The sequence below is a fragment of the Corvus cornix genome, chromosome 14 (assembly GCF_000738735.6).
Source record: "Corvus cornix cornix isolate S_Up_H32 chromosome 14, ASM73873v5, whole genome shotgun sequence".
In the NCBI taxonomy this organism is placed as follows: domain Eukaryota; kingdom Metazoa; phylum Chordata; class Aves; order Passeriformes; family Corvidae; genus Corvus; species Corvus cornix.
Genome location: NC_046344.1, coordinates 14,058,108 through 14,616,532, shown reverse-complemented (window position 1 = coordinate 14,616,532; position 558,425 = coordinate 14,058,108). Strand labels below are relative to the sequence as shown.

General features: G+C 49.9%; 16 protein-coding genes and 1 long non-coding RNA gene across 36 annotated transcripts; 10 read left to right on the top strand and 7 right to left on the bottom strand.

Moving 5' to 3' along the window:
- Positions 1-1,908: 1,908 nt before the first annotated feature.
- On the bottom strand, positions 1,909-76,518 carry LOC104684663. Its single transcript, XM_039560542.1, has 25 exons — positions 76,483-76,518; positions 74,491-74,844; positions 72,511-72,670; positions 59,088-59,279; positions 56,457-56,612; positions 51,935-52,129; positions 43,200-43,316; positions 40,754-40,898; positions 38,380-38,611; positions 36,415-36,521; positions 33,334-33,488; positions 31,904-32,048; positions 29,031-29,159; positions 27,317-27,511; positions 25,758-26,084; positions 24,044-24,118; positions 22,556-22,609; positions 20,506-20,675; positions 15,217-15,412; positions 11,720-11,814; positions 10,639-10,759; positions 8,429-8,646; positions 6,409-6,494; positions 2,113-2,201; positions 1,909-1,925 (listed from the first exon to the last, which is right to left on the bottom strand). Exons 2-25 carry the CDS (start codon positions 74,559-74,561, stop codon positions 1,909-1,911), a joined length of 3,447 nt encoding a protein of 1,148 aa, XP_039416476.1. The 5' UTR covers positions 74,562-74,844; positions 76,483-76,518.
- A 10,708-nt stretch (positions 76,519-87,226) lies between these two features.
- On the top strand, positions 87,227-105,409 carry ANKS3 (ankyrin repeat and sterile alpha motif domain containing 3). 3 transcript variants are annotated; one of them, XM_039560481.1, is made up of 18 exons: positions 87,227-87,288; positions 92,021-92,121; positions 92,248-92,423; positions 92,842-93,040; positions 93,618-93,739; positions 94,406-94,487; positions 95,178-95,313; positions 95,628-95,786; positions 96,865-96,990; positions 97,424-97,539; positions 97,840-98,007; positions 98,480-98,604; positions 98,861-99,002; positions 99,556-99,728; positions 100,924-101,039; positions 102,000-102,083; positions 102,522-102,617; positions 102,841-105,409. In XM_039560481.1, exons 3-17 carry the CDS (start codon positions 92,254-92,256, stop codon positions 102,602-102,604), a joined length of 2,001 nt encoding a protein of 666 aa, XP_039416415.1. In that variant the 5' UTR covers positions 87,227-87,288; positions 92,021-92,121; positions 92,248-92,253; the 3' UTR covers positions 102,605-102,617; positions 102,841-105,409. The 3 variants fall into 3 exon arrangements, with proteins under 3 accessions (XP_039416415.1, XP_039416414.1, XP_039416413.1); XM_039560480.1 differs by having other exon boundaries at positions 87,240-87,460; XM_039560479.1 differs by having other exon boundaries at positions 87,240-87,561.
- A 334-nt stretch (positions 105,410-105,743) lies between these two features.
- On the bottom strand, positions 105,744-112,245 carry LOC104684665 (glucagon receptor-like). The gene is made up of 14 exons (XM_039560697.1): positions 112,042-112,245; positions 111,202-111,345; positions 110,938-111,034; positions 110,523-110,630; positions 110,127-110,248; positions 109,922-110,028; positions 109,694-109,854; positions 108,973-109,128; positions 108,724-108,784; positions 108,455-108,524; positions 107,970-108,058; positions 107,683-107,821; positions 107,353-107,394; positions 105,744-107,229 (listed from the first exon to the last, which is right to left on the bottom strand). Exons 2-14 carry the CDS (start codon positions 111,274-111,276, stop codon positions 107,158-107,160), a joined length of 1,299 nt encoding a protein of 432 aa, XP_039416631.1. The 5' UTR covers positions 111,277-111,345; positions 112,042-112,245; the 3' UTR covers positions 105,744-107,157.
- A 16,904-nt stretch (positions 112,246-129,149) lies between these two features.
- On the top strand, positions 129,150-187,212 carry CLUAP1 (clusterin associated protein 1). 2 transcript variants are annotated; one of them, XM_039560580.1, is made up of 13 exons: positions 129,150-129,215; positions 129,703-129,814; positions 131,008-131,092; positions 135,076-135,255; positions 136,339-136,434; positions 145,848-145,931; positions 147,482-147,615; positions 148,991-149,132; positions 165,540-165,612; positions 174,858-174,962; positions 184,622-184,677; positions 186,378-186,419; positions 186,706-187,212. In XM_039560580.1, the coding sequence occupies exons 1-13, from the start codon at positions 129,194-129,196 to the stop codon at positions 186,859-186,861; spliced, it is 1,287 nt and encodes a 428-aa protein (XP_039416514.1). In that variant the 5' UTR covers positions 129,150-129,193; the 3' UTR covers positions 186,862-187,212. The 2 variants fall into 2 exon arrangements, with proteins under 2 accessions (XP_039416514.1, XP_039416515.1); XM_039560581.1 differs by lacking the exon at positions 186,378-186,419.
- A 1,330-nt stretch (positions 187,213-188,542) lies between these two features.
- On the bottom strand, positions 188,543-204,761 carry NLRC3 (NLR family CARD domain containing 3). The gene is made up of 19 exons (XM_019281435.3): positions 204,463-204,761; positions 198,943-199,082; positions 198,336-198,484; positions 195,935-197,678; positions 195,272-195,358; positions 194,523-194,606; positions 194,190-194,273; positions 193,694-193,777; positions 193,501-193,584; positions 192,972-193,055; positions 192,149-192,232; positions 191,612-191,695; positions 191,427-191,510; positions 191,084-191,167; positions 190,494-190,577; positions 190,302-190,385; positions 189,998-190,081; positions 189,713-189,796; positions 188,543-189,260 (listed from the first exon to the last, which is right to left on the bottom strand). The coding sequence occupies exons 2-19, from the start codon at positions 198,966-198,968 to the stop codon at positions 189,170-189,172; spliced, it is 3,189 nt and encodes a 1,062-aa protein (XP_019136980.2). The 5' UTR covers positions 198,969-199,082; positions 204,463-204,761; the 3' UTR covers positions 188,543-189,169.
- A 1,760-nt stretch (positions 204,762-206,521) lies between these two features.
- Positions 206,522-211,481, top strand: NMRAL1 (NmrA like redox sensor 1). The gene is made up of 6 exons (XM_039560451.1): positions 206,522-206,734; positions 206,889-206,954; positions 207,152-207,390; positions 208,153-208,402; positions 208,886-209,076; positions 210,001-211,481. Exons 2-6 carry the CDS (start codon positions 206,915-206,917, stop codon positions 210,169-210,171), a joined length of 891 nt encoding a protein of 296 aa, XP_039416385.1. The 5' UTR covers positions 206,522-206,734; positions 206,889-206,914; the 3' UTR covers positions 210,172-211,481.
- DNAJA3 (DnaJ heat shock protein family (Hsp40) member A3) lies at positions 211,123-221,292 on the bottom strand. The gene is made up of 12 exons (XM_039560541.1): positions 221,076-221,292; positions 220,823-220,956; positions 220,316-220,399; positions 219,538-219,750; positions 218,665-218,817; positions 217,688-217,835; positions 216,934-216,998; positions 215,946-216,074; positions 215,415-215,530; positions 215,035-215,132; positions 212,890-213,006; positions 211,123-212,190 (listed from the first exon to the last, which is right to left on the bottom strand). The coding sequence occupies exons 1-11, from the start codon at positions 221,290-221,292 to the stop codon at positions 212,903-212,905; spliced, it is 1,461 nt and encodes a 486-aa protein (XP_039416475.1). The 3' UTR covers positions 211,123-212,190; positions 212,890-212,902.
- Positions 221,293-221,752: 460 nt separating this feature from the next.
- On the top strand, positions 221,753-257,910 carry LOC104684949 (coronin-7-like). Of its 3 annotated transcripts, none has more exons than XM_039560445.1 (28): positions 221,753-222,032; positions 225,629-225,725; positions 226,010-226,084; positions 227,488-227,558; positions 227,905-228,088; positions 228,875-228,951; positions 230,143-230,193; positions 237,856-237,942; positions 238,180-238,262; positions 253,694-253,748; positions 253,924-253,981; positions 254,064-254,209; positions 254,660-254,755; positions 254,832-254,984; positions 255,106-255,238; positions 255,317-255,492; positions 255,567-255,675; positions 255,763-255,849; positions 255,943-256,085; positions 256,163-256,267; positions 256,393-256,478; positions 256,554-256,695; positions 256,804-256,893; positions 256,971-257,087; positions 257,170-257,305; positions 257,413-257,504; positions 257,587-257,673; positions 257,757-257,910. In XM_039560445.1, the coding sequence occupies exons 1-28, from the start codon at positions 221,955-221,957 to the stop codon at positions 257,760-257,762; spliced, it is 2,820 nt and encodes a 939-aa protein (XP_039416379.1). In that variant the 5' UTR covers positions 221,753-221,954; the 3' UTR covers positions 257,763-257,910. The 3 variants fall into 3 exon arrangements, with proteins under 3 accessions (XP_039416379.1, XP_039416380.1, XP_039416382.1); XM_039560446.1 differs by lacking the exon at positions 221,753-222,032 and adding an exon at positions 222,485-222,596; XM_039560448.1 differs by lacking the exons at positions 221,753-222,032; positions 225,629-225,725; positions 226,010-226,084; ... (2 more) ...; positions 228,875-228,951; positions 230,143-230,193 and adding an exon at positions 237,327-237,396.
- VASN (vasorin) lies at positions 244,189-251,407 on the bottom strand. Its single transcript, XM_039560449.1, is given in 3 exon segments — positions 244,189-245,715; positions 245,718-246,850; positions 251,280-251,407. Coding segments are annotated over 3 exon segments (2,130 nt in total). The 5' UTR covers positions 251,393-251,407; the 3' UTR covers positions 244,189-244,831.
- Positions 257,911-258,332: 422 nt separating the features above from the next.
- PAM16 (presequence translocase associated motor 16) lies at positions 258,333-261,182 on the top strand. Of its 2 annotated transcripts, XM_039560452.1 has the most exons (5): positions 258,333-258,491; positions 259,080-259,164; positions 259,691-259,830; positions 260,207-260,272; positions 260,422-261,182. In XM_039560452.1, exons 1-5 carry the CDS (start codon positions 258,489-258,491, stop codon positions 260,506-260,508), a joined length of 381 nt encoding a protein of 126 aa, XP_039416386.1. In that variant the 5' UTR covers positions 258,333-258,488; the 3' UTR covers positions 260,509-261,182. The 2 variants fall into 2 exon arrangements, with proteins under 2 accessions (XP_039416386.1, XP_010390424.1); XM_010392122.3 differs by lacking the exon at positions 258,333-258,491 and having other exon boundaries at positions 258,926-259,164.
- GLIS2 (GLIS family zinc finger 2) lies at positions 261,132-269,402 on the bottom strand. Its single transcript, XM_039560450.1, has 6 exons — positions 269,361-269,402; positions 265,201-265,579; positions 264,593-264,769; positions 264,002-264,135; positions 263,309-263,427; positions 261,132-263,201 (listed from the first exon to the last, which is right to left on the bottom strand). Exons 2-6 carry the CDS (start codon positions 265,561-265,563, stop codon positions 262,414-262,416), a joined length of 1,581 nt encoding a protein of 526 aa, XP_039416384.1. The 5' UTR covers positions 265,564-265,579; positions 269,361-269,402; the 3' UTR covers positions 261,132-262,413.
- Positions 269,403-273,084: 3,682 nt separating this feature from the next.
- On the top strand, positions 273,085-280,243 carry TFAP4 (transcription factor AP-4). The gene is made up of 7 exons (XM_039560600.1): positions 273,085-273,317; positions 276,849-277,014; positions 277,473-277,571; positions 278,053-278,223; positions 278,444-278,581; positions 279,589-279,747; positions 279,864-280,243. The coding sequence occupies exons 1-7, from the start codon at positions 273,229-273,231 to the stop codon at positions 280,056-280,058; spliced, it is 1,017 nt and encodes a 338-aa protein (XP_039416534.1). The 5' UTR covers positions 273,085-273,228; the 3' UTR covers positions 280,059-280,243.
- Positions 280,244-282,376: 2,133 nt separating this feature from the next.
- On the top strand, positions 282,377-307,160 carry SRL (sarcalumenin). Of its 3 annotated transcripts, XM_039560575.1 has the most exons (8): positions 282,377-282,539; positions 290,341-291,288; positions 292,894-292,992; positions 293,875-293,970; positions 297,249-297,284; positions 301,875-301,991; positions 302,693-302,926; positions 303,510-307,160. In XM_039560575.1, the coding sequence occupies exons 1-8, from the start codon at positions 282,479-282,481 to the stop codon at positions 304,319-304,321; spliced, it is 2,403 nt and encodes an 800-aa protein (XP_039416509.1). In that variant the 5' UTR covers positions 282,377-282,478; the 3' UTR covers positions 304,322-307,160. The 3 variants fall into 3 exon arrangements, with proteins under 3 accessions (XP_039416509.1, XP_039416510.1, XP_039416513.1); XM_039560576.1 differs by lacking the exon at positions 297,249-297,284 and having other exon boundaries at positions 303,510-304,321; XM_039560579.1 differs by lacking the exons at positions 290,341-291,288; positions 297,249-297,284 and having other exon boundaries at positions 282,419-282,539; positions 303,510-304,510.
- A 958-nt stretch (positions 307,161-308,118) lies between these two features.
- On the bottom strand, positions 308,119-321,790 carry LOC104684668. Of its 7 annotated transcripts, XR_005603106.1 has the most exons (6): positions 321,256-321,790; positions 320,968-321,146; positions 319,920-320,007; positions 314,931-319,626; positions 310,823-311,464; positions 308,119-308,303 (listed from the first exon to the last, which is right to left on the bottom strand). It is a non-coding gene; the product is annotated as an uncharacterized LOC104684668 (long non-coding RNA). The 7 variants fall into 7 exon arrangements; XR_005603107.1 differs by lacking the exons at positions 308,119-308,303; positions 310,823-311,464 and having other exon boundaries at positions 313,807-315,673; positions 315,860-319,626; positions 321,256-321,786; XR_005603110.1 differs by lacking the exons at positions 308,119-308,303; positions 310,823-311,464 and having other exon boundaries at positions 313,807-315,636; positions 315,860-319,626; positions 321,256-321,786.
- A 339-nt stretch (positions 321,791-322,129) lies between these two features.
- Positions 322,130-406,167, top strand: ADCY9 (adenylate cyclase 9). Of its 2 annotated transcripts, XM_010392585.4 has the most exons (10): positions 322,130-324,055; positions 367,501-367,673; positions 372,983-373,087; positions 377,297-377,514; positions 382,079-382,181; positions 385,573-385,781; positions 392,088-392,247; positions 395,161-395,309; positions 398,274-398,315; positions 404,036-406,167. In XM_010392585.4, the coding sequence occupies exons 1-10, from the start codon at positions 322,357-322,359 to the stop codon at positions 405,222-405,224; spliced, it is 4,047 nt and encodes a 1,348-aa protein (XP_010390887.2). In that variant the 5' UTR covers positions 322,130-322,356; the 3' UTR covers positions 405,225-406,167. The 2 variants fall into 2 exon arrangements, with proteins under 2 accessions (XP_010390887.2, XP_039415940.1); XM_039560006.1 differs by lacking the exon at positions 372,983-373,087.
- A 28,998-nt stretch (positions 406,168-435,165) lies between these two features.
- LOC104684955 (CREB binding protein) lies at positions 435,166-531,434 on the top strand. Of its 5 annotated transcripts, XM_039560011.1 has the most exons (32): positions 435,166-435,581; positions 449,075-449,607; positions 449,734-449,784; positions 474,034-474,210; positions 483,859-484,108; positions 484,720-484,833; positions 491,570-491,812; positions 492,416-492,515; positions 492,985-493,131; positions 493,572-493,689; positions 496,295-496,487; positions 496,597-496,650; positions 497,836-497,960; positions 498,560-498,748; positions 500,162-500,581; positions 501,193-501,372; positions 501,600-501,786; positions 505,606-505,724; positions 505,859-506,098; positions 506,575-506,663; positions 511,591-511,671; positions 512,383-512,439; positions 513,682-513,759; positions 514,245-514,312; positions 518,482-518,632; positions 519,411-519,557; positions 519,936-520,049; positions 520,473-520,638; positions 521,579-521,746; positions 524,834-524,995; positions 525,263-525,544; positions 527,028-529,193. In XM_039560011.1, exons 1-32 carry the CDS (start codon positions 435,497-435,499, stop codon positions 529,191-529,193), a joined length of 7,254 nt encoding a protein of 2,417 aa, XP_039415945.1. In that variant the 5' UTR covers positions 435,166-435,496. The 5 variants fall into 5 exon arrangements, with proteins under 5 accessions (XP_039415945.1, XP_039415944.1, XP_039415943.1 ...); XM_039560010.1 differs by having other exon boundaries at positions 449,075-449,784; positions 497,866-497,960; positions 527,028-531,434; XM_039560009.1 differs by having other exon boundaries at positions 449,075-449,784; positions 500,165-500,581; positions 527,028-531,434.
- A 2,869-nt stretch (positions 531,435-534,303) lies between these two features.
- Positions 534,304-557,942, top strand: TRAP1 (TNF receptor associated protein 1). The gene is made up of 18 exons (XM_039560472.1): positions 534,304-534,385; positions 538,913-539,080; positions 540,143-540,225; positions 540,621-540,761; positions 547,891-547,962; positions 548,604-548,764; positions 549,605-549,714; positions 549,899-549,972; positions 552,243-552,398; positions 552,716-552,836; positions 552,961-553,030; positions 553,192-553,339; positions 553,851-554,036; positions 555,073-555,211; positions 555,668-555,753; positions 556,256-556,401; positions 556,763-556,835; positions 557,111-557,942. The coding sequence occupies exons 1-18, from the start codon at positions 534,304-534,306 to the stop codon at positions 557,210-557,212; spliced, it is 2,118 nt and encodes a 705-aa protein (XP_039416406.1). The 3' UTR covers positions 557,213-557,942.
- The last annotated feature ends 483 nt before the right edge of the window (positions 557,943-558,425 follow it).

Below are 558,425 nucleotides of genomic sequence, written 5' to 3'. Positions count from 1 at the left end.
AGGTGCAGCAGAGCAGGCAGACAACCAGCCCAGGCAGAGACATCAGCACTGCAACAGGCCACATTTGGAAAGCTGATTTCTCATCCTATTGCCTAATCCCAAATCACACTGGGAGCGAGGATGATGTTCCATTTCACTTCCATGGCTCGACTCCACCAGGAAAGGCTGCAGCTCTGCTCATACCATGAGGATTTGAAACCCATGTTCATTTAAACCCTCCTGAACTTTGCCTGATATTGTGTTGTTGCTCATTAGCTTTGCCCTGCAAAGCCTGGCTGACATTTCATAAACTCATTAGCAGGAGATCAGAGGCTTGAACATCATTCCTGGGGCCATCCTTTGAGGAAACAGATTTCCCCGGTGTGTTTGCTCCTCAGATCTCACTCTGATTCCTGAACCTCCCCTGAACTTGGGAGAAAAAGGCCCACTGGAAACCAACAGGAGCTGCTGCTGTGCTGTCTGTGCCCCCAGCGGGACGTGCTGCTGTCCCAGGACTGCATCCCTGCCTCCAAACTCCGAGCTCCTGCGAGCAGTCCCTGCTTCCAGAGGATTGAGATTGCACATCCCAGGCTGCCAGAAGCAGGGAGAAGGGCTGAGCATATTTGCTTTTTCCTCCTCTCTAGCACAAAAAGCCCTCTAAGCCTCTCCCTGATAGGCTCATTCCCCGGCGCCGGGAAGCAGAAGGATTTTATGTCAGGCACAGAGATGTAATGTCCTTTCAAAAGCAAATCAGGAGACAGCCTGGACTTGCTGCCCTGTCACATTCGCTTGGCAACAGCCTGGCACCCTGCAGCAGGCAGCACTGGGCTGTGACAGCCCTGCAGCTCCGCAGAGCCGTGCAGGCAGCGCTGCCCAGGCACTGCAGCGCCGGAATCCCACTGAGCCTTCGGAAAACGGCTGGGAAACGGCAGCTGAACGGCTTTGGGGAAGTTGGGGTAGTTTTGTCTGTGCTAAAAGCAGGAACGCACACTTTCAAAGAGGGCTCTGTGTCTTTTAAGGCTCAATCCTTAGAGCACTGGTGCTGAAGGCAGCAGCTCTGATGTGTTAGATGAGGTTTACAAACGCATCTCGCTCTCCTGCTGGGCTTTTATTGGGAAGAAAAAGGGATCCAGAGGAGAGGTTTGTCCACTTGCTATCATTTCTCACTCTCCACAAGTCTTTTATCACAGAATCACAGAATGGTTTGTGCTGGAAGGACCTTAAAGCTCATGGCATCCCACCCCCGTGCCATGGGCAGGGACATCTCCACCAGAACTTCACATCTCCTGGTTCCCAACTCCTCAGGCTCTTGCCTCCTCCATCCAAAACCTCTCATTTGTTCTGAACTAAAACTTTGATGATTGCAGCCAGAATTTTGAATGTATTTATGCAGTTATCCCATTAGCTGCCCACATGGTCTAGAGCTCAGTGTTTCCTTTCTTGGGAGAATTACTGAGAAAATATTCAGCTAGACCATCCCTGGAATGGGCTAATGGCTTCACTTCTCCTCTTCACTTGGATTTTGGGCTTCTGAAACACAACTTTCATAACACAGGACGTGTGCCAGCTTGGCCATAGGGCTGAATGAACATTTCCTGTCACTATTTTTGACAAATATCACAGATACTTGAAATTGTTCCCTGGGAGGTGGGCAGGCCCTGGCACAGGGTTGCCCAGAGCAGCTGTGGCTGCCCCTGGATCCCTGGCAGTGTCCAAGGCCAGGTTGGGCAGGGCTTGGAGCAGCCTGGGCTACTGGAAGGTGGTCCCTGCCCATGGCAGGGGTTGGGATGGGATGAGCTTTAAGGTCCCTCCCAACCCCAACCATTCCATGATTCTGTGATATTTTTCTCAGTGTTGATTTTTCACAAAGAGTAACTGAATTTCCATGGAAAATACAGAACCTTCGTCAATATCCCCTAATGTTTTGATTCAAAACTGTGTCACCACTGTAATGTGGGAGACAGTTTGACAGGATTTTGGTCCCACCTTCCCCATGTTCTGGGCTCTCAGCCTAAGCCAAGGCTTGGGGCTGTCACCACCTCTGACTCATTAAAGTTATCATTTTCTTTGGAATTTCAACCAATATTAACAAGTTTCCTTCATCACAGGGGCACAAAGGACACATATCCATACCATTAAACTTCTCTACTTGCCTGATTCTCATTTGGGGATAAAGGAGATGCTCTGCAGTGTCCAGGACCGACTGGTTCTGCCAGCAGGCACTGGGGGCAAAGAGAAAGGGAAGCAGGGTTAGTTTGCCATGTCAGCTGTGAGCGAGGGAAGATGACCCAGCTCTGGGGAGGGCTGAGCTCTGTGCCAGCAGCTCCAGCCACGGCAGCTGTTACTGCTCCTCTTTACACAGCTAAATCCCGGGTTTTACAAAGCTTTGTGTAAATGGCTTTGCCACTATTTAAATATAAACCTTCAAACAAACTGCCATGTCCAGTTGCATAATGGTGGCTCTGGGGCAGTGGGAAATGCACAAAAATGCTCTGGGCAAGGGGGTTTTTTTCTCCATGAAGATAATGTGGGTGTTTTCCCCCAGTCCCAGGATTTACTGAACTGCTAGAGCAGCAGGCACTGCCTCACCAGTCCTGGTTTTGCTCCGGCCCTCCTCAAGCCACACACGACCTGCCCACGAAATGTATTCCAGAGAAATCAAAAGGCAAGACACCAACTTCAGAAGCGCTTTTTAAACTGACTCCGTGCACACTCGGAGCCTCAGGCTTCAAAACTCTCCGGAGGCTCTGGAAACCACTCCCTGCTCCCTGCCCCCATATCCAGGTATTGTGCTTGGCAACAGTTTTCCCTCCATTGGTTTTCAACAGCTCCGAGATTTTACACCCCATGTGTTCTTTTTTTTTCCTCTCTCTCTCTTTTTTTTAATTTTTTTTTTTTTTTTTTTTTTATTTCTACACCTCCTTCCCCTCCAAAGCTCCCCGGGATGAGCTTCCTATAGGGATAACATCGCTCCCTGCTAGGAGCAATTAACACTTGGTAAGAATGTTTCATCAGAGAGAAAAATATCCAGCTAAGTTCCTCAGCACTTGGCTTCTGCTCTGACTGCAGCACCTCGTTTAAAGGCAGGAAGGCACAAAGCCTGGCCTAAACTCTGATTTTCTCCTGCTGCAGCTCGGTTTTGGGGGTGCTTTAGCCAAACCCTGCCTACTGAGCCGAGTTAACCAGGTGAGCTGCTAAGTCTGTGCACAACACAGCTCCTGACAACCTGAAAGTGCTTTTTAAAAGCTTAAACCATAGAGGAGTAATCACTGTGGAATCAGCATCACCTCTTAAGGCAGCTAAATCTGATTTGTCATGCATAAAAAGCAGAACATGCCTTCCTTCCAGGAGTTGCTTTGAATCTAGTGCTGTAAATTCTTGCCTCTGCCACCCTGCAGCCAGGAAATGTGGCTGTTGAAAACAAGTTGTGACAGGGAAAATTCAGATGCTTTATCCCGAGCTATCCAGGCAGCCGGATGCTGACAGGACAAGAAGGGTAAGTCCCACCTCGTTTTCCCTCGTCTGTGGATAGGATGGTGTCACTTCCCTCTGTGCTCCCTCACCTCTTCCAAACACTTCCCTCTGCCCCATGAGCTCCCCCTGGCACGCTCCCAAACTCTCCCAGATTCCACTTTTGGCAGGCAACCAAACTCCCAGGCTGCTTTTGTGCCCACACCTGCATTGTTTGTGTCCCTTTTCCTGTGTTCAGTGGTTTTTGGTGCAGAAATAATGCCCTGGATGTCCAGAGAGCAGCCAGAGTGGGCCCTGCTACTGAACAACCACCACAGCAAGGAGGGGCTGGGGCTGCCTCCAAATCCCCCAGGATCTGAACTGGTTCTCTCTGTGACAAGAGCTGGTTTAGGAAAGCTTTAATACGCTCAGGACTAGCAGCAGTTACATTGGCAAAGCCCACATTGTTCCTCTCAACACCTGATTCCTCCTTATCCCAGCCCATCTCTGACATCACAGCTAGGCTTCCATACAGATGGGAACGTCCCTCCCCGTGGCACAGAGCCGGAGAAATGTAGCTCAGCCCCAGTCGCAGGGCTGGAAAATAATGCCTTCCCCGCAGTGAGGCTTCAGCAGGGCAGCTGAAATCAGGGAACTGGGCAGGTACTGGAGTCCTGGCAGAGACAGGGAGATAAATATCCAGTGATTTATCCGGGACAGAAAGGGCTGATGGAGCTGTAGGAGTAATTAACCTCTGGTGCTATTTAAATTGAAGATGTCTTGGCATGAACTGTCCTTGGGAGGCACCAGTGAAGTCAGGCTCATTTTTAACAGTTCGACGGCCTGGGAGACAATGAGGGTGTGAGCTCCCGATCTCCCTGAGCATCAGAGCCCTCCCTCCTCCCACCCTCGGGCACTCCTTGCTGCCCCTCCCTTCCAAAGGCATTTTCCATCATAGAGGCAAAACGGGGTCGTTTTTTGTAGATCTGGTTTGAAATGGGCCCTGTGATCGCTGGTTCTGGCACTGGGGGAGAGGCAGAGTGGACCCTGCGGGTTGGCTGCGGTTTGGGGGTAGATCCGTTTGTTTGGGGTAGATCCTGCGGTTTGGGGCTGGATGCTGCCCTTTGGAAGTGCCTCCTGACCCCCGTAAGCTATGCACGTGTATTTTGGAGTTCAGCACAGAAGTTTATCCTCTGCACAGAGCAGGATGAGGGCTGAAGGTGCAGAGATTGGCACCACTCCCTGCTCAGCCCCTCGGCTCTCTGAAAGCCAGGAGAAGGCACGGGAGGTGGCTCTGGAGGGCTGCTTGGGACTGGCCACTGGAAACACATCGAGCCTAAAGGAGAGGAAGTGCTGGGCTGCGGCTCATCCTGTTAAGCAGCACCCACGACTGTGATGCTGGGGAAAATGAAGACGTGGTGGGATGCTGAGTGACTCTCCCAGAGCTACCTCCAGCAGTGACCTCCAGGGTTCCCAAAACTCACTTTTTTTTCATTGTAAACCAGAGAAAAGAGTGGGAGAAATCTCAGCACCAAGCTCTTGGGTGACTTGCTGGTTTTCTCCCCTTGCGGAGTGGAAGCTTTGGGATGTGGCTCCCAAGGGTGTGATTTGAAATGGATGGAAGCGAAGTCAAAATGCCGTCAGTGACATTTTTGAAAAGTTCCCAATGAAATCTCTTCCAACCATTCCTCCCAGGTGTGGCCCTGGGAGCATTTCTGCAAAGGATGAGAACGCTGAGGTGCAGCAAGGTGGATGTTCAGCTTTGATCCCCTGGTGCCTGCAAACTCCAGCATTCCTGCCCCACTGACAGCACTTGCTCCAGAGGGTACAGCCAAAGCCAGGATGGTGTTTTTGGCGTGGCTGCTGGGCTGCTCCACATGGAATGTGGCACAAAAGTGACTCTTGGTTCCTGTGCCAGAGGAGCCATGTGTGAGAGCTGCACATGCCAGTGCCAAATACCAGCCCCGTGCAGGGAACCCTTCCCTCTGGGGAACACAGGGTTAATTGCCCTGCTAATCACTCCGTTTCACTAATCAGTCCCTGCAGAGGGGTTCTGTTTGTTTTTCCAGGCTTATACATCCTCTACCCAGCGTTTCTGGTGATTTATTTAAGAGGCTTATTTTTGATTTTGCTCTCTGGTGTTTATTTTAAGGTTTGATATTTTTTTGCTGTTTTTTTTTTTTCCCCAGCAAACATAAAATCTGCTAAGATATTTCTCCTAGGAATTTTATTGATTCAGCAGGTCTATTCCCAAAGTGAGTCCTTATTTCAGAGAATTCCCTGTATTCACAGAACCGTGCTGCTGAGCCTTATGGACACTGCAGGTCCTTAACAAAGAACACAACTCGGGTTTTAAAGGTCCTGAGTAGAGGACACATGACTTGGAAAGTGGGGGAAACTCTCAGATATTGGGCCCTCATGACAAGAGACACTCAGAGGCTGGAGCATGTCCAGAGAAGGGAGCAGAGCTGGGAAGGGGCTGGAGCCCAGGAGCAGCTGAGGGAGCTGGAAAGGGGCTCAGCCTGGAGCAAAGGAGGCTCAGGGGGGACCCTGTGGCTCTGCACAAGTCCCTGACAGGAGGGGGCAGCCGGGGGGGTCGGGCTCTGCTCCCAGGGAACAGGGACAGGAGGAGAGGGAACGGCCTCAGGCTGGGCCAGGGGAGGTTTAGGTTGGATATTGGGGAAATTCCTTCATGGGAAGGGTGGTCAGGCACTGGCACAGCTGCCCAGGGTACTGGTGGAGTCTCCACCCCTGGAAGCGTTAAAAAAATGTGTGGATGTGGCACTTGAGGGCCTGGTTTAATGGTGACCGTGCTGGTGGCTGGACTTGATCTTTCCCAGCCTGAACAATTCCGTGACCCAGTGACTGACCCATGACCAAGGGAAGTGTGCAGAACAGGCTGCCTTGGAGTGGCAGCTGCCTTTATCAGAGCTACAGAAAAGGAAGGTGCCCTCCCTCAGGGCAGGAGCTCCTCCTTACCTGTCCAGCAGGGAGCCCAGGGAGGTGACAGCGCTGTCCCACTGTGCTGCCAGCACCAGGCACAACCCATCCTTCAGCAGGGAACACTGCAAGAGAGGGAGGAAGAGAGCTTTGGTGCTGCTCTGCACTTGAACAAGTCTCTAAGTCTGTCTGATGGGTGAGGAACAGGAGCCACAGAGCAGCAGATCCTTCCAGACAGAGCCAGTGCCATGTCTGAGCTATTTGTGATCCCTACAGCCCACCAGTATTCCTGCTGCCCTCTCTGAGTGAAAACCAGCAGATTATCTGGGTGTGTTATTCAGTCCCAGCCTCTGCTGGAAGCAGGAACACCAAGACAGGTAAATATTGAGATATTGTAGCAGAAACACTCATTACTTGCAGCAGCCCATCTCCCTTCTAGTGAGAGAAAGCAAAGGCTGTAGCATTCACCTCTGGCTCAGCAGTGCCAGATCCTTCTGGAAACATGCCAGCTCTGCCCAGGGCCATTTATCTCTGACAGGAGGAAGGAGAGATGGCTTTGCTCCCCCAATGCTGATTTGTCCTTCCTAGAGAGCTGTGCACATTCCATGTGCAGAGGGATGGATCCTCGGGGGACTCCAGGGGCAGGCAAGCAGTGCTTACACTAATTGGCTGCTTGATGTAATTGCTGTTCCATACAGATGTACTTCAAAGGGATGCTGTCAGTTTTAAAAAGCCCAACCTGAAAAGATCTTACCTGCTCCTATTACAGATAACACTCAAGACTTAGAACCGAGAGCTGGAAGCCCAAATGTTTGTGTTTTGTGAAGGGCCTGCTGTGGTCTGACAGCCCTCGGGTGATTGTTGGTTTGCTACTGCCACTGTAATTACTTTCCCCCCTTGTTTACTCTCTGCTGCTGACAGCACTTTCCTCCACATTCCACCTTCCAGCTTTGTCCAGGCAAGGTTCCTGACTGGCTGGGCTTCTCCTACACCAAGAGGAAAACAGTCTGGGCCTGGTATTCTGTTGCTGTGGAGCAATGTCAGCTCAGGCCAGCAGCACATCCTGTGCCCAAACCCCAGGCTGGGCTGCACCCACTGAGAGCCACAGAATGGCCTGGGTTGGAAGGGACCTCAAAGCCCATCTTGTCCGACCCCCTGCCATGGGCAGGGACACCTTCCACTGTCCCAGGCTCCTCCAAGCCCTGTCCAACCTGGCCTTGGACACTTCCAGGGATCCAGGGGCAGCCACAGCTTTTCCATTTTCATTTTTCCACAGCCAGGGCCTCCCCACCCTCCCAGGGAGCAGTTCCTTTCCAATATCCCATCTATCCCTGCCCTCTGGCAGTGGGAAGCCATTCCCCTTGTGCTGTCACTCCAGGCCCTTGTAAATCATCTCTCTCCATCATTCTTGTAGCTCCTTCTCAGACTGGAAGGCCACAATGAGGTCATCCCAAAGCCTTTCCTCCTCCAGGTGAACAATCCCAATTCTCCCAGCCTTTCCTCACAGCAGAGCTGCTCCATCCCTCTGCTCATCCTGGTGCCTCCTCTGGACTCGCTCCAGCAGCTCCAGGTCTTTCCTTTGCTGGGAACCCCAGAGTTGGAGGCAATGCTCCAGGTGGGAAATCTCTGGCTCAGGCTGCAGGGCACAGCCCAAGAAGTGAAAGGGCTGTTTAGCATTGTAGAGGAGGATTAATGGGGTGTGATTACAGACGGGGAAATAGAAACTGTATTTATATGGAGAAACGAGACAGGAGACAGCAGCAGAACACCACAGAACTGATGGCTGACTGGAATGAAACATTCAATAAATGAAGGATGGATGGGCCATTCCCATGAGGGTTATGTTCACACAGGATGGTGTCGAGGGCTCCTAGGGATGCAGGAACACCAGGAAGTGTCCCCAGTGCCCACATTACTCACCAGAGGTGCCAGGGCTCAGAGGCAGCGTTGCAATGGTGCCACCAAAGCACATTTGCTCGGGGCAGCACATCAGAGCAAGGCCTCAAAAGACTCTTCTTTTGTGCCAAGGAAGCAAAGCCCAGCTCCAGCTGTTCCATACCTTTGCTGCAACACTGCCCTTGGCCCTGCTGAGCATCTGGGAGATGCAGAGAGCCTGAGGGGAGTCCAGCACGGCCAGACGAGCTCCGGTCACCACAAAGCCGCTGCCCACGAGCTCCTCCAGCAGCTCCACGTACGGGGGGGGCTCCGAACCCCGCAGGATTATCCCGGGCAACACCAGGCAAGTGCTTTGGCAGAGGTTCTCCAGCAATGGCTGACCTGATGGGAAAAGAGCAAGACTTATTTGGTCTCTGCCCCCAGCAACTCTGAGCCCTGGCACAGACGTGCCCGTGGAGTCGGGGGCACCACGGTGTTGGGATGTGCTCTGGGATGTGCTCTGGGATGTGCTCTGGGATGCTCATCCCGAGCTGCTGCACGCCTTTGTGTCCCTGTCTGGAGATCACAAGACAGCAGGAGTGACCCCATTTCAGGAGTCAGACAAGGACAACTGCTGGTTTGCTACAGGAGATACTATTCCATTTTCATTTTTCCCAAGCAGAGAAAGCTGCTAATCCAGCTGCTTTTATAATCCCAAATGTAATTCTGCTCAGCATACGTGAGGCTTAATGTATTTCATATTTTCCTCATGATAAATCTGTCTGTCCATTAAGCAGCAGCTTTGTGATAATTATTTGCTGGAAGGAGGTTTCCTTGTGTGCAAGAGCTTCCTCTAGTGTCCAAGATGAGCCCAGAACGTGAGTGATGTGTCTGCTTTGCTGGAGGCACTTACGAGATCGTGCCTGACAGTTCAGAGATCACGTGGACTTGCTTTTCCAGGGCAGTAACTCTTTGAAATACATTTTCTGAGACACAAACACATCAGGGCTGTACACTGCTTTCCTTTTTAACTCTGCTTAGGCATCTTCAAAGCTAAGATATCCTCGTGCAGCAGGAAATTAGGGGCGTGTATTTTGAGATTGGCTCCCGACACTGAGCTGGTCAAAGCCTGCAGAGTACCTGTGCCCTCGCCACAACAAGTTGTTTTATTATTTTATTTTATGCAATCTCTTCTACAAATCAAGTGATTCAGTCACAGCAAACCTGTGCTACAGGCCTGGTGCTTTCCCATTGTGCACTAAAATGATGGGGGAAAACACCCTTCCCAAATACCTTGGGACAAATCCTTCTTCAGTGACCCCTTGCACAAAAGTGACTTGGTGTTCACCCCAAGGGCAGAGGACTTGATTTACCACCCACTCCTTGCACTGCTGCACCTGCAGGGATGTGACCACTGTCCCCCCCAAGTCCTGCGTCAGGCAGGGCTGGGCTGTGATTCTGTCACATTTTTATCATGCTCCTCTCCCATCCACAACAATCCTGTGGTTCCCCTGCTGGGATTAATGACTGCAGTGATCAGGGGTAGCACAGGAACATTTCTGAGCTGCCCTCATCAGTCACATCACAACTGAAGCTACAGGAGTGAGAATAGCCTGGTTCTAAACAAGGCTACTCCTCAGGGAACACCACAGGGATGCTTCACCTGGTCCCTGTGTGTTTATAAAGGCGTGGGATCAATCCACAACATCCCACAGTGGGAGCATCCCCCTGTGTCAGTGCCATCCCCTGCCCCTGCACCACAGCTGTGTTTACACATCCATCGAGTCAAATCAGCAGGAAAGGCCCTGAGAAGCTGCTGCATCCCAGGAAGTGTCAGCCTGGCTGAGACCTCAGCTCCCAATCAAAGTCAGCCTGGCAATAGCTGGGAGTCATTTGGAGCTGGCAGCTGCTCAGCAGCAGTGGGAGTTGAATGAGCTCTCAGCCCAGCTCAGGAGAGGTCTCTGGCCACGCTGCCAGCAGCACTCCCTGCACCAGTTGATATTTTTCTACTCCCAGCACAGAACAGCTCAGCACTGCCCAGCCCTGCCTCTCCAGGGGAGGCTCTGAATGGACACGAACCACCAAGGTTGAGACGCCTGGGAAGGGTTCAGGGAGGAACATGTGCTGGTCTCACACCAGCTGTGGTGTCAGTGCTTGTTCTGCTGCTGCTGTTAAGGTCAGCCCTTGTGGACAGCTCTGTCTTTAAAGCCCTGAAGCTCTGGCAGGTGAACAGTTAAAGGCTGGACTCCCCTGGAGCTGTTCTCTGCAGCTCAGAGCTGTCTCTCCCTTCTGAAAGGACATCAATACCCAATCTTGCTGCCACTAGATGGTTTGTCTTGCTGTCCAGTTAATCAATAGCAGTCCCAGTCTCTAACAGGAGTTACGTTTCCTTACCAGGACTGCCTGGCTGCTCAGAGCCCAGGACACTGGGATGCCTGCCCGGGTCACGGATTAGGATCTTGCGCTGCCTCCTGATCCCCAGGCTGAGGATGGGGTCATGTTTCAGGTTATAGATCTGCAGGAGGGAAGGCAGGGAGGGAGGGAGAAGCAAGTCATGTGAGCACATTACCTAATGAGAAGGGATAACACTCCCCAAGTACTGATTCAGGCAAGCCGTGAAGCTTTTGTTGCTGTCCTGTACTTCTGTAATTGCCAGCCTAGAAAACACCTGCTTGTCTGGAGATACAAGAACATTTTGCATGCTTTCTTCTTTTTGATTGAGGCTTAATTCAGTGCAGCATCTAGTCATCCTTTTCAAGGTCCCATATCCAGACATCATTCTAAGGTCTCTACTCCCAGCTTTTCAAGGCCAGGAGCTCAAATAAATCCTGTGAGGGTCTGACAGCTTTCCCCAGTGCCACACTGGGGTGTAGCAGCTCCCTTCTGTCCCTGAATGAACTGGCACAGTCACGATGCCCTGCACTGAGCTGCACATCCACTTTAGTGAAGCCCATCACAGATGTGGCCATTCCCAGAGCTAATCTCCTGGGACCATCTCAGCTGGATCACCTCTGGGCCACAGCAGAGCTCAAGCATTTCCATCCCTTGGTTGAGCACATCCCAATCATTTTCACATCATCAGCCATCCCACCTTGTCCCCATCCCTGAATGATGCAAAACTGGTAAAAAAACAGCTCCTGGGTCAAGTGGGCCTCAGCAGTCAGGGTGAGGCTGCTTTCCCTGTTCCAAAGCAATGTTGATCATTTGAGCACAAGCCCTGAGCCCTCCCAAATTTACAGCAGAGGCTGCTGAACAAACAGATCTGCAGCAGCTCCTCCCCAGCGAGGCCGCCTGGGTCATACAGAGGGAGCAGAGTGTGGGAGGAACAGCCCCAGCACAAGGAAAACTCGGCAGCTGGGGAAACACATCCAGCAGCATTATCTAAAGCATAACAGCAGAGAAGTCATGGGATAGCAGGGCCAGAGGCACTGCTCTGGCACAGCAGGATAAAGCTCAGGAAAGGGCAGATTCCTACCTCTTCCTCCTGCCCTGTCTGACACTGGGCACAGCACAGCCCTTCTGGGAAAAACAGCTTCACATCCCGGACAGCCACTGGGTAGGATTTGGAGCCTGAGAGAGAAATACAACGAGAAGATTTTCTCAGGCCATGAATTAAACATTCTCTAGACTCACACTCATCTTTTGGAGAGATTGATGATGTGCAACTCACTGCAGTAATTGCTTTAAAGGCCAGCTGTTCTGTACAGTACTAGCAAACATTTTAAACCATTATATTTAGAATAGTTCCACTGCCTCCTTGGTATTTTGATTCTGTCCTACTATCACTCAGCAGCTTCTTCATGTAAACAAGACTCCTTCTATTTCCTAACAGTGGAGCTGAGGGAATCATGTTAAGGAGACTGTGAAACCTTTCAATTCCAGCTCTAAATCCTGTTGTTGCCTTGCTTCTGGATCACACCAAGCTGCTCTTACTGAAGGGAAAGAGCTACTGGTTAGTAAAATAGATGTGCTTAGTAAAATAATGCAGGTCCCAAACACACTGAGAACTCTGACTGACCACGGAAATCAGAATTAGCATGAGGCATTGCTGATGGAAGTACATTTTTCTGTTCACCTCTGGTCAGGAAAGGTAAATTGAGACTGGAACAGTCAGAGAAATGACATGAGGATGACTGGAGGAATGGAGAATCATCTGAAGAGTTAAACCAGACCTTGGCTCGTTTGACCCAACACGACCCAAAGCTGAGAAACAAATCTGATTTCTGATAAACACTCCAGGGTAGGAAAGGTCAGAGGTGTAAAAAGAGCTACTTAAAATAAAGATAAATGGCACAGGAACAAATGGGCACAAACTGTATGGAGCTGTATTTAAGTCTGAAAATGTAAGATTTTTAGCTCTCAAAGCTCTGTGACATCCGTCCAGTTGGGGTGGGTGCTCATGGAAGGGAAAACATGATGGGGTTGTCTGTGAGGGAATTAACTGAACTCAGTGACTTGAGAGGTTCCTCCAGGCTTAACAGCTGAGTATTTCCCTATAAAGCAACAGTGCTAGAAAGCATTACTCAGAATGTTTGGAGATTTGTGGATGGAAAACATTAGAGAGGGAAAAGCTCTTTCTATTGAGTTTAGATAGATTGTCGATGTGCTGGCACAGATCCATGCTCCTGGGATCCAAATATCCTCTGAAATATTACCACCTTGGAGGCTGCCCATTCAAAGGATCCCACCTGAGAGCACTCAGCCCTGTTTGAGCTCCATAATTCCAGGTATTGTATAGCCAGAGCCCTTAAGGCAGCAGTTTACAATCCTGAGGTTGTGTAAGTCACCAATGTAGGAGCTGGGCTGGATCCTTTCCACACCTCCACACCAAACCCTCTGTGCTTCCATCATTTGTGGCATTACAGAGAACACAAATGCTCCCAAAATGAGTGTTTTACTCTCACGTTGCTCAAGGTACAAGGCAGTGTAGGGTGCATATGTCAGAGCTCTTTGGATGGGAGAAGAAGCACAGTACAGTGATTTCCCAAGTCCCAGAAGAGATGGGAGGGTGCAGGTTTGCCTCTGCAGCTGAGCCCCAGAGCTTTAAAGCTGCATTTCTTGGTTCACCAGTGTCCCTGGAACCCCATCTTCATCTAAATTGCATTTCCCCTGTCACTTAGGGAGGAAAAGTGAGAGTTTGCTCTGCTTCAGGCATTAACTGAAGTTCTTCCTCAGCTGGAACAAAACTAGGAAAGCTTAGAATTCCCTCCTAGGAAAGGAAGATGGTCTTGCACAGCCCTCCACTTACTCATTGAAGGTTCTTCCAACTTAACTTGTAGGTAAATGTTTCACCTGTGCTGGAGGACAAGCTCTGGGAGGTGCAGGGGGTTAGGAGCAGTCCTTTCCTTATGGACAGACAGCTCCAGGGCAGACTGCATCCCTTTTCCTGGGACATGTGCAGGGAGGGCTTTGTGGGCCAGCCCTACAGCTGGGCCCTACACAGAGCACAGGGGCTGGGCTCAGAGGGCAGGGGCAGCTCTGGGCTCAGCCCAGATCTCAAGAGCAACTTCAGATCCCAGCCCAGGGGTCTGAAAGGAGTCAGAACATCCAAGCATCTCTCTGACACAGTGAGCTCCCTGTAACTCCCAACAAAACAGGATGAGACTCAGCTTCCCCTGCTCATTTTCACTGAGTTAGGCTGGGGATGCTCCAACTGTAGCAAACACCTGAAATCTGGGGTATCTCTTAACCCATTCTTAGCCATGACTGAGGAGCTTCAGAGCAATCTGGATACACAATCCACTCATCTCCAGAGCAAGAGGAGCAGAGGCTGAGAGTGGAAAAGGATTGGCTGAAGAGCCCTGACCACTTTTTTTTTTGTGTAGGTAGATCCTGCTCTTCAGTCACTCCCACAAATCCTGTGGGATCGTGGTGAGAGATCTCTCCTGGCTGAATCCTAGTCCTCAGGGTTAAAGAAGGTTCTGCAGTGAGGGGTTGGTTGTCTTTCCCAAGCTGTGGCTCCTTCATTCCCTGCCAGTTCTCAGCAGCCCACTGGACGTGGAAGAAAAGAGGGAGTGATCTCACAGCCCAGGATATGATAGGAAGAGCCATATAATCCAATGGATCTTGTCAGGAAAGTTCTTGTGGGACTTGAGGGCACACAGTGCCTGCCAGCCAGTTCACCTGAGTTTACAGAAATTATTGCTTCATTATTTTTACATTCCTTTAACTATTAGAGCAAAATCCGTGCAACACTGAGGAGAGGCACAGGGAGGGAGCTGACCATGCTTAATTCCATGGGAATTTTGGAATGACATCCTTCCCTCCTTGTGGCAATAATGCTGGGCTCTCCACAGGCTGCTCTCTCCACGGATACTCCCCATTTTCCCATCCTTCACCCCCTCCCACACACTGCAACATCCCAGTGCCTCCCTGCTGGCAGAGGAGCTGGGATGGTTCAGCATTCCAAGGATGCTGACTTGCCCTGTGCCTCTGCCCATGTGCCAGCTGGAAAGAGCCTTTCCAGGTGGGAAACAGCTGAGTCTCCCTGCTTGCCTCAGGCAGAGCAGGTCTGGATCACCTCTCTCCAGCCAGCCCATCAGCATTTTGGGATGTTACAGGAACTCAGAGTCTTTGTGAAATCTTGGAGCTGGCCCATGGGTAATGGAGACATCAGGAAGGGACACACAAGCAGGGAAGACAGATGGGTTCTTGGGGATAATAATGAAATAACCAAGCTCAAAGTATGAAATGACCAAGCAGGAAAGAGATCAAAGGAAATCTGTTCTGATAAAGACAGATCTAGGGCTGCTCTGGGAAGAACCCTTTTGGAATATATCTTCTGGGAGAGTATTTCATTGCTTGAGACACACTCAGCTCAGCTACCAAGAACACAGGGAAAGCTTTCTAGGGAATAATGGCCTCCACTGTTCCAAGGCTGGACGTGTAGTGACAATGCAGGAGGGAACAATACATAACATAGTCTTCATTTGTATATCTGAGCCTTTGGACTTTTCTTTTACAAAAACCTACCATAAAATCCATTCTGGACTGTGCTGGTGCCATACTGAGCCCTCCAGAGGCATGGATCCAGTGCTTGGGCCAGCTGAGGATCCTCTGGCCCCAGGAGATCCATCAGCTTCTTCACAGCGTTGGGCCTCTGCAGGCACAGCACAAGGGCAGTGCCTGAGGTAAGGTAGGTACAGTGAGCTTCTACAGCAGCTGGATCCTGAGAAGAAACCAGAGATGGAACAGGTTATAAGGAACTGGTAAGCACTGGGAACATCCCAGCTTTCCTTTGGCTGGGAAGGAAAGCTGTGAGTAAGCAAATCTGCTGTTGCTCCTTGTTTTCTCTCCTCTTTAATAGACTGCTAGTGTACTAAAGATTCCAAAATACAGAGCTCAGACACTAAGCAGTTCCTGTGACATCCAGCAGGTCACAGGAGGGCTGCTCCTTCAGGGGGACATCCAGATCAGCAGGAAGCACAAGCAAGAACACCAGGGTCACAAATACTCTGGGATGAGGAGCCACGTTTAATTCTTCAGCTGATATAAAATGATGGACCACAAATACCAGAGCTTTGCTTTTTGAATTCACAAAAGGCAGGACCACCCCCCCACACATACCCTGCTTCTCCTGAAGAGTGAATTCCAGACATTAGTTAGGATCAGGACTACAGAACTTAAAAAGTAAGAGGGTCAGAACAGGGGCTGCAAGAAATTGGTTTGTCCTCCTGGCCTTGTCTGATGCCCTTTGCTCCATAGCAATTCTCTCCACCTTTGCTTCTTTTCCAAGCGTGGTCAGTTCAGCCCGTGCCCGCTCCTGAGCAGAGCTGTGGAGGTCACAACACCCTGGGATCTTACACTGAGGAAGGATGAGAGGAAATGACAAGCAGCAACCACTGCATTGGTGAGGAGAGGCTGCTCTGAGGGCTGGGGACAGACAGAGCAACAGGGACCCTGGGAAAGGCAGCAGTGCCAGGGGCAGCTGGGTGGCAGATCCCTCCTGGCCTTGCTGACTGCTTGAATGAAGGAAAACCTTGGGAAGCCAGGCTTGCTGCAGATGTCTGGGCTGAGCACAAGGTCAGGGTGCCCACAGCAGCTGCAGCCCTGCCTCCTCCTGCTTCTCCATCTGAATGACATGGCAGGAGCATCCAGTTCTGCCTCTTCCTGCCCTTCCAGCTGAATAACGTGGCAGGAACATCCTGTTCTGCCTCCTCCTGCCCCTCCGTCTGAACAAGGTGTCAGGAACATCCAGCTGTGCCTCCCTGCACCCCACAGTGCAGCAGCCAGGGCTGGATGTTCTCTCCAGCATAGAAAACAAGGGCATTTCCAGCTCCCTGCCAGAATCAACCCATGGCTATTTACTTTTTTTCCCAATTTCTGAGGAAATAAAAACAAGAGGGGAAAAACCACCATTTGATTCAGCTGAATCACGTCATTCACAGAGGTTTTAATTCCTCTGTTTTTTAATCTTCTAAAAGCAGCAGAGGATAGCAATTCTCTAGATAAAACATTTCCAAAAGCAAATCCTATCATTTCATTTAGAAATATGGAGATAAAACACTTCAAGGCCTCTCTGCTTTTCTATCCCGTGAAACCATTCACTGCCTTTGACCCAAATCTCGTCGCACTCGCCTGCCTCCTAAATTGCATCTCTAAGAAGTAGGTTATGAATTGACAATCACAGGCTCAAGCCTGATATTCCCCCCTCTATTTGCAAAGGCAGAATATTCCATGAGAAAGCCCCTCTGTGCTTAAATTGGTGAGGTATTTAAGGGCTTGGATGTGGTGCTTGTCAGTCCTCCTGCCCAGTGGGCACAGGGTCACAGTGTGTGGCTCAGGGGCTCTCTGGTGACAAGAGCTCTGCTTGGATGAGGATGAAGAATTTCAGCTTGTCACAGTGTACTGAGAAATTGTGACATTAATTCAGTTCTGTATAATACAAAATAATCCCTTCCTGCTGGAAAATTTTTGTTAGTTAAAAAAATGGATTTAATCCATTTTTCTATGGGTTTTCTCTTTGGGCAATGAAAAACCAGTGATGTTTTCAATGAAAACTTTCAAAAGGACTGATAAAACATATCAATATTCATCCAGGTTGGAAACAGCTGCAAGGAAAACATGCAGTTTCTGTTAAACAGACCAGAATAAATGGCATTATTTTGTTCCAGAGCATCTAACCAGTGATTTTAGATCTAAATAACAAGACTCTTCCATCTTGCAGTTGCTCCCCAGCAAATCCATGGATTTAGTGTTGAAGAAGATGCTGTTCCTAATCGCTGCTGATGGTGTCAGGGTGTCAAGGTGACTCTTTCCTTCTGGCAGCTCCTCACACTCCTCACAGCCACTCCAGCCCAGCGCTGCCTTCATTCCCTCCACTCCCATCCTGCCTCCGTGTCCTTGCAGATCCCGAGCAGCTGTGCTGGGGCTGCCCCTGTGCAGCTGCCTGGAATTCAGGAAGCAATTTCGTTGAGAGGAAGTTCCAGCTGTGCACAGGCTCGGGAAGGCTAATGGGATGAAAGAGCAAGGAATGATCCGGCTGCCTTTACCGCTGGAATCACAAGATGGGGCTGGAGGGAATCGCGGAGTTATTGAGTCCAGTGACCTGCTACTGCAGGCAATCACATCAGGTAATCCCCCACAGCAAGATCAGCCCCCACTGTAAAAATAAAGCCAAAACTGCTAATCTGCACAGGGCTGGATCTGCTGGATAAGCACTGAAAGGAGATCCAGCCCTCCTAGGCAGAATCCCCCTGGGAACAGGGGCTCCTCACTGGCTGAGCACCGCCAGGTCATGCTGAAAGCTGGGGAGACAATGTCAGCTCTGTTTACATGACCTTTATTTTTGATAATCGTCATTAAATTGCAGATAAAACATCTTGTTGTGGCTCCTGTGATTCGATAACCTCAGCAAAGAGCAGAGCAGTCATTTTGTCTCGTGGTCCAAAGGCCACGTGCCGCTCTGAGCTCGGGGGGACTACTTCAGTTGGAAAAGCAATCACGGAGCTGAGCTCATGCTGCCAAGGAGGTTTGTCAAGTGCATGTAAATAATACATTAGAAAGGAAAAGGAGATGTGAGGTTGTCTTGCTTGCAGTGCATAAACCCAGATTTGCTCTCCAGTGCTATGTACACGCAACAAACCAGCACATCCCAGTGCTTGGGAGTTCTGTAGAGATGGATTTTGGAGCATGCTCCAGGTAAAGTGAGAAAAAGCCCTGGACAGAACTTCTAGAAGGGACAGACACACTGGCTCCATCTTCTTCAACAGGACATTCCATCACGGATCTCATCAATCCATATAAATATTCCAAGGGTGTCAGAGGATGGTGCAGGGCTCTTTCCAGCAACAGGATGAGGAGCAATGGTCAGGAACTAAACCACAAGAAATTCCACCTCCACATGAGAAAGAACTTCCTTCCATGGAGGGTGGCAGAGCCATGGAACAGCTGCCCAGGGAGGGCTTGGACTCTCCATCTCTGGAGATATCCCAAACCCACCTGGATATATCCCTGTGTCACCTGCTCCAGGTGACCCTGCCCTGGCAGGGGGTTGGGACTGGATGATCTCCAGAGGTCACTTCCAAACCCAACTGGGACCACCCCAGCTGGGATTCTGTGATGTATTAAATCCCAGCAATTTGCCCCCATATTGGGAGCCACATTTTAAGGCCACCACTGCATCCCATTGTGCCTTAAGCCAAGGAGCAGATCCATCATGAATATTCCTCCCATCCAAAAGCTGTACATGGAATTTAGCTGGGAAAAACAGCCCTGCCCCCACGGCTGCCATTGAGCCACTTACCCACTGGATTTTCCAAATAACCCAGTCCCTGGAGCTTGCTGAGGCTTTTTCAAAATCTCCCTACTTATCTTGGGAGCTCAGCCTTTCCCAGCCCTCCCCAGTGAGAGCCATTCCTGCTGTTCTAAAAGGGAGCAGGAGCTCCTGGACAGCAGAAAGCATTTCCCACTGTCTGCTCCCCCTCACCAAAGGCAGACTATTCTCTTTGCTTCCTCACTTCCAAACCCTGCTTTTTTCCCCTTGAACAAAACCCCAACAGTCTGTAATTTTTATCCTCATTAGTCACCAGCTCTTCAAGGCAACTGAATCAATGCTCAACAGCTGCTCTGGTGTGTTGGAGAACTCCAAAAACAAGGACGTTTTCAGGAAACAACCTCTCCTCACATTTACCCCACATGCATCTGCATTGCTTCCTGAGGATATTTGGGGGTTTTAAGATGTCTTCTGTTTCAGATGATGAAAAAAGCATTTTGTGTTTAGCTCTGTGATTAAATAACATTGGGAAGCACATCCCCATCAACCCTAACGGCCACTATATCTCTCTTGCCAGTATAAATATTTAAAACTCAGATGCCTGTGCTCACTGCTATCATGCAGAAGGCATTAATTGTTCCAGAGCACTGCCTTGGCACGTGCCTGTTTTCTTCTGGAAGCCTCTATCAAGAATTTCCAGGAGACAATGTTATAAACTTTCCAAACTTAACCCAAGTGCAATATCAATTATAAACGTTTGGTTTCTGTAAAGTCAATTGGTTAAATGTCTTCAGGAAACCAATCTAATAACACAGATTGTTTTTCCCCGAGGGAAGGGAAAAAAAATAATAATCCAACTCCTCTCAAATGGCCAGAGTTCATTTCCCTGGCTTTCACAGTATCCTTACACTCGGGGTAGGAAATAAAAGGTTTCTAATGCCCTAAAAGAGCAGAAACAAACATCTATTTACAGCTAATCAACCCCACAGTGCCCTAAGATTTAAGAACCCTCTTTATTGTCTATCAGACACGAGCAAGGACAATTTTCTCTCCTCGCAGGTGATTTCTCCAGGCTGGCTCCCAGGATGCAGCTGTGCCTGCAATGTAATCTCAGGTAACTGCATGCCCTGACAGGGCAGGGAGGCTTTCCCAGCTTTAACCACATGCAATAAACGCAGGCACGCGTGCTCCCGGGATGTGCCCTACCTGGAATGACCTGGGGAAGGAACAGAGGACACCTGTTTGGCAGGGAAAGAGGCAGAGCTGAACGGATTCCTGGGAGGTCCGGATTGCCCATATCCTCCCCAAAGTTTTGTTTGGGAGAAACCAGGGCTGCGTCTTTATGGCGCGTGATAAAAGAAGCCCTCAGCGTGTCAGCTCTCTTTGTGCTGATAAGGTACAGATCTGATTGTTCCATATAGCTCGCTCCCAGCAACAGCTCCGAAATCCCGGGTGGGAATTGCTGGGGTTTGCAGGAATGGATTATCCCCAGCTCATCCCTTTCCCCAGTCCAGAGGTAACACGGAGCTGCCACTCCCGTCACCAACCTGCTGCACCTCAGAGGGCAGGAGAGCCGAGGCAGCGGCCGCTTCCAGGCTGAGGTGTTTCATTCCGACCACGCTGAATTTTTCCAGGTGTAGGTTCCGGAGGATCCTTGGGAGCCTGCGGCTCCAGACACCGGGTTTGATGAGCAGCACTGTGCAGAGAACCTGTGCCCCTGGAACAAAGCGCTCGGTGAAACACAGCGGGGTTTGTTTACTGCCCTGGGCTGACATCTGGGGATGGGGGTTAGCGGAAACCTGGCAGGAAGTGCACAAAAATCCCAACAAAACAAGTCCATAAAAAACCCGGGCATACAGGATTATTTATTTGGGTTCGCTTTGTTGGATTTTCAGTTTAAAAATATATCTGAAACAGTCTAGGCTTGGAGGTTTCTCCCCCAAGGAAATCTGCTCCAGGCCTAAAAAGTTTTTGTGGCAGCCTGGTCGGATAAGACTCGAATCTTTATATTATAGATTAATGTTTTCAGAGAGATAAAGTATTCCCTTTTACATTTTTCATGTGAACTGTGATGATTATGTGATGTAATCCTTGAGTAGCTATTCCATTCTTACTCTGGTGTTCTGTATATTTTAGAGCTCTGTTTCAGAAAGGCACTAACAACCCTGACAGGTCCCAATTAATGTCATAAAGCAATTATGAATAGAGTTGTGTTTACCAAAATTGACATTCCAGCAAAAACTTTCTGCTTCTCTCCCAGCAGAGCTGCCAGGAAAGTGCAGCACTATGAAGAGCAGAAAACAAACCAGACCAAGAAAGCTTTGCTGTCTGATGAAAATGGATTTAAAGGCAGAAAATACATAAATTCCATTTTTAAATGACAGCACTTTCAAATTTTAAGTCTTGCTAAAGTACTTGCTACTAAGAGTATAGTTAATATTTTATCCTTATAACATCTTTTGGAGATTTATTGGCAAGTGCAGTGTCAGAAGCAGTCTGTGAGGCCCCAGGAACTGCTGGTGCTGAACCACATCACTCAGCACAAGCACAGGGGAACAACCTACAGGCTGCTGAAACTGATCCAAGCTGATCTGGAATGTCATTTTCTGTTTCCTGTACACCCCAGTATTAATTATACAGATGTCAATGCAACAAAGCATTAACAAGGCTACCTGGAACTTAATGCTGTTATTTCCAAGTGACAAGCAGGATTCATGGCACAGAAACACAGGATCAAAAAGAAAAACCAAGATTATTTCCTCCCCACTTGATATGGAAACTTAACCCTTGTGCTGCAGGGAACCCTCCTGTTCCAGATGTGTTTTCCTCACATCATTCCTGAACAGAAAGGTTCCATAGCAACAACCTGGAAGTGCAGGAAGCTGCTGGGCTCCACCTCAGCAACCTCACCCATGTGTGTTATGTAAGCACTCAGTGGTCTCCAGATGTTTTCCTCACCATCTGCTGTTTTTGGGCAGGTATTCTCGTTCTTCTGCTGTGTGAGTCACTACCTGCTGCATGTTTAGGGACTTGAGACGCTTCAGGAGGATTGCCAGCTTCGTTTGGTCACCCAGAGCTGGCTTTCTCTCCTCAGAGAATTTAAGTAACAAGAATTAGAGAAAATACCACTAATTAGCAATGGAACAACCTCTGCTGATCATGAATTACCAGAGGTACCTGTTTGGCAACACTCAAACCTGCCTGATCTCCATCTCCAGTTCTGGCTGTTCAGAGCCCTTCCCAGTTTTCCTGGTCTTTCTCTACTTTGTAATATTTTTTAGATCCATTCCTCACAATCCTTTCCATTTTGCCTCCCCCAAAAATTATTACATAGGTTTTGATTTCATAGCCTGTGAAAATAGAGTTTCATTTATATGCTATTTATAGATAATACTTCAGATAGGTGTGACTTCAAATAAGTGTGAACTCAAGCAGATACCACATCTCCTGGCATGCTTAGAGTGCATCCCTGCCTGGATTCCAGCCTACGGAAAATGTTGGTGTAATCCTTTTGCTTATTTTGGGCTGGCAAATCCAGCTGATTTATCTCCACCAAGTCCTTGTCAAACCACATTTTTCCATTTGCTCTTCTCTCACCTGCTTGCAGGTAGGAAAACAGGGATTCTGCTCGGCACCTCCAGCTCTCACCCTCTAAAGAAGAGAAGCAGATTTGAGTGAGTTTTGTGTGTTCTGAGACAACCTGAGAACTGTGCCATCATCTCTCCATACAGCAGCCAACATTACAGTGACACACAGATATTTTAGGGTGTTACACTGGGACATGGATGGGTTGATTTCAGATGTCCTGGGACACCCTGGGCTGGGTCACACCCAGGAGCACAGGCTGATCAGGACTGCAAATCCTAAATCATGTTGGATCTTGGTTGTCTTTTCTGGGGTTTCAGAGAGTGGTTAAAAGTGGTTTTAAATCTATTTGTGCTCCTAATATTCCACAGTCAAGTCAGATGCTGCCCTGTTTCTGGTGTTGCCAGAGCTCAGGTGTTTTGTTTGATGTTCTCTCAGAAACAAAGAAGTGCTGTGGATCCTGAGTGGTGCTGATAAAACCTCCCTGGCATTCCCCAGCCAGTCAGGAATGGCTGCTCCAGTGGCTCTTCAGGAGAGCAGAGCAGGATGAAAGGAGTCTGGTGAATCAGAACTTAGGACAAAAGCCAATAGAAAAATGTTTCCTTCAGTCTAATGTAAAACCTACAGTGACCTGGAGAGGTGAGGAAAATCAAGGCACTTCAGGTACATGTGAATTGAGAAGTTACCCAGATCTAGGGCACAATGAGGGGAATCCTGCATCAGTTTGATAAGAGACTTCCTTTTCCAGTGACTGGCAAATTTAGCCACTGTGACGTGCAAGGTAGATAAGAGAACTAAAATCTGTTTGTCAAAACAGAATTACCTTTTGGTTTTTGTATTTATTACTGTCCAAAATCCCTGGCTATCTATTTTTCAGGGCTAAGTATCTGGAAGGTGTTTAGCCAAAGTGGTTTTTTTTCCTAATGAGGCCTCTTTCTCTTTCCACATGCTTGATGCAATAATAGGAGCACAAATAGCAGGTGGAACCAGCCCTAAGGTCCTTGCCTTGTCTCATAACTTTTTAGCTCACATCCTCCCATCTTTTTTCCTTAGTGCTGGGGTTATCTGAAAGGACTTTGAGGATCTGTGAATCCTGTGGTGACCTGGGCAGTGCTGGGATGTAAATGACAGAGGAAATGCACCTTCTGCTCTGATTTCACCTCTCTAAAACATCATGAAAATCATAATTTCTGGGATCTGCACCTGAAAAAGGCTGCTAAAGAGCTGGCACTAATTACTCTTCCAGCTGACTTTCCACACCATCCCTCAGCAGGGGCATTCTCAGGACTGTAGAGAAGAAATGATGTGGCAATACCACCTTCCCCCAGCACCAGGTGGATCCCACTGGCCTTTCCTTCCCAATTGCCTGGGATTAGGATGTCTGACCGAAGGTTCACTAACCCCATTTCAATGGCTCTGACTGAGGACATACAGTTTTCTTCAATCTGTTTAAGAGTCTAAAGTGACTTGCTTTTTCCTCAAGAGGCAACTGGTGCTTACCTGTGGCCTTCCCTTCAGTCCTGGAGCTCCTGCCAGGTGGTGGCAGGTATTTCCCAGCAGGGCGGTGTTTTGCATCTGGAAAAGGAAAGACAAGTATCTTTATGGATTCACAGATGGGAAACCTTCACTGTCTGGAGGGTGACAAAGGTCATTTTATTTAGCAGGGCAGGTGTTCAACATGCTACAAAATGTTGAAGAGCTGTTCTTGAGCACAGAGGCCTCTCCATTCCTCCCACAACAATAAAAACACAAGTCAAAAATGGAATTACCTTATAAAAGAGATAGTGCAAGTTGCTGAAGTTGTGCCTCAGCTGTGCTCCTTTGTTCCTGACAGTGGCTTTGGTGGGAAGGGCTGGCCCTACCATCACAACCTCCCCCAATAAACTGAGCTTGCAGCTCTGCTTCCCTCTTATCCTGCCTCTCCATCTCAAGATAACTTTAATTAAGGGCTGCAGTGCATGAATTCTTACAGTTTTAGACACCACTCTGGGATGTCTGATGCCTCCCTCCTGAAGGCTCCTCTTCCTGCTCACCAGTCTCACAGAGAACACCCCCATAGTTCACTGACAACCCGAACTTGCTGTGAGCCTAAACCCAGGACCTTTTCCCAGACAAACCTTTCTTCTTGGTATTCAGCAAAGCAAATTTATTACTGCACACTACACAGGCACAGTGGGTTTGACACAAGTGCCCAAGTTTGTGTTGATGACAAAGGACTTTTCTTCCCCAAGGAAAGATAAAGGAAGAGCTGTAAATTCAAAGCACGAATGCACTTATGGGACTGCATCACTCCCTCTCAGCTGATACATGGTGTTACCACAATCTTTGATTCCTCTCTGCTTCTGAGTAATCATAAAATCCCAGAATGGCTTGGGTTGGAAGGGACCATCTTGTTCCAACTCCCTGCCAGAAACTGTCAGGCTCAGAACTGCTTCTCTCTGGGTGTGAGGAGTCAGGCAGTCCCAATTCTTCTCCGAATATTTCACATTAATAGAAAACAGTGGGAGCTTGTAGTCTGCTGCTCTAAGCCATGCAGTATCAATAACCCCACAGTCTGCACAGTGATTTAGTTTTAAGAGGCATGGCTATACATTTCCTGCTACAGGAGGAAACTATCAAATTTACTGTGCTGAAAGATCGATGCTGGCACACATCACTGAACTCTGAGAAGCTTTTGACAGCAAAGGTCTCCATTCCTCTCTTCATTCTCCTCCAGGATATAAAAAGGAATTCTCAAGAAATCTGTTTTCTTCGGCTCTTACAGATTGGTAACCCCTTCATCTCCCTGAGCACAGGGCAAGGCTGACATCAAGCCAAAAGCCTGGCACCACAATTAGGGGCCCACATTTAGGTGGGAGAGCTCTTGGCCTCTGGTCTTCAGTTTCTCTTACAGAGGTAAAATGTATGGTATTATTTACTGCTCCTGCCAATTGCTCTGGTATCTAATTAATACTTATGGAGTACCTCAAGATCATTAGAAAGGGCACCAGGCCAAGCACAGCCACATTAATTTAATAGGTCACCTTGTAGATGACCTCAGCTGGCTCCTGCTGCTTTCATTGCCTCATCTTAATTCAGCCAAGCACAGAATTTACCCCCAAATTATGACTTTTTTCTGTGCCTGAGAAAACCCCCAGCACTGGATTCCTTTGTCCAAGTTCAATCAATTCCCACACACCCCGAGGATAATACAAACAGTAAAAACGTGCCTTACCAGTTACAAAATCTGCCTCTGTGAAGAAGAGGATGGCTTGTCTGAAGGTCACCTCTGGGGTCAAGGCCATTACTGCCTGTGGGAGGCTGTCACCCATGCTGAGCCTGTCCCTGCCCTGTGTCCATCCCTCCAGTGCAGCTCCCAGGGCTCGGAAGGCGTCGATGCCCCGGAGCGCGCACACCAGGACGGGGTTGGACATCAGCGTGTCCAGGCTCCTCTGCCAGTGAGTGTCTCCAGCCTCAAAAGGGGTTATTTCCCTGGCCTGACACCGAGTGAGATGGGGCAGCCACTTCAGCCCTAGGAGCTCAAATCCTGAATCAGGCTCTGCTGCAAGTCAAGAAAAATGTGTTTAGCACCAGACAGCAGCTTGTGTTTCGTAGAAGCTGGGCTTTCTTTTGGACACAAACACTTTAGTATACATCCATTTTTTTCCTACACAAGTTCCAAGGCTGTTTTGACTTCTGTTTCATCCAGAATAGACTTTAATGCACATACAGGAATATACCAGGAACACCCACAAGATGTAAGTGCTAAGAAATGACATTACAGTGAAGAACAAAAAATGGGCTATCTGGGAAATCACCAGGGAGCCACAGGGAGCAAGTGCCATGATTTGATTAGAGAGCGCAGCTGATGGAGGAGAGCTGAAAGGGAATCACTGAGAGTACCCTGATAACAGTGTGGCTTGGCACAGCATAATCCATAATTACGGATCCTTTAGCACCTCTCGTAATGCTTTAAGCAGTGTTCATCACAGTAATAAATACAACAAAATGCTGACTTGTCTCTAAAGTAGTTTCAATGTTGTTGGGTTTGTAAAGTTGTCTTCTGACTATGTAGCAAGGTACTTAGGGCTCAATCCATGAGTGCTGGAAATTTCTGTTGGCTCAGATCTCGGATACAGAACATCACAGGATTTCAAGTAGTATTTTGACATCGTTTTAGGGGAGTTGGATACAACACAGTGTGAGACCGGGGCAGACTTGTGCCCTTTGTGCCTACACCTCCTGTGTTATCACACTTCAGTGCAACCTGCACATGAAATTACATAAACTCCCTGCCCTGCCTAGGGCTTGACAGCCCTTTTCATGCCTGTGTGAGCACCCAGTGTGGGGATGGCATCGCTGCTCCTCCCACGGGGGAACCGGAGCGTGAAGCGCCTTGGTTCTGCTCACCAGGGCTGTCAGTAGACACAACAGAGCCTGAGACTCCCAAATTCCTGTTCCAGTTCCAGCCCAGCCTTACCTGCCAGTGCTCAGGGAGGGACACGTTGCTCTGTGTTACATAAAAGCTCAGCAAGCCCAAGCACTTCTCAGAACTCATTTGATGCTCTCTGAAGCAAATGATGCCCACCTGAGCTGTTTGTGACAAGCAATGTCACCCTGCCCATAACAAACCAAGATAAATTCTTCAGCTCTTTAGGCAGGTAACAAAGCAACCTGTTCTTCCTGAGGCCCCTTCACCACATTTTCCATTACGTTCCTGCTATGCTAAAAAGAGCTACCCAGGATAAACTTTCCTGCCCAAGGTCTCCAGCCCTGCCCAAGAGCTGGGATCACCTGCACTCCGAGATTGATCCTTGAGGCCAGGCAGCAGGATCTGCTGCAGGAGCTCTCCAGCACTCTTCAGAGCCTGCATCCCAACCACTGTCAGCATCACCACTTGCTCCATCCCGGGCTCAGCAGCGTAAGTTCGGTGGCAGAGAAAATCCAGAGGAATGTGATGGGGCTCTGGGACCGAGCTGAGGTTTCCTCCTGCTCGGGAGAGCATCAAAACAAAACTGTTACCCCATGAAAACAGATCTCAGACTTTTTGCTGTGAAGGAATGGTGTAAATCTCAACCAGCATTTCACTGTCTGCTCACGCTGCAGCTCAGGAAAAGCCTTCTGAATGAGGAATATTAACACAGCAAACTCCCTCTAATTAGTCCCAGTCCTTCCCTGGAATTACATTTTGCTGAGTAAAGCAAATATATTCCCTTGTAATTCTGATATCCTTATTCACACCATTATGCAGAGTTGATAGATCTGTACCAAAATGATTTAAGGCACCAGTTTTGGGTTGATAACTAATGACTGACTTCACATTAAATCAATACCTGATTTTGCTTTCTAGGACACTGCAGGGCACACAGCTGGGAGCTGATTTGGGGACTGCTGTAACACTGCTTATATCCACAGTCCTGTTGGGAACAGCACAGCCTGGAGAATCCCTGGCCCATTGGAAATCCCTGTTTCATTCCATACTGATTTACTACATGATTATTTAACCAATTATATCAATAAACATTTCTTTACTTATTCCTATATCATAACATTTCATGATGCTAGAGAATGGTGAATGACATGCATTTAATTTTTATTTTTCCATAGGATTTAGTGTCAGTTTGGTTTTGGAGAGCAATATATTTTAACTCAAAGTCCTGGCATCCAAATTTTCAAACAATTAAATTAAGCTAAATTAAGTTGCTGAACACATAAAAACCCACAACCCGTAGTCAGTGAAATAAACAGCTGCTTTTTTTTACTCCAAGTGTACAGAACTAGGAGGTTTAAGACTCGCCCATGTGAGTCATAGATTAAGAACAGAAAACCCATTTCCTTGCTGTTTGAAATCCTATCAATCTCCCAGCTTTGAACGAACGAGTTACCAAAGTGAATACAACTGTATAAACTGAAATTAAGAATATCTGAGTAAGATGAGATTGAAAAATGCCTTTTCTGCACCTACAGAACCATAGCTGCCAGCATTTATCATTTCAGCACATTCCAATTTTACACACAACCACCAATTTATCTCATTTTAGTATTTTGACTTCTCTTGAAACTGTGGCAATAAATATGTATTGATTGGCTATTAATCTTTTAATTATCTTAATTAAGGCTTAATTGGATGTTATTGTGTCACATTTCAATAATTCCTTTTTGCATGTATCTTTTAATTTACTTTAAAAAGGTATTTTCATTTTGATTTCCATTGATTCTTCCATGAGAGTTACTGTGATTGACTGGCAGCAAAACAGTAAATGAGCTATTACAGACAAAAAACATATTCCTAATGGTTTTATTCAGGAAAATCCCTTGTTAATGTGGCTGCTCCATCCTTGAAGTGTCCAAGGCCAGGTTGGATGGGGCTTGGAGCAACCCGGTCTCATGGAAGGTGTCCCTGCCCACGGGAATAGATGAGCTTGGAGGTCCCTCCCACCCCACAGCATTCCCTGAGTGGCTGATCCCATAAAAGCCAGGACAGAGCAGTTCCCCAGCCCTGACCTACCCAGGCTCTGCAGCGAGGCCTCGGCGTACGGAGCCCCGTGGAAGCACAGGGAGGGGTCCGGTCCAGCAGCTGCAGGGGGGATGCTGTGCCCGCTGCCAAGGCTTGGCTCTGCCAGCTCCTCCATCAGCCCTGTGCTCAGAACAGCAGGAGATGTGAGGAATGCAGAGCTCTGCTCGGCCTGACATGAAAACACTCTGCTATCAAATGTTTGAGTCACTGGCCGCAGCTCCCTCACAGACTGAGCTGACCCGAGTCACTAAATGCCACTGAACCACCTCCTCTCCCCAAAATCACGTGGACCACTTAGAAAGGGGCAAGGAGCTCTTGAAAGTTGAGGCTGGCCCACAGCTTTCTCTGGCTTTTTCAGCAGCACCCAGTTGTTTCTATCCCCTTCTAACTCTTGCTGGGAACTGAAACGTGGAACAAGTGCACAGATGCTGCCACAGGGCTCCTGAAGTAGAATAAATATCTGAACTAAGGTGGTGTCCACTAGGAAGAGTCCCAAATCTGAGCCCAGTGCTCATGTGGAGACCCTCATGGTGTCTCACACCTCCAGGCATGAGGCCAAAGTCCTGCAATCCGACAGGGCCCTCATGGGCAGGGAGGTGTTGCTGGGGTGACAGGCCTGAACAGAGACATCACGTTCTGCTGCTGTGATTTCCATCCTGTTCCACTCCACTTTTACAGACACTAAGTGCTTAAAGCCAGCAATCTCTCAGCTCCCATTCTCCCTCCAAAGAGCTGGGCTGTGCACAGGCAGTGCATGAAGGTGTTGCATACAGTACATTTCCACAACAATTAGTTCAGCCTTCTGTAATAATATTTCAGGCCACAGTTTTAAAGGCTTGTTATTTTTTAAATTACTTTGTACACATTTGATTGCTTCCTACCGTACAAGCCTGTCAAAAATTCACTGTAGTGGAGCATGGGAAATGGATTATTGGTGCTAGAGGCTGATGGCAAAGCTTGGATGTCAAATGTACCACTGACAATCACCTGCTTCTCAAAATTCAGAAGGCGTGAGGCACCAAAAATGGGCCATCAGTGTCACAGCAGTATTGCCTGTTGTTTATTCAAACTCAGGGCATGGCAGAAAGTAAAGCTGGGACAAAAATGTATGATGTTTGAACCTCAGGACACAGATCCTCAGCCATCTATTTATCTGCTCTATTTCAGGAATAATTGTTGAATTTTAACTTGCTTTGAAAATTGAACAGTGTTCAAGACCTTGAAGGGGCAACTGTTTTTCATACTGATTACAAATGCAAAACTTCTCAGTGAGGTATTTACCCTACTCCAATCTTAGTGCTATTCATCACTTCCCAGAGGCCAAAACCAAAGCTTGTGTGGAAAGAATATCAGCTTCCCCTCTCCAGAGCTCTGGAATATGGACTAAGGTGTCTTTCTGAATCAGCTGTGAAGTACAGGACTGATGAAAATATTACAGAACACATGGAAAGAGGCATCTGCAAAATCTGTCACAAACAATGGGAAAAACCCTGCGTTCTCAACCATGAGGGACAATATTTTACCTTTGCAGACTACCCTTTGGTCCAGCCCCATATTTCAAGTGGAAATTTCCCCGTGCAAAACATGAACACAAAACATCATCTGTGGCACTGAGGGAAGCAGCAGAAACTGCACTTTTTAATGAGCAACTTTCCTTGGGTGCAGAGGCAGCAGGTGACACGGGGCTGTAATTACTGAGCCATGATTAATCCTCTGTGTCTGCACACGTTTTCAGAACATTCTGTGATAGTCTCAGGAGAAAAAGCCCAGGACTATTTGAATTGTCATTGTTTCCCCCCCCAAACCTCTGAATGTTCTTTCCTGTTGTGGGTAGATTAAAGGAAGCTATTGGGCCGTGGATAAATGTCTCCATTGTGGGCTGTTTGGGATGGAAGGGTCACCCACAGTGACTCCTTCTTGGGAAGAGCCAAGCAGGGCAGGATTTCTGTTCCTTCCTGACCACTGCTGTGGCCTCTGATCTTCCCCACTTGAGATCGATGTCAACTGATCCTTAAGAAAACAGTAACTCAAGTAAAGATCTAAGGCAGCAACTTGGCTGGTTTTTGGCAGTTCCTTCATACAAAATGAGTCACCTTTGGGGTGCTTGGAAGTCACAAGGATGCAGGACTCGAAGCTGGGGTTGGTAAGATCAGATGCTGCCCTCAGGCTCAGTGGCACAGCTGTGTTTTGGCTACCCTCCCTCTCTGGGCAAAAAGAGTTTCTGAGAGGAGGTGATTGAAGCCATAAAATCACAGCAAGTGCTGAGCTGGGAGGGACCCATAAGGATCATTGGAATCCAACTGCTGGCCCTGAACAGGACAGCCCCAACAACCTCCATGTGCTGGGTGTGAGATGCCAACGTCAGGCCCAGCTTGGAAGTGTCCAGTGACAAAGCTCACAGATCCAAACAGGAGGTTACAACTCCACATAAAGGAAAACCACTTCCCATAATGGTGGAACAAAGACCCAGAGAGGCAGGACAATCTCTGTCCTTGAAGATTTTCAGGACCTGACTGAAAAAAAGCCCTGAGCATCCTGACAGAATTCATTGCTGATGCTCTGCTGAGCAGGATGTTGGATAAGAGGCCTTCTGAGGCCCTTTCCATGAGGAACTGCTTGGTGATTCTAAGTTCAAGAGGACTCCAGAGCTAAAGATCAAACAACTGGCAAAGGTCAGGCAGCTCTGTTGGATGTGTAGTAGTGACTGATTCACACGTTGGTGTGAAGATTCCTACAGCAACACGAGCATATTCCCGATAAAGATTCCCTGCACTGCACAGCTGTGGTTGGACTGCTAATGTGGAACTCACACAGAGTGAAATGCAAACCCTCTTTCCCAGGTGGCTGGGCAGGGCAAGCATTACCTGTCAGCAAGGCAGGGATGTGATGTCTGGCGTTCTCCTTCCTCAGCAGCAACACCAGGCAGTGTCTGCGGGCTCCAGCAGGGACCTCTCCTCCTGCAGGACCATCAGGTGAGCTTGAACTCTTGCCAGGGCAAAAGACAGCAATCTGAAATAATGAGGGGCAGATTGGACTGCTAAATCCAGATGTAATTACTACAGGGCTCAAGCAAATAGATAAATTACAATGGCATAACAAGATACAGCTCCCCACTGAGCCACAGATCTCCAATATCTGGGTGTTCTGCATCATCTTTTCCTGAGACAGAGAAAGTTAATTTAAACTCAGCGAAGAGGCTTAACACAAAAACATTCTGCCCTGCAGCTGGGCTGGGCTAAAACTACAGCAGCTGTAACTCAGCTGATACGTGGTACCATCCTTAAGTCACTCAAAGATTATCTGGAGTCCCAAATGAAGGGATGATTTTCAGAAATTTTAGCTCCAAACAGCACATTGGAGCCATGGTTGCTGCTGTTAACTCTTTAATGGTCACTTGACCCACTTGACCCCAGCATGCTCCAAATATCTGGCTGTCTGGGCTGTAGTTTTCCATAAATAGGTTATATACATTCTACAAAATACTATGGGCAGGGACATTGTTATTCCTTAGGCTTGATCACAGAATGAGCAGAAAAGAGGGGATTTGTTGAGTCTGATTTGCAAAATTATGCATTTCCTGACTGACATAGCAAAGAACCCTCAGCACGATGACTTGAAGTGAGGGGTCCACTCCTTTGTGAGAGAAGGTGCCATATGATTCCTATGGGATTTATACTGTAAGAAGTGCAGCACTGGACTTCTTGCACATGTTAAGTTTGACTGCAACCTTGCATTTGTGATTATTGCTGTTTCCTTAGGCTGACTTGTCAAAATGCCAAGTACACTTTACCTCAAACCCATCACCGTGTTAGGCAGAGCTTCGACGGAAAAAAAAAAAGTTATTTTTGCAAGCTCTTTTTGAAACCCATCTGGAATGCACTGAAGCAGGGGACTTCATGCTGAAATGCCCAGAGGGACTGTGGAGTACATCACCAAATATCAGCCTGTTAGTGAAGACTCTTCTCCTGAGCCACCTCTGCAGATCAGAGTGTGGTATTTTGGTTCATGGGGCTACTGCCAGCTCTTGCTTATTCTGACATCAATGGCAAAATTCAAGTTTGTTTTAGTAGGAATAGGATGATGAATTTACACTCCTGTTCTCCATGAGAGGCCAAGGCTTTGTGGAATTTTCCTGCAAGAGAAAAAGCCAGCACTGAAAGCAGCCAGAGCACCACTCACAGGAACAGGCAGAGCTGGAAAAGAGAGAATGGGTGTCCTTGAGCACTTACTGGAGGAGTGCTGGCACGATTAGTTGCAGAACAAGGGGTAACCCCGGGCACAGAGGGCACAGTACCTGCCCTGGTGTCATGCCCAGCACAAGGGCTTGCTGTGCTGACAGCTGGAGCTGGCGCAGTCCTTGCAGCACAAAGCCCCGGCGAGCACAGGTCGAAAGCACAGCCCCATAGGCACGTGGAGGTACCACAGGTGACACCAGCAGAATGATGTCCCCTAGATCAAAGAAAGGGCAAGAAAAATAGCATATTATTGTCACAGGAGCTGTGGCATCAATGCAAGGCAGCTCTCACGGCAGCTGCCTCCACCTTGAAGCAAACAGCTGTATCCTGAGCAGTGACCGTGTGGTTTACGGTTTATTTGCTGCATCCAGCTCATCATGACTGCAATCCAAGGCCAGCCTAGAGTGGGACAGCTTATGGCATCATCAGAAATGTCTTTATGAATCATCGAATGGGATGAGCCAGTCTGTCTCCCCAGCTCTGGAGCTGCTCACACGCAGCGTGTCAGCACTGCCGGGCTGTGGGAGCAGTCCCCAGCACTCAGGGCAGGACTGAGGCCTGGTAAGCCTGACCACACTCTGAGTGACCAAACAGGGCAACAAGAACTTCTTGTTCTTGATCAATTAGTCCACTCCAAAGAGCAGGAAGCAGCTCTGGCCATTCCTCTCTGCTCTCATTCCTCTCTGCTGTTACTGGTGTTCTCAGCCTGCAGCTGCTTCTGCACCACCTTCTGCTTCCTCTTGTCCCTCCTTTATTTCTGCCTTTAACCTTCATCCCAGACCTGTATTGTGGCACAAACTCCTGAAGCTCTGGGCCATCTGTGATCTCACCTTTGGTTTGGTACCATCTGGGGCCACACAGGTTCCTTGGACATCGTGGTGAGGGTACCAGCCTGCCTTGTCCTACCTGAGCCTCTTCCACCAGGTCTGGCTGCTCGAGCTCTCCTTAAATCAGTACATAAGATGGTAGACACAGCTGGAATTCACCTTGGGTTAGAAACTTGGGTTTTTAGACTGTTTTCCAAGCTGAATCCCAGGCTCACTGCCAACCTTGAGCAAGCTCAGGAGAAAGAGCCTCCAAGGCCTCCTAAGCAGCCCGAGCCACATCTTAAGCACTATGAGACAAGCTCAGGACTTTTCCCTGAAGCCTCTGATCTACCTGAGCTCTCTGTTCTTACCATGACCTCCATTATTACACTTTCTTAGTCCTAACACAGCTTTTTTAACCCTCACAATGTATATTCAGATCTCCAGAAGCTGCCAAGAGTGAGCTCTGAAGACAAATCCTCAGTGCCACTTCTACATGGGTTTGCTCTCCACTGCCCCAGTAATTTCTCTTATGTTTAACCAACCCATTTAATGAGATTGGAGGATTTTTCTCTGTGCCCCAATTGATTCTGAGGGTAGGACAGTGAATATTTCATTTTTTCCCTAGACTTTGTGATATGGATATCTGTCCTGCCAAGGCTCAGCCTGGAAGTTCAAAGCAACAGCACTAAAAGAAGGGGAACCTTGTATTTATCACTAAGGATGGCACAGGCAGGGTGGTTCTTTGTCTAAAATCTCTGCTTGGCTTTATGGCTTTAACACTGGCTTTTAGCCATATTCATGATATGGGAACTGTCAGAATCTAAGATTGTTGGTGGGAAGATTTTGGCTCCTCTCCAGTTGATAACACTTTTAAAAAACACTTTTTGCACACACATATCCCAAATCAACAAGGATATCTGCTTGGGTCACTAAACTGATTACTGAGAAGGGGCAGGTCTGCCTAGCTGCAGTACCTCTGCTCTTTATGGGTAAATATTCCTGTCTCCAAGAGGAGCTACTGGAGACCAGAGGGAAGGAGTCAGTGAATGTTTCTTTTCCTGGAAACCCCAAGAGTGTCTGCTCCCAGACCAGAGCTTCAGCTCCTCTTGTCAGAGCAAAGTTATCTGAGGAGCAAAGCTTGACAGTGACTTCTGAGGCTCCATGCAGATGGAACGTGGTGTGGTGGAACTGAGCAGCCCACAGCAAATGTGAATCATTAACGGCCATAAAAGGAAGGGGAGGCAGCAAATGTGACTCATTCCATCAGTAGCCACCAGCTGCCATCAATCCCAATCCCAAATAACAGAGCCAAGGGCTGGCTGCCAAACTACCTGAGTTAACATGTGCCAAAAGATGAAAAACTGTCTCAAAATTGGCTTTTTCCTTTCTCCCTTCTCTATTTTCCTTCCCTTCCACTCCTTTTTCATTTTTTTGGCTTATGCTTTCATCCTTTTCTCATGGATTCTTTCCTTTGGCAATGTAATTCCCCATGCCTTCTTTCTCTGTCACTCCAATCCTGCTTTCCTTCTGCCATCTCCTCCCTGACAGCTGCTGAACTTCTGCTCCCCTCAGGCTTCATTCCTGTGAAACCACCTTCAACTGGGGCAGCACAAACCAGCCAAGAGCTCCAAGAGCTTTGTCCAAAAATGCCCTGCACCCCAAATGTGCTGTGCCAGGCCCACTCCAGAGGATGTTGGCCTTTCCAGCAGCACCCCAACACCTTTTAGCCAGGCAAACTTGGATACAGTTTGCTGCTAGTTAGGTACAAATTCAGGAGCTGAACACTGTTCCTGCAAAGGGAAAATGGGGATTTGAGTGGAACCAGGTGATAACCCGTTGATATTAGTCCCATAAAGTGCTCTCCTCTCTGTGTGGTCAGTCCTGCCCTAAATGAAGCCTTAACCATCTAATTCCCTTGATTACAATATTCAGTCTTCACCAGGAGAGGCAGATGCTCTCTGATCAATAAACAAACGGTTTCAGGACTCTGCTAGGTCTTCACATGACTGTTGCTTTGATGAACAGGCCCCTCTGTGCAGAAATTTCCTGTGAAGTGTTTTTTTGTTTCTTTTTTCCCCCTTCAGTGACATCTAAGCAGCCCCCAGGACTCCAGCAGCTGCTCCCATGAGGAGGATGCAGTGGTGCCACTCCTTTGCTGCTTCATTTCAGGCAACAATGTCCCACTAGAAATTCATTCCTGGCTCCAGAACTGGTCAGATCACAGCCCTGAGAAATCCAAGGAGGCAGAATTGCCTTAGGTGGGCTGGTGTAAGATGATGTTATCAGTGAAGGAGAACCATAAACCCTCAAATTTCATTCCCTAACACTGACCTTTGGTAGCTGAGACAAGCATGGCTGGAGGTCGAGGCAGCATCAAGCCCTGGAGATCAACTTTTTCTTCATCTGCTCCTGCCCCAGCTGATGAAGGACTCTGAGAGCTGCAGAAAAACGATAAATATTAAATGAAAAATATTAAAGGTTCTGACTCAAACCTACTTTCTGTGACAAATCCAAGGCCACAGGAGCTTCTCTGGTAAAACTGCTTTACTGGAAAAGCCATTTCAATCCCTTGTCCGTGACATGAGCTGCATCAAGGTCTCTCTGATTGAGTATCTTTTCATATTACTCCCCCTGAGGCTGTGTTCAATTAAAAGTAGCTAATGCAAAGTAGCCAGCTTGGCAAAGAAATCTGGGAATCAAGAAATATGCCAGGCTGCACTAGCAGAGCTTTTCCCACCCACAGACACATCCTAGTTGCTATTCACTTTGGGTTCTTTAGGCTGAGTTTAACCAGTTTGAAAGGTTCGTGTTAGGCAACAAGCACGATCCAGTCTGGCAGAGATGATCATGCCAGTGAAACTTCCACAACATTCCTGCATATCCAAAAGGACCCAATCAGGGCAGGGTGAACAGAAGGTGTGGTTGAAAGCCAGGGACTGTCTGGGAACAGCTTTGGCTGGGACTGTGAGCTCAGGCTGCTCAGGCAAACCTGCCTCATCCCCTGCCACCACCACGGAGCTGGCTGGAACACATCCTGCTTGCTCACTCCCAGGAGCCCACAGCATTTGCAAGTCTAATCTGAAAAGGGCAATCTGAGCTGCAGTTTGTATTCCTGTCTCCCAACAGACCAAATTACCAGCATTAGGAGAAGACAAGTGCATTATTTAGGATGTAGCACCGCTCCGGACTGAGTTACACCAACGGAGCAGAATTCATCATCTTTGTAAGAGGAAAAAAGCATCCCCGAGGAAAAGAAACAAATAAAGAGAATGAAACTTGGCCAAATTGATTTTTTTTCACATCTTAAAAATAAAAATGATGAGAGTCGCTGGTGGTGGCCAAGCAGAGCTGAACTCTGACACACAATCCTCCACAGCAATCCACAGGTTAATTCCACATGGCTGAGCTTTGCAACTCACAGAAAGCACTGACAGCACTGCGGAGGAGCTCACCTCCAGCCTGCTGCCTCTGACTGTGCCACCCTGCCCCCAGGATCAGGCAGGAGCCCTAAAAACCTCTCCAGAAGCTGCAGGTGCAGGGCCTTGTCTGAGCTTTCTGCAGCAGAGTTTCTCATGCAGGTAAAGGTTCATAAGCCACCCTTCATTTTCTCTCTCATCATCCTCCAAAGAACCTCTTCCTGCTGAATCCCTTTACCCGTTGATATGGGGGGATGTAGGGCAAAACCAGGGGTTTCCTAGGAAAGGGTCACTCACTGGCACACAGCCTGGCAGCTCTTCTCCAGCACCAGGTTTCCAAATCCTGCTGCAGGAATATGAATGACAGGCCTGGATACCAGGGAACAGGAAGCAACTGCAACTGTCCCACGCCTGACACATCTGGGACCAAAGGGAATGGCTGGAGCTGTGCTAGGGGGGTTGGGCTGGGTATCAGGGAAAGGTTCTTCCCCCAGAGGGTGCTGGGCACTGCCCAGGCTCCCCAGGGAATGGGCACGGCCCCGAGGCTGCCAGAGCTCCAGGAGCGTTTGGACAGCGCTGCCAGGGATGCCCAGGGTGGGGTTGTTGGGGTGTCTGTGCAGGGCCAGGGGCTGGATTGATGATCCCTGTGGGACCCTTCCCACCCAGGACATTCCATGATTCTGTGATCTGCTGCAGAAGAGAGAAGGATTTCTGCAGACTGCATAACTGGCTGGGAAATACAGCAGCAGAGGGATTGCTCCCCCTGCACTCCCGTGCTCCAGGACCTTCAGAAGGCTGCCACAGAGAGCACTGAGTGCCTGCCTGCCTCCATGGCTCACTGCCTGTGGAGCAACAGCTCCAAACCATCCGGGGTTATCACCTGGAAGCTGGGGGCAGGATTCCAGCAGCTCTCCCTCCAAACCAGAGGCACAGCTCCCTGTGCACCCGGCTGGGCAGGGGCAGGGACATGAGAGGCTCTGCTTGGCTCCAGGCCTTGGGAGAGCCACGGGTGATGTCCTGCAGGATGCCACGGGCTTTGGGTCCTCTCACACCTAATGCCAACACTGGGGGCACCTTGCCAGGCTCTGAAGTATAGGAGGAAGGCAGCTTTTCTGTGGAAACAAACACCTGTGTGAGTAAAACATGGAACAACCCACCCCAAAGTCATTCATTCCACTCGAGGGCTCTTTTCAGATCTGTCAGAGCCAGACCTCAACAGAGGAACCACCTGGTTACTGTCCTGGGAACCACTTGGTTCTCTGTCCTGGGGGAGAGATGCTGGCAGCACCTGCACACTTGTACCCAACAGCAAACCTGAGGTTATTCAAGGCAGTCTGTTGAAGAAAGAGGAATTGGTTGCCTCATGTTCACTGGGAAAAGTTATTACAGAGCAAGTGATGCACTGGAGGTGTCCCTGCCCGTGGCAGGGGTTGGAACTTGGTGGTTTTTAGGGTCCTTTCCAGCCCAAACTGTGACTCTAAGCCAGCACTTCAAGTTCCTCTTGTTCATGACCACAAGCAAGGCTGGGGGATTGAAGTAGAGACAGGACAAGAGCAGGGGCCTGAGGGAAGGGATGTTTTTGAAGGGGATCACAAACTGGAAATCTGGGGATTTCTGTTCTATATTATTTCCTTCTGCATCAAATACAGATTTTGTACAATGCTGTAAGATCCAGGCAAATATTTGATTTGCCACCTTTAATTTTCTGCCAGGATTTGAACCCTGACTTCCCTTATTGCCTTCAACAACTTTTCCCTATGACTCTGGCAAACCTTTCTCCAGCATAGTTGGGGCCCAGGAAGTAACCCCAGAAAAAGCAAATTTGCCTCTGTTGTAGTTCTTACTGCAGATGTCAGAAAAAGCAGCAAGGTGTGTGATTTTCTTCCCTTAGGTTTAAAAACATATTCAAATGTATCACTTCTTGCACAAGAATCAGAAGGCAGAACACAAAGCTCCAGAGCAGGTAGAGAATGGAGCAACTGGCTGTAAATATTTAAAATAATAATTATAGAGTTATCAAGCTAAGGGTAAAAATCTAATTTACAAACTTGCACAGCAGTTCTCAGCTCAAATGAATTTTCTCTTCATACGAAATGTTGTTAAATAATGGTGCATGCTACAGAGCATTGAAGCAGATCTGCTGCCTGTCAGCTCCTAATGACTGCTGGTTTTATGGTTTCCTTATTCATTTCTGGAGCCTCCTCCCTTTCTGCAGCCCTCACCAGGAATGTGTTCTGTGCACAGCACCCAGACAGCTGCACCTGCAATCCCATTCCTCAGGCAGTCTGCTCCTATTGCTTGCAAATGCAAAAAGGGAGCAAGGAGACTGGGGAATTTTCTCTCATTAAGCTGATCTTCACTCCCCTTCTGCCAGAGGAGAAGGAAGCCCATTTCCCTCCCTCTCAGCCTGCCTGTGCCTTTCCCAAGAGAAATGGATTGTCTGGGTGAGATGGTGGCACATCTGAACCTTCCAGGAGAATTTCCTGGCTTAGAAGGAAGCACAGGCCACAGGCAGAGGCAATCTCTAACCTCTGCAGCTAAGGGCACACCTGTTGCTCTGGTGTTGCAGTAGCAACCAATAATATTCCACAGTGCTTTAGGACGGGCTGCATCACCTCTGTTTCTCAAACGGGACAAAAGGAAGATGTGAGTGGTACATGCCAATGTTTGACACATTGGTGGCTGATGTTAAAGACTTTGTGATTTGAGTTCAGAGCCACAGATCATGTTTATTTACCTTATCCTGCTGCTCTCCCACCTCAGACAGGATTCTATTAAATAATGTGACATTTTGGTGATGGTTTATCAGCCAGTGCAATTACAGGACAGATAAATCAGTACTCCTGAAGTCCCACAGGCAATGAGACAGGGGAATTGCGGAAAAGGGAGGCTGGATTTTCTGCAGCTAAAACTTTCAGGAGTATCAGTGGGGAACTAAATTATTATGTTCAACTCAAATGAGTCTGTCCCTGGAGCTCAGGGTGCTGAAATGTGGGAAAGTTCACTGCAAAGGAACAACAACTAAAATCTGAGACCTGAAAACTTATAAAGAGTTAAAAATTCAGCTCATGAATATTCAACACTGGGAACAGAAAGAAAGAAAGAAACAGTCAAAGCTATTCTATAACTTCTTTTGAGGAAGATACAGGAAGTGATAAAGCAACCCTCCTGCAAATCTGACACTCATCACCCTTCACCTCAGTGCTTTGCCTTCCTCAGCACCATGGAAGCTCTGGAGGAGAAGCAGAGCTCACCTGAACTCGAGAGCAGCAGGTCCTGCCCGGGGTAGAGCAGGCGGAGGCCACAGACATCCAGCCCAGAGCCCAGCAGCAGCTGCAGCATGTGATGGGTCTCCAGGGGACTTCGGAAGAGAGCCTCAAACAGCAACACCATGGCAACCTGGACAGCCAGAGAAAAACATGGGAAAATGAGGGAAATGCTTCCAAGTCCTCCACAACCTCAGAGCTGCAGCCTTGCTGCTCACCTGGAGTTCCTAGGATGGATCTGCACTGGCACAGCTACAGAGAGGCTTGGGTTTGGTTTCTGTTTATGTGCAGTTCACACAGGAGGCTCTTGGCTTTGGACTAAATCACAGCTATCAATGATAATTATAATTTAATCTATTTCTGCTGATATAACTGTGCCTTTTGTCACATAAACCTACTAGAAAAGAACTGCAAGGCCACTGGGGCAGAGACCACAGTGCCTCCCTTCTGCTGGTAACTTTGTGCAGTACCATCTGCCCATCTTTCTGGATGATTAAATAATAATAGACCAACTGGTTGTGTCTCTGTACTTTTAACAGCACCAAAATCAATGTTAAAAAAATACCAAAAGGCAAACACATCACTGGTACTGTCCCAAATTTACATTTCAGAGCCTTCTTTATCAGCTTAATCCAATTCAGCCTATCCTGGCATGTAGGAAGACACACACCAACATGTTCTGAATGTTTATACCCAAAAGGGAAGCAAATCATTATTATTTTCCCCATCAGAGAAACAAATTGCTTTTAAAAGCAAGCACTTTATGACAGGGAGTTGTGTGGTGCTGTGGATAATAAACTGTCTAGCTGGGGGTCAGACAAGCTGATTTTCTGGCCTCAAATTTAGGCATGGTTCTCCTTATTGTTGAGCAGCTCAAGGATTTCCCCAGCTCAAGGTTTATGGCTGCAGCAAACGCCAAATGAATCCATCACTACTGGACACTTGAAATGAAATGCTACTGCCCCATAAAGACATTATGAGGCTTTACCACCATGATAAATGAAGATATAAATTTACTGAAATCATATAAAAGTGGTTTAATTAGGAATAAAAGCTCCATTTCTTTATGTTTGTCTAGCTCAAGCTCTCCTGCTATTAACTCAGTACTCACAGCAGGCAGTAAGGAAGAATTTTCCTGTAGCTGCTCTGAGGCATGGGGCCAGCTGTGAAAATGCAGCCATCCAGCACTGGGAAACCTCAGGAAGTGCCAGTCCCCCCTTTCCTCAGCAGCCTGCCACTTGGCTTTGCTCTTTGTTGAGTTGTGCCTGGCCTGGTGTCGGACATCAGCAATTCTGGCCACTGTCCGAACCCTGGACTCTGCCTTGGCCTTGGCACTTGGGACTCCCACCTGCAGTGCTGTGCCCACCAACACAAGAAGGATGTTGGCCTGTGGGAACAAGTCCAGAGGAGCCCATAGAGATGTCCCAAGGGCTGGAGCCCCTCTGCTCTGGAGCCAGGCTGGGAGAGCTGGGGGTGCTCACCTGGACAGGAGAAGGCTCCAGGGACACCTCAGAGCCCCTTCCACGGCCTAAAGGGGCTCCAGGAGAGCTGCAGAGGGACTGGGGACAGGGATGGAGGGACAGGACACAGGGAATGGCTTCCCACTGCCAGAGGGCAGGGCTGGATGGGATATGGGGAAGGAATTGTTCCCTGGGAGGGTGGGCAGGCCCTGGCACAGGGTGCCCAGAGCAGCTGTGGCTGCCCCTGGATCCCTGGCAGTGTCCAAGGCCAGGTTGGACATTGGGGCTTGGAGCAGCCTGGGACAGTGGGAGGTGTCCCTGCCATGGCAGGGGATGGAACTGGATGGGCTTTGAGGTCCCTCCCCACCCAAACCAGTCTGTGGCTCTGTGACTCTCAGCTGACCCCAGTTACTGCTGCTGGCCCTGCCCTGCCCTTCTCAATAACAACTCATCTCACAGGAGTGAGGTCGTGTACATTTTGTGCTGCACTCCTAACCAAGAGCTAAATGAAATCACTTTAACCTTCTCTTCTCCTGCAGTAGAATCAGTAGAATTACTCCCTACTTGTTCATACAACACACACAGTTACTGAAGGTCAGGCAGTACCAGAACCTTCAGAAATGTCTTAGAACGTTTCTGAGCCCAAGTTTAATCAAAGTTGTGCTGTTTACTGGCTTACAGTCAAGTGGTTTCAGGTTATCAAAATTTTGTCTACTGTTACAGATTTGCACCTGGTTGGTAGCAATTTCTCCAACCCACACATTTCAAAGTTTAATCTTCTGTGGCTCAGAGCAATCAGCACATCAATACCGATGACATAAAATACTCAGCTGATATATTTAGGGCTGAGTGCAAAATACTTCAAGATCAGTAACAAACCTCTAGATTGAAATATTCCAGGGCACTTAATTATCTCCCAGTGTCCCCCCTCAGCCCCCAAGTGAGGAAGGAGGGGGCTGTTTGTTGTTCTTTACCTCAGTGTCTGTGTCTCTGCAAGCCTCCATGGCACTGCTGTCAGGGAAGTGTTTGTCATCACTCTCAACTGTCTGCCAGTAAAATCCCTTTGGCGCTGCAAACACCTTCTCCACTGCCTGAAATGCACAAAGGACAGCTCTCACTTTCATGTTATCTTGGTCCCTTAAAATAAAGCAGGAAAAATAGGATCTGGATTAAACTCAGGCCAGTGTTGTTAATTTATATAATTTGCTTTCTTGTAACTATTCCAGTTGCTCCAGTTAAGTGATATTCCAAGAACATGAATCTGCAACTGCTTCCCAAGAGCCTGAGCATTCCCAGGGTCCACCCCAGTGACTCCCCAACACACAGAGCACCCACGGACATCACCAGGAGCTGCATCCATCAGCTGAGACCTCAATTCTCCACAACTGTGCTGAGCACTCAGCAGAAAAGGGCTTTGTGAAAGCAATGCTCTAATTAACTAATCAAATGGAAGGGTAGGGAAGGGATTGCATGAACCTCTACATGCCTGTAGCCAAAATAACACATTTCTCCTGTGTTCATGTCACTACAAGTGACACATATCTGTAAGTCTCATCGTGCCACATCCTCATGGATAGGCAAAAAACTGGCATTTAGGTCACAGCTCAACACAAGCACAGCATTTCCCAGGCTCAGCACCTTATTTTGTTTCTCATCCCTTTTCTGGGCAGCCAAGCAAGCAACTTGTACAAGTGCAAGTGTAAGGATGTGTTGCTCAGGAGAATGTGCTGTGACTGCATGCTCTGTGAGGCCACAGTCCAGGGACAAAGGCAACTCCTGAAAGTCATGTTTGTCAGCTCCTGGTCTGAGCATTCCAGAAACACAGATGCATTTAGGAAGAGTTCACAGTGGGTAGCAATCATTCCAGGGATGAAGGAAACAAAATTAGTCACTTTTAAAACTCAGGCGTAGCTCAAAGAGGCTTCACTACTTTTTAAGGCTCTACTTTCTTTTACAGCAGGTGTTAATTTGTCCTCAGCTCGTGTGGACTGACCTTTTCAAAAACAGAAAAAGAAATTAATTTTCAACATGGTCTCATCAGGACTTTTATGATGGAGAGAAAAGGGGCTAACCCTGCAAGGAGAAGCATCTGCTCTGCATCATGAGCTCCATCTAATGCTGTTTAATTGTGTAATCACCTGAGAGATTTCAGGTGCGCTGCTTGGCACTTCAGAGCATTCCACAAATGTTTCAAGGTAACAACCAGAAAATGAAATTCATTTGAATATTAAAACCCCTCTGACAACTGCCTTTTCACTTCAGTAACCTTTTGTGTTGTCTCCTTCCTCTACCTGGTGTGCTTCATGAGATATTTGCCTGAAAGCAGAACTGGGGATTTCACGTTTCAGCCTGTTTCAGTCAAATCAACTGCACCAAACCAAGAGCTTTGGCATCTCCCAGTGGATCTGTCCACTCTGTCCTGCAATCCATCATTCCCCAGCCTCCACTGCTGATATTACACTTGGTTGCTGTGGAAAATATCATCAGAGGAAAAGTGGATTTAAGGAAACAGATCTTCCCCATTTCCAGTGCACAATGCCAGCTCCTGTCTGCAACAACACAATGAGCCCAGACCAGCCCTACAAAGTGGGAATGCAGCAAAATCCCAGTTTCCTATTTCTTCAAGCTGCTCCTTGAACAAACCTCATGTCTGTGAATGTTCAAGAAGGAAAAGAAGGGACAAATATGGTCAAACCAACACCAGCCTCGATTTCTATAAAAGCCTGCAGGATGATCATCCAGCTCCAGGACACAGGGCAGAAAATCCAAGGGGAGCACCCTGGTGTAAGCTGTGGATCCATGGTGATCCCAGGATGCTGCTCCAAGGCCACAGAAGGGATGTGGCCATACCTGGGAAGCAAGGCCTGTGGGAATTGTTCCTGTCATCTGTCACAGTTTATTTTCCAGCAGCCAACCTGAATGGGAGTTCACAAACCAACAGAAAATGGAGCTTGAAAAGTCTTATTTCTCCCAGAAAATCCTTCTCCTTGTGAATTAGAAAACAGACAGATGGCTGCAGGATGAGAGCCCTGCTTTGTCCAGCCTGACTAAAACATCCCAGTGGAGAGCTCCTGACACAGCCTTCCTATGCCATGAGCAGGAAAACCAGGGACAAAGTCACTTTCTCTGTGATGTAGGAGAGAATTGCATGGAGCCAGTCATTCCAAAACTGAGCTGAGCCCTTTTGGACACAGAACAGAGAGGGACCCTCTGCAGGCAGCTGCAGGAGCCTTCTCCTACTGAAATAACTTGGACACTATTTCTGTTTACGATACTTCAGTGCTGCTTTTAATGTTCCACAGGAGGGGAGGTGTGAGAATTGTATTGGTTTCACCTCAGGGCTGGTTCCTTTCACTCCTCCAACATCACAGCAGCTATAAATCCTTTCCCAATCCTGTGGATGCATCAGCTCTGAGTGCTGACCTGTCTCCTGCTGGGAGGAGAGGAGACTCCCCAAACCCTGTAGAATGGTGAAGAGGCAGCCCAGCCTTTGATCCCTACCTGAAAACACCTCTCCAGTGAGGCTCTGAGCTCTGTATCAGCCTCCCATTTCTTGGGAAAAGCCTCATCCCAGGGAGGAAGGTTCCCTGCACTCAGCCAACAGCAGCTGCACAGCCCCAGGGATACTCTGACTTACGCTGTGACAGGTTGCAAACCCAGACTCACAGAACCATAACCATCCCCATGTGTGTCTGCAGGGCTTCTTACAGCACTCACATCCTCTCCATGCACACTGCCATGATCAGGATGAGCAGGGAGGGAGGGCACATCCACAACCTCCTGGTTTTAGTTATTCCTTTTTGCCAATTTATCCTTATTCCGTTTGGGTGACAAATTCCAATTTCTGCCACCTTAAGACACGGGAAAAGACCACTCTGTGCCACAGCTGGGATTGAACACACACCAGTTTTTTCAAAGGCATTTAAAAGAAACCCCGAGCCCCTGCTTTGTTTTAGACAATATTACCCAAAAGAAGTCAGACGGTTCTGGGAAGGAAACTCACAGCAGAACAAAAACATGCTGTAAAATCCTCAGCAGAAACAAGAATAAGCACATTTCAGAGGAGACTGGAGCTGCAGCAAAGCCATGAATATTTAACTGTCACACAGAAATATGACCGAGCCCGTGATCTCCTCTTGGTGCTTACAGTGTTTTCTGTTTCCAGCTCTGACAACAAAGGAAGAGCTTTTGCTGCCAGATGATCTGAGAGAGTCTTTTAAGTTGCAAGGAGTCTTCCAGGTTGTTCACAGCCCCAGCAGGAAAACAGAAACTGCAGGAAGAATCCCCATGTACGCCACAATCTCATCTCCTCACACACAAAGTACTTTCCAAGGCAAAGATCTGCTCAGCCATTATCTCTGTGAGACAACACCAAACCCCTTGGAGAAAGACGCTGCACTTCCAGTACCTCCAGAGCCAGATGGGAGCTCTGGACTGAGGTAACCTCTCCCTGCCAGCCCTGCTGAGCACATCAGGGGCAGCAGAGGAAGCACTTCTCTCTCTCTCTCTCTCTCAGCAAGACTAATGTCTGATGTGGTTCACCAAATCCTGCCCCTGAATTAGGCAGCATCACTCTCAAATTCTCTCCTCTCCCTGCTCTGTGTGCAGCAGCAGAGCTTTCCTTGTGGGAATCCACATTAACACAATGTTGAGTGTGTTCCCTGCACATCTTCCCTCCCCACTGTGCATGTTCTCTTCAGATGGCTACAGAATTCTCTACAGGAAAGTGGAGGCACCACAGGAAGAGCCCAGGCAGCAGAAAGTCTGGGATAGAGAGGGCTCACCAAGGAAGACGTGCAGTTCTGGTGACTGTATTTCAGGCAGTTTGAAATGGATCTCACTTCCCCTTGTTCCCCTTCTGGATAGGGAAGGGGATATCTTAAACCACAGAAGCCAGAATGAGACAGTGGCTCCCAGCCTTTGTGCCCATCAGCACTAATCAGCAGAGTAGCTCGAGAGTTCTTTAAAGCTGCTCTTTTCAGGAATAATGAGTGATGGACACAATCTAAATGTGAGCTGTCAAATTTAGGAAGAATGAAAACTTGTAATGTTTTATTCCTCTCCAAGCTATGGCTTCATCCTTGTGCCAGCTCTAGTAGACATCAGTGTAGTCTTTCCTCCTTCTAAAGGTTAGGGGTTTTTACTTACAAATGCCAATGGCTGCCTGAACTCCTGGATCCATGAAAATCAATGCCAGACTCCAGCAGGACTCAGCCAGGGCCAGAATGCCACCTTCTGCCTCCTGAAGAGACAGCCATCAGCCATTCTAGGCTGCAGCTATGGATTATTTTCTCTAAATGTAAATAGATGAAGTCCCAGGACAAATATTTCTCCCCCAGACAAGCCATATCCATGTGGGATCCCCAGCCAGATATGCTCTCACCCAAGCTGTTGGGACAACTTGATCCAGGTTGCACAGCAGACTCCGGGTGCCAGCCAGGCAAGCCCTGACCCTTTTCACCAACTCAGATAAAGACAAGCACAGGCAAGGTTTGAAAGCAAAGGGTAGGATGAACCTGGCCTTTTGAACCTCCTGCTTTACAACTTCAGCCTGGATGCCCCAGAGCTGAGTGCTGGACTCCAATGCTGCAGGACTCATCCTGCCAGGTCTGCTTTGGGGAAGCCCACATAGAGGAGCTGTCCTGGGTGTTTTATCCCTCCCTAATGCCCAGTTCAGCTGCACAACAATCAAATCTTTCAAGCTTTGGAGGAGGAAAGCACAGCCCCAGGCCATGAACTAAATCTGGGAGCTCACAGCAATGTGGGGATCAGGTCTGGGAGCTGAGTAAATTGTGCTGCTCTCCAGGGAGCTCAGGCAGCATCTCGACCCCAAAATATGGCCCAGCTTAGGTGCTGCTCACGCTGCATGACATGAGAAAGAACACATGGGGCAATAACCCCAAATCAAACCAGAATTGCCACCAGCACAGCCACTGACCCACAGCAAATCCCAGTTCCTGCAGTTTGGGATGTGTGACAGGCAATGCCCACACAGCCATGGGCCTGAAGAGCTGAGTGAAAAGCTGATGTGGAAATGAGGAGCAGTTCCCTGAGCACACCTCCCTCAGCACTGAAGTTAAAAGAAGTGGAAGATGCTGAAGGCAACTCAGCAGGGCCAAGGCCACGGTGCTTGTCAATGAAATAATGTCACAGCACTCAGAGTCTAAACTCAGAGAGCTCAGAGCACTCTCACTGAGCCTCACAGACCTGAAAGATCCTCTGGAAGTGCCTCCCACTCCCTCTTCAGAGGCTGCACACAGAGCTTGGGAATCTGAGCTCTAAATCTGTGCCTCAAGTGCACAGAGCAACAAGTGCTGCACCCGGGGCTGCTTTTCCACAGGGATTTCGAATTTCAGCAGCAACGTCCAGCTCCTCGTGTATCCTACATGGTTATTTCAGAATTTGAAATAAAATATGCAACTTTCAAAGCTTGTGTGTCTGAGAGCTCCTATGGCAACACAGTTATTATCAGTTCCAGCAGGGAAATCCTAAAAATCTGAAATTCCACATGGAAGAACTGCTCTACTTTCTGCCAGCCCCCTGCCACACATAAACCTTCCTGTTAGGTCAGTCTGTGCTGCTGGACATTTTCAGCAGGCCTGGGTTACAGTACTGGGGCAAATTCAGCTCCCTGAACCCAGCTGTGGGATTCTTATCTATGATTAGCCAGAAAAAAAAAAAAAAAAAAGGAGCTTTGCTTAAGCAAGAAAGGAGGAAACTTTGTGTAGACCTGCCCTTAATCACTACTATTTAAAAAACCCACACAAACTTTGTGTCAGAGCAGGGAAGCTACTAAAGGAGCAGCACGAGGGGAACTGATCACCAGGAGGTGCAACAAAATCAATTTTCTGGAACTTAAAGTAAAGAATCTCATTCACCTTGACTTAGAGATGTCTGTGGACAGAGGAGGAGGGATGGAGGTTCCCCTTCTTCCTTCAAACCTCCCTGAAAACGCTGCTATGCCCTGACTCCTCTGTCCTGGCAGGCACCTGCACAGGCTGGGAGCTCAAGGAGATGCTCTGGAAGATGACCATCAAGGGCTGCAGCCTTTGAGCAAATGTCCCAGCATCCAGAAAAACTGAGGGACAGGAAAAAATTCCAGCATGGACCAAACAGGAGAAAAAGCAGCATCAACATTGGCTCCGTGTGTTGTCTGTATCCCTAAGGCGAACACTTGCATCCTGAGGCTCAACAGCAGAAAGTACTTTTATTTTATGCTAAAATGAAGAAATCCTCTATCTGCTGACAGGGGACCTTGCAGTTAATAGCTTCCACAGGGATGTTGTCACTCCCAACCCAAGCTGGGCTTTAATGACTGCATTGTGAGCTGCTGCTCCTGTCAGGAGTGAATTGCTGCAGGTTAATAGGCTCTATGCACAGCACTCATAAAAATGCCTCCAAAAACCAGCACAGGCAAAGCAATCTGTTTGGGGTCCAGAGCAGGCAGAAAATCCAGCAGACAAATTGACTGAAAACAAGACATTGGCTCATGCACTAACAAACAAAAAGCATAAAGGTTATTACAATTACTGCTGGCAATTGCTCCCCTGATCACACACAGAGCTGCTCAGTACACAACAGCTTCCCTCTGCCTCCATTTCCACCCATTCCTTCCACCATCCTGCCAGGATTTCTCTCTCAGACTGATCTACCTGGAGCAAAAGCAGGGATTCACTGCATGCTCCTCCAACACGTCGGAGCAGGTTCTTTGGGCTGCTTAGTTTTGTACACACTGCCTCAAAACAAATATAAACGTACAGAAAGCAAAGCATGGATCACTGGCCTTGTACCAAACCTTCAGACCAAAGAAGTTAAAAGAATATGATCCTGAGTTTTCCATGCAGCACTTTTTGGTTGTATTTTAATGACACTTGGGAACATTCTCAGTTGGTAGCACTTTGCAAAGCTCCAGGGCAGACATCAGGGTGAGCTGCTGCCTGCTGAGAGCATGGCTCATTGAGCCCTGCTTTGGAAATCAGCCTTTCTGCCTAACCAGCTATAAAAATGTGGCTGTGCCATCCCTGGCAGTGTCCAAGGCCAGGTTGGACGGGGCTTGGAGCAACCTGGGATAGTGGAAGGTGTCCCTGCCATGGCAGGGGATGGAACTGGATGGGCTTTAAGGCCCCTCCCTATTACTGCAGGCCTTTGCCCCAGGGTATATCACCGTGTCCTGCAGCCATAGGGAGGAGGAGGAGAGATGATCCAGCAGGCAGGAATTGTGCAGCCAGATTGATTTATTTAATTATTTTACAAACTCTTTTATAGACTTTTTTCTTCATAATCTATTTGGACAAAGGACCAGCCACCCCTTGGGGGTGATTGGCTAAAATCCTAAAACATCCATTGTCAAAATATTTTTCTACCGTACCATAAACAAGACTTTTCAAGGCTGAAGGTGTTTGGTTGTTTACATTCCCTGCTACCTCTTCTGTGAGAGAGAAAAGTCTCTCACGGACTTAGAAAATAGCAAGAAAATCCTTGCTAGCAGCATTTTGTATCTACACCTCCCAACCCAAACCATGCTGTGATTCCATACCTCTGTAAAAAAGCAACAACACACAGTGGTCTCAGCCTCGCTCAGGCCTGGGAGGCACAGAGCACTTGAACTTGGGAAGAGAATGTAGTTTTTAAATTGACATCATGTTTTCCACGGCATCAAGTCAAAGATCCACCCCCAGAAAGTGCCTGCTATCTTGCTGTTCAATTCCTAATGATTTATAATTCCCCTAATAAGGGATTTGCATAAAAGCCCTGGCTGTTTTCAATGATGCCTTATTTTATGCCTTAAAAGCATAGAGCAGATTTATCTTTTACGAGTACGTCAGACTCTTTATGGCTCTTGCTTCTGCTTGAAAGCCACAGTGACTGCAAATCAACAACACTAAGCCTCCTTTTCCTGCACACAAGTGGGATAAACCTTTAGGCAAATTGCTAAGTGCACTGCTAAACCCCTAAGCTTTCATGGCATTGATTCTCACAGAGTCATGGTAATCCCCAAATCTGGTTGAAATGGCAGAAAAGTTTTCATGCTTCATTATTTTCAAAATTAAAACTTCATTGTGAACAGGAATTGCCCTTCCGTGGAATTGTGTCTCAAGGGTTTTGTTCATCTAAAAATGTTGGGAAACGACCACAATTGTCCAAAGGCTGGTGATGTTGTGGGAAAGAAATAAACAGAACATTCCCTCAAAAGGTATAGAAATCAAGTCAGATTAAAAGCTGCTTTGAAAAGCCACTCTAAATATTTACACCAAGGTAGGAAAGGCTGGTAAAGGCCTGAAAGCAACATTGGATGCCCTCAAGGAATAAATTCCCCCAATAAGTATAAGGAATTCTTGTAACATTTCATTCAGTGCAATATTTGTTACGGAGCACTTGCTAATCTGACAGAAGTGAAAGGTTTATTATTATTCTCCTTATAGACAGCAGTGAGTGCTCCTGCAGATGTGTCCAGGCAGGCAGGAGATTGGAAGCACTCAATTTGGAGAGGTGCTGTGTCCTTGTAAGTCACACACTGCCCTGGAAATCCACAGATATTAAAATCACAGAACTGAATCATGGACTATTCCAATATTAGAAGCATTTGTTTTCCAACTCTGTTTAAATCCTTTGCTAAAGCAAATAAGAATACCTGTTAACACTGAAAAAACAACTTTTACTGAACCTGATCCAAAAAATTACCAGAAGTCCAAGCATTTCTGTACAGTACCTGTGGGTCAGGATTAACAGCAGTGATGTTACTGAGCAGGACAGAGGGAATTTCAGGAAGAAGTGGGCACAGCTGGTCTTGGAAGTGACTGGCCAGTTCATCTCTCCACCAAATGAGATCTGGAAGCCACGTAGAGGTCAGAAATGCAGAAATCTTCTGGTAAAACCTGGATGTTCCTTGGAGATGTTCTGCAGTCTGCAAAAAGCCAGTGGTTAAAAAGCATTGGTGATGGTTTCAGAAACTCTCTGTCTGTACCTTGCACCTGCAGCAGCTCCTCCTCTGTTCACAGCCATCTCAGACTCCAGTTCCACACAGCTGCCCTCAGATTCTCCAAACCAACCCCTGGTGTGACACCCTGCACCCCCCAAACCACCACACCCTTCATCCCGTGCTCATGGCATCCATCAGCTCACAAATCCTGCTCCAAAGCAGATCACACCACACTCAGAGGGGAAGAAAAGCCCATAAAAAGGACCATAAACCAGCCCAATACAATGAAACATTAACTTGCAAAGGGTTTCTTAGGGATACCAATGAAAGCAGTTGTTAATACCCCATCCCTGCAAGTGTTCAATGCCAAGGTGCATAGAGCACTAATCTGGTCCAGGGGAAGTTGTCCCTGCCCTCAGCCGAGGGTTGAAATTAGATGACATTTAAGATCCCTTCCAACCCAAACCATTCTGTGATGTTTTTTAAGATTGAGGCTAACGTTAATACTGATACATTAATATTGAATACTGCACTGCTACACTACAGTTTTCCATCATTTAACCTCCCCTCTAAGCCTCATTGCTCTTCAGGCTGATTCTTAATTAGCAGAACTTTCAAAGAACAAAACCAGTGACCTCAAGGAGACCTAATTAGAAATTAACAGACTCAACAATTGCGCAGAGCATCTTCTCTCCAACAGTTACTCGAGGGAAGTGATGGTCCTGCTCTGCTTTGGTGTGGCCTCACCTCAGCTCTGGGGCTGTTGTGAGTGCCACAATATCAGAAGGATCTGAAGCTGTTGGAGAGTGTCCAAAGGAGGGGCATGGGCATGGGGAAGGGTCTGAGGAGCAGCTGAGGGCGCTTGGATTGTTCAGCTGGAGAAGGAGCCTGAGGGCAGAGCTCAGCGGGGGCTGCAGCTCCTCCCAAGGGGCAGCTCTGATCTCTGCTCCCTGTGCCAGGGACAGGACCCAGGGAACGGCTGGAGCTGTGCCAGGGCAGGGTCAGGCTGGAGATCAGGGAAAGGTTCTTCCCCAGAGGGTGCTGGGCGCTGAACAGGTTTGGGAATGGGCACGGCCCCGAGGCTGCCAGAGCTCCAGGAGCGTTTGGACAGCGCTGCCAGGGATGCCCAGGGTGGGGTTGTTGGGGGGTCTGGGCAGGGCCAGGAGCTGGATTGATGATCCCTGTGGGACCCTTCCAGCTCAGGAAATTCTGTCATTCTGTGATTATTGCACCTAAAAAGTAAAGCTCAAGGAGGAAAACCCCAAATCAAATGACAGAGGTTGGGAGCTCTCAGAGCCACCACAGAATGAAGTGATGGAAGTGCACACAGAGGAGCCCCAGAGCTCCACACAGCACCAGTGTGATAACTGGGAATGCCTGGAAGATTCTTAGGAAGCAGAGGCTGTACAAATCTAATTCCCATCAGACATGCCTGGAACTGCAGCCTGTCTATCACACACAAGGATTACAGGAGATGTTTCAGCATTTGTTTGACAACAAGGAAGCAAAACCAGGCAGGGATGTTGAAATCTGCCTCACTTCTAGCAGCTGTTTGGAGGAGGACAGAAATAAAAACACCCCAAACTACCCCCCAAAAAACTGATAAAAAGGAGAGGAAACATAGCAGAACCACTGGATATAGGAGTAGATGCCATCCTAGTTGAATAAGCCACAAGACTTCTTGATGTGCTAAGAACAGGAGCTTTTGCCTGGAGGAGCCATTATTATTATGCTATTTATAACTATTAGACCTTGGGACAGAGAACTAGAATGTGATAAATAAAAAAAAAAATACACAGATGACAGTGAAGTGGCCAATAAATAAGAAATTGATGGCTCAGAGCCCCCTTTTGGGGCTGAAAATGGACTCTGGGCTCTACACATTAATATTAAACGAGCATTTGTCATAATGCTTAACATTTACACATGGTCTTTTTTGCATAATCCAAAAAAAGTGACTGAGTTTCCCTACATTCTCATAGCAAACACATGCAACAAAAGCACCTGGAACCCCAGTCATATTTTTAGGGTAAGCCCTGAAAAGTGTCTCTTCATGCCCACAGGAGACAACTGGAACAAGAACAGGAAGTGCCCCAACAGGATTTCATTATTCAATTCAACCACTGAAAACTTGCACACTGACAGGACAGCAAGAGACTGAGGGCTTCAGTGTGAGCAATAAAGTCCACATTTCTCTGCACAGGAGCTTAAGCTGCCCAAGGGCAGGAACAGGGAGAGACTTGCTGTCATTTTCCTTGTCTCTGCTGGGGCTGACATCCCAACTTTTGTGGCTCCTCCCAGCTCTGATCTCTGCTGGGGAAAGCAGCAGTTCTACAAGTGCCTCAGGAAAGAAAGATTGACACAAGACAGTGCTACCACAGAGCCTCTAATGAGGGAGAGGAAACCGAAGTCCTGCTTGGAAGAACTGCCCCAACCCCTGAAATGTCACTGCTGCACAACAGAGCTGGGCTCCGAAGTTTTTCATGATGAAGGTGGGCAGGCCCTGGCACAGGGTGCCCAGAGCAGCTGTGGCTGCCTCTGGATCCCTGGAAGTGCCCGAGGCCAGGTTAGACAGGGCTTGGAGCAACCTGGGCTAGTGGAAGGTGTCCCTGCTTCTTGCAGGGATTTGGACTCAATGGCCTTGAATGGTCCCTTCCAATCCAATCCAAACCATGCCATAATCCCATGACAAAAACTGTCCAGTTTGTTCCACCAGGTTGTGATTTAACCTTTCCCAGCTCCAACCCAACATCCAGGGCAGCCTGAGCCTACAGCTCCAGAAGTTCATTCAATTCTGCAACACTGGGAACATATTTTGAGCATAATCAGTGCTCCAGAATTTTGGTGCTTTGGCCAACCCCTCAGCTGGAATCAGCAGAGAGCAAGTCAGGCTCTGTCCCTCCATTTGCTTTGCTCCAGAGAGGAAACACCCTGAATTCAGTTGCCTTGGGCAGAAACCAACACTAAGTCCTTGTCCAGTCCAGCAGAGCGTGATCTCACCAGCCTCTGCCCAGGGCTGCTCAATCACTAATGGAAAAGCTGCTCATTGTTTTGGGCTGGGTTTTTTTGGTAGTGTTTTAATCATGACATTTGGTGCCAGCATCAATCATTGATTTTCAGGAGCACTGGAGCCACAGCTGTCAAACCCCAAGTTTTGTGATACATCATGGGAAATTCAATCTTTGCTGCTCCCAGGCAGCAGCTGCAAGTGAAGAACACTGGCTGCAGCTGAGGAGGGGATGCTGAAATGTGTTTTAAAAACGTGTTTACACATCCTATTCCATTTAGGCTCCCCATGGTGTGTCCAGCAGGTATAATACAGACACCTGGGGGTGAAGCAGCCAAAAATAGAGTAGAAAATCCACTACCAGCTCACTGAAGCCACAAAAGTTGCTGAGAGGAACTCAGCAGCCTCAGCAGAGCACAGGGCAGCACCTCCAAGGTTCCTCAGCCACAGGACAGGTTATTCAAGCAAGTGGCTCTCAGGAGATCTGGGGGACACAGGGATTGCTGCTCCCCACATCACCTGCCTACACTTCCCAGCAAGAGTCACCCACACTGCTTAGGTAAAATAAGTATTTATGCCAGGCAAAAGTGGCAATAATACCTAAAAAGCTGTGTCCAAAAAAGAAACAGGAACAAGATGCTCCAACCTGTATCAAATCAGCTCTGTGAAAGGCAGAACCAACAGAGCAGAGCCCAGAGTTGCAATTTCACAGCTCTGCTGTGTTGAGGATGCGTGTCCATATCATGTCCTACCTCACATGTGCCACCTGCATGTGCTCAATTTGCAGCCTGCATGCAAGATCTTCCAGTTTTATTGCACAGCTCAGGCTCTGGGGCCCCCCAAAACTGAGGGAACAGGCTCAGGTCCTGCTTCCAGACCTCAGCTCCTGGGAGTCAACAATACAAACACTCCTCCTCCCAGGCCACACTCTTCACACGGTTCAAATAAAGGAGGAAAAACTGTAATAGGTGCCAAAAGATGCGTCTCCTCCAAGTCCAGCTAAATTTCTGCACTGTGAGGCTACAGCTAATGAGCAATTGAGAAAAAATGATGCCCCAGAGAGCTGGTATCTTGTCTGCACATAATCTAAATGCAGCAGAACTGAGGGCAGCTTGGGTTGGCAATCCTTCAGCTCCCACAGTACTGGGCTGTTCCCCCAGTCCCAGTTTAGGCTGCTCTGATGCTGCTCTATCCTGCCTTGCTGAAATTTGAGCTTGAATTGGCACATCCAGGCCTGGTGCTCAGTGCAGAGCAGTGGCGCCAGCCCTGTTTGCACAGCTACCAGGTGTAAATGCTGCTACTCACTCCTGACTCGTGGGTCTCAGGGCAGCTCTGGGCTGAAGGTTCCTCTGGTGCCACCAGGCAGGCGTAGAGGGCCAAGCCTTCCTCTCTGCAGGCCTGCTGCAGCCCCACCACCTCAAATGGAGCTTTGGGGCCGTCCTTCCTCTTCACAGGAGGCACCTGGAAATCCATTGGAAAACAATGCCATTTTGATATGGACAGAAAAAAACCCTTTACCTTGCTCTGTTGCTTTTGAGTAGAGCCCCACAACAATCCAGGGAGCTTTGATTAGTAGATTAGCTGTGGTTTAGCCAGTAGAAAAATCAATAAAGACCAAATTAAATAGGAATAACACTTTGCTTTTGATACGTCATAGGATTCATTTTCTCAACAAGGACTTGCAAGCTCCGTCTTCCATCAGTTTCACTATGTGGAAGCAGGAATTCACATTATTTCCCTGGTCCAGCAAGGGGGGAGCACAGAGCCCCTGTCAAGGCTGCCTGGAATGTTCCTGTCACAGCAGCATCCTGTGTGCCTTCATCAGTGACAACGAGATCAATCCAATCTCAGCTCACCAATCAATGCAAAGTGATGATGCCATTCCAAGGGGCTGGTGCATGCTTCCCTAAGAAGCCCTTCACTAATAGCCCAACTCCATCAATCCCCATCCTGTGAATCCCCTTTTAGTTGGGCTGAGGTGATTTCTTTTTGATGGATTTTTTTGTGCACACGTGTGTGGGAGGCAAACATTCTATTCTGCAGTATATAGATCTGATTTAAACCAAAAAGGGTAAAAAGGCACTTCTGCCAACCCCAAGATATGAATTATTATTGTGAATATCAGTTTAGATCCAGGGAGAAGGTTCCAGGAGGACAGACCATGCCTTGGCTCTTTAGGTTGCTCAAAGTCAGATGAAACATAATGCACTTTAACATGCAGAATACATGAAAATCTTGATTATAAGTTAGAAAAGAGAGAGGAGAGACACTCAAAACAGCCTGGGAAGGCACTGGGGTGCTGCAAAATGTCCAGGGTAGCTGGTGAAAGAGGGCAGAAAACTCTGGGAAAGCTAGACACAGGGAATCAGCAAAGCCAGGAGAAAGGAACAGCAGCCATGCGAGCAGAGGTGCCTGATCCAGAACATGCTCTGGATGGAGAGAAAGGCAAGTCCGAGCTACAGGACTGTGATTCCCTCCCAGGGTTCTGGTGGATACAGAAACTCCAAGCCTTGTTCTCCTGGTTTATACCATCACCAGTCTCTAGATGCATTGCCAGCTCTATTTACTGCATTTACCGCCCCAAATAAAGGCCTTTCTAAACATGTTTTTAACACAGGGCCAGGCTGGATTTTGAAACTGTTGCATGGCTCAGCTGGAGAACTCCAGACACCAGCACCAAGTCCTCCACTGCTTTGAACACTGGATTCCCATGGGGAATTCTGCAGCATCCAGAGGATCACTGCTCCCAACTGGTAGCACCCAGCACACATCTCCAACGAGATCAGTGAGGATATGCTGATTTACACAAGCCAGTCAATGGAATTGCATGGATTACCAGATGAGAATTTGGCCTAAAAATGCCTCAACACTTCCAATTCTTTCAATGAAAGAAATGCAAACATCTTCATTGATACCCAGCAGCCATTTCAGAGCCTGTGTAGAATAAATGGGTGGATTTTACCCCAGTTTTCCCTTGGGCACAAAGTCCATCTGAACATCTGACCCTACACCCAGCAGAGTGACACAGCCCTGGAAGCTGAGGTTCCCTTTCAGGCTCAGAGAGAACTGCTACAACTCAGAGCTCAGGGGTTTTTTCATGGGAATAACACGAGGGAAGAGAGATCACACTGCAGCTGGTCACAAGCTAACAAGTCTGAATGGAAAATTCAGGATCCAGGGCTGTTCCAGTGGCAATTTTCATTAGCACTGAACTAACACTAAAGAATGTTAGCAATGTTTTAATGGAAGCACGAACATCATTAACAATTAATTGTGTTTAAGTGGAGTTTAAGTGATTTAAAAGCCTGGTGAAGGCTGGCTGCTCAGGGTGAAATCTACCTGGACTGTGTGGATCAGTATTGGTATCCCAGAGTCTTTCCCAGGGAAAAGAATAAAGCCAGTGAGCAGGGTGGGAAGGAAAAATATACATTGGGGAGGAAAAATCCACTGTTTTCCCTAGGGAATAAAGGGTAATATGGATGGGAAGGGGAGAGGATGGGGTGGTTTCTTTAGAGGAGAAAATCATGTGAACCAAAGGACAATTAAGATAAGGCAGCCCCTCACTTGTTCACAGCACTCTTGACTATCAGAAAGGGTCTATCCTTCTCTAGAACAAGTGGTAAAAACCAGGAACCTGTGTCCATTGCCAAGAACAAAGCCTAACACCCAGCAGTCACTTGTGACAACTGAAAATCTGGTTCAACAATTTTTCACTTCTTCATAAACTACAGACACAACCCAGCTCCACTGACTCCGGCGAGACTTTTATTTACTGACTCTGAGGTGAAACAGAACATCATTTCCACTTTGTTCAGCCACCGTTTTGTAGCTGTTGAGGGGAAAAAAAGGAGATTTCAAGAGCAATTATGTATTCACTGGAGGTCAAAACACTGCCCTCATCAGCCAGAGCCTTTTGTGCCAGGTCACTGCACTCACCAGGGACAGGAGCCATGTCACGAGGGCCTGGTAGATGTTGGCTGCTCCCAGCACCTTGTCGGGCACCTGCCCCTCACACTGATCTGTGGCCACTTGGCCACAACTTGCCAGCCAAATGGTCATCAGCAGCACCTCCTTTTTCACACAGTGGGATCCAGGCAACGTGTCAATAGCTGGCAAAAAAGAGGCTTCCTGTCAAAAAAAAAAAAATAGTATGAAAATGGAAGTCACTCGGATTACTGGAAGTGTATTCATCATCAGGAATTAATTACGTTCATTGCCATCACAGGAGGGGCATTTAACACCCAGAGAGCATTTATCAAAGAGGGAGAATGAGCCATAAAAGCCAGGTTGTTCTATCAGTGACACCTGCCTGAGCACTGCAGGTTTCCTTGGACAGCTGTCACCTGGGTCCTCATTTAGTCCCACACTGCCTGGTGAATGGAAGGTTACACAGTCACAGCTGGAAAAGCGTGATTGCATTTATTCTGTATTCAAGACTCAGTGTTTGGGGGTTTTTTTAATCACTGAAAAGCCCTCAAACGAGCCTGATAGTGTGAAAACTCATTATTTTCTGCTTCACCTAACATCCCTTATTTCAGAGATGATGTCACAGTTAAGGGAACTCACCTCCTTTCTTTACTTCAGCATTGATAGTTGGTTATTTAGGATGCAAATTCCCTCTCCTTTAAGAGAACTGTTCAAGACACAACTTCAAGCTTGAACTTTGAACAGTTTTTTGTCCTTCCACAGCTGCAGCTGTAATTACTGCCTGGCTTGTTCTTCCCATCTATATTCAATTTGCTGGCCCTGACATTTCTTTGGTAAATTAACAAGCAAGTCCCTAAAATCCCAAAGATTCTCCAGTACTGCTCCTCAACAGTTATGATCACAGAATCATGGAAGAGTTTGGGTTGGAAGGGGCCTTAAAACTCTTCTTCTTGCACCACATCCCACAGGCAGGGACAACTTCCTCTGGACCAGGTTGCTCCAAGCCCCATCCAACCTGGCCTCATGTTCTCAGTTGCTCCATGTAGCCCATAATGAGGATTTCTGCCCACACCTCTACACTGAATGAACCTTAATTTGATTTACCTGGATTTACTCTGAAAGCAAAGTAAGCCAAACGCAATTACAGCCACTTTAATTCTGAATTAAAATGTCCACAAAGGTGTTTCATGACTAATCCACTTGACAAGTTAATGTAGCTTGACTTTTGTGCCAGTCCTCGAAACAGACAACTTCTTAAAATGGTTTAATAAGGCATAAAACGAATAAAATCCAACAAGCAGCTCTACTGTGTCACCCAGTGTTTTGGTACCAAATAAAAACTGCAATTAGTAATAAAAGCAAAACAGCCATGCAGAGGTGTATGATGCTGCAGATTTGGGTTAATTGATGTTACTGCAGTCCTGGGGTGCCAACAGAATTCCTCAGGGCTTTTTCCCCACCACTGCAATCCCCTGAGGAAGAGGACTTAGGGGAAACTCTGGGACCATGAGGAAAAAGTGACCTTCTCCTATATCCTGTGTTGGAGAAAAAAAAAATCTTTCCTTCCTCCCTCAAGGGTGTGGGGGTCAATGAGAGGAGGTAATTTAGGAGCTAATGATACAAACAGTATCTATAACTGATGTTTCAGCAGGAAATCTCCCAACTATTCCAAACTTCCTCAGCCCAGCAGCAGGGGAGGGCTCCGTGGGTTTTCTGACCAAAATCAGATCAGAAGTTTACTTATTAAGGTTCTTTCTGAGTGAAGTTTTGATGAAGGTTGAACCTGCCCTCTGCCAGCCTCCTCACCCCAACAAGAATTTAGGTGTAGAACTTGAATAACTTCTGAAATATTAAGGCAAATGAACAAAACAGGAGCTAATCCAATTTAATTCTGGGCAAGAATGGCTGAAGGAAGATACAACTGGTGCTTTCTGGGTATGGCTTCCCACAGCACTGCCCAGTTTACCCCAGTCTGCAGATGAGGAGAGTTCAATCTGCCCACATTACGCTGGCTTTTATTTGTGACAGTTTTAAGTTATAAAAAGCCTAAAATTACTCAAATGCTGGGCTATTTTTGGTTGCTCTGGCTGGAATTGTGCTGTCACTCAGAGATAGGCTTGCAGCTGATTGTAGTCAAGTGCCAACAATTACCAGAGTAAATAAGATAAAATTTCCTCTTCCCAAATTCTTGCTATTTTATTTTGCAATTACAGTTTATGTCATTGCAAGTTCCAGCCCTTCAGCTCAGTTTTCCAACCACCCTCCATCCCCAGCTCTGGCCTTTTTCCTCCACTCTCACAAAACAGCAGTGCCAAGAGGAGCAGCAGCCACAGTGAGCAGCCAAGGAGTGACCTCTGCCCAAATCCACACCACAGTGAAATGGGGAAAAAGGAATTGCAAGACAACTTCAGGACAGCCACATAATCCAGCCTTCAGTGCCAGTGGTGCTGAACTTGCACAGAGGCACAATGGCCTTAGACTGAGGGAAGGCAGGGCTGGATGGGATATTGGGCAGGAATTGTTCCCTGGGAGAGTGGGCAGGCCCTGGCACAGGGTGCCCAGAGCAGCTGTGGCTGCCCCTGGAGCCCTGGAAGAGTCCAAGGCCAGGCTGGATGGGGCTTGGAGCAGCCTGGGACAGTGGGAGGTGGAACTGGATGGGCTTTAAATCCCCTTCCCACCCAAACCACTCTGTGATTCCATAATAATCCCAAAGACAGCTACTATTCATAAAAAACTAATTTTAAAAAGTGGCAATTTACCTCCATATTATTATTATTTTAAACCAGAGCTGTTTATAATGACAGCAAGCCAAAGCTCATTGGGCACAAGCTTATCAGCCACGATTAACATCATTTTATTTCTGATAAAATAGCTCAGAGTGGTTAAATGATGCTTTTGTTGATGCTTTTTAAAAGTGTAGTTGGCATTACTCTTCCTACACCGCCATGTTAGATTGGGCAAAGAGTTTCAAAGACTGAAAAACATTACTGTCAAAGCTGTGAGAGGCTGGAATGACCAAGGAGAAGTTTAGGAGCCAGGCAACAACTTCACAAAGGTTTCCCAGCCGAATCAACTCATCCACCCTGAGGAGTTGCCCCAGTGGCAGGAGAGGCCAAGGAAAAACCAATTTTTTACTTTAACAGATACAGCCTCTCCTTTCCAGGTAAAAAAACTTCAATATTTCCCTCCCAGCACCTTTTCCAATGCTAACATGGAAGCAAAGCAGCGTGTTCCACCCAAATGCCCTTCCTACTCCATTGAACAGACTCTGCAGCAGCAAAAGCTCCATCCAAACATCCACTGCATAGAAAAGGAAGAGAAGCTAAACTCACCCAGTCTCCTCCTTTAGCACAGAGGGGTGAGTGAAGGGGAAGGGGAGGAATAGGAAGACTTTCTCTCTCATTGGCTGGAGGTTTAATCAAAATAATTGTTTTCAGCCCTGTCTAAATTTATCCTTCTATGTCATCTGCACCCTAGCTTGGATCCCAGATTTAAGAGGCAATCCCTGATGAATGGCAAATTACTGACTGCAGAACTCTTTTGCCAAACGATGCATCTGCTGTGGGTTTGTAAATGTGAGCTGATTTCTAAGTGCTGGAGCAGCTCGAGCTAATTTCTCTAATGAACCTTCCCCTCTCATTCCACAGCTGCTCTGGTATTCCATGTTCCCACTCTGCCGTGGACAGAGCTCGTGGTACAAGACATAACCATGATGACTGTGTGGTTATATCCCTATTTTCCACGCAGTCACATGGTAAATGTAGGATTTTTAGGATACATTTAACAATTCTGGCCATCTAATGCAAAGCAGATTATCACTATTCCACAGCTTCTAAAAATTCTTGCATTAGATGAAGACATATTGGAAATGTCAAGTGTTTGTTCATTTTCATTCTGTAGGGAAGGAAAAATGATGACAATGCCATCTGTTAGATGATTTGAAACTCCACATTAAAGCATGGAATAAACCCTGAAACCATTCAAAGAACTGCTTTATCACTGCAAAGTGGGAGCAACGGGTGAGAACAAGGAGAGGATCTGCAGTTCCTGCATGCAACTGGCAGAACACTCCGGAATTAGGAAGTTAACTTTTAATGACAAAAAGGAGAGTACAATTGATGCTTAACAGTCTGAATGGTCTTTCTGTAAATGCATTTCTGCACTGGAGTCACTCTGTAGCACCACTACCTTTCTGAGGATCATGCTGAGGTTATGGATCTGAAAAACACGATGGGAGCAAGATGGTATTGAAATTTCTGATGTGGACTGAGCCTCAGATTGCTCAAATGGAGGAATTATGATCTTCCAAAGCAGATAACTGCCAAAGGGAGATTGCAGGGATTCAGAGAGCTCTGTAATGGAGCAGTATTTGCTCTGATCTCCACAGTTTTCAATTCACTTAGGGCACTCCACATCATGGGAGTTTAAGTTAAAAATATAATAATAAAGAAAATGTCTTTGCTGAAAGTTTTCTTGCTCTGGACAATTATTCTTAGTCTTGGGTATGAAGAATAAAACCTCTTAACTGCACTAAGGGAATTCTCAGCTGCTTCAGTGGAGTTAATGGCCCATCTATGAAAGATGTGGATAAACCCTCTTCCATGGGAGGTAAGGATCTGGTGCATAGGATATGTTAGCAGAGAGATGCTGTGGATCACACAGGATCAAAATATTTTTGGTCCAAATTCATCAAGTTAAAAAAAAACCCATCAAAATAACTGGTAACAAATAGCTTTTTTTTTTACATATAATTTCTTCTTTATTTTTTAGAAGTGGGAAAATTTTCTGTCAAAAGCTCAGCTCAGGTAACCACTGACCTGAGAAGTGCATTATAATTTAAATCAAAGTTACACTGAGTCTTATTGGAGTTTGTTTGCTTTCTGAGACACACTCATTAAAAATGAGAAGTGCCTTTTCCATGATTGGTGTTTACACTCCAGTAACACTTGGAGAGGCTCAGAAGGATTTCCAGCCTCATTGTGCTGGTGTTCTGAGCACATGTAACAAAAAGTTCCTCTTCTAATGAGTTTATACTCCTGGTTAATGAGAAGCAGCTGAAATGAGTAAAGGAAGTTTAATTACTTACACATTTCATGTGAGCACAAGACTGGGAATCGGGAACTTGTGTGACTGGGAATCAGTCCTGGCTCTGGAATGAAGTATTTCTCTGTGGAACTGTAAAGTGAGGATAATATTTCCTTATCCTGGTCCCTGTCTAGCTGGATTAATTATCAAAAGTCTGTAAAGAGCTCTGAAGAGGAAGAGTGTAAGATTATCAACAAACTTTCAAAATTAACCTTTGTTCCCTTTCCTGCTCCTCAAAGTGTTGTGGCCTCTCAGCCCCCTCAGCGTGATCTTATCTGCATCTTCCACAACTTGTTCTTCAAAGGATTCCAATCTGCCTCACAAATAAAACGTGTCAGGACTTCCAGGCCCTCAGAAGGGAAGGGAACTGCACATGGGCACTTGGAAATGCTGGGACAGAGCATGGAATTGGTCCTCAACCATCTGAAATCCAGGCTGGCATTTGGTGCATGCTCCAAGCTGGGTTTAAATCCTACAGAAATGGCTCTACTTGGACACTCCAGGAGATTCTCTGTTCCCTGCCCATGGCAGGGGGTTGGAATGAGATATCTTTAAGGTCCCTTCCGACCCAAACCGTTTGGGATTGGTTCCATGATTCACCATACATTCATCAACTTAGGAAAAGCCTCTTTTTTTTCCCCATCCATTTATCTCTTCCATGTATTTCCCCTGACACTCTATGGAAATCCACAAAGAAATAAAGGAAAATAAAGGGTCTGAGGGAGGAAACTGCTCAGCTGCTTTATCAGGAAGTTTTAGCAGAGCTAAAGTGGCTTGTTTTACAGACTGTCAGCTTCCAGTTAAAATGGATTGTGTCTGGTTTGTCACAGGCCCTGTGCTCTTCCCTCCAGCTACAAAACACCTCCCAGACAACCCTTCAGACCTGTGAATTTGGGGCTTTTCAATCCTGAGAAGTGCTAACTGCTTACAGTGTTCCCTGAAGCTGGTGGGAACTCCAGGTGCTTGGCAGAGAGCTGGGTAGAGCTCTGTGTTTGCAAAATAAAAATAACTGCACGATTCTTCCACTCCATAAGCTCAGATAAAGCCCTGAATTCCATTCCCTGCCACTGAGAATAATGCCCCATAATGAGTATTTGTGGAATAATGTGTTTACAAGTTGTGACCAAGCTTATCCCCCTGTGTGCTAGGATTTGGAACACAAGCCCAGCCTAAGTCAGTGCTGAACAAGAAGGCAGAAAGAAAACCAAGAGTGCCGTTTCAATCCTGCAGTTCCTTTAACAGACAAGCCTGTACATCCCCTTGGAAAAACAGAGGGGCAGGTTCAGCCTCCTTTCATCTACAAATAGCATCAGTGATCACAGCCCTGAGGTGAGGCCAGGAGTTGGGAATTCTATTTTGATTCTAAGAGAGACAATCACGGCAGAAAGTGTTTGTCTGTGTAATTAAACGTGACTGGCACTTGTTCACAGCCACTGCAAACCCAGGGCAGCTCTTCCTGCTGCCAGCACAGGGCCTGGCACGGAGCAGGCAAGGCCCGAGGAGACAAAAAGCCCAGAGATGGTTTTGTGTTCTCCTGCCCTCTCTGGGATGAGAAATAGAATTTGGCTCATGGGCATTTTACATTCTTGTCTTCAAGTTTAATGTGAACATCCTGCTAATGTGAATGGAGGAGGATTCAGGACCTCTACTGGCAGCAAGTTCATGCATGGAATCCTGGAAACTCTGTTCCTTTCCTCGTATTAACCTTTCCCTTAAGCAACAGCAACCAATGTTCCCATCTGTCAAACTGAGGCAGGAGTATATTGAGGAATAAGCCTGAACTCATTTTAATCACTTCCAAGATATGCCGAGGAATATAAAGGATTAAATATCTCACATTATCCTGAGGCCTTTTCAAACTCCAGCCAGAGAAACAGCACTGCAAGAACTCATTGCTTTAAAAACCCTGGTTCTTCAATTCCTTCCACAGCTGGAAAAAGCATGAAAGTGGGAACCCCTGGGAACCATCAGAGTGGCTCTCCAGGTTTACATGGAAGGTTCTCCGTGGCTTTTTGGTGATTTGTTGCATTCAGCACAGGTGAATTTCCTGGTTCTGAGCATTTCTACAGCAATTTGGCTGGAAAGCCTCTTAAAGCAGCCAAAGGTTATGAAAGCAGCTTTACTATGTGGCTCTTGGACCTGCTCTGGTAGTGTGAGCAGAGTTGGGGAAAGGAGCCATCAGGATGGGAAGTACAACCTGCCCCAAGAGTGCCTGGGCACTTCCATAACACTCTGACTCTGGGAACTTGGAGAGCAAACTCCCCCTGTGTGGAGGGAGTTGTTTGTTAACACAGACATGTAAGGCCAGACCCTCTGCTTGTCTATTAAGGCAAATCCTTAGGTGAGATCCGTGCCATGCAGAGCCTCAGCCCCTGGGATTTGTGCCTGCAGCCAGGGACAGCAGGAAGCAGCAGCTCCACCAAAGTGCTGTGCCAGCAAATCACCCCGTTTGCTTTCCCTGGCACCATGTGGGAAGATGAAGAGGAGGCCAGAAACACAGGCTCTGTGCCAGCTGCCAGCCACCCATGCTAGAAAAACACTTCCTTAGGATCTTCCATCCATTCCCAATGCCGTGTGCTGGACTGGTGGTACTAACAGGAATCTTGGCCTTCTGTCTCCGTGTGCTAAGTTTAATTCTATCTCTAATTGCCTTAGTTTATTTTTAAGCCCTTCTTGAGTCGAGGCAGCGGGTTCATTAAGTACAAGAGATTTTAATCTTGTTTCAGGAACTCATTAAATGCCGGGCAGGAAAAAAAAAAAGGAGGAATTCAGGGGCCATCTGGTGGCTGTTGGGCACAGCACTGCTGGCCACAACCTTGGCATCAGCCCAACAGGGAGAGCACCTGGAGCCAAGCACAACCCAAACTCGGCTCTGGTGTCCAAAAAAAAATTTAGTGTAGGAAATATTCAGTGATTTTTACAATTAATGGGGTTTTTTTAAAGCTATATTAAAATCATAGCAAGGGCTAAATGCTGTTGTAATTACATTCACACAGATGCAGTTGCTTTGGTCCAGTGTCAGTGAAAACATTTGGTCACAGGTGATTTGTACTACCAGGATCACCTTTGGAGTAACACAGATATAGAAAAATTCAACTACTGTGTCACAAAATCGTTATAATCATCAAAAGATTTTATAGGTTTCCTCAGCTTCTCCAAACAGAGGTACTGCACCACATTTTGGGGGATAAATTGGCATTTCTGTAAGGAAGTGGCACAAAACCTATTCCTTCATGATGGTTGGTCAGGCCTTTGTCCATTCCTTAAGTGGAGACATTAATCTGACTTTCTTACAGTCCTTTTCCTTTATGCATTTTCCACCCAGCAATAAAAGTGGTGTATTTTTAAATAGTGCTGAGGCCATCACCTCAGTGCAGCCATGTGAGCAGCTCCAGTGGAGCTGAGGAGGTGCCCAAGTGCTCCTGGTCCAGCTGGTGAAGTGCTGGGTTGGGATCCCAGGATCCACAACGTCCTTGAACAACCCAAAGATGGAAGAAAAGGGCAATTTCCAATGTTGATGTCAGCACTATTGCCTTAAAAAGATCAAAACACCCATGGAACAGCAACAGCAATCACAGGCACCTATTTAAGGAAGACAGGTAAAGAATCAAAAGCATTTCACTGACAATTTGCAGATCAAGGCACCTCCTCCTTAAAAATAACTTCTGGGGTCAGTAACTGAACTAAAAATACTTGTACAAGTTTTGGAAATCAATCCCTACTTTCAGGCAGACCGTGCTGATGCAGGGTAATTGTCCCAGCAGCAGAATGTACAGCATTCCAGCACCCCTCTGGATGGTAAATATGGATTTTGTCAGGGATTCTCCCCTGAAGAAGTATCAGATCAAAGAGAGAACAAGGCCATCAAAGGGCGAGGAAGGATTTGACCATAATATATTGGTAATTTTGTGGCAATGCAAGTAGAAAATCTTGTGGCTGAGAATTCTGCCTGACACCAGTGAGCTGAGTCAAGAGTGTGTTAACAGGAAAAACCTGCTGATTTTGACAAAAAGGTGATGGAGCCTGTGTTTACAAGACGGAAAGTACCCACATCATCTATTTGTTAAGGTAGAATGACTATGTTGTGCCTGGATGTTTTTGTTTTGTAAGGCAGCTGTAAGGCTAAGCTGCAATGAGATGAGGATCATGGTAATATAATTACTAATACAAGGTTAGCCCAAGTGATTGTGAATGCCAAGAAAAATGAGATGCCTCAGTATGAGTCAACACATTCATTTCCCAACCACTCTGGCTGTGTAAGGGAGATAAAACAGTGTTTATAAGGGGCTGGTTACAAGGTGGCTCCTAATAGCCCTCCAACAACATTATCTTGTTCTGCCATATCATGATAAAGCAATAAATGGAGAATCAAGCTGAAGAGCTGCTGAAAGCACCTACTTTGTCCCAATAATAAAAGAGATGAATCCAAGCTAAATTCTAGTTGTGTGTTAAATGAATTCCAGGGCTGGATGGGAAGTGTCAGGGCCATGGCAGGGCTTTGGCTGCAGTGTTCAAGGCCAGGTCTGACACGAGCTCAGGTGTGTCACTTCACACGGGGCTGCTGGGAAAGGAGCTCTGTGAAGCTGCTTTCTCAGCAGAGACATTTCCCTTGGTCCTGGACAAGCTGCAAAGAGCTCTGCCTCAGCCTGGCCTCACCTCCCTCACCTGCACTGAGCCTGCACTCACTGCTCTGACTTGGTGGCTGCAGCTCAGCTCTGTTTCATCACTCCAGACCCCCTGCGTGATCACTGGGCTGACCCTGGGTCCTGTTCCTGCCTTGGCTTTCTGCCCTTGATCTTGGACCTTCCTCATTCCCACACATTTGCCTCCTGGCCACCTTCACTGGGGCTGCTCTGCTGCTCCTTGGGGACCGTGGGACTGCCCTCCTTGCTGGTGGGGACTGCCCTGCCTGCCTTGCTCTCACCTGCAGATGCTGCTTTGTCTTCCCCAAAGGGTTCCCACTGCCAGAGGGCAGGGCTGGATGGGATATTGGGAAGGAATTGTTCCCTGGGAGGGTGGGCAGGCCCTGGCACAGGGTGCCCAGAGCAGCTGGGGCTGCCCCTGGATCCCTGGCAGTGTCCAAGGCCAGCCTGGATGGGGCTTGGAGCAGCCTGGGCCAGTGGAAGGTGTCCCTGCCCATGGCAGGGGGTGGGACTGGATGGGATTTAAGGTCCCTTCCCACCCAAACCATCCTGTGATATCCTTAGAATAACCTGCTTGTGCTGCTCCTGACATAAAACTCAGTTCTGACTCTGGCAAAAGTTACCTCCATTTTCTGGATCCCACCTAATGGGAAAGTGGTAGGAAAACAACATCAGCACCAAGTTACTTATCATAATAAGCAAGATGAATGAAGAGACAGATCAAACCTATTTCATTTTACATCCTCCATTTAACTGCTTTTCATACTCCCAGCATTCCTTCTGTCTCCCTCAGCAGTAACACTGCTCAAATACTGAAACAAACCCTCTATTGCTCTTCTTAAACTACGAATTCATCCTGGCCCTACAGAAAGGATCACACCACCGCTCTGCTGGCTTTCACAGAACTCTAGGTGCTTACATCAGTTCTGAACCAGATCCAAAGGTTAAAATGTGGTTAAGGAGCCCAATTTCAGAAGAGATCAACTCATGCCAGTCTTAAATTTCATTGAAAGTTTGGGTGGTGCAGAAAAGGGAAAAAAACCAAAACAAAACACCAAAACAAAACCAAAACATAGCATTAAAAAAAAATCCAGTTCTTCCCTGCATTATTTTTAAAACTAAGAGGTGGGCCAGATTGCCCAAGTATTCAGACACCTAGACATGGACTTGACAGGCAGAATTCTTAGAAAGAACCCGCTGATTTCCCAGGGAATTGGCACCTGCATGTCTTGAAAATCCACTGGATCTCAGCCCCTTCTTTAGCAGCTGAAGTGAATTCTCAGTCTCCCAGTTACCTGCACTGTGTTCAAAGTGCTCTCCCCAACCCTGACTCTCAGAGTGGAGCTGAGGACAGAGTTTGACTGAACTGGGTTGAGAAAAAGGAGACAGCACATGAAATCTGCTTTTACATTTTAGACAAGAACTCTAATGTAACCCTAATGCAGCTTTTAAAATTTCCTTTGCCAGTCTTTCCCAGCACCTCAGCTACAGGAATTGCAGAGTTTCTAAACTTTCCCTCTGATTATTATTCAATTCAATTATTTATGTACATTATAAATGGTCAGAGGAATTCTGGAAACTATGACAAGTGTTCCAGATCTGAACATCTATCACTGCCAAAACAAAGGACTTACAAAACAAATTTGCAAGTGTGCTACTCTGTCAACCACTGGGGCTTGTTCTTTGAATATACATGTTTATATATAGATATTAGATGTTTTCACTGAGACATAGCTGCCAAATTACAGGGGCTTTTAGTTTCAAATGTCAAAACAGTCAAGTTTTTCTGTCTGTGTTCATAAAAAAAGGAAGAAAAGAAAACCCTGTTCAAATTCAAAGAAAAAATGCTGCTATCAAGGCAGATTTCAAGTAATCTTGCAAAGGACTGTTGTATTTCATAGATGATGTTGATACATTTTTTATTCTTAATGTTAATAATGAATATTTCTGAATAAGAACTAAGAGCAGAGTTGCCCAGACAACACAGTTAGTATGGCTTGTGCTGATTTGCTCTAACCAACAGTGCCTTGGGAGGTCAGGCAGGTTCCCCTGGAGCAGGCTGGCACTCAGTTTGGAATCATGGAATGCTTTGGGTGGGAAGGATCATAAAGATCATCTCATCCCGCTCCCTGCCATGGGCAGGGACACCTTCCACTATCCCAGCTTGCTCCAGCCTGGCCTTGGACACTGCCAGGGATCCAGGGGCAGCCACAGCTGCTCTGGGCACCCTGTGCCAGGGCCTCCCCACCCTCAGAGTGAGGAATTTCTCCCCAATATCCCATCTATCCCTGCCCTCTGACAGGTTAAATCCCTTGTCCCTTGTCCTGTCACTGTGTAACAAGTCCCTCTCCCTCTGCACAGGCAGCAGGAGCCTGGGCTGGTGAGAAATGCCCATGTCCCTGCTGCCACAACTGCAACATCATCCCATCTCTTAGGGGAATATTTACAACTTCAGTTCCAGCACAGATCCACCCTGAGCTCTGCTCGAGACAAAGCACATCATCGAGCCCATCCTCATTTTATTGGCATCAGCACAGCAAATATGGGAAATGACCAAATACAGAGGAATTCTGCCTTGCCTGGTGCACTGTCAGGAAGGAGAGAGCAAGGCCCACGTGGATTTCTGAAGAGCAAGTGAGTGTCTGCGTCTTAATAAGGGCTAACTGGAAGGGGGTGGTACCTGCCAGCAGCCAGGGAGGAGCAAATCCAAGGATCCACAACCTTTACACCTCTAAAGCAGAGCTCTGGGCACTGTGCTGTCCTTGTCAAAGCAGGCTGGCAGAGGGAAACTCAGCTGGGAGCTTTTTAATCCTTTACTCCTCCTCACTGACTAATCCAGTGCTAAATAAAAGGAGCTTTTAAATCTCCACAAACACAGTAATCAATTTACAAAACAAACCTGAATGGTCTAGCCCCAAATTTAGGGGTGTGAAATCTTTCAACTTTTGCACTGACAAAAGAGCTTTGTTATTGGCATTAGCCCAAATAAATCATTACGGTGGATTCATGGTGATTCTGCAGTTTCTCACCTCCTCTCACCTTCTCACCTGGCCTTGTGTTCAGCAAAATCAGTGCATGGATGAAGCAGGACTGCTTATCATGGAATCATGGAATGGTTTGGGTTGGGAGTGATCTTAAAGCTCATCTCATTGCAACCCCTCTGCTAAGGGCAGGGACAGAGATAAATCTGAGGAGGAGGAACAACATCCCTGTCTTCCAAGCCATATTTAGGCTGTGGGGAAAAATCAGGATCATTTCATACCCTTTATCAGAGTAAAACCTATTATTAAACCCACAGTCCTCAAAACCTACCCACAAAAGTGAACTATAAAGCTGCTGGGGGCAGACAGCAAGACAGGACTCAGCAGAAAGAGTAAAAATATTTCACTTTTTTAGAAAAAGTTACGAAAATTCATGTGGGAGACTCTGGCTCCTGTGAAATAGGTAACACTGAGGCCACTGATTTCAGCAAGCCCTGACAGGTCAGAACTGGAGGGCAGCTGTTTGGGGAGCTCTCCCTGCACAGGAAAGTGGGGAATTCTTCTCCCTTAGTGTGAGAGAAGAGCTGTAGGGCTGCTCCTCTCCTCAGGTAATGCTGCTCCATGACAAACAGATTTGAAATAATGCAATAAAAAAGACTTTTTGCTCCCAGTTGCCCATGGCAGGGAGCCCCTGCCAGGCCCAGCCTACCCTGAGCCACTGACCATGTGGAAGAGGAGCGGGGTGTTCTCTGCCATGGGCTGCTTCCCACACACCGAGCGCTGAGGCTGCCACTGCTCCAGCTGCTCCTGCAATCTGCAGCTCCTCTGCCTCTCTTTCATCTCCTCTTCCTTTTGGGATAGTTCTCTTTCACTTCCTTCTCTCCTGAAAAAGACACAGATTAAGCTTTTCACTTGGGTAAAAAAGCCACTTGTTCATGTGGTTGCACTTTTTCTCATATTTACACCACACACTTGAGGGGGAATCATGACATGAAAGGCTAAAATAGATTTAGAAAGCAATTCTGGTGCTTGTGGGGGGACACAAGAACTTGGCAGTGGATGAAATCATCTTAGAAGAAAAAGAAAAAAAACCTCAAAGAAAAGGAGCAGAGATCAAACTTCTGATAAGTGGTGATGATCTATCTGGAGATCAAAACTCCTTTAAGCAGAGATGTGTTTGTGATGTGTCACTCCCCATCCCCACACCAAGATTTCCAGTCTAACCCCATTTCCTTTCCTATTTGCTGTAGGATAGGATAGAAAGAAACATCCCCTGACCCCAAGACCTCCCATCTTTCTACATTTGGATGCCTGCAGGAAGATTTCATCTGCCATTTCCATAGCAAACACAAAGTTGAATTTCTTCTGAATTCTTCCAGCCCCAGGTGCCCCAGCAATAATTAGAATAGCAAGAAGAAAACTGAAAACATTTCAAACCATTGAGTTCTTACTCAGAGACAATAAATAACCCACATTGTTGCCTGGCCATGGGCTGCCATCTCAGGCTAACAGGTAATTAAAATGGAGTTTAGTAGTCCTGATGGAAGCAATGAGCTTAATGTCAGGAATTCCAGAGGGAAAAAACCCTGCAACCAACCACCTGCCATTTAAAGCAAGTACACAGGAGCTGAGGTGTTTAAGTGGCAGGGCAGGCAAGTGTTTGACTCTGACACAGTAACAGTCTCCAGAGCAGGCAGATCCTAATTCTTTCCAGGGCTCATATGTCAAAGTCAGAATGTTAAATTTCACTCCGAAAATAGCAGGATATAACCTTTGAAAAGGCAGCATAATGGAGCTCTCCCAAATAGTTGGGCAGGTGCACAAAGCAGCCACCTGATTTCACTTTGAAATTAGACCTTCTGCAGAATACACTACATTAAACTAAACCCAGGGAGGCAGAGGCCCAAATAACTCCGCAATTTCCTCAATTGATATTACTCTTATTTCTATTTTTTAAAGCTTTCCAAGATATTCCTGTGGCATTCCTCACGAGTGTACTTTGTAACTTCAAGATCTTGCACTTTTCTTGGTGGCAAAGCGTCAGAATTCCTTTGTTTGGAAGAAAAAATTACAAGGGGAGACTGATACATCTTCCAGTTTGTAAAAGGTGTTTTATACTGAGAAACTAAATAAACCATTATCCATTCCTTCTGGGAACACAACAAAAATAAGCTTAAATTGGAGAGAGGCTCATTTAAATTAGACTTAATGAAAATCTTTACAACTCTAAGGATAATTTTAAACAGCAAAATATACTACCTGGGAGTCAAGGAATCCTCACCATTGAGAATTTCAAGACCAAGTTCTATAAAGATCAGCCAGGAGATATTAGATTTTACCTCACTCTTTATGGGCACGGGGAGACTGACCCTTCCAGACCTATTTTCTAGGAAGCTGTGCTTAGGAAATCTCCGTGCTGTTGTTCCTAGAGGAGATCAATACTGTGTTATCCTCCTCTTCTAAAGAAGAAAAGCTAAAGAAAAAGGCTCAATTTACAATGTGCCATAGCTCATCTAATGCCAGGCCGCACTGAGGCTGCCTCTAACCCTTCCAGCAGTAGCTGCCAGGACTGTTGTTCTTTCCAGGTAACAAAACCAGCCATCCTTTTGCTCCAAGTCACAGCCCAGGTAAGCAATGTTCTTTAATCCTGGACAATTAGAGAAGCCACATCCAAACCTGCTGATTACTTTTCTTGTGGGATACCTTGGCAATTGTGCTGTAATTAAAGGACATTCTGGAGCATTTCCTGCATTTTGAATCTCCTCGGTTTCCATTTTGTTCTCTTTCTCTGTGTCAGCTCTGTTGTCCCCACAGCTTGGAAAGGGAGGACTTTCCTTGCCTGGTTCCAATCTTATCAGTTTCCTGGGAACCACTTCATTTGTCTCTTGCCTCACTTCATGAGATTGTTTTTGACTTATATGAGAGCAACCTCTGTCCTCCAGCCTTTCTGGATGCAGTTTCTCAGCTGGAACAGACGCTTTATGAAGAAGCTCCAAGGCCTCCTTCCGGGCTGCTCGGAGTTGTTGCAGTAACAGGCTTTTCCCTGAGCAATTCCTCCTGCAAAGGAAATAAAAACCTGATTTCATCAAGATAAAGCACTATAGGAATAAAATCACTCTCTGAGGAACTTCTCCTACGAATGAGAGCTCAAAACAAGGACTGGGCATCTACAGGAGCAGTAACTGTGGGTAACAGCAGCACCAGCACTCAGTGACACAAACCACTACACAGCCAGAACGCAAAATTCATCTTCCTGGCAACTTCTTCTGCATCCAGGCACAACACAAACACCTACCAGAAGAGCCCTGAACAAATGTATGGTTGGCATGGAAATCAGAGCCTATAGATTTTTGTCCCCTTTGGATACAGGGGGTGGAGTTCAAATACATGCAGATGAAAAGGTTTTTCTAATAATTGTTAGAATTTTTGAGTGTTTGGCTTAATTTCCTCAATGAGACTGCTAAACTGTCAGCAAGCACATTATCATGATAGTGGAATGTCCTGCCATGACATAATCTACATGTACAGAAGAATAATTCCTGTTTAATAATTTGTTCCAGATAAAAGTGAAACTGCATTGATCCCCTGGGAACGAGATCAGAAGTTTGCCATGCTGAGACCAAGAGGATTTCTTATTTACAACCAGAACTGAGCATCATTTGCCAGGCATTACTTGTTCTTTAGCAACATTAAGGTATCAAAATTAAGGAATCAAAATCCAAGCTCTGCTCTCCATCACTGCAGATTTACCCTGATGGAACTGCTGAATTTGTGTCAGTGCTAGGGAGAGTTCCCCAAGCATCACCTTGTCCCTACTATTTACTGGTTGTGGATTAGATGTTCTAAATTACATTGTTTGGGCTCTGTTCCTTGTCAAATCATCTCCTCTTCCAAACCATTAAAAGAAGTGCAATTGGCTGGCACAACAAGACACATGTTCTGCCTGTCCCCTGCACTGCTGTGGTTTGGACTTCCAGGCTGCAGAACTCCAAACGGAACCCAGAGCATGAATGCAGGAAGATGGTTCAACTTGACACCTCTGCTTCACATTAAACAAATGCCTAATAACCTATGGATATGAATCCATGCATTCAGCAACAAAAGGCTGCCATCTGTGCCTGTTGAGGAATTTACACTTTAGGATTCCACCCATCACACTCTCTCCCCTTTCCCCTCCAATTAAGGAGAATTGGGAGGGTCCCTGCCCAGACAATGTCATCAATATTCTCTTTAAACCTCTAGCCCTTCTAGCCTATGTTATTATTTCTAAAAATAAAGATTGGTCTGAGTCAACTCCCTACAACACTTCCAGATTTGGTTCTGAGTCATGTCAAACACAGTTCTGGTGTCACTCACACAGGTTTGGAGAAAGAGTTGCATTTTCCAGCCCCCCAGGGCACCTCTGGTTGTGTTTTGAGCTGTCCCAAGCAGCTGGACACGTGCAAGTATTGCCTCAAGGATAAACAACTATTCTCTAGCTTTGGTAGCTTTACCATGCAACAGGAAAAGAGTGACCTCCTGGGGCCACTCTGGAGCACTTTCATTACTGGGTTTTTTGGTTTTGTTTTTTTTTGCTGTGAAGGCCAGGAATGGAGATATTTAAGTTCACTCTGATCATTGTTAGGGCAATTATTTTAGTTTCAGAAAACCTGAATATCATATCACTTGAACCAGGGTCCTGCTGAGGAATCTTACCTTCTCCTTTCTGCTTCATCTTTAATTGTCACACTCTCTTCTTCTTCTTCTTCTTCTTCTTCTTCAGAGGAGGAGGAGGAGGAGGAGCTGTCACTTGCACTGTGAAACAATCAGACCATATTAATTAACCCTGTTCCAACTGAGTGTTGGCTCTTGGTCATTTCAAGGATGCAAATTTAGAAAATGAGGAAAAAGGGAGAGAGGCTTCCAGGGAAGATCTCCAGGTGTTTTGGAGAGTTCTTCACACTATTACTCCAGCAAATAGAAAATTAAAGTATTCAAGCAACTAGACCAAAATGTTTACCTGTTTATTATCTATTAGCTGTTTATTAACTACAAGGTTTCTTCTTATGACAGAGGTGTGAAAGAACATTTTTCAAGTTACATTTCACAAGTGTGAGATTCAGAAAGGTTTAAGTTTCTCACGTTTTTGTTACTTATTTCTTGCCCTCAATAAAGCCAGGATTTACCTTTGTTCCTCTTCAGGGAATGTGACTGCCTTTTGTGGCTCAGCATCTCTCAAATCTATGTACACAGTTGCAGGTTTTGGCAGGCCCTGGAATCTCATCCTGTCCATCCTCAGAGAACTTGGTGGGGATGACAGCAAGGCAACATCCCTACACATAGAAAACACCACCTCAGCATGTCCTCTGCCTTATCCACACAAGAAATCCTGCAGGGAGTGGATTTCTCCTGAGAAAGGAGCTTTGTGCTTGGCTACCACACAGATTCGGACTCTGCTTCTGCCTACTATCAAAATCCAAGGCTTCAGCTTCCCCCAGGAACACAGATCCCAGGCAGGATGAAGAGGGATATTTAGTTCTCAAAATGTGGCACCACCAAATTGTTCTGGAGAACAAAGGCAGGCACATATGGCAGAAGAGAGATCACAACTTTGAACATCTCAGTGTAAGAACAAGGCCCCCTTTCCTGTCTGCCTCTTCTGGCAATTCCATTTTATCCTCCCAGGCACACAACGTGCAAATCATCCTAGTGGCTCTCCCTGCTCTGGCAATGAGGATACTTCCTACTTTCCCTTCCACTTTTTCCCTCATTATTTCCTCTGTGCTGCCACCATTGATGTTGTTCCCTCTGAACAGCCTGAAAATGCTCTTCCTTCCCACAGAAACCTCCAAGAAGCACTGACATTTCCACTGACACACACAGAAAATCATCCTGTGTATTTCTGCTCAATTGAGGTACCAGTAAGAGAAATTGATACCCTAGAGGATAATTGGCTTAGCCTCATTTTCCTGCCTTTCCCATTTATCCCAAGTGGCTGGTAAGGCTGATGGAGAAGCCAAGGTGTTTATCATCAAATGTTTCTGAATGACTGAATATTCCAACTCCAGTAGCAGCTTTCTGCAAGGCTACAGAGGAAAACTCCTATGGAAAGCCAGGAGTTCCCAAGTATCCATTCTGGCAGCCAGGATTAGCTGGGATATGTGACAGAAAAGGACCTACTCATTGTCCTGCTGTCCCTGCAAGGAGCAGAGCGTGGCTGGTGGCCCCTCACAGAGAGGGGACCCTGTCCTGGACTGCCTGGCACACAGCTCTGCCAGCCTCTCCATAAGCTCATCTTCAGACTTCCTCCTGAAGGTCTCTGTGGAAGAGCAACCAAATAATCATCAGCTGTGGTCTTCTGCCATGGAATCACCCAATATTCCCCAAGTCCACATTGTCCCTTTTCCTACAGCCTGGCAGCAGGGCAAGGATAAAGATAATATTGTCGTCTGGCTTGTCTGGCCCATGGCAGGCCACAAAGCACTGGCTTCAGGCTAGGAAACCAAGATGAAATCTTGAGGGAAGTTAATTAAACATGTGTTAGAAGCATTTAAAAACCCCACTATAATTTAAGCATTCAAAATTATGCTGCAGGGAATGACTTAAATACAGGAACCTGAGTTTTATTTATTTTTATGCACTTTCAGCTAGTGACATTACCATAATCTGCTGGGAAGAAAGCAACTTCTGCACGAGTTTTATCTCTCTGCTGCTCCAGCTCCTCAGGATTCTTGTCTAGATCCCATTTCTCAGTATTCTGAAAGAAAACAAGAGAAATGTGATGGAAAGTTTACTCCCAAAAGACTACCCCTAATTTCAGTGCCAGCGTGCTTTCAGCAATTCCAGAGGAAGTGCTGTAAGGAAAGGAATGCATTTATTATATCCCTTCAGACAATGCATCTCTCCAGCTGCTTCAGCTACTTCTGCTGAGGCTTTTTCTCTGAGAATCATGAACCCTTTTGATAAGTCTACAAAAAATCACTGGAGACAGTGGAACAGATTTTAAAGTGGCCTGATACAAGGCCAAGCATGTGCATTCTGATCCTGAATAATGTGAGAACTTCTCACTGCCACCCACAGGAGAAGGACTTCTGGCTCTTCAGTTCTTTGAGATGAGCCTTTTCCTCCCCCTCCAACTTCTGAGCAGGGTAAATTCCCATTCCTGTGGGTATAGCCAGTGTCAGATGATACCTCACAGCTGCTCACCCCATCCTGAAGAGAGGATCATCCATTTCCTTGCTCTGAATCCACATGCCCTGGCTGAGAGCACACTCACCTAACTCAGGTACAAGAGCCTGCCATGAAAGTCCACGTGCATTTAAACCACTCATTGCTCTCCCCTCTGAACATTACTTGAAATTCAAGTTTTAATGAAAAGTATCCACGCCCATAGGAACTATCATCACCAGAAATTAGAAGTGCTTACAAGTTTTACTGAACAGAAGGAGGCTGTGAGTTGTGACAATGACACCACTGCCACAAACATGCACTTCACACAACCACTCACGGGCTTTAAAAAAGCAGAAGCAGCCTCCAAATCCATCAGTTTCACCTTGTAAAACCTCCAGCATCTGTCCCTCTTGTTCAAGAGAAGGTTCTCCCTCCTTCCTGAGCAATAAATCTTCACACATATCTGCACCTTAATTAGATCTATTCCAACACTGCGGCACTGGTTTAAGTTCCAGAAGGTCCAGAAGAAAAAAGTGAAGTTTTCCACAATTCCATCTCTAATACAGAAAGGAACTTAAGAAAAAGAAATTTCAAATGAACTGGTAGGAACCAAGAAGAAACTGTGTATTAGGCTTAGCAACTTGACACAAACTGAGGTGCCTGGCTGAGCTGGGAAGCAACAACCCCCAAAGTGAGAACCCCCAAAGAGGGTTCTGGTCTCAGAACTCACTCAAAAGCACCAGACTCATTGAAGCCACTGATACCAAACAGGTTCTGAAAGGGAAATAGTGCCTCCTGAATTAACAGAGCCACTGAATCCTATGAGGCGAGCTGGGCATTAAATCCAGACCCACTTGAAAAAATGCCCTTCAATGATGCAGCACAATTTAACTCAGAGGCCAGCAGCTGCATGATTTGCCTGGACTGGACCAGCTCTAACTTCAAAAAGTTCATTTCTGTGAATACATGAAAGGGGAAGGGAAACATCTGTACTCTGACCTGTGGAAGGCTTTGAACAGAAAGATCAGGCCCTGTTCTGTGCTGATTAAGTCCTAATGAACTCAAAAATCAATATAGGCAGATCTGTAACTCAGTACTGAAGAGAACCACCTCCCCACCCTGGGCCACATCCCACTTAACACTGAGCTGCTCATCCCACCTGCCTTAGGTGGGTGAGATTTAGGACTTCAGAACAACCCTAAACACCTCCTCACCTGCAGCACTACACTGGAAGGTCAGCAAGCTCCTTGTTTTAATGCAAAGTCCGCCTGGGACCTGAAAAACTCTGCACTCCCAGGGACAGATGCTATGGTGCCATGGGCCTTGCTGCTGAGCCATGGCTTTTGCCTCTGGTTTGGACTTGTGCTGGCAGCTCTGGGACAGCTTGAGGTACTTGTGTAACACACAGCCCCTGTGGTGCGTCAGTTCCTCGCTGCAGTAGGGTTGTGCAGGCACTGCATTGTGCCCCCACCCCACAAGCAGCAACCCCCAAAGCTTTATTTTAGGGTCACTTGCCTGCAATGACAAAGGGGTCACTTCTCCAAGATGCTCAGCTGAAGAGGTTTTTTCCTTTGCATGTCTTCCCAGGCCGTTATTGATGCCATGGGAGGGAGGCTCAACATCCTGCTTTGGGGAAGGCTTCACAATGATTTTGGAGAGTATCTTTGTCTCTATCAGCTTTTTTCTCTCCTTTTTACTGTACAGCTCTTCCACAGGCACTGCTGTGTTAAGCCAGGAGATCTCTCTTTCCCTGGCCTGTGTCCTGCCCAGTTCTTTCTCCTCAAGGTGATCTGTGGAATCTGCACGAGACTCTCCAAGAACAGCTTCCTTTTGGCTTGGCATTTCTTCAGCCTGGCTGGCAAGTTCAGGAGCCTCATCTTTAATCATTTGTACATCTTCCTTTGCAGTGATTTGGGCAGCATCAGTTTTTTCCTGAAAGTCAAAACTTTCCAGGTCTCCGTTCCAGATCTCCCATGGAAGTCTTTCTGTCTCCTGGATTTGCTACAGGTAGAGAAAGCACAAACATGCAGAAAGTCACATCTCCCTGAGCTTTGGAAGTGGATAATAAACCAAAACAGAGTGATTGGAAGGCAACAGCTCCAACTCAGACACCATATGGAAACAACCCACACCATATCCCTCATGGAAAACAGTGAGACTCTTTACTTTCCAGAAACTTTAATTTCAGGAAGTGCTAAACATCCTTTAAATTACTTTTTCTTACACGTGCTCATTATTCCAACCCAAACCATTCTGTGATTCTATGGATTTATCTTCATCACTGAAGGAACAATGTGATTATTTTATCCCAGAAAAGCTGTTCGAAGAGTGAATGTCATACTTTTCCTCCTTCCTGCACTGTCCTAATTCATTTTCTAGACACATAAAACAATTGCACAGTGTTAGTTAGTGCACAGGAAAGAAAAACAGTAAAGGGACAATCAAAACTGCCAGAAGGTGGGACAAAAAAGGTCTAAAATCTCAAAAACAGACAAAACTTGAAAGGGCCACTGCAAAAAAGAGAAAAAAAATCCTATTTTCTAGTGGGAGAAAATATTGAGGACTAAACTTTTACACTTCAGACAAATAGGTCCAACAGCAGCAGCTGCCCACACTGGGGACAGCCAGAAGAGAGGGGTGACAGTACAGCCCACACACAGCAGTCCCAACCTGCTCCTGGGAGTCTTCCAGGGAAAACATCATCAGTTCTTCCGACAGGTCCGGAATTAAGTTTGGCAGGTCCCGCTGGAAGATGAAAAGCTCCTCATCACTCTCACAATCAGACTGCAAACAGAAAAAAAAAAGAGAAATCAAACAGGAGACTGCAATACTCACTGATATTAGAATATCTGGTTTGCAGTGACAACTCTCATGTTGTCACCTCTTGAAGTGCAGAGACAAGAAGTTTCCTTGCAGTCACACCTTTACTAGACAGTCTGGTAGCCCAAGAATCACCAACCCAACATTTCAGCAAGCTACAAATGTAAAAAACATGTAAAGCATCAAATTCCCAGGGAGGCTGATGACAAACATCCTGCTGAGAAAAGCCATGGAAAGTGTGGGAAGTTCTCTAACTCCCAAGTGATTCTCTGCACTACCTCATTCACCATCAGAGAGGCAAGAGCAGAGCTGCTCAATATTTACAAGGGCCTGGAGTGCCAGGACACAGGGAATGACTTCCCACTGCCAGAGGGCAGGGATGGATGGGACACTGGGGAGGAATCCTTCCCTGGGAGGGTGGGCAGGCCCTGGCACAGGGTGCCCAGAGAAGCTGTGGCTGCCCCTGGATCCCTGGAAGTGCCCAAGGCCAGGCTGGACAGGGCTTGGATCAACCTGGGGTAGTGGAAGGTGTCCCTGCCCATGGCAGGGGATGGGAATGGATGAGCTTTAAGATCCCTCCAACACAAACCATTCTGGGATTCTGGAATTCTCAGGGACTGGAAAGGCAAGGCCTCACCAGGGAAAGCCCAGTCCCACAGCACCCAAGAGGAACAAGCAGGACAGACCAGGGGGAGCAACCAGGCCAAGTCAAAACTCCAGATCTTTGGGCAATATTGGAGTGATGAGGGAAGTCAGAAATCAAGCCTGAAAGTCAATTCACAGGTGAAAGTCTGGCTCAGGCAGGACTATAACTAGAAACCAGCATGGCTCAGAGAAGGAGTGAAGGGCCAGAGCTGAGCTTAAATAGAGCTGCTGGGACCCCAGGTGAGGCTAGGCAGGGCCATGAAGGCTTTTCACTGCCCTCAGGACCCTGATTCCTGTTCAGAATGCAAACAGTATCTGTGTTTGGTTGGGCAGCATTTAGATAGCTCTGAAAATCCCTTTTTTAAATATCAGATATGCATTGGAGATGAATCCTTATGCATGGACACCAAAGGGAGATTAAGCACCTCCTCAGCAGTCAGGCCACAGCTTTCCTGCTTGTCCCTTTGTTCTGCAAGTGTGCATTTTTGGGAATTCACACTGCGGAGAATTCTCTCTGGTGTCATCAACTTAACACGAAGCCAACGGCAACAGAACATCTTTCCTCTTAATAAATTGCATATCAGGGTAATGAAAGGGCTTCAGGGCATAAAACACATTTGTGAGTGCCACTTTAGGAGGTGGCAGCAGAGCATGTTCAGGTGACAGCTCTCGGATGCACAAATGGATCTTTCCACACGTGGAAACTCCTCGGACAAAGGTGCAGCCCTGGAACTGCAGCTTCAGCAGGACAGGGATTACACAACCAGATCTTTTGAATGCAAATGAAGTGCCAAACAGATTGCCTCAGTTCCTTCTGCAGGAAATCTTTTCCACGTGGGATAGAAACAGAGAATTTGGAGATTGTAAAGAGTGAAGAAAAAAAAAGGTCAGCATGATTTAGGGTTATACAATGGTGTTTGGCACCAAAATATGGAGCTGCTCCTCTGGCTTAGCCTGATTGTAATTTACTCAACAAGAAAGCCTGCAAATAATTTCGGTGTTGGGCCTTCACCTGTACTGTAGAGACACATGTTAAAAGGCAAGGGTTGTTGTAAATAATTAAAACAGTGTAGGTGGAGGGAACTGAGAACACTGAGGGAATATGGCTTGTCCAGCATGATGGTGAGAGATCCAGGTGCAGAACCCAAGTCACGGAATCCCCATCAACACTTTATCCACCAGATCACACTGCTTTGGATCATTGATTAATAATAAATCATAAATACCCACTGGAGGCATTTCTTGCTCTTTCACATCTCACGAGACTCTCCTTGTACCATTAATGGCCACACTAAGTCAGGATAAAATATATCCTTTGTGTGTTCAAAACATTTTTCTATTTATACATGTTTGAAAATTAACTCAATGTTCTGATTTGGACAAAAGGCCACTAATAATCGAATCTTGAGAGATATTATCCCCTCAGAAAAGTCAATGCCAGAGCACCTTAGACTAGAGAGGAGCACCAGAGCAATGCTGTCCTGTGAGCAGAGATGCTCAGCAGCCAAGAACAGCCTGGCCCAGGCCCAGCAAGTGAAAAACCTGTACCAGTCAAAAATGCTGCACACCACCTCTCAGTCTCACACTTCATATGAAAAAGCTTCTGTAATTATGCTTCTTTGGCAGGTAAAAAGCAACAAAAAGCAACACGGCTCATGGAGAATTACAGGCAGGGAAAAAAAGCAGAACCTGGGATTGAAATATCTGCCAAAAATGCTTTTTTTTAGTGGACCATCAAGTCTTCAGGAATATCAGTTTGCTGTGATCTTCACAGACCAAAAGCCATCCCACCAGGCCTACTGTCTGGAAAGGACATGCTTGGAATGAACAGCACAATGCTGCCAAGCATAAAACCTCTTTATTTCTTTTCAGATCAGCAGGATGCTGCTTTCACACCGTATTTTTGACTGAGCAAACTAAGAAGGAACATGGGCTCATTCTGTGAGATGCCCACTACCCTCCTCTTCCCTAGAAACATTTCTTGTCTGCAGAATCCCAGAATGGTTTGGGTGGGAAGGGACCTTAAAGTCCATCTTGTTCCACCCCCTGCCATGGGCAGGGACACCTTCCACTGGCCCAGGCTCCTCCAAGCCCCATCCAACCTGGCCTTGGACACTTTTCCAGGGATCCAGGGGCAGCCACAGCTGCTCTGGGCACCCTCCCAGGGAACAATTCCTTCCCAATATCCCATCCAACCCTGCCCTTTATCAGTTTGAACCATTCCCTGTGTCCTGTCCCTCCATCCGTTGTCCCCAGTCCCTCTCCAGCTCTCCTGGAGCCCCTTTAGGCACTGGAAGGCCACAATGAGGTTGCCCCATTGTGGAAGCTTCTTTTTTCCAGGCTGAACAATTCTCTCAGCCTGGCTCCCAGCAGAGCTGCTCCATCCCTCTGATCATCCTGGTGCCTCCTCTGGACTCTCTCCAGCAGCTCCAAGTCTGTGCTGGGTGCCAGGGCTGGAGGCAGCTCTGCAGGTGGGGTCTCACCTGAGCTGGGCAGAGGGGAAGAATCCAAAGAATACGGGGAGAGAAGGTGGCAATTACACTCTGATAATTAAGGATAATCCAGAAGGCTGTGGATTAACACACAATGTTCCATAGTCAGGACAGGCAGCCCACCCAGGATACCACACCAGCTGCCCCAAAATGCCCGGTAAGGTCACCTGCTCTTGCTTTTGAGAGTTTTTTTCCATGATCCAGAAGGCAAGAAAAGCAGATTTGCAGTGCTTACAGTGGAGGAGTCGGAGTCCAGGGATGGGAGCTGGTCTTTCACTGCAGCAAGGATGGCTCCCCACTGGAATGTCCTGTCCCTCTGCACAGGAGCTGCAGGAGGCTCAGCTGCTTGTTCTGCACCCTCACTTTGCCCTTCTGAGGCCATTGGGACAGCTTGCCTTGGAGCAAAGGAAAGATGAGCTTAAGGACACCTCTCCAAACATGAGATAACATCAATCCAAAACAAGGAGAAAGAGCGTGCAGTGGAGTTCACAGCACTCCCAGCAGGGAATGTTAAAATCTGTGGGTTTGGAGCTATTCCTCCCCACCTGAGCTCAGAAAGGGCTGAGAGCTTTCTGCCCTACTCACCACACACACCCCAGGGGCAGTTTAGCCCCTCATTTATAGAGCATATTTAGGGATTCTTAGCCAGACTGCTGGAACTGTGTTCTCTCCAAGCATGTTCCCATGTTCTGCCTGCAGGGACAGGACAGGAACACAGCAAAGGCACCTCTGCTCTCAGCTGGATTGACTCCTCTTCCCCGTTTCCCTCACATTCCCCTCCTCACTACTCAAAGGATAGATAAAATTATCACAAAGTCATAGAATCTCATAATAGTTTGGGTTGGAATGGAGCTTAAAAACCATCTCATTCTACCCACCTGCCATGGGCAGGGAACCTTCCACGTCATTAATGTTTATTTTTGTTTTCGCTGGATTTTTATACAAAAAAAAGTAGTTAAGAATAGGCACATTTGTGGATCTTGACCTCTCAAAGTGTTTCTAAAGTGGATTCTTTCCTCCTGTTCCCTGATGAGACAACACAGTAGGAACTGCAGCTAAACTAAGAGGTCGGATAATTCACCCTTACAGAAAACCTTTGCATTTTCTGCTACAATCACATGGTTTTCTGGGCAGTGAAACATGCGAGTGAATGAGTTCTAGTTCAGAGGTTTAACAGAATACCCAGAGTTGGAAGAGATCCACAAGGATCATCAGAGGTTGGTGACTGTGTTGTTCAGGACTGAAATAAGTGTCGAAGGGATCACACTGTCACTGTTATTTGCATTGGCCAGTAATACTCCTAAAAACGTGAAGTTAAACTCAACTTACTCCCTGGGAAGTTCATAACTTGCAAATTGCCTCTGTAAATACTTCATAGGCCATATCTGTGATGGTTTGGTTGGTGTGAGACAACCCCTGAATTTCATTTAGATAAAGCAGAGGGAAATCTTCATGGCTGGAGCACTGTGCTCTGACACCAAGCAGAGCTTGCCAAGAGCCCGAGGAGCCCCATGGGGATAAAACAAACTGCCTAGCATGGCTCCCTGTGCCAAATTCAGAGATAAATATCCCAAGGTTATGGATGGAGACTGGATCTGACTCGTCAGTTAGCAAATACAACATCCTCCGTGGGAGCAAGCAGTGCTCTGTGTTTAAATCAAACACTTGTTAGCAGTAACACAGCAAGCACTTGCTGGAGAGCTTGGACATGGAGGTGTTAGGTCGAATGTTGGACTTGATGATCTTGGAGGGCTTTTCCAGCATTAATGACTCTAATTGAGCCTTGAAACCCTGAGCTTCTCCGTGTCACCAGAACTGACGTTCGCTGTCACATTCCCTCGCTGGGAAGGAGAAGCGGAGAAGACACTGGTAATGGTGGGAGACACAGCTTGGCTTCGGGGCAGAGCCACCGCAGTCCCCGCTCCCAGCACTGGACAGGGACGGGGCTCGGCTGAGGGCCCCCCCTCACAGCCCCACAATGGCGGCCGCGCGGCGCACGCGCACCGTCCCCATGGCAACGCGGCTCCCGCGCCCCCGGCCCCGCCCCGCTCCCCTCCCCTCACTCACGGCGCCCACCGCCCCGCTCAGCGCCGGACCGGAACGCGGGCACAGCGAACCGGCGGCACTGGGACGAGCGCAGGGCCGGGGACAGCGCTGCAGGGCCGGGGACAGCGCTACGGGGCCGCGTCCTCGGGGTGCTCGCTACAACCGCCCGCCGCTAGCCCCAACCCCATTGGCTGCCCTTCGCCCCGCCCCTCACACGGGCTCCTCCCATTGGCCCGGCGCCGCGGGGGCTCTTGGGTGTTGTAGTCCGCCGCTCGGGAAGGCGGGGCGCTCCCGGCATGCCTTGCGCGGGCGGGACTAGTTCCGGCGGCGGCGCTCACTGGGGCGCCAGGTGAGGGGCAGGGACGGGACAGCGGGAGGAGCAGCAGTGGCAGCATTCACCTCTGGGGCTGGCCCCGGCCACTCCCCGTCCTCCCTGGGTCCGTGGCCGCAGCGGTTCCGACTGGCTCGCTGAAGTCTGCGATGCTGAGGCCGCGTTGCCAGCAGGGCCGCGAGGGAGGCAGGTGCGGAGATAACGCCCCTGGAGCCGTTCCGCTGTGAGGCGTTCGGTAACAGCCGTGCCGCGGCCGCTTTGGCCGCTCCCACCGCGCGGGGTCTGCCTCAGGTGCGTTGCTGTGTGACCGGAGCGTGCCCGGGCCGAGCCGTGCGGGTGCCGTGTCCGGCTGCCTTGGCGGGCACAGCCCCTGTACGGGAAATGTGCTCCCTAATGTGCCTGCTCGAGTTGTTTTGTGCCCCTTGCCTCGTTTTTCCGAGGTTGTTTGATGTGCTTTAACGTGCCTGATACTGGCAGGCTCGTGGTAGAATCACTCAGGTTGGAAATGAGCTTTAAGATCGTTGAGTCCAAGCATTAAAAGATGAAGAGCTTGGTGTATTCTGAGTATTTTCAACAGACATGGGTAGGATTAAACGCGAGTGTTGTGGGTCCAGGAATGTTTTCTCTCACCCACCTCTGGAACCTGATGTGGTTCCTGCAGCTGTGATTTGTGCCAGCTGAATCACTCAGCAGATGACACAGTGCAAAAATGAGATGTTCTGATTCTTGTTGCTGTGGCTGAGCTGATAAAAATTGCACCTAGAAGGGATGTAACAAGGCTTTTTATTCCCTCCAATAAGTTGTTGCTGGACTTAGTGGAAATAGAGCTAAGTTGGGAGCAGAAGGGGAGCGTGTTCCTGCTCTGCTCCCCACTGATGGGGCCTCATGTCCAGTCTTGGGGGCAGCCGCGATATCAGAAGGATATCTGTTGGAGAGTGTCCAAAGGAGGGACATGGGCATGGGGAAGGGTCTGAGGAGCAGCTGAGGGCGCTTGGATTGTTCAGCTGGAGAAGGAGCCTGAGGGCAGAGCTCAGCGGGGGCTGAGCAGGGAACAGGACCCAGGGAACGGCTGGAGCTGCGCCAGGGCAGGGTCAGGCTGGAGATCAGGGAAGGGCTCTTTCCCCAGAGGGTGCTGGGCACAGCCCAGGCTCCCCAGGGAATGGGCACGGCCCCGAGGCTGCCAGAGCTCCAGGAGCGTTTGGACAGCGCTGCCAGGGATGCCCAGGGTGGGGTTGTTGGGGTGTCTGTGCAGGGCCAGGGGCTGGACTAGTTGGTCCTTGTAGGTCCCTTCCCACTCCGAATATTCCATGACTCTCTGTTGTGAGCTTGATGGCTCAGTTGGAACCTCCAATAACCTCCACTCTTGTGCTGCCTTGGGTGTCGCTATTTTGGGACAGAAGGACACATGTGGATGTCACCTGTGCTTGTGGGAGGGGATGTGAGAGAGTGAATTGAGCGGAGCCTGGACCTGAGCAGTGCCTGGTGAGGGTGATTAATGGGCAGTGTTGGATTTATTCTGTGTTTGGAGGATGGTTGCTTCTCAAATCACCTCCCCTTTATTTTAGTGTGGCTCTAAGGTGTGTTTTGTTGCAGTTTTCTTACTAAGTTTATTTTTTCTCTGCCCTCTGGTTTGCTCAAACAGCAAATTCTGAATCCAGGGCAATGTGGGGTTTGCTGCCTGTTTTGTGCCCCAGCACTGTAGAGCTCTGATCCTGATAAATAGCTGTGTGCTGATGGTTTAAATTTAATAATAATAATTACAGCAGCCTCACAGGTGTCATGGCTTGACCCCAGCTGGTTACTAAGTACTAAGCTGCTGCTTTTCCCTCCTCTATCCCAGTGGGATGGGGAGGAGAATCAGAAAAGTAAAAAAACCTCATGGCTTGAGGTAAGAACAATTTGATTACTGAAGCAAAGTCAAATATAATGATAATAATAATTATAACGAGAAAATAAATAAAACCCAAAAGAAACTCAAAAGCAATATGGTTGCTCAGCACCTGCTGTCTGATTCCCATCCCATATCCAAGCTATGATTGGCCCCTCCCAGCCAACCTCCCCAGTTCATATACTGGGAGTGATGTTCTGTGGAATGGAATATCTCTCTGGCCAGTTTGGGTCAGCTCTTCCCCCCCCGGCTTCTTGGGCACCTCCTTGCTAGTAGAGCATGGGAAAGTCCTTGATTTAAGGTAAGCACTGGATAGCAGCATCCAAAACATCAGTGTGTTACCAGCATTCTTCTCATCCTAAATCCAAAATGGCCTGTGCCAGCTGCTGGGAATGAATTCTATCCCAGCTGAAACCAGGACAGCAGAGCTGAGGGAGGTCTCTAACAAATGTGAATTTGGTCACTGTGCCTGGAAGCAGGGGAACAGCCTGTGAATGTTCAGGTCTTTGTCAAACTTATTTTTAGTAACCCAATCTCCCTCAGTACTCTCATGTTTACTTTTACAGGGATTTTTGTGGCCTTTATCTGAAGTGTTCCGTGCTATGACTTGAGCTTCTTAATATCTGTTGTGGCTGCCCCTGGAGCCCTGGAAATGACCAAGGCCAGGCTGGATGGGGCTTGGAGCAACCTGGGATAGTGGAAGGTGTCCCTGCCCATGGCAGGGGGTGAGATGAGATGATCTTTAAGGTCCCTTCAACCCAAACCATCCTGGTATTCCATGCTATTATGGATTATTTTGTATTGGATGCCTGTGTCACATGTCCCCTTCAGGCCCCTCCTCTTTGGACCAGACAACCCCAAATTTTGTTTTCACCCAGGTCTTTCCATTTCAGTCTTGAGAGCTCTGATCACTCTTGTTGTTTTCCTGGAGATGGTGAGCAGCTGTCCTCACAGGTGCTTGCAGAGCTGATATCCTGCTGAAGTTCAGTCTGAGAGGAAATCTCAGAGCTTTAAAAAAATAAAAATCAAAAAGCAAATATGTAGGCAGAGCACAGGGGAGGTGTAGGAGTGAGGCTGAGTGTCCTGGATGTTCTGTCCTGTTGTTTTTGCCCTGTTGGCTGTGGATCACCTCACCACGGCTGTGTTGGTAACTTGTACCTGAGTGGGGCTGATTGTGACAAAGACTAAACACCTGAGTGGTTTATAATTAATGTACCCAGTTAACAAGAGGGCTGCAGAGAACAACAAGCTTCACTTGCACCTGGATGTGCTTCTACAAACTGCCCTGGATTTTACCTCCTTTCACTGCCTTTTGGCCTTCCTGAGACAGCTTTAATCTGTTTTAGTGAGAAACTCCTACTTTCCCCCTCATGATCCACTTCAACCCACTTAGCTCTTCTTGTGTTTTGATTGTGAGGTGTTCAGGCCTTCCACTTGTGCTCTGCATATTCTTGTCTGAGGCCTCTGGGTTGCCCAGTGCAGTACAAATTGCTGCTGTCAGGCAAAGTAGGTGCTTTTACAGATATTTTTAAAGGGAAATAATTACCAGTTGATGAAGTAGAATACACGGTGCTTTTATAGTCTTAACAAGCTGAGGATGAAGGAGGGGAAGAAAAGGAAGGTGGGAGAGAAAGGATCCAGGTGGGGAGTGAAGAGGTAAGAATTAGAGGTGTTTTCTTATACTGTAAGACAGGGGATGGTCCTTGCAAGGCAAAGACTCCCAGTTGTTGAGAAAACAGGAGTATGGTTTTGAAATGTTACAGCTGAGGGAATCTAGAGAGCAACTGCTGCTGAAAAGCCTGTTCCTGCTTTCTTTCATTCCTGACCAGTGCCGCATTTGGGATTTGCCTGACCCCAGAATGAATCAAAGCACTTAAACTGGCAAGAAGTTATCAGGAAGAAGAAAGACTTTATGTTGTTTTAGCTTATATAGAGGCACCAGGCAAACCCCAGGAGTTCTGCATGGTGGGCAGTGAGACTACAGGGAGGGGAAAGCAATTCCCATGGGATTGCCTGGAACAAGCTGCCCAGAGAGGCTGTGGATCTCCTTCTCTGGAGGTATTCAAAGCCCACCTGGGCATAGCCCTGCGTAACGTGCTCAGAAGACCCTGCTTGAGCAGGGAGGTTGGGTGAGATGACATCCAGTGGTCCCTTCCAACCTGTGCTGGAGCTGCAGCTGAAGCCCTCAGCTGCTGGATGCAGCTGTGCTGAGCAGCTCTTCATGGAGTGCCAAACAAGAACACTCTCCTGTGAGAGGTTCAAATGATGAATCTGCAATTGCTCCCCAAGGCTGGGGCTGGGATAAACCTTTCAGGCAGTCCTGGAGCTGGAGGAGCTGTGTAATTAAGTTGTGTCTGCAGGATGGGGGTGTGCTGCTGCTCCCAGTGTTTCAGCATTTTCCAGGATTCACTGAGGTGGGGCTGGGCTGTCTGTGAAGGGCTGAAACAATAAATGGGAGAAACAATCTGCTTAGAACCTGATGACAGTGGAGTGTGCACCCTCTTCAGGTGACACTGACTGCCTTTGGGAGCAGTGGACAGTTGTCGTTATTAATGACTGTGTCTTAATTTAATCAGGGCCATCCTGTAATGCAAGACAGATGGAGAAGACCAGGAATGTCTGACACATGAATTCTTAATTCTCTCCCTGCATTATAAAACATGCAGAGCAAGAATTACATCCTTTTGTATAACACTAAGCTACCTTCAGTTCTTAAATAGATGTTTGGTCTTCTCTTGCCGAAGTTATTCAAAGCTGCCTTAGGCATGTTTGGATTAGGCAGGGAGGAAATAAAGCTTCTGGAATCTTAAAATGAGATTTGAAAGATGTGGGTTTTAGCATTATTGCCTTTTATTTTTCCAGTGTATTGGAATCCCAGAGCTCCCTGCAGTAAGAGAGAACTTCCAGCAGAGTCTTCTCAGCAACTGTTACTGCCTCAGGCTGAGGAGTCGATCAAAGTTGAGGTAAGAATTTGAAACCCCACACATCTGAGCTGGCCTCACCTTCCAAGCCTGTGGCACCTTGGAGCTGTAATCCTGTGTCAGATGGGGATCAGCAGCTGAATGCTGTGCTCTGGTTTGGCTCCTCAGGGCGGGATGTCGGAGCTGAGTGACGAAGCCAGCGAGTCGGAGCTGCTGAGCCGCAGCCTCTCCATGTGGCACGGCGTCGGGCACGTGGTCTGCCGGGAGGAGCTGGATGTGCCCCTGGACCTGCACACAGCCTCCTCCGTCGGGCAGTATGAAGTGGTGCAGGAGTGCATCCAGCGGTGAGAGGGGCTGGGGGGGCACAGCTGGGGTGCCACCTGCTGCAGGTGTGGTTGTCACCAGTGCCGCACTGGTCAGGGCAACGGGGACATGTCACTGGGACTCCCAAAGGGTTCTTGGCACAAAGTTTCCAGGGGCAAATCTGTTGATAAAAATTAGCTCCTTAGTGTTTTAGTGGGAGGTGTGTCCCTTTCATGGCATGGGGGTGGAATGAGGTGGTCTCGAAGGTCCCTTCTACCCAAACCATTCTGTGATTCTGCGATTTGGGGGAGGTTGTGCTGGAGCTGGTAGAAATTCCCCTGCAGGCTTCAGTGCTAGAATTCTTTCAGTACAATGCTGATAACAAGAGTCTGCAGGAGCCAGCTGTGGTCCACAGCTCCTGCCCAGTAGTTCATGTGACTTCTTTCCTCTGTTCCTTAGTGGAGACCTGGATTTGAACCAGAGGAACTGTGGGGGCTGGACCCCACTCATGTATGCTTCCTACATCGGCCACGACAACATCGTGCACCTGCTGCTGGAAGCGGGAGTGAATGTGAACATCCCCACCCCAGAAGGGCAGACCCCCCTCATGCTGGCCTCCAGCTGTGGCAACGAGAGTGTTGCTTACTTCCTTCTACAGGTGTGTATCCCATAAAAAACAGGTAAAGCCACAGCACGTGGTTTAAATGCTCATGGTGGGATTATCCACAAGTGGCCACTTTGTGTTCTGTTGTGAGTTCAGCTTCATGGTGGGATTTGATTTAAACTCCTGGTGTCCCAGCACAGAGGGGCAGTGGCTGAAAGCCTGAGCTGTTGCTGTTGTACTGGGGATGACAAGAAAAGCAATACAGACTTCAGTCCAGAGGAAGGGAATGGAATTATTTATTAATTTCCAAACTCATTTATATAACCTGGTTTGCTTGAATGGCATAAGGTTATTGGTCCTTTGACCTTCCACCTCTTAGAATGATTGGTTAAACCCTACAACATCCATTTCAAAATATTTCTCCAGTCAGTAACATAACAAACTGTGCAGCTGCAAGATAAAGGTACTAGTTTACAAAAACCTCTCACTGTTCCCAGCCAGCGTGTGTGTGAAAGCAAGACTCTCACACGGATGCTGGCAGAAAGCTGGAAAATTTCTCTGTGATCAAGCTTTCAGCATCCACACTGAGCAGAGCAGGTGCAGTAAGGAGCATTGTCTGTTCTCTTGGCAGCAAGGGGCAGAGCTGGAGATGAAGGACATCCATGGCTGGACTGCCTTGTTCCACTGCACCAGCGCTGGGCACCAGCAGATGGTCAAGTTCTTACTGGAGAATGGGGCAAATGCCAACTGCAAGTAAGGAGGAATCTTCATTCCATTGTCATTTCATTGTCATTTGTCATTCAGTGTGAAAGCAACAGGTGGCAGATGAACACACTCCAACAGACACCTGCTTTTGTCTTCCCCCTGTACCTTAGGATGTATGGCACAGCTAATGCAGGGACAGGTGACCTGCAAACTGAATTGAAGTCTGCCCATGCTGTCCCTGTTTATTAAACTAAGATCAAGGGAAATTAGATTTACTGCTTGTTTAATGATCAGCTAAACACTGACACCTTCTGAACTCAACTGCACTTCACAAGTCTTTCTATTGATTATTTTATATACTCAGAATTCAGGCTGGTTTTTGAAGTGTGCCCTGCATTCCCATGCCTTGGTGGCTGTCATACATTTATGCACGTGGAACTGCCTGAGGGCAACAAGAGGTTCCTGCCTTATTAGCTCCTGCAAAACTGATTTGGGCTCTTAAAGGCAGACCTGCAGCTGGAAGAGTAATCTGTTGCTGTGCAGCCAATTTAGGAACACTGAATCTCCCCAGGGAATTTTACAGCAGGACAGCCAGTACATCATAGTCTGTGCTCAGCAAAGGTTGAGGGATGGAAATGCTCTGTTAGGGTATGGCAAAACTGCAGCACAGTTCAGCTGTGGTTGTACCAGTCCATGTGTCTGTTCTCTCCCCAGGGAGCCAGTCTATGGATACACACCTCTGATGGAAGCAGCTGCTTCTGGCCATGAGATAATTGTTCAGTACCTTCTCAATCATGTAAGTGTCCTGACAGTTCTCTGTGTAGCTGAAAGTCTCTGGTTCCAGCCCTCAGAGGAACTACCACAAGTTTGACACCAGACTTTTTTTGACAGTGTTATGTTTGCTCCTTGATGACAGTCACATCTGAAGTCCCAGACTTTGAGGACTGTTTCAAAAGTACCTGCTTTCTGCAGGCTGGTACCATGATTTTACACTGGCCTTGCAGGAGTAGGAGTGAGGTGTGACTGTCCAGATTTAACTGAGTAATGACTGAAGTAGAAAACAGAGCTGTAATTCTTTTATTGTATTTACAGGCTTGCATGCTCAGGCTAGTGGACATCCTGCATCCAAAAGCTTATGAGCATTCAGGGCTCTTACACGATTTGGTTTTCATCCCATTTGACTGGTTCATCTTACTGCCAGAAGGAGGCAGCAATACAAAACACTTCAGATCAAACAAACCAGTTCCCAGTGGCAGCAATGCACAAGAGCCATATGCTGGGGCTATTTGGCATTCAGGGACTGGAGAGACTGGAGACAGCTAGAAAGGCATTCAGGGTATTAGTGCTGCTTGAGCTGCCTGTCAAAAGTGAGCCTGTATTGCTGATGGAGGAGCTAAGACAATCCTTGGGGGGTTTTTTTAATATACATATGTACTTTCTATACTGCCCTCTGCCATGTGCACTTAAACAGGTATTTTTTCTGCAGGGAGTGAAGGCAGATGTCCGAGATAACACTGGAGCCACAGCACGGACCCTGGCCATGAAGTATGGCCACACCAAGATTGTGGGGCTGATAGATTTGCATGCAGCCCCAGTGCCCAAGGTCTTCTGCAGAGGTCCAGGTAACAGATGTTTTACCTCATTCACTTTGAGGTGGAACCTGAAGGGAGGTGTTTGATAGTTTGAAAGTATATTATACTGTGTATATGGGGTAGTGCTGGTGCTGGTCTATCCTGGAAATTCCAGCATTTCTGAGAATGGAAGAGGCATGAATCCAACAACTCTTGTCTGCTGGCCCCTTTCTGACCTAGTTTAGCTGTTTCACCCTCACTTTTTAACATTTCCCTTTTTCTTCCCACTGCATTTATGGGACCAGTAGCAAGTAAAGCAGGGGAATGACTTCCTGTGCTGCTAACAACCTGTGTTTGAACTACAGGCAAATATGAAGAGCTGAGTTCTTCAGATGAATCATGTTCTGCTCCCCAGAGACAGAGACCTGCTCGTAGGACCAAGGGTCCCAGCATCCACGAGGGGCCCCAGGCATTGGCCAAGATCACAGCAGTTGGGATTGGAGGAAGGAAGCATTCTCACTATGGTGAGGAGAGTTGGGAGCCTGAGGGACAGTCCCCTGAGGCCTCAAATGCACTGCAACTGTTCCTGCTACACATTTTTCCTGTTTGTTTGGGATTCATGTGTGCTTTGTACAGAACAAAGACAGCTTTGTATGATGGTGTTCACTATCCACTGTCTGGGTTAGAAAGAAAACCCCCTGAACTCTTGTCAAGGCTGGATATTCATGAGTGGGATACTTTTCTGCTCTCACCTCAATTACTGTTCCCTTGACTCTTGAGAACAGTTCAGTTTCCCTTCTTGAGACAGGCTCAAAAGTTTGAGAGCCCTTCTCAAGCTGGTGACAGGGAGGGGTCACAGTGGCCAAGAAATCATTGATCATGAGAGTGATCTTGTGAGTTTTGCCTTCCTTGATGCTTTAAATGCCTCTAAAAATGAGATTGCAAAACCTTTGCAACAGACCAAGAGAAAGATGATCCCATTTCAGACATCAGCCCCTGGATGCAGTGCTAGGAGGTTTTACTGTCTGTCATGGGTATTTCTCAGATTGGTTGCCTGGAATAACCAAGATTATGGACTTGAAAGCGTGTTCAAAGCTCAGTTCATTCTCTTAAACATAAGTCTGTGTTATCCCACAGCCTGTATTGGAGTGATACTATCAGCTTCTTAAATGCCAGTGGGATGCTCCTGGTGTTTTAGCACAGCTGCAGAGGGCTTGGTTCTGCAGGGCGTGCAGGGCTGGGAGTGGGACACAGCTGGCACCTTGCTCTCTTAAGCAGCTGCTTCTCCCCTTTTGGAATTTGGGTATAAAGAGGAGAGGGAATGCTGGAACTGCTGTTGAAGGTACATCTCTGCCATGAGGTTTCCTCTGACTACTTTCAATGTAAGCGTGTAGATGAAGTACATTTGCTGTGGGGCAATGTGAGGGAACTGCAGGAATCTGCATTTCTCAGGTGTTCTGCTTTTTAGAATGAAACCTGCCAGTTGAGAGGGCAGTCTCACATTTTGTTTTTTTTCACATCCATGAGTGGTTGCATTCTCTGCAGGAGCCTCCCTGATAACTTGCATACTAATCTTTGTTCTCCCTTTCCTGTTACACACAGAGCAGGTGCCCCCTCAGGGCTATGTCACCTTCAGCAATGATGGCAGCTGTGAGCCAGGTGTCATCAGGAACAGGGATGTCACCTCCCCAATTAATGAGCTGGATGTGGAGAGCAGCAGCAGCAGGGGTAAGTCACTGTCTCAGAACATGGTGTAGCTTGCAGTGCACAGCTGGGTGTGAGTCCAGGCCTTGGCTTCCCTTCCCAGTAAGATGCTAAGATTGGAATGTCTCTCCTAAAGGAAAGCTGGGATGGTTTAGCTACAGAAGATAAAGCTTAGCATGGTAATTTCATCAATTTGCACAAATAATCTGAAGGAGGGTGGGAGAGAGCATGGCTCTTTCCAGAAGTGTCTCTGTAGCAAACGGACTTGGGGAAAGATGACTTGTGGAGACTGTGGTATTTCTCCCTCAGGGCTCTCTTGTTTCCTGAGTGCTGCCCATGAAGCCTTTTTCTGGGTTTCCCCTCCCTTTGCACCTCCAGGAGGTTTTACTGGTAACTGTGTAAGGAAACCAGAATGTAACAAAGTTGTACTTAAACGTTTTTTCCTGTTCCTATCCAGAGGATAGTGTTTTGTCCAGCAACAGCTTGGGAACCATCAGGAGTAGCAGCAGCAGCAGCGAATGCCTGATCAGAATCCCAGGACTCAGCAGTGAAGGCTCCTTGGAAAGCAATGAGGTGGATTTTCCTTTCTCTGCCTTCAGCTTGGGCAATGCTGTCACCCTTGGGTGACTCTACTCCCATGGGAACCTGCAGGACCAGGCTGGGTGAGGAAAGGTGATGTTCCAGGGACAGGAAAACCAAGGAAGGGGAAGAGGTTGGAGGTTACTCACAGCTCACATTGGTCAAGGCAGCTCTGGGCTGCAGTACAAGAGGGCCTTTAGGTCTTGGAGGAGTCTGCACTTGTTAGCCCCAGTGATCCTGACATCTCTGCACAGTCATCCTTTCCATTCTGAGCGTGTTTTATTCCTTTTCCAGGACTCTGACCATGCCAACAGCCCCCCGAGTCGGAAACAAGCCAAGAGCTTTAAGGGCAAGGCTCGCTACAGCAACAGTGACAGCCAGTGGAGCCACTGCCTGGGGAAGGCTGGGGGCTGCAGCCAGCACCTGGTCCTTCCTGAGCCCCCGGCCTACACAGGGCCCCAGGTAACCACACAGACTTGTCCTGCAGGCTCTGTCACTGTGCCAGGCGTGGGAGGCTTTTCCAAGGTCACCAGAACATCTTGGAAAACATCAAACCTCTGCTCAAACCAAAACTCTTGTGAAACAGCAATTTCTTGTACAGGAGCTGTTTGCTGAGATGTTGCTGTTGCTTGGAGGGGTTTCCTAGACCCTTCAGGCCTGTGGGTGGGCATCACAGTTGGCAGTGGTGTGGGCTGGGGTGGATGGTGCTGTGTCATTCTGCTCTGCACTTATTAGAAGAGGCTGTGGCTGCAGCAGAGAGACCAGTCCTGGTGTGTGACTGTGGAGAAGGGCTGGGAACCACAGGAAGTTGTGGTTGCTTGTGGAACCCAGAAAGGTGTTACAACAGCACAAGGAAGCAGATGTTTATGATTAAGAGGAATGGTGATGCTTTTGTTGTGAAGGTATCAGTAAGTTTGTTTTGTCTGGGCTGCAGGACCTGGCAACATTCCTTGAGGAGATTGGGTGCCTGAAGTACCTGCAGGTGTTTGAAGAGCAAGACGTGGACCTCCGGATCTTCCTGACCCTCACAGAGAGTGACCTGAAGGAAATAGGCATCACGTGAGTGTCTGTCTTGTCCTTCCCAGCTTTCCCTTACCAACCATGTCCACCCTGGTCAGGAGGGTTTAGCTGGGGAGTGCTGCTCTCTTCAGCTGCCTCCCACACAAATTGACATCCCCATGTCCTCACTGTAACATGCTCCTGCTTCTGGAGGTACCTTTGAGAGGCCAGGACACTGCGGAGATCCTCATGGCACCCCGTTGGGCTTAGGGACAGGTGGTGCAGGGCTTGACCCCTGTCGGTTCCATCCCCCCAGGCTGTTTGGCCCCAAGAGGAAGATGACCTCAGCCATCGCGCGCTGGCACAGCAGCGCCCGCCCGCCCAGCGACGCGCTGGAGTTGGCCTACGCTGATCGGCTGGAAGCGGAGATGCAGGAATTGGCCATCCAGCTGCACAAGGTGAGGCTGCTGGGAGCTCCTCAGGGCCCTACATCCTGCAGGAAGTGATCAGCGCTGTGTTTTTGTTGTGCCTCTGATGTTTTTCCTTCACCCCAGACCATGAGTTGTAGTGGACGCAGTTGGTGTCAAGTACACCACAAGTACAGCTTATCCACTCCTCATCCTTTGTGCTCCTTTGTGTCTGTTTCCCATCCAACTGAGAGCTATAGGAGCCAGGGGCAGGAATTAAATCCCTACTCTTTTCCAGCAGTGTCATTTTTATGGTGAAGTTGTGCAGCCATCAGTGAACAGACTTGTGTTGGTTTGGGTAGTTTGGACTAATGAGTAACTTTGTAAACAGAGAGGAAGGGAGAATTGTTAACTGTGGGGCTGGGCTTGGTGTGGAGAGAACCTGTACTCAGTATACAAGCTTCATCCAGCTTCCTTTTCCACTGGAAAGGAACGTTCTGGCTGCCTAGGACATTAAAACAGCAGGGACTCCAGGGACATGTGAGAGCAGCAGGTAGGAGATGTTCAGTACTCCCAGCCTGATCCCCAGTGTGCTCTGCTGCAGAGGTGTGAAGAGGTGCAGGTGATGAAGGGCCAGGTGTGCCAGGAGCAGAAGCTGCGTGCAGTGGCTGAGAGCTGTTTGATGGAGCGGGATGAGACCTGGAATGCCATCCAGTGCCAGCTCAGAGAGGCTCAGGCCATCACCAAAGATGCTGGAGTCCTGCTGGATCAGATCAAGTAAGTCATTCCCAGGAAGTGACACTGAGACTGCTGGGAAATGGGAGTTGGGGTCATATTGGTGGTCTTACAGGTGATGCTCAGGGTAAGGCAGGAGAGCTCACCTGGTACCTGAACACATTTTGGGTCCTGCCTGACTTTCCCTAGTGGAAGGCCACAGCCACGGGAGCACACGTGAAGCTTTGGTCAGAGGCATGAGCTGTAAGTGGCCTTTTTGGGGGTGCTGCGTGCTCCTGTTTCAACTAGAAGCAACCAAAAGGCTGAGGTTTTGTGCTTACCCAGTGTCCAGGGTAAAACTTGGTGATCAGGTAAATACAAAAAGGAGTTTTTAACTCATAACCTATCAAAGGATGTGCAGTGATTTGCAAGTGAAGAATACTTTTCTTACAACTCTGTGACACCTGGCAGAAAAACCGGCCCTGTCCCACCTCCTGACATTCCTTTTACTGCCTTTGTGGTGCTTTTCTCTCTGCCCCAGTTGGACTCCTGTTACAGGCCTTGTTCTGCCCATTGATAGAACAGGGACATCCCTGAAAGTGGCATAAATCCTGCTGCTTATGGATCCTAGCCCAGAGGGAGTGGGGTCTGCTTGCTGCCAAGCCAGGGTGAGCTGAAGTTGGATCCCGAAGCTCAGCAGAGCAATATTCCCACTGCAAGGGGCAGAGCCTGACTTTTCCTCCTGACTGAGGAGCTGAGGCTGCTGTGGAAGGGCCCTGGCATGCTCTGAACAGACACTGCTTGAATTGATGGTGATGGTGATGACAGGCTTGATGTTGGTGATGACAACTTGGGTACCCCTCCTGCCTGTCCTGAGGTCTTTTCTTTTGCCCATTAGAAACCTTGGATCCGGCTTGATTCTCACACAGACCAGGCACAGCCCCTGGCTTGGGCTTCCTGCTGCTCACCCCAGCCCCTCCTTGTCTTGTCCCCCCCCGCAGCTCCTCTGTGAACAGGGCAAAGCTGGCTGTGGCTGCAGATGGGGAGCAGTGGCTGGGAGCTGAGCAGTGCCAGTGCCCCAAGCTTGGGCTGGGGCACCACTTCCTCTTCCTGGGAAGCAGCAAGGAGCAGGTTGTACCCCAGCACCTTAGAGGTGCTGCCTGGGCACCCCACGCAGGTACTGCAGGCTGTAGGAGTGTGCAGTGTCACTCCCAGCATGTCCCTGGGCCCTGCTGATGGCTGTGGTGTGGTTTGGCAGGAGCTGCCAGGCAGAGCTGTCGGCCCGGCTGGGCCCGGAGCGGGCGGATGAAGGAGCGCTGGACATGTGGGAGCGGCGCGGCACCAGGGAGAGCCGGCGGCCCGGGGAGCGCCCAGGTGAGCAGCAGCTCCAGCTGCAGAGGGGGAGCCCAGAGCAACCCCCCTGCTTGCCTTTCCTTGCTGAAAGGATGAAGTCAGACAGCTGGGAATGGGTGAGCAGCCAAACTCTTAGAGTGAGTTTAATTCTTGCTCAGGAGAAGCGTTTAAGGCTCTCAGGGCACTTGGAGTTTAACTTGCTGAGTTTCTCAGCAAGTTTTGGTTCTCAGCAAGTGGGAAGTTTTGGGGTCTGGCAGGTGTTTGTGGCTGAAAATGCAGAGCTGTAGCACAGGCCTCAGTGACAGCTCTGCTTCGTGAGCCTGTGGCTGCAGCTCAGGTTTGTTACCACCCTGTGCACTGGAGCAGGGTCTGAACCAGGAGATGTGGTTGGTTCCCTAACCCAGTTTGGAGGATTTTGCTGTTGGATCCATGGGACAAACCTCTGGCTGGGCAGGCCTGATCCAGCAACTCCTTGTCCCTAGCAGTTGGTAAATGATCCCTGGAAGTGCTCAAGGCCAGCTTGGACGGGGCTTGGAGCAACCTGGTCTAGTGAAAGGTGTCCCTATCCACAGCAGGGGGTGGAATGGGATGGACTTTAAGGTCCCTTCCAACCCAAACCATTCCATGATTCTGAGATTCTGACCTTGCTCCCTGTGCCATGTTCCTGGTGACCTGTTCTTTGCTGCCTGTCTTAGAAGTGAGACGAGTAGAGATCCTGTTGATTTCTGTCCACTACACTTAATCCCTTTAAGATTCTCTTAATAAACAACCCAGCCAGCATAAAAACGTAAATTCCTAAGTGGTAGAATTGCCAGAAAACTCCTCAGTTTGGCACAGGCAGCTGCACCTTTCTTCCTATGTGATTCAGAACCCCTAACTGGAACCCCTTAGGCTGGGGATGCTTCCCAGCAACACCCAACCCCTCGTGTGCTGTGTCCCAGAGAGCATGCAGATGGATTAACTGTGTCCTTGTCCTTGCAGTGCTGGAAGGGTGGCCACCTTCCCTGAAGTTCCTGAGCTTGCCTGAGCTGTCAGCTGTGCTGGAGGAGTGTGTGGGAGAGATGGGTAAGGTGGGAAGGGCTCTGGGCATGTGGAGGGACTCTTGTGCTGGGTGGGGTTTGGTGGTTTGGAGCGGTTGTTGGGAGACACTCCACAATCCCTGCTCCTTCAGGGAAGCTTCCAGGCGCTGGAGTTGGTGCTGGCAACTTATTCTTGCTGCAGATCTTGGGCTCTACTTCATCCCCTGGTGACAGGTCCAGGCTGAGAGATGAGGGGGGATGGTCCCAGCATCTCCTGCTGTGGAGAGAGCTGCTGGGGAAGTGGTTCCCTAATCCTGCGTCCTGTTCTCCTGGTGACAGGAATTTGTCCCAGCAACTTGCAGACAGTAGAGACACCCCTGTTTTCAGAGCAGGGAAGCAGCACAGCAGTGGCTGAGTGCAGCCTGTTCTTTCCTGTTTCCTGGCCCCTTCCTAATGCTGCTTTTCCCCTTTGCTTTGTCCTCAGGAAAAGCTCTGCAGACTGTGACTCAAAACCTCCAAAGGCTCCAAGCCCTGGGGCAGAGCGGGCAGAGCTGGCCAAAGCCATAACCAAGCCAGGAGGGTGAGTGGGAACAGCTGCCCTGCCCTGTCCCAGGCTGTGGCACTGAGGGGACACCATCCCTCACTGCCCTGTCCCCAGAGTTCACTCATAGCCCACACACAGGGCTGGGCTCTGACTCGTCCTTGTGTGCCCTCTGGTTGGTTCTCCCTTTGGAAAATCCATATCCCCCTTGTGTCTGTGTGCCCCCAGAGGGTGACTGTCCCCTTTTCCCTGGTGGCTGCAGGAATACTGACGTCGGGTGACTGTTCCACCCGGAAGCTGAGTGTGCCTGGGAGAGGGAGCACAGGGGCCGTGCCAGCAGCACCGTGGCTCTGCCGAGGGCCACCACGGCTGGCAGGGCACGGAGGAGGCCGTGGCCACCAGAGAACACAGCTGGGAGGACAAGGGACAGCAGAGGACAACAACCAGCAGCTCTTGGGGCCTGACTCAAGGTTCCCAGGATCTTTGTTTGAAAGGTTTTGGTTTGGAGGAGAAGCTCCAAGCCTGGAAGTTTTATCTGCCTTCAGCTTCCTGCAGCCCTTGTTGTTCAGGTCTGGGTGGTGATAGAAAGGTGACAGTTGCACACAGCAATCAATTCATTATCCTTTTCTGCATCCCAAGCTCCCCAGGGCCTCTGAAATGTGTCCCTGGCTCCTCCTGTGCCATGGGGATTGGCCCAGAGAATGGATCTGAGGCCATAAAAAAGGAAGTTTGTTTTGGAGGGGTGAAGGGAGTGGAGTTTGTGATGTTTTGGCTCTTTGAGCTGCAGGGGAGCTCGAAGTGCAGCCCTGTTCCTGTTGGAATGTCTGCTCTGCTGCCATCCCAGATCTGGGCTTCAAAGCCTGTTCCTCCCACCAGCCCACTCTGGTTCACTTTGGGTTCTTGCTGTCCTCAGGGGCTGGGTGTGGTCACATGTGGTGGTTTAGGAATGGCATTCACTGAAACACTCCCACCTCACTCACTGCCCCTCCTCCCCTCCTCTGGGGTGGGATGGAGAGAAGAACTGGCACAAAAGGTGAAGATCACTGATTGAAATAAAAGCAATTTACTGGAAACAGCAATGAGATAAGAAGCAGTAACAGCAACAACAGTAATAGCAAAAGTGTACAAGGTAGGTCCTGGTCCTGCAAAAATGACCCCTGGCCAGAACCAGGACATCACAGTTACTCCATCCCCAAAACCCTGGCTTTGTGGTCAGTGCTTTATGGCAGAGGTTGTTGGTCTAGTTTGCCAGGGCCAAGATCCCAGCAGGGCAGCTGTTCCCCTGGAAAGACAGGAGAGAGAAGGAAGAGCTGGGACTGTTGAGCTTCCCATGCCTCTGGCAAGCAGGGGAATGCCAAGGCAGCAGAGCAGGAACAGGGAACTCTGTCCCCCATGAGAGGTGGGCAAAGGAAGCACAGCCCAGGTGGAGCTGTGGTGCCAAGCTTTGCTCCTCACCACTGCCTGCCTTTCATTTGCAGGCTTTAGTCTTGGGAAATAGTTCTGCCAGGGCACTCTGGGGTGGGCATTGCCAAGGACAGGCAGTGCAGGAAGAGGCTGCCCTGTCCCTGGGATTGGGTGAGGGCCCTGGTGACAGGGACCTTGGTGTAAAGTGGTTTCCAGTGACTCTGTTCCCATTTATTCCTGAATCCCATAGGGGGGAAAAACACAACAATCAAAACCTGAAGTCTGAGTGAGGGCCTTGATGCATCAGGAAGTGTCCCTTTGGGAAGAGGATGGAACTGTGTGTTCCTTCTAATTTTTGGACCTTGGTTACAGATCCCAAATACAAAAACCCATCCAGCTCCATCTTTTGAGCTGATCACCCCTCCTGATGAGCTGCCTGAGTCCCCTTAGGCAGGGGTGACACCTGCTCTGCCTGGGGTGTCTCTGCTTCCTGGGGACAGTCCCTGTCCCAAAGCAGGCAGGTGTGGCCCTCTCAGCTGTGCCCCATGTGCCTGGCAGTGTCCCCCCCTCTGGGGTGCTGCTTCCTGCCTGTGGTTACCCTCCACCCTCACCACAAGGCACTCGTTTTTCATCTTGAGAAAATGCCATGGAGCACATGGGCACTCAGTGCCAGCTGCAGGACAGGGCTGCAGGAGCTTCACCCTGCAGAGTTTGGATGAGGTGGAGGGAATTCTCCTCATGCAGCATCCCTGGAGACTGCTCAGAGGCTGTGCTGGGAAGAGTGTTCAGGGCTTTGTCCCTCATTCCATGTCACTGGAGGATAGGTGGGCAGTGCCAAGGTCTCTCCCTGGCCTTGGTGGTGCCTCTGGCTGCACTAGTACAGGATTGTTAGTGCTGTTTCCCTTGAATTTAAGGCAAAGTCCCCCAGAAGATCCTAAGGGAAAGGGCCTGGGGACACCTGGAGAGCCAAGGAAGCCCTGGCTCAGCAGTGCCTTCAGAACTGGGGGGCTGTGCAGAACAGGAAGGTGACTACAGGGATGTGGGGGCTGGCTTTGCCAAGTCTGAGGCTGGAAAAAAGGGGGTTTGAGGGATAACATGATCTATCCAATAGATTAGAATGCTTGGGAAAAGGAGGGAGACATTGGCTGTGTGTGTGAAAGAAAAAGGCCCCAAATAGGTGCTGTAGGAGCCCAGGTGTAAAGGCTTCAAGGGGTGTGAGGGCAGACAAGGGGACAGCAGGGAGGGGATCTTCTACCAGAGAGTATCCCTGAGGAGGCAATTCCTTAAATGCAGGATGTGAAGCAGCATTCCTTGCAGCCAGCGTGGCTGTGCAGGCAGCAGGAGTCTGGTGCTACCCTGAGGTGAGCTGTCCAAGAAAAATAGCATTTGCTGACTTGGATAAATGAATAAAACCTGAACAGCCTGGCTGTGGTGTGTGGGTCTCTCTGGAAGGGAGAAGGGACAGGACAAGGGGCAATGACTCCTTACTCCCAGCAGGCAGGGCTAGATGGGATAGTGGGAAGGAATTGTTCCCTGCGAGGGTGGGCAGGCCCTGGCACAGGTTGCCCAGAGCAGCTGTGGCTGCCCCTGGATCCCTGGCAGTGTCCAAGGCCAGGTTCGATGGGGCTTGGAGCAGCCTGGGATAGTGGAAGGTGTCCCTGCCCATGGCAGGGGTGGAATGGGATGAGCTTTAAGGTTCTTTCCACCCCAATCCATTCTGGGATTCAGCTGTTTGGAGCAGAGAGAAGCAGCAGGCTCTGCTTGCTGAAAAATAAATATTTATTTACATCTGCAAAGAGAGTTAATGTGTAAAATGGTCTCATGGGGGTTCCATTGATCCAGGACCCTTCCTGTGTGCCTCCAGCCTGGTCCAGCCTCTTGGCTTTGTGTGCTCACGGCAGCCCCTCCGTGAGGCAGGGGGAGAGGCTCCCCCGCCCCATCAGGGAAGGGGCAGGACCTGGGGCCCCTCCTGTGTCCATGGGCATCTCCTGGAGCATCCCAGCTGCTTCCTCCGGCCTGGAGGGGACTTTTGTGCATGGCAGAGGAAGGAATGGGGTGGGAACAGGCACTGGCAGTGTGTCCGTGCTGCTCCTGCGGGTCAGAGCGAGGGGCTGGGTGCTGAGGGGGTCTCCAGCTGCTCTGGGCTCCTCCAGGACAGCACAGGAGCAGGGCAGGAGGGCAGCCAGGCACAGGCAGCCTTGCTCAAACCACACCACCTCAGATGCTTCCCTTGCTCCTGGGCTTCCTGGGAGCCACAGGCTGCTTGGCCAGGGTGGGATGATGCTTTGGCACCCCCCTGGAAAGCAGACTCCCAGGATTTTGGCCTTTGGCCAGAAAAATGGTTCCTGAGCCCCTGCCAGGCCTGGAAATCCAGCTTTCCCTCCACAAAGCAGGAGGAGGCTGGGCTGGATGCTGGATGTGGGTGGTGGGGCTCTGCTCCAGTGAGTTGCTGCTCTCAAATCCTTCACTCCCAAGTGCTTTTGAGGCTCCATCCTTGGCTCTGCCCATGGCCAGGGGGGACCGGGGGGGGGTTTGTGCAGCTGCAGAGCAGTGAGGAAGGGATGGGTGCTGCTGTTCTATGTTGGTGATGGGGGTGGGGAGGGAGTGCTGAAGCAGCCCTTTGCTGTGAAGAGCTTTACAGGGTGGCTGTGGCTGTCTGGGAGCTGCCAGGGTGCTGGTGAGATGGTCCTGGGGTGGGACACAGGGGAGGACAGGGAGGCCCTGGATGTGGTGTGGCCCAGGGTGCAGGATTTGGGCAGCAGCTCCTCTTCCTACTGCTGAGGATCAGGCTCCTTCCGGCTGCTGGGATCCCACAGCTGCCCAGGTGGGTGTGGGTGTTCCAGGGGTTCCCTGTGTGGAAGGTGTCCTGGGGTGGCTGCCAGGTTCTGCTGCTGCACAGGCAGTGGGAAGAAGCAGCAGGCACTGCCCACGCAGCCCCTGGGCACAGGCTGAGGGGACAGCGATGCCTGGCAAGAGCCAGGGCTGCCATCTCCCACTTGGGTCGCAGCAGGGATGTCCCTTCCAGCAGCTCCAGTGTGGCACAGCCAGACACCAATCCCAGCCTGGCCATCCTGGGTGGGCACTGCCCAGCACAGCTTCCTGCAGCCTCCTGCCCTCCAGCCAGGCCCCGTGGCCACCGTGGCCAGCAGGGCCTCTGCCCTGGCTGGTCACCACCTCAGTGGGCACAGCAGAGCACTGGGTGGTCGAGCTTCCAGAGCTGCCACTTCTTCTTCATCTCGGACTTCACCTGCCACGTGGGAGGGAGCAGGGGCTTATCCCTGGCTGTGCCCTCCCTGCAGGCACAGCCTGGGGCGGGGAAGGCAGGCAGGAGGGGCCGTGCCAGGTGCAGGGACAGGAACAGGGACGTTACCTCCTTGTTGGCAAAGCAGTACAGCACGGCCACCAGGAAGCCCTGCAGGGAGAGCTGGGAGTGAGCCCCCCCTGCCATCCCTCTGCTGCGCTGGGATGGGCTTAGGCTCCCCCCAGGCCACTTCTGGGTGCCCTTAGGGCTGAGGTCCCCCTGGCACCGCTGCCTCAGGGAGCGCGGGAGGCACCACCACGCTCTCAAGGGCAGAGGGTGGCAGAGACAGTGTCGCCCTTCCCATGGAAGCACCACACGGAGAACAAGCTGGAAGAGGCACCCCCTGATCTTTGCTCTATGGTGTGCCCAGAGCAAGGACTTGTTTCACTCCCGCCTCACCTGGAAGGAGTTGAGGAAGAGGGTGAAGAACACCTTGATGTAGCGCAGGATGCCCGTGGTTTGCTCGTCGGTGGCGAAGATGAAAACGACCTCGTGGATCCCGAAGAGGGGGATGAGGGTCAGGGTCGCTTTGGCCAGCCTGGAGGAGAGTAAGGGGACCCCAAAACTCCCAGTTAATCCCAGGGTGGTTGTTTAAGGATGTGTGAGGTGGAGGAGAGGCATGGGTGGGATGTGGAGGTGGTGTTTTCCCGTTATCCCAAACTGTCCCTGCCCCTCTCCCGGCCCACCTCAGCTTGTAGTCAGCGTAGCCCTTCTGGTTGGCCCGGAGCTTGGCCAGGATCACCTTGAGGATCCGCATGAAGATGAGCAGGTTGATCTGGGAGGGAGAGACAGGGCAGGGGCATGCAGAGCCCAGCACCCCCACCCTGGCTGGGGCACTCAGCCAGCAGGAGATGGCACCCCCTGTGCTGCCAAGGCTGCTGCTGCCCTTCCTTCCCTCCTGCCATCCCAACATCCCGGCTGGGAAGCAGCAGGGGCCACCCCCAGCCCCTTTCTCTGGGGTTCAGCCCCCCAGCTTCCTTCATGAACCCCCAGAACCTGGGAGTCAGCAAATTGCTGAACCCCCTGTGCATTTGGCTGGTCCTTGCAGGCCAACTCTCCCTCCTGGCCTCTGCTGGAAACTCCCCTGGGGATCACAGCCCTGCCCAGGCCGGGAGCAAGGGGCTGAGCTGCTGTTATCCAAAAGGTCCCGGGGCTGGCAGCTGTTCCCTACCAGGGAGGCGAGCAGGATGGGGATGCGGATGATCCACCAGTAAGCCATGTTCTCGTTCAGTGCCCAGCACCTGCCAGGGAGACACAGAGAGCAGCACCATCACCCTGTGCTGGGGGCAGGATCATCCAAGAGCTCTCCAGCCCCAGCCAGGCGCCTCAGGGACCCTCAGCAGCCTCTGAGCATCCGAGTAGGATCTCCATCCACCCACCCACCCACCCATCCATAATCCATCCATCCCTCCATCCAGCCATCCTTCCATCCCCACTCACTCTGCATTCTCCTTCAGGTACTTGGCGGCCATCCAGGGCACCACGAACACCACGGGGGTCCCTGCAAGTCACACAGCAAACCCTGTAAAACCAAGCACCCTCCTGAGCTGAGAAACCACCCCTGTGATGGGGGGGCACTGTGGGGACACCCGGGGTCGGCAGAGCCCCCACCCCTCACTCTCCTGGTCCCACGGTGCCCCCGACACCGGGCACTGCCCCCTCCCCGCTGCGCGTCCGGGTGGCCCCTACCCCAGCCCAGGTAGAGGTAGAGCCTGTAGTAATTCTTCTCGGAGAACACGGCCCCGATGAGCAGCTTGTAGAGGTAGACAGCTTCCACCAGGAACCAGTAGTGGTTGGCCAGGATGCAGTACTGCATCAGCACCTGCGCTGCACGGCACCCCAGCGCTGCCTGCCATGGGAGAGCCACCGTGGGGCTGGCTGTGCCCATGGGGCACCCCACAGCTCACCCACAGGGACCAGGCACCCCAGGAGCTCATCCACCAGGTGTATGGTGCTGCACAGGCACCCCCAAGAGCTCATACCGCAGGTGTATGGTGTTATACAGGCACCCCAAGAACCCTGAGAATTCCCCTATGGGTGCCCTGAGAGCTCACCCAGCAGCTGCACAGGCACCCCAAGAGCTCACCCACAGAGCACAGGTGCCCCAAAAGCTCAGCCACAGGGCATGGGCACCCCTAGAGCTGGCCCAGAGGGTGCACAGGCAGCACAGGCACTCCCAGACCTCACCCATCAGGGGCATGGGCGGCACAGGCACCCCAAAAGCGTGTCCACCGGGTGGATGGGCACCCCAGGATCATGCACAGGTAGCCCAAGACCTCATCTATCAGATGCATGGGCAGCATTGGCACCCCAAAAACTCACCCACCGGGTGTCTGGGGCTGCATGGGCACCGACCCCCCGCACACCCCTGCCCTGGGCGAGGGTCCCCACGCTGCCACCAGCCCAGCACTCGCCTCGTGGCTCAGCAGAGCCTCCCAGTCAGCCACCTGCACCAGCTCCACGCCCCAGCGCCGCTCCAGCAGCGCGTCCTTCACCATCACCGAGGTCGCCCGCAGCCCGAAGGAGGCGAACAGGTTGGCGTGGATGTAATTCCTGGTGCAGCGCAGGTTCCTGCAGGAGCCGGGGTCAGGCAGGGCCAGCGCAGCTGGGAGGGAGCGGGGGCAGGGCCGCGTCCTACCTGAAGACGGTGAGGACGAGCAGGGCGGAGATGAGGGTGAGCAGCGACAGCGAGTACCCCACGGTGTAGAGAACCTTGAAGCTCAGCATGAGCCGGCGGGCGCCTTCCTGCAGGTGGGCACAGCACCAGGGAGCCCAGGTGGGAGCCATGTCCACCCCTGGCCAGGCTGCCCTGGCCACCCCTGGGGTCCCAGCCAGGGTCCCACCTCCTCAGCAGTGACCTCCAGCTCATCCTCGCACTGGGAGTAGTCCCTCCAGGGCTGGCTGCCGTTCACTGTCACCCACTGGCCGTCGGTGCCACACCTGCGGCTCACCAGCCCGTGCTTCACTGCGGACACGAAGCACCCACACAGTCCCTCAGGCTGCCCCAAATCCCTCCCCTGGGATGATGGATCTGACCCTGCTCAGCCCCAAAGACCCTGTCCCAGGGCAGGCACGGGCAGGGCGTGAGCTGGCTCTGCTCTGAGTTCCTTTACCCCCGGTGTGCTCATGGGTCCCTCTGCCCCTGTCAGCGGGCAGGAGGGGAACCCCGAGAGCCTCTCCACCCCCAGCACGGCTCAGCCCTGGCTTCCAGCTCCAGGGTGGCAGGAGGGCATCCTCACCTTTCTCAAACCAGGGCAGGTAGAAGGGGCAGGAGACGTTGACGGCGGTGCCGGGGCTCCCGTCGGGCCAGCAGGCGTACATGTCAAATGTCCTGTTGCAGAACAGCCCTTCCGAGGGCAGGGACAGGGACAGCCAATGGTCAGATGCTGGTGGCACAGCCACATCGAACCCTGCCATCCCAGCGCCTCCGAGGGGGCTGATGCCACCCTGAAAGGGGCCCACGTGCCCCACACCAGCCTCAGCCCCCCAGGGCATCCCAGCCCTGGGTATCCCATCTGAGATGTGGAGATCCTCGTCAGTCCCTTGGCTCACCCTCCGTGGGTGACCGGAGCAGAGGATGCTGGAGGAGGGATAAACCCCAGCCCCGGCTCTGTGTGCCCCATGTCTGACCCCGAGCTGGGCACGGCCGGCTACCTGCCGGGTAGGGCTCGCTCGCCATCCTCCTCAGGCACTCGTCACGGTACCGCAGCCACTCCTCGAAGGTCTTCTCCAGCACCTTGGCCCCGCCGTGCTGCAAGCCCAGAGCCGGGTCAGAGCACCCTGACTGCCCCCATGAACTGCTGCCACATCCTCGGGACGGGCAGGAACCCAGCACGGAGCCGGGATGGAGCCGCCACGCAGGGGTCAGAGCCCGGCAGTGCCAACCCCGCTGCCCCCCGGCCCCAGCGCGGCCCTCACCGGCACAGAGAACAGGCACAGCCAGGCAAGCTGGACAAGGCTCCGCAGGGATCCAGCTCCAAGCATGTCCCTCATGGCTGCTCCCAGCCTGACCAGTGCTCCCAGCGCCGGGGTGCGTCTCAGGCTGGGCCGGGGACTGAGATCCTGGTGAGAGGAGGAGGAATGGGGACGGCTCGGCTCTGCCAGCCACCAACCCCCGGTGGAGGCAGAGATGTGCTTCCCAGGGCAGCAGAGGAGAAGATCCTGGGCACGTCCTGGGCTGCCACAGCTCCGGCTCGCTTCCCTGATGGAGCCAAAACCTCGGGGAGCACCAGGCAGAGCAGCGAGGGTGTAAATGGATCACACGCCTCGGACGAGCCTGGTCAGCTTCCACCACCCACCGCTGCCATCCCCGAGGGGAGCAAACGCCATCGTGACAGCCGATGTGACAGCCCCAGCGCCACCGCTGCCCCCCAGCAGGTAGCTGGCACCCCTGGGTGACTCGGGAAGGGGCTGCAGGGACAGGAGGCAGCGAGACCTCTCTGGGGTCCCCTGGGCCCCCACCCCAGCCAGGCTGGGACCCCCAAACCAGCTGCACCCCACCACCTCCGGCCCCGATCCTGCTCGCAGAGACCCCTCACAGCCCAGCCGGGGGCTCGGGGGAGGAGCGGCTCGGTCACTCCGGGGCTCCCCACTCCTCCCGGGGCTCCCCATCGCTCCAGGCTGGACAACCCCAGCCCGCCCCCTCCTCACCCCCCCCAGCACGGACTCCCGGGTTTGTCCCCCCACGAGGGTCCCCAGCCGGTCCCGCTCGGTGCCTGAGGGGGTCCCGGGGCTCCGCCGCTTCCTCTGCCCGCTTACCCGGCTCTGTGGGACCGGCAGTCCCGATGTCCCGGTGTTCCCGGTGTTCCCGGTACACCCGGTGTTACCGGCAGCCTCGGCAGTGCCGGTGTTTCTGGCAGCCCCAGTGTTCCCGTTGTTCCCGGTGTTCCCGGTGTTCCCGGTGTCACGGGCAGCCCCGGTTCCGCGAGGTGAACGCGGCGGTGACCGAGCGGCGTCTGCGGCGGAGCCGCCTCCTGCCAGCGCCGTGCCCCGACGGGAGGGGGTTTTTGGGGGGGCTTAGGGGGAGTTCGGGGGCCGCACCGCCTCCCGGGGCTCCGGACGCCCAGTGAGAGGCGGGGGGTCCCGGCGCTGCTGCCCCCGCGCCCGCGGAGCTCCAACACGGACCCACGGAGCCCCCAGGAATCACACAGGGATGGGGGTCCAGGTCCAGCCCCTTCGGGAGTCCCTGGTGGAATCACACAGGGATAGGGATGGGGGTCCAGGTCCAGCCCCTCTGACAGTCCCCAGCTGTATCACACGGGGACAGGGATGGGGGTCCAGCCCTCAAACTGTGGGTCACAGGGACTGGATCAAGGATCCAGACCCTTTCAGTCTCCCCCAGAGCCCCCATCACACAGCCCCAGGGAAAGTCCTTCACCTCCCAGGCTCGGTGTCCCTCTGGCTGTCCCCTGGGCTGGGTGCTGTGAGGTGCTAGCATGGTGACAGCCCCCGTGCAGGCAGGGTGGGCTGCGGGGGCCACCCTCCCCTGGGGACCAGGAGGCCCTGGGGACAGTACTGGATCCAGCACGGGGACACAGCCTGTGACATCCATGGGTCCCTTCATCCAGCCAGGGGACCTTCAAGGGCAGGGATGAGCCACGGGACAAGCCTGGTGGCCCCGGTCCTGCTGCTTTCCCAGCACCCAACGTGCCAGCAGTGGGGAGGGAGGGGGTCTGTGCTGGGGCAGGGCTGGGGAAGGTGGTTTCCCCATCAGTGGAGCGGGGGAGATTCCCCTGGGGTCCCCCAAATTACCAGCAGTGCAGCCCTGCCAGGCTCCCACCTCCCTCCTAGTGCAACTGGGCGTCCCTCCGTGCTGCAATGCTGATGCCCACCACCCTGCCCTGCAGCAGGATGGGGTTCATACCCCAAAACTAGCGGAATGCACCAGAAAATGCATTTATTTTGCAAAAATCAGATGTTTGCCTCGAAGCTGCTGCAGTAGGCTGGGAGCAGACACAGGAGCCAGACGGATGAGGAGTCACAGCTGTTGCTCCAGTGATGCGAGCGGCGTCTGGTTATTCAAAGTGACAAATAACCGATGGCAGAGCAGCCCAGGGTAAGGATTGGCTGTCTGGGGGGAAAATGAGCCTCAGGTGTCTCCCCCAGCATGAGCCAACACCACGGTGTTCGCTCATTAACAGAGTATGGACTTTGGACAAAGGCCTGGAGGGACAGGACACAGGGAATGGCTTCCCACTGCCAGAGGGCAGGGATGGATGGGATATGGGGAAGGAATTGTTCCCTGGCAGGGTGGGCAGGCCCTGGCACAGGGTGCCCAGAGAAGCTGTGGTTGCCCCTGGATCCCTGGCAGTGTCCAAGGCCAGGCTGGATGGGGCTTGGAGCAACCTGGGACAGTGGAAGGTGTCCCTGCCTATGGCAGGGGTGACACTGGATGGGCTTTAAGGTCCCTTCCAACACGAACCATTCCATGATAACATGGCCCTGGGGCACTCATGGAGGATGATTCTGGCCACATCCCCCTTCCCAGACACAGACACTGCACGTGTTCACCCACAGATCTCCCTGTGTGAATCCATCTAATGGCAGCAGGAGCACTGGGTGGGCTCCACAAGGATGCTGGATTTGGGGGACAGCCCAGGGCTGCAGCATGTGGATGCCATTCCCTGGAGAGGAATCACAAAACTCCAGACGTTATTGTCCCGGTGTGGTCCATCTGGATGGGATTTTTTCCCTGGTCCCTTGAACAGGGACATGAGGAACGAGCTGTTCCTCTCCATATTGATGCATTTCAGGCGAGGTCTCCATAGCGACTGCAGCGCTCATGGCTCAGCCGGGGCCGGATCCCAATCCATGGGGTGCTCAGAGCCAGCTGGAGCCACGGGAAGAGGGGCTGGGACAGCACCCCACTCCCAACAGCCGCTGTGCTGCCGGGGTGGGCTTGGGACACAGCTGTCACCAAGGACACACAACTGGGAAATTTATTTATTAAAGGTGATGTTCACCATCAGAGCTGGGAAAATTGTCCCAGAATGGTCTCGGGCGTTGAAGCTGTTGGTGCTTCTTGGGCAACCTGAGAGCTGCAGGGGTGCTCAGGGAGAGGAGAGCATCCTCCAGTGTCCTGCATGGACACTGAGTCGTGGAATTGTTCGGGTTGGAAACGCCCTCTGAGGTCATCGAGTCCAACGAGTCAGCACTGCCAGGTCCACCATCAACCCATGTCTCTGAACACCACAACTACAAGGTTTTGGAACGCTTCCAGGGATGGTCACTCCACCACTGCTCTCAGCAGCCTCTTCCCGTGCCTGATCACTCTTTCAATGAAGAAATTTTCCCGATATCCAGCCTAAACCTCCTCTGGTGCAACTGGAGGCCGTTTCCTCTGGTCCTGTCCCTTGTTCCCTGGGAGAAAAGCCAGGGTCACTAAGGGATAGACACCCAGCCAGACAACCCCCCAGGGCTAAATCCCTTCCCCCCAAGCACTGCTACCAGCAGCAACAACCTCTGGAATGCAGCTTTCACTTTACCCATCCGTCATTGACGGGGGAATTCACCCATGTGTGTTATTGCAGGCTCTGCTAATCACGGTGCTTTGCTCCCCGTCCAGAAGCAATTCGCAGAACAGAAACCCTCACCAACACATCCCGACTCGCAATTATCCAGGGAACTTCCCAGAAAAGGTAGAGAAATCCATCAGCGTGTGAACGCCCAGGAACCAGCGTGAGGCGGGACCTCCAGTGCTGGGAGCTCAGGGGCACCAAAAGCTCGTAAAAATCCTAAAAACCAATGTGTTTTAAATATTTTTAATATCAGCAGATGGTGCTCTTAGAAACTGCTGCTAACCCAATGCGGTGCAGACCCATGTGAGCGCAGAGGTGTTTGCCCTGGAATTCCCTCTTTTCCAAAGCTGTTCCCTGCATCCCAACAAAATCTGTTTCTCACTTGAACCTCTCTGATGCAGGAGAGGAATGACCCCGAGCTCTACCAAGCCTCCTGTCTCTGGAGGGCAGAGATTTGGGGTGAATCTGAGCTCTGAGACAGAGCAACAGCGAAATCACCGTCTGGGGGACACCGAGTGACTCCGGCACCACCGCGGGACGGGACTGTCCCAACTCACCCCGGGACATTCCTGCTTTGGGGCTTATCCCTGGAAAGACCATGAGAAATGTAATGTTTAATGCTCCATTATGTGCTTGAGCGTTTCCTCGATGGCCACAGGCTGTTCCACTGTGATTATAAAGGGATTGATGACTTGTCAGCCTGTCCATAGCCAGAAATCAGCCAAACACCGCTGGTAGCCTGCTCAGGAATGACCAGCCGGGGGATTTCGTAGGGAATCATCTGCTTGGACATTTATTCCTGAAAAATGCTGGTTTCGAGAGATACGGAGTGACACAGGACTTTGGAGGGACAAGGAGAGATGCTGGTTTGAGTGAAAAAGGAAGAAGTGGTGCCCCGGCACCTGGAGGGTGCCCCCAGCCAGCACCTTGCAGGTGTTAAACGAGACCTGGAGCTCTGATCTTGGGATTTTGGCCAGTGTTTGCAGAAGGGAGCATCCATTTCCATCCCATTTCCAGCTTGTTTCCATCCCCTGAGGCGTTGACAGCCAGGGACCCCACTTCATCACAAAGCAAAGGTCACTCCCAAGCCGGTGTTTCACCACATTCCAGTGGTAAATGAGCGTTCCCAGCTCAGAAAGGCGCTGTTGGATTTGGCACTTACTCAGAGCCTTCAGCAGCTGCCGTCCTTCCAGCGAGCCCCCAGGCACTTGGGATGTGAGCCTGGATTCAAAGCCGACCAGGTCCCTTCGTTTCCGCGTGGATTCTCGCCTAATTCAAGCCGGAAGGTTTAACCGATAAGATCAAGAACTTCTCTGAAATTCATCTCTATTCACATCCTGCCCCGGGGCTGGACTCTTTGTCCCATCCTCTGCTGAAGGGCACGGCTTCCCCTCTTCCATATGTAAAGCCTTGGCAGGCAGAGCAGCATCCGTATTCCAAGCTGGGGTTTATTTAACCCCGGCATCGAGAATTCAAGGGGCAGATAAAGAGATGCATCTTTTATTTCCTCCCTGCCTGGTAGGAGCCTGGTTGCAACTTCTTCTAGCACCAGCTCTGGGGCCACAGCACAAGAAAAATCTGGCTGGAGCTGTTGGAGCGAGTCCAGAGAGATACTGTGAGGGCTGGAGCCCCTCTGCTCTGGAGCCAGGCTGGGAGAGCTGGGGGTGCTCACCTGGACAAGAGAAGACTCCAGGGAGAGCTCAGAGCCCCTTGCAGGGCCTGAAGGGGCTCCAGGAGAGCTGCAGAGGGACTGGGGACAAGGGCTGGAGGGACAGGACACAGGGAATGGCTTCCCAGTGCCAGAGGGCAGGGCTGGATGGGATATTGGGAAGGAATTGTTCCCTGGGAGGGTGGGCAGGCCCTGGCACAAGGTGCCCAGAGCAGCTGTGGCTGCCCCTGGATCCCTGGCAGTGTCCAAGGCCAGGTTGGACAGGGCTTGGAGCATCAGGAAAATTAATCCACAAACACCAGAGGTTTATGTCCAAAAAGGAGACAGAGGAGTCCTGTAACTTTATACGAATAAAGGGAGAGGCCACGGGGCATTTCCCACGGGATCTCTCAAATTGTTAGAGGACGCAGCCTCCTTTTTATCCAAATTTCCGGGCTTCATTTCCCTCTCTCTTTCCCCATTGGCTGAGGTATTTGAGAGGTACAGACTTCCCAAATCACCTAATACAGACCCCCTTCCAATGTGTACTCCCCCCCTTTTTTCTTCTTCCTTGTGTCTCTGTCCTTTTTCTCTAAATCCAGGGATTTAGCACGGCCTCAGCCTAGTAACAGTCTGTGTCAATCAGCAGAATTCCTGAACCATAAATTCCAGAATTTATGGTTCCTCCCATTGCTTCTTTCCCCTCTCAGTATCTGGCTGTATCTACCAGCAGGCCCACAGTTGGTTTGTAAACACACCTCCTCCTCATTCCTTTCAGGAGCAGCCTGGGATAGTGGAAGGTGTCCCTGCTGACCCCCTCCAGGTGAAAACACTGCTAATTGCTATTTAGCTTAATCATCATTAAACTGGGCATGGTCAGGGTTAATCCCAGGTGAAACCACTAAGGGATATCTCCATCAGAGCCTCCCAGCAGCTGCTCATGTGCTCCTCAGGGGTGTGGCAGTGCTTTGCCAGCTCAGGATGCTCCCCAGAATTTCCAGGGGGAAGCTGGAAGATCTCCTTTGCTATTTGCCAAAACACATCTGCAGTCACTCCAAGGAATGAGTGTGAAGGCTCAGCCCTTGCTCCTCCCAGCCCAGGGGCATCCCCACCCACCCTGTGGAGCATCCCGAGCGGGTCTGTGGCAGGAAAACCTGGGGTGCCCCAGCACTGGGGGTGCCCCTCAGCTGCTCTGGGAACAGATGTGTTTCCCACACCTTTAACATCCTGTTTTGGAGAGCCAAGGCATTAAGAAGTTGCCTTGCCTTGCCCTGGGCTCTGCATCCTTCCCAGCCCTCCAGCTGTCTCAAATGTTGGATGTTTGCGACCTTATGGGATTGTGTGATGGATGAAAATGGATTTTCACCCTAGACTGTAATTGGCACTGCTCTGTTGTGCTCAGCAAAGCATTCAAGTCACTCGGACCTGCCAGGTGAGAGATGTGCTCTGCATTTCCCTCCTGCCAGCAGATCTGAAAGGGCTCCAGAAAAACTCCCCCCAAGGTTGCCAGCCCCTCTCATGGTACAAAACCTGGCTTAGAGCTGGGAAAGGGAGGCACTGAGACTGGAGGCTCTGTGCTGTCATGAGGCAGGATGCTCCAGGTGGGACTGGGGAATGCTGGGAGGCCAGCTACCACAGGAGACGTCAGGATGTGTCTCCTCCAGCATTATTTGGGTGACTTGGGAATCCCCCAAAGCCCCCAGGTTTGGGAGCTGACAGCCCCCAGGCCCACTGCTGGATCACAACACACTCAGTGGGAAAGTTCCCTCCCCCTCACTTTGGGGAAAATGAAGTGAAAAAGCAACTTGCACAATTCTTAGCAGTTCCTTGCATGTGTTCCTGCAGGAGCTTCCCAAATAACTGCTGGAGCAGGTGGATCTGAGGCTGGGCAGCACCCTGGGCTTGGTGGAGTGGCTGCTGCTTCTCATGGTGTTTGCAGGGAGATGCTCCTCTGCTCCAACACAGCTCCCATTGGAAGCCCAAATGAGAATCACAGACCATGGAATGGTTTGGGTGGGAAAGGACCTTAAAGCTCATCTTGTCCCACCCCCTGCCATGGGCAGGGACACCTTCCACTGTCCCAGGCTGCTCCAAGCCCCAATGTCCAACCTGGCCTTGGGCACTGCCGGGGATCCAGGGGCAGCCACAGCTGCTCTGGGCACCCTGTGCCAGGGCCTCACCATCATGGGCTCTTTCTGGCATCAGATTTCTGCATGTTTACAAAATCTTCACAAGAATGTGGGGGCTTGGGTTGTATCTAAAGGTGTCAATAGATGCCATGAGCTGGGCTGAAAACTCTGCTGGGTTTTTGTGTCAGCCAGGGCTGCTTGTGTGTGATTTTCTTTCTAATGGCGACAGGGCCCATTAATCAGTGTAAATTGAGGGCTGTGCAGCCCCTGGTTGTCGCTCCTTCCACACCCACTCCTGCTCCTGCTGTTGCAGGGAAGCTCTCCAGGAGCAGCAGCGTGGAGCACACACCTCCTGCCTCAGCAGCTGCTGTCTTCCCCATAGAACTGGGATTTCTTTAGCCCCTTTTTCAGCTCCTTCTGCTGGGCACAACCAGCTCCAAGGACTTGCTCAGAGGGTGCTGCACACTGTGCAGGGATGGGGTGTTATCAAGCACATTTACTGATGAGCTTGCAGGCAGACATCACCCCAACTCCTGCTCTGCAGCCTCCCCATCCTGGAGATCACCTTCCTGCAATTCCATAGGCTTCGGATAAGCTTTTGAGGACTATTCATTTCTCTTTTATTTAATGAAACCTCAAGCTGGGTCCTAGGTTTGCTGGCAGTGTGATCTATTTTCTGGAGGTCAAGTCAAGAGAGATTTCTGGCCGAACGTGTCAGCTCTGCTCATAAAGATGCCCGGACATCCTCATCAGGAGTGTTTTCCTGATGTGACCACACATTTTCTGACAGCTTAAGAACTGTGATGAAGGCACCCAGCCTGCAGAAAAAAATCTATCTCCTGCCCAGGGAGCCTGAGATCCTCATTACCTAACTGAGGGGGGATAATAATTCCTCAAATCCAATAAGAACCACAGTGCAACAGCGTTGGCATCGAGGTTGTCAGGTCTCCCTCCACCAGGCAGAAGCAGGTGACAAAGCTGCTGGGAGTGATGCTGGATTCATCCAGGAGGAATGGCTTCCCCTGGGCTCAATTTTACAGCTGAGAGTGGTTTTGCACTAGGAAAAGGTGGTTCCAAGGAGGGGGCTATTTCCAGGTGAGGTGTGGCCCTGCTGTCGCTTCTCTCTCCCTGTGACTGTGCCTGGCTTGCTCTGGCTGGGATTCCTGCCAGGAGAGGAAGCTGGATTCAGGGATCCCTTTGGCTTTGCTGGGAGTTGGGGTTCCATGGGAGGGCTCAGCAGTGCCATCACCTCCCTGGGCACTGGCACCCACTGCCTGCAGGCCATGGTCTGCAAAATCTGCCAGCCCAGTGATCTCCCACTCACCAATCCCTGCCCAAAGCCCCTCCATCACTTCCACTCCAAACCTTTCCTTGTCACAAACCTATTTTCAGGTGTTTTGAACACAAACCAGCTCCCCTCATGTTTGAACAGAGCGACACTTAATTCTCCTGCTGAGATCACAGGTTTCTGCCAGCACAGGGACACAAAATTCCCAGACTGGCCCAGCCCAAGGTCTGTTTACCCAAGACTCCAACTCCCCCTGAGAGCACCCCTCAGAGAGGGGGGAAAAGCCAGGCAAAGGTTGCACCTCCACAGGTAAGGACTATTTGGGATAATCCTGGAAGAGCTCTCATTTCCACCCATTTGTGTCCCTGGTTTTGATGGCGGTGCCCAAATGCTGACTATGCTCAGTTACTGGGGACATAAAATACTTAACTGGGGGGGGGAAATCCTCTGGAACTGTACTTAAGCCTATCCACTTGAATGCAGTGGATGTGGCACCTGGGGACATGGGTTAGTGTTGGCCTTGGCAGTGCTGGGGAATGGGTGGACTCGGTGATCTTGGAGGGCTTTTCCAACCTTCACCATTCTGTGGCTGCAATGAGTTAAATAAAGACGCTGTGCCAAGTTTGGGGCCTGGAGAAGAGGAGGCTCAGGAAGGTTTGTTTCACCCTTTTGGTGAGCAGGGTTTTTGTTTCCTCATCCACAAGCAGCGTTTTCTGGGTGATCCTTATCAAAAAGGGTAAAATTGAGTGACTGTGACAGTGGCCTTCCAAACCTGTCCTTCTCTGTCCTTGTCACCCTGGCTGCTTGTTCTCTGTGCCTTTCCCTCCAGGTAGTCCAAGAGCCAAAACGTTGGTGAAAAACACACCAAAGCATCTCATGATCATTGTGGGTCACTTCCAAGTTGGGATATTTGATGAGAAATCAAGGATTTTTGGATCCCCTGTGCCTTGTGGTGACGGTGAGCTGGACTTGCATCTCCCAGGCTCGCTGGCAGGGCTGTGCTGGCTTTAAATCAAGCTGTGCTGTGCCATCTGAAATTGGACCCCCAGGAATTAGGCAGACTTTGGGAAATCAGCACTTAGTGCTGGCTTCGGGTGGGTCAAATGGCTCTTTGCTTTGGAGGGAGTTAATGGAAGGTGTGTATAATTTTGTTTTTCACTGAATATAAATGAGAAGCCAATCTCCTCTCCTGACCTGTCAGACACAGACGGAGATGGATCTGGAAATCTCCTTGCTCGGGGGTGTTTTTTCATCCTAAGTAGCTTCTCCTGCTCCTCTGCTGAGTGACCAAAGGGCAGCTGTTGATTTATTACTCCTGGTGTTTGATCCATGGGTTGAGGCTTATCCTGGGCACCCAGCTCTCCTCTAATGCCAGCCCATTAACAGGGAGACCTGCTCTGCACTGTAATTACAGGGAACGTGACATTCCTGCAGATTTCCCTTCCCCAGACCTCCAGATTTCCCCAGGCTCCTCGGCACAAAGAGCACCTCACTTCCCCCAGTGGTTCCCTGGCTATTTCCCCCCCTCCTGGGAGGGGTTACTTTCCCTTCCACACCTCTGGAGTGATGAGGTTCATGTTAAATAAAGTGGGAAGGAAGGAGTTTGCTCATGAAACTCTTCAAAGACCAAGAAGTCTGCAAGCTAAGCCAGCCCTCAGCAGCAAACAGAAGCCTCAGATCCTGTGGCAGCAACCCAGGCATGAAAACAGAATTTGGGTGAAAATGGATGTCCCAGATGGGAAATAAGGGAGGCTCTGACTGGAAGAGCAAAAAATGGAAGTAAAAGGCAAAAGTGGATGCAAAAAGCTGAGCATGACGTGTCTGTACAATTCCATGAGCCAGCCAAAGGAAAACTTCATCACTTCTTACCCTGCCTGGTTTTGGGGATTTTTTTGCACCAGCCCCTCTCTGAGCAAACGGTCTGGCAGATTCCCTTCCCAGTGTTTCAGGCAATTTGTAAAGATAAAACCATATCTAACAGGTAGGCTGGGAAACAACCCAGCAGAAACAGGTTGTATTTTCTCCACCATCATGACCACACTAATTTAATTTTTTTTTCCACAGTATGTGAGAGGTGACTTAGAGGATATTGAAGTGTACAGCAGCTTCGCAGGAGGGTTTTCCTGAGATGCAAAAGAAGCCTGAGGACTTTTAACCCATTTTTTCCTGCAACAGGGCAGGCACAGCTGAGTGTTTTCTGATTTTTGTGCTTGAAGAATCGGAAGAATGTCTGCTCACTTCAATTTTTTTTATTCCTAATTTAAAAAGCATTAGAGAAATGAGGTTAAAAATAATTCGTGTTCTCACTTGATCACGTTTCCAACAGCACATTTATGTCCCAGCCCAGACAAAAGCAGAGGGGCTCCAGCCCTTGGAGAGTGATTTTTATGACCCTGGGGAGAACCAAAGCTGTAAAATAACATCCTGACCCTTGCTGAGTGTGGTCCAGGTGAGCCTGACCCCAAGTAACTGCTGGCCCCATGGGAATCTCATGAAGCAGCAACTCCTCACAAAGCCTAATTCCTTGTTACCAGAGGGGAAAAAATTGGCTTAGGTCTATCTGCCAGGTAGGGTAATGCAAGGATGTGAGAATTCGACTTAAAAATGTGTTAGAAGCTTTAGTGCCAAGCTCTGCTAAAAAAACCCTCCAAAACCTCTGGGGAAAAAACAGTAGAACATGAAGAATGAAAAAATATATATATTGCAAAAAAAAAAACCAGACCAAAAAAACAAAAACACCCCCAACCACCATTTCATCTGCAACAAGATGTCTGATGGCTGAAAGGACTGAGGGAAAGATGAATAGAGCTGATTATTTATATGTTGAGACCCTGACAGGTTCTGTAGTCAAAGCCTGCAGTGCCAGCTGATGGCTCACCCACGGTCACAGAAACCTGCACCAAAATTGCCAGTTTTCCTTCCTTTCCATGAAAATTTCCACTTCAGGTGTGGGTTGCTGGAAATGGGAAGTGGGCAGGGAGAAAAGTTTTTCCTTCATGGATGGAACATGAGCCCCTGCCAGAGAGGCTGCTCCTCTCTGGGTCCCTGTTTGGTTCAAAGTTACATCCACCCCACCTCCAGCAGCACCTTTGTGCTGCCTAATATTAATATATAAATATTAATTTTATTTACTTAGAGTCTCAGTGTAGTGTTTACCTCAGCTGTGGAATTTATTGTATTTATTTTACAGCTTTGGCTTTCTCCCACATATTTCACCAATAGTGAGTGTAACTCAGAGCAGAGCAGGGGAATGGTTCCTTCCTTCTTTGATCCCCCTGAACAAGTGGCATTGCTGATATATTCTTAAACTGGTGAATTATTCAAGGTTTGCTGTCTCATGGCTTTCTGGCATAAGAAACCCAGTCTCTAAACACATCTCCTATTTCCTAATGTAACTACTTCATTTCAGTATTTATTCTTTCAGGATTTATTGCTCTTTCCTTGCTTTTGATTACTTTTTCAATCATGTGCGTGAGTATTGCTCACTACAGAGTCCATGTCGGTGTGTTTTCTAAGCTTGGGCAGTTAGAAGTGAAAAAACTGTGAACTGCTCTGCAAAATGTCCTCAGACATCCATGTATCAGCCTGACATGGAGATGATTTTCAACTCAATCCACCCTGAGATACAGATGACCCTGTCATGAAGAGCTGTGGCTGCTCCATGCAGTGTTCCTGCAGAGATCTGTGGTCACAGCTCCCATTCCTTTGTCCATCCAACATCACCACTGTCAGCACAGAAAGCCTCACGCTGTTCTTGCTTGATGTATCAACATGGAAACTGCTGTGGGTTATGTCTGTAGGGGCAAACTCGGGACATCAAAACCCTTTAAGAAGTTTATTACGAAGCTGCTGCCAGGATCAGTCAGCATTGGATGTGGCTGGGAGCTGAGAGGCTGCAAAAGCCGTGTTGGTTGGCTCAGGCTGGCTTCTGTGGCAGCTTCTGCAGCCCAGCAATTCTGTGTGTCTATCTGAGCACCCCAGAGATGCTCCTGACACTTCCCTGGGGCTGCCCAGGGGCCTGCAAGCGCCTTCTGGGGCCACCCAGACACCTCCCTGGGCTTTTGGGGCTCCCTGGCACAGTGCAGACAGGGGCCGAAGAAAAGCTTCTTTGGAAGACGCAGGCAAGAGAATATTGCCCACGGTCTGAATTCCAGCTGCCCTCAATAATCTTTAAATCCTGCTGTGACTTTCAGGCTCTACTTTACTGCTGGTCTGCAGCACATGTGCTAAACCATCAATGGGACTCCCCCTGATGCATATGGAACAGTAAAATAACACAGCAATGTACAGAAAACATGGAATTTATTGAACATTAATACTCTTAAAAGTTTCTACACTGCTACAAACTCGAACTGTGTGGTTAAGAAGATTCCAGGGAAAACTATTTCCTAATAACAAAGGGGTTCCTAACACCTATGGGCGGGAATGTCCCAGTGCCCGGGCTCAGCACTGGTCACACATTCCCTGCCATGTCCACCAAGCCCAGAGATGAGCTGGGGCTGGGGAGTCGGAGGAGAGGCGAGAGGTGGAGTCTGCTCTTCTGAGTGCCAGCGTTCCTTCGCCTCCTCCCTCGGGGCACGGGCCTCTGCCGGGAGCTCTGGAGCAGAGACGTCTTCATCAGGGCCTGGTTCTCCAGCAGCAGCTGCAGCAGCTCCTCGGAGCAGCCGTGGCCCTGGCAGCACGGCCGTGCAGAGGCCCCGGCGCTCTGGCTCTTCGCCTGCAACACCCAGCACAGGGAGCCCGATGGAGGGGCGGAGGGGCCTCGGGGCTGAGCCCTCGGGCGCTGCCCTTGGCCTCTCCTGCACAGAGAGCCTGGGCCCGGCCGGGCTGCCCCGGGCAGAGGCTGCAGCAAGAGCAGCTCCGGGCTCAGCCGGGCCCGTTCCTGCCCAGCGCCGGGCTCAGCCCCCGCTCCGCCAAAGCCTTGGCCGAAGGGCTGCCCCAGAGGCACCCGCGGGGCCTGCCCAGCTCTGCTCCCCCACAGGGGCCCTCGGCCCTCGCCCCACACCCTCCCGGCCCAAGGCCGTGGCGGCCCCGGCACCGGCCCACCTGCCTCAGCCCCTCCCTCACCTCTCCCCAGCGTCTCCTGAGCCCTCTGACAAGGACCCAGCCCACGTAAAAGCCCCTGAGAATCAGGGCCACGGCTGCGCAGATCCACGGCAGCGCCTCCAGGACCAGCATGGCGTCCCTCCCTGGCGCCACGGCCTCCTGCTCCTCCAGGGCCTGGGGAAGCGCATCCCAGCTCCCTGTGTCCCCAGCAGCGTGGCTGGAAGGGTCCAGTGGCTGCACCAAGAGCGGTAGCAGCCGCAAGAGCCCCTGGCTGAGCATGGTGCTGCTGACGGACGAGCTGCCCCCGCTGAACAGGCTCTGGACGTCCTTCCCAGCCGACTTCTGCCTGGGCTCTGGGCACGGCGACGGGCTGGGGACACTTACCAACCACCACGCTGTCCCCAAAGGCTGTGATGTCACAAGGCTGTTGCCTGGGACAGGAGAAATGGGTGTGAATGTCGTCACAGAGGACTCGGTCTGGAGGAATGGCTGGGGGCAGACTCAAGCACAGTCTGAACTTCTGAACTTGAGGGGAAAATGCCCAGGCTTCATGGACTTGTGAAGATGAACTTTTCTGCCCAGGCTGGGCTTCAAGCTCATTTCAGTGGTCTTACAATGCATGACAAGGCAGGGCTATGTGTTCAAGGGGCAATATGGGGTAGGTGGTTGGGGAAGGCTGCACCTTCCTAGGACATCAGCACTGGGGAAAGGAGGAGGGCAACATGCGGTCAGGAGTTCAGGAGAAAAGGAGGCTGCCTCCTCCAAAAACTTGAGAGAGACCCCACCGGGGTACGGCCTGGCGCACTCTGTCCCTTCTCCTGAATACGGGTGACTCTTGCAGGACTCCTCTGTCCCCTGTGCAGACTTTGCTGGCCTTTCACAGCAGCATGTTCAGCACAGGGCTCTCCAGTGCAGGGCCAAGAGCTGGACTTGGAGGATCCTTGGGGGTCCCTTTCAACTCCACACATTCTGTGATTCTGTGACTCCACGTCCCCTTATCCTGTCCCTGTTCCCTGGGAGCAGAGCCCGGCCCCCACCTGGCTGCACCCTCCTGTCACAAAGCTGCCAAGAGTGAGAAGGTCCCCCCTGAGCCTCCTCCAGGATGGGCCCCCAGGCTCCCTCAGCCTCTCTGCACAGGACATGAGCTCCAGCCCCTTCCCCAGCTCCCTTCCCTTCCCTGCACCCGCTCCAGCCCCTCAATGTCCTTCTGCAACTGAGGCCCCACAACTGCACACAGCACTCGAGCTGTGGCCTCCCCAGTGCCCAGCACAGGGCCACGAGCACTGCCCTGCCCCTGCCGGCCACGCCACTGCTGACACAGGCCAGGGGCCATTGGCCTTCTTGCCCACCTGGGCACACCTGGCTCTGCTTCAGCCGCTGTCCACCAGCAGCCCCGGGTGCCCCAGGGTCCTGAGAGCACCTTCTGGGACAACCCAGAACCCTCCCTGTGCCTTTCGGTGCACTCTGGTACAATATGGACAGTAATAGAACAAAAGATAATTTGTAGATGTTATCAATAAAATATTTCTAAAGGTGGGATTCTCAGTTTTCCTATAAAAATGTACCTGTACAGTTTAATTGACTTTTATTCTGAAGAACTTTCAGAGCTCTGAGTCATGGATGATGTACAGGATACAAACTGTCTGCTGGAAGGTTGGCATGAGCAAAACCATGGCCTGCCCTGGTGCTTACAGACAAAAGGAAATGCAGGATGGAAATGCAGACCTGACCATAGGGATCAGTGAGGATATACAATGAATACTGTAGCAGGCTTAGGAATTTTGTGTCTTGTGTTTATGGTTTCTTCACGACAAAGGGAAACGCACGTGTGAAGATACAGGCTGCTGTTAGTTGACTTTCTAACAGCCATGTTTTCATCTCCTTCTGAAAATAAGTATTTCCCAGCCTTGACTGAGCCTAGTAAATTTTGCTCCTTATCCACAGTGGCTGAAGAGGTGTATTCAGGACCCCCCAGCAGCAATTCCTGCCAGGAAAGTGTGTCAGGCTTTACACGTTTTGCAGTTTGTACACAAACCCACTGTGTGCATTCCGGGGTCCAGATACCCCAGCCTGCAGTTGGAGATTTACCTTCTAGTCTCATTCATGGTTTCCTTTGATTTTTGCTCCACAAAAGCCGGGCTCTTGCCCTCGGAGAGATCCTCGTCGTCCTCTGCAGAGCGCGTGGAGGGTGGATGGATGGGATGTGGCCGGTGGGTCCGTGTGTGCTCCGGCCGCGTGCAGAACGGGCCCCGCCGGGCCTCCCCTCACACCCCACACACGGCCGGGGTTCCTCAGAATCCCCCGGCGACGGCTCCCAGCCCTCCCTCCTGAGGCACAAACCCCATCCCGGCTTAGCCCGGGGGTGTCCCAGCGCGGGGGACACAGCCACAACACGGAGCTGCCACCGCTTCGCCCGGGCTGTCGGGGCAGCGTCTCCCGCCCCACAGCACACGGGGGAGGCCGGACCGCGCTGAGGCCGCCGGGGCAGAGCCAGGGCGGGGGCGCAGGAGTGGCCGGCAGGGGCAGGGCAGTGCTCGTGGCCCTGTGCTGGGCACGGGTGAGGGCGCAGCTCGAGTGCTGGGTCCAGTTGTGGGGCCTCAGTTGCAGAAGGACATTGAGGGGCTGCAGCGTGTGCAGAGAAGGGCAAGGGAGCTGGGGAAGGGGCTGGAGCTCATGTCCTGTGCGGAGCGGCTGAGGGAGCCTGGAGGAGCCATCCTGGAGAAGAGGAGGCTGAGGGGGGGGGAACTTCTCACTCTTGGCAGCTTCGTGACAGGAGGGTGCAGCCAGGTGGGTGTGGGATATGCCCAGCCCCTGCCCTGGAGGGATCTCTGCTGAGATAAGGGATTTTGTAATGGCCCAGCAGGACTCCCTGGAAAGGCAACCACTTCTTTGGTCACGGCAAGAAAACACAGACCCCCAATCCTTTAGGAGACCCTATGCAGATCTTTTGTAACCCATTGGCCTTTACCCATCCCCTGTATCCCTATAAAAGCTAAGCCCTCTGCCCCTGTGAGGGAGAGCTCTCGTCCCTGGCTTTCCCCTTCGCCGGAGGGGACCAACAATAAAGCTCCCTTCGTGCGGAACCAGCCACACGAGCCTCTCGTCTCTCTCTCTGGTCTGGCTTGGCCTGGAGGCTGCCCTGCAGAGCTGAGCTGGAATCACGAGCTGATATCACTAAAGAGCTGACAGACTCTGCAAGGGCTCCTCTGCCAGCAGCTGAGGGAAGACACCGGGCCTCAGGAAGGCGATTCCTTTCAGGACCATCTCCCTGGACCGGTCATCTCTTCCTGGGTCAGAGCCACTGACCCCACACCAGCTGTAATAGGTGGGAGCCGGGCTCTGCTCCCAGGGAACAAGGGACAGGATAAGAAGACATAGTCTTAAGTGTGCCAGGCGAGGTTTAGGTTGGATACTAGGAAGAATTTCTTCTCATTGTTATGAATGTATTGTGATGTTGGCTTTTCGCATGTTACGTAATTGTTATGAATATATTGTGATATTGGCTTTTTTTTTTATGTTCCTTAATGTTAGAAAAACTTTACCTAGGTTCTGCAATGTAATACATGATATAGAATGTCTATTGTTTATGTAGTCAGTTTAGAAAAAATAGGCAGAGAAAGCCTTCACATTCCTGGAGTATCTTATCAGAGAAGAAGACGACCTGAAACCAGAGAGAAGAATTGATGGAGGGAGCAGAGATGGAATGGAGCCAAGAAGGAAGATAAGGCTGATGGGATGATACACAGAAACTCCAAAGAATTTATGAATCATGCATGATTGTGATGAATATGCAATAGGAGATGTACTTTTAAAGACGATCTTTGGATGTAGAGGTGTGCCTTTGGCTCTCTGCCAAAGCACCGGGCAATAATACCCTTTTTGCTATTGTCTCCTAATTGTCCCTTTTATTAAACTTTCCTTAAAACTTTACTAAGAGTGAACCTCGTTTTCCACACCATGAAGGGTGATGGGATATCAGAACGGGCTGCCCATGTGCGCGATGGATTCACTGTGGCGGGAGGTGTTTACGGAAAGCTTAGACGTGGCACTCAGTGCTCTGCTCTGGTCGCCACGGTGGCGACCGATCACAGGTTGATTCGCAGATCTCAGAGCTCTCTTCCACCTCAAGTTATTCCGTGATTCCGTGATTCCGTGATTCCGTGATTCCGTGATTCCGTGATTCAGTGTCCGGCCCGCCGCACACTTCGCTTCCCGCAGGGTTTGGCCCCGCCGCGCCGCCGTAGCCCGTTGCCTCAGAGCCGCTCGGCCGCGGGTCCCGGCGATGTCGTTCCGCGACCTCCGCAGTGAGCGCGGCCGGGGCCGGGCTGGGCCGGGCGGGGCCGGGCGGGACGCGGCACCCCCGGCTCGGCCTCCCGGGGGGCCCCGCTGCTGCGCTCGGCCGCACACGGAGCTGCCGGCGGGCGGTGCCGCGGGGGATGCAGGGCTGAGCCCGCCGGTCCCTGCCTGGGAGGGGTCCCGGTGGCACAGCCCTGCACGGGCGGGATTCCCCCAGCCCCTAGGGGACACAATTGCACGTTGCGTTTGCAGGGAGAGACTGTGTCAGCGTTGTTTCAGCTTAGTGAATCTCGTTTAAAACGCCTCTTTTCACTTTGGCGTGTTTTCTGTTGAAATGATGTGATTTATGTTAATTATTGAGGTTGAATTTTTTAACAGTGCTTTGCACTGGGTATATCTCATGGTAACTAAGCAGCACTCTATGGGGGATGGCAATCTTGGCAAAGCCCTTATCGGGTATATAAGAAGGAATCCCTGCTCTTCCTCATTTTTCAGATTTTACTGAGATGATGAGGGCGCTGGGGTATCCTCGACTCATATCCATGGAGAATTTCCACACCCCAAACTTCATGCTTGTGTCAGAAGTGCTGCTGTGGCTGGTGAAAAGGTTGGTGATGAGGCTAACAAATTTTTGGCTGATGCTGGCATGCGGGGAGTGTGCTTGGAACTGATGGTGTGGTGTGAAATTAGGAAACTCAGTGATACTTATTCTTTGAGCTCTGCTCTTCTAAATACCAGATAGAAATGTGGTAGTTTGCAGGTTTTTAGTTTAATTACACAGAGTGGAGTAGGAAACGCAGTGACTCAGTCCTGGCAGAGGTTGCACCCTATCTGTGGGCACATTCATTCAAAAGTAGCCTTATCTCTCTCCCATATTCTCCAAATTCCACAGCCATCCTGTCCGTGACCTTTTATCCAAACAGGGTGATTGATCTACTATGGGAACTTCACCAAAACCCAGCCAGTTTTTGCCTTGTTGCTACAGTTGTTGGCTCAGCCTGGTATTGTCCTGCATCCACAACCTGTTTAAAACAAGTAAAATGGTTTGGTTCAAATCTACCACTGTCCAGTTGCAGTTTTACACCCACCTAACCCATTGTCAGCCTTTGGTTAAATATTTCTGTGTCTTGAAGTGTTACTTGAATTACACATTATCTTCTCTCTCCCAATAAAGTGTAAAATTAAGAGATTTTTTTAAGATCATGAGGTAGAATATTATAATTGAAACCAACATTGACCAGTTTGTCTGATTGCTGGTTTTTTGTCCTGGATTCATAATTAATATCCATTAATTCCCAAGCCGTTAGAAATTTGCTGAATACTCTTGCAATTATCATGAAATAGGGATATACTCACAACCACTCAAAATTACTTGGATTAAGTTGCCTAAATAGTCTTGAAGATGCTGCTGTTTACACTGAGGGTCCAAATCACTGAATTTTCCTTTACTCCTCCCTGGTTCCTATAGACTGGCCACTCCTAGAATTTTCTGCATCTCACTCCTGTTTTTTTTAAGCGTTTCACAGATTTCAGGTTTGTTTTTCCGTAAGTTTCCTTTACTTGTGAAAGGAGAATGTTCGAAATGATGTCTGGATAGGAACTTGTGCAGTGTGTCAGGTTTTGTACAACCCCACTGTGTGCATTCCAGGGTCTGGATGCCCCAGGCTGCAGTGGGAGCTGCACATTTATTTTCCACTCTTGTCCGTGCTTGCTTTGTGTTTCATTTTTGCCTCACAGATGGACCAGTCTCTTTTAATATTGCCAGAACCTTGTTCTAATCTCCACCTGTTGTTTGCACAGGTATGAACCTCAGACTGACATTCCTGGGGATGTGGAGACAGAGCAGGACCGGGTTTTCTTCATTAAGGCTGTGGCTCAGTTCATGGTGAGTCTGCCCGGGAGCTGTGCTTGGGCTGAAATCCTGAAAATCTGAAATCCTGGTTCCATGTCAGCTTTAGAACTTTCTCTCTTAACGCCACAGAGTTTCCCTTCAAGGGGTGGCTGAGTTTGTGTTGCATTCTGGTGCTGCATTATCCCTGGAAGTGTCCAGGTTGGATGGGGCTTGGAGCGGCCTGGGATAGTGGAAGGAATCCCTGCCCATGGCACGGGGTGGGACTGGATGGGATTTAAGGTCCCTTCCCACCCAAACCATTCTGTGATCCTGTGTCTTGTGCTGGTGGAAATTTGAAGAGGCCAGGGCGTGCTGTTACAGACATCTTGGCCTTCTCTCTGCAGAACTGGGATCTAAATAGGATATTGGGATCTAAGTAGGATATTGGGATCTAAATACAATATTGGGATCTAAAATAATATTAATTCTTATCTCTCCTTATTTATAAAAGGTAACAGTGGAAGACAGAGCTGTAGATAGGAGATGGTTTTAAACCATTTCAATTGTTTTAAAAGAGATCCCACCATGGTTATTTCTAAGTTTGGATGCCTGATTCTCTTCTGTGCTTGAATAATCATAATTTCTGATGTTTTCATTATGCTATAGAATCATATATTGGCATATGTTGTATGGGATTTTCCATAGATCAGGGCATGTGTTTTTCTCAGACCAGTTTTTTTATGCATGAGCATATTTGGATTGCGCCATGAAATTTTTTAGTCTTTTGGAATAAAATAACATTGTCCAAAATTCATATGATTTTGAAGCAGTGTGAGCCTTTGATGTTATCACACACTTAGATAACACCCTTCATTATGTGAAAAGAACTTTCTGGGGCTGCAGGTGGATCTGGAAGCAATGGAAGTCTTTATGCTAATACCAAAGATGAATTACAATACTTAAAAAAAATTTAAAATGTCGTTTTAACCATATTTCCCTTGTCATTTGTGAATAGTGTGCACCATAAATTCTCTTAGTTCTTCATTTTGCCATGTTCAGAGCATGGTACATTCCTGTACATATTAGAATGTACTTTTGAGCCCTGGAGCATCATGAGATGGAGTGAAAAGGTCTGTTTTGTTTGGAAGTGTTTCCCCCCTCCAAGCACAAGTCTGGAAGCAGAAATAATGTCTTGCTTTTCAATAGCTGATTTCATGTCAGAAATCTCAAAGGTTTTGGAGAATTACATAATATGATTCAGAAAATGAAATTAATGGAAATTACTTTAATCATGCTGTACTTAGTCTCAGTTAATATTACAAGTTAATATGGGGATTATTGTAGGTTTTCAGCATTTTCAGGATGAGAAAAGCTTGTAGACATTTCCTTAGTAATTCACTGTCCACAATTATGTTCTCCAGGAGTTAATGGCTTAATTTGGGAGATTTGATGGAGACAGAATTGTCTCAGAAGAGAATGTCAGGACAGATCCATCATTAGGAAGTACAACTGGAGCTTTGCTCTGCTTTACTGAACAAGGAGGAAGGAGGTGTTAATTTTCCACACAAATTAGGTACTGCTCTGTGTTCCTGGCAGTTTGAGAATTTAGTGAATGTCTCCTTTCCACACCTAAAAGTTCTGAAGTGTCTGCAAGGTTGTCTTAGGTGGGCTTTTAATCATTTGCCCCCCTAGAGCTCCCCTAATTGGTGGGGCTCAGTACCTGGCCCCTGCTGGAGCCCACTTGGATCCAAATTTGAAGTAGAGGGCAACAAAAAGCCTCTGATGAGTTCATCTCATAGAAATCCATTCATGAAAACAAACTGAGCAACCTAAGGCCACAAAACCTTTTGTAAGAGTCAGACACCACAGTCAAAATTTGGCTCCATTATAGTAATAAAGCAGATTGTGAAGTTAAGCAAATTTTCTGGCTGTTGCTGCCATTCTTGCTATATATTTATATATTTTTCTGTTGCATTTTAACCATCTGATCTTCAGAATAAATAGCTGTGGCTTTAAATGGTTCTTTAAAACTAGAAATGTTATAAAATACAACAACAAATAAAATAGGCAACTGTCCCAAACATGAAGTGATGAGGTGACTTTCCAAACATGAAGTTGTCTTCTTGACTCCACAGGGCCATTGTGCCAATCTGAAAAATATATGTACTTGTCTGTGTATTTTTTTTCTCTTTTTAAGTAGCCTTTGAATGAAAAGCCATTTTTTCCCTCTTACTAGACATTGATTTTACTCTCTTGAGAGTGAATGGAGCTGAAATTGGAACTCGTGTCTTAACAACATCCTTTATAATTTAGTGCTTTTGGACAGGGGATGTTTAACAGAGTCCATCAATTTAATGACCACTTCTCCTACAATGTCATACTTGCTGTTTCTACAATTAATTTTTTAGATTGCTTCTACTGCAGAGGAAGGGAGGTGGACATACCTAGCTTTTCACTTTGTGTCTTGGCTCATTTGAGGTCGTTCTGAGAACAACATTTCAAAAGGAATCAGGGTTTTTTTGTACTGTGACTCTGTATTCCCCCAGCTCAGGGTGCAAAACATCAGGAGCCTGTTCTAGGAGTTTGGGCTTCAGTTTTCAGGAATCACAGAAGATCCTGAGTTGGAACCTTGAGCTCTGGCAGCCTTGGGGCTGTGCCCATTCCCTGGGGAGCCTGGTCAGTGTCCCAGCACCCTCTGGGGGAAAAACCTTTTCCTGATCTCCAACCTGACCCTCCTCTGACACAGCTCCAGCCATTCCACTTGGGTCGTGTCACTGGAAACAGATACAGAGTCATTTTCCTCTGCTGGATTGAGATTTTGGGATGAGAGAGGCAAAAGGAAAATATTTATTGGAAATTAAAATCTGATTCTTAAGTCACAAAGTTTAATAAAATACATGCAAAGAAACATGGGCCAACATCCATTTGCTTTGTTTCCTTTGAAAAGCTGGAGCCAAATCCACGGTTTGAGGTGGTGGTCCTTTCTCTCTTTAGTTTCACAGGTGGGCAAACCTTGTACCAAATACTGTAATATTTGAGACTCTTCCCCCAGCTTGAAGATCCTGCCCTGTCAGAGCCTGAGGGGAATGGGAATTCCTTCCAGGAACACTGTAAAACCAAAGCTGTGTAATACCACCAGTGACTCATGGATAGGCTCTATCTGCCACAGCATTCCCAAAGGAGAAACATTTCAGCAGAAGTTTCATCTTAAAAATACACTGAAAAGAAGATGTTAAGTCACTTTTGGGCTTAATGTGTCATTTTAAAGCTTAATTTTTATATCCATAGCTCGTGATCAATATTTTTTTTTTTGCTTCCTTGTTTAGTTATGCCACCATGAAGACTCCCTCAAAGTTTAATCTGAAATTTGTGGTTGGCTCCTTGGGGCTATTCATTTATAATATAAACTTACCAGGAATTTCAAGAACAACGTTTGTGTCCTTTCTGTGCAGATAGTCATTTCCCCCCTTTATTATTTTGAAGTACAAAAAGATAATATTAGAATTTTTAATATTTTTTTCCTTACTGCTCTGTCTGTACCTTTCAGAGATGGGAGACAAGGGAATAAAATCACTAATATCATAGCAGGGGGAAATTGAGAGACACAATGAAACATTTGGAAGGTGCTGCTGGAAGAGAAGACAGTTAAATTAGGATAACTGATCTTATTCTTGCCACTCATTAAGGGTGAAATTTACCTCTCTGTAGCATCATCGCAAGCCCTGGGCAGCACTTACTTTCCACTTAAACTTAATTTGAATTTAAGTGGTGCACAGGGTTTTTTGCTGATCTTTACTCAGGGAAGAAATAATGATAGTTTGAGGGGTTTTCTGCAAATGTTCTGACATGCAGAAAGTGCACAGCTTTCAGAAAAATTTCTTCTAGAAATACCAGTATTATGATGAGGCAAACTGGGTGTCCAAATGGAGGAATTATTCTGTACAGCAGAGCATGGTGCCCCCAAAAAGAGCTTTGGAGTGCAGATAACTGAGGATTTTGTTCTTTATGACTGCTGAATTCTTTCTTTCTTGCCCAAGGCTACTAAGGCTCACATCAAGCTCAACACGAAGAAGCTGTACCAGGCAGATGGATACGCTGTGAAGGAGCTGCTCAAGGTCACCTCAGTGCTCTACAGGGCCATGAACACCCAGGGAGGGGAGCGTGCAGACCTCCCAGAGGAGGACAGCAGCAAGTTCAAGTTTGATCTGGGCTCAAAAGTAAGCAAAACTGGCACTCTTGTGTTCACTTAGGAAAAACTCACCTGTTTTCTAGCTGAAATTTAAGTGGAGAATCTTCTGGCAAGGCAGTAGGCCGGGTTTTAAGTCAGACTTTCAGTAGGTGAGGTTCTGTGATTCTGTGATTTGCTTTGATCTCTGAATTCTCAACCACAAACAGGGCAACAGTGGCACAAAATTGGTTCTCTTTCTCTCTCAACAGCATTGAAATGCTGTTGAAATCATAGAAATATTGGAGTAGGCTGGAATAAAGATCATTCTTTACCTACAAAACTTTTGCAACAGGAGGAGCTTGCAAAATACTGACTGAAAGTTGATTTTTCAGCCCATTTGCATTGAAGCAAAGGGAGATCTTCCTGTGACCCTAACAGACATCAAAGCTGTTCAAGCCCTTAAAATAAAAGCCATCTCTAGATATTTTAAAAGCACCTTCTCTAAATATTAAAAAACCCCAATAACCCATCACTTTACTAAATAAGAGGAATTTCTGTTACTACTTCTGTGGAAGGTGTCCCTGCCCATGGCAGGGGGTGGGACTGGATGGGCTTTAAGGTCTCTTCCCACACAAACCATCCCATGATTCTCTGTTCCTGTGATTCTTGAGAAAATGGCAGACCCACAGGTGATTCTCCTCTGTGTAAGTCTGATGTTTCTCTCTGAAAAAATAACAAAAAACCACGTGGTAAGTGCTCAAAAGTTCAGGGTTTACACTGCAGGCTGGTCACATTCCTCTTGGTATATAAAATCTTTACTTCTGCCTATGTTTCCCTTTGTCCTGGGCAGCACATGAACCAACAACTGGCTGAGTCACAGTTCTGAGGAGATTTGTGGGTTTTTTTCTTGGCTTAAAGTGCTTGGGGTTTCACTCAGAAACCTGTACCTGAAGGGGCCTCACCTGGGCTGTTTCAAAGCCAAGAGAGACGTGTTCACTCTGATTCCAGTGCCCAACCTCTGGTAGAGTTTTGACCTCCTGTGAAATTTTGACATCAAAATGGGAAATATCCTGGATTTTCTTTGTGATGTTGGGGGTTGTCCTGCTATTCAGTGCTGTTGCTGTGTTCCCAGATTGCTGACTTGAAGGCAGCTAGGCAGCTTGCTTCTGAAATCACCTCCAAAGGAGCAATCCTGTATGACTTACTTGGCAAAGAGGTGGAACTGAGGGTAAGTACGTGCTGGAGAGCATGGAAAAACTTGTGTTCACTGGGTGCCTCAAAGGAAAAAAGGGAAAAAAGTCTCCGTTCTTATTAATGTCTGCACTTGACATGAATATTCTGTGAGTTTGAAGGAATGGGTCTGACAGTTTGCATTTCCTTCCTTCTCCTATTCATGTCTGGATTGCAGGAAGCCTGAGAGAACAGCTTGGCATTTTCTCTTCAGCAGAAAACTGAAATACTTTCTGTTTGGAAATACACATGCAGGCTGTAGTGGTGGGGATGGATATATTCTACCACATAAATGATGAATGCTGTTAGTTTTCCAAGAGCAAGGCTCATTATTTCTGAGGCAGGAGCTGGAGGCATCCCAGCCTGCAAGGTACATGTTCTTCAGCTTAGCTGGAGAAGTAATGAAGTAAAATCAAAAGCTGTTGTTTGAAGTCAGTGACACACTGCCAGGAAGTCTTGCCATTATTTTCTTCAGTGCCTTTATCTGCAATGCTGGAGGTTCTTCATTTTTTGAAAAGGGACTTTAAAGAATGGAGACCATGCATGATATTGGAAACGTGGAAATGTTCAGATTTGCAGGGTCTGAGCTGTAGGGAGTGCACCCTTAAGAGCTGTAAACTCTAAGCCTCGACAATTAGTGCTCCCAAATCCTTGTTTGATGGAGTACAGGTGTTTCAAAGGGTGGCTGATACACTGGGAAGTTCATCCATGGAACACTGCCTTTCCTGCTGCATCCATACATCAGTGTGGTGTGCAGGGTATTCATATTTCAAAAGAGAGGGAGAAGTGATAATCCAGTTTATTTCAACATGCACCAGTGTCACAGAACTATTAATCAGTTGCTTCTCCTCTGGCACTCTGCCTCATTTCTTGGCTTTGAAGGAGTTTTCACACAGCTGCTATGCAATGTGTTAATATTTGCTTTAATGGAGCATTGGACGCTTTTGTTCAGAGTACAGCATCCCTGTAACTCTGCCAAAAGCCCAATATTGATCAATTAAGGCATTTGTAAAAGTACTCAAGCACTGGTTTGGAACTGCCTGTTGTTTAGTCACTTGAAATCAAGGCTTTTAGGACACCAAGTCTAGAACTGGGCCCTGGAAAGGGGCCAGGCACAAGTGGAGTGTGCTGAAAGCATGAGCTGAAAAATGAAGAGAAGAGAAAGTGCTTCAGTGCAGCCACTTCTCCCTGGGGTCATTAAGAGCTCTGGAGTGGGAGCCTATTTAAAGGTGCCATTTCTAAAAGGATTGGATTTCCTAGAGAGAGCTGTGAGCACATGTTCCTTGTGGCTGAGTGCACAAGGTGGGGCCAGCTCATCCTGTCCAGGTGCACAGGTTGTGTTTTGCAGAAAGGTTTGGCAGACGGAACTTGTTGTCTTTAAGAAATGCTGTCCTGGGAAAGGTGACCTTCTGTGTCATTAGCTCTGAGAGCATCGCCTGAAGGCAGCAGGTGACAATGACAGCACGGGGAGAGCCTCCAGAGAGCCGCAGACGAGGCTTTTGAGCTCTGTTCCTTACGATTTGGGGCTGGTTCCAAGGTTCTGCATTGATTTGTTAAACCTGAAGGACCCATTTGTGGCTCGTGTGTTAAATGTCCAGTTTGGTACATTATAGCAAAGCAAACAGGTTTCAGGTTAAAAGTCAGGAGGTTGCAGAACCAGTTCTCAGTGGAATTTGTAATTTTTAGTTATAAGCCCCCAATTCTGCCTCTCACTTCAAGTATGAAATTTGCCCATCACAGGAGAGGCTTAGAGCCAAACGCTGCTGGTTTTTTCCATCACTGTTGGGTCTGGGGTTCTTGTCATGTAGCCAGTGCTGAGGGCAGTAAGGAACTGCCCTTCCTCACCTGCCACATCCTCCCTGGATCCTTCACAGGGGTGCTGAGGTGCTCAGGAGACCTCAGGAATGGCGTCCTCTGCCTGCCCTTCCCTCCCATTCCAGGTGGGGAAGAATTGCAGTTCATTCTGGCTTTGAGGTGGGGAGTAGGGCTTTGCTGCTAGACACCAAATTAGTTGCCATTAATCCAAGATTAATTTTATTACTTTTTAATGTGCAGATTCTTGATTTCCATGGGTGATTTTCTTTTGACACTGCCTGGCTAATTAATGCTCACACTAAGGGCACTGCCAGAGGGTTTGTGCTGTTGAAGGGCAGGGGAGCACTGGGGTTCAGTTTTTTATTCCATTGATCTCCTAGAACCTGTTGCATGTGCTAAAATGTATCAACAGCTGTCATAGTGTTTAAAGGAATTTGAAAACATGGGAGTTTTATGGTCCCTGAACCTCTTTTTTCTTTCTTTTTCCAATCCATTCATTTCCAAATATTGAAATAAAAGCTCTTCTTACCTAAGCTTAAACAGATTGATGATAAATGTTATTTCTATCTTACATGAAAATGGCTTCATTTTCCAGGAACTATAAAGGAAATGTCAGCATTTGGCACTAATGGGTTGACTAGATCTGTTTTCATAGTCTGAGCAGCTTTTGGGGAAAGATCATTGGGGAAAAGTGAAGTAAAACTCATTATTTCGTTTGGAAATGTTGACTCTAATTTGCTCCACAACCTTTACCTTCTCTGTTGGAGTCTTTTTGTACATAATTTGTATAGAAACTGTGTAGAAAAGCTTCATACTTTAGATAAATTTCATTGCTCCAAGTCATGAAACACTTTTTTAAATAAATTACTTTCTGAATGAAAACAAATTTCAGCTAGAGAAGAGTTTAGGGGAATGGTTCCGTTAGGTTTATTGGAGATACAGAGTGCTGTAAATGTATGTGCATATTTTTGGGGAAGACTTGAAGTCTGATTTTCTGGAAATGTGGTTCTGTGCCTTTCTGAAGCCTTTGCAAATATCTTATTCCCTGACTGAATATAAAGTCCTTCTGTATATTTAAACTGCTTCCAAAGGTAATCTGGAATGTTAAAAAAGAATCTTCAATTAACAGCAGAGGAAGAAACAAAACCTACAGAGTGTGCTGAATTCAGACTGTGATGTTGTTAAGTTGTATGGGAGAAAAAAACCCAAAGAAATCCCAAAGCTGTACTGTCAGATGACAATCACAAATATGATGACTGAATTCCATGGAAGCTGTGTTGTTTCTAGCCCAGCTGTGGATTAGCACAGTGCAGGTTACTGGTGTCCTGTGGCAGTGCTGGAGACACAGAATTTCTATTTTAAAACACATTTCAGCCTTACATTTGGAAGCTAATTTGCAGTTTCCAGTCTTGCTGGTCCAAGTCTTGGAGAAATTGCAGTTGGGATTTGTAGAGTTTAGTGGAGCTGATGAATGAGTTTGGTGCCACACAGTGAGATCCCTAAATGAAAAGCCCAATTCCATGCAAATTCCGTGCATGGAGAAATACATCCTCATCTTTATTGTTTCCTTTCCTGCCAGGGGCACTTTCTCTGCATTTCATTGCTATGTAACTTTAATTTTCAGAATATTTACAGTTAGCTTTGGAAAAGTAACCAGGCATGTTGAGTTCTGTTTTTTTGGGATTTTTTTTGCATGAGAAAGGTGGAGGTTGATTTGGATTTGAGGTGAGGATGAGAGATTTTGTTTGGATTTCTTTCTGTGTCTTCCTACACAGTACTAAATGAATGGAGGAAACAAGAAGTTGAAAATACCAGTCTGTGATTAAGGCTGTCAAACCCCAAATCAAGAAAAGTAGCAAGAGAATTAATGTCAGCACTCAGGCAAAATGCAGCACTGCTTCCCTATGCATTCCCTTTTCTGGGATCTACACAGCTGCCATTCTGTACATGGAAAAGGATGTTGGAAAAGCCAGTGGTGCTCTGTATCCTAAAAAAGTGGCACAATGGGGGAAATGGCCAGATTAATCTTTGGGGGAAGGGAGGGGTGATGAGCTGGTCCAAATCATTCTTCAGCTCAAAATAAAGCAGTAATGAGATTTTCAAGGTCAGTTGTGCTCATTTGAGGAAGGGATCTCTTGAATTATCCTACAATGGAAATCCAAAAGGAAAAGCTCCTGGCTGTTTTTAACTCCGAGTGCCTCCCACTCTGCTTCTGCCAGAGGTCCTGGGCCACATTAGCAGGAGCCTGTCAGGAAGCTGCTCTGCTGAGCCTTGCTGAATTATTGGACACAGGAAGATAATGAAGCAAAAAAAAATTCCAGAAGAAAACTGCCTCTGTGTTGGTGGCAGGCAGAAAGATTTCTGACCTTCTCAGGGTTGTTTTCATTTTATTTACCCTTAATTAGCTCTAAGCCCTGTAAAACTGGAGAAAAATGAAAATAATCTGTTTTTAAAGGCTTTTAGCTTGTGCTGAAGATGGACAATGCAGTGGGTTTGTTTTCTAATGCTCCTCTTGGCACTTACCCCATCTGTGCCCTGGAACAAAGTGTTTATTCCCTGTGTCCGCTCCTGTAAATAAAGGAATTGCTGGATGTGGTAGATTAAAGCTTTAAACAGGCACATGAAGTGTTTGCCACTCTGTGGAGGATAAATTTTGGAGTAAGTACAGGGCACTGCTCCCTGTTATTGTTATGGATGTCCACAGCACCAGCTTGTTCCCAAAGTGATGGGAGTCACTGAGAATCTCGTTACCAAATTCAGCTGGGAAAGGCTGGAATTAAACTCTTCAGAGAGCCAAAGGCATTTAGACCCAGCTGTGGAGCTGAGGCAGTTCCAGCACAAAGCCTTGCCACTGAGGACATTTCACTTGGATCTCTTTCTTCCCAGCTTTTGGATTAAAGAGCCTTTCCTCCCTTCCTTCACCCTCCTGCCGCTGCTGCTCGAGGAGGGAGGGAGATGTGATTTCAGAGATGGCTGCATCATTCCCTGCTCTTTGAAACTTAACTGCAAAAAATCATTTTATTGGGAATGTTGGAAGCATTTTTCCGTCTGCCAAATGTTACTTCTGGATACAAGACGCTGCCTGGGGGAGGCTGATAAATGAATTTCTCTCATTTCCTGGGCTTTGGTTACAGAACTGCCACACATAGAACTTCTAGTGGAAATTTATAACTTGAAATTGCCACAACTCTGGAGAATTACTTGGTTTGCTTCACTTTTTTTGAGCAGTCCTGCTTCTCACCCAAACCTAACCCATCAGTTTTGAGGAAGAGGGCTTATTGCAAATTGGGAAGCCAAAATTAACCCATGCAGCTGTTGAATCAATGCTGCCCTGAATATTTAACCACAACTGCAGTTGTGTGCATGTATTTTAAGTAAGAAATTATTTTGTATGACCCTCCCAGGAGTATTTAGCTTGAAGAAATGGCATCAGCTGTAAAGTAGTGGTTGGCACATTTCTCCTGGCATTCTGGGGACCAGTTATGTCCAGTGGAAGGTGTCCCTGCCCATGGCAGGGAGTTGGAATGAGCTGAGCTTTAAGGTCTCTTCCAGCCCTGCCCTTTTTTCTTTTGAAAACCAACCAGCAATGCCTATGCTGCCCAAGGCCATTTCTAGCTGAGTATTTGGAGTTCCACTCACAGGCTTAGCTTTTGCTCTGGAACAAGAAGTTCCTTGTCATCTTCCCACATTCTGGAGGAGACATCCCAGGCCACCTCCTGGCCAAGGACCCAGGAAGTGACACCCTGTAGTGCTGGGGACTAATCCAAGCTTTACCAATGCAGTCTGTCCTCAAACCTGACACAAAGAAATGAAAGGTGAGGATTCTGAGGGTGTAGGAAGATCACAGGAGGCACATCCTGGGGTCTGTGAGCTGAGGGTGAATCAGTGGCATCAACTCCAGAGCCAGAAGATGGATGGACCTGGGAACAGAGCAGTGTAAATTCATCTCTGTCAGAAAGCTTTAAAGTTCTCTTTCCTGCCTCAACAGAGCCACATGCAGGTTACTTCTGATTCTTTTTGATCCGTTGAAAAATTATGTTTTCCAGTTGCTTCTCTCTTCCAGACCTCCTTGTGACATGTTTTACATGTAGGGATAGCTGAGGGTTTGGGGCACTGATTGAGGCTCTGCATTGCTGAGTAGGGAAGTGTCTTTGTGGATACCCTTTGGAGACTGCTGAGATGAGCATGAAAACAAGCAGCATAGTCTGGAAGTAGCAAAATTCTCCATGACCTTGACTTTAATGTCTTGAGGGGGAAAATGGGCTGTTGGGAAGGGTCACATTCCTTCAGAAGGATTCGTGTCCCTCATGTGCCTTTCTGTTCCTATACATCAGTGCCAAGTCACCCATCCCCTGGATTGGCCAAATGTGATCCCAGCGTGTGTGAGTGAACTCCCTGAATAATAAACTCCTAAAGGAGAGCTTTGTGGCCTGCATGGACAGCTGGAATTGCCAAGGCCCTGTTTGCAGGGAGCAGGGGATGTGGTGCTGCCTGGATTGAGGCTGAAGTGGCAGTGAGGAGTGCACGCACTTCTGTGTGCATCAGCCTTAGAACCCCTGGAAAACAAAGAAAGATTTAACCTGCGGTCAAAAACTCAGAAAAAGAATCATGGAATGGTTTGAGTTGGGAGGACCTTAAAGATCACCCAGTTCCACCCCTGCCATGGGCAGGGAACACTTCCACTATCCCAGGTTGCTCCAAGCTCAATCCACCCTGGCCTTGGGCACTTCCAGGGATGGGGCAGCCACAGCTAGACCAGTGTGTTAGGAAAAAAGCTTTAATTTCACCTTACCACGAAAAAGGTGTTCAGAAACCTCTGCTAGACCTTGAGCACATCAGTACATGTTATTACTCCACATCTATCAGCAGTAACTTGTGTGCTGGTCATGCCTAATTACTTGCCTTGGTTCCTTCCTGCAGTTTGGAGGAGGAGTGCATCCATTTTTCCATACATCAGGCACGCTGGAAAGCTGCTTTATCAGCTTTTGGTCTGCAGAAATGGAAATCCATTACCAGTTGAAAATGCTTCCTTGGACATATTTGTAGAACAGGTTTTGCAATAGTGGCTCTTCATTGTTAACTGAGAATGAAGCTCATGGGGGGAGATTCCCAGTCAGGGAAGTGGTGGGTGCACTTGCAAAGGGTCCTTCTTGGGAAGTGATATTAAAAATAAAAGTTTCCTCTCTGAGAGTGTTCATCGGGTAGCAAGAAATGGCCCAGTGACTGGACATGGGAAGCCGTGACAGACATCCACAAAAAAATATCTCAGTGCTTTTGATAGACTCAAAATGTATTTATGTTTCTATTCTATTTCCATTATATATTACTAATTTTCCATAATATTTAATATCTTTTCCACTTAGACTTATTACTCCAGAGAGTCAAAGTTGGGTTAGTGGCGCTGTTGTAACAGTGAAGTGGAAAATGCACATTCCAAGGCAGAGTTTTAGGGATGAGCTGTGTGTACAGAGGATTCTCCTCTCCATCTCTTGGGGTGTGAGGGTTTAATTGCCCTGACCTTCTCCTTTTCCAGTTTAACCCTGATTCCACAGCCTGAAAATACAAATTCCAGCCTTCCCACTGCTCTGCATTTCCCTGACAGATTTTTCCCGGAACATGTGGCTGTAGGACTGAACCTCGCTGTAGAAAATGATGTGGATTTCTGTGGACAACTGTGGTGTGTACATGAAACTCAAGGCTGTTAGAGAGAAGACAGAAGAAGGAAAGACATTAGACTTGCATAAATTATTCCACTTAAAAGGGCAGCTCCTCAGAAGTTTCTCCAAACCCATCAGTTCCTCGCCCTGCCCCATTGCAGTGCCCTGTGCGTGTTCTGGGGTGTTTCACCAGGCTGCTGGAGGGGAGTTGGTGAGGGAGTTGTTTATGATTAAAGACTACAGTCCTTGCTGTTCTTTGATCTCTTTTGCAAGTGGAAAGGACAATAATTCCCTTTGCTATTTTGTTTGAAGTCTGTTGGCCCTGTGGCACAGACCCTCTGAACCGAGTGCAGTTGGCAGGGCAGTGTCTGCACCAGGCTGGTCCTGGCCAAGGCCTCACAAATAAACAGGGATTTTGCTGAGCTTCTGAAATGCTAAATGTTCCCAGAATAGCAACTGAGCTACATTATTCTTCCCCACCCTCCTCCAAAAACATCTACCTATGGAATTATTTGGGAATTTGTATTGCACAGATGTTCTCTATCGTATTTTTGCCCAAATTAACTTTCTGCTTTGGAGTTTGTTATTCTTTGTGGACAGAGGGATGTTCACGAGCACTTCAGGCAGTGTGAGCAGCCACTGCCACCAACAGGTGTAACTCCTGTCACTCTCCTCAACAGAATGTTTGTTCTCCTTCTTTTCCCATGCCAGGAAAATGAGCCTTTGTGGAGCATGTGCTGGGATTGCTCAGAGACCTGATCCAGCAGAGGAATAAGCTCAGCACAAAAAGCTGCTTTTATTTTTTTGCTGGATGAGCTCCCAGCTTGGGTTCACCCTGCAATTCCCTGGACTGGAGTTGGTGGGAAGGGAGCAGACTCTGCTCGAGCTGAGCTGTGCAATCTGGAGAGTCTGACATGGCATCTTACCAAAGTTACTGGATCTGCTTCCAGAATTCCTCCTGTACTGAGCTGGGTACAGCCTGTGGCAAAGTATACAAAGCATTTTTAGGTTCTTAATCAGGTATTTTCTAGAGAGAGATGCTTTCTCCATCTTTATCCACTGGTTACCAAATGTTTTGCCAATGTAAGATTGTGTTAGGGACATGGAGCTGCAAAATTCCCTCTCTTCCTTTCCAGTGCCAAGCAAGTAATCAGAAGTTTTTATGTAATGACCAGGTCAGTGTTTAAGGCATCAATTAGACAAGTGCACACCCAAGCCCTTGTGTCCCCAAAACTGCTGAGAGGGGAGGTTTTTTTAATCCTTTGGGATCCAAACAAGGATCACTGCGGGGGACTCGAGGAGTCTGACCCACTTGGTATCAGAAGCAGAGGTGCCCATACGTCTGCAGCATGCATTTTTCACATGGGCATGGGAGGCACATGGAATCAGGGAATATTCTGAGTGGGAAGGACCCACAGGGATCATTCAGTCCAGCTCCTGGCCTTGCACAGGACACCCCACAATCCCACTCTGTGCCTGAGAGCATTGTCCAAAGGCTCCTGGAGCTCTGGCAGGGTCAGTTCTCAGTGTCCACCAGCCTGGCACAGTTTGGTGGCTTCACAGTCCTTGCTGCTCCACACTTTTGGGACACTGTGCTCCTTTACCTGCACTGGTGTTTTCATGGGTTGTGTTGTACAGGTGATGGAATCTTCTGTACCTTGTTCTGCCTGTAAAACCAGAGCAGTTGCCAAAAGTCTGCCTTCAAGGGTACCTGCAGTCAGACACAGCCTTGACTGCTCCCTCCTTGCTAATCTCAACTCACTTAACTTTTTCATCATCTCCTGTTCTCTAAATTGTCTCAGCCTTGGTGAATAAACACTAAATCCTACCCCATTTATTATGCAGATGATCCTATCATTGTTGCTTGATCACCCTCAGTTCTGCATAAATTAGCTCCTTTGTGTAGTGTTGAAATATATTGGTTCATTTTATTTCATAGGAAGCAAGGACAGAATCTATTGCCAGACCTTTGGAGATAAATGAGGCTGAGAAGGTGATGAAAATTGCCATTAACAGCGTTATGGTAAGCAAAATGTTGTTTATTTGATTGTAAAATTATAATTTCTCTGCTGCAGGAAGAAATCAGCTCTTTTTATCAACAGCATGGGGTAAAGAGTGCTAAAGGCATCACCTGCAGCTGCAGTTGATGCATCTAAGAGCTGCACTTTGCCCCTCTCTTGGGAGAAAACACATTGCAGTCATATTCTGTGCCTCTGTTAGGAGCTCCACCCCAAAAGCTCTCCAGGAGGGATAAAAATTGCCCAAATCAGCACAGAAATCCACACCCCGCTACCTTGTCTGAGCCCTGGGAACTCTGCAGTCAGGGCTGCAAGGAGTGACCTGGGTAACTCAAAAAGTGCTGGTGCCTCTGGAGCTGGGGAGCTGGGCTCTGGAAGCAGGACAGCTGAGCTGGCACTGGCTGATGAGTGTCCTGCCAGGGCATCCCTGTGCTTCTTGGTTTGAAGGACTTCTTTGTCTGTCCTGCACTTGCCAGCACTGTTCTTGCTCCAGTGCTTGGGTTCCTGAATTTCTGAACCTTCAGCTGCACTGTGTGAGGAGGAGGTTAATTACAGCAGTGATTACTATCAGTTATTGAACTGCAAACTGTATCCAGTCCAAGGGTGTAATTACAAGGAGTGGAGTCCCAGCTTTAAACAGCCAATGGGTAATCAATAGATATTCCAGGCAATCTTCCCTTGTGTTTTACTCCTGCTCACAGCCTGTGTGAATACTAAATGTTGTTAATGTGCACTTCTTACTCCAGCCGTAGTTCTGATGCACTGACAGCTGCATGGTGGAGAGGGATTGGCTTCCTGACAAACAGCAGTGCCACACACTCGGCTAATTAATCCTGGCCCAGTTCATGGAATGACCTGTTGGAGCTGTGCAGCACCAACACTGTGCTGGAATTCCAGCAGTGAAGTCCTCCCTCTCCCTCAAAAGATGCGCGTGGTTTCTTGAGCCTGAGCACACTGGATGTACTCAGCTCATTGGAATCAACTGGGATATTCCCACTTCCCCTTCTGGTTCCTGTGGCACATGTTGAAATGTTCAAGATGCTTCCCAGATTTTGAAAAAAAATGGATAAAGCAAAACTTAGAAAAGGATGAAGATACTCAGATACAGGAAGTTCTTTATTAAACTGACTTGTATCTTGAAGAGAAAAGAAAAATGATAGAAGCTTAAAATTCCCTGAAATAGTACCAAGAAACAAATGGATTTCTCATCTGCATTTATTCAGAGAGAATCATGGAATCTTTAAGGCTGGAAACGACCTTAATGACACCATATGATAGGCTTCTTCCTGTCTTCTACTGCTTTTTCAGTGAGAAGGAAAACTAAAGTTACAGCTGTGGGGTTTTTTCCTTCATTAAGAATGTTGGCAAAAAAAAATAATGTATTTTACATTTGTAAATGTCCAGTTAGTTCATTATCCTGGCCACAAAGAACTTTTGAATTTCCATTGCCGGCTTGAGTAAACACAGATGAGTTTATCCAGAACAATGTTCAGCATCTGAAAGATAAACTTAATTATTCCAGTGCCAGCCATGGTTCACCATCCTTCTGTTTCAGGAGGAAGTGCAAAAGACTAAAGACATGTTGAATAGTGTAGCCTTGGATGAAGCCAATTTTGAAGCCAAGATTGAAAAGCGAAAACTGGAACTGGAAAGAAGCCAGAAGAGGCTGCAGACTCTCCAAAGTGTTCGGTAAAGATCATGAACTGATTATCTACTGCAGGAAAGAGTGTGAACAGAAAGGATGGGACTGCTGCAAACAGTCCCTTTGTTCCCAGAGGCTTCTGCTGTTAACCACCGATTAAAAAACTTCATTCTGCAGCCCTTGTTAGGATCAGATCCTCGGGGCAGTGGTACAGCCTGGCAGAAAATTTGTAGAATCATGGAATCCCAGACTGGTTTGGGTGGGACAGGAGCTTAAACCTCATCCAGTTCAACCCCTGCCATGGCAGGGACACCTTCCACTAGCCCAGGCTGCTCCAAGCCCCATCCAACCCAGCCCTGGACACTTCCAGGGATCCAGGGGCAGCCACAGCTTCTCTGGGCACCCTGTGCCAGGGTCTCCCCACCCTCACAGGGAAGAATTTCTTCCCAATATCCACTCTAAATCTCTCTTCTTTCAGTTTGAACCCATTGCTCTTTGTCCTATCACTGCAGTTCCTGATGATGAGTCCCTTTCCTTCCTTGTAAACCCCTTCAGATACTGGAGGTATCACAGTGTTCAGGTTCACAGTCTGGGTTGATTTCTGGCCCTTAATTAACCTGCAGGTTTATACAATCTGCAATCTGACCTCATATTAAAAAAACAAAAGAGGAAGTATTAGACAAGGGAGTGGTGGAAGGAATGACTGGATTTAAATCCACGCTTTGATCAGTCCCACTCTGTGGGAAGTGGATTGGGTGGGTGTGAAGCACTGAGCAGCAGCAGTGATTTTTTGGGTGCATCAGTCAGCTCTGTGGTGTAATGACATCATCACTTCATCATACAGTCTAATTAAACCTGTAATGACAGCACACTTTTGTAGCAAGTAAGTCCCCAGCAAAGTAGATGATTTACCAGCCATGCTACACACTAACTTTGTGCAGTTGTGGAACAGCAGGATAATTATTTTCATATTGCCTTCTAAGGGGGCCAAAATGCTGCCTTTGTGCCTGTGTGAAAGGAAAAGGGAGTTGTACACAAAAACCTTCTCTTGGCTTTATGTCATTTCCAGGATTGTTTAGTGAGGGGCTTTGTCTTGAGCTTTTATTCTCTGAAGCAGTGTGAAACCTTAACAACAAGAGGTTTTTGAGGCTGGTTTAGCAGACATGGAAAGGCAGCTGCAAAACCAAAATTGCATTTCAGAATTCTGCATATACAGAGCGGTGTTTATAGACTCCTAGAATCACAGAATGGCTTGGGTTGGAAGGGACCTGAAAGCTCATCTCATCCCTGCCATGGGACATCTTCCAGTATCCCAGGTAGCTGCAAGCCCCATAAAACCTGGCCTTGAGCACTTCCAGGGATGGGGCAGCCACAGCTGCCCTGGGCAGGTTTCACTGAGTAGTTTGTGCTTGCTCTCCCCAGCCCTGCTTTCATGGATGAGTACGAGAAGATTGAGGAGCAGCTGCAGAAGCAGTACAGTACTTACCTAGAAAAATTCCGAAATCTGACCTACATGGAGCAGCTCCTGGATGATCATCGACGGACAGAGCAGGAGATGTTCGAGGTAAGAAAGACAGTTTGGAAATCCTCAGCAGGACTGTACAGCCTGCAGATCTTGGCCTTGCAACAGAAAATGTTTTAATGCCCTTTTCCAAAGCAGCACATCAGGAGTTGGCTGAGTGACTGGCAGGTGAGGGACAGGCCAGTGACTGTGGCTGCTCCTGGCCAAGCACGAAAGCACAGCTGCATTTTCTCAGTTAATTAAGTTAATGAGTGTAGTGATGCCTCTCACCAGTCTCTGGCCCCCCCCGCCCTCCGACTCATTTTCATCTGCTGGGTTTTGTTCATGAAGAACGCTTTCAGAATTTCTCATTTTCCTTTTGCTACCTACAATGCATGGGCTTACTTTTATTATCTGCTGATGTATAAGGGTTTCTCAGCACAAGACACTTCAGTCTCCTCAAAACATCAATGGAAACAGCAAAGAGCATCAATGAGGAGATCAGATGTGCTGGGATCTTCCCCCTCACAGACTTCAGTTTTGTTTGGCAGAATTCTGCCTTCTCTTGGCTTGCTGAGTTGTATCAGTTCAGTGTGATTCTCCTCATGGATAGTCTGCATCTATATCCTGTCTTGCTCCAGACTTTTCTTTGGGCAGTGCTTTCAGCCAGCCTCTCCTTCACCTTCCAGTAGCTTCTTGTTTTATTGTCATCCTTCTCACAGTCATTACCCACTCTATCTTCTGTTCTTCATTGAAAACATGTTGGAGTGAACCATCTCCCCTGGGATCTTAATGCTACTGGGTGTGCTACACCTGGAGTTGCAGAATGACAGCATCCATGGGCTTGGGAAAGACCTCTGAGACCATCGAGTCCAACCTGGGACCCATCCCCACCTTGTCACCCAGCCCAGAGCACTGAGTGCCACATCCAGGCTTTCCTTGGACACCTCCAGGGATGGGGACTCTACCATTCCCTCCCTGGTCAGCCCCTTGCAGTGTTTAATCACCCTTTCCATGAGGAAATTCCTCCTGATGTTCAACCTTCCCCTTCCCTGGCCCAGCCTGAGGCCGTTCCCTCTCCTCCTGTCCCTGTTCCCTTCGAGCAGAGTCCGACCCCCTCCTGGCTGCCCCCTCCTGTCAGGGACTTGTGGAGAGTCAAAAGGTCCCTCCTGAGCCTCCTTTTCTCCAGGCTGAGCCCCTTTCCCAGCTCCCTCAGGAGTTCTCCAGACCCTTGTGGTGCTCCAGCCCCTCAATGTCCTTTCTGTTGTGAGGGGCCCAGAACTGGACACAGCACTCGAGCTGGGGCCTCACCAGTGCAGCCAATTAACCCACTGATAATCAATGTTTCCTCATTCCACCACCACCTTTTGGACACAGGGAAAGCCATGCTGTTAAGAAGTCTCAAATATTTTGCTGCATTATTTGCTTGAGGGATAAAATATCTTTTCAAAGCTCATGTGGGCACTTGGCAACTTGGTAGTCCCTGTGAACCAGTTTCCCATCAGGCCCCCTTTTCACAAGCACTGTCTCTGTAGAAGTTTTTTCACCTTATATCTGAAGTCAGTTCTAGCTCTCTGTTCTAGTTCTTCACCATATCCTTGCCCCCCCCCAAAAAAAGTCTTCAAGTAAATCATAATCTTGAAGTGAAGCCTAAAATCTGATTTATCCCTTCTGTTCAAATGCCACTGAGACTTCACAGCCAAAGGAGAAATGCTTTGAACAGAGCTACCCAAAACTGTTTATGAATTCATGTGCAGAACTTTGTTAATGAGTTGGTGCTCAGCTCTTCAGGGGATTTTTGTTAAAAGATAATAAGACAAAGAAAAAGCCTTTGTCACTCACAGCTGTGCCGTGCTTAGAATATGGAGAGCACACTTTATTTTCCTTTTTTTCTCCTTCTTTCTGTGAGACTCCTGGGACTCTACCCATATGGTTTCCTAGGATAAGCAGGGAACAATGCTCCAGTTTAGTGCAGAATTATAGAGTATAAAAGCTGATGACAAAAAGATGTGGGTTTGCTCTGCACATTTCTATCAGTTGTCCCTAAAAATACTTGAAACATATAAAGGATGAGACTCTGACCATCTCTTTGTGGGCAGGAATAGTGACTCAGGCAGCCACGAGTGCTTTGCTGCAGAAGCTGTTGCTCTGGTAGAAGAAGAGGAGTGTGTGTCTCTCTTCCAGCCAAATATTCAGGAATGCTGGAGTCCAAACTGTGATTCGAAGTCATTATGAGATGTCAGTCCTCCAAATCAAACTCCAGGATCTGGGGACTGAAAGAGGGTGAAGAATTTCATCTGGAGAGGAGAAGGCTCTGGGGAAACTTTAGAGCAGCATCCAGTGCCTGAAGGGGCTCCAGGAGAGCTGGAGAGGGACTTGGGACAAGGGCCTGGAGTGACAGGACAGGAGGAATGGCTTCCCACTGCCAGAGGGCAGGGCTGGATGGGATATTGGGAAGGAATTCTAGCAGCAACCTGGTCTAGTGGAAGGTGTCTCTGCCCATGGCAGGGGGATGGAATGGGATGAGCTTTAAGTTCCCTTCCAACCCAAACCATTCCATGATTCTAAGCTGGATCCCAGCTAAACCTAGAGACTTGCTGGTGCACTCCTGTTTCCAAACCAGTGAGGGGATGCACTGTTGAATCCATTTTGGATTAATCTCTGGCCAACCTGGAACACAAGGATACGTCTCTCACTTCTTTCAGTCTTGATCTGCTTTTCAGGTGGTGCTTCCACACTTTGGCTGCTTCATGGTGAGGCAAAACTGTGTGTTATTACATGCTTTAAAGAAAAAGAGAACAATTGGCTCCAAAACAATGTTTTGCATGTTGTCCTACAGTTTATAATCTTGTGTCATTTTCAGCATCAACAGAGGAAAAAATAACAAGGATAATTACATTTAATCCATTTTAAAGCACACTCTCTCCAGCTGTCTGAAACACTAAAAATTATGTTGATTTTTTCCCCAACCCTGATTTGTCTTTTGTTCCACCAAACAAATCTTAATTAACTTCTGCAGTAGCAGCATGAGGCAATTCTTTTATCATTGCTGTGTATTTGCTAAATAGCTTGCCAGCAAAAAGCATCAGCAGTGTAATTAGATTAATCCAGCACTCCCTGTGCTGTTCTGAGCACTGATTCCTGGGCCCCTCTCCTTGACTTAGTCCATGTTTTGAGGAGTTTTGGCTCTGATTGAGAGCCTGTTGCTGAATAATGAACCTAATCTGTGCTGCAGTTAGACTCAAGAGTGGTTGGGTATACCCAGCCACCAACCTGGACCAGAGTGCAGTTCCTAATTAGCAAAGTGATTTAAATACTTTAATTAAGTGCCACTGAGCAGTTGAGGCGCTTCAGCCCCTCCAGAGCTGGTGGTTGTGTAAATTTTTAAGGTGGTTTTTCCATGCTGTGGGTGTCCAGCCCCATGTGGCTCCTGGTGTTGTCCTGAGCCTCCTGATCCTTTGCCTGCCCGTGTCAGTCCCATGGAGCAGTGGCTGGAATGTGATCAGTGGGAGTCTCCTGCCAGGCACTGGGCTGAGAAACCTGTGTTAAAAGACCTGAAGGGCTCGTGTTGAGTCTGAACCCAAGAGTTAATTGGTGGTGAAGGAGCTCCTGCTGAGCACCTGCCCATCTGATGTGGGAGCCCTTTGAAATAGATGAAAAATACAAAATGATTATCCATTATCACCTGGAGAAGGCAGAAGTCCATGCATGACTCGTCTTTAGAGTGAGTTTCTCACACTTCTTGACAAACTGTCATGCACTGCTTGCTCATGGATGTGAGGAATTTAAACAAGGGCCTTTTGTCTTTGCAGTTTCCTTCACCTTCTTTACTTCTTTTATTCTCCTTCTGTTCCTTTGTGCTGTTCATGGAATTAATCCATCTTCCTACAGTTCTGTGCCAAGGCAGGGATTTATGAGCCATGTCTCCTCAAAGATTTGGCCTTATCTTTCTGCTTTTTAAAAAGATTCAGCAGACTTAATTCATTTTTACCCTGTTTCTAAGATGGAATAGTTTCGGATGTTTACACACAGAAACTATTAGAACTTTGGCTGTTCTAAAAAACCCAACTTCAGGGTTTTTTTAGATTTGGGGGTTGAAATTCTCTCTGGATTATAAATGAATGCCTCTCTTTTAAAGGACAACACAGACCAATACAGTTCAAAAAGGTGGTTTTGGAATTAGCTTATGTAATGCCAGCATAACTTGGCAATATCCTTCAGCATTTTCCTTTTCCCTGGAGAGAATGTGCTTATTCTTTCTTGTGCTTCTCAGAGGACACCCCAGAAGTACTTTCCTCTTCAGCTGCTTTCTCCTAAGGTATTTTCAGACTGTTTTTATGCTGTTAGTGTTTCATCTCAGCTGAGGAATGCCATGAAGTGGTGGACACAGGGATGAGGATGTTCTGAGTCATTATCTTTGGTTTGGGATTGCTTAAAGTGCTTTTCTTTTCATCATTATGGGGTTTCCATGGGCATGTAGTGATAGAACAATGGGGAATGGCTTTAAACCAAAAGAGGAGAGGTTTAGATTGGATATTGAGAAGAAATCCTTCCCTGGGAGTGTGGGGAGGCCCTGGCACAGGGTGCCCAGAGCAGCTGTGGCTGCCCCTGGATCCCTGGAAGTGTCCAAGGCCAGGCTGGACATTGGGGCTTGGAGCACCCTGGGCCAGTGGGAGGTGCCCCTGCCCATGGCAGGGTGTGGAACAAGATGAGCTTTAAGGTCCCTTCCAAGCCAAACCATTCCATGATTGATTCTATGCACTATCAGTCCTTCGTGGTTAATCATGGAATTCCAAATAAACAGACTGTGTTGTGACTTATCCTTTGCAACCCACCCTCTCCAAATAAAATCCCCTCTTCATTAAACTCTTTTTTTATCAGTGCTTCTGAATATGCACATAATAATAAATAGGGATATCTGAGTTCTGCTCCACTCTGAGGTACCCCTTGGTTCTGCTGCTTTTTGCACTGAGCTGTTCCTCTTAAGTACTGAATTCAGCATTCCCACTGTGACAGCTGTTTGCTGCCATAGCCAGCACAAGGTTAACATGAAAAGCAGTTGGTTACAGTCTCTAATCTTCTAAGTAATGTGCATTTGAATTATGACTGCTTTAAACATTTTACAGGTGCCAGGAGAGCACTCCTGGTCCAGCATTGCTGAACTGTGTGGAATATCAGATGTAAAAGTAAGCCCGGGCTGCTGCATTGTTGATTGCTTCTATTTTGGCTTTTAGTGCAGTGTACAAGCGTGACACAATTGGTGCACTGAGACACAGAAATCAGTGGGGAAATGTGGAAAAACTTAGGGCAGGGGGAAGGGAATGCACAGGGAGAGAGTAGGGGCGGTGGAGCGTAGGAGAAAAGGACAAAAGAAATTATTGGCTGTGAAATGATGGTCACAGAAAGGAGAAGCTGGAGATAGAGAGAAGGTGGGAGGGCATGTGGAGGGTGCATTAGGGAAGATGGAAATGTTCTGTGTGCATTCATTCCACTGAAATAAAATTCTGCAGTCCCCTGCCAATAGCATGGCAACTGCCCTGAGGCAGACGTGCCCACCTGCTCCTGGAGCTCTGGTGATACTGCCTCCCCTTAAAGCTGTAGGAGAACTTTTTGGGAAATGAAAACAGTTGAGATCAGTTCAATTGATCTCAGTCAGATCAACTCAGTGCTCAAAGATCCGTAGGGATCTTTTCATAGGGATTCTCTGGATATCTGATGTGCCAGGTAGGTGACAAACTTGCTTTAGGATCCCAGATTTGGGGTCATTTGACTCACAGCTTCAGGTTCTTCATGTCTGTCAGACTCTAGAGCTCATTTCATCACAGAGCTAGAGATCAAACAAGAAATTATTGAATCCCAAATCACTTACAGGCTTTTCTGAGCAATGGAAAGATTCATATTCTGCCTCCAGCAGCCCCTGAAGGGGTAAAGAGGTTCCTTGTGCCTCAGGGCTTGGTGCTGTGGTTGGATATGAACCCCCTGTAAAGGTTGCTCAGTCTGGTTCTTTCTTGCTGCTGTTACAAATCTGTGCTCATTCTTTTATAAATTAAATACTCTGCACTTGGGGAAGGAACACAAGGAGGATCTGCTGAGTTTTGGAGCCAGGGTGAGTTTCTCTGTCATGACAGCAGTTGTTTCTGTGAAGTGTGAGATGTAGTGACTCTCACTGACAGCATGGCTTGGAAATCCACGGCTGACTGTCAGAAAGAGAAATCAGAACTGACTGATCTCTAATAAATTTGGTTCTTAACTTGTCTCACTGAATTTTTTGTGCAGTGACTCCAGTGGAGAAGAAGCAGTGCACAAGAATGGTCCCTAGTGCATTCCAAAGTGCTGCCTTGTAGGTTTTACACCTTCTCTTTACCAAGCTTCATTTGGGAGGAAGATGAGTAAATGTAAGGTTCATATTATGGTCTTCCTGTCTTCCCTGTATTATCCTTTTGAATATTCACAAAGACTTTAGATGTCTGAATTATGTAACAAAAATCACTTGAAATTCACTCAGAATAGGAACCAGATTACTTGAAACAAATGCTGATCAGGAAGATCAATTTCTCTTTTTTCCCCAGAGATCAACATTTAAATCATTGAGAAACATTTAAACAGGTGATTGTTTGAAAGAAAAAGCTAAAACAACTTAATTTGGGACTGATGTTTGGTGCTTTGCACCAAATGACGTAAGTAGGTAGTGTTAAAATGATGTATAGGAAATTGAGGGGGTTTATGCTCTGCTGCAGGTACTTAGTGGAGAAAAGGAGCTGTGAGCGTGGCATTTTGATTTGCATAAACATGCATAATCTCATCAGGTGCAAAACAGTAGGGTCTGAGTCTTTAAACAGGAAAATAATTCTCAGTTTTCTGGCTGCATGAAAGCAATTCCTAGTTGAGTTCTGTGAGATGTGAAAGTGGGACACTGTGCACAGGTGGCCCACTGGGATGAATGTCCTGGCAGAGGCCTTGGCATGGGCTGGCAGGGGGAGTCACTGCCCTGTGCGGTCCCTGCCTCCTCCTCCCAGAGCTCTGGGATACTGTCGGGATCCTTTGGAGAGGATTCTGATGTTGGGTAACCCGTGGGCCCAACTCTGCATTTCAGCAGCTTTGCAGCAGGGTCAAACAGCAGGAGCACGGAAAGGTAAGAAATCCCAGGACAAACTGCACTCCTTTCTGCCTCGGGGCTGGGATCATATTTATTTTGCTGGAAATCCAGTTCCATTCCCATTTGAACTTACCTTGAGCGTGATGTAGTTCCAGAATCAGTGGAAACCTCCATTGTAGGCCACTACATGGTGAGACTCTCCTGGTTTTTAAATTTGCTGACCTGGAGAGCTGTGACTCTGAGTCTCCTACTCAGGCTTTGTCCCATCTCTGAGAGGAGTGAGGAGGAGCCTGCCCTGGTCAGAGCCTGGCCTGTTAAACAGGGTCTGACTCCCCTTGGCAGTGCCACATTCCCTGGAAATACCTGCTGGTGGCCACCTTCTACTGGGAAACTTCAGAGAGTGCATCCTGCTCAGCCACAAGGGTGTTTAAACCAACAGCTCCAGTTTCTTAATCCATAGAGTAAACTGCAGTGAAGCTATCCTGTGTCCCTGCTATTTTGTGGAGAAGAACAGAGCTATGGAAACCAGAGAAGCAGGATGTGTAAGGTGAAACCTGCTGGTGTTGTCCATTGCTGGTTGCCCAGAAATGATTTAGCTGCTCTTTTGTGTTAAAGAATCAGAGCCTGATGCATGAACAATCCTAGAAGCAGTGCTTGTCATCGCCCTGCTAAAGAGGTTTGTCTGCATCATTACTCATCTGCACTTCCTTCTTCTCCACCCCACCACAAGGAGATGTTTGAAAATAGTTTTATTCCAGTCATCTAAGGAGTAGGTAGAGCATTGTCCTGGGGAGCAGGAAGTAGGAGTGCAAATGTTTTCAAGCTGGAGAAATGGTAAAAACCAGCTTTGTGATTCCTGAGCTTGGGCTCTGACAAGAGTTAGAGAGAGGCTTGATGGTGCTGCCACTGAATTTGGGTGGGAGATCAGGAATAAACTGAAGTGTGTGTCAGCCCCCTGGTGAAGAGGCTCTTGCTGGCAGAAATAGGGGCTGTATTGAGCTAATTGATCTCAGACAGAAGGCAGCAGAATCCATTATCAGTTCCTGGAACCCTCAAGTTCACCAAGAACAGCTGCCCTTTAATACAGTAAACAGTCTCCTTGAAAAGTGTGAATAATCCCAACCCCCTTGGAACACCTGAGCTTTGTGACACAGGCAGAGGATAATTCAGGTGTCAGAGTCTGGCAGGGATGAGGCAGTGGCTGCTCTGTGCTGGTGAACAAGATACTGCTGTGATTCCCAACTTCCAATCAGTGTTAATTTGGATGATGATTTCTTCAGGCACTGCAAAGTGACCCCAGGTTTACATTGCAGAATTGTACATTAAATCAAACAAATTACACATCCAAACAGGATCACTTGTAAGCTTGCTACAATAAAAATGTAATCCATGAAGGGAATGTTTGATGAGCTGGTATTGAGTCATTAGAATTCATCCCTTCCACAAAAGCAAATAGGAAAAATGGAGAGTTGTCATTATGGGAAATTTGGATTGTATGTAATGCTGAATACAGAACACATCTGATCCAGAGGATAAAGTCCTGAATTTGTCTGTGGTATTGCTGACCTGAAGCTTCTTGTATGAAAGGATTTTGACTGGAAAATTCTGAGCAGAAAATGTCTGGATCTCTTTTTTAACTTCTTTCCTTAGTTCTGTTTAGATTTCTCTCAGTGCTGGCAGATGATTTAAAGGCCTGTGTCCTGCACTGCTCTCGTGCAGCCTCTGCCAGTGCCTTCCCAATCCTTCTGTCTTCTGTATCTGCACAGTCCTCCTGAGCTGTGCCCTGCCATGGGCAGTCACACAAATCCTCAGCAGGAGCTCAGTGCTGTTTCCTTGGATGTTCTGCTCCCTTGGCTCTGACTTGTGGTTCCTGGATGGGTCAGGAGTATTTCCTACACCAAAGAATGGTTTGGGTTGGGAGGGAGCTCATAGAGGGCCATGGGCAAGGGCACCTTCCACCAGCCCAGGGTGCTCCAAGCCCCTCCAATCTGGCCTTGAAACCAGCACAGCACAGCAGTGCAGAGAAGTATTCGAGGTGGAAAGTTTTGAATTGGGCTTTGTTTGTTGTATTTTGGGGTTTTTTCAATAGAAAACTAATCAACTAAATAAATCACTTTTAAACCTGCTCTCTTGGTCACTGGTTGACAGATTCATTCAGTTCCAAGCAAGGTCAGATGTGGCATCAGATTTTATCCAGTGCAGTCCTTAAAGCCTCCAAGGACAGACACTGTGCAGCCTCTTTGGGCCAGCTGTGCACTGTTTGATCATTCCTGTAGAAAACACGTAATGTGCACAGTAAAAAATGCAGTAACCTGTGCAGAAAGGTTTTCTATTGTACCAAAAGTCACTCCAGAATCGTGCCGGGGGGGAGGATTACTCATTTACTGTGTGAGGATACGAGGGGAGAGCTTAGAGGGAGGCAAAGAGAGTTCACACAGAGCATGAGCAGGGCACCCAGGTCAGGAAACACATTCCATAGGGTGGGAACAATTACCAGGCTGCCATTCCTCACCCTGCATAATCTGCTCCTTGTGTTGAGTTCCCAGAGGGAAGGTGTTGATGTGTGGGTGAGACCTTCCTGCTCAGTCTGTTCATTCCAGCGGAGCTGCCCTGCCTCAGGTCTCAGGATCTGCCTCTCAGGTTCTAGAGTGTGCTGTTCCCTTCCAACTCCAGTTCATCTGTGGGTGCTGCAGTGCTGGGGCTGGATGAAGTCAGGACTTGCTAAGCAATGACAGGAGCTTTAGGAAGAAGTGTGTGAGAAGTGTTAAACCAATCTGATTTTAAAACAGGGACTGTGGGTTGGTTTTGAATGCACTTCACTGTCTGGCTCTGTGTAGCCTGAGCTGGTGTCATTGAGAGCTGCATTGGTGTATCCTCAGCCAAAAATTCCATCTTTTTCTGTCTCTGCTACTCGTGTGACCCCATGTGAAAGCTCTGCTGGACACCTTTCCCACACATCCCTGATGCAAGTTTTCCTTCCTAAAGACATTCCCCCAAAACAAAGTTATCATAGCTGGCAATAGGACAAAGGGAAATGGCCTCAAGTTGTGCCAGGGGAGGTTCAGGTTGGATATCTCTTCCCAGAAAGGCATTGGGACAGGCAGTGGTGGGGTCACCATCCTTGGAAGCATTCAAAAAACAGTGGATGTGGCACTTGAGGACATGGTTAAGTTGACAAGGTTGGACTTGACCTCAGAAGTCTTTTCTGATTGAAGATTCTGTGATTCTATGAAAACCCATGCTAGGTTTTTTTGCTCTGATTGCTTTCCTTGATGAAACATTGCCCTCACATTAGAAAGCATTTGTGCTTTCCCCCTAATTTTCTTGATAGCATGAAAGACACTCTGTTAATTAACATGTTTGTCCTTGAAAAAAGAAACCTTTCAAGGAACTTCTGGGGTGTTTTTGTGGCTTCTCTTGATGAAAGTGCCCTTCAGTAGTGATCTAACAGGTCTAATTGATTATTTTGATAAATGTGAGCTCTGGAGCTGGTGTGCCAGAATTTATTAGGAGATACCATATTTCTGTAATCCCTGTGGGATCACAGCCATGCACACTCTGATTCCTCCTGTTCTGTTTCCTACAATGGATGTACTTGTGTTCAGGCACATGAGATGGGATCCCACTTGTTTTGCCTTCACAAGGAACATTCCAGAGCCCGTTCACAGTGGCCTGTTTCTTGTCAGGATCATCATCATCACCATCATTCCCTGCCAGACCTCGCTCAAAGCCCTGCTCATAGCTGAGCCAGCCTGATGATAAAGGTTCTTCAGCCCCACTGTTTCAGGTGGATCTTGTGTCTCTCCCACCATTCCTCAACAGAATAAAAAGGAACAAACCCTGCAGCATTACAGTCAGGTCTAGTCAGACATAACTACAGCCATGCTCCCATTCAGAGCATGAATTTTGGGTGAGGTATTTAACAGTAGTTCAGCATCCAGGAAACGTCATCACTGCTCTTAAAGAACAACTCCAGGCGGGTTGGTAGCTCATGAACTTCAGTCCCTTTCCCGTTGTCCTTGGCAGATTTCTTGTCATTGAGAGTTGTAACATTCTCATCAGGCACCTCATGGTTTCTCCTCATCCTTTATCTCCCTCCTGCTGAATGAGTGGCCACTCTCTCACCAAAACCAGCTGCCTCAGTGTAGCAGGAGCTGATCCCAGGTGCTTTGTTCTGTGACAAAGGAAGGAGCAGCTGCCCAGATGAAGTCAAGGTGAGCTGAGCCCTTCAATCCAGCAGCAAATTGGTCTCCTCCAAGGGTACTCCAGAGCAGTGGGAGCACTGTAAATCACTCCTGAGAAAAACAGAAGGAAATATTGTTTTCCCTTGCTAAAATGAAATCATTAGACATAGAGAGATTTCTGGGGTTGGGAGTGTGTCTGAGAACAAAAGGAATAGCTTAAGCAAAAACTGAAATGCTTGATCCAAATGCAAGAAGTCAGTGAGCTCCAGTTGTTGTCCTGTGCTTTTGTACTTATTCCCTTCCTATTTCACCCACTTCTTTCCTTTCTGCTTAGTGGTAATTGTGTCTGCCAGCTGGCTGCAGGGCACAAATTCTTTGTATTCAAGATCCTGCTGGTGTTTTTAAAAAAAACTTAGAGGTTAGCTAAAAAAAACCCCTCCAAAACCCAACAAAAAGCTGAGCTGTTTTAAAGGATCAAATACTGCATCATTCATACTGTTCCTGGTTTTGAGCTGTCAGACTTGCTGCTTTGCAATCTGCAGGGGCAGAGCTGTTTTCAGTCTCATGATTTCTCATGAATTCTAGCTTGATGTTATGGTTTAAACCAAAACCTGGGAACATCAGTACATCGTAAAGGACTGGGATGAAGGATTGGGATGAAGGACTGGCAGTCCAGTCAGTCATGTGGCTTAGCTAAATCCTGGATCACTGGCCTTAAGGCAAACACTGAGTCAGTGGCAGGGCAGGCTGTGCTGGGGGTGTTCTCCACGGCCTCTGTTTAAAAACAAAACAACCCCAAGCACCCCTCCCACCCCAGAGCCTGCACACTGGAACTCAGCATTGCTGTTTTACTTGTGCAGAGAGCAGGACATGAGAGCATGTTAAAACATTCTGACACATTTTATTGCAAAGACTTTCCGAGGTATTAGATGGAAAATCATCTGCTTTGCCAGTTAAAGACGACTGAGATGCAGAATATCTGTACTGTCTCGTTCAAACTCCCATCTACAAAACCCAGACATTTTACTTGAGTGGAGTGTGCTGGACAGGTAACATTTCTGTAACAACAGAAAATGGGCATGAAAAAAAGCCCAGTTGATTGTAAACACAGGTGAAACTTACTTGATTGAGAAGCCTTTGTGTGTCACTGGCCAAGGGCCTGCATGGAAAGCTGGGACATCACTGGTGACTAAGGACACCTGAGCACTTGTGCTGAGAGCCCCAGGACAGGTCACCAGCAAGGAGAAGTCATCCTGACCTGCTGTCAGGAAACTTTTGCACCCTTTGGACATGCAGGTCCCTCCCTTGGAGATCTTTAGGACCCAACAAGCTCCAGCCCTGAGCACTGTGATCTGATCCCACTGCTGGTCCTGCTTGGAGCAGGAGGTTGGACTGGGACTTTGCAAGGTCCCTTGGAGCCAGGGTTATTAGGGGATCTCAGTATCAGCAGGAAAGCCCTGCCTTGCTGCCTATTTCCCTCAGCTGTTTGCAAAAATGAATCCTTTGGGCAGATTTACACCCAGGAGAGGCTGCATAATGTATGAGGCAGAGGAGGAGAATTTCCATCTGTCTGCCCCTAAGGCAGGATTTTGAGCCCCAGCGATCCCTGGTACCCTGAAAGTCCTGGGAGTCTCTCTGAAGGGGCAGGTTGGTTTGGATTTTGTGTTAATTGGTATTTAAATTGTGTTGATTTGACACCGTGATTCCTCAGTGGGAGCTGCCACTTTATGTGAGTAAAATTCACTTGTAGAGGAGGATCCAGAGAGTGTTTGCTGCTACAGCTCCTGCTGTTTTTACTGGAGAGACTCAGCAGGGGATTAAATAGTGGCTCCTACCCATCCAGCATCCCAAGGCAGTCAGGCTGTTCCCTGAGGGAGCTGCACGAGCACAGGGCACGTCACATCTCTGCTTTCATGGAGCTGTCACCCTGCCACACTGCAAGGGAAATGTGACGCTTGAGCAGCCCCTGGGCCCTGGTACAACACTGAGTGTTGAAGGAGCCCCTGCAGCATTCCAGTCCATCACCCCCAGCTCTTGTGCCCTGTCACAGCTCAGGAGCCATGGATCACACACACAGGTGCCCAGCCTCAAACAGAAAACCATCTCTGATGGGCACAGGCTGGGCTTTGCTGAGCTGCCACAAACCACATCTGCTAAGGTGCTGCGATGTGGGGGAGGTGGTGTCACACCTCCACCACCTGGAAGGTGGAAGCTGCTCAGGCCAAAAAAATGCAGCTGTGATGGTTGCAGGCATTCAAAACCTTAAAAAAATGAAGTGATAAATTCTGTTTACTTTCTAGATTTGTGATTTGCCGTACCTTCTGCCCCCTCTTTGAAGATGTCACTTGTTAAGGACAGAAACCAGCAGTTCACTGATTTGACTGGTTTGGAGCTGCCCTTTGAAAACATTTTCTGTTGCTGCAGTTTTTGATGAGTTTTTCAGGATGTGGCAGTGATGGAGCCATAGGCTGCTGCTGGAAGGGAGGATGCACAGGCTCAGCAGGTCCCCTGGGCTGACAGTGGCATTTAACTAGCCATGCATCAAGTTATTCAGACACCTAAACCAGCAGAAAAACAACATTTTTCCTGCCAGTTAAGTGTCTGGGCTGGCTTGCAATGACATCAGCTGAGCTGCTGGCAGCAGCACAGGTGAAAGGCTGGAGGAAAGGGGGAGAAGTGGCTCATCTGCATGGGTAAACATTCTTTTAGCCTTCATTTCTCTTGTTGTTTAAGTTCATGAACCCCGTCTTAGCCCTGCTGTTTTCCCCACAGATGCAGCACCTCATCCTCCAGTCAGGACCTTGGGTAGGCACATGCTGAGCTGCAGTGGAGAATTTGCCTGGCTTAATTTTGTTGTGATGGATTCGTTTGCAGCAGGTTCCTTTTGTGTCGCTGCACAAGTGCTTTTCTCAGAGCTGGAGAGTGGGAGAAGGGAAGGAGCAGGGAAGGAGGGTAAGGGAGCTGCTCATTTGTCTAAATTGGAATTGCCAGCTTCAGCTGTCGTGGTGTGTGTCTGGAATTACAGTGCCAGGCAATGATTATGTCTATGCTGATTATTTCACTGCTCTTTGAACATTCTAAATGTGCTTCCCGGGCTTATGAATTCGTCCCCGTGACATTTGGGAAATGTCTTTTTCTTGTATCCTGTTTTGGCCTTTCTTTGCCATAGGCACTGTGTGGGCTGCAGCAGCCAGTGGGGTTGGGATTCATGGGGGATTGACCCCTCAAGTATCTATTTGTCCCAGGGACAGAGCAGTGGGGAGGCTGCACTGGGAAGGTGTGCAGGGGCTTACTGAAATCACTGACCATATTTAACCCTTAGGACTGGCTGGGAGGAAGAGGTAAAGATAAAAATGATAGCAATTGTGAGGCTCAGTGAGGAAATACTGGGACTCACTGATGCAGAGGGAAGCCTTGGATGGCCTTGGAATGACCAAAGGAGACACTGTTAGCTAGAGACCTCTGAAAATTTTGCCTCAGGTCCACATACGTTTCAATTTTCATCATTTTTGAAAAGGCTTTGCTGGCACTGAGGGGGTGGAGCACGTTACTTGTGAAGAAGGAATTCATAAGGAGGGGCAGTTTCCTCCATAGAGTATTTCAAATGTTCTGAATCTACACAAAACAAGTTAAAAACCATGCTTGTGCCTATTCCTCCCTTGTTTTTGCAGAAATCAGCTCCTCCCTGCAGAATACACCCATCACTTTGGAGATTTCAGTAGTTCTGGTGATGCAAGTTGCTGCTGGAGGGTCTCGTTCCGTGGGATTTGGCATCCTGACCTTTCTGCTTTATCCCCCTGGACACTGTCACACCTGCTTCAGTTTTGCAGGGTTATTCCTTTGGTCCCAAGCATCTGTTAGCCATATTCCTGGTATCCATGGAGCCCCTGTCTCTGTTAGCACTGAGAGTTTGTAGAGCAGGCAGTTTGTGTGGTTGTCCAAAGCAGATTTTTGGATCAGGGTTTATCCCCTTGAGAGAGGCACTGAGCTCGGTTTCTCACCAGGTACAGGTGACACATCACTTCCACTTGGAAACATCTTCCCTGCGAGCTTTTCCAGCATGAATTTCAATTCCCAGGACAGGTATTTATGCCGAGTTGTGTTGGATCATTGCAGTCTGTCCCCAGGCCTCTGTTTCCAGCAACTTCCTCATGTGCTGGGTGGTCCTTGGAGGTTCCTTTCTCAGCTTCCACACTTACAGAAACACATTTTCACATGGAAGTGTGAAAAGGTTGGGCTCCATTCAACCACTTTCAGATGCTCTTTTTACTTTCTTCCCTCTGTCCCATGAATATTCCGGCTGAGTCCACGTTTCCTTCCCACAAGTGCGCTGTAAGTGTGGAGGTCTGATCACATCAGAGCAACTGGTGGTTTTAATTATAATCATATTTTGCATAGAGAAATCAAAGGCTCAGAAAAATCTTACTTCAATCCACAATTAATTAACTCTCTTCTACCTGACTGGAATGGAAGAGACTAAAATTAGCAAAATTTGTGGCTAAATCTTCTATCAGCTGTTGCCACCTGTTCCTGTTGTGGGTTCTGTCTGTGCCTGATTCTGTGCATTCGTATCTTACCTACTCCATCAGGTTCAGTTTGCTATTCACCATTAGCATTACCTAAATTAAAGCTAAATGTCATTTAAAATGGACTAGAAAGGTCCCATTCTGTGGTTTTTTAGTGTCATTGACCTTCACATTTGGTTGGTTCTCCTCTGCACTACAGTGTGGTGTCATAAATACATGGCTGTACTTTTCCAGCTTATTGATAGGGTTGTTTGCTCCAGTTTTGTTTGCATGCTTGGGAAGGTGTGGATTCTTTCTGGTTTGGGTGTGTGTTTGGAAGTGAAGTCATTTCACAAACCAGTTCTGGTGTTTAATGGAGTGTTGGCTGAAAACAACTACCAAAGCCTGCTTTTCAAAGCACCAGCAGTCATGTTCTGTGGGATGAAGACAAATAAACTCATTTTCCATGGGATAAGTGATGTTTCACCCAGTGGGGATGTAAGGTTGATTTTCAGTGCACTGGTTGACCTGGCCTTTATATCCTGACCCTCCCACTCAAAGTGAGCAGGAGCTTCATGTTTCAAATCAGACCTATTTTTCCATAAAATATTTCCAATGCTGACATTTTCTAGTCCCATTCTACCTGTGGCAGCTTTCCTAAGGCAATCCTTTTTTCCTCTTGCAGGAAACAGCCAACATGTTACGTCTTATTCAGAACAGGCTGAAGGAGGAGGAGCAGCACCTGCTAAAGAGTGGAAGTAAGTGGGATTCCTTCAGCTCTTGTAGTAACAGAGGAGTTGCTAAGTACTGGCTACTCCATGTGTAAGTGTCCACTTCCAAGGGGATGTGGGGTGATGACAGAGTCAGTAGGCAGGGTTAGAAAAAGTGGAATCATGACAACTTTAAAAGGACAGCAGTGAGCTAGGGAACGAAACCTCTGGGAATGTTCCTCTGCCTTGCCAGTTTTACCTGCAGAGCTGAGAAATGACCGCAGTCAGCCACTGAGCACTGGGCAATCCCAGGGAGCAGATTTAGGCTTCATTTTACTGCTGCCACCCCTCCCTGGGCTGGCTGGGGACGCAGACTTGTCCCAGCACTGTGGGATTGCTGGTTTGGGAGCAGACTTGGACAGAGGATTCTCTCAGCCAAAAGCTTCGTGGGGGTGAGTAGTGCTGCTGGTTTGTACCTCATCACACACATGCTGGAGTGTCCTGCACAACCAGAGTGTCCTTTCTGTCCCCAGTTTCTGTCCCCAGTTTCTGTCCCCAGCACTTGCCTGCCACAGTGCATGGCACAGAGTTTGGTTCTGTGTTCAGAATGATTCTCCATGACACAGATCAGAACTTCCTCAGATGAAAACTCACAGCTTAAAATCTTCTGTAAGATCCTCAGTCTTCTCCACAGAATCCACATTTGCCTCCCTGCATTTGTTTGATTTTAGCGTACCTGCAAAATGGGAATGCAATTAAAATTGGGGGGGGGGGGTGTTTTCTCTTTTTTTTTCCTAACCTTCTTCTTAATTAATTAGGATCACAAGGGAATTAATGACCTCTTGAGACTCTGTAGAAAGCTCACAAACCAGATCTTTTTGAGCCAAACAGCGGCCAGAACTTCATAATGAACTACCCCTGTGAATTTAATATTGCAATCTGTGCATTTTTATTTGACACTGGGAGAAACTAGAAGTTAACTCTTAAGATCAGAGGCAGAGTTCATGGAAGCTGAAATTGAGTAAAGACATAAAAGTTGCACTTCCCAGTTCGTTTGGTGTCCGAGATTTTCAGAGAAAACTCATGAAAGAGGAAATTCACTGATTTCTGCCCATCTTTGATCTCATATCAGTGAGGTACAGAGTGAAGAAGTTTCAGCTGAAATACAGGATTTGTAATATAAATTATAAGCATGTGGAATTATTTCAAGGATTTATTTGAGTGAAAAAGTCCAAGTCCTTCTCTCTGACAGTTTTAGGGGTAAAAAGGTTCAAGAGGAGGTGGACATCAGCCATCAGTAATTGGCAGTGTGAGGTATAATGTGAAAATTTGCTGCCCTGCTTTGTCCTTGTCTGTGGATTTTCACTTGAAAAACTGTTCTGTCATTTTGCATCTCTGAAATAAAAGGAACTTTGCCTTTCAGTGACTGATTTCACTGCCACCTAAGAATGTGATTATTACTTCTAATGACCTCAAATATTGCCATAATACATCTTAATTCAAGTACCTAATTGTCATAATTAGTATTTATTCTAGTGACAAGAGCACCAGGATCCATTTGCCAGAGCCGCCTCATTTATTGACGTGTCCCATCTCTCTCAGCTCCACCCTGCCTTTGTCTGTGAAAGTCTGCAGGGGTGGAACTGAGACAGGAAATTTGGTTCTCCAAGGCTTTGGTCCAGCTAGGAGCACGGGTTAATTTAATTAACACAGTCTGCTCACACGTAACAACCTGGGCTCTCCCCTTAGACCACACCCCCCTGTCCTCCTCTCCTTTTTAATTAAATGCTGCCCTTTAAACGATTCAAACCGAAGAGATTTGCATTGGTGAGAGAATGCAGAAGTTGGTGTCTTACATGGCACAGTTCACAGAGCAGTTGTGTTCATCCCAGGATCCTCATCCCAGGAAAAAGACACGTTTGGCACAAGAGGGAACAAAGAGTGAGCAGCAGAACGGGCTCAGCATCGGGCTCAGCATCGCTGAGCAGCTTTGCGTGCCCACCCTCCCCCAGGGTTAACACTGCAATTCACACCAGAAGCAGGGATCACCTGAGGGATGGAGTTTCTGCTGGAGAGGATTCCCAAGGACTTGCAGGTGGATCTGGCAGTGATTTTATCAAGAGTGCTGTGAGCATGGTGAGGAAATGGTGTGAGGTGCTGCAGGCAGGGGCACTTCAGCCTTTCAGCTGTTTGGATTTTGGGTGCTACATGCTCCTGAGAGAGGACGTGTTCTGTAATGAGCCAGTGACAGGGAAGAGTAAAGAAGGACTTCACCATCAGAAACATCTTTCTGAAGTAGGTTTTTGGAGGGAAAAATATTTCCTAGAATCCCAGACTGCTTTGGGTGGAAGGGAGCTTAAAGCTCATCCAGTTCCAACCCACTGCCATGGCAGGGACACCTTCCACTGGCCCAGGCTGCTCCAAGCCCCGTCCAGCGTGGCCTTGGACACTGCCAGGGATCCAGGGGCAGCCACAGCTGCTCTGGGCACCCTGTGCCAGGGCCTGCCCTCCCTCCCAGGGAACAATTCCTTCCCAATTTCTTGTCTAAATTGACCATCACTCTTTGTACTGTCACCACAGACCTTGCTAAATACTTCATTATTCCACTTAGATTTTTGAGTAATGTCCCCCACACAAAACAAGGTGGTTTAATCTGAAGTTTTATTCCATCTTCAGTTTGTTCAGAAACTTAGGATTTTGTTGTCTGGCCTTTCAACCCAACAAGACACCAGGATGGTTGAAGTGGACCCTGCTGTGACTTGGTCTTGCTCATGGAACAGGTTCTGGAGATGAAGGGATGAGCTCCTTCTCGGCTCAGTGGAAGGTGGGCAGGCTGGCCTGGTGTCTCCCAGTATCCCAGGACTCCCTGGCTGACTCTGGAATGTTGAGGGGCTGGAGTGAGCTTTCTTGGAACAGGTTCACCGTTTCCCTCCTCAGAGGGGTCACAGGGGCAGTGCCCCTGCCAGGAACAGGGCAGATTCTCACTCTCTTTACACGTTGCCCCTGGGAGCTGCAAGACACTTAATGAGGCTTTTCTAACAACAGGGGCTAGCAGGTGGTGATGAATTTGTTCCAATTAACTGATAAAAGTCAGCATCCTCTCTGTCCTGTGAGCAGTTACCTTCATGGACCCTTGTAATTGATCAGCTCTCTCATTGTCTGCATCCCCTGACCTTATCTCCTGCTAATTTGGTAAGAAGGGTTCCAAATTAACACTTCATTTCTCTCTGCAATAAAGTTGCAGGAGTTTTGGACAGCTTTCAGTTGAGTTTCAGGCTGAGAAGCCTAAATCCTGTTTTTAATAAAGGAGAGCTGTGGGATGGAGGTTGAGTTGTGCAGATCTGTGCTGAGAATGTAGAAAATCCATGGATTTGTTGTGGTATTCATGTAAAACTGGCAAAATTGTTTCGTAGTATTGATAAACAGTCTGGTTCTTTCTTCTTTTGCTGCCACACATTGCAAATCAGTTTTTTCTCTCTGACAGAGCAACTCCATAAAACCACTGCACAAAAAAAAAAAAAAAAGCCAACACTAAATTGTCTGAAAAACTGTTCTTAAACAACATAAAGGTTTTGAACTCTACAGATCAGGCTCTGAGTATTATCTGCCTGATGAAAATACACACGATTAAGTACTTGGCAGCAGTATAAGAATGTCTTTTTGTGCTGAGCAGGGAGGAAATTGCTGTTATTTTTCTAATCTTTGCTTTGCAGAAGATGCTCTTAGAGAAGCTGATCCAGGCTGTGGTGTCTCACACATCTGCTGCCCCTGTGCCACACCCAAGGCTGGTGCCAAGTAACAAATCCAATTGGTTGAAGCTCAGGGTTTGGTTCCCTTGTTAATGGCAAAGTGACTCTTGGTGTGTTGGACATTGCTCAGATGAAGGCTGTAGATAGAACTCCTGTCAGGTGTGGGTACTGGATGCTCTGGTACTGGATTGTGTGAGAGGAGAGGCCAGGGAAGGTCACTGACCACAGCAGAAATTCAATTAATTTCCTCAAATTTATCCAACATTGTAAAAACTTTGTTGAGCAAAAAGGCACTTGGAATGTTTCTGGATTGAAACAGTTTTTCAGACTCATCAGCTTATTGCAGTTACAGATCTTTCTTTTTCACTTTCTTACACTCTTTTCCCAATGCATTTTCTCACATTCTTCAGGAGCTTTTTATCAATTTAAAAGCAGACAATGCAGAATCACAGGATCCCAGAGTGGTTTGGATTAGAAGGGACACCAAAGCTCATCCAGTGCCACCCCCTGCCATGGGCAGGGACACCTTCCACTATCCCTGATTGCTCCAGGCTCCATCCACCCTGGCCTTGGACACTGCCAGGGATCCAGGGGCAGCCCCAGCTTCTCTGGGCACCCTGTGCCAGGGCCTGCCCACCCTCCCAGGGAACAATTCCTTCCCAATATCCCATCCAGCCCTGCCCTCTGGCAGTGGGAAGCCATTCTCCCTTGGCCTGGCACTCCAGGCCATTGTCCCCAGTCCCTCTCCACCTTCCTTGTAGGAATATATATGAACTATATATTCTTTAAAAAGTAAAATATTTTGTTTTGAAAATATAAAGAGTAAACCCTTTGAATTTTCAAAAATATTTCCTGTATTTCTTTTGCCCAGTGCTTTGCCCAGGATTAATTTAAATATGCAGAAGTATTTGCTGTAAAACTGAATTTGTCCTTGACTCTGCCACTTTCTGTTGTGCTGCTCCAGTCAGTCCACCCTGCATCCTCTGGCTTGGTCTGTAGAATGAGTAAACATTCATTTCCCCCAGCATCTGGAAATCTGCACTGCTTGAATCTTGTTCAGCAATAACCAGAGGATTAACTGATGCTCCTGGGTGCAGCCTTTCTACTCCAGAGCTGCTGCTTTAAAATCTGACAGCAGGCAAACAAAAAGCCCCATTGCAGCAGTTGTGGGATTTGAGGGGGAGCTCCTGGATGATTCCTGGAGGATAGTGCTGGTGCTCAAGCCATCCATCTTGTGAGAGACACTTGGAACTGGTCCACAGGAGCTTTGTGTTGTGCTTGTTGGGTAATTGCAAATTCATGGTCTAATTTAATAGTACTTTGATGGATTCTTGGCTTGGAAGACTGTTAGAAATAGTTCTGGTCACCAAATACGACCTCTTGATCAAATGGGCCCAAAAATAACTTAACTGCTCACTCCTGCTGAGACTCCAAATCCCAGTTTAAGTGGAGCTTGTCATCCAGATTTAATTTTAATTACTTCAAGTGGCTGAGACCTATTGTTTCCCCAAGCAGTTGTTAATCATCCTTGTTGATAAATTGGGAGTTTGGATTCTGTGGATACACCAGGCTGGATGGGACTTGGAGCAGCCTGGGATAGGGGCAGGTGTCCCTGCCCATGGCAAGGCTGGAATGGGATGAGTTTAAAGTCCCTTGCAACCCAAATTACTCCATGATTCTGTGATCCTAAAATGACCAAGCAAGGTAAATAATTGCACTTAGAGCGACCTCTGCAACCTCCTCGTTGCTGTATGTTGCTGTTACTGCCCAGGTTTTGGCTACACAGCTCCAAACATCCAAGTTTTCCACTGGAATTTGTAGGACCTCCACACATCTGGACCTTGCTCAGTAGCTCTCAGTACCAGGCTGAATTTTTCTTCGAGATCAGATGACAGATCTCAGTGTTGTGCTAAGGACAAAGGACGTTCCCTCCAGAAATTTTTATATCCAAGCCTTTCTTTCCCTTCAGAGTGCAGAGCTGTGGGTTTAGGAGTGTCCAGGCTGATACAGAGCCTGGTGTTCTGGATTTGGTGTGACAGTGGGATGGGTTTGGCAGAGCTGAGGCTTCCAATAGGCCCTGAGCTTCACTCTCCTTCAGCACATTTAAAATCCCAATCCCACCCCCTTTGGTTTTTCCTGCTCCCTTATTTCATGCCACTTATTAACTGGATTTCACTTGGGATCAAGTTGCTGTCAGCTGCCCATTTGATTGTTCTCATGATGTTTTCTCACCAAAACCAGCATCCTGCTGAATGCAGTAATTGCTGTGGAACCAATGCTTGTGTTTTCAAGGCAGTGGATTTCTGATGAAATTGGACACTCTGCACAGCACTTACAGCTAATTCCAGAGCACATCAATAAACAATGGCCTCTGTGCTCATTATCCTCACCACAGTAACTTCTTATTTTACAGCTGGATACTTTTACTTGAATATTGATGCAAACTACCAAATCTGTAATGAAATCACTGCTAAGTTATTAAATCATGCTGCTTTTCCTTCAAGCATTGCAAATTACCAGAAATTAAATCATTTCAGGATAGTATTATCTGTCCAGGTATCAGCTCTGGCTTTTTTCTGGGAGCAGGAACAAAAATCCCACCTTTGGAGATCAGTGGAGCCAGGATGTATTTTTTGTGGCTGGACAGCTTTAAAGGAAGCTAATTTAGTTGACTGAAACCCATCTTTATGAAATAGAAATGTTGAAATGAAAGGCAAGTGGCGTTTAAAATCTCAGTGTATTCTCCCTCAGGTAGGCTGATATTTGGAGTGTTTTCTGTGCAGTAGAGTCAATCACAGCAGTGGGGAGATGGGCCCAGCACAATTTACAGACTTGTTCTGCTGACTGCCTTTTCACAATAAAAATACAAGAGCTGCTTAAAACCTCAGTCTGAAGCTTATGGAAGCTGCCAGCTTGGCCTCAATTGGGGCACATGGATTGCTGAATAATAATAAATAAGTCTGTTGTGAGAATTCCAGTAATCCTCATGTAAACCCATATAAATCTCATAAGCCAGCTCCATTTAGTGGTTCTGTACTCCATGTACAAGCACATGGCAGTTTGTGGTGCTGTGGTTGATTATCTTCATTGCTTTATGCTGATCCTGAGAAAAACCTGCTTTTTTCATAAGGAACGTTCCTTGTCTCCCCAAAATTGATTGTAGTTGGTTGTGCAGTGTTACACAAATGAGATTGTGGCTTCTTCTAGGGCAACAAGTCTTGCTACGTGTTGTTAAATGAAACTTTCTGAATTGTCACTGTTTATGAATACCAAGAATATTTTGGCGAGAACTGGGCACACGGGGTGTAGAGTGAGGGGTTTGTTGGGGGGACACTGCCTAGGACAGGTCGTACAAAGCCCTGGGCTGGTCTGATGTTTAATCCTGATAAAAAGCCTGTACTCAGCTTCTCTGTATCTTGTGTATTTGAATAATTTTTTAGTGCTGTGCTCTGCTTCTGTGTCCTTGGGATTTTGGCTCAGCTGGTGACTCAGATTGTGCATGGGCAGAGCTGGGCTTGGTGATAGCAGCCCTTGGGCTGGATTGGAGCAGTATATTTATTTTGGGGGAGTGTAAAAGGTGCTTGATGTCTTTTCAAGAGGGAGTAGGAGGCTTGGAGGCAGGGATTTTAATATTGCTGCATTTGCAGCTGTCACTTCCCAGAGCCTCTGGCATGAGTTCACTGCAGTGCTGCTCCGAGCTGGGGTCTGTGCACCAGGATTCCAGCCAGGCTATTCAAGGAAAATCCAAACTCTTGCCATAGATCCGTAACAGGATTTGTTTCAAGGTCACAACTCAGCAGGAAAAGTGCTGTACTGTGGTTACTGGGGATAAACTCCTCCCTGTGATGGGGGGGAGGCCCTGGCACAGCGTGCCCAGAGCAGCTGGGGCTGCCCCTGGACCCCTGGCAGTGTCCAAGGCCAGGTTGGACATTGGGGCTTGGAGCAGCCTGGGACAGTGGAAGGGGTGGCAAAATTGGCTTTGAGGTCCTTTCCAAGCCAGGCCATTCCATGACATATTGGGAGTTCAGTTGAATTGGTATTTTCATTTGGGTTGAAAGGCAGTCCTGGGTTTTTAAAGGCACAGGGAAGAATTTCTTCCCCATATCCCATCCAGCCCTGCTCTCTGGCAGTGGGAGGCCGTTGGTCCCTGCTCAGCTGGCAGCTCATGCTCAGGAGATCCCAGAGAGGAGCAGGATGCACAGATGGGCATGGAATTGGAAAGGTTGGGCCAAGTAATCAGTGGGCTCCCTACAGCAGCCTCAGCTCTTGGCAGTGGTGCTGCCTAATAGGAGCACAAGTGACAAAACCTGAAAGGGAGAAATTGCTGCTAAAAATAAAATAACCAAGAAGGAAGGAAAAAACCCACAAAGTAAGAATGAGGGCATTTCAGTAGCAGTAAGAGCCATCACAGATGTGATAAATTCATTCTTTAATATACTGAGCACAAACTTGAATCCTTTCTGTAAGCTCCACATGGAGATTGCCCATGCAAGGCTGAGCAGAACCTCAGTTTCCTAAATGCCAGGCAAACAGCAGCAGCCTCCAGGTCACACAGCAGTGAGTGATTCCCTCACTTGCCAAAGAGGAAAGTGCAAATAGAAATTACAGCTAACTCTGCTGGAGCCTTGTCATCTTACCAGGCTAGCAAATACTTCCCTTGCCAGTTATTATTTTCTCATTAACTTAATATAGCAGTGAAAAAGAGGATGGGAAAATGTCTAATATTTGTATATTGTCCGATAATTAAATATTGCAAAGCTGTGTCAGCTCATTACTAATCCTAATTAAAGTAGTTATTTCCATTTTCAGCTCAGATGTGTGTGTAATTAAATGTACCTGGGAAAGAATTGCCTATTTTCTCTAAATAATCAGCAGCAAATGTTGCTGTGCTGGGTGCTCCCGTGGGGTCCTGTTGGGCTTGTCCTGGCACTGGACAGGGAGCTTTACTTTGGATGGGGAGAAGGAAACAAAGGCAGATGATGAAAATATCTGAAGAAGTTCCTGCATCTTTGCAAGCTTTCCTGTCCCTCCAGCATCCTGGGTTTGGCTGTAGCTTCATTCCTTTTATGTGGGGACCTGGAACTGTGCTTATCTAGGATTAAATGGAAGGCAAATAGTCCAAGGGGATGGGTTTTGACGTTGCTGGTGTCAGGGTAAAACCAGGAGACGTGTTAATAAACACACACACTTCCCAATGCTTTTCAAAAAGTTTTATCTTTAAATCACTTGCTGAAGTAGCACCTTCTCTTCATAGCTGGAGAGGGGGTTTAAACAGCACCTTTATGGTACAGTCTGGGATTGTCCCAAGACTCTTGTTTGCAGTGAATGGTGCTTTGGCACTCACATGCTGTAGGATTTCTCCTTGGGATGTGGATATTGGCCACTTTCCTGCGCTCTTGCGTAGAGCCAAAGCTCTCTGCAGCTGCATTTTCAATTCCTCTTGGGCTCCAACAAAGGTAGAACTGCTGGTATCTCCTGTGTCCTGCTGCTGTTCTGGGCTGTGGGTTGGTTTGGGGGATATTAACTGGCTTTGTTTTTAACCAGGTAATGATGATTCCGACATAGACATCCAGGAGGATGAAAGATCCAACAGTGAGGGGGATTTGCAGATCATGAGGCACCGCATCAGCACCGACGCTCTCCTGCAAGGTATCCTACCCCTTCCTGAGCTGCCCTGATTCACAGGGATATGCTGGAATTACCTGAGCAGCTGCAAATGGAAGAAGCCCCTGTCACCCTTCAGGATATTGGCACTGCTCAGCTCTCAGGAGCTGTAGGAGAATAAAGCCCTGTGGAGAAAACAATGCTTCCAGGGGAACAAATGAAGGATTATTTACTGGGGGAAAAAAATCACTGTGTGGGGAAAATCCTGCCTTGGTATCGCCTTACACATTCCTGAAGTAGTTTTATCCAAAGCCTTAGGGAAGCAATACCACTTCTCATTGCAAAGCATTTCTTTCCCTTTAGCTGTTGGCACCTGTTTCAGCTGAGTCTTCCACAGGAAACCTTCAGTGAGTCAGTAAAGCCACCTGCACTGACTGGGCACAGGTGGAGCAACCTGAGCTGCTGCTCCCAGGGAGGGATGTGAGCCCTCTGTCCTGCTCCATGGGGAGTGGAACTGCAGCCTCTGCCTGCTGATCCCACTGCTCACAAGGAGCTCAGAGGAATTGCTGTGTGAGGGTCTGTGTTTCTCTCAGGTGGGAAGGGAAACGTTCTGTTTAGTGTGGAGTCGAGCAAAGCACAGCCAGGAAATCAGGGTAGTTCTTCTTGTTAGCAGTGAGGGATTCTGAACTGTCAGCACAAACCTCTCTGGGTTCTGGAGCAAGTGCCTCTCTGAGGGATTTCATGTGCCACCATTCCTGCTGGTACCTGTTCCTTAGATAAACTGCAAATATGTGGGGTTTTGTGAGTGGAATTCTGCTTTCCCCTCTCTGACTGAGACCAGGGAAAGAAGCTGGTGTTCTCAAATCTGTGTAATTCAAGTACTTTTATCCTCCCTTCCTCTGTTTTTCTTGAAAATTGAAAATTCTCGTTAAGTGCTAGAAACACTGATATTCCCTAAAGAATATTTTACATTGGCATTTCTCAAGGAAAGGTTTTAGAGCTTTGGAAGTGACCCAAAGTGTAGCTTCATCTCAGAGAACACCATGACCTGAGTACCTGCTGCTCTTAATAGCAGTTTTAGTTTTACTCTAAAAGTCATAGATTTTGCTGCAAGTAGAATTTTTTCTAGGTAGAGCTTTGTTATCATTAATTACCCTTAATGGAAACTCAGTGTTAGTTCATCAGACTTTAAGACCTGAGTTTAATGTCAGAAGCAGCAGCTTCTTTAGAAAACCAGGTTTGAATATTGTCTGCCTGTTTGCTATTAAACACACCACAGATCTGTTGGTGTTCTTCAGCAATTTGCATTTAAAATACACTTAATGATCAAGGTGGCACAGCAAGAACATTATTTCTATTAATTGCTGCTTTTTTCCTTGATTCAATTTAAGATATTTCAATCACTTTCCTTTGAAGCTTTGTGCTTTCTTACATGGTCATGCTGCTGAGCCACATTTGCTCTCAAACTGAGGAGAAAGGGCCCACTGTGCTCAGTCCCTGTGGCTGCTGTGGTGCACTTTCACATCTCTAATTCCCAGGATATCAGTGCTGGGAGATAAGGCTTCCTCCCTCTCTCTGTGGTGGGCAGATATTCCAGTGTGTTCTGCCATTATAGAAGCAAAATTCTCAGGGAGAGATAATCCCTCTTTTTAGGCCACTTGGTATAATTGAGAAAAATCAGCACCCTCTCATCCTCAAGAGCCCTTTCATCAGCTCTGCCTAGATGCAGCAGAATTCAAACTAAATGCAGGTTTGACAATACTGCTCCTGGTTTTATTCTTTCAGCCAATTAAAAGACTTAAAGTTACAGGATTTAGTTTCCCATGGAGCAGCAAAGAGGGAGCTGGGGGAGACTTGTGTGGTGCAGAGAGAAAATGGACCCCTTCCCTACGTGCAGAGAGGAACAGGCAGGAGCAGCTGAAGAAGGAAGCTGGAATGGGCTCTGGAGCTTTGACTTCAGTGCTGCTGGGTTAGCAAACATGGCAAAACCAGCATTAGGGAGGCAGGAAGGGCTCAGATCCAGGAGGGAGCAGGGAGGTGAGAGCTCATGGCTGGGAGAGCAGTGGCCAAGCTGCAGGTGCTGCCTGTGGGCCTGGGAAACCACAGCTGCTTTATTGTCACAATATCACAGTTACAGGCAAGTCCCCTCCTTGAGGGGGCTGATTGTAATAAACCCCTGTGCCACTGATCATTTGCATTTGTAAATCAGAGAATCCATTGATTTATCATAGAATCACAGACTGCTTTGGGTTGGAAAGGACCTTAAAGCTCATCTCATTCCACCCCTGCCATGGGCAGGGACACCTTCCCCTAGCCCAGGCTGCTCCAAGCCCCAATGTCCAGCCTGGCCTTGGACACTGCCAGGGATCCAGGGGCAGCCACAGCTGCTCTGGGCACCCTGTGCCAGGGCCTCCCCACCCTCCCAGGGAACAATTCCTTCCCAATATCCCATCCAGCCCTGCCCTCTGGCAGTGGGAAGCCATTCCCTGTGTCCTGTCCCTCCATGCCTTGTTCCCAGTCCCTCTGCAGCTCTCCTGGAGCCCCTTTAGGCCCTGCAAGGGGCTCTGAGGTGTTCCTGGAGCCTTCTCTTGTCCAGGTGAGCACCCCCAGCTCTCCCAGCCTGGCTCCAGAGCAGAGGGGCTCCAGCCCTTGGAGCATCTCCGTGTGTTCCTCTGGACTCACTCCAGCAGCTCCGTGTCCTTCCTGTGCTGGGGACACCAGAGCTGGAGGCAATGCAGTCTCTACATTTTAATTTTAACATTGTCAATGTGAGTAAAATTTCACATCCACTTTTATTCTGTCTGGCAATAGATATTTGAGGCTGTGACAAGTACAATGGACTTCCCTGAATTTGTGGTGGCACTTGCAATAAGATTCTTGTTTTGTCAGAGAGCCAAAGAAAAATTCTTTCAGCCTTGAAAGCCTTAACCATTTGCAGTGCAGAGAAACCTCTTGCCTGAAACAGGCCATAGATGAGTTGTTTGCAGCAGGGTGGTTGTTCATGTGCAGCTGGCGTGGACTTTGTGGTAAAGGATGCAAAGCCTTGTCCTGGGAATGCAGAAGCTGCTGTGCTGGATCAGCATCCATCCAGCCTGGTCCCTCCCCAGCATTGGTTATAAGAAAATGTCTGGGGAAGCACATGGGAACTTCCCTCAGGTTCCCTACTGCTCTCAAGCTGTTTCAACCCCATCAGTTGTGGCTTCCACAGATTTAATCTAACCCTCAGTACATTTATGTTCTCCTAAGAACCTGTCCAGTCTCCCCTTGAACTAAATAGGTTTTTGTCACCCACAACTGTCAGAAAGTGGCAGATTCTGAAGTGATGTTGTGATTCCATGTGCAGATCCATCTTCTCAGGACCAGAGTCCTGAAATGCATTGTGGCATCACGAGGATCTCTCCCCTTGCAGAGCTGGCAGGTGGGGACCCACAGACTGTGACACACTGTGCTGGTGACGAGGCAGTGCTGCTGCATGGAGCTGAAAGAGTCCATCCTTGTGGAACTGTGCCTGTAAATGACCTTCTGTTCCACACTGCCAGGGTGTTTCAGCTCCTGTGAACCATTTCTCCCAGTGCTGTAGCTCTTTTCCTTTCGTAACATTGGTGTTAAGGGGTGGTTTTGCCCTGACCTGACCACAGAGACCATTTCATTACTGAGACAGGAACAACTTCAGCCCCATTTGATCTTTTCCTGTAAGAAGATAGCTTTATAAAACCCTGGCTTTTTAGCAGACAATCAGTCCAAAGTCACACAGTGAGAGAGCAGCTCTCTCAGAGCCCCCTTCCTTGGCAGAGCTGGCCCAGAGGATCAGGGTGTTAATGATGTGCTGGCAGAGAGGGCACTTGCTGCTGAGTGCCTGTGGCACCCTGCGTGCTGGGGGAAGGCTGCAGAGCCTGAATTATCCCTGATTTTTTTTCAGTCCTGTAGGGAAAAGGGAAGTTTTGACAGAAAAATCTTCTCAGGTGAGCCTCCACAGTCCTGTTCCCAATCCTTCCATACAGCAGGCAGGCTGAAAAGCAGGGAAGTCCTGTTCTCAGTGGGAATTGTCACTCTGCTTGTGGAATTTCTCTATCCAGCTTGTGGCCGTGTTCAGATTTCTGCTGTGGAATTTCTAGAATGTTTTCCTTCCCTCTTAATCTCCCCCAGGTGTGTAGAAACCACAGGTGTGAAATTGGTTGGCAGGAGAGTGGAGGGATTCAGTTGGGAATATGCAACAGCTGCCTGCTCCTTATATCTTGTTCACACTGAGCTCCTGTGGCTGTCACCTGCCTAATTTCTAAAACCACATGTTAAATAAGTGGTCTGGTTTTCCCTTCCCTCTGATTCCTCAAGGAAATAACATCTCTGAGTCCACGATGAGGAGATGTATGCAAGTGCATTTGTCTTTACAAACACAAGATGGTAACAAATCTGGATTTCTCAAAATTCTTCTCTGTTGTGGAAATGAGTCTTGATAAGAAAAATGTGCTGAAGGCCTCTGCAGCTGTCTGGGCATCCCTCAGATGCTGTGTGATCCCATCCCTGATCCCTCTGCCTCATCCACAGGGACAGCTGCCTCTTACCAGCACACAGGATGTGGTTTCCTTCTTTACCCTTCTCAAGTCATTCCCCCAGGCAGTCTGTTTAGAAACCCTTTACAAACAGGAGTCAGGGTCTCCTCACTGCTGCAGAGTGCCTGGAGCTTGTGGTTTTGAGAAAAAAGCCAGAAGAAAATGCCTTGTTCAGAGTCAGGCAATACTGAAGTGCCCACAGGGAGGATTTGCCAGGGATGTTGCATGTGCAAACTTCTGCCACAGACTCCAGAAACTGTCAGCATCCTCCTGGTGTCCAGCAGTGCCAGCATGGCCAGGCCTGAGTCTCAGAAACACCAGGAATCTGCAGTTCCCACACTCAGTGGGGCTTCCAGGTGCTCTTTGTGAGGCCAAATTAAATTTGGGTGTCTGCACAGAAAGGATGCCTGATGTGGTGTCAGGTGGGCAGAGGTGAGTCAGACACAGCAGCAGCTGTGACACAGGCTCTGCTGGGCACAGAATTCTTAACTTTCCAGTCCATCTGGGGCTTGGGAATGTTGTTTGTAACTCCAGAGCCCTTCTGAATATCCCTGCCTGATTTCTTGGCAGTTACCAAGAGGTACAGAGCAACACAACAAAATCTGCTCTGCCCTGGGCAGCTGCTCTCTTCCTGATGGCTCTGAGGAGCCCTGGTGTTTGCAGGCATCTCCTGGTATGTGTTTGCCTGGATTCAAAGCCTGTGGAAGCAAGGAGATGAGTGGGTTTCACACATTCCATGGACAGAGGGACAAAGCTGAGGCACAAGGAATGGGAGGGATTTGGCTGTGCAGGGTTCAGGTTCTCCAGCTGTTGGGTAATGTATGGAATCAAGGGGGAAAATTTCACAAGTCCACCTGCTCCCAGAGCACCTCAGAGAGCTCACCGAAGTGATCCTGCTCTCCATGAACTTGTAAAAATCAATTCCTTCCTGGGGAACTTCCCCAAGGGGAGTTTTACTCTGCCTGGGGCTTTGTACATGTGGGAAATGTGGGTCCTTGTGGCTGTGCTCCTGGAGGGAATGTACTTTCCTAGCAAACCAAATCAAGTCCTAACTGTAAACCTTGTAAAAGCATTTTGGGGAGTCAGATTAGTCTCTTATTCCTTGCCTCCTCAGGTCAAACAGGAGGGAAAAGTGGGAGGGAAAAACAGTGTTTGAAACGCTGGATTTGACTGTCAATACTGTGAGCAAAGTTACCTGGGGAGGGAGGAAGCTGCTACAGCTGCTCTTCCCATTTTCCTGTATTTCTGTGTGGATCTCTGCAGATTCCTGTCCCTCAGATAAGTTTACAGACCTGAATTCCCTGGTACGGCAGCTGCTGGACAATATTACCAGGCTCCTGTAGCTGGGGAAAGGTGGGCAGTCAGAAGTGTTTGAAAAGGGGCTGCAGATGGGATTCACAGAAATTCATTTGTCTCAAACTGAAATGGGGCTTTCTCCCTCCATGTCAGCATCTGCTTCCAGCAGAGCTGCTGTGGGCTGGAGGTTTTGTGTCTGAAAGGGAGGTGCTGCCTGGAGGGAGGAGGTTTTGGGCCATCCCAACATCAGAGCTAGTGAAGGAGGAGAGGCTGTAGGTCTGACATGGTGGGAACAGCTCCCTCACTTCCAAGCAGATTTCCTTTTCATGGAGGTGTAAGAAATAAACTGAAGTGTGCTCCCCCACACAGCAGCTGTGCTGTGCTTAATGAATCCCTGGATTTTGGCAATGCCTGGAAAATGCTGCTGGGATCAGGGTCTTGCACTAAAGGGAGGGGATTTTTCTGCACTGCCCTGGTGTGGCCTCACCTCAGCTCTGGGGCAGTTGTGGGTGCCACAATATCAGAAGGATCTAAAGTTGTTGGAGAGTGTCCAAAGGAGGGGCATGGGCATGGGGAAGGGTCTGAGGAGCAGCTGAGGGCGCTTGGATTGTTCAGCTGGATAAGGAGACTGAGGGCAGAGCTCAGCGGGGGTGCAGCTCCTCCCAAGGGGCAGCTCCGATCTCTGCTCCCTGTGCCAGGGACAGGACCCAGGGAGTGGCTGGAGCTGGGCCAGGGCAGGGTCAGGCTGGAGATCAGGGAAAGGTTCTTCCCCAGAGGGTGCTGGGCACTGCCCAGGCTCCCCAGGGAATGGGCACGGCCCCGAGGCTGCCAGAGCTCCAGGAGCGTTTGGACAGCGCTGCCAGGGATGCCCAGGGTGGGGTTGTTGGGGTGTCTGTGCAGGGCCAGGGTTGGACTGGATGATCCCTGTGGGTCCCTTCCCACTCAGGATATTCTGTCATTCTGTGATTGAAAACACAGTGCCCAAAGGGCAACAGTTCAGAAAGATCAGGCAGGAGGTTCATCCCATTTTTCTGTGTGTGGAAGGGAACGTGATGCAGAGGGAAGAGAGGTGTCTCCTGCGAGCTCATGCTGTGAGTTCACATTAAGCACTGGAGCCTGACTGCAGATCTCCAGCCAGGGAGCAAAATGTGTCAGCTCTAAATCCACCTGCCCCCCTCCCAGGCTGTCCAGACTCTCGAGTTGTGTGTCACTCCTTGCTGTGAGGCACAGGGTTAACCTGTACCCACTGCTGGGTGAGGAGCTGGAAATCATCCCAGCCCTGGGGCTCCATCCTGGGCAGCTGCACAGGTTGGTACCACGGGGAGCATCACACAGAGGGAAAACAGCAACAGCTCACAGGCTCCAAGCCAGGGATGCACGTTCCCTTCTGCTCCCTGAGGGCTCAGTGCCTACACACCATGGCCATGCACGGGGAGAATGTTGGAGTCCAAAGGTGCAGTGAATTACAGCCTGTTCATTACCAGCATCTTTCCTAATTACTGCTCTGTACAGCCTGTCCCAGCTGGATTCACATTATCTGTAAGGAAACACCACAGGCTCTCTCCTCTCTCTCCTGTGAGCCCAGCTGAACTGAACCCCAGAAACCAAGTGACAACGTCCCCAGCTCTCCCTGTCCCCTGCAGGTGACTCCTCTGTTTCCTGCCTGCCCCCAGTACACACATGGTGCAGATGGCACCACGGCCATCTGCCCTCTGTGCTCCCACACAGGGAAACTTGGGGGGTTATGGTCTGGAAGTGAAAATAATGCTCCATGGAAAATCTGCTTTCTCTCCTCTTTACATCTTAGTGCTCAGGTGAAGTCCCAGCCCCTCTGCATCCTGGGATCACTCCTGGCAGTGTCCCAGGGTTTGCTGCAGGACCTAACCCTGCTGATCCCACAGTTGATAGTTCAGAGAGGTGCTACCCTGGCTTAGAAAATGTAGGGATCCGAGTCCAGGCAGTCCCAGATCCTCGAGTTCTCCAGGTGTGAGCAGTTACACGTCCATAGGGTGTCTGCACTGTGCCCACTGATGGAGGAGCAGCATCCTGCACACCTTCCATGAGCATTCTCTAAGCTCTTCCCATGGCATTTTGAACTGTCCTATTCCATCAGCTCTCCTTACCTGATATCTTGATTCTCTTTTATATTCAGGATCTCTCTCAGTTTTGTCTTATTTTAGGAGCTCCCTGCAGCTTTCTCCTTTTGAGGTAGTAGTTCCCAGTTTTACACTTTATGCTGAGCCTTTTACAGAGTAAAATTGCAGTTAAACTCAAGAGTCATTTGTAGGCTGGGCAAAAATGGGGTTCTGTTGTCATCTAAGGATGTCAGTTGTAACCATCTCCAAATTTAGATCATTTAGTGTAGCATAAATTAGAGCAAAAGTCTCCAAAGCCTGAAGACAGATCTATCCAGAAATCTTATCATTCCATCTCCACTTCCTGTGTTATCAGCAACTGCTGGATAGAGGCCACTGCTTTTTATATAAAGACATAAAATCCTTTTAATTATCTGCCTTGATGCAACAAGGGTTTTTTGGTGAGCTGAGGATGAGTTAGGCAGCTTTTTCCTACCACTAACTCAGCTCAAACTGCGTGGGACAAAAGAGACCTGTCACCTTTTGTGCTTTGGGAAGTAGAAAAAAAGAGGTTTGCCAGGGTATAGCTTTGTTTTCATGCTAAAAACAGCACAGATTGGATTGTCTAGGTTGGAACAATCCATATTGGGCATGGAGGAAGCTGGTGATGGCAGGAGATGAACAGATGGTGAGATGGGATGGACACAGCGGGGCTGGAAATAGGATCCACTGAGTGTTGAGGGGGTTCTGTGGGTGCAGCAGCAGGGCTGAGTCACCCAGGCAGCCCACAGGCAGCTTTTCCTTGCTCACAGCATTGCTGTCCCCATTCCCAGCACTTCCAGGCTCCCTCCCCAGCAAAGGAGACCTGCTAACATCTTCCCATGGCCTCTGTGTAGCCAAGAACAGCCAAGCAGGCACAAGTGTGTTCTCCCCTCTCAGTGAGCTCCCTGCAGATCCCCACCTCCCTCTTCAGCTTTACACATCAAACTCCCAACAGGAAATTCTTGAGGTTTGCCTGGGCGCTGCCAGGAGTTCTTGTGAGATTCAATCCCTCCTGGAATATCAGAAAGGGTCTGAGCTCTCTAAAGGACAAAGGGTTCACCACATGGAAAAAACAGGCTTTTGTTCTCTGTGTACCAAAGCAGAGGAAGGAACATGCCAGTTCATGGATTTTTCGGGTTGGAAGGGACCTCTCAAGATCATCTAGAGCAACCTCTCTGCTCAAACAGGAGGTCTGAGCTGCTTGTCCAGGACCACATCCAGTTTGGTTTTGAGTATCTCCATGAATGGAGACTCTAAACTTCTCTTGGCAACCTTGTTCCAGTGTTTGGCTGTCCTCAGAGTGAAAAAAAAGGTTTCTTTTGTTCAGATAGAATTTCCTGTTTCTTAATGTGGCCATTGCCTCTTGTCCTGTCAAAACCATCATGCTGGAATAAGGTAGCTCAGGAAATAGCACCCTGACTGGAATTAGAATCATAGAATGTTGGAGAAAAACTCCAAGGTCATTGAGTCCAGTGTTAATTACTGTTAGCCTTACCCCCTCCTACCTTCTCCTGAGCAATGAGGCTTAACAAGGGAGGTGACTGCATGAATTGGGATCTCATCCTCTCACTGAGGGATACCCTCTGAGCTTTATCCCTCCTTCTTCCTCCCTCTGACCACGAGCCAGGTTTGATGGTGATTCTGTTTCCCTCCTGTGACCAGGAGCCAGGTTTGATGGTGATTCTGTTTCCCTCCTGTGACCAGGAGCCAGGTTTGATGGTGATTCTCTTTGCTCCTGCAGGAAGAGTTGGCACACGGATCATGGGATCAATGCAAGGTGGAGACACAGAGGAAGATGTGAGTAACCATCTCATGTGTCTGCAGAGCTTCTCTGACAGGGCTTTAGAATGCCAGCTCTCTCCTCAGCTGGAGGGACACCTTTTTACCTGCTGAATGCTCACGCCCCAGGCCTGCTTTTCCTCTCCTCTCCAAAGGCTGACACCTCTCCTTGCATATTTCCTTATTTTTCCTTTGTTCTTGGAGTCTGTGGGCTCCGTGTGCTTTCACCCCATCCTGCAGTGCAGCACTAGTGGCACACAGGCTGCAGGAATGCTGTTGTGGTGAGCTGTGGGGCAGATTTCTGGGAACAGGGACTAGTGCAGTGCAGCAGGAGTTAAATAAATGGACCTAAATCCCCTTCATTGCTCTTATAACCCCCTCCTTGTCCATGGCCTGTACTGGCAGCCTCAGTCCTCTGGAGGATGGAACAGGGATGAGAGCAGGACTGTGAGCTGTGCCCTTGGGATTCCTGCTGCCCCAGGGCTCCTGGCCTTGCACTTGGTTGTGGTTTACCTGTGAGTGGACAAGGTAAAAGGCACACACAGGTTGGCACAGGAGACACTTGCTTTGTATCTGTGCCCAGCCTTTGGCATCTGTGGGCAACCTTTGTGTGCCTCTGGGCACACCTGAGTGGCTGCATCTGTGCCAGGAAGCTGAAGCCCAGCTGCTGGGATATGGTTGGCATTTGCAGTTAGCTCTCCCCACCATCCCAAAAAGCTGCTGCCATCCCAGGAGCAGTGGGGCTGTTCTGCCCTCCAGTGATGCTGGAGCACTGTTTTGGAGAGTGGTAGGAAACAGTACAACTGTGGTGACTGTGGATTGGTGTTTGAGCCTGTGCTGCTGGGAATTCCCAGTGTAGATGGAACCTTTCTGTCTCAGTCCAGCAGACATGCCCCAGTGCTGCCTGTCTCAAGGAGGGTGGTTCAGACATCTCTGGGAATCCCAGAATGGTTTGAGCTGGAAGGGACCTTAAAGCCCATCCTGTTCCACCCAGAGACACATCCCACTAGACCAGGTTGCTCCAAGCTCTGTACAACCTGGCTTTAAACATTTCCAGGGATGGGGCAGCCACAGCTTTTTGGGCACCCTCACCTTGTGTCTGGAGAGGAACTTGCAGCCCACGCTCTGCTCTTTGCTCCTGCCAGAATGGGTGTGGTGAAGGCTGTTGTTGCCTCCTGGGCATCCAGGCCCATTTCTAGGAAGGGCAGAGTGCTGTGCTGTGGGTGAAGATGTCATCTTAGTCCCAGTGCTGCCTGATTGTCCTTGGCCACGTTAGTGACAGATTTGGACAGGCACCTTCTGCGATTTCGGTTCCCTTTAGCCTTCCCTGTTGGCAGCTCTCTCCCTGTTGGCACAGCCCCAGCACATCCAGCCTTCAGCTGCCCTCAGCTGCAGCCACTTCATTTGTCTCATGGCTCTGCCCTCTGACTTGAGCCTCTCGGAGCTCAGACACCCTTGTGGCCTCTGAGTATCCCAGCTCAGGGAATGAAACCAGTGAGGCTGCTTTGAACCCCTCAAGGAATTCATGGAGTTAGGAAGAGCCAGTGGTGTGTGCCCAGCCTGTGTCACTTGCTGGTGTGGTACACGATACCCGAGCTGTGCCTGCCCTTGCTGCCTTCTCCCCTGCTCCCAGCCTGGGTACTTTCTGTTTTCTTTTACGTTCTTGTACTTTTTTTTCCTGCTCTGCCTCTGCTGTTCCTCCACTCTTGCTCTCCAAGGGGACCCCAGCTGCAGCACGGCCAGGCCGGCGCAAGGCACAGGTGGGTTCCTCTTCTGTGGTTCATCTTCTTCCACTTCACCTTGGTTCTGTGGTCTCACAGTAGCTCTCACCTGAATGTTAAACACCCTGCCAGGTTTTTAATAGCCCAGACCCAGCAGAAGTCAGGGAATTTCTGTTCATCAGCCCCGTGGGGTGGGGAAGGAGGTTTGCAATCCATTGGGAGTGCGGGGAGAAGCCAGCGCTGCCATCTCCTACTTTGGGCTGGCAAAGGGGCCTTGCCATGGCAGAGCTGAGCTGCTTAGGGACTCCTGTTTCCTTTCCTGCAGGAAGACTCAGGGGACAGTGAGATTGACCTGGATGAAGATGAAGAAGAGGAGGAGGAGGATGATCTGGAAGATGACAGCATGGAAATCTCCCCAGGCAAATCCAGTCTCCGAGCAAGGAAGCCAGAGCCACTGGAGCAAAGTGATAATGACTTCTGACCCTTCAGTAGCAGGAGGCCTCTTGAAGCACAAACTCTGGAGAGGCCAGGAGCTAATACCCTGCTGCCTGAAAAGTGCATGTCAGTGTGAATTCAGGAGTTGGTAAATAATGTTCATTAAACCTGAAAATTAAACTCAGATTGCCAGGTTTGTGAATCTCGAAGCGTGAGCAGTTTATCCGTAATGAGAATCACAGTAATGTGCACTTATTTCCATAATTGCACTAAACTGGCTCTTGTGAACTGCAGTGCCAGAAGTCTCACTCCAGTGAGCATCGTGTGCCTGATTTCCCTGCATTTTATTATGTCCAAATAGATTTCTTTGGCTTAATAAAACTGGATGAAAAGCTGCTCTGGGAATGCATTTCAATTGGTTTCAAATCTGGCTTAAATCTATTTATCCTAAACATATCCTTTACTTAATCAAGAGCTTGTCTGCACAAAGAGCAGCACCAGGTAGCCTGAAGGAGTGGAGATAAAGCTGGAGAAGAGAAGGCTCCAGGGAGAGCTCAGAGCCCCTTCCAGGGCCTAAAGGGGCTCCAGGAGGGCTGGAAAGGGACTTGGGACAAGGGATGGAGGGACAGGACACAGGGAATGGCTTCCCACTGCCAGAGGGCAGGGTTAGATGGGATCTTGGGAAGGAATTGTTCCCTGGGAGGGTGGGGAGGCCCTGGCACAGGGTGCCCAGAGCAGCTGGGGCTGCCCCTGGATCCCTGGCAGTGTCCAAGGCCAGGTTGGGTGGGGCTTGGAGCAGCCTGGGCCAGTGGAAGGTGTCCCTGCCCATGGCAGAGGGTTGGAATAAGATGGGCTTTAAGGTCCCTTCCAACCCAGACCATTCTGTGATGATCTGACCCACGAGACCAGGCCCAGTCTCCCAGTCTGGGCTGCAGTTTGAGTTTTCTACTTCCTGCACTGGAGGCCCACATGGAAAAGTGACTCTGTACCTGGTGTGCTCAGAGCCAGCGCCTCTCTCTCCAGGCAGCACTGCCACCTAGCCTCCAGCACAGCCAGCAGGGATTTGGGGAAGCCACTGTTGGTGTTGCAGCTGCTTGTGCCAGGCAGGAACAGCAGCAGCATCAGCAGCCCCCCTGTGCCAGTGAGCTGAGCTTTCAGCCCAGGGCAGTGGAGCACAGCCCATCCCAAATGTCCTGCAGTGCAAGAGCAAGGCTGCACGAGGCATCTTCTCATCCAGGAACTAATTTATTGCCAAGTATTTACATCTCCAGAGCTCACCCCGGTGTTCCTGGGATCAGCTCCCAGGTCCCTGCAGCAGCCACTGGCTGCCCGGAGTGTGGCAGCGTGTCCTGGCTGGGCTGGGGAGGGGACAGGGGACGGTGGCTTCAGGGGGGCCCTGGGGGTTCCCAGTTTGGCTGCTGGGTCACCTGCAAACCTGGTGCCTCTGGAGAGTCACTGGGTCTCTGCCACACACACGAAGGCACCACCTTTGCTCTCAGCAGCCAAAAAGGTGACCTGCTAGGGACAGACCCTGCAGCTGGGACATTGGGAGGACGTATCCCAAGGTCACAGAACACCGGTGACAACAGCAGGAGATCCAAGAGCTCCAGCCTTGAAGCTGAGAGGCAGAAGTTTGAGCAAAGGCAGTCCTGGTGTAGCACCAAGATGTGCTGGAGACAGCCCACCCTCATGCAGTGCAGTTCCTCTTACATTCACCCTCATACTCCTCCATTTTCCTGAGGACTCTTTATTTTCCAAGCTCTTTCTAGATGGTTCCACTCCTACACCTTGGGTTACCTCTCTCTTCGATAGAGAACAGCTCTACCAAACCCTTCAGCTGTGTCTGGCCAGCACCAACCCGTTACTGAGGGCACAGCAACAGCCAGGACCTGCTGAAAGTGCCCAGGTCCACAGCACTGCTCCCATCTGAGCAAGGCAGCAGCAAATCTCTCGTGTCCGTCTGGGATTTCAAGGGGATCCTGCAGGACTGGGCTGTTTTTAGCCAGGGGTGAAAAGCACCAGGGAGATCATAGGAGGAGTTGCTGCCACCAGCAGGTAAATCACCCACAAGAACAAGGTCTGGCATGTGGGATCTGCCCCTTCTCCCTCCTTTTTGTGTTTCCCCCATTCCTTGAAGCTCCTGCCTGGATGAGCAGGGACATGGGCATACACATCCCTCAGCTTTCAACACGAGTCTTGACCCCCTGCACTCTTGATCCAACACCCTCGGTCCTCCTGGGCCATGCCAGGAGCTCAGGAGCATTCCTTGCCCCTGAGATGGGCACCAAGGAGCTCCCTGCAGGCACCCTGGCCAGAAGGACCCCCGGGCCCCTCCTCGCTGCAGTCAGGCCCCCTCACACGTCCACAACGCAGTCGGGCGAGTTTGTCCGGATGGCGTCCGAGATCATCTTGGCTCCTGACTGCCCAATGCGATTCCCCTGCAGGCTGGGAGCAAAGAGAGGAGCTCAGGCTGGGACACGAGGCAGAGCAGAATCCTTGGTGAGGACAGGAGATGCTGCCCAGCTTTGCAGCAGCATCAACTGTGCCCACCCCACTCCATGCTCAAGGGCACTCTGGGTTTGAGAGCCCTGAGGCAGCCAAGTGAGGAGCTGGACAAAGCCCTGGAGAGCTGGAGGGGCTGAGCCACTTCTCCCCTGGAATGTTTTGGATGGTATTTGTCTTTTGAGGTGGTTCTTTAGCCCAGAGGCATCCCTGGAGAGGAGCTGAGGGGTCTGGAGCTGTGTGGGTGTGGGGCTGTTACACCCAGAGGAGCACGGGATGCCCCTGCCCTGTGGGGCAGCCAGGAATGGGCAGTGCTGGTGGGGGGGAAGGTCCCTGGATGGTTCCCATGGTCTCCCCCATCCCTGCCTTTCCCACCCCCTGCAGCAGCCACTTACTTGACATAGGTGAGGCCGTGGTTGCCCTTCAGGGCCGTGGCGATGCAGATGGCTCCGTCCATGCCCAGGGAGTTTTCCTGCAGGCTGCAGGAGGCAGGAGGGTCAGACAGCACCAGCCAGGGAGATGTGGCCACCAGCAGGGAGTGCATGGACTGGGCATTGGGAAGAGCCACCTGCTCAGGGTTTGCCCTACTGAGAACCACTGGCTTGGCCATCCCATTGCTCTTCCCTAAGGGAATGTCTGGAAAGGCTGCTCCTGGCTCACCCTGGGAGTGGGATACTCACTTGAGCCGGCGCAGGCTGCGGTTCACCTTCAGCGCGTTGGCCATGGCCTGGGCCCCAGCCACGCCGATGGAGTTTCCCCGCAGGCTGCAAACGAAGGCAGGAGTGAGGAGGGACAGCCTGGGATGGCCCCAAACGGGAGGAGGGGGAGAAGTGACCGCACACAGCGAGTCAAGGGCCAGGCAAGCCAGGTTGGGAGATCACCATGCCAGGGTAGGAGCAGTGCTGAGCCAAAGGCCAGGCTCTCAGACACCCCGGGGATCAGTGGCACAGCCGTGGGCACTTGGTGGCCACACAGAGCACTTACTCCAGGATCTGCAGGCTCTTGTTGACCATCAAGGCTTCTGCCAGGGCTTGGGCACCGGCCGCGCCAACTGAAGCCACTTGCAGGCTGCAAGGGAACAGGGACCCTTCAGCACTTGCCCTAAGGTGGCCATGGCTTTCTAATTAGGGTAATTAAGCTGTGACACCAGGGCCCTGCTGCAGCCTGGATACTCACTGGAGGTCTGCCAGGGTGGTGTTGACCTTCAGCGCGGCAGAGAGGGCGGCCATTCCCTCGTCTCCGATGGCGTTCTCCTGCAGGCTGGGACAAAAGCACTGTGTGTGCCCGTGCCTGGGAACCAGGAGCAGGGACAGGGCAGCCAGCACAGGGCCCAGCATTCCCAAATGGCTTGGGGGAGCTCCTGGGCCACAAGACATTTAGAGCATCCCCAGCCAGGGACACACAATGGGGACACAGCAGATTTCCAGTGCCTAACGGGATTCCAGAAGGGCTGGAGAGGGACTGGGGACAAGGGTCTGCAGGGACAGGACACAGGGAATGGCTTCCCACTGCCAGAGGGCAGGGCTGGATGGGATCTTGGGAAGGAATTGTTCCCTGGGAGGGTGGGCAGGCCCTGGCACAGGGTGCCCAGAGCAGCTGTGGCTGCCCCTGGATCCCTGGCAGTGTCCAAGGCCAGGCTGGATTGGGGCTTGGAGCAGCCTGGGCTAGCAGAAGGTGTCCCTGCCCATGGCAGGGGGTGGAACTGGATGAGGTTTAAGGGCCCTTCCAGTAGGGCCCAGGACCCATCCACCTGTGTCCCCACTTACTCAAGGCTGGCCAGGCTGCTGTTGGACTGTAGTGCTTGTGCCAGGGCCGTGGCTGCTTTGGCCTGGATGAAGTTCCACTGTAAGCTGCAAACAGGAGAAAATGGCAGGTGAAGCCTCAGGCTGTGAGCCTGCCCTGATCCATCCAGGCTCCACACCCATCTGCACCATCCAGGGATGCACAAGACCCCGTGGGTCCATCCAGGGTGTCACAGCACACCTCCCATGGAGGGTGAGCCAGGAGTGCCACTGTCACAGCCTGGAGGGGCTGAGGGCCAGGAGCAGTGTCCCTGCCCGTGTCCATGCAAGGGGGTCCAAACCCAGCCAGGCCCAGGGGGAATCTCACTGGAGGGATGTGAGTGCCCGGTTCTCTTTGATGGCCGCAGCGATGGCCTTGCCCCCGTCATCGTACAGCAGGTTGGCCGCCAGGCTGCAGGGACAGAGGACTCGAGTCACACATGAAAAGTTGAGGACAATGCCAGGGACACCACAGGGTGGTCCGGGTGCCCTCCTGGGGCCCATGGGACTTACTCCAGCTTCCTGAGGGTGCTGTTGCTCCGCAGGGCACGGGCGATGGCAGGGCCCCCCTCCTTGCTGATGGAGTTCTCTCGGAGGCTGGGGAAAGACACGGGGCTGGGGAGGAGCAGCCAAGGCAGCGCTGGATCAGCTGCTCCCCCAGTGCCCCCTTTGCCCCCTGCTCTGGGGCTGAGGCCATCCATTGAGGAGAGCAGTTTTTCTGAGACCACCCCCACCAGCTTCTGCTGCTCCGTTCCGTGCAGCTCCACTCCCTGTGTTTCCTGTGGGCACTGGTGGCCCATCAGGGCTTTTTGCCAGCCTGCCATCCCTGCTGCCATCCTTTCATTCCAAGACATGGCTGAATGAATATTGTCCCAAAGGGAAAAAGCTAAAGATGGAGAGAAGATCCTCACAGCTGGAAGAGGGACCAAAGCTCCTTTCAGCATCTCAGAGCACTTGTGGAAACAACCAGGCACAAGCCCAGGCTGCTGAAAGGCTCCCAGGTCCCAGCAGCAGCTTTTGGCCAGGGTGGCTGGAGGGACTGTCACTTACTTGAGGCTGAGGAGTCCCTTGTTGGAGCAGAGAGCCACTGTCAGCGCTGTGACCCCTGCACTGCTGATGGAGTTGCTCTGGAGACTGAGACAAACAGAGAAGGTGTGTGGATGAGCCACTCTCGGCATCACAGGTGGGCTGCAGGGTCGTGTTTGGGGTGGAAAGTGCCCATTTCACTGAGGAAAGGGCATCTCCCAACCACAGGAAATAGGGGGAGCCACGGCAGAAGGACCAACACTGGGAGCAGCCAGGGCAGGATCAGCAATTCCTGCTGACCATGGCAGCACCAGCCCCAGCAAGCAGAGGGGACAGCGTTTGTCAGCACTTTGGGGCAGCCTTGTCCCCACCTGGCCATCACCGTGGCTGCTGGCTCAGCTGGGCATGGGGATCCTGTGGGTTTGGGATCCTTGTCACAGGGACAGAACCAGGGCACAGCCACTCATCACCAGGAGCCATCAGCCCTCCTCTCCAGGTGCTGTTCCCATGGGGAATGAAGGTTGCACCATTCCACCCTGACTCTCCCTGCTTAGCCAATTCCCATCACTTTTGAGAGAGAGAAGACCCAAAGCTACTGATTTCCTCCAAGCCAGAATAAAAAGCCATTGCTGGGTTTTAGGGTTAATTCTGTCAGTGCCCCTTGGTGAAGGCAGGGCCAGCCTGGCTGCTGCTGGAGCTGCCACATGATGTTCCAGCCTGCACATCCAGGGAATGTGGAGTGGGAGAGACACGGTGAGGGGCTGAGGGCTTGAGGAGTGGCAGATTTTGCTGCAGGGAGGGGGCTGGGCTGTATTGTAAGGAGTCCAGGCACGGAGGGAGAACTTACTCAAGGCTTTGCAGGCTGTGGTTCACCCTCAGAGCTTCAGCCAAGGCAATGGAGCCGTTGTCTCCCACCGAGTTGCTCGAGAGTCTAAGACAGAAGAGGAAACTTGGAACTGCCAGCAAGGGATTCACCTTCCCCAGGCCGTTCCTGCTGCAGCAACAAGCATGGACTCGCTGCCACCTCATTTCCCACCTACATACACCTCTGTTCTCGTGGCTGGTTGGAGCTGGAATAGCTTTTAATGTTCCCTCAGGGCCTGGAGCCCTTCTGCTTCCCTCTGCCAGAGGGGAGACTTGGCTTCTCCTTTCTTTACGTGGCTCCCTGCATCCCTGGAGGTACAGAGAGCACCTCCCTGGGGCTGCTCCGACGGCAGCGCTGCAGGCCCTGCTCCCCCTGTCCACACCAACCCCTTGGGCAGAGCCAGCAGTGTCCCTCCTGCCTGTCACACGGGCCTGCCCCTTTCCTGCCATTCCTGCCCACAGATCCCGGGAGATGTGGCGCTGGCACTGCCATCCCTCCGCCTCATGCTCACATCAGCTCCCTCAGGCTGCGGTTCTGCTTCAGCGCCTCCGCGATTTTCCGGGCGCCCTGGGCTCCGATGGCGTTTTTCTGCAGGCTGCAAAGGTGAGGAAGGCACCTGTGAATGCCAGGTGCCACATCCCCATCGGTGCCACCACACTCTGCTGGGTGGCTGGAGGGGGGGACAGCAGGTCCCGGTCACTCACTGCAGGGTCACCAGCCTGTGGTTGGTCAGCAGGGCCTCGGCCAGGAAGGTGGCCCCGTCCTCCTTGATGGAGTTGTGCTGGAGGCTGGGGGAGACAGAGTGAAGCCAGGCATGGATGCTTCCACAGCAGGGCCAGGGGGGCTGCAGGGCAGTGGCCACCTGCCCTGGGGTTTGCTTGCCCTCGTCCCCAGTTGAGAAAGGGGTCTGGTCCCCAAGCATCCCTGACCAGGAGTCTCCTTCCCTCCTCTCCCATGGGATATTCCTTCTTCCATGAAACAGCACCCTGTGAGCTCCCATGCAAGGAAAGGACCTTGATCCTCACCTCAACCCCAACCCAGACCCACTGAAGCCAAGAGGCAGGAGAATCCCAACTTTCTGGCCCAGGGTCTCCCCATGCACTGGCCCTTGGAGCTTGGGAAAACCTCAGTGGGACAGAAGAGGAAGGGGGCTTGCCCCGGGGATCTGCTCCAGGAGGTGCTCCAGAAGTTGAGACTTACTTCAGGGAGAGCAAGATTTGGTTTTTTTTCAGGGCATCAGCCAGGGCTTTGGCTCCGGTGGGGCCGATGGAGTTGCTCCGCAGGCTGGGGCGGGACAGGCAGAAAAGCCAAGGTTAGCAAAGCTGGAGTGGCACAGGCCCAGTTTAAGCCAGATGCCTCCACATGGCACTGCTGAGGTGGGACATCAGGCCAGCAGCTTGTGGTGGTGGCTTTAGGGGCTGGAGACCCTCCCCAGCTCGGTCAGGCCAGGTGGGATCCAGCCCCACCATGGGCAGGGAATGGTTCCCAGTGGGAACGTGTGCATGACAGGAGCTGGGGAGGGGGAGCACTTACTCCAGCACCATCAGGCTCCTGTTCACCAGCAGCGACCTGGCCAGAGCTTTGGCTCCCTTGTTGCTGATCTGATTTTCTGCCAAGCTGCCCAGAAAAAGGAAAATTGGGTGTTTTTCCAGAGGAGAAAGAGACTTTCACAGACCCTGGCATGTCCCAGGACACAGCTGGGATGGGTGAGCAGAGAGGAGCCATGGGGAGCATTTGGTTCATGGTACAACCAAAGTGATGGATGTTCTCCGGGGGCGGACACCAGGCAGGGACTGCCAGGACTCCGTTTCTGGACATAAAATTCATTTGTGTCATAAAAAGGGAGCTCAGATGGCAGCGTGGGGCAGCCTTGAGGAAGAGCAGGAGATGGGGAAAGTGGGAACCCATCTGTCTGGGATGAAGCATCTCCCTGCATGGAGGTCAGGAGCCTGTGCCCCCCATGCAGCAGATGCTCCACGCAGAGCCTCGAGCGTCCAGCAACCTGCTGTGACCTTGGGAAGTGGCTTGTTGGGATAACCCATGGATTTATATATTTTTTTAGGAACAGTGAGGAGGCAGGGGTTCCAGGAAGACTGGGCAAGGCAACCTTGGGGTAAGGTCACTGCCTGGGTGCAGGGACTGTGTGAGACTGTCCTTGTCATTAGGCATCCTGGGGAGCCAGTGGGAGAGACATTCCTGGGGGACCCCCACCCTGGTTTTGAGGTGCCCCAGCTCCATGCTGCATCCCCAGGACATCCCATCTGCCCTGGGCCAGGTCCTACCTGAGCCTCTGGATCTGGCAGTCCTTCACGCTCAGCATGCTGCCCAGCAGCTCCATCACGTCGTCCTTAAACTGGTTATTGTCCAGCCTGCAGAAGACATGAGGAAAGAGCAAGAGCAAGGGTTGGGAGATCAAAGTGGAGAAAGGATGATCCTCCCATGACATCTGCCTGTCCCAGGTGGAGAAGCTCAAGGACAGAAGCAGAGCTGACCCCAGTGCCACCCCCAGGGCAGCTCTCTGCAGGTGGACAACATTGGTGGGCCCATGTCTCCATTGACACCTGGAACTGTGAGTCACAGGGGAGAGATAACTCATCACTGCCCTCCAGGACTTACAGGGGACTTAAAACAGGGAACAGGTTTAAACTGAAAGAGGAGAGACCTAGATTAGAAGTTAGGAAGGAGTTCTTTCCTGTGAGGGTGGGCAGGCCCTGGCACAGGGTGCCCAGAGAAGCTGTGGCTGCCCCTGGATCCCTGGCAGTGTCCAAGGCCAGGTTGGACAGGGCTTGGAGCAGCCTGGGACAGTGGAAGGTGTCCCTGCCCATGGCAGGGGGTGGGATGGGATGATCTTTAATGTCTCCTCAACCCAAACCAATCTGTGATTCCAGAAGTCACAGCCTGGCATCTCTGCTCACTTCTCCTGGTGCAATCCCACGAGGACTCACCTGAGGCTGTGGCAGAAGAGAAGCTGGGAGAGCAGGCTCTTACATACATTGTAGGTGAGGCAGTTGGACAGGTTTGTCTCCTCCAGACAGACATCCGAGACCTGCAGGAGATAAGCCAGGGCAGAGCAGTTCGTGGGGGTGAGCATCCCAGCCAAGCTCTCGCTCCTCATCGCCTCCTCCACGGCCTTGGCGATGTCCGTGTGCTGCATCTCCTGCAGGCAGTGCATGGCGTTGACGGCGCGCGAGGAGATGGCGTGGTCGGTGTTCAGGCAGCCCTGCAGGACGCTGATGGCCTGGCTCCTGAACCCGCTGTGCTCGTCCTTCGCCAGCAGCCACCCGGCCAGCAGCTTGTTCACCTGTGGGGACAGCAGCCCCGAGAGGAAGCGGACAAAGATGTCCAGCTGCCTGTCCTCGGCCTGCAGCGCCCTCTGAACGGCGCTCCTGAAGTGGTTGAGGAAGCCCAGCTTGAGCCAGGACATGCCGCTCTCCACAAAGAGGTCGAAGATGGTCCGCTTGGCCGCCGTGTAGTAATAAAGAGCTGCCAGGAACTCCTGCATGGTTAAGTGGGAGAAGTAGTAGGCTGTGGAGGTCTGCATGTCCTCTTTGAGCAGGAGGCGGGTGGAGAGGCTGCTGTGCAGCAGGGAGAGGTCGATGCCGTAGGCCTTCATGTCCTGCTCGTAGAACACGTGTTTCTTCCGCAGCAGCCCGTAGAAGGCCAGCCTGCCCAGGCTGCCCACCAGCTTCTTGCTGGTGTTCACAGCCTGCTCGATCCTGAGGGTTTCTCTCGGCTTTTCCAGCCAGTCGCCACTCAGAGCCATTTTAAAATAATAGGAGTAGATTTCTGACAGGGTCCTGGGGACCACAGCTGCTTCTTGGGATTGATCGTTGCAATGTTTCAGGAAATAAGCGATTGAGGAGCCAGAAATCCAGCAAAAACCAGGAATGGTGCACAGGACGTGTAGCGACCTGTTAGCCCTGATGTGCTTCAGGACTTGGCTGGACAGGTCTCTGTTGTCAAGGAACATCTGGTCCAAGAAGTCCTTCATCTCTACAGCCCCAAACCCTCGGATTTCCGTCATCCTATCAACCAGCCCACCAGGAATCTGCCTGGCCGCCGCCGGCCGCGACGTGACCCACACAGAGGCCTCCTGCAGCAGGTTTCCCCTTATAATGTTGGTGATCAGGTTGTCCACTTGGATCTCCTTTTTGGGATCGGTGCAAACCACTGTGTTGGAAAAATCCAAGGGGGTCTTGAATTCATCCAGGCCGTCGAGGATGAGCAGGGTCCGGGCGGCTCCGGTCGAGATGCAGCCGGGCTCGGTGATGTGAGGGAAGGCCAAGCAGAGGAGGCGCTCAGCAGAGAGCTTCTCGTAGGTGTTGAGCTCCCGGAAGGTGAGGGGCAGCACGAACATGATGTCCCTGTTGATGTCCCCCTTTGCCCAGGTGCAGACAAACAGCTTCACCAGAGTGCTCTTGCCAATCCCGGCCACGCCGATGGTGACAGAGATCCGAGGGGGGATGCTGACTTTGGAGAGAGGCAGGAAGAGCTTCTCCAGGGGGATGCTCTTGGATACGTTTGGCAGGCCTTTGGTGGTTTCAACCTGCAGGATGTCGTGCTCCTTCTGCTGGATGTCGGTCAGGCCTTCCACCAGCAGCAGGTTGGTGAGGCGCTGCAGGGCTCCTGGCTCCAGGCCGTTCCCGTAGGAGCTCTGGAGGCTCTCCAGGTGTTTCTGCACCATGGGTTCTGCACAGAGAAATGGAACAGGGGTGAGGAGGAAGAGGAGGAACCACAAAGGCAAATGACAGAAGCTGCTTCACTCTTCTGCCATGCCCATGCAGAGGGAAACCTCATGGAGCCCTCACATCCTGGTGGGAAGGTACATGGCAGGGCTCAGAGGGCACCAGTAGGCCTAAAGGGCTCTGACCAGCCTCACAGTCAGTCCAGAAGCCCATTTAAGCTCAGCCCTGGGCCTTCAGCCTCAGCTTAAGTATGTTGTAGGACCTAGACCTTGGTCTTGGACCTGATCACTCTGCCCTTGCCTGGTGGCCACTGGACTGTCTGAACCTGGTTGCCCTTGCTGGGCCTGATCCTGACCTCTCAATTGACTTACAACTTGACTTCATTCCTGCCTCATTGCCATGGACTTGTCTGATGAACTGGACTCTCTGATGAACTGGACTCTTGGCTGAACCTGTCCTGCTCCCCTGGCTCAGGTATCACAGCAAAATTAAACCCTCCAGCAAAGGCTGGACAAGCAGAGATGGTGCTGCGAGAGATTCAGAGCAGACATCAGCTGAGGTTGGAGCCTTCCAACCAGGAGGGAAACCAGGGAAACCTCTGCTGGCAAGAGGGTTGCAAAGAGAGCCTGGAGCCAGCCAGGACATCCACCACAGCCCTCACCTGCTCGGGTAGGGGGCTCGCTGCCTGCACCTGGGCAGCCTCCTCGGCCGTCAGGAGCTCCAGCCTGCGCAGGTGGGAGATGATCTCCTCCAGGAACTGCAGAAAGATGGACCTCGCCAGCTGCTCGCGGTACCGGTTGATCCAGGCCCCTGCGGGACAGGACAGCGGGACAGGTGGGTCCTGGGCCAGCCCTGGGAATGTGGGTGAGGGGTGACAGGGAAAGGCAGCAGTGGAGAATTCCTTCTGACTCTGAAGGTAGCAGTGGGGGAGCTAGAGCCCTCCTGAGTGCCCTTCTTGCGATGATGCCATCCCAAAGCCCCGGCAGGAGGCTTTGCTAGGAGCTGCTAGGTCAGGGCAGCAGCCACTGAAATTGGAGTCAAAAGAGGCTGAAGAACACAATCATGAAATGGTGTTTTCTCCTAGAATCCAAGCCCTTGCAGAGAAAAAAGACTGAGCAAGATCATTTCTCTCCAGAGATAGCCATTCCCCCTGCGCCAGCACAGCGCTCACTTGGACTGGGAGCTGCTCACAAGTTGGTGCCCCACCTCATCCCATTTCTGCATCCAGAACTCTCCCGAGGTGATGGATCTGCCCAGCCACCACTCACCTTCCATCAGAGGCCTCCCGTGGCATGGGTGGTCCCTGGGTGAGGAGCTCTGTGGTGGCAGCAGCGTCCCATGGACCACCCCGAGTCCCCCCGGCCAGCTCACAGCACTGCCCGGGGCTCCTCAGCCCCTGCCCATGGCCCTGGTGGAAGAAGAGGAGAAGCATCAGGAGCAGTGTGGGAAGGAGCCCACTCTGAGCTATGGTGGTGCTGGGTGGGGTTCAGCCAAGGGTCCTTCAGCAGCTTTTGGCTACAACAGAGTCCCCTTCACTGCAGGCCTGGCAGGGGCACAGCTGGGACCAGCTTTGCCCAGACCTCAAGTGCCACACACTGGGTGCCTTCACCACCACCACTTATGCCACAACCTTTGTCAAGCACAGTGGTGCATTAATTGCCCTGACAATGCCCCTGTGCCACCTGGGGAGCACCCAAAGTGCCACCACTGTCACAGCGCTGGGAACTGCTTGTACGCTCTTCTTCTCTGGGTTGTGAAGGAAGCTGTGGGGCAGCAGGCAGAGGGATGTAAGGCCTGTTTTGGTTTCAAACCCACCTTGCCCCCATCCAGAGCCTCCGTTGGGGCTTGCTGAGTGTGGCCAGCACCACATCCTGTTGTAGAGTTCTGAAGATGCTCTGAATCATCAGCCAGAAAAGAAGCATCTACCTGCTCCCTCCCCCTCAGCTGCTGCCTAACCACGCTGAGGGTTTGGTGTTTGCTTTTAAGAACATCTGCTCAGAGTCCTGTTGTTCTTTGAGCAGAGGTGGAGAGGGAAATGTCTCCATGCCTGAGAGTGTTCCCAGTTCAGGTGGCACTGTGCTGTAGCCTCTCCACCAGCCCCAAAGTCTTCTCCAGGCGGGAACTTCTGAGTCCCAGGGGATGTGTGATCACAGCAGCAATGCACACACAGTGTCCTGGGGCCTGTGTCCTGGCACCTTTCCTCCTCTCCACCTGGCCTACAGGATGCTCTGGATCCATGTGAACACCTCCATGCTGGTCAGAGGCTCTGCAAGAGGGTCCCTGCCCACAGACAGCCTTGCCTTTTTCAAACCCACCCCTGAGGGGAACATGGGCACTGTGGGGGCTTTGATGCAGCCTCGCCAACAGGTACAGGTAATTCTCCTTCCTTTGGTCAAACCTCTTCTAGGCAAAAAGCACAGATGTAGCTGGACCAGGAAAACCTGGTAGAGTTTCTGGTCCATGGTGTGAGGTCAAGGTGCTTGGAACTTCTCCTTCTGTTCATCCTCTCTCCCAGGGATCCATGCTGGGGTTTATTTCTCCCACCAGAAGCACAAGACTGCAGGAGGGACCTGACAGCATCCCCAGGGCTGAGTTCCTCACAGACCATGGCTGGATCTGCTACAGACACATGTGGCACGTCCTCCAGAGTGGGGTAAGTGACAGAAAGTGCTGGGTGACAAAGCACCAGCCCAGCCCCACCTGCCCAGGTGGTTCCTGACAAGCCCCTGTAGGGCTGGGAGGTGCTGTTGGAGCAGGGTCTGAGCCCACCACCTCTCCCTTCAGGATGGAAGCCTGGGCTCTGCCCTGGCTGCCCAGCTCTGGACCCCTGGTGTCAGCGGTGTCAGAGGTCCACGAGCCCGTGGCAGTGGTGGTGATCCCACAGCAAAGCCCTTTCTCCATACCGGGAGCAGCAGGGCCCCAGCAGCAGCTCTTACTCATCACCCCCCATGCAGTGGCCCGGTCAATGAAGATCCCATCAATTAAGGGAGCTCAGTGAGCAATTCACAGCAAAATGTTCACCCTTTGATGTGTTCTTGTCTCTAACTGGCCTGGAAGGTTCAATTAAGCCTTTGCAGTGCCCAGGTCTGTCTCTCATCTTTGCTGAGCAAGCCAGAGCACAGCCAGAATGAAAGGGGCTTTTGCTGCTTGCAGCGATGTTCCCTGCAGCCCTTCCTCTGAAACGTGGCCCTTTGATGGGGGAAACCTGCTCCAGCACCACAGAATGTTTGATGGTGTCCTCTGGTGCTCCTTCAAAAACCACCAGCCGTGGGCCAGCTCACGCAGAGGCATCTCACTGGGAGAATGAAGCAGCAGAAGAAATAATGCAGGGGCTGCGATTTTTTTCTGGTTCCAGTAGTTTCAGGTGCAGCTCTAGGACCACACGGGGCTGCTGAAGGCTGCGTGCTGAGGGGGTGGAGGGAGTTACCAGCTCTCACAAGAGATGTCTGAAGGGTAAGGGCCAGCCAAAGCCAGGTTCCAGAACTCCTACAGAGATCCAGGTGTGTCCAGGATGGGACGTTCCAAGGCTGCTGGCTGTGAGTCCTCTTCTGGGACTCTGACACCTCTGCCTGAGGTGTCAATCCTGCACATCCCAGGTGTGCAGCTGTTGCCTGGCCAGGATCCAGCAGGGACAATGTCCCACCGGCAGCCAGAGGAGCGGTGATACAGGTTTGTGTCTGCCCTGCCTTGCCTGTGTCCGCAGGGAAACTGGGATAAGAGGCTGGAGGGTGGGAGGCTGCCCAGCCAAACTGATGAGTGGCACCTGCAAGGCCCAGGGAAGGAAATGGGGATTTTCTTGGCAAGAACTTGGCATTAACACGTTTTTTTTTTTTTTTTTGCTTAGTGTGGTCCAAAGGTCCAGCCCAGGAGAAAATCCTCTCTTCTAAGGATGTTTAGACAACACCGATGTGTTCTTCCAGCAGCTCCAATCCCACCATCCCTACAAACCACCATGCTACATCCCACCTGAGTGTCCCTGCCCAAAACCCATCAGTGCCTGGGGGCCACAAGCACCATGCTGGAAGGTCCACAGCCAATCCTCTCCCAAACAGCTGCTGTGGTTTTCGCTGTGTCCGTCCTGTTCCAGGATTCAAACTGCTGGCACCAACACCAGAGAACAGGGGCCTGGATGTAGCTGCTCCTGCTCATCTCTGGCTCTAATTCTGTACGTGCAGTTTCGCTCCTGGAAGTCCAACATGACCAGAGCAGCATTCAGGGAATCCAGGATGAAGGGACAGTCCTGAGGTGGAAGCATGAAGCTGTCTGGAGACAACAGGCATTTACTGCCTCCCAGATCCTCCTCCTGCCCCAGACAGATCCATCACTCCATGCCTTAGGAATCTGCTGAGGAACTGGGACCGTACCAGGTCTGGAGATGTCCCAGCAGCTGCCAGCAGCACCAGGACTGCATCAGGTGACACCCAGCAGTTGGAAATCTGTGTTTGTCCCCCTGCAGGGGCTCGTGGGCAGATTCACCAGCAGCATCAGGGGGGGAGGAGGTGGTTGGCACCTCGAGTGGGACTTCCCAGCTCGCAGAGCCCTGGGGACCCCACCTGCTGCGGTGGGCTGGGGGTGGGCTGAGGGTGCCAAGGTTAGACAGGCACCAAAGTGCTGGGCAAGAGCTCCTGCATGGCTGCAGGCACCCACAGATGGAAAACATCCGAAAATGGCCTGATCTATAGCGTTTAGATAAGGTTAAAAGCTTTTTATATGAGCTAAAAATGGCATCATCACACAGCACCTGCAGCAGGTGGGAGGTGCCCACTCCAGCTCAGCTCCATGCCCCAAACACGCAGGAAACCTCAGCCTGGCCATCTCCTTGTCCATGTGCCACCACCGTGGGGTTTCTCCGCGCAGCCAATCCCCCAGAGCTCTGCGCTCTGGGGTGGGGGAGCCCCGGGAGCGCAGCCCCAGCCCAGCGCTGCCCTTCCTCCCCCGGGCACGGAGCGGCCCCGCCAGACCTTCCCACCACTTCCTGGAGCGCTGGGTTCCTCCGGCGGCTCTCGGGCTCCTTTACCCTCACACCTTCGGGGCTTTTTAGCTACTTCTCCTGCCTTGAACTGATCCCACCTCGGAGGTCAGCGAGCTGCATGAAAACATTTCCCGAGGCAGCACCTCCAGCTGCTCCCCCGCAGCTGAGCGAATCCCGAAGCCAGGATGGAGGCTGCCACCTTTTGGCAGAATCGAAGAGATTTCACATCGTTAATTTCTGTTAATTAAACGATGCAATTGAATACCTTCTGCATTATTACTCAGTTGTGACGCTTGCAGACTGGCGAGTAACTCAGTTATCTAAGTTTGCAGCTGACTTGTATTTTTTTGGTCTGGATTTAATGCAAAATCTATTTTATGTCAAATTTAATCTCTTCCAGGTTTGGGTTTTGGTTTTTTGTTTCCTTAAACCCAAACCCCAACCCCAATAACAGGGCCCAGCAGGACACAGCAGGGGTTAAATAGGAGGTGAGGGGCCATGAAGGGCCCCTGGGCTGGATGCCAGCAGTGCTAACCCCAAATCTCACCAGAAAAAAAAAAGGAAAAATCAATCTGTGGGTGATTCCAAACGGCTAAAAATGAAGCTAATTGTGGAGAGGAGGTGTCTTGCGGGGCACTGCCGCACCTCACAAGCTGCAGAATGAAGGCTGATGCATTTCCTGAGCTGGCCGTGCCCCTGGGATGCTTTACCACAGATGTGCAAACAGCTGATAGGAAAGCAGATCCTCCCAGCACACAGCTTCTGCCCTTCCCACCCACAGGATCTCAGGATATCAGCACAAAAACTGGGCAGGAGCTGCTGCCAGCCCGGGCTGCCGGGATGCTGACGGATGTGGTACCGCCCCAGCGACCTCTGGGGTTTGATCAGAACAATCTTTCTGGGCTTGCAGAGCACCCAAAGAGCAGCTGCAAGTTCTCCAGAAAGAAAATTTTGTGCAACATGGACATCCTGACTGCGAGGTGTCCCCTGGCTCCCAGAGATACCTGTCTGGCTTTGGATAACTCTCCCACGTGGTGGCCAAACCCTGAGTGACGGTGATATCCCAGAGGGTGACAGTAGCCAGCCCGTGCTCCAGCAGGTGCTGTCCCCAGCAGCCCCGTATTTATGGGATACACAGTGCCCATAAGTGCCTAAATAACAGCAGGATTAAGTCTGATGCCCTGAGGCAGCCCAGCATGCCCGGGCTCTGTGCCCACCTGGGTGCAGGGCTGAGCTCCAGCTCCCCGACCTGCTCCTGTGACACCCACACCCACTGCTTTGGCTCTGCCCCACTCTTTGGCACAATTTTGCACCGTGCCACAGGCGAGTGTGTCACTAATCTCATCCTTTTCTATTGGTGGTGCATCTTGGAGTTTATTTTGGACCGTTTGGAAGTTAATTAGTTCAGCAAATGACATTAAGGTGGGGGAAAGCTGCTGCACAAGGCTTTGGGCAGGCAGGGCGGCCTGGCTGTGGCTGCTTTCATGCCCAAGCAGGCAGAGCGGGCAACGGGACAGAATGCGACATGTGCCAGGTCCCCTGTGAGGTCCCATGCTCATCTCCATCCCTCAGGGCTCCACCCACTCCTGCCAGCATGGTGGCCATGCCATGCCGTGCCATGCCATGCCATGCCAGGCTGCCCTGCCAGGGCAGGGACCTCTGCCCAGCAGCTCCTGGCCCTGCCACGCTGGCCCGGCCACTCCATTTCACGTGGCCATCACAGCACGGGCTCTGCAGCAGCTTGTCCCCACACGGGAGAGCCAAGTGACACCTCCCCTTCTCCCCACACCCCTCCAAAGCCCCACCAAGCCCCTACCTTGGCCTCGAGCCGCCTTCCCCAGGTCGGTGTGTGAGCAGGGCACTGGAGAGGGCATCCCCGTGGTGGGCGAGAGGATGCAGCCGCTCCGTGCCCGCTCAGCTCTTTATCCCCAGGGCTTAGCTTCCTCCTCGACGGATGCTCAAGGTCAAGGTAGCAGCCACCCTTCCCGGTGGTGTCTTCTACAGGTGGTGGCACCCGGCACCGGGCGATGCTCGGGGCAGGACCTGGGCAAGGTGGGTCCGGGTTCCCCCGCCGGCCCCCGCCGGTTCCAGCCCGGTGGCTTTTCTCTCTTTCCGTTCGCTCCTCGCCCCTTCCTGCCCTGGGTCTCGCTGATCTTCCTTCCTGTCAGCGCGGGGCTGGTGACTATGCAAATCGAGCTGAGGGATCCGCCAAAACCCAGCAGCGTCTGACCCCCGGAGCCACAGCCGGGGCTGGCCTGGTGGGATGCTCTGTGCGCGGACACTTCCCTGCCTGCGGATGATTTCTCCCAAAAGCCACAAAACCGGCCTCAGCAACATCCAGACTGCTGTGAATTCCCTTGAAGCAAAACCAGGATCTCACCCCAGCCTGGGAGAGCCGAGGGGTTTTGCTACATAACCCCCTCACTGGCCAGGAACGCTGGGAATATCCCATGGAAGAGGCTGGAGTCGCAGCTCTGTCCTTCCTTGGGTTGTGCAAAGAAATAATTCCATGAGTAAATGTCTTGAAAGAGTAGAATAAAAGGGTAGGGATAGCCTGCCTTTCCTCCAAAGCCCTTCTCCTGCCGTTTCTAAATGCTTCCTGGAATTAGGATTTGTCTCCAAAGAGCTGGATCCCATCCCACCAAGAAGCCAGAGCCACCAGCGCAGCAGGACCGGCAGGATCTCCCCTCCCCAGCTCCACACAGGCAGGTGGGGTCAGTCATTATTTTCCATTTTTGTTCTACAAAATCCTCAGTTTGTAAATCCTATAAAATTTCACTGGCATTCAGGCAGATGGTGGCTAATGGAGCTCTCGTGGTGGAGAGCTGGTGGGGGTCAGGGTGGGCTCATGGCCACTGAACTGTGTTTGGGGAGGAGAGGTGGGGGCAAGCAGGGATTTGGAGCTCCAGACACCACTTTGGGCTGTGTGTCTCCCACAGCTTTGCTCTCTGCCCATCCCAGGCTGTGCCCAGTAAAGGATTAAAATCTCTCCTCTGGCAAGTTTTCGGTCTGTTGGTAATTTCCCGGTCTGGAGGGTGGTTTCAAGAGGAGCTGGTAAATCCCAGCAGCCAATCCCTCACATCCAAAATGACTGTGCAGAAACCCCAGTCAGGGCTGTACCTCCTGCTTTCACAATTCAACATTTACCTTTATTAACACGTCGGAAATAATTCTTTGCCACTGTGTATTACGCGCCCCTCACACGTTTTCTGGCCTGTTTACTGGATTCAACCCCAAATTTCTCAAAGTATTTATTTACTAAACTTGACCTATGGAGTTCCCGGCAGGGTAGGTTTGACCGCAGCCCCCCTCTGGAGCTCGCAGGGGAGGTGAGAAAAGCTCCAGGGGTGACTCTGTTTGTTGACTCGTGCGGTTGCTTGGCAGGAGGGTGCTCGGCGATGGATCCTCAGCTCAGACCTGCACAGAGTCACCTGCCTAGGGACAACGAACGGCCCCAGCTCTAGAGGGAGCAGCAGGACGCTCCTGGGGAACAGCCGTGTTTCCACAACACGGAAAGGTAGAAAGACCTCACAAGTCTGGGAGGCTTGGGGGAGTCCCCGGGGAGGAAGGGACACAACCCCGAACCGCCTCCCAGAGGGGTACGCGGTGGGTCTCGGCTTTTAAGCCGGTTTCCTGAGGAAGGAGCAGGCAGATGGGATGGGATGGGATGGGATGGGATGGGATGGGATGGGATGGGATGGGATGGGATGGGATGGGATGGGGTGGGGGTGGGATGGGATGGGATGGGATGGGATGGGATGGGATGGGATGGGATGGGATGGGATGGGATGGGGTGGGGGTGGGATGGGAGAGGAGCCCCACGCAGGCGGTGGCGGCGGTGGGCGGGGCCGGGCACTGGTGGGCGGGGCCGGACGGGGATGGACATCTGAGTCCCCCGGGACGGGCGCGGCCGAGTGCAGTCGGGTGGAGACGAGCGGAGCCGAACACAATCGGGTCACGCCGAACAGATGAACGCACGCAGGTCCAGCCCAGGCGACTAGACCCGAACCGAGCCGAACGCAGCCGGGCCGAGCCGATTGGACCCGAACCGAGCCGGGCGTAGCCGATTGGGCCCGAGCAGAGCCGAGGTGAGGAGCCGTGTGAGGGAAGACGCGCCCGCTGCCCCCTGGGAGCAGCGATGGCTCCGCAGCCGCTTCGCTCCCTCCTCTCCTCCCTCCCTCCCGGGACCGGGCCGGGGGCTGAGCCGCAGCCGTGCGACTTCTCTGCTTCTCGCCCCGTCAGAGCCCCGGGACCGCCCGCGCTGCCGCATGGCCGGGAAGAAGCTGATCGTGGTGTTCGGGGCTACCGGTGAGTGCCCGGGGGCCGGCGAGAAGGGCGAGGGGCGGAGGCGTCGGTGATGCCCGAGCGCCCGGGAGGGTGAGGAGTGCGGGGAGCGAGCGGCGGGGCTCGGTCCTTGTGGCAGTCGAGGGCTCCGTCCCGCGGCCCCAGCGCAGCCCGGAGTCCCGGGGACGCGGGGCCCTGACCGGCTGCTGCTGCTGCTGCAGGGGCCCAGGGGGGCGGCGTGGCCCGGGCGCTGCTGGACGACGGCACCTTCAAGGTGCGCGCGGTGACGCGGAGCCCCAGGAAGAAGGAGGCAGAGGAGCTGAGGCGGAGGGGAGCCGAAGTGGTGAAGGCAGATCAGGACGATGAGGCATCGCTGGAGCAGGCCTTGGCGGATGCCTACGGAGCCTTTATTGTCACTAACTTCTGGGAGCACTGCAGCAAGGAGAAGGAAATCGAGCAGGTACCTGTCCTGACATTAACTGGGACCACGGGCAGAATGATCTGGCAGGGTGGATCAGGAGTAGCATCAAAGTGGGGACAGCTCTTGGAGCGGCCATGGCAGCCCTGATGGTTTGAGTGGCCAGTCCAGAAAACCCCAAGGCCTCACAAACACCAGGTCCCAGTTCTTGCAAAGCCAGGACTTGTTCCCTGTTCCCTTGCAGTTGCATGGCATCAGGGTCTGGTGCCTTCAGGGAGTTGTTAAATTTGTTATGGAGAGCACTTCCCAGCAGTTGCAGTAGCAGGAGTGGGAACACTTGGCTCCTCAGAGCCTTCCCAGGGCAGAGCCAAGACTGTCACTGCCTGCAGACCTGTAGCTCTCTGTCCTTGCAGGTTTGTGGCCAAAATCCTGCAGTATCAGATATCCCAAGGGTGGTGCTCACCCCAGGACAGATTCTGCAAGATGGCAGAGTTCCCACACCTGGATGGCAACAAACAAAAGATAGGATAGGTTAGGGCAGGTATGTTTGCCAGGCAGATTCTTTATGCTGCTGTTTGCATGTTTGGTGGAGCAGTGAGCTCCAAAGCTGGAGAGTGTGTGGTCTTTCTGAAGTAGGGTGGGGTAAGGAGAGGATTTGGCTCCACCTGGACAAGTCACTGTGCTCAGCCCTGGTCCCAGCTGAGGGCTGGTGGGAGTTGGATCCTCCCCAAAGGGAAGAGGGGGTGTGGGGAGGATGGGGATGTCCCATTCCCCTCTTCATGGCCGGTTCCTCCCTTCGCCCAGGGACGGCGTCTCGCTGACCTGTCCAAGCGCCAGGGTCTACACCACGTCGTGTTCAGCGGCCTGGAGAACGTGCACCAGCTGACGGGGGGCCGGCTGGAGGTGCTGCACTTTGATGGCAAAGGCGTGGTGGAGGAGTACTTCCAGAAAATTGGGGTTCCCACCACCATCGTCCGGCTGCCCTTCTACTTCGAGAACTTCCTCTCCATCTTCAAGCCGCAGAAGGCCCCGCAGGGAGACACCTTTGTCCTGGGTAAGCAGGAGCTCTTGCTCTGTGGGTCGCTGTCCTGTGACTGTCCTCATCTGCTCCCACTGTGCAGAAGCTGAGGGGTGGAGGGATTGCCAGGGCTGTGGGCTGGTCGGGTGAAGAGACCTCTACCAGCTGAATTATATATATACACCAGCTGGTCTTCAGACCTGTTCAGTGGCCTGCAAGAAATCAGCAAGATCCTGGACCTGTCTGTGGTGCTGAGGGCTGTTCTGCAGATCCCCAAGTGCCTCTGGACACCCCAAATGCCTGCATTTGGGATGGTGGAGGTGGTGGGGCTGCAGATCAGGTGAGTCACGGTGCTGCTCTGGTGTCACAGGCTCTTAGCTCAGCCCTGCTCTCCTGCCTTGCCATGCTCTCATCCCTCCCTCACCTCATGTTCAGAGGCTGGGTGCTGAACCTGTACCTGTACACTGTACCTCCTCAGAGCTGGGCTGCACTTCAGCTGGGATCAATCTCTCCATACAGAGCTGCCCATGGGGGACACCCCAATGGATGGGATGGCTGTGGAGGACCTTGGGCCTGTTGTGCTTTGCCTGCTGAAGTCCCCAGGGGAGTACATCGGCCAAGTGATAGGACTCAGCACGGGCAAGCTCACCGAGGCACAGTACGCTGCCATCCTCTCCCAGCAGACGGGCAAGACTGTGACAGCCAGCAAGGTAGGAGGGTCCCTTGGTGTAGGTGATGTTCCTGAGGGACTCGTAGCTCATTTTGGTACAGCCCAGCACTGGTGTCCAGGGTTAGTCCTGCTGCCCCTGGGTGTGGCACAGCTTGGCACCAAAACTGCCCTGTTGGCATTGCCACCAAGCTCATGCTCGTGGAGCACACAGATGTGCCCGGGCAGGTCTGTGCCTGGCTCCAAGGGATAACTGAGCTGGGAGGTATCCCCAGGAGCCAGGGATGGGCACCTACACAACAGATCTCTGCTGGGTGCCCTTCCCTTCAGCAGGGCTTCCCTCAGGGCTTTGCTGTGTCACCCTTACAAGAGACTTGGCCTCTGTGCTGTGCCACCGTTAACAACACCCCTGGCCACTCCCTGCCCCTTTGTGGCTTATCTTTATTTGCATTTCAGTTGTGCCTCAGGCAGTCAGTACAATGGATGAGGGGTATGGCTGTTCCCTGTTTTGAGAACAAAGTGCATTTCATTAGAAACAAAGCCCCGCTGATGCTCTCTGCAGGTTCTGCTCTCCCAGAAGCACAGTGATCCAAACACCCTTGTGATTCAGGCAGGGAAGGAAGGTTTTGGGGTGCCAGGTGGCAACCTGGATTATCTCCTGGACCACCCAGTTTCTAGAAACCCTCAGCCATAGCTCTGGTGTGAGGAAGGGCTCTCTCATAGCTGCTCCAGGCCCTGGCCAGCTGTGTGCCAGAGCTGGGTGCTGGCCCTAGGTTGGCTGGGCTGGTCCTGCCAGGCAGGGCCGCATCCTTTGCCCAGCCCCAGCAGCAGTGCCTTGCAGAGCCCTCCTCACCAGTGGTGATGCTGTAACAGGCTGCTCTAACAGAGCCCTCACCACATCACCTCACAGGCTCAGGGGGAGCCCCAGCAGCCTCTGATCAGTTTTTTTCCCCAATTCTCTTGGCAGATCTCCCCTGAGGAGTACGAGAAGCAGGACTTCCCCGGGGCCAAGGAGATGGCTGCCATGTTCCGTTTCTATGCCCTAAAGCCAGACCGCAACGTGGCCCTGACCATGAAGCTCAACCCCAAGGCCCGCACCTTCCAGCAGTGGGTGGGGGACAACAAGGATTCCTTCTGAGCCTCCCCTCCCTCCTCTTCCTCCCTGGTTTCTGCAGCAGGTAGAGGGACCTGGCCGAGGAGGTGAGGTGCCCTGAGCCCTGCTGCCTTCCCAGTAGTGCCCCAGGGAGAGGCTGATCCTGCCCAAGTTGGGGAGAGCTTGGCCCACAAGCTGGTCCATGTGTGTGCTTCTGCACTGTGGTTGAGACTGTTTAGGCAGCTGGAACAAGAGGAAGGGCTGTACAGCACAGGCAGAGGGGTGGCAGAAGCGCTACCTTTGCACTCTGTCCTCAGGGAGGCGTTACTTTAGTCATTCTGGGTGTTTTAGGGTGGTGGGGCTTGTTTTCCCAGGATCACCGCTTTTCCCAGGCAGCTCTGAGCATAGGGCACCATGTGGGGGGCTGGAGGTGTGTACCCCTGGGCCCCAAAGGCAGTGCCTTCATGGCAGGTATCCATGGCCAGGGCTGCTGCAGGCTCCTGAGCAAACTGAAGACAGAGATTCTCCATGGATGTCGTTTGGGCACCGCAGGTGAGCCACTGGAGAGATGGAGGCTTACTGTCACCCCAGCAAACAGGGACTGCAGTGACTTCTGTGAGTGAGTGTAACACAAAAGCTGAGCTTGATTCCTCAAGTCATACAGCTCTGGCCATCATCCTTGGGCTCCTAGAACTAATTTCAAACACTACAGGCTCCTGGAGCTAATTTCAGTCACTGTCCCTTATGAGTTGAGATAAAACTCAACTTTTTCAAGACTGTCCAAAGTTCAGTGGTAAAGCACCCTCCCCCCCCCATGCCTTAAGTACTGCTCAGATTGGGCAACTTTGTGTTTAAAGTCAATCCTAGCCCCCAGCAATGCCCGAGCCATTCAGCCCTGTGCCCCCCTTGTCCCAAAGACCTTCATTCCTGTTACCAGGAGAGGGAAAGGGGGTGACAGACCCGGTGGAAGAGTAGACAAGGCAGCAAGGCACAGCATGTGTTAAATATCTTTATGAAGTCCATCTTATTTACATGGGTACAGAATCACTTTACAGAAGTTTAATCAGGAGGCAACGCGTGCTTTATTTCAGCAAATTAAGAAGGGCAAGACTACAGCACGTCCCTGTTTAACTGGTGTTTAACTGATTAGTGTGGGCTGATGGTACCTGCACGGTATCACAAACACAGCAGGCTACAGTAACCATGGAATACTCACTGCAAGAGCTCAGCTGCATCTGGAAGGAGTGATCCACCTCACTTGCACTCTCACACATGTAAAACAACGATGCTTTGACCAATCCTTTATGCTATGGGTGTTGCACTAAGGTAATAAAAGATTTTTGTCCCCCAGCTGACAAAGGGCTCAGTGGTCGACTTGTACCAGTTCAGAAACAACAGCAGTTGTGTGGCAACTTTAGTTACTTGGGAGATAAACCTGAGGCAAAGTGCAGATTCCATCACTGCTCTGTGCAGGCAATCAGCAGGATAGAGAAAGCCCAGGGCTACGAGGGAGCCAGGCCAGCTGGGCTCAGACAGTGCCCAGCCACAGGGAGATTCCACTTGGAGCTGTGCAGGGCAGCAGGGCTGTCGTGAAGACAAGGTTAGACCTCCCTGACCCACCAAGTCTCCTGGGGAGTTCAGCAAGCACACCTGGCATTCCAAAGGGCACCTGAGTGAGCAGCTAGTGGGCTTGGGCTCCACACAGCAAACTGCTGCTCTGTGCTGCAATATTTATTTCACATTTCCTCTGGTTTGGATTCTAAATAATACTTCAACTTTTACCAAATAAGCTTGCAGCAGCAGTAGGGTTGTGGAGCAGCCTCCAGAGAGCCACACTTCTGCAAAGCTGGCGTTTTCCTTCACTGCCAGTTCCTGGGACAGTGGGTGGGGTTTGTATCATGATGAGTGTTGGTGCCTCGGTGGTCCATGGCCTCTCCAGCTGGGATTCTTGCTGTGCTGCTGACTGACATCCTGTGTTCTCCAGAGCCTGGCTGCAGAAAGATTCACCCCAACTGCACAGATGACCTGCTGCTGCTGGCTCCTAGTTCCCAGTAGAACGCTTTCCTGCAGTTGAAGTGAGGAAGGTTAAGATTTCCTGGCTGTATCAGCACACAGCCCGCTTTGGGAGCACCTCCCCTCCTGAGCTGCTGACACTCTGTCAGCCTTACAGCACAGCCAGGTTTGAAACCTACAAAGATGCAAAGCTGAGCCCCTGGAATCCAAGACTCTGTGTCTGCCGTCGATGATTCCAAGTGTTGGTGCTCCCTCACAACAGGTCAGCACCAACTGGAGGCACCTGAGTTACACTGCAGCGATGCATGGTGGGGTTTGCTGTGCTCTGTGACAAAGGCTGCCTCCTCCCTGGTGCTGTAAGCCCGTGGCAGTGGGGGAATCTGAGTGTGCCACCACCAGTGGCTCTGCAGCCCATGATTTGTGTGGCAGAAGCCAGTCCCAGTGGGACCAGCTCGTGGGAACATGCTCAGTGCTTGGAACTGGGCACAGCTACAGCAGCAGAGCTGCAGGGGAGGCCAGCCAGCTCCCCAAGGGTGAACCCAGCATCTGTGCTGCTGTTTGCTGCAGCAACAATGCAGTTTAATCCCTGGCTTGTTGCTCCAGGTCCCAGGGGACAGCTAGGGCTGTGCACACCCACGGCTGGAAGGCCTGAGGCTAAGTGAGAAGTAATGCTGTGCTGTTGTGCTTCCACCTCCCAAGAAGTGCTCAGTGTGGGGGAAAGACGACAGTGAAACACAAGAGGCCTCCTACCTCAGATGGGGTGTCAGGAGGTAAACATTTTCTTAAGTTTGGAAAGGAATCCCTCCTTGTTCTCCTCAGCCTCAGGCCTATGCCCGCCTGCGTCAGCGCTAGCCTTGGCCCTGCCACCTGGATACAAACAGCAAAGGGCCGCAGTCAGAGACATCTCCCACCAGGACCAGAGGGGTGTTTTAGACAGGGAATGGCCAAGAGAAGGCAGCTGGTTGTGCTGCACCCTCACATCCAGGGCTGCACATGGCAGCAAGCCACAGGACTGGATCCCTTTGCAGTGGAAGCACTGCAGAGCCTGGATCCCAGAAGCGGAACAGCTCAGGGACTGGGCTGTTCCCTTCCCCTCTCCCCAGCCCTCCAGGTGGTGAGGGAATTCTTGTGCTGCACAATTGAGTCAGGGACCCCACAGGCTTTGGAAACAGGTTACTTGGAATTGAGAGTCTGCCACTAAGAACAAGTGGTGAACTTGATCACAGCCAGCCAGGACTTTATAGGGTTAAAAAAGCTATACTGGTGGTCCCTGAAACAAGTTCTTCCTGTTCCAAGGTTGTGTCCTTGCAAAGCAGTGCAAAACCACACCAGGAGCCTGATTTGTGTCATTGCAAGCAATGCTCAGACTGTATCAAGCACAAAATTAACTCATGTAGAATGAAAAAGGCTACAAGTATTTCACACCAACTGTCCAGATAAGGAATGTTAAAACTGTCCTGTATGAACAGGTCCTGAGAACTCGTTTGTCCCTCCAGAAGTGGCTATAATGAGAACAAAGGAGACCTCTTTGCTAATCTGCTTTTTTCTACAGTAAAACCATCAATAACAAGATCCCAAACACCCCCTCAAGCTTTCTTTGTGCACAGAGAACGCGGAGTCTGGCGCTCCCCATCCACGCAGGGCTGGGTGCCGGGCTCGGCCTGATGCAATGGAATGAAATCCCGAGGCAGGACACGCCTCCCTCAGCACAGCCTGTCTCTACACTGCAACCTACTGGCGTTGTTTTAACCCACCTTGCTGCTTCATCATGGTAAAAACCAGCAGGTTTGCTTTTTAAAAAATTAGTTTGAAGAGTGTTTTTTTTTCTCTTTGGCACATAAATGCCTTTAAAAAGCTGGAATGGAAATTCAGTGCTCAGAGCTCTCTGCCCTTCCCCCAAGGCTGACTGTAATGTGGGAAAGACATAATTTCTGTGTTAGGAAAGCACTATAGAACAGACAATTGGGAAATATTTGGCAGATGCTGCCTTCTAATATCCTGCACTTAAGCCTGTATTCCTCACACTTTGGCATGTAGTAGAGCAGACCCGAGTTCCTGGGATCATTCAGCAGCTCCAAAAGGCTCTCACCTTTGCCTAGTCATAAATGCCCTGCTTGGTTTCAAACCAAAATCCAACAGGCTTGAAGTTCATTGTTCCAATTAAGCAAAGAAAAAACTGTTTTCCAGTAGCAAGAGACAAAGCTCCTTCCTTAACTATTTTACCATGTGTTGTGCCTTTAGCTGCTGCCTCTTCCAAGCACCTCACCCCTGAAACTTAAAACACAATTGCTGAATCTCAATTTTCCATCTGGAGCTGGAGAGCAGCTTCACAAAGCTCCCAGCTGCCTTCACTCCTCCCTCACACTGGACGCTGTCCACTGACCAGAGCTGACACTGGCTCTAGTGGACACTCCTACCCCAGGTTTCCCCACATGCAAAGAGCTCAGGCTGACAGCAGAAACCCCCATCAGCATTCCAGGAGAAACAGCCCTGCTGTGCTCAGAAGCACACTGGATTGGGATCAGACAGGCAATTGGCCTGAAGCACATTTGCTTTTCCTGCCTCTGCTACCAAGGCAAGTCCTGGCACAGGGGAAGCAGGGAGCAGGAGGCATTCATCAGCACAGCTTGTCTGCACCCTGCAGTACTCAGTGCCTGCTCTCTGTTCACACATGGATTTGCCCAGTAAGTACTGGAATACTGGGAAAAGGCTGCTTCCCTGCTTTGTGCTACAGCCTGTTAACATCACTCTAGAACGATTTCCATAGTAGCAGGCCGTGCTGCCACACAGCCTCACCGTGACCCTGGCTCACCTTGCTCCCCAGGAACACTCAGGATGCACTCTGCAGTGCCACAGCAGCTCCCCAGGGAAGGGGCAGGAGTTCCCCCCGCTCACCTGATGCTGTGTTGGTGACCCCGTTCACGGTGCCGTCCACATCGGCCTCATCCTCAGCGTAGCTCATCATTAAGGCTCGCTGGCGATCCGTCAGCCTCCTGTGGCACCAGGACACAGGGGTTAGGGATGGCCTGGGGACATCCCCCAGCAGCCCCCACGAGAGGCAGGGACTGGAATACAATGTGTAGGAATACACCTGGAATCCCGATGGTACTCTTGAAATAAGCCACCTATAAGGAATTATCTATAAAGAATTCTCAGTGGAAGAGGAGGGACAGAACCCACTGCATTTCACCTCATGGAATTTTCGCAACTTCTAAACAACATTTGTTGCAAAAAGTTTTTAAGATTTCACAGGAACTTGTTTTAGCTCTACTTACTGAGGAACTTTTATCTTTATGTGGATGTAGTGGTCTCCGTAGCCGTAGCTGTTGACCTTGGGAATGCCTTTCCCACTCATTCGAATTCTCTGGTCTGGCTGAATACCAGGGGGTATCTATAAACACATGGGTGTCACATTTATTACTCAAACATTTATATAATAACTACACATCTATAAAAATTATCCTCTTCTCCAACAAGCTTCAAAGTGGGATGGGAGACCGCTGGTATGCTCATCCCAAAAGCTAAGCCAGTAATGATGGAAAAGCTTTTGAAGGAATAAGTAAGCCTGTAGCTAAGACACAGCCTGTAGCCCTCAGATGGGATTTGTCCAGCAATCCCTTTCTTTCCCTGTCCCTACACAGCAACAGGAAAGGAGCTGTAACCAGGCAGATCACAAACTACCCAAGGCTCAATCCTGAAGGAGTCTGAAATACAATACTGGCAGACTTAGGTTTTCCCCACCTTTGCAGCAAAGGAGAAGCCTCTGCTGTGCCCCACTGATTCCTGCCCAGCATACTGGTACTCACCGTGATGTTGATTGTCTCATACAAGCCTTGACACCGGGCTGTGCCTCCCAGCACAGCCTGAGCTACTGAAATCAGGAGATCTGAGTGGATGTCAGCTCCGTTTCGTCGGAACACAGAGCTCTTCTGAACCTGCAAGGCAGGCAAGTTCCAAAGAGCAGTAAGCACACTGTGTTCTCCTGGTAAACTGCTCCCAAGGGTCTCAGGAAAAAGCTATACCATCCCCAAAGTGCATGGCTAAGAACTGTGAGTTAATATTTGGTCTTCTAGTAAAACACAGATCTTGACATAATCTAATTAGCCTAAGGATTGGAAAGATCCCTGCTTCCTACCTCAGGAACTCCCTCCCCTAATCCTGCTGTTAGTTTATCTGTGTCACTGTGGTTCTGCAGAGACAGACACTGCCTTGTCCAGCACCCTGAACAGGGGAAAGCCAGAAGTGAGGAGGAAATGAAGCACCTTTGCAGTGGCCTCAAAAGCTGGAAGAGAATTAAACCCTCCTGCACCACAAAAGAGGTGCTGAAAATAATTTTCTCCTCAAGACAGATGTGTGTGGCAGGATTCTGAGAGGAGAAGAGGCCCAGCTACAGCCCAGGTGGCAAAGCAGCCCCAAAGGTGGATCTGCAGAAGGGCACTTCACCAGGCAACTCCCACAGCTCTCCTCAGCACTGCCACCCCTGCCAGCAGACAGCTCCCTCACATTTCCAAGTCAAAAACTCGAGGCATGAAGAACCTACTCTGCATTTTGACTCACACTACCCTAAGGGCCTGGTCCTGGAACAAGCAGCAATTCTTCATTAACAGATTCAAAGTTACCCCCTTTGCTACAATGCAGATCTCCTGCTGTCTCAGAAAGTTCACAGGGATCTTATTACCTCAGCTGTTCCAAAGGATCACTGGCTCTTCCTCCTCTGCCCATTCTGCAGTCCTTTCCCAGGCAGTTGGGAAGGGAGCAACCAACTTAAATAATAAACCAGTGCAGGATACATACCCTGAACGTAATGAAAATTTCTTTCTTCCCCACAGGCATCCGAACTGTCTGCCCGTCTTCAACACCTGCAATCAGAACAGGAGGGAATGCGACCTTGGGTTATAACCCATGTGTGACATGGATAGCTACAACTCTTGCCAATCCCAAAAGCTGGCCACCACAGCCCAAAGGATGAGGGATCAGCACATGTTTATACCTCTGAGGTGATCCCTATGCCCCAAACAGGATTGTTACTTCAGTATCTACAGAACTCTTTACAGAAATGCATTGGATTAAGGAACACAGCAGCCTCCAAAAGCTGCAGGAAAATTACAGGCTGCTCACCCAGGGTGGTCTCAAAGAAGCAAGTCTTAGTCCCATCACTGAATTCTCCTCTCTGGTGAGGAAGGCCATCAGCACACCCCTCTGAGCCGAGCCAAGGCTTTCAGGATTCCCACCCTCTCCCCAGGCTTCATCAAGGACAAACGAAAGACCCATGGCAACAAAACCTTTGGAGATTCACTCTTCAAAACCTGCTTAGGAGGACCCAGGCAAGAACCAAAGCTCAGGAAAGGCAAAGCAAACATTTATATCCATGGCGAGAAGGTCCATCTCATCACTAGCCCGTTCCATTGCCAAGCTCTCAACCTGCTTTGGTTTAAAGACCATTTCTCTGCAGCAAAACGTTTTACACTGCTCCCCCATTTGTACCTGGCAGTGGCAGTAAATAACTACAGTTCTTTAAGAGAGAGCAGCAGACAAGTACAACACTGACCAGCTGGCACAGGAACCATCACTGTCTTCTTCTGCTTGGTCTGCCCCGTGCCCCGGCACACGACACAGGGCGTGGTGATGATGGAGCCGCGGCCGCCGCAGCGCCGGCACGTGGAGCGCATCACGAACGGGCCTGTGTTGATCGTCTCCTGGGGAGGAACAAACACACATTGGGCAAATAATGAGCACTGAGATGGGACTTTTCACACAGCACGTTTGAGCTCTAATCACACACACTCCCTGTCAAGACAGAGACATCCCTCAGCAAGGGCTGGAGCAGAAAGCTGGCTCTGAAATCCAATCACCATCGCATTGCGATTTTCACTGAACACCACCACTACTGCAAATGTCACGTGGTGAGGGGAAGGAAAACACACCACCCTCCACATCTAGGCTTTAATGTACAAGGAGGAACAAAGCTCCTTACAGTCCTACACACGTCTGTGTTCTGATGAACCCAAGGACAATCCACTTACATGAATTACTGCCAGTGTCCAGGAAAACCTTATGGTGACTAAGCTCTGGACTGAACCGTGAGAGCCGCCCACCACACTGAAGCACACAAGCAATCAGATGCATGGAAACCCAAAGCCTGCAGCTCTAACATTACCTGCACCTTCTTATTTTATGATTACCCTTGGGTTTTCACCACCTTCTTTGACCCCCAAAGTCAAAAGATACCCAAGGAATTGGGTATCTTTATTGCCCAAGGAATTTCAGAGCTGTTACGTGATATTCATATGGTCTGTGTGATGTGCAGTAGCAGAGGATCCAGCCTGAAGGCTCTTGTTTTCAGCTGGGCACAGCACTTTTTACACAAAGAAAATCTTCCTAGTGCCTATTAGCATCAAGCTGACATTAACTCGGCTTTACCCGAGATAAGCTGATGAGTGTGGTGAGAATTTTTCACCATGAAATGAAGTGACTCTCCCCAAGAAGGGAAAGCACAGCAGAACTGGTGTCCTGCTCAGCACTTACCATGCCTGTGCCATTGCAGTAGTGACAGCGCTGAGCTTTGGTGCCAGGTTCATGTCCTTTGCCATTGCAGCGCTCACAGGAGTCCTGGATGTTCACCACGATCTCCTTGTTAACACCTTTTGCAGCTTGGGTGAATGTCAGTTCCATGATATACTGCACAGGAAACACAGATATAGATCCATGACTGAGGTGTGACAGGCTCTTAAGGAGACAGAGAAGAGTTTAGGCTAAATACCAAACAATGCTTAAAATAGAAGTCATTAGTAAAGATGATTGATCAAAAGAGCAAATTCTTATAAGGTAATTTTTAGTAAACCAGGAGTACCAAACACCAAACACTTCTGAAGACAACACATGAACTGTCAACACTTAAAGGAGCATTTAGCTGCAGCACAAAGAACAAGACAGACTTCGTTTTATTATGGGCCTCACTGCAATGTGAAGCTAATTAAGTTGCAAAATTAAGCCAATTAAGCAGCCAAATGTATTGCTGGAAGGCCTGGTTTATAGTTACAAGGTATTTTGTGGGTTTTAGCATTACAGATCAAAGCAGGCATATGTAAATCAACCTGCAGCAGAAAAGATGCCTCTACAGTGATGGAACTGCTCGGCAGCACTGAGCGGTGTCAGTAAACACCAGAGAAGTAGCTCAAGCCCAGAAAATATATCCTGTCTGGAGGTGTGGGGTGTGTTTCTGCACAGCTTAGCACAGCTATGAGACTCTCCCCCCATGCCATGGGACACTCACACACTGACATTCCCAGAAATAACTCCTTGCGGAAGCTCTCGCTCCCAGAGCGCTCTGTGACAGAAGCTGGGGAGAGACACTGGTTTGAGTTTCCCATTGCATTCCTAAATAAAGGCACCTCCTACCTCCTGTGGCTGGTCAAAGACACTCTGAAAATCGCCAAAAGAGGATCCCGAGAACTCCCCAAAGATCTTCCTGAAGAGCTCCTCGGGATCGATGGAGGGGCCACTGCTCCAGTACTGCCGCCCCGCGCCAGCGCCAGCCCCCGCCGCGCCGGCCTCAAAGCTCGCCGTCCCGTAGGCATCGTACTGCTTCCTCTTCACCTCGTCACTCAGCACCTGGGGGCAAGGAATGGGGCCATGAGGGGATTGTAGGATCCAGGAGAATCCCTGGCTCTGGTCTCAGACCTTCCTGCCATCAAGAGGGCTCACCCAGCTCTTAAAGCACGGGAGTTCGGGACAAGCTGCTGCTTCCATGGTGTCTCTTGGCTCACCAGCAGAAAAATGACGAGATCTTACTAATTTATAAAAAGCAGGAATAACTTGTATTAAGCAGCTGATTATTATTATATCAGCTGAAGAGTGCTGCAATGAAAAAGCAGGGCTGGGGGAGCACAGTGAAAGTCCCTCTGTCTCAAACACCTGCTGACAGGTTTTTTATTTGATTATTTAAACTGACAATAATTCTATGGAAGTGACATCCATGCCAGTCGCTACTAAGGAAGGACAAAACTGAAAGAGCCCGAAGCAGCTAAATCAGATACTTGGACCAAGTAATTTCTTGGGACAGACACGCTCCAAACTGAAGTGCATCAAAAACCAGCCATGTTTTTACAGGAAATGTTTCCCCTCATCTACCTTCCAATCTTTTCTCCTTCTCACCACAATAAAATCCTGCTATTACCTCGTAGGCTTCTGCCAGCTGAGAGAACTTCTCCTTCGCTTTGGGGTCGTCCTTGTTTGTGTCAGGGTGGTATTTCTTTGCCAACTAAAAACAAAAACCAACTATTAGGGACAGGCAGGAGCTATTATTTTAGCATAACTCACATGCCAGGAAAAACACATCAGGCAGAGCCTGGCATTCACTAAATGCATTCCCGGCAACTAAAACCTTTCATTTTCCTTTATCAACCCAAAACAAGGAACTACAGGAACTGCTCCTGATCTTCGCAGCAATCCCAGATCCTTCTGGAAGGAGACACGCGATGACAGCACAGGCAAACCACGCTTTGGAAGAAATCCCCAAGGCCATGTGCTGAGCTCTCCCACTGCCACCTCCCCTTGTCTCCAGCGGCTCCAAACACGTGGATCTCAAGGACGGATTTGTTCCGTACCACACCGAAGGAGCAGTGGGCAGCCCCGGCTCCTCTCCCTGCCCACGGGGCCCTGTGCCCGGCCAGTCCGGACGCACCTGGTAATAGGCCTTCTTGATCTCCTTCTGCGTGGCGGTGCGGGGCACCCCCAGCACCTGGTAATAGTCCTCCTTGGCGCGGGCCGCGCTGCTGTGGAAGGCGGCGGCGGCAGCGGCAGCAGCGCGTTTCGTCCCTGCAGGAGAGGAGGGAGAGGGACCGCCGTGAGGGCCGGGCCGGCGGGGCGCGGGTCTTTTCCCCCGCCCGTGTCCCTTCCTCCACACGGCCCGGCCCGCCCGGCCCCGGCGCGCTCACCCGCGGCGCAGAGCCCGGCACGGAGCAGCAGGAGGCGGCGCGGGGCGCGGGCGGGCGGGGCGCGGAGCCCGCGGAGGAGCAGCAGCAGCGGCGGCCGCGCGTTCCCCGCACCGCGCCCCGCGGCCGCCCCGACCCAGCGCGACGCGCTCCCGGCCGCCATCTTGGCCCGCGCGCGGCGCTGCGCCTGCGCACCCCGCGGCGGGGACGGGCCGCGCATGCGCACAGCGCCGCGGCGGCGGCTGCGCCACGGTCACGCATGCGCGGGGCTGGGCTGGGCCGGTGGGGACGGGGCGCGGGGGGCGCGGAGCCATGGCGGGTCCCGGGGGGCGCGGGCAGGGAACGCGCGGGGACATGGCTGGGGACAGCCGGGCACGGCCCCCTGTGAGACCCCCGTGCAGCGGGGCTGGGAACCCTGCCCTCTGCTTTGTCTTCGCGGTCTGCGCCCTTCCAGGGCTGCTCTTCTTCTCCCCTAGCAGGTGAAATATCTGATAGAAGTGGAATAAAGGCTCTGAAACTACAGCGACTGCAGTGACACAGCGCCCACACTCACACAGCACCCGCCCTGGCACAGCAGGCTGGCACGGCACCCACCCTGACACAGCGCCCACACCGAGGCAGCAGCTTTTCTCTGGAGGGGAGGAGGACGATTCGTGCCAAGCGTGTCTCTCTCCCGCCCTCGTCACCGGGGCTGGCGCCTCCGAGCGCTCCGGTTCGGGCCTGCGGCGCGGGGGAGGCTCAGCCGGGCTGAGCGGCGACAGGGCCGTGCCAGCTCCTGCCGGCTCCTGCTGCGCACACGCCGCTGTCACGGCCCGGGTGAAAGCAGGGCAGGAGGGCTGGCCTCCACCGGCGTGGGTGACACCCGGGCTCCACCGGGCGTGGATGACGCCACAGCCGGGCCCGGAGGGCTCAGTGGGCTCATATCCAGCGCTCCCTCCTCCTCCTCCCTTCCCCTCAGCCGTGAGTACACAAAGGTCTCTGTTCGCCGCCGGCTGCGAGGCCGTGGAGGGGGGCGAGCACGCTGAGCCCACGGGACTGGAAACCTCCCGCTGTCCCCGTCCTCGCTGCCTAGAGCCCGACGGAACCGCTGCCCTTGTGTGGCAGGAGAGCTGGGTGACAGCAGGGGGGCACAGCACGGGGTGACCGCGACCTTCTGCGGGAGGCGAGGAAGGGGCTGGGATCCCCGGGACCGCCGGGCAGACATCCCGGAGCTGGCTCCGACGCCGGGGCTGGAGGCTCTGACGGGAGTCCGAGGAGCCGGGGCCGGGGGTCTGTGCCCCGCTCACGGTGACAGCGGGGACACGGCACACACGGGACACACGTGGGGCGAGGGGTCCGGTGGGGCCGGTCCAGGGGCGGGGCTCAGGGCGGGGCTCAGGGCAGGGCGGGGCCCCGGGGCGGGCGGAGCGGTGGGGCCGGCCGGGCAGGGCAGGGCACGGTTCGGTGCGGTACAACCGGAGCGCCATGAACCGCTTCAAGGCGTCCAAGTTCCGGCACACCGAGGCCCGGCTGCCCCGCAAGGAGGTGAGTGCTGCGGGACCCGGCGGTACCGGGGGATCGCGGGGGCGGCGGGGCCGGGGCTGCCGGCGAGCAGGGACTGGGACAGACTCGGGGACAGGGCAGGACCGGCCCCGCCCCGCGGCACCGGCAGGGCGCGGCTCCGGGCCCCGCAGCTGCGGGCATCGCCGGTGTGGCGGGGCCGTGCCCGGGTCTCCCGGCCGCGGTGCGGGTGCGTCGCTTCGGGCGGCCCCTCCTTGGCACCCGCTTGCTTTCCCATCCCGGGGTCCGCGGAGGATCCCGGCTCCGGGGCGTCCGCAGGTGGGGCTGGTGGGGAACCCCAGCCCTCTCCTGGGGTGGTGCAGCCCCTCCGGCCGGGAGCGGCTGGCATGGGGTACCCGTCCCGTGGTGGCTGCTCCCCTCCTGCTGCTGGGCATGGCCGGCACAGGCGGTGCATCCCCGGTTCTTGCTGCCCGCTGCCGTTCGGTATCTCACCCGTGCTCAGCCCTCCCAGGATGGCCTGTGCGAGCCAGGGAACCATGCACCGAGTGTGAAATGCTGGGCCTCGCTCCTGCCACCCCGCTCCTGCCACCTCGCTTCCGCAGGCACAGAGGAAGTGCTGGGCCCCACAGGACGGTGCTGAGCTCCGTCACCCTGGCCATGAGCTGTGGAGCTCGGCTCTGCTGAGGCCAGGCAGCTCTGGGGGTCTCGCTGGGCAGCACAGAGCCATGTGGTGCCCAGCTCTGGCCTCTGCTCCGTGAATAACCAGCCACAATCATGCCAAGCATCGTGATCCATCCTGGCGCGGTGTTGGCAGCAGGTAGCCCTGCCCTGCTGTCCCCCAAACCACAGAGCTGGGCCAGGGCAGTCTCCCAGGTCTCTGTCCCTACGGGTTTGGCAGGGCAGGGACAGAGATGCAGGGTCAGGGCTGGATGAGTCACATCAAGGAGCGTTATCAGGACACAGCCCTTGTGGGGGCTCCCCGAGCTGGGCACCCTTCACCCAGCACCTCCTCAGCACCGTGGCCATGAGCGAGGCTGCTGCTGCTCCCAGCCCTTGGGTGTGCACACACTCCTTCCCTGTAACTTCTCGGCCGAGTTGTCCTTGCACCAGGCTGGCCTGGCCTGCGCTCACACGCCTCTGCAAATCCAGCAAGCACCCAAAACATCCTCTGGGCTTCATCTGCAGGAGGGGACATGGTGCCCCCATCCCCATGGCATGCCAGCCTCAGCATGTCTTCAGACCAGGTGTCAGATCGCCAAAATCACAGTTGGATGAATGTTTGGCTGTGAATCTCAGGGCTCAGATGAGTCACTGGCAATGGGCAGTGTGTGTGCCTGTGGGGTGTGGGTGCTGGGACACCTGGCTGTGCAGGACATGGCATCTTCCAGGCAGGGGTGTCCCTGTCACCACTGCCCTGGTGTTGGTTCCATGGTGGGGGAGCTCGAAGGGACAGTGTGCTCTCACCCTGGTGTGCAGGGAGGGATCTGCTGTGCAAGGGGGCCTTTCCAAAAGGCTTTTCCCATTTAGGCATGAAAGGTATCCTTGGAAGTGAGGCCATGCACTCCCCGTAGGGCAGCAGGTGGAGAAGGAAGTCTTGTCACCAAACCCATCTCAGGTGTCACAGCAGGAAGCTCTGTTCTGTCCCCAGCCGAGCGCCTGTTTATGGAGGCACAAGCAGACACCCGACCTGGTCGGATCAGGAAGCGCAGTGTAAACATCAGGGATCACATCTGAGTCTTCTCTTCAGGCTGCATCTGCAGGGCTCTGCTGGCAGATGCCCCTGGAGAGCTCCCAGTTTGTTCTAGGGATGGAGCCAGGATGGTTTCATGTGCTTTCCTGGCCATGCTGGCACGCTGCAGGGAGGATCACTTCCTTGAGGGCTCCGGCCTGTGTGTGGGGAAATTGTGGGGTCAGGATGGACCAGGTCTGTGAAACCTCACTGCAGGGGTCCTGCGTGGTACCCCGGGTGCTGGGAGCCAGATGTGACTGGTGTCCTGCTCACTGAGGGCCCAGTGCAGGGTGATGGGATGCAGATAGTGGGACCCTTATTCCACGGTCCTGCTCATGGTCCAGACCCGTTCCCCATCCCCACTGCAGCCACCTGCCCACCTGCTGGGTGCAGGGACAGGAACCTGCCTTTGGCAGGAGAAGGGTTAACAGGTCTGCACTGAGCTCTGAGGAAAGGAAGTGCTGCAGGAACCACTGCTCACTGTCAAGCCTCAAACGGAAGTTGTGCAAGGAAAGGAAACCTGGGGCTCGGGGTTTCCCTTCCCTACGAGGGTGTCAGCCCAGTTTGTGGGGTATCCACTGCTCTGGACACTCGCTGCAGCTCCGGGGGCTGCTGTGGGCACACAGGCCTGGTGGAACACCTGCCATTGCCACTGCCAAGGGTTGGACTTGGCCCTGGGTGTGCCAGGAAGCTCATGGCCCTGGTGGCCACTTGAGGTGGGGTGTCTGTGTTGCCTGGAGTGGGTCTGGCTGACCGAGGGTGTCCCAGGGCCCCACGAGGGCAGTGCTCAGCCCTGGGAAACACTGCAGAGTGGGCTTTTGGTTTTGGAGCTGTAATGCAGCTCCTTGGCTGTGTGTCCGTGCAGGAAGCGTGCTGCTGGAGGTGTTCATTGGCCTCGGTCAGCCACAGCCTGACCCCATGGTGTTTCACAGCCCAAGAGCTTTTGTCCCATCCAGATTCCCTGGCACCAGTTTATTGCAAAGACCTCTGAGCACTTCCCCCAGTGGCACAGCCCAGAGATGGGACAGTCTGGGGGAGAGGCAGCACCGGGAGCTGGGATGCTCCTGTGTCCCAGCCTTCAGCCCCAGTGAGGGGCTGTGCTTTGTGACAGGAGCGTGAGCAGCCACATTGCCCTGGGACACCCCAGAGGGTGGGATAATCCCACTGGTATTGGCAGTCTCCAGGTCTCCATCAGCATGGGAGCTCCTCTGGGGCTGAGGGTCTCTGGCTGTGCTGTGCCAATGGTCTGTTGTGTCCCCTCCAGCTGTGCTCTGGGCCCTGCCATAACAAGGCAGCTCTTGACATGGTTTTTCCTTCTCCATCCCAGGCCTGGATCGGGGGTATCCGAGCAGGCTCCATCACATCCTGTGGGAACCACGTGAAGGCCAGCTGCCGCTGGATCGCCTTCAACGCTGAGGCACCCGGTGAGGCACAAGGGTCCCCAGCGCTGCTCGGGGAGCGGGATGGATTTATTCCAGTGGTCCCTGTGGGGCTGGGTGGTGGGTCAGTCCCCCAGACCGCAGAGGCACCAGGGTGAGGGGAGGAGGCTTTCCCTGAGATCCCCTAAAAGTCCCACACCTCTTGGCTTGCATTGCAAAGCTGGGTGCCTCTTGTGTGTCCCAGGCTGGGGGGATTCCTGGGAGCATCCTGTAGGTGATGGACAGGCTGGTGGGCGGCTGGTGACCTGCTCCTGTGCCCTCTCCTGTAGGTGTGCTGGGCATTGTGCCGCTGGAGTGCGAGGATGGGGGCAAGAGGACCGTATCTCAGCTCTGCTGCCACTCAGGTGGGTGTTGGGTGCCACCTCCCACCTCCACAGGATGTGTTTGGCCCCGTGTGGGCTGTGTGGGGGGCTGTGGTGGGCTGTCTGCCAGGCAAGGGGCATGGGGACCTGCCAGGGACCATCACCCATGGACAGGGTGACACCAGGAGGGGCTGTGCCAGGCTGGAATCAATCCATGTTCCTTCATCTCTCAGGGTGCAGTGAGGCCTGGACACGTAGCTCTTCCTCACACCCTTCTAGCACAGCCTTTCCACATTACTCATAGCACGCCCTGAAATTCCCAGTACACCCAGTGCCAGGCTGGAGTTGGCATCACCGTGGCTGTACCCGGCTCTAGTGGTGGGAGGAGCAGGCTGGACCAGCAGCTCTGATGTGGGCAGAGGGAGTGTGGCAGGGAAGAGGCAGTGGCAGCATCGCTGCTGGCAGAGGAGCACGGCTCCGCCCTGCCCAGACACAGGGAGTGGTGGTGCCCACCTCAGGGTGCCCCTGTCCTGGTGTTGGAGCAGCAATACCAGCCTGGGGGGCACTGACCACCCATTTCCCAAAAATTACACCAGAGCAGCAAGATGGGAGCTGGTTCCAGCGCCGCCTTCCTGCGCGCGTGCCCTGGCATGGCTGCAGGGCTGCGCAGAGTGCCCAGCCTGTGCCGCCTCAGCCCCTGGCACCAGGAGCTTCCTCGGCTTGGAAATGCAGGCAGTGAGTTCTTCTGCTCCCTGGGGAGTGCCAGAGGGGTGCACAGGAGGCAGCGCCACATCCACGGCTTCCTAATGGGATCAGCACAAGTCCTTTGAAGCTGGCTGTGCCAGAGCAACGCTTCCGTGGCAGGGAATGGATTTTCTCTCCTCCCGGGTGGATGCAGCCGAGCAAGCTGCCTGCTCTTCATGCCTCCCGGGCCTGTCTCCTGGAAGCGGAAAAGTACACAGTGACCTACTTTCCTGAGCGTGCCAAATGCATCCGAGGGGCTGCTGCTGCTGCTGGTGCCAGCCTTCCTCCCGCTGGGCCCTGCCGCCGGGAGCATCCCTGCCGCTGGCATGCTGGGCCGGGGTGTTACAAAGGAAGCCTTGTCACCAGCACGGCTCCAGCAGGACATGGCACAGACACCCTTGTGCTGTCCGTGCTGCTCCCTGCACCCTCTGGGGGTGTCAGTCCATGGATCAGGCAGGGGGATGCCCCCTCCAGGGTTCCCATCCCTGCCAAAGGGGTGCAAGACCCTGAGGGACAGAGTAGAGGGGCTCAGGCACTCACAGCAAAGCTGAGCTGCTCCAAAACACCTCGATGGGGCTGGATCTGTCCCCCGCTGCTGCTTGTGTGTGTGTAGGGAAGGAATCCCAGCTGGGAAAAGCAGAGAGGCAGCCACACTGTCTGCAGGGGAAGGTGGGGACAAACTTTTGCCCTTCTCCTTCCAGATGTGGTCACAGACTTTGACTTCTCACCCTTTGATCAGCTCCTGCTGGCCACAGGCTCTGCTGATGAGACGGTGAGTGCTCGGTGACAGGGGTCCCAAGGGGACACCTCGTGACCCCCAACGTGTCTCTGGGATTCACTGTAGAGCTGGAGTGATGGGAGCAAGAGGAGCACGGGGTGGAGAGTGCCAGCTTGGGGAGAGCGGAGCGGGACATCCTCAGGGGGACAGAGCAGATGGTCAAGGATCAGCCTTCTCCCATCTGGGACCTAATCCCACTGAGCTGCACTGAGGGATCACCTGGTGTCCTCAGGGACCAAAGCCTGGGAAAGCAGCGAGCCTGGGTGGAGCACTGCCAGCACCCAGCTGGCTCCTGCTCACCTGCCCGGGGACTGACCACCCTCCTCTCCTGGGGCTGCAGGTGAAGGTGTGGCGCCTGCCCCAGAGTGGCCAGGACATTCCTGGTGGCATGGGGCTGACCCTGGGGCCCGGGGGGGCCCCAGTGGATGCGCTGCAGTTCCACCCCACGGCGGACGCTGTCCTGGCCAGCGGTGCAGGGAAGAGAGTCACAGTCTGGGACCGGGGGCAGCAGCAGCCCCTGACAGGTAGGCAGGGCTGTGACTGCCCATGACATGTCTCTGCCCCGTGTGCCTGCCCTGCCCCGTGTCTCTGCCCCCGTGTCTCTGCCCCGTGTCTGCCCGTGTGCCTGCCCCGTGTCTCTGCCTGCCCGTTCTGCCCGTTCTGCCCGTGTGCCTGCCCGTGTCTCTGCCCCGTGTCTCTGCCCCGTGTCTTGCCCGTGTCTCTGCCCGTGTGCCTGCCCCGTGTGCCTGCCCCATGTGCCTGCCCCGTATGCCTGCCCGTGTGCCTGCACAGTGCCTGGGCTCAGGGTCTGACCTCAGTGTCACCAAACAGGCAGCTCAGGTGGCTTTTTGGGCAGGGCCCCACAGCCCCTTGTGCCTGTGTTCCCCTACGCTCTGATGCAGTGGTGTGAAATGCTCCGATACTGCCCAAGGTGTCCATAGGAGCTCTGCTGGGGATCCCCTGGGTGACAGGTCCCTCTCCCTGCATGTCCCAGGGCGTGGGTGGATGTGGGTGGTTGCTGACCAGCCTTGCCAGACCTCAGCCACCCTGAGGGGGAGAGGAGGTGAGTGGCAGCACAGGCCTGTGGCTTTCCCAGGGCTCCTGCTCTTTGTCTCCAGCTGCCAGCAGCGCAGGGATGCTCCCTGCACAGACACAGCAGTGTCCCACTGGGTCCTGGCTGCCACCAGCCCTTTGCAAAGGCCAGGTCATTTCTCCTGGGAAATATTCTGGGGGGGAGAGTGATGGCTCCTGCCCTGTCTGCAGGAGGGACCCTGCTTGATCCTGGCCCTGACCCTGCTTTATCCCCACAGTCCTGGATTCCCACGGGGACCAGCTGCAGAGCCTGACCTGGAAGCGAGACGGCCACCTCCTCGGCACCTCCTGCAAGGTGAGCAGTGCCCAGGGGTGACCTTGCTGTGGCACGGCGTGGATGGGCTGTCTGCCAGCTGCTGGATGCACCCTGATCCTGGGGAGCACCCATTTCACAGATTCCCAGAATGGTTTGGGTTGGAAGGGCTCTTAAAGCTCGTCTCGATCCACCCCCCTGTCATGTGCAGGGACACCTTCCCCTAGCCCGGGGTGCTCAGACTCCATCCAGCCTGGCCTGGAACACTTCCAGGCATGGGGAGCGTGGAGGGACGGTAAATTTTGGGGTGGAAAAGGGCAGGAGCTGGGTCAGCGAGCCCGTGGGGAGGCGGGCAGGGAGCAGCACTAGATGGCGCCGGCCGCTCGCTGCGGGAGCGCCGGGAACGCGCGGGGCCGCGCCCGGCGGGCGGGGCGAGCGTGCAAATGAGCGTGCAAGGGGCGTGTGCAAGGGCAGCGTGCGAGCCACGAGCTCCCCAGGCCGTGCCCGGAGGCTCGGCAAGCCGGTCTGAGCACACAGCCCCAGCCAGCCCCAGGCTGGAGCGCAGCCCGTGCCGTGCCGAGGGAGAGCGAAGGGTCTGCGGGGGAGCCCGGGGGGAGCCCGGAGCCCGGCCCGGCGAGCGGAGCCAGGCTGCTGGATGAGTCGGAGTCCCAGCTCGTGGCTGGAGCCCCGTGCCGAGCGTGCGGGCTCAGGGCGTACAAGCCCAAGCCGTGGCAGCTGGGGTGCAGATCAGCCCCCGTGCCGTATGGCTCTGGCTGGCAGAATGCGTGCTCCCCAAACAGCACCCTGGCAGCAGGGCTGGCACCCGGGCACCCCCTTGCTGCCTCTGTGCCCTGCCAGCCTTGCCAGAGGGGGTCCCATGCCCCATTTGGTAGAGGGGTGCCAGGCAGGAAAGGGCTCGTTCCCCTACCACTGTCAGGATGGCATCTGAGGGTCAGGCTCCAGCCCTGGCTCTACTTTGAAGGCTCCCTCCTTCTCTGGGACCAGTGTTGAGGGTGTTGGCTCCTGGTGAGGCTCTGGGGATGCTGGAAGTCCACCCCTGCCCGTGATGTGGGAGGGCACAGTGCAATCCATCCGTAGGGATAGGCACTGCAGGCAGGAGAGTGATGGGCCAGAACGGGAGGGCTGCTCACTCCAGCCTTCTGCCTAATGCATCCTGACATCCCGCTGGCCCCGAGGTCCTTAACCCTCCTCTGTTTTCTTTTATCTCACCAGGACAAGAAACTGCGGATCTTTGACCCCCGAGCCGGCCCAGCTGCCTCCCAGGTACTGTCCTCTCTGGATGTGCTGCAGGCAGCCCTGCCCGACCCGTTGCCTACAGGGGCGTGGGCTTTGGTCCCCCAAACCATCCCAGCCCTGGCTGGGCTTGGGAGAGGCAATGTGGAGGCAGGGGCTGAGGGCAGGGGCAACAGGGCTGTCCTCTTAACCCTGATGGGGTTTGGCAGGAGTGGCCCCTGCCCTCCCACCAGGCCAGGGAGCACTCCCAGAGCAGCAGCACGTGCCAGGCGAGCTCCGTGGGTGTGAGGGCTCTGGGCTCTGCAGGCTCCTGGGCTCTGCCCTGCCCTGCGGGAGCTGAACCAAAGGCTCTTGGGGATGAGGACCCGCTGAGGGCAAGGGCTGGGCGGCCAGATCTGCACAGCTCAGCAAATAACAGTGATTAGGAAATAAGTAGAGACTTTAAGCCTTGACGTCAAGTTCAAACAGCCTCTTATTAGAGGTTTCCTGTGGTTTGGGGGCTCTGGCTGCAGAAGGGGCTGGAAGCCTTTGGGAAGGGAGGGGTGCAGTGGAGAGCAGGGTGAGATGGCTGCAGTGGACTCTGTCATTCCTGGTGGGTCTCCTGCTGCCTGTGGGCTCGGGAAGCCAATGGCCTCTGGTGCCAGTGCTCGGGCACAGTGGTGACCCCAGGCACTGACAGAAGGGAGCCGGAGCTCCAGAGCTGCACCAGGACTTTCCACCTGCTCCTGCACATAACCCAGGTGCTGAGCTCCCCTAAGGCCCCTGGGTGCTTCCTGCAGTACAAATGATGCCCTGACCCTTCAGGAAGCCTTATAAACACCCCAGCACAAAAAATAAACACAAACCCAGTGGTGACACGTGCGGATGAGCCAGAGCAAAGTGCTTCCAGCACTCCAGCGGCCGCCATGATGCTGTCCCGCTCCAGTTGCCGCTCAGCATGGCTGGAAGATCCCACTCTCTACTCCAAAATTTATCCACCACCGGCCCCAGTGCTCCCCTCCCCTCCTGGCCCCCCTTCTCGCCCTGCCAGACCTGTCGGCTTGTCTGATGGCGGAGCTGTGAGTGCGATGGGCTCGAGCCAAGTCTCCTGGGGAGGGTGGACTCTGTCTCGCTGAGCTATTAAAAATAACGTGTGAATGATGGTGGCTGTTCAAAGCAGGCAGTTCACTTCCCTCCACTGCTGTCTGATCCAGCCTGGGGCCGGCACTTCACGTTTGCCAAGAGAAATATGCACCTTCACTGCCGCAGCCCTGCCCCGGCCGGCTCGCAATGGATGGAGATGTTTAGTCTTGGAGAAGTGCTCTGCTGAAGGGGAAAACTTTAAAATGCCATAAATCCTCTGGAAGTTTGCGCAGGGCTTGCTTAGCCAAGAGGAAAAACGCTCCTGGGTTTTGTTCTTTTCTTTTTTCCCCATTGCTGGAGGGCTGGGTTAGTTGGAAAGGCTCCTTCTCCCCCTGGGCCAGCACGGTTACAGCACCGGGTGATGCCGGGGTCGCCGTGCAGTGCCAGCACTTCACAGGCTCTGTGTTTTGAAGTTGCCTGGTTTTTTGCAGAGGTGAGCTGCTGGATGCGTTTTCCAGCTGCGCTGGCCCCCGCAGCACCGTGGGCTGGGTTTCCTTGCAGCCAGCACAGGGTCCCGCTGCCGGCTCACCCCGGTCCCTCTGTGGAGCCAAGAGCTGGCCCCGGGCTGCTCCTCCGGCTGGGCTTCTTAATTTGCCAAGCCTGCCTCATTAAACATTCCTTTTTTTAGAGCAGGGGAAAAGAATGAGAGGGAGCTAAAATAAGAAGCTCAGGGAGGAGGGGTCACTCCTCCTAATACCTGGTGCTGCTCTCAGGTACCATGGATGTGGCACACATGGGGTTGGGGACTGAGGGTGGGTGACAAGGAGGGTGACTGGCAGGCTGCCCACACCCTGTGGCCATGTCCCCGCCAGGGCCTGACCCCCTCTTCCCGGCTACACCCGTGGCAGCTATTTTGAGCATATCCCAGCAGCGGGCAGACGTGTGTGACGCAGCATGGCCGGGGTCTGGCTGACCCCATGGTGTGCCTGGTATGTACCCAGGGCCATGATTTCCCTTGGAAGAGCAGTGGCCTCATCCTGCTGGATCCCTATCCCTTTGTTGCAGCCCCTTTGTGAGCATCAGGGCTGTGCTCACACCCTATTGCTGCTCTCTGTGCCCTGAACTGGCAGTGGAGATGCCAGGGCTCCCTGGGTCCCGCCGTGCCACCCCACACACCCTCTGCCGCTGCCTGGCTGGGTCCAGGTCCAAGCACCACTGTCCTTCCAAAGAATTCTCTGAGCCCTGTGCTCTGCTTTATCCCCTCACAAGGCTGCGCTACCCCGGCCGCCTGTCCTCCCCTCCCGCAGGGTGGTGGTCGCCCTCCTCGCCTTGGCCCTCCCCCTGGAAGCAAGTCACGTCCTCTCCCTTGTGGCTTCAGCTTCTGCTCTTCAGTGTCGCTGTTCCCGCCCTCAGCCTCCTGCAATCCCTGTGCAAACCCCACCAAAGGTCCCTCCTGTGTCCCCCCGGGCCCTGCCCTTGCTGGGACAGGGGACACAGGGCTGAACAGGGAGCTGGAGCACCGGGAAGGTGCCCATGCCCAGCTCATGCCTCAGGTGGGTCGCCAGCACAGTGTAGGGCAGTGATTCGGGTATGCCGTGGGCTGCTAAGGTGGCATCCCTGCTTGCCCACTGCCCCGGCCACCTTCCCCTGCGTACAGAGCCCATGGGCCACGTCCTGCTCCACACAGGCTGGTGCGAGGGGCTGTGTGTGCATCTGGCCAGCACCTGGTTCCCGGGACAAGCCCGGGACAGGCACCGTCCGTGTGGAGCGGCCGGTGGGGGATGGAGAGGAGCCGGCTCCGTTCTCACGAGAAACTTCCTCCGCCAGTGTTTGGGCAGGGCCGGGGGCGAGGGCCAGCGCACGCCCCGCTCACGTCGTAATGAGCTGTGCTAATGAGCGGGGCCTGGGCTGAGGGCGCCTGGGGACAGCTGGGACAGTGTCCCCGGGGGATTGTCCCCCCTGTGGGTTTGTCCCACCAGCTCTTGGGCTGTGCCGGGGGCAGAGTTCAGTGATGGGGAGCAGCCGGGGTTCACAGCCCAAGCACAGCCGGTGCTGTCGCAGCCCTGCTCAAGGTCCTGGGGGGAAGAGGGACTCCAGCCCCTGTCCCAAACCATGGCCACCATCCCATGGGCCGCATCAGCCCTGCCACAGTGGGAGATACGCCATGGAGAGGGTCCCTGGGTGCAGTGTGGCCATGGTGGGAGGGTGATGCTGTGGTGGGGTGGAGATCCAGGTTTGGGGTGATCTGGCTGTGCCCAGAGCCAGAACTCTGTGGACCCTGACATGTCACCTCTGCCCCAGATCCAGCTGTGAGCCTAGGGCTGGCTGGGGACCACTTGTCATCATCAGGGGAAGGCGCATCAGGACGTAGAGAGACTTGAGCCTTCCTCCCACTGCCCCATCATCACGGTATCCCACGCTGGGGTCACCCCGGGGGTACCTGACTCCCAGCCTCGGCAGCGGCTTCCTCCGGGCTGGGGGAAGGTCCACAGCATCCCACATTCCCAAGGAGACCGTGGGAAGCTATGAAAAAGTTGGCCTGACTCTGGGCAGCCTATTTATAGCACCGCACACTCGGCGCTCTCATGCTTCTGTTCCCCAGCGTAGCTGCACGGGACTGTTTATATTTCCTCTGCTCTGCTTCCCCCTCGGCCGTCCTTCCCAGGAATGCCGCTTGGTATGGCAGACATGGGGAAGTCGAGGAGGATTTGGAATGAGCCAGAGGCATCTCAAGGGGTGCGGGTGTGCGGTGGCACCAGCTCGCCCTCGCCTGGGTGCCCGTCCCTCCCACTGGGAATGGCCTCACTGGCCCACAGGGTTGGCATCTCCATTATTGCGGGCTGGGGCTCCTCATGGTATTTCAGGAGCCCCAGCCTGTGCCTGACCTGGGACTCCTGGCAGGCTCCTGCTCCCAAGGGCAAAGGTGTTTTGAGATTTGATAGTATCATAGCAGGGCTTGTGGGGCCGGTGGCTGCAGGAAGAGAGGAGAGGCAGCAGAGGAGGGGTGGGTGTGATGGGTGCTGGGTGCTGCAGCCTGCTCACCCCCATGGCCAGCGAGTCCCCCTCTCCCACCCAGCGAGGGAGGTCCTGCTCCCATCCCAGCCTTGTGTCCAGGCATCTGTGCCCAACGGGAGCCCACCCACCTTCCTGCCCTTGCTGGGCCCACAGCATCCTCTGGGACATGGCCATGGCCTCACCAAGGGCAGGAGGGGTTGGATGGAGCAGGGGGGCTGTGCTGGCAGTGGGGGGAGAGGCAGAGCCTGGTGGTGCCCAGTTCCCCAGGGCACGGGGGCCTCACAGCAATGCTGCCCTGGCCAGTGGGATCAGGGAGATGACGTGGGCAGCAGGGGACTTGTCCTGGTCCCTGCCCACTGTGACACACATGCCATACACCTGGCAGAGGGCACGGCCAGTGCTGGCAGTGTGGTGGCTACTGGAGCAACCCTGCTGCTCTGTGGGATCCCTGCACTCCCCTGGGGCAGGTGACAGCTCCTGGTCTCCTCGAGCTCTGGGCAGAGACCAGGAGTGGGGCTGGCCTGGGAGAGGCTGCTCTGTTCTCCTGGTTACCTCTGGAGTAACTGGGATTTGGCAAGGGAAGGAGATCACTCACATTCTTGTTCGGAGAGGAGGATTCGGTGCGTGGTTAACCCTCTCGGCTCCCGGGAAGCCGTTCCTCCTGCTGCCCACAGCCTCGTGGGGTGTGGAATGAGCAACGGCTTCCCCACGTGCATGGACCCGGGGTGGGTGTCTGTCCCCAGAGTCCCCCACAGTGCCCTGGCCAGGGGAGACCCCTCCTGCCCTGGCACCTCCTGGCAAAGGGATAGCTCAGCTTGGCACTGGTGCCTCCTATGCCCACGCAGATCCCGCTGCTGGGGTTGCTTCCCACGGGGATCAAATGTCCGTGGGCTGTTAGCCATGCTCATGGGCTGTTAGCCACAGGCAGGGCTGAGCTGTCTTAGCCCTGCCAGCCCCGGGGGCTCTGCCAAGAGCAGAGCTTGGACCCCCCCGGCCACCTCCCGCCCGTCCAGCCCCAGGTCTCTGCCCTGGGCTCCCACCTCCGGCTCTCCCTGCCCTGCATCCGGCTCAGGGTGACGGCTCCCGGGGAGACAGGGATCGCCTGGGAGCCGGAGCAGCCTTGGCTTTGTGTGGGGCTCTCCCAGGCAGCCGCGGAGCCGAAGCGGCCGCTCCCTGCGGGCAGCTGTTCCCAGCTCCCCGACCCCGCCGCATCGCTGCCAACAGCTGCGCCCGACACGCCGGCACTGGGCCCCCGCAGCCCCCGGGGCTGCACGGGGAGAAGGGCTGGGGACCCCAGCCTGCCTAGGAGGGATGGGTTGGGACAGGGAGAGGAACGGAGCTGGAAACTCTCCCCATGCAGCCGATCTGGCTCCGAGGAGGGGGCACAGGCTCCCCCCAGCCCGATCTGCCCAAAACCGGCTGGGCTAGACCCGTGCAATGGGCGGAAGGAGTCTGGGCTGCCTGGGCACTGGCAGGGAGCTGGGAGGCTTCCTTGGATCCCCGCGTGCTGGCCCAGAGCTGGTGGACTCCTTGCAGTCTGCCGGGGGCACAAGCGGCTCAGGAGGGACGCCCGTCCCTTGGGTTGTGTCTGGTTCCCTGCTCCAGGGACACGGGGCGTTCCAGCATCACTCCGGGAAGGGTGCCAGGGTCTCTGCCCAGCTCTGCCAGCCCCAGGGGTCCACAGCAGCCCCACGGGTGTCCTACGGCTGAACCACACCAATGTCCACCCTCAGTGCCAGGCCATACCGCCCCGTCCCTGCCAAGACCCTCCGCACCAGGGGAGCTGCTGTCCGCACGCTCACCTCTGGCAACATCTGCACAGGCTGAGCACGGAGCAGCCCAGCCTCCCGCATACTTGCTGCCATACGTACAGCTCAGCCGGGATGGAACTAATGCAGAAAACATGGCCCTGCGCCGCAGCCGGCACGCCGGGGGCTGGGAGTGCCGCGGCAGCACCCTGCCCTCGGCCAGCCCTGCCGCCGCCCCGGGGCTGCCACCGCCGCCAGGGGGTCCGGGACACCCGCGGGACCCCGGGCCGCGGAGCCGGCGCCGCCGGTTATGGGATCCGCAGATGTTGAGCTCTGGCTGCCACAGCCGCACGGCTCAGGTGCAGAAGTGCTCTCCTGGCTGACGCGCGGGCTGGCCCCAGCTCCTGGAGTTTCCATCCCTCTTGGCACCGATCCTGGGACACGTTCCTTTGTCCAGGTCCTTTCCCTGCCGGGTGCTGGGTCTGCTGCCAGCGTGCTGGTCGTGGGGGCCAGGCCCCTCCTGCCCCACATCCTGGCCCTGTGGCTGGGAGCACCAGGCTTGGCTTGGCCAGCGCTGCCTCTTCCAAGTGAGCCGTGTTTGTGCTGGCAAGGCAGCTGGCGTGGTGGAGCCGGGGCAAGACAAGCTTGGCACCGCACGCCTGCTCCCACCCTGGCTCTCTCCAGAGAGTGGCATCTCTCTGGGGCTGGAGGCTGCTCCAGCAGAGCTTCTCCAGTGAGGGGAAGGAGATGCGGCACCTCTGTGCCCCCTCTCTGGCTGCCACGGTGGCAGAGCCTCGCTGGCGGTCACAGTGCGGTCGTGGCCGGTGCTCACAGTGCTCGCACCAAGGGGGACGCAGCTCATGGGCTCCTCCGTGGGCACCATCGCTGCCCACCCCACCCCTCCTGCCCCCAGCCTGGTGCCCCTGCCCTGCGCAGAGGTCCCGGAAGCGCCGTGCCGGGTTTGGCTCTGGCAGAGCCCTCCGCTTTCCCTGCCAGCTCTGAACTCGTTAGCAGCCAGTTCTTGGCGCTCCTCAATGAGAGCGAGGGGCTGCGAGCGCTGCCTGTGCTGTGGGCCAGGGCTGGCTGCCGGCTCCCACTGGGGCACCAGGAACCGCAGGGCCCATCTGGGGACCACATGGGAGCCGGGAAACACCCGCTGACAGCCCTGTGGAAGCTCTTCCCCTCCCGTCCTCAGCAGGACCAGGATCAGGATGTGGGTTGGGGGTCCCAGCCTCACAGGGCGCCCAGGGGAGAGGTGAAGCAGGGTGCAGGGGATTGGAGCAGTCTGGGGATCGTGGCCAGGCTCAGTTTGCCGTGTGTTTCAGTAGCATCTGGGCACACATGGGGCACCCAGCTCCTGGAGCCAGGATTCAGCATGGATAAAGAGCCCAGGGATGCAGCCGGGGAAGTAAGTCCCTCTGTCATCATCGCCATGGCAGAGCCTCCTCTTGTGCCTGTGGCATGGAGCAGCTTCCTCGCAGCACTCTATCCCCTTCACCCCAGGTGACCGGGTGTGGGGAGAGCCCTGGGGACCCGGGAGCCATCTCGTGCCCTGTCACACTCACGTTACCTGCTGCCACCCTCCACTCCTCACTGGGAGCTGGGCCAGCTGCTCCACAAGGCAACCACGCTGCCATGGGTGGGGGAGGCAGGGCTGTCGCTGCTTGCGGGCTGTCCCCACTGCACTGTCCCCAGGGCAGCTCTCAGCAGAGCCGGGAGCCAGCACTCGGCTCCACGTGCTCAGCCCCGGGGCAGTTCACAACCACGGCTGGTGAAGCACACGTCCCCTCAATGTGTCCAGCGTCCCCTCAATGTGTCCAGCGTGGCTGGCAGCAGTACTGACAGCCCTGTCTCCTGTGCCTTGCAGAGTGTCCCGGGACACGACAACAACAAGGACTCCCGGCTGCTCTGGATGGGCTCCAGTGATTGCCTCATCTCCGTCGGGTTCAGCCAGGTACGGTCCTTGCCAGAAAGGTGGCCCTGGCACTACTGGGATGTTACTCCCCATGGCTGCTGGGCCAAAGCACCCCAAGTGCTTTTTGGGTGGCCTGTCCCCCTGAAAGCAGGAGGTCCCCTCGCCAGGTGCCCTGGCCCTTGCTGGGATGGCGGAAGGTGGCTGGGAAAGGCAGTGGCACCGTGGAGCCACGCGGGCACCCCAGTGCCCACTGACACCATGTCTGTGTCCCTGCAGATGCGGGAGCGAGAGGTGAAGCTGTGGGACACGCGACGGCTCAGTGGGGCGATGCTCACTGTGGCACTGGACACCTCACCTGGGTAGGGATGGGGACTCAGCATCAGGTGGGAGGGTGGACAGTGGAAATGTCATGCTCAGGGACCCATCAGGAGTGTGGTGGTGGAGCAGGAGCTGGCAGAGACCTCTTGGAACCAGCAGCACTCAGCCACAAAGCTGGGGACAAAGCTGGGGACAGCACAGCCACATCCACATCACCATTGAGTGAGATGAGAGGGCAGAGGCAGTGCTGGCGAGGGCACAGAGGTGTTCTGTGGTGCCGTGGTGGGTGGTGGCACTGCTGGGGACAGTGTATGAGATGGCTGCTGGCTGGGTGGCCTTGTGCACTGGGGCAGCACCACAAGATGCTGCAGGCGAGTGAATTCCTTTGGAGCTGCTGGAGCACTGGAGCAGCTCAGCCCTGGCCTCCCACTCACGCCGTGCTTTGTGCTGCGGTGCCGTGGTGGCTGCCCAGCCAGCCATGGCCAGGCCAGTGCTCACCAGGCACCCCTGGGGAAGTGGAAAAGGAGCTTTGGTGGTGTAAGGGGTCAGCGCCCCTTGTCACGGCACGATGGAGCCGTCTCCTGTCTGCAGGGCACTGCCAAGGCTGGGAGCGCTCCAGTTAGACCTGGCCTGGCCTCTCCCACACTGCCCAGTGAGCTGGCCTGGCGTCACCGTGTGGGCAAGGAAATGGGAGGAGGAGGAGGCTAGTGCCTTCATCCCACTGGGGTGACTGGGGTTTGGGGCACAGTACTTGCTGGGATGCACTGGAAGCCACCAGCTCTTCCCAGGGCTGCTGGCAAAGCACTGGGATGCTGGGACCCTCACTGAGTGCAGGGCTGGCTCTGTGATGGGCTGAGATGCTGGGGCAGGCTGGGTGGTCGGCAGCCAGTACAGGGCCTCTGGCAAGGGGCTGAGTGAGCTGTGACAGCCTCTTGGCTGCCCTGCCAGCATCCCCCACACCGGTGTCAGCTCCAGGCCAGTGCCGGCAGCAGCCGCCACAGACAGCAGGGGAGAGGACCTTCCCTGGGCACGGTGGGGTGGTGTTGGTGTTGGTGTGGTGGAGCAGGCAGAGAGGCTGCCTGAGCATCCCCTCATGCTCCTGCCAGCTCCCGGCTCTCCTGCTCACCAGCTCTGCCAGCTCAATGAGCAAAGGCCGTCATCAGTGCCCAGCGAGCGCTCTCAGGGTGCTGCAGGGGGATGCCCTGGGGTCCATTATTGCTCTTGGCGGAGAATCCAGTGGGAATTACCCCGAATCCTCGCTGGGCAGGGGGGAGCCACCCAGGCTAAATGGGATGCAGGCGCGGCTGTGCTCGGCCCCCTCAGCACAGGCTGCAGTTATTTTGGCTGCCGGGTTTATCGGCGCAGGAATGCGGCTGGCGGGCGCTGCCTGCGCGTCACGCCGGGGCCCTGCCGGCCCGCGGCTGCGTGGCGGGGCCAGCCGAGAGAGGCTGGGGGCGGAGGGGGGCGAGCGGAGACCCCCCCCCCCCTCGTGCTGGGGAGGTGCTTTTTTTAGGCAGCCACGCCGGGGCCACCGCGCTTCCAGCCCCAACCACTCCCGCCTGTAAATCTGGCAGAGATGACAAATGGCGGAGGGGGATTTGGGATGGCTCCCGGCGGAGGTGCCGAGCGGGGGATGTGTTCTCCCTCCGGCAGAGCCATCCCGAGCAGGGCCGCGACACTCAGGAGCCGTGGAGCCGCGGCAAGGGCACGGGGTGGATGGTCTTGGGGTCACCAGATCACCCTGGAAGCACTGCTTGGGGCAGACTTAGAACTGGGGGACAGGGACTCGGCCCCCTGGGGATGGCGGAGCAGCAGTGGGGCTGGCTGTGGATGTCCGGCGTGGCCGTGGGTGCCCAGTGTGGGGCACGGAGATGTGTTGGGCAGTGCAGCGGTGCCGGCCGTGCCGTGAGCGGGGCGTGGGGAGCTGCAGCAGCAGCAGCAGCAGCAGCAGCTCGTTGAAGCTCTTTGAGGAAGCAATCAGTGGGCGGGCAGGAAGCTCATACCATTCATTACTGACGCCAGGCCGGCAGGAAGGGGAGTCCGCATCCCCACCGCATCCCCACCGCGCCCGCCGAGCCGGCACCACGCGTCCCCGTGACACCCCAAAGCAAGGCCATGGCGTGCCCCAAGGCGGGGGTCACCCCAGTTTGCTCACCCCAATGCCCACAGCCACACCAAACCCTTCAGGCTGGTTGTGCCCCCATCCAGCATCCCTGGAAGAGGGCAGAGTGGGAGGCACCAGCTCCATGGACCTCCACATCAGCATGTGCCTTTTGGGGGTTCTCCTTCCCAAATCCTGAGCAGGTGAGATATTTCCAACCACACAAACATCATTTTCAAAGCACCCTGAGCGTGCCACGGCCGTGCTTAAGAGCTGACCTCACCAATGCCCAGACCCTGAGGGAACAGGAGGTGGGAGGTGCTGGTGGCCATGGCCCCTCTCTGCATCCTGGTTCTCAATGTGCCACCCCTGGGTACCTGCTGTTCCTTCGGCTCGGGTTTTGTCCCCCCCGGCCCCCTTTAATTAGATCAAGGAGCAGCAGGGCAGGAGCCAGGAAGGGGCCTCAATAGGTTATTGTTGCCCTAAATTGTAACCAGCACCAGCGGGGTTGGGTTACCGGCTCCGACTTGGGGTCACCGACCAGACCCCGCTGCTGCACGCCCGGCGGCCGGCACAGCACTGCCCGGGGACGGTGCTGTCACCACCATGGTGACAGGAGAACAGCGGCTTCCTTGTGTCACCGCATCATTCGATGTCCTGGAAATGTCCCCAGGGAGGCTGGGGGTGCCGCGGCTGGCTCGGGGCTATGGCTGGATCAGTAGGGATGAGATGCCCGGGTCAGCAGAGGTCCCGGGGAGCCATGTCCCCGTGGTGTGTTCCAACAGTGGGCATATCCCTGCAGGGCAGGGTGGTGGTGGGGCTGAGGGATGGGGACAGCTGTATCCCCGCCACCTTTCACAGTGCAAAGTCTGACAGAGCCGGGAGGTGCTGGAGCCAGGAGCTGGCACAGCAGGATGTTTGGGGAGGGATTTGGCGGTGTTTGGCTCCCCCAGCGCTGGAGCAGGACATGGAGGAGCCCAGGTGGTTCCCTGGGGACACTGCCCAGGGGTGCTCAGTCCCTAACACCCACCCCCTGCCCCTGCCCCAGCCAAAGCCTGTGGCTGAACCAGCTCCTGGGGTCAGGCTCGCAGCCCTGGCATCTCCCAGTCCCAGCCCTCATGTACACCAGGGCACCCGACCCCACCAATGCACATGTTCCCACTGTCACCCTGCCACCTCTCCCCTGGCACCAGCTGCAATGGGACCTCAGTGGCTGGTCCTGCTCCCATCCTGCCTGGCACCCTCTGGGGCTTAGCAGCCCTTTTGGATCATGGTGGGTGTTTTGGGGTTCTCTGACAAAACCCACCCCAGGAGGAAGAACCCTGAGCAGGACAGGTCCATTCCTGTCCCCATCCCTGTCCCAGCCCCCTGCAGATCCCAGAGGTGCCTGGGTTGACATGTGCTTGCCATCAGTGGAAAGGGGTTTTTCCTGCCCCGTGTTGGCTGCCACCCTCAGACACAAGGAAGGGGAGAGGCCACCCCACCCCATCAGGTGTCACCCCAGTGGGACCCATCCCCATGGGGCTACTGGGCAGCCACATGAAGGGGTTAAGGCGGGGCAACCACCCAGCCCATGTTGCCTGTCCCGTAATTCCACTGGGTAAAAATAGCCCAGCGCTGGGGCGGGATGGCAGCACCGAAATCACTCCCAGATGAGCCACAGCCTTGGTGGCCAGACGGTGCTCCCTGGCCTCCCCAGCTTTCCAGGAAGCTGATAAGCTCCAAAGCTCTTCCTGGCAGCACTGGGGGCTGTGTGATGGACACACACCTGTCCTCCCCCTAGAAAGTGGGCATCTGGACCCCTCACATTGAGACATGACCCCCCTGGGGCTCTGCTCCAGACATGGGGACCTGGGGGACCCAGGGGACCTCGCTTTGGTTTCTGTGGGGCCATGCCTGCGACTGGGAGTGATTTTTTGGGAAACCAGAGCCCTCCAGCCTTGCCACGTCAGGGTGCAGGCAGGATTTGCCCCGGTGAAGCCAGTGGCTCCTCCCGTTGTGGCTCCCCGCCGAGCCCCCATCCTGCCAGTGGCTCTGGCCGGGGCTCTTGCTTACCGGCCCCACTGGATCTTTTTTTTGGGTCCATTTCAGGGGGTTTTGCAATCCTTCCCGGCGCTGATTCAGCTCGCAGGAATTAGCAGCGCCGCACGATGTGCCGCTCGGAGCCACTCTTGGCGTGCAACGGGGCTGGCAGTGGCCAGGGGAATTTTGTGCTGGGATTCAGGAAGCCACAGGGGCTGGACAGTGCCATTTTGGGCACTGCTGCTCTCCCGCAGGGCTGCCCGGGTGCAGATGTGGGTGTGGGTGGGGGCCAAGCCCTGCCCTGGCTGCAGTGTTTCCATCACCTCCGTGCCAAGGCCGAGCCCTGCTGCCCCCCTTGTGCAGTCGGCACCCCAAAATCCTTGGCTCGGGGTGTCCAAGGGGTGCTGCACCTGCCAAAGCTGCGCCCTAACTCTGCTTTTGCCCTCCTGGAATCTCCACTGTAGCTCCATCACTCTGGAGCTGCTGGAAGCCCCTCCAGAGCAATGGAATCAGCTGAGGTGCCAAGGGGGTCCCCAGCACACACCTGGCATGTGGGGGGTCCCCTGCAAACCTCCAGCTAAGTACAAGTGGGGAAATCAGCTTCGTTAGGAGAAGGGCACATCATGGAGGGAAAGGAGGGGGGAAGTGAGGGGCCAGGAGGGCCTGGAGGGCTCCTGACGCCGGTGCCGACACAGGGACACCCCAGGGGCCGGCCTGGGCTCGGGGGCTGTGGCGGCGGCCGGCCAGGGGCACCCGGCGCGAGGCCGCGGCTCCGCCAGGGACTTTTCTTCTCTCCTCCTCGCGAGGCTGGAAAATATACAAAGCTCGCAGTGAAAATATTTACACAGCAGCAATTTTGGGAGGAATTTGGGATGTTAATTTGAAAAATCTGTGGGGAGAGGACCACAATGGGCCCTTTGAGCGGGCGAGCGTGGCCATCGCAGCGAGCCGCCCGCGCCGGCGAGGGGCCCCTCCTGCCGCTGTGCCGGCCCTAATGGGAGCCAGCCCTGCCGGAAGCCCACCTGGGAGCCGGGGGGCTGCGCCAGACGGCCCCGCCGACGCTCCGCGCCCCTAATTGCATCCAGAGCCGCTCCCTGCCCCGGGCGAGCGGCACCGAGGGGCCGGCGGGGTCAGGGCCGTGGCCTGCGGCGGAGCGGGCCGGCCCGGAGCGGCACGGCGGTGACCCTCGGTTTCAGCCCCGCGCTGTGCTCGTTCTCTCCAAATCAAACATACCTCAGCGGGCAGGGCCCCAACCTGGAAAATTCCAGCCCGAAAGATAAAGGATTGGAAAACGATTAAAACCAGAGGGTTGGAGCAGAAACCACTTGGCAGCGGGAACCTGCCGAGCGTCGGCTCCCAGCCCACCCCGCCAGGGCCAGCGCACAAAACCGGCTGTTCCTGGGGCCGGGCAGCGGGGGTTCTGGCTGCGGCCCCCGGCCGGGGGGGGCCACGCAGGCTGACACTTGTCACGGGCGATTTGGGGGTCCCGGTGCCGCCGCGGGTGACGTCAGGAGGTTGGGCTGGGCTGTTTGTCCCGCAGCTGGCCCCGGAGCCATCTGGCAGGCGGGGAGGGATGAAGTAAGGCTGGATGATGCTGCAGGGCAGGGGCTGATTTGAACCCCGTGGCCTCTGTTTTGGGAACACCTCCCCAGCGCCTGAGGTGGGGGGCAGCGCCCTGGGGGTAAGAAACGCCCAGAGTCGGGAAAACTCCCCCCTCCCTTGCCCTGACTCATGCTGGCGTTAGCCAACAACAACGGGAGGACACGGCTGACCTTCCCGCTCCTCTGCAGGGGACACGCCGCGCTGCCCACACCCCTGCCTGTGAAGGTGCTCAGGGCTGCACAGAGCTTTTCGTTGTTGTTATTTTAATTATTTTGGGTTTTTTTTTTTACAAAAAGACACCCTTCTGATCTGCCTTACAAAAGAGATGTACACAAACATGTACTAAAAAAAAAGTTTTCCCAGAAGAAATGGGAAATAATGGTGTATAAATATTCTCTCTGAGTTCTTAAAGCTTCAATTCCCAGTTTGCCTGCTCAGCACTTCATTTGGCCCGGGGGGTCCCGAGGGTCCCAGCACCTCGGCCGGGCCGTATTGCTGACATCAGCTTTCAGGGAGTCGAGTCACGGGCCATGCTCTGCTAAAGGACCCTTGTTACCAGCACGTGGGCGTCCCTCAGCCAAGTCACAGCAGCTTTCTCTTCAGCAGGAGCTAAAAAAAGTCCCTCGACCCCCAAATTAACCCCCCCGCTTCTCTTCTGCTACCCACGTTCTAGGTAGAGTCACAGAAATCAAGGCACAGAGCAGTAAAATTCGTGTCTCCTCCTGAAGCATGGCAGCATCTCAGAAATTGCACGTTTTGGGATTGGGGGGTTTTCTTCCTCAATTCAGTCAGCTCCTTGGCAATCCGTATCCCAGAGGGACATGGCCAGGTGCTGCCACTGGAGCTTGGCCCTCCTGTGTCCAAGGCTCTGGCAGCCCTGTGAGCTCAGAAGTAGGAGGGTTTGAGCCCCGGGGTGTTGTTGTTGCTGGGGTAGTGTGACTGCATGAGCGGCACCTCGCACTCAGAGCCACCAGAAAGCATCGCTGCCTCCGGCACCTTGCAGCTGTGGCTGCTCAAATCCCCGTTTTCCAGGCAGGCTTTCACCCCTTCCAGCTCCAGCGGGCCAGTGTCTACCCCAGCGCCAGCGTGTGCCTTGGCCCGGCGGTGCCGGCGGTAGTACATGGCGGCGGTGACCACCACCACCAGCAGCAGCGCGGCAGCCAGCGCAGGGACGAGGATCAGGGCGAGGTTGGGGTCCTGGCTCTGGGTGACAGGGGAGTGCTGCTGCAGGCTGAGGGGCAGGGTCTGTGCCTCGGCACAGTGCTCCTCCTTGGGGACCTCCCCCAGCGCCCCGATGCAGACGCGGTAGGTGCAGTTGGGTTTCAGCGCCCGCACCGTGTACTCGGAGAGCGAGGCCGGCAAGCGCAGCATCACCGGCCGCTTGTCTGGCCCCGACAGGTTCCGGTAGCTCAGGCGGATGCCCTTCAGCTGTGCCTTGGACTGGACATAGTTGTGCAGGTCCACTTTGAGGGAGGTGCTGCCCACCTGGGCGATGCTGACCCGCCGGCTGGGCGGCAGGGCTGGTGTGCCCGGGGCTGGCGTCGTTCCCCTCGCCTCCACCTCACAGTACACACCGGCAAAGCCCACGGGGCACAGGCACTCCAGGATGTTCTGGGCACTCAGGTGGCAGGTGCCACCATTCAGACACGTGCGGGGCGGGCAGATGGGCGCCGGGGGGCTGGTGGGGGCCGGGGCGCCGCTGAAGGGCACCAAAGTGGAGCTGCCCTGGGGGTCCCTGGCCATCAGGGTGGGTGCGGCGGTGCTGGGGGCGGCGGTGGGCGGTGGGTGCTGGGCAGCGGTGTAGGTGGTGGCAGCGTGGTGGTGCGGGGCGTGGTGGGCGTGGGGGTGGTGGTGGGGCAGCCGAAGTCAGTGTATTGCAGGTGGTGGAGGAGCTTGCCAGAGTTTTTGGGGGGGAAGTGGCAGCGTGTCTCCTCAGGGCGCCGCAGGACCACGCCGCTGGCGTTCACCCACTGCACCAGCCAGCTCATCTGGCAGATGCAGTTGAAGGGGTTGCCGGCAGCTGTCATGGCCCGCAGCCTGGAGAAGAAGCTGGAGAAATCCCGAGGGATGGTGTTGATGTTGAGGTTGCTGATGTCCAGCTCCTGGAGGTTGTGGAGGTTCTGGAAGTCCTCTGCTGGCAGCTGGGAGATGCGGGCATTGCCGGCCAGGCTGAGCCTGGTGAGGCTGCCCAGCCGCCGCAGCACCGCTGGGACACGCTCCAGCAGGTTGTCAGAGACGTCCAGCTCGTGGAGGTTGTTTTGGACCTGGAAGAGCTCCTCGTTTAAGCTCGTCAGGCCCAGCCCTGCGATCTTTAGGGACTCGATGTTGACGGCATGGAAAGCCCCTGGTGCAATGGCAGGGATCTTGTTCCAGCTGATGTCCAGCAGGAGGAGGTTGGGTAGGTCAAGGGGTGGCACAGCCCTGAGCTGGTTGTTCTGCAGCTTTAGCTCCAGCAGATTCTCCAGCGTGTCGAAGGCAGCAGCATGGATGTGCTGGATCCTGTTCCTCTGCAGGTAGAGCCGTTCCAGCAGCCGCAGCCCATGGAAGGTCTCATTGGTGATCTCCTGCAGCTGGTTGGAGGACAGGTCCAAGTTGACGAGCTCCGTCAGGGGCTGGAAGATGTTTCTCTGGATGCTGGTGATCTTGTTTTGCGAGAGGTCCAGGAGCTGGAGGGCAGGCAGCCCTGCAAAGCTGTCCTCGCTGAGCGCTGTGATGCCGTTCTCAAAGACGTAGAGGGAGAGGGTGCTGGGGGGCAGCCCCCGGGGCACCGTCTGGCCCCGCCTGGCCGCACACAGGATGGTCTTGGGGTCTTGGCACTGGCAGCCCGCAGGACATGCCCCGGCCAGCTCCCCATGGGCCAAGAGAAGCAGCATGCAAAGGATCAGCTGGTTCATGGTGTCAGCTCTGCAGAGAGACAAGTGCAGCCAGGGTTAGGGGATGGGCCCTGCTGGGGGGTATCCAGGGCTGGCAGGGCTGTGGGGCACCTCTGAACCTCACTCTGCCTCCAGGGCTGGTGAGAGTGAAGCAGCACAAGGACTGCCCACCCCGCCTCCATGCTCCCCCCTCCCCAGACCCCCAGGATTTGGGGATGTGGTACCTTTGCGCACCCCAGGCTCTACCGTGAGACATGTCCCACTGGTATTGGGGCCATCTTCGGTGGGGCACCAAGACCTTTCCCAGTACTCAGAAGGGCCCCAACCTCCCCAGCTGCTCAGCAGGGTGCAAATCAAACACAGGGGATGCAGAGAATCAGAGCACCGGGAAGGGGTGGGAGCCTGGCCGGCCTCCCCTGCATGGAGCTCAGCTTAACCCTTTGCTTGTGCTGCCGTCCCAACAGCTGCACCCTCGGGGGCTGCTCCTACCCAGATCACCAGCAGCAACAATCCCTCTTGGGGACAGGGGCACCCTGAGGTGACCCAGGCCACAGAGTGTGGGGCTGGAGGAGCTATTTGTGTCCTCACAGGGTCCAGGGGCTCATACGCCCAGCCAGCCCCTGTCCCCACAGGTCACCTTGCTGTTCCCCTCACTGTTGCACTCCAGGGACTCAACACAGGACCGTGGGCTGTGTCCCTGTCCCTTGAGGACTGGGTCAGCAGGGATTGAGGGAGGAAGCTCTGGCTGTAAGCAAGGCTGTAACCACCCCAGCCCCAGCTCCCCATGGATGCCCTGGCCAATGTCACAGCCACTGTGTCCCACAGGTCTCCTCTCTCAGCCCCATCTTTCAGCCCTTTTAATGACACTAGGCTGGGCCAGAGACTCACAGTCTCCTGCCACTCCATCTCAGGGTCAGGGGGAGGTGGCAGAGGAGGGGTCCCTGGGCAGGGAAGAGGCAAACCCTTCCCCAGCCCCATCTGTTGCCACCTCCTCCCTGCTCAGAGCTGTCGGAGCTCCAGGCAAACGCCCCCCCTGTGGCTCACAAGGGGCCCCCGCCGTGTGTGGGGGGCTGCAGGTCACACAGCAGCACGTGCCGCCTGCCCCGGCCCCATCAGCAGTGCAGGGACACCATATCCTGTGCCAGGAGGGTCTGGACCCGTGCCGTGTCCTCTTGTCCCCCTGCCGGGGTGTTGGACAGGGTTAACACTGCGGCCGGCTCCGTCCTTGCCTCTTACCGCGCGGCCCCCCTCAGGGTGGGGCGAGCCCACGGCTGGGCAGGGTCACCGCAAGTGCCTGAGTCACTTGGCCTGACCGGCCCTGCCCTGACATGACCTGTGCCGTCAGCCCCTGACACTGGGGAGGAGCTGTGCCACATCCAAGAGGTCACTGTCACCCAGGGGTCACCATCACTGCATCCCCTCCCCAGCGCCCCCAGGTCCCCCTGCACCCCACATCACAGTCAGGCTGCCAGCAGAGTTAAAAACACAACATGGAGACCCTGGGAAGTGCTTTTTGGAGCTGGGGGCAGACCCAGCACCCCTCGAGGTGGCTTCAGCAACCAGAGCGTGCTGGCTGGTGGGAGAGCTCTGGGTGCAGGGTGCTGGCATGCCAGCGGTGCCACGGCCATGCCAGCCCGCCCGGGTGGGCAGCGCCGGAGCGGGGCCAGGCCTGCGGGATGCTGGCGGGGCCGGGGCTGGTTTTGCAATGCCAGGGTCGGGTTTCGCTGACGTGTCCCGTGCTGCAACCAGCTGCTGACTCCAAGTCTCTCTCGTCCCTTTAATTACGCTGGCATTTCCTCCCCGCCTGCCAGGCTCCCCGCTCCGGGCAGGTTCGGCCAGCCCGGCCACGGCCGCTCATCCGCGCCTGGCCACGAGCGCCGGGCAGGCTGGCACGGCCCCGCAGCCTCCGCCACCGCCCCTCGGCATCGCCGGCACACGCCAACATCCCGCCCGCGCCCCGCCTCCCCGGCACGATGCTGTTTCAAGGCAGAGAGGAGTTAACTCAGCCCAGGAAACCCCCAGAAACGGGGGGCAGGGGAACAGCCTCCCCAGGTCCTGGCAGGGTCCCCAAGGGCGGAGAGGGGGCCCCGTTTCTGCTGGAGGTGTTGGGGCCGCCCTGCCAGCGGCCTGCTGCTGCCTTGGCTGGGCTCCCCCACGCCTGCACCGCAGATATTTGCCGAATTATTCATATTTTCCGGCTGCGGGGAGGATCTGGGCTCAGATTCCCCCAGTCCCGGCTCAGCCTTTCCCTGCCAGCCTGCTGGGGTGGGAGTACCGTGTCACCCCCCTTCCCTGCCTGCAGCCCCCCGGGCTGGGCCACCCCGGAGCCTGCCCAGGGCTGGGACTTGGCAGGGTGCTTTGCACCCGCCTCCTGTTTTCAAGGACGAGGCCGATGCCGTCCCCGCGCTGCAGGGTGACACCTGTGCAGGGCAGGCTGGAGGAGATGGAGAGTCCCTGACTTTCCCTGCTGCTTGGGGACCTCAGGGAAGCAGGCACAGCCGGGATGTTCCTTCCCGCACCAGCAAGTGCAGACAAACAAAGCCAGCGTTGTTGCTGGCCCGTGGGCTGCCACCTTGGCCGGTGGCAACAGAGCAGGAAGGACGGGGGCCCTGCACTGTGCGGTGACAGGGAGGAACACAGTGCCCCTGCCAGGCGGAATGCAGATGCTGCTCCCCTCCCTTACACCCCTCAAAACAAGCCGATGTCAGCACGTGCCCCCTCCCGCGAGCCAGCCGGGGGGATGCAGAATTAAGCCCTTAATCCTCCTCCCCTTCAACCCACCCTGCGCCGCCGCAGCTCCCACCTCCTCCCGCTCCCCTCCCTATTTAATTAAAGTTTCCGCAGCAGCCCCGCAGGAATGCAGGCCTGGTTATTGCATTCCCCGGAGCACTCGCCAGCTCCTCCATCCCGCTCCTGCCCCTTTGACCCGGCCGCGCTCCCCATCTCAGGTGCCGCCAAGGAGAAAAACCAGCAGAGCCGCTTCGCCGGCAGCCAAACCGCCTCGGGAGGAGCCGGAACGCCGGCGGAGGGTGGGAGGAGGCCGGCGATGGTGCCACGCGTGGCCCGGGCGGCACGGGCAGATTCCTCCGGAGTGACTGGGGCGGCCGCGGCTGTCCCCGAGCGCTTCCTCGTGCCGCGTCCCGCCGGCAGAGCCAGCCGGGCAGGCAGCGCTTGCGTCAGGGCCACCCGGCGAGGCCGGCCGGCCTTGGCGTGGTGCGGGGGAAAACAGTAATTAGTGTCATCCCTGATGGCGGCACTGCCCAGCGCCGTGTGGGCAGCGGCACAGCTGGGTCAGGGCAGTCTGGCCGCCCCAGTTTCAGCAGGATGAGACCTGTCGGCGTGGGGGGACATTACTGGGGGGCTTTGGTTGGGAAGAGGAGTCTCGGAACTGGAGCATCTCTGCTGGGATGTGTTGGCTCCCGTGGCAGTTGCCATCCTGGGAGGGAGCCAGGCGTGGAAAGGGACATTTACCCCACAGTAGCCCAAAGTTACACCCAAAGAGGGTGACAGGCGCCAGCCCCCTCCCAACACGCGCCAGGTGACAATGAAGCACGCAGGGAGCTGGCGGCAGAAGTGGTGGGGTATCCCTGCCGCCCGGCGGCCAGGCTGGCCAGTGGCCCTGCTGGCACCCGTCCCTCTGCACCAGCTGAGGGAAACCCTTGTCGGCACCGCCTGGGGACCCGCTTGGCCCCATAGCGGGTCAGTGACCCGGGACACCAGCCCCTGAGGACAAGTAGAACGAGGGCAGCCAAACCCCACCCCAGCCAAGCCCTCCACTGAGGAGGGTGGTGGTGGACACTGCTGCCAGCAGCTCCCACCTCTGCCTGACCCCAGCAGGGGAGCCCTGCCGCCACGTCTGCCGGGACAGAGCAAGCGTGGGATGGGCCCAAGACCATGCTGGTCCCGTGTGGGTCCTGGAGCCCTTCTGCTGGCAGAGTGCTTCACTGCCACCCAGCCATGCCGGATGGAGTCATGCTCCGTCTTAGCCCCAAACACATCCCTCCCCTTGCCCGTGATGGATGCAGCACCAGGCCGAGATCCCTGGGCCAGACTCCAGTGCATCCCATGGCAAAACAGGCATAGGCAGGGACAGGGAAGTGAGAGCCCTCTGTGAACCCTTGTGGCAGCCCACCGCAGTGCCATCCCCCCAGCCCAGCCGAGGCCCTGCCATCAGCCGAGGCAGGGGCCAGCTGGGTGCCCCTGGTCCAGCTAAGGCCTCGCAGGGATCAGGGCACCCCGACCCTCAGCCGAGGCCCCGGTGACACCCCGTCACCCTGCGTGCCCAGGCCACACCGGGTGTCCTACGGCCCGGCCTAGGCTCACCAGAGCCCCCCGGGCCCCACCTCCCCCTGAACCCGCGGATGCCCGCCAGAGCCCCCCCTCCCGTCCCTGAGCCGCCCCCCCCATGAGCTCCGCTGGCCGTGTGGAGGGTCGGGCGGTGTGGCGGCCGCGGCACTCACCGTGGCGGGCGGTGCGGGGCCGTGCGGGGCGGGCGGTCAGTCCATGGCGGGAGGGAAGCGGCAGCCGGGCGGACGCTCCCCTCTCTGGCGATGCCGGGCGCGGGGGGCGGCATTTAAACCGCGGGGGCGGGGCCTGCCCTCCCGCCGGGCGCCCATTGGCTGAGCGCTCGGAAGGGGCGGGGCGGGGCACGGCCGCCACCGAGGCTCCGCCCCCGCGCACCTGGGGCCCACCGGGGGCGGCACCGCGGGGACCCCCGGGACCCCCCGAGCCACGGGGACCGCGGGGACATCCAGCACCTCCGGCACCCTGGAGCTACACGGAATGTCGGGACCTCGGAGCCACAAGTACCCCCCGGACATTCAGGACCTCTGAGTCACAGGGATCCCCTGTACCCCCAGGACCTCTGGGACCTTACAGTCACAGGGACCCTCGGGATATTCAGGATCTGTGATTCGCAGGGACCCCCTGGACCGACCCCCAGGACCTCTGGGACCTCAGAGTTACAGGGACCATCGGGGCACCCAGGACTTTTGAGTCACAGGGGCCCCCAGCACCTCTAGGACCTCGGAGTCACAAGGATCCCAGAGGCCTCCACAGGGACCTCCAGACCCTGTGACCCCAGGACCTCCCAGAGTCACAGGGACCTTGGGATTCCAGGAGCCTGCAGAGTCACAGGGACCTCTGGGACCCCTTGGGAACTCCATGGGCTCCCCAGAGTCACAGGGATCTCCTGGATCCCAGGGCCCTGAGGGCCCCCCAGAGTCACAGGGACCTCCAGGATCCCCAGGGACTCCATGAGACCTCCAGAACCTCTGGGCCCCCAGAGTCACAAGGATCCCCAGGATCCACAGGACCTTTGGAAGCTTCTGGACCCTCCAAAACCTCCAGGGACTCCATGAGACCTCCAGAACCTCTGGGCCCCCAGAGTCACAAGGATCCCCAGGATCCACAGGACCTTTGGAAGCTTCTGGACCCTCCAAAACCTCCAGGGCCCCCCAGGATCTTCAGCATCCCTAGGGCCAGGGCCCCTGGGGCTCCAGCACCCCTGGTGTGTATACACACAGGTATAGGGGTAGATCCAGGTTAGGTATCTCCCTCATATCCCCAGCACCCATGGGACCCCTGGCAACCCTGGTAACAACAAAGGCTGGGTGTCTTTGCACCCCCAGGACCCCCATATCCAGTGTGTCCAGGTTAACCAGGGACTCTGGCACCGATGAGCCCCAATGCCCTGGGATCCCAGTCCCCCCATACCCCTGGCATCCACAGAGCTCCTGCCACCGTGTGCCAGGGGACAGGGGGAAAGTGAGTGGCCCTTGCAGGGCAGTCCCCATGCCTCTGTGACAGCCCTGTGATTGTGCCCAGTGCTGCAGAACAATGCTCCCTGTTCAGCATGGTGAGGATGGCACAGGTTGGGCTGGGACAACCAGGCACCCAGGGTGCCCTTGTCCCAAACCTGCACCACTGTGGTGGTGGCAGTGCTGCTGACAGTGGTCACAGCAGGGCAGGGGACCCTGGTGCCTGCCACGGGCATCCTGGCAGTGTTTGCCTAGCTTGTATCGGTCCTGGGGCAGGACCGTGCCATACCACCCACAGCTATGCTTCATGGCATGGGATGGCACGGAACAGCTCCCTCCCCTTGGCACAGCCACAGAAATGTCAACCGAAAGTAATAGATTGTCCCTTTAGTCTCTGCCTGCGGCGCTCCCTCCTCCACCCCTGCCGAGGAAGGCACAGAGGTGGCTCTGTGCTCCTGTCACCGCTGTCCCCTCAGGCCACGGAGTATTCCCTGCGGCCCCCTCCTGCCACCGCGCATCCCTCCAGCCACGGAGCACCCTGGCTGCGGTCTAGGACAGGGTGCGGGACCGGGAGCAGAGACACGCTCCAGCTGGCACAGCTGGGCCGCAGGGCACTCCCGGGGCTGGCCGGCTCCACAGGTGCCGGGGCAGGCGGGCGGTGAGCTGGGGTGTGCCACGCGCCTGCCCCGAACTGGCCAAGCCGGCCGGGCCGGCCTCGGGGCAACCCTGCGGATGCCAGAGGCTTCCCCGAGCGAGGCCGGGTGCCATGGCCGGGCACAGGGAGCAGGGCAGGGAGCAGGATGCCCCAGGGCTGGGCACGGCTTCACAGCGGGCACTGTGCAGCCGGGGCTGGAAGCAGGTGGCAGTGACATCCTGCTGCCAACCTGCCAGCCCAGGGTGGGACAGTGAGGGTTGTCATTTGGGGACCAGCCCAGCACCCTGCAGCCCCCAGCACCGGTGCTGCCCTCCCATCACAGCATGGCCTGATCCTGCTCCACACTTCCCCAGGACCGGGTTTGGGGTGTGCACCAGTGGGGGAACAGGATGCAGCCCCACATCCGTTGGGGTGCTGTGCCCATGGGGGCCCCCAGCTCAGCACCCCCCTTCCCTTGCAGGGTGACCATCCCGCTGTACGACGCCGACACGGGGCTGCTGGTGCTGGCAGGGAAGGTGAGTTCCCGTGGCTGGAGGGTTAGGGAGGCACTGGGGGGACAGGAGGATGCAGGGGGGTGTAGTGAGGTGCATGTGGGTGCACCAGTGGAGTACAGGAGGGTGCATGTGGGTGCGCCAGTGGGGTGCTTTGTACAGCCCTGCTCATTCCCTGTCCCCACCACCTTTCTTTCAGGGAGAAAACCTCCTGTACTGCTTCGAGGTGGCCCCCACACAGCCAGCACTCACCCAGGGTAAGCAGGTCCCGTCCCACCATCCCGGGGGGCTCACCACTGCCTGGCCACCCACCCCACAGCCACCCTGCCTGTCCCCCAGTGACCCAGTGCCGGACAGAGGGCAGCACGCGGGGCCTGGCGGCTGTGCCACGCCTGGCCCTGGATGTCATGGCCTGCGAGGTGCTCCGTGTCCTGCAGCTCACTGACACCGCCCTTGTCCCCGTCAGCTTCCTGGTGCCACGCAAGGTAAGGAGGCCCTGCGGGTGGCACTGTCCCAAAGGTGCCTGGTGTCATCTCACGGGTCACACCTCACCAGCACTGGGTGACAAAAAGGACCTGGCTGCAGTGAGACCCCACTCCCCAGCCTGGGAACAGCAGGAATGGAGGTCAAACCTGGGTGCTGATGGTGGGTTGCAGAGTCTGGGTACTGGATTTGGGAAGCCGGGTGCTGCATGCAGGATTGGGGTGCTGGAGCGTGGGTGCTGACAGCTGGGTGCCACTTGCTGGGTGCTGCTGTGCAGTGGGTGCTGCTGTGCAGTGGGTGCTGGGCACTTTAAGCAGCTGAAATTTGGGTGGTGGGTAGTGGGGTCTGGGTGCTGGAAATGTCTGGGGGTGTCCAGGGGTGCCCCAGCTGCGGCAGGACAGAGGCTGTGGGATTTTGGGAACACCCACCTCGCCCCATCCCCTCTCCCACAGTCTGTCCAGGAGTTCCATGAGGATCTGTTCCCTGACTGCACGGGGATGCTGCCAGCCACCGATGCCCAAGGCTGGTGGGCAGGGGACAGCCAGCAGGTCAGTGTCATCCAGGGGGGGTGTCCTTGCTGGTGGCATTGCCACTGTCCCATGCCCACCGTTGTGCTCAATGCAGGTGGGGAGGGTGAGCCTGCACCCTGCACGGAGACCCACGGAGACCTTCACGTCCCCCATCATTGCTGGCACCAGCCCCACCAGCACTGGCCACACAGACACCGGCACCAGCCACACCGATGCCGACACCGGCCACACTGACGCGGACCAGAGTGTGAGCACGGGGCGCTGGAAGAGTGCTCTGAATGCTGTGGGGTCGGGTCCCTGCTGCCCTCATCCCACAGGCCAAGGCTGGGGTGCCAGCACCCCCTGCCCACTGGCTCTCTCTCCCATAGGAAGCCAGTGGCTACTCCTCACCATCCTCACTGGCCTCACCAGGCAGCGCGGCCACCTCGCTCTCAGCCAGCACCGGCCCCTCCAGCGGCTTTGCCAGCAGCCCCAGCCAGAAGTCCCTGCAGAGCATTTTGGGTGAGCAGGCAGTGGGGTGGGCTCGGGGTGCCCCACAGGGGGGATTCAGGGCGCTCACCCACCCCTCGCCCGCTCCAGGGCCCAGCTCCCGCTTCCGGCACGCGCAGGGCCGGGTGCTGCACCGCGACTGCCACCTCACCAACCTGCGGGGGCTCAGCCTCACCACGCCGGGCGAGTGCGACGGCTTCTGCGCCAACCACCAGCGCGTTGCCCTGCCCCTGCTCTCTGCCGGCGGCCAGATCGCCGTCCTCGAGGTACCCCGGTGTGGCGTGGAGGCCGGCACGGTGCCGTGTGTGCCATGCTGGTGACCCCCGGCTCTGTCCTGCAGCTCTCCAAGCCTGGCCGTCTCCCCGACGCGGCCGTGCCCACCATCCAGAATGGCGCGGCAGTGGCTGACCTCACCTGGGACCCCTTCGACCCGCAGCGCCTCGCTGTCGGTACGTGTGGTGGGGCCAGGAGGGTGCCCCAGCTCCAGGCGTGCCAGATCACCACATTAACCACTGCCCATCCCTCCTGGTGCACAGCGGGCGAGGACGCCAGGATCCGGCTGTGGCGGATCCCTGAAGGAGGGCTGCAGGAGACCCTGCGGGAGCCTGAAGCTATTCTCCGAGGTGAGGGGACACACTGAACACCCCAAACTGGGGACAAACCAGCCTGGTTGCACCCACAGCTGGGGACAACCACGCACTACTGAACCTCACCAGGTCACACGGAAAAGATTTACTCCATCCGCTTCCATCCCATGGCATCCGATCTCCTGGTTTCCTCCTCCTACGACATGACCGTGCGGATCTGGGAGCTGAGCGCCAGGCAGGAAGTCTTGTGCCTGCGGGGACACACGGATCAGGTAAGGGATGACAAATCCAGGGACACCTGAGAGGCATCTTTGGGACATTTGCAGGGGCACAACATCTGTCTCTCCAGATTTTCAGCATGGCTTGGAGCCCAGATGGGAAGAAGCTGGCAACGGTGAGCAAAGACGGGCGGATACGGCTCTACGAGCCACGGCGCAGCTCTCAGCCTCAACAGGTACAATCACAGCCCTGGGGACAGCCTGGAGAGCTGGGGGTGTGGGCAGGAAACCCTCCCTGTGGGCACATGACTGCAACCCCAGCTCTGTCGGAGCAGGCAGGGTGACCTTCACCCCCATGCAGGAGGGCCCAGGTCCCGAAGGGGGACGCGGAGCGCGCCTGGTTTGGGTTTGTGGTGGTGACTACCTCCTGGTGTCCGGCTTTGACAGGTAAAGAGGGGGATGCATGCCAGGGCAGGGGTCACCAGGGACGCTGTGCTTGCTCTCATTGTCCCCTCCCCACAGCCGCAGCGAGAGGAGGATCCTCCTGTACCGGGCACAGGCCCTGCCTGAAGGACCCTTATCTGTCCTTGGCCTGGACGTGGCCCCTTCCACCCTCCTGCCCTTTTACGATGAGGATACCAGCGTCGTCTTCCTCACCGGCAAGGCGAGAGCTTGCCCTCCAAAAAACTGTGGGGCTCCCTGCCTACAGCACCCCACAGTGTGGAGGGACCCTCCATGTCCCCTGACAGCCCCCATCTCACTCCATCCCCAGGGTGACACCAGAGTCTTCCTGTACGAAGTGACCCCCGAGCCCCCCTATTTCCTCGAGTGCAACAGCTTCACCTCCAACGAACCCCACAAGGTAAACGGGGGATGTGCTGCCTGTCTCTGACCCCCTACCTGTGCTCCCAGACCCCACTCACACCCCCACCCCACCAGGGCTTCGTCTTCCTGCCCAAAACAGTGTGCGAGGTGCGGGAGGTGGAGTTCGCCCGGGCGCTGCGCCTGGGGCAGAGCACCCTGGAGCCTGTGGCTTTCCACGTGCCGCGCGTCAAGGTAGGTGGCGGGGGGGCCTGGCTGTATTTTGGGAGAGGGACAGGAGGCAGGGCACCCCCCTGAGCACCCCTTGCCCCCACAGAAGGAGTATTTCCAGGACGATCTCTACCCGCCGACCCGCATGTGGTGGGAGCCAGCCCTGGGTGCAGGTGCCTGGCTGGACGGGCAGGACGGGCAGCAGCGCCGCGCCAGCCTGCGCCCCGCAGACATGGTGCCAGGTGGGTGCAGGGGCTGGGCGAGGACGCCTAGCCCTCAGGGATGGCTGGGGAGGGCTTTAGTCAGTGGGGTGAAGCTCTCCTGCCCCATGGTGACACCACTCTCACAGTGAGTGAGGCCCCAAAAGAAGCTCCGGCTCGGAAGTTCGTCCCTGCCTCTGTGTACCTGGAGGAGAAGACTGATGAGCAGAAGAAGGAGGAGGTGGGTTCTGGGATGACCACCCTGTGGCGGGGCCGGGGGTGATGCCCCGCACCCCACGGCTCTGCCCGGCCTCTCCTCACAGCTCCTCAATGCCATGGTGGCCCGGCTGGGCAACAGGGACGACCCGCTGCCCCAGGACTCCTTCGAGGGCGTGGACGAGGACGAGTGGGTGAGTGCGGGAGGGGGGACACACGACCCCCGGGTGGGTCGCACCCGGCCCCGCCGTGCCCCTCACCCCTCGGCCTCCCGCAGGACTAGGCTGAAGCCGGCACCCCCAGGAGCTCCCGGGACCCCCCGCACCCGCCGGGCCCGGCGGGGGGACCAGGAGGGGGAGGAGGAGGAAGAGGAGGAGGAGGCGCAGGGCCCGCCGCGGGCAGGACCCGCTATTAAAGCCGCTGCACCAGCACCGTGTCCTGCCGTGATCCTGGGACACCGGGGGGAGGACCCGGGGATGGGGGACACAGAGGGAACAAGGGGGCACGTGGACCGGGGGCGACACAGGGACCGGGGATGGGGGGACACAGGGACCGGCTCCAGGGGGACACGAGGACCGGGGTGACACAGGCACCGACAGCGGGGGGACACGATAACCGAGGGGAACGCAGGCACCGAGGCGGACCGGGGTCCGGGGTATACAAGGACCGGCTTCGGGTGGACACAGGGACCGACACCGTGGGACACGGAGATCGGGGAGAACACAGGGACCGCCGTAGGGGGAAATACGGGGACCGGCGCCGAGGGGAAACAGGACGGGTATCCAGATAACACAGGGGCCGGGGTTGGGGGGGACGCGGGGACCGGGGGAACAGGGGAACGGGGCCGGGGAAGTCGCGCCCCACCCGCCGGGCCTCCCGCGCGGGGAGACCGCCAGAGGGCGCTGTGCCTGCCGAGGGGACGCTCCGCCCGCGCCGGCGCCGTCTCGGTGTCCGCCGTGACCGTCACCCCCGGCCACGTGACCGCCGGGGCGGAAGCGGCGGCGGGGACATGGTGAGAGGGGACGGGGGGACGGGGCGGGGGCACTTCGGGGACGGGGAGCAGAGGTGGGCTGGACAGGGCCCGGGGAGGGGCAGCGGGCTTGGGAATGTGCGAAGCAGCTGGTTCCGGGAGGGCCAGGGCCAGTGGAGAGAGGAAAGGGACGAGGGAGGGGGTCACAGGACCAGAGAAGGGGGAAGGGGGCATGGGGAGGGGTGACAGGGACAGAGGAGGGGGGACAGGGCCGATGGAAGGGAAGCAGGGACAGCGGAGGGGGTCATAGGACCAGGGGAGAGGGGACAAGGCATGGGGACGGGGAACAGAGACAGGGGAGGGGGGACAGGGCCTGGGGAGGGGACGGGGTCTGGGAAAGGGATCGCAGGGTGGGGGGACAAGGACAGAGGAGGGGAGACAGGGCATGGGGAGGGGGGACAGGGCCAGGCACGGCCATGACAGTAGCCAGGGAGGGTCAGAGCAGACCCGCAGGGAATGGGGAGAGGTGTCAGGGTCAGGGTTGTGCAGGGCCCCTGGGGAGGTGGCAGGGCAGAGGAGCCATGTGGGAACAGGGCCCGTGGTGGCTGTGACAGCAGGGTGTCCCCGCAGGCCAAGTACCTGGCACAGATCATTCTGGTGGGGGCCCAGGTGGTGGGACGGGCCTTCATGCGGGCGCTGCGCCAGGAGTTTGCAGGTAGGAGCTGGGATGCTGGTCTATGTGCTCCGTGTGCCCACACTGCCCTGCTGGGCACTGCTGCACATCCCCACCCTTCCCAGAGCATCCCAGTGCTCCCCATCCCCAGCCGTGCCCGCAGGGGACGCTGCCAGGTTGCTCAGGGTGACAGCACCCGCATCCCAGCACTGGCCTGATGGTGTTTCATCCCAAGCTGGGCTCCCAGCAGCCTTCCCAGGCTCCATCCTGGCCCTGGCACCGCTGCCAGGCTCCCAGAGATCCCAGCACCCCAAAGGGCAGAGCGGGATAATCCCTGGGATGTGGCAGCCCCAGCCCTGCCTTGCCTGTAGCAAACGGTGCCTGCCTTGTCCCTGCCACCTCCCTGCCACTGGGACGGCATCCAGATGACCCCAGGGGTGGCTGGATGGGGACAGAGGGGAACACCGGGGTCTGAGCACCTCAAAGTCCACAGGCTTTGCTGCCTGGCCCCCCTGAAGGCTGGGGATGGCGGGGGCAGCGTGGGGACTCAGGGCCTGGGTGTCTCCAGCGAGCCAGGCAGCAGCCAATGCACGAGGACGCTCCGAGAGGCCCCAGTCCGCTGCCGCCTCCAGGATCATCGGCATCAGCCTCCAGGAAGCTCAGCAGATCCTTAACGTCTCCAACCTCAACCCTGAGGAGATCCAGAAGGTAGAGCTTCCTCGGAGCCGGGGAGGGACGGTGCTGGCAGGGCCCTGTCCTCTCCAAGGGTGCTGCTGTGCATGGGGGTTACAGCTGTGCTGTCCTGGGCCCAGTTAATCTCAGTTTGAGAATTCCCTGCCCCAGCTGGAGCAGCCCTCTGGGCTTGGCCTCTGCATCTGCCCAGCAGGGCTGCTCAGGGAAGGGATGTGCTATCACTGGAGGTGCCCAGCTGGGAACATGGGGACTCACAAGGGGTGTCAGGCAGAGCCAGCCGTGTCCCCAGGATCACTCTTCAGCAATGCTGTGGGGAGTGGGAGGCTCCCAGGGCTTGGGAGTGGGAATGACGAGGGTGGAGGTGACTCTGACCCAGAGCTTCTCTCCGCAGAACTACGACCACTTGTTCAAGGTGAATGACAAATCAGTGGGAGGCTCCTTCTACCTGCAGTCCAAGGTGAGCACTGGGAGCGGAGGCTGCACCTTCCCCTGCCTGGGTTTTGGGACAGGCAGGTCTGAGTATCCCTGTGGATGAGGCAGGGAGAGCAGGGGGCACCTCATCCCTCCGTGTCACCCCATCCCTCCATGTCACCCCATGTCCCACAGGTGGTGAGAGCCAAGGAGCGGCTGGACGAGGAGCTGCGCATCCAGGCCAAGGGCGACAAGGAGAAGGGGCAGAAAGCCGAGACGTGACTCCTGCCACCCCTGCCCCCCGTGTCCCTCACCCTTAACTTATAGGTAGCCAATAAACACCGTGTCCTCCAGCACCTGGCCTGGCTGCTCCACACCCGGGGAGGGAGTGGGGACCTGCCTGCCCAGTGCTGCCCCGAGGGATCCCAGAGGGATCAGCCTCTGAGAGGGGCTGCGTTTTCCCAGGGGAGGAGGAGGAGGCAGCTGGGGAAGAAGGGGTGTCCCCAGGGCATTGAGATTGCCAGGGCTCAAATGGCACTGGGGGAGGCTGCAGGAGCTATTTTTGGTGGGGAGGTTGGATGCTCTTGGATTGAGTGCCTGGCTACCTCTGGCTCCATACCCTGGGAGTGCTGTGCCATTACCTTCTCCCCGTGTGGATGACTGCTGGGTCAGGGTGAGGGGCTGTGAGGGGACACGCTGTGGCTGTCCCCACCTGCAGCTCGCCCTGCAGACCCTGGCAGTTTCACTGGTGCTGAGGCTGCTTGAGCTGGAGGATGGGGACACAGCTGGGGGTCAGGCAGAGCCAGCCATGCCCCCAAGGTCACACCCATCCCCCCCTGCACCCCTCTGCCCCCAGCACGGGCTCCTCACCGCTGCCACCGTGACCACGGGACTGAAACAGGAACTTACTTCAACTTCACTTTATTGTTTTCTTAATAAACTTCCTCTCCCCTGGACGAATATAGTGTTACAGTCGTTAGCTTATCTCGTACTTGTGCAGTCCTTACACGCTACGCTAACAGCGATGGAGCCCAACAGGAGGAAAATAAAAACAACCCAGAAACTACGATAGAAAGGCACTTCGAGACCGTTAAAATACTGATGTCCTGGAATGTGCAACAACAAACCAACGAGGAGCGAGGAGACGTTTCACCGGCCGGGGCGGCCTGGTCGAGGGCCCGTGGCCATGCTGGGCAAGGGCAGCGCTGGGCGGCCGCCGGTGAGGGCAGGGAGACCGGCTCCCTGCGGGGCACGGGGGGCTCCTTCAGCACGGAAGGGCAGCACTTGGGGAGACCCCCGTGGCTCGGAGTGAGCGGGACGTACGTGTGACCCCCGGGGGAGGCTCCGAGCCGCGCCCGCGCTGAGGCTGGGCACGCTGCCCCACGGCCGGGGGCTCCCCCGGGAGCATCCCACCGGGGCATCCCGAGGAGTGGGTGCCCGGCAGCCGGTGCCGGCCGTGCCCGTGCTGCCCGCATGCGCTCGCGGTGCGTGGTTAGGTATGAACGTAGCTAGAGGGGGCTGTGCCCCGGCGAGCAGCACACGCGGCCGTGTGCCTTGTCACGGGAGGGCCGGGGAGGCGGTGGGACGGGGGCGGCCGTGGGGAGGGAGGGAGGGAGGGAGGGCGCGGGCGGCGCCAGGCCGGCGAGTGCCCAGCCAGCTGGGCCCGGCAAGGGTGCCGTGGCCGCGGCACTGCCCGCCGCCGTGCTGGCCATGCCGGGTGGGATGGCACGGCCGGGCACGGCTCGGGACTGCGGGAGCGGGTGGTCCCCCGGCTGTCACCCCGCTGTCCGTGCGGCGGGAGCCTGGGGGCTGCGGCCCCCCACAGCAGCACTGGGGCCTCGGGCAGGGAGACGCCGAGTCAGCGGAAGCAGGAGAGCCCAAGCGGGACCCTGTCGGAGCAGGGGGCTGGTCGAGAAATAAATAGCGGCGTATCCGGCTGCCCAGGGCCGGGGGGAGCAGGGGGACCCCCCTGTGCCCCACCTGCCCCCAGCACGGGGTCGCAGCCGGCTCCGGCCGCCGAGGGATTATTGCTTTTCTCAGAAGAGTCCGTTCTTCTTTCGTGACGGGTAAAAGCACGAGCGAGGCCCCGCCGGGGCTGCACGGGGAGGAGAGGGCCATGCCCCCCGTCCCCAGGGAGCGAGATCTGCCCACGGGGCCGGCGGCTGGCCCCGGGCATCGTCGGGCCCCTCAGTTGACAGCGGCGGGTTTGAGCAGCAGGGAGCCGGGGGGGATGAGCACCCAGCCGGGGGGCAGCGCCTCGGGGCTGCCCCCCGAGCTGACACCGGCCGAGAGGTCGAGCACGGCCCCCGGCAGCAGGGCCAGGCTCTCGGGGGGCACCCGCGGCCGCCCCGGCTCCGTCCTTTCGCCCCTCTCCTTCCGGCTCTCCAGCCCCTTGCCCGCCTTGGGCGGCCGCCCCTCAGCCCCGCTGCCCTTCTCCCCCTCGGCCTTGGCCCCGCCGGCCAGCAGCGACATGACGGGCAGCCCCAGCCCCGCCGCGAAGGGCGAGGGCAGCAGCGGGCTCTTGGCCAAGTTCAAGGGGCCGCCGTTGAGGGGCAGGACGGGGCCGGGCAGGCCGGGCAGGGCGCCCGCAGCCCCGCAGCCCAGGGCGCTGAGGTCGAGGGGTGCCGGTGCCAAAGGGATGGGCAGCGCCGGCAGCCCCGGCGGAGCGAAGAGGGCAGCGGGGTTGGGGATGACGAGCTGCGCCCCGTTAACGTAGGGCACCTCCGCCGAGCCCAGGGGCGTTTTGGGAGGCGGGTGGACCTTGAGCATCTCCGGGTGCTCAGGGGACACAAAATGGCCGTGGGCTTTGATGTGCTTGCGGAGGGAGCTGGGGTCGGTGTAGCGTTTGTGGCAGCCCGGCATCTTGCAGGAGTAGGGCTTCTCCACGTAGTGGGTGCGGGTGTGCTTGAAGCGATCGCTGGAGTTGGAGTAACGCTTGTTGCAGCCTTCGTAGGGGCAGATGTAGGGCTTCTCACCTGTGGGACAGCACCGGGTCTGCCGGGGGCACCAGCCCTGCCGTGTCCCCTGTGATCCCCCGAGCCCCCCGCTCCCCTGGTGAGGGCAGTGCAGGGGCTGCGCTGACCTGTGTGCGAGCGGTTGTGGATTTTCAGGTTCTCCAGGCGGGAGAAGCTCTTGTTGCAGGTGGGGCAGCGATGCGGCTTCTCGTTGGTGTGCGTCCGGATGTGGATCAGCATCTTGTACCTGCCGGGTTTGGGGCAATCACAGAGTCATGGAATGGGTTGGGAACACCTTAAAGCTCGTATCATTGCAACCCCCTGCCATGGGCAGGGACACATTCCACTATCCCAGGTTGCTCCAAGCCCCATCCAACCTTGGGCACTTCCAGGGACGGGGCAGCCACAGCTGCTCTGGGCAACCTGTGCCAGGGCCTCCCCACCCTCACAGGGAAAAATTTCCTCCCAAAATCCCATCTAAATCTCTCCTCTTTTAGTTTAAAACTGTTCGCCCTTGTCCTATCACCATCTGCCCGTGGAAGCATCGGGGAGGGAACGCTAGGGAGGGGGGTGAGCCCTGACTTCCAGGGCGAGTCCTTGCCCCGTGCCTTGGCTATGGGGTGGGAGGATGGGGACATCCAGGCCAGCACAGTCATCCAGCCCCCCAGGACCTCACCCCCTGCATGAGAGGGAGGGAGGGATGGACAGATGAGTGGATGAATGGAGAGATGGATGGAGGCTTCCCCTGCATAGCCCCAGTGCCAGGCTCCTGCCTCCCCACAGCAGAGACTCCAGAGGCCCCAGAGATCCCCCCTGCCCACCTGGCATTGAAGCCCCTGCCATGGCGGGCACAGCCCTCCCAGTGGCAGCAGTACCCCGCGTCCTTCTCGGGTTTGACGTGGAAGTCATTGACATGGTCCACCAGGTCTTGCAGGAGGTCGAAGAACTGGTTGCACTGTGGGCAAGAGGCTGGGGGTGAGGGAGCCCAGCGGGGTGGGCACCAAGGGGGGCCCATCCCCCCATCATGGCCAGCCCCTGCCCCCCATCCCATCCCAACTCCCACCCGCACCCCCTGCGCAGCAGCATCAGCATTTGGGGAAATGGAAACAGCCCTTTGCATGACCCCCAGCCCCATATCACCCCCCAGCACCTCTGCACAGCCCCCACCTCCCCATCACCACTTTTCCAGCCCTGCTTGGCCCCACAGCCCCAAAACTTGCCCACAGCCCCACAGAGCTCCACCATGGCTTTCCAGCCCCATGTCCTCTCCCCAGCCCCAAAATTACCCCGCGTGCCCCCCATCCTTGCAATGCCCATGTGGTCTCCCAGCCCCCCATCACCACCCCCAGACCCTCAAAGCTCCCACACACCGCCACCATAACCCCCCGCAGCCCCCAGCCCTCCCTGCTGACCTTGGACCAGCGGCAGACGAGCTGCTTGGGCAGGGGCAGCTCGGGGGGGAGCCGTTTCTCCTTGCTGGGGGGCAGGAAGGCGGCAGGGGGCAGGTGCAGGGCCCCCCCAGCCCCCAGCGGCAGGAAGAACTGGAAGGAGCTGGGGAGGCCATCGATGTAGCGCAAGGACTGGAAATCCTGGAGCAGAGTCCGAATGGGGGAGCGGTGGGGGACAGGGCCAAGCTGCATGGAGACCCCCAGAGACCCCTCCGAGCCCTCCCAGAGACTCCCCCCAGCCCCCCAGGAACCCCAGAACCTCCCAGAGACCCCCCAGAGATCCCCCTTCCCCCCGAGATCACCCCAGGCTGCCCAGAAAACCCCTGGATCTGCCACCCCCCCTCAGGGACCCCAAAACCCCATAGAGGCCCCCCTTGACACCCCAAATAGACCTCCGAGGAGCCACCCCGGGGATGCCTCTGGGGTCGGGGACCAGGGGGGCCAGGCAGGACATTGACCCCGGGCTGTGTTTACACCGGCAGCACCAGGCATGCTGCCGAGGTCGGGAACGCCGTCCGGGCACAGTCCCCATCGCTGGGGACACCTCGGGGGAGGGTCACGGCCGTACTTACGTGTGGGGTGAGGGGGCCGGGCAGGTCCCCGCTGCCCTGGCGCTCAGGGGACAGCGACGCACTGCCAGCCGGAGACTCCCCCCCGGAGCGGGGCGAGAGGCTGAGGTCCACCACCGGCACGGCGGCCGGGAAGCGTCCATCCCGCGGCTCCACCAGCCTGGAGTGTCCCAGGAGCCCGGGGGACGGCGAGGCTGGCACGGCCCGGCGACCCGCCCGGCTGCCCCCTCGGCCATCCCCGGCCGGCGGGGTGTCCGGGCGCTGGGGAGCGCGGGGTCGGGGGCCGGAGGGGCCCCGCTTCTCGCGGGCAGCTCGCAGCTTGGAGATGCTCAGCTTGAGGTCCAGGGGCTCCTCCAGGGAATGCATGGTGCCGGGGTGGACTCTGCGGGGGACACCCAGGGGTCAGTACAGGGGTGCGGGGCACCAGTGCCACGCAGAGCATCGGCCCAGCCCGGCCCCATGGCAATGCCCGCTCTGCCCCGGGCTGCAGGACACGGTGCTGGCACAGAGACCGTGCCGTCCCTTCCGGCCACCCTGCCGCGGCCCCCTCCCGCAGCGGGCAAAGGGCAGGGCATGGCACCGGCCCCCCCCGGCCCCGCCCCGGCCCTTCGGTGTCCCCAGTGTGTCCTCTCCGTGTCGCCGGCACAGCCCCTTGGCCCGTGACCAAACCTTGCCGGGGATTGCCAAATCCCCTGGGCACCCGCGGCGCTGGAGCTGTGGTGTCCCCATTCCGCCCCCCCCCCCCATCCGTCCCTCCATCCATCCGTCCGTCTGTCAGTCCCCGCGGGCCTGCCCCAGCGAGGCCTTTCCCAGAGGCAGAGGAGGGCGGTGGCGGCCATCAGCCCGGCGGTGACCCGGGCGGCCGAGCCCGCTGGCCCCAGCCCCGGAGGCGGCAGAGCTTCCTCCCCCGCCGGGGCCCCTTCCCCGCCGGCCAACGCCGCCGCTGCCGGGGCCGGGCAGGGGCTGCCGGCCGCACGGCGTGGCATGGAATGGCATGGAATGGCACAACACAATGCCACCCTCGTGGCTCGGCCGCCGCACATCTGGCGGGCAGCTGAGAACGGGCAGCTCGCTGCAGCAGTGAGCGGCCGAGCCAGAGCCGATGCGGTCCCCCGGCTGTGCCCCCGCGGCCACCCGCATCGCCCAGGGCAGGGTGGGGGCGGCCGAGGGGCCGTGTCGGGGGGCACGGCGCACCCAGCACACGTGGCAGCGGGGGGGCCCCCTCCGTCCCCACCCCGCCCCGGGGGGCCCGTCCCCCGCCCTGCCCCGCCGGAGGGGCCCCCCGCGCTGGCGGGGGTCCAGCCCGGCTCAGACGCTGAGGAATGCGGAGGAGCCGCGGGGGGCATGGGGCCCGGGCGGCGGGGCGGGGAACCCCCCGCCTGCACCCCTGTGCTGGCCGAGGGGCCGGTCCCAGGGGGGATTCCTGTCCCAGGCTCCCAGGGTGGGAGGAGCTGCCCCACGGCATCTCGTCACCCTGAGCCTCCCGTGGCCGTGGGGTCAGCCCCATAGTCGGGTCCCTCCTCTCCAGTGGGGGGGGTCCCTGCCTGAGCATCCACCTCCTCCCACCGCTGTGGAGGCTGCCCCATCTCAGTGGGACAGGGACAAGCACTGAGCTTTCCCGGCCATGGGGCCTGCCCACAGAAGGATCCTTCCCCTCTGGGGGGTCCTCACCCTGTGCCCCATTGCGGGATGTGCCCATGGGGTGTCCCCACCCAGAGCCCCACCATGGTCCTCGGGCTCCAGCAAACCCCCAAGTGCCCCACAGCTTGGTGGCACAGCTTAGGGACAGACAGACACAGGGGCAGGACCCCACAGCTGGGGTGTCACAGCAGGACCCCCAGCCCAGGGAGTGGGACAGGGTGCTGGCAGCCCCCCAGCCACGGTGGTCCCGCACTGGGGCCAGGCAAGGCGTCACGGCTGGTCCCACCACGACGGTCGTGTCCTCACGTCCTCAGGGTTGGGAGGTTGGGGGGTCCCGGTGCGGGCGGTGCTGGGTGGGGACCGCAGCCATCCCCGGGCGGGCCGGGTGGGAAAGGGGCCTCCAGCCGCTGACGCCAGGGCTCCCAGCGCGGCCGCGGGCGGGCGAGCAGGCGGCTGCCAAACCACGCGGCCTCGGGAAACGGGGCGCCGCGGGGGCCCCGCCGGGATGGGGACGGGGACAAGCCCTGCGGTGGCTTGGCCGGACGCCCCAGCACCTGCGGCCCCCGCGCGAGGCCCCTGCCCGCTCCTGCCTGCCCCTGCCTGCTCTCCCCCCATGGCCTCTCCTGCCCGCGCCAGGCGCTGCCAGCCCAGCCCCAGCCCAGCTTCCCCCCCGCCACACCAGTTCAAACCAGTCCGTCGCGGGGCTGGGCCCAGGGGCTTCCCAGTCCGGGTGGGGGCCGCTGGGATGGAGCCCGGGCGCGGGGGAAGTCCCCCCATCTCCACCAGTCAGGCCGGGGTCCCCTGGGCCCCCCACTCTGCCTGGCCGCCGGCACGGCTGGGGGACCCGGGGTGACCCCGGTACAGCCGGCGGGGTGCCAGGTCTCCAGGCTGCTGGCATTGCCGGGGCGTCGTGTATCCCCCTTCCAGCCCCAAACCCGCCAGGAATAGCACAGAGGGACCGCGGGACAGAGGCTCCCGCGGCGCGGTGGGCTCGGGGATGGCGGCCGTGAGGGATGTCAGTGCCATCGCCAGGGGATGGTGACCCCGGGGCTCGGGGAGTGGGAGTGATGCCAGCGCTGCAGGCAGGGCTCGGTCTCCGCCGCCGTGGCAATTGGTAGCGGCAGGCTGGCACCGCCGCGACGGGGGGCAGTCCCCGGAGCCCCCCGTGCCAGGGCAGCGTGGGTGGGTTGGCAGGATGTGGGTCATTGTCCCCACGGCTGCTGGCAGGACGCGGGCCCCCGTGGGACCTGCCATCCCTCCTTGTCCCACTGCAGATGGTGCTGGCACTGCCACAGCGACTCCTCACAGGAGCCCACCGGTGCCTGACGGGTTTGTGGGGGGGTCACATCCTGCTGGTAGCTCCATCTTGTCACTGTGTCCCTCCAGCACCCGTCACCCCTCGCCAGCCGGGCTGGCGGCAGCTCCCAAAGGTGTCCCCAGGAGTGGACATGGCTGTGGTCCCCGAGCTGAGGCCGGTGCCACAGTTCCCCCTTCCCGGGCAAGTGGAAGCCATAGGGATCCTGGCAGAGGGCTGACACCAGCTCCCTCCCACCCCGGGAGCAGCCCCACAGCAGTGCCGCCAGCACCAGGGACCCTGCCACCCCTGCCTGGGGACGCAGCTGGAGCAGGCGGGGACAGCAGCAGGGTGGTCCCCAGCACCCAGCGGATCAGCACCCTGGGTGCGGCAGCATCGTCGGGATGGGGGCATATGGGGACCCTGGTTGGGGGAGGTGGTGACAGCAGGGTGACAAAGGCATGGGGAAGGGGAGGTGTCCACTGGCTGCAGGGTTTCTCCATGCTGGGCAGGCAGTGAGTGCCTGCAGCAGTGCCTGGGGACATCGGGGGCAATCTGTGGTCCCCGCCGCTGGCACCTCAGGGAGGGGGGGCCACACCGTCCTAGTCCCCAAAACACCCCGCAACGGCACAGCCTGGGCTTGGCCACCCCACGCCTCAGCCCCGCGAGGCCGCGGGACTGTCACCCCCCATGGTGGGGACTTGTCACTTCTCATGATGGGGATCGGGAGCCCCCCGCGAAGGGGACCGGGGTGACGGGTGGCTGCCGGGCGGTGGCACCGCGGGCGTGGGACCGGGATGGGGACGCCCTGCACCCCCCAACCAGTGCCAGCCCTTCCCCCCCACCCCGCACCATGGGGACACTGGTGTGTCCCCGGAGGTGGCCGCAGCCGGGCAGAGCCACCCAGCACGTCCCCGCCGCAGCCCCCGCCCCACGGCCAAGGTCAGGACACCCGCCCGGTGTGCGGGGGACGGCGGGTGACGGCCACCCCCCTGGCACCCACCGGGCAGCGAGGAAGCTCCCTCTCATCTCCCTTGGGGGTGCAGCGGGGCCACGTCTCCCCCGACCCGCTCCCTGGGCGGGGGGGCTGCAGGTGCCAAGGGACCCCCCGCACCCCCGAGGGTGGCGAGGAAAGGGCTCCCCGCAGGGTCTCCCCTCCCCCGACGGTGGCAGCATCGTCCTCATCCTCATCCTCCTCCCCTCCGCGGTGCCCGGAGCGCGATCGTACCTGCGGCGGGGGCTCAGCGCCGGGCGGGAAGCGGGGCGGGGTGCGGGGCTCGGCGGAGCGGGGCCCCCCGGGGCCGGTGCCGGGGCCGGTGCGGGGCGGCCGGGCCGCTCCGCCACATCCGCAGGGGCTGGGGGCGGGGGTGGCGGCGGCGGGGCTGGGCCCCCCCTGCCCGGTCCCGGGGGCGGCGGCGGGGCGGGGGCTCTGCCCGCCGTGATTTATGGCCGCCCCGCACCGAGCGGCCCGGCCCCGGCTGCGGGCGGCGCTGGGCGGGGGCGGGGGCGGCCCCTCCCCGCCCCCGCGGGGGGCACCGGGGGGCACCGAGCCCCGCCCCGGGGGGGGGACCCGCGGGGCAGACCCGCCACCCCCCGCACAAGGTCACCCCGACGCTGCGGCAGAGCCGACCCCCCTGCCCCGCGTGTCCGTGTCCCCCCCGCGTGTCCCTGTCCCCCCCCGGGGACGTGGCGGGGCGGGGGGCGGCACCCACCGGAGCCCCCACCCCGTACCGGGGCGGCTCGGGGGGAAGGGTGGGGGTCACACCGGGGAAATGGGGGGGTTGGGGGGGGGGATCCCCCTCCCCGCAGGAGCGGCGCCGCCCGCCCGTCGCGTGACGTCACAGAGCGGGGCTGGCGTCACGCCTGGCGGGGGCCCCCGCATGACGTCACCGCCGGGGGGGTTGTCCCGGGGCCGCGGCTCCTTCCGGCGGCAGGATGTGGCGGGGCCGGCCCGGATGCTGCAGCCTCGCCGGGGGGGTCCCTCCCCCGGGGCCCACGCGGGTGGCTGGGCACACCCCACCCGTGATTTTATTTTGGGGGTGGAATGCAGCTGCGGTGTCCTCAACGGCCCCCCAGAAATTCGGGGGGGGGTCGGAAGGGGGGGGGACACACAACATTGTCCCACGCGTTTTTTGTTTGGTTGGTTTTTTTTTTTGCGGGGAAAGCTGCATTGTCCCAGCAGCGCCACTATGAAAGGGGGGGGACACGCACGTGGGGGACAGCACTGTCCCAGGCTGGTGGCGGAAGTCACACCCCACCCGTGGTTGTTTTGGTTTTGGTTTTTTTTGCAGGGGGAGATGCGGTGTCCTCCCTAGGAAAGGGAGGGACGCATGGGGAGGAAGCACTGTTCCATGCGGACTTTTGGGTGGAGAGGGAGCTGCTGTGTCCCCAACAGCCCCACAAAAGGTGGGACACGAATGAGGGGCAGAATTGTCTCACGCGGGCAGTTGAAACCACATCCCACCCGCGGTTTGGGGTTTTTTTGGGGGGGGCGGGGGGGGGCCAGAGGTGCTGTGTCCCCAGCAGCCCCGCAGCAGAACGGGGGACACGAATGGACAGGCAGCTCTGACCAACACAGGCGGCTGAAGCCACGTCCTACCCGTGGTTTGGGTTTTCTTGCGGGGGGGAGCCGCTGTGTCCCCAACATCCCCGCCACAGGGAGGGGAGACACGGGAGGGCAGCAGTGTCCCACGCGGGTGACCGCAATCCCACCCTACCCGTGGGATTTTTTTGCGGGGAGGGAAGAAGCTGTTGTGTCCCCAACAGCCTCAGTATAAAAGGGAGGGGGGTCGCGGTGGTCCCCGTGCCGTGGGGGGACGCGCAGCCCCCGCAGTGGGGCCCCCGCGGGGGCCGGGCAGGGGGCCCAGGGGACACCCGGCAGAACCTGTCCTGCAGCTCCCGGCGGGGCCGGGCTGTGGGAGGGGGAGGGCTGAGCCCACCCTGCTCTGCAGGGCCGGGTCCTGCCCCTCCAGGGTGACAGCCCAGCCCCAGGACCCCCCGGCGTTCCTGCTCCGGTGGCCCTGGACCCACGCAGACAGTGCTGGGGGGGCTCTGGGGGGTGGTCACCTGCCACAGGTAGGTCCCTCAGGTACCACGTGGCTCCTGCCAGCCCCCCATGGCCTCTGCCAGCCCCGTACCCCCTACCAGCCCTGTGCCCTGTGAGCCCCCTCAGTTTCTGCCAGCCCGCCATGGCTCCTGCTAGCCCTGTGGCCCCCTGCCAGCCCCTACAGCCCCCCAAAGCCTCTATCATCCCCCCATGATCCCCCTGAGCCCCCCCATGCCCCAGGACCCCTCTGCCAGCCACCCAGAAGCCCCCCCAAAGCCCCTTGCCAGCCACATGACCCTGCTGTCCCCAAAGCCTTGAACCCCAAGGCTCCTGTGAGCTCCATGCCCCTGCTAGCCCCCAAGCCCCCTGATAGGCCCCACAGCCCCTGCCAGACCCCAGACCCCCGAGCAGCTCCTCAAGGCCTCTGCCAGCTTTCAGAGCCACTCTGCCAGCACCCAGAGCCCCCCATCAACCCCTCAAGCTCACCATCAGCTCCCAGAGCCCCACATCAACCCCCAGAGCCTCCTCCCCAAAGCCCCTTGCCAGCCACATGACCCCTGTCACCCCCAACTCCCTGAGCCCCGTGGCAGCCCCAAGGCTGCTGTGACCTCCCCCCCCCCCCCCAGAATCATCCCCCTGACCCCCCCAGAAGCCAGACCTTGCTGGAAACAGGGATGGGGTGGAATAGGGATGGGATCAGATGGAGTAGGAGAGGATGGGACAGGACTAGGGCAGGCCGGGGTGGGGTAGGATAGGATGGGATGGGGTGGGGATTAGGCCGGATGGGATGGGATGGGATGGGGATAGGGTAGAATGAGGTGGGACAAGCTGGATATAGGAGAGGATTATATGGGGACAAGAAAGGATAGCATAAAATGGAATAGGGACAAGACAGGATAGGATAGGGTAGGATAGGGTAGGGCAGATGAGGTGGGACAGGATAGGGATAAGGTAGGATAGAATGGGAACAGGACAGAGTGGGATGGGACGGAACAGGATCAGATGAGGTTGGACAGGATGGGACAGGATGAGATGGGACTGGAACAAGACAGGTCAGGATACTGCGAGATGGGATAGGATGGGACAGGATAGGACAGGACTGGATTGGATAGGATGGGATGAGTTAGGATGAAGATTGGATGTTATGGGGACGGGGACAAGGCAGGTCAGGATAGGACTGGGATAGGATAGGATAGGATAGGATAGGATAGGATAGGATAGGATAGGATAGGATAGGATAGGGACAAGACAGGTCAGGATGGGATAGGATAGAGCAGAGTAGGACAGAGCTATGGCAAGATGGGCTGGGATGAGGTGGGATAGGGACGGGTCACATTGATATAGGATGAGACAGGGACACGAGGGATGGGATAGCGTAGGATAGGGTAGGATCGGATGGAACTAGGGCAGGAGGGGATGAGGTAGGGTGGAATGGAGACAGGTTAGGATAGGGTAGGATAGAATGAGGTAGGATGGGATGGGGAGAGGTCAGGCTGGGATAGGATAGGGTATGGTATGATAGGATAGGATAGGCGATCTAGGGCAGGATGGGATGAGGATAGGATGTGATGGGTATTGGAGGGGATGGGGACAGCTCAGGATGGGATGAGGTGGGATGGGTTGGGGACAGGGCAGGATGAGGGTAGGACGGGATAGAGTGGGATAGGATAGAGTAGCATAGGATGGAGCTAGGTCAGAACGCGACGCGGTGTGACGGGCCGGTGCCAGCAAGGGTCGGTACCGTCCCGGCCGCTCCAGTCGCCCCCCGCCCCGCCGTGTCCCGCCGCGTCCCGCCGCCGTGTCCCGGTGCCGCTCCGGCCGCGCTGCGGCCCCTCCCGCCGCCTTTGTTTACGCGGGGCCGGTGCGGGGCGGGGGCGGCGCCGGGCGGGCGGGGGCGGGCGGGGGAGCGGCGGCGGCGGCGGGCGGGAGCCGCGCTCGCTCCAGCTGTTTCCCGCCTTGGGCCGCGGGCAGAGGCCGGAGCCGGGCCGGGAGGGGCTGAACCGGGCCGGGACGAGCCGGGCTGGGCTGAACCGGGCCCCCCGCCCCCGTTATGGAGTACTTCATGGTGCCGGCCCCCAAGGTGCCGGCCCTGCAGCACTTCAGGAAATCCGAGAAGGAGGTCATCGGCGGGCTCTGCAGGTGGGGGGGCACCGGGAGACCCCGGGCTCGAGGGGCTCGGGGGAGCTGGGGGGGCATGGCGGGGAAGAGGGGAGCGGAGAACGGGGGGAAGCGGCGCGGCCGCCGCGGCCCCACCGCCCGCACGTGGTCCCGGCCGCGCACATGGGGCCGGCGGCCGCGCGTGGCCCGGGCGGGGAGCGCCGCGCCCCCACCCCCGCCCGGCCCCGCGGGTGCGGCGGGGCGCGCTCGGGGCGGGGGGCGCGGGGCGCGGGGGTCCGGGGGGCGCGGGGGTGTGTGTTTACCGCCGGGCCTGGCCGTGACTCTGCAGCCGCCCGGAGGAGGCGGGTCGCGGCCGGGGCTGCCGGGACATGTAGTGCGGGAGCGGCGGCACAAAGCCCGCGGACACGCGGGGAGCCCCGGCGGGCGGGGGAGCGGCCGGGGACGGGGGCTGCGCTCGCGGGGGCTCGGCGGGGGCTGGCGGGGGGCGGCGGGCGGGGGGGGGCCGGGGCCTCGGGGCCACGCGGGGCGGCCTTGAGCCCCCCCCCCCTCCCCCCTCCGCCTCCCCGGGCCTTGGGCTCCCGCCCCCGGGAGCTCTGAGCCCCCGTGGGCCCGGGTCCGCCGTGGGGCGGCGCGAACCGTCGGGCCCCGCGGGGCTGTGGGGCAGCCTGGGCCCCACGGCACGTGTTGGGGACCCGGACCCTCGGGGTGCTGCCCTTGCCCCACGGCGTGGGGGGCTCCGTCGCGGCGATCCCGGGGGGCGGCCACACCTGAGCCCCCCCGGGGGTGCAGCGGTGGGGCAGCGACCCAGGGCAGGGGGGGGCGGCTTCACTGGGGTCCCCCGCGTTGGTCTCTGCGGACCCGTGGGTTGGGGGGTGACTGCATGGGCAGGGGGATGCGGCCGTCCCGCTCGGAGCACGGCCCCACACTGACCCCGGCACGGGACAGAGCTCCGGGAGCAGCTTTCCCACTGCCCCGAGCTCTGGGAGACCCTGCCCTGAGCTCAGGCTGCTGGCTGACACCCTGCATGGAGCTCGGGGTGCTGGGGGCTGCCCTGCTTATGACCTCGAGGAGCTCAGGAACACCCTGCCTGCAAGCTCAGGGTGCTGGGGGACAGCCTGCCTGTGAGCTGGGGGTGCTGGGGACACTTGGCTGTACCCTTATTGTACACTCAGGTGTACCCTGACCCTGAGCTTAGTGAGCTTAGGAGTGCCCTTCATGGAAGCGTGGAGATACCCTGCCTCTGAACTTGGGGATACACTGCCTGCAAGTTCGGGAACACGGTACCTGTGACCTCAAGGCACTTGGGGACACCCTGCCCACATGGCTGTGCCTCCCTTGCCCACAGCACCAGTTGTGGTCAGTGTTGGACATGAGTGGACAGCGGGGCATCTGCCATGGGCCTTGTGCCTGGGCCTGGCTCCAACACCCACATGGGTTTGTTTCCCACGAGGTCCAGGCGAGTGCAATGTCCTCACCAAGGTGGGAAGGACCAAATTCTGCTTGCCCAACACAAACCCCACAGCACCAGCACTAGGCTGGGGACACCCCGGGGACTCCAGTGGGTGCCACCTGCTCCCCCTGCCTCTGTGCTGCCCCATCCCTGGCCATGCTGGGTGTCTGAATCCATGGGTCTTTGCCCTTTCTGTATTTCGCTGTCCCTTCTCAGGTCTCTTCCCAGGAAGAGCAGCTGGGGCAGGTTGCGGGAGGTCTGCCGGTGAGGAAGCAGGCTCTTCCTCCTTCCCCGGTATTTAAGAAACCACTTCCGCGCTGCCCAGTCCTGGGCCTCTCCATCCCATTCCCCTTAAGTTTCTGGTGGTCCAACATCCTAGAGCAGTGCTCCCGCCACCTCCTTATCCCAAAAGGGATGATGTCTCCAAGACCTGCACGGTTGGTGTGTTTTGGGGACAAGTTTGGGGCTGGTTTCAGCAGGAGCAGGGAGGTGGGTGACAGCCACCACCAGATGGGAGCCCTGTGCCACAATCCTGCTGCAAGCAGCTCTTGTTCCATGCAGCAGAGGCTGTTCCCAGGGAGAGGGGCAGACCCCTGGGCACCCATTCCAGCTCCACACCCCCAGGACACCCACTGGGAACTGCATGTGAGGGAACCAGTGCAGTGGGTGCTTGGCACCCAGCGTCAGCCTGTGCTGGGACACTGCCTCAGAGGCTAGGGACAAATGTCTTCCTGGCCCTCATGGGCTGAGCTGGGGTCCCTCCTCATCCCCTTAGGATGCACTGGGATCCTTTCCTATACCTCTAGGGTGAGCTGGGATCCTTCCCCATCCCTCTAGGCTGATCTGGGATCCTTCCCTATCTGCTTGGGATGAGCTGTGATTCTTCTCTATCTTGTTGGGCTGAGCTGGGATCCATTCCTGTCCCCTTGGACAGAGCTGGGATCCATCCCCTTCTTAGGCTGAGTGAGGATCCTTTCCCATCCCTCTGGGATGAGCTGGGTCTTTCCCCATCCCTATGTATCTTGGAGGAGTTGTGGTGCATGCCCCAGTTGCAACAGGCAATGATGAGTGGCCAGCGAGCCTCCGGTCACTGCCTGGGCACACGGTGGTGCTGCATGTATCCGTGAGATCCCTGGGCTCCCAAACCCCCGTGGTTCCTCCACGGCCTCGCCAGGAGGGCCATGAGGGCGGGATGCTGGGCTTTGCTTCCCAGCCTGGCTTTGGCAAGGCTCCGGGTGGAATGTTCCCATCTCCCCGTCCTGGAGCCGCCGGGCACCTGGACGGGCGGCTGGAGCCCGTCTTATCTCGCCTCGCGCCGGCGGCCCAGCTCCTGTGTTTAGTCTTTAGTGCCTCGCAGCATCCCCGGCGCCAGCGGGTGCTGGGTGCCTGCACTCTGGGGAGAGTTGGCACGGTGCGATCCAAAACCTCTGCCCCGCTTCCCTCGGGGAAGAAGTAGGGTGTGGGTGAAGCTGGACCCCACAGCAGTGAGCTTTGCTCAGGTCTGGTGCTCTGGACCTGTGGGTGTTGGCTGTCTGGAACTCTCACCCTCCATGCTGGCATCATCGCTGGCTCCGGGAGGCATTTCCCGGCCCTTCTGCGGGGCAAGGGCGTGGGGGGCGAGGAGGCAACGGCAGGAAGCAGGCAGGAGCTGCGGCTTGGGGTGGGACGGGGGCTTCTCTGCTGGGAGCTGTCATCTGGAAGCCATCAGCGGGGCGGGAGGGAGGGAGCCGCCTTCCCAGGGCCACACACGCCGGCTGGCCCTGCAGGGACACAGCCGGCCAGCCCGCAGCCTCCCTTGCCCACCCGGGGGTCCCCAGCTCCCCTCGCCCAGGCTTGGCACTGGGCAGTGTGTGTGAGCCCAGTAGAACCAGGGGGCTGCAGCAGGGCCACTGCTTGGCCAGTGCATCCCCCAAAGCTTTGGATACAGGGCTGGAGAAACCCACCCACCTGCTTCGGTGATTGCCAGCACCGCAGCCATCGTCCCCTCCGCGTTACCCATCCCTGTGGTGGCTTGGAACCATCATTGCAAAGCAAGGGGGGATGCAGTGAACTGGCAGCAGGGGTGCAGCGCCCTCCTCCCTAACCCCGGGTCTCTCTCGCAGCTTGGCCAACATCCCATTGACTCCGGAGACCCAGCGGGACCAGGAGCGGCGGATACGCAGGGAAATCGCCAACAGCAACGAGAGACGGCGGATGCAGAGCATCAATGCTGGCTTCCAGTCCCTGAAAACCCTCATCCCACACACGGACGGGGAGAAGCTCAGCAAGGTGAGCGGGATGCACACGCTGGTCCCACACGTGGAGGGGCTGAAGGTGGAGTTGGGGTATTTGGGTGTTAATTCGGTGACGGAGCTCTCTCCTGGGGAAGTTTCCCAGCAAGAGTGGCTGTGCATCCCCAACCCGGTGTTCTGGAGTGGGGTGGGAGTGTGTGACAGCCCCCAGTGCCCCGGGAGCAGGGTGACATGTTCCTGGGTGAGGAGGGGACCTCCTCAGAGGTGCAGAGTGGACTGGGGTAAGGAGGCAGCCGGTCAGGTTCCCAAGGTGGGTGAACTGGGGCGTTTCACCACGGTGGAAGTCCCAGGGGGAACCTGGGGTGAAGGGGACTCTGGGAGGAGACACCGAGGACAGGCAAGGAGCAGTGCTGCTTGCAGAGCTCGTCAGGAGGAGGCCTGGAGGGACGCTGGGGTCTCTCCTGCCTCAGCATGCCCCTCCTGGCTCCCCCACAGGCAGCCATCCTCCAGCAGACGGCCGAGTACATCTTCTCCCTGGAGCAGGAAAAGACTCGGCTACTGCAGCAGAACACGCAGCTCAAGCGGTTCATCCAGGTAGTGCCCAGGGGGTGGGACAGGAGTGGGTGGGACAATCCTGGCTGGCCACAGAGGGGACATCATCGTAGTTCCTTGGGGTCAGGGTGGGACCCTCTACCCTGATCAGCCAGTTTCCATTCTCCTGGCAGGGCAGGGAGCCCCATTCAACCTGGCATCCCATACCTGGCAGGGGAAGAAGGCTTGGGATCCCATTTTCCATTATTTCCACCCATTTGGGGTATCGGGGATGGCCTGGTGACAGCTCAGGTGCTGTGGTTGAACTGTCCTGGGTGTCACAGTGCAAGAATCAGGTTGGCACAAGGCTGTGGGGATGAGGGTCACATGCAGGAGCCCATCTGTCCCCAAGCATCAAACACGACCCCAGGGAGACCCTTTCCTGCAGGGAGCTGTGGTGGGGAGTGGCATCACCCAGATGTCTGGATGGCAGGGAGAGCATCCGTGCTAGCCCCCTTTCCCTGACACCACATTCCCATGGCAGGAATTCAGTGGCTCCTCCCCGAAACGGCGACGGGCAGAGGACAAAGACGAGGGGATCGGCTCGCCGGACATCTGGGAAGATGAGAAGGCCGAGGATCTGCGTCGGGAGATGATTGAGCTCCGGCAGCAGCTGGACAAGGAGCGCTCGGTCCGCATGATGCTGGAGGAGCAGGTGAGGCCAGGTGCCCTCTTGCAGCCTCTGCCATGTCCCCAGTGAACCCCAGGGACACCAGCAGTGCTGTGGGGTCACTGAACATCTGCTCTGGACACCGCTTCTCCATGCTCGTCCGGGGCTTCCTGGCTCTGCTGTGCCCACGCCACTGAGGGGGCAGCTGGGGTTCAGCGGGGCCGTGCTGGACTCCTCACTGATACCGGGGTTCTCTGGCCCACAGGTTCGCTCCCTGGAGGCCCACATGTACCCCGAGAAGCTGAAGGTGATCGCTCAGCAGGTGCAGCTCCAGCAGCAGCAGGAACAGGTGAGGTTGCTGCACCAGGAGAAGCTCGAGCGCGAGCAGCAGATCCGAACGCAGGTGAGTGTGCCCCAGACACCCCCAGGCACTGACACACAGGGGGTTGGTTTGGTGATGGACTTGGCACCTCCTGTGGGCAGTGATGTGCTGGCAAGGCTCCCACCCTTGGTGATTTGGGAAACAGGTGGCCCAAAGCCCCCCACAGAGCTTGGGGCTGCGCTTGCAGGCACCCCGTGTTTCAGGGAGGGACTGTGGACTAGACCAACTATGGTGGCTTCCAAGAGGCTCTGTTCCCTGGCACAGAGGGGTTTGTACAGGGAAGGTCACTTGCTGCCAGGCAGGATTTCAACTCAGGGGCTTCACTTTTCTCTGGGTGGCTCCCACTGAATTTTAGGGATTCCCAAACCACTCCCTGCCACCCAACAGTCTGGGAAAGGGGAGTGTCAAGCTGGCAGGCGGTGGGGATGGGAACCTTCAGCCTTTCCCCCGAAGCACTTGGATTTGCCAGTGGTGCAGGGAGGAGGCGAGCGCTGTGCCGGCGCCGGTCCCTGTGCACTGCCGCCCTCGAGCCCAGCCCAGGGCCACGCCACTCCAGGAGCTTCAAAGGGAGGGAAGAACACCAGCTTCTTCCCCCTTCTTGGGCTTCTGCAGAGCCGTGTCCCTGCAGGGTCCCTGCCGGCCGCCTCCTGGGGAAGTTCAGCCTATTTTTAGGTGAACTCTCCACAGCCTCCTGCTAGGGCGGATCTTCTCATCCGCTGCTCAAGCGAGGATCTCCGAGGGATGTGGGGAATTCCTGGCCATGGAGGGGCTGGCACTTGCCTCTCCTGGCTTCAGAGCCCAAATCATTGCCCTTTGGGATACGGGGAATCCTTCGTGTTCCACTTTGCAAAGCTGAGGCGGCAGCAGCTTTCAGCTGGCATCCTCCTGTATCCACTGGGATGGAGAACTGGGGCAGCTGAGTGATGCTTCAGCTTTTATGGAGCTTGGGCTCTGTCAACAAGCGCGAGGTTCTCCCCACACCGCCATGCCCAGGTCCCTGCTCACCGGGCTTTCCCTTCTGTCCCCAGCTCCTGCCATCACATGCTCCCCCAGCGCCCACCCACCACCCCACCGTGATCGTTCCAGCGCCGCCTCCCTCCCATCACGTCACCGTGGTCACCATGGGCCCATCCTCGGTCATCAACACGGTCTCCACGTCCCGGCAAAACCTGGACACCATCGTTCAGGTAAGCTGGGGAGCGGTGGGGGGTTTGGCAGTGGGGGCTCGGGGGGTCCCTAACCCCTGGGGTGGGTCAGAGGGGACCCCAGCGATATCCTGACAGCCGGTGTGTGCCCTGGGCAGGCGATCCAGCACATCGAGGGCACGCAGGAGAAGCAGCTGCAGGAAGAGGAGCAGAGACGCGCTGTCATCGTGACACCAGCGCGCGCCTGCCCCGAGCCCTCCGCCTCCGACACTGCCTCTGACACCGAGGGCAATGACAGTGACTCCATGGACCAGAGCAAAGAAGAGCCCTCGGGGGATGGGGAGCTGCCCTGACACCCCCCGGCCAGCAGCCGGGGAGGGAAGCCGGGGCGGGGGGGAAACGTCAGAGAATATGCTGAAATTTTTAAAAAATACAACGCGATTTGGGTCTCTTTTATGACCTTTTTCCAATACTGTAAAGCAGAGCGTTAGAGGCAGGCAAAGGTCACCCTTCAGCTCCCGGGGGGGTGGGGGCTTGGGGGTGGCCACAGTGGGGCACGGGGGGCTCGGGGCACGGTGGGGGGCATTGGGGACGGGGGTCACAGCCCCCCACCCTGGTTTGTCACCCCCCACCTGCTGACCCACAGGGAATCCTGCCAAGCTGGCAGCAGTCCCGCTGTTCCCGATGGTGATCCCTTGGGACAGGGCCTTTGGTTGGGATCTTAATTTGGTTTTTTCCTTCTCTTGTGTTTTTTTTCTTTTAATTCAATGTTCGTTTTTAAGCAGGGGGGAGATGCCAAGTGACATGGCAGCATAGGCAGGACAGGGATCCCCAGCATTGGGGTACCACCATGGCTCCCGCACCCCATGTGGGGCAGGGAAAACCCCCTTGGAGAGTAAAATAATCCTGGGATGATGCCATTTGAGCACAGTAGGAGGGCTGGCATATGCCACCCCTCCCTGGCATTTCCAACACCCACCTCCTTGGCACAGGGATGGCAGATTGGGGGCTGATTTTTACACCCCACCCCTGTCCCTGTGCCCATCCCTGTCCCCCTACCCCGTTCCCATCCCTCCTTTAAGCACTTAATCTGGTTTGTGGGGTCCGTCAGCTCCGAAGAGCTTTTCTATTTCGTGATTGTGTTGCTTGGGTCTGTTGTGGCGGGTGGGGGGTCCCCGTTTTGTGCGTCCCCCCTCGCCCCGCTGCCCCCCACCCGGCTGTAGGGTTTTAGGCCAGTCTTGTGTAGAGCCTCGGTGGTATTCAGTAGGTTCCCCCCAGCTGCAGCTGTTTCTCGGTTCCTTTCCCTTTTTTTTTTTTTTTTTTTTTTGTTTTGGGATTTTTTTGGTTTTGTTGGTTTTTGTTGGTTTTTTTTTTTTGTATTTTTTTTACAATTTTCAGGTCTTTGTGTTGATTGAGAAGCTATTCTATTTTGTTAAGAAAGTTGAAAAAAAAAAAAGAGGCTCGTGCCTTTGTAAAGAAACAAAATAAAGTTTGTACTTGGTTTTTTAGAAGTTCGGTCCCGCTGTTAACCTTTGTGGGGACAGGGATGGAGGTGAGGGGACATCTGGGCTGGTTTTAATGAGGCCACACAGCTGAGGGGGGCTGGGTCAGACTCTGTGCCCACTTGCCCCAGGGATGGGGGTATCCATCTCTCTATGGCTCTCCAGGGAGCTGACTCATGACTTGGGGTGGGGGTACTCATCTCCCTACATGTTATTTTGGGGGAGGCACCCTTCTCTTCCCACAGAGCACCCACCTCTCAGCATCCTCCCATGGCCGTGGGTCCCTCCTGCTGCCCCTCCATGCCATGGCCATCCGTGGTGTCCAGCCAAGGGGTGGCTCTTGCCTGCTGCCAACCATCACCCCCTGCTCCACGCCACTGCCCCCTTCCCACCCCCCATCTCGGGTTCAGGGTCTCCCCCTGCTTCCAAACTTGGGGAATTGTTCTTTGCCCCCTTCCCCGAGAAAAAGCTGGGTCACAGCCTCCCCAGAGTGGCTCCTGCTGTGATGGAGCCCGGGGGTCACTCTGCCAGGGCCAGGCTTTGGGTACAGTGCTGGGTGGCTGCTGCCTACAAGCAAGGGTGCCAGGTGCTGGTGACACTGCCGCTGGCTGTGGGGGACGACACTGCCCTGCGCCACGCTGCCAGTGCGGTGACAGTGGGGACACCAGCAGGGTGGAAGGAACATGTCCTGTTTCTTATGGGGTGTATGGCATTGCCTGGAGCTGGCAACCTGTGGTGGCTTGAGGGGACATCAGATCAGCCCAGGACACGATGCTTGGGGACATCCACCTTTGGGGACGGATGAGTGCAGTGATGCTCAGCTCTCCCTGTCCACAAAACCCTGCTCCAGCCTGAACGGAGCTGCAGGAGCTGAGGCAGCCCAAGGAGCCCCACTACCCCACACCAGCAGGATTCTGGGGTGGAGACAGCGTCCACAAATGAGACAGAGGAATCCTACAGGAATTTATTCTAACAAAGGGAGAGAGGCACCCATTTCTCCTATCACTGGAATGGGGACTGTGACCCCACATGAGCAGTGCCAGCCCGGGGACCCCAGGCCAGGAGGTGTCCTGTGCCCTCACATCCCTGACACGAGCCATTCCCAGCGCTGCCGCTGTGTCCCACCTCTGTCCCCATCCCCAGGGCCCCTGGGAGCGGAAGAGCGGCGGCGGCAGCATCTGTGCGGGCAGCTGCCTGCCCTGCCTGCCCTGCCCCGCGCCGACGCCGTATAAATAGAGGCAGCGAGCGGCAGGGAGCTCCTGGCAGCCACCATGAAGGGCCTCAACCTGCTCTGCTGCTGCGTGGCCTCGCTGCTGCTCCTCGGCACCGCAGGTACGGCCGGGCTGGGGCTCCCGGGGGCTGGGGGCACTCCGGGGGCTGGGGGTGCCCGTGGGGCTGTGGCTGCTGGCAGGACTATGGGGTCCCCACGGGGCTGGGGGTGCCCTTGGGGCTGTGGTGCCTCTGGGGCTCTGGGTGCCCAGGCTTATGGGGTCCCCATGGGGCTGTGGGTGCCCTTGGGACTGTGGCAACTCCATGGGGCTGGCGGGTCCCCATGTAGCTGGGGGTGCCCACAGGGCTGGGGGTCCCCACGGTGCTGCAGGTGCCTGTGAGGCTATGGGTTCCTACAGGGCTGTGGGGATCCCAAGGGGCTGTGGGATCCCTGTAGGGCTGGCTGCAGGTGCCCATGGGGCCGTGGATGTCCGTGGGGGAGTAGGTGCCTACGGGGCTGTGGGCACCTAGAAGTGTGGGGCCGTGGGTGCCTGTTGGCTGGGGGTGCTTGTGGCACTGTGAGCACCTTTGGGACTCTGGGTACCTGTAGGGCTGCAGGTACCTGTCGGTCTGTGGGTGCCTTTGGGGCTGTGGGTGTCTGTAGGGGCCCTGCAGGGTTGCAGATAGACGTGTGGGTGCCTGTGGGACTGAGTGCAGGAGAAGCTCTGGGGTGCGCAGTGATCCCAGCCCTGGAGCAGGACAGGGTGGCAGGGGTACAGCGGTCCGGGCTCCCCAGCAGCTTTTCCAGGGCTGCAGTCACCCCAAAATGTGCAGGGAAACGTGTTGGGGGGCTGTGGACAGGAGGGGATGGTGGGAGGTGCAGATTGGGGTCCCTCTCACAGAGTCAGGTTGGGCGCAGGGGCCGTGCTGCCGCTGACATGCCTCGGGTCAGTGTCACCTGTGGCTGCCGTGGTGGCTTGATTTTGGACCGTGAGGACTTCGGGGGAGCAGGGAGGTGTTCCAGGGCACTGGGGATCTCTGAGGACCCCGGATCCCCTTCCCCGGGCTGTCCCATCCCCGCTTCGCTCCCCGGGTGCCCGGCCGGGTGTCCCCGGGGCGGCGCGGCGGGGTGGCATCGCTGGTACCCTTGCTTGCCCTTGAGTTAATTCGGGCTGGTTCTCTGCCTGGCCGGGCTCCGGCGGCCGCGCAGCCGGGAGAGGGGCGGCTAAGTATGGAAACAGCCGTGTAAGGGGACACTGTGCCCCGGCAGCCCCCCCGGCCGCCGCCCCCCCGCCCCGCGCCGCCGCGGCCCCGCGCGGGCACCCGCAGCTGCCGCCTGCCAGCGCCCGGCACCCCCGGCCCCGCCGAGTTTTGGCCTTTTAAGGGCATCTTGGGCCATTCTCGGCAGTGAATGGGTTTGGGGACCGGCGACACACCCCGATAGAGCTGGGGTGACCTCCGTGGGGTTGCGGGTCCAGTCTGTGGAAGGGGGTCGGAAAAGTATTGTGCGAGCATGGCTGGTGGCTGGTGCCACTCCAAGCGGGGCTGATGGCCTTGTGGGACATCAGAAGCTTGTCACCATGGTGGGTGACCACCAGCCCATGTCTTGGCTTGGCTGAGGCTGGCATGGCACAGCACCAGGATCCCCCAGCTCAGAGGAGGCTCTGGGGCCAGGAGGCACGTGGGGGTCCTGCAGCCCCAGGACCAGCTCTGAGGGGTCCCCCAAGTCCCCACCTGTTTATTGGGGGTCACGTATTTCACCCCAGTACTGCAGGTTTCCAAGAAAGCTCTAAGCAGTGGCATGTCTCCTGCCCATGCTTCTGCTCCTCAGGGACCAACGGGATTTGTAGGATGAGTTTTGCTTTTCCTTTGGCTCCAAGCTGAACTCTCAGACCCGGCTCCTTTGGGGTGCAGGGAGTGGCTCGGAGGGTGTGCTTTTTCCATTTTTGGGACATGTCTTCCCACTCAACCCCTGTTGGTGCCTGTGGAGATTCCATGGGGCTGTGAGGCTGCTTGGGAAGAGAAGGGAGTGAAAGTCCAATGGAGAACCAGAGGCTTCATTGGAACATCATGGCAAGGTGTGGTCCTTAGGGTTTAGTGGCACCTGGGGCTGCCAGGACCCTGCCACCATTCCCAGAGGTCGGGGGTGGGAATTGCCCCGCGCCTGCGCTCTGACAGCCCCCGCCAAATCAGCTCACTGCACACGTGGCCGGGGCTGGCAAAGCTCCCTTCAGTTGCCAGGAGCCTGGCAGGGACAAGCACCCACTGTGGGGCTGGGCAGTGGCTCATGCCGATGGCACTCGCCCAATACTCCTCCATCTGCTCCTGCCCAGGGGGACACACTCACACCTCAGGCAGAGCCCAGCCATCCCTTCCAGGCAGGGTGGCCCCTGTGGCCACCAGGAATGGGCCGCAGGGATGCTGGCAGGGCAGTGTCCAGACACTGTGCTCGGAAGCTTTGCCCTAGGGATCCCTTGGCCTGCAGCCATCATGGATTTGAGTGGGAGGGCAATTCCAGGCTGTGCCATCACTGCCTCTGAGCTGAGAGAAGGCTTGGGGAAAGCCCTGGCACAGTGGTGTCCTCCTGCGGGGCACTGCAGGGCTGGCACAGACCCCTGCTGGTGACAGCAGGTGTGAGCCTCATCTCCTGGGAGTCCTCATCCTGCCTCATCCTGGAAGGTGTCACCTCAGGATGAGCTCCATCACCATGTTCTCATGGCATCTTGGGGTGTTCCCCATCACCCAGGATGAGTCACCTTGGAATGTGTCACTTTAGGGTGGGCTCCACCTTCCAGGTCAGAACATCTTGGGAGTGGGACTGTGATACCTTGTGTGGGCTCAGGGCCCTGGGCACAGCAGCCATGGGGACACCCCACCCTGACCATCCCAGGCCAATGGCCCCCACAGTAACCAGCCTCCCCAGAGGTGGGGACCCCTGCGTCCCAGTGACACTGCACTGGACTTGTTCCACCCTCCAGCACCAGCACAGCCATGGGCACCGCTGCCATTGGGTGTGTGTGAGACAAGGGGCTTGGGGTACCTCAGGTGCCTTGGGTGCTTGTGCCACCTACATCCCTGTCACACCCCTGGTGCCTCACCCTGAGGAGACCCTGGTCCCTGTGGGTGCCCTATCTTACTCCTAAGCTGTTGGCTGAGCAAAGTGAGACAGATGCTGGGCAGGTTGGCTCTGCTGTGAAACCCTCTCCATCAGCCATCCTTGTCCTGGTTTGTAGGTCACATCCAGCCGGGCAGGAAGGCCAGGACACCTCGCTTGTGCATGGCCCTGATGGCACAGAGGTACCAGCAGGTCTCTGTGGGCTGGCACCAGGCTGGGAGGGCTGTGCCATGCCCAACACTCTTGCCACGTTCCCACTGTGGCCCACTTGCCGAGCTGGTGAAATCCCAGCCTGGCCGTTGTGTCAGGGTGACCAGATTGCTCCTGGAATTGCCTGTTCCCTGAGCACTGCAGGAATAGCAGCAGCCCCGGGGCTGTGCAGGACTCCACTGAGCTATTTCCAGCCCACGGGGACATTTCCCTTGTAAGTGACAACTGGAGGGAGCTGTGAGCTCCTGTGCCAGTGGGGGCTGCAGGAGGGGCAGGGGAGGCCCTGGACAGGCACCCCAAGCCAGGATGGGGTGTTGGCAGTGGCAGCATGGCCCCAATGCCAGCTGGGCATGTGGCTTGACCCTTGGGGTCACACAGCCCTGGGTACACTCTGGAAAAGGGCTTGGAGCTGTGTGGCCCTGTCCATGTACTGGTGTCCGCAGCGCTGCCAGGTCAGACCCCAGGGCTGGGTGCCCCCGCTTGGCATGGCCAGGCAGTGTCTGCCCTGACATCCCCATGGATTTGAGGATCTTGTGGGACATCAGGCATTAGAATCCAGGCTGGCAAGTCCAAGGGGTGACTGGGTGACCAGGAATGCTTGGGATGACCCAAGGAGGGATGGGGAGCCAGGAAGTCTTGCCCTGAGTGCACAGAGGGTGTCCCTCAGGGGACATCCCTGGGGTGGGTTGGCAAAGCCTCCCATGGCTGGAGGCCAGGGGACAGGAACAGTGGGACCTCCTGGACATCCTTCCTCTGGAAGAAGGGGCTCTTCCAACCCCAGCCATGCCACAGCGTGTCCCTTGGGTCCCCCAGCATTCCCCCAAGCTGCAAGGGACACCACAAGTGGATGTTCCTCGATGTAGAGTGTGACACCAGCCTGTGCCAAAATACCTGATGTTTCCTGGCTATCTGCTCACTGATGGACCCAGATCTCATCAGCCAGGAAGCAGCAGGTGCTTCATCTCCCACCTTCCTCATCTTCGTGTCTTCTGCAAGTCAGGATTCAGGGTTCCTTACAGACCTTAAGCGTGGGGAGACAGTGGAAGAAACACCCTGCAGCAGTGACTCCCTATTTTCATCTCTATTTAGAAAGCTCCAAGCCTGGTTTTAATCCCTTTGGTAGATCCTGATGAGGTTTCTTTACTACGTATTAATAAAAATATAATATGATTCTATCCAACCATTTACAGAAATCAAATAACTTCATAACTTTTTAAACTAAACCTAAAATTTTCTGTACAGATGAGGTCAAGTTAGCTTGACAAAACTGTTTCCTAGGCCTCCCTCTGCATTGAAAACCAGGAATGTATTTGCTTTATGCTGGTGTTTTGGGATCACAAAGCCTCTGGGATGTGATGATGTGTCTGGGCATCCTGGGTTTTGGGGTGCACTAGGGTCTGGAGAGCCAACCCCATCCTCAGCCCCATCCTTGTGGTTGTGTCCTCCAGGCTGCTTGAACCCTTGTGGGATGCTTTGCTCTGAAGGCATTGGCCCAGCTGACCCCAAACGGGAGCTGGAGCCGGGCTCCCACCTGCTCTGAGTCCTGGGCTGGCAGGGCCACGAGCTGGAGGAGCACTGGGAGGATGGCCCTGAGCAGAGGCCACGGGGGCCCCACAGAGCCTGGAGGGCAGGGATATCACCATGAAATGGGGTCTCACAGGAAAGGAAGGGTCTGCACTGGGTCCAGCTGGAAAATCTCATTAATTCCCTGACAGCTTCTTTGTGTCCAGTCATTTTCCACGACGTTTTAAATGAGGTTTTAAAGGCCGGAATAAAGGCAGGGTTGGATATTTGAGATAAAAAGTCCTGCCAAGACCCCCCCTGGGAGGACACGGGGAGCACAGGACTTGCAGGAGCCAGTGGATAATACCCCCAGGGAAGCAGGGATTGGGATCTGGGCAGGGGAAGGGGGCGTGTGAAAAGCCATCCCCGCAGCCCTGCCATCGCCGGCCCCACGCTCAGGGCTCCGATTTCTGCTGGAGGGGGAGAGTGTCCCTTCAGGACCACCTGTGCCCATCTGTCCCTTCTCACTGTCCTCCTGGAGGACCCGTTTTGCCATCAGGTCGTTGCTGTTCTGTACATTCCTGTGCAGGGATGGAGGGGACACCGTGATGTTCAGCCACGCCCCTCCTTCCCGCACAGGCAAACCAGCCACGGCATCCTTTGGCACCCAGAACTAACTGGGCCGTGGGGTCTCCATCCCTGCTGTCACCACCTGGGAAGGTGTCCCCTGACAGCTCATAAAAGTCCCAGCATGAGACAGGGGTGGCAGGGGCAGTGCAAGCCATGGACACGGCAGGGAGGTCAAGTCCCTGAGGGGAAAAGGGCGAGGTCTCCTCTCCGATGCCACCCATCTGCTTGGCACAATGCAAGGTGTGAACACGGGGAGCCCCGGTGTCACTTTACACCGTGGCTGTCCCCTCTCGGAGCCCACGGGGGCCCCCAGGTGCGGACGTCACCCTTGGCTGGCAGCGGGGTGAGGGGCTGGGGCCCGCGGCTGAGGGGGCGGGGGCTTCAGCGGGGCTGCTCCTCCCGATCCCCCGTACAGTTGCCGTGCCGTATTTTTAGCCTCCGGAGGGTGTTAAGCCCGTAACCTTCGGCCCATTTTGCACTCATCAGCTGGCCATGTGCAGGTCAGCACAATTCACCATGGATCGGGAGACCATGTAGGGGAAACAGGGAGAAGGAGGTGGAGAGGGGACAGGGACTTTGTGTAAGACCTTGAAGATCACAGGAAATAAAGCCCGTGACCACCACGCCGGCAGGGACATCCCCATCTGAGCACCTGGGGGATATTTCCCTTTTTCCATGAAGGATGGCTCATGGTGGGCACCGGCTTTGCTGTTGTGCCTGGCCATGGTGGGTGATGGCCCCTCTGGGTCAGAGGGGACACACAGACCCCAGACAAAGCCCTTAAGACTCTCAGAGTCTCCTCTGCCTGGTCCTGCCCTCCTCCTCTGCTTTGACCCTCACTCCTCTCCCAGCCCTCAAGGTCACCAGCTGTTTTGGGGCCCAACTGAGAATATCCCTGCTCCCATCACCTGAGGGGATCCTCCATTGACTCAGGCTGGTTCCCAGGCCACCACAGTCGGGCAGGGGCATGTTGCCCCCAGCCACTCAGGGCTTTGCAGGTCAAATGTAGATATTCCCATTCAAGCAGCTCCTGCAGGGTCCAAGGGGTCTCACAGGAAGGTGACCTGAAGGACAGGGGTGGAAGGGAGGGGGGTGGGAGTTGTCCACCACTCCCTCCCTCCATCTGGGAGCTGAACTGGGAGCCTGGAGGCACCTGTGAGCTGTGTGCCAGCAGAGGACGGGGAGGTCAGAGCAAGGGTGACCTGTGCATCCGGTTTGGGCAGGGTGAGGGGCCGTGGCAGCGGCTGCAGCTCTGCTGTGCCAGGGAATCGAGAGCCACTGGGAATGAGGGCAGGCTGGGGGGCAGCCTGTCCTTCCCAGTGCCCGCTGCTGCCATGGCACAAGCCTCCCAACGCAACTTGATCCCGGCTCACAGCCCCACCAGCCCCGGTGCCACGGAGATACAACCACACACCCAGTATCCCCAGACACGGCAAACTGGGCTGAGGGGTCTGGGGCTGACCCCAGCCCAGCTCCTCCTGTGCTCGGTCACCACAGTCCCTGTGGCCAAGCCCAGCGAGCTCCAGCTTTGCCAAGGTCCTGCTGGACACAGCCCTGTGCCTCCTGCACGGACACGGTGCCAGAGCCAGAGCAGAGGGCTGGCCATGCCCACTCTCCTCCTGCAGCCTGGGTCGAGGTGGCCTTTTTCCTGCTTGGCATCTGCCTGCCAGCTGGAGTACAAAGGAATTATTTTCCTCTGAAACGTTCCCCTGGCATGAGACGTTTGGGGGGATTATTTAGGCTAGCAGCAACTGTTTGTAACGGAGACAGTATAGCCGTGATCTTTTATTTTTGGCACCCGCTGACTGATGTTAAATTGCAGTTGGAGCCTATGGAAAATACGGATGGATTCTCCTGGGCCACAGAACACACTCATTGTGTCCCCAGCAGCCGCACGGCATGGCACATGCCTTCCTAGTGAAGGGACACTCACAATAAATAGCTCCCGAGCCCCGTGGCCAGGGTTAGGCCCTGCCTGTGGAAGGCAGGACTCCATGCTGGGCAGCCCCTCATGCCAGGAAGCCCCTTCCTCCTCTTCCCCCTCACTTCACCGCCCACCTTGGCTGGTGTGATGCTCTCTTGAGTCAGGGCTGGGGAAGGACCCTTTTAACCTGCCAAGTGCCCACAGCCCCTCAAAATCTGCTATTTTTACTCCTTTCCCCGTTTTTAGGGCAGCTTTGACACCTTCCTGCAGTGCTTTGGGGTGGGCAGCAGCCCCAGTGCCAGGCAGCCAGGGCCAGCAGAGCCATAGAGCCCCTGCCAGCTCCGCTTTGCCCCCCACAAACACATCTTTGCACCCAACTTCTTGCAACAGGGACAGAAAATTGAGCTGGAGCTGGAGAAGGCTCAGGGTAGAGTTTAACCCTCTTGGTACCAGCCACAACTCATCCCTCAGGGCCCTGGCGGGTGCCCTGGTGGCCACGTGCCAGCGCGGGTGGGACTGACCGAGCTGTTCTCATCGTTTAGAGCCGCACGGCCCCAGCACGGGCCATGGTGATGGTGCTGCCGAGAGCCCCCTGCCAGCCACGGAGCCCCGGCTGGAGGAGAAGGCAGCCGATGGCAGCCCTGAGGAGGAGCAAGACAGTGGAACTGCCAACGCCTCCTTGCCCGGCGTCACTGAGGAGGGACGTGGAGAGGGGGAGAAAGAGCCGGCGGGTGGCCTGAGCGGGGGCCTGGGGCCAGGGGACAGCCGGACAGAGGAGACCAGCGAGGACCAGGGCCAGGAAGAACAGAGCTCAGGGGAGGATTTCATGGCAGCTCATCATGGAGGGAACCATGGGCCTGGCACACAAGATGACATCCTTGCCCAGGAGGATGAGGAGCCCAGCACAGAGAAAGGAGGCTCTGAGGAGGAAGGGCAGCCTGGGGAAGAGCAAACAGAGGAACCAAGTGCAGCATCTGCTCCCGAGAGAGAGGAGGAAAGGGATGAGCAGAGCTCAGAGGAAGAAGATGATGAGCAGGGAGAGTCTGAGGAAGGTGAACATGGGGAGTCTGAGGAAGGAGAATCTAAGGAGGAGAAAGAGTCTGATGAAGATGGTGACAGGCCAGAGAATGAAGCTGAAGAGAGTGACAAGGAAGCAGCTGGCACTTCCAACAAAAAGATCCAGAATAAACCAGCAGCTGCTGGCACAGGAGAAGCCAGGGATGGTCCTGCCAGCTGCCATCACCCACGCTGTGGGGATGCAGCAGAAGACCCACCACCAGCAGTGGAAAACCCGCCAGTGGTGGAAGACCCACCAGCAAAAGAAGGCCCAACAACAACAGAAGACCCACCAACAGCAGTGGAAGACCCCCCAGCAGTGGCAGAAAACCACCTAAAAGTAGCAGACCCCCCTGCAGACAAGACCCCACTGGCAGGAACAGAGGTCCCCAGCACCCCCTCAGCTGCCACTGAGCCCCGGCACAGCCAGATAGGTTGGAGTCTTTTCTTGTGGGTGTGCTGTAGCGGCGAGAGTCAACCTGGCGGAGCTGAGCTTGGCACATTAAACCTCACCTAGTGCATGGCCCTCTCCTAACGCTTGTGCTTCCCCACCTGCCCCTAACTGCACTCGGCCGTGGGCAGCGAGGCCGCAGCAGGATGCCCATGCGGGCGCTCATCACAGTGGTGCCAAAAATGACTCCTCCCTCACTCCAAGTCCATGATTTCTCCTCAGGGACGTAGACGTGGATAAAACTTTTAACCTCCAGGCCCCTTTCAGCACTTGCAGATCTCCTAAAGACTCTTTATCCACCACCCGCAGAGTCCTCCGGGCCCTCGGCTTGTGCAGGGGCAGGATGCTCCCAGGATGGTGGGGCTCCCAGGATGGTGGGGCTCCCAGGATGGTGGGGCTCCCCTCCACCAGTTCTTGGCTTGTAGGGAAGGCTTCTTGAAGGAAGAACCAATCCAGGCCAATGAGCTGCTGAGGCACCAGCCCCGTTCAATCAGTGAAAAGCTAACTAGGGGAAAGGGATACCCCCCACCATGATTTCCTAGAAACATTTGTGGACTTTGGCCCACAGGTTGGGCAGCAACCTTCGGACCCAGATTAGTATTTTCGTTGTTTTCATCTGTAACGTCCCAGCTCAAAAAGCCTCCCATTTTTCCCAAAAGGCAATCCCAGTTTGGCCTCTGTGTCTTCACTTGGCAAGTCAAAAGGTCTTCCTCAGCCCAACACTCAGTAGGTGCTCAACACAGTCTCAGGGCTTAGTGGTGCCCTGCTTTATCCTGGTGTCCCGACCTGTCCCCAAACCCCTGCTAAAGTCCGACCCAGCTCGCCATATCAAAAAGCTCTTGGAGGCTCCTGGTGTGCCAGCAGCTCCATGGTGACGACACCTCTGTCTCCCTATTTTGGGGACACCGGGGTGCCTTCCCCACTGGAGGCAGCTGCCTCATGCTCTCCACGCCTGCTATGGAGCCATGAGGGACAGGGCACTGTGCAGAGGGCTCCAGGGGGATATGGAGGCAGAGGTGGGAGAACTGGGAGGGAACAGACCCACTGGCAAAGGCAGGGCAGCCAGGATGGGCCAGGCTGGCCTGTCCCCCAAGAGCTGGAGCCAGCCCCAGCCTCGGCACCCACACCTCCAGCTCACCGTGTAGTTTTTTGGGGGAGTGGGCAGACAGAGAGGCGGCAGCACAAAGCCTGCACTCGAGGCCAAGCCCCGTGGATCCGCAGCTGCCGGGGGAAGCACCAGGGCCCCGTTGGGCAGCAGCTGCCACGTGTGCTCGTGCTACATCCCAACCCCGGGAGCCCCTTCCAGGCACATCCTTTGCATTCCCCACCAACAGCCAGCCCCTCCTTGGAGCCAAGCAGTTGCCCATGACGCTTCCCCCAGCAGCCACAGCCCTGGCAGCCTCCAGGAGCCTGTGCAAAAGGGAAAGCACGTGGCATGCCAAGGGTGACAGCGGCTGCTGCGGGCATGGCATGTCCGCAGGCTCAGGGTGTGTGTGCTCCCCATGCCCTCTCCTTGGCAGTCGCTTGTGTGTGCTCCTGTGTGGGTTCCCCCTCCAGCACTAACAGGTCTCCTTGCTTTCTCCTCCAGAAGAGGTTGAAGATGCCAGCGAGCCGACCAAGCGTGACCGGTCCCACTTGGAGAGCACCCTCAAGCTGAACGAGGAGAAACCTGCCGATGATGTCTCAGGTGAGTGGGCCATGCATGCCCTGCACTAAGACCATGGACAGGATTTTCCTTCTCTTCTGCTTTGATTTTAACCTTGCTTCTTGCAGATCTAGTAATGCCAGATCTTCAGTAACAGCCCTTTAGCTGCTCTTGGGTTAACATATTTTAGGTATTTTAAAGACGTGCCCAAGGGCTTACAAGAATTAGGAGGGTATAGAGGCTGGAAGATGCAGATGGTGAATCCCTGCTCAAAGAAACCTGGAGCAACTTGTAATAAAGGGTTGGGATTTTTATTCCAATTATATATTGGATTTTGCTACTCTAAGGTTTGCTTGTGCTGGCCCTGTTGGCAGTTTGGGCTGGAAAGGCAGTGGTAAGAGATACTGTGGAAAAAGCTCCTCCTTTTTTCTAGCAAGCAACTCAGGGGCCATGCCAGGGGGCCATGGCACCATGGTGGAGGGCCTTTTGGGATCGTGGGTGTTGAGTGCTAAACAGCACTTAGAACAGATGCTCCTTCCATCAGCTGCTGGGAGGAGATGGGGACAGTGCCCAGTGGGAAACATTAGCAGGGGAGAGGCATCAAAGTCCTAGAACAGCTTGGGCTGGGAGAGATGGTGAAGACCATCTCATTCCACCCCTCTGCCATGAGCAGGACACCTTCAGTAGATCAGGTTGCTCCAAGCCCTGTCCAAACCTGGCCTTTGACACTTCCAGGGATGGGGCAACCACAGCTTCTCTAGGCAAAATGTGTGACTGGGATAAGTTTGGCCAAGATTTCAGCTGTAAGCCAAGTCCCTTGATCCATGGCTGGGCCACCCTCGGGTCCTGCAGGGAATGTCCCTCCTGCAGGGAGGGGCTCACCTGGGGTTTGCCTCTCACCTGCCCACATGCTTTGTCCCCCAGGAGTATTGCAGCGGCTGAGGAAGATCTACCACTCCTCCATCAAGCCCCTGGAACACTCCTACAGATACAACGAGCTGAGGCAGCATGAGATCACAGGTAATGCCACGGGCACTGGGGTCTCCAGCACCAGCAGGTCCTTGGGATGCAGATAACAGCGCAGAGAGCAGATCACAGAAAGCCTCGGATAGTGTGTCTTCCTTTGCAGCTTTGCAAGGAGTCCATTAACACACTGGGCTTAGAGGCCATGCCCTAGTGAACCCAGCAGCAGGAATTCCTGCCTCTGCCTCAGCCCATCTGCTGTCAGGGCCATCTGTGTGGGCTGAGCATTGAGCCCTGCCTGCCTCGGGTCTCCCACCTGCTCAACATCAATGCCCTGTACCCCTGCCAAGCAGAGATCACGGTCCAACGAAACAGGCTTGGCAAGGAAGCTCAGAACCTCTCAAGGCTGGGGATGAGCTTCCTGGGGGTGGCTGGAACTGGCATCCTTCCTGCTGGGTACAGGACACAGCCATGTGGGCAGGGTATTCCTCAAGCTCCACAGCCTTCACTCATCCTGAGAGCTGGAGTTCCCAGCCGTTGGCAATCTCAGACACGTTGGATGGGGTGAGCAGGTCCCCGTGGCCCCCAGCACGGTGTGGGCTGAGCCAGGCCACACATGTGTCCCTCTGGAAGAGGAAAGTACAGCCCTGTCCCAAGATGCTCACAAGCTACAGAAGTTCTTGTGACCCAGGAAACACAAGCAGCCTCATTTTCTAAGCACAGATGGCTCAAACCCAAGTCCGAGTTTCCTGTTCACTGGGATAATTCTCCTCTGAGCACCTATTCAAGCACAGGAGCCAGGGCCAGATGTCTCCTGAGCATCCAGGGGATGCTGGAGTTCCTCCTGCCAGTGTCCCAGGACCTCATGCCCATGTCAGCCTCCTGCCAAGGTCCTGAAGTTGTCCTCCTTGTTCTGCAGCTCTGCCTGCCTCCCCAGGTGTCCAGGCCCACACCTCCTGGAGCCATGCCCTCCCTCCTGGTGAGGCAGGACCAGGATACACCCTCCCCCCAGATCTTTCTTTTACAGCTGGCCTTGCTCCACCAGCACACAGGCCCCACATTCAGCTGGGCAACCTACTGGGGCACATCCCTGTAGAGCAGAACTCCTGCGTTCCAGGCATCCCCACTGCGACTCCTAAGTCTGGGTCAGACATTCTGTAACCAGGCTTGGACATCTCCCTACCCAGCCAGGCCATCTCCAGTGTAGAGCCAGTGGGGAGTACAGGGAAGTCACCCTGTGGGAGGGTAACTGAGCATCACAACATGTCCTGACTGTCACCCCATGGCTGCTAGCCTGTCCCCTGGCAACACCCCAACTTTCTCTCCGGGCTGCTCTGGTCCGTGTTGGTGATGTTTGCTGTCAGCTCAACTTGGGACACAGTTTAGGTGGATGTTTGGGGTTACAGGAGAAGCTGGTGGGCTCTAACTCCCACTTTGCTGTTCACAGCCAGAGGATACAGCCCCCAGCCTCAGTTTCCAGCCCTCAGGACATCCTACCCTACCCTTAATCCATCCCATGCCCAAGGAGCCACCTCCCTGCCCCTTTTTGGGAGGAAACAAGTGTTTAGGTGTTTCCCAGGCTCCTGCTGGCTTCCTCCCTCTCAGCTCCTGAAGAAACAACCATTAAGCCTCCTGTTTTCCCAGCCTCTGTCAAACCCAGGCCCTGAGCAGGACTCACCTCAGACAGCAGGTCCTGGTGTTCCTCCTGGCCTCAGCTCAACATTCCATAGTCTGTTCCACCTCACTGTGAGGAACAGCCACCCCTCAGGTTGACAGTCCCCAGGTCAGGTCCCAGCACACCCTGCTGTGTCTTACAGGGGACCCTCACGGTGCTGTGACCCTGGAGCTGGCAACCCACAGTCCCCTCCTGGCCCCCAGGGAAGGGCACAGGGATGCTGTACGGCCTCCAGTCCTTGTCTCAGCTGTGAGACATCCTGGCCATGCTCCACTCCAAGATATTTCTATGGACACCAAACTTCTTGAAGGATCTCTGACAGCCCAGCCATATCCAGGGCCCCGTTGGGCAGCAGCTGCCACGTGTGCTCATGCTACATCCCAACACACAACCCCATCTGGAAACCTACAGCTCAGCAGTTTGCCTTTCATATCCACAGATCCAGCTTTTCCCAGTCCCTCATTAGCAGTGTAATCAGAGAAACCTGCACATTAGTTACAGGGTTGGCCCAGGGAACTCTCTTGACCTTGCAGGGCAGGTGAGGACACAGTGGAGCTCAGGGAGCCTTCTGAACACTTCCCCTGCACAGTGCCCTGTCCTGATCGGGTTCATTTCATCAGTGGTGTCCCTGCAGGCTGGGAGGTGCTCCCAACTCCCCGCTGTGCCCCCTCTCTGTGGTGGGGGGAGGCTGGAGGGCACAGAGCTGCCAGCTCAGCTGGCTGGGAGGAGCAGGACAGCTGGGAGAGCTTTGGGGCAGGCCTGTCATGGAATATGTGTGACCTTTGGAGGTGTAAGCCAATATAGAGGGGTGCCGTGGCAAGCACCCTGGCCCCTCCATTACGTGGCAGCCTTCCATTTTGTCTCCCTTCCCATCAGCTCTGTGCACTGCAGTGTAATCCAAGGAGTTCCTCTGCTCCCCACAACATGTGAAAACTCCCATGGAGTCCTGCGGGAGCTGTGGCTGTCACCATCAATTCTGACTTGTCAGGGCGCATCTCAGAAAGCTCCCACACACCCTCTGCTTAAGCCTGGCAGATGCCATTTCCTTCTCCCTGCCTGCCACCCTCCCGCCTCTCTGCTCTGCCATCCCACATGGATGCAGACGTGCTCTGGCTGGGTCCAACTCTGTGCTTGGAGGGACTATCCCTAGCTGAGGGTGAGGGATTCTCCTAGTCCAGCCGTGGGAAGCTTGCTGTGAGGTCACACCAGGTTGTGGTGCATGCTGGTGACCCTAATTACTGATATATGCTAATTAGCAAGTGTCCCTGTGTAGGGAATGACCTCCCAGATGCCATCACCTGCTCCAGGGGCTGGGTCCAGGTGACCCTACCACTGGAGTTGTCAGGACACTGGGTTGGTGGCTGTCTAACCCTGGCTTGTTGGGCTCTGTGTGCTCGGTGGGTGATGCCAGGGAAGGCAACAATCCCAAAGAGCAGAGGCTGGGATGCAGGGCACCCCGAACCACATCCCCACCCTGCAGGGCAGACAGGGGTTCAGTGCTTGTCCTGGGAGCTGCAGGTCGCTCCCAGGCTGTAACTCCTTGTATCCTGCTGGGAATGCGGCCATCAGTTCCCTCCTTGTCCTGGACCACACCCGGGCTGTCGCATCCCTCCTTGGACTCATGGTTCCTTTTCTCTCTCCCCATGTCCCTCGCTAACAGCTTACCCCGGACGCACCCTGGGCTCCTCGGCCACAGGTTGGTATCGCCGCCTGCTCCCTGCACGCTGCTGGCACTGCCTGCGCACTGCGCTGCCCTCCAGCTTTCCCAACACAGCCGCACTTCCCAGGCACCGAGCAGAGCCGGTACCTGCCATCCCCACCGGGACAACGTCCCCAGCTTGACTCTGTGTGTCCCGACAGCCCGTCCTTCCCTCCAATCCTCACCTCACCCAGGCTCTGACACTTTTCCCTCTTGCTTTAAGACTGAGAGGCAGCATATTCCTCTGGCCAGGGTTCCAAGGCATTTCTGGTAGTCCCATGAGAGCAGCTGAGGGAGGTGGGGGGGCTCAGTCTGGTGAAAAGGAGGCTCAGAGGGGACCTTCTCACTCTCAGCTCCCTGACAGGAGAGTGGAGCCAGGTAGGAGTTGGGCCCTGCTCCCAGGGAACAAGGGACAGGACAAGAAGAAGTGGCCTCAAGTTTCACCTGGAAAGGAAAGGAAGCTTGGATTGGATATCGGGAAACTTTCTTCCGAGAAAGGCCTGTCAGGCACTGGCACAGCTGCCCAGGGCAGTGGTGGAGTCCCCAACCCTGGGGGGATTTAAAAGCCGTGTGGATATGGCACTTGGGCACATGGGTGCCACATGGGTAGCGGCCTTGGCAGTGCTGGGGGAGCATTTAGAATTGGTGATCTTAGAAGGCTTTTCCAACCTAAACAATTCCATGATTGTATATGTTGGACCTGTAGGTTTATCTCTCACCCACGGCATGAACTGGAGGAGCCCAGCTGATAGCTCATCCTATAGAGGGAACCTCTTCCCACCCTTCACTCTCCTACGTGCAGAAACTCTCCTGAATGTCCACCCTTGATCCCCCAGCAGCTGTCCCAGTGACATGGACTGGCCCCTGCCCAGCAGCCTCAGCCCCCTCAGAAGCCTGAGCTGGCTCCTCTCCCTGCCTATCCTGCTCAGGGTGTGCTGCCAGGTCCCCCCAGAGGATCAGGAGATGGGAGACATTCCAAGAAATGCCATCCAACACCCAGCCCTTCCCCTGGGCCCAGTGCTCAGCCATGGGAACAATGTTCCTGCAGGGAAATCCCATCTTCTGTCCCTCCCGTCCTGCCCCATGGCCACACTGCCAGACCCTGCCAAACCAGGCTCCTTTGGACACAGCCACAGCAGAGCCCTGCCAGTGCCTGGAGAGCCTTTGGCTCCCTGCCGTGCCAGCATGCCAGCAGTGGAGAGGGCTGTGGGTATTTATAGCATATTCCGATAGCTGTCTTATCTCATCTTGGGTTCAGGCGCTTGCACACGTGCTACCGGGGTGGGCGCAGGCACAGCAGGGCACCTGAGGGAAGCACAGGCCATCTGCAGCCACGTGGGCTCGTCCCTCTGTCTGTGGGCACACGTGTCATGAGGATACTCATGGATTTGGAAGCTTTGGGAGCGAGGGAGCCAGCCCTCTGAGGGGTGCTGGATCCATGCCATGGGCACATGGCCGGTGGTGTTTGTGGCACAGGGGTGGGACTGAAGTGTGGGTAATGCTGGGAGTCTCCCCAGGTGTTTCAGCCCTCCTGAGTGGCTTGAGGACAGAGAAGACCTTGGTGCTCATGGCTCAGTTGAAACCAGGAGAGGAGGGAGGTTTTGCTAGGTCCTCTGCTTTGTTCAGCATCCTCGGGACAGCCTTGCACTTGGGGCAGAGGCCACACCAGGCACGTCTGCTGGGCTTGAGGACAAGGGGGGACAAGACCTTGCCCAGGATTAATCATAGAATCATGGAATGATTTGGGTTAGAAAGGACCTTAAAGCCCATCTTGTTCTACCCCCTGCCATGGGCAGGGACAACTTCCATTATCCCAGGTTGCTCCAAGGCCCGGCCAGCCTGGCCTTGGACACTGCCAGGGATCCAGGGGCAACCACAGCTTCTCTGGGCAACCTGTGCCAGGATCTCACACCCTCACCGGGAAGAATCTCTCCCTAAATCCCATCTAACTCTGCCCTCTCTCAGTGTGAGGCCATTTCCCTGTGCCCTGTCACTCCAGGCCCTCATCCAAAGTCCCTCTCCAGCTCTCTTGGATCTCCTTTAGTCACTGGAAGGGGCTCTAAGTTCTCCGCAGAGCTGTCACTTCTCCACCCCAGAGCAGCAGTGCTTCCAAGGGCAGTCTGGCATTGCCACGTGGAAAAACCTCACAGAAAGCCACTGCTCAAGGAAAGAAAACTGCTTGGACATCCAAACTGCTCCTATGCCCAGAGCTGAGCAGCCCAAGCAGACCCAGGCTCTGCGGAGGGATGAGCTTGAGGCTGAGCTTGAGCTGGGAGCGAGCAGCCACAGGGTGGCTGGAGAGAGCCGCTGTGATGGAGCTGCCGCCATCCCCCCCCGGCCGCCAGCGAGCTCCGGCTCTTTTCCGCTGTTTGGACCATCAAGCTGACCCAAACTGCTGCTGACAGACGTGGCACGGGGACTCAGCAGGGACAGATGCCAGGCCAGCACCCTCCCGGGTGGGAGATGCTTCCTCTCTCCCAGCCTCTGGGCAGCAGCAGGAGAATCCATACACGGCCTCACATCCTTGCAGCTGCCGCACTTCCTGCAGAGTTGCAAGTGCCTGGCACTGCCCACATAGCCCAGGGCGTGTAGAGAGGGGCTCGAGGGGCTGTGGGTGACCAGGCAGGGGGGCTGCCCACGTCGCTGCCCACCTTGGCTCCGTGGAGCAGAGAGGGGGATGTGCAGCAGAGCCAGAGCTCACAGGTGCCCACATTCACACAGTCACACCTGGCCAGGGATGTCTTATGAAAGAGCACACAGGGACCCACCCCAAACCTCTGGCACAACATCACAGGGAAAATAGTAATAATAACAGCCATCCGTAACCTAATTAAAGCTGGCAAGAGAGCAGAGCAGCGGCGACAGAGCAGCAGAGGAATGATTAATAATGAGAGTCCAAGGTTTCAACACTTGTTTTGGTCCCATGTGAGAAGACAAGGCTGGATTCCTGCAGCTGCCAGGCAGGGAGTGGGGTACGGGAAGAGCCATCCATCCTCTGCTTCAGAGGTGCTGCCCTGCTTTGAAAAGGAGGGCTGAGCTGCATGGATGCAGCAATGCCTCACGGAGAGATGTCCCCAGCCCATTCCCTTCTTCCCCAGAGGTGATGTGGTGAGCCTGTGATGGGCAGATACAGCAGGAAGAGGCTGGAATGTTCTCCCCAGCCCCTGCTCCCATGGCCAGATGGGTTCAGTGTGAAGCTGCCATGCAGTGCCCTCCAGCACCCTCGGGGCAGGAGCTCAGCACCATGGGGGCTTTGTGGCTTCCCCCACCTTTGAGATGGATTGCTGCCTTGCTGGAAAGCTGCTGGCTCCTGCATGGGTGGCAGCCACAGAGCGCCAGGGGCTCTCAGCTACCTCATGGAAAATAGTTCTGCCTTAGGCATCGGGATGAAGAGAAGGTGCCGAGGGCAGCACAGCTTGCCCAGGGCATCTCCTTGCCTTGGGCCATGGGGGAAGGCTCCACTCCAGCTGAGACAGCAGCTCCCAGCTCCTCTGGTGTCATCCATCCCCTAGCTAAACTCCTGCTGGCAACAATGACCCTCTCCCACCCTGAGCATAGGATGGGGTTGGTTATCACCAACAGGAACTCACCCAGTTTTGCTTCCATTCTTGTTCTGTTTTGCACTCACAGGCTCCTGTGTGTCCTGGGCACAGCTTGAGGGCTGGCATAGGCCCTGGGCTCCTTTGGCTCCACCAGTTGCCTACGTGGTGTCCTGGGGGCTGGGGGGTCGAGCAGTGTGGGCACAAGCTGATTGCATGAGTCCTGTTTGAGCAGGGATTGCTCCTGGGGGCACTGGCTGCGTGTGTCCAGGGGCCTCTCTGCTCCTGGACTGATGGCATGGCACGGGGACAGGTCACCATCCTCATGGAGAAAACTGTGAGACTTGAAGAATGCAGGATGGGGACTATAGTTCACTCCCCTCTTGCCTTTCCCCAAACCCAAAGCGGGGCTGTTTGCCCTCCCCACACCCAGCTGGAGCCTCACACCCAGCTCACACCCAGGCAGTGACCTCCTGCTCGGCCGGTGGGTTGGGCGGCACGCCCGGGGGTAGGTCCCTGTGAGCGCATGGTGGAAAGGCTTGCAGGCAGCTGGCACACGGCTCGCACCGCGCTTACCAAGCCCTGTGCCACAGCGCTGCTCCCGAATCCACAGCAGCTCCCTCTGCACGAGGTGTCGGCCTGGCTGCGGCATGGCCTCCTCCATGGCATGTCCCGTGCTTTGCGGCGGCTGCCTTCAAAGAACACCCCCACCCCGCAGCCAGCCCCAAACTCACCCGGGCTAAACCAGAAACGAACCGAGACAAGGCTTAAAAGACCTTCCAGTCCTCCGTAGTCTAAGAAGAGCTAAATCTCGGAGAAGGTCAGGCAGCGAGGTGGGCTCTGCCGCAGAGCACGGGGCCGTCTGCTCCCGCAGCCGGCGGGGCGGTGTCTTGGCTGGCGAATGGCTGGTGGCCCCCGAAGGGCGGCTGTTTCCCCGGCAGCATCACCGCGCCGCTCAGATGGGATGCTCGTTACAGCCGGCAGTTAATCGCACGGCGGCGACGGCTATTGTTCCTTCACTTCCTCTTGTTATTTCCCCTCTCCGCAGATGGGGAGATCACTTCCAAGCCTATGGTGCTATTCCTGGGACCGTGGAGCGTTGGCAAATCCTCCATGATAAACTACCTCCTGGGGCTGGACAACACTCCCTACCAGCTCTACACAGGTACCACACTCACTGCTTTGCCAAGGGGGTGCCAGCACCTGCATTTCCACATCCGTGCAGTCAGCAATTCCCGGCCATGTGTCTTTGATCCCTCGTTACAGCAGGGAGGTTGGGATCTTCTCCGTGCCACCTGGCTGCAGTGCCATGTGGAGGGAGAGGTTCCCCATCACAGTCTGTCCTCCCCTCCAAGGGTGGAGGAGAACGTCTCTCCCACAACATCCTCATCCTGCAGCACAGGGCTCACAGCTCCCAACCCCGACCCCCTGAGCAGCAGTCATGTCAAAAGGGCAACTCACCTTTTTCTTCTCCCCATCCCTCCTCACATGCAGCCAGCTAATTCACCCTCCCAGGAGAAAAGCCATTTCCCCTCCTTCCTCCCTGCTCCCACGGATGTCATCTCACAGCTAAGGGCAAATGTCCATGGCCAGATCAGCGCTGTGGTAATGAGGGCTCCCGGGAGATGGTTCTTCATGGCACCTTGTGCAGTCAGGCCACTTCCAGAGAAACCAGTCCCCACAGAAAACAACCCCACTGACATCTTCCCAAGAAGTCTGGGCAGGAATTTCATGCTGCTTGCCTTGCCCCTGCATCTCTTGAGAAGTGTGCAATACTCCCAATGCTCCCAGCCTCAGGCCAGCCCCGTTGTGTCCATAGCCTGGCACAGATTTCACACCTCTGCTGCTCCTCTCGTTGCTGTGCAGGGGCAGAACCCACCACCTCTGAGTTCACTGTCATCATGCATGGCCCCAAGCTGAAGACCATCGAGGGCATTGTGATGGCTGCTGACAGCGCCCGCTCCTTCTCGCCCCTGGAGAAGTTTGGGCAGAACTTCTTGGAGAAGCTGATAGGCATTGAGGTCCCCCACAAACTGCTGGAGCGAGTCACCTTCGTGGACACGCCGGGCATCATCGAAAACCGCAAGCAGCAAGAAAGAGGTAGGGGTTCACTGGGTTCTTCTAAGGGACCCCAGAAAAAATGCCATGATGATCTGAGGTGACAGAGGTGGCTGAAGCACAACAGAGAAGAGTCCTGAGACAACACAGGCTGCCCAGGACAGTGGTGGAGTCACCATCCCTTGAGGGGATTTAAAAGATGTGTGGATGTGGCACTTGAGGACATGGTTTACTGGTGGCTGTGGCAGTGCCAGGGGAATGGTTGGACTCAATGATCTTAGAGGACTTTTCCAACCATAATAATTCTCTGATCCTGCGATTCGATATCTGCTCACAGGAACAGCAGGAACTTGTGGCCAGCATCAGGAAGGAGGAAGGTCTGGAGATAAGGGTGGGAGAGACAGGCAGTCACAGGCCCAGACACCAAGGGATGGCTTTTCATGCCAAGAAGCTCCAAAGTGTTTTTAGCATGTGAGAAAAAGGTTCTAGGCTACAGGGGAAGTCTGCTGTGCTTCACACCCCATACAACCCAAATGGGGGTTGAGGCACAGCAGGCTCATGGTTTATCAATCCCTTGATGAAGGGACTCATCCTGCATTGGATTTCCCTGTTTCCTCTCCTCCAGGTTACCCATTCAATGACGTGTGCCAGTGGTTCATTGACAGAGCCGATCTCATCTTTGTTGTCTTTGACCCCACGAAGCTGGACGTGGGCTTGGAGCTGGAGATGCTGTTTCGCCAGCTGAAGGGCCGCGAGTCGCAGATCCGAATCATCCTGAACAAAGCCGACAGCCTGGCTACCCAGGAGCTGATGAGAGTCTACGGCGCCTTGTTCTGGAGCCTGGCTCCTCTCATTAACGTCACGGAGCCACCCAGGGTGTATGTTAGCTCCTTCTGGCCCCATGACTACCATCCAGAAACCCACAGAGACCTGTTCCTCAAAGAAGAGATATCGCTCCTGGAAGATCTCAACCAGGTGATTGAGAACAGGATGGAAAACAAGATCGCCTTCATCCGCCAGCACGCCATCCGGGTGCGCATCCACGCCCTGCTGGTCGATCGCTATCTACAGACCTACAAGGACAAAATGACCTTCTTTAGTGATGGAGAACTGGTATTCAGGGACATTGTGGAAGATCCTGACAGGTTCTTTATCTTTAAGTCCATTCTGGCAAAGACCAATGTCAGCAAATTTGACCTTCCCAACCGCGAGGCTTACAAGGACTTCTTTGGCATCAACCCCATCACCAGTTTTAAGCTGCTGTCTCAGCAGTGTTCCTACATGGGAGGGTGTTTCCTAGAGAAGATTGAGAAGGCCATCACCCGTGAGCTTCCCGATCTCTTGGGAAGCATCGGCTTGGGGAAGAAGCCCAATGTCCTCTCCTGTGACGTCACTGGCTGTGGCGAAACCCCAAAGAATCGCTACAGGAAACCCTAAGGTGATCCACAACCCAACTGTCCACATGTTCCTACTGGTGAATGAGCTTATGTCTTATCTGTCCAAGAAGCCGTGGTTTGTTAACCCTTTGAGTGCCGCACTGGCAAAGGCTACCGTACGATGAGGACTTTGAGTCGTTGACATCAATGGCAGGGGAAGATGGGTGGGCATAAGAAAGAGAATAAAAACTGTGAATTCCTGACATTTTATCTTTGTTCTTTCGAGTAGAAGGCAATGTTTAAGCTGTAAGTATGAGCAATGCATGGGCAGGACTGCAGCTGCTTTTCCACTGGTGCCGAGAGTGCATGAAGAGGGATTTAAACCTCTGCATCCCCGAAGCCATGAGGGAGCAAGAACGAGGGCACGGCGTGGGAGCACAGGGGAGAGCAGTGACACACTAACCCAGGCATCACCAGGAGCACTGGTCAAGGAAAGAGAGACCATGTCCCAGCTGTTGTTTTCAGGCGCAAACCTGCTACAAATCTCAGCAAATATTGATCTTGTTTTTCTTTCCAAGACTTCTAGGTCACCTGGTGAGTTCTGCTTTCACTTAACAGCTCGTTTGATCTTCTGCAGCCTTCATGTGGGTGTTTGACTTAAGAAGGAGCGTTTGCAGGGGCATTTGTAGCTCCAGACAAGCAGCCATGGTGGGATTTGCAAGTCCATGGCAGAGGAAGAAATGGGATGGAAAGGAGCAGCCCGAACTGGCTGAGCTGTGCTGGAGGAGGAGGGCCAGCACCCCAAATCAGATGGTCCCACAAGGAGATGTGAGCAGGGTTTCCTTCCACGGACCAGCAGAGAAGAAAGCACTTCGTGCCTACGTGTGTCATTAACCTCAAAACCCATGCTGGCAAGTCTTGTCTGTGGACCAGCAGGGCTCCAGGGGTGAGGGTTTGGCAGTTTGCCTTTGTTCAAGTCCATGTTGCTCTTTTCTCAGTCAGCCCTCCGTGTTTTTGTGCTCTGTGGAGGGAGGCAGGAAGGGGGGTCATTAGCTGTGAAGTAAAAAGGTCACATCCCTTTTGCCCACCTGCTGATCTGTCCTCCGCAGGACAGTCCAGGAAGGTTTCTGGGGCTTGCTTTCCAAACTCCTCCCTTTTTAGCCATTTTTTGGCTCATCTCTGAGCATCGGTGCTCAGTCCTGAAGGAGTATTGCTTTGGAAGCAGCCAAGCAGGGTGAAGTTCCTCATGGACAGCTGACCTTGAAACCTGGCCCTCATGGACAGCATGGCTGTCTGCCAAGCTGAGCCCAAACCAACCAGGAGATAGATGTTGTCCTGGATGGAAACCGGCACCTTCAAGCCCACCAAGGACCTGCTGAAAGTCCTTCCTCCTGCCAAACACCCACAGCAAGTGTTGCTCTCCAGGAAACCTCTGGAGAAAAGGGACTTACCTTTAACAGAAGCAAGAGGACATGGAGGTGCGGCTGAGGCAAGAAAAAGGCAAAAGGAATGAAAGAGGGAAAGAGAAAGCTGGGAATGGAAGGCTGTGTTGTGATGGGGAGGGTGTGAAGGGCAGTGCCCCCTGTCTCCACATGTGCAACAGGATGTGAGCTATGGCAGGAGGCCTGGGAGAGCTCCATGTCCCCCAGGCGCTGCAAAGAAGACGTCCCCTTGAGTCCAGGTGAGTTTGGGGGGACGCTGCTGCAGGGACTTGAATGCTCCTGGCCTCTGCTTCAAGGTAGGACTTGACATTTGAACTAATGATGCTGAGGCCCAAATCTACGTCCAAGCACGGGGCAGGGCGTGGTTCAGAAAGAGGGATTTTACCTGCAGTGCAGAGGGAGCAGAGGTGCAAGGGAAGGCAAGCAGTGTCAGAGAGAGCAGCAGCCAGAGCAGTCTGGGAAGAAGGGATGTGCTTCTGAGTACTGTGAGGTCCCAAACCTGCCCCAGTGCTGCTGCCCCTCTGCTGTTGTGCCTTCTTTCTTGTCCATGATCCTGTTGCTCATCAGTTTTCCTCTCCATCTCTCATTTGCTCTCCTCTGTCAGGCTGGTCTGCATAATTTTTTAAGAGCTAATGGAATAGAATCACCAACAGAAACTGGCTGATGTTGTCACTGTCACAGAAAGCAAAGGCCTTTAAACATTTCTATTTGCAAGCACTATATTGCACCATCTCTTTCCTTGTTCTTTTGTCCCCCTAAAGCCCATGGGGTACCCAGGGAAAGGCCCCCTGTCCCATAAGGAGTATTGACCTTGAAGGCACTGTTACTCTGCTCTCAGGCCACTCCCATCATTCTCCCCATCCTTTCTCTGGTTTCCTTTTTATCTTGCTTTATTTTCCAGCCCTCATCGTCTCCTCTCCTCCCTTCCTCTGCCCTGCAGCACCTGCACGCCCTGTGCAAAGCCCTGGTGCCTGTGTCCTGGATAGGGGTCCCCCATGATAGCCAAAACCCTTTTCCCCCTGATATGGTTCGTTTGGGCTCTCCTTCCAAAGCCATGGCACTGGAGGTCTGTTCTCTGCTCCCTGTGACACACACTGACCCAGCTCTGTGCTGGCTCAGGGAGATGCTGCCACAGATGCCTCCTCTTCCATGGATCCAAGTGGCTGTTGGTCCCAAGAGGATTGCAGTTCCCAGCCCAGCTCTCACCGAGCTTTCCTAGGAGACCTCTGGGATTCTGCAAGTGGAAAAATGGGGAGCAAGGAGACATTTTCATTCTGCTGAGAAACCCCAACCCCCCTCCCCCCAGCATTTAGGGGGTGGACATCTTGCCCAAGAGCTTCGTGGGAGGGAGGGAGCTGGGACACAGGCCCTGTAGATGCCCGCGATCATGTGCATTGGGATAAAACTGTCAGCTTGAACATCAGCCTGTCTAATAAAACCTGGTATTTTCCAAACACACTCCCTGGAGATGCTTGTTTTGTTCCTCCTCCTGGTGTGGGAGAGAGTGCCAGGACTGGGGTGGCTGAAGGGGTGCAGATGCAGGGAGCAGAACAGGAACTCCCTTCACCCCAGCTTTGGCCTGTGTCCTGTGCACAGGACCTGACAGCCATGCCTGAGTCATTTGGCTGCTTTTCCAACCTGTCTCCCTGTGCCATAGGCCCAATAGGAAAAGCAAACCCCAACTCCTTTGCATTGTACCTCAGGGCAGTGTGATCCTCTCTGATGAAACAAATCCCTGCTCCCACCTGCATCAGAAGATGCTGTCTGGGGACCATGACAGAAGGCAGGGGTCAGGGACCACAGAGGAGAACCTGGGCTTGGGGATCACAGCAGAGGGCAGGGGGTTGGGGATCATGGAGGAAGGCAGGGATCTGAGGAGCATGGAGGAGAGTTGGGGGGTCCAGGACCATGGAGGAAAGGAGGGGGTCCAGGACCATGGAGGCAAGAAGGGGGTTTGTCCTCCTCCATGGGGGAGGACACTGGGTTGGGACTATGGAGGATAGAGGGTTGGGGACCATAGAGGAGGACAAAGGGGTTGGGGACCATGGAGGAGGGCAGGGATTTGGGGACTACAGAGGAGGGCTGGGATCTGGGGACTGTGGAGAAGGGCTGGGATTTGGGGACCATGGAGGAGGGCAGGAGTGGAGGACCATAGAGGAGGACAGGGGCTGGGGGCCATGGAGGAGGACAAAGGGGTGGGGGACGATAGCATACAGCAGGGGCTTTCAGCAGCCACCCAGTGAGGGGTGGATGGATGTACCCTCCCACCGGCGACGGGGGCTCATGCAAACTGCTCATTATAACCCTATTCCCAGCCTGTCTGTCTGTCTTTTCTTCCAACTATCTGTCTCACTCACTAATCAAAGAAGATTGTTCCAAGAAAGCTGGAAGAAGAGAAGGAATGTCTCACTTGGCTGTGGCTTCCTTTGGAAAGTCTGGAAAAACCGTGGCATCTCGATGTGCGTGAAGCTCTGCCTGGCGAGAAGCACATTTTCCTTCCAAAGCTGCTGTAAAGACGTGAATCATGAGCCGGTAACGCTCCTGGCAGTGCGAACCCCAATTCCACTGAGACATGGTGCTGGCAGCGGCTCCGCTGTATCTCTTGGACGGAAAAGACAAACATTTATCATAGTGACAGTGCTGGGGAAGAGCTGCCGGTGCTGCCGAGAGCCTGGCGGCGGCCGGATCCTGCCAGCGCCCAGGGTTCTCCCACCAAGTTTTCCGAAGGTCTACCAAAGTTCCTCAAACACCAGCCAAGGGGTTTACAGTCCCTTTTGGTTGTCCTCCACCACCTTGGTGGCACCTCTTGCAGGGATGAAAATATCCTGTATCCAATCATCAGAAAAAGAATAAAAGCCTTTGGAAAGGTCTGCTGGGAGCTGGGGGGAGCCCTGGTGCTCTGCCTGCTGCACGGTGGAGCTCCCCACCCAGCCTGTTCTCTGCTGTTCCCATGCATCCAATGCTGGGGCCAAACTCCTTCCAAACCTTGCCCCCCAAAATGCCCTGCGCTGCAATTGCAAGACCCCAGTGGCTGTGACATGTTTACGAAGCCACTCACTCCCTGCCCAGGCAGTCCCAAAAATCTGCCCACCCTCTTGTCCACCGTAGAGCTGGGGCTGTCACTTGCCCTGCTGGCAGCAGATGCCTGGCTGGCTGAAGCTGCCATTTACAGATCCTGGAGCAAACAAAAACACCCCTTCCATGTAAGTCCCTCCTTTTTGGGTCTGTGGAACTTTGTGCAGCCCCAAGAGCACCCTGGCTTGCATAGACCCCAGCCCTCTAGACAGGGTCTGGGCTCAGGCTTGGAGTTAGAAGAGTTTCAACATTAAGTGTGGATGTGCAGCCCATGGATTCAGGACATGTCAGACAGACACCTCCCACCTCAAACCAGAGCACTGCAGTTAGTTTGTGTCTGTGAGGAACCCCAAAATCAACACATTTTGCCCAAGACGTGCAGGACACTGAACCAGGAAGGCAAATAAAGCCTGAAGAGTGTGCTGGGGCTTTGGGAGCACTTCCCTTGGATGACATCAATGGAATCACAGGTTGGAGAAGCCATCTAAGATCATCAAATCCAACTATTAATCCTGAACTGCCAAGACCACCACTAAACCACATCCCCAAGTGCCACATCCACAGATCTCCATGGGAGGAGGATTTGCAGGTTGCAAAGGGCTTCAGACCCAGAACTGGGCTCTGCATGTGACATCAGAGTTTCCTGGAGGAGACAGGGTGAAGGATGGGGAGCAAGCTCACTTCTGGAGCCATCTGCCTTGGGAAAAGGAATGTCCAAGAGGATTGTCTGCTTGAGGGAGATGGGAAAAGCCTGGATATTGGTCCCAAGGGATCACCATTCACTTTAGTATACCTGGGTCATATTCAGGGCAAGCATCAGAGGAGCCAGGGCAGCCTGGAGGCCTGGGAAGGGGATTTTCACTCCATGAGGTGTCCAGAAAATGTTACCCCTGAAAAATGGGGGGTGGTGGGTGGGGGCCAGGGCCTGGGGGTATGTCTAAGCAGAGCAGAGGGTGGAGGGATGACAGGGTGCTCCCACGCTGCTGTCCCTGGCCAGGAGCTGCTGCAGCCCAGGCAGCAACTTGGTGCCACATCACAGTGAATTCCCAGCAGTTTTTCTATGGATGCCCAGCACGGATTGGAGCATTCAGCTGCTCCTTCTCTAATATGTTCATTAGTGGTCATTTAATTACAGGATGCAAGACAAGCCATTCTAAAATACTCATGTACTTGTGCAAAACATGGAATGAGCAATTAGTGCTGCTAATGAGAGAGGGAGTCGTGGTATCAACAACAGGAGAAATCCATCAGCATCCTGGCAAACCTGCAATCCACCCTAACCCACACAGACTGCTCTAATCTGGAATTATCCCAGTAGCCTTTTGGGGCAAAGGGAGGGAAAATGGAATGTGGGTGAGATGGTGGCAAGAGGCCAATTCCTACCCACAAGAGAGACATGAGGTGTCCAAAAGCACCTGTATTCCCACCAAAGGCTGTTGGAGGGAATGGGAAGAGGGTGCTGGTGCCACCACCACTTCAGCTCCAGATTGAAATTGAGCAGCACAGGGAAGGCCCTTGCTTCCTTGCAACTTTCCAGTGCCATTGGCCTGGGGATGGGAGTTGGTGGGGCCGAGCATGCAAACCGAGCACTCCCAGGACAGGGAATGCTGCCGGCTGCTTCCCGGTAGCTGTGATTAATTGTTGTTAATATTAAATTCAGCACTTTTATGCAGGACACAGAAGTGCTTAGGCAGAAGCCCAGCTCCCATCCTACCTGTCATTAAAAAACATTGCAATTAAGCTCTAGTGGAAGGAAATACAAGTAAACGCATCCTCTGTAAGTGGCTTCAGCTTTCCACAGACATCTGTGTCCCCCGTTTCCTCTTCGGCTGTCCGAGCTGCTTCTGTTTTCCCTCTTCCCATGACCCATACATTGCTTTTTCTCCTTAATCCTGCCCACAGCTCCCAAAGGCAAGGGCTGGAGCGAGGAGGAAAGGAGCCCCAGCTGCCTCTGACCCATTGCCACCGGTGGAAAGTTCGTGTCAGCTGCAGCTGCAGCCCCAGCCCCGGCCAAAATCAAGGCTGTGCTCTGGGTATCTGCTCACCTAGTTGGATCCTGATGCTCTCTTTGCTTCTCTCCGTGGGCAGTCCAAATGCTTCTGCAAGAGGAAGGGGTGCTACTGCCCCAATATAAAGCATTTAACAAATTATTTCCACTTTGCAGCAGATCTGGATGGGATTTTCAGCAGCTAAGACCTGCTCCTGCTCAAGTCAATGGTGACAGACCTCGACCAAATGCTCCAGGAGAGCCAGCCTGGCCTCCAACCCTGCAGGGCCCGGCACAGTCCAAGCTCTGTGGCAGAGCTGTGCTGACAAGCACAATCATGTGGCAAAGCTGAACGAGCTGGGGGGTTATTGCATCCCAGGACAGGATTTTCCCACGGCATTGTACCCCTGTTTTACTCCAGCTGTGGTTCTTCACCTAGAAAAGGATGAGGCAGGATGTCAGGGGTGAGATGTGGGGCAGGTAGGGATGGGTCAGCCTGAGCCACAGGACGCTGAGAGGAACCGTGGTGGCAGGGCCCAAAGGGGCAGCCTCTTCTGCCTCTCCCCAGTGACCAACAGGACTGTGATGCAGCCAGAAGTTGTGGTTAAAGTTTATGGAATGCCAGAAGAGGCAGGTGGGAGTGACAGCCATGTACAGCCAGGTCATTGTGTGGCCAGGGTCCCCATCAGGTCCTTAAAACCTGGGAAAAGGCAAAAAAACAAGATAAGACTTAGGGCAAGGGAGTTGGAGATAAAAAGAGGCAGTGAGATAAAAATAAAACCTATGTCAAGGACGATACCAGTGCCAGGAATACTACATTGAAAATTTTGGACCTGGGGGGATAAAGATCATGTGAAAGGTGTCCTAAGTGCCAAAGCTGGCTTTCCAGAGCCACGAAGGACGCTGGCAGAATCGCAGAGGTTCAGGATGGATGGGCAGGGAAGAGGGGCACCAGGTGTGCCTAAATTTGGGCAGAGCTGGGGCTCTGGAAGCCACAGGGCCCAGCCAGCTGGAGGTCTGGGATACAACGTGAGGATTGTGGGAATGCCCTGGCTGCACTCAGTGCTGAGTGGCAAAGAGCGGTGACAACAGTGCCCACACCAGGCTGTGGCTCTGGCCACATCCTCAGGCTTTGCTGATGCTGAGGAGGGAAAGGTTTTGCTGGGATCGTGGTGCTGATGAACACAGGGGTTTTTCCTCGTTGCTTGCAAACATCAGCATCATGTATATAAACACAAAATGCCAAAATGTGAGTCAGCCCAATGGCACTTTGGCTCCTGCACCAACAACCTGATAAACGGTGGAACCAGAGCTTGCAGAGGGGATTTATTCCTGTTTTGGGGGTTTCAAAAAGTTGGTTCATGGCAGGTACAATATACTCCCAAGATATAAAAGAAAAAAATATTTAAATTAAAAGAATGATATAAACCAATTTTTTTCTTCCCAATTAGTTGCTCCCTATTGATGAAGGGAAACCTTTCAGTCTCAGGTAGTGGTCAAACATACTTTTTTTAGAGAGGAAAGAAATGCAGACAGTATTTTCATGTGAGCTGTAGATCCAAATTTTATAAAGGTTGGGGCTTTTTTAGTATTTGCTGAATAAGTTTTGTGGCCCAGTGCTGCCCAGCATAACAAAAGGTTCTATTCACACAAGGGAGCAGATCTGAGACCACCTCAGGAATCTTAATTCCTGAATTTCTCAGCTTTTTTTTTTTTTCAAACATAAAGGATCTCAATGAGCCAATCATGCAGACCTTGATATAATGTCATTTTTTTTATTAAAATGCTATCGTTTAAACTCTGCTCTGTAAACAGTCTGGCCTTCACTTCTGTCTCCAGGTGTCAATAATCCCATGTGGATCAGCAAAACCAACCATGGATATAAAGTTGAGTGTGTGTGAAAAGTGTCTGCAGGATTGAGGCCAGCGATTGCAAAACAGTTTAAACTATAATCCTCCATTTTCATTAGTTTCTTGAAAAACTTCTGCTGTGGGCTTGAAATCCTTCCTGTTTTGTTGAGCCAAAGGTGATTTTTCTCCCCAGCAGTCTGAGCACAAACCTTCCCTCTGGTTTTATGTTGTCAGGCTTCAAAAATCACATTTCCCACTAAGGACATTCTGCCCTTTTCACTGAGAGAGCTCGACATTGACATCTATCATCTAAATAAAGCTAATTAAATACAGTTATTACTTGCTAGACATAAAAGTGTTCCAACCCCACAGTCCAGTAGATTTGGCTGCTTTTGCTAAGTGAAGCTTTGTGCTCTCCCTATGCTACAGAAACACTACATACATTTCCAGCCTAAGAGGTTTCTTCAGCCCTGTAGCTCTTTATTTTCTGTAAGATTTGAGGCCTATAAAAGGGACTTCTTTCAGTCCACGGTGTTTGCCACGTCTTTGCCTTAAGATGCAGGAGGAGGATGGAGCAGCTCAGACCATCCCTGCTGTCAGCCCCACGTTGCTCCAGCACCCACAGGCACTGGGAGCATCCTTCATTCCTGTGTTCATTTTTCAGCCTAATATATAATTTAAGTAAGACCTCAGCCCAAAAACTCTGTATCTGCATCATCTCCTAGGACACTGAGCAGTGCAGAGGTGGTGGGCTCCAGACAGTGGCCACCTGAAGCTCTGTTCTGTTGGAGAGAGAAACAACTTCCCACTAAGTTGTCACTGCCACGCGTTGCCTTTTTGGGGAAGAATGAAGGCAGTGGCTCTGTGTTGCTGAAGTTTCTGTGGTTAGAGAAGCACAACTGCTCATCTAAGGGCAGAGGTGGGCTGTGGGCTGGTTTGCACTCAGGATGAGGTCAGGAAGATAACAATCTCTCTAAGAGCCCTGCCACATTTCTAGCTTGGAAGAAGAAGTTTGAGGCTGTAGCAAAGTGATGGACTTGGTGCCGCCTGGTGTGAGCAGCGCGTCTGGAGAGGTGAGACAGGGCAGGAGAAAAATCTGGTAAAAATCCACACACCTCCACTCAACGTGTCTCTAAAGGAGTCCATGGGAATTGACTGTGAACTGAATGCAATAAGAAATGGAAGCAAGAGATCCAGGTGAAGAGCAAATCCTTCATTAAGAGCTTAAATGGTCCAAATGAAAAATCAAACATGGCAATAGTTATTTGGGTTATAATAGAATGAGACTTAATAAATATGTGTTACAACTGTGAAAGGGGAGTAGAATATTTTCCCTGCTCGTCAACAGAGCCAAAGCTGAGGAAGGAATGGAAACAAGGATGGTAAAAGAGGAGAAATGAGCAGACAGGAAAAAGCCACTTAGCACAATAAATCTGCTTCTCAGCCCCCACTTCCTTGGTGCATGGCTGGAGCCTTTTCTCTTTCTCTGGCCACATGTCTCTGCCCCCCAAAATCACTGCAGAAGTGTGGAAAATCCTTCAGCTGAAGATGGTGGGATACCTTACTTTAATATTTTCAGCCAGGCTTCAGCTTTGTAGCTTATTCAGGAACAGGTACCCAGGAATTTAACATTAATAACTGAGATATTTTGACTGAACACATAAGACACACAATGGGCCTGTTTGTTTTTTTGTTTGGACTGAAGAAATACTGAGAGGCAATTTCAACTCCTGGTTTTGTTTTCCAAGTGTTCTAGAAATTAATTTCCCAAATAAATAGACAAGCTGCGGGACAGTTTTATCCATGAGATCACACACAGTAGCATGGTCTGCACCAAGTTCCCTTTGGTAAATAACTCATCTCTCTGAATCTACCAAAACGACCTCTGAGCAGTTCTCACAGGTATAAATCATGCCGAGCTTCTGAAAGCTGCAGTCTGGAGGAAATCTTTGGTGGGAAATTGCTGGGAAGCCTGTCATGGGATTTTTCCTGACTGTTCCACTGAGAGTTTAACATGTGCCACGAAGCACGAGGGTTGTTTGATTTTTGCTTATTGACAGTGACTGTTGGTTCTCCCATTCACCCAACTCAAGGAGCTTCCTGGTTTATAAAAGGATTAGGGCCCCATTCCTAAGTCCTGGTTCCATTTAGCCAATAAATGCTGGTTTGTAGTATTTCTCCCTCTGTGACCTTTCACTGTGTTCTATGTGCCACCTTGTCTTGCTCCCCCACTCCCCTTTTTAACAAACATTTGCTGTTTTCAGTTCCCAGAACCACTATTGCCCTTTCCCTGTGGAAGCAAGCATTCCCTCTTACCTCTGTCAAAAGGTATTTCTGTACTTGCCTCATCCACAACCAGCAGGACCCAGTCCTGAGTAACTTCACATTTTATTTCCACAATACACTGCAGTTGTCAGGGCAGCACCATAGGTAAAAATGCCTGGAGGATGTGATAACCACCTCTGCCAAAGTGTTATGTTTCAGTGTTCTCAGCAACATTTTCTTCCCACTTTTTTCTCCTCTGGAAACAGAACAAGGCGCATGGCACAAACATGCATTCATGCTCAGTTTTAAACATGATTTTTTGGAAGGTGTTTGCTTTCACATTCAACCTGGTCTAGTGGAAGGTGTCCCTGCCATGGCAGGGGGTTGGAGCGAGATGATCTTTAAAGTTCCTTCCAACCCAAACCATTCCATGATTGTTTGGTTCTATAAATTGCCCTGTAGGACTTCTTCTTGTTTCATCCAAGTCTTAATCCTACCACCACTACAACAAATTGAAGTAATGACGGGTTCCTGTGTTTGTAGACAGAAGTGAACTTCTTCCAAGGTTGAGAACACAAAAGTGTGTACAAATTGTCTTAAATACAACCTAAAAGTTGATATAATAATTTCTCAATGCCTTCCACTTCATCCTTGTCACATCACTGCTAAGTTGCTGAGATACATCTGCTCCACCGAAGGAGTGAGGGTCACGTATCTTTCTGGATGTCACTGGAATTGCAGCCACACAGGTGAAGTCCTAGGTATAGGTGAGAAGAATGTTCACTTCAATCCTTCTGGGGAAAAAAAAAAGCACCAGAAATCCAATATTACTGGGTTTGGTTATTTTTCAAAAAATGTTGGCACCCACAGGGCAGAATAACAGATTTGGGGCTAAAATAGAGCCAGGGAAAGAGCAAGTGAATCTATTCAGGGATGAAGTTGGGAACACTCTGCGTGGCTCGGACAGCAATGGCTCTCACCAGATCCATTCCCAGCTCAGCCATGCTCAGGGTCACCTTTCCATCGCGGATCAACCGAGACGAGGGATCAGGTCACAAAAATGCCCCAGCAATCCTCTTCTTCCCAGAAACCTAAATTTAAGAAGGGCTTGGTGCACACATAGCAAATGTTTCACAAAGTTTTATGTTGTGTAATTGCTTGTGGCACATGCAATTCCTTAGCTGGGGTTTTCTGCAGATTTGCAGCAGGTCTTCCTCCCAAACCTGTAGCGTGTGCACGAGGTGGCTGCATAATCCTGTAATTACACCTGTAAATCCTCACCCTCACCTCTTTTCAACCGAATAATCCAAACCACTAAATATAAAACATGTTTCAGTTTGCAACTGCACCATTGCAAAAATCCGAAAATGGTAAAATTGTGTGTTGCAACCTTCACACCCATTGCAGAAATAACAAATTTTTCAAATCTCTACAGTTTCCTCCATAGTACTGCAAGAAAATCGTGTACCAAGGGTCACGTCTCGCCTGCCCATGGTTTGAAAGGGGTTACTGGTTTTTGTCTGCCTGTTGGAATGGCCCGTTCCTTGTGGAAAATAGAGCTAGTTCAGACATGTTTAATGGAAGTGCCAGAAACAGTCCTTTGCTTGGACCAGGAAGAGCATGACACCATCCTGCAGCATGAAGGAAGGGAAAACCAGAAGCACCCATGGGAAGGGGGCACACCAGTGCTGCTTGACAACAGGGGGCCTTTTGTAGGATGTCAAAAACCACAGAAGCTCATTTGCAAGAGAAAAAACTGCAGAACTTGAGAGGGGTAGATCGAGAGAATTCACATTATCATCATTCTTCTACTTCCCATCCTGACTTGGAGCCCCAGAAAATCCTCCCTCATTTGTATCACGTAGGACTGTATTTCTGTGCCTTTTCAACTGCCTTCCACCTACTCATGAAGTCCTGCTGATGACTTTAGTGTCACTTCCCACTATTTGACTGCAGCTCTTGGTCATTCCCCCAGGTTTTTGCTGGTTTATGCTGTGCTATAAAGCAGAGTTACCTCATGGCAGCAGGACTGACTCAGCTCTGCCTTGGGAATGCTGGATGAGGACCGCTGTAGCTGATCTCCAGTCAGTGTTTTAGAGCTTCTACCCTGTTTTCTTGCCATTATTTCCTAATGGCTTAAGACTTTGCTTCAGTTTGGTTATAGCCTGTCCCTTGTCTCCCTAATTTATACATTCTGAGAAACTGCAAGCAGGTGGAGTGGGAGCTTGATGCAGGGCTGGGCTAGGTGACATCAATGACTGCCACTTGTAAAGCCCTTCTCCTGCCCTTTATTCCTTGGGACTTCCACACCCACACAGTCCCACTCATAGCAACCCTAACACTCCTATTTTGAATAAGAAAGTGCCTTTTTACTTCCTTTTTTTTTTTTTTTTTAAGCAGCAGGGTGCCATGCAAGTCCCTCCATTGAGTGTTTGTAGCTATAAAAGCATGTCAGATGTGGCTGTATTTGCAGACAACAGTGGTACTTCCTCTCTTTGGAAATGGAGCAAGCTTCTATTTTGGGTTGTGCTGACTCAAGGATGAGGTACCCAAGCTGATTCAGCAGTTTGGCAAGCCAGAAGAACTTCTGGTTATGAATGGAATGAGCAATAAACTTAAGTTTGTCTTCATCTTACAGAAATGTATATTTGAGTGAAGCCACCTCCTGGTGGCAGACATTTTGTCAGATAAGTGGAATATTCTGCATTGCTTTTGGCAAAAAGGCCACTCCAACGAGACAACCATAAAGCCTGCAAGTAAAATTCTGGTCCCAGGGGAGCCAGAGATTCCTATTCATCCGGACTGGGACTTATCCTCCCTCTTGAGTCACACAAAAAGATCTTCTACTGCTTACTTGCTTATTTAATCTGTGCATCTCATCTGGGATATGAAATCCTCTCAGTGATATGAATAAATTGAACAGCAATTTCAAAAGGATGGAAATACAGGACACAAAACCAACCTGGCCACTGCAAGGAAGTGAGAATGCACCACCCACTTACTCAGCTTCCATGGGTTCGTATGGAAAAGATGTCAAAGGTAACCCTTGTGCTCTTCTGCTATGGAAAAGTGAAATAAGCATCACGATACTTTATAATTTTTAAAACCATGGAGGAGTAACAGTCTTTCACAATATTTGCCACTGTTAGCCTGTTAGTCTGTGAACAGAAGTCAGAAGATTTGTTGAGTTTTGGTTTTTCTAAACGAGTTCTTTCACCTGGAGGCTTCCAGCATTCAAAACAAAGCTTGCAACGAACGCTGTGCATGTCAGCAAGGATGAAGATACCGAAGTTTGTCAGAAAGTGAGATCTTGCTGTTTATTAAGGCAAGAAAGCAGGAAATGGGGCATCTGAGCTGTCTCCCTTGAGGCCTTCTGTCTGTGGATGGTCCAAACAGGTTTTAACATCTTTGCCTGCACCTTTATGCTGTTTCCAGACAGGATCAATAATCCCCATAGTCCCCACCCATGGCACCCATGATGCCTGTTCTTTCAGGCTGCCAAGTTTTTCCTTTGACAGCACATAATAAAAGCTGCAAACTTCCAAAGAGCATTCCTCCTCCCCAGCTACAGCAACCCCACTGGCATTAAGGCACGCTGTTGTTCCAGCCAGCCGTTCCCATGTCATATTCTCCTGCCATGAAGGCGGTTTGTGAAGTCTAAAAAAGCATCATGTGGGTTGTCACATTTCAGAACCCTCTAAATAGCTTTGCGTGGCTCCATCAGATAAGCAGTAAAGTACAATATTATGAACGTCAAACAACAGCTCATCATTACAGCTGACAAAGCTTGTTCTTCTGAGAGGGGAAGTAAATTCAGTTCCATAGACTAAATATGTATATTTAGTGGCTTGAAGTTAAAAGAACTCTGCAAGTAGGATTTGCATTTGCCCAGCTATTGCTCTGTGAAATATTTCCTCTAACTCAGTCTCTGAGAAAGGAAACCTGTCACAGAGTATTTTGGAAGGCTGGTCAGAGTTCTCCACAGGGAACCAGCACAACCAACACCAGAATGAACCCAGGACCCAAGATCTAGACTGCATGGAGGCTCCCAGCTCTACCACGATGGCTCGTTGTGGTAGCTAAGAAAGCGATCCAGAGGAAGCATCTTCCTTCAAGGGTGTCACAGACATGACCCACTCAGGTGCTGCCTTAGAGGGACACGCTGGCTGTTATATCTGTCCTGGATAAAAACAAATCAGAAGGTGGTGGTGGTGCTGAGGAAATAACAAATACAACCTCAGACCACTTCTTGCTCTCTAAAACAAATCTCGGTCACACTTAAAATGAATCCAACCATCACTGGCATTTGTGGTTTTCTGCTTCATGTATTTAATCTGCTACTTGAATTCAACAGAGAAAAATTTACACAATAAAAGCAAAGTGAAATTAAAAATTCAGTGTTTCAGGAGACAGCATGAGGTCTGTCCCAGCCAGAGCAGAGCTAATGAAAGTGAAGAGAACTGTTCCTTGACTGCACATGCAGGGTGTTTCCATGGAACTTCACAACAACAGGGGAAGGTGGGGAATGGCTGGGCTGGTGAGTGTTGGGTGACTGCTCCACCCAAAATATCAAGTGGAGGAGAGCAGGACGAGAGTCTACAGGTTACAAGTCTAGTGGGAGCTTCCTTGGGGGAGCAAGGATTCTGCACAACCTTGGAATCCCGATGCGAATCTTACCAAAGGAGGGTCTGAGAAGTCAGATGTCTCCTTCCATCCCATCTTCCTCCTTCGAACCTGTAAACAAAAGCTGGGAAAGAGGAACTCCTTTATTAGCGGAGATCAAAAGCTGTCTCTGACCAGTAGCCAGACAAAATTTGGGATCATGTGGGTCACTCAGTGAAAACTTGTGGTGTAGCCAGTATCTTTGATGTCATTCTGTTTATTCTAAGAACATACAAAGTCACACTTTATTGAGCGTGGGGGAACAAGACAAAAAACCTATGCTGGAATTTCGGTACCTCTTAAATCTCAAAGTTCAAATCACCCAACATAAATCTTACAGGTTTACATAAAAAAATTTAAAAACACAGGTAGTTTTACCTTAAATTCTCTGCCAATGAGGTAAAAAACTTTTTTCCATTTTCCACCACGCCTTCGAATCCTTGGAAGCTGTTGCACTTCTTTAATCCTGCAGATTAAATAAATTCATTGTCCTGTACAAAGTAAAAATGTAACTTAAAGTACATTTAGATGAATCAATAAAAAGGTTGGAAAGAAGTTTTAGTGAATTTATCAATTAATAGCCAAGCCCAGGAGGCCATCCTGCCTTTCTGCTCTGTCAGCTCAGGGATTTCTCTCTTCCCAACAGTGTTTATGTAAGAGCTGCATGGCAAGCAGCACTCGCTATACAATATTGATCAGCTGAGCCATTAGCTGGAATTCAAGAGACAACTATGTCACAGCAAAACCAGAACAACTATTGCTATTGATTGGAATTTTTTAGAGAATATTTTGATATTTGAGCATGTCAGGAAATACAAATTTCTTCTAAATAATAATACTAGGAACATAGATTACAGCATGGTTACAGAACATCCTTACAAAGGAAATGAAAAAATGGGCAGGTTTCAATTTCAGTAACTGTGGGGACACAGATTTTCTATTACTATTTTCGAAAAAGATTATAGAGAATCACAGACCACTGTGGATGCAAAAGACCTCCAAGACCATCGAGTCCAACCTTCGACCCAATACTAACATGCCCACTAAACAATATTGTGAAGCACCATGTCCACTCGTTTTTTAAACACTTCCAGGGATGGTGACTCCACCACTGCCGTGGGCACCTTGTGCCAGCATCTGACCACCAGTGAATAAATTTTCCCAATATCCAACCTCAACCTGTCTCGGCACAACTTGAGGCTGTTTCCTCTCATCCTGTCCCTCGTTCCCTGGGAGCATAGCCCAACCCTCACCCAGCTGCACCCTCTTGTCAGAGAGTTGTAAGGTATGAGAAGGACCCCCGATCCTCTTTTTCTCCAGGCTGAGCCCTCCCAGCTCCCTCAGCCGCTCCTGGTGCTCCAGACCCTTCCCAGGCCACTCTCCAGCCTCTCAATGTCTGTCTTGTCTAGAGGGGCCAAAAACTTACCTCAGAATTGGCGGTGCCACAGCACAGGGGATGGTCACTGCGCTGATTCTGCTGGCCACAACATTACTATTATTACATTAGTGCCCTTGGCTTTATTTTATGGAATGGTGTGGTCTTTAGAGAAGGGACTGCAGAAGGAAGGACGGCTGGAGTGAAGTGCTTTGCTGGGGAAGGCTCACCTGGAAAACAGCAAATGGGATTCAGGGAAGTAGAAGCCATAGCAGGAGGAACTGGGGCTGGAGCCGAGGGGCTAAGAGGGATGAGGTGGGATCAATTTGTGAACATCACCTGCGAGCAAGGGTGAGGGATGCAGAGCTGGGAAGAAGAGAGGGAGCTATAGCACCAGCAGAGAGAAGCCCTGTGAAGAAGGAAAGCCACGGTCCATCTGCGAGGAGAGATAATGAAACCGAGGGAGCGGGGCAGGCGAGATAGCGTCAGCCATAAACAAGCGGAGAACGAGGAGAAAAATAATCCAGCTAGTTTGTAGCGGGGCTCAGGCTCAATTGTTTGGTGAAGTGCGTGTTGTCTGCGCATGGCAAATGTCAGCCGGTGGGGAGGGCGGTGGCGGGGGCAGCCCGGGAACCCCGGCGCCCGGCCTCGCGGGCTGTCCCCACTAAGGGGCTGCCCGGCTCCTGCTACCCCTCGCTGTCCCGTCCCTGCCTCACGGAGGGTGCCACCATCATCACGCCCATCGCTCTCTGAGGGGACCGTCCCCACTCCTGCCCGCGCCCCTCGCACTGAGGCGGGAAGTGTGTGTTGGGGGGGAGAGGGGGGGGCGCGCTCCCGCCGCGCCGCCGCGCCCAATTGGCCAGCGGGGGCGCGCTCCCGCAGCCCCCCCGACCCCCCCCCGTGCCGTCAGGAAGATGGTGGCGGCCGCTTGAGCGCGTCCCCGCGCTCCCCTTCCTCCCCTTAGACGGGCGGGCGGGCGGAGCAGAGGGGAGCGGCTGCTGCTGCCGGTGCCGTCCCGGCTGGGCGGGCGGCTGAGGGCGGGAGGCGGCCCCTCGGCGGCGGCCGTGCGGGGAGGAAGCGGCGGGTAGCTGCAGCCGACATGGAGGAGCGGTCCCCTCCCGGCGGGGGCCCGGCGTCCCCCCCGCGGGGCTGAGCCAGCGGCCCGCCCGCCCCGCGCCTCGGGAGGGCTGCGGGGGAGCGGGGCCAGCGGCGGGTGGCGGCAGCCCCGGCCCGGCTCGGCCCAGGCGAGGGGACTATGCGGGGCTGCCCCGGCGCGCTGTGTGCGGAGCCCGGCGAGCAGCCGATCGCCGCGGCGCTGCCCGGCCGCCCCTACGCGGCGGGGACCGGAGGAGACTAGAGGCGACCCTGCGAGGAGCCAGGTGGCTTCGGCAATCCCAGAGACCCAAGTCCGGCGCGGGCTCTTGAGGAGGAATTAACAACATGGCTTCCCCACCGCACCAGCAGCTGCTGCATCACCACAGCACCGAGGTGAGCTGCGACTCCAGCGGGGACAGCAACAGCGTGACGGTGAAAATCAACCCCAAGCAGCACCAGGGCTGCACCTCTTCTAAGCACTGCAAGTACAGCATCTCCTCCAGCTGCAGCTCGGGGGAGTCGGGGGGCACCCGCCGAGCCGGCGGAGCGGGCGGCAGTGGCTCCGGCCTCCGCCGGCAGAAGAAGCTGCCGCAGCTCTTCGAGAGGGCCTCTTCCAAGTGGTGGAACCCCAAGTTCGACTCCAACAACCTAGAGGAGGCTTGCATGGAGAGATGCTTCCCGCAGACCCAGCGCAGGTTTCGCTATGCTCTCTTCTACATCAGCGTGGCCTGTCTGCTCTGGGGCATCTACTTCGGCATACACATGAGAGAGAAACAGATTGTTTTCATGGTGCCGGCTCTGTGCTTCCTCCTGGTATGTGTAGCTTTTTTTGTGTTCACTTTCACTAAGACTTATGCCCGCCATTACGTATGGACTTCACTGATACTCACCCTCCTGGTGTTTGCTCTGACCCTCGCTCCGCAGTTCCAGGCTGTGAAGCCTGTCTCAGGAAGTGGTGACATGTCCAACCGGACTCTCCCGGCAGATCCCACAGACACTTGTCTTTCTCAAGTGGGCAGTTTTTCTATGTGTATTGAAGTGCTCTTGTTGCTTTACACAGTGATGCACTTACCCCTGTATTTAAGCTTGTTTCTGGGACTGTCGTACTCGGTCCTCTTCGAGACCTTTGGCTATCACTTCCGTGATGAGAACTGTTTCACACCTCTGGGAGCCGGTGCGGTTTACTGGGAGCTGTTGAGTAAAGCCTTCCTGCACATCTGCATCCACGCCATCGGTATTCATTTATTTATCATGTCCGAAGTCAGATCAAGAAGCACATTCCTGAAAGTGGGGCAATCCATCATGCATGGAAAAGACTTGGAAGTGGAAAAAGCCCTGAAAGAGAGGATGATTCATTCTGTTATGCCAAGAATAATAGCCGATGACTTAATGAAGCAGGGGGATGATGAAAGTGAAAACTCCATCAAACGTCATTCCACCTCAAGCCCCAAAAACAGGAAGAAGAAGCCCTCCATACAGAAAACCCCCATAATATTCCGTCCTTTTAAAATGCAGCAGATAGAGCAAGTGAGCATTTTGTTCGCAGATATTGTTGGCTTCACGAAAATGAGCGCCAACAAATCAGCCCACGCCCTGGTGGGACTCCTGAACGACCTCTTTGGACGCTTTGACCGTCTGTGTGAGGACACTAAATGTGAGAAGATCAGCACTTTGGGAGACTGTTACTACTGCGTGGCCGGCTGCCCCGAGCCCCGGGCAGATCATGCCTACTGCTGCATCGAGATGGGCTTGGGGATGATCAAAGCCATCGAACAGTTCTGCCAGGAGAAGAAAGAAATGGTGAACATGAGAGTCGGTGTTCACACCGGGACAGTCCTGTGTGGCATTTTGGGAATGAGGAGGTTCAAGTTCGATGTGTGGTCCAACGATGTCAATTTGGCCAATCTGATGGAGCAGCTCGGGGTGGCTGGGAAGGTCCATATTTCGGAAGCTACTGCCAAATATTTGGATGATCGTTATGAAATGGAGGATGGAAAGGTGGTTGAGCGTGTCGGTCAGAGCGTGGTAGCCGACCAGTTAAAAGGTACGTGCTTTTATTTTGTACTTGTTTTTCTTTTGTGAGGGAACAGCATTGCCCCAGTGCCTGCTTTGTGCTTGCTGACTTGCAAACTGAACGTGTTTTACATTTAACTTTGTGTGCTGGTGATCACAGACACCAGGGGAATTACAGGATAAAAGATGCCACAGAGATAAGTGTGAAAGATCATCTGTGGAACTCAAAATAGGCTTTAAAACTCAGCGCTCCTTGTGAGAGTGTTGCCTCGTAGGGAGGAGAAGGTTCATGTGTTTGCTGTCTGCAAGAGGTTTTTGTTTTACTGTTGTGTGTCATCCTTTAATTCAGTAAGTAAACTTGTTAATTGACTTCATGTGGCATACAGAGAGCATATGTGTTTTGCAAAATTATGTATATCTGTGAAAAGGTTTTTTTGGCATCAGGAGAGTTGGGACTGTGAAGGCATTTGGGAAAAATGACAGCTGGATTCACAGAAAGAAATGAGCACTGTAGATTTGGCAGTTTGATATGGCAAGTTGTTGCAGTTTGGAGTTAGGCTGGAAAAAGTTACTCAGGTGGCTCAGTAAGCTGGCAGATGCTCTCATTTCTGCAGCTCGAAGGATTTGGGGATGAAATGGCAAATTTGCCTTTTAGAGAAGAAAATGAAGGATCCTTTGGTTCCCCTTGGTTAAGGGTCTGATTTTCATTTTTCCGCAGTGTTCATTTTGAAGTGAAACCTTTGGCTGCTTTCTAGCAGCACTTGGAGGCGCGTGCAGGAGGGTTGTAGGAGCTGAGGGTTTAATTGTCTGTTTTGTCAAAGCTGTCTCTCTTCGGTGCCGTGCCTTTGTCTCAGAGAGAGATTGTTGTCTGCAGTGCTCATAGTCCAAGGTGGGGAGCAGATGGAATATGTAACAAACCCTGTTATGCTCTGTGAGTTTATTCGTTCTGCTTGTAAAAGTTTATATATATATAGATGTAGATATGTATTCCATTTTTATGAAGTAAGCTGGAAAACTGAGTGGAAGAACCTGAAGGAGTCATAGATGTTGTGATGGAGGAAGGAGATATTTGTGGCAACAAACACAAAAGGAGGCCAGGATGGTGGTAGAAAGGTCAGTGAGTAAGGACGTGGGGAGAGCACTGCAGAGCAGTGGTGGCAGTGGCAGCCACTTGCCCCTGGCAGGTGCTTGTTTTGATGTGACACAAAAACTTATTTTTGGTGAGCGAGCTGTCCACATGCATACGGCAGCGGGAGGCTTACGGCGAGCAATGACATCGGCAGTGACATTGGTGCCTGGGAGCCACAGGACTGAAGCAGATGTGTGTCCCTGGGCTTTGGCTTTCTGTTTAGCTTCTAAAAATACAAATTCAGTTAATTTCTTTGAAAAGTGTTGACACTGATGTATTTCAGTGGGAGTGTGCTTTCAAGAAATCAGCATCAGACGTTACCTCGTTGTTACTCTAAGATGGATTTTGCTGTTCTAATGAAAATAAATTGAACAGGTTGTAGAGGAACATCCCTGTGATATTTCTCTCTTCCATGTACCTTTACAGCCAAATGCAGTGCAAAGGCTGTGTTGTAGCAGCAAATAAAATTCAGTATTTTTGCTGCATTTATAACTGTTCTCAATATTAATCCCAAACTGACATGAATTTAGTTGTGGAGACTGACGGTACTGCTCTTAAATTTTCTTATTTATTTGTTTATATTTTCTAGGAGATCACAAGAGCACTTTGTAGAGCAATTATACCGCATGCCAGCAGTGGGTTTTTCTTGGTCTTTCTCAGACTTCTGTTCTGTCCTTGGTTGCATTTATCATGAGAGGGCACAGGCTGCTCTGCCTCCTCAGTACAGAGGTTTGGATTTTGCAGCTCTGAATGCCTTTCACAGCTCCTGCTTCAGCCAGGGTACTACAGATGGACAAACTGGTATGCAGTCTAGATAAGATGAAGTTTGCTTTGTGAACTGACATTTAGTGGTCTCTTCTTACCCTGAAATGTAGCTTTGAAAGCATCTGGAGCATGTGGTAAGAATTACTTTAACAAGGAATATGGGTTGGGCTTTGCTTTTTCCCCATTTCCCTTCTGGTTTTTTTTGTGGAGCTGTAATCAGCTGCCATTTCTTACCAATGTCTTATGCAGTTACAGAAATCAGAGGCTGTGTGTACTTCTAAGCCAAGCAAACCTCTGCCATGACTGCCCTTAGCCCCAGGTTTGTAGCACACTTACTCTGTTCCCTCCCATGCACAGACCCTCAGGGGATGTGGTAGGTAGTGGGTGCTTCAGAGCTGCCCATTTTTTCCTGTTTCCTCAGAACTTTGTTCTGCAGCCAGATTACTCAGCTGACAGGTAAATGCCATCAGGAAAAAATACATCAAAGCCAATGATAAAAGCCATCAAACAGGAGTGCCATGGGCTGGTGTGTAGGACCTGCTGCAGGGGAGGGTTTTGTTAGGGAGCAGCTCTGAGATTTAATAAGGGAAACTGAGATTTCAGCTCTTAATTGATCTCTGCCAAGCATCTGCTCGGTTCTGTGAATGGAGGTGCTGTTAGGAAGCTTTGCCGTACTATTTTCCCTGAGAATCCATTGATAGTAGCGATAGAGAAGAGGAAGTTTGTTGTGGTTGTTTAATTATGTCATACCTCGTACTCTATTCAAGTATAAAAGTGCTGTACAGATAACAGACATAAGCTTTGTTTCCCTACCAGTACTTCAATTCTCAGCTTCCTTTCAACCTCTGATATCTTAATTATATCCTATTTTTAATGCTGTATGTCTAGTATATTATCTCTTCATTGAGCTGCAGCAGTCGTAGCTATCTTTGAGGCTGAGTCAAAAGGAGCAAGTAAACTCTTCAAAGAGCAAAGTGGGAGGTGCCGAGCACACGGTGCCCACGTTCCACACACTTCAGGACTTCTACCTAACACTGCTCCTGGAGCAGGTCTTGAAACAAAAGCACCTCTGTGGCTGGAGCATGTCAGGCGTGCTCCTGGAGCGAGTCCTTTGGCTCGGTTCACCCCGAAGGAATCCAGGTACAGCTCTCCAGTGTGCACCAAAGCAGGGTGTGGAAGAGTCACTTGGGCAAACTGCTTCAAAACCCTGCTCCCCATTCCATTTGGAATACTCAGGTTTATGTGCCCCAAGTTGTCCTAGTGCTGCTCTTCCTCTTTTTTTGGAGTAGATGAGGCAAAACTAAATTACTTTCTGTTTTGTGGTTCACTGAAATCTTAGGATGGGAATATCTTTTTTTCCTCCTTTGCTTCCTTGGCTCCTTAGTGCAAGCAGTGGGGCCCTGGTATGTTCCCTCCTGTTTCTGATGGTGTCTAAAAGAAACCAACAAGGAGAGCTTGCCAGTGATGCCTTGCAATATTTTTGCCTGTTTCTGACTCCTCTATGTTTTAAGATTCCTTAGACCCCTGTTTTCACAGCACCTGATCCCCTTGGATGTGAAGGGAGTGCAGGAGAGCAGTGTTGGGAGTGGATTTTTTGAGGTCCACAGATAAACCCCAGCCATCAGTTCAATTATATATTCCATAATAATTTCACTGTAGGATTTGAGACAATTCACTTTCTCTGTCTTCTTGCAGAGCTTCCTAGCAAATAAATTTATTGAAGATTATGGGATACTGAGAGTCACATAACGTAGGTTAATGTGTCCCTTTCGAGCTCCGGAGGCAGAGATCTCTTGGGATATAAAGAGTTCTGCTTATGGAAATATTTTTGTTTTGCTCTGTTCTTCTTGGTTGTTTGCATTTCTCTTTCTTGTTGCTTAGGAGGTCACAATATTGCTATTTACCAGCCAGCAACTCTTCCAGAAATACCAGGGTCACCGGCATCTTGTTTTTTGAGTGCTCAAAATACGTAAGCATGTTGGGGCAAGAATGCTTTCTCTGTGTTTATAGGGCATAGCACAGCAGAACCATGATTTCATTTGGGGCCTCTCTGTGTGCACTGATACCCAAAATAATTCCTGAACTTTCTGCAGCCAGACATCTCCTTGTTAAGTTTGCCTCAAGGAGTGGCTTTATTGCTGCATTCCTGTTAGAAACTCTTGATGATACAGGCACGATTTTCTCTCTTGATTTTGTCCCTTATTTCATAATGGAGAAAATGCTAAGGGATTCTTGTGCTCTCTGTCACCTGGCTGAGCCAAGGCTGGTGGCACAGGGAAGGTTGGCTTTCACAGCACTTACTGCTGGAACACCCTCCAGTTCACCTGTGGCCAGCAGTGGCTGCTCCTGATAAAGCTTATCAAAGATCTCCAGCTGATGTGTTGCTTTCACTGTTCTCTATTTCTTTTAATATCTGCTTTAATTTTAAACATTTCTTTAGTAATAAGTAAATTGGTTATAAAAGTCACCATTTCGCTCAATAGTGAAACCTTTTAGTCCATGAGTAGCCTGGCTCTTTACAGGGTGGCAGCCTGTGACCCAGGGGATGCTTTTCCCATGGCATGTGGGATACAGCTCTGCTTGGTGACTTGATACTCCACTGCTGCTTCATGTTTGGGTTACAGGGAACACGGCAAGGGTGTTCCTGAAAGACAAAAATCTTGGGTCAGGTTATGCAGAGAGAAATAATTGAATTTTTCTTCCCTTCCTCCCCTCCGCGGCCAGTCAGGGGAGAGCACGATCACACCCTGACAGCACTGGAGTCTTCCCTGCCTGCCCTGACTCCCTGTCCTTAACCAGCGCTGTGCACAGAGGACTTGTAGCTGTCGTGTGCTTCTGGAAGTTCAGAGGTAGATGAAAGATCAGATGAAAGTCTTCCTTGGCTTTTTGAGCCCAGCCTGCTGGGCACAGTGTAAATCTAGAAGGCTTGTGCTTGTGCCAGCAGGATGGCTCTGCAGAGAGCTCTGCAGATTCAGCTTTGCTCTGGGGCTAAGGGCAGCTTTAGTCTCTAACAAGTGAGGGTTTTGGAGTCAGTGAGGGGGGTTAAGGTGCTTGTCTCATGTCTTGCCAGCTGCCATGCAGGTCTTTCTGTTCAACTTCTGTTTTCATCATGTTCCATAAATGTAAGTCTTTAGATACAGGCTTTTTATATTTATTGAACTGGCTTGTGACAGACTCTGTGATTCTGGATTTCATGTGTTCTGATACTGATCTGATGGTCAGGCAAAAATAGACAGAAAAAATGTCCTTTTTTTTTTTAAATGGTAATTAAGTAAACATGTATGTATTTCCACTTTCCCACAAAGAGAATTCTGAGTGCTGACTGTGACAGAAAATTTTAATGACCAGTCAATTTATCAGCTTTACATAATCTGACCTATTAACTGTTGTTGAGGTAGTGGTTCATGATCTTATGTGTCAGTGAAAATAAAATACCAAACACAGGTTGACTTCACTCCTGTATTTCAAAAATGGAAAGTGTTCAGTGACAGATGAAGAATAATAATTAGAGGTAATTTGCATGAAGGCATATTGCCAGGGAGAAGCAAATTCTACATTGATTTAACATTTTGACATGATCTGTAATTTTACTATGTAATAGCATAAAGAAAAGGATGTAAATAGTGAGTATAGTAGCTCAGCCTGGTTCTTGTCAAGTCTTCACTCTGTGAAGATGTCTTTAATAGCTGTAAACAAAAGAAAGAACTTGGTAGAAAAATCTAGTGATTATTGAGCTTTCCAAATATGACTTGATGAAATGACATAACTTTTTCTCTAAGTGAACCTGGGTTTCTGTGCAGGTACTGCTCAGATTGCTGCCAGACCTGGACAGGAAGGTCATAATTTCTCCAAATTTTGAGGAAGATTTTTTTGAGTCTCATAGTTTTATTTGTACAAAACCAAGTAGAAAAATCTCTCCATTAAAAATATTCACACTGGTTTTATTATTTAGGGGAAACTTGGATGTTGGTGTTTGAGGCTTTGAGTTTTGATAACTTGTTTACAGGCTAATTTGACTGGGCACAGTGAAAAATAATTTTGTAAGCATAGTTAGAACTCGTGTAAGATTCTTCACTTTGAAGGGGATGGAGCCTGACCCTAACCATACGCTTTATTTAACAACGTGGGCTTCTGGTTTCAATTCTTCATGTCCTGACACTAATTAATAAATAAGTCAAGGCAGTACTGAGGGTCTGGTTGTCAAGTATTGCTGCTCTGCCTATTTAAGCCCTGTATGAACACTGTGGAGTGAAGGAACAGTTTCAACAGACCTTAAAACATTTACATCCTGCAGGAGCTCAAGTGAGCATGGCCACATTGGAGCTTCATTCCAGAACGTGGGAAAGGTGAGGGCTGAAATCTCAGGTCCTGGGATGCTGGAGGGACACCATGGCTTCTGCTGCATTCTGTGATCATCATCTGCAGTCTTTCACCTGTATTTCTGTCTTTGGTTTTCCTGAATCTGGGTGCATGATGTACACAGGTACCCTACAAATTGCAAATCTGAGCTTCCTTCTCCTGTTTACATCAGAAAATCTTCAGAGGTAGGAAACCGTTTAAATGCAAGAGATCGCTTTCTTTAAATAAAAGCCTTGACATGGTGCTTCTTGGGGAAAAAGATTGATGGAAAAGACAAAACAAAGTCAAAGACATGTAATTTATATTCATCTTCTGTCATGAGGAGGATGCATGATTTGAATGGGTTGTTTAAAACTCTCTCTGCAGTTATTTCACAATATGTACTTCACTTCTGCTGGCAGGCAAAGAATTTTAGAATTTACATTCACCACTTATGAAGTATGATTTCACTGGATTTCAATTTGCTGTAGATTGTCCTGGAATATTATTAAAATTAGGAAATTATAATTATTTCCTACCATCTACAGTTAGTATGTAAGCTCTGTCTCTGTCTTGATCCTGAATCACAAGCTCACTCCATCCATCCTGGCTCTGTAAGGAGAGACAGCCATTCCTCTTTCCGTTACAGCTGACACTTGAAAATTCTCGGCTATTTTTAGATGATTTTCAATCTCATTTCTGTCCTTTGAAAAGAAAGGAAGAAAAAAAAATTCCTAGCCTTTAAATTTTTAACTTCCAGTGGGAGTTGCTTTTGCAGAGAAGCCAGCTAGTCAATATAGCCTCATTAACACATTTTAACAGGTTCTGTTATATAAGTTTGCATTATTGTGATGGCTCTTTCATAGGTTTGGAGGAAATTGTTGGAACTCAGTTTAAAGAAGAGCTGTGCAGGGTTTGAAAGTGTAGCTGCTTGCTTCCAAGTAATAATTTGTGAAAACATAAAGTGGCAGTTGGGAAAGAATCCTAAACTGGGGATGTACCATGGAATTACAGCTCGTTCTTTCCCTAGAGGTTGTGTTTGGGCACAGCTTCTGTCTTGGGCAACAGGACAGATTTGGCTGGTGAGGTGGTTCTGGCAAGGCGTTTGTCAGTATTGGACTACCCCAGAAATCTTTACTGCCCTTTCAAGCCAAATCGTTTTCACCAAATTAATACTGTCTTTCATTTGCCCTCCCAAATGTTTTAACCTTGATCAATAAGCCCACTAGATATGTGGTTTGAGGGGTTGACATTTTTTCACGGTCTGAAATGTCTTTGTGGAGGAACAAAATGTTCTAGATATGTTTCTTCAGCTAGCATCCCTGAGGATCAAAATCTCCCTCTCAACTGCCTGTAAATTTTTTGGGTTTGTATTTGCTACAGTAATTTACTGTGGGAATTCTTGGCAAACCATCTAAATAACGATTATATTGCAAGTCTTTCTTTCACTCATAGCACTTACTGTTCCTCTTGTTGCACGTCTGAAACTGTTGCCTTCAACTTGACTTGATAAATTTAGAAATCACATTGCTGTCATAAAGTAGCATTACTTCTAAAATCTCCAAAATTGGCACAGTGCGGAAGAACTGGCTGAATAAAGTCCACTAGCTTGGTGATGGGATCTTTCCTTCTGCCTGCTGCTTAACATGTGCAGGAACATGCAAACAAAGGAAAAGTAACATCTTATGATCTGCTCATGAAAGAGCAGTTTGCTTCCTTTTGGTTTTTTTTTTTCCTTCAGCTGAAGTTAACTCAAACCCGCTTGTGTGGATGTCATCACAGTCTGGAATTCCCAGAGCTCCTGCTGGGCACATAATTCCATAAACCAGGGGTCCTGCCACTGCAATGGGGGCAGAGGGGCTGTGCAGAAAAGAGCCCAAAAGCATCCAAATCCAGCTGTCTCTGTTTATAAAGATTTAATTTCCTTCCAGTGTTACTAATCTGTGGGCCTTGATAGGAAGACCTTCAAAACAGAAGGGGAAAAGTGGAAAGCAAAACTAACTGGTAAAAAATACCACTGATATTAACAATTATTTGTATGTTTGAAGGGACAAAATAGTTGTAGTTTCACTGCATTTAAATGCACAATAAGCTAAAAAAACCCAAAAACCCCTCAACAAAACCCACCTCATAAAAAAAAGTGAAGTGTGTAATTTAAATAAAACATGCTATGAAACATTGACACAGACTACAGGAAATGTATGAAAACTTCTTTTTCTGATATTGGATGCTTAATTCTTTAAGTTCATTAGAGAAATGAGGATGTTTGAGTCAGAAATGGGATCTTTTCAGTTTTTAAATGTGCAGCTTTGCTGTTTGACTCAGATGCACGTGCCTCAGAGATGGAGTAGGAGTTAATTTTTGGTTGTGCTGTTTTCAGAAGACCTCCCTGGGAAGCTTTTCCGTAGATGTTTCCAGTAGTTCTTGGAATCAAATTCTTGTCTTCTTTAACTCGTGTTTAGTGGACATTTGGAGTGTGTCCTGTAGGTACTGAGTGTCTCTAACCTCTGACCGACTTGGACGAGTGTCCAGCAGATAAATCTCTTGGAATTGCTCACAGGAGCGGTGCTACAGGCAGGATGTAATGAGGAAATGTTCCTGTAAGGGCATTATTTGCAAAGAGACCAGGTACAACATCAGCTCTGAATTTCCTTTGTTTAGACAGTATGATGCTTGGGAAGAGCTGTTTCCAGCAGGTCTGAGTTCGGCCTGTGCTTGGAGAAGAAGTGGCCATAGGCTTCCAGGGCAGGAATGTGGACTCTGCTGTGTCACACACAGTGACTGTGCACCAGCAGATAACCAGGCTTTGATCCAAGGCTTTTCTAGCCTTTCCCATCTATTTCCAATTTTTAAAACTTGGCTCTTATTTGGAGTGGGTGCAGAGGAGGCCACTAAGTTGATTAGAGGGATGGAGCACCTCTCCTATGAGGAAACACAGAGGGAATGGGGAATGTTCAGCTTGGAAAAGAGAAGGCTTTGGGGTGACGCAATTGTGGCTTTACAGTACCTGAAGGGAGCTGACAAGAAACATGAAGAGAGACTATCTACAAGGGCCTGGAGGGACATGACAAGGGAGAATTGCTTCCCACTGCCAGAGAACAGGGTTAGATGAGATATTGGGAGGGAATTGTTCCCTGTGAGGATAGGAAAGCCCTGGCACAGGGTGCCCAGAGAAGCTGTGGCTGCCCCTGGATCCCTGGAAGTGTCCAAGGCCAGGTTGGATGGGGCTTGGAGCAGTCTGGGACAGTGGAAGGTGTCTCTGCCCGTGGCAGGGGGTGGAATGGGATGGACTTTAAGGTCCCTTCCAACCCAAACCATTCCATGATTCTGTGAAGTTGTTTGCATCTGTCTGACTCCCTATTTGGGACTGACCTTGCTGGTAAGATAAATGTTATGAAAGAGATTCTCTCCCATGTACATATGAGTTAGTAATGAGACAGTATGAATAGTGTTTAATGTTTTACTTGCTGCTTGGCAATGTGGCATCGTCTAGAAGCGGAGAGTGTTCTTAAAAATACCACGTGAGGATGAGAAAATTTATTATAAGTTGTTTCATAATTCCAATAAACCATTTAAGAGAAACATACACACCCCGTGCCTCACCCGAGGTTCTGGAATCCTTAATGATCAGCAACTGAATTTTTCTGCTGAGAATGTTAAAGTAACATATACGTCTTTGGTTATGAAACATTGCTGCTGCTGGAATTTGCTGTGGATACAGAGATAAACAAAAGGTCTGCTAGTCTTCAGTGAAGTCATGTTTTCTTACCTGTGTCAGATACTTTAATTTGATATTTGATGATAGTTTTCCACAAATAAGTCCAAAAATCTTAATTTATGTAAAGGTGTTGAGCTCATAGAATTGTGGAATGGTTTGGGTTGGAAAGGACCTTGAAGATCATCCAGTTCCTGCCTTGGGCAGGGACACCTTCCACTGTCCCAGGTTGCTCCAAGCCCTGTCCAGCCTGGCCTTGGGCACTTCCAGGGATCCAGGGGCAGCCACAGCTTCTCTGGGCACCCTGTGCCAGGGCCTCCTCACCCTCACAGGGAAGAATTTCTTCCCAGTTATCCCATCTAACCCTGCCTCTGGCAGTGGGAAGCTGTTCCCCCTTCTCTCACTCCATACTCTCTCTTTCCCCATGTATATGTGAATCTATAGCATTTCAGTAACTGTGTGCACCCTTAGAATGTTTTTTATGTGAAAATGATCCGAGTTGTTGTCGCAGTCTGTTATTTCTTTATAATCAGATGCTTGAATCGTGTTTAGTCAGCTTGGAAAATGTGTTTAATTCTTGTAGCACAAATGGCTGCGTGTTCATGAACTGGTGACACTTCTTAATAAAAGTTTTGCTTGGTTCTATTTAATAGGGAGCATCATAGAACTTACCAGCTGGTAATGGGAGGTGGGAGCTTCAGGACATCAAGAATGCCATTTTTTAAATGTGAAGGCAGAGGATATCAACAGGAAGGTGGTGGTTTCCAAGCCCTGATGAAGCACTGGGATGATCCTTTTGCTTTGTTGCTTATCCCTGCTCAGGGATAGAGCAAGTTTGGCCATGGCTGTTTGCTGATCAGGAGTCAGGAATGATTTTGTGTCCATAATCGGGTACTGAAAGTGAATCAGACCATACGGGAGGCATTTTTATCAGGCGCAGTGTTTTCTGTATGTTATAAAAAACGCGTGCGTGATGTGGCTATATTTAAAATGGAGTACATCTGTTATGCATTTAATTCTTTCCAAGATTTCAGGAGGTGACAAAGTTGGAATTTGTCTTAAAATTCAGATGAAAATTTTGTTTTTCCAAGTTAGGAGATTTGCCTGCTCGGCTTCCACCCTCACCAGTGCTTCTTTGAAGCAGTGTGTTTGCAGAGCACTTAAAGAAACTGTATTACTTACGTATTTTGGGATTTAGGTTGTGATAGGAGTTGTATGATCCTAATATCAGCCATAGCCAAGCGTGCAGCCAAGAGGGTCATAAATTACTGGGAGTTGTGCTGCTGCTGCTGTAATGGAGAGGGATTGTGCTGACGGGGCGTTCTTTGTCTACCTCATATGGAGCAAAGGATTTGTTAATTCTTGTGCTGCTTAGTAAATGCAGGAGTTGGACCATGCCCCACCAGTGTTTGGGGCAGCTTTTGAAACACCAAATACTCCGAATTCAAATGGCACTTGTTGAAGTTTACAGTGAGAATTGTGTCGCTTCAAAGAGGAGCTGGTTGGTTTTAACAGCAGAATTATTGATTTGTGGAAATAATGTGATTGTGTGTGTTAAATATCATCTTTGAGATGTTATGGTAACACAACAGCCTGGGTGAGGGAAATACATAACACAATTCAGGAACTGCATTTAATATACATTGAGCATGCCTATAGCTTGTCTAAATAAAACAGCTTTAAATGTAGCCTATGACTCACTGATACAAGTAAAGCAAAATGTTGCTCTAAAAGTCTTTGCTGCTGTATTTAGGTGATTCAGTATAAAATCACAGAATCACAGCATGTCTTGGGTTGGAAGGGACCTTAAAGCTCATTCACTTCCACCCCCTGCCTTGGGCAGGGACACCTTCCACTATCCCAGCTTGCTCCAAGCCCCGTCCAGCCTGGTCTTGGACACTTCAGGGATCCAGGGGCAGCCACAGCTTCTCTAGGCAATGAACGCAAAGAGTTATGCTGTAAACACAGATTTTGGGGTCAGAAGAAGGATGGCCTGAAGTATTTATGAGAGTTTTTATTGCCCTTCCAATGCATATATAAAATTATAACCCTGCTGCAATGACTGTTGGAGGACAATCTTACGGAGAGTGAGCCAGTGAAGTGCAGCTGGTATTAGATGGTCATTGAAAGGGTTCATCCTTGGATCTTTATTTGTAGACTGAGGCACCTCCCAGGCAAGGAGCACTATTGAACTAATTCAGCCTGCGCTGCTACCTGGGCTCCTCAGATGCTGAGGAGCCACTGGGGCTGAGCCCCAGTGAGGTTTGTGTTCACATAGTGACAGCAGAAAGACTCCAATAACCTACTCCATGTGTGCTATCCTGCTCCACACAGCTGAGGGGCTGTGCATTATCAAGGAAGGAAAGAAGGTGAGGCAGCCTGAATTCATGTCTTGGCAATGCTTGAGCAAATTCTGCAAGGATTCCATCGCTGTGCTGGAGCTGGTCATGGCTCTGTTAGAACCTTGCAGGACAACGAAACAGTTCTCGTTTTCTAAGCTGTTTCTTTTCCTCATGTGACTTTGCCCTGTCTCCTAAACTGAAGGAAAACACTCCTTACTTTCAAGAAACCCTAAAATAAATGTTTTGATTTATATACATTTGGATATTCCTATATTAATGTATAGCTGAATTGTGATAAATGGGGATGAAATTTTACTCTCTAGTGTTTACTCTTTCCTTTGTCAAGGGATAAAAATCTCTCACACTGGCACTGGAAAGATCACCAGGTATTTGAGTAACTGGAGTGGATTAAAGGTGTGTTACTTGTGCACAGATATTGCAGTAAAGGGTGGGTCAGGTGCCTGGTTTGAAGACTCTGTTATAGAGTCCTTTAATTTTCCTAATGAATAAACTCATCTGTAGCTGTGGAGCCTATTCCTAAAACTCCCTTGTCTACACATTTGACTGTCTGCATGTATAAATTTTCAGCCATGCCCATTCAATAACCTGCCAGAGGAGGTGGGTCCTCCATCCAACTCTGAGCTCTTGTTGGGTGTCTCAGGGGCTGTTTTGTGGGTTTCTGCTTGCTCTAGCAAACTTCTAGAAAACCATGCTTCAATTTCCTGTTCTGTGAAGTGTAATTGTTGCCAATGTGAGGAATTTTAAATGTGACACCAGACCCATCTTGAAGATGTGGCAATGAAGCATTGCCTTGCTTGAGATTTCTACTGTATGTTCTGCTGTGGGAATCCTAAACCCAGGTTTAAATCCCAAGGAATCATACCTGTGTTCACTTCTAAATTGTGTTTGTGGTTCATGAGCGACATGAAGTGCTGGTCTGTGCTGAGGCAGGGACACCAGCTCATTTATTCATAAGAAACTGTGCTAATGTTTTGGTGACAGTGGTTCCCAAAATGCTGTATTTGAAGTTTGTCCAGAAATCCAGGTGCTTGGAGCATGGTTAAATAGGCTGAATAGTGAATAGTGAGTAGCTGAAATTAGTATTATTGTTCCATGGGACACAGGGTGTCTCACTCTTTTTGTACTGAGGTGGAAGTATTTTCTCATATCGCAGTCCCACACATTTTCTATCTACTGCATTTTGTTCACATGTGGAAGGGGGAATAAAGGGGAGAATTGTACTTTGTGGCAGTATAAATCCTTCATGAAATAGTTGGAGGTCTTAAAAAGTTAAACCTGCATTTGGATTTTAGAATGAGAAGAGATGAGGGACTGTGGGAATACCAGGTACTGTCATTCCAAAAGCGGGATAAAGGATTGCAGGTTCAGCACAGCAGCCATTGAAATGATATTGTTTGGTAATTTGTTTGTTTGGCTGTTTTAATAGCAGCTAATGACTTCTCTTTAGCAATGTCACACTGGCCCTAGAAGACAGAGGGGTTTTAAGCAACACTTTTTTTGGAGGAAGGAAGTGATTCTTTAATGGTCTAAAGTTTTCTGATGCTGCTTTGCATCTGGGGCAATTCCTGCTGTTTCCTGAACCAAAATTTAACTTTTTTGATTTTGAAGATAGAAAGAACATACTGCAGCAGCAACAGTATATCCAAGATGATATTTGTTATTTCATGCTCCCCAAAGAAAATTCCAAGACCTTTAAAACGTGGAGGAGCCTCTACCTGTGGAAGATGTGGAAGTGACTGGTATATTCAGTAAATATATCCAGCTAATAATTGACTGTTTTGGATATAGGGACTGCTTAACACAACTGTTTATGTGAGTACTTCTGTTGTGAATGTGTCTCCATGTGTGGAGAAATTGGGAGTTTTTGAACTATCAGTGTACATTGTACAAAAAAGTTCACGTGGTTTTAGCTGCTGTTTTATCAGCCAAGATAGCAGAGAGCAAATGTGTATAAACCATGAAAATCTGAGAGGTCATCACTAAAGTGTTTACAGGGCAGTCAGTAAGTTGTTATGTTTCTTCATGTTTGACTTTAAAATATACTATGAGATTCGGAGCTTAAATTGCTTGATTTTAAAATATATTGCCATTTTTGATGTTAATTTTTTTAAAAAATCTACTTAAATAAGATGTTAATTGGTGAAAAAAAAGTTTTAAAGGAATCTAAGTGAAAGGAAGATTAACAGCTGATTTTTGGCCCAGTGGGGGATGATTAATTCCCATAGTCTCCTGAGCGCTGAGACCATGGTGCTTCTCTATTTCATGAGCTCTCCATGAAGGCTGGGTTGTCCTTCTGGATGCTCTTCCATGTTCTTGATTGCAGATTTTAGGGGCCACACAGAAGTTGAATTTTCTCTGTGAAGCACAACTCCTGATAACTTGTGTGCTCTAAAGAAAGGTCATATTTGCTGGTAGATCATTCTTCCTCCTCCCAAAAAAACCTGACAGCTGTTTTAAGAAGTTATTTTCAGGCTGGAACGTGAAACTTGGAAGAGAACCAGACTCCTTTCTAAACAAACTTTGCAGTCCTTGTTCCCCCCCCCCCCCCCCATAAAAAATACTCCATATTTCTATTTAAGTTTCACGTAGTTGATCATATGTTAATGCTCTTGTTTATTCCCCTCCTTTTATTTGCTTTGGTGTTCTTTACTATTTGTTTGCCAATAATTCAAAAGCATAAACAAGTGGAGGTAGTGGTGGATTTTGTGGTGGGAGTTGTAATAGTGTTCCCAGTTTGCTGATATGAAATAGGAAAGGTGAGATTTGCAGATATTAGTACTGTTACGGTTTCTAGCCATAGAACTGAAGAGCAAAACTGACCTCTGAGCAGTATCTCACATATTTTGGTGCAAGTTTCCAAGGTCCAATAGCACCATGGCAGCTTTTCTCAAAATATTGTGGCTTTTTTAGATAATTTTTAAGTGTTTGTTTTCATTGTTCTCTTGCAACTGAAGATAATCCCTGTAGGCATTATGACAGCAAAGTATTTTAATGGGATGGAAGCTGTTAAGGGAAAACAGTTATTCCTAAATTCTCTTTTGTATTTTTAATTACTTATTAGATTGTATCTTCTGAGAAGTAAATTAGAGAGGAATTTCGTGATGGTATTTGGAAAAACTGGAAGGCAGTGGGGAAGTAGAAGCCAAAGGCATGGTGGGTGACGGTGTGAGGGAAGAGATTGTAAGAAGTAGAAGTTTGTAGGAAACCAATCTGAAGCACTTTTTGGGGGGTGTTTTTTGTTTAGTCCTTAAATTTCAGAAGTTGTTTCAATAATAGAAGAAACATCAATTAAAGAGATGTGAACCAAATGGAGAGAGCCTGTAAGTGAGCAGTTGGGATGGATGGATGGATATAAAAGAGCAAGGAACTGCAGTTGTGTTAATCTGGAGGAAAAAGCTCCAGATGGGAGAGATGACCACATTCTCCACACAAGGAAAGGGTTGCCTGTGGAGGGGGAAGGAGCTGGAGCTGGAAGTCCTGTGCTTAAACTGCTGCAAGAGCACTGCTGTGTGTGGGGAACACCAACACCTCCAGCAGGGGTTAAGGGACTCTGTGGGAGCAGCTTTGGGCTGTGGCTTTGGGGCAGGTGAGGCCCAGAGTGGTGAGGAGGTAACTCAGCACCTCCCAGGAGGCATCGGGAAGCTGGAGCAGCCATGGATTGTAGGGATGGATTGCTGCTGTGCCACTGGGAATAACCACACAGTATTTCAGCAAGATGGCATTGCAAGAATTTTAATCCTCTTTCTGAATAATTTGAATAATTTGGCATAGAGCTGTTGCTGATTTACTGAGGTTGTTGTTTTGGGGTTTTTTGTGTGTTGTGAACTGTCTGGCTTGTCCAGGACATGGAATGAAAGAGAATTGCTCCACTCGAAGTAGATAGAGGTGATCTTTGCTGTCATCAAAAGCCACAGGGAGCAGCAGTGTAATGCTGGAGCTGTGCCTTTCCTCACCATTGGGATGGAGGTGGCCCATCCCAGTGGTGTGTTGCCCCTGAAGAGCTCAGGGGTGCACAGATCCAAGTTTCCTCACACAGTGCAAGCTGCATGTTGATATCGTGGTACCCATTTCTGGAAGCAAAATGTGGTGTGCAGCAGATCCCTGTTGCCCTACCCCTGATGACAGCCTGCTGAGCAGAGCAAGGAGCTTCAGAGGATTACTGTCTCTTTTTTGCTTTTCTGTTTTAGCATTTAACCAGTATCTACTTCTCATTACCAAAGTTTGTCCTATTGATAGAAATCCTACATCCAGTGATACTAATTTTTGTCTTTATGTGCATATGTGTAGCTATAGAAATAAATCCATCATTTCAGTTAGTTCAGAACTGAAAAAAATACATCACAAAGGAATGTTTGGGGGTTGTTTTGCTTTTGATGTGATGGTTGTTTTGCTTTGGATGCTGCAGCCTTTCCAAATGCCAAGCCAGAAGCTGGATGTCTCTTTCCATCCTTGGTGCTGGTGCTGCAGGAGCAGCCCACGTCCCTAACAGGTGGATGTGACAGCCCAGGGCGGCGGCGCCTGTGCGGGAGCAAATCTGCCTGTTGTGTCTTCTCTTTCTGTGCTTATCCGCATTTCCTTGGCCGGCTGAGTCCAATCCCAGTGCACTGAGCCAGGCCTTGGTTTGCAGAGCTGCTGATCCCTGGTCTGAAGGTGCTTTTGTTGTGGGTACACTTGTGTGATAAGTTTTTGTGATTACAAGTGTGTTTGTTGTTGGAATTTATTCTGCCCTGCTCTGCAATTCTTGCATTTCCAAGTCCATTTAACTGGAAACTTCACTCACACTGTCTAAACTTACAAAAACAAACCAGATGTAGCTATCTGGAAAAGTTTTTGTGTGAGCTGTTCCTTCTGTATATCTTCCAAAATTGTGTTGCAAATGGTCAGCTCAAAATGAAAAATAGGTGATTTGGGTGAAAATATGAGCCACAGTAGGAAAAGATCCATTTCCCCTTTGTGCAAACAAGAGCACTTTTGTATCGTAAGACATTGGCAAATATTTTCTCTTCTTATTTTCATTTTTCCTTATCTACCTGTACAATTGTATAGGCTTATCAGTAAGCAGGTATATATCAAAGAATAAGAAAATAAATTTGATTTTTTGATTGAGACACAGTTGGCAAGTGGTAGAAGCAGTGTGTGTGTGTGTGTGTGTGAGTGTTCTCTGAGGTTGCTGAGCCCTAATGGTTTTCTTGGTAATACTTCAGACTTAATACCTCTCTCAGCCATGAGGGCAGCCATCAAATCATTAATTTAATATCGTGTTAGCAGCTCTCTCCTTGCAGTTATCTACAGGAAGACTAAATAAAAACACCTTAAAAAACCCATGTGACTAAGATCAAAATATCCTTAGGGGAGGAGCACTTCAAGGAGTGTTTTTAGGTACCGAAAACTTGAGACTGTCTTCCCTTTCCCCCTCGCACAATTTGGGGTTTTATGGTGCCTTTTTTTGGTGGTTTTATTTGGTTTTTGTTTTGTTGTTTTAGGGGGTTTTTTTAAAATGAATTCTGTTTCTTTCATAATTGGGAAAATTGTTGCCTTGAAGTACTAATTTTTAAGGGTCTCAGCAAGTTTTAGGGAACTGTATTTTTTTAGATTAATTTTTATCAGGGTTCTTATGTAAGGTTTTCTTTGCATCTATTTTACCAATTTTTATACCTCTTTAATTTCCTTGTTAAATTGTGCAGGGCCATGTTTATTATGAAAGGCTGCCAGTGTATGTTTGTATCCAGTTTCCTCAATAATTTGTTCTCTCTCTGAGTTTGAAACTTGAATCTTTTATTTGGTTTTGTTCAAGTCTGATGTACCAGTGCCAGATCTAATTATTTAAATTTCCCATTATAACCTTCTTACAGTTTAAACAGTTTCTACAACACTGAACTTTCACAAGCCCTGAGCTTCTTCTCCAGGCTGTGACTTGCCTTTAATTTTCAGTCTAAAATTACAGTGGGAGCTGTGTCCCTAACTCATTTTGATCTCCTCATCTACAGGTTGTGGAAACAGAGTTTTAAACTTGGTTTGGGGAAGAAAAGCCAAGTATAAATATATTTCACTCATTTGAAGCCCTTGATATTATACAGCACATTCCCCAGAAACAACAAGGAGAACTGGTGGCCTGTTTCTCCAGTCTCCCGCTCCTGTGGGATCGATGTAATTTGAATAGACCTGAGATTTACTCCAGTAATCTAAATCCCTCCTTCTCACAGAATCATGGAATCACAGACTGGTTTGGGTTGGAGGGACCTTAAAACTCATCCAGTCCTACCCCCTGCCATGGCAGGGACACCTTCCACTATCCCAGCTTGCTCCCAGCCCTGTCCAACCTGACCTTGGACACTTTCAGGGATCCAGGGGCAGCCACAGCTTCTCTGGGCACCCTGTGCCAGTGCTTTTGATGGAAAGGAGATGAGTTTTTTAGTTTCTCCATTCAGTTTCCAAACTCAGTTTTTTCAGAATTGCTGGAGTTGTACATTGTTTGCTGGAGGAGCAGAGAAGCCCAACCAGGCTGGGGCTCAGGCGGTGGCCAGGATGCGTTTCTCTGCAGGATTTTCCATCACAGGAGGTTTTGTGTTTCCTGACAACCTTCGCAGTTTTCCCATGCCTGTAAAGCTTGTGCAAATAACTGGCCAGCAAAGCTACATCCCTACAACTTGACCTCCAGGCTCGGCATTAATGCCCCTCAGGCTGTATCCCTCCATTCCTGCTGCTCGCTTGCACTCTGGTTTTTCCCCTTTCTTTGCTGGTTCTCTCCCTCTCTCACGAGTGTAACTTTTATTCAAATTAAAGGAACCACACATGGGAAAGTGTATTCAGTTTAAGAGGCTGGTTCATCTCTGCTGGTGGAGTGGTTATGAAATGCTGCTTGGAGTTTGCCTTCATCAAAATGTCAATTTTGCTTTGTTTTAGAAAACATCAGAAGTTAAATAAGGATTTTTAAGTAGGGGAGGTAATTAGACTTTGCTGTTTGTAATATGATGCAGTGTTCAGCCCCGATTTCTTGGCCTTCCACTTTCCATGTAGATTAGAATCGTTGAATGTCCAATTACCCTTTGGAAAATGTTTTATCTTCCTTATAGAAATGTTTTTCTTCCATGGCTCCAGCATCTTACTTTTCCCCATTGCCCTTTTCTTCCTTCCAGTCTTTCCTTCCAGGTTTCCACTCTGAGATTAAAGCCACAAAAAAGGGCTGGTTCAGTGTTTGATACAACTGAAGAGTGAAAAGCTGAAGCAAATGGAGTAAATGGAGGAATGGGAGTAAGTAGCCAGGGGGGCTGGTTGGGAACCTGCTCAGCAGCTCTGCTCCTGGGCAGGTGTTCCTTGTCTGTCTGCAGCTCATCTGCTACTGGGCTTTCCCACTTCCTCGGCTCTCTTGTTTGCTTCCTTGCAGTTGTTCTAGCTTAAGTTCCCATCAGTTCAGAATTCCCAAAGAAACAGCCAAACACTTGATTGGAAACGGTCATAGTCATCCATTTAATTTTATATGGACCGCGATGTGGGACATTGTGCAATCTCAGTGTTGATGAATCGGCGGTGAATTCCCAGACCATTTGTTCTTCAAAATCCATTTTAGCTGGTTTTAGTGGCACAAAAAATTAAATATACAAATGGAGAAAAGTAAGTGGCAGAGTAGCTGAGCCCTATCTTGGTTCCTTTGCAGGAGAGGAGCCCAAATCCGGTGGGCTAGGAAGTGCCCATAAACGGTTTTCAGTCTGAGTTGTTTGTTTAAACTCTGGGTTTATGGGACATAAAATAGAGCAAAATGGAAAGTAAATAATACAATGTCCTATCTGGAGTGTCTCTTCTGCACTTGAAAATAAGTGAGTGCTAGAAGGGAATCATCAGGGTGACTCTGGGAAGAACAGCTGGGCCAGGGATGACAGTGCCATCAGATGAAGCACAGGGTGCTTGCCCACTGCCTTCCCACCCCAGACCACAGCCACCAACACTGGGCCATAAAAGGAAACAACTTTTCTTGTCAAAATACAACTGTCCAGCCCGTTTGCTTTCTGGGAAAAATGTCCAGTAACTGCTGGTACGGCTGTGTGATGTGCAGCTCTACCTATAAACATTTACTTACTCTGAACTTACCCGTTGGCTTTTCAGAGCCCATGGGGCAGGGGAATAACATAATGCTGCCAGCTGATGAATGGTCTCCATGTAGCAATGGAAAGCCTGGATAGGGTTTAAAGTTCAAAACAGTTTGCTTTTCAAAAAAAGTTTTGGGGTTTTTTTAATCAGAATGAATAATGCAAAGTACCTAATTACTTGTAAAAATCGTGCATCTCTGCATGAAATTAATTTTTGTATAAAAAGTAGTAAATATGCTTTTCCTCATAGTTTAATTTGACTTATTTTATAATACTTTGCCTTATTGCTCTGATAGTTTTAAATTTCTATAAGCTCTTTAAATGATGCAAGAAAGTGCTCTGCTGGCACAACATGTAAACTAAGTGAGTGGAAAAGTAAATATTTAAGGCTGACATATTGAAGTATAAATAGCGGTTACTGTGTGTAATGTTTCAATTGTAAAACTACTTCTAGAGCTCTATTAGCGTGCACCATTGCTTGTTAAAATGGGAATGTTTTCTAAAAGTTGCATTTCTGTTTTGGAAAGTAGATCCCAAAGTGGTCACAAATATGTCTCTGACATGGATCCCTTACGTTTGTCACTCAGCCCTGGAGAAGGTCTGAGCAGCACAAATTGATGGGCGGTGAAGTTTACCATTCTCGGAGGTTTATCCATATATTCCAGGCTGGATTTGGTGCTGTCTACTGAAAAAATGAGGAATATGGTCAGGTAGCGAGAGCTGGCTTTGTCAAATGCCGGTGTTGAGTCAATTGAGGTACGGGGTTTCTGCTTGGCTCTGGCCCGAGCAGCACTCCCTGGGAAGCTGCTTTGGAGGGATTTGTGTGTTGCCCCTCAGAGATACTGGAATTAACTTATCTCAGACATCTCACTCGAATATAGTGGAGTTTGGTTCTTCTTCTCTTTGGAACTTGATCTTTAGCACTTGTGTTTTGCAAGAGCAGGGTATTTATTATACCTTGTGTCTTGGAGAACCTTGTCCCACGGCCTCAGTCAAGGGACTCTCCTCTAGAATTCCCATTCTTGCGGGCCAAGTGTTGTTTTTAGCACAGTTGTTGTGTTCAGCAGTAATGAACAACTTTCCTGTCCATTCTGTGTCAGGAGGGCTGGATGGCTTCCATGTGGGCATGAAAATGAAGGCTTTTAGTGCTGTGACATTGCACAAGAGCTGTAAACTACACAGAGCTAAAGTTTAGCTCAGGCTGAGCCAACCTGACATTTGAACTTAATGTTTAACATGTTTTACTGTAGAAATAATATTATAGGAAGGCACCCCTCTGTTGAGAAGTTACTGTGGTAACAGGTATTGGTGATCCCACTTGTAATTGTAGCTAAATCTGCTTATATTTTGTATGGAAAATAGGTTTTTACCAAAAGTTTTCTGAAGGAGAATAATGTGAGTGATCTTCTAAATTTCAGCTTTTCCATCTCTTAAAATAATGAGTTTGAAATGCAAAAATTCAGTCTTGGATTGCCCTGCAGGATGTGAACACACTGGAACCTTTCAGAGTATTCCTGTTCTGAAATGTAGCTTGCTTGGGCCAGGTTAATAACTTTGTCAGTGGTTCAAGTGTTCATTATCACAGCCCTGTAGACACCCCTGCTGTCTTTGTCAGCTCATGCTTTCTCTTACTGGTTTTTATTTAATTTATTGTTTTTTGTAATTTATGTGAAACATGGTTATACATTTAACAATAAAGAGTTGCCCTTGCACTCCCATACCCCTGCTCGGGGTGATATAATAACATTTTTCTTACTACCTCAATATTAATAATTAATTTAGTAAGTTATTCATTCATATATTAGTTTCAAATCTAATATATAATTATACAATAGTGTTAATGAAAATCAAGAACATTATCCCAAGTGCTCTAAAAATGAAACAAAGAACTCTTCATCCCTATGAATTCTGGTTTAAATAAACGAGATAGAGATATACAGCCCACAGCAGAAATGAATCTGTATTCAGGATAGGAATATACCTAAATATTTTCTTTAAAAAGAGGTTTAGAGAGTACTGTTTAATGTCCCATCTTAGATACTTAAAAGTCTAAAAGCTTTGTTCAGAATGATCAAATGTGCTGTGTGATGATGCAATACAGATAATTCAGAGGCTATTTAGCATTTAACAAAAGGCTGATCTTGCCAACTTTCCTCTTAGATTTGTTCTCTCCTCCGTTTGATTGGCTGCATTTCTTGCAGCCTACTGCTACTTTTCCATCTCCCTGATTCTGTAATTTATTTGCTCTCCCTGACCTTCCAGAATCAACATTTGAGAGCTGTGGAAGAGCAAGGTTGCCCTGCAGCTGCTGTGCAGTAGGGAGATACCCAGGTATGATCATCCTAGAACCACAGAATCATGGAATGGTTGGGTTGGAAGGGACCTCAGAGCTCATCTTGTTCCACCCTTTTCCACTATTCCAGGTTGCTCCAAACTCTGTCCAGCCTGGCTTTGGATGCTGCCAGGGATCCAGGGGCAGCCACAGCTGCTCTGGGCACCCTGTGCCAGGGCCTCCCCACCCTCCCAGGGAAGGATTTCTTCTCAATGACCCATCTAACCCTGCCCTTCTGTGGCAGTGGGAAGCCATTCCCCCTTGTTCTGTCACTCGAGGTCCTTGTCCAAAGTCTCTCTCATCTTCCTTGCAGGTTCCCTTCAGGTACTGGAAGGGGCAATTAGGTCACTCAAGAGCCTTCTCTTCTCTAGACGGAACAATCCCAGTTCTCTCAGCCTTTCACTTCTCTTAGCTCACCACAAGCACTTTTTACCTCCTATTTTTTTCTAATGTTGCTTTTTTAAATCCCTTCTACAGACTCTCTTGCTGTGTTTTAAGCATATTCACATACTTTAGTCCACGTGGCTGTTTGGAAACAAACTACTCAAACTCATTTAGGTAGTAACTGGAAGTAGCACTTTTAAATCTCATTTCACATTTTATTGCAGTTTGTAAATTCATCAGTAATTGATTAGAAATATTCTTCAGGTATTCTGGATATGGTACAGTCAGGTACTTAGGGTACTTGCTTTAGGCTTGTTCCCTTTTTAGTGCTAAAAAAATTAGATTTTTCTCCTCATAGTACTGCCCATCATCCAACTGTTTGAATGCTGGAGGTGAGAGTTTTCCTGTAGATCCTCCCTGTAGATCAGAGCTCGGGAAGGACCAGCTCACTTCCCGAGGTGTAGGGATCACTGATTTGACTTCTGTAAATCATACATATTTCTGTCTTTAGCAGCATTAGCTCCAATACATTTGTATAATTTATAAAGTTTTAATCCCAACATGTTTTACAGGTTGTACGTAGTTGATTCTTATCACACAATGTTATCTTGAGTAAATACTTAATTTCTTTAATCTCCCCAGAAAGGCAAAGTGCTAATTTATGATGCAGTTGCATTCAGGTTGAATCTTAATTTCATGCGTGTATCACTTAACAGATGCTCTGGGGAGTAACGACTCCTATAATTAGGTTTGACATATGTTTTCATGCGAGGTGAAATAGTTTGCGTGCTTCTAGAATAAATATTGACTGCAGCCCGGATTTATAATCCCAGTAAACAATTGGACATGTGCTGGGAGTCCTCCACGCCGAGTGTAAGCTGTGGCTTTGGGAGCATGGACCCTTGTGATTCCAAAATATTGAGTCCTTCCTAATGGCCTTTTTTTGTTGTTGTTTTTGCTCCAAAAAAGGGCAAGATCAAAGTGCAGTCTGTTCTTTCCTGCCCTTCTAGATATACAAAACAGCTGCAAAGCACAATCAGCTATTGTAGTGATATGTGCCCCAGGTCTATAAATAGATGGAGAGCTGCAGGCTTGAGCTGTGCTGCTGCAGAGGCCAGGGGATTTTTGCTTGGGGTTACTAAACATTCCCTCGCTTGTTTGTGGTTTAGAACCATCATTTCCAAGGCTGCTATATTCCAATTGAATTGGAATTCAAAAGGATTTTGCCGTGGAAGCTGTATATGACTTCACCATTTGCATTTTCTCCTTCCTTTTTTTTTTCTCTTCCCCAACACACAAGAATTTTGCAAGTTTCTAGAGGAAGCCAATTCAAACACAATAATTAATTAGCTCACCAAAAAAAAAAGGCTGTGATGTATAGCTCTAGTGGGAAGTTCCCAGAGGCATGTATGGAGAGTGAGAATCGGAGCCATGTTTCATTAAATTGTGGTCTGGCCTCTCCTCCAGCCTGGAAACGTGGAGTGCAACACTTGGTAAGAGCTTTGTGCTCTCCTGAGCTAGGAGGTGGGTGGCTGTGTGAGTACGTTCTGCCTCCTGTGCAGGAGGGATCAAATCTTCATGGCAGAGCTGTTCCCAGATTTTTTTTAAATTCAATATGCTGCGTATTTTTTATTCATTATGTTAAATCGGAAGGGCTGTTGAGAGTGTGCAACCTAAGGACTTGTTAGATGATGAGACAAAAATTAGTGTATTTGGCAAAAGTGAGGTGTTGGACATAATTTGGGTTTTGAGTATCTGCTGGCAGAGGTGAAGCAGACTTTAAACTGCTCATCTCCTTTCCAAGCTCTCTCTTCCTGGAAAAGCTATTGATTCCCATTGCATTTCAACAACATTAGCACCTCACAGTATCAGTTCTGCTGTCCTGCTTTAAATTTAAATGAGAGGGAAGGATAAAAATAACTCCTTTGGCATTTCACATGGGTACTTCTCAGCTGTAACCTTCATGCTTTGAGTCAGGTGAACCAGTTCACCTCTTGGGTCTTTCTCCTTTCAACAACAGGACTGAAAATTGGATTTATCACTGTGAATCAGGAGGTCTTGCCCCACACAGGCATCTCTTTGATGGTGCATAAATACAATCTCAATATATGTGGTCAGTATTTTCCAAGGCCATGTGAGGTTACCGTGGAAATTCCTCAGAACAGAGTGCGAATTTCTGATTTCTAACCTACTTGTTGTTTCTGAAGAAATAGTAATAAGAATGTTGAAGGAAAAATGTTGAAATCTCAACTGAAAAAGACAGGAATTCATATTTACCTGAATTCAAAAAATTCACCTAATACGCCCTTTCTGTGTGAAAATTAGGGCATGAAGTGGAATTTCAAAGTCAAATATGACAAAAACTTGGACAGCTTCTTCCTGCCTATGTGTTCTGGTGCATCAGTGACAATGTAAACCAGACAGGCACACAGCAGATCTTTGAGGCAAAACTTTACCTGTAGTTTTCCATATGGCAGCCATTTGATTTCCATTTGGTTTGGTTCAACAGCACAATACAGGTTGTTGAGGGACCTCTGAAGGTGTCTTGTCCAAACTTGGGCTCAAAAGAGGTTTAGAACTGGGTTTTAGGCATCTCTCTCACTGTAGCTTGTCCTCATCATATCCTGTCCTGTTGCTGTGCTCCTCTGTGGAGAGCCTGGCTCTTCTCCTGCCTTCTTCCTCTCAAAACTCCCAAAGCCCAGCTCTGTCCTCACACATCGGGTGCTTCAGCCACCTGATCATCGTGATGGTCCTCTGTGGTGTCACCCCACTGCATCAGCTGCATCTCTGGGGAGCCCAAAACTGGAGATGGTTTTCCAAGTGTTGTTTTGAGTGCTCACTGGCATGCTCTCAGTGCTGAGGTCTCTCTGAAGAGCAGCCTGGTCTGTTGTTCTGTTGGCTGCTCCCAGTTTGTTCTCGTGTCCTGACCCCTCCCAGTTTGGTATTGGCTGTGAACTCAGTGGTGACATAAAGTTGTCATCTTACTCAGACTGAGATTTGCAAACGGAGGAGCTCTCACTCTGCATGGCAAGGAGCCAGAACAAACCTGTGTGCAGCACCTGGTGGCAAAAACTCCATCTGAGAGACCCCAGTACTTCACCTCATCAGCTTCAAGCAAACAGACCTTTCTAAAGCACAGCAGAACGAGGAGGGTGAAGTGTCAAACCTTGCTCTCAAACCTTGCTTTCAGGCTGAGACAGCCACAAGGAGACAGCTGAGAGCCACCCGTTTCTCCACAACCACTGAGGCTCATTTGTGCAGGGGCAGAGTGGGAGAGGCTGGGAGAGAAAATCAGCCTCCTTCCTGCAGATTGCACAGAGGATTTTAGCTGCTTTGGGAGGACTTGCGCTGTTCCTTAATATAGATTTTGGTTTATCCCCTCTTTTTCAGGAAAAACACTTCAAAATGTAATTACAGGATGGACTCCATCTCTTCTCATTAGAATGAAACAGAAGGAATAAAGACATGCAGATATGGAGATGTGCAGATGATCCATCTGGTCACGCACAAAAGTAGAGCAAGGGAGGGGAAGGAGCATCTTTTGTTTTCATTTCCAGCCAGGGGGTTCCTGTCTGAGGCCCAGCTGCAGGCACAGCAGGGATGTGTGTTCATCAGCTGGGCACATCCGTGGGTGCCTGAGGAGATACCAGCCATCGAGAAGGTGCAGGAGCAGCACAGGCTTCACACCAAGATCGGGTTCAGGCTTCAGTGAGCACAGCTAGTTTGGTTTTTTTTTTTAATTATCTTTTTTACCCCCAGGCTTCTGTGCTTGCTGGTTTGCCTGGGAAAGAAGGTGCAGCTTCCCTGGATATGTGCATGATCCAGGTCCAGAGGAAAAGACAAATGCTTTGCTTGTGCTGTGGTGCTAATGGGAGAGCAGACTTCAAATAATCAGTTTTCCTCTAAAGTAAACAATTTTTATGCTTCTGACAGAAAAGATGAAAAGCACACCTCCCTTTAAAACCAGACCTTGCTCCTTAACATTGTGGCAGCTTTATAAACAAGAAAAGAAAATTAAAACTACTGTATAGGCTTTTTATGAGAAATTCTTTCTAGGAAATACTGTACTAATTCCACATTCTGTATATTCTCTGTATTCTGTGAAGAGGGCACCCAGCTGTTGTGTGGTACCTTGGGTCGATGGCTGTGACTTCGTGGAGCCCTCCAGTAACTATTAGAAAAGTATTTCCTTTCTCAGTTTTAAGTTTATACAGTTCCATTATAGTTTCCCAAGCAAAGTCTTGCATGAAATTCCAGTGGCACAGATCAATGAAAAATTAAAATGTTCTTTCTTGGACTAGGCAGCTAACTGGAAGAAAGACATTGAATTATGGGTTTAGCACAAAAAAATTTGGTTTAGGTTGGATTTTGTGCTCTGCAGGAAGATAGTGCTCTTCATTTTGAAGCTTCATTTTCCTAAGAGCCATGAATAGAGGTTTCCAGCCTAGGGAAGTGTCCCAAATGGAACAAACCCCATTGTATTAGCAATGTGTACTTCCATTGTGTGTATCATAATATACTTATCATTCTGATTTTCCTAATGTTTCTGAGATATCATATGATGATGCTTTTTAAGGGAGAAAAATCTCTTGCTTATGATACCCACAGCACTAACATGTCTTTCTTTATATTAAAAATTATTTTTACAGCATATTTCTTTATTTAATGAGAAGAGTTAAAATTAAACAAGTTTGTTAATAAAGCTTTTTAGATTTAATAACTTGGGAGGGTACTTTTTATTTTGACATCAAATTAATCTATGTATTGGTGGTTAAGGGAGGAGAGTGTGTAAGAGCAACAGGACAAGTGAAATGAAGTCAGAAATCCACTCAGGAGGGCAAAATGTCAATGAAGAGCAGAGATCTCACAGTTCACAAAAGTGATGTGAAAACTTAGACTGGATTTGTGTGACTGAAATTTTGATGTTGGTGACAGGGAAGAGATGTACTGACCAAGCTGTGAGCTCACCTGTAAGTCATGCACTCTGTTTAAAACCATTCTGCGATATCAGTGTCTTTAATTTCAGTCTCCTTGAAGGAAGACATTGCAAATCAAATGCTGGTGATTTTAGCACTGTAATTTTTTTCTGCTTTTTTCCTTTGCACCTCTGAGGTGTGCAGCTGCGTTGCTGTACTCCAGATAAGCTGTTGCTTCTACACCAGCAAGAGCTCATACTGGTTATCTCAGGGTCATGCTGAAAAATGTCAAAAGTTGGTTATTAAATCCTCCCTTTACATAAAATAGTTTACACAAGTGTGAGGGTAACAAAAAGTATATTCTGTTTCTTATTCAAACAAGTTGTCTCAAATACTTTTGAAAAAAAGAATGCTTGTTATCAGATAAAAAATCCCACACTTTTTAAGATGAGTAAGCTAAAACCACTGTGATTCATCATGTTTCTGAGAAACCTTGATCCCTAACCTCAGGGAAAAAGTAATCCCACAAAATACTTCATTCTTCATTGAGGAATTTTGTTTTTGAATGCTTAAATCTTCAAATAAGCCATGAAAGACTTCATTAGGCAAGTGATTCCGTGGAAGTACAAAGGAATTGGGCCGTGGAGTTGTCTCTTCCAATTCTAACAGAGTTGTGGCAGCAAATGGCAGCACTATCAGAGAAGCAGATACCGAGGTTAGGGAAATATTTAGACTTTGCTGGATTTCTTTCAGTTTTGCTAAGTATAGCCAAGAGCCTTTTTTTTTTTTTAAGGTTTGATGGGGAAGGGGGTATTTCCTTTGTGCTTTCACTTGACTTTCAGTCTTTAGGTTGTTTTTTAAGGCTTTTTTTTTGCCTAAAGGCTGCAAAGAAATAGGTTGTTTTCACCACAATCTTCTTCTGGAGACCTGTAATCTTTACTTTCCCCAGTGTCTTTTTTACCTCAAAGTGATTAAGAATAACTTCACATCTAAATGAGAAGGGATGTAAGTTACACAGGGACAGCACAAAACCCCGAAAATCAAGTTGGGGGGACTGATCCGTGATTTCCACGGATCCCATAAATCCTGTTTATAACCCTTGCAGGGCTGCTCTCTTGCTGAGTGCTGTAACCCCCTTTGCAGAGTCTGGAAAGAGAGACCAGACCTCCGTGATGATCTCATGGTTTAATACTCAGCTTGATCTTCCAGGTGGAGGGTGATGCAGGAATTTGCTTGGATCAAAGTAAGTTTGCATACCAGAAACTTTCTGTCAGTAAACTTGGTATCATTTAACCATAGAGAAAGCTTTCCTAAGAATAACTTTTTCCCCATTTCTTTCCAAGACATGCAGTATTTGGCATATCACGAAACTACTGTCTCTTACGTGAGTTTATCAACAGATTACGCAGGGTGGTTCTCTATCTCGCATGCAAGCACGCAGAAACATTATTTATATTGTGTTTCTGTAAAGAGGAGATGCCTCTTCCTAAGGGCTGGGAGATGGCTGAGTCAATTCTCCAGTAAGATTAACTGGAGGAGATAGTGGGGTCACTGTCTTTGGGTTTGGTTTTTTGAGAGGAGATGAGTTTCTGCAGGGAACTATCTATTTATACCAGCTCAGAGCCCACTGATTTTTCACCCCTGTTGTTTTTTGCATTCCAGACACATTCCTGCACTCCCCAGTAATAACTTTTAGCCCGAGGGTTTGAAATGTAATCAGCTAGTTATTAGCACAAAGTCTGAGAATGTTTTTGCAAAGGATGAAGAAATCAAATCTGGGCCATGAGCTGACGGAGGAGCTGGTTGTTGGGGGCTTGCTCTGGTATGAAGTAGGCTGCCAAGACTGGTCCAAATGCAGAGAATAATAATAGATGATTTATACAATATTCAAACCTTGGAGAAACAAAAATGATGATTTTACCCATGTCTGTTTTATGCCACTTGAAAGACTTCTACTTGCTTGTCAGGCGGTGCTGGCATCTCCTTTGCTCTTAAAAACTGGTTTGAGTATCAGCACTGGGCAAAGACCTGCTGCTGGGAGTATGGGGGTGGACTCATTTCAAAAGAGCCAATGGAACATTTCAATAAATGTGCATTTGGAGAATGTTTCTTTAACTGCATGTTATTTAATGTCATTTCCACTGGATAGATTTAGTGACACGATGTAATGATGATCAAACAAATCTGTTGGGTAGCAAGTGACAAATCTCCATATCTGTTTCATCGGGTGTTCATTTGGATACATGAAAGAATTCATTACCTATGTTATGTACTTTATGGGCATGAATCATGGTATAATCCATCATTCTATTATTTGGTGAAGTATGTGTTGCTAAACTGGACAGTGATCCAGCATTTGAAGTGAGTGCACAGGACCACAGGTTTACCTGTGGTCACCACACATGGTTTAAGGTTTGGCACGAGATACCTGTGTTAGCTCTGATGACTCCTGACCCAGGTATTTGGCTCCTCTATGCTGGGAGCTTTGAGGGATGGGCTGAAAACCCTCAACAGCTACTTGTCTACTTGTGTGACAGAGAATTTGTTTTCTGTCCTTGCAGTTTTTGGGGAGGGGGGGCGGGGGGGGGTGTCATCACCCTTTTTGCCCATCTTGTTCTTTTCCAGAAATAAGAGATGCAGTGAACTCCATTGGACAGTGATACAATGGGAGAGAGCAGTAGAAAATGTCCTAGAAGATCAAGACCAGGTTGGAACTGGTGTAGTGGAAGGTGTCCCTGCTCATGGCAGGAGGCTACTGGAACTAGATGGTTTTTAATGTGCCTTCCAACCAAAAGCATTCCACAATTCTATGATTCTTTGTTGTGGTGCTTTCCTGAGTCCTCAGAGTATGGGTGTTTTGGCACACTTAGCAGCCAGAGCCTGAGGATCACAAGCTGGAAACCACTGGAAGGTGAATCAGCTGTTGGACAGGACTCTTCCAGTAAAGAGCTGGCCATGTCTTTCTCATCACCCTGCCAAGCCAAGAGCACAGTGTCCTTTTCACAGGGTGACAGGTGCTGTCTTGCAGCCAGCCATCGCAGCAGCCCCATGGCCTTGAGGGCTGCTCCATGTGTAGCAACACGTGATCCATCTCCAGGATGGGTTTAGTGCCATCTGGGTGAAGGAGATCCATGTTGTGGATCCAACCTGAGTCTGATACTATGGCTGCCATGCAGAGAGGAAGGGGCGGTTCAAATGTGTGCTGTCAGGACTGGAGGTTGCCTCAGTGTTGTACATTGAGGAAATGGAAGGAATTTTAGAAACGTTTTGACTGTGTGAATAAACATAGTTCTGGTGATATTTCCTTTTTAACCTTGTTTTTGGACTTTCAAATGTTTTTTATTTTGGGGAGGGATTGTTTGTTTATGTATTTTACGTAAGGAGGGGAATAAACTGCAAAGCTGATCCTCTGCTTGGGGGAGTCACAACACTTAGTAGCTGTTCTGAAAAGAGCAGTGGCTCTGAAATTAATCTTATTTTGAGCTAGAAACAGTGGAAATACTCAGTTGCTGAAGCTTGCCAGTTAAAATATAGCTGCATAGTGATACATACTTAGGTGGTGGCTGCTCTTGGAAGTTTCTTCTTCACCACCTCACCAGTGTTTATACCACTGTGAGATATTGTTATTCTGAAGTGCCTCCTGCAGCAGTTTTATTTGCATTAGCTTTATTTTTCAGTACTGAATTAGTAACCATTTAAAACTGTCAACCACATGTAAACAAGCGGTGCGTAAGTTATGAATAACAACTTACCTGGAATTACAACTGCCTGTTTGGATTGCACAAGGCCGGGCGCTGGGGGAGTTGTGAAATGACTGAATTCACTACTGCAACATCATTTCTGTTTGTCTGGGTGCTTGCAGCCAATTTGAATAAATACCCTGGTGCTTGCATGATTCCCGCAGCCAGCAGTCCTGGGGGGGTGAGCTGGCTTCCCAAGTGTGCTTGGGATATGCTTGCTTGGCTCCAGCCTGTGTGATGGGCAACATTTTTTGCAGGCTCTGTCAAAGCTGTACTTGCTCACTGTGTAACTCGTCAGTTCTGACCAAAGAGCTTGGATGGGGGAAAAAATACCATTATTAACCAATTTAATAATAAAATGCATTTAAAGAGCATTTGATCTAAATGTTAACTCTTCAAACTGTGCTGGTAGGCTCTGATGGCAGGTAGAAAAATGATTGTCAAATCGTGGAATGGTTTGGGTCGGAAGGGACCTTAAAGCTCATCTTGTTCCCCAAATATGCCATGGCCAGGGACACCTTCCACCATCCCAGGTTGCTCCAAGCCCCGTCCAACCTGGTCTTGGAGTCTTCCAGGGATCCAGGGGCAGCCAGAGCTTCTCTGGGCACCCTGTGCCAGGGCCTGCCCACCCTCACAGGGAAGAATTTCTTCTCAATGACCCATCTAATCCTGTGACATAATTCTGTGACAGTGGGAAGCCATTCCCCCTTGTCCTGTCACCGCAGCCCTTTGTCCAGAGTCTCTCTCATCTTCCTTGCAGGTTCCCTTCAGGTCCTGGAGGGCCACAGTTAGATCACCCCAAAGGTGATTCTCTTTTCCAGGCAGAACAATCCCAATTACCTCTGGCTTTCTTCAAAGCAGAGTGGCTCCATCCCTCTGATCACCTTGGTGACCTCCTCTGGACTCACTCCCACAGGATGGGAACCCCAGATGATCTTTTTCTTTACTTTGAACACTGAGACGATGACATATACAACTTTAAAAAAACCCTGTATTTTTTATGCAGGAATTGTCTAAGATATGCAGAGTTACTTCTTTTAATTTGATCCCTTACGGGCAAATCTTTTATGTTCTCTGAGTATGACTTAAGGCTAATCAAGCTAATGAATTGTTGTTCAAGGTAACAGCATGGAATGTACTTGTGTTCCCCATGCAGAGCCCACCAGCTTTGCACATGGATTTTAACTGATTTGGGTTTTACTTCCCTGTGAATCCCTGTAGCATGAGGGCACTGCCAGCCTGTGGGATTGCCGTGGTCCAGATGAAACGCTGATTTAGCATGTCACATCCAGCTACCTGCATTATGCAAGAGGGAAAGAATTTGCCTGATTGTAGTCCTGTCAACACAAAGAGATTGCAGCACTATAACAAAACAGGCTTCTAAAGTCTTGTTTAAATTGAGTCTGGATTCTATTAAAAAGTGTTAGTCCAGAGAGCCACAATAGCTCACTCAGTTACCATGGGCCGAGCAGGCTCCAGTTGCATCAGACTATTGTTTTTTATTGGAATCCTCTCTTCCATCCTGCGTGTTTGTTATTCATCAATTCTGAAATGTCAATCAAAAAGATAGGTGGCATCCTCTAGTCCCAAGTGGAATTTTCCTGGGTGGGATTTCTAATAAGCTTCTAACTGCTTTCACTCTGGCCTCGCCTTTTTGGTTTAAAATGAATAAATTCCTGTTCTTGAGAGCCTGGAGCTAAGAAAACTTGCACCTGGAGCCTCTCTTTGACTTCTTTTTAACTCTGCCTGTGTGTAGCAGAGGCTGGTGCAGCAATCCATGGTGCCTGAGGTATGCCAGCTACTGTGTGGGAAGAAAATGTAATATATATGGTGTGTTTCTGGGATGTTTGTGGCTTTGTATAATTGTCCTGTCTAGAGCAGTGGAATTTTTGTTGAGAAATCCTTATCTGTCCATTGATCTCTGGTTTATGACGCTGCTGTTTAAATAGTGTTTGAAGTCCTTGCCTTGGAGAGATCTCCTGTGCCGTTTTCAGATTGCTCGTTTCCCTCCCACAGTAGTTTTACGTTGGAAATGCTTTTTTGTTTATAATCAGAGGAAGTTTTGGAAGTATATTCTGCATATCCCAAAGGATTGCTGCACTCTTTGGGCGATGTGGAATGTCAGAACTTCCCACGTGTGCAAATTCACCAGGGAAACATAGACAGATCCTGCCCAAAAGCTTGGATTGAAGGGGCTATATGGGAAGCTATTCCCAAAGGCTTCCTCTGTCATCCTGCTGACTTCCATGCTGTTGTCATGCAGCAGGAATTTCATGTATGGACAGGGATGTATGTAATGGATTTGTGTTACAGAGGAGCTCCAGGGGCTGATCTGTGGTCTTGTGTTTGATATTGTGGAGGTGTTGGGGTTGGTTATGGCCTTGGCCGTCTGGTTTTGGACTCTGAGGTACCTTCCTGTCAAGTATGAGGGGGGAGAAAAAACTCCAAACCCACATTTGCATCCTGAACAAGAAACTGGAAGAAAAAGACTCTCTGTAATGTCTTCAAAAGATTTTGCAGTGTTGTGACCTTATAATTTTCCTTGAAGAACAGAGCCCTGAGCCTGCCAAAACAGGCGCGTGGTATGTCTAAAGTGTATTTACATCTGCTTTACATCACTGCAGCCACACCCACAGGCTGGACCTCTCCATCCCACAGCTCCCAGTTTGCAGTGGGTGCAGCGAGGAGCTGGGCAGTGCTGGAGAGTGGCTGCACTGGGGCTGAGGCTCTTGGTCTCCATCCCTGCTGCTCCTTGGTTCTGCTCTTCCACCTCTGCAGTTTCCTCAGCACTGGCACCTCATTCCCAATCCAGCAGTGAAGCAAATGATGAATTCTAAGTGGGCTGTATTCTTTATTAGGTTCAATTTCTAATTCATTATTATTTATATTTTCAGAAAAGGTATTCTGTGGGAGGAATATCATAATTTTTGAAGTGTTTGGAACCCCCTGCAAGTGCCATGCCCTCATGTGCTTGGGTCAGTTGTGCTTTGGCACTTGCATTGTTCAAACATTTCAGTTTCTCTTGTCATGCTTATTCTTTTCCAGGTGTTAAAATTAACACAGAGGGCAAAGGGACTGTCAATAAATGTGAAAAATAATGTCAATAAAATAATATCAGATGCCTTTTCAGGCGTGGGATTGCATCATGGAATTTGTTTTCGTGACCAAGACTGCAGGAGAGTTTACAGGAGGGTTGAGCAGTGTCAATAAAAGCCAGACAGTATCTTTACCAGTTAATCCCCAATATCCTAGAGCTGGAATTAGGGCCTCTTTTTAGCTTTAAATGTAGGAACATCGTATATCTCCTAGGTTTTGTGAGGAACCCTTAGGATAGAGAGAATCTCTTCTTTGCAGCATGTTAGTAAATTTGCTGGACTTCAAGCTTCCCTTGCAGAGCACACTGTTGCCCCTGGCAAAACTGCAAAGTCCCAGGCTTACCTTTCCTTAAACCTGCTTTTCTCTGCTATTAAGGTGACAAGCTGTAAGCTGTACTGAGGTGAAAAAATGAATTAAAAACCCAGAGTCATTGAAGAGAATGGGCTCATCTGCTGTTTGCTCCCAGGCCGTGGTCAGAGGCACTTGGGCACCAGCAGAGCTGGTAGAGCTGAACGTAAATAAGGGCAGGGATAAAGCCCAGGGTAGGGATCAGTCTCACTCTTCAGCCTGTCTTTCATCTGCCAGGAGAGTTTAAAAAAAAAAAAAAAAAAAAAATATATATATATATATATATATATTCCTGAGCCAGCAGTGGCAGCTGGACAAGTGTGTTTGAGCTGCATGTCTGTGCTGGGTTTTCTCAGGCCTTTTTCTCCTGTGTTTTTACTTTGGCTGGGTTATTTTATCTTACCCAGGTGAAGAGAAGAAGATAAAAAGAGACTGAAGAAGGATGGACCACCAGCCTGCAACTTCCTTTCTGCAGCTTAGCTATAAATGTAAATTGTGGGTTTGGGTCCGGGGTTCCCCACTTAAAACTGGCAGATGTTGAATACCAAAATTACACATGTGCTGTTGATCAGCATTTTCCAAACCCACTGTTGTCTGTTAGATGATCAAAAGATCAAAAATAAGTATTTTGCTAAACAAAGGAGGCATAAGGAAAACAGCAGTTTTCCATAACACAGAAGATGCCTCTGGTTTCTCTGGCTCTTTGCAGCTCTTCCCTGGAGATTATGACGATAGGTTTGGGGTTTTAGTTTTTTTGAATTTCTTTTGTCTTTCCAGTCTATAAAGTTCTGTTTCTTATTATCATTGTTTCTGCTTTCCAGAGACCTAAGATAGCAAGTTGGCTCAGAAATTCTCTTTCTCATTTTAGCCACAGGAAATGTTGCTCCATACATTCCAAGTGCTTTTCCAGGTAGGCTTGTTTGGAATCCAGGTGTTTTGGGTTATGTGCTTTTGTTTGCACTGAGCTGGAAGTGGTTTCTGTGGGTTAGAGTGTGGGACTTGTTTAATTGCTTTGCAGGTTGGGGAAAATAAATTTAATTTTTTATAGGGTCATCCTGTGTCCTTTTATGCAGTCCTGCAGTGTGAGTGACACAAAGCCTGTTGGTATAAAAGATGGTGGTGGAATTCTGGCTTCCAGCTTTATCGCTGAAAGATGTGGAGATAAAAAGCTGGAATTCATGTGTGATTCTGAGAAGTATTTTTAGGGCTTTAAAATTAAAAAAAAAAAACGAAAACAAAACATTTTTTTCATGTCATTCTGCACAGCCTTCATTAGAGCAGTTGGATGCATTGTGTTTGCCTTTACTGGTACTTCCCTAACTGTTTTTCAAGAATGGCTAGGATGATGTGGGGGTCTTCAGGGTGTATTTGATGATATTGAAGTGTTCAGTGAGCTGCTGTGTGTGATGTTACACACACCCCATACATTGTGCAGAAGGAGTAGAAATTGGTAAGCATTTTATGGGGTTATAAGAATTAACATAAAAGTCTTCATTAATTGTGTGTGAAGAAATCTGCTGGCTTTGACTGGCAGGGCTCAGGTTGCCAATCTTTTCTCGGAAGAAATTTTCCCTGTTTCCCAAAGTAAACCTCCCTGGCACAGCTTGAGGCCATTCTCCTTGTCCTGTCCCTTGTTCCCTGGAGGCAGAGCCTGGCCCCCACCTGGCTGCACCCTCCTGTCACGGAGTTGTAGAGAGTGAGAAGGTCCCCCCAAGCCTCCTTTTCTGCAGGCTAAGCAACCCAGCTGGGGGTAAATAAATGTGCATTTGCCATGTGATCGTGGAAACGTTTGACTCCTCTCTGCAAAAAAACCTGTTTAATTTATCTGGGAAAGTGGTGAAAAAGGTGAAGGTGTAGAAAAGTAAAAATGAGACAACTGCAGGTTTGTGGTCAGAAGGAAGCAAAAGCAGCTTCCCTTGGGTACCTGGGCTGGAAGCTCTGACAGCTTTGCAGGTAAAGATACGCCGTTCAGTACTGCTTCCTTTCTCTCTGAGCTTTCCTGAGGAGTGAGGGAGCCCAGCCTGGTTTGGGTGCTGTGCCTTGTGGTGTTGAAGCACAGCTGCTGGTAGTTCCATCAGGAAATCAGATAAACCTCGTTTGGCACAGCCCATCGGGCACAGCTGGCAGCCAGGATTGGGCAGTTGTTTTCTTGGAGCATCTTGTAAACTGGCTGGAAAAGCTGTTGCTCTTGTATTACACATCAGCTTAGTAACTGCATCCTGGGCATGATGTTGTGGAGGGAACGTGCAAAGTTTGGCCGTGGAAGCTCTGCCCTGTCCTCTGTTCAGTTGGATCACCTGCCCTTCAGAGAGGAACGTTTTGTGAGCACTGGGAGTGGCCTCTTAGCACAGCCTGGGACACTGCACAGTCCCACAAGTTCTGGGCTGCTGCAGAGGTTCAAGCAGAAACTGATAAATTTTATTATTATTACTGTTTTCCCCTGTTGTTGACACGCTCCAGCTTTCTCTCCAGAAAGCCTAATTACGATGTAGTCTCTTCCTTGAAATTAAAAATGCACCTACAGGCCTTTACCTGTGGATATTTCTAAAAGCCAAAAGCTTACAGTTGACCTTCATTGTCTCCAGTCTCAGAGCTGTGACAGTTCTGTTGACTGAAAGGTGTTTTGCTGGGATATCAGAGGCCCAGGCTTGTATTGACCAGATGTTGGTGCCCAGGTAAGGACATTCCTCTGAGCTTTTGCTTCTCTCTTGATTTCTGCCTACACAAGTAGATAATGATGAAATTATTTGCAGCTTCAAGGGGGAAGACTTTCTGAAGTTATTTAAGAAGTGTAACAATCTTTTGATAAATAAAGGTTGCAGAACATGGAAAAAAAGGTTTTTTATATAAATAATGACCCCTAGTTACATTTATAGTTCCACACACCTTGGCATTACTTTCACCTTGGGTGCTGGGTGCCACTTTGAAGATGTCTCAGTTGATCTGTATTGTGTATTTTGCACCTTCAGTGCCTAAAGGGGCTTCACGAGAGCTGGAGAGGGACTTTGGTGTAGGGTCTGTTGTGACAAGACAACAGGGTTTTTTCTTGTGGTGTAAAATCCCAGTTCCCAATTCAGTAGATGAGAGTGTTGTGCTGAGAGGAAGGAAGAAGTTTGTGTGAACTCCCTGTGCAAAGTGTCTTTAATAAAGTGAGAAAACAGTCCTCATAAATACAGATTTGGCAACTGTTGAACTTTAAGAATGAGGGAGAACATTTGCTGCTGAAAATCATCTTTAGATTCAGCAGCAGCTTGGACCCAAAGGATACTAAAGCTCCTGGACTGGTGGTATGTGCTATATTATTTCTTACATGGTCATTAGGTGAGTGCCTGAAAAATCATTTGAGCTTTAACAAGGAAAAAAAAAAGAAACCAACCAACACAGAAAAGTGAGATTCCAAAAAAAAAGACTGCAATTAGAAGTAAATGCATTGGTGGGATTTTTTTAGTTATTATTTGCCAGTCATGTTACGTTCCAGAAATCACAGTTAATAATTTATTTTACAGAGGAAGTCAGTCTAATGAAATTGTGTAGCAGCACCTTTTATTGTGTGAGGAAACCTCGCCATAGGTCTGTGTTTCCTTTCCCTAGAGTAGCAGTGCCTGAATATCAGTATTTTCACTCCCAGGTTTTTGGTAAAGTGCAAAAATGTCTTTAAAAGGTGTGGAGAAAACTTCTTATTGTCTTTCTAAAAAGAGAAAGCAAAAAGCTGATGGACTGCAGAGAAGCACAACCCAGAAATGAGTTACCCATCAGTTCAGAAAGGAGCTCAAACCAGTCCTGAGATTATGATTAAATGGTTAAAGCGTGGAGACTGCAAGGGAAATGGTGGAAAGTTAAACAGTGAAAGAGGAGCATTAATATAAAGCTATTTGGTAAAAGGGGTTATAATCAATACAATTTGGATTTTATTACATCAGTATGAGGAGTATTGCTGTGTCCTAGCACAGAGGGCTGTGTACTGGCAAGCACTTAATCAGAAAAGGATGCTTACCTGTTAAACTGCACATACTGCAACTAAAAAGGTGAAGTGATCCATGGAGGGAGGAATGGGGATATATAAGAAAAGTGGGATTATATTTTGATTAAACGAGTCAGTAAGGCCATGACTGAAATATTGCCATTGTTTTTTGGCATCTCTTCAAATCAGTGCTGAAAAGGGTTTCAAAAGAATTTGAATTTCCTTACATAGAGATGTGAGAAGTATAAAAATGTTTGCTTGAGAGAAAGAAATTTTCCTGTCTGCTATCAATAGAGGGGTAAAAAGTTTTAGTTCCAGATAGGTGAAGCATCAAAAATTGAAACTTGTCAAAGAATTCCTTATCAGTATCTGTGTTCATCCCTCATCTCCTGTAGGAAAAGATGTCCTGTCCTTAACAGATGCATGGAGGGACATCCTCTCCTAATGTAAAAATTGGAGTAGGTTGGAATAACAGCAACTTCTGACCTGAAGTTGTGAGGATAAGTGAGCTGAAAGGAAGGAATAAATGACTGAATTAAGGACTTGAAGGGTCAGAACATCTTTCCTCTCCCTTTCCCTGTTCCTGCCCAGCAAGGAACTTCCCGCAAATTACCTGAGATGGTTTTCCTCTGCAGGCACAGCTGGAGATGGGGGGGTCACTCCAGGGGCTCATCTGGGTGTCCCTGGGGATGGGCAGCAGGGAGCTCCAGCCTCTCCCTGTGCTCCTGAATTTCCCTTTGCTCTGCAGCCACTGGCTTTTCTCACGCCACCAGAACCTGGGGGAAGCCTGGGATGTTTATACACAGCCTTATTTATAATAACTCTTGTTTATTTTTGTGCATACAGAAAATAATTTGTGTATGAGCACATGGGTATGATTTTTTTGTTGTTATTAGGAGTGGTTTTTAGTGGTTGGGGTGGTTTTGTGTTTTTATAAGCTCGGAGAAATACCACAGATCAAAGAAAGGCAGTCTGAAGAAAGGAGCCAAAGACAGAAACTCACTAATCCTTCTAAAATTCCACAGTAGTTCTATGAAGATCTCATCTGTTATTATTTTGTCAAAAATACCCTTTACAAACACTGCCATGTCAGTATTCAAAGTAGATGAATTCAAGCACTGAATGTATTGGCTCAGTGTGCAGGAGCTATTACTCTTTATAATGCTTACAGAATTTCAGACCTTGAAGACCAGTGAAGGGAATGGTTTGTGTTCCTCAGAGAAACATGAGAGAGCTCGTTTTTTTCCCAGGGCAGAAAATACTGCTGTGTTAAGTTGGTTTATTGGGGTTGTTGTAGCCTGTTCCCTGTCTTTGCTTCCAAGAGCCACCTCTGGAAAAAGCAGAACTGCAGGTTAAAGCTTGCCAGAGGACAGATTTGCTATCAGGCACTTGGAGGTTGTGCTTTAGCATTTATTTTGGATAAATATCGGGGAAGGAAGCGAGTACAAGATTGATCTTGGCCTTTATAAATAGCACTACAAGCACCTCGTATCACTTTCTTCATTGCCATGTCTTGAGTTACTTCGTTGCGCAGCAACACACACCAAAAATTGCATTTTCACATAAAATAGCAGCTCCTCTATTTATTCATTCCTTATTGTCATGTTACTTAATTGATTTAAACGTGCTGATGTGGATGTTTTTCATTCCCTACGCTGCTTGTGTGGAAAATGACAGTGTTGATTGTACTAATTCCCTGGAGATGTCGAAGGAGGAAGAACAGTGTTCTCAAATGATGCATTTTCATTACACCAGCACGGTTCTACTCGATTAATGACCCTTTTTTATACCGAAAAATTTCAGACTCAGCGTAGGAGGTGCTTTGTGAAGTGTCACAGAGTTCCAAGGAATACTGAAGCAAATTGAGTTTTCCCATCATAAGGATTTAATAACAAAGTATTAGCTAGGCCACGTTAGTAAAGTTTTGTAAAGATGAAAGGTTTTTACACCTCTTCATTTTCCAAAACTTTACAGAAATAACCTTTTTTTCCTCCTTGCTCTCCTGTTGGCTCCATACAAAACATGTGCAGCATATTGGCTTTTCTCTGTCCCAATTCAAATTACCCCTTCTGAGTAACACTCCTTATGCAGGGCTGTAGTGGGGCTGGGGAGCACAGGGAGGGAATAAAGAGGTTTTTAGAGTCCTTGGTGCCAACAGCCAAGCGTTTTAGCCACCTTTAAAGCCTGGGGGACAAAGTGGGCTGTTGATGTGTGCTGTGGGCTGGTGGGTTTGCCAGGGATGGAGAGGACAAGGTTGGGTGGGGGTCAAGGAGCTGATGCTTCAGGCTGGGGCAAGGCTGGATTCTGCTTTCCCAAATCCATTTTCAGTGTCTGGTGTGCCATAGCCTTTCCCGCTTTTCCTCGGTGTGGAGCTCAAACTGGAGATAATTTTACTGCATGCAACAAGATTGACAAAATAATTTTGCTGCACAGCACAGTAAGACACAAAAAGTGCCTTTTCAAAAGTATGATAAACGAAGAAAAGATGTTTGTTTAGGAAAAAAATTGGAGGAATAATAGGAGTAGGGAGATTAACTCCTGTTGCTTTAAGGTAGCTTTTAAAAATTGGAGTAGTCAGTTAATGCTCTAGCCTTTACCACAGTAAACATATAATTGTGAACTGATTGGGGTGAATTCCTCAAACAACAGCTCCCATCAGCAGAAGTTTGAAGGAGAGAGCCCGACATCTGGAAGCCAGCAGCAGTCAGGATTTTATTAAGCAGCACTGCCAAATAAAATCTGAGCACTACTATAAATGATATAAAAATAAAGATTGGCTATGGCGTAACATTTCCGAGATGCCAGCGAGTGCGCCCGAGTTTGGAGCTCTGTGTGAGAGCAGCAGAGCTTTCCCAGCAGCTTTGGAGCCCTAGGGGGACATGGTGGGAATGGATGTGGCTTTCTGTGGTGCTTGTAGTGTTCAAGAGCTGAAGCTACGAGTGGAATAAAGAGAGAAACTGCAAAGTTGCTCTTAGTGTGCCTGAATATTTTTATTGGAAAGGTTTCGGCCAAGTACAGTCTGTGTTGTTTATTACAGACCTAAACCAAGGTTTATGGAATATGATCTTCTGTCTGTGAAGGAGGTTATGAGAGAGTGACCTTATCACAGGGAGCAGGAACCTGCCCTCTTCCACAGGCTGCAACTTGACACATTTATTTCCAGCGTTCACCCTGTGGATGGAGCCAATTGAATGGGTCGATGGCTGTGACAGCCGTGTCTGGCTGCACTGGGAGCCAAGTGTCAGGGGCAGGGAGGGGATGCAGAGCTGACCCAGATAGGACCCAGCAGCCATCCCAGGAGCCTGAGGCAGGGAGAGTTTGGGGCAGCATCCCCTGAGAATGTGGGCTCTGGCACCACAGCAAAACGAGTGCTTTCCCCTTCTGCACACTGGTGCCCTCTGCCCTTTCTGGGGGACATCGGTGCCCCTCTGTGCTGAACAGGACATTGCCCATCCAATGGCAATCAAATGAACTCCTGTGAATTCAGAAAGCAGTGATTAAGAGCTCTTTCTCAGGCTTTGTGTCTAGAAATAGCCCAGAACACCACAGCGCGAAGTTCAAGGAAGTAAAAGAAGTGATATGTTAAATGAAATTCTGATCTTTCATTTTTTGAACAGGTTTTTGATACAGCTCAGCTTGATACAACCTGCTATTTACCAGCCTGGCCTTTAATATTGGATCTGCTTTCCAATTATGCTTCAATTCATACACCAGTTGCAGAGGGCGTGTGTGGGTGTACGTGCGAGAGAGGGAGATTGATTTTGTTCTTTAAAAATGTGAAGTCTGCACTAACTATGAGAACCCATCAGAATTTCTAGCACTTAAATGCCATTTCCTTTCTCAGTGTGCTACCAGCGCTATGTTCACGACATCTCTCTGGCAAGTGAAGGAGTACATGCTGGTTTTTCAGAAGTAGAATATTAATACAGATATCAGTGAAAACCAGGCTGCAGATCCTTTCCAGAAGTAAAGAGTTAATGTGAAAGCTCGAATTATGACTTAGAAGCAAATGCATAAGATCTTAGCTGTGTTTTTCAGAAGTACATGAGTGAAAATGGAATAGAGTACATGTTGCTGTGTGTCTGAGTCGCCTCTTGTGTATGGAACAGCAGATGTGGGTAACTCTATTTGCCACCACTTTACACAGAATATATTCATATTCCTGGTCATTTTTCCCACTATCTTTTTTGCATGCTGAATTCCCAAGCCTTGGCAGTGCTTTGGTAGTCACTGTGTTTGAGAAGCCCAAAGGAGTGTTCTCTCTGTCTTTCTGCAGTTCTGACTGTTCATTTCTATTCCCTGTAGGTTTAAAGACCTATCTGATCTCAGGTCAGAAGGTGAAGGAGCCCCAGTGCAGCTGTTCTCAAGCGCTGCTTCCTGGCTTGGAGTCCACAGACGGAGCCAGGACACCGGGAACGTCGTCAGCCGAGAACTCCAGCGACCTGACCAAGGCAATCAAACAGGTGGAAAAACCTAAGGTGAGTTGTCCTCTCAAAGATCAGCAGCACAGATCTCAAGCCATGGCTGAGAAAACCTCACGGGCTTGTTTATGCACTACTTTACATATTTCCATATGTATGTGTGTATTACATGGAGTGACAAAACAGAGTTTGAAGGAGGAAAAATTTACCAAGTCAAATGCCTCTCTCCCCATTTGACAAACAATCCCTGAAATAAGGTGAGCACTTTTTAAAGGTGGTTTCAAATAAATATTTCTATTTATATTTCAGGACTGAGAGGTCAGTGATACTTTTTCTATGGTCTGGATTTTAGATGGGGAGGGGAGAAAGAATATGATTTATGCAGCTACTGTTACTTCTGTGATTTTCTGCTTTGGCTGCTTCTACATTCCTCAGTCATGAAGGTCATGTACCTGTGAGCCTTTTCACGAGTATTTAGCAGACATCCCTGTGAAGGTAATTGGATTGTTTTTGTAGTGAGAGAAAATGCTCTGGTGGGCTGCAAGATTGGTTTATCTGCTTGCTCTAGAAACCTATATCTGGAGCTGAGGGCAATGATTTGTGTGGATTCAGCTTGGAGGAATGATGACACTTTGTTATGTTCACACCTCTCACAAGATGTCTTGACAAGGAAATCTGTGAAACAATGTGTATTGCTTCAGAGCTTTGCTGTTACTCTCCATCTTCCATCTCAGAACAGATTTCCCAAACAACAGATGTCTATTCTCTCTTTTCATTTGTGCTAAGAATTCCTTATCCTGGGCTGCCTGAGGTGGGCACAAATGTCAGAGTCAGGGGTGGTCATCTGCAGGTCCCTATCCTTGCACTTCAGTGTGGTCAGTCCTGACTGGATCTCTTCAACACAGGTTTGAGGCTCAGCTGACAGAGTTGATGTGGGGATAATTTTCATGCTACTTCATTTTTGCTGCTTGTACTTTTTTTTCTGGATTAGGAGAGCATGAGTAGGGCACCTTTACCCTGCCTCTGCTCCCAGTTTTAAGATTTGAAGTAAAAACATTGGTTTACAGGTGAGATCAGCTGGAAGGCTGACCCAAAGAGAAGGTCCAAAGTCGAGTGAGCTCCTTAGAGAGCAGGCTAGGCCTGTTTAACTACAGAAGGGAGCTGTAGCCATCTTTATCCCTCCCCAAAATATGCACTGAGTGTGGTTTGACAGCATCCAAGTTGCTGGTGGTATGTTTCTGTTCCTTCTCCTGTGTAAGAAAGAATATATTTGGCATCCTGCTGGCACCAGCTTTCCAGCTCCCTCTTGCCTTTCAGTGAAGGCACCAGCAAATAAGGCAGGAAAATACCTCTTAGAGCTGGGGGGAGCTGTACATATAAACCTGTGAGTGCTGCCCAGGGTGTGGTCGTGCAGAGGTCCAAGTGTGACAGTGACAGAAACTCCTTCATTTCAAGCAGTGAAGGAAGAAGAATGTGCCAAGTGGAGCAGGATTGCTGAGCTGCCTGTCTGGAGCAGAAGGGAGAGAGGTGGGAAGAAGCAAAGCAGTGAAGCTGTGGCTGCTGTTCTGAGAGACAGTGAGGGTGCCTTGGGAATGTCAGACAGCAGAGGAGGCTGTGACTGAGGACTGAAACTGCAGTGAAGCACGGGACTGGCGCACCTGCAGCTGGGGCTTGATAACATTGTCATGTACAAACTTGGGGTGGTACTTGTTCAAATGATCCGGGTGCAAAATGAAGTCTGTGGTTAAGGATCAGCTCTGTTAAATGTGTTTTCGAAAATGTGGGGGGATTTACCTTGCAGAAGGGCAGGTACAACTGCACCACTCTTCCTGAACAGCTGGGATGTGACGTGGAACACGCTGCTGCCCCACCATGCTGTGTCCCTGGTTTTCTGCTCTGGGACTGTTGCTGGATGTTAATTGCTGTTTAGAATATCCTGAGTGGAAGGGATTCACAAAGATCATCAAAGTCCAGCTCCTGGCCCTTGAAATGTTTAATTGCTGAGTGAAAGTCTCTAGAGTGCAAAAGTACCAGTGTGGCTGTGAGTGAGAGAAGGAGAAACTAAAAAAGATGCTCAGAAGAGCATCTCAGACAAGTGCCAGCTCAGATTCAGCTGCCTTGGATACCCTGTTGTGCTACAGCTACTGCAGAGTTTGCGTCTAGAGGTGCCTGGTTTTATTCATCACCCTCAGCACTGCAGCTCTGGCCAGGGATTTCCTAAGTGGCCTCACAGCTCCGTGAAATCCTGAGCCTGCCTTGCCCCAGTGCTCTGATGCTGCAGTGAATTCTGGATGAGCCCAAACCCAGGTTTCCCTGTGGTCCCATAAGCATCCAGCTGGTGGATGCCACATGCCACCTCGGAGTGGGGACCATGGAGCAACTGTGAGCGCTGGCTTCAGAACCTGTTCTGTGGCTGTAGTGGCAGCACAGAAGTGTGGAGCATCCCTCCTCTCCCAGCACAGCCAGGCATGGGTATTCCTGACTCCACAGCACGCTGTTACTGTGCACCAGCCTTCTCTCTGCGGGGGAAAATCACAGAATGGCGGAATAGTTTGGGTTGGAAGGAACGTTAAAGCCCGTCTGGTTCCACCCTCTGCCATGGGCAGGGACACCTTCCACTAGCCCAGGGTGCTCCAAGCCCCATCCAGCCTGGCCTTGGACACTGCCAGGGATCCAGGGGCAGCCACAGCTTCTCTGGGTACCCTGTGCCAGGGCCTCCCCACTTCCATTGTAAAAAATTTCTTCCTTATATCTAATCTAAATTGCCCCTCTTTTGCTTTAAATATATATGTATATTAAAAAATCCCCACAAGGTACGACTGCAATTTGATCACAGATCATGCACAATTTTTGAAAAGGAGTGGGTTTCTTTTTTACAGCTTTTGAGTTCTTCGTGAGGTTTTTTTTAAAGCCTGCAGCTTGCTGGTAGGGTCTGGAGATAATACTTTGCAAAAAGAATCATGACTTACATGCCGACTGTTTTAAATACAAAGCTGTAAATGGTGTCAGTGTAGGAGGAGATGACTCCAGCTCTGCAAAAGAGACTTAAGTAGGAGAGGCAAAATTACAGGCAAGTTGAAATATTTTTGTTTTAAAGGGAATAAGTGACTATATTGGATGCAAAGGATGACTTTCACATTTTGGGCTTGAACGGATGTTCTAGAGGACAAGATCTGTAAAGGAAAGTCAGGAGGGAGAGTGCAGCAGAAATTGATCCATGAAAGGAATTGTATTTCCTCCTCTGGTGTATCTGTAGTTCATTTAACTGCAAACCTTGTTGCAGTTTGAATGTCAATAAGATGTGCTTACATTAATAAAATGGTGAACACAGAGGGTAAAAAAACTCTGAATAAATCTATAATAGCAGGTGGTTTTTGAATGAAAACACTCTACCCTGCCTAAGTGGTTTTGGTATCAGTTTATCTTCCCTATCATCTTTTATGACATGCCTCGCTTGACAGGGAATCATAAGCTGTTGTAAAAATGTTTTAATGATTGCTTGGTATGAAAACAGAAAGTCCTTTGCATGTCTTGGTGTTTGCTGGAAGTGCATTAATGTTTTATTCATGGCACTGGGGTCACAGCACACAGAGCCTGTGAATGCCTGCAATAGAGAAGCAAGTTAATGATGTTGACTTGAACACATGGGGAAAGTCAGAGGAACTTCTGCCTCTTCTCAAAGGTCAGGCTGTTTTTCCAAGCCCTTTGTCTTCTGGCTTAACCCCGGGAGCTGAGTGTTTGATGTGGTCTTGCTGATTTATTAGCAGGATCAAACAGGGAGTGGTTTCTTAATTTTCGTTAGAGGTATTTGGTCTTTGTCACCATTACCTGACTTTTGCCATGGATAAATCTAAATCTAACTCCTAGAGGGTTAGTTAGTAAGGCTTGTTAGCCCACTGGCAATTTATTTTTTAGGCCATCTAATAATCCCTTGCAGCAAGTGGCCAAGGCATTTGTGATAATTAGTCTGAGATTATTTTTAAACTAAACCGTTTGAGAACCTACTCCATAGTTTCTTCAGCCGTGTTGGTATTTGTTCAGACTGCACAGGTTCAGAACTGGATGTAAATTGCTTATCTGATGCCAGGTTAGGAAACTCAGGGTAATTTCAGTGCCCAGCCTGGATTGTGTCCCTGAGGAACAGCAGACAGGATGGTCTGCTGCCTGCTGAGGAGGCTCAAGTTCCTGCATGAAAGCCTTTGAGGGGCATTGGTGAGTGGTTAGATGTCACAGGGAGAGTGGGCTGGGAGAAACAGCTGAAAATGAAACATGCTGGGTATTTTCAGGCATGACATCAAAGCTGGAAAAGGAACATTAGGTGAAAAGTTAGTTCTGAAAAAACTTAACATGCTGGTCTCTGAAATGGAGAGTGAACCTGAAGCGCGCAGAAGTTGTGGGTTTGGACTAGAGAGGCTTGAACATGTCCAGAACAAACAGATAAAATTAACACAGGATGTCAAGTTTGGGACAAAAGGCTCAAGTTCTTGCTGGAAAACTTTCTGTGATGTTTAGTAGCAGACTTTGGTGAGCCTGGTCCCAGTGAACATCTCCAGAGCAGAGAGGCTGCCAAGAGATGCAGGGTCCCCCTGAGCAGGATCCTGCCGTAATACTGCCAGCACTGGAGAAGAGAGTGAAGAACTTGGAAGATACAATTCCAGGGTTAATCCCCCTAAAGAAGATCACATTTTAACTCAAAGGAATTACATTGTTTTAAAAGCTCAAGTGCAACATTTTAGGTTGCTTCCAAAATGCAGGACCTGGATGGAACTGGCACAAATCCTGATGGTTTTGCTTTCCGTGTTCCCTGTGACATTTGCTGGGGGTTTGGTTCCAGCAATGTATGATAGCCAGAGCTCCCCTCCCCATCTTAGGGCTCTGTATGAAAAAGAATTTTCCTTTATTCATTTCAGATTTGTTGCTTTCCATTTCCCTGGACTGTTCATAATGCATCATGGTGTTTCATGCTTTTTCTGGATTTTGCTGCATTTTGTGCTGTCTTCTCTCCTAATGGCATTCAGATCCCTTTGCAGGCAGGTTTTACACAGGAAAATTGCACTTCTACTGAAGAGTGTTTTATTCCTCTTGGGGAGGTCCTTTGCCTGTGCACAGTGATTACAGTGTATCTGTGATTTTACACTAGTGGAGCTTTCCTGGATTAGATTTAGCTTCAGCAAACAGCAAATCTGTGATTTATTTTTGAAATGGTGCATTCTGTTCCAGTCAAATTTTGCTCCCTGCCTCCCATTCTGTAGCTTTGTTTATCTTTGAACCATGCTGCAAGTATACAAGTGGACTGAATTACAAATTGCATCATACTACAAGGACACCAGAACATTCCTGGCTAAAATTCTTTTGTCTCATTTCAGCCTTGCCCTTCATGTAGTACCACCCTTGCTCCCCACTGCGATGTCAGCATAGATGAAGGAGCTATCCAAAATGGTTGTCAGGATGAGCATAAAAACAGTACGAAGGTAATTGAAGTATTTCTCACTTCCCTTCTTTCCCTTATTTCTCTGCTTCCCTCAGCTTTCTCATTTTTGCACCACTATTCCTTTATCCAAGCTCTTAAGCAGCAGAGCTGATTTTGATTTTTGAGTTGTGTTCAAAAATGTAGTTGAGTCCCCGGTCCCAATTTTCAAAATTTTTAGTAATTTTATGGGCTCCGCTTGATGCTGAGAAGGACCTAAAATTTGGACTCTTTAAACTATGCTGATGCTACCCAAAGAGGGAGGCCCAACAAGCACTACCACACTCTCCATCCTCACTCCAGCAGGCTGCATCACCTCACCACAAGTTCTGTGTCTTGCCAGCGTCTCCTGCATCACCGCTCTAAGAGGAGGTCATTCCTGTTCACGCACGAAATTCACAGCTTTAAGTCAGTTTGCATCCTTTCCTGACCGACAGAAACAGCTTCTCACATATTCCTCGTGCTGCTGCCACGCTTGCTTTCCTTGCCTGTTGCTTAGATATTCTCGCTGAAGCCACCTACTTCCTCTGCCACGCCAGACGCTGCCTGTTTGTCATCTTGTTCGTGGCCTTCGCAGCCCCTCTGCTCTGCCTGTCACCTCTCACTCCTCCCTGAATGTTAAGCTAAATGCAGACTGGGAACCAGTGCTCATTACCTGGTTGTTATATATTCAAATAAATAAAACATCTTCCCTCCTTGGGGAGAATCGCTTCATAGACATGCTCTGAGACAGTGATCCTGTTCTTCACGTCTGTCTTACAGCTCTTCTCGCCATAAAGCTGATTGTAAAGCTTGCCAGCACTTTTGTCGCTGCTGAGCCACTGCATTAATCTGTGTTTGTCCCTCTCTGTCTGTACTTGACCTGTTGTCTCATGCTTAAATTGTAAGCTCAGAAGCAGGGCCTGCCTTACCGGGCTGTAGGGGTGTGTTACACAGCAGTCTTGTGCCAGAGTTCCAGGAAGCAGCCTAAGAAAAGAATAAAATCATGATCCCTTGAGCCCTGAGGGAGGTGCCAGCAGGGACTTGTCTCAAACCAGCTTGAGATCTCTAAGACAGAGAACATGTGGGAGATCTGCCTGGGCTGCCAAGATGGTAGGCAGGAGATGCTTCTTCCCCAGGTGGCCTCTGCCCACATGCAGGGATCTCAAAGAACTGACTGCAAAGGGATTGTCCTTAGGTACCAACTGCCTGGTTTAAGTTGCTTCCTACTGTAGCTGCATTGGCTTCATGTGTGTGAATCAGCAAGTCATCTGACCTTACTTGGAGGAGATTTGTATACAGAGCTGAGGAAGAGGTCTGTAATTCCACTGGAGGGATTCCAGTGGAGACCAAATCACCAAGCACGTCCTTCCTGGGTTTGGTTCAGTTATTGCTCAGCCAAAAATGGGAGCTCTTTCGTGGCTATCAGTAAGTCTGGGATGCCTGTTTAACTGAAAGCTCTAAGAACAGCCACCTGCACAAAGTTGCTGTGGCATTTGATTCCCAAGACTTCCTTGCAGCCTCAGCTGTCTTGGGAAGAAGAGCCATAAGCTGCCTCTACCCATCTCTGTTCCCTTCCCACACCACATGCTGCACTCATGTCCCCTGTCTTTAGGGAATGTTAATAATGTTTAATCATACCCTTGGACTTGCATGGCTCCCAACAGCCTCTGGAGCTTTCTTGTCTCTAGATGAGAGGAAACTCCACACCAAGCCTCCAAGTTCTCAGGGAAACCCTACAGCCTGTTGCCATCAGAAGCCCCAGTAACGTTGGAGCTAACAACATTTAATGAATAGGGATTTTCTCCTACACAAACAGTTTCATACTCTAATCCCTGCCTGTTAAGATTAACAGAGTGGAGACAGCACAGAGAAACCTTGAGCTGACTGAAGGGAAGAATTTTCTTGGGGATTTGAGCCTTTGCCAAGGAGCTAAAGAGAAAGTCCATGCTGACCTTCTTTGAAAGAGAGAAATTTTCACTGCATTTTTCAGATGGTCTTGAGGAACAGCAGGGAAAGCGAACAGTGCATCGGAGTCTGAATCTTTTATTTGAGCTGATGACAGCAAAAATTGTGGGTTCTTGGTTACTGCTTTTCAAGTAACAAGAGGCGGGAGTGATGAGGAAGAGGAGAAAGATTGTTTCCTAGGGAGAAAAAAATATGATAACTACGACTTTTCATTTTTCTTTAGGCCTCAGGATGTTCTGGGAAATGCTCTGAGCAAATGCAATCTTTAGCATAACTTAAATAAAAACAACCCACCAAACAATGAAGGCCCTTCACTAGCAGCTGGTTGGCCAGTTTTTTTGGTTTCCCTTTGTTAGTCCTTCTCACCTCAAAACCAGAGGGGTTTGCCCTGGCTCTCTGCAGGGTGTACGCTCTGGGCAGGCTGGATAACCTGGTAGGGGTGGAGGAGGACTTGCTCAGGAGCTGCTCAGTGTTTTCCCTTAGAAAAGAACCTGGTGACCTTTTATGTGAGTTCTTGTGCCTCTGCCTTACAGGAGTGTCCCTCTGTCCCAGCAGCACCTCTCTGTCCCAGGGCTCTTGCTGGGATATGTGGCTGCAATCTCTTTTCCCTTCTGGTGATTATGGTCTGCAGCAAAGCACTGGCAGCACACCAAGGAAACCACCCCATTTCCTATTCCTTCCTCAGCTGCTGTCGCTGTGCTGGGAACACCTGCAAGCTGCCAAAACAACTGTTGTGAGGGCTAGAAGGGTCCAGACTGGGAATCCTTCCATCTCCTGGCTCCCAGCACGTGGCTCCCGGGCTCACACCTCTGTTGGGGCAGCCCACAGGGTGGGGATCCCACATCCCCCCGGGAGGGAGGAAGGGGAAGCACAACCCACCTCCCTCCTGCTTTTCCTGTGGCTCCAGGGAACCATTCCAACACACCTTGTTATGGCTTTGGCTCTGGAGGTCTTGGCTGTGACGGGAGCCAAGTCCAAGTGCTTCCTGACTCTTCCCTGTTCAGGGTTCTCCTGCTGCCCCCTTAGTCTTGTATCTTCCCTGGTTGTGTCTGAACCTTTCCCTTCACCTGTCTGTGTTCATGGGCGTCCTTTGCTTCACAGGACCGATGACACCAGGAAACTGAATTGATTTTGCATGGGCAGCCGGAAAGCAGATATTTTTTAACTTCAACTAAGTTGATTTTACAATGTCAGTAACATATTTCAGCACGTGGTTGGGGTGGTGATGATATTTATGGTATTTATTTATGGTCACTGTGGTGACATCCAAGAATAGTCTTCTGGAGGAGCTTGTCACTTCTGTACAGGCAGGAATGGAGAAACTTCTGTCGTGAGTGGGCTTCAGGATGAGGATAAATGCTACATGATAAGTGATAAGATACAGAGGGGGGAGATGAACACTCAGATATGCCAAGTTTGCTCTGTGTTTGCATTTGAAAATGATCCTGACTAACTGCAGTTCATTTTCATTCTAACCACACTTAGCTGTCTAATTCTTTTGGAATTGCTTCAGTATGTATTGGTCTAGGTCAAACAAAATGTGAAAGAAGGAACTTCAGGCTCCACGAAAATAGAATGATCTTTGTTTAAAAGTAATTTGTGTTCTCCAATGACAGCAGCATTGATGATACCGTGTACCTAAGCTGTGTTGCAAGCTGTTGTCAGAATTAAAGCTGTCTTAACTAATACAAAGGCAAAAGAAAATGATAAAAAAGAAGTATTTAATTTTAATTTGTTTAAGAAGTTTAATTTGCAGGAGTTTTTGTTGGATGAGATGTACAAAAGGGCTGTTCCCACAGGTGGGAGAGAGGGGGAACCTCTGGGGAAGCAGCAGGCCCATAGTGGTCAGGGGAAGGATCAGCAAGGGCTGGCAAAGTGAGTTGTCTCATGACCTAGGGAGAGTCAGCACAGATTAAATGTGTATTTAGAAAGCTTTTTAGAAGAATCTTAAACATAAGATGAGTGAATGAAATTTGGGCTTGTGGTTGGTTGTCACTGAGTGTGTGAAAATGTGCCTTGTTTTCTTCTCCTTGGAAAGTTGGTCCATGAAAAGCAAAAAGGTGGCACCTAAATAGGCACATGGGAGATGTGGGAGATGCATCCACAGGATGGATTCAAGGCAGGGGGAGTTTGATCTTTGCTGTGGTCGGGGCAGAGCTCAGGGTGTTGAGGGAAGAGCTTCTTTCCGTTTTTGCTCCTTGCAGTCTCTTCTGTCTGTTCCTAACCACTGACATTCCCTGGGTGTGTTTTGCTCTCTGTTGTTCAGGCTTCAGGAGGACACAGTCCAAAGACTCAGAATGGACTTTTGAGTCCTCCCCAGGAGGAGAAGCTCAGCAACAGCCAGACGTCGCTGTATGAAATGCTGCAGGAGAAAGGGCGCTGGGGCGGAGTGAGCCTGGATCAATCAGCTCTGCTCCCTCTGAGGTTCAAAAACATCAGAGAAAAGACAGATGCTCACTTTGTGGATGTGATTAAAGAAGACAGGTAAGGAAAATGGAGCTGTGCAGTGTGAAGTCCTGTAAAGATGAGAAGGCAGTACTGGGGTTCCATATCTTTAGTATTTGTGTGCTTTTTGTCTGATTTCAGAAATTGTTGTCAATATATAACATGTTCTAAGTTTTCTGATCTTCATCTTTCTTCTGCTTAAACTACAGTAGAAAATTGAAGCCAGAAACTTTCTGTTTAAAATATATAAAACCAGTTTTTTCATTGCTTCCATGGTGAACAGCCCTCCTGCAGTTGGGTCTTCGAAAGGGAAATTGCTCTTTAAATCACTTGTCATGAAGTAAAACTCCATTTTTCCAATCAAAAATCCTCTTAATGCATATAGTGTGTACCTTCCTCTGCAATTTAAGGTGTTACATAAAATCTGAACCACAAAACTCCCATTTTTTGTAATAAAAGAAAAAGGTTTGGTAGCATGTGACTAATCATGAAATCATACTGGGCTTGGGAGCAGGATCAATAGGGGTGAATTCTCATGGACTTACTACCTACTTAGATATTGAAAAATTAGTTTCTCTGTCTGTTTCAAACAAAAAAGGTTGTTTTGGGCAGAGGAAATATTCTTCAAAATTTAGTAGTGTGGCATTTATATCACCACACAACCGTATCTCCATTATGGCAGTGACTTGACTGGAGCAGCTAAACAGACAGCTTGAGTTTGTTATTATTTATGGCTATTTTTATTTTTGTTTCACTGCTTCCACTCAGATTGAGGGTGTTTTATCTAAATATCCTTGAAACTGTGTGCTTCTGTGGACTCAGCTCTTTGGAACAGGCACACCATCACCTTTATGGAAACATGACTTAGGCAGGGAGAGGTGAGAGGGAGGGACAGGGATCCCTCTGCAGTCTCTTACCTAGACTTTCTCAGTTTACCTTTCTCCTGTTGCCAACTTGAGTCAAAATTTAGGGTTCTTTACTGTTTTTCTCAGTGTGTGGTCTGTCATAAGTGGCTGAGAATTGAGGTTTAGCTGATATTTCCAAATATTAGAAAATAGACGGATTGGGAATGTCCAAATGTTGGCAGAAGTCAGCCAGAACAAGTAGGAATTTTGTTTAAAATGTAACTAGCACTCTGCAAACTTTAAGTTATAGAAGTAGCTTAATTTATGCAGTTGGTCTGCTGAAGATACCTCGCTCAAGTGCTTGTGTTCCTGGTGCTTTCCTCCTCCACTCCCAAAATGGGTAATTTTTTCTGTTTTGGAAGAAGGAGTGCCATGATTTGAGATCAGTCAAAGCCTGCCTTTTTTTTGGTCTCAATTAAATATCATCATTACCATATTAAGTGGGCCATTTCTTGTTGCCAGGGAAACTTCTCTGCTGAGTTCAGTTCATGTAAACATAACTTTCCAAAAATAATCTTCTGATTAATTAGATCTATGCAAACTGCTTTAAGCCTACCAGTTTACACTGATTTTTTTCAACTTTTCTCAATGAGAAATGATATGGAATAAGGCATTTAAAAAATATTCTTGGTCCTCTTCTGTAAAACATAATTGTTGGTCTTGATGAATCCAATACCTATGAGGATCTTTGAATGGGGAATTTGAGGTGTGTCAGGGAGGGGACCAAACTTCCTTGTGGTCATTTTACGGGAATCCCCATTTTCAGTGAGTTTTGCTGTGTTGGTTTGGTGCTGTTGCAAAGCCAAGTGGTCTTCCCTGAGCACTGAGCAGTGATTTTCACTGCAGGGCACTTGGGGATAAATTCCTGTTAACAGAAAATACTTAACCCAGATATGTGATAAAGTGCATAAATTAATCCCACAGGCTTCCTGCAGAGCTGGGAAGGGTTAAACATATCCTGGGGGGATTCAGGAGCCTGTACACTGCATTAGGAAGCTGCCTGGGGCTAGCTGGGAGGAAGTGCTGGACACTGGGGATATTGAGCTCAGCTGTGTGGGTGAGAGATTTTTGCATGCCAAGATTTCACCTTGGAGCTGATACCTCGGCACAATTCCAATGTTCTTTTAAAAATAATATTAATAAAGACAGTGTTAGTGTGCCATGTTTGTATTAGTACATTATAAAAGAATCCTTTTATGAAAGTTACCAGTTCTTACAACTTGATTCTCTCTATTTGACAAACATTGAATACTTTCTGCTTCAAGTCTGGCTTTACTTGTGTAAAAATCCTCTGCTTTGTTCATTGTAACCTGCACGTTACTGTGTTCTTTAAAAGAAAACTGTAGTGTAAGAGTATAGAAGGTTTGAACTAATTTCACTGGGGAAATCCTCAAAGGATTCTTGGTTTGGGGATTTTTGTTTCCAATAAAATTAGGTATTAGGTACCAATAAATACCAGTTAGGTATTCCTTAGGTTATAAACCTTCTGAAGTACAAGAAGCAAGTACTCGTGTGCTGATCAGGACAGTACTCGCAATGATCTCTTCAGACTTCCAGAGCAGAATCTCAGGGATGTACAAAGCTCCTCCAGAACTGGGTTCTGTGCAGCCCTTCATCCCCTCCTTGGGGCAGTTTCCTGTTTAAATACTTCTTTATTATTTTTAAATTTCTTTGTTTCTTTCATTTCCCACTTCCCAGTCTTACTTGATCCGGGGAACACCCTGTGCTGGGAGGCAGAGTCCTCCTGCAAAGCAGATTATGTACTTGACTGTTTCATCAAGTGGGATCTTCCTTTTGGAGACAGAATGAGTTGACAGGGAGCTGAGAAGGCCCCGGGAAAGCTGCCTTCACCCTGGTTCCATCGTGTTCCGCCTTCTGTTTCGTGCTGCACTGTGCAGCTGGACTGTTCCTCCTACATCCTTAAGCAGCACAACATCACCATCACCACCTCCGTTGAGCTTCCTTGCAGGAAGAAAGGGGATTCAACAATACTTTTTAAAAAAACCCAAAAGCTTTCAAAATTTTTATTATAAGATGCTCTTAGAAATGTCTAAGAAAGGTGAGGAATGAAGACAAGGAAGAAGGAAAGAGAGAGGGGTGACTCAAATGAATGTATCCTGTCATTCCTTCAGAGTATCCTGATATTTTTAATGTATTGGCCAAGACCAGAATGTTTGAAGGTTACCAAGTATCTGCCATATTATTGCTTAGACTCTTTTGTCTTCTCTAGCATCAATCTAGGGGTGGGTGTTTGGTTGGTCTTGCATCTCAATTTAAAAAAAAAAAGCTTCCTACGTGCCATCTTGTGCTGGGGAGCTTGTACTTCCAGGCAAACCTCTTACCCAAGAGTTCCATAAAAATAAACAGAAAATAACCCTGAAACCAAACCTCCTTAAAAAAATAATTCAGGCACAGGCAAGCTCTGAAGGATCTTTCTTTCAGCTTCTTCATCTGCTTGGAATTTGACCTTGTGTGCATCTCTGGTTTTTGCTCAGAGTCACCAGCTTGGAAATTGCCCCCTCTGACTGTGGCTCTGCAGTTCTCAGGGTGAGAGTAGCACTGGGAAAGCAGCCACCCCATTTTAGATTCGGAGGGATTTTAGAAACAATTCCCTGTAAATAACACATGGAATCAGTTGCTTGAAAATGAGAGGAGGTTCACAGGCAGGGGTGTGTTTGGAAGCTGCACAGAGCAGGGGGGGACAGGCTGTCCCAGCCACAAGTGCCACAAGCAGGTGTGACCTTGCTCTGTGACCCTGGGCACGAAGCACTTGGTGCTCTCAAGTCCCTTCAGGTCCCTGGCACCTGCTCAGGGGAGAAAAGGTTTGCAGACCAAGTGCTGTAGCTGTCATCAGGAAACTTCATTCATAAACCTCGTACAGCTAATGCAAAACTCAAAAAGCTTTTTATTTTTCTTCCACACAATGGGAAATAAAACCAACTTTTTAATGATTGAAGCCTCTTTTATGTTGTTGTGGGGTTTTTCACCTTCTGTGGAAAAGATGAAGGTGAAGGAGGGCATAAACACCTTCTGGTAGATGCTGCCTCTGGGTTCCTTAGCCCTGGTGAGCTGGTGTCATTAGTTGTCACTGCCTTTGTTGGTGATGCTGGTCATTCCAAATCTCCCGTTTCAGAAGTAAATCTCAGCTCTCCATCTCTTCTCTGCAGCCTGGATCATTAAGGGAATGTTCCCAGTTGAGTTACTGAGTTATTTTAGTGTCTGAAATAACAAGAAACTGCTGTTTTCTACAATGGGCAATGTTTTTTTTCCCCCCCCATAACAATTTGTCACCTTTGTCATCCTTGGCTTGCTTTGAGTCATAGAATTCCTCCCAAGACACAAATATCCCCCAGCCACGTGTCTCCAGGGGTTGTGTGTCTGTAGCAGGAATTAACCTTTACTATTTGCTGGCTTGTGTTACAATTATTTGTACTCATCAGTTAGAGCTGATAAATTTCTGGAAGGACTTGTTAGACTCTTCCTGGAAGTATAAAAGTTTGGGTTTTTTTGTGGAATATTTCCTTTGAGTGAGCAAGTGATGTGGGTAAGAAGATACTTTGGTGATGAAGAGAGGAGAAAAACCACAGGAACTTCAAAGCCAAGTGCCAGCATCCCTAGAAACAGCAGCCACAGACTGGGGGGGGCCTGAAGGAGGTACAGCTGAACAAACTGATGTTGATTTTGTCTTCTCTCTTCAGCCTCATGAAAGATTACTTCTTTAAGCCACCTATTAACAAGCTGAGCCTCAACTTCTTGGATCAGGATTTGGAGATGGCCTACAGGACGAGCTACCAGGAAGAGGTGTGTTTCTACTGGCATTGGTTTCTGTCTGTAATCTGTCTAAGCCACTGTCTGTTGTTGGGTTTTTTAACACATTTTGTTGCAGTTGTTTCATTACAAGGGTCATGAAATGTCAAATGTGATTTACTACTCAGTACTGCTGCCCCTGAAAACAGTCTTCTTCCAGTTTATTATAGAACTATGGAATGGTTTGGGTTGGAAAGGACCTTAAAGCCCATCTCATCCCACCCCCTGCCATGGGCAGGGACACCTTCCCCTAGCCCAGGTTGCTCCAGGCCCCGTCCAACCTGGCCTTGGGCACTGCCAGGGATCCAGGGGCAGCCCCAGCTGCTCTGGGCACCCTGTGCCAGGGCCTCCCCACCCTCCCAGGGAACAATTCCTTCCCAATATCCCATCCAGCCCTGCTCTCTGGCAGTGGGAAGCCATTCCCCCTTGGCCTGTCCCTCCAGGCTCTTGTCCCCAGTCCCTCTGCAGCTCTCCTGGAGCCCCTTTAGGCCCTGGAAGGGGCTCTGAGGTGTCCCCAGAGCCTTCTCTTCTCCAGCTGAACACCCCAGCTCTCCAATCCTGACATCAGAGCAGAAGAGCTCCAGCCCTTAGAGCATCTTTTGCCATGCCCTGAGTTAGTCCAGTGTTTGGGCTGGAAATCTGAGGTACGCTAGTTACTTCTCACCTACCTTTTCTCCATGTTCAGGTTAATGCTTTAAGTCTTTGGGGTGGCCAGAGAACCATGCTGAGATGGTAAGGACTGTCACTTACCAAAGTGAACGACCACTTGCTGCTTGTCTTCTCATCAAACATTCTGACTGTGAGAATGGTAACTTGGAATTTGATCCTTGTTTAGTCACAGTCTCATGGTTATCCCTGTGGAATCCAAACCTGTGCTGAACTCAGATGTCCCTGATTCCATAAGTGTGCTGCATTCAGATACAGGCAGCTCAAAACACTGTGGAGTTGTAAGGAGCAGTAAATTGTAAGGAACTCGGTGTTTTCTTCAGGATTCTGCACTGAGTCTAAAATTTCCTTAATTCCCTGGGCGGGGGGGGCTAATAATATCACAGGCTTTCCACAGCACTGGATTTCCCTGCCTGGCTGATAGGAACTAGCAAGATGGTTGAAATTTACCTAGAGTGACATTAGGTGTCAGTTAGAACTGAGGCTGCATTTCCACCAGTAGCTGAAAACTTGCTGCCAAGAAAAGGCAATTGCTGTGCCCTCCTTGTTCCTCCCTGCTCCTTCTAATGGCTCTGGTGCTTCTCAGCCTTCCCTGCTGTGAGCAGTTCATTTACTGGCCTAGCATGAAATAGTCATGGTTTGTTTTTCTGTTTGGGGCTCTTTCTCTTTCCATCTCGGGCTGTTTTGTGCTGTGTGAACCAGCAGCAGCTCTGGAGAGGTTGGCAAGTGCCAGAGCCAGCAGGAGATAAGCGTCCGGCAGCAGGAAGGGGAATGGGCCCTTCCCTTCCAGCGGCACTAAGCTGTTGATTTGGGTGATCCATCTGCACAATTACATAAGGATTAATTAAGTGTGGGTTTCTTTTCTTCCCAGTATGTTCTGCATCTGAGGGCAGCAGGATTTCTGCTTTTGCTGCTTGTTGCTTTCAGTTTCGGGCAGTGTTGTCACATTCTCCGTAGCAATAACCCCTGTTTGCTTGTTTTCCAATATTTCCAGGTGAGACCTAATTTAATTTATTTTATTTTACTGAAGGAAAGCCCAGTTGTGTTGCAGTTCAGTCTCTTCGCTTTGGTCAGGAGCTCCATGCTCATCCTGCAGCACTATAGTTTAGTGGTATCTCTCTGCATAAAGTTCCTGTAGCAACAACAGGGAGAAACTTCCTGTGGGATACAGTCTGCAAAATTTGCAAACTGTACAGAAAATAGTAAATCAAGTACTTTCCAGTGGAAAGATTGGAAAGAGAAGCAAAGCAGAGATAGTAAAGCATACACAGATGGACCCATTAATGTGGCTATGTAGGAAATTCCTAGAAAGAGCAGCAATGTGGCCTGTGCATTCTGTTAGTGGCAAGCTAATAATTTGAAAATTACTACATAAACCTCCCCTGAAAGTGGGAATTTTCACTCTCTAATAGTAACTCTGCAGCACTGGGGCAAAAACCTGTTAAAGCTTTAATATTAGCAGAGTTCTGGTTCAAAACAACAAAGAAATCATCTTTTGGAGAGTGAAAAGATTTGTCAACACTCTTGATTCTCTAATGGCCTGACAGTCAATGCTGCTGAAAGTGACTTCCAGCACCCCTGAATTCACCTCTGATTATACAGTGCCAGCTGCATGCTCAGGTTGTGATCCCTCTCTGGAATCAGCTCTGCTTCCCAAGAGCCTTAATCTGTTCTCATTTGGAAATGAAGGCACTACTTAGCACTGCTAGAGCATCTTTAACTCTGTCACTTGGGGATACAGTGCTGCTTCCCTTAATTCAACTGATGGCACTTCTGCTACCCCTGCAGCTTAAAAGGTAATTTTGGCACTGAAGTGATGCTGGCTGGATTTTGCAGAGAGGTACAAATGAGGAACAAGTTTGTTTCCCAGTATTGCTGAGTGCAGGAAGTGTTCTGAGGAGCAAAAGAAACTTCCAAATTAAACCAGAGCACTCCAACTGGGTGCCTTCATGGTGTCATTGATAACATCATTTCTGTTTTTCTTTGGAACTTGCTTTCTGTGGTCTCTTGGGCAGATACAAACACTCCTAGGACTGGGCTCACCTTTATAAGCCAGGATGTGGAGCTCATGATCTGGTTTTCAGCAGGACTGGCCCCAGTAGCACAAAGCACAGCTGCACAAGCAGTGGGCTGGGCCAGGATGGGATGGGAATGTGTGGTCAGGGGTTATGGAAGAGCAGGACTTGATGTCCTGGGTTCTGATCAATTTGGATTACATACCTTTTAATCTGGTCTGAAAGGGAGATGTGAATTCTGCCACGGGAGCTGTGTCTGTGGACTTGTGTTAGGAGGATTTTCTTAACCATCAGTGCTAAAAGGGTTATAGTAAAATCTTATCATTATTTTAAGCTAAAATCATTGAAGAAAATATCCCATAACTTATCTTCTACTTGTTATGTTTATGTTTCTTTGCACAGAATAGTCAATTTTCATGTTGTTTTATTTCTGCATCATAATAGAGTGTAAAAATCACCCCAGGCCTGGGGGCTGTGCCACCAATACTTCTTTTCAACACAGTCTTCTCAGGGAGCAGTGACCGCTGTCAAACCACCTCTTCTGCATGTTGTTTCCAGCCAGTCCTTAATGCTGGATTAATGAAGTGGCCAAAACTTCTTCATTCCTTCATTTGTCAGGAGCTGCTGTTCATCATCCAGTTGAATTTGGCAAAATAGCATTTATTCCTTTTCATCCCTTGCCTCAATCCCTGTGTTCCACACAGGTTATAAGGAATGCTCCAGTGAAGACGTTTGCCAGTGCTACCTTCAGCTCACTCCTGGACGTGTTCCTGTCCACCACAGTCTTCCTCATCCTCTCCATCACGTGTTTCCTGAAACACGGAATGGTCGCGTCCCCTCCGCCACCTGCGGCCGTCGTGGTGTTCGTCATCGCCATCCTGCTGGAAGTGCTGTCCCTTGTCATCTCCATCAGGTAAAGAAAGTGTAACAAAGTCTGGAAAGAGCAGGGAGAGCTGCACTGGTGCCTGGCTCGGGAACATTTTGTTTGACAGCATCCTGGGAACTCGCTTGGGCGGGCTGTAACACTTGGAAGAACAGAGTTAGTGCAGCCAAGGCTCGCGGCACGTCTTGTGCAGGGGGAACTCCGGCTACAGGAATTGCAGCAGTGACTGATAGAGATTACTTAGGGAAATGGCATCTGTACCCCATCCCTGCCCCTCCTACTGTTCCTTGGGATGCCACATGCCACTGTATGTCTTCTCTCCTCAGGACCATCAGAATTCAAACAGAAAATTTTTATCTGTCCCAAAAACAAGCCCACCCAAAAAAACGCTCCTTTAAATTCCAAGATAAAAGTACACAGTTCTGGGGTTAAAACTGACATCAAGTATCAGAGATGCAAAGAGCAGTGCTGCCCTCAAAGAAAGAAAGAAGAGAAATTGCTAAAGGTGCATTGTGTCTGTCCAAAGTTATTTTTTTTTAAAATTTCATGGGTTAACATTGAGATAGTTCATGTTTTCTGTGTCTGACACGTAACAGGAGTCCAGTGTTTCCCCAGAGTGGGAACAGGCACTGCTGCTGAAGGGAAGGGGCACTGGTTTGTCTCTGCAGAAGAGGGGGCACTTGCAGGGCTGTGCTCAGAGGGGCCAACCCCATACCCGAACCCTTGTCCTGCCCCTCAGCCTCTCCTGCGCCCTCAGTGGGCTTGGCTGCAGGTCCCTGGTTTTTAACAGCAACTCCTCATTCCCCATTTGTACCCAGTCACGCCCAGCACTGGGGTCTTCTGGGCTTTGTGGACACTGCTGGGGTGACTCCTCAGTGAGCAGTGCCCGTGTGGTTCCCCAGGGTTACTCACACACACAGGGGGAGCAAAGAGCACTTTGTTCAGTGCAGCTCCTGCTCTCCTGGGTGTGCTGTGTGATCTACAGATACCCCGTGTAACCTGTCATTAACCCAGGTGAGGGACCTGTTAATGAGCTGTTTGTTTGTCTGTACTGTGGGAGCAAGTTCACTCTGCCCTCCTCAGCCCCGTGCTCCCTGTGCTTCCCTGGCACAACAGCAGGATAAGGGTGGTGTGTGCAAATGGGCATCCTCTCCTGGAGTTCTGCACATCTGTCAGGAATGTGTCAGTCAAAATGCTTTTGTAATTACGAGCTGGAAGCAATTCTTCTGCTGTTTCAAAAGAAACAAGAGATGGGAGTTTGCACTCTTATTTTGACTTTGCAGGGTTGAGGTAAAAAATACCGAATTAATGCTGAAGTTTGTACCTCACTGGGCATATAAATGTGTGCAAGTGTATTTACATCAAAGCTGGCATGTGGAGTAGAGAGAAGTTATCTGTGAAATGCTTTAAAAGATAGCATTTCTTAGCAGAGGTGTTTGGTTTTTGCAATTTGAATAGTTTTTAGAAAATCTAGAAATTCAGAGTTAAGAGCTGTACTGGGAGAAGGTTGAACTGGTAGAAATTTCATTCTAAACTGGGTTAACTATTGCTCTGTCCTCTCTCTTGCATCAGAAATGCATTTTCCCCTTTGTAGAAGTTTCTGCACTCTGGTTTGGGTGGGGCAGAAGTTTTTCAGGCGGTTTAATGTGCCCAGGCAGCTCTTTCAGGTGGGCTGAGTTTGGTGGCCATTAACTTGTTCAGCTGGGAACAGCTCAACCACCACTTTCCAGAAGTGCTGCTTTCTACTGTCCAAGTGTATTTGGAGAAAATTTCTGTTCACTCACTTTACAGGTGAATTCTTACTTCATTTTAGTATTTTTCAGTTTGTTGTTTTCCCTGTAGTACATTGCTTTTGCCTTGTTTTGTACATTTATAAAAATTATCGCTGTAATCTTAGAAATATTTATAGGTAGATACATAAGGTTTTATTGCAGTCCTGCTCTATAATTGGTGGTTTATGGGTTCCTTAAGGAGAAGGAAAATTGTTGTTTTCAGTCTGTATAGTCAAGAGTTGGCAAAGTGGTTTTGTCTGAGAGTGGCTGTGCAGGGGTTTGGCTTCTGCAGCTCTGGGCTGTCAACCTGACCAGTGATCTCAAGACCCCTCAGAGTCTCCTGGTTACCCTGGGAACCAGGAATAGCTGGATGGGGTTTGTGACCACTGCCTTTCCCTGCCCTCTCCTCCAGACCAGCAGGGATGTTTTGAATTTATATTATGTATTTGCTTTTTAGTAAATACCTAAAATACACTTCTGGGCCACCCCAGTCTCCACAACCTGAGGCACACACTCTGTACAGTTCCCCTGGGCCGGGAGGTGAAAATCATCTTTTTCCTCTTCAAATCCTCTTCCGAGTGAGGACTGCTCCCTCTGACCACTCGTTAGGCACAGAAACAGTGCAGAACTTCCTGTGCAGAAATGTCATCCCAAATGACAATCACAGAATACCACCAAGATATCTTCAGGGAGGAGACTGGACTACAATGCTGGGCACAATCCCAGAATTTCAGGAAAAGGGATTATTTTAAGACCAGAAAATTCTTGCCTAAGTTTCACATTGTATTTTCATTATCATGATGCTAAACACCCTGTCTTTAAAGCAGCCTAAATTGTAATTAAATCCAGGACTCAGCCTAGCAAGGGCTCCCTTGGCTCTCGTGGCTCAGCCTTCAGTCCAGCTGTGGGAGGGAGGAGGAGAGCACAGCACTGTCACAGCCTGGGCAGTGAGAAACGACTTCAAATTTGAGTTCTGCAACAGCAAAAGTCCTCATGGAGCAAAGCTTACGAGGGAGAGGGATGTTTTGATTCCTCTGAAGTGTCTGATAATAAATTATTGGAGTACCTATAGATGAGGATCCCACTGTTAGCACAAGAGCCACTTGAAAATTAATTGTATAAAGCTGCACGCAAAAATTGGTGCTTCATTTGTGAGCACGTGGAAGATGTCATCTCCTCTGTAAATGTTCTCTGAAGAATGTCCTTCTGCCCACTTGAAATGTAGCTACTTTGACGAGCTCAACTGAAGTGTAAGAGATCCTAAAGTTCTGGTATTTTAAAGGAAATCATTGTCATTGAATGTACAGCAGTGTGTGAGATTTCACTTGGGAGTCTGAGGAGTGGGTCTGCAGGAATATGGGTTAGAGACAGCTGCCCAATATTTAGTGTAAATACAGGAGTTTTGTTCACTAGATAATTTTGACATCTTTTCCTTGAGTAAAGCTGCTTATAAATAAGTTTCTTCACAAAAAATGTGTTGCTTTTGATAGCGTGCTTCAGGGAAGGCTTGTGGGTGAAGAGTCGAGGGCAGAAGAGTGGGTGTTTAGCCCTGTTCAAGCGCGTGAGAGGTGGGAGCACTTTCAGTTGATTCATGCATTTAAAAGGACCTTTCTAGACAGCAAAAAAAAATGTCTCCTGAATGAAGAAAGCAAGTGCAATCCAGCAGTAGAATGGAAATTGTGCTGCTGTCTGACCAAAGAGCTGCCCTTTGCCAGGTGCTTCACCTTCCCAGCCTTGCTGAGGTGCTACCCACCGTCTGTCCTCAGCCAAGACCCTCTGGCCAACACTTGGATCTTCCTAAATTCCTCATGACCAAGAGCAGAAGTTGTTTTCTGTCCCTCGAGCTTAATGAACCAAATCTGTTAACACGACTGATACAGAATATTGATGCTGGGGAAAACAATGTAGTCTCTTTGCCTTTATTTATTTCTAACATCTGGTATTTAATATCCCACCAAATTGCTGCTATGCCAAAAGCTTTTGATTTGAACTCTGGGAATTGATTTTAAACTGCCAGTAAATACAGAAATGATGGTAACAGTCTCCATTAGCCATTAATCATTTATGTCAAAGTTACTAATTTGAACTCCAGCTTGTGTAAACAACTCAGATGCTTTAGCATTTAAGCCCTGTTGAGCTGCCCACTGACACTGCATTATTTACTGATACTGCCCTGTAGCCATTAAATCTGTCTGCAGCTCTCACTGCTGTCTGGATTTAATGCACTCCTGACTTCCTGCGCTGGGAGCGTTGGGCTGGATTCACTGTTACGGAGGAGAATTCCGTCGTTTAATTCCGGAGCACAGAGCTCTGCAATAAACCCCATCCCAAAAAAATCAATGCAAGAAGGTAAAGATTATCAGGAGAAATGTGGCATTGCCCTGGAATTTGCACCTGCCTTTTTTGAAACACACAGCTGCCTAAATAAAGCAGCGTCCTCATGGCGGGATTAACCCATCGGGTTCGCCCGTGGATTTGTTGCTATAGCTCCCACAGGAATTTGTCCTGGCATGGAGGCTTGGCAAAAAGGAAAATGCAAACCGTGGAGTCCCTGGTGTGTGGGTTGGGGTGAGAGACATGAGCTGCGCTGGGCGTGTGCCACGGAGCTGGGGTCTGTGCCAGCCGGGATGGGAGCCACGGAGAGCCGGGAGAGCGTGGGCACAGGTGGCACCAGGCTGCCTTCGCAGGGACCGGGGCGTTCAGGGAGCCCTTGGCCTGGCATCCCTTCCCCTTTCCTTGCTCACAGCTCAGCCCTGGAGATGCCAGTGCCCTTCCATTGGCTGTTGGAGAATGGGGGTTTATTTTCAGAGACAGAAAGTTGGGTGCTGATTTCAGACATACTCAGTGCTGGACAACGGGGCTGCCACTGAGCACGGGGACAGTTCTGGCAGTCTGTAACTCTTCAGAAACCCCAGTTCTTACTCTAGAGAGCTTTTTTTTTTTTAAATCTTTTATATCCAGATTTTGCATTTCAGTGCTTTGCTGGAAATTCTGTTTTCCAATGGAATACAGTTAGAATTTTTAGTGTGAATGGATGTCCATTAAACTGGGAACTGGCAAATCTGTGAGCACCCTCTCGTGGGCTCCCGGTGAATTACAGTGTGTTCCATCCTCCCAAATTTCTCTTTTTCCATGCATTTAAGTATAATTTGCATATTTTAACACATGCAATTAGAGAAGAGTTCTTGATGCTTCACAAAATACTCGCAGTTCACAAGTCACAGAATTCCAGACCAGACAATTAAAATCTCATTCACAAACACTTTATATTTAAAGGTGTGGAATGAGTGTCAAACTGGCATAAAGAAATTTAAATTTAGCTTGGTTTGTGTCAGGCTTTTATCCAGCGTAAAACCTTGTATTTCAGACAACAGGGTTAAAAATGAGTGGGCATCTTTTCTCTTTTTAGAGATATAGGTGATAATGGGTAATACCTGTGACTTTGGAGACTGGGAATTTCATATTTAATGTGTGTTCTTCGGGATTTTTTTGGCTGTGAGCATCTCTGTCCAAAAAAAAGGTGTGGTTCTGTACTTTTTGGGCTCTGTAGTCCAGAATTACCTGCCTGGCCTGAGTCTGATAATTCCACACATCCCAGTAATGGCTCTGGATGCAGCTAACTGTGCTACACCACCTTTTTATGTCTTAAAAATAATTATGCACTTGAACAGCAGTTGCAATTTTTCTCAAGTGACAAATGGTGAGCTTTGAGAAGGAAGTTATCCCAAGGATTTATTTCTGTGGATAAATACTACTTTTCTATGCAATGCCCTTGAGCATTAAGCATCCTTTTACCTTCCCTTATTCATTTTAGCAATTAGAGCTGCTCTCATTTGAGAAGCATCTCCAGTAAGCTGCTCTCCAGAGCTCTTCCAGTTGGCTCCTTCAGCTCTTCACAGGTTGGGGCCGTGGTTTTCTCGGCAGCTCGAGGCGAGAGCCGTTCCTTCGCGCGTTGCTGGTGGGATCCAGCTGGGCGTGCGATGCTCAGGAGGAGCGGGGCGGGTGCCAGCTGGCCTCCCAGGGGCTCAGCTCCTCCAGCTCAGCTCCTGCCAGGCTGCCAGCTCGCAGCCCACGCTCCCCTTCCCCTTCCCTAATGACAGGGAATGGAGCCTGCCTGCAGACAGGCTGGTTGCAACTGGGAGAACTGGTTTGGGTTGCAGTGTGATGGGTGCTGGCGCTGCCCTGCTGCTCAAACATTCCTGGTGTTATTTTCAGTAACTTTAACTTGTAAAAGCTTTCCCTCTCCCTGCCTGCTTTATTTTTGAAAGGAGAGGAGTCTTCCCTGTGCTTAACCTTCCAAGGAAATGAAATTTGGCTTTCAATTTGCTTCCTCAAAGCCATCATCCCAAGGCTCTCCCTCCCTTTGCTGACCTTCCTCACCAGAGCAAACACTCGGTAATCCAGGCTGGATTATTCCCTGGAATCACCAGCAGGTGCTGTGACATGGCACCTTGGTTGCTCCCAGAGCCTCAGTGATGGATTTGAAGCTGTATTATTACAGGTAAACGAGAGGTACAAGATGTGCTGCCGTTAACAGCTGGATCCCTGATTTCCTGTGTTCCAGGATGGCGTTCTTCCTGGAGGAGGTGATGACTTGCACCAAGCGTCTCCTGGAGGTGATATCTGGCTGGCTGCCTCGACACTTTTTCGGTGCAATCCTGGTTTCTCTCCCAGCTCTTGCAGTTTTTTCACACTTCACCTCTGATTTTGAAACAAATATACATGTAAGTTGTCGAACTCTGTTCCATAATGTGACGGTTTGGAGCTAACAAAGCTTATTGCTTGCCTTCCTTCCTCCACCTCCCTCCTGCTTTACATCTGCTTGATACAGATCCCTTGGAGGGATGGGGCTTTGTGGATGACGGAATTCCTAGTTTGTTATGTAAACACAGTCATGGTGAAAGCTCTCAGACAAAAGAGAGGATACCTAGAAATTCCTGCTGCTTGCATACCTTTTTCCTCTTAGACCAAGCACTTCTGCAGGAATTTTTTTCAGATAACACAAGTGGTTTATCTCAGGATTATCGTCCTGGGCTGGATTTGGAGTTTGGAGTCAGAGAAGCTGTATCAGTGAACCTCAACAGTGAGAACAGTATTAGTGAGGGGTGCTTGGGCTTTGCAGAGTGAGATGAAGGAACTCGAAGAAGAGAGAGCACTTGGTACCTAGAAGTGGTCATTGCAGGGGCTGTGGGAATGGTTAAAGGAGTAGCAATAGCTGCCTTCTGAAAAGGAATGGAAAGAAATTCGCGTATTTAACCCAGACACAGAGATCCATAGGGAACTCGGTGTCTCTTATTAAAAGCACTCAGAAGGGGAGAACAAGGGGTTAAACATTCATAGAATCACAGAACGGTTTGGATTGGAAGGCACCTCTTGTTCCAGCCCCCTGCCATGGGCAGCAGTGGGGAGGGGGAAGAACAGTTTAATTTAAAGGCCAACTGTAGCATAAAATCAAGGCTTTAAAACTGTGAATAAAATGGCCTCAAGCTGGAAATGAAAGATTGTTTCTCTGCAGGTTTCTCTTAGGCAGCACAGTGTGCAATCCTTCCTTTCCAGGATCTTCAGGGAATTCTGTTTCACAAAGCTCTTGCTATTTCAGGGCCCTGGGTGTAGGTAATAACCAGATCCTCTTCACTCTTCCTATCACAGCTTATTCCTGGGTACTGGGAAGTGTTTGTTCCATGGGAACGTGTGACCACACGTTTTTTGGTCCTTGCTGATTTAAACACACATCCCGTGGTTATCACAGCCACAGGAGGGTGTGGTTGACATTCTGTTGCATCCCATGCTTAACTGCAGCTTCTACCTTTTGGAACTTTAGTTAAGAATTTTTAAGCTGTAAATTGATTTTTTTTGTTAATTCAGTTTAATGATGGTCTTTCCCCTGCATGATTAAACTAACTGTAGGAATGTTTTCCTCAAGGGAAGGGAGCTGAAAACCTTTAAATCTCTCAAATCTGTCCATTGATTTTGATACCATCCCATTCATCACCATCCTTGATCATCTCTCCAAATGTTCCAGATAAGGTCAGAAGAACCACTTCATGAGTGTGTTCTCAATACAGCAGGTCAGGATGAGTCAAAACACTTCAGGCAGCAGCAGCAAAATGGTGATTTTCATCACCAAACTGAGAATGAACTTTGCTTTCTTTCCTCTTGCAGGTGCTCCAGAGTCGTGGGGCTGTTGGCTCACTCTCCAAGAGATGTCCCAACTCGGCTTGTGCTCAGTGTTTCCACACTCATGGAGCTCTAGGAAATGGAGTCAATCTATAGAGGGTCAGGTAAGTGTCCTCCTTTACTATGACATGGTTTTGCAAAGTTTTTTTTTATTCATAGCATTTTATAGCCTCCCTGGATATAAAATAATTAAGAAGAAAGTTAACAAAAACAGCCATGAAAAAAAAAACTTTCCAAAGCCATGCATCCATAGTAAAATCCAGCACATCCTGACCCTCTATAGGCTGGCTTCATGCTGGGCCATCACTTGGAGTGAGAACCAGTGCTCTGCCACTTTAGGAGACCTGAAATGGGGGGAAAAAAGTAAGTTAAAGTTATGGTTTTTTATGGACACTTCAGAAATTCCTTTTATCCATTTTGAAGTCGTTTAAAAAACCAACAGTTGTGCTTGTGGTTTAAAAATGGTGAATGATGTAAGGATTTTTCCCATACACTGTGTCTGCTCTCAATCACATGCTTGTTTGTTATGCCACAGGACTGCCAGGCTGCAGAGTCTGCGCTTCAGCTGCACAGGACACCTAAAGGGAGAGAGAAGGGGAGAGAATGATCATTTCATGCTGTAAAACACAGCATAAAGCTAGACCAGAACTCCTTAATCCCAGTGCAGAGTCTCTGGTTTAGCTTGGATGGTCATGAATATTCTTGGGAAACCAAAATTGGCACATCAACTTGAAAGTTTTGAGCACCATGAGGTTGTACCTGGGGAAATGAAGGTGCTCTGGGCAATGCATCTGTCCTGCACCTCCTTTCCTTTATCCAGTAAAGTTGTGGAAAGGTAAAGGGGTTTTGAGATGGGGCATTTGGAGCAGAAAATGTGAAATTGTCCTTTCAAATTGGCACAAGTGGCCATGTTATCGAGCTGCCAGTGACTGAAGCTGCCTTTTGTCACCAAGGCAGATCTTTCCTTACCTGAGTTCAGCTGTTACAGGACAGTCTGAGAACATTCTCTGAGAAGTGTTTTTAAAAGCAGGCAGGTGGGTGAAATTGCATTCTGCACTTGCAATGCAATGGAATTTCAATACTCAGTTTAAAGCAGGCAGAATCTAACCCCAGCAGTGGAGAGGGGGTTGCCAGGAATTTTCACCTTCTTTTTTTCCCTTTTTTGGAAGAAGAAGAGGCACTGAGCTTTTGGCAAAGGTAAGCTGGAGGCGCTGGGCATCGCTGAAAGAACGGGTGTGTGATAAAATACTCCATCCAGGGAAAATGGTGACAAACCACCTGTGCTAAAGGTTTTCTTGCTCCTGGAAGGGAAGATGTCCATCTTCACGTGGGATCACTCCCTGTGCCCATCATCCAGGCGGAGTTAGGCCCTTCTCCCCGCTGTCCCCCTTTCCCTGCCGGCGTGGATGTGCAGAAGGGCCCTGGGCAGCTGTTAACTCCCGTCTCTCTCTCTGTTGCAGTACACCATGTTCATGTGTTGTGCCATTCTCATCACCATTGTGCAGTACTGTAACTTCTGCCAGCTCAGCTCCTGGATGAGATCCCTGCTGGCAACCGTGGTGGGAGCAGTGCTGCTCATCCTGCTCTACGTCTCCTTGTGCCCCACCAGGTGAGCCTCACCCCGCGGCTGCAGGGGAACAGATCTGGGCTTCTCCCCAGGGAAACAAGGGTCTGATGCACAGGATTTTGCTGTCTGCCATGACTTTCTCCAGCATCTCAACTTTAATGATTTTATTTCTTCATTATTTATTTCTTTGAAGGATTTCAGGGGGCCCTCTTCTGTGTGATACTCTGTCCTTCCTGATGTGTTTCTAGGACACAGTTACAGACCCACAGAATTGCCTTTCACCACTAGTTTGAAAATCTATTTTATTAAGGAATTTCCCAGGTATTCGGTGGTGCCAGAGAGCCCAACTGCTCCACACCACCCCTCTGGATTTATTTTTGCCCTTAGGAACCACGTATTCTTCTTCCACCTCCTTCCTCAATGCATTTTCCAGTGTGGAAGGCAGGTGCGTAGGTTTAATGGGATCTAATACCCAGTTCCATTCTCAGTTTCCTGCCTTTTCAGAGGACTCTGCAGAACAGTAACCAGAGGAATCAAGATAATGCAGTTTCTGTGCAATAACCTTAAGTTTTTCCAGTTTTCCTCTGATAAACAATTTTCCACAAGAACTTGTTTGCAATATTCTCCTGCTATTTTCTTGCCAAGAGAGTCAAGGGGGTCCTTCCAGCCTTCTGCTCCTGTTGGGAAAATTTTATAATCAACTTGTACTTCTCAGTGGCTTAGGACCCTCTCTTGGGATGGACTTAGCAAGGTCTTCTCCTCAGTTCCTCTCCTTCAGAGACCTGCTGAATCATAAGGTGAAAAACGTGAAAAAAAAACCCCAAACAAACCAAAAAGAGTTTGCAGATACATGTTTTAGTGAGTATTTAACTTTAATTCCCTCTTTAAGTGTCTTCAGTGGTCTCTTTTAATTTTGATCAAATTTATATTTTAAAAAAGGGAGAATAAAAGTGACCCCTTACACCTGTTCACATCTATGATTTGAGGTGGCTATAAGGGCTGAAGGGAAAAAGTCCTGTGAAAAAAATATCCTGGAGCTGGAGTCAGTTGACAAATGATCTCTAGATCATATTGACTACAGAAAAATCCCTTTCTTGTCTGTCTGCAAAGGACTTGGACAAGGAGGGCAGAGGAGTTCTCTCCAGCTCCAGTGCAGAAAAGGAGTGTTTGGGTTCTGGAGCCTCCCTTGTCTCTTCATGGATTTGTCCCATTGGGTTCAGGTTCCCAGTGAACCATCATCATCTGTCCCCCAGCACTGAGTGGGCCTCTCCCAGTCACAAAGACTTCTCCCCTTGGCTTTTGCCTTTGTAGTGCTGGTGCTTTCACTGGCCAGCCACAGCTTCCCTGAGAATTGTGGAGTCACAGAACCCTTGGGGTTGGAAAAGCCCTCTGAGACCATCGAGTCCAGCTGTTTCCTCAAGGCCACCACTAACCCAAGTGCCACATCCACAGGGCTCTTAAATCCCTTCAGGGATGGGGACTCCACCAGGGCTTTTGCTGAAGGCATTTTTTTTTCCCTAATATCCATCTAAACCTCCTTTGGCACAACTTGAGGCCATTTCCTCTTGTCCTGTCTCTTGTTCCCTGGGAGCAGAGGCCAATCCCCACCTGGCTCCGAGCTCCACCCAGGTTTGGTTTTCCAGGGGAATTAGTGGAGAGCAGACCCTTGATGCCATTTCTTGATTCCATGGTTGCTCTTCCCTAATTCCCCCAGCAGGAGTTCCTGGAGCTCGTTCCCTCCCAAACCTGCAGCCGTGTCTGCACAGAGCTCCCTGGGGCTTCCTGGCAGAGCCTTGTAAAAGGGGTAATGGAATATACTCCTGGACAAGCTCTGTGGTAAGACTTTGTGCAGAAAGAAAGCCGCAGAACTGGGGATTTTCCCTGCATTTCAACTTCATTAAGGGGCTGGGAATGGCTCTTCCAAAGCTGAGAGGTGGAGACCTTGCTGTTGTGTCAGGTCACAGCATCAGCTTCTGCTGAGTGTAAAGGGGCTCTATGAATGTTAAGAAATCCCAGTGTCTTAATAAAAGTTACTAATGATGGGGTGTTTCCACCTGTGGTGTGAACAGCAGTGACCATTAATGGGCAAAGTTCAGAAATCATGGAATATGTTGTTACTTCATCCATCAAAAATAAATATTTCAAGTAATAGAGCTGTTCAACTGCAGGTCTGAAAAGGTGATTGACAGAATTGATCCCAAACAAAAGTCATACAGATTTAGTTAGTGAAACTCATTACTTCAGTTTGTTAATAATCATCTTTTTGTTTGTCTCTTACCATGATTCTGATAATATTTTTTGTCACAGTGGCAATTGCAGCCCTGTCTGCACCACAGACAGATCCATTCTGCAGCTTTACTTCTTTTTCCAGTTGTTACTAATCCTGAGAGGTTGGTACTCTCTTGCTACTTGATTGCAGGAGAGAACTTGTAATACAAGTAAGTAAGAAAAGTGCTCAAACTACTTATTTTCTCTAATGGCATCTTCAAAAACAGGTTCTGTGTTAGGGTTTTAGGGATTTTTGGTTTGGGTTTGGTTTTGGTTTTTTGGGGGTTTTTTTGTTTGGGTTTTTTTGGGTTTTGGGTTTTTTTTTCCTTTTTTGTTTGTTTTTTGTTTTTTGTTTGGAAAGGTTGGGGTTTGTCTTTTTGTGTTTTATTTTTAAAATCTTTGTGCTTTGTGCTCACATAAGATGAAGGCATAATGGAGTCTTAGAGTTCTGGGATTGCTTTTCCCCATTTCCCAGGTAAGATAGGATTGTTTAACAATTACTTGTTCCAGGCTTCATGAAGTTCCAGTTTCCCTTTAGAGGGATTTGCATCTCTGGCTGGTTCCTTCTTCCAAACAGATAAGTCATGTTCAGACAAAGTTTGTGTGAAGCTGCTCAGGTCTGCAGTGCAGTTATTGGTCTGTGTAATAGAGAAGTTTAAAATTTTGTCTGAAATGCTGCAGGATGGTTTGTTTATTGCTTTAACTTTCCCTCTGAAATCAATGCTTTTTTCATTTCAGCTCCATGGAAACTCCTCATCTAGATTTGGCACAGAACTTTAGGTAAGTTTTATATACAATTACCATCTTTATATTTAGGGATAGAAACATTTTCAGTGAATTATATGTAGCAAAACTTTGCATCCACAGTAATAACTTGGGAATTCAACAAATTGGTTCAGCAAGTTGTGTTTAAGCTCCTCGTGTAATTTCCTTTACAGATGACTTGGGTATGACCAAAACTCATCAGGGCTGGTGCTGCAGTCACAGAGTTGTGTAATGATATTTTCTCCTTAAATTGAATTTCTGGGAAATAGAACTATGGAGGAGCTATTTAAAACAGCATCTGTTTTTCTGGTAGCAGCAGTTTTTAGAGCATTATCTGTGCACCACGAGCTGTTTATTTGATTTCCTTGGCTGATTTGCACCATTCAGAAGCAGTGTGAGTTGGATGCTCTCACAGCTGGGCAGGTGAGAATTCCCTGGTGTAGAGGAGCTTCCTCTGGAAAAGCTGGATGTGCAGCCAGCTGCCTTCCCAGGATGGGATGTGACAGTCTGGGCCTGGCTGTCACCTCGCCTGGGCAGAGCAGGGAGTCATAAAACTGAGAGCAAAGGAAATTTTAGCCCCTAGCCTTTCAAAGCAAACAAAAATCCCTTCCTGGGTTATTAATGGCCCCTTAAAATAAATGTGTTAAAGACTCACTCTGATTATTTTAGTGTTGAGTTTCCTATGGGTTTATTTCAAGTTTTTTCAGTACCATTTTTAAGTGTTTTTACTGGTCTTTGGTATTAGACAAGTCTGTGTTTGCTAATTGCAAATTTGGGGGCAATATTTGGGCCGTGTTGGGTTGGATTGAACTGTGGATGTGTGACTTGGTAATGCATCTAAAAGGGGTTTTCGGAGGCATGTTGCTTTTCCTGGGAGGATGTGTCAAAACAAAATTACTTTTTAATAACTTTCATCTCCACAAATGATGTGGTAGTTTAGAAAAACACGTGGGGTTTAGTACAGAGGGGTGAGGACTGTGTTTCTTTGGGTATTTCTTCACCAAGGACTCAGCACTTACTACAGTGTTGGGGTTTGGGGGGCTTTGGCTTTTCTTACATGGGTTTTCCTTTTTCCTGGTTTTGATTTGTGAAAGTTCATTTTTCTAACAGAATTCCAGTTCATTGAATCCAGAATGGAAATTTAAAGCCAAAAGAATAGAGGCAGCTTTTTATTTTTTGTAAACATTAAAAGTGTGGTGATCACTCCAGTAGTGTCTTAGGATCAGCCTGAGTTTGGCTCCTTAGAGTTTTGATCCTTATTTTTAGTTTATGAAGCTTTTGTGCTGCTCAGCATTACAAACCTCTTCCCCAGAAGCTCAGCAGGCTCCTGGCCAGCTGCTAATCACTGATCAATAATTCATCCTGCCTTAAATCATTGACAACTGGGTCTTCCCCTTAGTGATAGAAATCTGTGAAAAGATCACCTGTCAAGCACAGTTTTCCTGCAGATACTTTTCTTCCATAAATATGTAACTTCTTACTCATGACAGGTGAAGGTGAGAGTTGCTGAGGACCAAACCATGGAGGTGTCTCTTGTGAGCAGGTGTGGAGTGAGCTTTGCCTCCTTTGCAAAGCTTGGCTTGTGATCTAAAGGCCAAGTAAGGCAGTGACCAAAATGCCTCACTCATTAAACATTTCTAAACTTAATTTTTCACTTTTTATTAGGATGTTGTCTGTGCTCCTTCAGCTGGGGAAGAGACCCATGTGCTAATTCTGCTCAGCACTGCCCTTCAGTCCAGCTCCCCTGGCCTGACCCTGCCCAAACTTGTACATTAACAAATACTGGAAGTTAAAAGAGAGAACTGGGAGTTAATCCTATTCTACCACTAAACAGAATTTGGCTTCTTTTTTCAGGCTCTTTTGCTGTATGTTATTGTATATCACATTTCTAGAGTAGAGAATTTCCCCTTTCTTCTGGTGGTGAACTAATAAAAAGGTGATACTCCCTTCACCTAACAAAATTTTTTGCTGCACCTTTCTGCCAGAATTAAATAAATCAGGTTCCTGGCTTACCCCACAAAAGTTTTCCTGTGTTCTAAGAGGGCTAGACAAGCTTATGTTTTCTTTTAATGAGGTTGTTCCCTTTCCTTGATCAAGAATAGAGATCATATTAATGTTGCCTGGGAAGAGAGACAGCAGTAATGGTAATGAAGTCTTAGCACAGAGTTCATCTCTGGACTGTCTGTAAATAAAAATACGGAGTTTGCCTTGTTTTCCAGGCAGCCCAGTTCTTCAGCCCAAAGGATACAACCATGAACTTTGTCTTTTAAGCAGGAAATATTTCTCATTTTCATTCCTTCCTCACCTCAGAGCAGGTGGGATGTGTCACTTTCCAGTGTGGCTGCTCAAGGGGGAACAGCAATGGGCCACTTGAGTGGAGACTGACATCACCTGGTTGTAGGGAAGGGTTTATAGGAATCCACTGCACGTTTTTCATGGAAAGCAGCAGTTTGATCCCCTTTTCCACATTGTTCCTCCCTTGCTTTCCTCTCTCAGGTTTATCAGGCAGAGGCATCCTCTTTCAGTATAGCAAGATACCCAAATCCAAACAGGGGTTACTGGCTCAGAAGCAAACTGGCTTTCCAAAAAGCTCTGTAAGTGGAAAGCCATTATCTTTTTGATTTGTGATCAAGCCAAAGGAGATTCTGTCTCCGGAGTCTCACTTGTTCCATGTTCACAGCCTGGATGGAGGTGCCAAGTTAATAGTGAGGGGGCTGTGCCAGGCAGCATTTCACCAGTTTGAGTTAAAGAAACATTGTCAGCTCAAGATTTCAATTTGAATGACTTTTAAAATCAGTTTTCTGCTGCAGAACCTCATAAAAAGTAGAATTGAGAAAGGTTGTGGAGGGGGGTTGATCTTTTCTGTTGGAGGTGTGGGGGAGTTCTTCTGCTTTTCGTTCCAAAGGGTGACTCCAGGTCATGACTGCTGCCTGGGGGAAGTGATTTATAGTCCTGTAGGTCCTGTACCCTGCTCACTGCAGCATCCACAGACTGGATTTCCAAATGAGGACGATGCAGTCGTTCTCTCCTTCAGGCTGGAATCGGGGCTTTCCATACTGATGCAGTCACATTGGGATAAAGGTGCCTGCTCTGGAGAAGCCACTACATCTTCTTCTTGGGATCCCAGCCCCTTCCCCCATTAATGAAAGGAGGTCAGTGCACAGCGAGTCACTCCCTGCACATGCAGATCTCAGGAGCCAACGAGGTCAGGCCCCACTGAGCAGATCATGGAGAGCTCCCCGGTGCCGACGCTCCAGGGATGGGGAATGGAAGGCAGCAGCTCCTTCCCTGAAGGCAGATTCTGCCTTCCACTGTTCCTGACAGAACATTGGTGCTGCTCACCTAATTCACTGAGGAGGAGTTAAAGTACTTTGAGGAGTGTTTTGTACAGCAAACTGTAAATAAAAAGCCTTTAATGACTTAAATAAATCCGTGTGGCTGATGTTAGAGCAGATTATCTGGATCAGACTCGTACTCTCAGAGCAGTAACAGAGTCATTGCTCAGGTCCTCTTGCAGATCTTCACACAAGATGTGTGAAATAATGAACTCAGATTCAGAGAAAAACCTGAGTTGTGCTCCTTATTCCAGATTCCTTCCTCACTTTCCCCAACCTCTTCTTTCTTTCCAAGATCTTTTCTCTTACCTTCCCTTCCTTCATTTTGTTTTATAAGCCCATCAAGCTGGGAGGGCATTTTGTCACCTCCAAAATAGGTAGCAAGGATTGTATTTCAGGAATTGTTCCCTTCAAGTCATTGAATATGGAATATTTTGGGCTGGAAAAGACCTCCAAGATCAGGGAATTATAGAATATCCTGAGTTGAAAGGGACCAACAAGGATCATAGAGTCCAACCATTAACCCAGCCAAGGCCATCACTAAACCATGTTTATGTCTTAGTCTCTGACTTGTCTTTCAAGGGAGGAAATAAACGGGTTCATAACAGAGGTTCTGTTGAGAATAAGGGAGGAAGGAGTGTCTTGGTACAGCAATTACAGGAACCTGATGGTGGGGCCCTACTTTGAGTTGAGACATCTCCTTTCATGATCCTCTTGTGAAGAGGGAATAAAATGAATATACACCTTCACTTCTGCTGGGAGAAGTATATTTATGCTAGAAAACAGAAGAAGTAATTTCCAATGTAATTTGTCCTATCTTTCATCTGAAATTCAACCTGCACACTCTGTATTGTAAATATTTCACTCACAGGAAGCTTTTTTCCTCATAGGCTTTCTGTGAAAAAAGTTAGTAGATACAAAGAACGTGGCACAGAGAAATGTTTTTGGATATGGGGCACGTTCATCTGTCTCACAGCTGTGCTGTGGTTTTGTTTCATCACACTTTTCTGTCAATCAGGTATTTGAGAATGAAACTCAGAGAAAGAAACTGTGCCTGTAAGTTCAATTCTAAAATATTTCCAAAGTGGAAGCCTGTCCCCCATGGACATGAAGCAACAAAATGAACTGAGAAATGTTTTCATATGTTACAGTAACAAATTCAGCCTTCTCTTTCCTGAGCTCTTGTTCCAGTTGTGCTCTGAGTTTTAATCTCTCTCTACCTTTCCAGAGAAATGCAGGCAGGTGCTGGGTATGGATTCCTTTCTGGCTCTCCAGGAGAAAGGCTGATGTGATGCTTTTCCTTTTCAAACCATCTCTTAACTTGAAAAACTTCAGCGCGTGTCTGCTCATATCAAACCTTAAGCTTTGGCATAATTTTATCCAAAAAATGCAGTTGGATCCCTGTAGAAATGACTGCATGCCAAGCTGGCTGCGTTTAGCCTTCGCTTCTGGGATTGCATAGGTGGGGCCTTCTCAGATTCAATTTGTGTCTTTGCATCTCTCCAGAAAGTTGAGATTGGGGAGTGCAGATGTCTCCTCGTTCAGGGGGGTGTAGCACTGGCAGATGCTCCATCAGCGCCTCATAATCTGCACAGGCAGACAGCGAACTGTTGAAAGGATCTGAAATATTGCTCCCAATCTATGGCAGACAGGAATTTTTGATTATTTTATGTAATCTTGGCACTTTGAGAAACTTTCTCCGCCATGAAGAGCTTAAGTGGTTTTATCATAGAAAGGTGTCAGCACAGAGCTGCACGTTCTCCACTTTCTTGCAGTTCACAGAACCACAGACTGGGTTAGGTTGGAAGGACCTTAAAGCTCATCCAGTTCCAACCCCCTGCCATGGGAGTTCTCCATGATGTGTCTTTTACAGGGTTGTCTTCTTCCAGACCCTTCCTGGCCCTTGATGAGGACACAAGGGAAAGGCATGGGAGTGTAAAGCAGCTGGTTCTGAATATTGGAGGTAATAAAAAATACAGAACCAGATAAATTCCACAAAACTCACACACACCCCCACATACAGACATTCAGTGCACTCAGATACCTAAACACACACACAGGTACATACTTATATGCAGTGCTTTTAGTTATATATTTAGATACAATGATAACTGTTCCCTTGGTGAAGTCCATAAAACAGAATTGGGCAACTTCTGTGCCACTGAACCTGCTGATAAGAAAATACTTGGTGGGTTTAAGGATGTACTCGGTGAGTTTAAGAATTAAATTAATTCTCTGACTTTTTCTTAACAGCAGATGAAGTTCTCAATGCATATTTTATAATTTAGTATGTAACTGCACTTCCCACACTTCCTTTTCCAGCAGAGGATTTCTAACTGTGGAGCAGGGATGGCAATGCCCTAACTTAAAACGCACCTGTGTGTTCTTCCCTTTGTGCAGCTCCAGAAAGAGCCCATGCAACAGCTCGCTGCCCAGTGACACGAAGCGGCCGGCGGAGCTGATCGGTCAGGAGGTGGTTCTGGTGTCCTTCCTGCTGCTCCTGCTGGTCTGGTTCCTGAACCGGGAGTTCGAGGTCAGTTACCGGCTGCACTACCACGGGGACGTGGAGGCCGATCTGCACCGCACCAAGATCCAGAGCATGAGGGATCAGGCTGACTGGCTGCTGAGGAATATTATCCCGTACCACGTGGCTGAGCAGCTGAAGGTGTCCCAGAGCTATTCCAAAAACCACGACAGCGGCGGGGTGATCTTTGCCAGCATCGTGAACTTCAGCGAGTTCTACGAGGAGAACTACGAGGGTGGCAAGGAGTGTTACCGAGTCCTGAACGAGCTCATCGGGGACTTCGACGAGCTGCTGAGCAAACCCCACTACAGCAGCATCGAGAAGATCAAAACCATCGGGGCCACCTACATGGCGGCGTCGGGGCTGAACACCTCGCAGTGCCAGGACAGCAGCCATCCCCACGGGCACCTGCAGACCCTTTTTGAATTTGCCAAAGAAATGATGCGGGTGGTGGATGACTTCAACAACAACATGCTGTGGTTTAATTTTAAACTCCGGATCGGCTTTAACCACGGCCCCCTCACGGCCGGGGTCATTGGCACCACCAAGCTGTTGTATGACATTTGGGGGGACACTGTGAACATCGCCAGCAGGATGGACACCACCGGCGTCGAGTGCCGCATACAGGTGAGTGAGGAGAGCTACCGCATCCTCAACAAGATGGGGTATGACTTTGACTACAGGGGGACAGTCAATGTGAAGGGGAAGGGTCAGATGAAGACCTACCTTTACCCCAAGTGCATGGACAACGGGATCGTGCCACATCACCAGTTGTCTATATCTCCAGACATTCGGGTTCAAGTGGATGGCAGCATTGGGCGGTCTCCAACGGATGAGATTGCCAACCTGGTGCCTTCTGTACAGAATTCTGATAAGATAGCCCATGGCACAGATAACTCAGAAGCCAAGGACGTCCTTCCTTCTGCCAAGAAGCTCCAGAAAGACGCGGTGAAGGCAGAGGAGAGGTGCAGGTTTGGCAAAGCCACAGAGAAGGATGACTGTGAGGAAGCGGGGACTGAGGAGGTCGATGAACTGACAAAGTTAAATATCTCTAAGAGTGTATGATGAACTGTCAGAGTTGCATGAAGTACTCTGTCCATAAAAACACACAGACTTTTGCAATTGGCAGTTTTCTTTTTCAAGAGAGACCTTCTCCACACCTGGGTTGTACGTTTGTGTTCATTTCGGCGCCTGGGGCTGTGTGGATCATGGCTCTTCAGGGCTTGTTTTCATCCATCTCTCTCCTCCATGCCCCAAATCACATCCCAAGCTCCCCAGCTCCCTGTGCAACCATCTTACAGCTGAGTAGAGGATATTAAGTGCCTTCAGATATACTCCATTGGACTCCCTGTCAAGGTACAGAGGCCCCAAGTGAAATCATAGCTTTGGGTATTTATCTAATTTTAAAGAAAAGAAAAGCTGTGGTTATATCATTTTTATTGTTGTTTCTCACAAAACACTTTTTTTGGCTAATGCAACTCCTTGGGTTTTTTATATCTCTCGGAACAATGTTTTACTGTTATCAGACCTTTTGTATGTAACACACAGACATGTGCATGTATCTACCATATGAGACTGCTATAAAGTGCCAGTAATGCACCACAAGAATGTCTGGGCGAGGGGTGACACACTTTGGGTCGGGCTGGAGGGGGAGCTGTGCCGTGGCTCAGCCTTTAGTTAGGGCAGGAGGAACAGCTGCTGTCATCCTGTTCTCCTTTCCCGATGCTTTCTGCAGCCTCCATGTGCCATCGTGTGCTTTGGATACACTTCTTTTCCATATAGCCAATGAGTTACTGATACGTGGGAACGGAAGGAGGGTTGGGACAGTGCCAGCTCTGGGGACAGGTTTCCAGAAGCAGAGGAGAGACCACGGGAGTGCTGCAGTTCAGGGCTCCCAAATCCGTATGCGGCTCAGTGGGCGAAGGTAGGTGATATCGGTGTCTCTGAGCTGATTGGAGAGAGAGAGAGAGAGAAGCAAAGCAAAATAAATGTTTTGGGAATGCCTTTATTTATTTATTTATTTTATTCCTGTTTGGGTTTTTTTTATTTCGTTTGGGAATTTTTGCGTGCGGAAGAGACCGGGAGAGATGAATTGTTCATGGGTTTAACAGGAGTAATAAGACAGTGTTTGAGCCTCTTTGAACTACCAACCACTGTGAGGATGTTACCTTAGGCAATATTTGTTTCCAAGCTGATGACACTTCGGAAGCCACCAAACACAGTTGAGTATCCCAGCTTCCCTCCAGACTGAACCAATGGTGCTGCACAGTATTTTTCAGGATTTTTACACATACACACACACACACACACTGTGCTTTTGCAGCAGGGAAGAGAACAGCGTGCTCCCTTCCTGCTGCTGAAAGCAGGAATAGGGAAAAGAGTCCTTGTAGTGAGCTGAGAAGCACAATCATTTCCCAGTCCTGTGGATGACTCCATGCAGGTTCCTGGGAGCAGAGGCCTGCGGGAGCCCAGGAGCTGCTTGCACGGGAGGAGCTGTGGGATCGGGGGCTTAGGCTGTGCCAGTCTGCCCTCTGCATGCTTCCACCACCTCCCTCTCTGGTGTTTGATGCCCTGCTGTGGATCATACTGACCGTTCAACTATTCTAGTTCAGCCAACTTCCTCTGACATGAAATAAAGTGAAAGGATTTTTATGCCCAAAAGAAGTTGATCAGCCAGCGAAGAGCTGGGGAAAGGCTGTGCTGCACTGGCTGCGTGATGCTGGGGGCTCCAAGTCTTTCCATCTGAACTTGAGTCAGAATGTATTGATTCTTCTTACCCTCATGTGATTTTGGGGTATGAGTAATAAATATTGTGGAGTTCCTATTCAGCTGGTGGAGATCCATCTCCACTCCGTGTTCAGCATGGAGCCCTTGAAGCCTTTGTCAGATGTGAGTGTGTGAGATTTCTGGATCTCAGTTAAACAGAACTCTGCACACTGATCCTGCAAAGCTGCTGTTTTATGCATGTCAGTATTCCATTTGATAGGAAAGCTGTTCAGAATTCATCTTCTTCGCTCAATCTGCCAGCACACAACAAACCAGGGGATCCTCACCCCAAATCCCTGTGCCACAGATGCTGTTGCCTGTTTGGAGGCTGTTCCTGATGAGCAGCAATGTGAGGTGGTTTTGAGTGCACAGTTTTCCAGGAGCTTCCTTCTCCCTAGGTTACAACTCCCCCTTCCCTGTAGTGGATTGCACTTCCAACTTTCAGGTAGTAATTCTGCAAATACCTCTTGCATCCGAAGAATGTATTCCTGAAACCATTGTTAGGGTTCTTGGTTCAGTTAAGGTGTGTTAGTGTTCCTTTTCCTACAGTCAAGGAGCTAACATGAACCAGAATTGTTTACATGCCTTCTAGTGTTATGTTATTGTCTCAGAGTCGTTCCCTTTCTCCCTGTCACTTCTTTCTCCCAATTTTATAGACCCTGCCCATCCTTGCTCTCTTCCCTGCTCAGCTGTGTGCAAGGGCAGAGCTCAGTCAGGACACGCCGGCTCCTTGAGACACTGCACAATAACCAAACCTCCACCAGCCCCAGCCCTGCACCCCAGGAGAGGTTGACAACCTGTGGTTAAACCCGAAAGGAAACGGTGCTGGAATGGGACCCCGGACCCAAAGCACCTTCCTCTTCGTTGTTCCAGCACTTCAGGATGCAAAATCCTCCTCCTCCAACCTCTAAAGTACACAAGGCTCCCATGCTGCCATGGTGTGGGGCTGCAGGAGTATCGTTGGGTTTATGGGAATATCCGAATACCAAACCCCAAACCCAGCAGGGCCTCTCTTTGTTGGCCCTAAGCAAATAAAGGCACTGAGGACAGCAGCACTGGGGGATTCTGAAATCAAGGGTTGTTGTCTGCTCTGGGAACTGCCGGTGATGTTACTCTGCCTTAACTCTGGGTTGGGAAGAGAGTCCTGATGGGTGACCAGTGGTGCCCCGTTTGCTCATTGCCAGGACAGCAGCAAGAATCCCACAGCTGGGGCTGCGGGGCTGCCAGGGTTAAATCTCTTTAATGCAGTGTTGTAACCAAATCAAGAAGTTCAGTTCTCAGTGGATGGTTTGGAGGGGGAGATTTTCCAGGTGCAAGGAGATACCTGTTTGTGTTCTAAGGCAGTGCAAGCTGAACCTTCACACCTCCCCTTGCGCTTTTGAAGATTTATCCTGACACAAAAATGACTCTGGGGGCGTTTCTAGCAGTGTTGTGCAGCTCTGCTGCAGAATTCTTGACACGTGTGCTGGTGGGAGGCCACAGGCAAAGTTCACTCCATTAAAATCCCAGTGGTGTGTGTGCTGTTGGTGCCAGCAGTGCTGTCAGTGAACATGGCGGGGTTGGCCGGGTCCCCAAGGGTTTATTCCACAAGGACAATCCTTGCATGGGTGCACTTCCAGTCTTTAGGGTGGTTTAATGGTAGTGATTTAAAAATGGTCCAGAGAAGGGGACTGGGGAGAGTGCTGAGTGTTTGTGAGCCCTGCGTTGCCTTCTGCCACTTGTGGCACCTGCTCCAGGGTGCAGAGTGACAAGGAGTGCACTCACTACTGTCAGCAGTGAGGTCTTAATCTGCTGCTAACACACCAAAATGCTTTTTCCTCCCTGCTGCTCCTGTGAGAGATTTCTCATTGAGGACCAGGTAAATGGTGTTCCCATTGATTAACTTCTGGCATTAGGATTTTGAGAAGGACGGATTTGCCTGTTACTGCCCAGGATTTGGGGCCGTTCCCCTTTGCTGGAGGTAGCGTGAGCACTGCGAGCAGGGTGGGACAGTGCCACTGTCTGGCTGCGGCTTCTTCTGTGCCCCAGGAGTGATAAAATGAGGGGAGGAAAGGATGGATTCCCCAAGGGCTTTACAGAAAAGTATTTGGATACTCTGCCTTTAGGGCTAAAACACACAAAGGAGTGGCCAGAGCAAAACTGAAGGGAGCTCCAAACCAAACCCTGTACCCTTAGTAGCTTTAGCTAAAGAGGAGTTTATTTCTGAGTAAAAGGCCAAGTTCTTAGGGTTTCTGGCATTTTAAAATTGCTAACTCTGACCTGTTTCTAAAGCTTTCGTTCTGAATACAGCAAAAAGTATTGCAAGTTTAGTCATGTCACAACATCTCAAGAGGCTGAGGGTGCCTGAGGTTAGCTGTAATGCCTTTGCCTGTTTAAATCTGCACCTTGGCTTGGGGGATTTCTGCCAAATTTAAAGACCCTGTTTTCTCCCTTCTTCCCTGCTGTGGTCTCGTTTGCTCCATCTGGATGGGACACATAGGTGGCTGTTGCCTCCCTGCTGCTCACCTTTGGGAACCTGTGTCTTCCTCATTGCACAGCAGCACCTGAGCTGAGGTCACGGCTCCAGGTGCTGCTGTCGCTGCTGGTGCCTCCCTGTGTCCTGAGGAAAGGGGAGATTGTGTTTGCTTTGATGTCTTGGTCCGTTTTGCCTGGTCACAGCTGCAGCTTCCTCCTCGTGGTGGTGACAGAAGATACAGAAGAGGCACTTCCCTGCAGTTAAGTTTAAGAATTACATTTTGAAATGTAGTTGTTGTTTATTGATGTGATTTTTCCAATTGCTGGAAATGCTGCGGGTGGTTTAACTATAAGTACAGAATGATTTGCATGTGGCAACAGTCAGTGTGGAGGTGCAGGGATGACCCAGTGTCATGGCACTGCCATCTCAATGCCCAGGCAGCTGTGAAAAGCCAGCTGAAGTCTCAGAGTAATGCTGAGACTTAACTGGCTGCTTGTGGAACATCAGTTTGGGCAGGAAGGTCATTTGCTTCAATATTTTTCTCCTTTTGAGTTCTCTCTGCAGGCTGTAGCAGTCCTTGGTCTGTTTCCTGGGGTAAAACTTGAATTGCTGTTTGCTGTTGTTGAGACTGAACTGTGCAGGCAGTGGCAGTGGGATTCTGCAAAATCCTATTCAAAAGTTGGAATTTGTAACCATTACACACCATTTCCTGCAGGCCCTGGAGCTGTTTGAGTGCTGCCATCGTCTGAAGGTGTTTCAGTTCAGAGCTGTGGGTAGGACACAGTGTCGTGGTTTAGCCCCATGTGGTAACATGCTTCCAGGTCTGGAACGGGGGAGACGAGGAGGGAATGTGGAAGGAGCTGCTGGGTGGTTTCAAAGGCTGATCTGTGTGTCTGGGTGTGCTGGAGGGGAAGGTGTCTCAAGTGTGAAGCAGAGCTTCGGCTTCCCAAGCTGTTCTTGTTTTCTGGGGGCAGGGGACCAGAGAGCCTTAAAATGGGCTGTTTGTATTAAAATCTGCATTAACACCATCCTCTGAACTCTATCCAGAGTTTTATGGGTGAAAGTCAGACACCAGGAGCTTATTGCCTTTGTCTTATCTAAAGATTTCATCTAAAATCAAACATCAGGCTCTGTAGAGGTTGAAGGAGAAAATAAAACAGGGGGGGCAGTGTGTGTCTTGTCTTGACAGCAGTGCAGCTTGAGGGTGCCATGAGAAGGAGGTTTGAGGTGCTTTGCAGACACTGGGTGAAGCTCTGGTAGGAAAAAAAAAAACAAATATTTTGTATAAAATCTTTTTCAAGTCTGTCTGATGTGAACTGAACTCCTGTCTCAGCCCTGATAAGGGGCTGGGCTGTACAACACGTACGGAACTGCTCCTTGCCTTTGGGAGTCAATATTGGCTTGGGAGAAAGAAGATAAGTTTGGACAAAACAGATTGGTGGGAGATATTTAAAGTTTTTTTTTTCCTGGTCCCTTATTGTAGCTGCTAAACATTTGCTGTCCTAACCCAGCTGCCCAGCCTGAGGCTAGCCAGGAGCTGGAGGCAGGTGCTCAGAGTCTTCTACACACCTGCTCCAGAGCTGGAGCTGGACGTCCTCCTCAGGAGCTGTCCCACGTGCCAGTCTCCACACTGGAGATCAGTGTCTGGAAGCTGTCGGTGTTTTACACTTCTGGAATGGCCCCGAGGCCACTGTCAGCCTCTCCTGTCTCAGCCTCAGTGTTTGCTCCATTCTCTGTTTCCTGGCTCACTGCAACAATTTCACAGAACCCCAGAACAGTTTGGGTTGGAAGGGACCTTAAAGCTCATCTCGTTCCAACACCCTGCCATGGGCAGGGACACCTTCCACTATCCCAGGCTGCTCCAAGCCCCAATGTCCAACCTGGCCTTGGACACTGCCAGGGATCCAGGGGCAGCCACAGCTTCTCTGGGCACCCTGTGCCAGGGCCTTCCCACCCTCCCAGGCAACAATTCCTTCCCAATATCCCATCTATCCCTGCTCTCTGGCAGTGAGAAGCCTTTCCTGTCCCTCCATGCCTTGTCCCCAGTTCCTCTGCAGCTCTCCTGGAGCCCCTTTAGGCCCTGCAAGGGGCTCTGAGCTCTCCCTGGAGCCTTCTCTTCCCCAGGTGAACACCCCCAGCTCTCCCAGCCTGGCTCCAGAGCAGAGGGGCTCCAGCCTTCAGAGAATCTCCATGCCTGTAATGGATTTAAATGTCCAGAAATTGCAGTGTTCACTGAATTGAAGAACTGCAGAAAAGGTCGTGGCTGGGAACAGTTAGTAAAATTTTAAATTCCCACTCTCATCAGCGATGCTCTGACCAATTTGTCATCTGGCTCATTGCTAGATGTGTGTTGTAAGCCAGCGCCACCACTTGCTTGTCACTGATTTGGCCATTGATTCTCAAATCCTCTTTCAGATGAGTCAAAACAAAGTGACTTCAGCAAGTTTTTTCTTGTTTTCCTCCTTCAGTTACTCACATCTTCACTTGTTTCTACCTTAGTGCATCAGCTCCATTGTAGTTTGGAATCAAAAGTGGTTTGTATCGATTTGTGCTGAGAGGTACAACTCAGGGCAGGGAAGGACGTGGCATCTGGTCCATCTGTGGGTGTGCCCGGGGGGAAATGCCTCTTTAGTGACTCTGAAGCTTTGCCTTCACCAGGTGAGCCCAGAGCTGTGTTTAGGGTTTATTTCCAGTACTGGCTGTACCACTCCATCCTGTCCAAAGGAGGGGGTGGCAGCAGGGCCAGCTCTGCTCTGCGTCTGTGCCTCAGCCAGGGTTTGGCCACTGCACAGGTACTGGCACAGTCCCACCAGCACCAGCAGATGTTCCAGGAGCCCACAGTTACCAGAGTGACCCTCTCCCCAATTTAATTGCTTCTAGTTCCAGAGCCTATGCTGAGATACAGAGATACAGAATATCTATGCTGAGACAGAGACCTGTTATACCCTACTGCAAGTACAGCTTTAAACTTCCAAAGTAATAAACTCTTTAAAGCCAAGAGCCTTAAGAACTCCAACATCTGCTGAGACAAACACAGTTCTGAGTTTGCGCTGAATATTTGGGAATTTTTCCTGCTCAATGGCAGGTGCCTCTGGTTTGCAAGGAGGCAGCAGCAGTATCCAAAGATGACAAGGACCTTGGCCAACCTCACCCAGTTCCCCAGGAACAGGTAAACAAGCACCCCCTTGTGCTCTCAGGAAAGTCACATCACTGCCCAGTGCCAGCGGGATGGCTTTAGATGTTGTATAGCTCAGGAAAGCTCCTTCTTTCCATGAAACAGTATTCTTAACTTAGCAAAAAATGTTATCTTTGCTGGTGGCAGGGGCTGGATTCCTCATTTCTCGCCCTTTGGTCCTTTCAGCATTGAGGGGGACAAGGCAGGGGTGTAATGATGGGAAAGGTGGGTCAGTTGGGAAGGAGCTGGATGTGCCCCTGGAGCCAGTCCCAGTGGAGGAGCTGCTGTGTAGGTCCCATAGTGGTGCCTGGGCAGCAGCAGCTCCAGCAGCTGAGCTGTCCTCCAAGCTCTGGGGAGGTTTGCTCCTGGGCAGCATCCTGCTGCCTGCCCCATGCAGCTAGTCCGTGGACACCTTGGTAAATGCACCTTCCCTCCTGCCTGTTGGTTTGCATTTCTCATGGGAGCAAATTCAGCTGGTTACTGAAAGCCTGCGCTAGAAATCGGAGCGCGGTGTCCGACCACGACCCGCTGGGAGTAAGGGTTGGGGTTGGGGTTTGGGGTGGGTCTGCCCACCCTCCCTCTGTCCACACAGTGACACCCGTACAACCCCCTGTAAAAGCCATCACTGGGCGTCAAGGGTGGTGGTACCTGACTACAAACAGCCAAGAGAGATTATTTTTGGAGTGATCAGCTGAAACCAGGGTTGGCTTTGGTTTGCTGAGAGCAAGGAGTGGGCCTGGGAGCTGGCACAGACCCCCAAGCATCCCCTGCTTCCTTGAGAATCTCCCTCAGCACTGACCCAGGGCTTCAGCACTCCCTGTCCTTGCACAAGCACACGTGGGGATCGATAGAAATATAGACAGCATTAATTGAAAATGCCATTGAAATATTATTGACTTACGAATTGAAAGTTGAGAAGAGTTTCCAGTTAAAATATTTTAAAAGGCAAATTTAAGTGTTTTGAAGTCTCCAGGTTAGCTGGACATTGTTTTTTCCAGGTATGTCTGGTTCCTTTCCCTCCTGCCCAGCGCAGCCCGTGTTCCCCACCTTCTCCCTCCCTTGCAGAAAGAGAGAACCGCTCTGTTTACACCCCCTGCTGGGGCAGCCTCGCCCGGGGCTGTGCGGGGGGACGGGGCTTCCTCGCAGCAGCCTCACTGTAAATACTCTGCCAATGCTTTGTGGACAAACCGAGATGGCAAAAAGTTGTATCTGTGAAATATTAAGCTCTGTGTGTATATAGATCCAACGCGTATTATCTGCAGCTCTGTAATCAATTGTATATTAAACTGTTCCACTGTACAGCCGATCATTTCATGCTCTCTTAGATGTAGAAAAGCTGAGAAGTAATTCACAATACACTATGTCAACTCCAAATCGTTTTGCTTTCGTATTTTTGCTCCAGCCCCGCTTCAGCCACAGCCCTTGGCACATGATCTGGAAGAAGAATAGTTTGGAATAGATTTTTCAGCCCTTTGTTTTGGATCTGGCTTTTGACAATGTTTCTTTGATAATTGCAAAGCCACCAAGTTAATTTTTCATTAGGTGCATATTTAAGAGGCATCTTAAACACAGAAGGGGTTTGTCACATAGACCTGCTGCACTTTGATGTGTTGGTTGGCAGTGAAGGACCTTCATGTTCCCGGTGCCCGGTGAGAAGACGACTCCTTCCTAATTTTTCCTCATTTTAACCCAGCTCTGAAGTGCTGGGAAGGGGCTATGCAGCCACCACTGGCAGCACCTCTGCAGCCACCATAGGTCACTGCCGACTGTGGCAGAGCTTTTTCCCACAGGGAGCTTGTGTTGGCCAAAACTGGGAATGAGCTTTAAATAGTTATTTTTCTCTTTGGCAGAGAGCATTGATGGTTTACTCTGGAATTCCAGTGCCTTATTCAGATCCCCTTTTTGCTTGGAAAGGGGATTGAGGCAGTTATTCTGGAGTGAGTATCCACAGAGCAAGGACTGGCTGAGCGGGAGTGGCTGGGCAAGAAGAGGAGCCTTGATGCTTCCAAAACTGGAATCTGGCCCGAAGAGCAAACCCTGTGTCTGTCTGTCTGTCCCACACCCCCACCTCTCTCGGGGTTTCTTGTCAGCATCCCACTGTATGTTCACTGAGGGATGAAACCCCTAATGAAGCCCTGAGCCCTCCCCAGTCAGGGTTTGACCTGGAAGATGTTACGGTTTCCTCTGGATCCTGCTGCCTGTCAATGACCAGTGACCCACCACCATTGTGTCCAGCAGCACCAAACCCTTCTCACAAGGCAGCCACAGCATCTGTATGTGTCCAGCCACACTGTCCAGCTCCCCTTTCCCTGCTCTCCCTCAGCTGCAGCAGACCGAGAGCTGCTGGAATCAGAGAGAAGCAGCATCCAGTTTCTCTGGGTCCCAATTGATTCTTTTCCCTCATATTTTGAACATTTGGTTTTTTCCCACAGACCAGGTAAGTATCAGAGCACACAGTAACACCTGTGGTGCAGTTGGCACCACAGCCAGCATTTGCCCTGGGCTCCTTGGTGCCAGCCCAGTGTTTAATGCCAGTAGGGGTGTGTAGGCCTTGCTGGGGTGCTGCCAGCTATTCACCTTCTGGTGTAGGTGAAAACTGTTCCAATGTTGTCCAGTTGGGTTCTGATTGTGGATCATGGTGATTGTCAACTGCCAAGGGATGTTTTTTAATAAATCTGATGAAGGTATTTCAAATGAATCCAGTCTTCCTGTTTTCAGTTTCTCTTGTCCAGGGTAAGCCCACGTTGAAGTTTCTTTTCTCTCTGTGCTTTGGTTTGTGGTCAGGACATGTCATTCACCGATGTTGGGTGTATTGAAAGACCCACCCTGTGTGTGGTTAGTTCATGTGGGGACTGTGTAACAAAAGCCCAAAGATCTCTCAGGGAGATGTTTCATAGCTGTGTTTGTCCGTAGTGAGCCTTGGGTGCTCGGCCTGCTGACATGGTGTGCTTGGCCCAGTGGGGAACAGCAGGGCTAACCTGGGGGCTGTCCCATGTCTCCATCTACAGGTGCTGCCAGGGATCTAGCACCTCAGGCAGGCTGCAGCAATGGGCTCTCTGTGGGATCCACTGGCTTCTTCCTCCTCTGTGCTCCAGGATTGTCCTGGGTGCCAGGAAGGTGAGTGGTACCCAACCCTATAGGTTACTGGTGTGGGGGTGGTCCCAGATTCTGTGCCGCTCTCGGGGTCTCAGCTTCTGAGGAACCACCATCACCTCGGGGGTAATAGAGAGATGCTGCAGCACCTGGAGCCATCTCCCAGTCTGTGACCCGTGGGTGGCTGGAAACTGCCTGGCTTGTGCCCTCCTTGCTTAACCAGAGGTGATATTTCAGCTTTCTTGTGGAGGTGAGAACTTGCAGGTGACCTCTGGCCCAGGCTTGGCCATACATTAGGACCCCAGTGCCCTCCCAGCTCCAGCACTGTGGGAGGTGGGTGTGGAGCACATCTGCCAGCTCCTGCCCTGGTCCCCCTGGGGATCCAAGCTGTTTCCCTGTTTTCCTGGAGCTGCTCCAGCTCTGTCTGGGTCACAGCCCTGGACTCCATCTCTGCCCAGGGCATGCCCATCTGCCTCTCTCTGCTGTGCCGTCACCCAGACTTCATCAAAGTACTCTGTCGTGGTCCTGCTTCAGAGGCAGCCCATGGAGAGGGTGCTCTCACCTGGCTTCCCGCACTAGCCACCAGCTTTCCTTTTCACACCAAAGAGCTTTTTCTTCACCTCTGAGTCAAATCTTTCTTTGGAGCAATGATTTATCCCCACTTTCTCTGGTTCTGTGACATTTCAGTCCAGCAAAGCCCACCAGCAGTTTGTACTAATGACTGTGGCCACTGCAGTGGGGTGGGGGGGCCTCGTGTGTCGTGACTCTGCCAGGGGGACCTGCAGGGCTGTCCTCAGCCTGGCCACAGCAGCTTTGGATCTCACTCATTAATCACTGCTTTGCTTTTGGTAACTAAACTTCTGTTGCTTTGCGACATCAAGCAGCAATTCTCACTTCCCAGCCTCGCTGGGTTTATGGGAATTTAAGAGCTAGATGCAAATGAACTTCATTAACATGCTTAATTATCTTATAAACCTCATACCCATCTGTCCTGCATATGCTTTGTACTCGACACTTGAAGACAAGTGACCACATCGGGCTTAGCATGAGGAAGCAGGAACCTTTGGGAAGAGCCCAGCTCTGCCTGCAGAGGGGCCGTATTAGTGCCGGGGGCACACTGGAGGTGAAATGTCCTTTTTCAAAGGCTGTGTCCAAGCTGGGAGATGGGAAGTGATTGTGTAGAACATGTGGCAGAATGGCACGATCTTAGGAATGATTTGCTAAAAGCAAAGAACCAGCATGGAAGCAATTGAAACAAACCCCAGTCCCTGTCCATTTGCAGCCTAAGATCCTGGACTGGCATCCCACTGTGCCACATGATGCATTTCACAGCACTGGATGCTGCAATCACAGCACTGGATGCCATGAGCAATCGCAGGAAATGTTTCTGTCCTTATTTAATGTTATTGAAAAATAGCAGAAAAAATGAGCCTTTCCTTCCAGGCTGGTTTGCAAACCCATGGATCTGCCTGGGTAAGGGACAATGCAAACCCCAGACTTGTGCCAGAGCCCCCCGAGGGTTTAGGGGCTGTGGCAGGGTCTGAGCACAGACCGTCAGCTCTTTTATCCAACAGCATTGTGTTGGAGCCACCTCTGTCAGTGGACATTCGGTACACAGGGTGACCCATCAGGTGCTGCTGCGCACACCTCGCTCACCTCGCAGCGCAGGAAAAGCGGTGATGTTGTGTTGGTTTCTGCTTTTTAGGCACATGTTTGGAACCAAGCTGAAGCAGAACATGGGATTTTGCAGGCCTGAGAGGGAGAAAGGACCCAGGATGAGCAGCCCTGGGAATGGGTGTCCTGCCACCACAGCAGTGGTGAGTCCGTGTGTCCGGGCAGTGGAGAACAGGGAGCACAGTGCATAGCAAAGCACTGACAGAGGATCTCCTTCCCTCCTCTTGCTCTTGCCAGTTCACATCAAGCCAAAGACACCTTGTTCCTGCAGGGGCTTGGATAACACCCCAGCCTGGGCACCCCTCTGCCTTCCACCCTCTGCATCCAGCCTCCTGGTCCGAGGCCAATGTCCCTATCACATTACCAGCCCCATTCCCCTCCAGCGCCGGCAGTCATGAAGCTTAGGAGAGAGAATGTTGGAAACTGTGGAGCTGGAGTTCTAAATAATTGTAAATATAAGCAAACCAGAGATGTGGCTGCAGGGCAAGTGTTGGCTCTGTGTGCTGTGGTTGTGACCAAACTGGGCAGTGGGAGAGAAAACACAAGTTTGCAGAGGGTTGGTGGTTTGGGGTGTTTTTTGTGTGGAGTTTGTGTATGGATTTTTTGGGGGGAGCTTAGGGACATGCCCAGTGAGCCCAGGCCCTGGGGCACTGTGATTTGATGGCATTGCAAATGATGTACAAACATGTATTAGTAGCATTTTTTGATAATTCTGTGCCACCCACACTCTGAGTCCCTCCTCCTGGAAAAAGAGGAAAAGATTTAACTTTTCTTTCTAATTCATAGAAAATACAAGGGGAAAGTGCCCCCCTGATGTGGCTCCTGCCTACAGAGCTGCCGTTGCACAGTGCCTACCCCAGCATCCAGCACTGATTCACACCACAGGAGCCACGGCTGCACCCATGGGTGCCACTGTGATCCAGCTGGGCATGAACATCTCTGCTGGGGACAGGTCCTGCTGGTTCAGCTCCTTGTCTCCCAGGAGCTCCCCCAAACTCTGCCTAGTGAACTCATCCCATCTCCAATGAGAGGGGTCACAGGGAGCCTGTGGAGAAGGGAATGTCCATAGGAGAAAAGGAGCTGGTGTGATACTGGGATGATACCTTGACCCAGAGGTCCCCTGAAATGGTTTTTAGCCCTGAAGGTGCCCATTTTGCCGGTGGTGGGGTCCTGTAAAGGCTGTCACAGCTGTGTTGATGCCCAGTGCACCTAGGGGCTTTAGGAAAGGGGAGCTGGATGTGACAGGCTGAGCCTCCAGCTGAGGTCTTGTAGCACGTGTCACTCTCTGCTTCCTGGCCATGTCCCCAGACTCCTCCTTCCCTGCTGACCCTTATTCTGCGCGTTATGTCTGTTCTCCTTCTTCCTGGATGGGTTTTGGGGGTGTCCATGCACTTCCTGCATGTGGGAGAAGGTAGTTTCTTGCTTTTAAACCAGCTGCATAAAGGCATAAATGCCTAAGGCCCCTCATTGCCAAAGATGCTTCCCAAAGACTGAAAATGCCAGGAGAGGCACTACAAAGCAACAGGACCGTGACAGACGGAAACCTGCAGTTCTTCCTTTTGTCCCCGCCAGCAGCCGGGACCAGGGTGGCCTCGGGGACAAGAGGACAGGAGGGGCTGGCAAGGGTGCAGGGCCTGGCACGTCCCAGCCTTTATCTCCCCCTAGTGCCACCCGCTCGGCTCCTTTGCTCCGGTGCTGCGCCGTGCACAGAGTCCAGCAGTGCTGCTCACCCTGGAGCTTGGGGGGACCAGGTCTGCGGTAGCCACATCCCAGAGCAGCACAGGGAATGTGAGGAATGGGGCTGGGTACGTGGCACAGCTGTGGGGCAGGACCCTGTCGGCATCAGGAGCGATGACCTGAGTAACCCAAAATTCTGGGCATCCGACTGCAGCAAGGAGGTGTTCGGCGTCACGGCAGCTGCGGTGGTGATGGGGAGGAGAGGAGATGATGAGGAGTGAGGTGATGAATGTGCCTTTGCTTGGCCTGAAGGGACCCAAAAGGACATTTCCAAGGCTGAAATGAGGTTGTTCTGGTGGCAGAGTCAGCTGGGCACCGTGACCTGAGCAAAGCCACGGGTCCCTCGCAGCTGCGACATGCCGGAGGGCAGGGGACAGGGTCACGCCCTGCGTGCGAGGCCATGGGGATGTGCAGCCCCGAGCTCGAGGCCGCCTGGCCCCGATGGAGCTGGAGATCACCTTTGGTCACAAGGACCTTGCTCAGTCTTGAGCCGTTGTCCCTGAGCCATGTGTGCACTGAGTTGTGTCCAGCCTCAGCAGGGGCCAGCGGGTAGCACACAGCCCGTGGAGCTCTGCTCTGCCGGCTTTTCCTCTGTTCGCTCCGCGCTTCCCATCTCCCGCGGCTTGAACATGGCAAAAGGGCCAAGAGGCTCTTCCTCAGAGACAGGCTCGCCCCTCAGCCCGGCAGGGTAAGGTGTGGGAGGGAAATGGCTAAAAGATAACATTTGGCACCGCAAAAGGGATCTGTACAGCTTTGGGTGAGGTCAAAGGCGTCTCCCCAGGGAGCCGCTTCACACCCTGTTGCAGGTGATGTGCTGTGTGTGCTCTGCCCCGGGGGACGTGACACCACTCGGGACCCCACGTTTTGGGGTTGTCCCCAAGCCGGATTTGGAGCCTGTACTGATTTAGTGCGTTTCTGTCGCTCTTCGAGTTTTTCGATGCGTTTTAGCCCTTCTGCTGGGAACGAGTCCTGCACATGGTGCCGGGGACATGGGGCAGGCTGGGGGGCACACAGGCATACAGGGCAGGGTGTGGGGCTGTGCTCCGTGGAGCCATATGGGGGAAAGGGTGCGGGGCTGTGTGGCATGAGGCCACGCTCTGTGGGGAATGTGGGGTGCCCAGGCAGCCTCTGCTTTGTGGGGGGACACAAGCCATGCTGGATCCACATCACTGCTTCCCCAACACAAGGACCTGCCCAAGCTGGGGGAAGCCTGGCTACAAAACACCAATCGCCCCCTGTGCTCTTCCAGTCCTGGTACCAATCCCAAGGCTCTTTCCAGCAGGAATCAGCCCACTGAAGGAGTTTGCTGCTCTCTTCTGGCTTTAGACACGTTTCGAATTGGAGGATTCCTCTTTTTCAAACCGCACAGAGGGGACTCGTGCACACACAGGGTTAATTGCAACGAAAGCTCTTTTAGCAGCCCCCCCGCGCCGGCCGGCCTCGCTGGCAGCCCTGTGCCCGGGTATTTATAGCACCGTGAACTTTGAGCGTGTCCAGCGAGCGGGCTAAGCCCGCTGGGGACGTGGGGACGGCCCCGGCAGGGCTGGAGGCTTGTCGGAGGTCCTGGCTCAGGGCTTCAGCAAAGCACATCCCGGCCCCCTGCGCCCCACACACCCCATGGCCAGGCGGCTCCGGGGCACCCAGACAATTCCGGCTGCGGGACCCCTGTGAACGCACCTGGGTGGCCGATGATGTGGGGTTGAGCCTCCTTCAGCCACAGCAGCACCAGAGCAGCATCCTCCCAAGCTGATGTTCCTGGTTTTGAGCTGGAGTTCCTGGTTTCAGTAGCAGCTGAACGCATCTTCCCTTTTCCATGACAAGCAACAGGCAGAAGCTCCCACCTCTTCACGATGTCCTGGGGCAGATTCCTTCTCATCAGACCACCTGCCAGCCAGTTCACCATGTCCTGCAGAGAAGGAACATCATGTGCGGCTTCCTTACTCTGAAATTAGGCAGAGGAAAGGGGAAGTATGGGTGGTAGGGGATGGGAAGCCTGTGTGTGTAAAGCCTTGAAAAAAACCTAAACCAAAAAGAAATACGAGGATCTGCTTATCTTTTAGCAGGTGACATTCTGTACCTAAGGATTGAAAGGGCAGCCCAGAAAGCCAGCCTTATCCTGGGCTCCTCCCAGAGTATGGGCAGCAGGTGAGAGGGAGGGAATTCAGGTGAGATCCCACCTACAGAGCTGCCCCCAGTTCTGGGGCACCAGCATCAGAAGGACATGGAACTGCTGAAGTGAGTCCAGAGGAGGCCACAGAGATGCTCTGAAGGCTGGAGCCCCTCTGCTCTGGAGCCAGGCTGGGAGAGCTGGGGGTGCTCACCTGGACAAGAGAAGGCTCCAGGGGGTTCTCAGAGCCCCTTCCAGGGCCTGAAGGGGCTCCAGGAGAGCTGGAGAGGGACTGGGGACAGGGATGGAAGGACAGGACACAGGGAATGGCTTCCCACTGCCAGAGGGCAGGGCTGGATGGGATATTGGGAAGGAATTGTTCCCTGGGAGGGTGGGCAGGCCCTGGCACAGGGTGCCCAGAGAAGCTGTGGCTGCCCCTGGATCCCTGGCAGTGTCCAAGGCCAGGTGGGACGGGGCTTGGAGCAGCCTGGGATAGTGTCCCTGCCATGGCAGGGTGTTGGAATGAGATGAGCTTTAAGGTCCCTTCCAACCCACACTATTCTATAAAAAGGCTATGAAAGCACACAGGGGCTGCAGGGGGGGGGTCTCTGGAAGACCCCAGCCCTAATGGTCAGTGCTTCTCCAGTGTTTCAAGTCTGGAAGTTGGTTGGGGCATTATTTTTAGGAATGATTGAGACTGAAGCAGAGAGGAGAACAGGAAACCCTGTTCTGGCATGCCTCCATCCATGGTGGGATTCTGCTCCAACTGCTCCATGTGCTGAGATCCCCTTGACTCAAAATTGATACGTGGCTTTGCCCAGAAGGTCTAGAAGAGGGGGAGATGGGCATCAAGGACAATTAAAGAAATGGAGTAACTTTCACCTAAGGAACAACTAAACAGGCTGGAATGCTTCATCCAGGGCAGGAAATGACAAGTGAATAAGACAGAAGGCAGGAGAAGTGAAGTTTTCCCCAGGTCAGAGAAATCTGGGTGGATCTTCATGAGGACAGTGGGAGATCTCTGATTCTATGAGATGAATCGCTGACACAAAGATTATCTCCAGCCCCTTCTCCTGGGGCCAAGTGTAGGACTTGCAGACCTGGTTACTGGAAACACACCAAGACCATGGGAGCTTTTGCCATCAAAAGCAACTGAAATGTTTTGACCAAAATTCAGTATTTTTCCTGTGTTTTCACTGTGATTCTGTCCCCAGAAGAGAGCATTTCATCTGCCATGGTAATGTGTGACAGCGCTGTAAGCAAGGGAAAACTGGGTCCTGTAAAGGTCAGTGTCTTAAAATCTTGGTCATGGAGGACCAGCCTCATTTATAATTATAAATATACACAGATTTGTACAATTACACATCCCAGCTGGCTCTGAGCGCAAGTGCTTAAGGTTGGCCCTTTTTTCCTTTAAGCACTGGCAATTTACTTGTGGGGAAATTTTATTTTATACCCTTGGGAGAATATAAGGGTGTTGCTGTTGCCCTCTGAGATGTTTTTAGGTCCTGCCCACACCAGGAATGGCCACAGAGCTTTGCATCAGCAGGCAAAGGAGCAAGCACTGAAATATCAGGGAAGGAAGGGGAGGAATGGTTTCAGTGTTACAGATTCCTGCATAAAATAGAGGCTAAAGCACGTCTTCAAAATGATTGAGCGAGGACACTGCTCATTACATAAGGTTGTTGGGGGAAAAAATAGGCTGATTTACATTTTTATAGGAAATAAAAGGAGGTTTGTGGGTGACATAGCACCTTCCGCTGAGAATGTCAGCGTGAGATAAGTGGGCTTCAAAGGGAAGAGTAACCATTTTCCCGCAGGGACGGAGTCCATCCCAGAGAGCTGAGTCTGGGAGAAAAGCGCTTTCTGAAGGAAATTTTTTGTTGCCGTAACAAATACATTTATTTAGCGCAATTCACATTGACTGCAAGGCTGCTACTTCTCATTTCTGCTGGTTCCTCTGAATTTTGGTGAAGCTTTGGGTAGCAGGAAAACCGAACTGCCTCTGTTTTGTGGATGTGGTGTTTTCAGGGCAGGAATTCCAGAGCAGGAGGAGAGGTCGATGTGCTTTTTAGGAGTGGGGGGAGTTTTTCAGGGCTGGAGTTTAGTGATACTTTAATTTCATTCACAGTGAGTCGCCCGGTGGGGTTTTACCCTGGTTTCAGGTTGGTGGCCCTCTGAGATTTGCTGTGCCGTGCTTCAGATCCGCGCCTGTCTGGCAGAACAATTCCGGTTGCTCAAAAGCACCGATTAGCATAAATGAAGGAGTGGGTGCAATGTTCATTATATTGCCTACTGTCATGTTTGTGTACCAGATTTTGTTACCATCTGTCATTTCTGTTTTCTTGTTGTTGCCAAAAGTTGTCATTCTGAATGGAGGGTGGAGACGTATCTTCAAAACCCAACACGAGATAATTTTAGGTACTTCAGGGCTCGTGTGTTTCATGCTGGGTGTCAATGGCCCTCACGTACATCAGCCCCATGCGTCTTTGGTAAAATCTGGGCAATGGTTTAGTTAAAGGAGTTTTTACAACCATTGTGGTGATGCAAATGCATGAGATTCTCATCTCTTGTCATTAAAAAAGAATATCTGGTCCTTGCAGTTGCAAAGAAAAGCTTGAAAATAAAATATGTTTTCCTTAATCTTAAACAAAATACAGAATCCAGAGAAGGGTTTATGTAGGGACATCACAGTGTTAAAATCCAAGCATTGCCCAGAGATCTGACCAAGGGAAGCAACAGCTCTGCTGTAATGGACTGCAGCATCCCCAGATTATTTCCAGAGATGTAAATATCCCAGGGACTGAAGCTGGACAAATTCAACCTTGAAATGAGCCGCAGCTCTCTTGCAGCAACTGTGGCTGCGTACTGCGACAGCGTGCGAGGGGAGCGGTGCCTGCACCGGGGCTTGCAGCCTTTCAAGCAAAATTAGCTCATTTTCAACCACACGGTTTTAATTCAGCGACTGGGAGGAAGGGCTCAGCCTGCAAGGAGGGAGATGTGAGGTGAAGCCACAAGGATTTCTTGCCTTGTCCAAGTGCTTTGAGATCATCCGGTCTGAAAGCTCAGTGTCCTGTGCCAGCTGGGGAGTGAGAGGGCTCAGGGTGGCTGGATCATCCTCCTTCCATCAGGCTGGAGCACCAGGCTGCTGCTGTGAGCTGTTAAACCCTCCCTGGCAGTTCCAGGGCCACACTGGCACCTCATCACTTCCCATGTCAGCCCACAGCAGCTCTGCTCTCCCCAGGGCTGCTGGGTTTTAATCTGGCCTGAGTGACAGGGCTCAATGTTCAATTGAAATGCAGTGACATGTGACATCCAAAAATACAGAAAAGATGATCTAATGACTTCAGCTAGACTTAAACTCCAGGAAAATATAAAGCCAGACAGTTTGGGGATGCTTTGTTTGTTAGTTTGGGCTTAGCCAATGGTGCAAAGTCATAACCAAAGCCATCATGTCCCAGTGTTGTGGTGGGAACTTGCACTGGTGTGGGAGTGCAGAGGGTCACTGCTTCCTCCAGGAGAGCTGGGGAAGGAGAAGACGGAGAGCCTTTGCTCTGGAAGCAGCAGAGATCACTCTAAACATCTCTGATTGAAGGCTGGGGGAGACCAGGACCATGTAATGACTGCAGTGGTTACTGGGTACTTTGAAGATGTCTCAGGTATCTGTATTATGTGTTATGATCTGTATTATGCACCTTCCAGTGCCTAAAGGGGCTCCAAGAGAGCTGGAGAGGGACTTTAGACAAGGGCCTGGAGTGACAGGACAAGAGGGAATGGCTTCCCACTGCCAGAGGGCCAAGTTAGATGGGATATTGGGAAGAAATTCTTCCTGTGAGAGTGGTGACACCCTGGAACAGGGTGCCTAGAGAAGCTGTGGCTGCCCCTGGATCCCTGGAAGTGTCCAGGGCCAGGCTGGATGGGTCTTGGAGCAGCCTGGGATAGTGGGAGTTGTCCCTGCCCATGGCAGGGGATGGAACAAGATGGGCTTTAAGGCCCCTTACACCCCAAACCAGTCTGTGATTCTATGAAAATCCTGTATTTTATCAAGTCTTTGGGCTAGGGTAACAGCTCCGTCATGTTTTAGCACTTCAATAATGTAAATTGCCTTTCCTAGCTCAAATTCCCCCATATTTGCTCTCTCCCAGAGGGTAATTCTACAAAGCTCATGAACGAATTCCACCCGAGCATTTCAGGATGCTGCGAACATCACTGACAGCCGTTGTGAAAAAGTTGGGTCTGGGTTTGTTTCACAAGTGTGAAATAAATGTCAGAGCTCTCATATTCAAACCAGCCTGGTAAATTGCCCTAAATGAGCACCAAGTGTCATCTTGTGTGGATGACAGAGGAACCTGGAATGCATCTGAGAAGCCTTTGGGCAAGCAGGAAGATGTGGGCTTGGGCCACGGGGGGTGAAGCTGACCAAATGGGCTGATTTAATAGATGTGACCATACACTGGATGTGGAGGAGCTGGGGGATTGAGATGAGGTGCAGTACTTTGTCAGGCCCCGCTCCAGAATGACAGTGATGGGACCTCCAGGCTGGGTGATTCAGAGATGATCTGCTCCACTTCCCTGGTAAGCACAAGGCTGGGATAAGCTGATATGGGGTGGAAGAAAAGCAGGAAAAAAGGGAATTTCTCATCTTAACACCTGATGTGCTGTTGGCTTAAGACAGGAAGACAAGCGACCTTGGATGATCTAAGACCAAAGCACAGAGCACATCGACAGCCAAGTCGTGAAACTCCGTGCCACAGGAATTATGCATCATGCCCAAGGTGGACAGCTTGAGATGAAAAGTTAACCCTGATATAATTAGAGACAGTGTTGTAACAGCAAAATCATGGAGTCACAGAGATGCCACCAAGACCTCACAGTGTGTCAAGTCTTGCAGGAATGGGACAGGAGTATAACAGAAATCATCTGCCTCCTGCTGCAAAGGATGGAGCAATATCCTGAGAGAGCTGGGGAAGGTTTCTCTGTCCACCCAATGAGGTGTTTGGCCTTGAGGAACTTCACACAAGAGTATCATGTCCGATCAAGAACACAAAACCCAAACAAATTAAAACGCATCTGGACTGATGGCAGGTACGTTAAAAGAGCTTCCTGACCTTTACGAGGATTGGTTTATTCCCTGGAGCACCACATTTTATTACTCTTGCTTTCTACATAATTTATCATAGAAAAATATTATTTTGGCTATAAAATTATTTGCCTTCATTTAAGCTCTGCAATAGTATTTAACTTTCTGATCCTTTTTGAAACTAATTTCCCCAGGCAAATTACATCCTGTGCCAAGAGATTCCTTTGGCTTTAAATTTCCCTGACATTAATGTCACAGAATGGGACACTACAGCTGGGGGGGAGTGTGATCGTTTCTTTGATAACCTTGAGAGCAACAGAGTAGAGCACCTCACTGGAGTCATTCTCTCACAAGTTTTCCAGTGGAAATGATCCCAGTTTTTCTGTGCTGATGATCACCACCACCGCAGTCACTTTGCTGCCCTGCTCTGATCCCCCTAATCTGAATTGGTTGCCCAGAGAAGCTGTGGCTGTCCCTTCCCTGGGAGTGTTCAAGGCCAGGTTGGATGAGGCTTGGAGCAACCTGGTCTAGGGGAAGGTGTCCCTGCCCATGGCAGAGGGGTGGAATAAGATGGTCTTCAAAGTCCCTTCCAAATCAGTCTGTCATTCCATGTTTCTATGAGCTAGAAGCCATAATGACAATAATTAGTTCTACTTTCACCTGAGCCCATTATTTAGGAGCTCATGCAAACTTACAGTGAAAGGTGATTAATGAGGTTTTCCAGCTAAAGCCCTTATGTTGCGTTTGGGAGAAACTCTGGACTAAGTCACCAGGAAAGGTTTGGGTTTGGCTCTATGCTGGGCACCCGGGAAATGCCAGGTATGATTCAGGGAGCCGAAACAAGGCAATAGGAGGGATGCAAGATGCATCCAGCTGGGATGCATGAGAACCAGGCTGTGCCCAAGGAGCTGTTTGAGAGAACCACAGGGCTGGAGAAACAGTGGAGCCTTTGAACTGGTTGCTGCCATAACAATAAAAAATAAGGAATTTGGTTTGATTCAAATGTGAAAAATTTGCCGAGGGGAAGGTGAGTGGGTTGATGTGTTTTAGTCGTTTTGTCCTTTCTTACTCCCCTTATTTTCCCAGTTTTGGAGGTAAAAGCTCTTTTTAAAATTTTGTTCACACAGCATGGAAATTAAGTGTTTTCATTGTCAATTAATAAATCGGAAGGTTTTGGTTCTTTCCAGATTCTGAAAGCGGAAACTTCAGGGGGTTTTCTGAGTACTCACTGAAGGCTTGAGCACACCAGTTACCTACAGAAGGCAAAGTTTTCCACAGACATGTCTGCTAGAAAAAGGGTGAAAAGAGTCACCATCATCCAACTTGTGGGGCAATGTGGGGCTGGGCCAGTCCCACTTTCTACTGGTCCCAAACCAGTGAGCATTGAGCTTCAAGTTCCTGTGGAAGTTGCCCTTTTTTTACTCAAAACAAGGAAAGAGCTCTTGTGGTGAGGGAAGAGTGAGGCTGTAGGCACAAACAAGCAGTTAATGTATTCCCCTTGTCAACCCAGCTCAATGCCCTCCCTGCCCTGATGAATATTGAAGAATTTCATACAAATTGGAACTGGTTCAGCAGGACAGTTTTCCAAGACCCAGCCCAGAAAGGCTTCCTGGTCGCCACTGGGGGCCCTTTCCTCCATGGGAGGAGCACACAGTCTGCAGGAAGAAATTCTTCCCTGCAACGGTGGGGAGGCCCTGGCACAGGGTACCCAGAGAAGCTGTGGCTGCCCCTGGATCCCTGGAAGTGTCCAAGGCCAGGTTGGACAGGGCTTGGAGCAGCCTGGGACAGTGGAAGGTGTGCCTGCCCATGGCACAGGGTTGAAACAAATGGGTTTTAAGGTCCCTTCCCACCCAAACCATTTCATGATTCTATGATTGCACATGGCAGTGCTAGAGCAAGGACAGGGCAGCCACCTGAGTCTGTACCATTCTCCAAGAACTTGGGCAGAGTTAACTCTTGGAGCCTAATGGAGAGGGTGAGGGACCTGTCCGCCACCTACATCCAAAACATTTCACAGCTGGCTTTTAACTCAGCAGAAAGAGAGAGGCTGACACTGCAGAAGAGCTTGGGGTTGCTCTCTGGAGGACTATGGGAATTCAGCAAAGTCTCTGATGAAAAATAAAGTTTTTTAAGAGTTGTGAGGAGTTGAATCCACAACAAAAAGCTTAAAGGCTGGTGTGGGAGCCAGGATTAACACTGAGAAGGTACAGATAATTTCCCAGGAATGAAGCTCCTTGAGATAACCAAGAAGAGACAAGGCAGAGGGACAGGCAAGGCTGTACAGAGCAGGACGAATTGCAGAGCCGTGCTGTTGTGGCGGCCTCCACCAACCAGGACAATGGCAGAGCAGGGAAAAATGCCACCAGTGTCCCCATGGCCTCACTTGACAGCGACTCAGCAGAGTTTTGCACACAGGTGACTAACAGGATGGTAGTGAGACTGTGAACTCGGCCAGAGTTTTCTTGGGAACACCAGATTTTGCTGCAGCAAAAAATAAGGACTGTCAGCCAGAACACAAGGAATGTCATCCCAGACACTTACATGAAGTCACTGCATTGCTGTGAGCATTGCTACTGATTAGAAAAAAATGCAAACTATATGCAGAGGCAGAAAAAAATAAAGAACTATGAGGTTTATAGTAATGAATTACTTCCACAAAAGACATATGCAGTGTGTCCAAGTAGGTTAATAAATGCTTGGATGGCAATGAATTGAAAGGAGCAATGCTTAGTGTGGTCAAAAGTCCTGAGCCCTTGATTACAGAATCACAGAATACTTTTGTTTGGAAGGGACCTTAAAGCTCATCTCGTTCTACCCCTCTGCCATGGGCAGGGACATCTTTCACTATCCCAGCTTGCTCCAAGCCCCGTCCAACCTGGCCTTGGACACTTTCAGGGATGGGACAGCCACAGCTTCTCTGGGCACCCTGTGCCAGGGCCTCCCCACCCTCACAGGGAAGAGATTTTCCTAATATCTAAGCTAAACCTACTCTCAATTTGAACCCATTCCCCCTTGTCCTGTAACTACATGCTCTTCTAAATAGTCTTGCCTCATCCTTTCTCTAAGTTCCCTTTAGGTACTGGAAGATCTTGTCTCTGTGATGCCATCAGGCAATGAGCAGAGGACAGAAATGGGATGGGAGGAATCTGGACACACCTTACAAGGGATGAGGAATCACCCAATCCCTCAGGTTTGAAGATCCTGACAGGCCACTGCTCTGAGCTGTGTGGAGGGAACAGAATGAATGGAGGGAAGCACCAGCCCTGGTGGGAAGGATGAGGTCTTGCTCCAAGATACGGGTTCAGGCAAGAGGTGGAGCCTGTGGTGAATTTGGCAGAGGGGAGTGTGAGCAGTGCTCACTGCCTGAGCGCACAGCTCAACGCCCAAGCTCAGACTGCTGTGCATCTGGGATTCAGCTCGTGCCAAACTGTGAGTGGCAGCACCTGAAGAGCTTGTGAATGCCCTCTCTTACTGATGGTGCAATGAGAAGGCCATATCTTTAACCGAGGGACAAGGCAGGGAGGTGAGAATCACTGAAATCTTCCCATCTCAAGTGGTCAGAGTGTATCCATGGGCATCCTGCCTTTCTGTGTGCTCAGGAAAGGGATCTTTCACCATAATCTGCAGGGGAAAAAATGTTCCATGTCTTTATTTTGGCCCATGTTGGTCGAAACCACCCATAAACCACTAATTGCAACTGCTAAAAGGGAGCTGGCAGGCATGAAACTTGCCCAGATTACCCAGATTACTATTTTATGGATAGAAATACGATTTTCAAACTGACTGTGGGGCAGGTTGCAAGCTGGTGTCAGAGAAATGAGAAACCATAATGTAGCAGAGCCCAAAGACAGACATTTTTTGTAGCAGTTTGACTTTAAAAATAAAGTAAATGGACTGTTGTCTCTCAGACAAAGTCTGAGATTTGTCGAGCAACAACCCAGAGTGAGAGCACAGAGACTTATACAGATATTTCTTAATAGTTTGTTAGGCATGGCAAAGTTACAGGCAACTGCAGCAAAAAGGCTTCACATTTGGGACACAAGAAAGAAGGACCCCTCAGAGTGACAGATTCAATTATGCTGATGACAGAAGACTCTCTTTTTCCTGAACTGCTACTCTTGCTTTGGTGAGATAGCCTTACCCATTACTTGGGGGATTCCTCCACATCAAAGTTAGATGGTCCTGACAGATGATGGGCAGGATTTTGAGCAATTCACAGAAAAGTCCAAGTCTACATTCAGTCCCCACTAGACTCTATTCAACAAGTAGATAGGAAATGGCTTTACATTAATGAATACTCACTAAAAAGGAGAGCAGAATCAGATCAGACTGGTGCTTGGCAGCAACAGATGACAGGATGGCACCCACAGAACATGTTTAGCCACCTGCAAATAGTCTTTCTGCATGAAACGAAGCAAGGAGACCCTTTGAGACGTGCATCAGGCTCTGTAGCCCAAGGAGCCAAGGGTTTGCAGAAGTTCACAGACACACAGCTGAACACAAAACAGTGCTGTGATTGCGGTCCCCGGCTTACCACCACTTCCTGAACACCACAGAATTCACACACACAATGAAAATCAGAAGCCAGAAACAACACTTATTCAACATAAAGTTGCTCCACAATCCCATGAGTGCAGGGTGTGCGTAACCAGATGTGCCTGGAGAAAAAATAGGCAGCACCTTCTGCAGTGGCCAGGAGGAGAGGAGGCAACAGGCTCTGGGCTTTTCTTCTATCCTGGACAGCTTTGGCAGCACATGGGGGGGATGGTAAGGCTACCAGGTGCTGGGTAACATTACCAGGAAAAACTGACTCCCATTCCCAATGAGAACTGCTCTGATGGTGCCACAGTGACTACAAGTTACAGGGCAGAGCTCCTCAGAAGTTATTCAAACATTGGTAATTGTTTGGCTGTAAGGTTTTGAGGTCACAAGCTATAGAAATGATACTTCCATGTTTTGGGCAGGGAAGGAAGGTAGGATCTCAGGAACTGTGTCTTTAAACAGCTTAGTTCTGGAGACAGGAAGTCTGGCGATGGGCTGCAGCAGTGCAGATTTTATTATGCAATTTCTCTTGGAACTAGTCCCTGAATAAAGGAGTTATCCATTAAGCACCTGCTTCACCCTCCCTCCTGAGCACCGCACATGAAGGCCTCAGGAATCCTTTCAAGGGCTTAGCCATCAGCTGGGGCAGCAGGGAGCTGTGCACTGGGGTCCAGACTGGGGATATCGGTGTATTTGATATATAGTGTCTTTCAAAGAGTTTCTTTTCATTAACTCCTCCTACTCTGTTTGAGCTTGTTCCATGTTTGGCATTACCAATGGGTGAGGCCGTCCAAGTCTTGTAATACTGATACCAAAGGGCTGTGGTACCCAGCTCCTCTTAGGCCTTCAGGGTATTTAATCATAGCCCTCTTTTCAGGGGCAGTGGATAACAGCCAAGGTCTTCCTCTCCCTCCTGCCACTAACCCAGTGCTGTTCTGATCCCATGGCAGGGGCAACTGGGGCCATCCTAAGGGGACGTTGCAGCACTGAGAAGCTGCAGGACACAGCGGCAGCAGGATCCTCCTCCTCTGCCCCTACTGCCTGGGGTAAAGGATTCCCTCCCTCCAAAGCACCTCCTTCCCCTCCCACTCTGTTCCTGGGACTCACAGCCTCTCTCTGACTTCATAAATGTGGCAAGCCAGGCACTTGCTGTAAAGACAGAGGAGCTCTCCCAGCTAATCATGGCCTCCATATGTCCTCTGCTTTTCTCCCCATTCTCAGCAGTGGGTACATGGCATTTCCCTCAGAGGCACCGACACAGCAGCACCTGTCACAGCAGTGGGGCTGTCAGGGCCCCGGGCTCAGTGGCTATGTGGTCAGGGCTGCAGTACTGGTGTAACATGGATGTGTTGCCCAGAATGATGCAGCATGAACATCCTCTGGAGACGGGCAGTAGCTGTGGGACTGCTCAGGATCTGTCCCCTGTGGTAAATCTCCATCCTGACTTCATCCCGGAGTTGCAGAGTTAGTGCAGCAGCAGGGAAGGGGGCCATGAGGGGAGCAAAGTGCTATGGAGGGCTTCTGGTGTCAGCCACTCCAGCAAATCCATAAGTGATGTAATTGTAGAGCCACAGACTGGTTTGGGTCATTCCAGCCCTCTGCCACGGGTAGGGACACCTCCCACTAGCTCAGGTTGCCCAGGTTGTAATGGCCAAGGCAAGCACAAAGCATGATCCAAGATGCAGTTAAAAATACACCAACCAAACTTGTTGAAAAGTCAAAGCAGGAGCCAGAAAAAGACACTGCTGTCCTTGGCTGTCCCTGACAGTCTGACCTGACTCCCACCCCTCACCTCCAACAGCAAAATATTTTCCTTTTACCTAAACTGGGATAAATGCCTTCTATCACAGTAAAATGCTGCTGGACAAGAGCTGTTGCTTTCACATCTAGAGCCACTGTGAGACACTAAACCCTGTCCCACACTGGAACATCCTGAAACAGATGGGAACTCACTGCTTTTGAAGGAAATTAAATCAGGCATAACCAGAGAGCCCTTACTTGTGTAACTAAGACAGTGATAGAAGCAGATGCCTGTCAGAGACCTCCACGTGATTACAGCCAGACCTCAGCAAGGACAGGCACCATGTAAATAAATACAGAATTTGCAAGTAAATGTAATGAAATTCATGTAAATGTAGAAGTAAATGTAATGAATTCGAGTTTTGCAGTAAACAAAAGGCAGACTTACTCTTTGCAGGAGGAGATCATTGGAGATCTCCTTTAAACCAATAAATTATTGCTGATTAATCCATCTCAGCTTATGGAACTCGTCAACACATCCTTAGAATTGTGTCCAGCCCTTCTCCAGCCTCTCCTCGCTTTATGGCTGCCCTTCGAGGACATTCCAACACGAAGGCGATGAAAACAGCCCCAAGCAACCAGTTTGGATACAAGGAGCTCTGCTGCCACACACGTCACCGGGGCTTATATGACCTGATTCTCAGGTTGGGAACCAGTATGGAAATCCATGGAAGTATATGAGCTCCAGTCTTCTAAACCTGTTTTGGGCTGGGGAAGTCTGTCTAGACAGAGCAGAAAGTGTTTGTAAAGTGAGGCTGGGTTTGATGCTGGTGCCTGAGAGTGGGTCAGCTCCAATGGGAAATTTGCCCTCGTGTGTGGCTCCTCTGAGGGCAGGGGGGAAAATGGGGGCACTGAGGGAGAGCTTGGGATGGGATGTTGTGAGGGGGAAGTTGAGAGTGAACGTCCACAGTGGGACTGAGAGGGGAAGTTGAGGGGTGACTGAGGGGGAACTGAGAAGGGACACTCTGAGGGGGATGGCTGTGAGGGGGGCGTTAAGAGGGGACATCCTTGGTGAGACTGAGAAGGCAGACTGGAAATGTAACTCTCTGGGGACTGATGGGAGTCTGAGGGAAAACAGAGGGGGAAGGAAGGAGACACTGAGAGGAGACATCCATGGTGGGATTGAGAGATGGGTGGGGGCTCTGAGGACTGAGGGGAGAAAAGACTGTGAGGGGGCATTGAGCCATCCGTGGTGGGACCAAAAGGGGAGATTGTGGGGGTGATTCTGAAAGGACTGAGAGGGGAAAGGGGGGACCATGGGGAGACTTGGAGGGAACACTGTGAGGGGGGCACTGAGACATCTGAGGGGAGTTAGAGAGGGGACTCTGTGAGGGGGCAGCTGTGGGGTCCTGAGGGGGCAGCCCTGACAGGAGCAAACCGAGGAGACTGGCAAACGACTGAAACGAGGGCTCTGAGGGACTGAGGGGAGACTCTGAAGGGCCGTTGAGCCACCCGCGGTGGGACGGCGAGGGGAGATTGTGGGGGTGACTATGAGGGGATTGAGGGGAAAGGGGGACTGTGGGGAGACTTGGAGAGGTCGCTGTGAACAGAGCACTGAGACATCTCTTGGGACTGAGGGGTGACTGCGAGGGACTGTGAGGGGGGAACAGACATTTGAGGGGAGTCGGAGAGGGGACACTGTGAGGGGACAGCTCTGGGGTCCTGAGGGGGAGCCTCGACAGGAGAAAACAGGGAAGACCGAAGCGAGGACTTGGGGACGGGCGGGGAGGATGCACTCTGAGGGGACTGAGGGGGGACTATAAGGGGGCACCGGGAGGAGGCACCTGAGACATCTGAGGGGAGACGGAGAGGGGACGCTGTGAGGGGTGCTCCGGGGGGAGCCCCGACCGAAGCAAACTGGTGAGACCGAGGCGGGAGCGGAGCGCACCGAGGCGGGGCACGGCGGCGGAGAGCGAGCGTACGGCGCCCCAGGCGCGGTGTGTGGAGCGGGGTCGCCGCCCGACCCCCCCCTCACCACCGATCCCGAGCCCCTCAGCGGAGCAACTGAGGACGGCGCCGGGCGCTTCCGGCGCCGCGCGCGCCTTTCCGGCAGGGCGGGGCCGCACCGCGAGCGCGGTGACGCAGCGCGCAGGCCCCGCCCCCGCCCCGCCCCCGAGGTCTCTGGAAAAGAGAAGAGAAAAAAAAACTTTTTTTTTAATTGAGGAATCAACAGCCGCCATCTTGTCGCGGAGCCGGAGCGCGGCGCGGGCGGAGCGGGCCGGGCCGGGCCGGGCCGGGGCAGCGGGGCCGCCCCGCCGCCGCACGGGGCAGCCGCGCCGAGCGCCGCCGACGCGCACAGGGGGCTCGAGCCAGCGGGGCGCAGCCGCCCGGAGCCAACCGACCGCCGCCGCCGCCACCGGGAGCCGCCGCCGCCGCCGCGCCGCGCTCATTGTTTTGGGGCGTTTTTGGGGGGTCGGCGCGTTTTTCCGCTTTTTGGTGATTTTTTTTCCTTTTTTTTAATTTTTGCCCCCCCCCCCCCCCCCCCCGCTCCCTTCTCTTCTCCTCCCCCCCCCTCCTCCCTCCCCTACCTCAGCCGCGGGCGGGCGGCGGGCGGGGGCCGGGGCGAAGCCGCCGCCGCGGAGGGGAGGGGACGGGGCGAGGCGAGGGGAGCGTGTGGGGGGGCGGAATGCGCCCCGAGTGACGGCCTGAGCCGCCATCCGGGCACCGCGGCGGGGGGAGCGCCCGGGAGGAGCGCGGCCGGCAGGGAGGGGGCGCTGGGCCCTTCGCTCCCCGCCCCGAGCCCTCCTCCCTGCGGCCTGCGGCGGCCCGGCATGGGGGAGCGGGGGCGGCCGGCCGGGCACTGAGCGGCGCTGTTGGGTTCCCGTGCGGCGGAGGAGCGGGGACAGCGAGCTCGGCCCCCCCCGGGCACCCCCCGACAACGATCACCGGCTCCGCCGCTTCGGCCACCATGGCGGAGAACTTACTCGACGGGCCGCCCAACCCCAAGCGAGCCAAGCTCAACTCGCCGGGCTTCTCCGCCAGCGATAGCACAGGTAAGGCCGCGGGGGTGGCTCGGGCGGGGTTCTACGGCGGTTCACCCCCCTCACCCCCCCGCCCCGCCGGAGGGGAGGGCCTGGGGGGACCGCCCGCCCTGCCGCGGTTCCTGGCGGGGGTGGGTTGGGCCTCCTGCAGTCGAAGTTACCGGGCGGGACCCGTACGCCAAGTACCGTCCCGGCTATAAATAGCGGTTGAAAAGAGACGTTTTTTGAGTTGGGTTTCCCTTCTTTTCATCCATCATCTTCGTTTTTAATGCCTCGGTTTGGGTGATGGGGGTGCACAGGTGAGTGGGGTGCGGATAGAGAAGGGCCAGGCGTAGGTACCATCATGCTTATCGTACAGTCGTGAAATGGTTCGGGTTGGAAGGGACTTTAAAGCCCGTCTTCTTCCATCCCCTGCCTTGGGGAGCACCTTCCACTCTCTCAGGTTGCTCAAGCTCCGTCCAGCCTGGCCTTGGACACTTTCAGGGATGGGGCAGCCACAGCTTCTTTGGGCAGCCTGTGCCAGGGCCTCACTACCGTCAAAGGAAGGAATCGGGAAATCTCCCCGGTACCGAATCTAGATCTACCCTCCTTCAGCTTAAAGCTGAAGATGCCTTCCTGGAAGGGTAGTCGAGGTTTCTATGTACTCCTTAAACCCTCAGATTACCCACAACTAGTATCCCTATACAGGCTCTTTCACTGTGCCCCTGTGTGCAACACGCTACAGAATAAAAACTCCTTAATAGCTTCTTAGTCATAGAATGATTTGGGTTGGAAAGGACCTTGAAGACCATCTAATTCTACCCTCCAGTTAATACTTCGTGCTTTTTTTACTTCCCAACCTGTGACCAAGGTTTTAAGGCTTTTGGCTTAAACTGTTCCAAGCATTTTTCCTTTAAACCCGAAACGATTTGCAGATAATAATTGAAGTTGTGGGGTTGCTTGTATGCCGAAATGCCCGGCAGCCTGGCAGTCACTGCGACTGGTCTGTGTCGCGTAGTGTCTCTGGCATGCCTTTTTCTTCAATTGTGATGGATTTGTAGATAATAAAACACATCAGCACGTCTCGTTTCCAGCCAGCGTGTGCCCGTTGTAAATACACACGTGTGTGCACAAGAGCATGTGTGCCTGGACCGGCCTCTCCCGGTGTTCTGACTGTTTCAGTCCCCGAAAGAGTGGTTTCAGAAGAACACAAAGTCTGTTGGACTTGAATTTCTGCTTTCAGAGATTAATGAATCTTGTGGAAGGGATAGCGATAAGTTAATCATGCTATGCCTGCTGTGTTTTCATAGACTGAAAAAAAAATATTACTATAATTGAGCTGATAAATTCTGTGGGTTTTTCGTCTTGCTCAATCTGCGTTTGGCAACAGTTTACAGATGCTTCGGTCCTTTAGGGTTTTTTTATGGAAACCTTTTCTTCTCAGCCTGTAAATAAATGAAACAAGGAAGAAAGAAACAGTATCAGAGAATATCTAGGTGAGGTCTTGTGATTGAGCTGTGTTAATCCCTTTTGTGGAAGCAGTGGAATATATGGAAGGCTGATACACAACTTGCTGCGAAATGCACTTTGTAACACAGGACAAATACAGTTTTTCTTTAACTCTTCAGCTAGACATTTTAGACTCTCCTGGTAGCCAGTGAGAGGTGTTTGAAGCAGTGTCTTGGGTTTTGGGGTGGTTTTTTTTTTCTTTTTTGAAGTTCACTTGGGCTGTTCTGGAATGCTTCAGTCTTAATTATGTCCTGTTCAGCAAGTTCTCGTGTGTCTCAGGGAGCTCTGCGTGGTGCTAGATGTGTGAACTCCAGCATCTGCAGAAAGTTCTGCAGGGCTCAGGGGGCCTGTGGGTACTGGGATGGCAAACCCCAAGTTGTATTCTGGACAAGTGTGTCCATGGAGTTCCGTTGTCGTCCTGGTGTTCCATAGGCAAAAATACTTCTCTCTCTCAAAGAGAGGGTTGTTTTTGGGAAAAGCATTTCTAGGTTTGTTGCCAGCAGTTAATGCTGCTTGGTGAAGGATTGCTGAAGGTTTCTGTGTATTGTGGCAGGTGATACAAATAGTTTGAGTAGTGTTTGCTGTCAAATGCCTGTTCCTGGAACTTAACCAGGCTGCTCCCTGGTGCTGGGACTTAAATGAAAAAGTTTCTGTTGGAAAGTGGCCTTTTGGTTGGGGGAGCCTGGGGAGATGGGTCTGAGGCTTTTGCCCTGGATGAGCAGTGAGTTGAACAGAATTCTGTTCTGTTGAACAGAATTGTAATTGCAGTGGTAGCCCCACACTGGTGGGTGCTGCGGCTGCCGTGAGGGGGGTGTGCTTTCACCGCTGCCGCATTGGGCCCTGCCGAACAGTTCGGCTCAAGCCTGCAAATGCTCGCACCCGAGGCTCTGATGGCAGGCCTGAACACTGGGCAGAAAGCAACTGCTCTCCTCCTTGTTTATATTTCTCTTGATGCTTTGATGCGGTGATGTTAAGCAACTCCTTTTGTCAGGGTAAGTTTTAGCTGCCTTTAATCTTTCTGATAAAAATAGCTCCTCAGCTTACCGGGGCAAAGTTTGTGCCACTGAAATTGGTCTGCTTACCTTCTGAAAGTACAGCCTTTTCTGTTAAACCTAAGCAGCTAAATCCGGTGTCTGATCTTGCAGAAGGGAGCAGAGATGAAAGGATAACAGAAATGGGTGCTGTGACCATCGTTAAATTTCATGATAGTCCCATTTTGCAGTTGCCCCACTGCTCTTTGTATCAATAAGGAAGGTTAAGACTTCTGGCTGTTAACTTCGCTTGCCATTGCTGTGCCATATTGAACGAGCTGACTCCTGTGGTAAAACGTCCGTGGGAAAGATTTTTCCTTGTCTAGCCAGGTAGGAGTAGTGCTTTTGTCTAATTACTGCTTTATTGGATACACAGGCGTTTTCATACCTAAACATTTGTCTCCTCTGTGGCTGTTGTGAGACATTCTCATCCAGCACCACAGAATAAACAAGGGACTTCTACAAAAAGTAGAATTACAGTAACTTTGCTTATGGCAGTGTGTTATTTTAACACTGAGTGTTGTGATTATTTTGTACATTGCTGGCATCGGTCCTTCAGCTGAATATACAGAGACCTGGCGGCGTTCTCGAGCTGGTTGGGAAAAATGCGCTTGAATGGAGCAGCAGCACAGCTGGAGGTGTTCAGGGGCCCCTGGACTGTGGTCCCTTCTGCAGGTAGCTTGGTGAGAGTCTGGGTTTCACTGAAGTCATACTTCTGTCTGTGTTCATTGTGTTCCCTGCAGCTTCTGCTGCTGTGGTGCTGCGCCAGTTCCAGAAACAACACAGCGTAATCTGGGCCAGAGCAGAGGGTGTCCCTGATGGCATCAGGAGTTAACAAATTCCTAAAGTAGGTGAAGTTGGGAAGAAGGTGAGATTGAGCAGCTTCCAACGTCCATTAGAGCTAGGTTTTCACTTCATACTTCCTTTTGTAGGGGGGTTTGTTGATTTTTAATTCTTTCCTCCTCCCTAACTTCCGATTGTACGCGGATTAAACCGCGTGGCTGCTGCCGCAAAAGCTGCAAGCCCAGCTCCCCGATAACTCCTGTTCTCTTCGCGGCCCATGTGTTGGCATCCAGGGCCCGGATTTTGCACTGGGGAAAGGCTGGCCCTGTTGCACGTGCCTCCCTACGTGCTGAGATAAGTAGATCTCTGGCTGACTCCCAGCCAGCCACAGAACTTCGCAGAAGGGAGTTCGTGTCAATGCGCAGCCTGATTTGATCCTACTCTCCTGCCAAAAACCAGATAGGTGTATTGCAGTGGATTTAGGTTTTAGTTTGAAAAGAGGTGGACAACAGCAAAGTAGCTTGGAGGAAAGGCAGCGAGGTTTTCTAAGCTTGTGTTCACATTCTTAGGAGAGACTTCAGATGGAGTGACGTCTCAGTGATCTAAACCCAGATTTTGTTTGGGCACATGAAAGCGTTAGTATGGATGTTTTAAAGGGTTCATTCCTGCGTGGCTGAAAAGCTTTGTGGAAGCCTGTATAATCGGTCTGCGCTTGTTTTGTATGATACGTGCAAAACTTGAGTGTCATGTGTGTGCTGTGACAGTAAGAATCACAGTTACACGCGGGCTTCCTTATCCTCTCCCTAGAACAAGGAAAAGGATAATTTCATTAAGTGAACAGACTTGCATTTATAGGCAGAAAATTTGGGGAAGAAATTAATTTTCTGAAAAGCTGTAGGTGAAGGAGTGTGCATAGTTGTAATTATTCCATGGGGATGTCCTTTTTGTTTGTTTTGTTGTTTGTTTGTTTGTTTGTTTTGTGGTACTTGTGCCCTAACTATCTGGGATGGGAAAAATGAGGTGTGATATTTCATAGCTATATTGTTTCTTGTGGAATACTTCATGGTTATATTGTTTAAGACTCATGTAACCATGGGGGTGGTAGATGGGAGAGGATGATGCCAAGCAAGATGTTTACTTTGAGCTAGAAGTTTGATACAAACTGTTGGGGTTTTTTCCACCTGCAGTGACTGACCTGCATAACTTGATGCCAGTGTTTGTGATCTAGGACAGGAGATTTGTAAGATTAGAAATGGGCTCATTTATAGAGTCTAGCGCAGCTAATTCTTACCAGTTCCTGAGGCATTGCTGATAGCAGGGTATTGTGTACTCTCTCAATGTTTGTGGGCTTTTACAGGTTTTTCCGAGGAGTTTGGCACTCATGTCTGTGTGGGATGAAAAGTTGAGCAGATGATCTGCCAGCCTGATCATATGTGGCAGTCCACGGTCCTACCATTTTGCCCATTCCTTTATTTTTTGAAATTCGTACTTTGATAATTGCAGATGTACTGGGGACTTTTCCAAACTTATTCCCCCTCCAGTGACTTAAACTTAACTAGGAAAATGCTGTCCTGTGCTGTGGCATAGAGCTTCTGGAGAAGCCCTGCCAGCAGCAGGCAGGAGGAGAGGCTGTGTCTTTGCTGTACTCCAGAGATCTCTTGGTAGCTTGTGAAATGAATTCCAGTTTTTCTGCTGCAGATTATTCACTTTCTATTTTGTCTGGACATTCCTTGGAGTCATCGTCCAGTGCCATTAATTATTTCTACAGCAACATGCTGTGCTTTTTTATTATACCTGCAGCTTCACATTAAAAACCCCCACAAATTCTTAGTGTTTATCTTTATTAGATATTGTACTTACTGTTGCTACCTGCTAAGAGAGAAGAACATTAAAAAAAACCCTTACCCTATTAACAAAACACTGCAGGTTAATGTGAAATCAGGGTGGAGGGGGTAGTTGAAAAACCTGATTTGAAAAAATCTGGGGTTTGTTCTTATACAGTGTAAAAACATGAGGGATAACTTAGAAATCTGACACTTCCACCCTAATTTGGTTTACACTTTCAAGAATTTTTGCTTTGTAAATCTTTCTTTTAACATATGTTATGTTTTCCATCTGTCTTCTCAGATGTCTAAGATACAGAGACAACCTAAATTGTTTATTTGGAAAACTCTTTAATAAAGATGCTTCAACAAATACTATTAAGTGTTTTGCAGAATCATAAGTGTGAATTAAAAGAAAACTGAAATTTCTATTAGCAGTGATAATTACAACTCGTAATCTAAATCTCTTAGCATACTCTTCCTTTCCTGCTTTCTTATTTGCCGCCATTGAGAAATAAGGATCTTGTTTATGACTCTGGATAAATACAATATCTTTGGTTTAAAGTTTGTGTCTGGATATATTTTTATTTATACATCTATAAGTCTGTAAAATAATCCCCTGCTTCCCTGCTGGTCACCTTTAGTGCTGTGGAAGCTTCCTTGGGAAGACAGCAGTGGGAAAAGGAGTCGTTCTTCCCTGAATGACTGTTTCTCCCTGTCTCCCAGTCATTTTCCTGTTGCAGTTGGACACGGCAGAGAGGAATGAGAGCTGGAGACTTTCTGCTGCAGTGTGAGAAGTAAAATGGGACATTAGATTGCAGCCCCTGTCCGTGTGTGTGTCACCAGAAGCGCACGAGCTGCTCTTTTGCTCTGCCCGGCTTTGCCACACGGGTACTTCGATAGCTGGGTTATTAGTGGGTGTTGCTGATGTCATCACTTCTGTGTCATCTCTTGTGTAGTCTCATCTCATGGAGAAAAGAGATGGGGAAATTACCGAGTGGCTTGAGTTGAGTAAGTACTGAGTATGAGTCTGGTTTGGAATAGCTGTGAAGTTTTTTCCTAAGTTCATAAACTCCCTAAAGGAAAGTATTAATGAGAAAGGTTCAAAACAGCCTCATCTGACTGAAATCAGTGTTTTAAAGTAAAAGATTTATGAGGTATTTATGTTTTTTTGTATTGTCAGTTATGGTTGGAAGCTTTTTTAGACATTAATATACAAAAATCATTAGTTTTACATGCACGTCTGCTGTTGCTTCCTCATGTATGTTTGGTTTGTTTTGGGTTGTATGTCCTTGCACAGCTGAATTTGAGTTGCCAAGCAGAAGACAGTTCCCTTAAATTTGGTATCAGAAATAGGGAGGAAAAAGTGGCATTAAAAAGAATGGAAATGTACTTTTGCAGCTTTTGTTCATCACAGAGGAGACCCCAGACTTGCCTGTTTCATAGTAATGTTGCTTAGGTTTTTTCCTTGTTTAATAGTATTACTTCAAGTACATATTTATATATTTCGCCCTTCACAGAATAGGCATGTTCTGTGGTTTTGTTGGAGAAGGTGTGTTAAGGTGGGAGTTTTCTTAGAAGGACTCATGTAGCTGAAGGGAGCTCCTGAGCCAGAACTGAGCTCGAGTTCTCACCACTGACACTGTCAGTCATTGTGGGGAGCATCGGGAACGGAGCACTTCAAAATCTGAGCCACCTGTGTTGGCAATATATTCACTAAGAAGTCTCTGGCCAGGGAATGTCACAGTTAAAGTTTGTTTGTCAAGACAATTTGTGTTCTTGTGCGTTATGTGCTGATTTCCTTTCCAGGTGGGCAGTGAGGGTGGCACAGCCATAAGGGAAGCTGTGGGTCTGGCAGCTGTGGGAGCCAACTCAGGGCAGGCACAAGCAGATACTGGCTTGGTACGGACTGTGCATTTCATGCTGACTTAAGCAAGTGCCCACTATTAATTACCAGACTCTCAGATGATTCCTTTTAAAAGGGTCATTCTGAACTTAAATATTCTGTCAGCTGTTAAATTTGGGCAAGAGACACGATGTGTGTGTTTGTGATAGGATGAGAAGACAGTCTCGCTTCTGTTAACGTTAATGTGCTCCAAGAACCTGAAAGTATTTAATCTTCTTCAAGATGATCTTGTGAATGAGAAGCTGATGTTCCCAGTGTGGTGTCTCCCAGTCCATAGGCAGATTGCCTCCTCTTCCTTCTGTCCGGATTTCTCTTCTTATGGCAAATAAATTTAATGAAACCTTCTGGTCTGTAAGAGTGTTAGCCTGGTAGCCATGTGCGCTGTGAGAGTAGCCATGTGTGTCTTGTGGATGCTGCTGGGTGGGTTTTAGAGTTGTTCACAAGAGCAGACATGGCAACTGTGTCAAAATATCGAAGATACTTTGGGAAACAGTTAAGAGAAAGAATGGTTTTGGAGAGAGGCAGAGGAAGGCAAAGGCAATCCATCATTTGCCATACGATACCTCTAAGACCAGACCAGAGTGAGCGCTCTTGTTGGGCTGCTTCTGCCACACATTTTGGAGTTACCTTGGCTTTTTTCCCCTCTGGCCTCTGGGAAGAGATTAGAGACTAGCTTCTTATCTGGATATCTTTCATATTTGCTTCTTTATATGAACCTTAATGCCAGGTGCAAGGGCCATTTAATGTGCCCTCGTATACTGCTTTGTAATTGATAGGGAAACATTTGAGTAATCTATGATTTATTTTTATGAAAGGGTAGAATAATCTCTAAACCCAGCAATTATTTCTGAAATAAACCAGTATCTCAGGTTTTTCTAGACTTTTAACACCGGTTGTTTTGTCACTATGAGCACAGCAAAAGAGAGATGATGGAGACAACTTGGACAAGTAGAGCAGAGAGAACCATGAGGTTATGACATTGTGGTACACAACACGCAAGTGGAAAGAGGCTGGGAACTAAACCTGGTGTGACCAAGGGAGGATCTCAGTTTATACTGCTCTCTTTTCGTGGAGGTGAGGGGGAGGACTGGGACAGAACAGGTGGCTTTTCCTGTATCAGGTGGTAGTTGTTATCACACCTTAGTGTATATGCACATTTTCCCCATCCTGGCTCGTGTCTCTGGTGTTGGAGCTGGTGTCAGGAGCTGAGTCAGGAATACTGGTAGTACTGCAGTAGAGGTTAGAAGAGAATGATTTTTTTTTTTTTTCATTAGTTTTCATTAGTGATTTGTTTGTATAACAAGCTTCAGTTTTGAAAAGTCACTTAGTTGCTGAAGTCTTACAAAAATGGATCGGGGAAGATATTAGGAGCTGTCTCTAAAATCCCAGCCACAGGAAAGCAAGAGAAGGCAAGTGTTAGATCCATTTTCAAAAAGGGTTCAAAGACAATACAGTCAGCTACAGACTGCCTCCTATCCATCACTGGGAAGGTCATGGAGGAGCTGGAGTGAGTTTAGTGAAGGGCTGCTGAGGAGATTGGGGGCTGGAGCATGTGCCCTTTGAGAGGAGGTGGAGGCCTGGGCTGCAGACAGACCTCCTGATTTCCCTTCCAACTTGAGTGACTGTGGGTCTGTAAACAAGAGAGAGCCATGATGATGATTCCAATGAATTTTCTAGAGATAAGTCCCAAGAATTCCGAAAGGTGAGGTTCATATCAACATATTTGAGTTTTGACCAGTCCAGTGACTTAGGAATGAGTGACCCAGACTGTATTCCTTTCTCATCCCAAGTGCAGGTAGTTTAAATGATCAGACGGGTAGAAATATAGTTAAATATTCAAATCTCTTATTATGCAAGCCATAAATAGTTGAGATTCATCCAGATTCTTGATGTTGGATCCCTCATTCCCCCTCACCACCCCCCCACCCAGCCATCTCCTTTACCCAGCCAGGTCCCTCATCACCATCATTCTCAACCTGGTTGCTAAACATTGTGTTCAGAAGAAGTGGTGCTGCTCTGCTGAAAGTCAAGGTCCAGGTGCATGTCCGTTTACAAGCTTTTGGTGTCACATTGGAAAAAGACACAAATGTAAAGTTTCCTTACTGGAAATTTTAGATTTTCCATTAATGCATTGTTTAATTGCTGTAAAACATTAAATGCAAGAATTGTCTTTTATGAAACAATAAATTACAGAATCCTCAAACCTCAAGAGGAAGTTGGAATGGATGTGGTAATTGCTGACTGTACCACACAGTGTGGCTATTGAGGGGAACTACCTGACAGTGAATTTTAGGGAATGGCTGGAGCTCTGAACTGTTGAGGCTTTGTCTGCTGGGGTCTGGCGTGATTGAAAGAAGCCTTACAAAACAAAATTGGGCTCAGTGAAATGTAACAGCTATGTTGGCGTGAAAGAAAGGCATGGTGAAAATACTGCTTGTGTGCTGGTCTTCAGTGTCAGCTCCGTGCACGAGCAGTCAGTTTTTGACATGAAAACTCCCAGTCACGTCTCAAGCAGAGATTATGCTGTAAAAAATGAAACTGAATTTGATAGTTCTCCTCCTGCTTGCTGTGAGATACGTTTGAGATAATAAGTCACATAATGAAACACCTTAGGATGTTTGTCACCTCTCGGGCTGAGCTAAGGGGGGAAAAAATGGTGACATTGAAACAAGTTAATTGATTGAATTTGTATATTAGGAAAGTCTCCCGGTAACAGTCTCAAGCAGTCATACAGATGAGAATGTTCTGCCTTCAGGATGCAGCGCAGTTTTGGGGATTTTTCTTCTGAGAAGGCTTAGAAGGAAACGGAACATCTTGTTTTATTCTGGCTGATGAAAGTGTTGTCCAGGAAGGCAGAAAACTCTGACATTTAGGCTCACAAGGCTGAAATTAGGAGAGAAAGTGTCTCAAGTGTGGTTATCTTCTATGTGTGAAAATAGCTGCTCAAGGAACGCAGAATGCTCAAATTGGAAAAGGAGCTCTTGGGAAAGAGTGGGGGTGTGGTACTTGCCTAGTGCTTTTCCATGCCTTCCAGAAAACGTAATCTCTGGTTTTTTGGTGCTCTGCTGTTAAGAGGACGTTTGGTTTTATGTGACAGAGGTAATGAAAGGTATGAGGTTTAGGATCAGAAGTGCTGTTTTAGAGACAAGACATGTCGAGGTGAACGTCCATAGCCTTAGTCAGCTTCGCTGCTTCCTGAGCACTGAATTAGAGGTATGTGCCTTATGGGTGTAGGGAATCTGTTCTCCTTTAAAATCCAGACCACTTTTCCTGTTCTGATGTGTGCTGGATGCGTGGCAGGTTTGAGGGTGGAGCAGGTTAAAGCTCGGTGGGATTTCTCAGCAAAGGTGTTTCCTGGCCATTGCTTCAGGTAACTGCATGTAATAGCAACGGCATCCCTCTGTTTTTAGGCTCTTGGTAGCTGCCTTTGAGAAACAGTTGAAGCATTGAGAATGGGATCAATTTTGTTCTTCTTGTGAGGATGGAGAGACTGCAGTTGCTTTTTATTTTTCTATCAGTAGAAATGGGCTGTGTTCTTATTATGCCAGATTTTTATATGTGTGTAAATATATTTATTCTTTTTATAACTGCCAAGACAATCTCTTATCTTTATGGATTTGTTGCAGACATGCTCAAGTAGATTTTTGTTTTCTGTTGTATTTTATAACCGTTATAAAATGTGCCTTGTGTTGCTGTTTTAAATGTGCATGACTCTGATGAAATATAAAAGAAGATGATTAATCATTGCATGAACAATTGAATTCTTGGTGAATTTTTACAGGACCATTGTGTTAGGTTGTTTACCTGCTTTTTATTTTCCTTCTGCCAGAGCTGTACATTTTCCATGTCTAACCATAATGTACAGCCTTCTTACAGGAGCTTAGGAGTGGTAGATTATTTCAGGTTTTAAAAGGCAGTATTCCCAAATCCTTTCTTCACTTTTTTTTGTAAACTGCAAAAACATTTCCAGTTCTTGGCTCTGGCAAGACTGAGAGAGTCCGGCCAGCCAAGCAAAAAAAAAATGGAGCGTTTATACTCCAGCATCCCATTTTGAAATACAGCTGGAAAAAAGCTACTCTTTAAACCACGGCAACATCTTCCCCCTTCACGTTTTGTCTCTCCTCCTATCCCCACACCCACACATCTATTGTCCATGAAATATTAACAGTTTTGGTGCAGAAGCTTGGAAAAACACCTTTTTATGGGATTTACAGAAGTTGTGTGAATGAGCACTATAAACCTTGAACTTGGGGAGAGATGGGGTGGTGAGAGCAGTTTAACAAAGGCGAGGCCTCAGCCCTGGCCCTGTGTCCCACCCTCGGTGACGCGTGGGCAGATGGCTTCGGTCAGGCTCCAGCTGCAGCCACCACCGGTGGCAGAGCCTCCCAGAGCCTGCCAGCATTCCGGGCTGGAGTAGGGGAATCTTGGAAGAAGGAAAGTAGAACCAAAATGTATAGGAAATGGCAAACTGCAGCATGGTCAGTGTTGAGTGGTTGTGTGGGAAAGAGGAGGAGAGATGAAGTGATCACCTGCAGGAATGGAGTCGAAAGTACACCAGGAATTTTTTTAGAAGACAAGCAGGAAAGATGAACTAAAGACCTGAAAGGAAAGGCAGCAAGTAAGAGAAATTAAAAATACTTTAATGTGTCTTGCTAAATGAAATGTTAGCTTGTTCCTTGCCTGCTTGGAAGGGAACGGGGGCTCTGTTCTGAGCAGGGTGTATTTGTCACGGCCGACATCATGCAATCCTGGACGCTTTATCGACTCCAGTAGGTGATGATGGCAGAGTGTTGGCCCCTGAAGGATGTGGTGCTTTGAGCACCTCAAAACAGGCAGAATTTAATGTTTTTGTCTTCGTTTACTGTGCCTGGTTGTGTAATTCTCTGGTCATTGCAAGTCTGACGATTTTTATTAATTTTTCTTCAGTTAGGTTGAATTGGAAATGCACATGCTGATGAAATGCATGAAATTAAAGTGTACTGAGATGCCTTGGTGGTGCAGCTGTGCTTTGTGATACAGTTTGTGTGTTGCTTGAGGTTTGTTGTCTCTTTTCAATGTACCACCTTACATCATTTGTGCAGCCTGAGTCTTGCACCAACTTTTTGTGGTTGAAGGATGAATTAAACTTAAAAACAATGAAGCTTTTGTAATGTCCGTCTTTAGTAAAGAACTTTTCTCTAACCTGGAAAAAATGTGGCTTGCTCAGTGTGAAGGACTGGGGTTTGTCAAGGCTGGCTTAGGGAGCAAAATGAAGTTTTCACACATTTATGTTACAGTGAGAAGTGATTGTTTTAGTTCACATCCTTGGACTGGAAAACTCTTCCAAGATGTGTTGCATGTTTGAACAGCTACTCTGGTGTATTGGGGCTGGTCTGCTTAAATGTTTATAAATATTGCTGTATGTGCCTGTCCTTATGTCTTCAAATACGTAACTTTTATTTGCACATGGAAGTACCTTTATACAGTGAAGTAACTTTCTATTTTTTACTTACATACTAAAGTAACCTTGTTACACAGATGTTGCTTATGATGTGCAATAAAATACTTTAGTGAACCTGAGTTGCTCCTTTAAAGGGAAAAAAAAAAGCCCCACCACTTTTTTATTAGTCTGGATGTTGCAGCCAGGCAGAGCTGTTCCTTCAAGTGGCTTAATGAAGATTTGATTGATTTATTTTGCTCATCTGGAGAGTGTGTGGATTATCTCTGTCAATATTGGGCATGGTAAATGAGGGCTGGGCACTTACAGAGCAATTTGAATTATTTGAGCTGTTCAGGAATCGAGCAGTGACTCGATTCAAGAGGCATTACAAGGAGAAAATGTTGAATGCCTTTCAGGATCTTCTGAGGTAGCAAATCATCGTACAAATCAATGACTAGAAACTGATCTTAAATATCTTTATATGTGAGACTGGGATCAAACTGCTGAGGAAATCGTTGTTCTTTGGTGATGTTCTGAAGCCGCGCTGGAAGATGTTCTTTGGCCATGTGCACACACAAATGACAAGGTTGAGGCAGAATTGCTGGGTGAGAGGTGGTGTCTTGGGATTACAGAGGAGGTTGGAAAAGGTGATGTAATTGCTCTTTTGGGAGAGTAAATCAATAGGAAAAAGTCTGTTGTTATTTCTGCCTTCATCTTTTAGCCAAAACAAGGGAAATTTGAGAGTTAGATTAGGTCATTTTATTCATGCCACTTCTGTTTTCTTAAGCTTTGTTTTGTCCAAATTCTTGCCAGAAAACCTGTTTATTGGCCAGTGCTCTATCTACCCTGTGTGGCTGTGTGTGCACAGTGTGTAATAACTGTGCTCTGAAAGGCTCTGGAGTTCATGTTACGGGGACCCTCACTCACTTCTTAGTCTTGGGTAAAGATGTCCTGAATGCCTGTCATTGTTAATACTGGTACAAAGTAGAAAAGATAAAATATTTAGCTACTTATTTGTCACGTTTTCTCACCCATGTTTCTGTTCTAACTTGTAGATTTCGGATCTTTGTTTGACTTGGAAAATGATCTTCCTGATGAGCTGATCCCCAATGGCGAGTTGGGCCTTTTAAATAGCAGTGGGAACCTCGTTCCAGATGCAGCTTCCAAACACAAACAGCTTTCTGAACTTCTGAGGGGAAGCAGCAGCTCTTCCTTAAACCCAGGAATTGGCAATGTGAACTCAAGCAGCCCCGTGCAGCAGGGAGTTGGTGGTCAAGTCCAAGGGCAGCCGAACAGCGCGAACATTGGGAATCTGGGTGCTATGGGTAAGAGCCCGCTGAACCCAGGAGATTCCTCTGCTCCAGCCCTGGCCAAGCAAGCAGCCAGCACCTCTGGACCTACCACACCTGCATCCCAAACTCTGAACTCTCAAGCACAAAAAGTGGGAATGGTGACGAGCAGCCCTGCAACATCACAGACTGGACCTGGGATATGTATGAATACTAATTTCAGTCAGACACACCAGAGCCTTCTCAACAGTAATTCTGGTCACAGTTTAATGAATCAGCCTCAGCAAGGACAAGGGCAGGTAATGAATGGATCTCTTGGGGCAGCTGGAAGAGGAAGGGGAGCAGGAATGCAATATTCTGCCCCTGCCATGCAGGGGAATGCAGGCAGTGTGCTGGCAGAGACTTTAACCCAAGTATCTCCACAGATGGCTGGGCACACCGGGCTGAACACAGCACAGACAGGAGCAATGACTAAAGTATGTACATGCCATTTACTGTATTCTATTTATTGCACTTGTTTTTCTCCATACAGGTGTTTAGGAAACACAGTAGATCCTTTTCTGGGACAGAACTAAAGGATGTGCTTTCCTGAGTCTGTAGTTACCCATTTCAGTCACCAGTGATATTGTGAAAAGGAAATAATTGAAGCAGTACTTCTCATGTAATCAAAAATGAAATCACTTTTTGAAAAAGACATCCTCGAAGCTAAAAGTTGGAGAGTATCTTAGCAGGGTGAATTAGAAAAGAGTAGCATAATCCTGCAGAAAGGAAGCAGATGATTTCTCATGTTCAGGATCTCAATTTAGCTGCCAGACAACGCCATCTTCTAAAGCAATGTGAACACTTGGAGATTGAAGGGAGAGGTGTAGCAATTGCTCCTCTTGTCAAGGACCACTGTCAGCAACCATGCAGCGAATGCTTTTTAAATATGAAGGAACTGATCTGGAAACATCAAATTTCACATAGATTGCCAAGCTAATGCAAACTGTGAAAGGGAAGGGCAAGAGCCTAATTTGGCAGCCACTGTGGATCAGGGCAGGGAATATATACCTGAAGTATCTGCTTCTGTCACGGGGCACTGCTCTGGCTCCCTGTTTGATACAGTTACTGGTTTTTAGTTCTTTGTTTTCCAGGTATGAGCTTAGAGCAGTGTTTTGACTGCTGTTCCTCCTGCCCTGTGCCTTATCTCTTGTCTGGGTTGTTTTGGTACAGTTCCTTCATGAAATTTTGATGGCAAACCCACCATGTTCTGATATGTAGAAAAAGGTCAATTTTTATCTTTTGATATTTTATCTATTCGTACATCAGTAGCTGTTAACTGTAGTTAATTAACATGTAAATGTTAATTCATTGATGTGTTAGTAATTGTGGCAAAAATTGCATTGTCTGACATGAAAGTGTGTGTCCTGTACTCTTGAAGAGGTGCTGACATCACTGTGGAGTACTGTATAGTTAATTTTAATTTTTTTTAAATAAAAACCATAAAAAGCATTCTCTCTGCAGTGAAGAGATGCTTCTGCTTAAGGAAGAGATACTTGTGTTCTGAGTGAAGGTCAGAGCATCTGAAAGTTGACATAACTGTTCTGGAGGCTGGAGACAGCTAATTTTGCTGTTTGGAAGCTGATTGGTCTGCACTGAAAGAGAGTCAGCATATCTTTCTTTTGTTTTCCTTTGAAATTTGTGGGAAGAGTGAGGAATTCTATTTATCTGGCTTATTTCTGTGAACTTACAGATACCTAAGTTCTTGGGAGTAGATTTTTCCTAGTCACTACTCAGTTTTATGTGAAACTGCTAATTTTTCTATGTGAACCAATTGAAGTAGAATTACCCCAAAGCAAAGAACTTGCTGACAGAGTCTGTATGAGCCTGGTGGGGGAGGTTTTGTGAGATCTTGATTTATTTTAAACAAACCCACCTCTGATAAGGAACAGGACAAATCTAAGACAAATTCCATATTTCAAGGACTTCAAGCTTAGCCTGTTGCCAGCTGCAATGGATTCACCAGCTTGGGAAAGTGACCCAGACTACCTCAGTTTAGAGATGTTCAAGAAGCAAAGTAAAGTTGGTTCGATCAAGAAATACATTGGAAAAGAATAGTGAAAGGATTGTTTAATGACAGAGCATAAGTGATAAAATGGTGCTTCTGTGAAGGTGCACTTAAAAGAAAATAATTTTAAAAACTTGGCCAAGTAAAATAGGAAAACTGGTGTTTTCCAGGGCTCCATCTCTAGTTGAATAAGGTGAAGCTTAAAAGCATTGTGTTTCTTTTAAAAAATTGTACTTTGTATACATCTTATTCTTCTCTTAGTAAGAGAGCAGGTGGGCTCACTGTTTTACCCAAAGATTTTTTGTTCCCATTTTGGAACAAGTACTTGCTCCCTGAATTTTCTTGCGCCGAGAAAGCAGCATTCTCTATTTTTGCTGTTTTCCTTAGTAGGCATTTGAGGATTGGTATCCTTTTCCAGTGTCTTCCCATCCCCCAGTTTATTGTCCTAATAGGATTATCAGCCATGATTATGTGTTAGCTTTTTCTTATTGATGCTGCAGGAAAGCTTTTAAGAAAAGTAAAGAAACACTTCAGTGAGTTTGTCTGTTCTTCTGAAACTGAAATTTCTGCTGAAGGAGAATGTGGGTTAGTTTGGTTTTTTACCTCCTGATTCCCTGGTGTTTACCACTTAATGTGTACAGCTTAAAAGATTTAAAGAGCTGTAATAAAAGTGGTGAGGCAGCTGATCTACCTAATAGTGAACGTGCCCAGCTTGACTCAAGGGCTTAAAATGTAGCTACCATCCTGCTTGAAGAACTGTATCAAGGCTGGAAGGAAATTCTCTAGGTGATGACTTTAGCAATATCCTAAGGGAAAGAAAGAGCTGTGAAATACAAATGCAGAAAAAATACCTAAAAACTTTAAAAAACAAGATCTTCTCATTATATTTAAAATAAGTGATGTGCATCTCTGACTAACCTTGTTCAAGTACAGCTGAGTAGCCCATTTTTCTCAATTCAGCGTGTTTATATGCAGTGTGGGGAACTCGTGACCCTTTATGGTTTGGGACCAGTTTTGTTGTGCAAGACCTTGCTTCTGTGGTGGTTGGTTCTAATCCTTTTTTAGTATGTGACTAATCAAGGAAAGTCCATTCCATTTTCTGGTTTTGTTTCTTGTGGTGTGTTTATATAAGCGTTCTTTCTATTAAGAGAAAAAGAAGAAAAATATCCAGAATCTGGTCCTTTCACCTGATCTCAGAAATTGCAAGGATTCATTTTGTCTGGATCATCATCAGCCACGACTGTTAATTTTGGTCTGGACTTGCTATTTTAAGGCAGAACTGAGCAAGGTAACTGAAGCTCATGTTCCTGTGCTTGCATGAACTGAAGGGGATAAGGGATAAGCCTTACTCTTCAACAATTCAAACAGGAGTGGAAAACAACCAATTTCCACTGTCAGAGAGCAAGAAGATGCTGATATCAAAACAAATATTCTTCCATTGGAAGGGAGAGATTAAAGTAAAATACTTCCTCAGTCTATAGAGATGTAAGCAAAGATTTCATAGATTTCACATGATACTCTCAAAGATTGGTGATTTTTGACTTGCTGAGATAACCTGGAAACCTCCGAGGAAGTTCTCTTCCATGATACTCTGTATATCTCTGCTCCCTTCACTGCCCGTCTCCTTTCCTGTAACAATTTTGCTTGCAACTGTGGCATTGTGGTTCTGTTTTCTTGGAAGACGCTACAAAAATTTTATTGGACTGGGTTGAAGTTCCTTAGGAAATCAGCTTTAAAGAGGAAAGGGTTTATCTTTGAACAATTATTACCTGATGGGAGTAGAGGAACAGATCATCCTGTCACAGTCATTTCCAGCAGTAAGGAATTGTCCTTTTGTGGTGTACCATGTTTTTTGTTGAGTCCATTAAGTCCAGAAAATGTGTTCAAGCCATCTAGAACATCTTGTTAGAACTGGTTTTTTAAGATTGTTGGTTGTTGCATGTGATAAGCAGTAGCAAAGCTCGGCAGATGGTCATTGCTTCCATAGGAATGACCACTTCATGGGAGACATGCTTGTGCCTAACACTCTCCTGTTGCTGTGGGAGTTCATCTTTTCCAAGTGGAGGTGATGAAACCTTCCTGTTGTTCTTTGTGGCTGGCAAGGGCTTGAAGTTATGTTTCTGTTGATGAGTTGTTAGAGTCTCTTGCTGAGGTGCGTTCCCCTTGTCCTAGTACAGCTGTCAAAGCCCATGGAAAGTTAGAAGAAAATGTTGGGAAGTTCCCATTTATTATGTATGGTTCTCAGACTTCCTTTTTGCCCTGTGTCAAGAGTTTTGGACAGTGATTCACCTAACTGGTACTTCTGCTCTTTCCTTGAAGAAGTGGTAGTCCCATTCTGATGAAAGTGTTTTCCATGTGTTTCCAAGCTGTAATGCCTTCTCATACAATTCCGTAAAAAGAATCACCTTTTCTTCAGTAACTTCAGAGTCCAATCATTCCAACAAGGATATTCTGGTACCCAGCAGCAGAAATTTAGGAAAAAATCTGGAGTTGTGCATGGCTGATGATCTGCAGAAGGTATTGCTGTTAAACTGCAGTGAAGATACAGCTTGCTGGGGGCTGCTTTCAAGGTATTTTTCTTTATAGAACTATTAAACCTACCCCGAGTTCAGCTTTCCTTCTGAAGGGCAGGTGCAGTTTAGCCAAACATTGGGCACCGTATGCCTCAGAAAAAGATTAAATTGTTTCATCAGACCAAACCTATAAAGAGATGAGAAGAAAATGGTTGTTTATTTTCATACCTAGTTATGAGGTTTACAACATTAATGGTTGTGGAGGGTGCCTTTTTGAAGATTGAAGATTTAACTTCAGTCTACCTATTTTGAAAACTCTCTGAAGGAAAATACTTACATTGATATAAAATAGAACCTGCCTGCAGGGAGAAGCTGATGGAAAAGCTGATGTGGCTGGCAGATCTTCCACTGTAGTATTCCAGGAGGTGATCTGGTAGCAGGGAGTTTAGATACAGAGTTCCAAGTGCTATGTGCAGGCGATGAGTTTTCCTTACCTCTGTGTATGTATTTAAGCCCCACTGGAAGTTGGTATCAGTAGTGGGATTGACATCAAAACCTGAACAGGCTCAAAACAGTCACTAACTGTGCAAAACTAGATCTGTTCTGCTGGATTTTTGCCTATGAGTGCAAAACAGTTCTTTGCTGTAAATGGTATTGGCCTAATTTGTTTGGACAGTGCATGTTTTCAACTTTATTTCGGTCAGAATAGCCACATGGCAGTGTATGTTTCAGTAAGGGTAGGTTCAGATTAAAGAGGAGGAGGAACTCTTACCAGAAGTGAACTTCAGAAAACAGTAAAACCATTTTTTATTTCCACCAAGAGAGTAACCCGTTGTCCTGGGGCTTTTTAATGTTGAGCTATAAAAGAAGTGAATTCTGTCGTTGTTGTTTCCAGGCAGGGTGTCTGTCTAATACATGTGCCTTGGACAAGCACATTCACAGTTTTGCTCCCTGTCCTGTTCACTGAGTGGTGTTTTGATGTTGGAAATTAATCTTGAGTAAATTAAGTACGATAATGAGCTGTGTTAAAGAGTAAGAATTACATAGTGTATGTGGTTATGTTACTTGTCTTGGTGTTGTGAGGAATCTGTGGTAAGGAAAATTTGTGACGAGAAAAAATGAAGCCAGCTATTTATTTAAACAGATCCCCCAGTTGCTCTTGCTGAGTACCAGATTTAGATACGCTTGCTGATTGTGAATTAAGTCAGCTGAAGATGTTCTCATTCCTTTGCAGTTCTGTGTGTTACAGCAAACTGCTGGTGCTGTTTGTTTCTCTGGTGGCTCTCAATCTGTCTGAATTCTGCCTGAATTGTTTTAACATGACTTGCAGTTAATTTGCTTCTCATCCACAGAGTTGTCCGTGCTCAGCTGCCAAGCTGCCTGTCTCCTAGCAGACCATGCCTCTGGCAAACACCAGTAGCCAGTCCAAATCATATTCCAAACAGTGCTGTTTCCCAGTTCCAGGGGACTCCTAATAATGTTACAGACTTGACCGTAGCTGCTCCATTCTCTGATGAATAAGGAGCACCGAAACAGCATTTTTACTGAGGAGAGACATATGTGGTTTTGTAATAATACAGCAGAAGAAGGTTATAAATACAGAGAAACACATAATAGCAAAACTCACTGACTCGTAGTAAAATGAAAATCTCCGAGGCAGTTTTGTTTTGAAACATGACCGTGGAAAGTGGTGCTCCACAGATGAGTTTGCTGATACGTCAAAGAGATTTAGTGACTTAAAAAGCTCACTTCCCACAACTGCTACTCCTGGCACCTGAAATTGAGTTGTTTCCTGTTTCTAGTATGTGAGTTAAGTCTTGTTTGCAGTTGTGCAATGTCATTGAAGATCTTTGCAGTGATAGTCACTTGGCTGGTGCTTATGCAGGTATCAGGGTTTAGTTTGGCTCCAGGGCTGCAAGAAGCAGAGCACTCAGCCTTCATGGGGACAAACCTCAGCTCAGTTTCTTCTCCTCCTGCTTCACACCCCAGCAAAAGCCTCTCTGTACACTTGCATTGGCTTATCAGCCAGCTGACAAAAATTAAGTTTTGTGGGATCTCTTCAGAGCAGAATTGTGCCATTATCTTCCACTGTGATAACACAACACGAACATTAAGATTTTTGTCACTAACCATCAATTATATTGGTTAGAGTCTTGTAATTCTTCAGTTTTTGTTATTAGAATGGAGTTTATTTCTAAGAAGCCTATCTGAAAGAAGGTTTTGGGAGTGAAACTAACAGATCCACCAGTTCCTTTGGAAGCCATTGATTAAAAGCAAGATTTACAGTGTTGTTTCAGGTTAGTCAAAATGACAGAAACTCCCAGATCCTTACTGGCAGATAAAACTGAGATGACTTCTTTCTAGTTTTCAAACTGCTTTCACATATCTTTCTGCTGCTGTTTGTAGTTTGGGGATTTAATACCCAGGTAAAAAATGACTCAGATATTGAGAGGGAGGAAAACCTGCCAACTGAAACATTGGTGTGTAGAAGTTACAAAATGCCTGGTTCCTTCAGTCAGAAGGAAATGTCTTTGTCACAGTAATTTTCTTAATGAACTCTAATCATGCATGTAGATACAATTTCACAGGAGCCTTTCTGATGAAAAGACCTTTTAGCAGGTCTCAAAGTTTGCTCTTACTTTAAAGATAAACTTAATATTTGTGCTTGACAGTGATCTGTGATTATATTGGGAATCTGTAATTGGAAGGACATACAGAAATGTGTCAAAGCAGGCAGTGTTATGGTCTGAAAACTAAATGCTTCTGGTCTGTTTCTTTAGAAAAAAGGCAGTACAGGAAACTTGGAAAATTACATAGAGCTTGATAAACTGTGTCAGCCTTCCTGAGAAATGGATCAGGAGTGGAAGCAGTGAGAGGAGGCGATTCTCTTTTTGCAGCTTCCACAAGTGAAAACCACTTTGTTGAAGGAAAATGGGATACTTCAACCATCAGGCAAAAAATAAGATCATGTTGGAAAGTTGCACTTTGGAATTTTGAAATTCCCTCATTTCCGTAGGGGGCCAAAATTTCAATACAAGAGGCTACACAGAGCATGCCCAAATCTACTTTGTAGTGGGCAGATTATTCTTCACCTTAAATAACGTTTAAACTAGAAAAGGTGTTTCAACACACATTTTTCATCCACATCTCAAAAAATAATTCTGAATTCTTATTGGTGCAATTGCTAGTTTACTCTGCACAGCTGAGTATAAGGAATGGCAAAATATTATGGCATTTTCCTTCCTTCTTGTGAATGTTTGGAGGAAATACCTGGTTTTTGTTTGGAAGCTGAAGTCCATTTGTGTGTGACATCAGTTTGCTGTAACTGTGTCCATGGGCTGTAAATAGTACGTGCTCGTTTCTCCTCCTCGTCCTCCTCCTTCTTGCTATTACAGTAAAGAGTATTTTTATTTACTCCAGAAATTACTGTGGCTGTGAAGTGGCACACTAAGCTTAGTGCTTGTGTTTTAACTGTTTGTGTGTAATCCAAGCAATGGCTCTGATTCTAAGGCCAGAAATACTTTGCAGAATTGAGATTTAGATGAGTAAGAACTTGAGATGATTTTTGAACTCCTGGTGCTACAAAACCTACCTGTAAGTAGCACCTGGAAGTATCTGTGCTTACGTGTTCTGAGGATGCTCAAATCCCAAAGTGATGGATGTGTTCTTTGGTATCTATGTACAAATCCTATTTAGGTTTGGGAAATAAGTGTCCTGTGCCCTAAAAAGAGTTCAACAGCGCCTTTGTTTTAGAATGAATCATAATGAAAATACAGCATGTTAAATATAGGGCCATCCTTGCCAAAAGAAGTGAAATACATTTTTTGAAGGGAGTGGTAAATAGATCATTTAGCACTCTGCTGCTGTTTTGGAAGGAAAGGATTTGTGTTCTCAGAGTGACTGCAGCACAGTGCTGTCCTGGCTGCATGGCTGCTCTGCTTGTCAGGGGAGTTTTGGAGACAAAACAAGTGCCTTTTGAAGCTTTTGGCAAATTGACTTAATTAAATAACTGCCTTTAGGATGGGAGGATCTTTGTACCCTGGTAACGGACAAGTGTTGGAACACCACCAGCTGAAGATGAGATTTCTCTCTCAGAACAAACAGTGGTGGCTCCCTTAGTCTGATATGGGCATCTTGGGTTAAAATGCATTTCTGGATCATCCTCCGTGCAGCTGCTGTCAGTGAGGAATGTGGTACAGGCCTGGTTTGTTAAACTGTTCCATTCTAATCATGTTTAAAAACAACCATCCGATCTTGCCTTGTTTAAAAGCCTGTTCAGAATTGTCTCAATATCTTCATGGGTGCTGTTAAATCTTCAAGGAGAGCATGCTTTATAGAAGGACTGGAAATGTCGTAGTAGCTCTTGAAGTCACTGTGGTGTTTCAAAACAAACATATTTGGCTCTTAAAGTTATTTAAAAATTACTTTAACAGTGTAAATTATTTATAGTTACATTTCTCCATAGTTAATGTCAGGCTGTGATATTTGTGCTAAGTAGTTGTTTGGAGTAAGCAATATTGATTTTTGTTTCTTTTAATGTATTTAATATAACCTGTAGTGTGAGTTTGTTTCTTGTCTATTTGATTTTTCTCCCTGGTCTGGATTGAATAAGAATAGTTACTTTTAGAGTCACAGTCTCTCTCTTCAGTGTTTCCACTTTTCGTTTAGCATTCATGTCTGTCCAGGAGAGTATACACTGTAAAGGAAGGACACAGAATATCTCTTTTCATTATATTTTGGGGATGTTGTTGCTGTTCCTCCTCAGAGCTACTGTTGCCTTTTCCCCCACCACTGTGGAATATCACATTCCATGGACTGCCTGATAATGTATCCTTGGCCATCTTCTGGGAGATAAATGGGGTAGGAACCTCTTCAGTAGTGCTACTGTTTTCTCTTACCAAAACAGCTTATTCCTTATAATACTAAATTTTTGGAGCATGACGTGCTCTCCCTTTCCTTGGCTGTCTCCAGCCAACTATAGGCACTTCCGAACTGCTGAGGTGCTGGCAGACACAGCTGGCAATTCTTTTGGGGCCTGTTGGGTACAGTTTGAAAGGCTGATACCCACAGTACAGAAGATAAGGGAAGGAGTGCAGACTTTGGGTTGAATTTGATATAGAAATCTGCATTTATAGAATCACAGAATCATGGAATGGTTTGGGTTGGAAGTGACCTCAAAGCCCATGGGCAGGGACACCTTCCACTGTCCCAGGCTGCTCCAAGCCCTGTCCAACCTGGCCTTGGGCACTTCCAGGGATGGGGCAGCCACAGCTGCTCTGGGCAACCTGTGCCAGGGCCTCACCACTCACACAGGGAAGAGTTTCTTTCTCATATCTATATGCAAATTTCCCCTCTTTCAGTTTGAAGACATTGCCCCTTGCCTATCGCTACTGTTCCTAAACTTTTTTTAATTCAGCTTAATGGCGATGAAGTACAGGAACTGAGGGAGGACAGGAATTCTCAGTTGAGAACCTATGTTAGAAAACAGTGTTTTGGTGTGACTATAAATGTGTTTTAGTGCACGCTGAAGCTTCTCCTGGAAGTCACTCATAAAAATTTTGGCCTGTGAGTATGCAATTAAGTATTTGTGGAGGCATATATTCACTGAATTTCAGGCTTTCAAAATTCTCCTTTCAAGTATTGTTGAATTATTCCTTGTGTCCAAACTAGATTTTCATGATGAAAGAAACCTTTGAAACATCTACAGTTAATTTTGTGGTTCTGGTTAAGTTTCTATTCTTGTGTACTAAGAATAATTCTTGTTTATCTGAAGAAAGCCGCTTGCTCTGCTTGGCACTTATAAAAGCTCTTGAAGCAATCAGAATGCATTGATCAATTGTGGTTAATTATCCATTAGAGCTTTGAAGTTATTTGCAGAGGTGACACTCATTACAAAGTAAACTTAAGCTTTATTTTGATTCATAAGTACAACAGTGATGCTGAGTGCAGAAATTTTAGTTGATTCCATTGTGTTTGTGCTCAGGCTTGTGCAGAATTTTGGAGTCATTTTCTTTCTTCAGGCATGTATACAGTGTAAGCATACGAACATTTGATTTTCTTTTCCTGGGAAAAGTTGATTTCTAGTTAAATGTATTAAGAATTTGTTCTTTATGTATCCAGTCATTTGTAAAGAAGGTTTTCCCATGAAATTTTGTCTTTTATATTTCAGTAATTATGGGGAAACATGGGTTCATTTTTTTTAAAGGCCTTGGAATACTTAAGTTCTTCTTTGGCCTCTGTGAAATGCTTGGAAGAGAATTTCAAATCTTATTACAAGTGGTAATAAAACACCTGGCTTCCTCTTAATGGGATTTTAAAAATTTTATTTCTAGTTTTACCAAATTTTAATGATAAAGGATGAAGTAAATAACAATTATTCCTGGACATTTGAGTATTTTAATTTGAGTGGATTTACTGCTGAAGAACAAGACAGTAATTGCTTCATGAATCTGTTGTGGTAGGCCTTGGTTATAGCAATTAGCTTGAAGAGATGGGAGACTTGGAGCTTGGCTTCCTCTGAACGCTGGTGGCCAGATCATGATTTAATTCTCAAAACTGATTCTTGAAATGTTACATTTTAAGGCTTTCTTTTTACTGACTTACAAGTGAGTATTTTTAACTGAATGTTTTGTCAAACTGCCAAACCTGCAGGTTGGTTTAGGTGAGCGCTCTCACCTCGTCTCAGATGCCATCATTGCCACCATTCTTGCACTGAGACTGAATTCACTTTTTTTTTCTCCTTTTTTTTGGTAACACCACTGGCTTTCTGCCATAAAATGATTAATCTTTTCCTTGCCTCTCCATCTGTCCCTCTGGCATATACATTCCAAGTGCCATGGTGACTTTCTTTTGGAACACATTACTATAGGATGAAATAGCAATTAGTAGAGACTTACTTTTTTTTGTCAGTAAACAGATGCAAGATGATGCCAGTGTAGTAAAGAAAGCCTGTCTTTCCCCTCCACAAATGAACATGAATTCCTAATGGACCTGTCTTTCGCGCTTCACCGGGAGCCCTAATCGGTGAGGTGGACCTTACTTCATGCTGGAGATTTGGGCCTCGTTCCAGAGGGAGATAAGGGTCCAAAGAGCGAAGTCCTCAGCCTGTGCCTGCTGAAAAGCTGCCCTTTGGTACCAAGTCTGTGAGCAAAGCACTGTTGGGAGTTGTGGCAGCAGCACACAGGGACTGAGGAGGAATTAACTCCAGGGGGCTGATGCCAGATCATAGCAGCTCTGGAGCTCGTGTGTGTTCTACTCACCTGGGATCCAGGGGTGAAGTGGTGCAGATGGCAAGGCACAGGTCCCTGTCTCTGTGTGCTGCCTCTCTGGGAAGCAGAAGTAAGCATTCTGAAAGCAGTCCAGTCCTCCTTCACTGTCACTAACAGCATTAAAAGCAGCTGAATTGCCTGTCAGTCTGAATTTCTTAGGTCTTCCATTACCTGGAGCAGATTGACTCCTTCATTCACAGTACCTTGTAGACTTCAGTTCATAACTTCTGAACATCTGAGACACCCAACTGTTTGATTTCCTTGTCTTGAGACAGAATAAAGCTTCAAAGGAAGAAAGTTAAAATTATTTAAGCCAAGCAAGGTGACATGCTGCTTGTAAAAACATTTCAGTGGATGGGAAGAGAGAAAGAGGGAACAAAATGCTGAGCATTTTAACCAAGTCATGTGTTGAAAGCCCAGATTTGAAGTAGGTGTGGTAATTTGATGGCAAGGGATTTGAGGGCTTAATCTAATAATGGAGTATGAAGTGGCTGATTTTGGTGAGGCCCATAAAAGAAGGAAGTAAAGGGTGCTTGGGATGGCATGTCCGGAAGTTCTGAGTCATCCCTGTGCCTTAGGACAGCAACTGCTTGGAGGTAGGAGCAGGGTACTGGGTCTGTACCCAGTCATTCTCTTCATGCTGAACCCAAAGGACGCTGCTTGGATCTGTAAGTCATAGTGGGAAGTGCAGAATTCCCATTTTGTGCCAGCTTGCTCTATTTTCTAAGATAAAAACAAGAGAGAGAGAGAGAGAGGAAAAGTGTCCCAAACATCTCAGTGGTGTAACTGGGGATTCTGGGTGAAGCATGAGAGGTGCTGAGTAGCTGTGGCTCTGTAAGGATTTCAGTGTTCGTGCACAGCTGCTCTGTCAGCCTAAGGCTATTGATGAAGTGTAACCCTAAAGTTCCAGCTCAGGCATTCAGAAAATGGCATCAGAGTTCACAGCAGCTCTTGAAAGGTGGAAATAGTTACTGTCTCCTCAGCCTTTAGCGTTTTGTATCACACGAGGTTGTGTCAGTGATAGAGCAGAAGGAAGTAGGGAGAACGTCCCTCCTTGCAAATCCAGGGATTTAGAAGAAAGCAGTAGTGAGTGGCAGATGTGTTTTACTAGAGCAATTTACACTGTTGAACAGCCAAGCTCTTACGTATGCAACTCTTCAACACTGCTGTTAGTTTGTGAAGATCTGGCCTCTTATCAAAACAGATCAAATCTAGGATGCCTCTGCTCTCTCTCATCTTTAATTATGACAGGCATGTTCTGTTCTCTGAAATAATTTAAATTATTAATCTGGGACTTAAATTGGTTTTTAGCTTTTATACCATAGACTAAGTCCAGAATAATATAGGGATAGTGATGGCTCACTAAAAGGCTGACTTTGTGACTTCCTCCTACAGCTATTTTGTCAGATTCAGAGGTGTGGGAAGAGTTTGGTGAGAAAAAGAGGTGGTTCTGACCTTCCTATTTTTCTATTGTCATAACAGATCAGAGTAGCATACCCAGTATGCTGCCTGCGTGTCCTCACACTGCCACTGTCAAAGCTGCAGTTCTTTACATCACCCCCACCCCAGGGGTCTTCTAAACTTTCCTATCGAGCTTTCAGCTCCCTCCCGTGTCCTCAGATAATCTCTGAGGTGCTGACAGGACAACGCTGGCAGTGGTGGTGGCTCCTCAAGAGCCCTGGGTAGTGTGTCTGCTGCTAAATGGGGTGGGTGATGGCAGAGGTCTCTGTGCCTTCCTTCATGGAGATGTTAATCTGCGTGTCTGTCGTGGTTTTAGGGGTGGTATTCCCGAGTTTAGTGCTCCCACTGAGATTCTCCAAACCATGCTGCCACTCACTCGCTCTGCCTCCCCTTTCCCTTTCCCTGCAGCAGGATGGAGAGGAGAATTGGAGGCAGAAGCATGGAAGATGAGAACTGGAGGCAGAAAAGGCAGAGATTGCGGGTTGAGATACGAACAATTTACTAGAAGCAATGAGATAAGAAGGAGTAACAGCAGCAATATTAATAACGAAAGTGTGTGAGAGAGGCAAGTGATTCACATGCAAAATGCTCAGAGCAGAGTCACCCCTCCCTCCCTCCTGCTGGCTTACCTGGACCAGGAAGAGACTCCTTTACTTTTGTCAATGGTATGAGGTGATACAGAATGATCTCAGTATCCTGGCCATGCCCCTTCTTGGCTACTGCAAAAAATTAACCCTGTCCTGGCTGGAACCAGAACATTACCCCTTCTTTTATACCATGTACTCATGTCCAATTCCTACACCTTCCAACTAGGTACATGCATTTATATTTATATTTATACATATATATACACCCACAAGCACAGGTGTAATTTCTGAAGTCAGTAGCCATCGCTCCAGGATGTCTGTTGAGTTCATTTAGTCCATGGCTGTGGGTTCTAGCAGTCCTAGATGTCTTCCAGGGCAGGAGGGCTGGTGTGCTGTTGGCTGGTTGCAAGCTGCATCAGGAGCTCACATGGCATGATGTGTGAAAGGCACTTTCCCTGTGAACATCCAGCCCAGCACTGGTAGTCAGGGTTCCAGGAGAAGCTGTGCTTCAACACCAATCACTTAGGAAGCAGCTTGAACCTCTTCATAGGCTGCCAGGATCTCTTTTTCAGTTTGGGTGTAACAGACCTCAGATCCTTTGTATCCCCAACTCCAGAACCCCAGGGGTCATCCTCAAGTCTCCCCAGCTACTTTTTACCAGACACACCAGGAAGGACCATTCTCCCTGACTGTAGAGCATGTTTTATACATCCTGTCCTGTCTTGGCTGGCTGACCCAGTGGTTGTTCTTCCTCTCAGCTCTACTGCTTGAGCAACCCTTGTTTGATCTGTTCAAAGCTTGTTGTTGTTCAGGGCCTCACTTGAAATCCTTTTTCTTCCACGTCACAAGATGGAGAGAGCTGACAATCTGACTGTGCTCTAGGATATGCATCCTCCAAAAACCTACAGTGAGGCCCTTTAACCTTACTTTGCTTTATGGCAAAACCGGCCTTCAGGAGGATTTGGATTATCTTCTCCCCTTTATCAAAAACTTCCTCTGCCCTGTTCTCCCATACAGTGATGTCATCAATGTGCAAATGTTCTGTAGCCTCACCCTTTTCCAGTGCAGTCTGGATCAGTCCATGCCAAGTAGTGGAGCTGTGTTTCTGCCCCTGGGGCATGTCCAGCACAGCAGCTCTCAGTAATGCTGTGACCATTCAGGCCACGATAGTGCACTGTCAGTCTCCACTTTCCATTGGACTAACAGCTGGTAATGTAGGGCTGTTAAAGGATGAGCAGGTCTTGCTGGGCACTCCAGCTCTCCAGTCCACAGCCCATCCATGGATGGGGTCCTGCAGGCCCGGCTGGTGCCGTGTTGCCAACAGGGCACTGTTGTGGTAGTGATCGGTACTTGTTCTCCAGCCCTCAGCAGTCTCACGGCAGAAGGGTCCTCTGAGAGACCAGACGAGGAATTCAGCTGTCGAATTCCCTCTGTCTTCATAGCAGCTCTTCTAAAAGCCCAGCGTTTCACTTTTGGGGCCTTGAAATACCCTCTTCTGAGGTGATCCGTTCCAAGGATGCCTGGGAACTCTGGGCCAGTCACAATGGAGTGTTTTGCCATTTATTCCCAATCACTTCAGCTTTCAGTACAGTCAGCTATTGGGATCCCCCTGTCACCTCAGAAACAGAGATGTATTCTGCCCCTCAGATCTCAATGGCATCAGGGCACATTGTGCATAGGTGTCAACTAAAGCCTCATATTCTTGTGGGTCTCATGTGCCAGGCCGTGGATTCCTGCAGTCCAAGAGATCCAATAGTCCCCTTTCTCCACCTGGCTGGAGGCAGGGCCCCTCTAGCTCAGATCATGGTACTTGTTTCTCTATTCTTGTAAATCTGAACCAGAGGTCTCTTCAAGAGGATATGCAGTAACATCAGCCCTTTATTCTGTCTGAGGATGTGCCCACAGTAAACTGGAGTGGCATTTATCCTCGAAGAATTTCCTGTAGTGGTTGTTCTTCCTCTCAGCTCTAGTGCTCTTGCTGTTAGGGCAGAGGTGGGTTTTCCATCCCACTTCTTCATGTCCTCTCTGTGGCCATGCAGGTGAAACCAGAGGTTACCTTGTGGTGTGTCCCCTGTCAAGCCAGGGTCAGCTTGCTCCCAGTAGCAGAGATTCTGGTCCATACTGGTGTCCACATGGGACTTTTACTTTCTAGTTTGCTTGATCCAATCTGTCCACAGTCTTGGACAGCCTTTCACAGGTTGGTGGGGAGGAAAAAAGATGATCTTCATATTGCCAGAGTTGGGGAGTCACCTGAAGCCCTGTTCTCATTTCATTGACATCGTCACCAGTGAGTTGGCGTATGGCCATGGCATGCTCCATGCAAACTTCTGCCACATGGATTGTGTACTTAACCTCCAATGAAAATTAAAAATCCTCAAAAACTGTTGTAACAGGCCTGAAGGAGGAAACGGGGGTGGAAAGCTGGGGAAAAGAATTCTCTCCTGTTGCCCCCCACAGACTCTGTACGATTATTAATGGATTCCCAAAGGTAGTGCCGAGGTACGGTCAGGAGAGCAGCACTGAACACTCATCCCAAATGACCCTCATTGCTCTCGATGTTATCGTGTCATAAACTGACAAGCAACAAAGCCATCCTGCTCCTTCTCGCTGCTCTGAAAAAGAGCACCATGGTGGGCGCTTAAGGAAGCAGGTTGGGTACCACACCCCCATGAACAGACAAGGCAACATTGTGACCAGTGGCTCCCTACCTAATAACAGCAAATGCTCAGATAAATTTGTTTCCAACCCGCTTCGGCAGATCCGTTGTTATCTCAACCCTTGGAGCCTCACGCTGCGTGCCAGATAAGGCTGTTGTGGTTTAAGAATTGTATTCCCCAATTTAGTGCTCCCACTGAGACTCTCCCTGACCCCCTCCCCCTTCGGTGGGCTAGAGAGGAGAGAGGCACAAAAGGCAAAGATCACGGGTTGAGATAAGAACAAGAAACAGCTATGAGATAAGAAAACAAACGGAGAGGTGAGTGATTCACATGCAAAATGCTCAGAAACACCCCCTTCTCCCTGGAAGAGACTCCCTTTCCTTTGCCCCCAGCAGTGGTACAGAATAACCTCTGTGCCCTGGACGTGCCCTCTCACAGCTACTGCAAAAAATAAATCTGTCCTGGCCAGAACCGGGACTGTGTCATCATCTACCTGTCCATCTCTCTGCTCAGCGATCTTGGGAACTTAATTATCTGTGAGGCTATTAAGAAAAATGGGTCAAATTGACCAGTGATTTCCAAAGTGATTAGAGAAAAATTGATCCTCGGGAGTGGGAGGAGATGTGCCGTTTCCTGAGGATGCCTAACTAACAATAGAACTGGTTTGTGATCCTGCAATCAATGTCAGTCTGAAGAGGCGACTTAATTGCTGCAGGATTGAGGGAATGGATGGAATTCTGTGCTGCAGTCCATCCTGTCTGTGATCTCATCACAGCCATCACCTGGAGCTGCACTCAGCCATGCTCAGTGCAGCTGAGCAACACAGACCTAGGGTGCAAAGGAGGGTGCAATAGTTTGATTCATTTTTTGGCTTCTGTTCTGCACACCTGCCTTCCTGGAGTTTAGTCCCTGGGTCTGGTTTATGGACTCTAGTCAAGGTCTCAGATTATTTTTCCTTCCTGAGATAGTTTTTTCTTCTCATCTTTGTGTTGTCTCTGGACAAGCAAAAGAGAATTTGTAATTATCTTTCTTATTACAAGGTTCCATTTTATAAAGACTAAAGCATATGAAAATGACAGTGGTACAAAGACAGGATACCTCTGATTAGAGGCCTTATGATTTTTTGTGAACTAACTCCTGTTGATGAGTAGAAACACACACTATTTAAATAAAACATTAATATAATCTTAACAATTTCAGTGGTATTAATCACTTCCATTCTTTCCTAATTTTGGCTTTGAAGCTACAGCGCTTCAGCTCCTATCTGTTGATATGTCTTTGCTAAGTAGAAAATATTTGTGTTATCACCTTTTTATTCCCAAAACCAGTACTGTAGAAGCACTTCAGTCCTTGTCTTAATAAGATAAGCAAATGAATAAGCTTAAATAGTAAGCTAAATAAATTAGGCTGTTAGATTGCAATTAGCCTGTCCTTGGCCATGCCCATTAGTCCTTTGAGCCCTACTTGAGACCTCTCTGGATTCTGTCATTTTTACCTGTCATTCTTGAACTACCACAGCATGTTGGTCATTGTTGCAGCAGCATTCCCATCACTCCAGACACATAACGATGGCACTTTCCCCATATCCAGTTGTCTTTTCATCCCTCCTGTTGGCATATTGAGACCTCACGTTTGTTCTTCAAGCATTTTGCAGATTCATGGCTTTCAAAGTCTGGCCAAGCTAGTCTAGCTTGCTTCCTTTCTTTCCAGGCTGTTTTCTAGTCAAAAAAACCAGCAGATACTGAATTGAATATTAATGATAACTATTTTTAGTTTACAGGATTGGATCATAATCAGATTACTTCAGCCAGCCTTATTTTTCACTGAGCCCGTGCTGCTTTGAGTTCTTTGATTCTCATATCAACCTTTCAGTACTTTTTCTGCTGTCAGCTCAGTCCAAATGTGATGGTATTGTTTTGGTTTTAAATACTTGGCCAGAATAACCTTCTTCCATTTTTGTACAGAGTCAGTGCTTCAAAATGTCATTAAAATCAACATTTAACTTGGAGATAAGTTTGTTGCTTTGGGTTTTTGGTTTGGGTAGTTTTTGGGGTTTTTTTGACTAATCTGTCTGGACTAGCTAATTTAAAAAAAAAAAAAAAAGGCATTAACTTTATGTAGGTAGTGGTGATATAAGATGCAAACCCAGGAATTTTATCAGAGGTGGGTGCTGCTCCTTGGCACATGCCTACAAATGCAGGTGCTTTCTCTCTCACAGGAAAATTGAGACTGAACTCAGTTTGTCCGGCCAGACCTTTTATTAAATTTGGAAACCCTGGAGTGAAAAGTGGGTTGGGGCAACAGAGGAGAGCAGAATTTCCCAAAGGAAAAGGGGTTGCAAGGAGCATAACTGCATGCAGTTGTGTGGTTTCTGACAGTGTGTTGGAGACGAAGCTAAAAAAGGGAGTAGGAAATGATGTGCTTGTAACAGGGAAAGGGGTTTGCAGCCTTGTCGTTGGTTGCATGTCCTGGGAGTCTCGGAGGAATGTGATAATGGAGTACCCTGGACTGCAGGAGTGAGAGCTGTGGTGGTGGAGGTGAGGGGACAGTTGATAAAAACTTAGAGGAGGAGGGAAGGGCAGAGGTTTTTTACAGCCTGAATGCTTGGTGTACAAGAGGGAGTATAACCTATCCTCCTTGATGCTGGGCTAGAGGAGGAAGTACTGTGGTGTGTCAGTGGTGCTGAAGAAGGGAGGAAAAAAGAAAGCTTTAAAAGCAGAAGGAACATCACAGTGTGGAGATCCAGTCTACTGTGAAAGGTGTCTTCAGGATTAGATTGGTGAACTTCACTTCTGTCATGTCACCCCTGAGTTGCACACTCAGGTGAGATTTGTAGGTTTGGTCATGGGCTTCCTCTATAACATCTGTGAAACTCCAGGAACTAGAGGAAATGGAATTGCTTTTCTGCTCCTAAGAGAGCTAAAAAGCAAAACAGGAGAAGCACCTCCCACAGCTGCTGCTCAGAGTGCTGCAGTGTGATGGCTCCTGTAGTCCAAGGCAGCTGAACAAAGGTTTTAAGTGCTGGTGGGGGGTTTTCAGCTTGGAAGTTTGTACATTCCTTGGCTTATGAGAGTAGAGTGAAATACCCTATTTCCTATCCACACTCGGTAATACATTCCAGTATCTTAGAGAGTTGCCATAGTGATAAAAAAGGGAACAGAATCTACTTGTCTTCCTGGGATAGCAGAATTATTAAATTAAATGCCTCTTTTCCATTAAAGGAGAGTGTCATTATCATATTTCTGAAAACTGTTTTAGAGCAGAAATAATGTGTTTAAGGTGGTGTCCTGCATTAATCGTGTTCCTTCTTGAGGCACCTCTAGCCTTAACTTGCACTCGGGATACACCCTGTTATCTCCCCCATTGCAGCTGGTGGAACAGAACAACACCTTTCTTGGGCAAGTCTGCTCTACTCCATCAGAATTCACGCAGTTGTGACCACAAAGAGCTGGGCGAAAGAAGCAAGAGTTGCCCAAAATTGTAGCACAGAAACACAAGTATAAGACGTGAGTTGCAGAGGATGAGGTGGGATGAAAGGAGCCACCGTGGGATGGAGTGCAGGGAAGAGGGCTGCTGAAAATGGTGGCTGCATCAGGAGGAGAAAGTAGATGAAATGAGGGAGAGGAGCAAAGGCAACATGTAGGGAACATCTTGAGCTTAGAACAAAATGGGAGTGAACAACGTAACCCAGGTTGTCAGAGAGAAACTTTCGGCTTTTGTTGCAGTGGAGATGTGCTGGATGGAAGGTGGAGTAGCCCTGTGGAACATGCCTGTTCCATGCAGATGGAAAAGAAACAACTCACCCTGGATTGCCCTTTGCTTTCCTTCCTTTTAGGAAAGTAAATTTAACAAAGTTTAAGCCAAATACAAATCTTTGTGACGGCTCTGAGTTCCCCATGAAAATGGCCATTCTTACCAGGTTGTAGACTCCAGTGTTCTTGCTGGTTTATCTTCTTTAATGACTTTTAATTACCTGGTAATCTTCTCCTGAACTACCTATTTTGGGATCAGAGTTGTGTTTCAGAAATACAAAAAGCAAAAGTCTTCTGAGTATCTCCCTGCCCTCACCTGCCTGGAAAAAACCTGGAAGCAGAGGCAGGAGTTGGGGTGTTTGAGCCTTCCGAGTCCTTTGCTTGGAGCTGCCGGTTTCCATTTGCAGAATGAACAAGCAGGATGAAGTCTTTACAATGTGTAGGCTCAATCTTCTGCCTATATTTACCAGTTGTTTTTTGAGATTTCAGTCAGCCATGGTTTGAAGTTCCACAGAAGTCACTGAGCTCAGCGTTCAGATAATTAACCAGGAATTGCAGTTTATGCCTCGCGCTCTCGGGCATCTTTCAGAGTGTGATATGCAGGGATCTGCCTGATTCTTCCTTTCCTTCCACCTCCTGTTTGCTGCCTTCCCACCAGGGAGGAACTGACAGTGGTTTGCTTTGCTGGAGTCCCTACCTGGCTGTGTTTGGAATCAATTCCGAGCTGCTCCTCAGGGTACCAGTAATAGCTCTGGAACGCTGTGGATCTTAATGCTGTTTGTCAGCAGGTTGTTCTGCCACTGAAACTCCTCGCTGATCCCAGACTTGGTTGGAAACTGTTAAAAATAGATAAGAGTTTGTTCGAGCAGGTCTCACATTGTATTGTGCACTTTTAGTCTCTGGAAATCACAGTCCTGTTAATTTGAATTCTTCCCAGGAAAAACTGAGTTAAACCCCCCTGAAACCGCAAGCATCTATCAATTTTAGTAAACTCATGTTGTGGATGGTCCATCCTAATTTTTGTCTCCATATTTACTTTAGGGATTGCCACCTAAAAAAGGTCTTTCCACTTATTCAGACTATTTTTTTTTTAAAGATGAACTTTAAAAAAAGCCTTTATGTTTCGTTGGCAGTTACTTACTAAAATGAAGTGTAGGTTAAAAGACATGTCTAATGTTTTACAATGTTATCAAATGATGCTATTTTTTGAAAGTTACAGACTGGTGTAATGCTTTACCTTTAGGTGCCTTTCCCTTATGAAAGCGCAGCTTTGGACACTGAAATACAATGTGGCAGAGAGCAGGTTTACCAAAATACAAGGTTTCAAATGGAAGCTACTCTGCTTCCAGATGGCTTTCAAAGAACAGCAAAGCATTTCTTAAAATTTCAATCAAGTATTTATTACTTAATGACCACCGAGAGTAGGACAAATTATCCTCATCTTATTAAGCACTCAGTTTGGAAGATTTGAAAGGTTGCTTTGTTGTTGTACATAGTTGTGATCTGCTTAATAACAAGATCTATTGAAAAGGAAATGTTAAAATAAGATAAAACAACCATGGGGTGGTACCTGACAGGATTGCAGAGCCTCGGTGCTTTGGGGATGTTCTAGTGGTTTAGAGTTTTAACAAACTTGAAACTGTCTTTTGAGACTAAAATATTTCTAATATTTTTTCTAAAAATCTATTTTTAAACATTTTTCCTTTAATAAAAAGACATTAATATTTCCTGATAATGAGATGGGAGACACCTCTCTGTTTCTTTTGGTGCAAGAACTTAAATTTGAGGTAAAATTTGCTCAGCATTCTCACTGCTTAAAGAAAATCTCTCTTCTGCTCTTTGAAAATTCAATTGTGTACGATTCTGCCAGAAGCTTTTAACACCAGGCTTCCAAGCTCAGCACATCCATGTTGGGCATTCATTGCCTGCACTGAGCCTTTTCCATCTCCTCCCTGGTGCCTGAGTCTTCTCTATCCATGAGCTTCCAGGTCCAGGGAGGGCTCTGCTTGCACTGTGTTCTGCAGGTTGGAGGGCCCATGGAAGCCATGGAAAGAGGTTCCTGTTCAAGCAGCATTCCTGTCTCCCAGTTTGGGCTCCCCATGGCTCTCCCAGTGGTGGTGGTGACTGTAAGGGCTTGCAGGAAGTTGTAGTGTAGTGGTGGTTGCCAGAGTAGTCAGTATTCAAAAAACTCCTCCAAACTTTCAAGCAAGTTCAAAGAGGACTGGAAAGGCAAAGTCCTTCCAAAAACGAAGTTTGTAGTTGGGAATTAGACATGAGGAAACTGAGTAACAGCCCCAGAGTTAATGTTCCTATTTCTGGCTTCTGAAAGGTTTCAATAGTTCTCCTAAGTTTTCTCAGAATCTCACTTGTAGTTTCAGAAATTTTCTTCACTGTTGATCTGATAGACCCCCATAGCATTAATGAACAGCTGTCATTATCAGATGACACTTTTTCATACCTTGTCTGAAATAACGGGTTGAGTGTGTAATTTTATTAAATACTTTGTTATTAATTCTTCAGAGAAAGCTGCCAAAATCTGTGGTATAATAAATAACAATTAAACTAATTTCTCTGAGCATGCAGTCTGCAAAACAAACACAGAAGTACAGAAAATGAAATTCTTTATATTTGTGCAATGTGATAGTAGCTAACACCACTTCTCTTTAAAGGCAGTCTTGGGACTAAACTTTAGATGCTAATTTTTGGTCTTACTTGCTATTTGAATTATTCAGCTTTACTCTGGGACACAGCACATATTTGATAACCTCATATATTTGCAAAGTAACAGCTTTTGGGATTTTTTTAATGTGTAAAGATAGAACGTCTTGTACAGTGAAGAAAGGCCCAAATCTGGCAACAGTCACTGGGCAGGATGCAGGGAAAGGGAGCATTTCCTAACATAAAGCTGCTTGGAGAGTGGCAGGGCCAGCTGTTTGAAACCAGAGGGTACAAAGTACAGGGACAAAGAAGACAAGGCCCAGTCAAATTGTGGTTTTTGGACTCTGCCCCAGTGTAATTTATTGCTCATAACTGGTGCTCCCTCAACTGCTCGTTCAGCCCGATTCCTGTAAGCATAAAAAGCAACCCCTGAGTAATCCCTTATTATGAGGCTGTTCCAGTGATAAACTGGTGTGAACAGCCCTTCTTCCAGCAATGGGAATAGTCCTTCTGAATCCCTGCTGGCAAGGGAAGGGAAGAGACCAGGACTGTAGAAGACCACTGTTTTGAGGAAGAAAAGACTGGAGAGGTAAAGGGAAGAGGAAAATAGGATTTACTATTTCAAATAAAGACTTTGCTCAGTGGTTGGATTCATATTTAGGACCAGGTCATAAAGTCACCTAGAAATCCTCCCAGTGTGAGGCAGGGGGGTGAACAAACGCCATCTGTTGAGTAGCTCCTGTGGGAGGGACTGAGGGGAACTTGGGGGGCTCAGCCTGGAGAAGAGAAGCCTCGGGGGGATCTCACTCTCTGCAACTCCCTGACAGGAGGGTGGACTCAGGTGGGGGTCAGGCTCTGCTCCCAGGGAACAAGGGACAGATGAGAGGGAATGGCCTCAAGCTGTGCCAGGGGAGGGTCAGGTTGGACATCAGGAGGAATTTCTTCCCAGAAAGAGTGGTCAGGCATTGGAATCGGCTGCCCAGGGAGGTGGTGGAATCCCCGTCCTTGGAGGTGTTCAAGGAAAGCCTGGATGTGGCACTCAGTGCTCTGGGCTGGGTGACAAGGTGGTGATAGGTCCCAGGTTGGACTCCATGGTCTTGGAGGTCTTTTCCAACATCAGTGATTCTGTGGTTCCAGTAATGGAGATCTCACCATGGGGGAGACTCCTGCAGGCCAAGTGGCTCTTTGGATGTACAGTGTTCTCTCCAGTCATTCAGGGGGAGTTGTGTTTCTGTTTTCTAGTCTTGGGGAGTTCTCAGGGTGTCATTTCTCAAGGTTGTCAGTCTTAGACATCTTTTTGCTCAGACACTTCTCCTCAAGTACCAAAACGCAAGTTGATAACCGTTTGCTCGATGCCTTTATATATTCCCCTCCCTTCCCATCTGTTTGTGCACAAAGTCATGCTTTGTGCTCACAATGCACAAAGTGTCACAGGTTTTGAAGTTTGTTTGGTCTCCCAAAGTTCCTGTAGTGTTGGAAAAAGTAATTTCTGTCATTGGGAAAGATAATCTTGTGTTTTCCTTTGATTTTGTAAGTTGAATTGCAAGACTTCAGCCCCACAGAGCTGTATATATTTGTAAAACATCTTTTTAGAATGTATTTTAACTTGGTAAAAGTTGTGAAATTATGAATTTAATACTGAGAATTTAATATTGAGAAGCTTAAACTGGAATTCGGTCTCTGTGAATGCAAAGACAGGATATTTGACATATGTGGGGTTTTTTTTATCTCCCTTTGGAATCACGAAAATTCTAATCATTTCATTCATTCATTCTTTTCCAGATGGGAATGACAGGTAACACTAGTCCCTTTGGGCAGCCTTTCAGTCAAACTGGAGGGCAGCAGATGGGAGCTGCAGGAGTGAATCCTCAGTTGCCGAACAAGCCAGGCATGGCCAATAGTCTGTCTCCCTTCCCTGCCGACATCAAGAGTACTCCCGTCACCAGTGTGCCAAACATGGTGAGTTGGACCTGCTGCTTCCAGCATTCTTTACCTCTTCCTAGTGCTTTCTAAATTCTTGGGTGATCCAGCTTCTGCAACACTACCAAATTACTTCTCCACGGTCATTTAAGCATCAGAGTTGCCCCGTGGTTCCTCACTTCCACTCTGCAGTGTGTATGTAAAACCCATGTACATTTTTATGCAGTGATCGTACTTTGTAAAGAATCACAGTTACAAAAACTGCATTGCATCCTTTCATTTTGCCTGGTACGTTTGGTTTCAAACCAGAGAAGAATGTCTTCTTTAAGTCCTGTGTGTCAATTAGAATTTGTTAGGTACATCATCACCTTTCTGAAACTAAATAGTACCTCGTATCCTTTGAATCTGATGTGGTAAACACCCCACATGCTTCTCACTTTATACTGTGCATGACTTGCATGTCCCAAGCTTATGAGAACGGTTCTTATTAGGATACCTTACAAGTTTATAGTATCATGCTTACCAGAGTTTTCTTTATAAAGTGAAATTAAATATTCCCATTTGTCTCAGGATGTTGTGTATTAATCAAACTGCTTGTGTTGTTTCTATGGAAACTCCAGCTTGTTGCATTTTATATTCTTACACATGATAGCAGTTTCTATAGTAACTTGTAAGACCTTCCATAAGATGCAAATTGCTTATTTTTTAATTTAAATCAAAAACCAGCTATTTTTTGGCACAACCAATGCTTGCTCTTCCATCACTGAGTTTGCTACCTGCCTGTCACTAATAGGCTCTGTATGAGAGGCAAGAGGATGCAAAAACTTCTTTTTTTCTTCTGATTTTAGAGGACCACTTCCTGATTTTCCTCTAGTAACACTGTGAAATCTTTCTTTAATATCATCTGTCATTTATTGTTTATGATTATGGAAAGGAGCCTGTGAACATATTAAGACCATGTTCAGAACACCACTTGCACTCATGCAGAATATTTGTAAAAGACAATTTTCTGCATGATTACTCTAATTGTGTTTATTTAGTGTTTGGATCCGGTGTAAAGCAAGTGAGTTATTGTCCTGATGCTGCAGAGAAACCTGCAGGTCTCTCCAGAATGCTGTATTCATCTCAGGGACTGGGTGATCTTGAAGCCTGATTTTGTGCTCGTTTAAAAGTGAGGTTTGGGAAAGTCTAAATCTTATTATACTAACTTACTAGTATAGGATGTAGTGGTCAATATTCAGGTGGAATAAAGGCATTTGCAATCAAGGCTTGTCACATGATGGGAGAGAAATAAAATCAAAAACTGTTTTCTTTCTCCCATCTTGTCCAAAAGACAGAGGAAAGTAAGGGAAACTTTCCCAGTACTATCAATTGCGGTTTTAAAATGTCAAACATACCAACTGAGAGAACACTCAGAACTGTCTGTCTTTGTTGCTCAGGTGTCAAAAGCTTTGCATGTCCAGTATATCTTCTTTTCCCTCACACCAGTACAGAGAGTAATGGCCGTTTCAGCCAACAGACATTAGTACTGTTGAGCCCAAAGGTCTCAGCTCACGTGAGGGTCAGAGGCATGGTGCTCCTGACAGGGGGGTGACTTCAAAAACTGAAGTTTCCATCTAAGCATTTTTATTGCAAAGCCAAGAATTTAAAAAGAAATGTCACACTTGTTAAAATTTAACCTTTATTTGGCAGCAGTGGGTAAGGCAGTGTAATTATTTGGTAATAGCACATCCATGGCCATATGCTATTCCTTCCACAGGGACTTTGCTTTATTCAGTGAACAATATGAACAGAGCCCTTGGAAAGAGCACACAGTCAACATTTAGTTCTATTTTTTGCAGCTTGGTGTGTAGCTGTGGGCATTGCTGGCTGTATGTTGTAATATATCTCACTTGGTCATTTCCAAATGCTCTTTCCTGTGGCAGCCAACACTGGAGCAGGCATATACTTTGGATTAGTTCATTTTTACAGCACCTCTCTGAGATAAAGATGTTGCCCCAGTTTTAAGCACAGAGGCACAAGGAAAGAGTAAGACTGGCAGAATTTGCTCACTCAGAACTTGAGGTTTGTAGGCTCTGGCTTGCCTAAACCTTATTTCATAGGTTAAGGCATTACCTAAGGGTAAAATAACATCCACAGCAGTTCCATGAGTTACAGAAGCACACATCTAAGTGACATCTGTCACTCACATTGGTCAACCAAAATGTGACCCAAATGGCTCTTGTTGAAAAGCAGCTTGTGACAGAGGCAGGTCCCCAGAGCAGAGCTGCAGTGTTTGAGCAATCCTGCCGTGCATTCTTGCTGCAGTCCCGTTGTCATTTCTATGTCCTGGGATGCTTTAGGTCCCTGGAGATGATGGTTTATTTAATGTGTTTGGCCTGGAGACACAGCCTGTCCTGTTCCCTGAGGGAGGCAGCAGTGATGTGGAAAAGGGTATTGTGTTATGTTAACATCGATGAAAAATGAACATGTGGAGGATCAGTTTAGACTCCATCCACTACAGCAAGCGCAAGACAACTGCATATTAAAAAAAAAAAAAAAAGCAACAAAAAGAAACCATTGGGGTCCTTTGTGGGATGATTGCAACCACATATCTTGCTAAACCAGCCCTCTATACTCTCCTTATCTTAAAGGGCCCCCAAAGTACTATTCCATGTGAGAGACAAACCCACGTGAATGAGAACACTGGTGGTATGTGGCCTGTCTGAGGCAGGAAACCAAATTGCAGCATGGCACTGAACACTGTGGTTACCACAAAGGGTATTTAAACAAGAGAAGAGGAAGTAGAAAGGTGCAGCCATTGTCTGAGGACCCCTAAGTTCTGAAGATCAAAATATTTTTAAATAGTCCTTTCAGTCTTTAGCCTTACACCTTACATGTGTGCTGCAAAAGTAAAAGATGATTAAGTTTCTTAACCCACATAATTCTAATCATTACTGTGTGTCACCCCGTCTTCAGCAGTAACCAAGAGTTTTCCCACTGCCAGGCATAACCCTGGCAGCCGGGACAAATGTGCTGCAGCTGTGGGTTTGGATTTTTGATCCAAATTCAGGCTACCACTCTCCTGAGAACAACACTCTCCCCTCCTCCCTGCCTGCCCAGTAAAGTGGGTCTCTGAAGTGTTAGTTCACTGCAGCCCATGTTCCAGGCATGACCTTACACTACACCCTGAGAAGCACATTTGGATTAATCTCTTTAATTAGAAAAGAAGAACAAACCTTATGGTATTAAAATGATTAAGAGGTCAGCATTAAGGTATTAATTTTCAGTGCCAGCAGGATGGATTGATTTTGCTTGGTTGGTTTTGTTTTAATGGTGATCCAAACAGCGTATCAGCTCTTGCTTTGTGGGGCTACTACAGAATCAGTTCCCTTTACGGAATGGGCAGCCTGAAAACTTGAGTGAAAGGCTTGTTTCCAAAAGAAAAGTACTGCTTCCGATGTTGTTGGAAGTTTTGGTGACACATTACTGAGCTTCAGTGCTGCTGAAATGGTTCTGATGCAGGACTGGCAATGCTGCGCTGCAGTGAGATCATGCAAAATCCCTGGGCTGTGGAAGTGAGCCATGCTCTGCTCTCGGGCTCTCAGCGTGGTGTGCAGCCAGTTTGGGAGCCAGCACTCTCTAGTTTTGGAGTGCACAGGCTCTGGGAGGAGCTGTTGTGGGGGGAACTCTGTGAGGCTTTTCCATCAAGCTCACTGAAGCTTTGCAGTCCCTACAGTGCTGCCTGTTCCAAGGGTGGCGGTGGATGGTTCCTTCGTGGACATACCAGTAAATCTGGTATTTCTGCATGGGTTAGGAGCACAGTGGGGCAAATTTGGCTTCCAGACACCAGCATGGTTTCACAGTTATCCCTATGACCAGCAGATGGAGTTGAGAGAATATTGCTTTTTGGAAGCGAAGGAAATAGTTTTTCCTAAATTCTGGACTTAGAATTGGAGCAGCACATCTCCTGTGCTTTTTTTCCCCCCTCATCTCTTGCTAAACTGCATCAGGAGCTCTCTGTTGTGTTCTTCTTAGTTTCTTTTTATGTCCTATGGGTTTCTGTAATAACAGATTTTGATCAGAAGACAGAAGAAGTAACTGGGGGGTGAAGATGTCTCAGGTGTGCCTTGCTGCAGACCTCGGAGGGAGAGGAAGAAAGCTTTTAAACTGGGAGGCCAGGTTTAATTAGAGCAAGTAGAACTGTAGCTACTTAAAATAGACAACTGGTATTTTATTCTAGAGACCAGAAAGAAAAGGCTTTATGGAGAATCACTTAACTCTTGTGCCCTTCCAGGGAGGAAGGCCTGTTTTCTGACCCTTTCTGTGATTTTTTTCCTCTCTTGCAGCACAGCCACTCTCCTCTTTCCCTGTGGAAAGGTCTGTGACTGTTGCACTGGCAGCATGCTGCATGTCTGCTTGCTGCTCTCTTCAGCACTCTCCCAGTCTCTGCTGGGCTTGTTGTCAGCTGTGCTCACCTTCCCTGTGCCTGCCCTGACCTCCACTCTGAAATTCAGTTTCTCATTCACTGGGAAGCTCACTCTTTCCCTTCCTCAGGAAAATCCCTCCTGATTTACAGCAGTGAACAGCTGGCAAAAGGCTCTCCTTAGCCATGGTCTAAAGGAGAAGATCTTAATGACCTGGAAACAAATCCAACAGATAGTATTCAGTGCCAGGGAAAGGACATTGTTTTGTTGGGAGCAGAGCATCTCTGTCTTGTCTTAGTGCAGGAGTTCATCCTGGGGACGTGGATTGCTTTGAATGATGGAGTATTTTAGCTTTTGCATCATCTGTAAATACAGTGCCAGGCTGGCAAAAGCTGACAAAGAGGAATTAATCTTTTCCCAGTACTCTGGCCTGTGTTCCACTCTCCCATCCCCTGTATGCAAATATAAGTGGTGGAGAATATCCATTGCTGTGTCCTACTCTATTCCAGCAGCTGAGGTGCTCCATAGCCAGCACTCCGACAGCATGGCTTTCCTTCCCTTACAAACTTCTCATTTGTGCTTTATCCTTTTTTCTATTTGGGATTTCTTATTTGGGGTTTTTAATGTTCCTCATTCCTCAGTTTAGTTTGTCCCCCACTAAAATACTGAGGTTTATGTATGGTATATAACCCCCTCAATATTTTGCTCAGGTAATTTTCCATATGTGAGAGCTGGAATCTGTCTACACCTTCCTGTATTTTGTCATTTTTTTCTACTTTGAAACACTTCTTCAGTGTACGTTTTCTTGGCATTTGCTGGTCCTTCAAATCGGAAAGATGAGGAAATAAAACTCCACAAGTGTATTCTTAAGAAAGATGCTGATCCAGCCTTGATGCCTAGCAGGCTCAATGGCATGTGATTGAGACCTTTGCTGGTTTTAAAACAAAATTCCTTTAGCAATTAAAAGCTATGTGCACTGACCAACTGTTCAGGTTCTTTCTGTGGCCTGACCATGGGAGTCTTCTCACCTTTGAGGTTGTCATGGGCTTGCAGGTTCATTCACCAAAGCCAGCCTCAGGGGTAGAGGTGGGAAGTTGAAAATATTCCTGTTTACCCTTGACACAAAAACTGCCTTTATCCATGTCAGTGGCAAAGCTTTGAAATAAATCTTGAGCTCTAAACACATTCTTCATGTTAAGACCACAGCCTCAAGCTGCTCCAGGGGAGGTTTGGGTTGGACATCAGGAAGGATTTCTTCCCAGAAAGGGTTGTCAGACATTGGAATCGGCTGCCCAGGGAGGTGTTGGAGTCCCCATCCCTGGAGGTATCCAAGGAAAACCTGGATATGGCACTCAGTGCTCTTGGGCTGGGTGACAAGGTGGGGATCGGGCACAGGTTGGACTTGATGATCTCAGAGGGCTCTTCCAACCTAAATGGTTCTGTAATTCTGTGATTATGTTGGCTTTGTGTTCAGGAGCTGAATATCTCCCTACCTCTTCTCATTTTCTAGAGCACTGCCTGTGCTCAGGTTGGTGCTATAGGCTGACATCACTCATCTCCCGCCAGACAGCAGGACGGCCTTCTCAGGCTGTGTCCAGTTCAGGAAGCCTTTTTTCCTATCCTGTGGAGTCTTCTGCCCACCATTCAGACTCAGATCCTGATTCTTCCTGCTCCTTGGGTGAGGAAATGCAGCACTGCAGGGTTTTGGGGCACAAATGCAAATGATTTTGCTTGTAGTGCTCATCTCAGCCCCTTTGTGCATGTGTGAGCTTCCAGCCTCTGGGGCCAAAGCTGACCCTGGTGTTCCTGGTGTCAGAAGGATCCTTCCTGTTTGGATAGGACCAGGCTGCTCATTCCGTGCCTGTTGAGAGTAACTGGTGGAACCAGGGAAACCACCATCCACGTGAATTGCAAGAGTTGTAAACTGGTTCTGTGTCACTTTCCCAGTGAAGCTCTGGTCATCGAGTGACTGCACTGGGGAATGCCTTTAGCCTTGATGCCACCCAATAGCTGCTGCTTGAGCTCTCCTTCAGTTTTGGGACAGAATGATACTCCCTGGGTTGTTCAGAGCTGGTTCAGCACTTATTAGAGCATTGCTGCAAATCCTGTGGGCAGGAAGGACTTCTTTGAATCTTTTGGATTGGGATACTCATTATTGGAGTTGACCACACTATGAACACTTAATTCAGATAGAAATGTTGCTCATTAGAAGTTCTTTGAGATTTACAGTTCATGTGTATATCTACTTTATGCCTGCTATTGCTTCTCTGGAAGGGACCCTCAGGATCACACTTTAGGCCTGTGGTTGGAAGGGAACTGAAGGGGTTTGGGGGTGTTTCACCTTAATGTACCAATGTGTGGGATTTGTGGCAGTGGATTCTTAATAACCTCGCTAAGATCTGCTGTTGATTACAAACCTCTCTTAAAGAACTAAAAAGCTCTTTTTAAACACAGGATTTGTCCTCATACAGTGAAAGTCACATTCTTCTATCAGGGAGAAGGAAAAAGCATGGAAATAAACAGAAATTACAGCAGAAGAAAAGTATTTTAAAAACATAATGCTCTGTAGAGCGGAGCTGAGGCAGAGTTCTGTATTGCATTGTTTACCTGCTGTAAGACTGCCACTGCTGCTGAGATTGCTGCCTATTTTTATGAGAAAAGGTACATAGTGTTCCATCTTGACAATGTTGAGTGTTTTTGAATATAAGTACATAAAAACATAGAGGATTGCTGGTCACCTCAGTAAAGTAAAACTGCCAGGGAGCTTTGAGTCCATCCAAGTCCATGACGACAAGATACTTGTGCATCTGTGCTCCCCAGACATGCAGGAAGCTTTTGCCCTTCAGGATAGGGACAGGGCAGAACCATCTTCCTCTGTAAATGACTTTCCATAATTTTAAAGGGTATTAATAGGCCTTACCCTATAGAAGTGTGTATAACTCAGTTTCTTACCCTTACTAAAGGCCTTACCCCATAGAAGTGTGTATAACTCAGTTTCTAGAAAATCGGTTATTGACATTCCCATCTCTGTTAGAGGTTTTAGCAGATTTCCAACCCCTGATCTGTTTGCTCTGTTCGTGGTGGAGCAAGTGGCAAGAGAAGTAAAACTCTTTTTTGCCTTGTTTATCTGACCACTGAATGATTTATTTTAATTGTGGGTCCAGAAGTGCCTGATCTTCCTGTTTCAGCAAGAACACTGTCAAACAGTCAGGTGAAGCAACAAGCAGCCTTATATTCTGAGGGGTTTTGTGCCTACCTGCAGACACACTGATCTGGACTGAGGCTGCTTTGTTCTTCAAACCACTGATACTCTGCAGTTCTGCTTTTTTGTTACTCAGTCTTCAAGAAACCCTTTTGGGTCAGGGCATCTGTGCTGATACAGCTGCAGTTGTGTCTGTTAACTGGAAGGGTAGTAACAAAAGGAGGACTTGGCTTGGGAAACAATTCTTTGACTGGGATGAAAGCATCGCTTCCAACAAGATTTTCTTTGGCATGATCCCTGTATTTTTCTGCAGATTAGCTGAACTAATTGTTTCCTATTTGTGACCCAAGAATTGTTTCAGCAAAACCTCTCTGCTCTGTGGATTTGTTCACAGGAGAAATGGAAGACTGAATTTCAGCTGCATGCACTGGCAGCGGATGTTCATGGGTTTCCTTCATTCACCCACTTATTCCTTTTATTGTTCTTTCTCTTGAAAGCCCAAGACAAACAGATTCAGCAGTTCCTCTTTGTCTAAGACTTACTATAATCATTATCAAGTGGCAGAGTCCCCACTTCCTCCATCAAATACCAGACATGGTGTTTTCTACTTGATCTTGTGTGCTTCATTCCCTAGAAGAAAAGCAAGCTCCAAAACTTGATGTGCAGGGACAAAGCTTGCTGCTGAAATAGGGAGAACTAGTGTAGGGAACCTTTTGTTGGTCTAAGAAAATTAGGGTTTTGTGGGCTATGGAATTTGCTGGGGAATCCTTCTCAAAGGTCAGAAGTAGAGTGGGCTACAAATGGTTTATGCTGTCACTTAAACCTGATTTTCTTTAAATGTGGTGTGCAGGATTTGGTCAGTAGTTCTGCAGACAGCATTGAACTATTTCTTCTGTTACCTCCCCAGTATAGTCCTAATGTTCCTATATTCTATTCATAAGTGGTTTTAAGGGCTCCTTTTCCTTAGGTAGCTTGGAATTTGGTGAGCTTTCCTGTGGTAACCTGTTTTCACAGTGCATAATCAAAGTGATTCTTGGGACAGTTGCTTCTTTGCCCATGAGACTAATTTAGGCTGCAAATCATACGGATTTCAGCACTTTTTCAGTCCCATATCTGTTCCTGCTAGGGGACTCATTGCAAGCTGTGGATATGTTTAATTTTGAACATCAGGTTTCTACATTTGTCTGGGAAGGTAGAAAAGCTACTTAATCTGTGCTGAATAATTGACATGTTAAAGAGGCTGTTTCTCTTCTGCACTGTTACGAGCTGTGCCCTAGACTGAAGATCTCTGTGGGTTTGCAGCTGTCAGGCAGAGCTCAGGCCTTGGTGCAGAAGTTTGTCCCTAAAGAATGGGTGCTGGAAGTAAACCATTGGATTTTAAACCTAATACAACCCAGTGTCACCCTGTGGTAACTCTCGTTCTCTTCAGTAGCCATAATGCAACCCAGATTTAGGTGACCCTTACTAGGAGAAAACTATATACAACTTGCCCTGGGAATTTTCTGTGCGGAAGGAATATCACTTGGAGAGACAAAGGACTAACTTAGGCTTGGAAAATCAGCTCCACCTGTTGCTGTAATGCATGGAGACAGTCATAGAATTTTGATTGTCTTCTCCCATTGGACTTCTCTTTGTTAGAGACAAGAAACTAGGATTGAAGTGTATAAAACCTGTAATATGAAAATATAACCTATATTATGAAATTGTAGCACTAAACAAGCTGGAATTCATAGAATCATAGATTGGTGTGGTTTGGAAGGGATCTTAAAGAATTCCACTCTGAGTAAGAGGTGTAAGAGTAGTAAGAGCTAGTTGCTGTTGGAATTACAGTCTCTCTAATAAACAGTATTTTGAATGGCTCGTTATTTAAACTCCTGTTTGTGTAAGTGTTTTAACAGAGGAACCTTTCAATACATTCACGTTGCTCCAGCATTAGAAATGTTTGAGAATGCTGCAGGGAGTGGTGCAATAACCCTTGCAGCTCAGTGAACAGTTTTGTGATACTCAAATTGTTGTACAAGATTAAGATCAGAGCTGCGGCTCACAGGCACAATGCTGAACTCTCCGCTTTTCTCTCAGTCCCAGATGCAAACCCAGGTCCAGCAAGTGGGAATCGTCCCGACGCAGGCCATGGCCACTGGGCCCACAGCAGACCCCGAGAAGCGCAAACTGATCCAGCAGCAGCTGGTTTTGCTGCTCCACGCTCACAAGTGTCAGCGGCGCGAGCAGGCCAACGGCGAGGTGCGCGCCTGCGCCCTCCCGCACTGCCGCACCATGAAGAACGTCCTCAACCACATGACGCACTGCCAGGCTGGCAAGGCCTGCCAAGGTGAGGCCTCTCTGCTCTCTCTGTCCCCAGCCTTTCTCTTCTCGTCCAGAGGGTCCCTGTGCCTGGCGCAAGGCAGTGCCAGAACTGGTTCTGTGGTTAAACTGCTCCCAGCTCTCATCTCTCTGCAGTTTCCAGTTCAGAAAACAGAGTGCAATATTTGCCCTCCTCAAGGAGGATGGTGCCAGTGTAGCCGTGCGAGCATCTTCTTCATCTCCTCTGTTATATTGAGTGTGATATCCACCATGTCTTTGTCTTAAATTTTAGTACTAGTTTCCTTCATTTGCACTGGGATCGCAAAACATTTTAATTGTGTTTAGTTGTATGTACAGTATTGCAATATTTGCCTTTTGGAGGTAGGAAGGTGTCAGTGTAGCCTTGCAAGCATCCTTTTCATCTCTGTTGTATAAGGAGGGTGTAGTGTCCACCGTGTCTTTGTCTTAAATTTTAGTACCGATTTCCTTCAGTTGCTGGTAGACCACAAAAAAAATTAGTTGTTTGCGGTTTTAGTATTGCTTGTGAAAGAGAAAGAGTAGAGTTACTCTAAAAAATGAAATAATTCAAAACCAATTAACCAAGGAGTGACTCTTAACTCTTGCTTTCCCTTGCTGCAGTTGCTCATTGTGCATCTTCGAGACAAATCATCTCCCACTGGAAGAATTGTACTCGGCACGACTGTCCCGTGTGCCTTCCTCTGAAAAATGCCAGTGACAAAAGAAACCAACAACGTAAGTACTTCTCTTACTGCTGGCACCAGTAAAACTGTTAAACCAAAGTTGACCACGTGTGCAGTGGAGGAATAAACTCTTGACAGTATCCCAACAAACTTAGTAGCTGTTAACAATCTTGTATAAGGATAGATATAGCAGTGAATTCCCATTTCTGATCATTGAATGCAATTTATTACTTAAATACACAATAATTGGGAAAGTCTGAGCTCAAGCACACATCTTTTTTAAAGGGTGTGGTAACTTCTAACTGGTGTTTCATTGTGAGGCAGGTCAATAGATTCCAGTTATGAGGCAGTTTTGGATGTAGGTAGGGGCTTGGGAAGGAGATAAGCTACTTGATTGTTTTTCCTGCTGCTAGGAACAACTTAAATCAACATGCTAATGATTTAAAATAATCAAAAATGTTTGAAAAAACAATTCTCCCATGCAAAAAGCTCTGGGTGCCTTAATCATTAAGTGTATTTAACACTGGTATAGATTAGCTGAAGTTCTGCAAATCATGCCTGGTTTTTATAATAGCTGAGCTGTTGCTGATCATTGGGGCCAATCCATTTGTAGTTTATTTCTTCTTCCCTCTTGCTCTGAAACAGAAAATCTGAACTTATGTTGGTAGGTTTGCTTCTCATCAAGTCCTTTGAAAAGATGCCAGGGTGGAACATTTTACAGCATCAATGTAAAGTTCTAGAAGCCTTAAGTAATGTTATGCCTAAGTATATTCAAATAAGGGTTAAGAAAGGGTGGAAAATAGCTGCAGGACTTGCAAAGCTTGTACATTAGAATTGGATTGGAAACATTCTGCTGATTTCCAGTTAAGCTGAGACTGCAGTGGGGGAACACCAGTAAACCTTGGAGGATGGAGAGTTGCTCCTAGGTTAGGTGGGATTAAGGTGGGGGGGAGAGTAGCTGCTAAAATGATCAAAATTATCCATTGAGCATGTTCTCTTTATGGTTTTAGGAGGGGTTTTCCTCCTCCAAAACTGAAGAAAGTATAACGATAGAGCTACTTGGAGGTCAGGATTTTGTTTTTATTTTACCAAACTTCTCCTTGATAAACAAGATAAATTTTGTACTTTGAAAGTAGTAATTTGTTGCAAGTGTTTAGTTTGGCCCTCAAAAAATATGTTGAAGGCTTTGCTTTTTAATATGACATGGTCCATTTGTGCTTAACATCCTTATTACACAGTTGTTATCAAAGTGCTAACAACATCTACCAGAACAGAATTGTATTTTTCAATACAAGCTGCTTTACAAAAGTATTTTGTGCACTATTTGTTTTGTTGTTCATACAGCTGATCAAAAGAGAACAAAAACTTGAACATAAACAGTCCTTAAAAATAATTTTACTATGGGATCAAATAGGATATTGTCTGACTGCAACAGAATTATAGTGGATAAGTGTAGAATTTGTCTCTCTTGTTGCATATGGAAGGAGATAAATATGAAATCCCCTTCTTCAGTTCAGTTAATCAATAATCCAGTGGTGCAGGGTTCTTTGTCCTGGATTATGTCTCTGAGTCATACATGTAACACCTCACGGTTTGTTGGGAGATGAAAGAAGAACACTAAAAGTACTTGTTTACATATATTATAAAAGGTACCCCTTTTTGGGCATTCAGGAAGGTTTGTGAAATGATTTACATTAATATGCACATTTTAAAATGTTGTGCCTGCTCAGGTGAAAACTAACCAGAGTTGGGTTAGTTTTAGACTGGAAGAAAATGTTGTCTTTTTTGAGAATAAATCATGGTAGCTTCTACTAAATTGGGAGGAGGAGGAGGGAGTCTGCATTTGGCAGAATACAGAGAACATTCAGAAAGGGGAAAAGGAATGAGAAGTGTGGTGACCCTCCTTCCTGTGCCCATCCCTGTTTTCCTGTTGTTATTTCAGTCCTGGTGTGTCCATGCTGGGCTTTCAAGCAGCTCATTCAAAGGGTGCCCACCTTTTAGAACATTCTGCAGCTGAGCACTGGTGAACCATTGCAGTGTGGTGCCTCCCTTCCATGTGCAGTCATTCCTGTGCTTTTGTGGCTTTCTGTTCCTCCTCCTTGGGGATCTGCAAGTCCTGGAAAGTCCTGGGGTTTAGATTATTGCCATGGAGCTGTTTCTGTACAGGTCTTTCAGTGTTGAGATTTTTTGCAAAGAACATTGTGCCGGGTTTCCTTTGTATTGCCTTTTTTATTTATTTTAAAGCAGTCTTGAACTATATTTTACTATAATGCTTGATAGTGACCTGACTTGTTAAAAGGACACATTGGGACAAATTTAAAATTCTTCCACCATGGTTCTTATAGTGTGTCCCATTTACCTCTGAGGGGGCAGGGGAAACTGGAAAACAAATATTATTTTGTACATGGTAAAACATTAAGCTTTTCTTTTGAATAAGCAGGTGATTCCTGTGTTTTGAAGTAATGGCTTGAAATTTGGTTGAAATATTTTGGGGTTGAAGGCTTGTTTTTGTTAGGAAGTACTTCTTGCTTCCTGCTGGGCCCACCACAATATGAGTTACAAAATTTTGCAAACAGTTGTTGATGTATTTCCTAGCTGCGTCAATTATTTTTTTGAAGATTCATCTTGTCATGCACGTGCTTAAGGTCCTTAATTCTTCCATTCCTGGCCTGGGCAGGTATGTTGTGCCACAGCTCCTGGATCTGCTCCCATTTGTAATGTCCTGGGCCATCCCCATGCAGTGCTTGGTGTGCGTCATTCCAGGACCAGGGGACGCTGGAAAACCCCTGGGATCCACGCTCAGACGATTGAGGCCGGAAAGTGGAGTTGTGAACTTGGAGCTGGTCTCCTCTGTAACTTTCCTTGTAGAAAAATTTTAAACAAAATGCAGCAAGGAGAAAGCTGGATTAAGAAAAATTAAACTTGAGACAATTAATCTTCACCTAAAAGTGTGATTTTAGAGATGACAGAGACAGAAATTCTGGAGTATGTGAAGTCAGGGATGAAAGAGTAGGAGTCTGATGAGGAAAATGGAAGTAGGACCAGGATTTAGCTGGCTGAGGTAGCAGGTTATTGAATACAGGTGGAAAATGGAAGAGGACCTGAATATAGAGCATTTGGGAACCAATCCTTTGCAGAGAAGGAAAGAGTGAGTATATCCATGCAGGGGGAAACGTGTCCAGGAGGAGGAGGCAGCAACTTCTTCAGTGGAGTCTGCTTCCTGTGAAAACAAATGAAATCCAGCTCGTTCAAGTCTTGCTGTCAATAACTGTAAGATCTACAAAAAAACATGTCTCTTGTTTTTTCAATTGCTGGAAATCATATAATGGTGACACATCAGTTATCCCATGGAGGCGCATGATGGATGGTTAGTCTATGGATGAAGGAGTTCCATTGACTGCCTGATACAATGCTGTACTGAAGGCTTATGATTTAATGCTTAACTTAAATAAAAATTAAAATGGCATTGGTGGTGAAGTTTAAAACTGGCACTTCCTGCTTCAAGTTCTTCATAAAATCTTCACCCCGTGATTTGATTCAAGTACAGCCTTTAATTAAACGATTGTGTACCCTTACCTTCATGTACCTGCCTAATGCTGAGTGCAGGACAAGCTCATGCTGAGGTGAGTCAAGGGCACCAGCACAAATTTTGCTCCAGCCACTTTGAGATGAGCAGAGTGAGGAGTTGCAGAACAGAACAAATCTCAATTAAAGAATTTGGAAGCAAAATCAAACATTTAAACCAGCGTGGCTAAATTTAAACCAGCTCATATCTTGTTGTCTGAGGTGATGAGACAGAATTGCTGAAGGATTTTGGTTTAACAACTGCCAGCTGTTCTAACAGACAATTCTGTCTCAAATGCTACTTTCTTTTTGCATCTTAATTGTTAGTATTACCTTCTTTCTAGCTTATTGATCTAATCCTTAGTGTTTAGGAATTTAAAATTCTCAAAAATGGTTTAACATGTTGCACTGGAGTGGTCAGGTTAGAGAAGTGCTGGGCATTCATACTTAAAATAGCATTAGGGATCTGTGTTTAAAATAAATTTTAATTAGCTGGAGGGGCTTCCCCCTAGAATACATGAGTGCAGTGTCATTAAACAGCATTACCTGAGACAGGAATCCTGCAGGTCAGCTGCTGTTTGATGGTTTTGATGCCTTCTGCGGCATCGGGGTGTCACCAAGGCTGCTCAGGAAGTTCTGGGGCTGCTTAACTTGTGCTCGTTTGAACCTTCCCTCCCCAAGTACATAAACACAAGTGACACTGTAACACTGGGACACACAGAGCCAGTTGTCTTTACAGCATTTATAATGTGAATTACAGAGCTCACTTCACTCTTGTAACTTCTGTCGTGGGCTCCTCAATGTCTGAAGCATCAGTTAAGAAAAGTAAATTGCAGTAGACATTGCTTCACGTAGCAGTGGCCTAATGTGTCTGTTCCAGGGCTGTATTTATTTTAGTTGACTTTATTTCCTGCAGTATCTGTCACAGAAGGAACAGCATTTGCACTTGGGTTTCTCCAGAGTGGAAATTTAATACTCTCTGCCTCCATCTTCTTGTTTGACAGATAATGTCATGCCTTCATGTAAAACCAGTGAACAAACAGACAAGAAAAACTCCTTCAAAAACAGATTCCTGATGTTGGGAAATAGTCAGAACAGGATCCTATTGAGTTGTGAAGTGTAGAAAAGCTGAGGCCAAATAGTCTAAAACTGTTCTAACACAGGGGCTGAACTTACGCTTTGTAGTAACTGATGCTGCTGCCAAAGCTCCGCCCAGAGCCGTGGGCTGGAGGTGCTGGACTTCTCCAAGTGAGCTTAAAGCCAAGCTTGCAGTCTCAGACAATCAGTGGTCTTTTCCCCAGGAGACTGTGAGGGATGGTGGAAGGCTGGGCTCTCCACAATGGGATGGCCAGAAGCCTTTCTCTAGTTCCCAATATTGGCATCACCTGTGGGCATTCTGCCATCTCCACACTTCCAGCCAGCGCTGAAAGCGGATTGGGGGTGTTTTGTCCTAATTTTTCTGGTGGAATATCATCCTCTAACAAGCTGGAATTCCTATTAGCTCCTGAAACAATCTGTGCTGTCACAGCAGCCTCTGAAGCCTTTTGAATTCCAGGGTGCCACAAGTTTTGTGCTGTTTAATGTTCCTATTCCTTGGCTTGCAGTAGTGTAGAGGCATCTTTCTCCTAGATTTTGTGATTACAGAGTAGTACGTGCAAGTCCAATGAGGAATTCATATAGGTGCTCTTTAATATGTCTTTTTTTTTTTCTTTTTAATTAAGCTGATAGGATCTTAATCAGCTTCTGTCTTTGTTTTTAAATTCTCTTGGAAGTGATCAGTGAGTTCAAAAGTTATTGTGAGTGTGTCCACAGAGTGTAAGTATACATAAGCCTTAATTTCCATGGTAATCCCAGCTTTTAAAACACTGTGGATTGTCCTTTGGGGAAAAAAAGGATGTTTTTTGTGGGGCTGCTCATTCAGGAGAGGGAGATATCTGAGTATATTTATTAGTAGTTCTTTGGCAAATGAGATCAAATTGATTTCTCATCTGGAGAGGGAAAAGTCTGGACTGTGCAATGTGTATGTTTTCTCTTGGGTGGAAGCTGGAAGCTTATGTATCTCTTTCAGTGATTCAGTTTCCATAGTGGGTAAGGACTTAAGAAAGCCTGGATAATGCTGTTAATGTCTCAGAAGGCTTGTTTTCATGACTTTTTTATCTAACCACGTGCCCCTCCTAATATTTCCATAGAACAGTTATTGTTGCCTATATTAAGAGCCATTACTGTTGCTAAGTTTAGCTCACACATTTGTAATGCACATTACGTACTTAATTACCTGAGGGGGAAAATGTGAAGGAAGTGTTACTTCTACCAGAGTCTTGGTTATCAAAATGCAGTGTCTTTGTGCTGAAGGTTGTACTCCATGGGTCATTCACAATGGAACATGGTATTACTTAGAATTGCAGCTAAAATGAGAACCAGAAAGCAAAATTTTACTCACTTCTGGATTAAGTAAATACTACTTTACCCTCTTGTTTCCATTTCTGTCTACAATGCAAATGACTCTTCCATACGTCTGCATGGTGGGAGAGGTTGGTTGGTTGTGGTAGCCATATAGGTTAATGAATATCTAAACATTGTCTAAATTATTGACCAGGGTTGCACCCCTTTCTGACTCTCCAACTTATTTTAGATTTTGCCAGTACAGTCTGAAACTCATCAAGGTTTTTCACAGCTCTGAGTAACTTGGGGTTTAAGGTAGTTTGGCCTTCAGAGGATTCATCTGGTGACTGCTCGCAATGAAAATTTCTACCAACAGATCTTCAGTATTACCTTTGTGTCCAAGGACACAGTGTTTCTGCTGAACTCAGGATCTCTGTTCTGGAGCCAAATATTTTGACCTAAAATGGGATTGATGGGAAAGAGGGAAGTAGAGGAATTAAATTTTTTTCCCCTTAGTTTACTGTCCCTAAGCATGAAAATCCTATTTAGCCTTGTATAGGAGCCTATACTATATATCTCTTACAAGTAATTATGGGCTTATCTGCCTGAAATTTACAGCACTTCTCTTTAGACTGCATGGATTAATAGCCAGGGTGGGTTCTGTCCTGTAGAATCAAGGGCTGAGTTTTCCCACTTGGCATCTCGGGTGTTGTTCTGTCCTCTGGCAGAAAAATGTCTGTACCATAGAATATGTGCATGTTCTGGTGACTCTTGGCATGACTGGTTTTACTCCTTATCCTCATCGAGTTTTAATTTTCTCTTATCCTTTCTCTTTTCTATAGCCCTTTTAGGGTCTCCAGCTGGTGGAATCCAGAATTCCATTGGTTCTGTTGGCACGGGCCAGCAGAACACTCCATCGCTAAGTAATCCCAATCCAATTGACCCCAGCTCCATGCAACGAGCCTACGCTGCCCTTGGGCTGCCATATGGCAACCAGCCTCAAACACAGCTGCAGCCCCAGGTCCAAGGCCAGCAGCCAGCACAGCCTCAGGCTCACCAGCAAATGAGGACCATTAATGCACTGGGTAGGTGCAGAAAAGACCAAGAAAAAACAATGTTAAAATAACTGATGTTGCATTTTTAGGACAGTCTGGTATTTTGTTTGGTCAGAGTAGTGACTGTCTGTTCATGTTGTTTAGTGAGTTAAAAATACACTATTTATATACACTGCCGTTCATTTACGTTTGAATATTCAAAAGTTTTTAATATAGTGCTTTTGCCAAATAGCAGGAGTTTCAGTTTCTTTTAAAACATAGCCCATAGCTCATTCTCTGAGGTGATGAGACAGAATTGCTGAAGGATTTTGGTTTAACAATTGTTACCTGTTCTAACAGACAATTCTATCACAAATACTACCTTTTTTTTTTGCATCTTAATTGCTAGTATTACCTTCTTTATAGCTTATTGATATAATCTTAAGAGTTTATGAATTTAAAATTTTAATAGACTCGTTTTTGTAAGTAACTTAAATAGCCATGTATGTGCAGTACAGCAGGTATTATTATAAAAATACTTAAACTGATAAATTGCTTCTTTTGTTAGCCAGGTGGGTCACTAAAGTGTAGTTTTGTCATATTATTGTCAAAATTGTGACCTGTGTACCAATGATGTTTAATTTTGTCCCAAAGGAGCCAACCAGATGAACCTTCCCGCAGGAGGAATAACAACAGACCAGCAACCGGGTCTAATTTCTGAAACTGCTCTTCCAACATCCCTTGGGACAAATAAGTAATGCACACATTTTCATTCTTGCTCAATTAAACATTTATTTACATGCTTATGAATGTAAATAAAGAGCATGCTTTAAAAACTGATTGTATTGGCATGGAGATGGTCAGTCACGTGTACAGCTCTGCTCTTCTTTCCTGTTTCAGTTCCAGAGCTGCTGCTTTGTGCCTCCTGAGAGCCCCACAATATTTAATAGTTTTAAATGAAGTCCCAAAGGAAGAATAATTTGTATTTTTAAGTTCATAGTTGTGATTCTTTACCATTCACACTGTGAATGTGCCTTGTAAACTCCTGAGCTTTGCTGCTTCAGGGGTTGCAGTTTGTTGATGCCAAAATTTCACTTAAGAGAATGTTTGATGCAATAGCTGAAAGTGGTGAAAGCAACAACTCAAAGATTACTTCAGGCATCAAATCTACGACAAAACTCTGCATTCTGGTACTCTAACAGTCCTTTTTCTTTTTACTTTAGCCCACTAATGAATGATGGCACAAACTCTGGCAATGTTGGAAACCTCAGCTCAATGCCAACGGCTGCACCTCCTTCGAGTACCGGGGTAAGGAAAGCATGGCATGAACATGTCACTCAGGACCTGCGCAATCATTTAGTGCATAAACTGTAAGTATTCACCAAGGCTGCCTTTTTCCTCAATGTTTTTAAATAATTTCAGTACAGTAGTTCTTCTATTAAGCTGAAAGTTACCAGTAGTGGTTCTCAGGTGCTGGGCCACTCAGGATGAGTTACCTTTAACCCTCCTCTTCAGTTCGTTCTTCATGCTCATTAAGGAGTGGGCATGGAAGTAGTTTCTATTGCTAGTAAATTTGCTCTGCTGTGGTGAGCAGTTATTTAGACTCCAGACTGTTAAACCTCACTTTATTTTCATCATTGAATTTGCTTTAATCCTGTGTGAAATATTTAAAAATTTTTTTTTAACCATTTTGATATGCTTTTACATACCTGGTGTGTAAGGGAGCATCCAGGGTAATTATCATAAAGCTGTATTGATTTTTGGGTTTCTCTGAGGATTTTTTTCTATTATTGTTTCTCCATCCTTGCAGTGTCCAAGCCATCTTCCCCACTCCTGATCCAGCAGCACTGAAGGATCGCCGCATGGAGAACTTGGTGGCTTATGCCAGGAAAGTGGAAGGAGACATGTATGAATCTGCTAATAGTAGGGTATGTTGCTTCACTCCAACATGTTAAAGAACAGTAGCATCACAGATCTTAGAAGTGTAAAGAAAACCACAGAGAATCATTTCACTGCCCTCTTCATGAGGAAAGTCGTGTTTTCAGTCTGTGACAGTGTTTGTGTAGTCCCAGACCATGTGATTCATGTCACTCCAAGCTAATTCACCCCCCTCACCTCTAGACACCATCACATCCGTCCCTGCTTGCATCCTCCTGAAAGTGTGATTGACATGCAGGAAGCTTGGAGAACAGCTTGCAGTTCTTGATGTTTCCCTTTCTGACTTCCTCCCTTTTTGGAATTCTGTATAAGCAGCAGTTACAAAATTTTCTTAGGGCCTCTTTACCACTGGAGGTTTTCTCTAGGACCCAGTGCTGTTCTACTGCTTTCATTCCACCTGTACTGATGGAATTAGTTCTCCTCTACTCTGCAGCACCAGGAGTGGTTGGGCTAAGACATAAGAAGCCAGTTTTCCTGCTTTGTGGGTGGGAAAAAAACCAGAATTCCTCTTGTAGTTTGTGATTTTTGCTCTGTCTGCACAGAGATGTCAGTTCAAATCTCTCTTACTTGGAGGGAGCAAATCCCTGTTGATTGACAGGCTGAGGATATGACATGGTGGTAATTCTATCCTAAAGGAACCACTCCCTGAAGTTTTTCATTGGGAAAAGATAACATTATTCATGGCAGTAGTAACAGCCAGTGAGATCCTACCCGATGAGAAACTTGAGATCCTTTCTTAAGCAAGGGAGGAGTATCTAAAGAGAGTAGTTAGTGGCATTTCAGGTGATAATCAGATGATCCAGTCAGACACTTCTGCCCCTCTCAGCCCATCTCCCAGAAGAGCTTGGGGTGGAAAGGGAGCTTTTATTTCCTAGAGGTAAATAGGCAATGGCCATACTTACAGTGCTGCTGCTGTGTCAGTGTTGGTCAGTGACCACGTTGTATCCTCCTTGTAGCTACCAAGAGGTTATTTACAAGGAAGACTTGGGTGTGCTCACACTTGGTTACCCTGGCAGCTTTAGAGACCAGTTTTAAATAGAAGGTGGATTTCATGGTCACACCTGGGTGTCTAAATACCTTCTCAGGAAGGAATAGTATAGTAAAACTCCTGACTGTAAAATTAAATGCCTTCTGACAGACAAACACCCAGAAGTATCTTCTCCTCACCCCTCAAAACAGCTGTCAGAGCCTCATGGCCAGAAGCTTCCATTATTGGAATTCATCTAATGTATTTGGCTCCAAGCAGCAAACTTGGAAGAAGGGAGTAGTAATTCAGAATGTGTTAACAATGCCATGAGGAATTACATCTTTCTTTTTGAGGAGCTTCCGTTCTACTTTGACACTGAAAAACATATCAGTAAGAGGCACTGTAAGGAGCTTAATGCTGTTCTAGCAGTGTGTGCTCCTTGTGAACACAGCCTTTTCAGGAGTGGGAAAGCAGCACGATATCAAATTTACAAATAGGAAGTTACAACTGAAGTGGCTTGAGCAGCAGAAGGGGAGGGGCTGTAAAGCTTTTAAACTGGACAGCAGAAAGTGTCTGCACTGATTTTTGAGAAACTCTGAGAAGTGACCTAGAAAACAAAGCTTTATATTGCATGACTGGACTTCCTTAACAAGGCTGCTGAGGAACACCTGTCTCATATTAAGTTTTCTGAAATTAATTCAATCCTGCTGTAATAACAAATTCTGGTTTCGATGAAAATTGAATAAAAACAAAATGATTGTGGGCAAGCATCACTCAACCTGTGCTCTGTGTAACCCTGGGTTCTAAGAGCATGGTGACCCCACAAAAGAAATGTAGACTTGAGGGTTTGTGGGAGTTTTTTTGCCTTTAACAGGTGCATAATCTCATGCACTTGGCAGATGTGTGTCCAGCAATTCCTGACAAGCAAAATTGTCTACATGGTGTGCACTGTGACTGTCTTATTGGATCTGTTGTCAGTGTGGGTTGAGTAAAATGGATTTTTCATCTTGTACAGATGTAGTGTTTACTTGTCTGTGCCTGTGGACTATTTTTCACTGAATTTTCTCCATTCCTTTGAGGTTTTGTCTGGTTTTGTTTATCCTTTGCCATGATTGTTGATAGACTCTTTAGGAAAAGAGCAGTTCCTTTCTTTATGTAAAAATTGATCTGTCCTTAACATCTGTCTCCTGAAAGTTTATTCAGTGTAACAGTGTGCTGGGAATATCTTTTTCTTTTGTCTGTGGATTAGTGGAAATGTTTATTATGAAAATAACATTCAAAAATCATTAACACTTAGAAACTAAAGCACAGCTTCTTGGGTTTTGCTGAAGCAACAGAGAACCTCCAGCCTTCTCCTTTGTCTGCTAATTTACTCAGAGTAGGTATGAAGGGTAGCCATAAAGCAAGTGTGATTTCTGGAAGCTTTTTTTTCCCCTTTTCTGCATTACAGCAATCTTAAGCCTGTCTTAATTTACCAGGATTCTGAAAATAAATATTTCTTTTTCAATTAGGCAGGTGTATACATTAAAAAACAAAACAAAAACCCCAACCTAAAACCAGATGATGCTATTCGAGTAGACTGAATGAGTTTTGCTGCTGCTGATTACTCTTTTTTCCCCCCCTTTTAGGATGAATACTATCATTTATTAGCAGAGAAAATCTATAAGATACAAAAAGAGCTGGAAGAGAAGCGGAGGTCTCGTCTCCATAAACAAGGGATGTTGGGGAACCAACCAGCCTTACAGACCCCCGGGCCCCAGCCCCCAGGGATTCCCCAGGTGGCTGCTGCCATGGGCCAGGCACAGCCCGTCAGGCCACCCAGTAAGTGCTGCTGGAGCTGCCTCTGCTTCTCAGGAATCTTTGGACTCAAGCTAATCCTGAGGTTGTGTTTAAAATTGGTTTTGCTGACTATTCTTGTGTTGTGTTGCAGATGGGCCTATGTCCATGCCAACCGTGCCTATCAGTCGTATGCAGGTTTCTCAAGGTATCTGTTTTCCTCTCTAAATGCAATTTGTGGGCTCAAAATAATTGTTGGGGGGAAAAGTTGATCTTATGTTGGGGTTTTTTGGTGTTGGGATGGAGGAACTACTGGGTCTGCCCTTTTTCACCATCATTCTTTGTCATTGCTCTGTGTGTCAGTGCAGTGTTAACAATAAGTATCCAGCACTTTGCTGGGGATTGGGAATTAATTCAGTGCTTCCAAAGAGAGGACAGCTCAAGCAAGAATGCTGTGGATATTCTCTTTTAAAACACTGTAAAGGGGGAAGGATGTTGGCATGTTTTCGTCAGTTAATTAGCCAAAAATACACCTGTAGCTGGAAACACAGCACATTAGTCCTAAAATCTGTGTAACTAATGATACCCTTTCTTGGTTTCTGATGGAAAGTGCATCTAAAAAAGCCTTGGAGCTTGTTCACAGCACTTGTCATTACTCACTGAGGCTGCTGTGAGCTCATGGGTGGTTTTTTTCCAAAAGATATAAACCCATGACTTTTAGGTGCTTCAACTTCCTTCAAAAAAGTGTCCTCAGCTATTTTATTTCTTGCTTCAGAGTTAGTATGAAGTCACAACTTGTGTTGAAATGTCCTTGGGAAGTTAAATCCTTGAAAAATTCATTTGAATAGGATAACAAGTTGATAGCAAGTATAGTTCCATAATTACAGCTTTAGACAAGTTTTTTGGAGGGATTAAATGTTTTGTATAAAAAGCACAGCCCCCTGTTTCCAGCTTTTGTCCTGATTTGAGGCTTGGAGTTGCCTTCATACCTACAATATGTATTTTTATCATATTTACTTCAACCATTTCAGTGAGCCCTGAATAAGACATTGCTGTTTCAAAGCAAATGCCTGATTTTAAGAAACCATCCTAAGGTATTATTTATAAATAGCATCCTGTCTCTGCAGATCATCCAACATCCTCTGCAGATCACCTACTCTTCATCTTTTGCATTTAATGTTTTTTTTAGACACCAAAAATTGTATTTCACCCTGACTAGTATTGTTCTAAATACTTCTTGCATCCTGATTTGTCTGTTAAGTCAAGTAACTAAAAGATAAAGCGTAGGGCGGTCGAATTTCAGTCATAATAACTGTTAATTTTATAGTAGAATATAGATCCATAAATTCTGCTGACTTGCTCCTAATGACTTGTTTTGGGGGTGCATTTGCAGGAATGAATCAGTTTAACCCCATGTCCATAGGGAATGTACAGATGCCCCAAGCACCGCTGGGACCGCGGGCGGCGTCTCCGATGAACCACCCGGTGCAGATGAACAACATGGGCGCCGTGCCCGCGGTTCGTACCCCCCTCAGCACCCTGCTCAGCGCAGCCTCAGCCCACCCCACACCTCATCTCCTCTGAAAAGGCCAAGTCACAGAGCACTGCTGCAAACTGTGGGATAATTTCATGGAAACGCAGCGAGTCTGACAGGCTTTTAGTGAGGAGTTTGTTTTCAACATTTACGTGTTCTAAAAACACCAGGCAGACCTTTAGAGGGGCACGTGCCACAGGTGCAGTAATCCCAAGCAGTCTGTGGAAGAGCATCTATTGTCTTTGCAGTACATAAACCTTCTTTGTTCCTACATGAAAACATGTTTTTATTCTTTAGAAAAACAGAAATATTTTTAGTTTCCCTGGATTCTTTCTGTCACCCCAGAGAACAAAACAGAGTTAACACTCTGAATATTACCTGTTTAAAAAATAACTGCCTCCTGAATGCTGTGGAACAAATGCTGAACTTATAGGCATATGTCCCCTTCCAGTTAGTGTAATTGAGCCAGTTTTCCTTTTATTTTTTTTGTCCTATCTTTTGGTTGATTTCAGTGAGGGTATTTTCCTTTGTCCTGCTCTGTAATCCTAAATGGTAATTAGTTAATCTGGGCGTTAATTTTCAGATGGCAATGTCTCCTTCCCGAATGCCTCAGCCACAGAACATGATGGGAGCTCATTCCAACAACATGATGGGTCAGGCTCCTACCCAGAACCAATTCCTGCCCCAAAACCAGTTCCCAGCATCCACTGGAGCCATGAATGTGAACAGTGTGGGCATGGGTCAGTCAACAGCCCAGGCTGGGGTGGCACAGGTGAGATGGGTTCTCTAAGATTTATTTGCTCTTAATTATTTTGCTCTGATTTGTTTACCTTACTTATATTTGTTTATTTGTTTTTCTATACCCATTGTTTGATGTAGTCACCCCAACTTTGGGGGATCCTGGGTTACATCTGCCTTCTTCAGAAGCTCTTACATAACTTATCGACATCTGTTAATGGGGGCGCAACGCCCTGCAATTCCTGATTTAAATTCCTTAAAAATTCATGCTGATGAGATTCTTAGGGGAAATATCAGGAATCAGTTTATGGGATGCCTATGAGCATATGTTTTTGTCTCTGTGTAGCTAACTTTAAATCTAGGATTATACTGAAGTGGTTGGGGAAGATTTCTAAAGATTGTTTTAACTTCTCTGCTTCTGGAGAGAAAATGGTTGGGTTTTTCCTGTAACATTTTTCTGTTACAGTAGTAGTCTATGAAGTAGCAGCTGTGCTTATGATGCCAAAGTATCTGCTTTTCTGGAGGGAAAGGCTTGTCCTTTAACTCAGAGCCCAAGTAATTTAGGCTAGTTAAAACCTCCAGAGTTCTGAGAGATTACTTAGATCAGGTTATGAAGGGCTCTGTCGAGTCAAGTTTGGAATATGTTCAGGATGGAGTATCTGCAGTTTCATGGGCCCTGGCTCAGTTGTTTGACTGCCTTTGTGGTGAACACTTTTTTCCCAATGCACTTAGTTCCATAAAACTGCCTCTGTACAGGCAATACAGAAGTGTGTTTTAAATTTGAAACCTCATCTGCAGGAAATTAAATGATTTGTATTTCTAAGAGTAACAGTTACATTTGAGGATGGAGTATTCTTTTTTATCACCAGTTATCTGATGTAATCTTCAGTAAAATGTATCACTTCAAGGTTTAAGTACATCTGGAGTACTTTATTGTTGCTGCTCTGAAAAACAAATACCCAGTTTTCTGAAGCATATTGAGCAGTTTAATTAGAATTTAAAAGAAAACAAAAAGACTCTTCTTAAGTCTTGCTCTGTGCAACAGCAGTATTAAGTGTGTTGACCTGCCCTCTGAAGCAGAGCTGCCTCAGAGTCCTGGCCTAAAAATGGGTATTTGCTCAAAACCATTTTGTGTCAAAGCCTGACCTTTGCCCAGCTAATGGCACAATTTAGAGGTTGCCTGTGGGTTTCTGTGTTACTGGGATTGTGAAGATTCCCTCTCTATGCCAGTGGGAATTAATGCAGGACGTGCATGATGTCCTGTGTCTGGGAGAAAGGTCCTTGAGAGCTGATGGCAGCGATGACAGAAATCAGAGCAGTCACTTGCAGTAGCAGCATTTGTGGCTGATCTGCTTACACTGACAGTATCCTGTCAGAGAAGGCTTCAGGGCTGTGATTGAAAGGATCAGTGTGAATCCAGGGTCTGTAAGACTCTCTCTCTTCCTAGCAGGGGCAGGTTCCCAGTGCTGCTCTTCCCAACTCCATGAACATGCTGGGGCCGCAGGGCGGGCAGCTGCCGTGTCCCCCGGTGACCCAGCCACCCCTGCACCAGGCCACACCTCCCGTGTCCACTGCTGCCGGGATGCCACCGATCCAGCACCAAACCCCCACGGGAATGACTCCTCCCCAGCCAGCAGCGCCCACCCAGCCATCGACACCGGTCTCGTCCTCGGGACAAACTCCGACCCCGACGCCGGGTTCTGTTCCCACGGCCACGCAGACCCAGAGCACCCCCACGGGGCAGACTGCGGCCCAGGCCCAGGTGACACCGCAGCCACAGACCCCTGCCCAGCCCCAGTCTGTGCCAACCCCACAGCCAGCCCAGCAGCAGCCAACATCTGTGCAGGCACAGCCACCCGGCACTCCAGTAAGTACCAGCCAGTCCCCTCTGCCTTGTGTCGTGACATCCCACAAGTGTACCTGTGTGTAGCATCATGTCCTGAATGTGTAGAGCCCATAGCTGTCCATAGCAGCTTCTGCTTTAGACCAGAGGGTTGGTTAGAGATGTGTAAAATGTGTGTATTCAGATGTTCTCAGCATTGTGTGAAGGAGGGGGGGTTGAATGGCTGAACTGCTCGAAGTAAAATTGGCAGCAGTGTGCAGAAAGATGAGGTGTAACAGGCGTAATACTCTGTGTGGCCATAATCAGAATCTTTTCTGATCCTGAGATTTGCGTATTTTTTTTCCTTTTAAGATACAGCCAGGGAAAATGCACATTTCAAGGAATGTACAGTATTTTACTGGGCAGGTGTTTTCTCTGTAAAAGAAGCCTCTTTGGGGCAGAATTCTTCCTTGGCTTCTCCTCTGTAAAGCAGAGTTATTAAATGTGTAATATCAAAACTTGGCTACAGTGACCTGTATCCATGTTCTGCACTGTTGTAGAATATCATCTCATGTCTCTTTTGTGCTGTTCATTTTTAGTAAAGGAAAATATTTCTATATATGCAGTGTCTTTCTTTTGTACTGTTTTTACAACAGCTATCCCAGGCAGCAGCTAGTATTGATAACAGGGTCCCCACCCCTGCCTCAGTTGCTAGTGCTGATACGAATTCCCAGCAACTAGGACCAGATGCACCAATGCTAGAAAGCAAATCAGAAGTTAAAACTGAAGAAACTGAGCCAGAGACTAGTGAGACACAAGTGGAAGCTAAGACTGAGGTAAATGAGATTCTCTACAGCTTAACTGAAAGCAGTGATAGATATAAAAGCACTTAATGATGTGTCTGACTCGGTGAGCTAAGGGGCGAGAGGAGGGTCGTTACTGCAAAGTAACTCCTGAGGAAAGCCATGGATGGAAAGTGCTTCAACAGTCTCAAACTGATATTTTGGTGGCTGAAGTTTGGGTTGTAGATGTAACAGTACCTGTCATTGCGTCCTTTCTTAAGGTGGAGGAGGATTTACAAGGATCTTCACAAATAAAGGAAGAAACAGATGGAACAGAACTGAAACAGGAGCCAATGGAAATTGAAGAAAAGAAGCCTGAAATAAAAGTAGAGGCTAAAGAGGAAGAGGAGAGCGGCACTAATGGAACCACTTCACAATCCACATCACCATCTCAGCCCCGCAAGAAAAGTACGTGTATGAAAACTGAGTTCCCTTGTGTGCTTTGCCTTCACTAACATTTGTTTCCCATGGTCTCAGCTCCTGCTGGGAGGTGTGTTTTGCACTTGTGTTTCCAGCACATGGAGCTCTGGGAGACCAGTACTCTGTCACTTAATTTTGAAAGTAGGATTCCTTTAATGTTACATGAATCAGGTGAGAAAGGCAAGTCACTGTGCCCTTGATCTCAGCAGTGCCTGCCCAGAAGGACTGAGGCAGTAAGGCAGTGATTGCTGGAGGAATTAAATACATAAATCCCTCCTTGTACATCTTGGTGCTCTTTCAGGAGAGCTCAGGGTAGATAAGAGTGCTTTCAGTTACCAAGGATATCCATTGCTTTTCTTTTCCTGTTAAAGAGGCTGGACACACCACCTTTATCCTGAGTTTTGTCAGTCACTTTTCTGAGAATCAGGCACTTGAACTCTCCTGAACCTGTGTTCCTCCTAGGCTGGACTGCTGCAAGAGGCTTAACACTTATTTTAGAGTCCTGGGTTTTCAGGACTTGAAAGTTTTCAGTGTAGTGTTCATTTGCTCAGCAGTCTCTTAAATTGAGCTACAGTATCAGCACAGATTGAGGTGTGACTGCATCTGTACTCAAAGAAGCTTCACGGTATTGCAGGTTATATAAATTATTGGGTGCCTTGTGTTAGTAAGAAATAAATAAGATCATTAAACCAGAAATAAATTTCTTCACTTGCAGTGCAGGCTTTGTGGCTGCAGTTTTGTAGCAGTTTTGAGACCTCTGTCTTTTCTGCTTTATTGAGCTGATGTTTTCTGTGGTTAGTTTTTAGTTTTCGACCAAAGGTAAGCTTTCAACGTGCTGCAAATGTCTAAAAAATCTACATCTCCTTAATGTGCTTTGGGTTGCATTTGGTTACTAACCATAATCTTTTTGTAATAAATCACTATAAAACACATTTCCCTGTAGATTGGTGTTTTCAGCTGGCAGCAGAGCAGGGCACCCAAATGAGAGTGCGCTGCAGAACCAACTGGCAGAGCCTTTTCCAACCCGAATGTAACACAGGGAGTGGAAAGCTTATTAGCATTTCTGAGCCAGTGATATTCCCAGTGGAAGGAATCACTGCTGCCTGTTAGGAATGTGCTTGCACAGGGAAGGTTCTTGCACAGAGTCAGTTCAGGCTGGGTCACTGCGTATTCCAATTCCTCCTTCAGTGACACAATTTTATCTTGGACGTTTTGTCACCCAGTAACTGTGGAGTTCAAAGCACGTGCAGCGTGGGCAGATACAACCACAGACACAAGTTTAAATGGTGACATTTTCTCACCAAGGAGTTTGTTCAGTGTTAATTGAGCATTGGTCTTAAAATGCTGAATAAACCAAGAGGTATTGGAGAGTAATTACTGCCAAGTGTGCTGAAGGGATAGGTGATATTTTAAAACTACTGAAGAGACTTATCAGGAGTTTTGCATGGGTTGTAAAAATATTGGGAATTCTTCCTTCTTCCCATGCAGGCAGATTCCTGGGGGGCATCCCACAGTAAGCTGGGACATAGCAGGCACTGAGGGGAGGTGCCATGGACTGTGTGCTATAATGCAGCAAGTCAGAGCCTTATTTTGCCTTTTTTTTGCAAATCCAATGTGAGCAAGAAAGGGAGGTGCTGGTTCCTTGCCTCTTCCCTTGCAGTCTCAAAAACCCCACTGTAATACTCATTTGGGCAGCTCCTCTCTCCTTGTAGCTGGCAGCCTTAGTTCGACCTTGAAGATGAGTTTTACAGGTTTCTTCACTTCTTTGTAAGATATAATGGAAGACTTGCAAGAGCTTGGGTTTGAGGTGTATTCGTGTGTATTGTCCTTGGAATTTTGAAAATGTCTTATCTTCCTTTATGAATTTTCTCCTTAGTAATCATAAGCAGACTTGCCTCTGTTTGAAAAAAGCAAAAAAACTAAAAAGGTAGCATTGTACTCTTCTTTGGTAGATTATACGTCATCATGAGTCAGGCAAAGATCCCATTTTCTTTTTACCGCCCACACATCCAAGACAAAATGGGATAACTGGATGCCAGCTCCTTACAAAGGTCTTCGAGCTACTGGAGGAGAACTGAGAGCATTTAATTTTGGAAAAAGGAGAGAGGGAAAAACAAAACTTCCTTGTAAAATCCATGTACAGGGAGATGCTATGATCAAATGTGCTGTTATTAGTCATAGTCCTTAGAGGCAGAGCAGCTGAAGATGAAGGCAACTTTTCTTTATGTTTTTAGTTGAAGTAATAAATTGAAATAACAACTGGATTTTCATTCTGATTCTTTTTCAAACTTCAAAATGAAAGTGGGTTATAAACTTTATCAGTAAAGATAATCAGGCTTTAAGGAACTTGGCAAAAGTCACACTAAATCTCTGTAGTTTGAGTTTAAAATAAGATTGGATTTATTTTGAAAGATACTGTAGCTTAGTCGTATATTATTATAGGAGAAAATTCTAAAAGCAATGTCAAGCAGGTAGCCAGAATAGATTATTAAAAGGTACTTTTTGACCTTTACATTTCATTAAATTAAATAATTCAGATTATCACATATGAACTATCTGAATCAGAGCAGTAGAGAATACTGTTCCTCATTAATGGAATTTAATATTTATTTCTGTTCTTGAGAATTCCATAATATAATGTATAAGAGTTGTTTATAAAAGTTTGGGAGCCCATAGTAGGGAAAAGTGCCTGCATTTATGGTATTGATAAACATGGAAGAGAATTGCCATTTTGTTGGGACTGACATTGTGGCAACAGCTGAAATGATCATACAGCCAATGGAGTAGTGTCAGTTTAATTTCTTGTCTTGCCTTTTTTTGTGTGTGTACTCTTTAAAATCATAGATTTTTAACTAGATGTCCCAAAAAGCAATTTATATCATACCAAAATACCATTTGAGTGGGAAAAGCAATGATCAGCCTCAAAGGGGTCACTGAGCCCTGTTGATTCAAGTGCTTTTAGCAGAATTAATTGCTCCAGTTTATTAGTATCATTCTCATTTCATCCAGGTAGATAAATATTAGATGCCATCCTGCTTTCCTTAGTTCTTTTTTCCTCATTGATAGGCATTCTTCCCTATTTAAAGACACTGTTCCTAAGGAAATAAATGTAATTGCACTGCTGAGATGTTCAAAGAACTCTCCACATTATCATTATTTTTCAGAAAATGTATTGCCTTTTTTTGTCCTTGTCATCCACTCCTGAAAGAATCATGGCTGTTGCCATGCCACTGTTGCCAAGTGGTGGCATAGAAATCTGGAAGTATTAACACTTTCAAAATCAATTAACGATCCATCAGACCAGGACTGTTTGTACACTGTGGCCAGGAAAATTCCTGTGCCAGCTCTCAGGACATCTGGTCACTCTCTGTAGAGCTGGCTCTTCATCCCTGTCCACTGCAGTTGGTTTTGCTGGAAGAATCTTGGCTTGGAAATAGCAAACAAGGTTAGAAGGGAGGGAGGGAAAGTTACGCTCAGTCTCTCCTTTGAGGAGAAAAGGTTCATTCATGTTGAAACAATTGATTTAATGTGATTCTGTGTAAGTTTTGAGGGGGTTTTCAACGCTCTAGAATATGTATCATTATGGACTAGAGTTGTTCCCATCTCCCTATTTTGGGAATATCACCTGCTGTGATCTGAGTAAATACAAGGCTGTGTTTGCCTCTTGTAAGTGAGGTTTTGCTTCTGATCAGGAAATCCCTTTGCAGAGTTTTATGCTAGCATAGTTCTTTGGGGGTTTTTTAGGGGAGTCAAGAGATTAGAAAATGTGGAGGGCAATTTTCTAACCTTTCTGACTTCCATTAACAGTTTTCAAGCCCGAGGAGCTGCGCCAGGCTCTCATGCCCACCCTGGAAGCATTGTACCGGCAGGACCCAGAGTCCCTTCCTTTCAGACAGCCTGTGGATCCTCAGCTTTTAGGGATTCCGGTGAGTTGGCATTTAAAAAACCCCTATTAAATACTCTCCTGTTTTATCTTTGCTCACGTAAGCATTCAGCCATTTTTTATTTTGCAACATACTGCAAACCTGTTAAAAATGCAGGTTTTTGTGTGTCTTTGCAGGATTATTTCGACATTGTGAAGAACCCCATGGATCTCTCGACCATCAAACGCAAGCTGGACACAGGGCAGTACCAGGAGCCCTGGCAGTACGTGGATGATGTGTGGCTGATGTTCAACAACGCTTGGCTCTACAACCGCAAGACTTCCCGGGTCTATAAGTTTTGCACTAAACTGGCGGAGGTGTTTGAGCAAGAGATTGATCCCGTCATGCAATCCCTGGGCTACTGCTGCGGCCGCAAGGTGGGTATCCCAGTATCCCAGGGGGGTGTTCTTCCCAGCAGCAGTCATTAGACAAAGCTTCAGCTTTGTGTGTGCTGTTGGTTTTTTTTAACTAGAAATACTGAATGGAAGGGCTGCTAAAAGTTCGGCTTTATTAGAAACATGTTCAGAGCTAAAAAGGTCGATAGCGTTTCTGCTCTTCTGTTGTTATTGTTGTATTTTTCTCCCTCAGAGGACACCTTCTTTAGTCATGAGGAATTTTAAAATACTTCCCTGGTTTCCCATGTCCATAAAGCAGAGGTCAAAAGGATCAGCTGCTTTTAGAGTTAGTGATTGTCACCAGATTGAGAGGGCTGTGCTGGTACATTCACAATACCTGGGAAAGTGTGATGACCATGACAGTGTCCTCTGATACCCACAAGCATCAGATTTGCTTAATAGATCCCTGATGAACAAAAGCTCCTGTTGTAAAGCTGCTTTTCTCCCTTGTTTTGCAGTATGAGTTCTCTCCCCAGACCTTGTGCTGCTATGGCAAGCAGCTGTGTACTATTCCCCGGGATGCTGCCTACTACAGTTACCAGAACAGGTAAGTCCTTGAATCCAGGTTTTTTCCCTTATTCAGGAAGTGAGATCTCTTTTGAGTTCTCTGCACATACAGAGGACGGGGAGGATTTTTAACTTTTGCTTTCCTTTGTCAGCTAAGTCAGGGAGAGGTTCTTTTTTTGTCTTTCCATGCTGTCCTTTTGCAGGTGACTGTTGGTTTTTCTGCTCTGCAGTGTGAGGCACACTGTTCCTTAGTGCTTGCTCTTAGCCAGGCTGCCCCATGCAATGCTTCAGTGCAGGTCAAGTTGTCCATGTTTTCCATGAAAGGAGGAGCAGGGCTTGCTGGAGAGAGAAGGGCAGAACTGCAAAAAGGCACTGGGAAATCCTGCTACCTTCTTCTGGGAAAATTGTGAAAATATGCAGGGTTTTTTTCAAGTCAGTGCCAGAATTTGCCAAGTAAAGGGTACAGTGATTGATTACAAGACTTACGTTTCCCCTTCCTAGTCAGTGCTTAATTCTATTTAAATTAGCTTGGAAATAGCGTTAAAAAGTACCCAGAGACTCCATGAGAAGCTGTGAAAATTAAAATTTCTCTTATTTTTAAATTAATATTAGGACTTGGTGTTTCTATTATTATTGAACAATTGTTAAATTAATTTTCCATTTAACACTTAAATCACCAGTGTTATAATCACAAAGCAAACTCAAAACTTGGCTTTAATTTTGATTTCTTAGATGATGTGTGTCTTCCCCCCTGAATAAAATGCACAATACAAATGGGCTGAGACAAAAGCTTTGTTTTAAACAGGGAAAAGGAAGTTATGAATTGCTTTCCAGAGGCTTGGCAGCCTCTAAGCCTTGCCAGCTGTGAAGTCACAGAATCAATTCAGATATCTAACACTTGTATTTCATCTTTTTGGGCCATCCCTTCTCTCCAAACATGCTCTGGAGAGGCTTTCAGCCTGTTGAGCCCCACAGTGGAGCAGCACGATGTGGGGGAGAGGAAAATGTGTCATCCCACCTTGTGTGGGGGGTCTTGGGTGCCCTTTGAGGGGCAGAAAGTATTGACAGGCGGGAATAAATTCATGAGCTCTCATAAAAGGTTTTATACAGCCACTGTGGACTCTGAAAAGTCAGGCTGAAGAGAAAGCAATTAAAATGTATTTAAAGACACAGTTCAGTACTGGCATTGGGGAAAAATAACCCTTAAATACCATCACTGTTGATAAAATTTAAAATACTTTTCACATTCCACATCCATGTTATGCATTCTGTATTTGGAAAAAATAGTAACTTCAAATTTAATTGAAGAAGGGCTCATTCTTCTTTCAAAACTGCCTTCTCAATTTAGGTTTGTCTTAAATCATTTGGATTATTTCATGGAAGGCAATGTTGGTCACTAGCAAGAAGTCCAGGGTGGGTGGAGCAGAGGGTTCTTCTGCACTGGGTGCTGTAATATTCCAGTTTCCTGCCCATTATAAACATGAAAGTCCATTTAAGTCATAGATTTCTGCTCATCCAGTTGCCTTGAGAAGGGAGTAGGGGTTTGTGGTTTGGGGCAGGGTTGAGGTTTTCTGTTTCAGGCCCACTGAACGAAGTGTTGAATGGGGCTTTGGATTGGGGCTTTTAAAAAGGTATTTCTAAAGATTAATCACCGTATTGTTAAGTGATAGTCCATTTTGCATAGAAGGCCCCTGTTCATCAGCTCTAAACCACTCAAATTTACTGTGACAATGATCTTCAAATCTTAGATGTTCTTAAACAAGTACTAAATAAGTGAAAAACAAATTCCATGCTTCCAGCAGATCTTTAATTGGTCAAAAGTTCTTGAATTTTCTGTGTACAGAACAGGCAAAATCGAATGCACTTAAAGTCCAGTGTATCACATGACTAAATTACAACTAAGAATATTTAGGCACCACTGAATAAATGAACTCAGGCACTACAGTTCAATGATTAAGTTAATTATTTGGTATAGAGCTGTTTAGATTCCATAATAAGGCAGAAATGCAGGTTAAAGTGTTCAGAAAATGTGCTTCGTGTGTGAATATGCAGTTGAGAAAACTGAGTGGTGTTTCATGTCAGCACTGCCATCCAGTTATTAATTTAGAATTGCCTTTGCACTTAATTAGAGTTGGGGATTCACCTGTTAATGCCGAGATTGAGCATTTTCTGGACTTTGATATTGAACCATAATGTTGCTGTTTAATAAATGGGAGTCACCTGAACAGTCTGCATTTGAAAAGCTTTTCATGTTTGATATGTTGCAATAAGTACATTCTTTGGGGTTTCTATGGCTGTTGGAACTAGAATATTGTGTTTTCTCTGGGTTTTGCTGAATATTTGTGGTGACATGGAAAAGGCAGATCTCTGTTTCTGAGGGTCCATATCCATAATAAGTTACAGCTATTGCTTCACCTTGGTTATTTTATGGATAAATGTTCATGATCTTTAGGTGATTCATTTTCACTGTACTTCAGTTTTTATTTCCTCATTTTAATATCATGGATTAGATCTTAGAGTGCTTTGAAAGCCCATAAATTATTCTGAAAATGGATCAGAATTAACCTTTTCTGGGACTGTTTAAATGTAGCAAATTATTAATAAGAGCCTTGGCCATGGATTTTTCTGGCTACACTCCTGTATTTGGGTCCTCCTGACTTTCAGTCCTTCCCAATCTGACTCTTAAAATGATGAGCAACTGTGTTAGTAAGGAAAATAATTAGTGATGGGGGGTTTTAATTTAAGAAAAAATTAAAGAAGCACATTATAGGAAAAAAATAAACTGATGATGTGTAAAAGGATATAAAATTCTGAACCTCTTATGTTTGGGTTTTTAAAAAAATTATTAGATACTATGTTATCAGTTTGGGGATGGGGTGTGAGGGGCAAGGGAAGTCAGTGGAAATGAGATGTGCAGTGTCTGTACCCACTCCTGAAACCCTCCTCCCTAATAACCACAATGTATTTATCATCCCCAATGATAACAAATTCATGGAATACATTTGTTTTTCTCCTGGCCTTGCTCTGTTGCATTCTCAGCTCCCAAAGCCTGGTTTTCCTTGGGAGGGCGATGTGTGTAATCCCAGGGGAGCTGCCCTAGGAGCTGGGTGCAGTTTAAGTGGGGGTAGGCTGGCAGTCCTGGCAGTGTCGGTGTGCTTGGATTAACTGGAAGAAGCCAGCCCTTCCCCTCCGAGCCGGTGCCACGCACGGGCAGGGCTCGCTGCTTGCTGCAGTTCTGGCTCCTGGCTGCCAGAGCAGCTCCTAAAGCCAGGCCCAGCTGGCAGAGCCCCCAGGAGTTTCCAGGCTCCTGAGCTGTGCTGTGGGGACTCAGTGCTGGCTCCAGCCCGGGGAGGGCTCGTGGGGCATCTTCCCTGCCCAGAGCTGGGATGGCCCCGGTGTGTCCCACCAGGAAATTCTGATCCATCCCATTCCATAGGTGCCTGCCAGTGCCTGTTGTTGTCTCCAGGACAGCACAGCCTGGGAGGTCTCTCCGGGATTGCCGTAGTTCAGGTGTCTGAGGGTGTGTGTGAAGGGGCAGAGCTGCCACACTGATCAATCTCCATCCTTGAGTTGTTGGTTCATTGTGACACTGAGTCTCCTTGGTGCCTCTGACACTCCCCATCCCCACAGCTCTGGTGTTTGAGTACTAAACCTGCCTTGTTCTGTGCTGCCATCGCTGCTTCCACTCTCTCACTCTCCATAAAGCTCCTTTATTTTGATGATCCTTTGTGGCCTTCCTGCATTTTACAGCTGTGGCCTCTCTGTTACCTTTGTTCATGTGTGAATTCATATCCTTTCCAAACATTTAGCCTCCTTTTTTGATTTTTTTTTTTTGTGACTCTGACAACTTTGGTTCCAGTTCATCTGAAATAAACAAAAAAAACCCCAAACAAACAAAAAACCCACCAGCCCCCCCCCACCCCAAATCCATGTAACTGATTTTATTTTCTTTTTTCAAATGCAGATTGTATTTTCATAGAGTTGTATTCCAATTTACTCAGCTTGGTTTGGTAAACTACAGAACTGGTTTTGCTGAGTATGAATTGGATTGGCTCTTGGTCTGGTGACCAAAAATTGTACCTAGCCTCATATTCAATTTGTAAAGCTTAATTAATTCCACATCTTTAATGTACCTGATAAATATATTGTATGTATGTACAATATTTCATGTTGTTCACATATATACATATATTGTATTTATATAGATAAATGGCTGGAAACTCTGACCCATAATTGCATTTCTGTTAAATGTTTGTCTGGAGTATGGATTTGGTTTCATTTATATGAAAGAATATTAGCTGAGCAATTGGTCACATTTAATCTTAGAGTCAAATTTTGAATTTAATGTTTTTATAGATTTTTTTTTTCCCAATATCAAGTGTTTCTGCTTTTGCAGTTTTGACTTGGAATCAGTAAATGCTTTCAGCATATTTCCTAATTACTTAAATCTGTAATAAATGTGTCCTTTAAGCTTGTTGACAGGCTCCTTTTTACCCCAAGGAAACTCAATCAGTTGCAAGCCTGGAATCAAAAAGTATTTTTTTCCCCCTGAGCGATGCAAATCAAATCCAAATTCTTAAATTTGAAGCCTATACAAATGTAGCTCTTGGTGGCTACTCCATGAATCCTCCCCGAATTTGGAATGTGAGGCCCAACACTTGTTACGATGTGTGAAATGAGACCGAATGCTAATCTGTGCTTTGCCTTGGCTTTCTGCTCTGTGTTGTCTTGGTGTTTGCGTCTTACCTCTTACGTCTGTGCTGTTTGTTCCCTCCCCTGTTCTCTAATCCTGCCCTCCCCTCCCTCTGTGCCTCCTCATTGTCCACACTGACCCATCAATCAACCAACAACGTCCCCCCTTCCGTCGTGGTCCTGGTGATCTGCCCTGCCCTGGTTGGTGGCTCCGTGCTTGGGTGGCTGTGTTTGTGCTGGACCAGCTCACCCAAATATGGCCTTCTTGCTGACAGGTATCACTTCTGTGAGAAGTGTTTCACTGAAATCCAGGGGGAGAATGTCACCCTGGGTGATGACCCTTCCCAGCCTCAAACGTAAGTCGCTTCCTTTCCTCGCATCCTGACTTTTGGAATGGGGGTGGGGGAGGGTGTCCTGGTTTGGGAGTAAAACCCAAAACCCTGTGGTGGTATTTGGGGAGAAAATGCCTTATTCCTTCCTAACAGGAGATTTATAGGGACAGGATTAAGAGCTGTTGCTTTGTTGGGTCTGTTACTCTGCCCAGCACAGCTGCCTGTGTCCAGCTGAGCTGCCCATTCCAGGGGGTGGCAGACCCTGGATAATGTGCTTGGAGGGGACCAGTGGAAGCTGTGTCAATAAATGTCACTAATCCATCACCTTTTCTAATGGAAAACTTCTACCTAATTCTGGTATCTCACCTTTTGAAGCGCAGCTTATGTTTCTAAAACCAAAGGCTTGCCTTTAACCTGGCCAGAAAAATCAGATTTGAGGTACATGAGGTGGTTTGGAAGGTGGCAGCTTTACTGACATTAGCTTCCCTTGTTCTTTATGATTTTAATTTTATGTGTAGACTTGGGTATCTCTTGCTTTTAATTTACACAGAAAATGAAATGGGAAAAATATTTTCTGTAGCTTAAAATAAAATGAACTGAACTGCTTGCCTTGACCAGAAAATAAATACTGAGGTGCTTTCTTCAGACTTGAGGTTTGCTGCAATTCAGCAATGCATGATATTGTCTGAGCCTCTGATGTAAGGGTGCTACTGAGTTTTAACTCTTTGTCTCTAGAACCATCTCTAAGGATCAGTTTGAAAAGAAGAAAAACGATACCCTGGATCCAGAGCCGTAAGTACCAGGCTGTTGTTTTTCTTCCCATAATCTCACTGCTTCCACTTGTCCTTGAGCCAGCGGGGCAGAAATGGGGCAGGGAGTAAAGAACTCTTCTCTTCCCCCATCCCTGCCCAAACAGACTGCAGAATCTTGCCCTAAAATTCACGGCACAACATCCAAAGTTGATGTCTGCTTTGATACCCAGAGGAACACAGGAGCTTGTTCCACAGACACTTCCTACTTCTGATATTTGGGTAATTCCAAGGGTGTGCCCTGCCAGGCTCTGCACAGGGCTGGGAATGGCCCTCCCTCCTCCAGAGCCTTTTACCCCGGGCTCTGCGTTCCTGGGGCACTTCTGCATTTTCCTCTAGTGGTTCTAAACCACATTTTTCTCTTCACTGAGTGCTGAGCCCACCCAAAGGCCAAAGCACCATGTGTTACCCTCAGGAGATTCAGGGAAAGCCCAGCTGAACTTCTCCTCAGGAGCACGGGCTTGCTTTCCCTGCAGTGGGATTTTATCATCCTGCTCCATGTCCTCTGGCAGTTTGAGACACAACACATTTTGATTCCTCTGCTTGTCTTGGCAAATACTAAATAGAGCTCCTCCCCAGGCCTGGAAGGGTGGACTGAGATAGACCCCAGTGCATTTGGCTTCTCAACCTGTGTTGCACTCTGGACTGGGAAAACCTCTAACAGTTTTCCCATCCAAAAAAAGAATTCTGACGTACTATTTTGACCAGAAAACAAAAGATAAAAACAAGACTACAGCAGAGTCATGCAGGCAAAGACAAGTTAATACATGTTTTTTTGGCAGGGTGGTTCATGAATGACTAGTCCTTACATTTACAGTAAGTTCAGCAGCCATTTATTCAGCTTGTGGTTGTTGCAGCAATTCAAAATTAAATCTGTGGAGGTATTGTTGAGGATCCTGTGAAGCTGGGAAAATTCAAGACTCTGCTTAGAAAAGGATAGAAAAGATTCAGAAAAAGTTGTGCATGACAGCCCATTTCAGATTTTTAAACCAGCACATTTTGCAATTTATATATACGTGTAGATGTACAGATATAACTTGCACGTGGATTGATAGATGTACATCTGAATCTATTCTGAGTATTTTTTTTAACTTAGACATAAATTGGGCTGGTGAAGTTGATTCAGTTCTTAGCAGAGGATTGGCAAGTCCTTCTTTCGTGATGAATTCTGGAAAATTACTTACCTAACACCAAAAGTGATTTGCTGCTGGTTTTTTCTCCTCAGGTTTGTTGACTGCAAAGAATGTGGTCGGAAGATGCACCAGATTTGTGTGTTACATTATGATATTATTTGGCCTTCAGGGTAAGAGATGTTTGTTAGTTTTTTACCCCTTGTGTAATGACACTGATGTAGTTTATGTAATTAAAGATTTTCTGCCTTTGTTCTTTAATATGTGGCCACAGCCTTTTAAAGAACTGGGTACAAAGGGACAAAGCATTTCTAAATAACATCCTTTTTTTGGCATTTGGGGTCTTATTTCAGTATATTCAGATGAAAATGTGTGTATTCATCCACACAGATTTGTGTGATTTCTTTCTAACTCTCAAGGGCAGCTGGCTGGAGGGGAGTTTGTATGCACAGAACACAAATGCAGGTGTAACTGCTTGACAGAGTTAAACCAGCTCATAAAGGCTTTCAATCCCTCAAAAATTGAGTGATATAAGCTGTTCAAAGCCAGAGAAAAATATATTGTACTCTGACATTTAAATTACATGTTCAAGCATTGGGTTTAAGCTCACCAATAATGGGTTTATGCTAAATTTTTGGCTTTTTTTTTTCCTCAATAGGTTTGTCTGTGATAATTGTCTGAAGAAAACTGGTAGAACACGCAAAGAAAACAAATTCAGTGCTAAAAGTGAGTTTGGTATTTCTGTTTTTATCTTCAACATTCATCTCCTCCCTGCCACCCCTAATGGGTTTTTGATTGAGACTTTGTGTTGTTATGACAGAGCACAGGAACATTTGCAAAATGGGGAGCAGCATAGCCTGAGGCTGTCGAATTTTAATCAACATTTTAAAGCCCTGCTGTTTATGTGTTTGTGGTCAGTCTTGTTGCTGCTTGAGGTGTTTGATGTCTTTGTCCTTATTCTTCTAGGGTTAAAAAGCAAAAACAGGGACAAATAGAACAGAAGGAGCACAGGGCTGTGTGCGCTTTGCTGGCTACATTTAGCCAGGTTTCCATGTAGTGTTGGAACTGTAGTAAAACGATTGTCACCTCTGTGCCCTCCCAATAACCTGTAGTAATGAATCGTGCTGCAGTTCAGGTGCTGCTGCCAAGCACCAAAGCCTTGGAAGAGCTTTTCTTGCCTCCAGAACAGGTGGTGGGGTAAGAACTGAGTAACTCATTCCACTGGGTGCTCTTGGCAGTAACCATTGCCATAGTCTTGTAGAAATGGGCGCTAAAGAGGGGCTCAGGAGATGCCAGGTCAGGTTGTGTCAGTCTCCATAATCCTTACACAGGGCTCTGTGCAGGCATTTGACATCAGGGAACATAACTGGGACATTTTTATTCATGGAGGTTTGGTGGGGGAAGAGAATGCAGAGTCAGTGCAGAGAGCAGAAGAATGAAGTGAGTGTAGACACCAAGAGGGTGATCCAGGCACTTGAACAAGCAGAACTTGCAGGGTCACTTCATTCCTCCCTTGTGCTTCCTCAATCCTTAGAAGTTCTGGGCATTACTGGGTGATGTTGTACCTGCACAAGCCTGAATCTTCCAAACTGGGATAAAGGCAAGATTTTGCATTAAAAATATGATTTCTTGATAACCTCATGTGTGGTTGATTGTGTAACAAGAGATGTGAAAGGGGTAATTTGCAGGTGATGATGTTGTGTGAGGCATGGTGGGTTCCAGTAATCAGAGCAGTCTCTGGAGGAACCTGATGCACTCAAGAGAGTTTTGTTAAAGTGGCCTAAATTAGTCTCATTAAAGACAGATTAAAACTGGCAGAGAACATTAATAAAATGATGAAATCCAACTGTAGTTTTAGAAACCCATTTTGAGTGGATGTTTCTTCTGTTGTGTGCTGACTTTACAGTGGGTATTGATGTAAATTTCCTTAAAACAAGTGTGCGGTTCCCCGGATACCCGCAGTTGTTCTGTGACAGTGGTAAAAGTTTGAGTAAACAGCCATTTAGTCCAAGGTAACCATTCTGTTCTGGACAGGGAAATAATGGTGCTTTTTTTCCTTTCTTCCTTCTCCCTCTCCTTTCCCTGCTGTTTGGCTGTCCTGTCTTTCTCCCATGAGGATCTGAGTCCTGATGCCAGCTGTAATCCACTGGTGGGCTGGGCTCTGGAGATCAGCTTTCTTTAACAGTGCTCTGGTGGGAATGCAAGAGCAGGGAAGGGAAAGGAAAGTCTGTTCTTGTCATCAAAACCTTGGTCTTGCTGCTGACCTGAAAACAAACCTCAGCAGTGAAAGTTTGAAACATTAACATGTTCCCTCTTCTTAAAAAAAAAAAACATTTACTGCCCATCAATAATTCTCCACTCTTTCAAGCATGATGGCACAATTGCTGATAACCAAGACAAGCACATCCCTCAGCTCTTATGGAACATCCATATTTCTAATGTGTAGTGAGTAAAATTGGTTATCTTAACTGACAGCCTGCCAAATAGAACCAGGGTGCAGCTGGGTTCTGCTGTGAAACCCTGAACTTTTGAAGTATTTATTTTGCTAAGAAAATCTACAAATATGACCTCACCAGTAGCCAATGGAGAGAGGTTCAAAGACAAAAGATATCCTGACAAATAAGTCACCCAAAGTAGCTTCCTGACAAGAAGTCACAGTAGGCCTAGAGTTGGAGTTTCTTCCTCTCTGTCCAATTACTCATCCACTAACAAAGCTCTGGCCATTGCTGCTGTCACAGACCTGTGCTGGAGGTTTCTTCTCAGCAGTTTGGATGCCTTTTTTCAGGTTTGCACTGCAGTTTCCACTGAACTTTGAGCTTTAATAAAAGGTGCATATGTGAGAACTGTTCAAGAACCAAAATCCAACTGATTTCTAAAACAACTTTCACATTCTAATAGATCAAAATATGCAACTTTTAGATCCTTTCCTTACAGTACATGTAATTTTAATGCTGCCTGTTTCTTTTATCTCCTTATCTGGTCTTTCTGGATTTGTTGGTTTTCAAGCTTTAATGCATTGCAGCATAAGGAAGGAAGCAGATATCCCTTGGTTGCTTAGCATTGGGAAGATGACAAGATGAAAACACAACAAGACAGTAGAGTTAACTCCAATGGCTTTCTAAAAATGTTCCCACTCATCAGCTGAAATGGAGCCCTTTCTTCTTTTTCTGTTTGTCTTCAGAGAAATCAACAGAACAAAACAATTCCCTCAAAGTATTTGTGAATTTCCTTTAAAATCATCCCACTTCTGTTACATATGGAAAGGCCAATAGAGTGTGTTGGAATGGGAAATCCTGGGAAAGGCTCAGTGTGTTGGAATTGGTAAAAGATATGGTGTTTTTACTTCAACCTGCCTTTAAATTTAATTTTTAAATTCAAATTATTAATTATTCCCTGGTAAATGATATTTAGACTCTATTGGGCTGGTTATAACCACAGAATCTCACTGGACAAGGGGACAAGCTAAAAGGTGTAAATCAAGATTGCTGCCTTTGGCAATTTCTGTAAACTGATTGTAATCAAACTGCCAGAGGGCAGGCATGGATGGGATATTGGGAAGGAATTGTTCCCTGGGAGGGTGGGCAGGCCCTGGCACAGGGTGCCCAGAGCAGCTGTGGCTGCCCCTGGATCCCTGGCAGTGTCCAAGGCCAGGTTGGGTGGGGCTTGGAGCAAGCTGGGATAGTGGAAGGTGTCCCTGCCCATGGCAGGGGGTGGCACTGGATGGGCTTTAAGGTCCCTTCCAACCAAAACCATTCCCTGATTCTATAAAATGAAATTTTAAGTGTATAAATCCCTTAGAAAGTAAGATGGTCCTTTGAGTATTTGTGAGTTTTTTCCCCAGTATTGGAGCCTGAAGTAATTTTTAGCACAGATATTTCACTGCAGAATTCTGTGTGCAGGCTCAGGAGTAAGGGAAGAACCAAGGACCTTGTGTCAGGAGTCAAATATCAACTGAAAAATGAAGTAACAGAGAGCAGAAAATTAAATGCATTTTATTAAAATGAGGATCTGTAGATTACACCATCACTTTGGAAAAGATAGCAGATTGGCCATAAAGTGAAGTAGAAATATGAGTGGTAAAATAACTACAGCAGGATAAAAGAAATAGTCATAAATCTTCAAGTCACAACAGTGGGGTCCTTCTGGTTTCTTCATTTAACTCAAAATCATCATGATTTCTGTAATTTGGTGTGGATTTATTTGAAAACCATCACATCCTGTAAGACCACAAACCCAGCCCTCCCCACAAAAGTCAATTGTGAATGTAAAGATGGAGTGAGGGCATCTGGACAATCTGTGGAGTTGAACTTCCCAAGACCTCTATCTCTGGGCAGGAACTATTTAACCTTGATGTGCAGATTGCTGCAACTGCAGTCCAAAAGCTCTCTTGAAAAGAAAAGCAAAAGCAATGAAATCTCCATTGAAGTCAAAAGGCTTTTCATTTCTGTTGATTTGCTTTGCTTCGCTTGAAAAGGTGTGGCATGGAGCCAATCTGTAAAGTGATGTAATCTCTGTCAACCAGCCAGAGAGTGGGGTTGGGAAGAGAAAACATTTGCAGGGTTCATAAAATAAGGCTGAAATTGAAAAATGCTACGTAAGGCTGCCTTTGTTAGTTCACTTACGGGGTAATTGTGCCACTCCAGTGGGTTCAGCTGCCACGATGGGCTGTGGAAAGCATGGGGGGAAAAGCACGGATGGGTTTGCGTCTCTTAATTTTGGCTGTATAAATAAAACCATCCAACTTTCATATGGAGGTGAAACAAAAGGGGAAAAATCCTGCTTCCATCCAGAGGAGGAAGCTGAAAGAGCTCTCGAGCACAGTAACACCATGACCTGAACAGTGACTGCTCCAGTATTAACATTTCCATGGTCGTGTTCTCCCCCTTCCCTTCCAGGGCTGCAGACCACACGTTTAGGGAACCATTTGGAAGACAGAGTGAACAAATTCCTGCGGCGTCAGAACCATCCTGAGGCTGGAGAGGTCTTTGTCAGAGTAGTAGCAAGTTCAGATAAGACGGTAGAAGTTAAACCAGGAATGAAATCCAGGTTAGTCCTGTTAATTATAATGAATGCAATCCTTTTTATTTATTTCATTTTGAAGTCTCCTTGCGTGGATATTGCAGAATTGTGCCAATTTGCATCTTAATGCCTTTGAAGATTTTTGAAATTCGGGCATGTTTAGCATTATGAAAGATTAAAAAATGTAGAGGAGGTGACTGCTTTGGGGACAGTGGGGACATCCTTGCTTATAATACTGGGACTTTGTGTCACTACATCTTGAGAGTGATGAGAGTGACCACATTTTGGTTACAGAATTCATAGTTTAGCTTGGAGCAGTTGCTGAGATTCTGTTCCTTACCCTTCTTTCATTTTGTTGTGTTTTTATAAACACTTCAGCTTTCAGGAGTGATTTTGAATTTGCTTCATTATAAATGAAAAGCTTAAAAGGTTTAGTCTGTGAAGTATTTTGGGTTAAATTCATAAAGACTGTGTTTATGTGACATCACTTCATACTAATGCATCACATTTTCTGCTCTGTAACCTATTTAAAGGCTTGTGGTCTCTTGAGGATATTCGTGTACTCAATGCTGGCCTGTTCAGTCCTGTGTTCTATATGGAAACAGTCTTTCCATGAATTTACAGGAACCAGGACTCCCTGATTTACTACAGCTCTGATCTGACCCCGTTTAACTCCTGCATAAAAATGTTCCTAATGAGTTAAAAATAAGGTTGAAAATAACCCCCTCATTCTGGTAGGACACTGCGTTAATAATTGGCATTTTGTTTGGGTTTTTTTTTTTTCTCCTGTTGCCCTTTCCTGCAGATTTGTGGATTCTGGTGAGATGTCAGAGTCCTTCCCTTACCGTACCAAAGCTCTGTTTGCGTTCGAGGAGATCGACGGGGTGGACGTGTGTTTCTTTGGGATGCACGTGCAGGAATATGGCTCGGATTGCCCCCCTCCAAACACCAGGTACCCTCCTTGGGCATCTCCCCAAATCCCCTGGATAATCAATGTCAGACACAGACATTTGAGACATACATTTCAGTTCTGTGGCACAAATGTAGGACTGCAGATGACTTTGAAGGGAAAGACAAATATCACAACAAAAATGTTAACATTTTTTGGATTCTGCTTTTAATTTTGCCTCTCGATGTATATTCTTGCTGTCTTAAAAAAATGCTGCCCCTCTTTTGCTTTCGAGGACTGTTTACACCAGGTTAAGATGCTTAAATCTGCATTAAAATACCATCAGCATTGATTTGTCTTTCTGCATGTTTGTCTAGTGTAAAAGTCAGCTCTCAGGAGTAGTTCAGCCAGCCCTGAGCGTGTCCCCCTCTCTCCCTGCAGGCGTGTGTACATCTCCTACCTTGACAGTATTCACTTCTTCCGGCCCCGCTGCCTCCGAACGGCCGTTTACCACGAAATCCTCATCGGATACCTGGAATACGTCAAGAAACTTGGGTGAGTGAGATCTTGGGAAGGAAAGCAATCTGGGTCTTCAGTATTTTTTCTTAATCTTGGGTGACAGGTAGTTGGGGTAGTCTCTGTTTCCTTCTGACCTCTCTGAGATATGTGGAGCAAAGGCCTCTTCTGCAGTGGAGAGAGAAATTGGGATTTTGTCACTAAGGTGGTTTTTATTGTTGGGATTCCTCAACTGACAGCCCATCATTCATTTGATCAGAGGTTCACTTGATGTTTAAGCTTCATTATTATATCCCTGACCTTATCTCTTGTCAAAATACAAGTTATTGCCTCAGCATCTTTGCTACAAAGAAAAGAATTTTTTTTAATTTTAAAAGTAAAGCCAGAGGTCTGGATTTATAACTAGGTTTGAGTTAGTTTTCTGGTGGCAGTCACAGGTGTTGTTTGTTGTGTGTGACACAGGTATGTGACAGGACACATCTGGGCCTGTCCCCCCAGTGAAGGAGATGATTACATCTTCCATTGCCACCCACCTGACCAGAAAATACCCAAGCCCAAACGTTTGCAAGAATGGTATAAGAAGATGCTGGACAAGGCATTTGCTGAGAGAATCATTCATGACTACAAGGTTTGTTACTCTTTAATTTCTGATTTAATTTTTTATGGCATTTTCATCTGAAGGGAGCTGCTGTTGTTTCAGAACACCTGAAAAGTGGGGTAATGTCATACAAGGGGTTTATTCTCAGTGTCTTCATTTTCTTATGTTTTCTTGAGGTTCTGCCTTTCAGGCTGAAAATTCCTTAGGTTTGATGTCTGCATGAGGGGAAATCTGCAAGAACCTGCCTTTGTATATTTTTCTTTCACTGCCTTTTCTAGACAAGGAAATATGGAGCTTTTCAAGGTTTATAGAAGCTGTTTGTTTCTGGAGATTCTGGAGGAGCAGGTGGAATGCTGAACCCCACTAGTGTGAAATAAAAGAGCTCCTTATGACAAGAATGGTTTTCATAACTGGAGAATACCACACGTACCCAAGGAAATAAGTAGAAGGTGGCAAAGGGAGCATTTGCCACTCCTTTCATGCTAAAATTTACAAGAATTCCTTAATGGTAGTGACAGTGCTGGAAAAAAAAGATGTTTTGATGGCAGCTGACAGTTACTAAATGTGTGGAGTAGCAACAGCCTCTGTGTAACAAGCCTTGTCATCGGTGTAGCAAAGAGCTGGGAAATCTGGGTCTCCTAATAAGGGGGTTTTGAAACCAGGGAGGGGTTTCTTGCATTTTCCAGATTTTGTATCTCCCATTATGTCAGGAATGTGAACTGATAGCATGATGGGGGTCAGGAGAGCCTCAGCACTGACCCTCAGATGGAACAGGGAGTGGGGCTGTGCCTGTATTGCCAGGCTGCATCTGGGGCTGCCCCCAGACAAGGAGACCTGGCAGGAGCAGCCCAGGGCTGTGAGTGAGGCCCAGCTGTTCAGTGCAGCTCTGGGTCGTGTCTCTGGTTCTCCTCTCCCTCTCTTAAGTGATCTTCATTTATTTATTCCTGCTCTGGTGTGATGTGCTCAACAGGACATCTTCAAACAAGCAACTGAGGACAGGCTGACCAGTGCCAAGGAGCTGCCTTACTTTGAAGGTGATTTCTGGCCCAACGTGCTGGAGGAAAGCATTAAGGAGTTGGAGCAGGAGGAGGAGGAGAGGAAGAAGGAGGAGAGCACTGCAGCTAGTGAAACAACAGAGGTGGGTTAACTTTATGGGCTGTATTTTCCCTTAGCTCACAAAGCTGATAATTAATGCTTTAATTCAGAGAGGTCACATGCAGTAAACTAGAAAAGGTCATTTACAGCAGATGTGAAATCAGGGGGCCCTTTAACTGCATTTCTGTTTTTCTTCTTGGTTAACAAATCTACTGATGGTTTGGTTTGGGTTTTTTTAACAGACTCAGAAGTCACTTATGTCAGTTCAGCATCTCTCTTCTCAGAGAAATGTGTTAAGCTGCTTTTGCCACGCTACATTTGCTTACAGTCATTTGGCTGAGCTTCTGGTTCACACCTCTGCAAAGCACCTCCAGTATTTGCATTTTGAAAGGTGCTGGATTTTTCAAAGCTGAATGAAATGTGGCTGTTATTTAAGCACAGGTACTTGTAGTCATTTGCAACAGTAAAGGGCTGAAATTTAAAAGTGTTTATTGCAGGCTTTGCATTGGTGGGAAATGTTGATCCTGATGGTGCTGTTCCTTCACCAACATTCTCTCTTTGTCTATAAAAACCAACCAAGCCAACAAAAAAAAAAACAAAAAACAAAAAACAAAAAAAAAAACTCTAAACCCCAGGTTTTTCAGGGCCCTGGACAGAATATCATCATTCGTTTTTATTTCTGTCTTGATTTTATCTGCAACCAAATGGTCTCAGTACTTTGGTACTCTCCCTTTTACTTGAGATTTGCAGCAAGTTGTTTTGAAAATAAATGTTGTAGGACAATCTGAAGTCTCACAGATTGAGGTAGAATCAAAAGCTTTACCTGGGAAAAGCCCCCCTTCAGCTTAGGTGCTGTGACTGTTTGCCTTCAGTCTGTGTTACATGGGATTGATGTGGAGGGATGGACCTTAATCCATCAATTTTGTGATGTCACAAAGTTCCTTCTGTTAAACCTTAGCAGCTCTTTCAAAGTTAATACAGTTTGTGGCTATGTTTTCATGGAACCAAGAAGTTACAAAAAGCTTTCACTTTGTTCCTTCTGAATGTAACTTTGAATATTGAGATAGTTCAACAAACACTGCTGTATAAAAAGAAGTGGAAGACAAGGCTTGGAATTAGGCTGCAGCCCTCCCTTGCTAACAGGTTCACTTCCAGTAAATCAGGGAAAACACTGGTGTGAGCATTTACTCTGCATCTAGGAGGGAAAAAAAGGTGTTTGAAAAAGCCCAGAGCAATTAACTGTGAACTCAGACAAGTTGTGGCCTAAAATGAGATGATGCAGCCTTGGCTGGGAACATCCCTGTGCTCCCACTTAATGCCTGGGGCAGCAGGGGGACAAAACCTGCACCCGGGTTGCTGAGGTGTCATCCAAGCATGGGACAGTGGGGTCTTTGCCACTTGGTTCAGGAGAAGTAGCACATTTAAAAGCATGAGAACTTCCCCAATGCAGACACCTAAACTGGGTCACTTCGTGGAGGAAACTGCCCAGCAATGGGGATTTCCATGGGTACAAGCACCACGTGGATCTCGGTACTGGAGTGGCACAGAATCTGTCTGTCTTAAATTCTTCATCCTAAACTTTGTATATGTGAAGAGAAAGCTCCCTAAAAGTCAGCATGTGCTGCAGGTATCAGTCAAAGGGAGTCTAAAGAGGTGGGAAATATTCAGAATTCTTGGCAAAGGTTCTGAAGGGGTGAGGCTCCCCCAGGAGCCATCCGTCAGCATCTCTGCTGATCTGGCCGAATGTCAGAATGAAATGGTACAAGCACAACCCTACAACTTCTTAAAACAGCTTGGAATACTTTGTACAGTTCACCAAATAGAAACTTGCTAAAGGTGGAGTAGAAAGAAAACTTAGACTTGGTTTGTTTGATAAGTTTCAGTCTGTTCTTCCTTTTGGTGTTTAAATTTTAAGATCTCAGTTGGTGCTTTAGGATGTGGAGGCAAAGGAGGGCAGGCTCCAATTCCATCAGTGGTAGGAAACCTGGGGGCAGTCAAGGTGGGAACATAAAACAGCTCACTTCAAGTCACTTAGAGCTCTGTCTGGTTTCCTGTAAAATAGTCTCATTTTAATTTCCAAACAGGTTTGGTCAAAAAATCCACAAAATTAGTTAGAGAGAACCCAGGAGTGGACAGGGAATTCCTGTCCAAGCCTAATTAATGGAATGGAAGGATGGCAGCAGTCTATAAATAGAATTGCTTCCTGCAGTTGGAATATTTTTGTTTTCCTCGAATAAATATGCCTGTGGATAAATCCTGTGTTTGCTTGTACATACTGTTCGTGGAACTTGCTTCCATATGTGTATATATTTATATTTATATCCAAGTATTTCAGTATCTTATTTTTAATTTTATGGTGACCAACATTCTAGAAGTTGGAGAGGGGTTTTTCCTGAGCCCTCCCTGCTGAGGGCTTGGGTTTTGAATTTTTAAGGACCTGAGAACTCTAAAAGTTATTTCTGTTTTCTCAGGTCATCTAAATAGCATCATCTGCTATTTTTCACTCTCTTTACTTACATCTAACATTCAGTGTATGGCCAATGTGGTCTGTGTTGTAACTTGGGCACAAGTGGAGGTTTTGGAGATTATTTTTTTGGGAGTTGCACGTGCAGCTGGAAGCCTGCAGGATGGAGAATAATGTGTTTTGTTGGTTTCAGTTCAAATCCTGCATGTTCTTATCTGTGTCCTAGCCCTAAATCTGTTCAGTAAAAACAAGCATTAAATCAGAGCTCAGGCAAGTATGTGGCACACCAAATGCAGCAAAGCAAAGTACTGCACTCCTGGAATTCTAAGTCCATATTATTTGTGTCATTTTATCATCAGCTGCAAGATCTAAAGCAGTGGAAGCTGAAGTATGATGTTTGAGAAGGAAAAATAATCAGTGTAAAATGGGAATTTTTTAATGTATACATACTTTAAAAGTCTATTTTTAAACGGTGTTTGGATTTGTTTGCCTGCCAGTTTGGCTTTTGATTTTTCCTGGAAGATAGGATATATTTAACACAGGAGGGCTGATTTGCAGGCATTGGAACAAAGTTCTATTCCTGACAGCAGAAGTGTGTCACTGTGAGCCCAGTGAATGGGAGAGAGCTCTCCAAAGTGTAACATCTTTCCCGTGCCTTTATTGCAGGGGAGCCAGGGCGACAGCAAGAATGCCAAGAAAAAGAACAACAAAAAAACCAACAAGAATAAGAGCAGCATCAGCAGAGCTAACAAGAAGAAGCCCAGCATGCCAAACGTGTCCAATGACCTGTCTCAGAAGCTCTATGCCACCATGGAGAAGCATAAAGAGGTACTGTGGAAATCTGCTGTAAAGAGAGAAGGGTTTATTCCTGTAAATGCAGGCACAGTGATATTCAGAACTGAAAAATCAGGAGGAGTAAACCCTTTGGTTGGGCTAGGAATGTTTCTGTTGCATAATAACATATTGGAAGAGATTAGCCTAAACTAAGATAATTAGATAAGGTTTGTAGCACACCATCACTGCAGAGAGCACGAGCTCCTTCCTGCAACATTACCTGACCTCGTTGCCTTTTATTTCTTCCCCATTTATCTGCAGGTCTTTTTTGTGATTCATTTACATGCCGGGCCTGTGATTAACACTCTGCACCCCATTGTGGACCCGGACCCGTTGCTGAGCTGTGATCTGATGGACGGGCGAGACGCCTTCCTCACCTTAGCCAGAGATAAGCACTGGGAATTCTCCTCCCTGCGCCGATCCAAGTGGTCCACGCTGTGCATGCTGGTGGAGCTGCACACCCAGGGGCAGGATCGCTTCGTCTACACGTGCAATGAGTGCAAGCACCACGTGGAGACCAGGTGGCATTGCACTGTGTGCGAGGTACGTGTGGGGCAGAGGGGGCATTGCACTGAGTGAGGGATGTGTGGGGCAGAGGGGGCATTGCACTGTGTGAGGGATGTGTGGGGCAGAGGGGGCATTGCACTGTGTGCGAGGGATGTGAGGGCCCCTCAGAACTCAGCCCTCTCTTGTCCTGCAGCTGAGTTTGATGGGGTTTTTTTGATATTGCCCAAAGTTCCTCCAAATTAAGGAACTATTCTGGTAAAGGGCTGCTAAGCCTTAAGGGAGGTGACTGCCATGTGGGTAGAAGAGGTGCGTGCCTCTTCTAGAAAAAGTGACTTCAGTTGCTCAGCATGGAAAACAGCAGTGCTCTGGGATGGCTCCTGCTGCACTCTCTATTCTGCTACTGCTCCTCTGCATAGATGAGTTTTTAGTTTAATTTTAAAGAATCATGGATGTTAGAATGGTTTAGGTTGGAAGGGACCTCAAAGACCATCTTGTTCCACCCCTCTGCCATGGGCAGGGACACCTTCCTCTGGACCAGATTGCACAAATTTTAGGACCTGTGTTAGAGAGCAGTTATCCATGGGGCTGTACCAGTATGCTTGAGGCTTGTTGGAGGGCTTTTGTTGACCTCTGGCTGTAGCTGAACAAAAGAAGTTTGAGTAAGTGCAGCCTCATTTTTACACTGCAAGTTATTGCCAGGTTTTGTGGGGGAAGGGTCTTAATTAATTCCTCTGAGGAAAGCATTGAGCAGAGCTTCTTGAGGCGAGGCTGCAAGACACGGATTGGACACATGCGGGAATTAGGTGGTGGAAGGAGGTAGGGCCTTTAGGCTGCCTCTGGGTAACTCTGTGTAAGGGAGTGCCCTTCCTCCAGCCAAAAAAGACACAGGGCAGCAAAAGTGTGGGGGTTTCCAGGTAAGTGTCTGCCTTAGCATGAAACTTGCTCTTGTTTAGAGATTTTTAAAAGTACATATTTAAGGGTAGTAATTATTAGTCAGTAATTACACTAAGGATAGATAAATGGAGATCCAGACCCTACATTTTAGGCAGTGACCATAGATTTCTCTCACTAGTTGGAGGTGTTGGCACCCCAGTAGGCATCACAGAAAAATAAACAGTTAATGTCAGCAAAAGGGAAAATTTAAAAAAAAAAATTCTGCAAGACTTTTTCATGTAACAAAAGGACACAGTGACAGCCCCAGTGCATTGTTACCTGCCACAGTGAAGAGCTGTGATTGCAGGCTGGCTTTGCTGAGGCTGCTGCCCTCCCTGCTCCAAAGCCCACTGCCTGGACAGGCTGTGCAGCCATTCCCTGGCTGAGTACAGGTGTGAGTTGAAGTGGCAGCTGTTGACAGTGTGTGACTGTCGTCCTGCTTGTGCTCTGTGTGGTTGTACCCACAAACACCCAGCGTGTGCCTGCACAGGGGCCTGGTGCTGCTCCCCTGGCACCACCCCGCTTTTTCTGCCTGTGTGGTTCGTGCCCTGTCAGCAGCTGAGCTCTGGGTTTTCTTCTCTTGCAGGACTACGACCTCTGCATCAACTGCTACAACACTAAGAGCCATGACCACAAGATGGTTAAGTGGGGCCTGGGTCTGGATGATGAGAGCAACAACCAAGGAGAGCAGCAGTCCAAGAGCCCCCAGGAGTCGCGACGGCTGAGCATCCAGCGCTGCATCCAGTCCCTCGTCCACGCCTGCCAGTGCCGCAACGCAAACTGCTCCTTGCCATCCTGCCAGAAGATGAAACGGGTTGTCCAGCACACCAAGGGCTGCAAGCGCAAGACCAACGGTGGCTGTCCAGTGTGCAAACAGCTCATAGCTCTTTGCTGCTACCATGCCAAACACTGCCAAGAGAACAAATGCCCCGTGCCATTCTGTCTCAATATCAAACACAAGCTCCGACAGCAGCAGATCCAGCACCGCCTGCAGCAGGCTCAGCTCATGCGCAGAAGGATGGCTACCATGAACACCCGAAACGTGCCTCAGCAAAGTTTGCCTTCTCCTACCTCAGCAACGCCTGGTACCCCTACGCAGCAGCCAAGTACACCGCAAACACCGCAGCCTGCTCCCCAGCCCCAGCCCTCCCCTGTAAGTATGTCACCGGCTGGCTTTCCCAGTGTGTCCAGAACTCAGCCCCCCACTACTGTCTCGACAGGAAAACCCGCAAACCCAGTTTCTGTGCCGCCGCCTCCGGCTCAGCCGCCACCGGCCGCCGTGGAAGCGGCTCGGCAGATCGAGAGAGAGGCTGCCCAGCAGCAGCAGCAGCTCTACAGGGTCAACAACATGAACAATGGTTTGCCTCCCAGCCGCCCGGGACTCGTGAACCCCACGGTGGGCTCGGTGAACCAGATGCCGCAAGTCAGCATGAATGTACCCCGGCCCAACCCTGTGAGCGGCCCCGTGATGTCCAACATGCAGCCTGGGCAGTGGCAGTCGCCGCCGATGCCGCAGCAGCAGCCGATGCAGCCGGGAATGGCCAGACCGGTGATGCCGATGGCGACGCCGCAAGCCGTGGCCGGGCCCAGGATGCCGGGCGTGCAGCAGCCGCCGCGGAGCATCACCCCCAATGCACTTCAGGACTTGCTGAGGACCTTGAAGTCACCGAGTTCTCCACAGCAGCAACAGCAGGTTCTTAATATCCTTAAATCCAACCCTCAGCTTATGGCAGCTTTTATAAAGCAAAGAACAGCCAAATACGTGGCGAATCAGCCCGGGATGCAGCCACAAGCAGGGATACAGCCCCAGCCCGGGATGCAGCAGCCGCAGACCGGCATGCAACAGCCGGGCATGCATGCGCAGGCGGGACTGCAGAACATGAATGCGATGCAAGCCGGAGTGCAGAGACCAAGCGTCCCCCCGCAGCAGCAAGGGATCGGAGCTATGAACCCCCAGGGACAAGCGATCAACATCATGAACCCCAGCCACAACCCCAGCATGGCCAACATGAGCCCACAGTACCGCGAGATCCTGAGGCGGCAGCTACTGCAGCAACAGCAGCAGCAGCAGCAGCAGGGAGGGGCTGGCATGGCAGGAGGGATGGCAGCACACAACCAGTTCCAGCAGCCCCAAGGCCCGGGAGGTTACCCCCAAGCCATGCAGCAGCAGCGGATGCAGCAGCACCTATCCATACAGGGGAGTTCCATGGGACAGATGGCTCAGATGGGACAGCTGAACCAGATGGGCCAGCCCGGCCTGGGGGCGGACGGCGCTCCCAACATCCAGCAGGCCCTGCAGCAGCGCATCCTGCAGCAGCAGCAGATGAAGCAACAGATAGGGTCCCCCGGGCAGCCCAACCCCATGAGCCCACAGCAGCACATGCTCTCAGGACAACCGCAGGCGTCTCATCTCCCTGGCCAGCAGATCGCCACCTCCCTCAGCAACCAGGTGCGGTCCCCAGCGCCCGTTCAGTCTCCCCGTCCCCAGTCCCAGCCACCACATTCCAGCCCGTCACCCAGGATACAGCCCCAACCGTCACCGCACCACGTCTCTCCCCAGACTGGTTCCCCCCACCCAGGACTTGCAGTCACTATGGCTAGCTCCATGGATCAGGGACACTTGGGCAACCCAGAACAGAGTGCAATGCTTCCCCAACTAAACACCCCCAACCGCAGTGCGTTGTCTAACGAATTGTCTCTGGTCGGTGACACCACCGGGGACACATTAGAGAAATTTGTGGAGGGTTTGTAGCATTATGGGAGCATCACTTTTGTTTCTTCTTTCCTTTCGTGTTCTTGGATATTTTGTACTGAAAAATTCAGACATCTGGGTTGTTTTGAATCCTAGATGGAACTGCTGCTTCCTACAGATGGAAGAATTAATTGCTGTTTAAAAATAAAAAGAAAAAAAAAACAATACAAAGAATATATTTTTTTGTTAAAGCCAGGCGGTTAAAATATCTGGTCTCTTTTGTGGGTTTTTTTGGTTTTTATTTTTTTGTTGCTGTTGACTCATACCTTTTTTTTAACGGGGAAAACAAGTTCATTATATTCATATTTTTTATTTGTATTTTCAAGACTTTAAACATTTGCGTTTAAAAGAAGAAAAAAAATAATATTCAGAAACTGTTTCCTGAAATAATGCAACATTATAGCGTATCCTGGTAACTTTGACACATGGCGGGAAGATTTTTGTTTTCTATAGTGAACTCTGCAGGCGTTTGAAGTATTACCCCTGGGAAGATAGGAATTGACTCTTGCACACATTGGCCAACGCCAAAATCCTTGTCTTGCAGATGTAGAAATTGTTGCTTTGTTTCTCTGATAAAACTGGTCTTAGATGAAAATAGGGATGATCACTCTTAGGCCGTGCTGATCTGGATAGAGAAGAAACATTCTTTTCTTTCTTTCTTCTGTGTGAAACTTGAAACGAGGAAAGCAATTCTAGTGTAAATCATGCAAGCGCTATAATTACTATAAATAAGAAAATCCAAGAAGATTCAATCACTGTATAGAATGGTAAAAAGAAAAAAAAACTCATTTCTTACTTATAATATCATATTGTTAAATAAACTGTGTGCAACAGACAAAAAGGGTGGTCCTTCTTGAATCCATGTACATGGTATTAACACTTAGTGTTTGGGTTTTTTGTTATGAAAATGCTGTTTTCAACATTGTATTTGGACTATGCATGTCTTTTTTCCATTGTATATAAAGTATTGCTTAAAATTGATATAAATTACTGAAGTTTTTAACATGTATTCTGTTCTTTAAAATCCATGTAAGAATGTTTAAGGTTTTTATTTATTTATATATTTTTTTCGATCATGTTCTTTGTAAGACATAGCTATGACGATTCACTCATGACCCGGAGCAGCCAGAGGCAGCGGTAGGAGAGGCACGATCCATGGAATATTGTAGGTAGCATGTCTGTTTTACAACACCCTTAGTGATTGTTTCCTTTTCGGGGAGGGAGAGGAGAGGGGGAATGGTTCCCAGACATCGACTCTTCGCAGGTGTTCATCCATAAGGGTTAACTGGAATAAATTATTAATAGCCGTTGCTTTTTAAAAACTGCATTAATTTAGAGAAGGATCACCAATGAAAGGAAAATAGAGAGTATTGAGTTAATTCTAGGCTAATTTATTTAGTCTACAGTAAAATATGAACCTATTGACTTTAACACTATTTTTCTGCTGTTAACTCTGAGTCTAGATTTGAGGGTTTTCTGTGGAATAAAAAATAACAAATCATGTACATGTTCCCTTTAATATCCTGTCACCATGCCCTCATGTCCCTGGGATACTCACTCCTCCTCCCCTCAGTGAATCGCTTTCTCGGAGTTAAAAAGTCCAGGGAAAACTTCCCAGCGTAGGTGTGAGCTCAAACCACGACGAGCCTAAACCGCCATCCCTCAGACCTCGAGGCTTCTCTGTTCCATGCGCCTGGCACGGGCTGTGCAGCGAACCCAGCACGGTATCCCGGGGAGCACGGGGCACACGTGGCTTTCCACATCCAGTTAGCGCTTCCTCCAGCCTTAACGTTTTTATCGGGACACTGGTGGGGGAGGACGGGGGGGAGAAGAGCAAATCTTTCTCTCAGCTTTTGTCCCTGTACTGTGAAAATTGTGGCTGCGGCGCCACTTCGTCCTTTTTAACTGGAGAGGGTCTCTGCTTCAACTTTTACTTGCAAACTTTTAACTATTGTACCTTTTTCAGTACCATCGGATTCATCTGCCCACACAATTGTCTTCAGCAATTCAAGATGTCAAAATTTGGGGCTGGGGTGAGGTCAGTGAACACTAAACCCAAAGCTTGTCCAAAAGAAATTGCTGTAAAAAAAAAAAAAAAAACCAAACAGAAAAAAAAAAAGATGGAAGCCCTGATGCTGTGTCTCATGCTGTGTACTTAAAAAGAGGAAAAATACTATATTTGTGATCAAAAAGAGGAAACTTGAAATGTGCTGGTGTTTCTAATAAAAGCTGGTAAAACTGCTTGGATTGAAGGATGGTTCCACTTGGCTGGTGCCCGCGAGGATCAGCGGAGCCTGACGCCCGAGGTTAAGATAACTGCACTCAATCTCACTTAATTCCTCTAAGTAGCCTCCATTTTAAAGGCATCGGCACCGCTGCCGGATTTGGATAAGCTGAGTCCTGTTTGGAGCACAGAGCTGGTGTGGCCCAGGCTGCAGCTCGCTTGGGTGCCCATTTCTGGGGAAGAGTGGAAAAAACAACGGATGGGAAGCAAATGCTGGAATATTTTTTAAGTACAACCTGAAATGTGGCGAGATCACAGAGCCAAGGGATCGATGTAGATCCGATACCCACAGGTGTATTAGGTAAGAGCAGGTGTTTTACCAGGAAGAGAAGGGGAGTGCAGAGCTGAAATTAAACCTGAGGAGGGGCTGGGCGTGCTGTCCTGCAGCCTCGGTGGAGCTTCACTCCAGTCTCCTGTGAGCGTTGATAGGAAAGTCAGTGTATCTGAGCCTGGATGGGCATGGCTTTTCCAAGTCCTTGTCTGTTTGATGGGGAGGTACGGTCAGTAAGGAACAGCATCCCAGAAACATGGGAATTTATAAGGCAAGAGTGCACTGGAGTTTGGTGCAGGAGCTCTACCACCGAAGAGGGTGGGTAAGACCTTCCCCTCAGTGAATTCTGGAGTGGAAGAAGGTGCTTAAATCTGAACGTCGAGCTGCAGCGGTGGTTCTCTGCTCTTTTCCCGGGCTGCCCACCCTGCTCCACTCTACTGCTGGCTCCTGCCTCCCGCCGCTGCTGCTGCCGCAGAGTGGGAGCTTTCCCTCTTGCTACCTGCACAGCTGGGCTTCCCCTCTTGGCTCATCCCTGTCCCACCAGGACAGAGATCTGCCCACAGCACTTGTGCGTGCTCCCCGCTCCATCTTCCGGATGCATTAGAGCAAAGGGGCGAGGAAGAGGAGCCCTCTTGCCAAATAGGCTGGGACAGTCCCCCCTCGGTCACTGTCAAAAGGCAGCAGTAGATGTCCCTTCTAGCCGGTGGCAGCGCATAGCAGTGACAGCAGTTCATGGCTTACAGGGTGATCTGGATGTGCGTCGGGTGCTTCTCCCAAAGCAAATTGCAGCCCATGGTTCTTCCAGTGCAGGGAAGATGGAGCAGCCACCCTGGAGCTGGGAGCTGGGGGAACACCACAGAGGCTGCTGTGCAGGGCAATCTGTCCTTCCCTGCGCTTTTTCACAGGCGGGAATTTAAAATGCAGAGCAGGACGCTGTCAGGACAGTGATTGAAGCACGTTGGAGCCAATCCCCGGATAATTAAAACGAGCCTGGACAGAGGGGGAGGATCTGTATCAGATCCCGTGCGAGCCCTGCAGGAGCACATTTCATGGCTAATGGTCAGAGCATACCCAGGGTGAGGTAGGAGGAGGATTCAGGTGTTTAACAGCAGGTACAAGAGCTCTGGTACAGCGTCGCTCTCGGGAGTGCCGTGGGGTCAGCGGGAGGTAGCAGTGAGCACAGCAAGAGGGAAGCGTTTGCAACTGGCTCAGAAGTCATTTTGGTTTTGGCTGTAGCACAGGGAATCTCGATGAAGGGCTGGAGTTGGTTCCAGGTGGAAATGCAGCCAGCAGAAGGGTGTCGGAGTGATGCAAAAGCTCGTGCTGGGTTTGTTGCACCTAATCCATAACGTCGAGTGCCTCACAAACCTTAGATGTGAACCTCCAAAACAGCACTCGGATCGGCGTAGTCCCAAAAGATCAGCTGCAAGCACGAGTGAATTGCACACGGAGCTTTCCAGCGAGCTCCCCGGGGCTTGGGGTTACAAAGCTGGCTCTGTTCGGTGGGCACGGTTCCCTCCTGAAAGCTCCTCAGTCTGGAAGTGGTTAGAGCTTACCGAAAGAGACCTGCTCCATCTTTTATTTTTGGCTGTGGTGGTGTTCATCGAGAGGCTCTGCTCTCACGCACATTCCAAGTTCGGGTCTCGACAGAGTGGTACATTTCCTCGCTCACCCGTATCCCGTCTAAAGCCTTTCTCCAGTACCTCAGCCCCGTAGATCTCGATGATCTACGCTCAAACAGCCCCGGGAGATGAGGAGTTTTCAGACAAATGCCACAATGAGATGTTAAGCAATTGGCCCAGAGTCGAGCAGGGTGCCCGGCCAAGGTGTAGCACACAGGGGCTTCCGGAGGACTGCTCCCAGCCCGGCACAGCCTTTCCTCGGCCCTCAGCCCCCTCCGTGGGGAAACTGGGAGAGCCACTGTGCACCGAGCTCTGCCAGCTCCGATTGCCGAGCTGCTGCCGCAGCCTATCCCGTGGAATGGGCTCCTGAGGTCATTCACTGTGAGACACCCGCAGGGGTGTCTCCACAGGGAGAGGAAAGTGGGTTTGTAACCTGTGTGTGACTCCCTTTCCTAACAAGTCCTCAAAAACACGAACGGGATTTTAACCATCAAAACAGGAGCGGTTTGGAAACGGTGTCCTGGGCTTGGCGTCCGACCTCCTGGCAAAGCCCTGGAAACGCCCCTGTGAGGGGACCCAGGCAGGGCCGTGAGGGAACCGAGCACGTGCCGTGAGGAGGCTCGGCCCGGGCCGGGAGGGGACCCAGGCGGGGCGCCCCGTGAAGACAGTCGGTCGGGAGCCGTGAGGAGGCTCGGCCCGGGCCGGGAGGGGACCCAGGCGGGGCGCCCCGTGAAGACAGTCGGTCGGGAGCCGTGAGGAGGCTCGGCCCGGGCCGGGAGGGGGCTCAGGAGGAGCCCTGAGGAAACCAGCGCGCGCGGGCTGAGGGGCAGCGTGACGTCACCGCGCGCGCGCCACGCACAGCCCGCGCGTGGGGGACTCCGCGCGCCCCCGCCCCGTGACGTCATCACCAGGCGCCGCGGGAGGGCAGCGGGCATGGCGGCGGCGCGGGGCGGGCGGTGTCTCCTCGCGGCCCTGCGGCGCTCCGGGGCCGCGCCCGGGCTGCGCCCGCCCGCAGGTGAGGGGGGACGGGCGGCCGTGAGGGGTGCGGGCCCCCGGGCTGAGGGGGCGGCCGGACCTCCATGGCTCGGTCCGGACGGCCGCGCCTGCCCGGAGTCGCGCTTGGCCTTGTGCGTCCTCTGGAGGTGCGGAGGCTCCGTGTCCCACAGGCAGCGCCCCGTCGCTCTCGGCTGGTGCCGGCCGTGGCCGCTCGGCAGAGGCGGAACGGGCGCCGGCCCGGCAGCGCGGGAGCAGCGCGCAGAGCGCCCGCTGAACTGACCCGAGAACGCCCAGCGCTGCTTCCTGGGGAGGGGCGAATTATTATGGGCTTGTAGAGGCAAGAGCGCGGGCTCGTGTCGGACAGAGAGCACGTTCAGGGCACCCAGCGGGTCCAGGGTCATGTCCTATCTCATACAGGGTGTACAGCATGCTCAGATCATGTAGCATGGTGAGGTTCATGTCCTGCCTCGTGCAGGGGTATACAACACATCCACGGTGATGTCCTGGCTCATACAGCACTCCCAGCTCATCTCCTGGCCTATATGAGGCGTATAGGACATGCAGAGGTTTCTGCTGGCTCATATAGGCTGTACAGCATGTTCAGATCATGTATCATATCCCGGTGCATGTCCCTGCTCACACAGGGTGCACAGCCCAGGTACTTGCATGAGAGCAGAAGGCAGCAGCCTTGCTGTTCTCTGGCCATATCAGTACCAGGGGACTTCACAGATGAGCCTGAAGAGTTTGCATTTCCCAGGGATGCACTTGAAGTTTCACCTCAGACAGCTGACAGGAGTGAGTGCTAAGAAAATCCAAATTCTGAGGCCTCAGTTGTGGGATGTGCTCCCTTATCAAGGCCCTCGTGGGCTGGAAATGTGCCTATGAGTTGCCATGAAGCGAAGCATGGTGAGGAGTTTCCTTCCTGTCTTCTGCCAGCAGCCCGTGCTGTGCTCCCTGTTTCCTTATCTGTTGTGTGGCCCCTAATTGACAGATCTGTGTGTTGTTAGTGTGGTCTGTGGTTTCCCTGCGGGTTACGAAGAGAGAATGTGACAGAGGAAATTGTGTGACAAATAGGGTCACATTCAGGGTCGGGTTGTCAGATTTATTGTGTCACAGAGTGCCACTTTGGTGTTTCTGGGCAATCCAGCTTTTCCTCCACAGAAATCCCCAGAGGCTTGTTAGCATCCATGTCTGGGAACAAAGCTGCTGCCTCTGGTGGGTTAGGCATACTCCAGCAGAGCCAGGGTTTTACTCCTTAACCTGTCATTCAGGTCCCTCAGGGAAAAAATAGTGAGGAGAAGCTGGGTGGGGTGGGGGTAGAGAGGGAGGGGCAGTGGGTGTTTTCCTTTCGGTTGGATCCAGGCTGCAGGGGCAGCGGTCCCTTCCCTCATGGGCAGAGCTGGCAGTGTTTCCTCTCGGCTCTCACAATTCCGGGGGCTGAAGCTGGTGCAGAGCATTTCAGGAGATGTGTTGGTGTGAGCAGGTCGGGAATCCCTTCTCCCCACGTTCTCAGGGATCTGGTGCCCAGCTAGGGAGCCCTTTTGTGCACTGAGATCTGAGCTGGGAGTGTTAATTGCTAGAGCTCTTCCCCGAAGGAGCTTCCCCGGGCTCCCAGCTGCCCGGCCTGGAGCTGGTATGGTAATTCCTGCTGACCCAAATTCTTCTCTTTTGTTTTGAGCCACAAACTGCTTTGTGCAGGATTTCCCACCCTAAATCTCTGACTTGTGCTCAGCTCTGCTCACTGCAGTGGTTTTTCCAGAAAAGGCTGTGTGTGTTTCCTGGGGGCTGGTTTGGGGACCACTGAGACTTCCTGGTGTCTGGATGGAAAGGAGCCCCCGAGGGTCCTTGTCTTTGCTGTGCCTTGTCTTGCCCGTGTGCGAGGCAGGTCTGTGGCCATTCCCACTTCTCTGGGATCACAGAGAAGTGGAATTCGGGGAGTACTGTGGCTTTCTCCATCTCTCATAGTGCAGGTGGAGCAGTGATGGGAATAGGAAGGGGTGTGGGCTGTGGTAAAGCTCCACATTTGATTTAACACTATATCAAAAGGCCTGATTTGCCCCAAAACATCACAGTGCTTATCTGGGGCAAGAGCCATTCCTTCTGTGTCGCCTGGGCTTAGGAATTTGTTTCTTGGGCTCATTATGAGTACCACATAACCCGTTACCTCAGCAGGTGCTTCTCAATAGCTCTTGTGTGCTGATAATTGTGGTTTTATACCCAGAATAGCTGGGAGCCTTTTCTGCTCCCTTGCTCCAGGCAAGGACTCTCAAGAGGCAAATGGGCTGAAGATGCTGCAGCTTGTATTTAATGAGCTGTGTCTCTCCCTGCCATGGGACAGGCTGTTAATTAAGGATGATAAGACCAAACATTGCACAAATCCAAAAGTAACTTCCGAATTGATGGCTGGTGATTTATTACTGTGCTTTAGAGGTAGGGAGGCAAAAAATGTGAATACATCAACAGTTATAAATAGCCAGAAATAAAATTATAAATAGCTGTAGTTTCTAGTGTCAGCTGGTGTTCATGGGCTGGGGCCTGACCTGTGTGGTGGCTCTGGGGCTTTGCTGCCTGGACATCTGATGATAGAAGTGACCTTAAGGTTTTAAGCTGCTGCTGATCTGTGTCTTTTTTGGATCCTGGAGTCAGGGAGGGAGAAAAATTCCCTCTTTTATTTCTGTTGTTTGGGAAATGCATGTGTGTGCTTACATACAATGCAGTATCCTACAGCACCGAGCATAAAATATGTAAATACATAAATAAAATATATAAACTCTGGGCTGCAGGCCCTTCCCCTCTGAAGCTTGAGGGGCTGGACAGTGAGTGCTCTGCTGCTTTCCACCTCATTCACCTGGGTTGTTTTCCTTGCCACTTTCCCAGATGATCCCAGCACAGGCAGTGGAATGGAAGTTCCAGAACATGTCCTGTGATAATGCGGCAGAGCTGTTTGTGACGCAGAGAGCACAGTTATGTGTGTGGGAGGTGTTCAGATGCATTTAAAACTATTTGTGGGCTCTTTTCTTTAAGGGCAGAATGACTGGGGAGTCATTCAAGCTTCTGGCTGGAGAAGTGGATCTTGATTCAAAGCTTTCTGTGAGGAGGAGGAGGAAGAACAAGGACTGACAGCCTCTTCTGTCAGCTCTTGAGGATGAGATGCAGGAGACAGAAGTGCTGTTAAAGCTCAGGGGTTCATGTTCACCTGGTCTGGACCAAGTGAGAGCCCAGCATGATGGTCTAGAGCAGCAAGACCTGTTCTTGATGACCTCACTGACTGTAGGACCTGCTGTGGGTGGCAGGGGGTTTGCAGAGCACTTGTGAAGTGAGCCTGAGGCCTCCCAAGGTGAGCCAGAGGATGAGGGATATTGGTAAAAGGGTTGGAATGCTGAGTTCACTCGAGGGCTGTGGCAAGGTGGAGGAAGGTTCAGGAGGGAGCCGAGCTCTCCCAGCATGTCTGCTGGCCTGGAGGGCAGAGCATGGCCATGGAAGCTGTTTCCAAGGAGTTCACACCTGTGCTTTGGGACTTTCACCATACTAATGGGTTTTGGTTCAGTCTTTGGGTGTTTTTGTACCCAGTCATCTCAAAAAAGGACTCCTTGAAATGTCAGATGTAGGGTTTGCCCCCTTCCCTTGCTGGATGAAACAGCCAGCAGGCACAGAGAAAAACCTGAGCTTGTCACTGTGTCCAGCCCCTTCTGCTGCTTGTCCATGTTCTCCTGGCTCTGCCCAGGCTGTCCTGGTCCCTCCTCAGCTTCCTAGATCAGTCCAGTCTGTTTATGTTCATTGTAGGACTGGGGGAGGCCAAGATACCGCCGTCCCCAGGGCAGCTTCAGGGTCAGATCCGCACCCTCTGGGATCCTGCTCTGGCACAGGACATTCTCCCAACAATTCAGAAATCACTCCAAGGAATAGGCTTTGAACAGAGCTCCAGAGTGCTGCAAATGGTCTTTTTGTGACCAGGTTTGGCTTTGATTCATCCCCCAACAGAGAGAAGACTGTTGACTTCACCTGGGCATAATGAAAGGAGGAGAATTGGGAATCCCTGACCTTAAGGCGGCTTGTGCCATTTCCTGACTGGTCTCATTTTCCCCGCTGATTTTGTGACTGGTGGCCTTGCTGCTGCTGCTGCAGGTGCTGCTTGCCCTGGACCCAGCTTTGTTGGGGGATGTAATGCCTGTACTTGGACAGTCAATGGCCAAGTACTTATTGCCAATCTGTATTTTCACAGGCAGTGATGTAGGAGTTGTCTTCAGCTTAGCCAGATAATAGCAGGGAAAGCTGCAGACTGCCTCTTCCTCACTGGTTAATTCTGTGGGAAAGCTGCTAATTGTCATCTTCTGGATAAAATTTTAATTCAGAAGAGCCAAATTAGCAACTTGCCCTTTTTATGCAGTGAAGGCAATTCTGGAGGGGAATGGTGGGTGTTGGATTGTGAGAGAACTGTTCAGACAGTGTAACTCCCATGGGATTGCCTAGGTGGGACCTCTAAGGAGTTCTCCTGTTGGTGCTGAACTTGTGATGTGTATTGAAATATCTTCACTTGTGTCTTTAGCAAAAGGAGCAGCATGTCTGCAAAGACAAATACTCCACCGCTGGAGCCTCCAGTACAACATTCCTGCCTCCAGCATTCCTGCTGCCCGGATGTACAGCACGCAGACAGCAGAGAGCAAGGAGGAAGAGCCCCTGCACACCATCATCAGCAACACAGAGAACGTGAAAGGTGGGCCTGGGCACAGATGGTTTTGGGGACACTCTTGGGGTGCACCAGGGACAAGGTGTGGTGCAGGTGAGCCCTCCTCAGCAGTGCTACTGCCTCTGGAGGAAGTGCAGGTATTGGTCACCACGTCCTTTGAATCTGTGTTGCACTATCACCTCCCAAAAACTGGGGATGGAGGTCAGAACAGCCTTTACTGAGAAACAAGGACATCAAGACTGCATCCATGGGCTTAGCCAGGCAGTTGATGGTCATGTGTATGTGTGGAGGCTCCACAGGCACTAGAACTGGCTGAAAAGAATTTTCTGTCCCAGAAGCAAACTGTGCCTGGCCAGGTCATTGCTGTGGATCGTGGAGGTGTGATGAGAGCCCTGGTGTCAGCCCTTTAGTTAGAATAAATTGCTTTGCACAACTTCAGGGAGAGGTGCTCTAAAGCAGTCTAAGCAATGAGTTATTCTAGCACAGAAACAACATCTTAACTCTGTGCCTCCATGGTTTTTCTGGGAGGCATTTTTGAGACTGCCAGGCTGTGAAGTCTGTGGTGGGGTTGATGTGCTGGCTGCCCACACTCCAGCTTCACCCCATCCCTGGAGAATGTACATCCTCACCAGCAAGGCATAGCGGAGGTGATGTGGGACCTGTGGCTCTTCCCTATGTTTTCCCAGAGTTCTCTGATGCCTCTTGCTATTTTTAAAAGGCCAAGGGTGGTCTTTCAGCTGAGATGTTTTGTAGTTTTATTTCTGAGGATTTATTTCTGGGCACAGCTCCCTACCTGCAGGGGTGGCTGTATGGATGTGCTCATCCAACTTGGCCTTGGACACTGCCAGGGATCCAGGGGCAGCCACAGCTTCTCTGGGCAACCTGTGAGGGCCTCCCCATCCTCCCAGGGAACAATTCCTTCCCAATATCCCATCTATCTCTGCCTTCTGGCAGTGGGAAGCCATTCCCCCTTGTCCAAAGTCCCTCTCCAGCTCTCCTGGATGCCCTGTAGGCACTGGACAGGGCTCTAAGTGCTCCCTGAGCTCTCTCCTCCAAACTGAATAACCCCACCCCTAACCTTTATTCCAGGTGCAGCCTCTAAACATGAATTCCAAGCTGAAACAAAGAAACTGCTGGACATTGTTGCCCGTTCCCTGTACTCAGAGAAGGAGGTAAGAGACCCCACAACTTGCTGGGAGACTTTCTGTTGGCAAATCCCCATCTCTGTCAAGGGATACATCCAAAATGGTTGAGCTGGGAGAAAAACTGTTCAGTTCCCGGCAAGTCCTGAGCCTTCATGTCAGGCTTTCTTGACTGATGTTTTCTTAAGACACCTTGAAAATGGGTTTTTGAAACAATTTGTAGGTATAGCTAAATGACTCTGTGAGCCTTGAGCGTCTGCAGTTTCCCACTGAGTTTGGACAAACTGTTCTCCTGGCACATAATGGGGAAACACAGTTTGGGGAGCTGGGAGTTAGTTTGTGGGAGCCATTGAGCTCCCAGGTCTCTGGGAGTGCTGTGCAGGGACAAGGCCAGGCTGCAGTGTCAGGTTGTGTCTCGTCCCCAGGTGTTTATCCGGGAGCTGATCTCCAATGGCAGCGATGCCCTGGAGAAGCTGCGTCACCGGCTGATGACAGAAGGCAAGGCCTTGCCAGAGCTGGAGATCCATCTGCAGACAGACAGCGGAAAGGGAACCATCACTATCCAGGTAACTCCCTTAGGTAACAGGAGAAGGTTAGTCCCTGCTGCTCTCATCACTGGCCTTTGTCCTGTGAAGATTCAATGGAAGCTGAGCAGCAGCAGAGTCCCCAAGCCTGCCCAAAGAATGTTCTGTCCTCAGCTGGGCTCTGGTTCATGAGGCTGTAACCTGAGGATTTGATGAGAAACCAGCAATGTATCTGCTCCCCACTTGTAGCCATAGGAAAATTTGCTGCTCCTTCTTTCCCTATTGGGAACTACCAGTAGCTTTTCTCTCAGTACCCCTGCCTAGTGCATTTCCCAGGTAGTGCATGTTTCTCACTCATGGGTAAGTTGTGAATTTGGTTTCCTCCTGACCTTTGGGGAGGTTTTCCTGTACCTCCTTAAGTCTGAGAGGTTACCTGGTTGCTTGCAGACCTTCTCTCCCCCTGTGTGAGAGGGGAGATACCAGGGTGGTGAGAAGAACTTCCCATTGCTGCCTGTCTCTATCTCCACCTGCTCCAGGACAGGTTGAGTCCAGCTGATGCTGAGGTTCTGCCCTCAGACACAGGTGGGACTGTAGATTTGGGCAGTAGCACAGCACTTCCCTGTGCCCACGTTTTGGTTGTCCCTGCTGGTGACAAAATGATTGGGAGGGAGACAGTCTGTAGGAGCAGGCACCTGTGGGCCTCAGCGTGGGGAGGGAAGTGGAGCTTCTACAGAGCTTCTCTCTGTACTTGGACCTTGCTTGTGACTCTTGTCCAGGGTGGGAGGCTGAGCCTCAGTTGTGGTGTTTTCTTGGCAAAGTTCCTAACGTTAAGAAGGCAAACTGGTCATTTTCCTCGTGGAGCTGTGTCAGCCATGAGTGTAGCTGTGGACATTCTCAGGAGAGCAGAGGAGAAGGAGGAGGAGGAAGCAGGCAGCACTGAGTGACCGTGGCAGGTCCAGGGGAGATGTAGCACAGGCAGAGCACACAGGCTGGTATTTTTGACGTGGGACAAAAGCACAGGGGGCTGTTGGAGGCTGCGTAGTTATTTTATATTTCTGTTCCTCTGCAGAACAAGTGCTGCAGTTGCCATGGGGAAGTTAGTGCTTGTCAGTGGGCAACACAATCACCAAGCAGAGATTCTCAAACCATGGTGCAGGGGCTTTGCTATTCCTGTCACACTGTTGCAGTTTTCTGACTCCTGTGTAACACCGATTATTCAAGGAGCCCTCACTTAGCCCCAGGCCGGGGTCATTCCTGCCTTTCTCTCATCTTTGGCTTTTGAGATTGTAGTGGACACGAAGCATCTGACTCCATCAAGACGTTGTTACCACTCATGCCCTGTCCCTGTGGAAGCTGTCCCCTTCTTTGGCAGTTTGGTTGGAGAGCTGCTTGCCCACCTTGCAGGGTGCCTCTGATGCCATCCCAGTTAGATGGTTTAGGGATTGGGCTTTTTATAACCCCCTGCCTGGCTGCCAGTGCCTCTCTAATGCCATTAAATGAGTCTTAACTAGGAAGCTTTTAACTGCAGCAGTCCTGGGCTGTGGGGAGCAGCGAGAACAGTGCTGCTCCAATCTCTTTAATAGCTTTGCCTTCTCCAGAGTGCCAAAAGCTCCTTACCTCCAGTCAGGGGGTTATTTATAACTTCTTGAAGAAGCAAACTGCATATGATGATTACTGTGAACAAGCATCATTCAGAGCATTTCTCTGCCTTTCAGGAATGCAAAGGTGAAAGAAAGCTTGCTGCAGTGATTGAGGCAGAGATGGATCTGTCCCTTAGCCACTGTTTTGTTTTCTGTACCCACTAGGACCTACCAAAAAAGAGGCAGCAGGTCCCTCATACATGACCTGTAGCAATGGTCACCCCTTTTTTACTCCTAGAAAGGTCCCGTTGTCTCACTCTGACTCCTGGATCCTTCTTCTCAGATCTTCATGCTGCTCTGTGCCCCTGGATCTGCTGAATCTCTCCCCTCTTCTTCCAAGCCCTGTAGCATCTCTGTGTCTCACTGAGCTGAGAAAAGGCAGGTGTGTAATGTGTGATGGCAATTACAGGCACGTTCCTGGGGGATTATGTAGATCTAGTATAGGACTATACTCATCTCTGTTCAGTGACAGCAGTTCTGCTTGCTCTCTGCCAGGATTTAATTCCAGTCATAAGCACAGCAAGACTCAGAATTCTGATAGGATGTCCCCATTCAGGAATATTCCACCTAAGCATTGCATGTGTAAGAGGAGCATGTTGACTGAATTCCACCACCTCGCTTCCTTCACCAAAGTCCTGTTGTTTTAGCAAATTCCACCATTTCCTCCATCCCTTTGAAAACTGCCTTGTGTTTCTAGGACAGCCACAGCCTGCAAGGTCAGAGCTCTTAAGAAAATCCATTTGAAAATGTGAGGGGTGTGTTTCCAGTGAGAGCAGCTCTGCAGAGCTCTGCAGTTCCGCGTGCTGAGGCTTTACTGACGTGGTTTTGGACCCTTTGAGGTGGGAACAGAGAGCCTCTTACAGACCCCAAGGCCCTGTGAGCACAGAGCTCACTTTCAGCACCTGCACAAGGTGACAGGCAGGTGACAGGCACTTGGCTGTGCTGTGGTGGTGTTGAAGCTGTGCAGTTCTGCCGTGCTGCTGTGCCTGGTGGTGATGCATGAGCTCAGGGCTGCAGCCCTGCTCCTTGCTGGTGCTTAATTTAGGGCTAGGACAGTTTGGAGGAAATGGTTTGAAATGTTTACAGAGCTGATGGCTGCTGCTGCTGGGGGAGGGAGTGTGCTTGCTGTTCTAGCATGGGAAAGGAGCGTAGTTGCTGCCAGAGCTTGGGCTGCTCAGTTCCTTTTGTTGGGCTTTCATCTCTCTGTTGCCGTCATCCAAAATCAGTGTCTGTGAAGCCACAAAATCACCAGTTTGCTGTGTTTGGGAGGAGTTAAAATGACTGCAAACACCACTCCTCCTTGCAACAGCTCCCTGTATCGCTGAGCAGATCTCTCCTGCCTCACCAGTTACAAACAGCCTGTAACAAGGACTGGGCTGTCCCGGGGCTCCAAGTAAGGACTGGGCTGTTTGAGCTGTAGCAGTTCAGTGCAGATGCACCCTTGTGTCCCACAAAGCTTAGGGCAGGTAGGGAGCAGGTCCCCCTCCCCTGTGTGACCAGGCTGCAGCAGAGAGGGTGACCTGCACTGCAGCATCCGTGTGTCGCTTGGGCTTGAGGAAGCAGGAGATGGACAGGTGGAGATAGAGGGGTAAATCAGGCTGTACTTCAGCAAGTTTTAGGTGGAATTAAGCCTACAGAAATGTGCCACAGATTGCAGGGATGGGCTACAGCTTCCAGTGATTGCATCATCTTTAACAAATAAGCCCAGGACCCAGAAATATAAACACATCTCAAATAACCTGTGGCCCAAGGAAGGAAGTGCACAATCTTTTAGTTCTCTTCATGGCAGAATAAAAGCATATCCTGTATAAAAATGGGAAATTCAAAGTGGATGAAAGGCAGTACTTTTCTGGACAGCGGGTATTTAGACCTGGATGGGTGGAGGCCGAGCCTGTGGTTTTGCAAAGGGAAGCTCAGGCTCTCTGCTTTGGACAAGTTCCATGTACTAGGCCGAGATTACCTCGTGTTCACAGGCATCAGTTTTATTCTGGCTTTTCATCTGCTGGTTGCTGCTGCTGCAGATGCTTTAATGATTCTAAACCAGAATGTTGCTCTAGTGTAGCTGCCGTCCTGATCTTGTGAATTTTAAGTCTTTAATCAAGTATTTAAATAACAGTGGGCACATGTGCTAATCAGACATTTTGGGATTTTATTACCTTATCAGTTGGTGAAAGCAGCATGTCTTTATAATATAGTCAGTGTTCTTCCGATGCCCCGTTGAGGTTTTACACTGAAATAAATGTTTTAAGTGTTTGTTTTGCAACAAAGCAAAGCGAAAGACACAATATCTCAGCCAGGTATCTCTAACTGGGAGCATTCCTTCCGATGCAGTCATGGCAGAGGCAGCAGTTAATGGCTGGTTAATGGGCTGTTAGGTGTGAGGAAGCTCTGCAATACTTTAAATTGGACTCAGGTAATGAGCAAAGCTAAACTAATCTTTACACAGCAGGTCTCTGCAAACATCCAGCACCCTCACCACAGGGTTAGAACAAAGGGCACAGGAGGCACAAAGGTGCAGGTCAGCAGCAGCTTTGGTACCTGGGAGGTCTCCACACATAAAAAAGGTGCTAAAAACAAAGTTCAGCTGATGTCTCTTTGGGGTAAATGTTAATGAGTTTAGTTCAACACTTGTGCCCACCAGCCCTTCATGGCCGGAAGGTCTGCAGCCTCTGTGTTGTCTTGTATAGGGGATGGTTTGGGGGAGGATTTTTACTCTGCACCCTGAGAAGTACCAGAAGAGAAATTCACCCAGGTGAGGAGGTGGTGGTTCTGCTGAGTAACAGCAAGTCTTCTGTAATTAACCTTCAGCTAATGAAGGGTCAGCACACTGAACTCTGTGTCTTGGTCTCTCTAAGCTGTGCAGAAACATTTGGCACATGGAACTCTGAGTATATCCCTCACATTTTGTCATTTGAGGAGCCCCACATAAAATTTGCTTTGTGCTGTTACAAATAGCTCTGCTGTGGCTGTGGTCAGCCTGATAAAGCTTTTCTTGCAGGCTGAAGGGAGGGCTAAAAGGGGAAGAAAAGTTCTAACGTTGCTGGTGGAGCAAGGACTGGATGGTGGTGGGTAGAAGGTGTTTGCAGGGGTTTTGTGGTGCCATGGTGGTTCCTGGTGAAGACGCCCAGCAGCCTAGCAGCAGCTGGAGCAGCATGGAGCGGTGTGAGAAGGGCAGGAGAAGTTCCACCAGCTCCTTCTTTGGATTTCATGGAGCTGGAGCTGCCAGCACTTGTGTGGGCCCAGCCTCAGGTGGGCTGCTCACGGGCAGGTTCAGCTGCTTCCCAAGACTGCAGAGTTCCTGCTCTGCAGAGCTCAGCTCTCATCTTTCCTCCGCTGCTGCTTTATTCCCGTTCCCCCGAGCAGCTCCATGTGGTGAAGGGAGCCAAAGAGCAGCTGCAGGAAATGTGGACATGGCAAGGGTGGGTTGAATCATAATGCTGTCTTCATCCTAATCCACCCAGGTGTTTTCCTGCAGTAGGGAATGTCTGCTTTGCCAGGATCTTCGCTTTCCGCTCTCCCTCTCAGCATCCCAGCTGTTCTGAGCCCTGCTTTCTTTGTTCATGAGATTCACCCTCATCAAAGTAGCCTCCAGGAACTGTCATTAAGCATTTTGCAGTAAGTTTGGCAGGGCATTAGGAATTCAATAGCCAAGTAAATTTATGGGGTAAGGATGTATTTTTTTTAACACACTGGAATTTGGGAATGACATGCTGTGCTATAAATAGAAGTGGATCAGAGTTCTGTTCAGGGTCTGGCATGAACAAAAACTGAACCAGATGCCGAAAACTGTTCTTTCTGGCTTTTTCTTCCCTGGGGGACGGGACCATGTCAGATTCCTGAGATTTTGCCATACGCTGTTTATTTTTCTTGGCTTTTGATCTCTTGCTGTTGAGATCTTACTGGGCATCATCCCTCTTTGCAGCCAAGTGGGCTGACTGGCCTTACTGTATTTAACCAAGGGAAAGGTATTGCTGTGCCGTGACTTGTGGGGGTGCAGGAAAATGTCTTACCCACATGGCACCTCACAAGCTGAACAGTTCAATCCTTCAGTAGAGTCAAATGCTACATTAAGAAATACATACTGACATCAACTTACTTTGGTAGAAATAAGCCCAGTAAATGCTCCATGGGTTGCAGAGGTCACTCTGGCACCTCACCTCCAAGCCACCTAGCAGCTGCCAGCTCTGCTGCAGCTGATTTTGCTGACCTTGCACACCAAATCCCACCCCTGCTAAGGCACTGGGAATGTGTGAGCCCACTCCGGATGTGCCAGCTGCTGTCAGCTGCTATAACTGTACTCACAGGTACTCAGGTAGAGCTGAATCCCTCACAGGAATGAGAATCACATCTCACTTGGCTAATTTTCACCTCAGAGAGTAGCTCAGAGAACATGGAACAGTGGCTTCTTGGGATGCTTGTGTCAGGTAGAGAAGCTGCTGGGATTTGGGAGGGGGAATGTCACTTCTGTCTTAGAAGTGGCATCCTGGAGGGCAGTAGCCTGCCCTTTGCTCCTGTGGAAAATGTGTGTGGAGCAAGTCTGAAAACACATTGGACAACAGAATGGGAAAGATTTTTGCTGGGGTCCTGTGTAAGAGGATGGTCATTTCTGGCTGGGGTTTACTGTTATCCTTGTTGCCTTGGGGTGTCATGCAAATTGAAGTTGCAGCCAGGTTTAAGACTTACCGCAGCCTTTTCTGGGTGGTGCTGCTGCAGGCTTTGCTGCCTGAGATGTGTGAGCAGCAGGGAGATGTTTATCTGCATGCAGCAGTGCAATTCTGGAATAACCTGGGGATGACAAGGAGCTGTGTGCCTCTGAAGCTTGGACAGAGCACCACAAAGTGTAGCCGGTGCATTGTGTTTTGGCTAGGATTAGTCTGTTCCCATGGGAATCAGCTCTCCTGGACACTGACAGCTTCATACACACATCATGGAGCACAGGGTGAGGGGGAGAGGAAGGGGGAAAAGGCAGAGCAGATGGCGATCAGTTCATGTGCTTGCAGACAAGGGTCTGCCATTACCTGAGAGTTAAGGGATTCACTGCTCTGCTGCTGATTCCCAGTGTTAGTGCCTCGGTTCCACATCTGCAGATTGCAGACAGTCTGCTTCTCACTGCTCCTCAACTCCCCCTCAGACTAGTTCAGGAATGAAGGGTGTCCCTGTGCGTGACATCTGGCACTATGGCGCCATGGCTGGGTTGACATCTCATTCCTGCACTGCCATCCTGTGCTTTTTAGAGGGATGTAGAATCCAGCCTGTCCTGGCATGGTTTTGTCTTTCCTTGAGAAATGGCCAGAGTCTCTGAGCTTTCTGGTGGTTTGTAGGCAGCTGTGGCTGCCCCTGGAGCTCTGTGCCCCTTGAATCTGTGCTCCTGGCCATGGGCAGATGGAGCCACATCTGGAGGTCTGCTGTTGGATTTACTACTCAAAGGGGAAGGAGAGAGTGGGAGTTGGCGGCAGAAGTTGCTCAGGTGCTGTTTGCTGGAGCAATGATTCCCTACTGATATTTCAGCTGCAATTGCTGTTTCTTTTCAGGACACAGGTATTGGGATGACCCAGGAGGAGCTGGTTTCTAACCTTGGTACCATTGCTCGATCAGGCTCAAAGGTAACTTGGGATGAGGACCTTTCTCCCTCCTTTAGAAAACTTCTCTCCAATTACAACCACTTTTGTTCTCCCAGTAGTTTTTCATTCTGTTTTGTCCCTTGGCCCCCAGCCCAGCTGTGAAATTACACCCCTCTTGGAAGGTGAAACCTGCCTTCTGGCTCTCAGTGGTCTCTGCTGTGCTGTGGGAGGCCCAGGGAGCCCAGGCAGTGCTGATGGGCCCTGCATGTAGCACTGCTCTGCCCCCTGCCCTCACTCCAAATGCCTTCCTGCCCACCCACTTGGCATTTACCCCGTGTCCAGGGGAGCAGCAGCTCTGTTCCCACAGCAAGGTGTTGTACATGTGTATGATTTTTTTCATCTCTGGGGACACCATTTTAAGGTTTCCTGCTCCTCATTGACCGAGCCCTCGCTTGTCTTCTTTTTACTTCTCCAAGCAGTGCTCCCCTTTTCCAGAGGTGCAGTCCCTGTGGAGAAACCCTTTTCCTTGGGAACCTTCCTCAGAGCACTGATGCAGGAGCATGGGGTGAGGGTGCTGGACTGCCAGGCTGCAGTGCCTGAGGAGCCCAGCTGGGGCTTGATCACAACCTCCAGCAATACCTAAAGTCACTGTCTGATGGTTTGCGTCTCCTTTGTTCCTCCAGGCTTTTCTAGAAGCTCTGCAGAGCCAAGCTGAAGCCAGCAGTAAAATCATCGGCCAGTTTGGAGTGGGTTTCTATTCAGCCTTCATGGTGGCTGATAAAGTGGAGGTGTTCTCACAGTCAGCAGAGCCGGGCAGCCCAGGCTACCACTGGTCATCTGATGGGTGAGGCTGCAGAGTGGGGTGGCAGCATGGGGGGCTGTGTCCAGACCACGTGTGGCCTGAAAGCTGTGCAAAGACAGGGCTTGTGTATTCTTTCAGGACCTGGCTATCTGGTTTAGGTCTTGCTCGAGTTATACACAGTGACAAAGCATGGCCAAATGTGCCAGTGTGGAAACTCTTAAGGACAGAGTTGCTTTGTCAGAGCAGGCATGCTGTGGACAGAGTACCTGCCTCTCCTATTCCGTCCCTGCTGGCAGGCAGTCAGCTTAGGGGGCCCCACACCACAGGGACAAATCGAACCTCTTTGGTCTAATCATCCTCTGAGGTTTGGCTCGAGGCACCCACAGAGAGCAGAGCTTGTGCAGCACTGTGGTCTGCAGGCACATCTCCTCTGTGGGTCACATCTGTGTGCTCATCCTTGGCTTTTTACTTGAAGTTGCAAACATCTGTGATGGCAAAGCTGTGGGCTGATGGACATGTTGAAATTGGAGCTTCTGAGGGTGACAAGCTCAGCATCCCCTTAAAATTTCCTCAGAATAAAGAATTTACTACATTATTTAAACTCTTGAGAAAACTGAGACACAAGACTGGTTTTGGGTTTTCAGTAGCTAGTGTCTTTGCAGAGCAGTGTGTCCTGGGTCTGGAGTCTCTGTAGGGAAAACAGCCACATGTTTTTTGGGGTTTCTCAGAGGCACAAGGAGCATTCAGGCATTCAAGACTTTTTTGCCTTTTCCTCTTGGCCTTGAAGTGTTGTGTGCGCTCTTAGTTTAACAAACCATTTCTCTGTCCTACTGTGGGTGTACCTGAGGCACAAACTGACATAGAGTTTGTTTCTAATCCTAGTTCAGGAATGTTTGAGATTGCAGAAGCATCTGGGGTCAGAGCTGGGACTAAGATTATTATACACCTCAAAGAAGAGTGCAAAGAGTTTGCAAATGAAGACCGAGTCAAGGGTGAGTAGAGGAGGGGAATGCTGTTAGCCCTGAGGCTCTGTGAAGTCTGTTGGTGCTCATGGGTGGGAGGTGAATTTACAGGTTTTTTCCTCTCCTGCAACTTCTTTCACCTGCTGTTACTGAGGGAGTTCTTGCTATGTTGTTTCCACAAAGGTGACCCTTCTGTGTCTTCTTTCCATTCCAGAGGTGGTGACAAAATACAGCAACTTCATCAGCTTCCCCCTGTACCTCAATGGGAGAAGAATTAACACATTACAGGTGAGGTGGAGTCCGCAGGCAGGTCAGTCATGGAGATGAACCACTGTAATCCTCCACTGGAGACAGGAAACAGCATAAAGCTGCTGCTGTCTGTGGAAATCAGAGGAGGATTGTCCAGGATATCACAGACCTTGTAGTGATCAGTTAATTAGAACAAAAGGAGACAATCCAGCAGAAGTCATACCTGCAACAGCTTGTTTGCACTTACTGTGGAAAATTCTTGGAGATCAGCAAGATCTGTATCTTCCCTTATCCTGAATTGTTATTTCAGTGCTTTATAATGCTTATTCTGTTGAAGCCACATGACATGTTAGTTCTGTAGGGATTGCTCATATTGCTGGTGTGCTGACACCTCTCACTGCAGTTCTTTATGTCCTTCACACAGAATAGCCAGTGTCAGGGAGTGGTTGGGGTTTTTTAGCAGCTCAGCTCACTGCCTGATTTATTCCCAGCTCCTAGCTAAGCACTGCTTGATGCTGGCATTTTCTGACCACTGACATTATACTGCAGCCAGATCCATTTTACTCAGATGTTCTTGGCCCGATTGCAGGCATCACTTGGGAGAAATTAATTCCCTTTAAAACAGAAATCTATGAATAATTTTCCTCCAGCGTCTCATCTTCTGAATGTTTAAAGCTTTCTCACCTAAGAGAGCAGGTAGAGAGCATGTGTGTGGCTTTTTTGTTTCCTGGAATGTGGCACTGACTGCACAGACTTTCAAGACTGTACTTAAACATTTTACCATGTTAATTTATCTAAGGTTCCGTAATTGGTGTTATTAGTCACTGATTATTTATTTGGATTCCTGCATAATAGTGTTTCTGTTCCAAAGGCTTTCTAGCTGTGCCCCTTAAATTACAAAACCAGAAATAGCTTTAGACAGCTGTTTGCTCTCTCTACCTGACAATCAATAGAACAGGCTCCCTGGAGAAGAGCAGTAGTAGAGCAAGGGGTGAAATGCCCTTAATAGAGTCATGGACTTTTATCTTCTTAACAGAAAGTCTGTTTTCCCTTGGGTTACAGCAACAGCTTTATTCTCATTACGCTCCCATTTCATGCCTTTTCTTTATCCAGGATTTTGGCTCTGTGTTTTTCCACACATCAGCATCAGTTCGCTGCAAACAGAGCCACAGCTGGTTCCCTGGTGGGCTTTCTCCTAGATGAGCTCCTGAATGCTCACAGCATGGAGCTGGGGCTTTTCTGGTCTGACTGGGATAACTGTTAGCTACAAGTGAGCCCCTGAGAATGCAGCATTTTCCCTAACATAGCTACTGTAAAACACCTTAGCTCCCAGTGAGTCCATAATCCTACCTGTGATCCTGCAAACCCTCCAGGACACTTGTGTGTGCTGGAAATGATGGGAAGCCACCTGTGGGGCAAGACTCTGAGGCAGAGGAATTCTTAAGGATTTCAGGGACCTGAAACCCTTGGGCTCTGAGGGTGGGCTGGATGTTTTGTGTTGTCCCCAGAAATCACTCCAGTCACTCATTAGGGCTTGAGTGGCAAAGGAGGCAGTGACTGAGATGGGCAGATGTTTCCAGCACCCAGCTGGAAACACACAGTTCTGAGCTGAGTCCCACATCTTTGCTAGATGAGAGTCTTTTGTTGGGGTACTGAAAACTGAAACATTCTGTGAGCATGGGCTGAATGCTCCAGAAAGCACTGGGGGGTTAGAGTGGCAGCAGGTGGAAGCTAGAGCTCATGGCTTCAGTCCATGTGTTGATGCAGAAAATAGTGCTGGAGCAGTGACCCTGCAGTGGTTCACAAAGCATCTCCCAAGCTGCTCCAGAACAAATCAGCAGAAAACAGGCAGTGCAGGAGCTGCTTCACAAGCTTTTTATGCTGAGACAGTGACCTCCATCAGAGAGTCAGGTTGGTTGCAAAAGGCTCACTTAAACTTTTGCTTTCCCTTTGCTTGCTGGTCAGGCCTTGAGAACTTGACCAGTACTGACAGTCAGTTGAGCTGTGGGATCTGCCTGGGATGCCCTTGGCCATTGGCAAGTGTGAGGCAATGGAGGTTAGCCAAATCCCTTTTGTTTTCGGCTAAACAAAGCTGCCCTATGTATGTTGCAGAGCAAGAGTTACCTCTGAGGGGTGGCCCAAGGCCAGATGAGAGGCAGTAGTTTGTTAGTCTGTGATAATGTGCCTGAGCCACATCTCACTTGGTCCCGGGCTGTGCAGAGGAGTCTGTTTGAAAGGTTCTATTTCCCTGCTCCGGCATCCTGGAGGCCACAGAGCTGATGGGAGCTCCTCTCCCTGTTCCTCCACAGGCTCTGTGGATGCTGGACCCCAAGGACATCGGTGAGTGGCAGCACGAGGAGTTTTACCGCTTCATAGCGCAGGCTTACGACAAGCCCCGCTACGTCCTGCACTACAAGACCGACGCTCCCCTCAACATCCGCAGCATCTTCTATGTGCCCGAGCAAGTACGTGTCCTGTCTTGGGCACGTGGGACATCTGCCCAGCTGCTCTAAAGGGGAGAATGGGAGAGCTCCTTAGGGAAAGGAGGCAGATATGGCTGCAGGGAGGAATATCCAGTGTGGCATCTCTGCAGTGGGGTTGGGTGCCACAGGGTAGTTGGGATACTGAGCCACAACAGCAGCAGGGGGATGGCACAGGTAGGTCCCTAGGGAAGAGAGCCAAGATTTCAGCTCTCGTTGGGTTCAGCATTGTAGGGAAGACCACAGTGTGATGTGGGCACCCTGCATAGTGCTGGTGTTACCTCCTGTCTCTTTTCCTGCAGAAGCCATCCATGTTTGACATCAGTAGGGAAATGGGCTCCAGCGTTGCCCTCTACAGCCGCAAAATCCTCATCCAGACCAAAGCTGCAGACATCCTGCCTAAGTGGCTGCGCTTCCTTAGAGGTGCGTGTGGGACCAGGAATAGCAGGTTGTGGGCAATGGCTTCCACAGGAATGAGGCAAGGGCTGCCCTCCTGAGCCTGGCACTCGTGTTTGCATCACTGTTCAAGGGTTGCTCTGTGTTCCAGGTGTTGTAGACAGTGAGGATATACCCCTGAATCTCAGCAGGGAGCTGCTGCAGGAGAGTGCCCTGATCAGGTAAGCGAGACTATCTCTGAACTGAGATACAAAGACCAGATGTAAAGCCGTGAGGGAGAGGGGACAATGGACTCACTACAACCCTGCACAGAGAGATGTTCACCTAAAATGTCTTGTCTTGCTCTAGCAGCTGTCTTTAAAAAGGCTTGTTCCTGCTGCAGGAAGCTCCGTGATGTTTTGCAGAAGAGGTTGATCAAGTTCTTCATTGACCAGAGCAAGAAGGACCCTGAGAAATATGCCAAATTCTTTGAGGAGTACGGGGTATTCATGAGAGAGGGGATTGTCACGATAGCAGAGCAGGATGTCAAGGTACCACGAGTCTTGAAGCACTGCAGCTGATGGGAAAAATTACTGTGAGCTGGGATGAGGGAGACTGCGACTTTCCCATGGAACTCGCACACCTGTAACTTGTGTTCCTGGGTCTGCCAAGATCTATGGATTCTCTAGTGCCCAAACTCTCATTCTTTCTGACTGGTGCTGCTTCCCATTTCTTTTGAGACCCTGCAGAGTCTCTGTACCCACTGTTGTCAGCGCTCCCTGGTGCAATGTCAATTACAACAGGCAATAAAGTAGGGCCTTCCCCTCCTGTTGTCTTTTGCCTGAATTCCCATTTCCAGGAGAGCTTGACCTACATCCTGTCTAGGTCAGTCTACTGCCTCCTTAATATCTGGAGCAGAAAAGGAGGGATTCGGAATCCCCTGAGCCTTTTTGTAGGGCTGCCAAGAGGCCTGCATGCCACAAAGGCAGTCGATGGGGCTGGGAGTGGTGTTGTGGAGCACAGTGACCCCGCCCTGAGCTCACAGGAGCACGTTTCTTGCAGGAGGACATAGCAAAGCTGCTGCGTTACGAGTCGTCGGCCCTGCCTGCAGGGCAGCTGACCAGCCTGACCGACTACGGCTCGCGCATGAAGGCCGGCAGCAGGAACATCTATTACCTGTGTGCCCCCAACCGGCACCTGGCCGAGCACTCCCCCTACTTCGAGGCCATGAAGAAGAAGGACATGGAGGTGGGTGAGCAGTGGTGCCACAGCCAGGGGAACACCCTGAGCTGCTGCAGCAGTGGTTGGGGCTGGCTCTCAGAGCTGAGCAGGGCAGTAAGGTCTGTGATAGAGCCCTGCCAGCACAGTGCCTTTGCCTGGCCCCCTCTGCCTCTGCTCAGACTGTGGCATGAGGTCAGGAGGGACCTGTCACACACTCTTAACCACAACGTAAAAGTAAAACCATTCAGCTGTTAGAGAGTATCCAAAGGAGGGCCATGAGAATGGTGAAGAGCCTGGAGGGGAAGCCATATGAGGAGCAGCTGAGGGCACTTGGTCTGTTCAGCTGGAGAAAAGGAGACTGAGGGGATACCTCATTGTGGTCTTCAATATCCTCACAAGGGGCAGGCACCGATCTCTTCACTCTCATGACCAGTGGCAGGACCCAAGGGAATGGCTGGAGCTGAGTCAGGGAAGGTTTAGGTTGGGTATCAGGAGAAAGTTTTCACCCAGAGATTTTAGGCACTGGGACAGGCTCCCCAGGAAAGTGGTCAGAGCACCAAGCCTGTCTGAGTTCAAGAAGCATTTGGACAATGCTCTCAGGTACAGGGTGGGATTGTTGGGGTGTGCTGTGCAGGGACAGGAGTTGGGACACAATGATCCTGATGAGTCCCCTACAACTCAGCATATTCTATGATGTAGTACTTCTGCAGACATCTACTTCTGTTTCCTACCTTTGCTGGACCCCAGAGCAGGAGCCTGGGAGCTGCTGTGCAGGGCTGTAATGGCGTTACAGGTGTCCTCTGTGGGCAGGTGGCCTTCTCAGGACTGGAGTCAGTGCTGATTCTCACTTTCCCTGGGCAGCAGGACTTGTTCAACTGCAGACCTGCCACCCGTGGTAACAAATCCCTCCAAGCGTTTGTCAGGCCCTGAGTGATAGTCACTGTGGAGTTGAACCTGCGAGTTTCCTGTGAGATGTTCCTGCTGTTTGGTGCGGAGCTGCCTTAGGAAGGAGGGAATGCTGTTACATCCCAAACAATGTGTTACTGTCCGTTTGTCGGCACAGGTGCTGTTCTGCTATGAGCAGTTTGATGAGCTGACACTCTTGCACCTCCGGGAGTTTGACAAGAAGAAGCTGATCTCTGTGGAGACAGACATTGTTGTTGATCACTATAAGGAAGAGAAGTTTGAGGAGAGCCGCCCAGGTACTGTGAGGCTCCCCTGGCCCCTCCTGCTGCATGCTGTCCTGCTACCCTGAGCAACCAGAGAGGGGATACCTTCCTCCCCTGCTCTTGCAGCTCCCAAGCAAGAGCATTCCACCCTTCCATTCACATGGTCTGAGGCAACTTAGAGTTTTTGCAGATTTGTTTCATCTCACATGATCAAAGTTAAATGGAATGTCATGTGTGGAGTTGCCATGATTTTATTTCAACCCCATGCATACATCTGGTGCCTGGACGGAGGCAGGCAGCCCCTGGCAGGGCATGAGCCTGCCCTCTCATGGTATGGCACAGTCTGGGATGAGGATATGTAGGTGTGTGCTGAGTGGTGCTGCATTCCTGTTCCCACAAGAGAACTGATAAATGGAAGTGTGGAAACTCAGCTCACTGACCATTGCACACTATAGATGCACACTCAGATGTGCCCTCTTTCCCTGCCAGCTGGAGAACGTCTGACAGAGAAGGAGGCTGAGGATCTGATGGCGTGGATGAGGAATGCCTTAGGCTCTCGAGTCACTGGAGTGAAGGTGGGGATTCTGTGTCTGGGTAACTGAGTACAGGAGATCCACGGAGGTAATAATCTAGGGAAAAAAGATGTTGGGTGGCTAGGGATCTGCTGCCACAGATTTTTCTTTGGACCCTGTGGGAAGTTGTTCTTCTCTGTGCCTCCTGTGTGTAAATGGTATGGATTGGATGGTCAGTGTGGCAGTGGAAGAACCACATCTCAATGTGTATTGAGCAAAGCCAGTCGATGTTCAGATTACCAGAACTGGCTGATGACTTTTCTTGCTTGTGGACTAGAAAGGTGTATTGGCAAGGAATGCTTTGGGTCCAGCTGCAACCCTGTGGACTGTGGGGCCATTTGGGCCCCCATCTTTCCTGCTGGTTTAGGCAGCTCCTGTGGGATGGGGATGAATCATGAGGAGGCTTGGTGTGGATCTGTGCTGAGGAGACTCCAAGTCCTCAGACTTTCCCCACCTCTAAGACGTGCATTGTCCATGGCAGCCCTGACTGGTGCTTGTGTCACAGGTGACCACCCGGCTGGACACCCACCCTGCCATGATCACTGTGCTCGAGATGGGCGCTGCCCGCCACTTCCTGCGCATGCAGCAGCTGGCCAAGACCCAGGAGGAGCGAGCCCAGCTCCTGCAGCCCACCCTGGAGATCAACACAGGGTAAGGGGGTACAACACCAGCACCAAAGCTGGGGCACAGCAGCCTCTCGGGGGTGGAGGCAGAGAGGAGGCAGTGTAAGGCTGTCAATTAGCCGAGTCCTCCCCATTAAGTGCAGTTGGTGCTGCAGAGCCTTAATCTGTGAGGCTGGGTGGCACCATGGAGATGAGCCCCCCACACAGTGTCCAACCCTCTGGGAACTATGGGGCTTATAGGGACAGATGGGAGAGAAGAGAGAAGCCCCCACAACAGGAGCAAGGAAGTTGACTTTGGTGACCCACTGTGACTTAGCTGCTCATTCTGGAAATAAACTTCTCATTGTGTCCAAAATAAGCTACTCTCAGTGTTGATCTCTCTCTTACAGGCATACTCTGATTAAGAAGCTCAGCGAGCTGAAGGACAGTCAGCCTGATCTGGCCCAGATGTTGCTTGACCAGGTGAGAGCCAGACCTTCTCCAGAAGCAGCACCATCCTTCCCAGAGCCAGCTTGCAGATCATGCATGGCAGGGAACAGGGTGAACCATTACAGTGGGCAAGAGTCACATCCTTCTGTGGTCCCTGGGTATTTCTGGGACTTGTGGTCCATGTTTTCCTAGCAGGTGCCCTAAAAGACATTCTTCATCTCAGCATGCAGGTCCTGGAGAGTGACATTCCCTTCCTCCCTCAGGCAGGTCACTTTGCTGCTTACTTAGTGCTTTCTTGTCTTTTTCAGATTTATGAGAATGCCATGATTGCAGCAGGACTGAATGAGGATCCCAGGCCAATGGTGAACCGGCTGAACGAACTTCTCACCAGAATCCTGGAGAAGAACTGAGCCCCAAGGACTGAAGGATGAACTCTGTGCTGATCTCTTGCCTCAGGCACAGCCACTCTCAGCAGCTGCTAGCAGGCACTGTCCAGCACAGGTTCATGGGCAGAGAGCAGGGATGATGCTGGGGACATTCAGCCCTTCTTGCACAGGAGGAGCCACCTGTAATTATCAGATCCTACACCATCAGCTTGTTGAAAGTGCAGTGTTCTTAGTGGGGACAAAATCCAGAGGTTGTTGCTTAAACAATGTGCCCACATTTCTGACACAAGCCTGAAGAGCCTCATTTCATACTGTTTCTAAAAATGGCCTTTCTCAAAACAGATGTTGGCAGCAAGCTTCCCAGTTAGGTCTGTGAATACACCCCCCTATCCACAAATTCCCCCTATTCCCTGTGCACCTTTGTGCTCTGAACAAGCACTGGAAGAATTAAATTAGTTAAGAAACCTCCAGGTCTGATCAGGCAGGAGGAGTTTGCTGGCATGAAGACAGATTGCTGCTGCCTTTGGCACACACGGATACTGTTGGTGGAACATGTCAGTGCAATCCCGTAGCAGAAAAGATCACTGAGCTGCTGGATAAGCAAGTTCATCCTGGTCTTGTGGAAAAAGGGAAGTAACTGGGAGGCAGCTTTCCAGTGTGTGGCTTTCTGGAGAGTCTGTGGGATAAACTGCACACCTAGATGATCTGTATTTATGATAAATAAACAGTTCTTATTTTCCAGACACCTCCCCCACTTCACTCACCTCTTTATTTTGATGGTCTTTGTGTCTTCCAGCTGGTGATGTTGGTTCATCTCTCTTCAGATGCTGTTTGGTTCTTCAGGGCATCAAGCACTGGACATGGTGGCAGGAGAGGGCTGTGAAAACAACAGAGTGTAGAGGGAAAGCAGGAGAATCTGTAGCTATGAACCCTGTTAGTTTTGTCTCTGAAAATGGGATGCAGCCCTTGATTTGAATCAAGGAGCAGTGGCTGTTCAGACAGAAATGCCGTGCTCGATTCCCTCTGTGTATCTGCTTTACACCATGTAAACTGGTTTATAAGAATCCTTTCTCCTGCTTAGTGAGGCTCTGAGCAGCCCTGATATTTGTTTATCTTATCTTTAAATTGCCAGATTAAGATGCTGGGACTGGATTTGGTTAACTCTTTTGGTGCTGTGCTGGACAGGACAGCCCCCACCTCTTTAATACAGGAAGCCTGGCTGTGCACAGAGGAGTGA

Excerpts from the sequence above, each read along its gene's own strand:
- LOC104684663 (XM_039560542.1), bottom strand. The coding sequence starts at position 74,561 with ATGGAAACCGAGGAGATTCAAAATGCAGGAAATGCTCCAGAATGTCCT. Across the intron at positions 59,280-72,510 it reads CCCCGCTCCTCTTCCACATG|GAAGCCTCTTTTTTGCCAGC; the intron begins GTCAGTGGCTCA and ends TTTTTTTGACAG. Across the intron at positions 10,760-11,719 it reads AGACAGGGCAGGAGGAAGAG|ATCTATAACCTGAAACATGA; the intron begins GTAGGAATCTGC and ends TCCCTCCTGCAG.
- ANKS3 (XM_039560481.1), top strand. The coding sequence starts at position 92,254 with ATGTCGGAGCTGAGTGACGAAGCCAGCGAGTCGGAGCTGCTGAGCCGC. Across the intron at positions 95,314-95,627 it reads GGTCTTCTGCAGAGGTCCAG|GCAAATATGAAGAGCTGAGT; the intron begins GTAACAGATGTT and ends TTTGAACTACAG. Across the intron at positions 101,040-101,999 it reads GCGGCCCGGGGAGCGCCCAG|TGCTGGAAGGGTGGCCACCT; the intron begins GTGAGCAGCAGC and ends TTGTCCTTGCAG.
- LOC104684665 (XM_039560697.1), bottom strand. The coding sequence starts at position 111,276 with ATGAGGGACATGCTTGGAGCTGGATCCCTGCGGAGCCTTGTCCAGCTT. Across the intron at positions 109,129-109,693 it reads TCTGCTGAGCCACGAGGCGA|CGCTGGGGTGCCGTGCAGCG; the intron begins GTGCTGGGCTGG and ends CATGGCAGGCAG. Across the intron at positions 107,395-107,682 it reads TCTTCCTCAACTCCTTCCAG|GGCTTCCTGGTGGCCGTGCT; the intron begins GTGAGGCGGGAG and ends CTCTCCCTGCAG.
- CLUAP1 (XM_039560580.1), top strand. The coding sequence starts at position 129,194 with ATGTCGTTCCGCGACCTCCGCA. Across the intron at positions 174,963-184,621 it reads CACCGACGCTCTCCTGCAAG|GAAGAGTTGGCACACGGATC; the intron begins GTATCCTACCCC and ends TTGCTCCTGCAG. Across the intron at positions 184,678-186,377 it reads GTGGAGACACAGAGGAAGAT|GGGACCCCAGCTGCAGCACG; the intron begins GTGAGTAACCAT and ends TTGCTCTCCAAG.
- NLRC3 (XM_019281435.3), bottom strand. The coding sequence starts at position 198,968 with ATGCCACGGGAGGCCTCTGATGGAAG. Across the intron at positions 198,485-198,942 it reads CGGGAGGCCTCTGATGGAAG|GGGCCTGGATCAACCGGTAC; the intron begins GTGAGTGGTGGC and ends CCTGTCCCGCAG. Across the intron at positions 191,511-191,611 it reads AGCACCCTCAGGAAGCTGGA|CCTGGCGGCCAACCTGCTGT; the intron begins GTAAGTCCCATG and ends CTGTCCCTGCAG.
- NMRAL1 (XM_039560451.1), top strand. The coding sequence starts at position 206,915 with ATGGCCGGGAAGAAGCTGATCGTGGTGTTCGGGGCTACCG. Across the intron at positions 208,403-208,885 it reads GGGAGACACCTTTGTCCTGG|AGCTGCCCATGGGGGACACC; the intron begins GTAAGCAGGAGC and ends CTCTCCATACAG. Across the intron at positions 209,077-210,000 it reads AGACTGTGACAGCCAGCAAG|ATCTCCCCTGAGGAGTACGA; the intron begins GTAGGAGGGTCC and ends TTCTCTTGGCAG.
- DNAJA3 (XM_039560541.1), bottom strand. The coding sequence starts at position 221,292 with ATGCGCGGCCCGTCCCCGCCGCGGGGTGCGCAGGCGCAGCGCCGCGCG. Across the intron at positions 215,531-215,945 it reads ATGAGACAATCAACATCACG|ATACCCCCTGGTATTCAGCC; the intron begins GTGAGTACCAGT and ends ATGTGTTTATAG. Across the intron at positions 213,007-215,034 it reads GGTCACCAACACAGCATCAG|GTGGCAGGGCCAAGGCTAGC; the intron begins GTGAGCGGGGGG and ends GTTTGTATCCAG.
- LOC104684949 (XM_039560445.1), top strand. The coding sequence starts at position 221,955 with ATGACGCCACAGCCGGGCCCGGAGGGCTCAGTGGGCTCATATCCAGCG. Across the intron at positions 225,726-226,009 it reads CTTCAACGCTGAGGCACCCG|GTGTGCTGGGCATTGTGCCG; the intron begins GTGAGGCACAAG and ends CCTCTCCTGTAG. Across the intron at positions 228,952-230,142 it reads TCCTCGGCACCTCCTGCAAG|GACAAGAAACTGCGGATCTT; the intron begins GTGAGCAGTGCC and ends TTATCTCACCAG.
- PAM16 (XM_010392122.3), top strand. The coding sequence starts at position 258,966 with ATGGGGAGAGGTGTCAGGGTCAGGGTTGTGCAGGGCCCCTGGGGAGGT. Across the intron at positions 259,831-260,206 it reads ACCCTGAGGAGATCCAGAAG|AACTACGACCACTTGTTCAA; the intron begins GTAGAGCTTCCT and ends TTCTCTCCGCAG. Across the intron at positions 260,273-260,421 it reads CCTTCTACCTGCAGTCCAAG|GTGGTGAGAGCCAAGGAGCG; the intron begins GTGAGCACTGGG and ends CATGTCCCACAG.
- GLIS2 (XM_039560450.1), bottom strand. The coding sequence starts at position 265,563 with ATGCATTCCCTGGAGGAGCCCCTGGACCTCAAGCTGAGCATCTCCAAG. Across the intron at positions 264,770-265,200 it reads CCGGCCCCCTCACCCCACAC|GATTTCCAGTCCTTGCGCTA; the intron begins GTAAGTACGGCC and ends ACTCTGCTCCAG. Across the intron at positions 263,202-263,308 it reads CCACAACCGCTCGCACACAG|GTGAGAAGCCCTACATCTGC; the intron begins GTCAGCGCAGCC and ends GCTGTCCCACAG.
- TFAP4 (XM_039560600.1), top strand. The coding sequence starts at position 273,229 with ATGGAGTACTTCATGGTGCCGGCCCCCAAGGTGCCGGCCCTGCAGCAC. Across the intron at positions 277,572-278,052 it reads AGCTCAAGCGGTTCATCCAG|GAATTCAGTGGCTCCTCCCC; the intron begins GTAGTGCCCAGG and ends TTCCCATGGCAG. Across the intron at positions 278,224-278,443 it reads GCATGATGCTGGAGGAGCAG|GTTCGCTCCCTGGAGGCCCA; the intron begins GTGAGGCCAGGT and ends TCTGGCCCACAG.
- SRL (XM_039560575.1), top strand. The coding sequence starts at position 282,479 with ATGAAGGGCCTCAACCTGCTCTGCTGCTGCGTGGCCTCGCTGCTGCTC. Across the intron at positions 293,971-297,248 it reads GAGGCAGCATGAGATCACAG|CTTACCCCGGACGCACCCTG; the intron begins GTAATGCCACGG and ends CCTCGCTAACAG. Across the intron at positions 297,285-301,874 it reads CCTGGGCTCCTCGGCCACAG|ATGGGGAGATCACTTCCAAG; the intron begins GTTGGTATCGCC and ends CCCTCTCCGCAG.
- ADCY9 (XM_010392585.4), top strand. The coding sequence starts at position 322,357 with ATGGCTTCCCCACCGCACCAGCAGCTGCTGCATCACCACAGCACCGAG. Across the intron at positions 392,248-395,160 it reads ATTTTGAAACAAATATACAT|TACACCATGTTCATGTGTTG; the intron begins GTAAGTTGTCGA and ends TCTCTGTTGCAG. Across the intron at positions 398,316-404,035 it reads GATTTGGCACAGAACTTTAG|CTCCAGAAAGAGCCCATGCA; the intron begins GTAAGTTTTATA and ends CCCTTTGTGCAG.
- LOC104684955 (XM_039560008.1), top strand. The coding sequence starts at position 435,497 with ATGGCGGAGAACTTACTCGACGGGCCGCCCAACCCCAAGCGAGCCAAG. Across the intron at positions 497,961-498,559 it reads ACATGGGCGCCGTGCCCGCG|ATGGCAATGTCTCCTTCCCG; the intron begins GTTCGTACCCCC and ends GTTAATTTTCAG. Across the intron at positions 520,639-521,578 it reads GAATCATTCATGACTACAAG|GACATCTTCAAACAAGCAAC; the intron begins GTTTGTTACTCT and ends TGTGCTCAACAG.
- TRAP1 (XM_039560472.1), top strand. The coding sequence starts at position 534,304 with ATGGCGGCGGCGCGGGGCGGGCGGTGTCTCCTCGCGGCCCTGCGGCGC. Across the intron at positions 549,715-549,898 it reads AAATGAAGACCGAGTCAAGG|AGGTGGTGACAAAATACAGC; the intron begins GTGAGTAGAGGA and ends TTTCCATTCCAG. Across the intron at positions 552,837-552,960 it reads GTGGCTGCGCTTCCTTAGAG|GTGTTGTAGACAGTGAGGAT; the intron begins GTGCGTGTGGGA and ends TCTGTGTTCCAG.